The sequence below is a fragment of the Rhopilema esculentum genome, chromosome 16 (assembly GCF_057945365.1).
Source record: "Rhopilema esculentum isolate cy_ngs chromosome 16, ASM5794536v1, whole genome shotgun sequence".
Lineage (NCBI taxonomy): Eukaryota > Metazoa > Cnidaria > Scyphozoa > Rhizostomeae > Rhizostomatidae > Rhopilema > Rhopilema esculentum.
Genome location: NC_142830.1, coordinates 3,386,925 through 3,871,880, shown reverse-complemented (window position 1 = coordinate 3,871,880; position 484,956 = coordinate 3,386,925). Strand labels below are relative to the sequence as shown.

Here is a 484,956-nt window from a genome sequence, read left to right as displayed (position 1 = left end):
GAATTTTTTTTACTAAAAACCACGCCTACCAGGTGTAAAAATGTTGGAAACAAAGTAAAATCAATGTTAAAATAACTGGAAGGGAATCTGTGTGCGTGAAAAGCCCAAAAACATGACTGCAATTTTTGAAGAAAAAATCAAGGCTATATTCCTTGGATAATGATGAAATTTTGAGAAAATTCTTTTTGCTAAAAATCAGGCTTATCAGGTGTAAAAAGATCGGAAACAGAGTAAAATCTTTGATAGAATGTCTGAAACCAAGGTAACGTACTTAAAAATACCCAGCAGTATATACTTTTTTTGAGGAAAAACTTCAAGACTATAGCGTTGGAAAATGATCAAATTTTTGAGGGAAATTTTTTTGCCAAAAACCAGATCTACCAGGTGTAAAAATGTTGGAAACAGAGTAAAATCAATGTTTAAATAACTGGAAGGGAATCTGTGTGCGTGGAAAACCCAAAAATATCACTGCAATTTTTGAAGAAAAAGCCAAGCCTATAGCCTTAGAAAATGATCAAATTTTGAGGGGAATTTTTTTTACTAAAAACCAAGTCTATCAGGTGTAAAAATGTTGGAAACAAAGTAAAATCAATGTTTAAATAACTGGAAGGGAATCTGTGTGCGTGGAAAACCCAAAAATATCAATGCAATTTTTGAAGAAAAAGCCAAGCCTATAGCCTTAGAAAATGATCAAATTTTGAGGGGAATTTTTTTTACTAGAAACCAAGTCTACCAGGTGTAAAAATGTTGAAAACAAAGTAAAATCAATGTTTAAATACCTGGAAGGGAATCTGTGTGCGTGAAAAGCCCAAAAACATGACTGCAATTTTTGAAAAAAATGCAAGCCTATAGCCTTGGAAAATGATCAAATTTTGAGGGGAATTTTTTTACTAAAAACCATGTCTACCAGGTGTAAAAATGTTGGAAACAAAGTAAAATCAATGTTTAAATAACTGGAAGGGAATCTGTGTGCGTGGAAAACCCAAAAATATCACTGCAATTTTTGAAGAAAAAGCCAAGCCTATAGCCTTGGAAAATGATCAAATTTTGAGGGGAATTTTTTTACTAAAAACCATGTCTACCAGGTGTAAAAATGTTGGAAACAAAGTAAAATCAATGTTTAAATAACTGGAAGGGAATCTGTGTGCGTGGAAAACCCAAAAATATCACAGCAATTTTTGAAGAAAAAGCCAAGTCTATAGCCTTAGAAAATGATCAAATTTTGAGGGGAATTTTTTTTACTAAAAACCAAGTCTATCAGGTGTAAAAATGTTGGAAACAAAGTAAAATCAATGTTTAAATAACTGGAAGGGAATCTGTGTGCGTGGGAAACCCAAAAATATCACTGCAATTTTTGAAAAAAATGCAAGCCTATAGCCTTGGAAAATGATCAAATTTTGAGGGGAATTTTTTTACTAAAAACAATGTCTACCAGGTGTAAAAATGTTGGAAACAAAGTAAAATCAATGTTTAAATAACTGGAAGGGAATCTGTGTGCGTGGAAAACCCAAAAATATCACTGCAATTTTTGAAGAAAAAGCCAAGTCTATAGCCTTAGAAAATGATCAAATTTTGAGGGGAATTTTTTTTACTAAAAACCAAGTCTATCAGGTGTAAAAATGTTGGAAACAAAGTAAAATCAATGTTTAAATAACTGGAAGGGAATCTGTGTGCGTGGAAAACCCAAAAATATCACTGCAATTTTTGAAGAAAAATCCAAGCCTATAGCCTTAGAAAATTATCAAATTTTGAGGGGAATTTTTTTTACTAAAAACCAAGTCTATCAGGTGTAAAAATGTTGGAAACAAAGTAAAATCAATGTTTAAATAACTGGAAGGGAATCTGTGTGCGTGAAAAGCCCAAAAACATGACTGCAATTTTTGAAAAAAATGCAAGCCTATAGCCTTGGAAAATGATCAAATTTTGAGGGGAATTTTTTTACTAAAAACCATGTCTACCAGGTGTAAAAATGTTGGAAACAAAGTAAAATCAATGTTTAAATAACTGGAAGGGAATCTGTGTGCGTGGAAAACCCAAAAATATCACTGCAATTTTTGAAGAAAAAGCCAAGTCTATAGCCTTAGAAAATGATCAAATTTTGAGGGGAATTTTTTTTACTAAAAACCAAGTCTATCAGGTGTAAAAATGTTGGAAACAAAGTAAAATCAATGTTTAAATAACTGGAAGGGAATCTGTGTGCGTGGAAAACCCAAAAATATCACTGCAATTTTTGAAGAAAAAGCCAAGTCTATAGCCTTAGAAAATGATCAAATTTTGAGGGGGATTTTTTTTACTAAAAACCAAGTCTACCAGGTGTAAAAATGTTGGAAACAAAGTAAAATCAATGTTTAAATAACTGGAAGGGAATCTGTGTGCGTGGAAAACCCAAAAATATCACTGCAATATCACTAAAAACCAAGTCTACCAGGTGTAAAAATGTTGGAAACAAAGTAAAATCAATGTTTAAATAACTGGAAGGGAATCTGTGTGCGTGAAAAGCCCAAAAACATGACTGCAATTTTTGAAAAAAATGCAAGCCTATAGCCTTGGAAAATGATCAAATTTTGAGGGGAATTTTTTTACTAAAAACCATGTCTACCAGGTGTAAAAATGTTGGAAACAAAGTAAAATCAATGTTTAAATAACTGGAAGGGAATCTGTGTGCGTGGAAAACCCAAAAATATCACTGCAATTTTTGAAGAAAAAGCCAAGCCTATAGCCTTGGAAAATGATCAAATTTTGAGGGGAATTTTTTTACTAAAAACCATGTCTACCAGGTGTAAAAATGTTGGAAACAAAGTAAAATCAATGTTTAAATAACTGGAAGGGAATCTGTGTGCGTGGAAAACCCAAAAATATCACTGCAATTTTTGAAGAAAAAGCCAAGTCTATAGCCTTAGAAAATGATCAAATTTTGAGGGGAATTTTTTTTACTAAAAACCAAGTCTATCAGGTGTAAAAATGTTGGAAACAAAGTAAAATCAATGTTTAAATAACTGGAAGGGAATCTGTGTGAGTGGGAAACCCAAAAATATCACTGCAATTTTTGAAAAAAATGTAAGCCTATAGCCTTGGAAAATGATCAAATTTTGAGGGGAATTTTTTTACTAAAAACAAAGTCTACCAGGTGTAAAAATGTTGGAAACAAAGTAAAATCAATGTTTAAATAACTGGAAGGGAATCTGTGTGCGTGAAAAGCCCAAAAACATGACTGCAATTTTTGAAAAAAATGCAAGCCTATAGCCTTGGAAAATGATCAAATTTTGAGGGGAATTTTTTTACTAAAAACCATGTCTACTAGGTGTAAAAATGTTGGAAACAAAGTAAAATCAATGTTTAAATAACTGGAAGGGAATCTGTGTGCGTGGAAAACCCAAAAATATCACTGCAATTTTTGAAGAAAAAGCCAAGTCTATAGCCTTAGAAAATGATCAAATTTTGAGGGGAATTTTTTTTACTAAAAACCAAGTCTATCAGGTGTAAAAATGTTGGAAACAAAGTAAAATCAATGTTTAAATAACTGGAAGGGAATCTGTGTGCGTGGAAAACCCAAAAATATCACTGCAATTTTTGAAGAAAAATCCAAGCCTATAGCCTTAGAAAATGATCAAATTTTGAGGGGAATTTTTTTTACTAAAAACCAAGTCTATCAGGTGTAAAAATGTTGGAAACAAAGTAAAATCAATGTTTAAATAACTGGAAGGGAATCTGTGTGCGTGAAAAGCCCAAAAACATGACTGCAATTTTTGAAGAAAAAATCAAGGCTATATTCCTTGGATAATGATGAAATTTTGAGAAAATTCTTTTTGCTAAAAATCAGGCTTATCAGGTGTAAAAAGATCGGAAACAGAGTAAAATCTTTGATAGAATGTCTGAAACCAAGGTAACGTACTTAAAAATACCCAGCAGTATATACTTTTTTTGAGGAAAAACTTCAAGACTATAGCCTTGGAAAATGATCAAATTTTTGAGGGAAATTTTTTTGCCAAAAACCAGATCTACCAGGTGTAAAAATGTTGGAAACAGAGTAAAATCAATGTTTAAATAACTGGAAGGGAATCTGTGTGCGTGGAAAACCCAAAAATATCACTGCAATTTTTGAAGAAAAAGCCAAGCCTATAGCCTTAGAAAATGATCAAATTTTGAGGGGAATTTTTTTTACTAAAAACCAAGTCTATCAGGTGTAAAAATGTTGGAAACAAAGTAAAATCAATGTTTAAATAACTGGAAGGGAATCTGTGTGCGTGGAAAACCCAAAAATATCACTGCAATTTTTGAAGAAAAAGCCAAGTCTATAGCCTTAGAAAATGATCAAATTTTGAGGGTAATTTTTTTTACTAAAAACCAAGTCTGTCAGGTGTAAAAATGTTGGAAACAAAGTAAAAGCAATGTTTAAATAACTGGAAGGGAATCTGTGTGCGTGGAAAACCCAAAAATATCACTGCAATTTTTGAAGAAAAAGCCAAGCCTATAGCCTTAGAAAATGATCAAATTTTGAGGGGAATTTTTTTTACTAAAAACCACGTCTACCAAGTGTAAAAATGTTGGAAACAAAGTAAAATCAATGTTTAAATAACTGGAAGGGAATCTGTGTGCGTGAAAAGCCCAAAAACATGACTGCAATTTTTGAAAAAAATGCAAGCCTATAGCCTTGGAAAATGATCAAATTTTGAGGGGAATTTTTTTACTAAAAACCATGTCTACTAGGTGTAAAAATGTTGGAAACAAAGTAAAATCAATGTTTAAATAACTGGAAGGGAATCTGTGTGCGTGGAAAACCCAAAAATATCACTGCAATTTTTGAAGAAAAAGCCAAGTCTATAGCCTTAGAAAATGATCAAATTTTGAGGGGAATTTTTTTTACTAAAAACCAAGTCTATCAGGTGTAAAAATGTTGGAAACAAAGTAAAATCAATGTTTAAATAACTGGAAGGGAATCTGTGTGCGTGGAAAACCCAAAAATATCACTGCAATTTTTGAAGAAAAATCCAAGCCTATAGCCTTAGAAAATGATCAAATTTTGAGGGGAATTTTTTTTACTAAAAACCAAGTCTATCAGGTGTAAAAATGTTGGAAACAAAGTAAAATCAATGTTTAAATAACTGGAAGGGAATCTGTGTGCGTGAAAAGCCCAAAAACATGACTGCAATTTTTGAAGAAAAAATCAAGGCTATATTCCTTGGATAATGATGAAATTTTGAGAAAATTCTTTTTGCTAAAAATCAGGCTTATCAGGTGTAAAAAGATCGGAAACAGAGTAAAATCTTTGATAGAATGTCTGAAACCAAGGTAACGTACTTAAAAATACCCAGCAGTATATACTTTTTTTGAGGAAAAACTTCAAGACTATAGCGTTGGAAAATGATCAAATTTTTGAGGGAAATTTTTTTGCCAAAAACCAGATCTACCAGGTGTAAAAATGTTGGAAACAGAGTAAAATCAATGTTTAAATAACTGGAAGGGAATCTGTGTGCGTGGAAAACCCAAAAATATCACTGCAATTTTTGAAGAAAAAGCCAAGCCTATAGCCTTAGAAAATGATCAAATTTTGAGGGGAATTTTTTTTACTAAAAACCAAGTCTATCAGGTGTAAAAATGTTGGAAACAAAGTAAAATCAATGTTTAAATAACTGGAAGGGAATCTGTGTGCGTGGAAAACCCAAAAATATCAATGCAATTTTTGAAGAAAAAGCCAAGCCTATAGCCTTAGAAAATGATCAAATTTTGAGGGGAATTTTTTTTACTAGAAACCAAGTCTACCAGGTGTAAAAATGTTGAAAACAAAGTAAAATCAATGTTTAAATACCTGGAAGGGAATCTGTGTGCGTGAAAAGCCCAAAAACATGACTGCAATTTTTGAAAAAAATGCAAGCCTATAGCCTTGGAAAATGATCAAATTTTGAGGGGAATTTTTTTACTAAAAACCATGTCTACCAGGTGTAAAAATGTTGGAAACAAAGTAAAATCAATGTTTAAATAACTGGAAGGGAATCTGTGTGCGTGGAAAACCCAAAAATATCACTGCAATTTTTGAAGAAAAAGCCAAGCCTATAGCCTTGGAAAATGATCAAATTTTGAGGGGAATTTTTTTACTAAAAACCATGTCTACCAGGTGTAAAAATGTTGGAAACAAAGTAAAATCAATGTTTAAATAACTGGAAGGGAATCTGTGTGCGTGGAAAACCCAAAAATATCACAGCAATTTTTGAAGAAAAAGCCAAGTCTATAGCCTTAGAAAATGATCAAATTTTGAGGGGAATTTTTTTTACTAAAAACCAAGTCTATCAGGTGTAAAAATGTTGGAAACAAAGTAAAATCAATGTTTAAATAACTGGAAGGGAATCTGTGTGCGTGGGAAACCCAAAAATATCACTGCAATTTTTGAAAAAAATGCAAGCCTATAGCCTTGGAAAATGATCAAATTTTGAGGGGAATTTTTTTACTAAAAACAATGTCTACCAGGTGTAAAAATGTTGGAAACAAAGTAAAATCAATGTTTAAATAACTGGAAGGGAATCTGTGTGCGTGGAAAACCCAAAAATATCACTGCAATTTTTGAAGAAAAAGCCAAGTCTATAGCCTTAGAAAATGATCAAATTTTGAGGGGAATTTTTTTTACTAAAAACCAAGTCTATCAGGTGTAAAAATGTTGGAAACAAAGTAAAATCAATGTTTAAATAACTGGAAGGGAATCTGTGTGCGTGGAAAACCCAAAAATATCACTGCAATTTTTGAAGAAAAATCCAAGCCTATAGCCTTAGAAAATTATCAAATTTTGAGGGGAATTTTTTTTACTAAAAACCAAGTCTATCAGGTGTAAAAATGTTGGAAACAAAGTAAAATCAATGTTTAAATAACTGGAAGGGAATCTGTGTGCGTGAAAAGCCCAAAAACATGACTGCAATTTTTGAAAAAAATGCAAGCCTATAGCCTTGGAAAATGATCAAATTTTGAGGGGAATTTTTTTACTAAAAACCATGTCTACCAGGTGTAAAAATGTTGGAAACAAAGTAAAATCAATGTTTAAATAACTGGAAGGGAATCTGTGTGCGTGGAAAACCCAAAAATATCACTGCAATTTTTGAAGAAAAAGCCAAGTCTATAGCCTTAGAAAATGATCAAATTTTGAGGGGAATTTTTTTTACTAAAAACCAAGTCTATCAGGTGTAAAAATGTTGGAAACAAAGTAAAATCAATGTTTAAATAACTGGAAGGGAATCTGTGTGCGTGGAAAACCCAAAAATATCACTGCAATTTTTGAAGAAAAAGCCAAGTCTATAGCCTTAGAAAATGATCAAATTTTGAGGGGGATTTTTTTTACTAAAAACCAAGTCTACCAGGTGTAAAAATGTTGGAAACAAAGTAAAATCAATGTTTAAATAACTGGAAGGGAATCTGTGTGCGTGGAAAACCCAAAAATATCACTGCAATATCACTAAAAACCAAGTCTACCAGGTGTAAAAATGTTGGAAACAAAGTAAAATCAATGTTTAAATAACTGGAAGGGAATCTGTGTGCGTGAAAAGCCCAAAAACATGACTGCAATTTTTGAAAAAAATGCAAGCCTATAGCCTTGGAAAATGATCAAATTTTGAGGGGAATTTTTTTACTAAAAACCATGTCTACCAGGTGTAAAAATGTTGGAAACAAAGTAAAATCAATGTTTAAATAACTGGAAGGGAATCTGTGTGCGTGGAAAACCCAAAAATATCACTGCAATTTTTGAAGAAAAAGCCAAGCCTATAGCCTTGGAAAATGATCAAATTTTGAGGGGAATTTTTTTACTAAAAACCATGTCTACCAGGTGTAAAAATGTTGGAAACAAAGTAAAATCAATGTTTAAATAACTGGAAGGGAATCTGTGTGCGTGGAAAACCCAAAAATATCACTGCAATTTTTGAAGAAAAAGCCAAGTCTATAGCCTTAGAAAATGATCAAATTTTGAGGGGAATTTTTTTTACTAAAAACCAAGTCTATCAGGTGTAAAAATGTTGGAAACAAAGTAAAATCAATGTTTAAATAACTGGAAGGGAATCTGTGTGAGTGGGAAACCCAAAAATATCACTGCAATTTTTGAAAAAAATGTAAGCCTATAGCCTTGGAAAATGATCAAATTTTGAGGGGAATTTTTTTACTAAAAACAAAGTCTACCAGGTGTAAAAATGTTGGAAACAAAGTAAAATCAATGTTTAAATAACTGGAAGGGAATCTGTGTGCGTGAAAAGCCCAAAAACATGACTGCAATTTTTGAAAAAAATGCAAGCCTATAGCCTTGGAAAATGATCAAATTTTGAGGGGAATTTTTTTACTAAAAACCATGTCTACTAGGTGTAAAAATGTTGGAAACAAAGTAAAATCAATGTTTAAATAACTGGAAGGGAATCTGTGTGCGTGGAAAACCCAAAAATATCACTGCAATTTTTGAAGAAAAAGCCAAGTCTATAGCCTTAGAAAATGATCAAATTTTGAGGGGAATTTTTTTTACTAAAAACCAAGTCTATCAGGTGTAAAAATGTTGGAAACAAAGTAAAATCAATGTTTAAATAACTGGAAGGGAATCTGTGTGCGTGGAAAACCCAAAAATATCACTGCAATTTTTGAAGAAAAATCCAAGCCTATAGCCTTAGAAAATGATCAAATTTTGAGGGGAATTTTTTTTACTAAAAACCAAGTCTATCAGGTGTAAAAATGTTGGAAACAAAGTAAAATCAATGTTTAAATAACTGGAAGGGAATCTGTGTGCGTGAAAAGCCCAAAAACATGACTGCAATTTTTGAAGAAAAAATCAAGGCTATATTCCTTGGATAATGATGAAATTTTGAGAAAATTCTTTTTGCTAAAAATCAGGCTTATCAGGTGTAAAAAGATCGGAAACAGAGTAAAATCTTTGATAGAATGTCTGAAACCAAGGTAACGTACTTAAAAATACCCAGCAGTATATACTTTTTTTGAGGAAAAACTTCAAGACTATAGCCTTGGAAAATGATCAAATTTTTGAGGGAAATTTTTTTGCCAAAAACCAGATCTACCAGGTGTAAAAATGTTGGAAACAGAGTAAAATCAATGTTTAAATAACTGGAAGGGAATCTGTGTGCGTGGAAAACCCAAAAATATCACTGCAATTTTTGAAGAAAAAGCCAAGCCTATAGCCTTAGAAAATGATCAAATTTTGAGGGGAATTTTTTTTACTAAAAACCAAGTCTATCAGGTGTAAAAATGTTGGAAACAAAGTAAAATCAATGTTTAAATAACTGGAAGGGAATCTGTGTGCGTGGAAAACCCAAAAATATCACTGCAATTTTTGAAGAAAAAGCCAAGTCTATAGCCTTAGAAAATGATCAAATTTTGAGGGTAATTTTTTTTACTAAAAACCAAGTCTGTCAGGTGTAAAAATGTTGGAAACAAAGTAAAAGCAATGTTTAAATAACTGGAAGGGAATCTGTGTGCGTGGAAAACCCAAAAATATCACTGCAATTTTTGAAGAAAAAGCCAAGCCTATAGCCTTAGAAAATGATCAAATTTTGAGGGGAATTTTTTTTACTAAAAACCACGTCTACCAAGTGTAAAAATGTTGGAAACAAAGTAAAATCAATGTTTAAATAACTGGAAGGGAATCTGTGTGCGTGAAAAGCCCAAAAACATGACTGCAATTTTTGAAAAAAATGCAAGCCTATAGCCTTGGAAAATGATCAAATTTTGAGGGGAATTTTTTTACTAAAAACCATGTCTACTAGGTGTAAAAATGTTGGAAACAAAGTAAAATCAATGTTTAAATAACTGGAAGGGAATCTGTGTGCGTGGAAAACCCAAAAATATCACTGCAATTTTTGAAGAAAAAGCCAAGTCTATAGCCTTAGAAAATGATCAAATTTTGAGGGGAATTTTTTTTACTAAAAACCAAGTCTATCAGGTGTAAAAATGTTGGAAACAAAGTAAAATCAATGTTTAAATAACTGGAAGGGAATCTGTGTGCGTGGAAAACCCAAAAATATCACTGCAATTTTTGAAGAAAAATCCAAGCCTATAGCCTTAGAAAATGATCAAATTTTGAGGGGAATTTTTTTTACTAAAAACCAAGTCTATCAGGTGTAAAAATGTTGGAAACAAAGTAAAATCAATGTTTAAATAACTGGAAGGGAATCTGTGTGCGTGAAAAGCCCAAAAACATGACTGCAATTTTTGAAGAAAAAATCAAGGCTATATTCCTTGGATAATGATGAAATTTTGAGAAAATTCTTTTTGCTAAAAATCAGGCTTATCAGGTGTAAAAAGATCGGAAACAGAGTAAAATCTTTGATAGAATGTCTGAAACCAAGGTAACGTACTTAAAAATACCCAGCAGTATATACTTTTTTTGAGGAAAAACTTCAAGACTATAGCCTTGGAAAATGATCAAATTTTTGAGGGAAATTTTTTTGCCAAAAACCAGATCTACCAGGTGTAAAAATGTTGGAAACAGAGTAAAATCAATGTTTAAATAACTGGAAGGGAATCTGTGTGCGTGGAAAACCCAAAAATATCACTGCAATTTTTGAAGAAAAAGCCAAGCCTATAGCCTTAGAAAATGATCAAATTTTGAGGGGAATTTTTTTTACTAAAAACCAAGTCTATCAGGTGTAAAAATGTTGGAAACAAAGTAAAATCAATGTTTAAATAACTGGAAGGGAATCTGTGTGCGTGGAAAACCCAAAAATATCACTGCAATTTTTGAAGAAAAAGCCAAGTCTATAGCCTTAGAAAATGATCAAATTTTGAGGGTAATTTTTTTTACTAAAAACCAAGTCTGTCAGGTGTAAAAATGTTGGAAACAAAGTAAAAGCAATGTTTAAATAACTGGAAGGGAATCTGTGTGCGTGGAAAACCCAAAAATATCAATGCAATTTTTGAAGAAAAAGCCAAGCCTATAGCCTTAGAAAATGATCAAATCTTGAGGGGAATTTTTTTTACTAAAAACCAAGTCTACCAGGTGTAAAAATGTTGGAAACAAAGTAAAATCAATGTTTAAATAACTGGAAGGGAATCTGTGTGCGTGAAAAGCCCAAAAACATGACTGCAATTTTTGAAAAAAATGCAAGCCTATAGCCTTGGAAAATGATCAAATTTTGAGGGGAATTTTTTTACTAAAAACCATGTCTACCAGGTGTAAAAATGTTGGAAACAAAGTAAAATCAATGTTTAAATAACTGGAAGGGAATCTGTGTGCGTGGAAAACCCAAAAATATCACTACAATTTTTGAAGAAAAAGCCAAGCCTATAGCCTTAGAAAATGATCAAATTTTGAGGGGAATTTTTTTTACTAAAAACTAAGTCTACCAGGTGTAAAAATGTTGGAAACAAAGTAAAATCAATGTTTAAATAACTGGAAGGGAATCTGTGTGCGTGAAAAGCCCAAAAACATGACTGCAATTTTTGAAAAAAATGCAAGCCTATAGCCTTGGAAAATGATCAAATTTTGAGGGGAATTTTTTTTACTAAGAACCACGCCTACCAGGTGTAAAAATGTTGGAAACAAAGTAAAATCAATGTTAAAATAACTGGAAGGGAATCTGTGTGCGTGAAAAGCCCAAAAACATGACTGCAATTTTTGAAGAAAAAATCAAGGCTATATTCCTTGGATAATGATGAAATTTTGAGAAAATTCTTTTTGCTAAAAATCAGGCTTATCAGGTGTAAAAAGATCGGAAACAGAGTAAAATCTTTGATAGAATGTCTGAAACCAAGGTAACGTACTTAAAAATACCCAGCAGTATATACTTTTTTTGAGGAAAAACTTCAAGACTATAGCCTTGGAAAATGATCAAATTTTTGAGGGAAATTTTTTTGCCAAAAACCAGATCTACCAGGTGTAAAAATGTTGGAAACAGAGTAAAATCAATGTTTAAATAACTGGAAGGGAATCTGTGTGCGTGGAAAACCCAAAAATATCACTGCAATTTTTGAAGAAAAAGCCAAGCCTATAGCCTTAGAAAATGATCAAATTTTGAGGGGAATTTTTTTTACTAAAAACCAAGTCTATCAGGTGTAAAAATGTTGGAAACAAAGTAAAATCAATGTTTAAATAACTGGAAGGGAATCTGTGTGCGTGGAAAACCCAAAAATATCACTGCAATTTTTGAAGAAAAAGCCAAGTCTATAGCCTTAGAAAATGATCAAATTTTGAGGGTAATTTTTTTTACTAAAAACCAAGTCTGTCAGGTGTAAAAATGTTGGAAACAAAGTAAAAGCAATGTTTAAATAACTGGAAGGGAATCTGTGTGCGTGGAAAACCCAAAAATATCACTGCAATTTTTGAAGAAAAAGCCAAGCCTATAGCCTTAGAAAATGATCAAATTTTGAGGGGAATTTTTTTTACTAAAAACCACGTCTACCAAGTGTAAAAATGTTGGAAACAAAGTAAAATCAATGTTTAAATAACTGGAAGGGAATCTGTGTGCGTGAAAAGCCCAAAAACATGACTGCAATTTTTGAAAAAAATACAAGCCTATAGCCTTGGAAAATGATCAAATTTTGAGGGGCATTTTTTTGCCAAAAACCAGATCTACCAGGTGTAAAAATGTTGGAAACAAAGTAAAATCAATGTTTAAATAACTGGAAGGGAATCTGTGTGCGTGGAAAACCCAAAAATATCACTACAATTTTTGAAGAAAAAGCCAAGCCTATAGCCTTAGAAAATGATCAAATTTTGAGGGGAATTTTTTTTACTAAAAACTAAGTCTACCAGGTGTAAAAATGTTGGAAACAAAGTAAAATCAATGTTTAAATAACTGGAAGGGAATCTGTGTGCGTGAAAAGCCCAAAAACATGACTGCAATTTTTGAAAAAAATGCAAGCCTATAGCCTTGGAAAATGATCAAATTTTGAGGGGAATTTTTTTTACTAAAAACCACGCCTACCAGGTGTAAAAATGTTGGAAACAAAGTAAAATCAATGTTAAAATAACTGGAAGGGAATCTGTGTGCGTGAAAAGCCCAAAAACATGACTGCAATTTTTGAAGAAAAAATCAAGGCTATATTCCTTGGATAATGATGAAATTTTGAGAAAATTCTTTTTGCTAAAAATCAGGCTTATCAGGTGTAAAAAGATCGGAAACAGAGTAAAATCTTTGATAGAATGTCTGAAACCAAGGTAACGTACTTAAAAATACCCAGCAGTATATACTTTTTTTGAGGAAAAACTTCAAGACTATAGCGTTGGAAAATGATCAAATTTTTGAGGGAAATTTTTTTGCCAAAAACCAGATCTACCAGGTGTAAAAATGTTGGAAACAGAGTAAAATCAATGTTTAAATAACTGGAAGGGAATCTGTGTGCGTGGAAAACCCAAAAATATCACTGCAATTTTTGAAGAAAAAGCCAAGCCTATAGCCTTAGAAAATGATCAAATTTTGAGGGGAATTTTTTTTACTAAAAACCAAGTCTATCAGGTGTAAAAATGTTGGAAACAAAGTAAAATCAATGTTTAAATAACTGGAAGGGAATCTGTGTGCGTGGAAAACCCAAAAATATCAATGCAATTTTTGAAGAAAAAGCCAAGCCTATAGCCTTAGAAAATGATCAAATTTTGAGGGGAATTTTTTTTACTAGAAACCAAGTCTACCAGGTGTAAAAATGTTGAAAACAAAGTAAAATCAATGTTTAAATACCTGGAAGGGAATCTGTGTGCGTGAAAAGCCCAAAAACATGACTGCAATTTTTGAAAAAAATGCAAGCCTATAGCCTTGGAAAATGATCAAATTTTGAGGGGAATTTTTTTACTAAAAACCATGTCTACCAGGTGTAAAAATGTTGGAAACAAAGTAAAATCAATGTTTAAATAACTGGAAGGGAATCTGTGTGCGTGGAAAACCCAAAAATATCACTGCAATTTTTGAAGAAAAAGCCAAGCCTATAGCCTTGGAAAATGATCAAATTTTGAGGGGAATTTTTTTACTAAAAACCATGTCTACCAGGTGTAAAAATGTTGGAAACAAAGTAAAATCAATGTTTAAATAACTGGAAGGGAATCTGTGTGCGTGGAAAACCCAAAAATATCACTGCAATTTTTGAAGAAAAAGCCAAGTCTATAGCCTTAGAAAATGATCAAATTTTGAGGGGAATTTTTTTTACTAAAAACCAAGTCTATCAGGTGTAAAAATGTTGGAAACAAAGTAAAATCAATGTTTAAATAACTGGAAGGGAATCTGTGTGCGTGGGAAACCCAAAAATATCACTGCAATTTTTGAAAAAAATGCAAGCCTATAGCCTTGGAAAATGATCAAATTTTGAGGGGAATTTTTTTACTAAAAACAATGTCTACCAGGTGTAAAAATGTTGGAAACAAAGTAAAATCAATGTTTAAATAACTGGAAGGGAATCTGTGTGCGTGGAAAACCCAAAAATATCACTGCAATTTTTGAAGAAAAAGCCAAGTCTATAGCCTTAGAAAATGATCAAATTTTGAGGGGAATTTTTTTTACTAAAAACCAAGTCTATCAGGTGTAAAAATGTTGGAAACAAAGTAAAATCAATGTTTAAATAACTGGAAGGGAATCTGTGTGCGTGGAAAACCCAAAAATATCACTGCAATTTTTGAAGAAAAATCCAAGCCTATAGCCTTAGAAAATGATCAAATTTTGAGGGGAATTTTTTTTACTAAAAACCAAGTCTATCAGGTGTAAAAATGTTGGAAACAAAGTAAAATCAATGTTTAAATAACTGGAAGGGAATCTGTGTGCGTGAAAAGCCCAAAAACATGACTGCAATTTTTGAAAAAAATGCAAGCCTATAGCCTTGGAAAATGATCAAATTTTGAGGGGAATTTTTTTACTAAAAACCATGTCTACCAGGTGTAAAAATGTTGGAAACAAAGTAAAATCAATGTTTAAATAACTGGAAGGGAATCTGTGTGCGTGGAAAACCCAAAAATATCACTGCAATTTTTGAAGAAAAAGCCAAGTCTATAGCCTTAGAAAATGATCAAATTTTGAGGGGAATTTTTTTTACTAAAAACCAAGTCTATCAGGTGTAAAAATGTTGGAAACAAAGTAAAATCAATGTTTAAATAACTGGAAGGGAATCTGTGTGCGTGGAAAACCCAAAAATATCACTGCAATTTTTGAAGAAAAAGCCAAGTCTATAGCCTTAGAAAATGATCAAATTTTGAGGGGGATTTTTTTTACTAAAAACCAAGTCTACCAGGTGTAAAAATGTTGGAAACAAAGTAAAATCAATGTTTAAATAACTGGAAGGGAATCTGTGTGCGTGGAAAACCCAAAAATATCACTGCAATATCACTAAAAACCAAGTCTACCAGGTGTAAAAATGTTGGAAACAAAGTAAAATCAATGTTTAAATAACTGGAAGGGAATCTGTGTGCGTGAAAAGCCCAAAAACATGACTGCAATTTTTGAAAAAAATGCAAGCCTATAGCCTTGGAAAATGATCAAATTTTGAGGGGAATTTTTTTACTAAAAACCATGTCTACCAGGTGTAAAAATGTTGGAAACAAAGTAAAATCAATGTTTAAATAACTGGAAGGGAATCTGTGTGCGTGGAAAACCCAAAAATATCACTGCAATTTTTGAAGAAAAAGCCAAGTCTATAGCCTTAGAAAATGATCAAATTTTGAGGGGAATTTTTTTTACTAAAAACCAAGTCTATCAGGTGTAAAAATGTTGGAAACAAAGTAAAATCAATGTTTAAATAACTGGAAGGGAATCTGTGTGCGTGGAAAACCCAAAAATATCACTGCAATTTTTGAAGAAAAAGCCAAGTCTATAGCCTTAGAAAATGATCAAATTTTGAGGGGGATTTTTTTTACTAAAAACCAAGTCTACCAGGTGTAAAAATGTTGGAAACAAAGTAAAATCAATGTTTAAATAACTGGAAGGGAATCTGTGTGCGTGGAAAACCCAAAAATATCACTGCAATATCACTAAAAACCAAGTCTACCAGGTGTAAAAATGTTGGAAACAAAGTAAAATCAATGTTTAAATAACTGGAAGGGAATCTGTGTGCGTGAAAAGCCCAAAAACATGACTGCAATTTTTGAAAAAAATGCAAGCCTATAGCCTTGGAAAATGATCAAATTTTGAGGGGAATTTTTTTACTAAAAACCATGTCTACCAGGTGTAAAAATGTTGGAAACAAAGTAAAATCAATGTTTAAATAACTGGAAGGGAATCTGTGTGCGTGGAAAACCCAAAAATATCACTGCAATTTTTGAAGAAAAAGCCAAGCCTATAGCCTTGGAAAATGATCAAATTTTGAGGGGAATTTTTTTACTAAAAACCATGTCTACCAGGTGTAAAAATGTTGGAAACAAAGTAAAATCAATGTTTAAATAACTGGAAGGGAATCTGTGTGCGTGGAAAACCCAAAAATATCACTGCAATTTTTGAAGAAAAAGCCAAGTCTATAGCCTTAGAAAATGATCAAATTTTGAGGGGAATTTTTTTTACTAAAAACCAAGTCTATCAGGTGTAAAAATGTTGGAAACAAAGTAAAATCAATGTTTAAATAACTGGAAGGGAATCTGTGTGAGTGGGAAACCCAAAAATATCACTGCAATTTTTGAAAAAAATGTAAGCCTATAGCCTTGGAAAATGATCAAATTTTGAGGGGAATTTTTTTACTAAAAACAAAGTCTACCAGGTGTAAAAATGTTGGAAACAAAGTAAAATCAATGTTTAAATAACTGGAAGGGAATCTGTGTGCGTGAAAAGCCCAAAAACATGACTGCAATTTTTGAAAAAAATGCAAGCCTATAGCCTTGGAAAATGATCAAATTTTGAGGGGAATTTTTTTACTAAAAACCATGTCTACTAGGTGTAAAAATGTTGGAAACAAAGTAAAATCAATGTTTAAATAACTGGAAGGGAATCTGTGTGCGTGGAAAACCCAAAAATATCACTGCAATTTTTGAAGAAAAAGCCAAGTCTATAGCCTTAGAAAATGATCAAATTTTGAGGGGAATTTTTTTCACTAAAAACCAAGTCTATCAGGTGTAAAAATGTTGGAAACAAAGTAAAATCAATGTTTAAATAACTGGAAGGGAATCTGTGTGCGTGGAAAACCCAAAAATATCACTGCAATTTTTGAAGAAAAATCCAAGCCTATAGCCTTAGAAAATGATCAAATTTTGAGGGGAATTTTTTTTACTAAAAACCAAGTCTATCAGGTGTAAAAATGTTGGAAACAAAGTAAAATCAATGTTTGAATAACTGGAAGGGAATCTGTGTGCGTGGAAAACCCAAAAATATCACTGCAATTTTTGAAGAAAAAACCAAGCCTATAGCCTTAGAAAATGATCAAATTTTGAGGGGATTTTTTTTTACTAAAAACCAAGTCTATCAGGTGTAAAAATGTTGGAAACAAAGTAAAAGCAATGTTTAAATAACTGGAAGGGAATCTGTGTGCGTGGAAAACCCAAAAATATCAATGCAATTTTTGAAGAAAAAACCAAGCCTATAGCCTTAGAAAATGATCAAATTTTGAGGGGAATTTTTTTTACTAAAAACCAAGTCTACCAGGTGTAAAAATGTTGGAAACAAAGTAAAATCAATGTTTAAATAACTGGAAGGGAATCTGTGTGCGTGGAAAACCCAAAAATATCACTGCAATTTTTGAAGAAAAATCCAAGCCTATAGCCTTAGAAAATGATCAAATTTTGAGGGGAATTTTTTTTACTAAAAACCAAGTCTATCAGGTGTAAAAATGTTGGAAACAAAGTAAAATCAATGTTTAAATAACTGGAAGGGAATCTGTGTGCGTGGAAAACCCAAAAATATCACTGCAATTTTTGAAGAAAAAACCAAGCCTATAGCCTTAGAAAATGATCAAATTTTGAGGGGAATTTTTTTTACTAAAAACCAAGTCTATCAGGTGTAAAAATGTTGGAAACAAAGTAAAATCAATGTTTAAATAACTGGAAGGGAATCTGTGTGCGTGGAAAACCCAAAAATATCACTGCAATTTTTGAAGAAAAAACCAAGCCTATAGCCTTAGAAAATGATCAAATTTTGAGGGGATTTTTTTTTACTAAAAACCAAGTCTATCAGGTGTAAAAATGTTGGAAACAAAGTAAAAGCAATGTTTAAATAACTGGAAGGGAATCTGTGTGCGTGGAAAACCCAAAAATATCAATGCAATTTTTGAAGAAAAAGCCAAGCCTATAGCCTTAGAAAATGATCAAATTTTGAGGGGAATTTTTTTTACTAAAAACCACGTCTATCAGGTGTAAAAATGTTGGAAACAAAGTAAAATCAATGTTTAAATAACTGGAAGGGAATCTGTGTGCGTGAAAAGCCCAAAAACATGACTGCAATTTTTGAAGAAAAAATCAAGGCTATATTCCTTGGATAATGATGAAATTTTGAGAAAATTCTTTTTGCTAAAAATCAGGCTTATCAGGTGTAAAAAGATCGGAAACAGAGTAAAATCTTTGATAGAATGTCTGAAACCAAGGTAACGTACTTAAAAATACCCAGCAGTATATACTTTTTTTGAGGAAAAACTTCAAGACTATAGCCTTGGAAAATGATCAAATTTTTGAGGGAAATTTTTTTGCCAAAAACCAGATCTACCAGGTGTAAAAATGTTGGAAACAGAGTAGAATCAATCTTAAAACACCTAGTACCAAGTTTGTGTACGCAAAAAGCCCAAACAGAAAATTTTCTGAGAAAAAGCCTATAACCTTGGAAAACGACTAAATTTTAAGGCAAATAATTTTTCTTAAAAAGCAGGTCCAATACAACTAATAACGTCCTTAGAGAATAAATTTGCAATTGAAACTTAATCTGTGTAGGCAAAAAGCCTTTATAGAGAAGTAAAATGTCGGTTTTTAAAAAATGTCGGTTTGTGGGAACGTTTTGCCAATGAGACATTATTGTATCTTCAGTAAGCGGCTGAGAAGGTTTTCAAAAATACTAATAATATCCTCAACCAAAGACTGTACATGATATAAGTGGCAGCATTTCAAATTCTTTACGTCTTTCCATTCTAATAATATTAAAATTCAGCTGTCTACTCTAACAAAACGTCCCAACACATAGTTCTATAAAATAACGTTGGATTCTGTACAATAACTGGATATCGTAGGCCATGGTTCACTATGTAGTCTTAGTCGATACTTTACAAGTGTACATAAAACTACAGAGTCTCGCATGCTGTCAATGATTTTTAAAACGTACGAATACCCTTCAAATGGAAATAGAATATAGGCAGCTATGTGACAGCCCAAAATGGGAAGACAGTCGTCCTACAGACAGCAGGGCATGCATCGCCCTGAAAAAGACGTGTTTGAGGAGACAAGAAAGCCAGACCTACGTACAGTTTCAAAGCACACAAGCGCTGTGTCGTCTTAGATAATTTTAGGTTATCGATTATCGTCTAAAGGTGGTTAAAAAAACTTTTAAAATACAATGTTTTGGTTTCTCCAAAGTTAACCTTTGTCTGCAAGGGCCTTACAAAAGGAGGACTTAGCAATTCGCCACATCCTGTATCATGGAAAGATAAGACAAACGCAAAACTTGAAAACACATTTCTCGAATGGAAAGAACTGGGAATAATGTTGGACGCCAACAAAAACCACGATTAATGACATCATCCTTAGATTCTATACAACATTCCCTCACTTATATAGTACATATTTGGTATAAATTTGGCTGAACAACTAAATGCTACCACCAAAAATTATCACAGCCAAAATCTGGTATAACTTGTGAAGATTTTAGGCAACCAAATATTAATGCATTTCAATGCAGTTTTGCTTCAATCAACCATATCAGGTGAAAAAATATCAATAAAATTTTAAGGAAATACTAGAGAACAGAAGACATCTGCCTATATCTAAACTAAATGCATTTATTGCAATTTAATTGACAAAACATACGAAATCTAACACCAAATTAATCATTATTTTTACAGCATTAATGGTCAAATGGCAGGAGGTTATGGGGCGAAAAATGCAGCTTGACTTTGTCTTTATAAACCGTTCATGAGGTTTAACCACTTTAAGTACGTCTTTGATCGTTGCTTTGGTTAATGCTTTGTTATGTAAACTGCTGCTCTTATAGATCTGGCCAATGACAGCTTGTTTTGAACACCGTAGCATCACCTCGTATTGAAGGGAAGGGAGGGGGCTTCCACTACAGGGCGGCAATGGAGATTATCTACCGCAGCCACAGCTGCCGCTACATACATTAGCTACTGGCTGCAGCGGCCAGTGGTGTTGACTCAGAGGTATTTAGCTCCATTGCACTTGTGTTGGCAGAAGTCTGGCATCCAAGGTTTACATCAAAGTTCTCGTAGAGATGATCTTGATAAAAGTTCATGTCGATGTATTCCTGTCAGGACAGATCGATAGGCGTTAGATAGACAGGAATAAACTTTTAAACAAGAAAGAAACAACTTGGATTAACAGTACACGTTTTAAAATCGAGATGCTAATCACGTTTTATGTATAAACAGTACTGTATCATCATTAAAAAGCAGTTACAATCAAAGTGGCAATAAACTCGCTAAAAGTTGTGACTTAAAAAAAGTAAAACCTTAATTTTGAGTGAAAAGACTTACAATTATAGCGAAAAACAAGTTTGTGGTAGAATTCAAGTTTAAGAATGTCGACTTCAACTTTAGCTGAGATTAGGAATCACTAAGATGTTGTTATGCGAATTGTTTTTAAATGAATTACAGAAAACCTTCAGGTGAACTTTGAAGAAGAAAGCCTTATTTAGTACCACAATGTCAAGATCAACGGTTTGAAGAAACAAAATAACTGCATGAATGAAATGTTAAGGAGAAGTGGCTTCAAATCGTGGTGTTAATTTGATAATATCAGGGGAAACTGGTTTTTGATCTAGATAGATATCTTGTTCACAGCTGCGCAAGTCATTTAGTTCTTATTTGGAGACACCAAATAACGAAGTGTCACAATTCAAAGGAGATAAAGATGGAACCAGTTTAGAACCGCTTTGTTGAGCAGACTAATCATTTTTCTAGCTAACCAACCTTGTTATCATCAACAAGTTCTTTTAATCTGTCAGCAAGCTCCTCAAACGTGGGCCTTCTCTGAGCTGCTATGTGCCAACAATCCATTGAAACAGCGTACCTGTTAAAAAGATGTTTCTCATAAAGTATCATTTCAATGAAAAACCAATTTCCATACAATCGGAGACAGGGCTTGTTCATATACAGACATATAAAAAATATGCATATTAATCTTTGCAGGCTTTTTATTTGCAAATCAAATTTATTATTAAAATAAATAAATCTTACACTTCATCAGAGCAGTGTTTGGGTTTATCCATTCTGTACCCATCTTGAAGAAAACTAACAACTTCGTATGAATTCATTCCAGGGTAAGGGGAAGCACCAAGGGTGACAATTTCCCATAGCACCACACCAAATGACCATCTGAAGGAAAGAATACTCCAAATGTGAGTTGAAAGAGGACTAAATACGGAGACCAATAGATGAGCATGACGGCCGTAGTGGTATTTAAAGTGACTTTACACGACAGTAGCTTTTGATGACTACAATGCCTGCCAAAAGTACTTGGAACACCCACCAATTTACGCTGCATTTGATATCTTTCATTCCTTTCATGAAAAAAAATTGCTACTTCCGCCCCCTTCCCCCTCGAACAATGTTGATGATTTAAAGAAATATCATAAAAGAAGCGCAAAAGAAGGTGCTTCCTAAAATCCTAACCCGTTTGATAGTAAACCAACATTGTTCCGTGGGGGACAGGGGGATGATTGGTTTTGACCTTGGCAATTGATGTCAGTGTTCCAAGACTTTTGGCAGGCATTGTAGAATGAAAATTTACGCTGATGATATCCATTCTTGTTGCGTTGTAGTGGAGGTAGCAATGATGACAGACGATGATCGTAAGGGATGCTGTTAATCACACTGATGATTATGACTATGATAATCATGGCGATGACAACACTGACAGCATAAAGACAAAAAGCGAAGTAATATTGATGACTACTAATACAAAACCAAAATGCACAAAACACTTACACATCGCTTTTTGATGTCGATATTCCATCAAGTAAAGATTCGATTGCCATCCATTTGATTGGAAACCTTCCACCCTAAGGGACGAATATACTAGCAGTTTTAAGATTTGCTAACGAAATCATTAAAAAAGCATGATAAATAAATCATTGAGCTTATAGGTTCGCAGAATAACATACGAATAAAATATCACTTTAGCTTAATTAACCCACCTGGCTTTTCTTCATATATTGGTCTTCGATGTAAATATCCCTAGCAAACCCGAAATCACTGATTTTGCACACGAGGTTCTCATCAACAAGAATATTACGGGATGCAAGATCGCGATGAATCACCTAGGAGCAAAAACCAGAAGTCTATGTAATCAAATATCATTTGATGAATGAAACTGTAAAACACGCGACGAAAGTTAAGTTATGCATAAGTAAAATATCCTGTGTGGAAAAGTCAAGAAACTTTTGATATTGTGCTATGAAAATTGGAGTATTTAATTTCATTTTTCAAAATGTTTCAAACTTCCCTGCCATAATTTCTTGCCAGGGATAAAGAAATATCTTCTTGTTTTATCAATTTTATTTGTAAATTTTCACAGAGAAAATAATGTTTTTATCGTTCAGTTCCAAAAGATAGCGACAAAGGGTGTGGTTTTCTTTACCTGTCTCCTTTAAGAATGCCTAATAAATCCTCATATAGCGATTAGGGGTGGAAAGTAAGAAAGATCAAGTTTTGATGTAAAAATCTCGCTGAGAATCTCATTTTATATATAGGTGGTAAAAAGTTAAGAAACTCCTGAACTAGTTATTGCAACTGACAACAACAGTTCCCCTGCTGGACGAAACAATATGAGGGTAACGTCTCCTGGCACCAGGAAAATAAGAGGGTGTCATTTACTAATCCGATGGAGGGAAAATCTCTCAAATAAACAAGAACAGAATAATTTTAATCAATACTACTAAATCTAGTTTCAAATCCAGAATTAAATTTAAGTGCTTATAAGCTCATTAAATCTATTTATAGACGAACCTTGAAGGCCGAGAGATGGGTCATTCCCTTGGTGATTTGCCAGGCAAATTTGAGCAGCATTTTTGAGGACAGTTTCTCCCCACTTGGATGATAGTTGGTTTTGTAATATTGCTCCGAAATGCCTCTGCTGTTTCTGAGAAACCCTTGTAAATCACCATGTGCACAGTATTCGACGATTATCATCAGAGGTTCGGATCGAGAACAGCAACCAAGGAGTCCCACCACATTGGGGTGCTCCGGAAGAAGTTTCAGCATGTCAAGCTCAGCACAGAGATCCTTCCTAGCATTTTCATTGTCAACGTCTAAAAAAGAACCCATGTAACAACTTATAGGTCACGTAGTTTCTAAACTTGGCCATGCCAGCATATATGAGGATCAACAAAGTTACAAGTGAGACCTTCATAATAAAATCTTAAACAGCAACAAATTTCCCAGGTCAAGATTCTCATTAGAGTTTAGTAATTAATAACAGGCAGTAAATAAGGTCCAGCCCAGCAATACTTTAATGAGTAAAGAACATTCAAAATGGTCTTTACAAAGTAAGCTTTAGTTTCTTTCGTGTTACTCACAAAAGAACTGAAAAACACGTTCGGCAAATCGTTCTCACCTTTAGCTACTTTCACAGCGACTTTGACACTTCCGCTTGAACCTCGGATTCCCTGCGCATCCCCTCTCATCACCATGCCGAATGCACCACTTCCGAGAACAGTGCTCAGTCTAAGGCGATCACGCGGAAACTCCCAATGGTCAGTTCTCGGTAACAATGGAATAAATTCGGAGACTTCTGGAGGCCTAGCCGATGGTCGCCGACTATCAGGGGGCTAAAAAAAGAGCGCCGATTGAGTCGCTGCGATTAATTTTTAAAAAACATGTTTCGACCTGATTCACGCCGAACCCTGGGTTAGTTATAGGCCATTTATAGGGCGGAAATAGCCATTTTGGTGATAATGAACCCTTATCACTAAATAAAAAGGAAGACGATGCTTTATATTCGCACTAATATGATGCGTTGTGATCCAGCGACAAAAAGAAAGGGAACGCCAAAATCGCCGCATAAAGCGTGTAGATGCCGCATAAAACACAAGGGGAGCAACAACAAAGTTGTCTCCACCTCTTGAGATTCAACGTAGAATCTGATCGTGAAATCAGCGCTGCGGGTAAAGTGGGAATAGAATACGTCACATGTGCAAAATATACTGCGCTTTACCGATAGGCCAGAATTGTTGGGGGTTGGGGTTATCGATGCGCCTTCTCTAAAGTACCACAAGTAACTGATCTTTCTACACTAGTTAAAACAAATTGACATACCAAGAGAGTCCCATTCTCCATACTGACTGGCCTGCTCCCTGGGATTGATGCGGTTTGGCTATTAGTTGTTTTTTGCACCTTTCGGAACAGGAAGAAAACAATGACAAAAATAATCACAAGAAACAGGAACACGCCAGCAAACACCCCAATCATCGCTGTCAGCCCAAAGCTGCCTAGGATTCCGTCCTTCTGTTTTGACACTGACGAATCTACAAAAGAATTAACAATTAGTTGTTTAGGACAAGTAGTTTTTTGTGGCGAAGGGGTTAAAAAGGCGCCTTTTTTTAATGTTGTTGTAAATTTATCTAAATTCGATATAAAAACAATAGCTAACAATATATACATAAATATACAATGTTAACTAACCAAAATCGAACATAGCTACCAATAAGTACATCAAAGCAATTATAGATACTAAGTTAAAGATTAACTTGCATTTACTTGCAGAAGCTGACAGGCAATACATTTGAAATTTGGTCAGTCCCATTGCTTTATTAGATTCTTAAAACTTTTCAAATTTTCTGCGGATTTCAGATCGTTGGGTAGGCCATTCCAAATCTGTGGCCCAATTGACCTAAGACGTTTGAATCCAGATGTTGTCTGATTAGGTCTAAAATGGGCTAAGTTATTTGGATTTCTTAATGAAAAATTTGACGAACGTAATTTAAAAATACTCTGCATAAAAGATGGGTTCAACTGCTTTACTTTTTGAATATTTCAATGCACAGAATTCTTTGACTGGCAACGAGCATCGTGCATTTTTCTGATTTAATAGAGAAATCTTAGGGCGCGTTCTTGTATCTGTTCAATTTTCTGTAATAACTTAGAAGATGAAAAATACCAGACCAAGGAACAATGACTGAAATTGGAATATACAAAGCTCTGAACAAGAATTTTTTCTCCTGGAAACCAATAAATGTCTTTAATCTTTTAAGAACATACAATTGTGTTGCAGCTTTTTTGCAAAGATTCTCCTAAAAGCTTTGCAGTTGACTAGGCCCAAACAACGACAATATAAACAAACTTAACTGCAACATACGTGCCTCCTGAAACCAATATTCAATTACAAAGCATGTGCTTATCAACTACCATGTAGATATAACTGTACTTTTAAATAAAATTGTAACTTACATATACCAATTCTGGTTAAAACAGATATTTATTAGACACCGTTTTCCAAAACTAAGGAGCGCTATATGGCACGTGAATACGAAATACTTGGCGGGCAGACCAGTTATTTAGGCGAAACCCTCCCGTTGGAAGAAGAATTAAGGATGAACCAATGCGATAATGGAAATCTGAAATACCTCTACCGCTTGGCCTCGCTGTTCCAGGGTTGGCATCCTTTGACGCCGTACCAGTTGTAAGGTAAGTGTGCTGCTTACTAAATGCACTTCGCCCCACTGCATTCTTTGCGTACAAACGAAAACTATAAAGTGTATGTGGCTTCAAGTCCATAATTTGATATCTGTCGATATTCGCAGGTCGAATCTCACGTGACAGCCATTCTTTCTGCGTTTCGTTCTTGTATTCAATGACGTACGCCAATATCTTGCTTCCACCGTCCTTTGGGACAGACCATTGCACTATCACTTTGTCAGCCAAGGGAATTATTTTGAGTATTTGTGGCACCCCTGGTTTTTCTGAAAAAAAAGAAGTCGATGCCATTGAAATTCAAATGTTATGTTGGTTAAATATCACTCGGGAGGATGTGTAGTGTAGCTCTTCAGGGGCTTGAAGGTTTTCTCATTGATTCACGTGATCAAATCAATTTTCTTATTATTGCTTATGGGTTATTTTTGCCGGAGAGCCCTTGTCCTGTTCAAAGTTATGCCCTTGTCGCTGCAGCCATATTCCGAAGCGAAATATTAGTATACCGGGTCGAAATGTTAGTATGCCGGGGTGAAATATTAGTATTCGTTTTATTTAATTTATTTTGAATTACATTGGATTCTCGTCGCCGTTTTGCTTTCTTCCTGAATTTTATATTACGTACCGTCGGATAAAAATCCAAAATGAAGGTTCTTAATCATCGAAAGGTCTAATTGGCTTTATTTCAACCAATCAGTGGCGAGCAAATTAGAAAAGCAAAAGCTATTCTTCTCTAGATGATCTCTTGTCACTATGACGAGTAGAAATATTCACCACTTTTCGAAAGTGTACTTTGGCACGACAGAAAGCTTTTCATTGTGTCCATAATAACATTTAAACCTCTTTTGGTTAATAATTAACAGCATGTTCCTGCTTACCTTGCTAGAGGCAAAGCAGTTCTGTTATGTGGGCAGATTGAGAAAAAAGATGGCGGACAGATGGTTACGGGGAGGGACCAGACTGTGGTGACTGGCAAAATTGTGGTGAAAACCTTACCGAGCTAAAGACCTAGGGCAAATGAAGTAGACCGAGAGGGCATTTTGAAACCATAACAAAGCCACGCATCGCTTTACTCTTTAGAAGGTTAATGAACTTATAATGACAGAAAAATTGAAAAAGAAACGAGAAGTGGTGGCTATATCCAAATTTCTTTAAGCTACCTTTGAACACCAGTAGTCAACTGACTCCACGATGAATAATTGTTTCACAAACACGATATCTATCCTAGAAGACTTATTGACGCATTTAAGAGATGCGAGACATAAAGCAGTAGGCTCCATAGCTAGACGTCGGCTCCATAGCTATAAGACTGAAAGAAAAGCATTGAAAAAACGCTTACCAAAACCTTGAATTTTCACTGTTTCGACGTCCGATCCTTGGCTATTGGCAACCATGCAGGTGAAATTACTCTTCCAGTCATTCACATCCACTGAATTTATGACAAGATAATTTGATGCAGCTTCTTCAATCAAATCCTTCTCCGTCTTTGACACCGAATACTTTGTTCCATGCGACTGCCCACTGACTAATTCGATCTTCTTACTACCTGTTTCAATATGCCAGTATACTCTTGGTATCGGTGAGCCAACGGCCTTGCATTGGATTCTTCCGTTTGCATCTACATTGATGTTTGTGAATGGAGGCAGTGCTGTTATTTTTGGGGGATCTAAAGCAATGAAAATAGATGGGTTAAATCATATGGGCAACACCTAAGAACTATTACGACATGACTGTTAGCCGTCAAAAGATACCAAAGATATCAGCAGTTACTAATTTAACAGTTTAATCAAATGCCTACAAAATATGCTGAGGCTGTTGGAACTTGTATGGAAAACAACTGAATAACAAGATACACTGTAAGTATGTTTGTAGGGCATGGCAAATATCTTTCAAGATTTGAAAGCAATGAGATTGTTTCAACTGCCCCCGCGAAAAGGTGGTATAGTATTTGCATGATTTGCAATTAAAGGGGAAGAAGAAAAGCAAATTGCTACTATATATCCATCATTTTGCAGGAATTTTCTGTGCACTTGATTTGGGCTATTATCTATAAGAAACTTTTTTGACGTCGAAATTAACTTACAGTGAACTTTGATAAATGCTTTTTTCTGCACACGACCAGCTCTGTTGTTGGCAATGCAATTATAGTAACCAGTGTCTGACACTTCGAGCCACCTTAGCTTCAGTATCGATGTGTTGTTCTTTGTGGTTACCTTTCTGGAAATATCATTTCCTCCATCGTGCTCCCAAGTGACATTCGCGTATGGGTGCCCTTCCACGCTGCACTTAATGACCGCCTTGTCATTTACACTTTTGTACTGTATTGCAGGCGTTATAGAGGTGATATTTGGCTTTGCTGTGGATCAATGTATACATTTCAACACTCAAATTAGCTATAGACTTTTGCCGTGGCTGGCAGCCAGAAAATTGACAGGTTCGTTTGCCACCCTAGATTTAACAATGCCTCAAGAAAAGAACCATCACATAGCACAACAAGTCAAAATGAAAGACAGAACTTTGGTATAAGTACAACGAAGAATATTATCTTAAAGATCACTGAAAGAGAAGACGGTGCGAAATCGATATTACAACATTTATCAGTCATATATTTATGAAACCCACCCATCCCTTTCTTGGAGAACATACTTAAAGGTCTTTAGTAGGTTTAAAATTAGAACATAGGAAATGGAAGGAAGAAAGATTCAACATACCAAAAACAACCACTGTAACCTTTGAAGCCATCATGGCATGAATTCTTCTAGATGGTGGCTCGTACAATAAATTACATTCATAAACGCCTGAATCGCTCAACTTGGCCTTATCAATTTGGAGGTATGTGTCTTTGACGAGTCGCGAACGCTCAACGATTGTCTCATCTATGTTGTATCCTTTTACAGTTAGGTATGTGTACAGCTCCGCATTGTATTTCTTCGCAGTCGATTTCCAAACTATACCAAAGAAGCTGCCAGGAGTTTTGTTTTGGCACGGCACAGTGAATGTCTCTCCAACATTGGTGTATATAGTTTTTTCTAGAATAATTATCAAAATTAAGAAAATGAAGATCAAGGCATATACCAAATCAGTTGAATAAGAAAGTATATAAATTCATAAATACAAATACAGCTAAAAAAATACAATACAAATAAAAATTTTAAAATTAAATGTCAGCTCTTTAAGCAGTTTCAATAAGAGCAATCATCGAATATTTTTAAATGTAAATATACGACCAATTCAAATAACTAAACTGAACTATACGTTTTCTGTCTATTGTCTGAAACATTCAATTCCATAAAAAATTCTCTAACAAAAACCTACTTACTAAGCTAACATATAAACTTGACTACCCCTTTGTAGCCTGGTGCTGGCCCAACTCTAAATAGAATCCTGGGATAATTTGGTTGAACAAATTACATTTTGAAATGATACATGTAGCATTAGAAATTTGGCACGGTTTTTAGTTTAGTCCCTTACATAGAAAAAGCACAGGGATGCAGTAATTTAAAAAAAAATAAAAATGAAAAAGGGAGGAGATTGTTTGGATGTCTTGCGATAGCTTTGTTAAGAAGAAGACAACCGATGCAATCTTGCTTGCTTGTAGTCAATCTAGTAGCCTCAAAACTATAAAGGAATGCATTCTTTCATAGAGAGGGTTACCAAAAAATTGTGGCTGGTGTGATTGAATTTGGATCAATTATTCGGATAAAAGACTGTATTTCGTCTCCAACTTGTAACCAACTAGGACGCAAACAGTTTCTAAGGATGCAATCCCACCCGGGTTTCGTTAGGGACCTTGCTTATACGACGTTTGACTTCAAGTCGTGCCACAGTCGTGCTACTCGATTAGATAGGTCAAGCCATTGGATTTTCGCCGTACCACAAATCTCTCATGTGCTTTATCAAATCAAATGTCGTTACTCTCATGTACTTAATACATGTGATAGGTTCCGCACAGACTCGACGTTTTATCCAGGCCAAATGATTAGGACGAAGCCTATTTCACCCTTTTGTCACACCTATATCTCAATTTTGATGGCTATGCCACATTGAAGTCTTCTTCCTACCTATAGAATTTCCTAGCTTTTGGCTAAATGGCTGATCTCAACATCCTGATCCCAAGCCTTATTCTGGCAGGCAACACTGGCAGGGTCGTCGAAGGGGAGAAGGAGGAGGAGGGGGGTGAGGGTGAGGGGGATGACACCTCCCTTGAAAAAAATTTCATTGTTATAACTATAACACCCCCTCCCCCCGCCTCTTGAGCGTAATAGCTAGCGATGGACCTGAACTCTGGTAATAACACGGTTTTATTTCTCAAGAATAGGAATTTTCAACCAGCACAATGACAACTGACGGCCAGAGGTATGCCGGTCACTCTTAAAATATCCATCCTTCCATTTGTGGTCTACCACTTTTTTTGAAGATTACTTACTTGCTTCGTATTTTACTGAAGCAAAAGATAATAAACCTTTCAAATCCTTCAGCAATTCTTTAATCAATGATGCTTTGAAAGACAGATTCTGATACGCCGCTACTACCCAAGCCGCCTATTTCAGGTTACTCACGTGGGAGCACTTGAGATTGGTTTCAATAGACCATTGTTTAAATGGGTAACTTGATCCTTGAACTGAAGTTGTAACTTCAATCAGCAGTGGGCATATCTTTCTATTTATGGATAATTATTGCACGCAAAAACGGCTCCATGTTCTATTAATAATTTTACAATTGACGTGAAGTTGACAGACAATTTGCATTGAACATGTGATAGAAAATTAGATTCGTCGGCCATGTTCTAGATTGGCCTATCCAAAAGAAGATTAAATCAAGCTTTGCATTATGGGATTGTAAGACATCGGAAGATGATGCAGCTATGACTAGAGTGTGGGCTTTTGATGTAACTGTTTTCTTTCGGATCGGATATTCATTCACCAATGTAAAGCTTTTGAAGCCGACAAGACTCCGTTCACAAAGTCTGCATTGTCATGCATTGCCAATAATAGAAAGAATATGCCTGACCATAGAGGATCGAAGATGATGTAAATTAAAGCCAAAAAAGCTGCTAGAGCCTTTTTTAATTGCTGAGGTAATCCACTGCCTCGAGCACTAACATAAGTTCCATTTGCTATCTCAGATCGGTACAAGTCACGTGCAGATACATAAAAGTTGCTTGACTTAAAAGGACAATATGGCCGAAAGGGTATTTTCAAATCGAGAAACGTCAAGGAGAAGCTTGAGGCTAAAAAGGAATCTTTGCAATGACATAGCTGTGGAGTATACTTGAAAGAAACTTGCATTTGCGGTGTAAATTGCTATGCCTAGACTCTCGAAAACTATTGACAAAGTAAGGTTCTCCTTCTTTTAAACCCATGATCCTAATGTGAAAAAGCAAAAAAAGTCGGGGATAAACCTGAATTTGGGGTAAAGCATTCGCAAGAAGAGCTCGGAATGACATAATAAACATACAGAAGAAACATTTCTATGGTTATTCTAATTTCACTTTTAAAAGGCGTTAATGACCAGGTGGTTTAAATGTTTGACTTCGTGCATGAAGGGGACGATGCATGGGGGAATTCTTCGGTATGGGCTGATGTGTTATGATTAGGTGCATCGACTTTTACCTCGGACGTAGAGCAATACATTGATATGTCGATCCACCAAAATACATTGAACATTACTTCAGAATAGGAGGGGGGCTTTCTCTTCGATTAGTTTTTAATTATTTATTTGGACTTTTCTTTATAGATCCTGCTTCACGTTATTTCTTAAGTTCAATGATTAAATTAATGTTCATTGTGATACTCTTGTCGTATTTGTTATATGTTTAGGTTTGTTATATGTATGAATGTTTCGAAATTTAAAACAAACATTAACTTAACTTAACTTAACTTACTGAACTGAACTGAACTGAACTGGACTGAACCGAACTGCAAGGTACTGAGCCGAACTGAACCGAACGGGCACAAGGCAAGTTTTCTTTCTAACTGGCACTTCCCTACCGTACAAACCACAACCGTGCAAGCCCACCGAGAGGCTTTCTTGACCCTGGAGCGAAAAGAGGACAGAGCAAGTGTAACGTCATTAAAATGTCATTGTTGTTGTTGCTATTATTTTTAGGACTTAGTAACTTCATTCGAGAATTTAACTGTTTCTTCATGTACCGATGTAATCTTACTAAAATTGGCATTATAAAATGGCTGAGGGTTAAGACAGTTAGCGCTATAGACAGATTAACTAAGAAACCAAAATTGTCTGCACGAAAGGAATTTGCGCACAAGAGAACCGCATAAACACATGAATCAAAAAGGGTTCCTAACTTTGAAAAGAAACTTCACTTCCACTGGAGTCCTTCTTTACATTCTTAGAATTGCTTTTGAACGATAGAATTAACATTTAATGCGATTACAGCCCTCCAAGCGAAGTTTCCAACGAAAAGGGGCCAGACAAGGGTTTTCTAAAGACCAGTCATGCAGATGGCGCAAGGAGAGCAATTATCGATGAACTTTCTTAAAACCACATTGGTGAAATAATTTTTCCTAATGAACTAAAGCTATATAAAATCCATTATGACCACCATTTCAAAACATTAGCTGTACACATTTGTTTCATCAGAATATGTGATTTATCCGAGGCTTTCTCACAGGTTTGAAACTTTACTAATTGCTTTTAAACAATGACACTCTTTTTCATAAGAACAATTTTATAAGAACACGAGCCTCAAAATCTGACAAAAGTTAAGTTAACAAATTAAGAAAAAGCTGAGGCTGAGCTACTGTAAAATGCAATTTTGAACAACGTTTTTTCTCAAAAACGAGGATTTTTAGCGATGTGTGGGTGCTTTTTCATTCAAACTTAGGGGCTAATGAAGGTCGTCTCACTCACTTTGTTGGCAAATGAGGCCTAAACACCTCCCTAGAGCGAAAAGCTAGCAATCTCACTGCTTATACCCTATTGATTTAAGAACGAATTAAGAACAATCCAGCCTCAGATTTTCGAAAAAATTAAGAACAGTCAGCCTGAACCTAAATTCACTGGTTCTTATAAAAAGAGAGTAATTGAAAAAAGATCTTATGGCCATAAGTAATTGTTCGACTTGATGTGAGTACTGGTCGGAATTTTAAATATATGGTTAAAGAGTTTTTTACATGCGATTATGTCAAGTATTTTTATATGTGATCATGTCAATATTATGAGAATTATTAAAAAAGTATTCTCAAAAAAAACATTAGGCTAAAAAGGCTAAAAACTGTTTGCATGCAAAAAAATTGGAAATTACAGAGAACTTTGTAGTATTACATTGTACTTTATTGTTCTAAATAGATTTTACAACCATAATTTTAATCCAGATACAATGTTTCATATTATTCATGCTTGTGTTTGGATTGTAGAGTTTATGATGAATTTTTACCCTTATTCACTAATCACGGTCAAGCCTCTTATTAGCGTTTTAAACTTTGTATAATCGTAGAGTCGATATCACGAACACTAGCATATCAGTACAACTTGCAGGTAAAATTTGTTCCCCAAACCCAGATCTAATATTCAGTAACAATTTGAAGTTTTTTTCGAAAAAGGCTGTAAGTTGAAATGGCTGATAGGGTTCAGAGGAGCTATTCACTCTTGCAAATAACGTACAAGATCTCTGCGAAAACAAAAGGATTTCTAGGGATTTTCTGATAAAACAATAGGATTTCCACCAAAGTTATACAAGATTCCCAGAGAGTGATTTGTCCCCCTGTAAAGAACAAGCCACAAGTCGTGTTTTTCTCGTTAACGTCATCAAAATCTGCCCATGATCCTTGCAGCTATGTAGTCATCGTTGGCATTTCATTCAGGAGATGAATCCCTTGCATAGCTTGGATGTTTCTTGTCATTTTTCCAGAAGTGAATCGGAGTCGGTAATTGAAAAACAATAGAATACTGCCAAGAGAGCAGTGACTAACTGAATCGTCATCAAAGCAGCATTCCATGTTACGTGAAACAAACGAAACATAGGAAATGAGTATGATGAATATTTTCATGTTGAGTTTCTCAGCAGGCTATGTTTCCATTTTGAGTCATTGTCACTTCAACTTGTGTTTGAGAACTTTTCTTTTATACGAAAATGCTGGAAATCCTTGTGTTGACATTTGACTAAAGCCAAAGGGCAATTCACTTATGCAAATAGCGTACGAGATTTTCCCAAAAACAAAAGGATTTCTAAGGATTTTCTGATAAAACAATAGGATTTTCAGAAAAGGCGCACGAGATTTTTTTGGACTCATTCGGTACCAGAAAATCTCCAAATGATTCCTCTTTGATATAATATATTGATTCCTCTTCAATATATTGACCTAGCACCATTTAGAACAATAAAATACTGTAGGTACCAGCCAACACAGTTCAAGAAAGTTAATGCAATGCTCACTTTTCTAATTGACTATGAATGCTACTGCTTTAGGACTATTGACTGTGAAACTCATATCCAGGCATTTTCTACACGTGAATAATTTGATGCGTAAAACAGAATTTGCCACCTTTTTATCCTTCAAAATTTGCTGTTTAGTGCCCTCTCTTCGAGGGTAAGTCCGAAAGTTCAGTATGAATGCTAAGAAGGTACTTTCAAGTACGCTATCAGTAGAGACAAGTGAAGTAAAGAGCGGAGCCATTGGTTTGGTTTGAAAGAATCTCCCAAAAGGTTTTATCAAGTAAAGTCTTTCCCTACTGCAAGTCCTTTTAAAACTCACACATCAAAATCTGATTCTTATGCTTGGGAAGTCTTCGTTGTCGACAAAAACACATTTCAGCCTGTTGGTCGGAAGTGCAGGGAATTTGGCAGCGGATGACGTGACCATAACCAAAAGAAACAAAGGAAAAAACCTCCGCTATTTTTGACGAGTTCAACTTCTCATAGATTGTATTTAAAGTAAAAAGGCACTGGTACTGTGTTCTCAAGTTTCAAACTAACACTCCATCAAAACTTATTCAGTCTGTTAATGCTAATAATTTTAAGGTGATCGGTTCAGCATAAACAACAAAACATAGCTACTTACCAAGAAATGAATTCACAGCCACGGCCGACGCCGCCACAAACAACGCCAGTATTTGAAGTTCAAGCGCCATAACCACGGCTTTCTACAAACGGAACGTGTAGATGTAAGAACAAACCATTGTATTTTAAGGTTATCAATTCAGCGAAACATTAGCGATACCAACGGGGAGATTGGCTGTAAATTACAACCGCAGTTAACATTTAGGGGTTATTGGTTATAATTACTGTTTGAGGAAGAAATAAAAGTTTGGGCCGGGCATGATTTAATGAGACATCAAAACTATTTCAGCTGTCAAACTGCGCAGTTGTTAAAAAGATAACTTCTATCAATGAGTTACACTCAATGTAAATGGAACTCAAAGGATCGCATTAAACTGGCTAAAAATAATAATAAAATTCTTCGAGTTTCAAAATACTTCGTCTATAACATACCTAGATGACCGTTCACTTGCACCAGAAAATCAAGCCAGAAATTAATTTAACACACTACACAACTCGCCTTCCACTCAGGTTGACTCAATATACACCCGCATGGTCATTCGCACTGTAGGGGGGTGTGCGATCTAACAATTGTGCATAGTGATGGAACTGCATGTGACGAAATTCTGATAATTAGAATCAGCCAGTTTCGGTGTTACCTCTATTGTAAAAGCTGTCTAGGAGCCGAGAGAAAAATGCCTTCCTGGCGGAAGTCAAATTGTAAAAGGAAGGCAACGGCGCTCTAGCTTGATTTATAAGCAAAACAAATCATTGTTTTCAAAGTATGCAAAGTTTGTGTTTATACTGTCTGCAAAGACACAATTTGCGTTGAAGCAAATCATGGTAAATTGATATAAAATGAATTTTAAACGGAGTGTGAGAACTAAATAAGTATAATCCAATTAGAACTCAATATAACTTAGTATTAATTATTACGATTACGTTTGCTGATTCGCGCTCCAAGACGTACCAAATCACTCGGCAATCTACCCTCCAGAAATTTGCATTGCAGGTTGTTTAAAATGCCTTTCTTCGGATACTTGAACAACCAAGCTAATGATGCTAGCCTTATGCATTTAAAGCAACACATAACAATTTGAAAATGACTTTGATAACTTAAAGGTACTTTAGCTTTTAGCTAAGAATCTCTAAACTGAGCCTTAGCCTAGTTTCAAACGGGGACGTGCTATCTTGATTCAAGATTGGACCCATAATTCAGCACATTTCCGAAAAATATGACCAATAACTCTGCAAACATCATAAAAACTATACCCATATTCCGCAAGGTGAACAAAATCTCAATATTCTAACTGGATATTCTTTTTGTTAATACTAAATTTCCCTTCTATAATTTTGCAACATTTTCCCAAAATGGTACTTATAATTCTGCATGTTTCTTTAAATGGTATCCATAATTCTGCAAATATTTCAAGAATCAGAAAACGATACCGATAATTCTGCACTTTTCAGAAAAAAGTACCTCTAAATTATGGCACGTCCCCGTGCCTCAAAACCTTAAGGTTCTCCCCGAGAAGGGTCTAGTGTAATTCCAGGCAAATAATGAACTGAAATAACGTATGACGTAAAAGAGATTATCAATCTATGAAGAAAAAATTAATATCTAATTTGAAATTTTGCCGGTTTTAGATTGCCGAATGTACAAAATAGAGCAAATATGCATAAAATTCAACATCCTTTTGTATCGATAACGAACTTTCTCAGATACTAGAAACACCATTTTCCTTACCTTTGCTGAAATACCCATTTTCACAAACGCAAGTTACTCCTCTACGCAGAAAATACCAGAAAAACTAAAAAACGGAGGACAGCCTCGTGACTTGTACAATGAGTTAATTAAAAGAAAACAGTGGATTGGCCATCAAACCAAGACTGTCAAACCACCACAAGTCTATACCACAGAGAATTGAACAATTAGACCAGGGCAAAAGAAATCGGCATGGTTCTCTCGCTGCAAAAACCGTCTTCAAAAAATACATATCAAACAATTTTGTTGATTGATAGGAGCGATTCAATAGGCAGTTGATCATTTGAAAACATACCAGGCCATTAAAAAAGAATGGTAAATTTGTAAAACAAGAAATAAGAAAGAGCATCGCTGTGAAGGAGCATCGACATTTCCAACCAAATTAAGTGGTAAGCCAACGACGGGGAAACTTTCAAGGAGGTAAAATTCGGGGCCTCTAGCATTGCTTAACACGTTTTGTGAGAAACATAACTAAGGGTGTTTCAGGCCGAAACACAAAAACTGCGAATTCTACTAAACATTGAATATTTAGAAACTAACCTATGTCAAAATATAACATATACTCAAATTCAAATTAACCAAGAAACACGGACCACATATTCAGATTAGCCAAAGGCGTATAATTCTAGCTTTGAGTTCTGAGCGAAATTTGAATTTATCTAATAGCTATAGAATACAAACTAAAAATACCTCCATTACCGCCATGGGTAAATATGAGATACTGTATTTTAAGTTTAGGTTTTACAAGAAAACATTGGTTTTACAAGAAAACAATAACAAAAATAATTTTATGTTGGTGCGTCTTATCAAATTAGCATTTGTATAAACTTTGGTCTGTGGGCTACGCTGTGGCAAAAATTTGGCGTTGTTGATTTAAATATTCGAAGTTGAGAGTCACAATTCCTGAGATCAAAAGTTGGCTCGAGCCCTAGGCCTTGGCACGCAACGGACACCAGCGCTGGTATTCCGCGCGTGTCAGACGACGGCTTCGCGTCAGTCATAACAGAAAGTACCCAATACTTTCATGAATGCGCATATTTCAAATGATACTAATCCATGCAGCAATGACGGTCTCCAAATATTGCCTCACAATGCAGAGACCGCTATGGAACTTAATTTGTACAAAGATCAGAAGCTTTGGAGAATATCCATCATAGCAATCAATTAAATCAGCTGTGTATTGGTCTGACTTCCTTTCATATTTCCTGAGTCAACACCAGCTTGAGAATACATGACGTTATCAATCGACTCCTCGGGGAAGCGCGAAGTTACTGCTTTGGTGAGAAACAACGGGCTTATGTTTTTACCATACTTGTGCTAAAATCCAAAATGCCTTTTTGTTTGAAACCCCGAATGGAAGAAAAACAATTAACTATTCTAAAACAAAATTAATTTATTCCAGTCCGTCCCTTCACTGAATTGATTCCGACAATTGTAAAAAGTTTGCTCTGGTCTCGGCCTGGTCTGGTGCTAAATTTGGCTCATCAGCGTCTCCAGTTTTATATTGGTACCAGCAGCCAAAGCGAAGCGTTTAAGCCGGAAAACAGAATTTGTCCCTTCTAAATGGAAATACGAACAAAAAAGCTCTAACACTGAGGACCAGCACACCATTTCAAAGGCCACACGGCAATCCCTAAGCCTAACGCAGGGTTGGAACTGAGTGACAAAGCAAAGCAGAATTAAAATGGGTCAGCTGTTTTGGGGTGCTTGAAAAGAACTCAAAAAGAGCTTTTCAGATAGATGGTATTTGTAAATAAAATAGAGGGCTGACCACAATCTATCGTTGAAATATAATAAACGGTGTTTGTTTTTCCGGTTACATTGTATGAAGGGGCTGGCTTGCCCGCAGGCCTTGAGTTTGACAACCTTGCCCTGATGCACAGAACAAAATCAATGGGCAATGGCCTGGCCACAAGCCTATTAAAACAACCCTGGTTACAAGTAAGGAAAAATGTTAAGTACTGTTATGACATTTAGCACCAAAGAATGTCTTCTTTTATTTGCAGTAAGGTCTGTCTTTATACGGGAAATGGATAACAAATGGAGCTGCCAAAGACGTATTCATGTTCATCTAACCATTCCCTATTTTTCTGTTCATGTAATAGTGCAGGTGAAAAAATAGCATAATCGAATTTTTGATTTTATTTGGCTTATCATTGGCACGAAGCAGCCTCAGATTCAAAACGTGAAACTGAACATCTGAAACGAGGCAATTTATCTACCGTTTTAGATGCCTGGAATCACTGACGATATTCAAAACACACTATTCTCTCTATAAACTTTGTATTTCAAAGAAATGCAATGTGCAAACAAAGTTCCGTTTTGATGAGTCTAAAAGCGTAGCGATATAAAGTGGTCATCAACAGAACGGACACCAACGTTTACAAACTTTATCAAGGTTAAAGATTTATAAATAGATAATTAAGCCTAGGCCAAACCAGAGCAACATTTTGACAACAAATCCTATCCTTGTTCGACGTCCTGCTGGGCATTGTTGCATGTTTGGGGAGACCAAACCAGCGAAACATTTTATCCAACATTTGTCGATTTATCAACAAAAATAACCATAGGGCCTAGCTTCATTCACTCAAGCTTCTACTGGAAACTGAACATGGCGCTGCGGAGCATTGAGAAAAGTGGGGGGGGGGGTCTTAAAAAGTTTGGGGGGGGAGGGCTAAAACCGTATAACAATGGACTTTATTGGTAGTTTATTTCTTAATATTTGGCATTTTTGCAAAAAGCCCCCAGCCCACCCCTGCTTCTCGGTGCCTCTAAGCATGGCGACTCAGTTACAAACAAAATGACAAAAAGCAGCAATGCGTTTGAAATATAAATGATATTAGAAAGTGAAAACACACTGAAGCAAGACGAGAAAATGGATAAAGCGGAGACACGAAAGGGCTTTTTTGAACATCATCACAGAATGGGGCCTTCTTCTCTGTGTAACTAGAAACGTGTGAAAATTGAGGTGGCGTTGGATGAAAATGATAATTATAAAAGATTACAGGCACAAATTTGGTGAGTAGCGACACTCAAGAAATTTGATAGGCCTAAGCATTGTGAGAGAAGATATCCTGTAAAACCGCGGTGGCTTGGCGCGCTAATAGGACCGGGCTGCTGGAAATATCCTTCACTCACTAACGATTTGCTACGGGACCTAAAAACTAACAGTTGCCTAATCGATGGATTATTGTCGTGTAGAGGATTGACGTAGCCTACAGTGACTAGTGTGGGAAGGATTCCCTTCAAGTATTAGATCTACACAGGAGACAAAGAGAAAATTCGACCTACGTGAGCCAATTTAGACATCAAAACGGGGAGGTTACTAAAATGGGAAATTGTGAAATAACTCGGGAAATCGGTACGACCACAAGAACATTTAATACCTGGAGTACACAGCGAACAGTACCTACTCTAGGGATAAATTTGAAGACCGCGCCCTTGGCAACGTACCCATGCTGTCAGCAAGAAACGCTAGTTGAGCTTCTTTAAACATTATAGCTTTGGTACTGCTTTCTGTGACTTTATAACAGTAGATCTATTTACACAAGAAGGCCAAACATAGTCCAGTTGATGGGTCTCAGAAGACTGCTGTCTTCGCCGGACAAAAATTCAGAATCTGGATGAAAATTTGGAAATCCAGCTGCTTTAACCTCGTAACTCAAAGCGTCTTCATAATCTGGTTTAGGAAAACAAGAGGAGTTCAAATTTGTAGTACCCGGGCTATGTCCAGCAGACCGTACTCTTGACAAGGTTTCTAGATGAAGCGGGGAGACAGCAAATGTTCCCAAATGTGAGTTTAGATGAAGACTTTACACAAAATTGATAGCAGGTTTGCTAAAGGCTAGAGACCTTGTCATAACCCATCCTATGTGGGCGGCGGCAGCCTAAGCGAGAAACAACAATTAATAAACCGAGCAAATGAAATCTATGGTTTCGAAAAATTTAGGAATTTCATTAATAAATCATGCAATTGGTAGAAACTTTGTTAGCGTTTATTAGGTTTTACTAATGTTAAAGTGTTGCAAACAATATCCCTTACTAAGCCGCGGCACTTTAGAATTCTTAGCGCCAACTTCAAGTGCATTTGCGATTTTCATTAGCAAATTTCTAGTCTTTGATAACGTGTTCTCATGTATAGCTCTATAATGTTTGGCCTACAATCATTTAGATTGAAGGTGCACCTAAATAGCAAAAAGGGCAGGAAATTCTAACAGATTTCTCATTTTACCAATTGTGAATTTACATCGTTACCAACCCTCATTGAGTTGAACAGGGTAAGTGGTTAACAGGAGCCAGCCTAATGCATTAAGATGCAAAAATAAAGTTTAGCGTTTGTTTCCAATAGTAACGGTAGGTCTGGCGAAGTCACTTTGATCCAGGGACTAGACTACGAACAAAAGGTCCAAATACAGCACTTGGATCATAGGCCCCAGGAGCCCTAGGTTTATTGTATATGAATCTGTACTTTGCCAATAGGATCTTTAGGTTCATACACAAATTAATACTACAGAGGGGAGAGAATCAATTGCAAGATCTCGCTGGAAGATCTATAGTCTGTCTTGTGACTCTCAACAGCTGCTGTCATCATGATCATCATGATCATGATCATGGAAAACAATGATTATAACACCAATGCTACAATGCTTGCCAAAAGTCTTGGAACACTGACGTCAATTTCCAAGGTCAAGATCAATCATCCCCATCTCTCCTGCAGAAAAGTGTTGGTTTACTTTCAAACAGGTTAGGATTTTAGGAAGCACTTTCTTTTGCGCTTCTATTATGATATTTCTCTAATTATCAACATTATTTTAGAGGGAAGGGGGCGGAAGTAGTAATTCTTTCTTCATGAAAGGAATGAAAGATATCAAATGCAGCGTAAATTGCCGGGTGTTCCAAGTACTTTTGGCAGGCATTGTATAACATCGCAGAGCCCAGGAACAATCATGGTTCCAGTGCAGTGAGCCGGAGAAAGGTTATCCACCGGTGGGGTATTTTTGAAAAATGCCAATGCATAACTTAACAAGGGTAGGTATGTAAGTTGAGAGGAATTTACCATTGTACTTGAATTTTTATTTTTTCCTGACAAAGCGTATATCTAAACCATAGATGATTTAACTTGAATTTCGTTTCTTAGAAACTTTTTTTCAAAAATATAAAATTTGAGCAACGGGAGAACGGCCAAATTTCATAATGTTGAAGGTGGAAGCAATTTCTGAGCTTAGTGATATCGTTGTCTTCATGAAGGTATTTCAGGTGGAAGAAGACAGTGATGATGTAAGGAAATATAGATGCCTTTAAAGCAGCTCTTGTTGCTAACAACACCATGAAGCGATGAGTGTATTACTTTTTCAAAACAGCGTGCGGACTTTTTAGAACAATAGAATTTCTGAAGATTTTTTTAAGATTTTTCTCGAAAACATAGGGGCGTAAGGGATATTCGTGGCGTGCTATGCCCCTCGCAACTAACTTTCTTATCATCCAAATGCGGATTGGCAATCATATTTATGTTTTACCATGTTTGAATGGTAAAATTATTATATTGAGCAAACAAAAGAAAATTTTGCAGAAAGAAAAACACCACACTAGCATAGAACATATAGACGATAGCGAAGGGAACAAAAACTTTGGGCCTGTGGTTTGTATGATGTAGAAGCCGAAACTTCTTGATTTCCTCACTCGTAAGCCAATTTCAAATATTAAATTCGACGTTGTCACTAATTAAAACAAGAATGTAAACTTTCTTTGTTTCCACACAATTGACATATCTGAACATTTAATTGTCTGAAAAAGAAATATGTCAAAAGATTAAAATTTCGACCAACGATGACTCGCATTGAAAGAATGTTGGCAGGAAAGGAAGAGAGATGTGGCACAAATGCGAGGGCCGGTCCTGAATCCAACACTTACAGTTCGAGCATGCTTGATAGGTGAATTAGTAGGTTATCTTTGACGAAACGTTCAATAGGATGGGTTAAAACGCCATTTGAAACATTAAAATAAAGTGTTTCAAAATGGCTGCACGGCTTCACGATTTGCTTCAAACCACAACTTGCGTGTCCCATTACTCTTTGAAAAGTAGTTACTCTTATTAATTTTCATTTATTAACCTGCCAGCGATTTTCTAAGTCCTTCCCTGGGACTGGCAAGCCCCTAAAAAGCACGGTGGTTCATGAAGCAACTAAGGATAGTACCATATCAAATTAATTTGACGAAGGGGCTGGTGGCTAGACTAGTGGAGTTGACATTGCAGTTTGAAGGAGGCCGTTGGAATTAAGGAGGACGACATTTTCAATGGTTTTAAAGAGAATAACTTTCAAGCTTGCAAATGATCGATAAATTAACACCATTATAAAACTTGTGAGCAATGTCAAGAATTGATCGAATAGGGAAAATCCTTTTTTTGGCCAGATAACAGTCTCTAGAGCTAAACTCAAGCCTGTTTTATTAATTATCTCAAGGTTTCCTGTATTCAAAATTTCGTTGAAGCAGAAAATCCAGAGAATAGCAATTTCCTGTCGAGAAACTCCCTTAATCCATGCTTCGATAAACTTGACCGATGTTGGTCAGTAGAAGAATTGGAAATCACTAAGGTGTTTTATGAACCTTTTATTCCCAGAACTGATAAAGCTTGACAGAATACGATAAACATTTTATCTTGCAGGGTAGGGGTGTTGACTTCTTGGTTTGTATTTTGAAGCTAACGATAAAAGGGATGGATTTAAAATACAGTTTGGGGTCAAAGCGGGTGAGAATCTCATTTGCAAAAATCAAGGACGGAATCTCAAATTACTAAACCGCTTCAATCGCCATCCAAAAAGGGATGGCACTGGTGTTCCTTTCACACTATGTATCTACTTTGAAAGTGAATTTGCTTCTTAAAAGGAGCGACTTGAAATATGATATTTCTGGATTGCTACAGAGAAAAAATCCTTCCAAGAACTGCACCTTGCTATTGGTCCGTTAAACCTTACGGGTTGGTTTTCATTTGCTTTGTTCGACAAGACGTAGAACTTCTTTCATTATGAAGTTCAAAGTAAAATTTGTAGCGATATAAGAATGTAAGGCTAAAGAAATGTTCTGATCTCCGACAAAGACACATTTACACATGGTTTGGGTAGCAGCACGAATTATAGGTATAACACAAGATTCGCGTATCCCGTTTGCATTAGAGCAAACCTCGGTTGAATCTCATTGAAGGGCAAGTCAAAATAAAATGGAAATTTGTAAACAACGGGATTGTGAGTACGAGCGTGGACTTTCTGAATGAAATCCGCTAGAATCAGTTGGCTGGAAACATGAGACGTTCGATCCTCAAACCCGCCATTCATTGTTCCTAAATATTTCTATCAAAGGACGGGGTCTCTAAATCCCAAATTTCTACAAATCTGACTCGTGATTACTCGTCCTGGACCATAATCGTAATACTTACAAAAAACCTGAAAATTCGCCATTCAAAACAGTGTTTATTGACAATGATCAAGTTTAGATGATCCAAAACCACGATTCGAAATTGAATGCAGCGCCATTGAAGTCCGTATACAAAATATTTATAACAAACAGAACAGCTAACGTTATTATAACGAAATAAACAGCTGTCAAAATCGCTACAACTGCTAGAGAATATTATACACTTGCCTACATTATCTCCTCTTTGAAAAAGCTAGTAATCATCCTGGATCTGGTCTTAAACACCGTAAAGATAAAGGAATGCAAGTAATGGTAACAACAATGTACCTGGTTGCAGCGATTTTCCCTTGAAAGTGCGGTGATCCGGTTTGCACTCCAAAACTAACAGTTTGAAGCTCGAGCGAAACCAAACACGTTTTTGACGATAATCTTTGCTAGCATCACCGCTTTAGTGGAACCGTAATTGAAACGAATTGTTAACCTGATTTGATCAAACACTGAGCAAACTCTGACCAAATGCCAAATGATACGAAACTTTCGTGTTGTCTTTAAAGCCACTAAGCTAAATTTAAACTTCCTGAGGTGATCAAAATCACCACCTATCAAAGAAGATTACCAATGGGGATGCGAAGTGCTCCTTCGTCGCCTGGATGGATGGATTGCTTTTGGGTGAAGGAGGGGATGTTGTAGGAAAATAATTGCAAAATTAAGGCAAAATTTAGAAGAAAAAACCACTGTCAATTTTGTTATTTGATTACCTCTTGTCAGATGCCGTTGGCTAGTCGCGAGTCACAAGTCAAATTTATCCAAATTTACAATAAATAATGGAAAGTAAGCCAAGCCTAGTTTTGGACGGAGAGGTGCCATTTTTTCAAAATTTGGACTAATAATTCCGCCCTTTTTTCAAAATGATACTTTGCACTTTTCAGAAAAAAGTACCCCTATCAAATAGCACACACCGTTCCTCAAAACCTACCAAGGGACCCCCTCCCCCCGAGGTCTGCCTATACGACAACAAATAATAAAATCTCGGGTTGAAATGAGAGAAGCGAAGTTGATCAACCATACCTAGCTACAATTTCAATTTCAGGGCTCTAATAAATTATTGTTACTTTGTTTCCAAGCAACAATCAACATAAAAATCTTTTGCCTTGAATCACTAATGCTAGGCTCTGTTCAAGAATTTCACTAATAGACGAAAGGGTGGACAAGAGTCACGTTTTTTGCTATTTTCGTGGTGGTTCCCACTTGGATAAAACATTCTCGCGAACTTCTTCAATAAACATGATTCATTTATCGTCTAACCAGTTGCGTAGGGATTCTTAAACGCACTTTGGAAAGAACAAGGATATTTAGGTTCAGGCTTTCTATTCTTTATCTTTCAAATATTCTGAAGCTGGATATAAATTATTAGGGCGTAAGGTAAAGAAAATTAGATACAATATTTTACTGCAGGCACAAACTGGACGGGTATAGAGTAGTTAGTGTTTCTTTGAAAATATATTCAAATTATAAACCATGTACTTTAATGTTATAATGCAATGTAATGTAATAATGTAATGCCATGTCATGTATTATTTATCCTTCATACTAAACTCTCACATTCGTACACTTCATAGTACCTAGGTCTAAGCTAATGCTAATTTTTTCTATATGTTTGTACTTTCTATTTAGATTTTTATTTGCAGGCTCGTATTCTTATAAAATTTTTCTAAAAAAAGAGTGTAAAAGCAAGTACTTTGATGACAGAGTTAGTATCACAAACACGAATAAAAATAAGTTGCTTAGTGAGCGCTTTTGCTCTTCTTTAAGCAAAACAAATAACATGTTTACCTTCAGTAAGAGAAGATCCCCTAACAGCTTTTTCATGAAGTAACCAGTTTAATGGACCCAATACTAAGCATATAAGAATGGAGCGATGGAAAGGCACACCTGGTACACAAACTGTTTAGGGTAGCCCCTTCAAATTCAAGGTAACTCTACAAAAATGTTCTTTCGCAGACCATAACTGCTTTCATACCCTATCAAAATTACCTATCAAAAGTTCCCAATCCTAGACTTTGGCATACTGTCAAAGGCGAGGGGCAATTCACTCTTGCAAATAGCATACAAGATTTTCCCTGAAACAAAAGGATTTTTGGGAATTTCTAGATAAAACAATAGGATTTCCACCAAAGGTGTACGAGACTTTTTGGAGTGATTTGCCCCTTGGTCAAAGGCATATCTCTCAAACAAAGTCTTGAAATATCTACACTAATAATAACTTTAACTGGAGTACTGGCAACAAAAAACAGTTGTTAACACATTTTCCCGCCCTCCTAAAGTGTCTACATGCCCTTCCCACGCAGATCCAAATAAGGCCACCGGTGTTATCCACATTGCGCGAAAAGATCCACTGAAAAATTTCCCTAGGATTCTTCTCATACAGATAAAAAATGGCAAGCCTGGGGGATTACAAAAGTCATTATTTTTAGGTTCCCAACATAGGATGAAGCTTTCTGTCTTCAACCATCTATCAACATCCGCATATCCAGTTATCGGCGTAATACCATTGAAACCGCTATTTTTTCCATCACAGACTGAGTGGTATTTGAATGGAATGCTTTGAGGTATTGTCAATGAAAGAAGACAGATTTGGGATGTGACTTCCCTTTAACTACCATTTTATTTCAAGTACAACCGATAACTTCTCTAAACTAATTTTAGATGCAGGCAAAACCAAAATAGGGTCATTTTGCAAGACTCAACCCTCATTTCCTTTCTATTTCTCTAAGAGTCTCACCAACAGTCTGAAACATTGACAATATAAACAGTTTGCTGGATCTTTTATTAGGTGCTTTATATCTCAAAACACCTTGAAAACATTTGAGTTTGCGATAGCTTTTAATTGTGGTTCTATCCTATGTCAGATTTCCGATCATGTTATCCAGTTGTTAATTATGGTTTATTATCCTGGCTTCAATATGCTACAGGCTTCCTATGCAAAGATAGCCGCCTTGCGACCATAAATATGCCACCTTCTTCGACTTTGCTTTTTGCTTGTAAGCGAGAAATTCAAGGCGCTTATTATTTGCGAGTGAGGCTAGACACCTCTCCTAAAAAGGAGGCCATATGGTTTGTTCAAAATGGCTGCTCAATAGGTGTGGTGAGCTCTTCCGTACCTAATTATCGCATTTGCATTGCAATTCAAATTTAAAGTAAGAAAAAAACCCGAGATTCTTATCCACCGTAAAATAACGAAATTCAACGACAAAAGTCGATAAAAAAGACGTTAAGTATCTACCCAGTATGCATTCACCTTCTTCAGTATATCGATAACTTTCCTAACGAAAAGTAGACGATTGATGAATTTTGAAAATCCTGGATTAAGAAGGTATTTTGAAATCTGAATTTATGGAACCCTTAAGAAATATGGTAATTAAAAAAGTTTACATCTTGTAAAAGATTTCTGATAAAAAAATGTTCTTTAGCCTCAGCTTGAACTTAGTTTTTTCTAAATTTTTGACTGACTTCTTAGCTCATTTTGTCAATAAAATTAGTATATAAAAAAGGAGTGTAAAACATTAGGAGTTTACATGCTATTGAATCAAAGTAAATTACAGTTTATAGGTAAATCACTCTATAGCTCGAAAGCTGTAGAATACGGAGGAGTTTTCCCGAGTCATTCCACCACGAGGCACGAATTCGGTAAAGACAAAAAAGATCCGGTATTTCGTGACAAGGTCAGGTCAACCAAACATCATTAACACGGGATAATGAGCATTAGATTAGGGCTTGGGTGTCAAAACTGTACATTTGTTTATCACCATGCCGATGCAAACTCTCTGACAATTATGAAAAAAAATAATCCAATTTATTATTGAGTGCTAATGTGGCAGCGGATGTCGTTTTCCTGCACAAATTTTTTCTTGCCTGGCGCAGATTTAGTAATAATAAATAAAATGGGATAAAAATAGAAATGGATTATCCAAAAGTTTTGCCAAATAACAAAAGGAAAACCGCGAAATGTGATTTAAAAGCTCTTATAAAAAATGCAAGCAAGACGGTAGTTTGAAGCAGCCTTCAAAATTCAAAAGAAGTTTAAAAACTGAAACACAATGACTCATCTTGGTTTATCCAACACAACCAAAGACGATTCTCGTGGCTAATTAAGGATATCTACTGACTTGAAATTGAATATCTGTATAGAAATGCAGAAGTCCAAACAAACAGAGGATGTTCGTGCAGAGGATAGCTCTAGGCAAGAAACGTATATCAGTCGTAAGTAAATGAGCCGAAAATAAATGGTCGAAGTGCGAAAATATCATCGAGTTCGTCTGAGGTTTGATCTCGAAATCTCCTTTCATCGCAATGCTGTGGGAAGAAACTTAAATATAAACATTTATTTTTAGAAAATTTAACACCTTTAGTAAACTACAGCAGGGTGGGACAGTCTAATAACACTACACATCCAAATATAACCATGATAAAAATGCTGCTACACTGACATAAAGCAAGGGTCAAGGATGTTTACGGAGGAGTACTGTTGCAACGCGAGTGAGTGAGTTTGACAGGTAGGGATAGGCAAGGATTAGAGGAGACTTCAAATAACTTTACTGAGTAATGATCTTTATTTGAAAATTAAAAATTGTTAGATTGTTAGAATTGCTTGCAAAATATGACTGAATTGAAACGGAATTGACGAACTCCCTGAAATACCCTCATAAACAAGTGGCTACAGTGGAGTCGCCAGCCCCAAGAAACTGGTTTAGAAAACCTTTTCTCGACCACGCCCTTTAGATTATCGGGCTATTTTGCAAAAACGAGAATGGAAATCGTTGTGATCACCAACACCCCCTCCCCCAAAGTTTTTTCGAAGGATTTCCACAAACTAGAAAATCGACTTCTGAAAAAACTTGGCTGGACATGCCCACCCCAGTCTACCCCGCGGTGATGCCACTGAATGGTTAACAGATGATTGACACTCCCCCTCCCCTTCCACGAGACCCGAGGCCCTGCTCCGAAGCTAGCTTATCAAGTTACCAATATTATGTTAGATGTAAATGTTTGCGTCTGAGTGTAGGAAATTCAAACTGAACTGTTGATACCACAATGCAACTTATAGTAGGAAGGCTGTCTTGAACTCTCTACTCTAAACACATTAACTGTCATTAGAATAGCAAATATATCAGTTTAAACATAACAGCCCTCGCCCTTAGTGTGTAAATACAATTTGGTAAAAGCCTTCAGATAACAAAAGCCATGCAAATAGTCATCCAGGTTTAAAAAATTCCTTGCAGAGGGATCAAGGGTGTTATCCGCTTTAGAGAAAGAGAAAAAATATCTGGTTCTAAAAATATTAAGCATCGACATGCACTGCACTGCACCTTTAGTGGTCTTTAGAGCGACAACTTAGCCATGTAAACTGTTGCCCGTGTAATCATTGCAAAAAACGTTATACAAACACTGTGGCTCGATTCCGAACAACGTAAGAACATGGCAAGCCTCAGAAGAAACATTAGAAGAGTAAACTAATATTTTTTAGAAAAATTTCTATCGTGTTCACAAAACCAGATAATCACTTGCGCTACAAAAAAAATCGAGCCTTAGCAAAACTCTTTGGTACTTTTAAAAATATTGTCATTTGATGTTCGTTCATTCTTTAGTACAGTTTTATGACAACATTCGTCATTGTTTTAATTGAAAGTTGTTCCTATTCTGCTTTTGGCGAGTTTCTCGAAGAGTGTACTTCCGATTCAGAGTGCTCAGAAACAATTTTCCCTTTCCTGGCTTTTAGGTAATTTTAGGCCTTTGAGAAAAATTCAGTTTTGAAAATATGGAAAATCTCACTTTATATAAGTATAAATTTCATTCGCTTTCAATGCAACTAAATTAATAAATACAAAATGAGATCTTGAAATGATCTTAGCTTGAGACATTAATCTCTCAATTACGATTTCTAGCAAATGGAGAAGTCCATGAGGCTGATTGGGTCGAGTTTCGTGCATTTGAAGTGGTCAACAAAACTCTTTTCATATGGAAAAAGGTGACACTCGGCAAAAAACATCCGGGGATAAAGGTAGTACGACTTATCTCGTCATTTAGACGTTAATTCATGCCAATGCTTAATGCATTGCTCCCTACAGTGACTCGTGGTTGCAGGCAAAACACAGAAATAAGTATCCTTCGAAAACCTATCTCTGTGTTTGAATTCATTGATAAAGCAAATTTCCTTTCGTACCATATATTTGCATTTATAACCTACCGTTAGAGCGATTTAATTCAAGCAATGGACCTCTGACATAGTTGGTAAACCGAACGAGAAAAAATCGTCAAATGAATGAAGCAACCCTCTGTCTTAGAGTCAGAATGCATGCGCAATGATGACTTCGTTCAACGCGCATGCTCTTTGATTGCAAGACAGAGGGTTGCCTCAACCCCCTTTGCTCGTCTCCTTTACAACAACACACTGAAAGTATGCACAATATATACAGTGTTTATCATTGCTCTTTACCAGTATTTCGATTCAATACAGATTTTATCAAACCCTATAACACAAATTCTCCTTAGCACTTCCTTCCTGCTTAAAATGTTACGACAGCTATTGTCTCTGTCTATACTTTCCTAATTCCATACCTTTTGATCTCTTCACACTTTATTACTTTGAAGTTTAGAAATCATATATTGTCTTTCTTCAGCAAGCCGAAAAAGGAAGACAATTTGTTATTAAATACTTAGTACTGCGTTGGTCTTTATTTGCCATTTTTTGCGAATAATGTGAATAATAAAAAAAGGTTTTTTTGTAAGAAACTAAACTTTACAACTCTTTGTGAAACTCTGAAAATGTTTTGAAACCATTTCATTTGTGCATCATCACACCAGGTTTACAGCCTCACACCATCACACAGTGACACGAATTTCGTAACATCCAAAAAAATATAATATAATGAATCAAAAATAATTTCCCTTTGGAAATTAAAAAATAGCTTCCAGTTTCCTAATTTTGAAATTAGAGGCTCTCCATTCTGTGGGTATGCTACGGGAGTTTGCTATTCTTTAATATCTGCATTTGTCCTTATCAAAATGTATTCAGTGTCGCAATTAAGTGTCTTGTCACTTTATATATTTCTGCCATATGTTGTTAATAACTGGCCTAAACGAGTGAGTTAGATGGACATTTCCTCCAACCGTAATTTTTTGAGTAATTATCAGTTTACCCCCCCCCTCTCCCACTCTTTTCGTAGCTTTCTAACGCACCACCCCGGGCATTAATTTTTCTCTCTAAACGAAAAAATTGTTACGATACTTTTACAAACAGACCCAGAACAAATTAAGAAACCTGCTTGGCTTCTTATGAAAAATGCGTGATTCCAATTTTCTGAAAGCTACGTATCAAAGTTTATACTGCAAGAAACCCCTTCTGTCATTGTTGAAAATTTGCCATTAATGAAAGACAATAGCACTGTCCCTTAAGGCTTCTAACACACCAATATCGAAATGCAGCACCAAAAATTCCAGGTTATAAGGTTTCACTGATACTGTGTCGACAGTGATTAACATTTCGAGAGGTTCTCGACTTATAACAAGTTGTTTCGTAGCAGCGCCGTATTTCAGAACTCCATTTTGTGTAAAATTATATACGTTTCTAAGACTGTTAGCATTCTTCCGAAGTTGTCACGTAGCTTAAAACACTCGCTGTAACTGGCTGTGACATTTAAAACTGATTCAAGTTTTTTGGTCACTGGTTTGTAACTGGGCATTCTTCTTAAAGGCATGGCCCCTGATACGTTTGCGATGAATGAAACCCAATCAGCTTTAGATCTCTATGCACGTTTAACTAAAATACGTTTATGAAAGTGACAGGACAACTAACAAAGAACCAAGCCTTCAAAAATAAGACTCGGAGCAAAGCATAAGATTATTTAAATGTGACACTCACCAGTTGACGTATCGAGTTTTCCCTGGTACTTCACTGTTATTGCTTGAACTTCCAAGTACGTACTGAAACAGAGAGATGTATTTTGAAATTTTTAAGGATAAGCTCAAGTCATTGTTTTATGAGCAGAACAGAACCAATCTTAAGTGTCGTTTGCTTGCAGTATTCAGTCTAGCGCAACAAGAGGAGAAATTTCCATGCTATTTCCTGGTCTAACATAGCCAAAACATGGAATCGATGACTTCAAAACAATAGTGTTGCCAAAAACAAAGAAAAATCAGCCTCATCAAAACGCTTACACATAGGGCACTGATGATTTGTTCCAAGTCTAAACTCGACTCGAAACTTGAAAAACTAACTAAGATTTTTCTGGAGAACGGCTATCCAGAAGATGTTATTTCAGTTTACATTAAAGAGAAGATAGGAAATTTCTCGGCTGACGTAAAATTTGGTCCTCAAAAGTGCCCGGTCTATCTAAAACTACCCTGGATCGGTAACAGCTCCCTACGTTTTGAAAGCCAAATAAAACAGGCCATAACAAATTGTTTCTTCGCGGTCAACCCACGTGTTGTTTATAGTACGAAAAAGGCCCTTCCGTCCATTCAAAAGGACTGCGTTCCTGCCACAAAAAAAGTTTTGTTGTTTATGAATTTACGTGCCAGTGTGATTCTGTCTACGTAGGACGCACCACCCAAAGATCGGAGGATAGGATAAAACAACATGTTCCATCTAATATTAGAAACAAAACCCATCCCCAAAGAGAACAGCCACCTCGGTCTTGAAAATCTAAAATTACAACTAAAACCTGCGATTCTGCTATCGGGCAGCATTTGCTAGAAAACCCAGATTGTGCAAAAAACTATAATGGCGACATGTTTCGGATTATTGGTAAAGCCCGATCGTCGTTCCACCTAGCAGTTTTAGAATCTATCTACATAAGCACGAAAAAACCGCTACTGTGTAGACAAAAGAAGTTCGTTTTCACCTTAGGACTCCACTGGTAACATTCTAATAGGCAAGCGACACTGATTGGTCAACCTTTACAGTCATGTGCTCGTGTTTCTGATTGGCCTATTTCGATCCAAGTGTACAGTTTTGAACAATAAACTTTGGACGAAATCAGACGGAATTACTCTGGATACATTGAGCAACAAGACAAAGTTTCATTTAATTCGAGGGTGAATGAAAATTTTCGTATTACTATGCATAAGGATTTTACGAAAAGGCAAACAGTTGACATTCGCTCTCTCATCTGCCCGCTATCGCAAATAATCACAATCTTAATTTATCAAATAATCATAAACTCTCCATTTCCCCTTGTTCAGACCAAATGGTCTTTATAAAACGACATTCGCGATCTCGGAGGCCCGTTATTTCAAATATTCTCAACAAATTCCAGTTCCCTTGGAGGACAAAAGTCCGTTATCTCGAACTTTACAAGTTTCTTGTTGGACTTTTTATACTAGATGCGAAAATATGTTTTCGTGTTCAAATAATAACTCCACCTTGTGAATTAAACTGAAAATAACTTGTTAGCTATTTACACTATCTCTTTGGAGAAGGAAGGTATGGTGAAACTGCAAGGAAAGGTTATGGAAATTTCCCAGGTGCCGAGGATTTCTTGAATATTGTTAACAAATTAACACCAAAAGCAACTTTTCTAACAGAAGACGTAATTTTTTGCTGAGCTTTTGGTTAATAAGATGTTAGAGGATATTCAAGAAGACGACGATACTTTATACAATGCTCTTATTAGAGGCCAACAGCAAATGATTATAGAAATGCCAGGAAGGTGGTTTACCAGATCTGCATGTTTTTACATTCGAAAATATTCTGCGATAGCATTATCTTAAGCTCAAGGATATTGTGGAAATGACCCTTGGAATATATGCTTTTTAACATTCAGTTCATTATGAGAAAAAACGGGAGTAATATCTTTGAAGCAACTTTAAAACTTAGAGTTGTAATAAATTTTCTATCTCGAGCATTCGAGTGGGTGGACGTCACGCTTATGTTGTCCCATCGTTTGTAGTAGAAATCTGAATGATGAAGAGGTTCTGCAACCAATGGTCTCTCGACAACGTAGACTTTCCCAAAGTCTATTTTTGTTGAATCCTCCAATGCCTAAGGGATTTAGTCTTTTGGAAGGCCTATCAATGTTTTATTTTTACTTTTTGAAAAACTGTCGTGGCTTTAAGAATGACTACAACCTCCTCCTCAACTAAGAACGGGCTTTTTCTTTGAAAGCGTAAAATGAGAAGCAGCTTGTTTTGTAGAGTGACTGAACCAATTCAAGAGTCGTAGCAACTATGGGGACTGGAGGGGGGGGGGGGGGGGGGGGAGATTACAGACCAAAAAGCTTGGAAAACAAATTAGAAGAAATATTCTTAACTTTCGACGTTTACGAAATTAAAATTAAGTCTAAACAATTTTTGGGTTAAAGAAAAGTTTTCATGGAACATTCAAAGGAAGCAGATATGGAGGGAAAGTTCACTTACCACACAATTGGAAGGCTCTGTTTCTGAATTCTACATCTAAAGAGACTGAAATGGAAAAACAAAAAGAGATAAAATTCAATTCTCAAATGTGTATTTGTTAAGAGATGAGCAAGATAAAGTGTTTAAATGTCTCATCTCACACTTCTCACGGACAAGAGCATGCGCAGTAAGGTTTGTGTCAAAAGTTCAAGCTCCACGACACTTTCAAGGGGGTTTTCTTAGATTTGCTTGTTCGTCACGCTGGAAAGAAAATCGTTTTGAATGGTTTACAATAATAATCTCTGAAAGTTTGTGGGGCGTTACAGTAGAAAATGATCAAGAAATCCTATATCTGAGCTTTAAATCCCTGTGGTAGTTGGCGAATACCAATATCACCACACAAGTATTTAGCAAGAGGCCATTATGCCTAGTCATATCACCACGTTGTTCATTTTTATTTTCGTATAACGCAATTCGAAGTTGGTCTTGCATTAAACAGATGTAGCAAGCTTGATTGTTTGCTTCATTCCAACAAATATAATACTTTTATTGAGGCAGCTAACAAACTTTGGTCTGGTAATGTGGTTTGCAACACTTTGCAAGGATTGTATAAGGAAAGTGCTTCAGGCAACCACATGGTAATTCTGAAACATGTTGTTCATGTTTAAGCGAGGCATGTTGATGAATTGAATTTTTTGCCAGAGAAAAAATGTGCCCTTCTTTCTTACGGTCTGGTATACCTAACGAACAACTGCAAAGAATCCAATGGAAAAGCGAAGTTAATACAATCTAGTAATCAAGCTAAGATAGTTAAAAACGATACCGCATCATACATACATATCGTTTGATTTGATTTAGTAAGTTTGCCGCGAAGCATTGACAGTACAAGTGGCTGCTTTAATAACTCCTCTGGCCATCTTATTCATATTTCCATCACTTGAGTGGGACGGATAGACCTCATGTATTGAGTTTCGTAAAACATGATGAACTGTTTGACTTGCGCTTATCACTGATAGTACGCATGAAAAAAGTCTAAGTTTTCATTGAAACACTATCTGCTTCGTTATCAAGCTATACTCTTGGTCGGATAGTCACATTTATGACCAAACTACAACTCTTGCTCTTGTTTTACTTGATTTTTTTAAATCAAAAGTCCATGATGATCAATGATTGTTAATTCAAGACTTATAACTGATGAGTAATGCTCTAAGATTAATGATTCACGATAGTTATCATGATAATTGATGATAACGTTGATTGAAGTTAGTGCTAATGATGATTATTGATCATGACGAAAGATAGTGATTGACGGTAATGATTGCCGATAGTGATTGATAGTGATTGATAGTGACTAACAGTGATTGATAGTGACTGACAGTGATTGATAGTGACGGATAGTGGTTGATGATTATGGTTGATGATAGAGTTGATAATAAATGACATGATGACCGATGATGGTGTTTGGCAGTGCTGACTGACGTTTAAGATTGATAACTGGTGATGGTGATTGATCATAGGTGATCGATGATGAAATTGATGACCATACCCGACCTCAAATCAACGTTTCTACTTGTCTCAGGTTCCCACGATTGTTCATTCCTTGCCTGATTGGCCTGCTTTTGGAAATGAAAGATGGATAAAACCCATTTTACTCACAGTTAAGTAGATCAAACATCATATTTGCTAACGAATGAAAGGCCAGCCCAAAAGAAACGATGCTCAGAATAGGAGATTTAGGGAACAAAATATGGCATATCGGAAATAGGAAAAATTTAAATATTGTTGTGCTTAAGGCTAATACCACGACAAACAATATTTCAAATGACGAAATGAATGTTTTTATATTGTTTTAACCTTGTGTGAACGTTGCCAACCGATCTTCCTCGATTGATAGACAGGTTTATCAAGAGCCAAGGAAGTCAGTGTAGACCAAACAGCTAGAACGCGATTGCCATGTATTATTACTCCTGTTTATGTCTGGTTTCCTCCGTATTTCTTTCGAACGAGGAGTGGTGGTTAAAGCGCTAGGCCATGCCAGGGTATGGGCACTTCAAATAAAACTAGTAAAAATCATAGTTTAGCGCTATATTTGAATACTAAATCTTATCGGAAAGGAAGAGAGACATACTGTTAACAGCTACTATTCGGGTACTAGTTCGTTCGCTATACCGTCTTGGTGTCCATTTGTTCTTTTCTTGATACCTTATTCATCGTGTCTTAATTTTTTTGTTGATTACAGACATATGTTTATATTTTTATCAACAAAATATTTATTTTTCTTTATACTGCACACATAAAATCTTTTTTCAATTCTACTATACCTGTTTAGATCAAATCTGCACTAAGCAGAATAGCTACATGCAGAGGTCTGGAATCAACAACGTCAAAAGATGGCTAGTTCACCACGTGATACTTTTAGAGCAATGCAGTCAATGTTCTGAAATACAGTTTTAATAATCCCAGAGATCGTGGACAGTTAAATCTACGCAGCTATTAGGCGTTTATTTTGGCCTTATTTGCCTGTATTTGGGCAATAAAACTTTTATTTAAAACGCAGTCTGTTGACCTTGTTTGAGCTTGAAGCCTTATCAAGAATGCTCATATGCACGCAGTTGGGACGATTTTGTACCGAAACGGAAATTAGGCAACATCACGAGTTCCCTAGAAGATTACATGTGTAAGCATGGATTAATTGAAATTGACAAATTATACACATGAATCACAATTGTCGAATTACTGGGACTTAATTTTAGTATTTTAGAATCAGTGGTCAAAAGTCATAAATTTTTCTGCGCAGATAAAAGCGAGGGCACTTCATAAAAACAAAAGGATTTCGAGGGATTTTGAGACAAAACAATAGGATTTCTACCAAAAGTGTACAAGATTTTGTGGAGTGATTTGCCCTCAGCTAGAAGCGATTTGTGATTTGCCCTTCAGTTTGCTCCATCATCACAAAATAAAAAAGGTCTTTGAAAATACTAATTAATGGCTCACGACGCAGTAAAATGCTATGTAAAAAAATACATAGATGTGTGGCCCAGTGGATTTTTTCGACTTTTCTTCATTTATTTTTTCTTTAAATATTTGCGATTTTCTGGGCATTTAACAATCTCATAAGGTGGATGATACCCAATTTTTATCCTTAATCACTTCCTATGCAAAAACCTGTTTTGAAACAGTTTGGTACCTCTTACAGACCTCATCTATTACATGAAAGCAGATTATTGATGTAACTTTCATTTTTTTTCATTTTTTTTCGAAAAATCATAGCTAAGATGGTAGATATTGCCATAGCAACAAACATCAAATATAAACTTGTAGATAAGATTATGATTATGTATCAAGGTATTTTAAAACCAAACATGTCCAAAAGTGACAGGACATGGAAGAGCTATAAAATGAATTGACAGAATTTTTGCCATGGCAACTGTTGCCATGGAAACTCTAAAAAACCTTTATTGTATAATTGCTCATTGTAAATTTGAAATTTCAAAAAATCATCAATTTATTTTGATCCTCTTAACAAGATGAGCCTTCACTGCAAATTTCAATGAAATATGTCCAACAGTTCTTTAGATATCTTTTCTATAAGATAAAATAGTCTGTTTTTCAAATCGGCCAATCAAAGTTTTTGAAGCATATAAGCATAGACTACTTGCATTGAACGTTATTTCTCAAAGCTGTTAGACCAATTTACATGGCAATACTGCTTATAATAGATAAAAGAAACAAATTTCCAAGAAATAGAAACCAATAGGATTACCTTTTCAGCTCTTTGGATCAAATAACATTGCTTAACTACACAAAAAGTAAAATTTCAAACTGCCAGTATTAAACGGCCAAAAATGGTTTCTTCGCACAATGTACTTCTATGTCGTTTTCATTTACAAATACTACCTCCAGTTCCTTGCTCTCATCACTACAGTTGTTCTTTCTTCTAGAAGTAGGAGTAGCTTCAGGTTTCTTTGATGTCCCAAAAGCTCCTGACAAATAGTGTTTTCCAACAACATTTTTTGTCTTCCTTTCATGGCGGAGCTGTCTTCTTCTTTTTCTATATTTGCTTTGGCATTTTTTTTGTGCATTATAAATTCTAGATGAATTTTCCAATCTGTATCCTGTCATTGTATTAATGCCAAGGTCCTCAACTCCTAGTCTCTCTAACACAGACCCCATACTTGCTGCACCTCTATTCCAAATGAGCACTGTGATTGCGGTAGCTGTTTGAAGCTTATGATATCCAACAAAAACACGTTTTGGACATTTCGCCCAAAGGGTGTTGTTGATGGATTCATTCTGGTTCTGAGTGTACCCTTTCAGACATCTCTGCAGAAGATTCTTGTCACTAAGTCTTTCAAACAACATTTTAAGTTCTTCTCTAAACACTGGAGGCAGGCATTTCTCAGCTGAGTAAGTATTTGTCTTACAGGCAAGATCTTGTTTATACCGGCACCAAGAATTTTCTCCATCAGGACAAAGACTATGTTGATCTGAAAGACTTTCATTCTCACCAGCAATGCAGTGAAAATATATAGCCCAAACTGCATTATACATGGCTGTCAAATTGTTTGAATTATTTCGTATGGCATAGCCAAAGTAATTCTGGAATGAGTCAATTACAGAGTCTGTTAATCTTTTTCTTCCACCAATGGTTCCACCATCAGCAAGCGTCTTTCCTTTTGCTCTAAGTTTGAGGCGTCGAAGATTTGTTCCCATCCGCTTCTGGATATGGCCAACACAATCCTCTTTACAAACCAAATACGATGAACCATATTCTTTTGATAGTGCTTCTGACACAACTCCATAGGATGATGAGTCACCATCACCTACATAGGTTGTGTACTTCAGGTTATGTTTTTCAATAGACCTCATGAACATCAAAGTGGCAGCTTCTTTTTCCATTGCTTCTGATGACTGGTGGTGGTTGACAGAGCATGAGTCACTATGGCTTCCAAACCATGTCTTATATCTTTGTGAATTTTTGTCCCACAAGCTACGTGACCTACATTCAAAACACACCTTACTGCGCACTTCAAAATCCAGCACCTCGCCAGTTTCTATTGATATAACAAAAACAACACCAAGAAGGGATGAGTATCCACGCTTTTGCCATGTTCCATCAATTGAGATTGCCACAGAAAATATATCTGTAGTGGCATTCATGTCTTTGCAGGATGGATCCTCTTGGATTAGTTTTTTTTTCAATCTTTCTGCAGACTTTTTCAATGCAATTTCACATTCTTCGTTAGCTGATAGCTCAATTTTTTTCATTATGGCTTGATATGACTTAGTGGCAACTGGTTGGGGTAAATTCAAAGCAGTACATAATTTATTCAAACTCTGCTGGCCATTTCCTGTCAAGATACCACCTTGTGTAAGCCGTACATTCACTTCGCAATTCCCTTTCTTATTTTCAATTTTCTTGCTTGTATGAAACTTAGTCTCATTCTTGCAAAATTCACATCTCAATAGGAGACACTCATGTAAACCATTCCTTTTGCTGTTATCTTGATAAATCTCTAATTTACCCTCAGAACTTCTACACTTTGCACAAATAACAGTGTTGTTGATAAATTGCCGAAGACAATCAGTGTCAATTATCTTGTAACCATAAGCAAGTACTTCCCCAGTTGGTGTTTCTTGTCCCAAATCAAGTGCTCTTTTTCTTGTCATAATCTGGCTATCTATCTTTTCCAAAACTGGACAGTTTGATGATATCTTTTCAGAGGATCTGTTTGGTTTACCAGGAGATATGGCAGTTGATAGGCCTTGTCCCAACGAACTCGATTGCTGGTTGTCTTCCGGCCTACTTTCAGTTCTAGGCAGCTCCTGTTTTTGAATGCCATAAAACATCCTCTTTCTTTTCTTTCGATGTGTTGCTGCTTGCTTTGGCATCGTTAATTTGGTTATTTTGTTACGCGAATGATTCGGTTTCTTCTCTGTGAACAGTTGAATTTACAGTTGAAACAAAAGCTAAACCGAAGATTGCCTCAAACACGCCAAGTTCCTGGCCGTGTCCTAGCCAACAAAGTACTTCACATAGATTGTCACGAAAATATGGCCACTGGATATCAAATTTGGGGGTCTTTGGGGCAATTTGATGTGTTTCTTTTGCATGGAAACCGTTGCTAAGGAAAAAATAAATTTGGTGCTCCCAAAAAGGGCTAGTTTTACTAACGTTTTTAATAGCTATATCATTTTCTAATTACACCATCTTAAAGATCGATGTTGAAAGGCCACTTTGACAGCAAAAACATAATTTCCTTAAAAAATAAATTTTGACAAAAATTTTTGGGTATCATCCACCTTAAGCCTTCGCCAAAACACTGGGCAACATTGTCGGGCAACATTCACAAATTCCTAGCGTTGTCCAGTTTGGCCACCATGTTGGCCGACAAATTCATCGGGAAATTTTTTGCTCGAGTGTTTGAACATGCTTAAGCATTTTTCGGCAACATTTGCTACTCAGTTCTATGTTGTCCATTTTGGGCACATTTTCGGGCAACAATTCACCTTAATTTCTCATCTGAGAAAAATCAACATGCGCAGTGTTGTATTGCAAAACAATATGCTCAAATCGATTCAATGGCCTGCCAAAATTTAAGATTCGAAGTTGATTTTACAGAATGGGAAGAAAACCATGGAGAGGAAGAATAGTTCAAAAAGAATATAAAGGTCTCGTCTGAAACAGGTCCAAGTGCAAGTTCTTGAAAACATAAAATCAGCCAAATGCTACTGCTTCTACGAGTGCTATAACAAAGCGTGCTAAACTCAACATGATGGTGTTGTGATGTGTCAAAATTAGCTTCCAGTGGCTGCAGCTTGCTTTCTTTCAGCCATACCTATCCAAACTTTGAAAACCATTAATCAATTCAAATTTGGCGCGCTGTTTTGACAACATCAGCAAAAGATGCTGCACGACAATGTTGCCCAGTCTGGCCACCATGTTTCGACGACAAAAAAATCAACAAAACTTCCAGCAAATTGTCGGGTAACAATGTTACTCAGTTTGGCCTAGGCTTTAGCTTACAAACCGAGGGGCAAATTATTCTGCGAAAAGTTTGTACACTTTTGGTGGAAATCCTTTTGTTTTATTGTATTGATGTTTTATTTATTAGAAATTCCTTATAAATCCTTTTTAGATGGAAATCTCGTACGAGTTTTACTAGAGTGAATTTCCCCTTGTACAAATTATTGGTTCAAGAGACAAATCTTCAAGACAGAGAGATGTGTACATCAGATGTGTACGTCATCGTGTTATTGTTATTAAATAAAAGTACAAAGATAGTCTGAAGTAAATTTCAGCAGTGCATCTGTCAAGACCGTAACAGCGTGTATTTCAGACAGTCTAGTGAAGATTGTTAATAGTCTTGAATCCATTGTCTTTAATTATTATATGCAAAAATTCATTTCATTCAAAGATAATGTTGTTTCGGTAGTAACCGGAGAGAGAGCCGAGTCATGATTTTTTAGCTGTATCAACAAGCTTACGAGAACTGTTCAAGGTGAGAAATCAAAAGGAAACGAAGCCATCTTCGTGATGAAGGAAGCAGCCCGCCAACGTACATGGCCTAGGTGTTTGAAAAGATTGGAGAGTCACTAAGGTTGCTTGATATCTAATTACCGGGAAAATTCGATATCATTTTGTCAAAAGAGCTTATCTAGTTTAAGAACCTGAACCAAGGGCCTTGCCTTAGGTACTTCGGCAAAGAATGAACCATGTCTGCTGCGATGACCGCTTTTTCATGCAAGTCCTTCTCTGAGAATCACTTATACTTAGCAAGCCATGAAAATAATACGATAAAAGAATCTTGGCAAGCGACTTGCGTTGAATATATCTACAGATGTCTTTAGATGGTAAAAATGTTTGAAGTAAAACAAATAAGCAACCAAAAGGCGGTCTCAATTTTAAGAATCCCATAGATTCTATCATCATCGCCTTTCAGTAAAAAAAGTAGCTAAACTCTGACGCCAGAAAGGATATAAATTATATACCTTTGCAAGCTCCAATTCTGATCCTGTTCAGTTGCTGTCTTCAGAAGAAATTACCCGACTGTTCAATGGAACACATGTGCTGGCATTCCGTAGTAGGGCCACTACAACTAGACAATGGTTGTGCCAAGGAATGCGTTTTCCTACTGAAGACCTCTCGTGTTACCATTTGGTGACAGATAGTTGGAGGGATAATCAAGTTGATAGAGGACCGCAAACAGTTAGCCAATGGAGAAAATAACAATACAAAGGCGAGGAATTTTTTGGTAATCCGAAAACAATCAAAAAATCGGAAACATCTACAGGAAGGGAACTGCGTGGCACTGTCGCAGCGTTTTATCCTCGTTCCCGTAGATAGCTCTGTTGCAATAAAATTGCTCACGAGAAACTTGACTAGCCCGAAGCCATTTTAATCGTACCTATACTAGAGAGACGAAAACCTACTAGGAATGATCCTTCCGGTCAAAGTGACATTTAGCTCAAAAACGATAAACTATTTTACTTTTGTAAAAGGACAAAAGGCTGGGTCCTGAATCATCTTATCTTCTAATCAAGACCTCCATTTGATTTAGAGTTAAGAAATTTGCTCGGTTGCGCTACTTCAAAAACTTTTGACTTAAAATGTTTATAAACACATAACTATAATAGCAGAAATTAATTTCTAGAAAATGTCCAATACCCATAATTTTTGCAATTTTTGTGGCTAAGAAATGAAAAACGTCTCATTAAATTCCTGTAAAATGGGAAAACTAATGTCTATAGGTAAAAAACATTGCAAGCAAACTCAAAGAAAGGATTGTCCTTAGACTTCAAAAATAATTCGTGGAAACACATATCCTGTTTTCAAATGAATTCTACATTTTACCTTGTATGTTACAAATTTTTCTTATTAATTACTATTATCAAAATTGCTGAAAGCTAAACCTCCTTACAAATCAAAGCATGTTGTAAGAAGATAAGATAACAAATAAATCGAAAAAAATGAGATTATGATTAGAATGTATTGGTAGGCCAGATCCCCATCTAAACGATTATCAAATGATCACTTTGCAAAAAAAGCTACATCAATTACCTTAATTCTTGCCCAACTCCATTGTTTCGAAACTTATAACCCTCTCAGATATAAACTTTAAGTAAAATTGTTTACAAAAAGCGCTGTTTCAGCTCATTCGTACTCTATTTTCTGAAAATGATCAATGCTAACCTTTGTACAAAACAAAAATTGCCGTATCTGAATAAAATTAAAATGAATTGATTTTCAAAACAAAATCATACTTTATGAGATCTTTTGTTTTCTTCAAAAAAAATTATCAACAGGACATGCTTATTTTTGGCCAGCTAATTGAAATATTGGGGGAGATTGGATTTACTGGAGATTTCTTAATCTTAAAAGTGATATAAAATTAATCATGGACATGTGTACTATCTTCTCAAAAGATGCATTCCACAAAGCTTTTGTATCAATAAAACAAAACTTAACAAACACTTGCAAAACATCACATAGTGAAAGAAGATTTGATTAGTGAATCTTTACACAATATTTTTTACTGAGACCTCTAATTCATAAAATCAGGAAATCTCATTCAATGTTGACCTGATACAATAACGAAATAAAGATCAATTAATTTTGTAATAAAGAAGGAATGAGGACAAAAGCTTTTGAGAAAAATAATCGAACTAAAACTGTTTTTGCTGTGGTTTTATCTTGTTTTTTTGGTCTAAAACAAGACAAAAATTCAAATACCTTGGCATTTAACGTGATACATGGATTAATTTTGCTTGATATGATTTTCTGCAATAAGAAACAGGGCTTTCCTCTGCCACCTTGTTGGTAAATCTGTATCAGTAATATTACGAATCAAAATAGGCATAAATCCTGTGTGGAATGTTAAGTAACAAATATACCTATCGCTAAGGTACCTAAAGCTTAGTAAACATGTTTGTTTTTTAATACTCGAATACTTTACATACATACGTAGCCTTATTTCTTTAGTAATCATTTGATTCTTCAAATTGCAAACATTTTTTGCTATTTCTAGGCAGTAAACTCAAAACTCGTTCTTTTATTGCTCTGACGTAAGTCTAAACAATATTGGTTGAGAACAATTGAGAAGTTGATTGCTAATCAGATTTGCCAACAACCTAAGTTGTAATTGCGAAAGTAGCATTACATTTTGGTAACGAGTTGAATAGTAAACCAAATCGTTGTACTGATATTTAGGAAAAGAAGCAAAGTAGAAAATTGTTATGGACACCCTATGAATTTTTCTTGCACGGATCGATGGAAGTAGTAGAGTAAAAGACAGTTTGTTTAGCATCAAGTAGTTTTTATATTCACTGTATGTTTGTTTCAAATCACGGGTTAAACTTTTTATCCATCGTTAGTTCTTTACCATTGAAATTTAAGAATCGGAGACCTTCGTGTACGTTTAATGTATGCATCCATCACAATAAAAAAAATTACAACATTACCAGATACAAACATCACGCATTACGTCTTGTTGCGAAAACCTTCCATTTGTGCGATGTGTGAAATGCAAAGAAAATCATTGCTCCTGAATCACGAAAAAATTATCTTCCAATGAAAGGTAGATTTCCTTCCAAGAAGGATACGGCTAGCATATGTCCGAAAGAAAGTTAAGCCCTGTCGCTCTATGGCGGCGCCACGCCCTATTAATTGTCTAGAGCCACTGGTACAAATCTGAACGAGCACAGATCCATCTTGGATCCAGGGGTGTAGAGCTAGGGGGGCTCAGAGGGGCTGAGCCCCCTTGTTAATGCCTAAAATTGGCAATTTCTTACTTTTGCTATTGTGTTTAGGAAAATTTTGTGCAAGAGCCCCCCTTGTTACTTTGATAGCACTACACCACTGCTTGGATCCAACTTTTTAGCGTATAGTTGAACAAAAATAGATACAGGTTCCAATCAGTTCGCTTTAACACTGTGCTGGTCGATTCTTTCAGCTTTTTTGAGCGCTTGAAGCGCAGTAATTCTATAAAAATGATGGGAAGGCATTTAGTCATCATTTGCGAAAACCTTTCATGGTAAACTCGACTTTACAAGAAACGAATAATTTTTGCCGAGGCTTGATGTTTTTATGTTTTAAATGATAAGAGGTCTTCGTGTTCATGATGTTCTGCTTGTTTCAACCTCAATTTTTCTGCATTTGCGCGCTTTATGTAAATTGATTCCAAGGCGACTAGATGCTTAATAGTTTTGCAAAACATTTTATTAACAAGGATAATAAGCTGATAAAATATCCCCTGCTTTGTTAAAATGAGATAATATTTTCAAAAACCAATTTATTTACCCTTTGTATGTTCTAACGCTGTTCTTATTGCTTGGCAATCGTTCTTTTAGAAAAAAGAGTGCATTTGAAGTTTATTTCTATCTTTCCATAGTTAAACACGATATTTTGAACGATTTAAAGTTTCTGCTTGTTACGTTTATGAATATTATTTGCTTTTTGGATTATAAAATGGGTAATACGTTTCAATACCGTAACAATTCAAAGTGTGCCAGTTTGGATCCGTCACCACTGTTTACACTGGACCTCAACTGGAACAGATCCAAATGGGTACACTTTGTAGAGTGTCCAAAACTGTTAAGGATAGCAGATACCTACTGGATAGGATCCAGCTGGTCCAGTTCAATGTAAACGGTAAGCTTATCTGTGCTCGTTTGGATATGGATCCGTTTGAATCCGTACCAGTGTACTGTAAAAGAATTCTAAAATCCCTCATGTGTAACATTCGCAATTAAAATCATATTGAACTCGAATTGAAAAAATGCGAGCTACTTTGATATCGGAGATTTCTTTTAGGAAGCATAGCTAATTTCGTGAAGGAAGCTGCAGTCAATCTGTGTAACAGATAAAAGAAAACATGCTTTTATTGCCGTCTTCGAAGAGCGCTGGAGGAAAAATCAGATCGTGGTCTAAGACAGTGATATATTGGTGTTAAAAACAGGTTCCCTTTTCAAGAGAAGTAGTGGAAATCTCCTTAAGACCGGCCTGGAAGTGACTGACTGCAAGGGCTACTTAATATCCGAATGATCAGCGACAACTAAAGGAAGGATTTTGTTGAAGGAAAGTAGCAAAAACCAATATTTTGATTTAGAGACGCTCAGAAGAGTCTCGTAAGTTTAGTAATTGTGTAAACAAAATCGTTCATAACATCTGTTATAATTAAACACCGATTGATGGAATCTTAAAATCGGCTTTATCCTTACAAAAGTGGTAATCGGATACAAGAGAGTGTCATTTGAAATTTTCTGGAGTGAACGCTTCAATAAACTTCGGCAAAAAGGAGCACCTAAAAAGAGTAGAAGGCTACATGCCTCCTGTGGCTCCTTCGCCTATGGTTACAGTTCTAGAATACTAAGTTAAATATAATCACATGTAGTTATTTTGGCGAGTGTCTTTGTCAGTAAGCAAACAACGTGAAGTCAAGTATGACAAAAAGAAGTACAGGGCTATCAAAAAAGATGGTCGTGCTAGAGGGTTCATGACTTTGCAAACTAATATAGCTTTGAAGAACGATTTCGTGACGATAGTCGACAAGCAAAGCTTTTAAAGTGTAACACTTTATAAAATTTCAGTAAACATTAGTTGTTCTGTTATTTAATAAGAGATAATTCATCTATTTAATTTTCAACCCCAATTAGTACATCGAGTTAATTCTTTTAACTTGTTTACAGTTCTGCTTTACTTTGTAATTAGGCTCAGTGGAAAAAGCTTAGAAAATTGATATAGCGATGTCCTTGAACTTTTTTCATTTGTAAGCCACCAGGGTAAAGGCCCTGAGACTCTGAATAACTCCATACCAAATCAGCCATTGGGGTAGTGAGTGCTATTCAACCAAACAACGATATTCTTTGGAAGTTCCCAAAATTTTTCAGACAGTAAAAAGAACCTTCTTTGAACTGAACTGATTGCTAATTTTTCACAGAAATTAGTGACTCAATCGTTGTGGATTGGGTATAGCGAATCGCCTATGAACATCCTTTTTGGATGAACGGCGTGCTTTGGAGGATGGGAAAAGGGGAAAGAAAACTGAAAGTAATTTCCAATATGGATTGATTGAATAATTAACCGGATTAGACAAAGCTAGATTTAAGAGTATGACTGTTTCAAATTTTTAAGCAAAAGATCGATAAAACGACAATTTCCTATAAAAAACCGAATTGATTTAAGGTGAAAAAGTATAACGTTACTTTGGTTGCCTTTAAGTTCATCCGGAATTCACCTTTGTGCATAGTTTGTTACTTACAGACTCATTGCCTTTTCAGAATATCAAGCAAATTCATGCAAAACATGCAGCTAAATCAAATAATAAAAAATCTTTTCATAAAGCAATTACATTACGAAGAAATTTAGCCTCTGTACTAAAATCAGAGCCACAGATATGGTGGAGAATTTGGTGTGTCGAGCTCTAAAAGATTTCTTAACAGAATGATTGAAACCTAAACTTTTTTGCAAAAAGAAATATTTACTATTTTCCATAGCCATAAACATTTATAGAACTCTTAGTTTTCTTGAAATTTAAAGCACGTAAGAACGGTAATCTGTAGCCATCTATGCTTTGTGTAAGGAGTAAGAACCGAGGATAGGTTGTCCGCAGGATAGGCTGTCCGCAGGATAGGCTGTCCGCAGAATAGGCTGTCCGCTGGATTCTGTGAATCTTGCAATGAGTATAAACACGAAGATAAAATTCAGGAACAAAGCAAAACGGCGACGAGAATCCAATGCTTTATTTTGTTTATGATAATATTTGTATCACTGTACCGTTACAATGAACTACTGAATATATAACTAACGTTGATTACAGGAAGGATTTGGGCTGTTGGAATTATGGGATTGTTCCATATTCAAAATATTATGAATATTTGCCTAAACGAAAGAATTAAGATTGATATTAATCTCATACAATGTTCTATTGGTTTTGATTAATTTATATTTTTCTAAGCAAATGACATAATCTGCTTAGTCGCATTATTAAAAATGTTATTGAATTTAGAACTTTACTAATTTTTTCACTTATAACTAAATTGTGTTTTCAAACAAGAAAACTTGCTACAACTCGGTCTATAAACACTTTTAATAAATCCATTCATCCATGTTTGATTGAATTATGTACATCGCCGCACAAACCAATATGCTCAAAAAAGGATGGTGTTTTCTACAGCAATCTCTGTCGTTTGCGAAAATTTCAGTCTCTAAGGGGTGGTCCATTAAGTAAGTTGTAACACAGAGAGAGATTGCAGACCAACTAATAATCCTGCCTAATCATTCCTTTTAAACGCCTCCAGATTTGAGCGAAATCTGTTACGTTGTGTGCCTCTACAAGACAAATCATCATCACAAACGTTTTCTAAAGTTCGGGACAGGTTCTTCCTTTCATAACGAGTTCTGAATAAGGTGAAGGAGGAAATCAATCGCGGGAAATCTGATGCAGATGGGCTGTGCAGTGGTATAGTCGTAAATTCTTAAGAAGTTTAACGTCTCTTAAGCTTATGAATCGAGATTTCAAATTCAGCACAAAATTTCAAAAAAGAAGATATTTTTATTCTAGTTTAAATATTTCCTTTCTTGTAATAAGTATCCTTTATGCTTTAATCGGTTCACCTCCTTCAAAGAATGAAACGAGAAGTGCAGGTTCTTAAATCAGCTTATAGAGAACCAGAAAACCCATCTAACTGAGCTTGATAAAATCGGTCTGATCTTGGATTTTCTGATCATTTGAAAATCAATATGATAAGTGAACCTTTGATGACAGATACAGTTACAGTTGAAGGAAAGCTTACTACACAAAAGGTCCTCGTGTGACAAGGAATCTTTAAAAAGTGGGTCTGATATAAGAAACAGGCGTTCAATCTATCTTTGGAGGAGGAGCACCATCCCTGGCTCCCTCCCGATTATTGTGACGTTCCTGTGTAGGGGCTCAAGCTTTATGAATCCTTGTTGAAGACCAAGGCTTATGCATTTTTGGACATGGCTCATGATGGTGTGGGATGTGACGCCCATTTACCTGACAGCTGGCTGACGAAAAAAATAGCTGGTCGGTACTGTTTTTTCTAAAGTGCGACAATATTGTTGACGACTACAAGCTATAGATAAATACACAATATGGTACCTTGTCTTGTCACTATGGTTAATTAAACTGGGATTTGGTTGGCTTCAAGCATAGACTCACTAGCTCGTCAAAAGTTCTGGTCGTTTAAAACCAAGCCGTGCAGCGAGAGGTAAACCACTCTAAAAAATCTCGTACATCTTTGGTGAAAATCCTATTGTTTTGTCTGAAAATCCCTGGAAATCCTTTTGTTTTAGAGAAAATGTCCTACGCTATTTGCAGTAGTGAATTGCCTTGCCCCTCGCCGTGCTGTTCGCTGAGTCTATTTCAAACCCATCCTATTAACAATTCTCTATTAAGAAATCTCTTAATTCCAGTCAAACAGTTTAGTACATTCATCATAGCTGCTATCAATGTTCGATAAGTATTTTGATAGTTCTATAAAGAAATTAAGTTATAAGAAAGATTCATTGATGTCTGCATGTCTCAAAGGCAGAAGCTCCAAAAACACATCAAAACTTGTTAATATATATCTTCCAATTAGCCACCCAGCCTTTGGGGGTTTATTAATTCCAGACCTTAATTGAGACTTAGAGGAGGTTAGGGAAATTATCTGATAGTCACCATACCAACAGTTCAAGTGTTTTATCATTTTCGAGTTCACTTTGAAAACATTTTGCAAGTAAATTCTGTGAAATTGTTTCGTTCATTGATGTTTTTGTTTTTCATTGCTATGATGATTTATCATTGATCAAATCATGCATTGTAAAAGTTAGCAAAATGGGAGCTTATTTGAGAGTGGGGATCGTCCAACCCTTTTACCGTTAATCCGATAATTTCCCCAATCCCCTCCTATAAGCCCCAATGTTAAAACAAGTGATTCTGTCATCGGAAAACATCTTTGAAACAACATTGGTTTTACCAAAATCTATAATAACAACATGTTTCAAATAATTGGCAGAGCCCGGTCGTCTATTCATCTATCAGTTTTGGAATTGATCTACAATGCCTGCCAAAAATCTTGGAACACTGACGTTAATTTCCAAGGTCATAATCAATCATCCCTCTCTCCTCTGCAGAACAATGTTGGTTTACTATCAAATGAGTTAGGATTTGAGGAAGCATTTTCTTTTGCGCTTCTTTGATATTTCTCTAAATTATCAACATTGTTTTAGGGGGAAGAGGGCGGAAGAAATAATTTTTTCAGGAAAGGGATGAAAGATATCAAATGCAACGCAAATTGCTGGACGTTCCAAATACTTTTGGCAGGCATTGTACATACAAACGAAAAGTTGCTATTGTGTAAGATAGATTGTGTTCTTTTTTTTCTTGGACTCCGGTGGTGAATTTCCTCTAGGCACGTGGTACTGATTGGACAACCAGGCCGGTCATGTGATAGCGTTTTTTTGATTGGCCTATTCGATATATTTTCCATCTTTTCCTTTCGGAACCTTATTCTGACGTTTTGTACTCTGAGGATTTTCAGACAAAGAATCTTTCAGTATGCTGTACAATGTTGGCCTTTCAAAGCCATTTTTAAACCTTGTACGTACTGCCAAAAAATGTTCACAAAAATATCTTTATGTGCTTTAAACTTTACTTTGGTTTGATATTTTAGAAAATGTTTTTAATAAAGTTGCTAATGTGAAATTTGTGAAAAAGGAGATTTTTGTATGGCAACTTGGAATTGTTTATTTGTTTTCTCCACCGACCCTGATTATAACTTTTAATACCCTAAGGGTTTAGTCTAAACTTCTAATGAAAAATCCTGGTATACTATAGAAGGTATGAAAAGGTCCATAAAACACACGGGTTACCCGTTAGACTCCTGCTCTGTACACAATACAGCAGCCATCAGGGCAAGCAATATCGACACCAAGCAGGGGCGAGGGCGGTTTGGCCAGGAGGTGAAAGGTTGCCCGGTTATCCGCCAGCACCCATAGTGGCAAAATTTTCGCTAACGGGTTTTTACTTGTATATTTTGGTTTCCTGTATTTGATGCAAACTACAGGTTTAGGCAGCAGCGGTTTTAGGGACTGTGGGGCCCGGGCCAGGAACATCTGCGGGGCCCTTGTTCTTGACAATTTCTATTTTTTTCTTAGGTGTGGGGCCCCTTTTGTCTACCATTTTACATTTTACATTACATAACAGTTTTATTTATTTAGGCAAAGTAGCCCCGTCAGTCCACGAGAACTGCTTTTCAGGGGGCCGTCACGAAAACATTAATAAGTAAGTGACAAAATATCAAAAAGTAAGTGTGGGTCCTGGGGCCATGGCCCCCCGGACGCCCCTTGAAACCGCCACTGGGTTTAGGGTGGGACTGTAGCACGGACTCCGCCAATATAATATCTACAGCAAAATTTTACACCTATCAGGAATATTCAAGTGTTCTTTTCAACAGCAAGTCTTTCTTTCGCATTCCTTGGCGTTTGCTGAATGATTCATTACAGATTCCCCTTAAATTCAAGACGACGACGAGGTTCAATTCAATTACAATGCTTCATCTTATTTGTACACTTATTTCTCCTGACGCTAAACCTGAGCCTTACTGTCAGGTAAGCGACTGATATTTCCATCGACATTTTTCGTGCTCCGGGCTAAGAAAATAACATCAATACCAGTCTCGTGAAACAATTCCTGCCTCCTTGATATTTTCGGCGCACTGTGTGAATGAGCACAGAGGTAAATTGTAATGCACATGAATGTAAAAATCAGAGGGCGCTATAGACATTCAAGCAACAAAAGTCTGCCATTATGGAGTCTCATCCCCCATTATTGTTGTCATGGACACAAAGATTGGCCTGCTCATTTCAATATACGAAAAGTTGCATACTCTAAAAGTTAAATGTTGCTTGTTGCCTCCTGCCGTTCCTCGAGTAAAAAATTAAATTTATTGCTCTACGTGACTGTGGTTTGTGACTGAAGCTCGCTTGCATGAAAATATCACTACTCAAAGCATGTTAGAAGGTATCATTGTCGGAAAAAATATTACCCTGTGTAATGTTTTATGATTATAATTATTATCACATATGTAAGACCCAGGCCCCCCGGAATCGAAGTTAGAGTTGATACACGAGGCAGACAACAAAATGGTGTACTATCTGCGTTCACTCTTCAATATCCGACAATGGCGACGAGGATAAACTAGAAAAAAAAAAAAAAAAAATGGCAGGAGCTGGTTTAATACAACCTGTGCCTTCGTTTGATGCAGTGTCAGACCCTGCCAACGCGTGTAACGCATGGAAACGTTGGGTTTCAAGATTCGAGCAGTACTTGGTCGCTGCTGATATCAAAGATGATAAAAGAAAAAGAGCCCTGTTGATTTATTTGGCTGGAGAACCAGTTGCAGATATCCTGAATACAATCCCAGATAATGGAGATGATTACAAAACAGCGTTAGAAAAGCTCACGGGACATTTTGAGCCACAGAAGAACTTGCTTCATGAAACATATTTATTTCGCCAGGCCAGACAAGAGCCAAATGAGACTTTAGGTCAATTCCATGTTCGATTACAGAACTTAGCATCACGTTGTGACTTTGGGGATAGAAAAGAGTTCGAAATATTGTTACAAATTGTCACAAATGGATCATCAAGTCGTTTACGAAAGAAAGCTTTACGAGATCCAAAATACACATTGAAAGAAATGTTATTAGATGGCCAAAGAGATGAAACAAGTACACAGCAAGCAAGTAGCATTGAAGGTAACACTGAAATAAAGCAAGAAGTGCATCGTGTAATACAAAGTCAGCACAAGAAAGGACATGTACAAACAAAGAAATGTCATCAGTGTGGAGGATCTTACCCTCATAAAAACCAGACCTGTCCAGCTGCTGGTAAGATATGTCATAAATGTGGGAAAAAGAACCACTTTGCAAAGTATTGTATGAGCAAAACTCAACAAGTGCCAAGGAAAACACAGCCTTTCAAAAGACATGTTAGGCCAATTACAACAAAATCAGTGAATAAAGCACAAAGTGATTCTGATTCAGATTTTGATTACCTTTATGCTGTGAAACAGAAAAAAAAACCTGGTAACGCTGTTACTGCCAAAATCAGTGATTACAAATGTGATTTACTTGTGGACACAGGAGCCTCAGTAAATATTCTTGATGAAGAAACATTTAGTCAGATACCATCAGATCCTAAACTAGAGAAAACAACAGTTAAAGTGTACCCATACAACAGCAACAGCCCTGTGAAATTGTTAGGAAAATTCCAAGCCACTGTGGAGACCAAAAAGCGCATTACTGTAGCCACATTTTATGTCACAGAAGGGAACTCTGGTTCACTATTAGGTTCAGAGACATCCCAAGAACTTGGTCTTGTTACATTTCATATCAATCCAATGGTTTCAAAAGTGAAAGATAAAAATGTGAAACCACAAATTGCTTCCACCTGCTCATGGATTCCTATCAGATCTACCCATGATAAATCAGTTGATGCTGCTTTACTTGCAAATAAAGAAATTTTTAGAGGAATAGGAAAGTTAGATGGAGTTCAAATTAAATTAAACATTGATGAAAATGTAACTCCAGTTGTTCAAAATACCAGACGCATACCATTCCACATCAGAAAGCAAGTAGAAGAAGAATTGTTAAGTCTGGAAGCACAAGGAATAATAGAGAGAGTGCCAGAGGGGCAAGCAACCCCTTGGATATCCCAGATAGTTGCAGTACCAAAGAAGGACAATAAGTCAATTCGGATTTGTGTTGATATGCGTTCAGCAAACACAGCCATAAAAAGAGTTAGGCATGTCATGCCCACAGTTGACGAAATTATGGTACAATTAAATGGAGCCAAATTCTTTTCAAAGATTGACCTTAGTCAAGCTTACCATCAATTAGAATTGCACAAAGATAGCAGATATATCACTACATTCAGCACGCACATTGGTTTATTCCAATACAAAAGATTGAATTATGGCACGAATGCAGCTGCTGAGTTATTTCAACATACATTACAAGAAGCTTTAAAGGGTATAGATAATGTCAGAAACTTAGCAGATGATATTATCATTTTTGGCAAAACCAGAGCAGAGCATGATAAAGCATTGAATGAATGTCTTACAAGATTAAAGGCAAGAAAGCTCACAATAAACAGAGACAAATGTAAATTTTTACAACCAGAACTTTCATTCTTTGGTATGGTATTTTCAGAAGATGGTGTCAAACCAGATCAAAAGAAGATTGCAGATTTAGTAGATGCTCCTATACCAAACAATGCATCAGAAGTGAGAAGTTTATTAGGAATGGCAAATTTCAGTGCAAAGTTCATACCAAATTTTGCAGATATAACAGAACCACTGAGAAGATTAACTCACAAAAACATTGTATTCAAATGGGAGAAGGAACACTCACAAGCATTTAAGAAACTCAAAGATGTTCTGACAGACAGTCCAGTTATGACATATTTTGATATTGACAAAGAAACATACCTGATTGTAGATGCCAGTCCCATTGGTATTTCTGCAATTCTTGCACAATCAAACAAAGATGAGCCTCAAAAAGTGATTGCATATGCCAGTAGAGCACTTACCCCTGTGGAGCGTCGATACTCACAAACTGAGAAAGAAGCACTTAGTATTGTGTGGGGTACTGAGCATTTTCATATGTATCTTTATGGAAAAAGTTTCAACCTGATAACAGATCACAAGCCTTTGGAGGTGATTTATGGGAACCCTAAATCAAAACCATCATTACGCATTGAAAGATGGGTGCTCCGCTTACAGCAATATTGTTTCAAAGTTATTTACAAGCCTGGAAAAGATAATCCGGCTGACTTCATGTCAAGACATCCTACAACAGTCAGTGTCAAAGAAAACATGGCAGATGAGTATGTGAGATATATAACAATAAATGCGATACCAAAAGCCATGACCATAGAAGAAGTACAAAGAGAGACAGAAAGGGATGGGACACTCCAAGCAGTCATAAAAGCAATTAAAACAGGAGATTGGAGTAACCAGTTTTTAGTACCTTACAAGTTAGCCAAAGATTCATTGACAATAAATCATGCAAATGGAATTATTTTGCGGGGAAACCAAATTGTCATGCCTAAATCACTATGGAAAAGATCAGTAAAACTAGCTCACGAGGGTCACCAGGGCCTTGCTAAGACTAAAGCCCTGATCAGAGAAAAAGTTTGGTTTCCATTTATTGAAAAATTGGTAACAGAAGAGATTAATAGCTGTTTACCTTGTCAAGCAGTGGGAACACAAAAAGCACCAGAACCATTGCGAATGAGACCTATGCCATCTGGACCTTGGAAAAAACTGCATATTGACTTTTATGGACCACTTCCAAGTAGTGAGTATGTACTTGTTATTGTAGATGCTTATTCTAGATTCCCCATAACAGAAATTGTAAAATCTACTGCTGCTTCAACCATTATTCCAAAATTAGATCAAGTTTTTGCAATGCATGGACTTCCTGAAGAAATAGTAACAGACAATGGTCCACCATTTAATGGTGATGATTTTAAAAGATACTTGATGACTCTAGGAATAAAGTTTGACCCTTCTACACCATTATGGCCCCAAGGGAACTCAGAGGTAGAGAGATTTAACCAACCTCTAGGAAAAGCAATTAGAGCTGCATGTATAGAAAATAGAAATTGGAGACAAGAACTTCAAAGATTTTTATTGAGTTATAGATCCACCCCACATGCAACCACAAAGATTGCACCTTCAGAACTGTTATACAATAGGGTCATTAGAGGGAAACTACCTTGTTTAATCAAGACAAGTAAATCTAAAAGACACAGAGAAGCTCAGGAAAATGATGCAGTAGGGAAAGAGAAGATGAAAAGCTATGCAGACAAAAGAAGACACACAAAGATTTCTGATATCAAAGTTGGTGATACAGTTTTGTTAAAACAAGATAAAAAGAACAAGTTTTCTGCAAACTTTGAAAGCACTACTTACAAAGTTATATATCGTAAAGGTTCCAGAGTAACAGCAGAAAGACAAGATGGAAGGAAAGTCACTAGAAATATTAGCTTTTTCAAAATGTTTAGTAAGAAAGATGATGATGATGATGATTTGTCTGATGATGACAATCACAAAAGAACAGAAACAGTCGAAGAGAATAACAGAGAAAACAGATATCCTCTTAGACAAAGGCGAATGCCTGAAAGATATGGAACAGTTGTAGCAACAGACTAGGAGGAGAATTTATTTTATTTCTTTATTTTTATTTTTAAATACTATGCAAAGAGAACAGGACTCAAAGAACAAACACGTTATGTTATGTTTATGTTGTCAAAAAAAAGGGGGAATGATGTAATGTTTTATGATTATAATTATTATCACATATGTAAGACCCAGGCCCCCCGGAATCGAAGTTAGAGTTGATACACGAGGCAGACAACAAAATGGTGTACTATCTGCGTTCACTCTTCAATATCCGACACCCTGGATCGTTGAAAAACATCCAATATCATAGTCACGAGAAGGTTCTGAAATTCTTGTTATAAATATAACTTGAAAAGCAGCGTTTTCACTACAAAATCCAAACAATAACAATATAATTGGTAGTCGGTTTCTTTTTCATTTCTGTATAAAAATTCGTATAAAGGGAGAAGCTAGTAAAATAATAAATCATGCATAGAAATAACTTGGTATTTACCGCTGCTTATCAATGATCAGTTTAAAAACAACTGTTTTTTCATGTTTTTGGTCACTGGTATTTATGTGCCAAGGATTTTATGAGATCCCATGAGATACGAAAAATCATATTTAGGTAACTTGGTACCGTTATTGAGTTTAAAAACCATAATTAAAGCAATATCGATTTCTTTATGAGATACCAGTAAAACAGTTGTGTTCATCAGTAGCCTATTCGAATAATATCTGATATATCTTTGTCTTCACTGCAGTTGTTTCCAATGCCTATTCTCCCTATTGATATTTTATTCAAACAAAATAATAAAATGTTGAGATGTATACCCACTAGTATTAGTGAATTAAAAGCAACATTTCGCGAACACTGGCGCTCTCCCTTACGCACTGTTTCTTTTGAAAAGAGATAAATGCAACTGTTACCAAGTACTTTGTGTTCTACTTTGTTTCCAAGAAGCAAAGATAGCAGAGATAGGAGCGAAGCACATTTAGCACAATCTGTCGCTGGTATACTAACAAAAAAGGTAGTTTAGTAAAAAAGAAGCTTCACTTACCACCTCCCTTTTGGCAGAAGCAGCACCAGGTCTCTACCGGTTGTTCGTTGCACAGGTAAAAGCAGAGATGTTCAGGACATACCAAACCCTGTAATTCCCTCTCAAATCTGCTTTTTGTGTGTCCGTCTGAAAATGGATTTGAAGATTTTAATCAAAGAGAAATATGCATTGAGATTAATTAGCTGTGTCTAATTGATTAGACCAATCGAATCAAAAACTCAAAACACAGGATGCAAACAAACATAAAGAGATGGTCCTTCCGACCTCAATCGTTCGCGAAAAACAATAATGTTACGAAGTCAAATTCCTCGCCTTCTCAACTATAATCGAAAGGTCACAAAGTTGAGCTGCCACCATATTGAAACTTATCTAGGGCATATATTGGATAAATCATTTGCGGTTTTCTGGTTAGCAGAATGTTTTTCAGTTTGGAAGGCTGCCCGTTTAAGTACCAGCTAGGCCTATATTTACCAGAAATTTAAATATTTTCAGAGCCCAGAAAAAGGAACAAAATAAATGATATCTAATTTAATTTCTAATTTAGAAGCCAATTAGAAGATACATTTCCTTAGGTCTTTTAGGCAGCTGACTAGTACGTGAATCTTATGTTATGTTAAAACGAGCCTTAGAAAGAATTTTGAGCAAGGCTTTCTCTTAGCAGTTTTGAACAATTATGCAGCATAAGAAGTTCAATGTAGATAGAAGGCCAACTGCTATGAAAAGAAAATTCTAAATTATCCAGAAATTATTTTTTCAAACTGCAAGGTTTTTGAGGAATCGATATTTGCAATTTTCCAAAAATTCTATTTTCATAGCTATTAAGTTCCAATTTAAATGTACTTTTGGTTTCTACCTCATAATGAGTCTTCTTTGATGTCTTGTGAAGTAATTTTTGATATTCGTGTTTTTTAAGAAACTGTTTCTAATTAACAGTAGCAGCCTCTCTCTTAAACTTTAGTGACTCGGCTCTACTGGGATATATTGGAAGTAATTCAAATATAAGAACAGTTTCAGATACTCTCATTTCAGTTATTTCTTTTTCATGCCCTTAACAATTTAGCAAACAAAGATGTGACGTCAAAAGCTTTTTCACAAGAATTATTGATAACATTTCTTAGAACATTATTACAGATTTTGTATCTTTTATACTTTCAAAACACTGATTTCAGTCGGCTTCAGTAGCCAATAAATTTCTTATAGGGTATCATATAGGTTAGGATGTTCTGAATGACAACTTTGCCAAAGAAGACAAACATCCTTTGATTATATGTGCCTATGTAGAGGTTTACAGACATCACTTGCTGAGGTAGTGCTTCTGGGGTGAAATTTACCGAGCTCATGCATGAGATATGATAAATAGAGGTTGAGCCCGTGAGTACACCAGAAATGGAAGGGCTGTAAAAAGTTTGTTTTCATCCAATTGCAGTTCTCTAATAAATTTATTGCGACGCTTTCAATCTAATGAGCAATACTAAATCTGAACATTTGTACATTGCTCATAACTTGGCTTCTTATAGATTAATGAAATAAAAACCATTCGTAGAGAAATTTTGCCTGAAACTTATGGAAATGAGGTTTAAGGAACAACCCGATGAACTCGCGGTGATGAGCAAATCATGTAACCAAGGTGACAGAGTCATATATGGCGAATGAGTTGACCAGTTGTGGACTAGCCGCAAAAATAGTTTATGAAGATAATCAAAGTTCTAGATTTCAAAGAGTTTTTAATTAAGAAGCTGTGTTAAAATTTTCTACTGTATAAGCACGTTAACCTAACCAAGTAAAGCCTGTGAGACACGGAGGGCTACACCCTACATTCATTTAGCACGCAGCTGAAGACAACTAGTGTGGTGGAATTACGATTTTACCCGGACAAAAATAATAAAAAGTTGTAATTTGGCACATAGGTTCCATACATACGATACCATACGATCCATACGAATAACCAGAAAAAAGCCCCATCAATTGGACATTGGGAATTTCTTATTTGGGCAAATCCCATATTGCGCACTGATCAGCAGGGGTTCAAATTTTGATGTCGCTAAAACCACTAAAATTTTGAAAGACAGTTTCATGCTGAACAACGTTTATTCAACATACACGCCCTTACAATGTGGAAATAAGTACTTTCTGGTCAAAAATAGCAGATAGGGGGCAACTGGGCAATAGAATGTATACAGTGGTGGAGCCAGGGGAGGGCTAGGGCGCTACAGTCCCTCCATCGGAAGCATCTAGCCCCCCTGCCGGAAGAAAATTTTAGGTTATTGTCGGAGCAAATTCGACAAAATAACGTACGAAAACTGCATAATATAGTCAATTTAACCCCCCTGTTGGAAGCCCCAGCCCCTCTGTCGGAAGATTTCTAGCGCCACCTCTGAATGTATATAAGTTTATTTATGAACAACTTTTACATTAACAAGATCAAAACATGAGATGATGAAATCCTATCCAACAAGGAGCAGGTTAAGAATCCCGCTAAACATTTTGAAATTTCTGCAATCCGTGTATTATTTTGAGAAAATCTGCGTCCGGCAAATGTGTAGAATTCCCTCGTTCAGTTGAGAAATTGCCAGATTTCCGCAATCTACGACAAATTTCCCTAAAATTCTGCTCTTCCGCAAACACTGATGGCATCTTCATTTGGAGAAAAAAGGCAAGGATCTACCCTGTGCCTTGCAGACAAATATTCTTACTGGTAATAACTTCGTGTACGAAGGTCTTTTAATGCAAAACACGGGAAAAGGTGAACCACGTTGAAGTATATATTTTTGTCTCAGGATTTTTCAATTTCCAAGTCCGGGTTTTCCGTTTTTCATAACTATTTTCCGGGTTATGGGTCCTAAGTACTCTCAAACACCCTGTTTTTCATGTGGGCACTTCTCAATTGAAAAGTTTGCAATTTTTGGGGTTATATGGGATGGAAGATATCTCTTTTTCTGGTAAAGAAGGGCATAAAGGGAATATTACTGGCCCAGCATCAAGCTGTAGTTTTGTGCAGAAACTTTGAATTTGCACTGAATTTGGCAATGTTTTTCATGTCTTAGTAACAAAAATTACTAAGATGGAGTATGTCAATGAAAAATTAAAAAATTTTCAGAATTGAAATCTTCATCTTTAAATTAGTTTATAATAAAAAATCATGTTGTTTGGACCGTTCGGTTGCCAGTTACTTTGTTTTGAATATTTAGATATTTATTTAGATTTGAACGGAATTTGCTGCTGCAGCGAAAAAATGTCACTAGAGTCAGCCCGGGCTGAGTGGGCCTGGGTTGAGTCAGCCCGGGCTGAGTGGGCCCGGTTTAAGTTAGCCCGGGCTGAGTGGGCTCGGTTTAAGTCAGCCCGGGCTGAGTGGGTATTATCATACTTTATCTTATTCACACACTTAATAATTTTGCATCGATAGAATTTGCGATATCAAATGAAAATATTCAGCAAGAGAATCAGCCATTTATTCCGCGCGCTTTTCAATATTCACTCGTCCCACTTTGTTTCTGCCCAATCACCACTAAATTTGCATATTCTAAGGGTACGTATGTTAAATAAAAGTTATTCAGCATGAAATTATCTTTCAAAAAATGTATAAACTATGTGGTTTTAGCAACATTAGCATTTTGAACCACTACTGATCAGTGCGCCATTATGGTATTTGCCCAAATAAGAAATTCCCAATATCCAATTGATGAGGCTTTTTTTCTGGTCATTTCCAACTAAGTATAGAACACCTGTGCCAAATTACAGCTTTATATTATTTTTATCCGGGTTAGACCGTTTTTATATCTAATTCCACTACACTAAACATGGGGACTGGAGAGAAAATCGAGTTCATGTTCAGTTGTTCATTATGTAACGGACCAGCTACCAGAATACCTGCGGTCATTTTGAGCCTCATATTAAGCATTTTCGTGTTTCGAATAATAGTAGTTTTTATATAAAACTAAGAACAAAAGCAACATGGTTGATTAATAAGACATTACTTGGGGCAGGTTCAGCCAAAAGGTCAAGCATTTCATGTTTTTTATGGGGTTATATGGTTTGAAAATCAATCTGTTTTGGGTTCAAACTACTTTCCTATAATTTTCTCTCGTACTTTTATTTTTGTATCCACTTCTGACTTTGAAAGCAATCATCAAAATATTCCGGCAAATTCATCATATAGTTTAGCAATTAGAATTCCATCTCGAGTATAATTTGCTTATTAGAATTTTTAGACCATAACTGTAAGTACTTTTTGAAGGTCTATAAAAGTCTGGTAGCAGCTAATTACTAGAACTTTTTAATCAGATTTTGGCATTCTTTAACATATTTCTCATGTCGAAGGACCAGAAACTGGGGGCAGGTTAATATAGGCCGCTGTGACTAGAGTTGAAATATATTTCTGAAACTAAATTTTGGAGTCTCTGGCACCCAGGGTAATGAAAAGCAGGGACGAAAACAAGTTGCTAATTTTGGGGGGGCGTGGAAGTATGAAAATTCCAACTTCAAGTGATAAATTTTTCATTCGACCAGTAGATCTGTTGTACCTACCAAATTGATATTTGTAAATAGCCCGAGCACCATAGTTCTATTTTCTTTATAATTACCAAATCTTTACTCAATAATTAGCCTAAAGCATAAAAGCCTAAATCTCTAAATTTTGATTAACATGAAACAAACATTAAACATACTGTAAGAAGTAAAGCAACATTTAAGCCAAACCAGTATTAGATATACTTAATGATTAGTAGTATTCTTTCAGATCAATTGATCAATTTTATCTAAAATACATTTTTTCACGATATAGAAGCACCAAGAATTTGGGCCTTTTATTTTCGTTCTTGATCGAAGAAAACTACCTTTAAACTTTTCAGAGGGCCAAATGCCTTTTCATTCTTTACAATTGAAATAATGATTTGAGAACAAACTTGTGCATATGCCTGATTCGAAAGATGAAATACTCTTCTTTGATCAAATACTTCTACTGCAGTTTTTGCAATGTGTTCTTGCTCCACAGCAGTTTTGTCATAGGAATTTATGATAAGGACTCAAGGACATTAACAAATAACAGGGGGAGTTTAGCATAAACTCGTTTTTTATAAGAAGCGTTGAGAATTTTTTAGTACTGAAAGATTCTTAATCTTTTATTGAATTAACTACTCGTAGTTTCTAAAAAAATTCCAACTCTAATATTTTCTGATCAATGCGGGTATTATTATTCCAAGCTGTAAGTTTCAAGTTTCTTATCCGTAAGTTCACCTTGCCTGTTCGTAATTTGATTCAACTCCCGTCAGAAAGAAAGAAAAAGAAAACGGGGCAAGTGTGCAATTTGGATCCAGTGGAGACGGGATTCACAATAGAAAACGATTGGATGGGTCAGCTTCAGCCTGTGAATTTTAATGTTTAGAATTTTTATATTTAAAATAAAAAAACTTCTTAAAATATAAAATTCACAAGTTTGGTCTTAAGAAAAAAATTCCAAGTCAACCGTTACGTTTTCCAACTGTAACTGGATTTTCCAAACTTTGGGGGGGCGTTACGCCCCCCACGCCCCCCTATTATTTACGTGCCTGATGAAAAGTGCAAGTGTGCAGACAAAGAAACGAAATTTAAAGATCAAGCCTGATAGTTTTATCAAACCAATACAGACGGATACTGTTAAATCATAGGTTGCAATTCCTCTCTTAAAAATGAAAATGCCAGAAACTTATTTAAAAAATGCATTCGACCAAACTATCAATCTTTGCAAAGAAATTCCTTAAAATTTCACTTTCTGCCAAAGAAATACAGCTTTTTGTTTGGGGGGAGGCCTTAATTATCTTCATATATCATGTAACAAGCGTTGTAAACGCTAACCAGTATTGCTTGAATCAGGGTCGTCGTGGCTCCCGGAAAAAGGCCGGTAGTAAATGACCATAAAGGGGCTCGCTCTTTTGTATGACATTTCATTTGTATGTCATATTATTCACTAACACAAGTCACCAAAAATGGTACGTACCTGGAAATCATGCACCTATGAAATATTAAAAAGATACCAGTTTTTATCATTTTTAAAGGTTCATCTGCTATTTTTGATAGGACTGTGTCTCCTTTTCCCTAACAATGGTCTCTTTAAGACAGGAACAAAGCCATTGCTGTATTGCACACTTGATAGAAACACAAATGGGACAGAGAACTTCCGTGCACTGCGAACGAAGCTCGCAGAAAATTTTTGTGACCACGCCCTTTGAATTAGGTTTAGTTTCTTGCAATGATTTAATTACAATCTTTTACCACGTTTTACGATCTTTCAGGCACACTTTGTGACGTTTCGTTAAAATTCAGTGCTTGAAATGGAATTCCTTACTTTAAGAGGCCCCCTAGACCTCGAGTCCTTGGGACAGCTTGCCCCTCTCTGTCCCCCTTTCAGTGGCCCTGTTCATATTTCACACATCCCTATCACAGGGTCCTGTTTGTATCTGTTGACCTCCTAGTCTCTAATTCTAAACTATGAACTTTAGTCTGCATGTAAGTGAGGGATTATTTTGCCAAGGATTTTTTTCACATGAAATATTTTCCTGGATTTTACAAACTTACTTGAAAGGGGCCCACCGGGAAATCCCCCAGTGTCCCGCCAAGCCACAACACCCCTGGCTTGAATACTGAATTAAAAAATGAAACAAAAATAAAGTACGTCTTGTGATGTTGAGCTGGATTGGTAGCTCAAAGATTTATTAGGATCATGCAAGATAAAACCTTAAAGAAGAAGAAGCTTATAAGGAAGGAAAATAGTGTTTTAACCATCAATTTCTTTTGGTCTGTTGTTGGTGTTTTTAGTTGCTCTAGTGCTGAAAATGCAGTAAAGATTGTTCTAAATAGTCGTTTGATTCATGATTTGAAAATCAAATTATTAAAAACACTTCAATAATTTGATTTTCTAATACAGTGAACATTATAAAAGGATTTCCTTCTGTTCATAACATTGATTGCTCGAAAACAAACTTCTGATTTTTCTTACCCTACCGAAATCCTAGGAAAAATCTGATTTTATCTAATTAATTCAAACTATAATTGCTAATAAGACAGCATTATATTAAGGTATCGATACAAACTAAATGAAATTTTCTTAACCTAAAGAGCTTTGAGAAGAATCCAATAATATAGTATGACTTTGTCTAGTAATCTTTGAACGGCCAACAAGATTGGCCCGTTTTAAGTCATGCACCAACCGCGAAATAAAATAACGGGTCAGACAGCAAGAAAACAACTGTTGCTTAAAAAAAAGCTTCCATTTGGGAAGGGTATTTGGAGTTTGAATTTTGTGTTTAAGGTTTTAGTAATAACTTGTTACCAAAACCAAATCTTAATGGTGTCTAATAAACTCTCTTTTAAAAAACGTGACGATGTATCATTAATGTAAAAAGTAACCTAAAATGGATGCGATTTCAGATAGCCTACAATCTTTTATAATTTTCATCGTTTTCTTGTGCTACAATGCAAGCATCAATTTATGGACTTTTTATCACTGCATAAATCGTAAATTGCAGATTTTTGGGGCCAGATAAGATGTGGCTAAGGGTGTGGCTAAGTTTTGGCTGGACCTCTTTTGGACGGAACAAAAACGTTTTACAATATTTTCAGGGACATTTTCAGTGTATTTTTGCCTAACTACAGCTACCACTGACTATGTTTACAACTTACCAGAACATATCAAACCTGACCAAAAGAAGATAGAGTAGCAAACCTGATAACAGGGAAGCTTTTCATCACTTCCACCCTATGGAGTCACTATAGTATTTCTTTGGGAATGGGGGAAACGAAGTGCACCAGAACTTGATTTGCGGTCACTGGCAGTCCAGAATAATGACATTCAGAGAGCGATATTAGTAAAGAGGGCAACCCAAAGGCTCTCCTGAAATAGCTTTGCAGACAGAGACCAAGAAGTAGCACAGGTTATGGCCCGGATTCTGGTGTGCAAGCCACACTCGGCAGATTGCGAGAGATTGGTCTCTGTATAGAGTAACCGCAAGACATACGCCAAAAGCTGGATTCTACGCGAAACAATACGTAACTATTTATATGCCAACATGAATATGCCTGCCTTGACCATGTTCGACCCAAGACCTGCTTTTCACTATTTTCTGCAGGACCGAAATTGTAGAGTAAGGGATACAACAAAGGCAGATCGACAAAAGAGTGGTTTCGCAAAGTATTTGAAAGTGAAAGTGAGACACAACACGAAGAAATAAACGAGAAAAAGCCTTTGCAACGTAGTTTTTAAACATTTTTACCGACAAAAGAGATTTTATATCCTATAGAAACGTTTACTCTGTTCGCAGATATGAAAGCATGCTATAAAGTTTCAGATAAAGTTTTGTTAGTTTATCCTGGAGTATGCTTAATGCTTGTTTTTTTAGAGAGTCTTCACAGCTTACTTTTAGAATATGAATCAGCGCTATAACGTGGATACATAAAGATATAATTTGTTTGGTTATTATATAGCGTAGAAAATGGCCAATGAAACCTAACAGCAAGCACTGATGCATCTACGTGAAATATCAAAGGGATGCGCAAACCGGTGCTGAGTTGGCTGAGTTTCGCCATGTCGTATAACTGGCATTCGGATTTTCCAATTCAACGACATTAGGAAGTGCGTTAGTGACCAACTGTATCCCATTTTTATTGTTAAAGTTGGTTTAAGTTGAGTTCCACTCGCAACTTGATTCATTATCTCATTTGATTCTCGATGATAGTTTGTATTCATTTGTCTTCATTCTGAAAACATCCAAATCAGTAGTATTTCAAACAAAAAAGTGAAATAAATTAATCACTGCATATTTTTCAATTCATCACTGCACATTTTTGATTCAGTACTGCACATGTTCGATTCAGCACTGCACAAATTGGTCATCACTGCACCTAAAATTAATCCTTGCTACAATGGGATTACCTGGATAAAGATGTCTACTAATAGCAAATGAAGAGTTATTACAACAAACAGAAAACTAGCGAAGTTTTTGAAGAACAGCAAATACACTCACATTTTTGAAGCAATACTGGCTTAATCTCATATTTATAACCTCTTGCTTTTTGGAATTGATCATTGTTCATATTGTCCACATCCTGCGAAAGGAGGAAAATTTTTCGAATCAAAAACAAAAATTTTTAGAAGTTAGAGAGAGTTGGATTGTAGCTTAAGTAAATCAAAACAGGTATCAATAGTTTTTTCTTATCTGCAGAAAATATGTCATTTTTTGTCAGAAACATTTTCATCACTCTTCGTTGCTATGAGAGGACAAGCTTGAAGTAAGATCACAAGCGGCTTGACTGGACTCAGATAGAAAGACAGCCGAGCGTATTGAGAATCTTCTTTTGTTCAAGTGATTTTTTCTCAAGGATGAAACTAAGATTCACGAAGGTAAAGGGATCATTTATTGTGAGCTCTTCATTTTGCCTTTAGACGCGTGGGCATTTTCAGGAGGAGGCAAACAACACAAAATAGGTTAGAATAAGGACATCGGAAGGAAGCAGTTAATATTCGGTTGAAAAATCTTGACATAAACAACCTATTTCGAAAATCCATCAGCCTTTATAGTTTGTGACAATGATAAATTAAACTATTCACGTTTGCATTACTCGCTGCCTACCTTGCTGGGTGAAAATAAAGAGATGCTGTAGACAGACATAACCCATTAATTTTAAACGTTGCAAAATTTCGTACAGCAAAGAAGTATGCTATAAAATTGAACCTGTTTGAAAATTGGTAACACCGAAAGGTTAGAATAAAGCATGCAGTGCGACAAAAACAGCGGAGCCTGAAACGAAAATCTGAAAGGCGCGGTCTAGCAACATGAGATATTTGCTTTCAGTATAATGCTATTTTCATTGTATCAAAATAGCATCATCTTATTGATCGTTTAACAAGAAACCCATTATAAAAACTCAAAACTCTGGTTCAATATACTCGTCGATCCCACCAGTGGCGTATCCAGGGCTAAAGCCCTGGTCTGAGGCGCAGCCCCTAGAAATGTTTTGGACCACGCCCTTCAAACACTCGCAAATGCGGGGAAACGCCTTTTTTGATATATTTTCCTCCCATATTTAATTCATGTTAGCTACGAAGAATAGCAAAGCAATTTACAATTGTTTTTGACACAAACATACAGTATACTACCCACCCCCCAATGAGTTTTACATCCTTTTTGGACAAATCTCGAGGACCATATTTTAGAAAAGTGGGGGAGGGTCCGGACCCCCCATTCCCCCCTTGGGTACGCCACTGGATCCCATCATAATGAACTAGTCATCATGATATCAGCCAACCTTGCTGAAAACGATTGCATTGAAAAACATTTTTATTGCAACAGTTGAAGCTTGTCTACACTTCCTTGTCTACACTGTCTACACATTTACGACTTCCACATCTTATAGACAAGAAAATACCATGAATTTCACACGAGTTTGCCTTAATATTTTAGATTTGGTCTAGAAAAAAGGATTTGTGGAAACGCTTAAATGTTGACTGTTGTAAACTTTAAGTAATATCACGCTGCAAATTGAAAGTTAAAGAATTGTTACAATCTGTATTGTGTAAAGAACTTGTCACCTAGATGGACCAGCTGGAACCCATATTTCCTTAGTTCTTTGTCTTTTATTTTGTACTTTCTCAACGATCTTTTCGTAAGCGTCAGCTTATTTAACAGAGAAACGTTCAGTCATACCTTTGTCATGACAACTGAGAGGAAAATAAACCTTTATAAGAACATTAAAAGTCCCTGCTAAGCTATAACCAGCTCGAATATAAGCTATCTTTACCAAATCCAAAAACAAAAATTTGGATGAAAAACTGAAAATCAATCAATGAAAAGGACCAAAGCACATGAAAATACATTTAGGGACATGCCAACCAAAACAGATATTTTCCGTCTGTCTGACTTTTTGCGAACGACTATAGTCTGCCCTTTCTTGAATTGGTTTTTTGATAGGCAAGACTGTCACAAAAGGGAGAAATTTAAGCTATTATTTAAGAGAGGAAATCCTGGGTAAATCTTCATCTTTGGTTTTTTAAAGCTTGAACAGCAAATAATCATTATCTCATCGAATGTTTCTTAAATCACTTTAGAGGAATAAGAAATAAACAATGATTTTTTTGAAAGTTTACCAAAACAATTATGAAAGCTTAACTTTTCTTCTTGCAAATAATTTTCAAGAAATACCAAACTGGATGCACTTTAAAACCTAACCTTTTGAAAGATCAATTAAGATGATGAAGAAAAGCATTGATCTATTTCAATTAATTACTTATGATTAACAGGTATTACACATCTTACATATTCAAACTTTGATCCTGCTAGCACAAAGGTAAAAATATCCAAATTTTCTAAATTGTCCTGTATAACCTTTCTTGCCAAATATATTCTAAAGAGTATATAAATAAATCTATAGTTGCTCACATATAAAAAACTATATAGACATATAATAAACAGAAATGACTTTACACACATTCAATAAGGCTGACTGGACTGGAAGCAATGATGCTTGTTCAACTTTGGACAATGAAGAAAAGTTGGTTTAGGTGCACTTGGTTTCTGACTGAAAGAGACGATATAAAAACGAAAAAAATTAGCCAATGACTAGTCCTGAGGCAACCCTTTGAGACATGCCTCGCCTGAAAACAAACAAGATGGCTCTTTGGGATTATCCTATAATCCTAAGGATCTGCTTTCCTTAATACGAAATTGGTATCTGTCACTTTTCGTTGCTGTGAAATATCGAGAAATTTCAGCTGGTGATTCTACCTAGGTAATTCAAGGCACGTTTCTAGCTTCCAATTGGCGAAAACGAGTTAAAGAGTCAAATCATCATTCACCATTGGAGGCATAAAGAGCTTAGTTATTCGTGCAGATTTTCTGTTGAATGGAACTGCAGCCTAGTGGAGGGTACATGACGAAAACCAAAATATAATACAACTTAATACATCTTAATCATCTTAATAATTTACATTAATTTATTCAGATGTCACTCGTAAAATAGAAGGCCCTCCAAACTCAGGCAAGAAATTGTACAGGTAGAAATATAATGGATGCGAAGGAAATTTCTAATTTAAAAAATGACTCTGATTTGTGTTCTGTTCTCACGAAGCTAGTGAAAAAATAATTCATGTTTTTAATGTAATTCAAGAACATGAAAAAACCTGATAACAAATTTCAACTGCTAGGGTTTTCTGAAGATTCCTTAACAAAGAATACTATAGCAATCCCGTCCAAAAGTCTTGCTAGTCTCTCATATCCCAATAGTTGGCCATATTCTCAATAGCACCCTTCTCTCTCCCTATCAGAACAGTATAATTTCATATGGCTCCATTTTTGATCATATATTGCTTTCAGATATTTTTGCAATTGAATTCTACATCAAGCATTGCTATTAGGGAAAGAAGATAATGGTCTTTTATATAAAAAACGGACATTTTTCAAACACCAAGCAAGCAACAGGGATTTCCAGTTACTTTCAACCGGGGTTGCATTTAAGTCTCAGTCAATATATTTTGCATCATACAGCACAGAATTATTTGAAAAGATACTATTTTTACTTTAAATTGATACCCACAAGACCTTTATTATAATAATAGAAGCGGGCCTCTGTAAACAAGCATGTCTGGATCTCTTTCTTTATTCCACCCATGCATCTCCATTATGGGAGGCAACGGATATCATTTAAGGAAAATGTCATACACACTGAGCAGTTGAGCAAATGAAAGGCTTAGTCAAAAAACCATTCGTCTGACTCAATACCCGTATTTCTTGCAAGCATTTGCCTACCGCATAGACAAATTTTAACAAAGGGGAATGAGCCAACTTGTAACAGATTAAGGGCATTGACGGGTTACATGTTCCTGTAAGGTTTTCGCCCAAACAATTACGCAAATTTCAGGAGATTTAGTGCTGAAAGTTTCTTGAGTTTTGTGGGGCAGAAAACTGTGAGATTATTCAGAATCAAATCAATGTTATTTTTCTGAATAACAACAGTCTGAGGGTAGCAGGTATATGTTTTGTTTGCAAGTCGCAGAATATGATTTTCAATCTCCTTTAAGACACAATATCTGAAAAAATTGAAAAATCTGAAATTTTGAATTTTTTTGAAGCCTTGTTTAGTATTGAGAATTACTTGGCTATAGTACAGCTCAAGTAGGTTTTTTTCCTACGGAGGTTTTCTCATTGACTTAATATCAAACGTATGTAGCCTAAGCGGATGTGTATATACATGACCGTTATTATACATGTTGTGAATAAAGTTAAACTGTTCATTTATATGAGACTCATGAATAAAAATAGGCTAAGGGTATTGGACCTGTATGGCTACTTGACAAGAGCAAAACTGAGTGAACAAGAAATGTTTAAAAAGAGACAGATAATATACCAAAACGTGTGTTAAGCAAACCATTTAAAAGAATCAAAAAGAAGATTTAAGGAGTAAAAATAAAGATTTGAATGAATGACGTATCTGGATCAAGATTTTTAAAAACGGTGAATTTTAGGTTACGAGTAAAGCTCAAATTTGCAAGGAGCAAATAAAATGGAGAACAGAATGACTCTTCAACGAGACATCCTTAGCAAGAATCATTTGTGTATTCATTTTTCATCATAAATATTCGTTTTTAAAATCGGTTCAGTTGGTTTAAGGTCTTGTCCTTAAAACGATTCTATGTCTCTGGTTTATATCGTATCAAATTGAAACAAAACGCTTGTCGATTTTTGAATAAATATATTATAAGTTAGCTATAAATTAAAAATATCAACCTTTTCAAATTGATCTTGGTAAAGGATTTTCATTTCGTGTCTAACTGCATTTAAATTAATCTTTAATAAAAATGCTCGGTTGGCAAAAGCAATATGCAATAAAACTTCTAATTCATAGAGTTTCCCATAACTTTTTCATTTTAAAATGCAGATAAGAGACGCAAAAGAAAGGCCTAAAGGAGAATTCCAATAACTTCAACGCAGGATCAATCATTAATCGATTTGAAAAGTCGAAACCAAACACAAGAACCATTCATACTCGCATGCTGTTTTAAACATAAAAGATAAGAAACGTGCAAATGATAGGTATCCTGAAGAAAGGAGAGAAAAGGAAGATTTGTTTCATATCGACAACATTTGTAATAAAAGAGTACAACGCGAGATTATGCCTTTAATGGGAACTTCATTTTTGTTCTGAGCAAATAAGTTTTTGATACTTTTTAGAATAGGATTTATTACATATTATCTATTCTGGCAAAAGCTTTAAACTGGACGAACATATTTCAAAATTGATCTACAACGAATTTTTCAGGACTCAACCATTATGAAGGGTGAAACGAACTTCTTCTGTCTACACAATTGATAAATAAATTTTTAAACGCACAAAGACCAGTATGGAATGAAAGAAATGTCCATGGCACATATATCGAGAACAAAGGGGCATCTGGTGCAGAAGTTGATGCACAAACGATGCTTCTTGGTTCAGGTGCACACCAGAAATACTTCTATTTTGTAAGAATGGCCAATGTGATTAGTGCAACTGAATGTGATAAATAAGGGTCCGAAAGAACACAATGAAAAATATATACCCAGTTGTGGATCGAAATAGACCAATCAGAAAAACGCAAGCACAAGACCTGATTTTCTGATTTTTCTGATTGGCCTATTTCGATCCACAACTGGGTATTTATTTTGCATCGTGTTCTTTCGGACCCTTATTCTGACATTTTATGCTCTGAAGAGTGTCAAACAAAAAAGCTTTTAGCCAATATGTTGTAACATTTTTGCTTTTTTCAAAGCCATTGTCAAGTCCTGTACAGCCAAAAAATATCTGTGATATAAATAACAGGACTAAGCAAAGCTTGTTTTCAGCCTGGCTTACAAATAAATGAGGAAAAATATTCCAATGTAAATGCATTTACAATAATATAGTTATAAATATGAAAATACAAGAAAACTATATTGAAGAAAAGATTGGTCCTTAAATTTGTCGATGAAGTGTGATTTACACAAAATTGATAAAATTAAAATTGATAAAATCGATAATAATGATAAAATTTAGGTAAAATGATATATTCCTTAATTCTTTAGGAAGAGAATTGCAATCTTTGGTTCCATAGAATTTGAATGTCTTGAAATAAATAGCACCTCTTGACAGTGCCCTCGGAACGAAATTTATATTGAGGGAGTGGGGGGTGGGTGGTGACTGCTTATTGTTTTTCTTCTCATTCAGTACACACTTAAAAAGGAAACATACTACAATTTGACAATTATTGGGGGGCTCCTGTCCCCAAACCCCCGGTCCCGACGGGCCTGTTTGATTTGTAAAGGGAACCCACTGGTCGGGGAACGTGTATGGAGTTTATGTACGTCTGATGCTCTAGTTGCTAAATCAGATGAATATCATTGATGAACGTAAACATCAGCAAGTATGTGTTCAGTTCAATTCTTTGGTTGATTGGTAAGCAGTTTAGTTGTATTAAGAGAGACTTGTTATTATTGGTTCTTCTGTAAACAGAAAATATGACACGAGCACGTCGTTTTTGAAGTTTCAAAAGGGTATCCAAATGCTTAGTACTGAGATTATGGAAAAGAGGTGAACAGTAGTCTGGTGACTTAACACGAGTGAATTAGCAAGGTTAACCAAGCTTTCGCGATGGAGGTACACTTTCACTCTCCGGATGATTGAGATTCCATATTTCAGCTTTTTGCATTAATCTCTCATATGAACAGAATAATCCAGGTATTCATCCAACGTAAATCTCCGGGAATTTATATGACGCTACATAGTCTATCTTTACACCATCAAGCTTGAGCAGTGCACGGTCTTTTGGACACGATGCTCGACTGCGTTTACTAAATAACGAGGCTTCTGTTTTCCCTGGATGTGGCACTAGTCGATCCTTGGATGAGTAACTACAAATTTCATCAAGATTACTTTAAATATCTGATGAAACTAACAAATGGGACACTAAATTTGATAATTTTTTTGTACCATCTGCAAACATAATAACTTCAGCTGGAAAGTTAGCAGGTAAATCGTTTACGGAAATAAGGAACAACAGCGGTCCTAGAATTGATCCTTGGGGGACACCAGTAGCTAAAGTAGTTCTCTTGGATAAAACTCCATTGAAGGTAATAATTTGGTTTCTTTGAGACAAATATGAATTGAGCCATCAATAAATGTTATCACCAGGGTTGAACCGTTTGACTTTGGTTAGTAAGTAGGTGTGGTAAACAGTGTCAAACGCCTTACGCAGATCCAAGAAGATAGCTCCAGGTAAAAAAGATTCATTCATGTCATTTTGTATTATATCAATGAGGTTTTTTAGTGCCGTAGTAATGGAATGCTTGAGACGAAAGCCAGATTGAAGTAAGTGCAGTAAGCTTTCATTAATTAGAAATGCGTAAGTGTAGTTTAAAGCAATTCTCTAAATTATTTTACTCAAAAAGTGCAGGACGGAGATAGATCGATAGTTGTCAACATTTTCGATGTTACCAGCTCTAAATATAGGCACAACTTTTGCGCTTTTCCAGAGCGAACCCTCTTGTTTTGCAAGAAGACTCAATAACATTTGCAAGGGTCAAAACAAAACGTTGTGATTTTCCAAGGATTTTGACCAGTGTCATTGAGATGTTATCTAAACCTGTTCCTTTGATGGTACGTAGCTTTGAGATAACGTTCACAAAGGAGAAACAGCCAGGAGATCTAGTATCTGCTGTGTTACCTTGCCAACACTGGTGGCTTCAGAAGTTGGCAATATAGCTGTAAGATTGTGTGCAACGGTACTGAAGAAATCATTGAAGCAATTTGCTATTTCAAGGTTAGAGGAATGTTTTTCCTTCTTCGAGCATATAAAACGAGCATATAAAGGGTATCTTGGACTTCTTAGATGGAAGGAGCTTCTTTGATGTTTTCCATATCTCTTTAGGGTTGTTACAATTTTCATTGGTTGAGGTGAAGTATTCACGCTTTGATTCCCTTATAGCTTCAGTTGCTCGAATCCGTGTATTTTTATAGAATTTTCGAGTGAATTCATCTGATTTGTTACGATGATAAAGTTGCAAAGCATAATGTTTTTGTCGAATTAGCTGCAGTTTTACTTTCTTTATATTGCCATTTCAATACAATACTCTGTATCATTGAAATTCCACAAGTTGTTATGAAGTTACTGAAGTTATGAAGTTATGAAGTTATGAAGCTAAAGATTTACAGATTATCTTTACCCACTCACTGTTTATACCGTCTGTAGCAAAATTTAGAAAGATTAGACAAAAAATACTTTGTACAACCCGTTCTAATAAATAAAGGAAATTTAAATCTGTTGGACTTTTCATATAGTGAAATACCATGGGTACGAGGGCCTCATTTCCCGCTCTAATTCGCAATTTCTCTCACCCGCTCCTACTTCCAGTGACTCTCTAAAGCTCTGGTACCCAGGGTATTAGGGACATATCAAACATAATCGATTCTCTATAAGGTTAGATGAAGACAATTTACTTAGCAGCAATAGATTTAGAATTATGCAAGGAATTCCACTCACGATAAAATTCGCACTGGATAATGAAATACAACGAGAGAAGATATCTCTGGAAAAATGAAGTTTAAAGAAAATTATTCAAAACTTTTTGATAAAGAACTTGTTCAATTCATAAAATAAAAATCTCCTAAAATGATTCAAAGTTATTCATTAAGAACTTATTCAGTTCATAAGATAGAAAACTTTTAGAATGACCTAAAATTTTTGCAAAAAGAGCTTAGTTTATTCATAAAATAAAATTCTTTGAAAATGATTCAAAAATTGCTTAATAAATGGCCTAATTAATTCATAAAAAAATCTTTCACATTCATCATAGTGATTCAAAATATTTTAGACAGAAGGGCTAGTTAATTCATAAAATAATAAGCCCTTAAATGATTCAAAATTATGCTTGAAATTAAATTGCAATTAAAGCTTAAAAAATCATCAAAGTGTCTTAACTCGAAGAGTTGATTGATTTAATGTTCACTATAGTCCGTCACTTAAGAGGGTGTGGGATGTGACACCCCCTTGCAAAAAATTCAATTGCAAAAATTAGGACTTTTTTGCCAGCTAGTGGTACTTAAGCGGTAAATTTCTAAATTCTTCGGCTAATAATGGGTGGCTCGCCTACTTTGGCGGCAAATGGGACTTTGAAACCCCCCTTGGGCAAAAGAGCTAGCGACAGGCCTGGTCATAAACAGCTTTAATGATGTCGGAATTTTGAGGCAAAAAGACAGGCAAGGAAATGGAAAGATTTTGCTGCTGGATTTCAAAATAAACTATCAGATAAAGATAACACTGACTTAAAAAAGAAATTCACTTTGTGATAAAGTCATTTCTTCTTATACTTTCAGATATAACTTTAGTTTTTATAAACGCTGTTAGCTATAACTTTTATCTTCAGAAGAACAAATGGCAGAAGCAACTTTTGTTCTATTTACTATAAATTTTCCTTCGACATTTGATCCTTATAGCAATCAAATAGCAAAAATTGGTTGTATTAGTAAACATAGAAAAGAAACAAAAAACAAACTTCTGGGTATGTTATTTAAAAAACCATTAATGATAAAAAATTATATGAAAAATCAGGCAAAAACTGGAGAAGGTAAGGCGAATGCTTTTTCTTCAGTTTAGGCAAAAACATCTTTCAGGCAACAATTAAAAATCTTCAGTGGATCATTTCTTAACAAAGCCATTTACTGTAAAATTCATTTATTCAACGCGTAGGTTTAGTTTGAAAATTTTGGCAATAGAAAATGTCAGTTCTTCTGACAAGCAACTTAAAATTTACTTTTATCAAAATTCAATTGATCATTCTAAACTCCAAATTCTTATTTTGAGAAACTCTTGAGTGTTTCATTTTCAATGTTCTCTATTTTCATTCTACTTACCAAAAGTTCTGATTATCAACGTTTGTGTAAAGTAAGTTTTTACTGAGATTGTGAAACAAATTTTTTTGTCTTTGAATACTACAAATACTTTCTTAAAGTTGGTTATATTATCTTATATTCCAAATATTCAAATCTTTACCGCTCCTTTAAAATATATATATATATATATATATATATATCATTGGACATGGCTGTAAGTAGAGATGGAAATGGAAGACATGAAGATGAGCTGTTCACGAAGAAAAACAGGTGTTACTGTAAATCAAGTTCGATAGGTCAGGTGTCAACGACTGCTCCTCAGAAAAACAAAAGATCAATTTACCTTTCTTTGGATACCTTCTTCTTTTGATGTGACAGATATATATGTGAAGAGTTTGCTCCTTCTTCCGAAACCAGCAAAGGTAAATTCCTATTGAAAAATTATAAAAATGTTATCAAATATGGGAAAAAAACGGTTTATGACCAAAATATCTAGTTTTACTTGAGACATTAGCTAGTCTCCCAAAGAGTTAAAGCTGAGGGAGACCAAAGAGGGAGACCAAAAAGTTAAAGCTGAGGGAGACCAAAGAGGGAGACCAAAGAGTTAAAGCTGAAACCTATGAAGCTGTATTTCCATGTCCCATTTGCTAAAACTGCACACTTATTTTTACCCTATCTTTAATCCTTTACAGTTTGATAATCAAAATATAATCAAAGATATGTCACCAGTTCCTTCTAAATAGGTAATTCAGGTAACATGACACCACAAGCAGGTTTTGGTGTGTAGAAAAAGAGCTACTTCGATTTTTACGCCTAAAGGAATCATCGGGCAACTAACAGGCCTTATGAAGACATTGATAACGATGGGCTTTCTAACAACACTGCTTAGTATCGAATCTCAAAAGGAAATTGATATTATCTATCGCTTCAAAGCATCTATTCTATCGTGCCAAATAATCGTTTTCAATAAGCGTGCCTTCTTATGACTAATAAATGTTTACCTTGTTGAATGAGCGGAAATAGACATTCTCATTTGAGAATATCGGTCTTTTCCAATAAGGAATTAATTAGGTAAGCTTCAAAGATTAGCAGCCCTCTTTTGCTCTGATCGTATTTTTAGATCTTGTTTTTTTCCTAAAACTTCTTTTCGATTTTCTGTACAATTTTTTGCCTTACAATCGTTTCAAAGCTTTCTGCAATGCCAGTGGGCAAAGTGTAGTATCTTTTTGACATCGAAAAAGAGACAAACTTTAAGAAAGGGCGTGCATTTGTATTAACAGTAGTTGATTTGTTATATTTCATAATTTTCGAGAAAAAGTTGCTATACCAAATTATAGCACAATAACAAGAGACCCTGAATTAATGATAGTCTTTTAGTCGATAATGAAATATCGTATTTTTAAAGGGGATGTTTTGTATCAGTCTCCTACAATTGCTTCGACAAATGAAAGCTACTACACTCTTTTGTTTTATATGAATCAATAGATTGAAGTTTAGGCTGGTTTTTCTTAATTTCTTAACCAGGGTGTAAGCAGTGCAATCGCTAGCTATTTTGCTCAAGAGCAGTTTTCAGGCCCTATTAACCAACAAATTGAGGTGTTTGCCTAGAACTTTGACAATTTGCCAAAAAAGCATCACTAGATGGTAAAAAACTTTCCTTTGAGGTAACATTTTACAGTCTCAGCTTCGGCTTGTTTTCAATTTGTTAAAAACTTTTGACCAATTTTGAGGCTCGTGTTGTAATAAAACTGTCAGGTGTATTTATCTTCAAAAGCAATTTTGGAAAGGGCTTTCCTCTAACCGAATTGCAATGTTGTAGTAGGAAAGGCTGGTCAAAGACAGATGCGTAGTAACTTCTTGAGAAATCGTTAATGTCTAAAATGATCATTGTAAACCATCTGTGACTAAATCAGAATTTTCCCTCGTTGGGACGAGAGGCAAAAGACCACTAGGGAACATATTTGTAATTGTGATCACGATTAACTGTACGATTTTGTACGAATTTCGCTTGTTTCTTCATGCCCTGGTGTTATCATTTTATGGGCGTTTTTTAATTTCGACAGCTTTTTGTTATCAAATTAGCTATAAACAATTTTGAATGCATAAGAATCTAATAGAATTCTCTTGCACATTTTTTAGACGTATCGACACAAAAATCTCAACAGCATTTAACAGTGGTCGACTATTCAAATGTTTTGAACAAAGTTTGCTGACATAGGCAAACCAAAAAGAGCTCGGCATGAAAAGAATACACACCATAGACGCATACCTTGCCTAATCAGCTGGATGTAAGGAAACTTTCTACGAGACAATGCTAACTTTAGCATGCTATCTGTGAAGCTATAGGAAGGTTTCAAAGTTATGCTAAACCTAGCAACTTTATGAACATTTTAACATGACAATCATCCTGTTTTTTGTCTTATGTGTTTGTTTGATAAACAAAAGCAAATTAATAGTGCCAGACCTTACGAGAATCAACACTGCGGCTCATATAGCAGCATTGTCTTCATGCATTAGCAATGTTTTTGGTACAAAAGCCTCAAATTTGATTAATGACGTAAACCAGTAAATCCAAAAATAGTAGTGGCCATGCATTGGCAATACGGTGAATCGGCGAGGCTGAACGCTTCTGTTTGCACGCAACATTAATTGGCATGAATTTTTGTATGCTTTGGATTTGTGTATAATCTGTTTACGTAAACCGCTTTGCGTGTATCTGTTTCGCCGACTTAACCTGCGACGCCCCCCTCAGCCAGTACAAATAGGCCGTGCCACGATTGACCAGGCAACAAACTTACCGTATTGAGAAGCGGAGAGCTGCAACGATGCAAATGTGATCTGGATTTGTTCTAAAACCAAATCTGAGTGAACTTAGTCCACTCCATGGGTGTCCAAGTGTGAAGTGCGCCAAATCACGCCAGAATAGCGGAAAAACGTACTTTTGCTTTACACATGCTCGCAAAATAAAGGAAACAAGAAATAAGGTGATTCATTTATTCGATTTTTGTATTGTCAGCACTGAAACCATGAAATTCATGCGGCTGTTTTCGAGAGTGGTTAGTTTGCCTTTTTCCCCTTACGAAAATAATGAATGTTGACATTCTATGCAAACATTCGCTTCTACAAATGGCACATGTTATCTTAACTCTTTATTTTTGCTGCGTTAGAATACCTTGGGCTCAGTCAGATGATATTTAGTTGATCGAATGCTAAGTAATGTTACCAGATCAGCACATAGACTGCGTAGTTAGGAAAAGCTGATGCAAAGCTTACAACAAAATTCGGAAATAGCTTGCAGTGCGCAATTGTTAAACTCTGATCATCTTTTACAACAAAGATTTATAATAAACTCAAAGCTAGGCGTTCTAGATTTCCTCGCATCTCCCTTTTTTGATAAATAGCAAGCAAAGGGGTAGGTACCGGGGGTTATAGGATTTATGGCACCTCCATTTCTTCACGAATTCGTCAGTAAATCTTCAGTTGGTTCACAAAATCATTAGTTGGTTGGTAGAATCGGATATCGGTAATTGAAATAGCGCCTAAATGTTTCTTTATCTACGTCTTCGTCATTAAATTCTACTCTTGATGACCCTCCAGGTCAAAGTTTTGGGCTGATCACAAGTTTGATTTCTAAAGGGAAGTATTTTGTAAAAATGAAACCAGTTGCTGCCTGTGTCTATATTCCTTGTATAGCAGCAATAAGGCTTTGCATTCAGCAATAAGGAAGTAGCATTATGCTCATAGGAATTTGAAACGTTAATTAAAAGACGCCTCGACAGTACTCTTATAAAAGGATTTCAAAGAGATTATTACATGATTGTTAGACACGCAACGGTCGTTAGGACCTCCTATCCGATTATGGTCACCTGTATTTACTTCTATGGTGCAGATTTTAAGAAGAGTTAAGCGAAAAGCCTGTTCCCACCCATCTTCATAAGAATAATATATGTTAACACCACTGTCAATAAAAAGTTAAGTGTGAAATTAAAATAGCAGTCTACCACGTGTGATCATTAGAAGTATAGAATATATATAAATATATGTTTGGAAATGTGGAATATAGTTATATGACATATAAAAGTTAATGTGTCCCCATTTGGAAAGTTACATTGGAAACGGAGACATACCCTCAATGTGTCCTGTAGTTACAGGTTCACTTGCATACTTGATATGAATTATGTTTCGTTGGATAAAAGTATCAAAAAATTACGTTGAATGATAAAAAAGCTTACAATTCTGGAAAGATTACAACCAATTTGCAAGAAATTAAACTGATTTGTAATAGGTTTGCGCAGTCATAAGTGCTCGATCGTTCTTTTTCGTAAGTTTACATTCAAAAATTTCAAAATGGATTGCCCCCCCCCCCCCCCACTTTTTTTGCAAAGCAATAAAGCTTTTTGGCAAAATCTTTAGTTACGTTATGCATTCATTCTTGTCTTGGCCTCCTTATTTTCAATGTCCGTCAGGGCCACTGTAAAGGGCGAATCAGAATGATTGTTTTCTTCTTACATCGTTTTCTCCGAGCAGCGATCAGAAACTGTACCATTAAAATAAGATGTTATGGGGAAAGGGAAACAAAAACAAAGGGATGGGGATATCAGCTGATCAAAATCTGAAAAGTGCGAATCAGCACGATTGTTTTGACCTACATCGCCCTCAACACCGAGCAGCTACCAGGACCAGCACCTTCAAAATTAAATATTATTGCGAGGGGGTAACAAAAACAAAGAATTGGGTTTTCTGCTGATCCAAATGTACCTCTTTGGCGGCTCATGGCCACATAGAGGTACAAATGCATGACTTAAAAATAATTCTGCGCTCTTTGTTTTCGATGGATTCTGTGTATAACTAACGTGCAGATGTTAAGCCGTCTGGGATTACAGGTAGCGTTTGAGCTTTCGAGAAGGAGTGGTATTGATACAACATTGACGTGATACTAGGCCCATCATGTTTATTGATTAAACTTGGCAGCCAGCTCTAGTTGACTCTATAATTTAACCATTATCAACTTATTTGCGCGTTTCTGTGGCGGCTTCTAAGAAGACTGGCCGGCTTATACTTGCGATGATGTGATGACTCTAGAGGTTTTAGACTTTCATGTTTTGATGACAAAAATTTATATAATAGTTTAGCATGAAGATATTTTGCCATTCTGGAATGTGCATGAAATCCAAACAAGAACTTAAGAATTAAGAACTCTCTGCTGAAAAGCGAAAAAAATTGGAAAGATGACCTTTGCTGTGAAATTTGCTGTGAAATTAGTTTTTTGTTAGGTCAGCTTTTGCTCGCCTTTTACTCTTTGTCAGATTTGCTGTTTATAAATTGTTTTCGCTTGGTCTTCACATGCAATACACTGGTGCTACAGTGGCTTTAGACACTTGGCCTGGTAGAAAATCTGTTGACGTAAAAACCCCATAATATTACGAAGCTCAATATTATTCCCAATACTTTTGAAAATAACATGGAAGAGCGGAAACCGATTATCAAGTATGATATCTGACTATAGTAATACCACAAAACACAAAAAAATGCCATACCACAAAAAATAGGAAAAAAGCAGTATTATCATGTACGGTTACCATGGTAGATACACTTGAATCGATTTTATGGACGTGAATACATCACCCCAAGAAGAAAAATCTACTGCATTCATAGTAGCATTTTCTCGGGAGCAGGGAATCGCCTTAAAATTTGTCTAGATTTTTCCAGAATTTCATTCAAATCATATCAGTCCATTCAGTTGACTGAAGTTAAGAGAATCATTGTAAGAATAACGAGATAAATTGTAAGAAATTTCAAAAAAATATTAATATCTACATATTAAAGATGCTGAAAGGGTTTAATTTAAGCCCAAAAGCAGATGCACAGATTAAACAAAACAGGATAAAGAACAAATCCTTGAGGTAAACTTGATAATGAAAAGCTACAATGTTGCTACAATAACAGAACAATAATTTTTCAACAAGTATTTTGTTCAGTAATACCTGAGGTATTAGAATAGGCGTGTAAAGAGGGAATTACTCTTCAGGGAATTACGTGTAAAGAGGGAATATACTACAAAACCTTAGTAAAATGCAACAGAGCATCGCTACGCAACAAGCATAAAGCCTTGTCTTCGCAAAATTAGAATTGGTTTCTACATTGAAGGAATATCTGACTTCCTAAGTTTCCTATAAGCAATTATTGCTACTACCATATGCTTAAAATTTAATTGGATTTGAATTGACAGTATAAAACTTGAAATATAAATTGAACAAAGTTCCTTTCCGCTATCAATTGGAAACAAATTTATGAAGACAGTCAGTGATTTACGTAGCATGTCGTTTGATTGAATGTAATTACCGGAGTTTTTCCCAAAATTTCTTGGTCTACCAAGGTATTGGAGATTGATCTTGTTCTTCTATTCTTGCCCCTAATCATTGCTTATTGCTTAGTAGAAGCATGAACAGTTTTGTCAGGTATTAGACACCAACATAGCATTGTACCCATACATCCAGAGACTTTTCTACCGTTTCTAAGCGCGAGAAATAACTTTAATGAATATATCTTTTTGTATAAAGGGTGTGTCTTTACAAATGTGCTAAATATTTATTATTTTAGTAGACTAAAATTCAATACAATTGTTACCAAACCGCAAACAAAGTTAGACACTTACGAATAGCATTGCGGTGTCAGGCCCATAGTGTAGCTTGTACTGAAAGCCATTTTTACTACCATTTTTATTAGAGCATATTTTTAAGCGCATCTGCAAAGAAAAAAGAATCGTTATAAGAAGACTTGTTGAAATAAAGTGAGAAGAATTTAGCGTTGTGTTTAAACTTTTTTTCTAACAAAGCGTTGAGACCAGATCAGAGATGATTTTGCCCAAATTCCATTTCTAAGAAACATTTTTTATTTTTTCAAAGGATACAAATATAATTTTGCGTAAGAATAGGGCAAACGGTTCTTAACTTTAGTAAGAGCAGCTTATTTGTTTAGAAAACATCTGTTTTTTTAACTCCGTCGACTTCTCATTAGTACGTAATTTTTTGTAAGAAATCGTGAAACGGCCAGTTGCAAATGCATTTATCGAATTTAAAGTCCCAGCGATATTGGTCTGGTACCGTTGCACCATTGGTAAAGGATAGCACGTTGCAGTGGCGGAAATTATGGGGGTTTGGGGGGCTCGGGCTTTCGTCGGATAATTGAAAACCGTTTAACGTGTCGAAATTACTCCAAGAAATCGTTCTGAAAAGGAATTTTAAACTAATCTATGGGGCGTAATTGCCAAATTTTCTTCTCGCTTCGCTCGCAGGTGATCCACGTTTCCTTTTTTACCCCAGGGGCCTTTATAACCTCTCGGTACCCTTTTCGCAAAATTTGAACATAGCATAGCTGATAAAATATTAGCCATTACCAAATAATCAATCAAACAATATATGATCAAAACTGCTTGTGAATTGTGTATTTAATTTCAATTCCGTAAAGATCAGCCAAAATTTCTATCGGATTCTTCTGAACAAAAATTATTTTCAAACGTATTTCTCACTGACGAAAACAAGATAAAATGCATAAAATGAACGTACGACTTGTCAAAAGTGTTATCGGTCTACCTCTTGTATCGTCAATTGTCTTAGATGAGATATCAATCTTGATATCAAAAATCATAAATGGATTGTTCTTCTTGCTACTTAATTATGGCGTGGTCAGCAAAGATTTCTAAAGAGTCCCGTCAAAAAATCAACTATTTTTATCAAAATATGCAGTTTCTTTGAAATTATACATGGTCCGTGATGTTATCTTGTCGGAAAATCGTAGGCCTGGGCCCCCCTCAAATGAAAGCCTGAATTTCCGCCACTGGCACGTTGGGCAGGGATCTTTTGAATAAAATAAAAATTGCCGAATTACAAAGGTTTTCTAGCGAAATTGCCTTTGTCCACAGTCACTGATGGTATTATTTTCAGCAATGAGCCAAAGTGTAGTATGCTAATCGGTCCCCCATGCAAAAGTGTCCCTTCTGAGGCAGTGTGCGTTTCAGTGACTGAATGAGAAAGATATGCGTTTCAGTAACCTTCATGAAACGGTAATAACGTTAGAGTGACCAGGTGGTAATGGCGGAAGTGTACAGCAAAGCTTCGAGAAAAGTTCAAGATGCTTATATAGTTCAAGATGACTGTTGAATTTTGAGGACAACCAAGAAATATGTTATTTATAATGCAAAGATTGCTCAGATTTCTGGCGGTAGATGATAACGGTATGCCAAAATAGACAACTTCAATTTATACATGAAAAGATATATCCAGATGCGGATTTATTTATTATACAACTTTGGGGCAAGAAAGATAAACGGAAGATTTTATCAATGAAGATAAAAATGTCAAATTGCAAGTTTTATAAACTTTTACTATTGTTGTTATGCGATGATGGCATCTGAAATCTTGTCGTGCTTTGCAGCTTGCTGTTACATGTTGTGCAGAATACAGTTGCCATCGAATTAGACACTGACAGGTTCATTAATTAACTTGGATAAGAGGAGTAGGATAAGACAATTAAACAATTGTTTCTGGTTGACAACATTCGTTGCATCCCATCACTCACATTCGCATCTCATTTTCACATTATAGCCTTGAAACTTTCGGAAAATAATCTGGTTAAGACTAACAAGATACAATTTAAGGCATCTTTGTGAAAAATGATAGAGATAAGTAGGATATAAACAGCAAAGATGGCAAACAGGAAATGGTGTCTAATTCAGTTTACAACTGATTATCTTTAAATAATTTTATTCTTAAGAACTTCATCGGTGACCTTTAACTGTTTTGAAACTTCCGATAAAATTTTTCATCATCATCTTTGGTTTAAAGTTGTTTAACTTTGATAAGCTGTGATAAACAGAAAGAATTTGCACATCAATAATCATAAAGTTGGAAATATTTCTTAGGGAAAATCGCAGAGTAAAAAGAAATGCAATAAAATCTAACAGATCACAAACTTATTAATTGAAGGCATAGTGTTACACTACTAATAATTTACTTCTAGAATTTTCAGTTTTTGACCAGTTAACTTGAAGGACCACCACTAAAAACCACAAAATCTGCTAAATAAAAGAGTGCTAAAAAATGACTGGCAGGTGGCAAAAGATATGACAAGCGAAATAACTGGTTGTTGCTAATGGATGATTGTTTTTGTCTGGTTCATAAACTTGAGAGCAACAACCAACCTACAGTGATTTCAAAAGAAAAGATTATGTGCATGTGTGGCCATACATTTGGCAAATTCTAGCATATTTGGCTGACTTTTTGCATCTAGAAGTATTTATAGCACCCACAGCCCAGAAAACAAAAAAGTTTTCTTGACTCTGCCACACACCATAATTAAAACAGAGCTCTTTGTCAAATAGATGTACTTTTTAACATACAAATAATATAAACTTGATTCCTGAAAAACTTAATTCCACCAATAGGGTTTGAAAATTAATAAAATTTTACTTTCACTATGACATCCTCTATTTACATTGCAAGTTAAGGTAAAAAGGTTCAACATTCAGGGTTATAACAGGAGAAAAAAGCCAGAAAGGAGCTGGAGTGAAAGTTACCAATAATTTTATTGCAGATAAGCCCCTCTTGAGGCTTTTAGAATGCTTCACTTTACATTTAAATAACAATATTTTCAAAATATATATTTCGCACTTTGGATTACTTGGATACCAGCAATCCAAGCCAAATTTTGATAGCTGCTACATCAGTTCATAATTTATATACTTTTTAAAAAAATTTTTGTGTAGACTTCAGTTCCGTTGGAACAAAATTCATATTGGGGGTGGGGTGGGGGCTTCCCATTGTTTTCTTTCTCATTCAGTACATTGTTTTAAAGGATACATACCAAAGTTTGACAATTATTGGGGGGGGGGGGCTCCAGAGCCTGGACTTTATTGGGATTTTATTAAAGCAGCAACTCATGGTTTGCTTTTGTAATTATGCTACCACAGAAAAATTTTGTTCAATTTCAGATATCATAATGTACGGTTATTCCTTAAAATTGCAGAGTACTTCTCAGATATTCAAGAATTCAATCACAGGTAAACTAGTGGACAATAATCTAGTATTTCCCTGATAAAAAAATTACAAATTTTCTACTGCAAATTAGTTCAGTTCTTATAATATAAAATATCCTAAACAGATATGACTTAAATATGCATAATAACAATGATACTATAAAAAATCTAGCTATTATAATGAAATACAAATAAGAGAGAATCTGGTCTTTTTCTGGTCATCATTTTTGTTATTTTTGTTCTGTAGTAGAAGCATATACTGATACTGATCAACTGCTTGAAAAATGAAATAATTCTGTATAGAAATGAATCTGGATAGAAATAATTGTATACAAAGAAAGCTTTGAATTTATTTACCAGTGAAATGTTGCAAGGTAGGTTAATTTTTCGTACATTTCTTTACAAATTAGACTACACTCTTTTTTTATAAGAACCAGTAAATCTAAGTTCAGGCTGACTGTTCTTAATTCTTTCGAAAATCTGAGGCTGGATTGTTCTTAATTTGTTCTTGAATAAGCAGTGCTATTGCTAGCTTATTTGCTCTGAGGAGATGTTCAGGCCTCATTTGCCAACAAAGTGAGTGAAACAGCCTTAATTTGCTGACAAATTTGAATATTCACTGAAAAAGCACTCACATATCGCTAAAAATCCTCGATTTTGAGAAAAAATGTTGTTCAAAATTGCATTTTTGCAGAAGCTCAGCCTCAGCTTGTTCTTAATTTGTTATTAACTTTTGACTAGTTTTGAGGCTTATGTTCTTATAAATTGTTCTTATAAAAAATAGAGTGTATGTAATTGGCCTGTCCACCAAAGGTCGAATAATCAGTATTCGGTTACCTGTTTCACTATTCGGTTAGCTGAAGTCCAAAGCGAATATTCGGTTACAAGCAAATAGTTCGAATAGTTTGATTATTCGGTTACAAACGAATAGTGCGAATAACCTCACTGTTGGAGGTCCACAATGGTTGTTTGAATAGCCGTGAGTCATCGAATAGCTGTGACTGATCAAATAACCATGACTGATCGAATAACCATGACTGATCAAATAGCAATTGCCAACCGAATAGTACTGATAGCAAGGATTGTTGTAAAGGAGAAAGGCAACTTCCTATCTTCAATCTTAGAGAGAGTTTCATGGATACGGGCCTTCTTCAAAAATCACAAACCCAAGAAATAGTTACAAAGCCAGTAAAGCAAGATTGGAAGCGGGCAGGGGGAGTGCAGCGTGGGTTGCTGGTAGGGGTCATGGGGCTTTTCCTTGGGAAATTGTTGTGCTACAGTGCCTCCGACGAAGGGGAGGCTGGGGGGCTATGGCCCTCCCCTTTTCATAAAATCTTTTGTTTTGAGTGTTAAATTTTCTTTTGCCCTCCCTCCCCCTCCACTTCCCAACCTGTGTCGAAGCCCGTGCTAAAAAGCTTTTCACTTTTAAAAATGTTGGACAACGACCCTTTTTGAAAACGTACGACTTTGGTTTCTCGTTAATTTGATACTGACTTTCTGGCCATTAGAGGCAACTAATGCTAGGGAAGGCTCGTGAAAACATTTATTTTTGACAAAAAATCGTTTTAAAAATTGCTTTGCAGCACACCCTTTGAAGTTACGTAAAACACAGGAAATATCAATAGGAAAACAAAAAAATTAATGGTTCTGACTTATCGAATAGTAATGACTGATTAGCTATATTCACAGGTTGGTTAAATTACAAGTAAATTTTCAGATTGCAGCTTTTACCACTACCCTGCTACACCCATTTTACCACACCCATATCCGCCGAATAACCAAATATTCGTTAAATTTTGAACCGAATAACCGAATAGGAATATCCGAAGGTTGTGACAGCCCTAGTATGTAATGAAGCTTTTCTAGAAGAACCATTTATATTTTTGTCTTCTTTAATACTTTTTTATTTGGCCTAATTCAATAAAACATGTCCACCCATAGGCACGCGCTGAGTGTTGCTCCTCTGATAGGTATCTGAAGTCATTTAGCCTATGACATAGCATGTTTTGCAGTTATTTATTCAAAAGAGATTTCTACGTGAAACTGAAAAGAGCACAATGCGAATGGACAGCAAAACAAATCATGTTACCTCTCCAAAGACAATTAATTTGAATCTATCCTCCAATTTAAGCAATGGAAGGGAATAAAAACTCTCTTTGCCGAACATCATGTCCTTAATCGTGGTACCTTCGTTGTTATTGATCGTAATTCACTGTGAATTATTCACACTCACAGGTTTTCCTCAATGCTGGCGCCATCTTTGTTTTTCGCGCCAAAACAAAATTGAAAACGAGATTCCTGCTTTGAATGCAGGTCAGCATTTTTATAAACACGCCAAAGGTTCGTATATATGGAAGCACAGGTTTTGCACTGTCTGCAAGCATTGCTGCAATTATAGCTACGATTGTAAAAAAAAATTTTCCGGAAAAAAAAATCAACGTCATTTTTCGGGGAAAAGGGCTGGATATCTGTTACCATCATTGGGATTTTTTCTAAAGGATGTTTTGGTTATAAGCTGTTTAAAACGGTTTTCCGTAATAGCAGTTTCCACTAGAAGCCTTTCAATCAGTTTTCGACAGCTGGTCTTCAATAATATCGTTAAAAATAACATTTTCTAACCGTGTCCAATTTGATCAAAAATACACCAAAGACATAAACAAGGAAGTTTCTTTTACACTGCACATTTTTTCAACGTTAAATGCAGAATATCAAAAGCGAAAGTTTGACGATCAGACAGATAAAGAAAAGCGTTTTCCCACTTTTGCATTTTATAAATGACAGAACTTCTTTCCAGTGATGTTTTTTACAGTATATTGGCGAAGTGTGAATTTAATTTATTTAAAAATTGGCGATCGTTTGATTTTGTCTTCCAGATAGTTTTTTAAGAAAGTTGAAACATCATATTAAAGACTAAGAATTTTTATATCATTCTAACTCATAGTGGGGGAGAGTTGTTGACGTCTTATGTTAGGAAGCTGATGAATGATGAAAAGTTTAAGATCAATAGGTAAAGTTTCTCTTAAGTGTGAAACTGTTGATGTTATTCAAACTGCTCTGCCACAGGACTAGGGAGGATGGAGGTTGGGAGCCTTATGCTTTCTCGATAAGTTTCTAGTTTTGCTTAATACATTACAAAAAAACTTGTTTTGGACCCCTTTACATGTTTAAATCCACATATATCTGTTCAGCCCCCGCCCATAGTCCGTAATATTCTCCACGGCCCCTTGCCTGAAACAGATTATGATGTCTTCAAATATGAATGTAGTTATAAACGTCTTTCATTGTCAATATTATTAATGCTGCTATGTTATAACTATTATCAAAACTTTGCGCTATATTTACATTAATAAGCAACACTTTCAATAAAATGATGTGTTCATGGTAAAATATTTTGACTTTTACGAAACTTGTCTTTGTTTACTAACATTTTATTTTTGGTTGACTTTGAATGCGTGGGTATATCCATAAATATTCAATTCATAAAAAATCAACAACGTAATAACCTTTTTATGTAAGAATTCGACCTGCATACAAGAAAGTTATTTAAATTGTCATTACATACAATTAAAAAATTCCTTATTTATCAAAGCTATTAAACAAAGCAGAAAATTATTAAAAATTTTCAATATAAGCACTGAGTAAACAATCATGAGTCACGTAACAAAAGGAATGATTTGATTTGAATTCAACTAACTCAAGTAGCATTAAACAGTCAACCATCAACATTTTCACTTCTACTGTAAGGAATGATAGTGGCAGATCTTGGTGTTAGGATGTAAACAATACCGAAGCATCAGTAAAAGGTTGGTAGTAGCAGGTTCAATTCAATGTCTGAGATAGTCGATAAAATTACAATTTAATCGTGTAAGATATAATGGATGTCAAATTCATCAACATAATGTACCCTAAAAAAGACCCACAAACACAATTTTACACAAAGAAAAAAAGTGAGTTTATCTGAAACTCGTGACAAATAGTAATTGTTTCTTAGACATATTAGCTTGCCTTCATATAATGTCAACGATGTCATTGAAAATACTTCCGAGCCTAGCTTAGTTTGAGAGCCCCCTTTGCGACGTTGAAGATTTCTGAGTGTATAATAACAAGGGCCAGAATTGTTTCGAAGGGGCTTGAAATTCAGCAACTTTGTATTAGATGCAGCTTGCACTGCTTCAGTACAAGAAAGGCATTCCTAATACTGCTTTAATAAGCGTTAATATATAGACAATGGTTGAATAGGAACAGAGGAGAGTACATATGCCTCTAATTCTAGGCATAACAGGAGCACTATTTCCTGCTCTGCCATAATTATAACGTAGATAGATGTGATTCCCTCAACAGTGTAAATACTTTATTGCTGCTTCATGGTCTGATGAATCTTTCAAATGAAGATGTGCTAAATATCATCCTCTATGGCCATGGAGAAATACCACGTGAATCAAATTCGAAAATTCTCGCTGCAACGCAAAGATATGCCCAGGCCTCTAAACGTTTTGAACAAATTGGTGATACAAACAGCATGTTTCCGCTCCCCTCTCTCTTGAAATAGTTTATTTTTATTCTTTTTCGTTCGTTTTGCATCTTCTAATTGTTGTTAATTTACGTTTATATGTTGATTGTAAATTGTCACAGGGGTGCTTGGTATTCCCATGCTCCTTATGGTATCGTCTGGTAAAGTTGTGTATGTTTGTAAAGATTTTGAGGATATATATAAAAAATGTAGGCATACCATATGCTGCTTGAAAAGCTGCAACAATTTTAGGGTCTAAATTTTTAGGTCTACTTAAACATTATGCGGTCTATATTTTTGAGCCTAAATTTTATGTGACCGTTAACAGTACTGTAGACTTTTCTAAAGAATGTTTTGGTTAAATCTGTAAGGCATTCGAGGGCGAATCTAAACTGCGAAGGAGATAATAGATAGCGAAGGAAAAATTTGCAAACTGTAATGTAAACGGAACTGACTATAATACAGCACTATATAGCCTCTTTCCAAACAAATTCAGAAAATAAGTTTCTTCATTAAAATCAGGCTTTAAAGAAAATATATTCCGGTTATTAGCACCCTAAGATGCCACCTGTGTCAACAAAGATATCTTCAATTTAAATCTTTTCGGGGAGCATAGCTCTAGATCCCCTTGTCATGTCATCGCATCTACACTCATTTTTTTATAAGAAACTTGCTATAAGAAACGAGTACTAGACAGTCAGAAAAAATTAAGAAACTTCAGTACTCGAAGCAAAAATTAAGAAACTATTAAATCGTGATAAAACTGAGAACAACGAAATTTTGTAAAATCCAAGAACAAGATTGCCCTGTTGACCTAGAACTTAAGACACAAGGGATAAACATATACTTCCCACATCTAAATACAGCATCAGAACGGAATCGAATTTCTTGACGTGATAAAAAGAACACGAACATTTCATAACATCATTCATGACATCATAATTAAGAAACTCTTAAGAAACAATGAGTATTGAAGTTTCCAGAACGTTAAGAACCTGGAGTACTCAGCATCGACCTTTGTTTCTTATAAAAAAATGAGTGTATTTGATCTTTCTTTCTTTGTCATTTATATATTCCCCAACAATGCTAGAACTATTCTGTATACTATTAAACATGGTTTCTTAACTGTAATTGTCAACTTTACCTATAAGATAAGACCAATGTAAAAATTGAGAAGTGTGAACCATAACTTTACTGATCGAACAACTGAGAAGGCTGTTTATAGCGTAGCAAATTCGAACGTTTTGGTCCAGATTCGATCTTGCTTGTTTAAAATGTATAAGTTACTAGAAAACACACACGAAGCAGTAAAGAGCTATTCAAAAGCACTTTATACAGATTTCTACTTGGAAAATCTTTGTAGCAAAACACTTTTGCTACACCCCATATTACATCTATTACTCGGCAAGTTAACTTCTTGCGGCCAAGGTGGGTGTGTATAACTAGTTCGATGTTATTTTCGAAACAGCTTCTCAACAGTCATTTAATTACAAACGAAAAAAAAATTTAAAAGCAACACGCTTTTTATAAGAACAACCCTTGTAAGGCTGACATTCTCCCAAAAAATGAGAACAATATACGAAAAAAAGGCCGGCTGGAATACAAGAAAACACAAGAAAATAATATGATAGCAAAAATTGAAAAATGAAAGGATAGCAACGGAAAAACGGAAAGCAATAAGTAAAATAGCATTAATTATTTTATGCACAGGATATTCCATTGAAAAAATAAGAAACAAATTAAAAAACACGTTAGGCTGAATTTATACGAAAGAATAAAAAACACCAGCTGAAACTGGAACCAAATTTTTTTGAAAGCGTGTAGGTAAGAACAGGGGCCCTAATGATAAGTAAGTTTGGTATGACAAATGCTGAAAGTTTAAAAAGGATTTGGTGCTGACGGGAGCTTTGTATAAATAACATCGGAGAGGTACAAGATTGCAGTGACAGATGCGTCGACATTCCAGGAAGTGTCTCTTACGTATTTACCGGGCTGATGAGTGAAAAATAGAATATCGTGTTTTCTTGCCTGATTAAACTCTGGAACAAACAGTAACACAGTTTTTATTGTAATATTTATTTGACCTTTTTGCAGCGTTGGATAAATTGAAAATACTTCAAGAATACAACATGACGAGCTCTCGACGAAGCAACAAGTAAAATAGAGCGTTTATTGCAGTCAATTTGGTGTTCTTTGGTGCACAACTGGTATATGTTAGTTAAAAGTAAGTGATTCAAGTTCAAAGTTTGTTTCATAGCTTTGTTAACTCAGTCCTGTGGCCATTGCCCCAGGTTTCCTGTGAAAGTGGGGGGGGTCCTGTAGCCATTGTCCCCACCTTTTTGCAAAGCAAGTAGGTTTAATGCTGCAGTAAAAGGGGAAAGAAGCCTTGGCCCACTACTTTTTTCTAGCCTTACCCCCCCCCCTCCCCACTTTCAAATTCGTGGCATGGGCCCTGAAACGGATATGATTTTGCAAACATCCAATATTTTCAATACTACGCATAAGGCAAAATTTGCAGAGAAAGCTACTAGGTTGAAAAATTTCTGAGATTAACACAGGCCCGTAGCCAGGCCTTTGGCGTAGGGATGGCAAATACAGGCAAAGTTTAAAGTGAAGTTTTGTGTAGGGAGAGGAGGGGGTGCAGAGAGTTAGTGGAAACAAAGAAGCAAAAAAGTTGCAAAATGTATTGGGAATTTAAAAAAATTTCATCCTCTTAATTTCTATTCAGTTAGAAAAAATTTAAATGTTAGCATTCGAGAGAAGATTTGCACACTGCTTGGAGAAAAAACACCAAGCTCCTCGAATGTATTCTCCAGAACAGAAATATTGACGCTGCATATTTGTATAGAGGTATCAGGGTCTCGAAATAAAATCCCCAAGTAAACAATATTTCTTCTGCCAAATTTATCTTGACTTAAATTGTCATGACAATCCAATGAAAACGACGAAAATGCGCATAAAAAATTTGAGACAATTTCTCCGGGTGGCAAACAACTGGTGTTCTCTTGCTCCAGGGGTGGCATTGCCACCCCATGCCACCCCCAGGCTTCGGGCCTGGATTAACATTCATATAAGAAAGAGTGTGTTTACCAGCTCACAGGAGAAATGAATCAGACAAGAGCTTAATTTCAGGCTGAAAGCAAAATGGGAAAAAAGTTTACCCTGGATAATTAAGCCTTAGTGAAAGGGTGGGTCGAACTGTTGAAGATCTTTGTGCTTTTGGTTGACCTATTTATTCATCTCTTTGAGAACTTATTTGAGCTTATTTAAATTCAAAGAGACCTTGCCAAATTCATGCAAAAGCTGCACGCCTGCTACCCTGGGTGCCAGAGCCTCGGAGAGTCAAAGGATGAAGAACGGGGGAAAGGAAATGTGAAGGAGAATGAAAAAGGAAAGGGGAGAGCCTCGTCTCTCCCTTTTACTTTTCCATTCTCCTTCGCGATTCCTTCCTCCGTTCTTCATCCTTTGACTCTCTGAGGCTCTGGCACCCAGGGTACACGCCTGCAAGAGACTATAAGCAGCAACGTGGCGAAAATTTCTTTAGAGCCAAACACACTGTTTAGGTATCCAAGGATCCCGTGCCTTGTAGTGAAGAGAAGCAAATTTTACACCAAATTAATTTTTTACTCGGAAAAAAACATAAACAAATGCATTCCATCATTTGAAATAAAAAAGCTCCCTCAGAAGACGTTGCCAGATCCCTCATGAAATCAGGTCTTGGGGCTACATTCCCTCATCGCAAGAAGCGACGTTGCGCCGTTGGTGCATCGGCACAAGTTGCTTTACCTAACCCATACAAAAAACCTAACTTTTAATATAGCTTTATAGACTCAAGTACAAGCAGCTTAAAGTTCTGGGCAGGGGATGGACAAGAAAAGCTCACTTTTCCCCACCATGGAGCCGATGCACCAGTCCTACATACATACCTAAGCTATGAGAGGGGAAGAGAAAACATGATCGTAATCTTTCCTAGACGAAAAATAACAAAAACTTTGAAATGAATCCCGTGATGTAAACAGGCCTTAGCCTAATACAATAGAATGAATAAGGGTTTGAAGAAACACACTACGCTTTATATCAAGGTGAGGGAGGGACGGGAGAAGAGAACAGCGCGGAAACAGCACACGAAGTAAGCAAGATAATCCCGACCAAAAGCAATTGAATACACCCATCTGAGTCAAGGGACCCACACTTTCTTGCAGAAACACAAACTACAGAACTCCTTCTTCTTTATTTTTCCAAGTGACATCAAAGAAGCACATAAGGACGGTACACAGCCAAAAAGTTTGCTTGAAATATTATGGAGTGAAGCATTTTCTCTATAAACCCGTTTTCCATTAAGTGTCTTTTTTCAACCACAAATTGCCCACAAATTGTCTTTGTGACTCACTGACATCACAATGTAACTTTTTAGCCCCTTAACAGAACCTGCAATAGGATGGACCTGGAAAAGGTTTTTAAATAATAATTCATCTATATAGACTGCCTGCTCATTTGAAGTATCAACATCAAATGTTAATTAAGTAGGGTGCAAAATCCTTTTTTGAGTAACTAACTCCCCTTAACCAGAATGCACATTATCCTTATTATTTTGTCCTTAGGATAGCAGATGTTACTCAATCTAAATTTCATTTGTTTATCCTTGTCGGTTCTTCAATAACTTTTGTTGTAATCTCTATTGGTCTATGTTCATGCTTTAGAAAATATCCAAAGACATGATTCTTCTTTTAACGGCATTTGACATGCATAAGTACAGCGAATCCAAAAATAACTTAGGCCAAATTGATCAGAGCACGGGCGCAAAAAGGAATTGGAAACTGCTCACGTGAAACCACTGCGCGCTGCTCAAGGATTTCACCGATTTTCAGAAAGGTGGAAATTGTTCCCGTCTTTTTCTCTGTGCGCAATTTGACTGGTCATCCGCTCGTGGTCGAGTGGCTGTAAGCCACCTTTACCTGTGTCAAATGCCTTTGAGTAACGTTGCAGAAAAAACGCCTTTTAAATTTCAACTTGCCCCTATTTAACTTTTTTAAACCTTTATAGCGACTGTTGCCAAAAAACATATTATGTCGACGACATCCATCCAGGCTTCCAAAAAAAAGTTTTTTAGCGTAGGTTTCTACTGTACGCCATCTTGTTCATCTCAGCAGACGATGTCCTATCGTTCTGATTCATGTTATTGTTATTCTACTTGCCAGTTATGCTTCTACACTTGCCTTGTTCATAGACCAAGCCTTGTTGAACCCAAACCCACTTGAAATTGTAAAAATCGCAATTTCATGCAATATTATTGCGAGACTGTCTGTGACCAGCCTGCAAATTCAAAAATCTCTCCAGATGCCATTCAGGGTTGCCATTTGGTCGTTTTGACGGCCAAATTGCTCCATTCTAGCCGTTTTTCAATGTTGTTGGCCGTCCAAAATTGATTTGGCCGAAAAAGTAAAAGTTGGCCGAATTTTGGCCGCATGTTGAAAGCCACAAAAATACGAAGAAAACGACAATTTTTGCACAGAAAATACTCAACATAGAAACAAGAAACAAAAAAAAGGTAACAGAAAATTGAAATGGAAAGCAAATTGGAGCTTTTGTAACAAACAAAGCCAATTTTGATTACACTATTACCCTAAAGACTTTTTGTATATTTTGTTTGGCTGGCCGAATTTGGCCGTCACGTGTAAAATATTTGGCCGCCAACCATTCCAAGCATCTGGCAACCCTGATGCCATTTTGAAGTTGAAAAATTTTCTTCTTTTGCCAAGTTTTTTGCTAGCATAATTTGGCATACCGTAAATTTTCGAATTGTCATGTCAAATCGCATACCGCTCGAAAGTCCCCCCTCGAATAAGCCACCCTCGAATAACCCCCATCAAAAAATTTTAAAAATAAATAAGCTCCCAGGGGGCTAATTCGAGGAGTTGCGCAATATTGAAAACGCCTGGCCTAGGTATTGCCTAGCCTAAGCCGCAGACCCAATCCTCCATAGAGGTATTGCCATGCGTATCGTATTTTTTGGCGCCAGAATCTATATTTTCAGATAAGGTCCTTTTGATCGTCTGCTAGATATTCTTGGTTTTTGGTAGCTCAATTATCCTTTATTTATAGAAACAAGAAATGACAAAGGAAAGTACCCTATCAGCTATATGCTTGGCGGCCCACCTGATTTCGGCTGCTAATGCTTGCAACAACAAGGGCCAAACTAAAAGTCTTTTGCTTTATTGTCTATAGGAGCAAGCAGCAATACAAATAATTTTCAAAAGAGTTACTGCAATCAATATTCATGTCTTGTAAGATATGGCGCGCATTGATGGGCTTCAATTTCTGCTCTTTTGATCAGCAGAATTGCGGTTTGTATTTAGTATTTACAAGCAACTAAAAAAATGATGATCGCCGCAATATTGACAAGAATTTAAGGAAGTACAGGATTAATTAGTTATAATTGACGAATGATACGTAAACAAAGATGCAATTGTCAGCCTGAATTGACAGTCACATAATAAATACGGAAAGAAAAGCTAATTAGAAATGGAGGGTATTTAGGTGGGAGTTATTGTGCATAAAAAATTTAAATTAAGCAAAGACGTAACACGACACCAAGGTTGAATGACTTGCTTCACGTACGTCGTAAGCTCAAGGTCAGTTGATTCTGAACCGAGACCAGCTGGTATTTTCTACTGACTGATTCCTTTGAATCTCCTTCCAGAAACGTTCAGGTATGTTTCTCAGTTAAACTAGAAGACTTTGTAAATATTTAATTTATATGTCTGAAACGTACAGAAAGAATGCAGCTCTAGGCATATTCAGAAATTTAGAAAAATATTTGGAAATTCATGTTTCGTTGCAGAGAATTTTCTGACAAAATAGCTCTTATCAATGTTTTTAATTGTTTGTTATCATAAATTCACTTCCCTACTGTCAAGTTTAGGATAGAATTGTTAAGATATAGATGTCGCTAAAGGGTTTTCTTCAACGTAGCTGCTCAGAAATTTACTGGAAAAATCATAAAAGAAACGTGAAGCACCATGCCCAAAACCCTCCTTATCATCATTGTTTCTGAAGGAGGTTTGCAAAATTTAAGGAAATTGTTCTTGCAAAGAAGAACGTGAACTCTTTTGACTGTGATGAGAAATAATTTGTTTTAAGGTCAAGCACAGCCCTCGTATTTTATTGTAAACTCAAGACTGTTACCTGGTAAACGTTTCAAACGTTCCGTATCAAACCTCAAAGATCAAGTTGATAAAAGGGATTTATGTGTGATAACCTTTCGAATGATGGCCGGTGGTTGGTTTTAAATTCATGGAGCTCTTTCTGTGTTACCTGTTCATAAGGTCGTCAATGTACTTTTATATCAATAGCGAACTTGTATAACATAGAGATCATAATGTGTTCTTCCATTTTTACCAAAATGATTATGTTAATACAGCTGTTTAATTAATATGATGTTAGTTACAAGGAATGGTATGGAAATGCTCCAAATTCTCGTCACTGCAAAATACCGATCGTTTAGGCCACAACAGTAGAAATTTTGTTCAGTTCTATTTTTGAAGAGAAAGCTTTCCCCTTATCTTTAAGAAAAGGCTCTGACTTTGCAAATTTTTTTTTACAATATGTTAAAACAAAAGGAGCTCCCACCCGAAACCGTTCGTAATCAATAATAATAGTAAATAGTTTTGCGATCATTTTGGTTGTTTTTTTTTATTTTGAGATTTTTATTTTATGATTTTAATTATTTTCTTCCCATTTAAACCGTTTTCTCGTCACTCTACAAAATTGTAATTATTCATTCGCTTTCTAATTTTTTTAGCTTGTGATCTGTGTGATTAAACGATGACAAGTGATTATTTGATTTTATTCCATTTTATCAATTGTCCAAATATTTCCAATTATTTTGATTTTTCCCTGATATCGTTTTGTAGTTTTACAAATGTGCAATAATCCAAGCCAGACCTTCAACCCCCCTCTCTTATCTATGTTGGTGTGCTACTAAGGATTACGTTTAAAAACGTCAAATCGTTGTATTCTTTCGAGTTGCAATAGATTTACAACAATGTAATTCTTAACGATAATACAGTTAGCAAATAAATTTAGTACCAGAATGAAAATGTAATAGTTTGATTGTGAAAAAACATAATTCTTAAGATTACTGCCACGTCCAGATTATATATAAAATACAATTTATAGCCAAAGCAATTGTTCATTTAGGGTTATCTGTGAAGTCTAGCTTAGCTTTTTATTTCAAATGATTTGAAAAACAATTTGGAATCTTAGAATTTTGTGTGTCTTTACATACTAAAAGTCTGTCCTTTAAAATTTTTTCAACTAAAGTTTAAAGTGCAATACTGCAAGCTTTGCTCAATATATGAAATGTTATGGGGAGAAAATTATGTAACGGGATGAGAAGCAAGAATATTAGCTAGCCAACAGAGATAACAAGTAAATACTAACTTCTAAAAGTCATGTTTCAAAGTAACAAATGGAACCTCAGGTGATTTTACACAGTGGCGGTTTTAGGGACTGCGAGGTCCGGGGCCCCTTTAGGCTACACTAAGCGCAAGGCCTGGGGCCTTGGCCTCCCTGACCCTCTTAAAACCCGCCACTGGATATATTAGTCAGTTCAACTTGACATTGTGTCTTAATGAAAAATGCAATTTCTATAAGTTACTAAAAGTGAATATTTGCCATTGATAAGAGCCAATGAAGCTTAGGATTAATTCCCGTAAATTTCCCGAGAGCTGACATAATTCAGAAGGATTGAGTAAAAATAAATTTAGATTACCTCGAATCAATCATGGTTTAATTAAAAGTCTGACGGATCTTGTATCCACGGGTATCTTTTTGTGGACGACTTTTGACATTAAATGCTGTACTTTATTTTTGCGGCTTTTAGCTCGGTGATACGATTTCCAATATGAATTAGCAGGTAAGACTTATAATAAAACAAGCGAATGGAAATAAAATGTTAAAACTACATCAAAAGTAATAAGATATCTTAAATATTTTATATCTTTACCTGTAGAAGAGTAATGCTTGAAATGTCGCAATATCTTCATACTTTTCATGCAGAAATCGTTCTTTTACGTTGAATCACATAGGCGCCGACTACGTGGGGGCTCGGGGACTCGAGCCCCCCCCTGAGAATTGCTATGGGGGAGCTCAACCCCCCCTGGGGATTTCGTTTGAAATCCGCCACTGGGCTGAAAATTCAGCGCAGAACAGCTGAAGGAAAGTATATGTATATTCTAATTCTCGAAAATGTGAAATTTATCTAATTAATTTAATGTTTAAGAATAATTTGAATTAAATAAATCCCTTGTAAAAAATTTAGTCTAAACGTTATTAAAGCGACAGGGAATTTCTCTACCTTTTTACTTTTTTTAATTTTTTTTAATTTAAATTTTGAGCCCCCCCCCCCCTTGGAAAAATAAAAGTCGGCGCCTATGCTGAATCATGTCAGTTCTCAACCAATGATTCTTCATTAAAATCGATGCTTTGGCGTTAGAAGTCTTTGGCTTCAAAAAGTACAGATTAACGGTCCTTTTTCTCTTATAAATCCCGAGAAAAGCGGGAATATGATGCACATCCTTTTTCTCCAAAGAAAAAGTGAAAGATTGATGAACCCTATTCTTGAATATTTTAGCAACAAACCTTGAGGTTATACTTGTTCCATTTTCATCGCCTAATCGCTAGTTCTTAGGCCTTATCTCTAGTGCTTGGCCAGGGGCGGACACTTGGTCAAATATTGGGGGGGGGCAAGCCTATTTTTTTAATAAGATGACGTCAAATTTCCCATTGTTTTAAAACAAAAGACCATTGTCCTCTAAAGTATTGGGGGCGGTGGCCCCCCCTCGTCCCCCCAAGTGTCCGCAACTGTGCTTGGCTATATCTATTTGGTTTCTCGTCTACACGAAAACGATGTTTTTTCAAAATATTGTATTTTTAAAAAAATTCAAAACATTTCATCTTTGTCCTGTAAACAGAAGGCAAAACGTGAAGAAATATTAGCCTTTTCACTTGGATTCTATTTGTGCAGAGGAGGCCTTTGTATTCGTGTTTTCTCAGAGACGCCCCTAGCAGGGTGGTGGTGGGGGGGGTGGATCATTTATGTCTTCGTCTGTAAATCCTTACTACCAATGACCCTCCACCCCTCCCCCAGTTAAAAAGATCAAGCTATGCCACTTTGTATCCTGCTTCTAAAAGGATCATCGTTTCGGTGCCAAAGCCTCTCTGAAAAAGTAGGACGGTGAAAGCGTCGATAAGTGGAACGCTTATCACTGATCGACCCACACTTTTCTTGAAGTTCTGGTATCCATGGTACGTTTGTCGTGGAACGCTCTGTCTAGGTTTGGAATCCCAGCTGACAAAAAGTGACAGCTACGTCAACATTCTTCGAAATTTTTAAAAGTGTTTCTTAGTGGCCAGTGTGTCGTTTATTAGGTTTGCAAAGAATTCGATTACTTTTTAACAGTAATACCGCAAATTTGGGGGGGGGGCACAGAGCCAACTAAAATATGGTCTACGTGTACGATCTCATTTATTTCATAATGAGCTCTAAGCACCTGCTCTAAAAATCTGTTCCATTAAGTCATGATTTTTACAACGAATGAAGGACAACAGTTCATGATTATCGGGTATAATTTTTTCAAATATTTCGTTTGAACGTAGTTCTTTATTTTGAGGGTAAGGGTTAACATTACCCTGGAGGTGTATATGAATTTCCATTCATAAGTTATTTCCCGAAATCTCAAAATAATCTATTTAACCTTCCAGATCTGTTGCTAAAGAATAAATTAATCCAATAAATTCTCGTTACGATTTGCCTATATTTACTATAAAATCAAGGTATTCACTGTTTTAAAAACAGAGAAAATTTCATTAGAAATATTTGTGGGTTTGGACCAGGTACAGAGCCAGTCTGAATCATGGCAAATTTTCCTTGTTGTTAGAAAAATGCCTTTTTCCAGTCAGAGTGTAAAGAAGTTATTGTATTTTGACCAATACGCAACCAGATTCGGAGCAAGTCTAGTATCCTGCAAACTTTATGGATGCCTTTGAAAAGCGAAAGCATTTTCAAAAGCCTACTGCTAATTTTGCAAAACGTAATACCTTTGTTTCTCGGTCGGTTCTAATCTTTTATCGGATATATTTGTGTGAGCGTATTTGCAAGACGGTTCGTTTTTGTTTCACTGGGATGGATAAAAATCGTCCTATCAGAGGAAATAGCCAGAGATGTTTGCAAGCTTTTTATCTCAAGCAGCATGCAAAGTGTATTGTTAGAAAAACGATGTATTTTATTTCAGACTTGCTAAACAAACAAGAAAAAAGATCATTGTTTGACAAACTGTAGTATAAGCGAGGGGCACACAAGGTAACCAAAGAAATGCCAGAAATATCTCCTTATAAAAAATCATTATAACAAACTGATTTGCACAATTTTTGTGCAATGGCTGACACAGCCGTTGTCACACAAGCCTAATAGATAATTTAGTTTCCATAACTCAATTCCCCAGCCAAGTTACATGCTAGCCTTTTCAGCCTTCCCGAAACTGTATGTCTTCTTATAAACGCCTAGCCTCTTACTAACGCGTAGCCTCTTACTAACGCATAGCCTCTTTTCGACGCATCTCCTGTTGTCAGCGCCACCCTTCTTATTAAAGCACTAAAGCTTCTGGCTCACAACTAGCAACTTTTGTATAAAATCTTTCTAAATAGATAAGCATTTCGTTAGTTGGAATGGCCTTATAGTCTTTTTGAAAAACCGATGCCAAAAACTGTGTTGCTACATTATACAAAATCAAGATACAGAACAGATACTACAATAATACAAATACTACAATTACTAAAAGTTTTCATTACGCGTTCATCTGCCATATTGCAAGGATATGGAACAAGACAGACAATAAAAAAAAGAGTTGCACACATTTTCGCAGCAAACAATGAGCTCATCAATAGCTCGAGTCAGCAGACAAGGAGTTCAAATCCGCTTTAGTTAGTGAAAGTTCAGTTCAAGTCAGTTAGTGAAAGTTAAGCGAGACCCAATATCAGTGGTGGCACTAGGCGATGGATGGGCTTGAACTTCCAAAAGAGGTGCTAACTGGTAACTTGGTAACTGGAATGAGGACCTAAAAAATTTAGAATTAGATGATCCACAAGAGAAAACATATTAATAGATAGTTTATGTATTATCCGGTCTCTTTCTGAGGTATTTTCAGTTTTCTAGCGCTTCAATATTTGGAGAGGGGGGGGGGTGTCAAAAGCAAAATCCGGGTAAATTAAAAATAGTCTCATATTCTATTAGTTGGTAAGGTCCTGGAAGCATGGTATTGTACAGTATTGCTATAAACCTGCTAACATGGACCTTTTAGCTAAGGTACTCCTGTTGGAGCAAATGTTACATTAGCTATTCAAAGTGGCCTACCACTTGTTCTCAAATACTGCAACTAGTAGGCCAACTGGCTTTGTTTGTTTCATCATATCAACTCTGAGTGGGACGTCGCATTTCTTCGATGATATTGTGAAATTTCCAAGCATAATTACCAACACTGAACGTTTTGGTTTGCACCCTTAGTCAGTATCAGTAGTGAAAAATTTGGTAGGACACAGGAAAAGATGTTTGGAAATGTTCTAAATATGATACAAAGACTGTAAATTTGCCAATAATCCAATGGATTTTACCGCTTCCGCTAACATGGTAGAAGAATAAGCACTTACTAATGACAATTTCATGGTAATAGGACTGCTCTACGGACTCCAACAAATGTACTCAGTGAAGGGGTAAATTAAAAAAAACAAGGGATGTAGCGAGATGTTACAAAACGAGGTTTGTGTATGTTGTCTGTTCATTTTACATTTATTCCATATATTTTAGGCGTTCTCGCTAAGACGTTGATTATTTAAAAATCTCTAGCATTTGTGCACCTTTCCCCAATAAATCAGCCGAAAATTAATTTCTTTAAAAAAGGTCTCGACAAAGTGAACAAATTTGAAGCATCGTGAACAGTTTACTTAACGTCACTTTGACCGTAAACAGGTTACTTTAACCGTAAACAGTTTACTTTAACCGTAAACAGTTTACTTTAACCGTAAACAGTTTATTTTAACCGTAAACAGTTTACTTTAACCGTAAACAGTTTACTTTAACCGTAAACAGTTTACTTTAACCGTAAACAGTTTACTTTAACCGTAAACAGTTTACTTTAACCGTAAACAGTTTACTTTAACCGTAAACAGTTTACTTTAACCGTAAACAGTTTACTTTAACCGTAAACAGTTTACTTTAACCGTAAACAGTTTACTTTAACCGTAAACAGTTTACTTTAACCGTAAACAGTTTACTTTAACCGTAAACAGTTTACTTTAACCGTAAACAGTTTACTTTAACCGTAAACAGTTTACTTTAACCGTAAACAGTTTACTTTAACCGTAAACAGTTTACTTTAACCGTAAACAGTTTACTTTAACCGTAAACAGTTTACTTGAATCGTAAGCAGGTTACTCTGACCGTAAACAGTTTACTTTAACCGTAAACAGTTTACTTTAACCTTAAACAGTTTACTTTAACCGTAAACAGTTTACTTTAACCGTAAACAGTATACTTTAACCGTAAACAGTTTACTTTGACCGTAAACAGTTTACTGTGACGGTACACAGTTTACTTTAACTGTAAACAGTTTACTTTGACCTCTTAGAAGACACCAAGAGCCTAGATGACTGGAATTTTGGTAATTCAATGGGAGAAACTGCAAAGAAATTTGAGCGATTTTACAAAGTTCTGATTATGAGCACATAAAAATCTAGCTTTGACAAAACCTAAACGTCTCTCAGTTTACCTTCCGACAGCTACCCCATCTGCAAATCAGCTACCCCATCTGCTAAATGCTACTCATGAGTAGTATTTTAAGGTACCAGTTCACTTTTACAATAAACGCCTTCCCCTTTTACTTGCCTTCCTTTTTTAATAGAAACCTCAACAAATTCCTTCTAATATTAAATGTGCATAGAGTTTACTAGACAAAATATGGAATGCATTGAACATCTCGTGCACCTTTGTGTCTCATACATCCGTACATGCGATCTCGGCTATTGGTGCTGTGTTCAAACGCCTGAACATAGGACGAGGAGCATTTTATTATTTTTATTATTATTATTATTATTATAAAATTATTTACAGTAGGCGAAGCAAATTTTTTTAGCTAATATAACAGCTAATTGAAGCATACTATTTATACTACATTTACATATCTTAAATTAATTACAATGAATGGATAAAATGATATAGGAAATGAACAAAATTAAAAGGATGACTCATTAGATAAAAATATACAATTATTCGATGACTATTTCAAGAATCCAATCCGCGCAACGTAAGGTTTGCATAGTCTGCAGTTGCATTTTGTATCTTTCCAAGTTTTAATCTTTTTCTTAAAAATTGCGAGGCTAGAAGATGTTCTAATGTCATTTGTAAGCTCTTGCCAGAGCTTGGATCACATAAAGGTTGTACTTTCTATACCATAACAATTTGATTTTGGTTTTGATAGCGATATTCGGGATATGTTTCTAAGATTATAGCATGTATTTCTTTCAGTAAAGATTTCTTTCATGAAACTTGGGTTGAGATTATGTAAAGTTTTATATATTTCTGTAAGAGGCAATTGCAGATTTTTATCATGGATAGATGTCGAGTTGTCTTTTTCAAGAAGAGTTTGAAAGCTTGATTCATAGTCATCATAGGCAAGACGCAAAGACTTTTTATGAATTCTGTTTATTCTGTTGTTCATCTGTCGATCACAAAACATCCAAATTAAAGGGCAGTAGCTAAATTGTGATTAAATGAAGACGTGCATGGTCTGTTTTACTTTTTTATCATCCATGTAGTTGGAGATTCGGGCTAAAGCATGTAGCTTTTGGCTGGCCTTTTTGCACGTCTTGTTCTAGTATTTTAGTAGCCTGCTTAATGTCTTGGTGGATGACATATAGCGTTGTATCATCAGCATAATTGCATATTTGGCTATTTGATATAAACATAAACATGTCACTTAAGTATATATTGAGCAAGAGAGGTCCCAAAACTGATCCTTGTGGCACACCTACACTCGTGGTTTTCCATCCACTGAAAGAGCCGTTTATTTTGACTCTTTGATTCCTCTGGCTAAGGTACGATAATGTGGAATTCAAGGCGCTTCTTCTAAAACCATAAGCATTGAGTTTAGCAATCATTAGGTCATGATTCAGACAGATCCATCAATAATGCACAGGCTGTTTGTTTAGTATCTAGAGCTTTTTTGCAATTTTCTATGAGTCTGAGTAATGTATGTTGGGTGCTATAATTCCTTCTGAAACCACATAGCAGTGGTGATAGAAAACCATGAGCGAAGGGAGAAATTTGTGATTCAATGATTCGCTCATATTTTTTTGATGCTGACGGTAAGGTAGCAGTTGGTCTATAATTTTTCTTACTGAATTTATCATCTTTTTTATGCAACGATGATATGTCTCCTAATTTGAGTTCTTTTGGAAATGTCATATTAGATAGGTCCTCATTAAATGTTCTTTGTATAATTTCAAAGAAAATGCTGAATATTCTTTAAATATCCTAGCAGGTATACTTTCTATTGGTGAGGCCTTTCTGGCATTAAGTTTGTTTATCTGATCCCAAATTTCCCCACTGCTAACTTCCCTAAATTCAAAGGGCTGTGGGTCAGGGTACATTTCTCAATAGCTTAATCAATTGGGTCAATTATACCATCTGTAACTGATATGTGAGCTACAATCCTTGCCAAAAATAACTGGAACGCCTTCCCATTGCAGCATACAAATAAACAAAGCAAGTCTAAAACTACCTTACCAAAATATCGCTGCCGCTTCAAAAATTTCGACCCCCTCCCCCCGTACAATGTTGATTTATTTTCTCAATACTTTCATACAGTTTTCAGTGAAAATTTTTTTACCTTCAGGATCAAAACAGCCCTATTGAACAACATTGTAATGGGGGGTAGTGGGGGATTTTTCAAGAAAAGCTTCAGCTTTGCGCAAGTGTTCCAACAATTTTGGCAAGGATTGTATATCTTTTTAAATTCCTAGATCCTGTGTTATGTTTATAAAGTAGTTGTTAAATAATTCTGCAATCTTGCGGTCATCACTAATTAATTCTCCATTTTCTTCCAATGTAATGGAGGATGTTGTTTTTATCTTCTCTGTAAAGACCGGTTTGATCGCTCTCCAGAATTTGCGATTATCTGTAAGATTACTTAAGTCTAGGTTCCTAAAATAATTGCTTTTAGCATTACGTAATAACTTTAGACATTTGTTCCTTTGCCGTTTATGTGCTTCATGATTTTCCTCATTTTTGTTATTAGTATATCTATTTTTCAATTTGCTACGATGCATTATTGCCTTACGTAATTCTTTCGTCATAAATGGCCCGTCGTTTGCACGAACATACTTTCTCTTAATGGGGGCATGTTTATGAAGAAGACTTTTGACTGAGATATCAACACTTCCGTAGTCTCTAAAGTTTAGTATTCGATGATTCAAAATTTCAGATCTGAAGCTCGGAATATCGAATTTTTTGTAGTCTCTATATGTAAGTATTTTGGGAGCTCTCTTGGTGAAATAACCTTCGAGTATGCTCAGTATCATTACGTGGAAGTCAGACAACCCTGTTTCAACATTAGTCGTGTTTTAAAAGTGACTTTTACAGTTTGTCAGTATCAAATCGTGGGTTGTCTGACTTGTGACAGGTTGGATTCTTGATCAAGTTAACTAATTTATAAGTGTCCATGTAAGCCTTAATTGCGCTGTCACCCACTTCGCAACAGACCAATTCGACTTACGGCCTCATTTTGAAAAAAATTTCAAATTATTTTGTACAAAGTTTTTGACCCCAGATTCGAATTGCGAGCAATGATTTTAGTATACTTCGAAGTTTTTATTATGGTATTGCTCACGATATTGATTTTATGACGACAAAAAAATAAAAATTTTATAAGGGATTTGACCGTGATTGGCGACTAGGGGGTAAAGTTTTCCCCCGAATGTTTTTTTGCGGTCAAATCCCTTACAAGTTTTCAAACTTCATTTCTCCGTAAAATCTAAAATACAAGCACAAACAATATGAAAAATTGTATCCGGCCTAAAATTATGGTGATAGAATCAAATCTGAGCTTTAGAAAGTCGTATAATTAGGTTAGGAGAAATTTTCAAAACGAGGCCGTAAGTCGAATTGGTGTATTGAAATCGTCCATAACGATAAGATCTTCAAATTTGTTGCTGAAGAAATATGTACTGCGATCCATCACTCCTGACTCAGAGCCTTCTGTACTGGATTCATTTGCTCAGCAATTTGTTTAAGCGCTTGTAAAGATACCAATGAAAGCGTGAAAACCAAGAATATTAGTAGAGCGATGACTCAAAGGTATACGGCGAACGATGTAAATACGCGAATAAGCTACGCTTCACGATCAAAGAACCAAACTAAACTTTGCATGTTAAGAAGATTCTCAACATCTTTTTGCACTTTGGAAGACCATGGTCAATAACAACGTACTATAGCTAATGAAGACTCTATACTATAAGTATGTCGAGTATACTATAACTATAAGTATAATTTATAATAGAATAACGAGTATGTCGCACAAAATCTATGGCCTCCTTATTTTGAAAAACAGAAGATATCGTGTACAAATTATAAATTAATAGCTATTAGCTCATTATCAGCACATCTATCTACCCTCCTCGACAAGTCTGGCAATTAAGATATAGTAAAGTACATAATCATTTGAAAAAACAGAATACGACCACGCGTCGTTTACGGGCCTTATCATAAAGGCGCCTTGAAAATAAGGATAATTAAAGAAAACATTGTAATTCTGAAAAACCTATATTGGATCGTCTTATTCGTAAAGAAGGACAGTGGATGTTTAACGCTATTTTTAGTGCCTGTCTGGAACTCAATCGGTGGCGAATTTTTTATTTGATTGAACGGAGGCCTCTGTAGGATATTGACTGTAAAAAAACCAATGCTACTAGCGCCGTGCTTTTCTTAGTGAAAACCCATTCTTCGTTGTTATGTCTATGAAGATACAGCGCAAAAGAAAATCGTTGGTAAAAGAAAACTTCTATTTGTGACGTAGAACTCTCGTTAGAAGTTTATCGCATGCGGTTCTGTTTGATCACAATAACAATAAGGTCAAAGTTTGTGTACATCTGACCCGTGTTATCCTGCAAGAAACACTGGTAATGATTGACTTGATACTTAAATCGATTTGATATCAACTCCTGACTACTTGATGTGGTCTGATTATGATGTTCTTTGTGCTTAAATTATAAGCCCGGCTGAGAGTAATCCGATATCTGTCTCATAGGTTATCATTTAATGCCCTTTGAAAATGAAATCGAATCCTCTAAGGGTACCCTTTGGCGGTAAAGGAACAGCTTTGCCCCATCACTAAAGCAGCTTCGCCCCATCACTAAAGAGCAACTTTAAGACAATCAAATTTCTAATTTGTAGGTGGCAGTCCTTCACTGAAACAAATTAATCCGTATGGGAAATTGGATAAAAACTATAGACTAAATGAATCCAAAACACAAATTAGCAACAGGCTTTTTCATCTTAATTTCTTGATGTTAGTACAATTAGATAGAAAAATTACCAGAACTGATAGAGAATCTCGGCTTCAAAGGAACCTGTTTTTTGTAATTTCTCGAATGGAGCTGCACGTAGTTGCGCCTATGCATAGCAAACCATAGCATGCCATATTCATCACACCTTGTATAATATTATCAGGGGCGTACCTACCGGGGGGAGTGTGGGGGAGGGGCGTGGTACACCCCCACTTTTGGAAAGTTGGTCGGTAAATTTTACGGATGGTCGGTAAATGGTATGAAATGTCGGTAGATGCGTATCTTGATAGCACGTGGAAGGAACTCATTTGCTCGTAATTGACAAGATCATATTGATAAAACGGTTAAAATTCACAGTATGTGACTTTAAAATTATACATTGATTAGCAAGAGTTGAAATCGGTCGGTAAAATCACCCTTTTACACCCCCCCCCCCTACTCAAAATCGTCAAGGTACTGAATACTATAGTATACATTCTGCACTCAATATGCTATAAATGATACACTATGCTATCTACCAATAAACGTATAACGAACAGTATTGTGCCTATGCATACCATACCACACCATACCATACCACACCATACCACACCATACCACACCATACCACACCACACCATACCACACCATACCGTACCAAACCGTACCAAACCGTACCATACCATACCATACCATACCATACCATACCATACCATACCATACCATACCATACCATACCATACCATACCATACCATACCATACCATACCATACCATACCATACCATACCATACCATACCATACCATACCATACCATACCATACCATACCATACCATAACATAACATAACATACATACCATACCATACCATAACATAACATAACATAACATACCATATCATACCAAACCATACCATACCATATGCCATAAATGATATGCTATGCTAGCTACAGATGAACGTATAACGAGCAGTATTGTGTCAAACCTTGAGAAATTCTCTTACTTTGAAAGCTTGCAAAATTAAACGAGGGATGTAGTATTGCACTTACCATTTCATCTTTGCTCCTCCTCTCTCGCTTACCCCGTCACCTGGTCAAAGAGTTCATGAATTTAGCTCCAGTATTATCCTTGTGGGTGGTCTTGTACTCCTGGCCCCAAATACCACGATAATTAATTTGCTTCTTCATCAATATTTGTTGTTAAATTGGCACAGTTACATCTGTTCAAATGGTTACGTTCCTTAAAAGATCAAAATGGCAATACTTGAATAAACCTCATCGACATCAAGAACATGTTGTAATGCCAACTCTAGGCCCGCTTTGCTGCTCTTCTTTAAAATGGCCCTACACTGTAATATTTCTTCACGTTGGTTGAGGATTTTGCGCCAAGGGTCATTTAGCCATAAACCTCGACAGCATCGAGTTTACTAATAACTGCAACCTGCAATTTGCTTATATTCACATTCGCAAGTATGAATAACAGAGTTATTATATCTACAGTAACGAGTATTCTTAGTTTCAGCTCTTGGGTAACTTAAATAGTCACTACCCTAGTTGTTTGACACCAGTTAGTAGAGTACATGGACATTGCAAAAAATGGCCTAACCTTTTCACAGGAAGAAATGCATCTTTCACGTTGGCTCAGTTTCCTCGTCCCAGGGGAAGGCAAGATAACGTCTTGGTCCCTATGAGACCGATAAACTGCAATACCTCATTTCAATGGCCAGAGGGTGTGAAAAACGATATTTTTTATAGCATTAAAAACCAATTAAAACTCAAATATAATTATTGTTTAGGTGAGGACAAAAAACATAACTTTAGCGAGTTGCCTCCACACCCAACATTACAAATATTCCTATACTTTACAAAATACACCATAAATACACAATAAAGTACAATACAGCACAATACAGCCCAGTACAGTACCATGCAGTACCATGCTGAACAAAATACAAACTACTTATACGTCATCATAGCAGTTCAGGAGGCGGAGGGTTGTAGAAACAACCAGCTGGACGAGGGTTGTAAAAAAACCAGCCGGAGGAGGGTTATAGAGACAAAAAGAAATCAAGGAAGGTGTCCAAAAAATGGAAAGTTGAGAAAATTGAAGAAATCCTTTTGGTTTACAAATTACAATCAGACAAAAAAACAAATATTATTCAAAAGCTGAATGTGTTCGCAGATCTGCGTTGCACTGTAAAATTTAGGAGTTAATTTTTTTTAAGTCATGTATTTAAATTATGACACGCTTTTGTAATTAATCAATAAAGCATGTAACTTTACATCTGTCTCAAAAGTATCTCTAACTGAAAACAAGCTACACATTTTCAAAAAAGGTTTGGAAAAACAGGTGCCAGGAAAGAGGATCAAGACTAGTTGAGTACCCCGATTTCCTGACCACGTCCATTTTAGACCAATTAAAGACAAGGGAAGTTTTATAGCACGATTTTCTTGGCCGGAGGGAGGTTGACGGCATTTCTGGACACTGTCAGGTCAAGGTGATAAAGATAGTCATGAACATAACTTTTTGTAGTATATTTCTGGCCCTGAAAGCTCTAAATCATCTGGGAGGTTTTTGTATGTTATTCAGAAATTCTTACTTTCGATAAAACAATCTAAGAACCTTCTAGATAAATTGCGTCCTAAATTAAAAGAACCTTGCCACACGAGCAATATTTCTTGTAAAAAAGTACGCGGTGACGTTTTCATTTGCTGTTGTTCATGATTTTTAATGATACTATAAAATTCAAATCTTTGCGTAGCGGATACTATGAAGCTACCTACAAAGCACCAAAAGAGTACCGGCATTCTTCGTACACAGCGACAGGATACCTTTGTTTGTTCAAATATTACATCCAAATTGTTCTATTCATACAATTTATTGATATATTGTATAAACTTTATATCAAATTGTCTTTTATATATATATATATGAAATATATAATGTATTCAATTATATATTAAAACGTTCGAAATTCATAATCAAATTTGCAATGTCCACTTAATAAACAAGAGAATCACCAGCAAAATATAAATTTGTTGTATTTACGCTTTTATGTATCGGTGAGCTAAATTTCCATACACTAAGTTGTGAAACATACACTAAACCGAGGCCAGACATATTCTAAACCGAGGTCTTTTATTGAAACTGTGCATAAGCAACTGTGGAGAGTCGACAAAAACCTTCAATGTCACTGAAAAGCTTGTAGCTATAATTATGCTTTCGGACGGAAAATAGGAAACTGACCTTCTTTGACCATTAGATGTCGTAGAAAGAAAAGTAGATTTCGTGGGTACAACGCCACTTTCTTTTTCTTATCATTACAAAACAAAAATCCTTCAGTGGCTGATAACACGCTATATTGAATAAGCTTTTTCACTTCCTTCAGCTGCAAAAGTAATCAGAATTTTACAACAATACCAAAGCGGTCCTATTAAGTATCTTACAGCAGCAAGTAAACAGTTTTTCAAGAAGCGGTAGCCTGTTGGTCAAAAGAAGGTACAGACACTTGATGTAAATCTTTTCGTTATGAAACTTTCATCCCTGTGATCGAAGAGTGACAGCAAGCTGCATTTCGCCATCATAGTTTTATGCAATGGTACAGTAAATTATTTCTTATACTTTATCCTTGAATTTGATTTCTGTTAGCTCTAAACAAACACCAAGCATATTAAGTTTTAGATGATTTCCAACATCAAATGTGTCGTTCTTGATCTTCAGATGACTTTGTTTTCGTTTTTTTAATTCACGGATAGAACCAAACATGTTTCCCCATTGATGTGAGTAGATGGTCCTTAAAAGCCACTATTAGAAAGCTCCCAGAATTATCTGAAAAACTCACAAACAATTCCCTATTACTTGATAAATAATAGACCAGATCTCGCATTGCCTATTGACTGTAACTGAAGCAACTGGGTGAGGAGATGAGGGGACATATGTTACTTACCCTCGGAGGTTCCCATACCACAATGTGCTTTTCGATTGCATTTTTAATGCAGATGGGAGCAATTATGCTCGAACAATGAATATCAAACGGTTCTTCTTAAACCGACAAGTAAAGATGGGATAAGTGCTCAGAGAGGTGCTCAAGTAGTCGAGATTTTAATTTTACAAATGTTATCTGCGTGAAGAAACAGTATCGGCAGACAGGTTGCTGCTAGAAGAGAGTTTGCCTAGCAGGGGCGTTACCTGACCTTTCTGACTTACAGGGTTACGCAAAATCGAATTACCTGGCGAAGACAAATAAAAGTAGATTCTTTTCTTTTTACTGCAAAGCAATTTAATTGACCAACATAATATTTCGCCTGGCAACTACAGATTATAATGTGTGAGAAGGAAGAACCGCAGGATAGGCTGTCCGCCGGATTCTGTGAATCTTGCAATGGGTGACGTTACGAAAGATATTAAGGAACAAAGCAATACGACGACGAGAATCCAATGTCACAAAATAAAATTTTCAAAATTAATTAGATTTAAAGAATATGCTTTAAATTTAATTCATTTTGAAAATTTTATTTCGTGACATTGGATTCTCGTCGTCGTATTGCTTTGTTCCTGTATATCTTTCTCAACTACAGATTAACCTGATTTTATAGACAAGCTTCTGGAAAACCAAAGGGCTTGAAACGATCCCTCCTGTTCTGTTCTAAGAATTAGAAAAAAAGTTAGTTTTGACCAGTGATGTGCCTAGACAATTTTGCTTGGGGGGGGGGGGGCGTTAAGAAAAAAATGGCCAACTTTACTTTTTTGACCGACTTTTTCTCCATATTTTAACAATGAAAGAGAGTATCATATATACATTCAATGATAACAAAGTAAGAGCAAATGATGGCATGAAAGTATAAGGAAATTAAGTTTGCGGAAACTAATTTTCCCGGAGTTCGCGTTTTTAGGTGAATCCATGAGCATTATTTTGCAAAAATCTAATGTTAGGTTTATCTGCAAAAATGAACTACAGTTCAAGGGGTTTCAGAGGCTCTGGAGCAAAATGGTAAGATGAGGCCCCCGCGAGCGGAACGAGCAGAAATTTTTTTCGACCACACCTTTCAGATTAGCTTAAAATGCTTCTCAAAAAATTTCTCGCAGTCATTTTTTGCAGTCGTTTTTGCAGGCAGTTATTATTTGCAATGCACTCTTTTTTTACGAACCAGTAAATTTAAGTTATGGCTTACCTTTTTTTCGAAATTCTGAGGCTGGATTGTTCTTAATTTGTTTTAAATTAATAGGTTGTAAGCAGTGCAATAGCTAGCCTTTTCGCTCTGTGAGGTGTTCAGGCCTCATTTGCCAACATAATGAGTGAGACAACCTTTATTTGCCGACAAGTTTGAATAATCACAGAAAAAACACCCACACATGGCTAAATATCCTCATTTTTTAGATAAAACGTTGTTCAAAATTGCATTTTACAGTAGCTTAGCCTCAGCTCGTTCTTAATTTGTTCTTAACTTTCGACCAACTTCGAGACTCGTGTTCTTAAAAAAAATTGCTCTTATAAAAAAGAGTGAATTACAAAAAAGAAAGTTGACTACGACCAACCACGACTAACAAAATAAATGAATTACAGGTTGAAATTTGGTCAAACTTTCTAATCAATGCTAAGGTTACCGCTGCATAACCAACTATCTTAAAGTTTGCAGACATTGGGGGTGGGGCAGGGGCGTGACGCCCCCCAAAACACCCGCCATCGACACATCCCTGGTTTTGAAATAGAGATGCTCTCAAGTTACAGAACATTGTCCATAAAGTAGGTCAGGTCTGAATTCGCTAACATCAAACGCCAACTGTAACATGACGACAAGAGTATTTGTAAACTGTTGATCACTCTCAGCTTAAAAATTCATTTTAAACCTCTTATAATTATTTTGATTCAAATTACTCTTATTTATTCAAAAACCTTCCAATTACAAATAAAACAATCATTCAAATCTTCATTCTTCCCTGGATAGTTAAACAGAGATACAAATTTTATCCCTCTATTTTCTAACTGTTTTTCTAAAGATTATTGTTTAATTATTTCGTACATAAGAGAGGTTCTTGAATGATGTAAGTTTTCATTGACTTCCCAGTTCACAAACTTACGTGACGAAGATTTACACCAAAATGAGCAAACACTCTTCCAACCTTTTTTAGTAATGTTTATTTTCCACTCTAGATAATATTTTTAAAGCCAAATTGATACAGTACCCTAAAATTAAGGTCCCTTTTGTGGTACCTGTTTTTTAGATCGACGGTTATACAATAGTACATCAAGGGAGTGGTTTAACTATTTTAACAAGCGCAGGGAAAAAATTATTTCTCTAGAGGCAAGTCACTTCAGTGAAACTCTTGTTGTTTTATCAGAAAATCATTTTAAGTACCTATATTTTCTTTATAATCTCGTACGCTATTTGCAAAAATGAATGTCCCGCGTGGTTTCACACAACTTTCCATTTAGCAAGCCTAAATGTGCCTCACAGAAAAAAAGGGAGAAACATTGGTAAAATATCTTTTGTTTTAAAATCGCTTTTTGGGTATCAGAAAAAGCATATATCAATCAGACCACCTATTTAGGCAAGGTGCTTTTTCAGCTCTCACTTCATAGAAACAGGGTTACTGGCTTTAGGCCCTGGCGAAACGACTAAACATTTCACTAAGCATTTCACTCAACTTTTGTTTCGTGGAAAGTTTATTCGTTTTGCCACCCTTTTTAGTATTGTTTAGTCGTGTTGTTGAGCAAAGTTTGATTCTGGTCAACATGTTTAGCGTTGTTTAGTGTTGTTTAGCCAATGTCCAGTCTTTTTGTCACCAGTTAAACATTTGTTGTGCCAGCGCAGGCGCCGTAGTTGTGGGAATCCAAAGGTTTTCCATGGATTTTCTCTGTTTTCTACGTGACCCAAAATATCTAGAATGCCTTCGTGACACATCTGCTTCATCTCCTTGTACACTACTGTGTTTTCTTCAACAGTCAACTTTGTTATCAATGTGCTAAAAAGTATTTTCTTTTCCCTTCGTTCCATCAAATTCTTATTTTTATCCACTTCTTATACTTGAAGTTTTTTATGCTAACATACAACATAAGAAACATAAAAAAATTCCTATGCAAGATCCCCTACAACCCCAGTTCAATAATGTTGAGTAAGTTTAGTGAAACGTTTAGTCGCTTTGCCAGTGCTTTACAGCAAGTTTCATTATTTCAAGAAGCATGCTTGTGTTATGTTACGGACCGTACTTTAAATGGAACTAGAGTTTATCCCAAAGCTTTGCAGCAGGTTTCGACCAAGAAGCTTTACTTAGAGGATGCGATTCAACTGTGTATTTTGCAGTGGCGGAAATTGAGGCTTTAATTCGGGGAGGGGGGGGGCAGTTACGATTTTCCGACAAGATATCATCTTGGGTCATGTCTAATTTTAAGGAAACTGCACCTTTTGATTAAAATAGGTGATTTTTGGCGGGACCCTTCAGAAATCTTTGCAAACCAAGCCGAAATTAGGTATCAAGAAGAAAAATCCATTATGATTTTTGATATCAAGATTGACATCTCATCTAAGTCAATTGATGATACACGAGGCCAACCGATTACACTATTTACAAGTCGTTCATGATAATAAGATGATTGTAATTGTAATGTTCATTTTCTGCATTTTATCATGTTTTCTTCAGTTGGAAATACGTTTGAAAATAACTTTTATTTAGAAGAATCCGATGGAAACTTCGGCTAATCTTTACGGAACTGAAGTTAAATATACAATTCACAAGCATTTTTTATTTCGGTCATATATTGTTTGTTTTATTGCTAAGTACTAAGTGCTATTTTATCAGCTATGCTATGTTCAAATTTTGCAAAAAGGGCACAAAGAGGTTATAGAGCCCCCTGTGGTAAAAAGGGAAAATACGGATCACCTGCGAGCGAAGCGAGCAGAAAATTTGGCGAACATGCACCCTAGATTAGCTTAAAATACATTTCAGAACGATTTCTTGCAGTAATTCCGACACGTTAAACGGTTGTCAATTATCTGACGAAAGCCTGAATTTTCCGACGAGAGGCTCGAGCCCCCCCCCCCTACCCCCATGATTTCTGCCACTGGCATTTTGAGAAATGCCTAGCTTCTTACGATTATCTACAATGCCTGCCAAAAGTCTTGGGACATTGATGTCAATTTCTAAGGTCATAATCAATCATCCCCCTCTCCCCTACAAAACAATATTAGTTTACTATGAAATGGGTTAGGATTTTAGGAAGCACTTTCTTTTGCGTTTCTTTTATGATATTTCTTTAAATTATCAACATTGTTTTAGAGGGCAGGGGGCGGAAGTAGTAATTTTTTTTCATGAAAGGAATGAAAGATATCAAATACAACGTAAATAGCCGGGTGTTCCAAGTACTTTCGGCAGGCATTGTAGATATATACTGTGCTTACCAACCTATGAATTTATAAAGAAAACTGAAAATACTTCAACTTCTAGATATCATCAGCATCATAGATCGTTAGGGCAGTCGCTCCCACTTTTGCCTTCAATGCTCATCTTTCTCCGTCCTTTGCTTTTCAATAGTTCTTTAACTCTACTCAGGCCCGTTGGAATGGGGGTCAGACTGTAGTATATTTCCTTTATAACAGTGTACTAAATGAGAGGGAATACAATGGGCAGCCCCCCCTCCCCCAATATGAATTTCGTTCCGACGGCACTGCTACTGAATATCAATCAGAGGCGTGGTCGTTAGGTTTCGTTTGGTTTGGCTTTGCAGTATCTGGTATCTCTTTTGTACATAAAAGATGTTGGCAATAGAGAGACCAGGACAAAAAGTTAGAAGTTGCTGCCTTTCGCACACGATAACGCTCGTTAAAAGAAATCAGTCAAAAAGGGTTAAAAGGAGCGGCTTCTTGAACTTCGTGGTAGGGTGGGGAGTCCATAAATCAGAATATCTTCAAAAATTTCACATGCTGAAAGCAGACAACTGTGCTTACCGACCAATCCCCCCCTCCCCCCGGGTAACAGCCCCTGCTTCCAGTTTTTCCAACTCGTGATCAGACGAATGTTGAATCCTTACAAGATAAAACATTGACACTCCATGGGAAAAATATTTAATCATTTGACCGGAAACTTGACTGTTGTGAGCTCTTTCCAGTATGTTTTGTGTATCCTCCTGCACATTACTTGTATGGCAATGCGCATTACTTAAGTAGCTCATACGGTTTCAATTGAAGATAAACTGACAATAGCGTCGGGTTGGTATGTATACACTTGGGTAGACCAGCAGTTTCAGGGCATTCAAAATCAATTTTAATTCTTCAAAATGTTCTTAAATCGTGAAAGTGATTGATTGGCCAAGTAATCCCGGAGCGGCGACGCATAACAACAGTCTTATGAACGGTAGATCTAGTGAGACCACTGGATTAATGGATTGGTTATGAAACGGCTCTGTTTAAAGCAGACGCAGGGGTGGGTTAAACAGGTTTTCTTAATAACCTTCGCCGTATGCGATATATACTATTTACATGCTGCTGGATGCACTGACTTTCTTGTGTATGGTTCAACTTTAAACTTGTCAAACTTCAGGAGGCTGGAAATCCATTGCGCTTATTTCCTCTCTTGATCATTTCAGTTTGCAACTCAAATTCGACGATTTCCCAAGTTAGATTTGGAGAACCAACGATTGAAAAGGTATGTGCTTCGAAACTTAATGAGTTATGCATTTTTTTATATAACATAGCGTATTAAGATATTAAGCATTGTGAAGGATAAGTATTACAAAGGTGTTATAGCAACTCAACTTATGTTTGATACGCAACTCAACAGCTATAAGAAACTTGCGGTGAGATTTAAAAGCTGTGACAAAAGACAACTCGTATTGATCATGGAACGTCTGATAATATAAAATTTTGTCGCTTGATAATATCAGTCGACTTTAAGCTCAGTTCTGAAATACTACGTTTTCCAAGTTTCGGGTTTGGAAATTTTCGCTTTACCTTGTTTTATTTTGATGCTATCATACACAAGAAATTTTTATGATTTTACAGACCTCCGATCTTCTTACCATCGGAATCCTCGATAGCTAGAGTAGTTGAAGTTCAAATCTCAGTGCTACAGGGGGGAGAGGGTGCCTGGGGATGAGCACGTCCCTCCCAGCTCTTGGCAGAAAGGTTTTTTAATTCCTATTATGCAGTTAGAAAATGTTTGAGGCGAGGTAATACTTTAATGAATTTCGTGATGTTATTCCATGGTTCCAAACTGCATCTACATCTACGTAACCAAGAATAAGTCACGAGTGTCTTAATTTGTTTACTGCTGGCTAAAAGTTTTCTGGCAATTTACTTTGCCCAGCCATAACCCATCACCGCTACACATTGACCACTGACGCCGCCATTGTGAAAAACATTGGTCTTGCTGGGGACAAATTCAGAGACAAATTTTCTTAGAAATCTCTTCATTTGATGCTCTAAAATGTTAAAAAATGTGCCTTTGAACGGTGTTAGGGAATGAAGAGGATTTGTGATTAGTGGTTAAGAATGATATGTCAATGATGATTGATGATTGCAAATGGATCATTGCGATGATTACAACGACAACAGAGATAATGATGATGAAAATAAGCATAAAGACATTTTCTTTTTCAATTTCAACTTTTTGCAATAGAAACCAAAAAAGGCACAATCTATCGAATATCTTACATAAGTCAGCAAAGAGTGCGAACGTGCCAGCATGCTGTCCCATTCTAAAAGATATCATCTATACATTTATGTCGCCGCTTTCTAAACTGCAGGGTCCACCTTATATTAAATCAGTAAATTGAAAGTTCAGCTAGCGGTTTCACGTACAAAATCTGCCGAGACATCTCCAATGAATAGTGAATGGTTCATGTCAATCTTAACTGACATTTCTTTCTCTTAAACATGATTCGCTTTACTGTATTGTGTTGTTGATTCTAGTGCTAAAAATTTCTTTAAGATTTCTTTAATACCAATTACTGAAAAGCTACTTTTTAGAAACACAAAATGGTAACATAAGACTAACATGAGGTAGAACACATAAAAAGTCGCAAAGAGTTTATCTTTCTTTTTATTTATGTCAGTTTAAGAGGATGTAGCTGCCCAATCGTGAAAACAAATAATTTTCATCCTATCTTTAAAAGAAGGATTTTTAAGCAGTTACCAAAGGTTGTGGGAAATTAGTACAATGGTTTCCTAATTTCTAAGTTATCTTAAGGCTCAACCTTTTATAGACGGTTTTTCTGTAAAAAAGAAAGCGTGTATTAACCGAGGAAGACTCCTGGCGGTGAAATAATACCATCTCGTTGCAGAATAAACGCAGACACTTTAGATTGATAACTTTGAATAAAACTGTTGTGGGTTTCTTTGTTCTTGGCTTGCTTGTGATTGGTTGATAACTGTTGAAAAAGACCATGAGTTACATTCTACCTACGTTATCTATTGTTGCAGGTCGTAAAACAAGGCGTTAGATGAGCAGATATGGAACAGGAAACCAACATATACCATGGCCTTCTCATTACAGTTTCTGTTCTCATCATATTTTCAAACTCGTATTCACTCTCACTCTTCATGAGGTACAAAAACCTGCTGTCAAAGGTAAACTTCATGCTACTTAGCTTGGCATTATCGGAATTTATGACAGGCGCAGTAAACATACCCTCGATGGTGCACGCAGAAAGGGTGAATGCTAAACACATGATGGAGAGTATTACATTTCTACTGACAGCTGATATAATAACAATTATGTGCGCTGCAACAACGATGATGACTTTATGCGGCATCATCATCGATCGATACTTAATGATCTGCTTTCCTTTTAAGTATATGAGCATCGTCACGAAACGTAAAATCATAATGTTTATCATTGCCAGTTGGACGCTGCCGCTGATTGTCAGCTTCGTACGCCTTGTATGGCTTGCGCCACTTTTGAGCGTCAAACCAACGCATATAAAAAACTTTACGCTATACAACGAGAAAAGAAAGACTGCTTTGCGGTACGACAGGATCTTCTATATTGTCGGCAGTTCCACATATCTCCTCGTTGTGATAACATTGGTGATACTCTTCGTCCTGATGTTTCATTCCATACGACGATTGGGGAGAGATGAACGCGAATTCACAACGGAGAGGCGGGACAAGGAGATGCTGAAACGCGAGACTAAAGCGGTCATTCTTTTTGCTGTGATGTTCTTTGCTTTCATCTTATGTTGGACACCGCTAGTCATATTTCGCCTGTTAGCGTCGGTTTTCCCGAAAATTTTCATACAAATACCGATGCGAGTAGTTCACGCGTTGATCATCATCAAATATCTTACATCAATCTTAAATCCTTGCTTGTACATTCTTTACAAATATGAATTCTACCAAGAATTCACAAAAGACCGGAAAGTTATAAAGAAACTGTGCTGTTGTCAGAAGAGACAAGGGCACCAGAGAGACTTGCTAACTGAAGTATCCTTTGTAAGCCATCAACACCAAAATGGGCAGAGCAACTCGCATTGGCTGGACAGTAAACATGAACAAGGGCTTTTATCCGCAGCTGAAGTTTAGAAGACCACACTCAGACATTTAGAGCTCATGCAATGTTGCTGCAACTGCAACTTTGCTGCAACACACATGCAACACATTGCAATGTTGCAGCAACGAATTCGAACTATAAAAACTGGAGAGTAGGACAAGAACATTTTGTATAGCAGTTATAGAAGCATATATTAAGTTAAATCATCGATTACGGGCAAAGTGTGCAGAGCACCAGATAGATATGGGTCTTCTAGTAAAGACGATATGAAAAAATTAAGTTGACAACGACAAAAGCTGTACAGTTTATATTCGTTACTTTTTTAAAAAGTATATCATTATTTTAACCACTGTATAATAGAAATGTACTATGTTCAGGACACACAATTGCAATTTTCAACTTTGTTAAGAGCTTTAAAAAAAATTTTCTGTTTCCGCGAATTGCTTAATTTACAGTCAATGCTTATGTAGATTCGAAAATGTGGTTTTCTTACAAATAACATGAAAATAGCCAGCCACCGTGAAAATAGCCAGTCGGGAAGAAAGCTACCGTGAAAATATTTTATTGAATAAGTTTAAACTCAATATCAACCAGTGTAAATTCCCTTTATCTGTAAATTAATTCACATAAAGAAAATAAATGGATTCCCCCCCCCCCCCTCGTATATCAACCATTGTGAGGCAGCTATTCTTTACATTTACATATGCTTCGGTTTGCCAGCTAGTCTCCTTCATCGAGAAGCATTCAAGCTCACAACTAATTAGATCTTGTCACTAATTGTGGCTTACTTCCCGACCATCATACCATTTGAAAAGGGCAGGCTTTGAAAAAACCTGTTACAAAATCACTACCAGATAACTTCATCAGGTCCACAAATAGTAATGCAGGTTAAAAATCACAACTTGATGTATATGGGTATACCCTGTCCTTTAAAAATGATTCAATGCCTCGAAAGAATGCCTTGGAAGGATGCCTTGGAAGAATGCCCTGTAAAAATGCCTCGAAAGAATGCATTGGAAGGATGCCCTGTCAGAATGCCTAGTAAGAATGCCTTATAAGGATGCCTTGTAAGAATGACTTTACTTCACCCCGTAGCTCTTAAGCATTGTTATAAACTGCTCTTCTTGTGTAAGAAAGACGCGATATGCACTTTTTTAATTTTGGTTAAATCCATTATAGTAGCATGGTTTAATTCTATTTTTTTGCATTTGTAACTTTGTTTAGGCGCACATTACTTTTATCAAACGTACAATTGATACACGAGCTTGGAAACCCGTTTACGCAACTACCACTATGTACGTTTACGCAAAATAAAACGGGCAGACAGGCTTTTTAAGTTGATTGGAAAATATATGAACCGATAAACCATGTACAAAATATATGACCGTGTAATCCATGGATAGATTTGATGATTTACTATATAAATATGTATACGACGAAAGAGAAGCTGTGCTACCTAGCTACATCAAACACATCCCTTTAAGAGAAATTACTGTGTCTATTTCTTGCGTTTGTCTGATTAAGAGAGCTTGTCTGGCAAACAAGGTGGAAAATGAGATTAGTGAGTGAAAATAGGCTGAAAATACACTTGCAATGAATCTGATATCTAAACATAGGTTAAGCGTAGTCAATAGAAGGGTCAGATTAGTAAGAATTTCATAGATACAGTTAGGCACTTTATCAAAACATGGTCAACAAAAAATATCTTAACAAACAAAATATTCGAAGTCTAGACAGTTTAAGTAGTATTTGCGCTCAGGAAATGACAATGGAAGAGGCAGCCTAAAATTTTCTAACAGTGTACTGATCTTCGGCAGCGGACCTTTCTGGTTCAGTTCGTCTTGTGACCCATACAACAACCTCAACGTCCCCACTTTTTTCTGGAACCTTTATACAACTTGAATAACTCATTGCTGTTCATCATAAAACCCAAAAGTAAACTCTAGAAAAAGTCTATCTTGTCTTTAGCCTTAAGCATAGTAGCAGGTCTTTTCCAGGCCAAAGTTCTTTTGGATTTAATCTTTACAGGATCTGTGCACTCTGTACTAGCCATGACCAACATCAGTGTTCGCAAATCGATTGAGTTATGCTGACGTCACCAAGAACAGCTACATATCAGTTCCTTTCAGTGCACTTAGTAAAATTCCCAGCGTTTCTTGACTTTATAAAATCAAATATCACTTGCAGATTTATTCACGGCTCATTTTCTGGTATCAATGTTATTCTTGCAGTTTACGAGTTTTACGTCAAGTATAATGCATTTAAGACCTCGAGAAAATTCATCACAAACACGATTACCGTAAAATCCACGATTAAGCAGCGGGTATCCTCATTAACAATGCTCGTTGATCGCAAAACACTTTAAGCATCCAATATTAAACCGGGCAGCTGACGTAACGTCAAATTAGTGGTCTTAACTGGGAAACAGACCGGCATTCAGAAGGATGTCTGTGAAGAGAAACAAAGGTTATCTATTCTAGAACGTGGCATATTATAAAGAGGAAGAGCATGAGAAAATACAAGCAAAAAGAGTATAGGACCTAGCATAGAGAGGTTCTCGGTAGTCGAAGGCCGGGAAAGGGTTTAGTGGAATGGGAAAGTCTATCTGTTGATAAAAAAACGCGAAATATCTTCCTAAATTATCACAATGGACAGATAATAAGGTGACATAAGCCATATGCAAATCAATATAAGCGAATCAAAAAGCGTATGAGTGGTATGAGGCTCACTGATTGGCCGATTGTTTGGTTGAAAGATGGTTTAGGACACTTTAAGACAAGGTATCTGTCGGTTGCCTTTCACCTCACGTTAAACAGTATTATGAAAAGTGCAGTATTGGTAGTGGTTGCATAGGAGAAAACAAATGAAATTCAAAGATGCTTTCGGAAAACTTTCGCTATGGATTTATTCACAGGAAATGATTTGGATAAGATAACACATTAATATTTCGGAATTTCCTTAATAATTAAGTTAACCCCTGATAAATTATCTTTGAAGGATTGATTTGGCCTTCAACATAACAAAATAATAAGCTTAGAAGTAAATGAGTTCAGCAGTTTCCCTCGTGACAACGATATCTAGTTAAGACATTTACCAATGATTAGAGAGGTAATTCAGTGTCTATGATAATAGAGCATTATTTTTAAGTAAATCTCTACAATCACAGTTAGACCACGATTTGATTTTTAACTAAATATAATCTTGTAACAAATGCCAATTCTTGTAGCTCTAAATAAATTTCACGAGTTAACGAAAAACCATAGTTAATAGGGGTGGCATCAGCCTTTTTATTTCTTTTTGAAGACGTTAAATAAAATTTACAATGTAAAAGTAGAAATTTCCTTTATTTCTAGAATTTAGAACTGCAGCACAATTTTTAAGCCAATTTGGCATACAATAACATTTTTGGTTGCATACATCAACTAGAGTAGTTATGTGTAGAAACGGTATTGCAATAAGGTGGACCTTCAACACAACAAAATGGCATAAAAAAGCGAAATATTGTGTAAAAATGTTTCGACATTCAACCGTTGACACACCAGTAAGTATCAAAAGAAGGATAGTGGCTAGAAATTAACAAAGCTGTATATTGTAGTGTTAATTGACAAAAACCCGAGAGCTATCTACCTTTGACTGCCTACTTTCGTCGTCATCGTACGAAATTTAATCGTTCGCAAGTTGTAAACCTTAGAGCTATTTGTTTCACCAATCATTTTCCATGTAACCCACACATGCTAAAGAGTTTAAGTGAGAAGTCCTGGGACTTTCGGGACAAAGATAGACCCGAAAAACGATAACAAAATGAGAAACGACCTTTCTTCCCAATTATAGTTGTTTGGGCACGGATCCTATGAATGCATATTTGTGGAAATTCCAAACAGCCATTGATTCATTTTTCGCACCATCTCAATTACTTGGGTTTTACAACAATTTAAGCAATCATTAGCAGCATTTACATTTCATGGACGAATCGACAGAACCTAAATAGTTTACAGAAACTTGAAGTTCCCGAGTGAAGAGAATAAAACCAGCGAGACAACCATTTGGAGCTGGAAACAAAACATGTACTTTGTCCACGGTAAGGTCCGAGACTGATAACTAACACCCAATAGCTCACAATTCTATCGAAACTCAAAGAAATCTTCGAAATGAGAACGGCGATACGTTTTGAGAATGAAAAACCTTAGATTGCTGAAAAGATAGATTTTAATTTACGCATGGCAAGTTTACTTTATCACTCAATAAGGAAAAACTTGTTGATCAAAAATACTTGATTTATTCAATATTTAAGGGTGTAATCATACCTTGAATCAACGAGACGTGTTGATGAGATCTTGCAGCGATGTAGGTCTCCACTGGCCTTGAAAACTCGTGAATATCACATTTCGATCCAAATAAACCATTGATTTTCCAAATGAATATATTGCTTTACCTTCGAAGCGTTTGTTGGGCATGGGCATAAAGAGGATGTTGTTCTCTTCAGCCTGAAAAAACAAGAAAGAGATCATAATGAGCAAACATCAATCTTGACCATTATATTCAAAAGGAGGTAAATTCTTTAAATGATTTAAATTGTCATTGAAAGATTACACTATAACAGTGTCATTCAGATTATTTAAAACAGGAGCATTTAGGGATAGCAAATTTAGCCTATATCAAAATCGAGATTTTCTTTATTTTCCTGAACTATCATTATTGCTCAAAGTTTGCAGTACTGATCTTAAAAATATATTAACTTCTTAGCAAACTAATTTCCTTTCAGCTATATGTATCTTTTTAGCTAAACATTCCTCTTTAGAACGGAACATGTTTTAGAAGATCTCCGCAGCCATTAATGGCAAGCTAAGGGAAAAACAGGCATGACAAGTAGAGAAATAAACAATAAAATATATAACACATGGAAATAAAGAGGGGGGGGGGGGGGTGAACATAGAAATGTTACGGTTTACCAAGCTTTCATGGTTTACTGCTTGCAAAGCAAGAAACAGTTCAAACTTTTCTCAAAATGGGCATCTCCATTTCGAAAGCTTAACGATTTAGGCAAAGTTAAAAATCCAAGACATGAAAGTTAAGGACTGTCTTATTTCATCAAGTATGAACTAAGGGAGAGGGTGAACGGCTACTGATAAGCTGTCAGAAAAATAGCGAGACGTTACTTGTTTTACTGAGTAGTAGCATCAGCATGCAAGAAAAATTGGCAGATCTCGCAGATAGAAAAGTGAAAGGAGAAATGTGGTTGGGCCTACAAAGACTGATTAGTATTGTAACATCAGATCAAATGCAATGAGAATATGGATGGCAGCGACAAACTGATTCTATCAATTGAAAGCACACTTTGTTATGCGGATCAGTCACCCAAGTGCTTGCTCGGCTAAAGATCGATACTTTCATTTCTCATTTCAAATCATATTCTCAGTAGATGATGTCATCTGTGGCTTTCAGGTTAATAAGAAATACTAATTTCTTCGTCAGAGAACCATTTATCATAAGAGAATTTCAATTATCTATAGTTTAGCGTTTCCAGTTTTGTGGAACAAGAATTGATTGTATGCAGTCTGTATCTTCATTATAAAAGCTGTTCAGCTAAAATTAATATGAAAATATAGGGAAAATTAGACCAGCAGAATAAAAAAGTTTTCTGTTTCTTGAAGAATGTAATTTCTGTCATTAAGTGTTCATGGGTTTATTTAGGTTTATATCATTACTTAAATTTTGTCAAAGGCACTGAAAACATCGATGGTTTTTTCAAACTACCGGTGATTCACCCCGTAGAAACTGAACTAATGAAAATAGTCGACAAAAGCCCATTTCAGCAGAGTAATTAAAAAAGAGATCTAGTGGTTCAGATGACGCAACAGCTTCAAGCAATGTGACTAGAATTGTTAGTTATATATGGAACAAACAAACAGGACAGCACCTCACATGCTACTTATAAGGGTCGGTATTAAAACTGGCTGAAAGTGAAGGAAGATTGATTGATCAATTCCAAACAAAAATCGTGCTTATCTATCAGGCTGGGGGTATCTCATTTTAGAACAAACATGACAAAGCGTACTACGAAAAGAGACGAGAACATCTCTTAAGCAAAGAATCCGAGATTATAGAAATATTTTTGTTTCTTTTGTAAGTTGTATACAGTTTTACGTTTGAAAAATTTAATGTGTTGTCTGAGCAAGGAAAAATCTCTGTTTCTGTAAGGAAATCTAGACTAAGAAATCAATACGTCACTTGAAAGCTGAGATGAAATTTGAAAATGGCTAATAAGTCCCGCATTCCAGATCTTTGGTCAAAATCTATTTGTGTCTTTTCACAGGTTTTTGATAAACCATATTGTGCACAATCAGATCTAGACACTTCACATATGCAATCACTCAAGGTATTATATTTCGGATATCAAGGTTGGGTAGCAGCTCTCTGACAATTTGATTAAAAGCTTCGTATTGAGTGCCAGTATTGCTTTCTAGATTAACCTTGCTTCTCATTTAGCAACTAGACAGCGATATCCATAACTTCAATATCATATGAAAATCAAGGGCTAAGCTTTTCTATTCTTGGTAAAATGAGATCCTTTCTTTGACCTCAAGTACTTCATGTAGCCTATCAAGGACCTAAATTTGCGTGCAAAATATACAACTAGACATAAAATTTCATGTAGCCTATCTTAAAGGATATATTTTCAGATACCAGCGTACTTTGGTATGAGACCTCAAGTGCAGAAAATATATAATACATAATATAATGGTGTATAAAATATAAACGGGCCTAAAAAGAATTCTAGCACCCATATGCTTCTATCTAAGCTGCGAGACCTCTTCAACTAATCATTGAAGTATAACATTCTACCGGAATTGAAAAGTGAAAGATTGCCTTCTTCTGCAAAACATATCGACACTTGTTCTCTACCGGTGAACCTAAATGAGTTTCCCAAACTACAGGCCCGCTCTCAGAATTTGAAGCTACAGACTACGGTCACGAAAATTTGTCTCTAAACTTACAAAAAAGTTTGATCGCTAAAAAACCACTAAAGGATATAAAAATTAATTTGAAAAAAAAATATAGCTCACCGCTTTTTCGATGAGATCCTTGAAATTTGAAGGAAATCCACTTGGCGTTGAAACCTTGAGAATAGAATTTTAGGTTCAATGGAAAAGTACGAGTTGTGCACCTTCGTTATTTCTTCATAAAGGATTCAGAAAGACTTTGGGTACAGTGAGAACCAAGTAATAATCGGTTGATTTCAACATTGGGTTAACACTGTTTAAACACTGGGTGCTATCTATCGCACTCTGTGAAATTTTTGCTTGTTACCCGAGAAAAAAAACTCTTAGATATATAAAAATCTTACGTTGCTGGATATATAGGTAATAAGGTACACATCTTAACACAAATGGAAAGTGTCATAATATGTAAGAAAAATGTGATTGTATATTGACATTATTTTACGTACAGTCACTTGAGCTTGCAAAAAGTTAATATTAAATTACAACCACATATGCTTTTAACCTTATAATTATCACAACACGTCAACATTCAAAACTAACAGTTTACTACTAATAACACCGGAATCGCAATTCATCACTTCTGAATTAGCAACAATTTCACGCTTAAAGTGGGTAATTTTTGCATAGGCCCAAAAATCTAAAGTAACAAGAAAAAAATACAAAGAAACAAAGATTGTTAGAAAAATTCTATTCCTAGGGCAGTACTTCTGAAGAAATACCAAAATAAGCGAATTTATGAGGTCAAGAGAATATGAGGTCAAAAAGCACGATGACAAAAAACAGAATCTTGAGATATGTAAATAAAATTATTACTAGAAAGATTGAAAATGTCAAGAAAATCCTCGAGTCAATATTATTTTTATCTAACAAAGTTTAGCAACAAATAGGCACAAAGAATTCAAAAATGCATAGAAAGATTCCAGTCTTCGTCAAAGCAATGAATGAAACTTTTATTTCGGCAGAAACTCCAGAAAGGGGAAAATCGCACTTCAAATACTTGATTTACAAACACTGCAATTGATGTTAAGCCATGATCACTCAGTTTACCTTGAGGCTTAGGAAAAGATCTTATTAAATATAAAGGCATTTATTCTTCAAACGACTGAATTAAAACAGTGGGCTTTCATTGTGAAAACATTAATGATGTTACTGCGTCTTTTAAGCGAAAAAAGCACAATAAGAAAACTCGACCATAAAATTAGACTAATGAAACATTTCAGCTAACGTTCCCATTGTCAGAATTCTCGCCATATTGCAAGCGAAACTTTTTAATAGAAAATTTCAAGGAATTTTCTTTTCATTAAACTGTCATTAATCATAATAAAGATTGTATTACAAATGTAAAATAATCAAATACTTTACATTTATGATACAATCGTCATTAAAGTTCCAAGAAGAATTAGTACAAAACCAAGATTAACCTTACAGAGCAAAAACTAAATACTTCTGGTAATACTTCCGAGGAAAAATATTTGCAAAAGCGCTCACCTGTTCTTGGGGGCTGGTTTCTGTATACTTTCTGAAAAACAAACAAAATACTCGATAAATTTGTTGCAATGGCCTGTTAAAGAATTACAGCTTTTTAATGATACTGAAAGTTCAGGTTACTTGCTTGGATGAAATTTGAAACACCATAAACAAAGATCGTGACCAAAGGATGATGTTCCAATCCTTGAAAAATACTTTCGAAAAATATTTTTTAAATATAATTGTAAAAGAGTAGAAGAGTAGAGTAACAATAACTTGTGTATCACATTAAGCTTGAAACTCAGAGTTGCAAATGCAAATTTCTGTTCTAAATATAAAAGAGTGAATTCCGTAAACATGTAAAACGATGTTAACAGGACTATATTACATGACAATATGGAGTTTACTTTGACAAAATCTTATATTTTTGGGGAGGGGTGTGAGAAGGCTGCAAAATCTGTTCGCCCACTAACAATGGATGATTGTTGAGTTATCATTTGGGGGAGAAAGAGCCACCCAAGGGTCTCCCCCCTCCGACAACCCTGGTATGCTATAAGTAGTTTTGAGCCAAAAACGACTTAAAAAGCTGACTGAACATCTACAATCAGCATAGTATTAAAAAAGAAAAAAAAATTCCAGGCTTTTCTTAGAAATGCTATTGTAGGTTGCTTTTTGAAGTAAACCTGCAGCGATTGACACGAGCGCGCAACAACTGTCTACGCAAAATAGTAGGTAGCAACCAGGAAGTTTGAGAAGCAACTCTCATACATAGAAAAAACAAACGCCATGTCAACATCACAAATCAAAACTGTTGTTATTTCAGAAAAAGCTGCTACCAAGCTGAATATGAAGATCTGACATAAATTTGGGGAATAAAATTATGGAAAGAAAGGCTGCTGATTCCACCAGCACTTTAACACTGAAAGTGAGAACAATCGCGCTCCATATCAACATAAAGTCACAAGAAACGTGCGGGTTGGATTAAGAAACCCTTTTTTTCTGATAACATTCACCTGTTGACATACTTTGCTAACTTCAACGAAATCTAATCCGAACGCTATGAGCTTTGATATTTTATTGTGGTTATGATTCTGGTTCTGGAAGCAAGGACCATCATAAATGTGTTTGTAAACTTGATCGGATGAATGTACTTCAAAACATCCAAACACCGCAATCTAGCCGATATGAGACAGTGGCCTGAAGCTAGTTTTCTAGCCCTTGTAGTTACTTGGTTATAAAGCAAGAAAGCTGTCCTTTTAATCTCACGGCAACTAATCCTCATTACACAACAAACCAAGAGAATTAAACCTAACTGTTCACATTTTTGTGGCGCGAATCAACTGTACAACTGTAGCTGAGCTGGAATCACACGAGATCGAGGATGGCGGTCGTGTTAAACTTTCACTAAGGACATTATCAAATCTAATGTGATCATTCATTCATAAAAAAGACAGTTCAATCATTCAGAAATTAAACTTAATAAAAACCGGTCCACTCGTTCCCATTTTCTACAAGCATTGAAGGCTCATGAAAATATCACTAGTTATGAATAACATAGTAAAGTTTAAGTCAAGCATTGCAATAGGAGATACATTTTCAAAGAAATCTCCCACTTCGCTATTTTGCGTTTTAACCTTTAAACGAAATTGAAGTAAAAGTTAACAGAAGTCTGCCTGTTCAGAGAATCAAATACAAGCGCATACAGTGCCCTTCAATCAAAATACACGTATTTTTTATAAGAAACTAAGGTCCGGTGCTGGTAGGCAGTTTCTTAAATTTTCTGGCCATTTTGCTATCAAATGTTTTGTACATGTTTCTTAAATTTCATAGGTAATGAATTTTTCAAACGTGCAGCGAGGTAAAGTAAATAGTTCACTCACATTGAGATAAACTAACATAGTGATCAAGGAATTTTGTTTTCTTAGCATGACTAACTCTGTTAAGATCTGTAAACAGTTACGTTCCTTGAACTTCATAAATGTCACGTTGAAGTCAAAACAGATTTTTAAATGGAAACTTCTTGAGTGTGCAATTTTCTGAGAATGAATACAAACTGCATGTCAAGTGTAGTGTTGCAATATACAGTAATGTTCAATGTCAAGACCGTTTCGAGTGTCAACTCGGAAAATGAAAACTGCAAATTATAAAAGTTTCTTAGCTTTTTTAAATTTGAGTAGGGTTGTTTCTTAACTTTCGAAAAATTAAGCCTACCGTTTCTTATAACAAGTTTCTTATAAAAAATGGGTGTAGTTCGTTACCACCGAGTATTCAAAACACGAAATCTCTTTGTGCTATCTTGTATAGGCATCAAAGTCACTGTAGCTAGGCAGAAAGCATGCTATAGGTTCTCGGATAAATGTAACTAAGAACTTGATTAATAGCCTGATCGCCTTTTTCATCAGAAAATTTTCAGGTAACATTTGCTGCAGAGAAAAAAAGGCGGCTCCAGTTCTGTAGTTTCTACTTTAAATAGGCTGCTTAATAATTTCATTCCAAATGAAATATGACGTGACTAAAATTACAAGCATCCAACCTACATTGATCCCTTTCAATACAATGTCATCCATGGTGGATACACTTCGGGCTAGCTGGCATTAAAGATACATCATTGGATGCGAAAGTTATCCCATTAGAGCTTAAGGGTTTCTATAGTCAGACAGACCAGCTTTGTTAAATCTGGCAGGAATCACACGCTCGAATAAAGAAGGCCCACAAGGACTCAGAGGCTCATATGGACTCAGGATGTTAGAAAACAAATGGAACGCATTTATGTTGGTTTCAGAAATAATTTTGAGGTATGAAAAAGTAGCTGAGATGATTAAAATACCTCAACCGTATTGGTGATGACCACTTTTCGACCCTGAACAAGTTTGGATATCAATTAACAAGACCTTGATTCCTGGTTATAGACGATTTCTACTATATTGGGAAATCTGCATGAGATCTTGGATCGGTAAAATCGGAAACATTCAACGCAAAAACTTTAATTTTATTCGAAAGCAAAAAGAGGCAATCAGTCGAGACTACCAATCTTAAACATCTTCCTTTTAAAAATTAAAAAAAAACTTAGAGTTAAAAATGATCAGATCAACATAACTAAGTTTAATAATAACAAACGAAAAAACCGCTATTGTGTAGACAAAAGGAGTTCGTTTTCTCTCTTTGAATCCAAAAAGAGTTTAAAACACCCAAAAGGCTGCATTAACTCTACACTAATTCAAGTGCAAAGAGGACTATCATAAAATTCTAAGAGGAAGTGGAATGGAATCACTTTGACAGGAGAACAATGCAAAAACGGACCCTAATTGTCTTATTGTTCCTTGACTCACCAAAAATTTGAAATGTTTGGTTAAAAACAGTGTTATGTATGAACCACAGTGAAATTTGTACTTTACCTTCGCTCTGTACTCGTTAAATATGCAATGTTCTCTTTAGCACCTGGTTGGAGTGTACCAGAAACAGCTTGGTTCATTAGTGTAAGCGCCCTGTTGAAAATTTCTGCATGAAAAAAGAAGATGTAGAAAATTCATCATTTTGCCATCAAAAAGACATATTGTACAGAATAAAGGCTATATGTTACTTCTGAAATCAATATGCTAAAAAACTCAAAAACAAAGTTGGAGCCTGAAAATGCTATAGTCGGCTCTGAGCCAGGCCTATCTACACTAAATAGCATGAATGCAATATTCACATTATTAATCAATCTAACATAGTTTTTTAATCATAAAGGAATGTTCTTGCAAAATATAAAAAAATATGCTAAAATTTCCAGTTTGTAAAAAAAACAGCGGCAAAAATAAGATAATCTGTAACAAATATCGGATGTTGACGTGTTAAAAGTCTGTGATTATAAGTGATAATAGTCTTTCAACCTTTTAAAACCCTTGTATGTTCAAAGCTAAAACTAGAACACCCGCCAAGATAAAACAAACGACAAATACAAAGAGAAATGACAAATACAAACTTAACAATTAACAACTTGTCTTCTGGGCTAATTCATACTAATAAATCGTTACACTTTGAAATGACAACTTGAATTAGGGCTTTGAGCTCTAAAACCAAATTCCATATGAGTATGCGTCAAACGACAGCATATTTAAAGAAAAGACAGTCATCAAAGTCGGATTAACAAAGAACGTTTTTGTTGTTTGGCTAATGAAGAAAATTACTTAGGCGAAAGTTTTGGGACAACAAGACAGACGTTATGTATAAATCAATATTAACAGAGTATAAGTAAAGACTGCTTTTACGTAAAATCGATGTATCATTATTTATGCGAATAAAGGAGAGGCCACGATAGCAGGCTGCTCGACGGACTCCGGAGGAAATCTTGCGGCGAAAAATCGATAAAATATTAGCCATCACTGATTTGTGTGTTTGTTGTTGTTTATTCTCGTCGCGTTGCGGTGTTCCTTATACATTATCATTATTCAACATAGATATATATGAAACAACAGATGAATACTTTGAACATGCCTTTGGGTTTTCTCACAAGTGCTAACTGTGAACTGAAAGCAGGCTCTAAGATTTATAGTTGGTGAACCCTTCTCAGAGTTGACCTCTCTTAATTCAACAATAATCTATACTGTCGTTCAAGCCTGCAAATGTCATATTGTGATTAGCACATGTCATAAGACACTGCCTTAGTTATTAAACACAGGTTTTTGAATATTGGATTTACTTTGAAAACTTCAACAAAGAAATGAGCCAAACGATTATGTCTAGAAACATGTTTTTAGATAGACTGGACTATCTAAGTATTATTTTGTCTAAACATAGATGGCAAACAAAACATCACCAACAGCAAGCATCTTACGCATCATGTTTTCAATGTTTTTTTCTTTTCTAGTGCTAACTTATCTTTCAAATTTGAACAAATTACCATATTGATAATAAACATTTAAGAAAATTTTATTAAAACTATACAGATATGATTTTTTTCGAAATAAATTTGGCTTTTCATCTCTCACCACACAATAGCCACGAAATTTTCGAAAAAACAGTATCATTTTCATCTAAATCACGAACACAATTATTTAAAATCATCATTATCCCAAATATATTTCTTTCTAAGGATTCTGATACGTATAAATGAAACGAAGCTTGTCCTCTTTTCAGTTTTATTCAAACTAAGTATGCTTTGACACTGGAAACATGCACACAAACAAACCTGGCTCCCTGCAGTGATATTCGAGCAACAAATACCCCACCTCAAATCCAATGGTTTAGTGAGTGTATTAAAATAGCTGAGCAGTTAACTTTTCCTTGGGTAGATGGGTGCAAAGAGCCAAAAAAATCTGCTCAAGACTTGAAGTACCCTTTTTAAAAAAACCAACCACAAACTTAAATACCTTTAATGGTCGAATGAGACAGAAGATCTTCTGAAAACATTGACTTCCATCCAAGATACCTGAAGGACAAAAATGTGCTTTTTAGCATTGAACTGCTACTTCTACGAATTTAATAAACTACTGTAATACTGAAGGCTCTGTTGAAACATATATAATTGAGTATATGCTCTCAGTGTATAGAAAAGGAGCGCTCTGTAGCCAGGACAATCGCCATTTGATCGCATTAAGCGTGGATCTTGGTGTAACAGCTTGTTCGATAGACTTAAAGCTTGTAGGCCTCTGCCTATACGGCATTTGGCACTTTTTCACAGACCGGTAAAGACCGGTTAAGTAAAGATCACTTTATCCTTTTTCAAATCGATTATGTCTCGTCAAATCTACTTCTCATTGATAGCCTGCACTTTCTCATACTTGTTTATAGAACGCACATCTTGCGAACTTTAGACGTATGTATCTACCGATTTTCCTTAAGGAGCAGTTGACTAACAATTAGATGAATACATTTTTTTCCTTGCCAGTGTCACGGACGTAAAAGCAAGAAGTGATCAAAGAACAACGTCAATCTTTCGAATTTTTAACTGCCTTTCATCTTAGCTTCCGTACATTAGAAAGTGACATCACAGCTCTAAAGCCTTGACCATTTGAGAAGCAACAGCAAATCTGTTCGTCGCGTGTCGGTGTAGACCGCCAAGGTTGATAATACCAAACTCTTACCATTTGGTTATTTCTTCATAGTTTGGTTCATTACAAAGCCATTGCCTCAAGACATTAAGCCACTTCGGGAAGAATTGCTTCTCTAAGATACTGACAATATGCTGAACGGACAGTAAATCCTTCCAACTCATAACCCAATGAAAAGGCTCTAGAAAAAAGAAGTAGGTTTAGGCCCGGGAATCGTCAGAAAGAAAGGTCATGCTGGCACATACTATGCAACCAAAACAGCTTGTTCTATACTTCATACTACTGCTAAAGTATAATTTTAAGTTTACTGCAAATTGATTGTATGAATTTCTTATGGCATTAAACTTGCGATTCACTCTCGATAAGCTATGCTTTTACTGGATCGTGTAGGATACATTATTACCATAAACTACATGTAAACTTGTATTCTGCAAACAAATTTATTCATTGATTGGTTATTTTGAAGTTTGCGTAGTCAACTGGCTTACCTTTCAATTACACCTATATTAAAAATCATAATATGAAAATAATGTAAAACAACGCCAAGAGAATATGGATCAGAATAACATTCGTCTTTACAGAAAAGTAAAACAAATTTTCAAGGAATCTAAAGATATAACTAAAAATTCTTTTATCGTTTTTACCAAGTAACCAGTACCTCCGTAACACTAGAATCCACATTAGTCCTTAAGTTTCTGAATCCAGATCGAAATTGTAAATCAATTTCCATGCAAAAATTAACGTTTAAACATTAGCAACAAATGTAATTGGAACTAAAAGGAAGATAAGGTCCTAGTTGAAACAGAGTGGAAAACCAAGTTTTCCGTAGCTGATTAGTCTACGAATGATTTGCTGAAAACTTAATGTTAATCAATCTAGTTATAACCATGTAACTAATTCTTGTAACTCGACCGATAAATTAGAAGAAAGTCACTTAAACATTTAAAAGGCTGTTATAACAAACCTGAAAATGTCAAAATGAGAATAGCAGACGCCAACTCACTTACTCATTAAACACCCTGGCGTGGATCTAATCTAATACAACGCTTAACAAGGCACAATATTAAGAATAGAATCGCAGTTTACTTAGAACACACAATAAATTCCATCGTTATATGCAACCTCTTATAGGAAACAGATACTGAACTGAAAACGAAGCTTTATTCAGTCTAAATATGTGGATAGCAGGGCGATAGGGTTTATATTTCATTGCAGAAAAAGGTTATTTCACACGGTTGTAATGCATAGTGAGACAGTCATCAGCAGAAGCCTTCCAACAGTGAATATCTTCACCACAACTTTGATCCAGAAAATCACTTTTAGTAACTACGGATAACGGACACCACAGTAGCCTTAGTCCCTTGTGTGTCACTATACAGCTTTTCCTTTACACAATATATATTTGAATGGATTCGTATGTCTGTTACAAATATCACATCAGAGTCATTTTCTTGACAGTATGATCGAGATGTAGATCGTTCTCCACAGGTAAGTAGGGTTGCAAAACATTGTGAAAATGTTCCTTGACTATTCCAAAAAAACATCAACAATTTATTTATGCTTCTCATTTCGTTCGATGGCTGTGATTCACCAGTTTCTTTTTAAACATTAACCGCAATACAATATTTTATAAATTAGTCTTCTACGCAAATGTAAATTAGTCTACGCAAATTAGTCTTCTAGCATGATATTGATCCTATGCGTTTCTATAGCTATCAGCTGTCTGATGCCGTAATCAAAATTGTGAACATTACAAGCGAGCCATCTATTACTTATTTAAGTCCTATGTTAAAGTCATAGTTAAAGTCAATAATGGTTGTAGATAGGGGAATTACCTAGGTGTTGCTGGTGTGGATTTACGGTGAAGCTCTCCATACAGCTGAGTAATTTTGGGTATATGCTGCGAAGGAGGAATGCTTCCATTGTACCTTTTGAAAACACCTAGAATACAAAAAATACCATTGTAAATATCTATATGATTGATTTTGAATAAAAAATACACAAATCACTGTAAATATTTATATGATTGATTTTGAATAAAAAATACACAAAATACCACTGTAAATATCTATATGATTGATTTTGAATAAAAAATACACAAAATACCACTGTAAATATCTATAATGATTGATTTTGAATAAAAAATACACAAAATACCACTGTAAATATCTATATGATTGATTTTGAATAAAAAATACACAAAATACCACTGTAAATATTTATATGATTGATTTTGAATAAAAAATACACAAAATACCACTGTAAATATCTATATGATTGATTTTGAATAAAAAATACACAAAATACCACTGTAAATATCTATAATGATTGATTTTGAATAAAAAATACACAAAATACCACTGTAAATATCTATATGATTGATTTTGAATAAAAAATACACAAATCACTGTAAATATTTATATGATTGATTTTGAATAAAAAATACACAAAATACCACTGTAAATATCTATATGATTGATTTTGAATAAAAAATACACAAAATACCACTGTAAATATCTATAATGATTGATTTTGAATAAAAAATACACAAAATACCACTGTAAATATCTATATGATTGATTTTGAATAAAAAATACACAAAATACCACTGTAAATATCTATATGATTGATTTTGAATAAAAAATACACAAAATACCACTGTAAATATCTATAATGATTGATTTTGAATAAAAAAATCCGATCGCACCGTAGGCGGATGATTGTATCGTGAAACTAAAACATTGTGTACACAGAAAACGATTGCTTGAAAATTTTATTGTTTGCTCAGCTTACCTTTGCCCATGGCTGGAGTATTAGTTTTGCGGAAGGATCAGATGGGTGCCAGTTGGTCAAAGCAGACGAAAGTTTTTGTCGAATTGGCGGGAAAACTGGTTCCAATCTTGAGCCTGAGTAGAAAGCGCACGAATCTATGTTTAAAGCGTAATTTTATTTTCAGTAAATGTACAGATCAATCCGATAGCAACAACAAAAACATCAATTTCAAAGGTATTCAAACAGTCACCTAAAAAAGGTTACTATCTGAAAAACTAAAATGCAGAGTGTAAAAATAATATCGGCATTGACGATTTCATTTGTATTGCTAAATAAATAAAGTAAGCAAGCACTACAATTTTAGAGTTTTTAGCGACTTTATGGAGAACGTTTTAATAATTCTATTAACTATTTGCAACAATCTTAACAAAGGAAAATACATTCAAACTCACTAGGAGAGCACTTCTAAGCAGTTCGATAAGACCTTAACATAACGGTATAAGCTTGAATCAACGCAAAAACAGAAGCTCGATCCGACATTTTATTTACCTCGAAATCTCTCAAATACCTCGAAATGAGATCGAGGCTCGATATATGATACAAGTAACGGCAGTATGTATTAACAAAGTACAACATTTTACATACCCATCAGTGGCAACCATGGATGGATCCAAGTGTGTATTGGCATCGTATCAATTAAGGGATTCCAAATATCAACTTCAATCTTAAAAAGTAAGGTGTATTAGAGTAAAGAAGAGGTATGCCAGGTATCGTAGTGATCACATAGACAGAAACAAACAAAGGGTAGTAAAAAACGTACTACTACCAAATTAATTTCATCTAAAGACTTTTATTGCCTTTTGAAACAAGATCAACAAGTCAAAATAATTGTCATTTTTTTAAAATCCTTCTTTTCAACCTTGTGTCGTTTTGAATACGCTTTGAAAATTTAATTCACGTTACCTAAGAAAACAACTAAGCATTCTTTGGAATATGAATAACATTCACTCGTCCATATCCTTATCGTTTCTTTATTTAAGAAATTGTGTTCTGGACTATTTTGAAAAAACAAACCTGGAGCCGTGGAAGAACGAGTTGATCCAAGATGTTGCTTGTCACCCAATCTGGCAAGACTGGTGCCCAAACCTCTAACAACATGATCAGTGGATCAGAGTCTCTGGGATTCCATTGGCTGATAAGATCAAAACAACAGGCGAGAATCAGTACATAGCACTGAATCAAAACCATGAGGCAGACAAGCCTCACAGATTCTGTGTTCTGAGTGACTTGGCAACATCATCATCATAATTAGACACAAAGTAGAATTTAAGCCATCGTCAAAACAAATGATTTTCCAAGTCAATTCGAAGCAAACGAATTCTATCAGGATGAATAATGCACTTCTAGACTTGCATCCGTGGCATAAAAAGATGTGCCAGTATGTTAGAATTACAAAATTTGGGCAAATGAACATTTTGAAATGCAGCTGATAAAAACTTCAACAGTAAGTAGCTGAAATACTAGGTAATTGACTAAAAAGGTAATGGTACAAAAATGGAACTGATTACATCAGAAGCAAGACTGGTTACACTTTGCAGTAGTTGCGAAAGATAGCTCAAGAACATGAGCATCTAGGTTTCTACCTAAGTTACAATCGTGAACAGCAAAAGACAAGCTTGTATATTAAGCATTCTAATATGCTATAAACAAAAGATGAAACGATACCTTATTGCTGTCCGTATGTACGGCATGCAAACATCCCAAATTATTTTTTCGAATGGGTTCATGCTGTCGAAGAATATATAGAGATAAAATAACAGATAACGGCAATTGCAACTAAAAAAACATTCAAATGATGGAAGTTGGAAATGCGAATGTAGTGATGGTCAAAGGTTTTTCTCCGCTGCTCGAATTAATTCTGAGTAATCCATCTTGGGCCAATAAATCCTGGAACACCTGGCGTAAGACGGCGAGAAATGGCTTAGGGGAAAATCATGTGACATGGAATTTCAATTCTCATAGTTTTAAGAAATGCCATCATCTAATCTTAACACACGAAATAACAAGAACGCCAAAGTCGCGCCTCCATACCTTTTCTGTCCTTGCTGGTCTCTACTATAGCCTACAGGCTGTTTTTCTTCAAGGACCTCCTTCCACAGTCGCACAACATCGAGGCCAAAATGCTGCTCTGATAATGGACGCCATGTCTCGAAATGCTTTTGAAAAAGTGGGAACCCGAGTGGTACAATCAGATTGTCTAAAGAATACATCTGAAAATTAAGAAAAAAGAAAAGAATCAGGTTCCTGTTCACCAATGCATTCAAGCTTCTTCCTGCGGCTCAGTTTAATGAAAATATCTGCCTCTTCGTACTGCCTTTGGACAATGCCATATACCCTAAAGAAATTGGTCCCATTTTTTTGAAAGCTCAAGGTATTTAAGACACTAGAGGCCGAAAACATATCAGTAAACAGTTTAAAAAAAATAAACTATGTAATAAAGTGGGTATGCAAACAAAGAAGCGGTAGAAACAAATGACTTTATAATTGAAAACAAAGTTAAATTATAAGAATTGAAACATATCAAGTGCATCATGGGACAGATCTAAGATCGCTGTTTTTTATCTGATTAAAGAGATGGAAAATTCATCAGCGTTCGTTCAAATCGATAACTAACTGCCATTAGCTAAGTGAATAACTAAGTGCATTTTATTGACTTTTTATAGCTCTCGTTTATAAAAAATATAGATCTATTTCTTCATGCTGGCCCCTTGCAACATTTGATACATTCTTACAAAAGAACATATTATCAGGGTTGCACTATTTCAATTCACTTAGTTTTCAATTTCAAAATTACAAATTTACCTTGTATTCTTCATAATATTTATCCTGAAGCATTTGAAAAAGCTCGACAAGTCCCTTTAATGATAATGGCTCGTCGACATTATGCTGCAAACCCATTTTGCATCTGAAGGAAGAAAAACAGATAAAGTGCTTTACCAACTTGCAAATCTAGACAAATAGCTTTATCTCTACCAACTTGCAAATCTACTGTTGCTATATTGTTCTCTCGTCGCAGCATCACTAGATATGTAATTCAAAAGGGTATCCAAAGCAGAGACTACAGTATAACTTTCAGTTAGTAACAAAGTTGTACGAAGAAAGATTGAAATTGTTACATGACATTGTAGGACACGCATCTGATAAATTCATTGAACAGAGACCAAAGTGTCTACTGAATACTGTCGATATGTTTTACTTCACATTTCAACGGCAACGTGCTTCTAATTGTAACATCGTAAAATTTATAATAATTGGATACAATAAAATATGTAATTGAAGAAATCATTTCTACAAAATTTTGGTAATATTCACAAATTACCTGTCGAGAATTGTAGTAACACTGTTTAGACGATTAATCTCTGACTCCTCTTCTTTGATGATTTTTTCCAACCGTTCTGACTCATGCTCTAAGTTGACAACTAAATCTCTTTCGTGATGAAGTCTAGAGCAAAAACAAGAATTAAAAGCAAACTGTTACAGGAACTTTATATATCAATTTTCCTATGAAGCTGAGATTAAATGCCTCTACAGAAAAATTTACACCCGTGTTTACAGGCTATAATTTACATCCCCATTCCATTTTTCATTCACGAGTAGTATTCAACTTGCCGAATTTGCTATCTTATTTCAAACATCGTGTATATTTTTTTGAGAAATAAAGACTTGTATTTCGACAACATAACACTAAAGGCAGGAAAGGCTCTTTAGAGAATTATTTCTCACGTTCACAAAAGTAATTTTTTCTCCATTTAGAGAACTCTTTGTTATGAAATACGTAGCTGCAATACGCAAACAATTCGTTTTGGTCAACTTGATTTTGCAGTGATGTAAACATTCAAACACTAACAGCTAATTACTAATGGCTCAATAAGCTGCAACTTTGAGTTTCACGCTTAATTCAATCATCGGACAACTGTTAAACTACTGTCTCTCACTATGGGAAATTATTCTATTTTTCGGCAGCTATAAAGATCCCCAATTCCCGATACCTCTAAGAAAATAACAACTAATTATAATAACCCAAGCTAAAGAATTTCCTGACTATCGCACTTAACGTTAAACTTGCAGTTGGAACATAGAACCATCCTGTTTTATACATAGCACTATATGACAGATCGCTAAAGAAAGCCACCTCAGATGAAAAAAGAATTCAAGATATAGTAAGAAATTTTGTAGTGAAGGATACAAAGGAACAATGTCTTGAAGAGTGGTAGCATAGGAAAATTACATGTTTCAACTTACTGGCGATCAATTTGTACAATGTCAGATTCTGATAAATCCAGCAGTAATTTGAGGTTGTATTCAAGCTCAGGAATTGTAAAAGCTTTCTGCTGCTCGGGCTCAGTTGAAAGGACTAAAATGAAATAGCACAATATTTTCTACAATTTATATTGAAAAATCTTCACTTTCTTCCTATTGGTGTAATTTTTCTTATAATCAATTCTAATTATAGAAAGAGGAAATGAGAATATAAAAAATGAAAAAAGGAAGACTCGTGTGAGCGCAGAGTGCGAGGGTTCGCATTTAGACAAATAAAAAGAGATTAAATGAATTCGATATTTTGCACAAACGCTAGGGATGTACCGGATATCCGGTAGGCCGGATAATCCGACGCCGGATCGCTGATTTTTTGAAAATCCGGTTCCGGCCGGATTTGTTTCCGAAATCAGGCCAGTTGCCGGATTTTCCAGAACTTTAATCATAACTAAGAAAATTTGGAAAACCAAGTCAGACTCCCTTCATACAGTGATTAAAAATGGATTTTCCAGAACTAAACAATATCGACGATAAAACAAGCGCCTTGAAAACAGATTTGAAATGAAAGTGCTCGTCATCACGAAACAGGAAGACTGGATGATATAATTCACAAATTTGGTCCAGGGTTGCCAGATCGGCTTTTTAGGCCAAATTTTTTAATTTTTGGTTTTTAGATTTAGATTGCCTGGAAAAATTGTTTTTTGCTTACTACTTAAATTTGACCTTGTTGGCCTTTTCAGCAGACGTCCAAAATTAATAAGTAATTACTACATTTATAGAATAATTAGTAATTAACTACAAAGTGTTAACCAAATTTCAAATTTTATCACCTAACCTAAATATTATCTTGATATTAGCAAAGGGTTTTGGAAAAAAGTAAGATTCTTATCAAAGCTAAGAAATTATCTAACAGGCACAAGCGTAGAAATATAACCAGTGCCTGCTCGATGGATTCTTGAGAGAGTTTTTGATTTGGCCTTTTTATGAGCATTTTGGCTTAAATTGTTCACAAGTCTAGCCTTCGTTTGTAAATTCAATCTGGCAACCCTGAATAGGTCTCTTTGATCTTCTCGCTATACATTTTTTCGCAAAGTGGCTCAAAACTTTTTATTACTGAAAATTCTATAAATGGTCAGATTATCCGGTAGAATCCGGCCGGATATTCCACGAAGAAATCCGGTAAATCCGGTTCCGGCCGGATTCTGAAAATCCTGATCCGGTACACCCCTAACAAACGCTAGACCCAATCCCCAGCAAAAAATGCGTCACTCTCTTGTTATTGACATGCAATGCTATGAATTTTAACTCACTTTGATAATGCAATGCTATGAATTTCATGGAGAAATCTTTGAAAAAAATTAAATTGCTACAGGATTAAGCCATTTCGAAGCACAGTTTGAAAAGCAAAAATTAAAAGTAACTGTGCAATGTTTCTCAGCTAGATTGCATATTATTGTCGAGAATCATCAACATAACTAACGGCTCAATAAAACAAAATCACATTTTTTTGTTTTATAAAAACAAAAACAGTTAATGCAGCCCAGAAGGTCGGTGATCCTAAAGAAACTACCAATTACCGGAAACAATGTTCAATCTACTGGAAATTGTTTTCTACAATTATACCAACCTTCTTTTTACCAAATAGCCTTAAAGGCAAAACAAACATGATACTAAACAATAATGAACGATAAATTTGTAATATATAAATGAGTAACAGCATTGTAAACCTGGGTGTGAACCAACTTCCTCTGGTTTGGCATGCTGCTGACCAATAGACGAATAGCCCGACAGAATTTTGGTTTCTGGTCCAGTCATATCTACAACCTTAAAAAACAAGGATATATTGGTTGGATTAACAGAGATCAAGCATAGAAAGGATGCAGTCAAAACGTATACAAAAACAGATGAAGAGACTCATTGATGTCAAACTTTCATCAACATATCTGAAAAATCGTACAATATTGCCTTCTGCTCAGTTCTAAAATTGACAGCTTATCAGAGTTTAACGTCACATCATCAATCTATGTTTAACATCGATTTATGATATAAATCGACCAAAAGGACAATGGCTGATTTCTTTGTGAAAAAGCAGTCCGAAGATATGACAATAAAGAAAAATAGCACGGAAAGACTACATACAGTAAAAGTAAAACAGATAATAAAGTAAAACCTTTTCTTTGAAACAGTTGTAAATAATACATGCATGACTGTTGAAACTGCTTAATACATGCTTGCATAAACCCAGCTGCCTTGCGACATGATTGGTTTTGAGAATAGGCTTCCATAAATCAAGCTTTCTGTGCGTTGATTTGTTTAGAGAAAACTACCTTGTAGTATGTAGTGCGTACTGCTACTTCTACAGACAGACTTATCGGTCTGAAAGTCAGTGAATTGCAGGATTTAAACTATTGAGTCGTTAATTTGGATCTTAGCTTCAACTATTTTGCCTTTTCTATCAATTGGTCATTTGGAATGTGATAAATCGATCGTCTTCTGAATTTCTCGAGATGATGGAATACTTTTAAGCAAGCAAACTCGATTATATCTAAAGAAACAGAAACCTAAAGATAATACCTTCACATCTTTGTAGCCGGTAAGACCAGCAAATTTTTTCTTTAAAGGGCCGGATGCCTAAAAGGAAAGACGGATTTTGAAGTTTTAACATTGCTCACAGACATCAAACATATAATACTCTTGGAAACTTCTAACGCACAGAAACTCACGAAGAGCATGCCTTAGTTTTTTTCTTATCAGCAAAAACAAAAGACAAAAGTAGAATTCCATAAAATCAAATAAAAACAAATACCTTGACTTCATCAGCAGTTTTGTAGACATATTTTGGTTTATTTGAATCCTAGAGAAAAAGTAACAAGGATTAAAGTAGTACAATGAACAACTACAGAAATATAGCAACCATTTTGACAGATTTGATAAAGACTGAAAGTCTAGAAGTCTTTGACAAAAAAGACAAAATACTAATAAAAGCTGCTAAAAGGTCACATAAAGCTTCCCTATTGTTTTTTATTATGACTAAAACTTTGAAAGGTGGGAAAAATCACAATGCTAGCCATATTTTTAAATTTTTATACTTTTCTTTTCAATTCTAACTCTTTTACAATATCATTTAAAATTCTACAAAGAAAGCTAAAAACATTCTAAAAGCACCAACAGTAACTGCTTCCCGGAATTAACAGCTGCAAATATAAAAAAAGTTGAACACATCAAATTTAAAACTTTGTTTACTTATCATGATCTCTAATTTTTGGTTTGCAAATGTTGACTTGAATCAAAATGAAAAGTAGAAATGAGACTGGTAGCTATAGAAACATGATTTACAGATTGGTAACGAACAACAGGTACTTAACTAAACTCAGTGTTTTATTTTCTTATACTTTCCGGTTTTGAATTCCTTCCATTGTGACTATTTTAGATTAAAAGCAAAAAACTTTACAAATACCTGGCCTGACTTTTTCCATTGGCCAAGTTGTTTTATTTCTTGCTTGATAGTCTTCTCAACCTCTTCTTCTGAATCAGGACTTGGCTTAAAGACACCAGATTAACTTTAATTTACTTATGATACAATAATCGAGATTCTATTGATGTTTTTCAAAAAATGAGGACAATTATGTTTATAGATATGCAGCATACAAAATCAGCAAACAACATTAAGTTCAACAGGTCACCACAAATAGTTGGTACACATACCAGATCAGTGGCACCAGGTCTTTCTGACCCATATGCACCAATTGCACCTCTTCCTGATCTTTTGAAAGCTTGTACAGGTTCTATAATACCCTAAAAGGTAAAATGTAATTTAACAGAATCTTATTAATACTGTTTAATGACATTTAGTGTCCTTGACTCGGCAACAATTCTCAGAATTGTATCATAACAAATCCATAAAAATTACTTAAACACATCAAGCTTCAATAAAACAAAGCAAAAGCTTAATCAAAATAAAGTGCATTATCAATACAAGCACATACCTCTCCTTTCTTCCCAAGACCTTTGCCATGAACATATCCCATCTAAAAAGGAAAGTTGAGATTTTATATCATTCAACTTTACAGAAACTGGAAACTAGGATAAATCTTAAATAAGAAATTTGTGAATTATGAATAATCTAATTGATAGTATCATGTTATAAACACAAAGAAAACTTTTTTGTATTCACATACAAGTCAATGCACAAGGCTTTGCTTTTAACACTCAAAAAAATATATCATCAAAAGGTAGCTATGAAGAAGTGTAACCAACTAGCTATTTGCAAAATTTACATAATCTTCAAACCTTTTCCATCAGTTTTTGTCCAAATCCTTTTGTATGTTTGGTCCATGCTCCAAATTTACTATAATAAAAACAATACTTTCCTGATTTATATTTCTGGGTTATTGACTGAATTTGTAAATTATTTAAATGACTAACTGAACTATCATAAAATGGCAAAACTAATGAGACAAAGGGTAGCTGATTGACCCTATATTCAGAGTGCAATAAACATTATCAATTGATATAAACTTACAAAAAAATACTTTCTATACCTTGACACTTGCTTTGTACTTTGCGGTTTCCTTTTTTCTGAAAAAATAACAGATTCTTCATATGCAGAACATCAACGAGAATTCTGTTACAAAACAAACTTAAATTAACACAAAGTACCTTCTAAGATGTCTAAAGTTTTACTAAAGAGCATTATTTGGAATGAGAGAATATCTTAAAAAATAAAGTATCACCTACCACTTGGAGAATGACATCAGATTCAAATTATATTTCTGTTCAAATTACATAAGCCATACAGAAATGAGCTTCCCAAATGTTCAAAAGTCAGGGGGTGATTGAGAAATATCAAATATGTTCACATTAAATCAAAAGCTGTTTTTCCATGGTCAAAAAGAGCATATCGATTTATAAATAACTAAAAACATTCAGAAATTTGTTAAGAAAAAGGTTGTGCTAAAAATCTAAGAACATTTACAAAACTGATAAAAAATTAATAAATTGGAATTTCATAAAATAGATTTACGTTTCGCTGGCTCTTGTTTTCTTTGCTCTTTCTTTGCTGCCTTTGATGTCGAAAAATTATCAGGTAGGTTTGAGTCATCATCTTCATCAGAGATCAAGTCTACATGAAAGGAGGAAAATCAGTCTTCACACCAAAGAAAAGAACAAAGATTGCATAACAGCCATTCCCATCCATCCCACACCCTCATGCATAGCCCATGTCCACATCTTACACGAAATAACATTAAGAACCCTTCTGAAATAAGATTACAAAAAGTCTTGTAGGAATTTTGTGGATAACAGATGAAGCAATTTGAGTCTCTGGTGAAAGTTTATTACTGTAGCAGATTGTTATGACTCTGAGAATGAAAATGGCACCGATAACATCATGTGGAAAAAGGCCTGACCTCTATATGAAATGTAAGACATGCAAATAAAAATCTGTCCTGATGTAGATACAAGGTTGGTGTTGCAACAAAACTTTAAGGTGGGTGAAAAATGTTAGCAAAGTCTTGTTAAACACTTTAGAAGAAAAAAGACCATACATAATAATCAGGTAAACTTTGTTTCTTGCACAGACAAGTTCACTTTGAAAAACTGAGACTGTACACCTAAAGTCATACATTCTTAGCAATTTTTAGAGTTAATAATGGTAAATTTTATTATCTACGAATTTTGTCTGGCCAATATGCAAAACACACAAATGTGTGTGTGGGCAATATATTACAGGTGTGAAACAAAGTTTCCAGTCTGGGATCTGATAATCTGAGTATAGTTGGCTTTCCAGTGCCAAATAATGACCTCAGATTGGAATCTTTGAAAGATGCATGGGGGATCTGTTTCATGTTCATGAAAGTTGCACATTTGCAAATAGCACAGGTAAAAATTTTGTGCAGCTGAGACTAATTACCATAAAAATACAGTGTGTAACTTTTGGATATAAATTTTAAAAAAACATTAGTAACATCATTAGTGGTGATAAAAACAATATAGAGCATGTCGTTTATCAAATTAACGAAAAAGTGAACATATTAGATCACCTTTGTCTCCATCAATACTGCTATTGTCACTTTCATCGTCTTGCTTCTGTGTAAAACCACCGCTTACAAAATCCATTGGGGTTGTGTAGTCACCCTTCTTAGTGCGTTTACTAGCACCAGCCCTGTCCTCCTCATTTGCCCACATTCCATATATCGCTTGTTCTTTTGTAAATTTTCGTCTAAACCCTGGGTAAAATGCATCTTTGAGATCATTATCTGTTACCTCAAAACTTTCTAGCTCTTCTTCGGAAGACATACTGCGGTTTGGTGATAGTTGACTTTAAATTTTCGTATCTCCTTGCATTGCACTTGCCTGTGTTTAGCTAGGCCATAATCAGCCTCATACCCAAATCATCATTACGAGGCTTTCGTATACAATCCGACATTCTGACGATCACATTTCAACATTACATTTCATTCGTAGGTTGAAAGAGAAAAGGAATGTATTTGATTGTGAAAATGTCTTTTAATGAGCATCAAAATGCTAACACTTTCTCGCAAAGCTATTCCCACTGTAAAACCATACGCTAGGTTGAATTTACTTGATCAAAAGGCAGATTGGTTTGTTTAGCAGAAAACAATTCACAAGAGGGGGTTAAATGTGCAAGGATCACACTATGTACCCCTCGGCAATGAAAGCATTGAACTAGTGTTCTGCCATTTCACGTCGGGTCGGAAAATTTTGATGTTCAAATCACAATCTCCTTCTATGTTGCAGCGACTCTAGCTGAAAACAATAAGCTCGCAGTACCATCTCTCTACATTTCTGCTACACTATATGAAGCTATTACCAGTCTTAAAGATTGGTATGATCTTATGGTAGTAGCGAAACTGTTCAGCATTTAAAAATTTTCAATCTATTTTTCGATTAGGTTTATTCAATTAGTTTCATTCAAAAGTGATATCTTATCATCTTAGTACATAGTAGAATATCATATCATATTTTCACAATAAAAAGATTGTCTACCTAAGAGGCAAGTGACTTTTCAAGTATTTGCTCATTACTTTTGCCTCACAACTTAAACTTTATTCTGGTTACTTTTCAAAGGAATCTTAGGATTGTAAAGCTGAAAAATCGCTTTATACACTCGTGAAAACGTCAATCTGGCTAGAGCTTAGATGTCTATAGACTGTAACTCAGCTTACTCAGCTTATTACTGACAATCAGTGGCGGCGCCAAGGGGTGGTATGGGAGGGGTAGTTACCCCCTCCCCACTTTTCTGAAAATATGGTCTACATAATTCTTCTAAAAATGGACTAAAAAATGCTGAGTAGGGGAAGATCAAATTTCCTAAGAAAAGCTAACTTGGTGCAAATCACTAAAACAAGGAAAAAGGGGCGTGGTCCCACTGGCCGCGCCCATTACCCTCCTAGTCTGTAATAGCTGGCGCCGCCACTGCTGACAAATAAAAATTGCAATTCTTAGCTGAAACAACACAGACACACGCTGTAGACTTTGCTTGCTAGACTTTAAAACCCATAAATTCGGAGTCATTTCCTTATACCATGCGAACATAATTTCAAGTCTAAAAAATCACAACAAAATGTAGCGAAGAAGTAACTCAAGTAAAATGAGAATGTGAAGAGAACTTTGCAATATACTGAAACTGCCAAATAAAAATAATAGATAATTTCAAATGAAATATTATTTTTTGTTTACAGTGTATTTTCTCGACGTGGTGTTGACATCGAAAAAACACTTTTATGGAAAAAAAGACAATATATTATTATAAAAAGTTTTGATTGCCAGAGAAACGTAGCCAAACACTCGAGAATGAATTGGTTTTGAAATGACTTCCACCGAAAGAAGGATTACATAGTGCATTGCTTTATTTCAACAAGCTAAAGCTAGGATTGTTAAAAGATATCTGAACTAACGGTTTGAAGAATAAGCAAACGGAGCAAAGGGGAAACAGTAAAATCAAATTAGATTTAGATTTAGTCGGCTTTTAGTGAATTTTCCACTGAATTCAACCACCAACATTAAATGTTTTGCTAGTTAAAGCTTTTTAGCGATTTTCGAATTAAGAAACGGAAAATAATCCGAGGGTGGTGCATGTGAATATGTAGACTTGTTTCAAGGAAAGAAAGCAGTAGCTTTGTATATTATACAACAACAGCAAAATTCAAATAAACTAAATTAAAGATATAATACATGATATGTAGATATGTTTAATGTTAGCAAACAGTTCCAGCTAACACAGTTAGCTAATGCCATTCACGACAGATAGCAATATATTATTTGATGATAATTTAACTTTTAACAAACCTTAATTAATTTTGACAGAAAAAAATTCATTATATTCAAAATTAATTAAACTTTTGCTGTAAATGCTGTAAATGCTGAAAATTTATCAAACTATTAATCAAAAAACTGAAACCTAGTTTTGAGTTTCCAAGGGAGCAAGTATTTTTTATTCAAAGAGATACTTCGCTTTGAAACGAGATTTGTTTCAATGTGTGAAGGTTATGATAAGCTTTAAAATAGGTGTGATGATACACAAAACTCTAAAACAGGTGTGATGATGGCTCAAAAATCGGTTGTAAATTGACAACGTTGATTAGAAATTTAAAGCTGTATATGGAAGTTTAGATAATTCTTCAGAGCTTTAACTAGTAAGTTTCTTACTAGCCGTTTTATTATAAAAATTGCGTTTTTGCGTGTTTGCTTTTTCCGCTTGCGTGTTTTGAGTTATTTACTGTATTTTGATCGTGTTGCCCGTAAATTGCGATTTTGCAAAGAACAAAATTGCGCGCCAGTTTCCAAGGCAAAATTAGTAGTCGACATCAACACTATCAAACGAGACACTGAAGGTCAGTTTTTGCCATTTATTGCAGCTACGACCCTGAAAAATCAAATAAACAAGGAAAATCACTTTTCGATTCTCGTGTTCTTTTCAAATTTCTTAGGAAATCAGTACTGTTTCTTTTTTTTCTGCCTCTTTTTGCAAGTTGCCTTACTGGAAATGTGCCGTTTGTAATTTTGAAGTATTCAAATGTGATGTATAAATCAAATATGTCTAAAAATTGAAATAATACTATTACGTGTCGACTGCAATTGTAATCTAATTCAATGCGAATATAATGAGAGGTATAAAATTTGCAACCTTTTAATAGATTCAGTAATGCAACCATGATTGTCTAAGTAAATAGGAGTGCTTCTTATCATCCTAATCTTTTACTGTCCTGCCCTGATAAGATCGATATTGCATTCTAGATAAAGCTTTTAAGCAATAAACTACAATAACCTGCTATTCATAATTTTGAAGTTAAATACTCAACGCAACTTTAGAAATTTGACTTGTAAACAAACAATAACAAACGATGGTACATGGTTCTTCCCAAGTCGGTCCATCAGATGTCTATTCATCCAATTCGATTTCCATTACTTTCTCCACCAATGGCATTGTACCCATTCCTATCCCAAAACCTGCAACCCCAAAACCAATTATCCAAATCAGAACTGTCGAATAGCAGTAAAAGCTAATTGGCTGGATAGCAATCTTTCCGTTCCACTTTTGGGCGTCTTTGATACAAGATCGATGAGTCCCTTTAAGAATAATTTGATTCATGTCTCTCTGGCGTCCAACTTTCTGTGATTGGCAAATGGTGGACAACTCACAGCTCCTCAACAGTAAGGACACTTGGGTACGCCAGTTACTCTTATACACAAGACTACGAATCAACACCATACATACCATTGTAAAGTATCGCCTCTTTGGATTGCCTGCTTGATTTTTTCTTTTTCTGTTGAAGAAGACCAGATATAGATTGAAGTTGGAAAGAAATATAGATCTAAAATTTCAAATCATTCTGAGGGTGTGTTGATTTGCCACCAGCAATCTTAAGCAGGTTACTTGACCTCGCAACAAACTATACTACACTAAGCACTGCGCACCGCTATAGGGATCTGACCAGATGGGATTTCTCATCCATCAATACGTTTACGGTCAAAGAGTAAAAACCACTGCTCTACAGGATGTTAGAAAATATTAGAGAACATTAGATAAGTAAAATTACTCTATTTGCAGCCATGTTTTGAAAAACCGTTGGAACCTTTTCTCCAATCATTGTCAATGGGCTATTTCACGAGTCTATCTTCAAGATCCACTTGTCCATTTTTTGTAGCTTTCAGTCTTGCCAGTCTTTCTAGGTTTCTAATCTTGGAAATTGTACAATCAACGTTTAAATAAAGCAAAATTTCAGAATCTGACGAAGCAGGGCCTTTTTAAACAAACTAAATAGGGGGAGGGCAAGTGCCCCGCTACCCTGGGTGCCAGAGCCTCAGACTTCATCCTTTGACTCTTTGAGGCTCTGGCACCCAGGGTAGTGCCCCACTAGCCCCGGGAACTTTCCATTTCTTGAACAATAGGCTATAGTCCTCCTCTTTGCACAAACAAAGGCTTAACCCCGCAGGTAAATCCCCTTTGAAAAGGCTATGTGACGATATTATGCAAAATGCCATGAGCAAGGACAGATCTATCATTATATATTTCAGTCAAATATATTTCCAAAACGGTCAAGGACCCGGTGCGAAAACGTTGATAAAAAAGAGAAAGCTTCTGTCTCATCCCCGCTTCCATTATGAAAGTAAAGACAAAGGGGGCTGTGGAAGGAGATGGATTCATAGATATAGTGTGGGGACATGCAAAAGTTTTTGTCATCTTCTTTTTATAGAAAGTAGTTCTTTAAATTTTTAAAGAAAATTGAATCGTGTTAGAAAAGACTTGAAAACGAACTAAAAAGGACATATTACAGGGCCGCCGGAGCCAGGGGGGCACGGGGGCATAGACCCCCCTGTTTGCGAAAAGTATAAACAAGTGCCCCTTTTCGAAAAATATATTGGGTGTATTTTTTCACTGCCAGATATTCTGCTTTTAGAAACTAAGTAAAATAACATAACTCTGGACGTTGTTGGAGGACCATTCACTGAAAATTCCTTAAATTTTTACTTGGTCTTGATGCAAGAAGCGCAAGCTCTTGTGATGAACAATATCAACTGCGAAGGAGACTGCCAGTTTCACGAGAAAATTTCCTTAGTATGTCTTCAGCAACAAAATCACTAGTGAAAGGTCCGATCAAGTCTCCGGTGGGCACAGTCAGTTGGTCCAATGTATATCGTGTGTGTTCTTGAAAGTTAAAACTGGACCCCTATCTCTGATTCTGGGTTTAGTAAAATGTACCCTATTATGTGCCTTTGCGAAAATTGTGTAACTTATTTCACTGAGAATATTCAAGCTTGAGCAGGAATTTTTGTTAAAATCAAATTTAGTGAACTCTACTTTTCACTGAGCATGTTAAAGTCATTCTTTTTCTTAAACTTATGTCTAGGCAAGTTAAAAATCAGAGTTCACTAAATTTGATTTTAACAACAATCCCTTATGGTTCTTGACATATGTATTAACAAAATCAGACATCTGTTAAACTATAGCTGCGACATATTGCTTGCTTCACAACATTTTGTTCAAGACTTAAACAAAGACTTAAATTTCTTATCTAGGATTAGAACAATATACAAGACTAGACGTACTGCAAAATTTGTTGTACTTCAATATGCCATTGATTTACCTAAAAAATCATCTGCAACATCATATCAGTAAATTCCTGCCCTTTTTGTGCTTCCTCTGACTGATTAAGAATGGAACCCTATTTTCAAGATTCTATGTCTCTGAATTCTAGCTTTTTTCAAATTTTCGGAACTCACATGTTATACGTTTGACCAACTGACTGAGCCGCCCAGATAAATTTTAAGGAGAGTTAAAAACTTGTTTCATTCATAAGACTGATGAGATAAACCTAATCAGTTACAAATTGAATTTGCTATGGCAGTGAAGAATGTGTCCGCACCTTCAGCCGATTGTGTGAAGATGACTAATTCATAAAATTTGTAGCTTTTGAAAAATATTCCATGGAGGCGAAAAAATTTGTGTTTAAATGGGGAAGGGAGGGTACGAATACCAAGGGGGACTAAATTTTAAATATATAAGTAAAAAAATTAAAATCATTATTCGAATGGGGCTGAAACTTTGTTTAGAAAGAGATAGGGACTGGAACTCGCTTTGAAGTACATAGAGACTAAGAATTCAAAAATTCCATTCAGTTCATATTTTGGGTTGGATTCCTTGGTATGCTGCAATAAATCTGAACATTTGTTGAGTATAATGCGCCTGCCACAAGTATGAAAGAAGGATGTGTGCCTGCTTCTTACCCAGGACCAAGTCCACTTACAATGCAAATCATAAGAAAAATAAGTACAACGTATTGTAATAGAAGTATAAATCATACATGGAAGAGAGATTTAAAATCTCAAAAAACTTTGAAGGCCATGAGATGGGAAGCTTACAATTAATCATGATTAAGAGTGCGTGGTCTCTAAATGGAGTACATAGCCATGTCTGCTTTCAGCAAAGATAAATTTCACTATATCCAACGTATGTAATTGTAATTGTTATAAATGACTAAATTACCGTGAGGTCTGTACCATTTTTGGCACTAACTAAGGTTTCAGGAAAAAAATATTCGTGTCCTTTTTATTCGTTCTTGCCCCCCCCCCCCCCTGTTCAAACCTGCGTCCGGCGGCCCTGTTTAGAATAGATGTATGTAAGGGATAAATTATACTTCACTTTTCAAGTTTAGCACCTACCTAGGTTTTTTACAGAATTAATTTTTGCAAGAGCTGATTTTTGTGGAATTTTTTCGCAATTTTCGTGGGCATTAACATTTGTAGACGGGCTAAAAGCTAAATCCCTATATTTCACGAAATTTGTTAAAAAACTCCCGATTTTAAATATTCATAGTTTGGAACGTCAGTAATTACGAGGAATAATTTGAGTACATATTCTGGTTCTTGTATTCTCAATGCGCCATTTTCAAAAGATTAGAGGTGTGGCTTCCGTTTCCGTCCAGGGTGGGTTGGTTGGCCTAACCCCATCTTCAATGTTGGTTTCTGGACATGAAAAAGCGTTAAGAGTTGTTTGCTATAAAGGAGAAGTTCTGTTGTAAATTCATGTGCTGCTGACTTTGCTTCGTAAGGTACCTTCTTTTTCTTGTTACAACTTGTTTTTTTGGTGAACAGATTTCTGCTTCGAGTCGTATTTGATCAGTGATTTGTTTAGGCCTGCTATAGTTTGAATGATCTTGGCCATAAATTTGACGACCTTAGCTTTAACATTTCATGATTTTCCTGACACAAATTCTATATTTGTTTTCAGAATTTCCAGAACTAAAAATTAAAGGGCTAGGAGATTGCTTTACTATCATTCTATCTTTATATTTACAAATGAAAACAATCTAAGTATTTGGCTGTTGGAAAATTCTTCTTCCTCACCTTTCAAATCAAACATACATACAAACATACATTTTTTAAAGGGAAGAACCTTCATTCGATTTAATACCCAAAAGTAGCTGTGTAGAAATGTTGACCAAACTAGTAATAATGATACATATTTCATAGTGATATATAGTGGATAATATGTAAATTTTAGGAACTTGACTAGAAGTGTTGTCATTAGCAAACAAATTTATATTCATTATCATCATAAATCGTACCCTTTTTTCTTAAAAGTTTGTCTAAGAAAAGACCACAAAATGGCAAGTCGTGGGAAGTCAGTTAAAAAGGTAATGGAAGAATATGTAGACAGGAATGAAACAGAATTAGACCTACAAGACAGAGGAATTGAAAATCTTCTGGATGTCCCATTCCTTAGTAAGTCTGCATCATTTTGAATCATTTATACAACAAATTGATAACTAACATTGTCACATTTAAAGTTTCCCAGAGGATCAGATTGCCAGAACAAAGACAAGATCAAGACAAATAACATCAATATATTCTTGAACATGCAAAATACCCATACATTGAATTGCAATTTTTTACTGGAAATTTCAAATATTGTAGTTTGTGTATCTAAAAAGACATAACATGTAAATGAGAAACTCTTTTTAGGTCGGATGAGAAATGTCACAAGTCTAATTTTGAGCCACAATAGGCTTGTATGTAAGTATTTTAAATATTGTTTTTTAATTTTTCCCCTTTGTGTCTCTTCCACAAGTTGTTGTAACAATGAGAGAATCTGTTATAATGTGTTTGAGAAATCTTCATATTTTGAATACTATTGTATAATGTGTTTATGAACATAGTATATTTTTTCACATTTTAAACTTTGTTCTAAACATGCTTCTGCGTTGGGCTAGTAAGATAACATTCACCCAGAAAGCTGACTACATACAGTGCATGCTTAGCTGCTAGATAATCCAGTCTAGTGTTAGTTCTATTCTATACCCTTTAAAATAATATTATATCTATTCTATCTTTAGAAGGCTATAACAGAATGAATAGCTAACTAAATTTTGATGAAAGTCTCAAAGTTTGAGAAGGTTTACCTTGAGTACTTGTTGAAAGATTATCCAGTTATGATTTCCAGTTTTGTGAAGTGGCACAGCACACCAAAACAACATAACATATACATCAGGATTCTTACCACAAATTAATTTTAGTGTTACTGAATAAAGGTAATCAAAACCTGTTAACACAAACCTTGGATATCTAATAAAATGAGTTAAGATTAGTAAACCAGCATTTTGTCTTGCCTTCCTTTATCAATTTGTTACTATAATGAGTTATTTTGAAAAAAACACTGCCACAGTAATTTCACCAAATGAAAACAGCTTGAGAAATTGATTATTTGTAATGTAAAACATGATCTAATAACATATCAATTATCAAATAATGCTTTTTAGTTAGTTTACAAAACTAACTGAGTTGTTTGCATTATTTATGATTTCTTGTTATAGTAAATGCGAAGATTGCAATGTCTGGAAAAATTCCCTTTAATTGTCCGCCTGAAAATGTTAAGTTATGTCTGCTAATAACCTGGAAGAAATTATGTTTAATAAGCTCCATTAAATATTGACATCATGTTATTCTTTGCAGGGAAAATTGATCAGATAAATTTGCACTTAAACCTCAATTCTTCTTCACCCAGCATCCATTATTTTTGTTTCAAACTCATTTTGCAGCTCTACCACCATCATTAGCGGATCTTACAAATCTTGAGAATCTGAATTTGTTCAATAACGAGCTGGAGGTAATTTTATGCTTTCATGTCTAACATTTCAGCACCCTTGAATACATTTGCTAGCATTTTTTATACACTTTGTTATAAAGAAGGGCTATGAGCGGAAAGGAAAGAGATCTCACTTAATGTTCAAAAGTTTTTCACATCTTATAATTTGTATTTGAATGCTGTAAGGACCTGCTTGCAATTCATCTTAGCAAGCTCCTTTTTATTTTTTGTAATTTTGAATGGAAAAAAACATGAAAATATATTCCTAGTTTCTTTTTTATTCAGAATATACCCACAACCATTTGTAATCTTCCAAAGCTGAAGTTCTTGAACCTCGCGTAAGTATAAATTTTTATTGGGATCACAACCCAGATTCTATATCAATGGAGAGATGGAGGATATTCTATAAACTTTGAACCCTTGAAAGCCATCCAAGTCATAAGGAATGTCTATTTGGGCTATGTTTACACTAGCTGTTACTCATCTTGTTCTATTTGGTCTCCATTAGCTTTCCAAAAACTATTGCAGTTATTGGTAATCTGTTTTCAAATCAAACCACTTGGGTGTCCGCATAGTCCATTGAAAGACTGCATTGCAACAATCTGTCAAAATGATCTGTAGTATTTTCACTTTTGCTGTTTTCAAGGGAAGTGATCTGATATATAGTGTTCTGATATGCTATTTTTAAAGTTTATTATTAAGGGTAATGTGATTGCAGGGCAAATGCAGAATACATTTTGGCCAGTTTTTGAATGAAGATAGAAATGTGTGGGATGGTCTGATTGCACTCCCTTTGTTTCTGAATCAATGAATATCCTCAGCTTATAACCAAAAGTAATATAATTCAAGATAAATAAAGGGTTGGCAAGTTAGACCCAAGTTGCTATCTGTTTTGTGCTGTCTTTTTCGAGCAGTACACCCCTTTGCAAAAGCAGTCATCGACTAACACAAATGAGTTTGCCAGGATGTTTGCAAATACCTTTATGTAAAACACAAAGACATGTAAGTGCTTGCACATTGAAATTTATTTCTAAACCAGCATGAATTTAATGTCTTAAGGCATTTGTAGCAACAAATATCTTGTATCCTACAGACTGAACCATTTGAAGACATTGCCAAAAGGTTTTGGTGCTTGCCCAATGTTGGAAGTTCTTGATCTCACATACAACAACCTCACTGAGTCATCACTGTCAGCAAATTTCTTTTATCTTGGTATGTTTTTGCTTTATACTAATCTGTTTGATTTGCTTTTAAGGTACTATTTTTTTAACATTTATTGCGTGTCTCTATGCATATCAGTTTAACTAGAAGCTTAAAAACATGATTTTAAAAATAGGTGTCTTGATTATTGCAAAATCAAATAGAAAATGTAGGAGATAATAGATATCAAACTGTGGCACCTTTTTATAGCGCAAATATGAAAAATGTTATCAGATTATTAGGTTAGTAGCTACCCTAGCCAAAAAGTGTTATGGTTTCAATAAAAGATTGTTTCTTTATTTTCTGCAGAGCCATTAAGGGCATTGTACCTTGGTGACAATGAATTTGAGGTTTTCCCAGGGGATGTGAAACATTTAAAAAACCTACAAGTGGTAAGCATTGAAAGTATATTTCTATTTTTAGCTTTTTTCTCAAATTATCATATTGGAATTTTCTTGTCGATCAAGTTTTTTTAAGGCATTCAAAAGATTTTAGACACTGCTTCTAATTACTGCTTCTAATTACTGCTTCTAATTACTGCTTCCAATTACTGCTTCCAATTACTGCTTCCAATTACTGCTTCTAATTACTGCTTCTAATTACTGCTTCAAATTACTGCTTCCAATTAATGCTTCCAATTACTTCTTCTTATTACTGCTTCCAATTACTGCTTCCAATTACTGCTTCCAATTACTGCTTCCAATTACTGCTTCTAATTACTGCTTCCAATTACTGCTTCCAATTACTGCTTCCAATAACTTCTTCTTATTACTGCTTCTAATTACTGCTTCTAATTACTGCTTCAAATTACTGCTTCCAATTAATGCTTCCAATTACTTCTTCTTTTTACTGCTTTCAATTACTGCTTCCAATTACTGCTTCTAATTACTGCTTCTAATTACTGCTTCAAATTACTGCTTCCAATTACTGCTTCCAATTACTGCTTCTTATTACTGCTTCTAATTACTGCTTCTAAATACTGCTTCTAATTACTGCTTCCAATTAATGCTTCCAATAACTTCTTCTAATTACTGCTTCTAATTACTGCTTCAAATTACTGCTTCCAATTAATGCTTCCAATTAGTGCTTCTAATTACTGCTTCTAATTACTGCTTCTAATTACTGCTTCCAATTACTGCTTCCAATTACTGCTTCCAATAACTTCTTCTAATTACTGCTTCTAATTACTGCTTCAAATTACTGCTTCCAATTAATGCTTCCAATTAGTGCTTCTAATTACTGCTTCTAATTACTGCTTCTAATTACTGCTTCTAATTACTGCTTCCAATTACTGCTTCCAATTACTGCTTCCAATTACTGCTTCCAATTACTGCTTCCAATTACTGCTTCCAATTACTGCTTCCAATTACTGCTTCTAATTACTGCTTCCAATAACTTCTTATTACTGCTTCCAATTACTGCTTCTAATTACTGCTTCCAATTACTGCTTCCAATTACTGCTTCCAATAACTTCTTCTAATTACTGCTTCCAATTACTGCTTCCAATTACTGCTTCCAATTACTGCTTCCAATTACTGCTTCCAATTACTGCTTCCAATTACTGCTTCCAATTACTGCTTCCAATAACTTCTTCTTATTACTGCTTCTAATTACTGCTTCTAATTACTGCTTCAAATTACTGCTTCCAATTAATGCTTCCAATTACTTCTTCTTTTTACTGCTTCCAATTACTGCTTCCAATTACTGCTTCCAATTACTGCTTCCAATTACTGCTTCCAATTACTGCTTCTAATTACTGCTTCCAATAACTTCTTATTACTGCTTCCAATTACTGCTTCTAATTACTGCTTCCAATTACTGCTTCCAATTACTGCTTCCAATAACTTCTTCTAATTACTGCTTCCAATTACTGCTTCCAATTACTGCTTCTAATTACTGCTTCTAATTACTGCTTCCAATAACTTCTTCTAATTACTGCTTTCAATTACTGCTTCCAATTACTGCTTCCAATTACTGCTTCCAATTACTGCTTCCAATAACTTCTTCTAATTACTGCTTCTAATTACTGCTTCTAATTACTGCTTCAAATTACTGCTTCCAATTACTGCTTCTAATTACTGCTTCAAATTACTGCTTCCAATTAATGCTTCCAATTACTTCTTCTTATTACTGCTTCCAATTACTGCTTCCAATTACTGCTTCCAATTACTGCTTCCAATTACTGCTTCCAATTACTGCTTCCAATAACTTCTTCTTATTACTGCTTCTAATTACTGCTTCTAATTACTGCTTCTAATTACTGCTTCCAATTACTGCTTCCAGTTACTGCTTCCAGTTACTGCTTCCAATTACTGCTTCCAACTACTGCTTCCAATTACTGCTTCTAATTACTGCTTCTAATTACTGCTTCCAATTACTTCTTCCAATTACTGCTTCTAATTACTGCTTCTAATTACTGCTTCCAATTACTGCTTCAAATTACTGCTTCTAATTACTGCTTCAAATTACTGCTTCTAATTACTGCTTCTAATTACTGCTTCCAATTACTGCTTCCAATTACTGCTTCAAATTACTGCTTCTAATTACTGCTTCTAATTACTGCTTCCAATTACTGCTTCTAATTACTGCTTCTAATTACTGCTTCAAATTACTGCTTCTAATTACTGCTTCCAATTACTGCTTCTAATTACTGCTTTCAATTACTTCTTCTAATTACTGCTTCTAATTACTGCTTCTAATTACTGCTTCTAATTACTGCTTCCAACTACTGCTTCTAATTACTGCTTCTAATTACTGCTTACAATTACTGCTTCTAGTTTATTTTGTTGCTGCTGCCAGAGTTCCATTCCATGTTAATTTTCAATTATCAATCAGTTTGTCACCTTAATTGTTTTTGTTATCACTAAGATCAGAGAATCTTTTAGTGCCTTTAATTATCTGCTCTCTGATATACAAGCTACAACAACTATTAAAACTCCTCTTTTCTATATAGCTTGTCCTTCGAGATAATGATCTCATTGAGCTACCCCCTGAGGTTGGAGAGCTATCGAGACTGAAAGAACTCCACATACAAAATAACAGACTACAGGTTTTACCTCCAGAAATTGGTATGTAGACAAGCTTAGAGTTGAAATCGGTTATATCACCAACTAATGTTTCTTTCAAACTTTAGCGATGAAGTGAGGCTTCCTTTGTAGTTAATATAGATAATTTCATCTAAAATCGTCGTTCTGAACCCTATTTTTTAACAGAAGCAAATACAGCAGAAATCGATAAAATCGAACGTGAAACATAAATATTTTGAAGATGTTGTCAAAGAACGACACTGCACGGCGATTTATACGATGATTTTCTTGTATTTTTTCCATGAAAGTATCGGTGGATGGCGGTAAGCAGGGGGAATTTTTATTCCTTAATTATAAGAAATTGTGAATCTGGTGACGCTAGTGGTGGAACAAAAATAGGTTGGTGATATGACAGACGTTTTGGTACACTTGAGTGGAGGGGAAATGGCTTATTGCCAGGGCTACGCGAATATTAGGACTTGCATCATTGTCTTACCAAAAGAATCGCCATCAGATATTGAGAAAAATAAGAATGGAGTTTTCATTTAACTTTTAACTAACTGCGCAATTTCCTTGCTAGATTTTGTAGATCTGCGATATGAAGATCTCTAACACATCCTAAATATCCTATGATGTATAAATACTTTTCAACATATATAAATGTATTTTTGTCATGATAAATGTGACTGAACTCTGTTTACTTTTTCTTCCTACAAGTTTCCCTTGATCTCGTCAGCAATAAGAGGGTTCTGAAAGGCGAGAATAATCCATGGATTTCAGAGATCGCGGACCAGTTTGCACTCGGTGTTTACCATGTCATGACGTATCTTAAAACAGATGACTACATGATGTGAGTGTCACCTGATTTTCTATTTTACCATCAGGTTTGCTAAAACTCCACTGTTATCAAATGTGAGATTCGTATGTATTCGTACGAATGTATGAGAATACTTATCGCTTTCAAAAACCTCTCTTATAGTCGCTACAAACGCTTCGTAGCTGAAAACAAACAACCACCACCCAAGAAAGAAAGAGAAAAGAGCCTAAAAAAGAAAAAGGATGACAAGAAGAAATGAATAAATCCTGGATGACTGTATATAGTATCTATATAATTTCATCGTCGCAGTGCAAACATAACTAATTATGATATGTTTATCTGTTGTAAAAGGTTAACATATATTCACGGTATTGCAAGCAATAGACTGAGGGATGATATAGAAAAGCGAATCTACTAGAATGAGAGGACAAACGGTGACATTTAAATGCAAAGAGTTTAGTCATGAATATGATTTGTGTTTTTGTTTATTTAAATCCGTATCTTACGCCTTGGTTATCTTGGTATATGCTCGTGTATTTTTATGATATTGATGACAAATTTGACAAAATTTTCAAGATTGATCCCTAAGTGCTGCAACATTTTACCATCTTTGTAACTTTTTTATCTCAAAATGCTCACAAAAGTAACAAGCTAAACCCTTTTATTATTAACTTGCGTTCTGTTTTTCAAGCCCATCAATCTTTGACCTGCCTTGTAAAGTCAGCAGGGTGTTGGCACTCCTTGTAAACAATGCCCAAAAGTCATTTGCTCCTCCACTGTAGTCCTCTGTATTTGATTCTTCCGTGTAATCATTCCATTTAACAGGACAATAGTCGATTCATATTTACAATAGGCCTACCCGCATCCAAAGTTTTATTATTAATTAATGAAAATAGCCACAAGCAAAAATTTTCTACCGTAATTTGTATTTTTCATAGTTTTGCTGTAAATGAAAAGTGTATATTAAAAGAACTCAAGACGAAGTAATTTTCTTGGAGTATTTCCTGTGCAATATTAATTTCATAACCGATGCTTGCCACAAAGAGAGCATGATTGAAATTGTTTGGATGTCCGCATTAGCTGTGGTAATATCTGCATGGGCAGTCTGTATATATCCTAAGTGCGTCAAAAAAGAGGAAAGGATGAGTGACAGAACTTACATATTTTCGCAGGGGCAATGTTGTATTTCGCTGCTGCCACAAGAGAAGGACTTGAAACATTTGCAATAGAATTAATTTAGATTATATACCAGAGATAGTAAAGAAAATGAATGTAAACATTGAAGTAGTTTCTATAATTTGCCTAGCTCAATTTTTTTTCTCACAAAATTGTGCTTTCTTGTTTGATTAACTGTTATGAATTATTTGCCTTAGCGTTATTAAGAAACTGGTGTACAATACTTCCGATCGCATGGACGCCTAGGGCAGGAAATTAAGTGTCAATGTAAAGAAACTAGCCTTTTTTGGGTGGGTGTAAATTAACTACGTTTGAAAAAACATGTTGAACATTGACTAGGTTAATAGAGGACTAGGTTAGTGGAAATGCTGGATAGAAATGCGAACAATGATTGATTAGAAGATCACCATAAGATCATTTTCAAGAACCTTAGTAATGATCAGGCAAGAGTATCGAAAGGGAGGATGGCTGAATTGGAAACCAAGGGTTTGGACTTGTCTCAGGGCAAGGGATTCAGTTTTCTCAGAAGTTTGAGAAGTTCAGTCTCTTTTAATCGAGAAATTCGTGCTTGTTTGTTTGTTAATACTGTGATATTGGTTCCACAGTGACCCTGCTCAGGTAAATGCATAAACTGCAAAATATAGGATCAAGAAGCTATTTTGTTTAAGATTAAACTAATCATCTACATTCTTAATATATATCAGAACTCCCTGAATTTGTAAAATTGGAATGTAGAATATTCCTTTTTGTTGTTTTGAATTCTTGTATGTATTTCCATGGTAGGAGTTTCATAAAAATTCTAGGGGAACCCAACAGAAAAACTAAAAATGGCGAAACTATAAGAGTTCCCAACAGATAAACTAAAAATTGCGAAACTGCCATGCGACAATATGTTGTTCAATGCAGTAGTAAAGTGCGAACTTTTTCCATTTTTATTGCAAATATACATGTATTGAAAAGACATCAAACATCATCATCAAACAGGCCAAGCCAGGAGTGTGATAAAAGACGGTTTTCGTTTTCACTTTGGGCAAAAAAGTTTAAAATCTGCCCCAGACTTAATCTTCTATAACGAAACCGTTTATTTGATCAAAGTCCAGACATTGATTTTGACACTTAATTATCGGGGCTTGAAGCAAAATCGAATTGTCGTCAACAACATTGCGTACTTTGAGTAATACCGACACTAGAACAGATCCTTGTGATACATCGTTTTCTTATTTCCAACCAATCGCACGATATAAGTTCAAATTTTAGTCTTTGTTTCCTGTATAATTTGCAATCAAAACAAATTTCTTTACTTCTAGACCACAAGGCGACGATATCGACGACAGAACACGCAAATGTTTGCAAAAGCTTTACAGAGCGAAATCTCTTGACATTGCAATGATTAGCAAACATATGTTACACCATTCAACCAAATGTCTTAATAGATTCATTAAAATCATGCCCGCAACATCCTTCGATTGCAGCGAAAACTCGAATAGATTCAAGTTGTTAAATATAGTTTGTCAATAATGCCCTCTAAACAACCCACCATATTACGCCCTTCCAAACACAAACAATGCCCCTCCGGCCTCCGGTCTGTTTATTGCCCTGCAGGTGTTCCTGTCTCTGATCAATCACTACCAATTTTTTTGCTCTAACGATTCCAAGCGTGGGATGTCAAAGAAGAAGCAACATCTATGGTCTTATCGCAATGTGAAATATCCTATTGTGTTTAGTAAAATGTGTAACTAGTGTATCTTAAATAAACTGAAGTTTAAGTGCTCGTGAAGTTAGTAATATCCCTATAGCAACTGCAGTTAATCCTATATAACTAGGAGTTAAAGTAAAATTGTACTAGGATAACGTTTAATCATGATTAAATGAATTTAATCAGAGTTAATTTCACGAGAGGCTTTTACTTTAACTGTTACGCCTAAGTTTATCATTGCTTGCTATGCATTTTGGTTTCTTGTGTGCCACGCTTTCTCGTGGCTTTCTCTTGTATTTGCTTTACTAGTTCGTCGGAATTCTGGGGTAGTCTTTGGCCTCCGGGGGGGTTTGTATCTAGGGTATGAGATTTGTTCCTGGGGATTTGTTGCTATGGTAAAGTGTATGGCTTGTGGCGTTTTCATTCCCCTCGTTATTGTAGGGGTATTTAAGGTTTTTGGCATGGCGTGGGTCTCACTTTTCTCGATTGAAGACTCCCGGTTGTTTATTTTCCTAGCCCTCCCTCCCTCTTTTTTTAATGTCATCGTTAAAACCTCTCATACCTTTAGGCATATTTAATACTGTTAGCATTTTTATTATGTATGCTATAAGGTAGGACTGGTGCATCGGCTCTTAGTGGCGAAAAAGGCTTTTCTTGTCAATTCCCTCCTTTATCAATCAAATTTGGGGGTTATTGTGTAACATCCCTAAGTAACCACTTCCTGTTTAGGCTGGTCGTAGATTTAGCGATTTGCGCCGATGCACCAACGGCCCAACTCGTTCTCGATGATGTGGAACGAAGCCTCATCACTGATTTTCTGATGTCTATGGCATGATTTCTGAGGGAGCTTTTTGCCTTTCATTTCGTTTTGGCATTTTTCCCGAGTTAGAAAACTGATTAACGTAAAAAACGAAAATCCATAACCGACATTCCCCCTTTTAATATACAGAAAACTTAACTGATGATGGATCGCATGAAGCGCGACACTCAGAGTTGAAATTCAAACCGTCCTTCTCTACACACCAAATCTTATACGGCTCTGCCTATACGGGGTCGAGCATTCTATAACAGGCCTATGCGCAGTGGCATAGCTTTACTTTCAAAATTTACCGACGCAGACATAGATGAAGGAAAATTTTGGGGCTATTTCACCTACCAATTTTGTTGAAAAAGGAAGGATTTTGTGGACCAACGGAAAATTTACTGACCAACTCATGAAGAATTGCAGGGTGCAGCACCTTCCTGCACTCCCGCCGCTCGCTGCGCCCCTACCAATAAAGTTATTCTTATAACATCAATTATATGTTGATTGGTTTGAGTTCAATGTCTTTGATAGAGAGAGTAGAGTTCAAAACCACTTACCTTCAAGGCTTCTAAAGGCCACGTCACCCAATAAGCCTGGCATCCTCATCTTTGAATTGACTTCGTTTGTCCTTGTTCCATTGTTTGTGAAATGCACGTTTTTTTACCAAGTGACATGAAACTATGCAGCTCTGCAAACCCCACGGCATTGCTTCGAGCGTATTGGGATTTTGTGTCTTAGCCGAAAAAATGATGGATAAAGAATGGGGAAAGAAAAAAGAAAACTAAAATGGCACTTGCAACAATTAATGGTCTGTTCATAGGCTTTTGTCTTGATTAAGTTGAAGCTAATTCAGTTAGATAATATAATGCCAAATGTGGGCTTATTTGATGCCACAGTTTTTCACAATAGATTCCGTACTCTTCTCGTTAGTTTTTCTTCTTTTGCAGATTTTCCTTGAGAATTCGTTGCATGCATTTGAATCTGCCAGGTATAGCTTAAATCAATTATAGAATTTTCTTCCTTTTTGTTTTCGTTTAGTTTTGGTTTCGCATTTTCTTTCCCATATTCCTAAGTAAACTATTTTTGCTTTACTTTCAGACCGTCTAGTGTGAGTTTGAAATCGGTTAAATATTTCTTTTGCTCTAGAACCATTTTCATATTTGGGCGAGAAAGAGAACAAATAAAAACAACTTTTTTAAAAACACCTTTTATTCTTTGGATGAATAGCACTAAATGTTTCTAAGCGAAAGACAAAGATTTGCACTAGTTATAAAAAATGAGACAATATCTTTTGAAGAAGTACCCTTCCCAGTAGCTACCGAAAGGATACAGGTTTTCATATAAGATGTATAAAGACAATAGAACTAAAACTTCAAATATTACATTTCATTCTTAAAAGTGCTAAGCACGCCATGTGTGAATTTAAAAAGTAACGAAGAAAACAAAACGTGATCAATCCGAATAACAAAAGAGTTTATGCTAGCAACTCCTTCTTCTACCAGAGAAACCTTAAAGTTTGTGTTCGTCTACTTGAGTACAGTTCTCTTTTTGCTCGTTTTTCATGTTAGTGTCACCAAAACACATGGATGATGACGTGTGAATCTTGAATTCATTTTTCTCCCCGTCCTGCTTCAATTCAGATTGTCTCTGTTCCATGTTTTTGAACCATGTCTTAACATCTGCAAGCTCGTTACTGATGTTTTCAAGCTTCTGATGAATCAAATCTGCGTTCATTTCAGGGTTTTTACCATTCTTGGTCTTTTTACAATCCACTAAAGATAAAAAGTGAGATAATCACTATTGTTTACAGCAATCAAGAAAATGTGTTGCAAACAGCTTACTGATTCGAGCTTACTGATTTCAGGTTTTTCGAGCAACCAGACAACCAGACAACCAGACAAGCAGACATTCTGACATGTCATGTTACAAAATAAGGACATATATTGCAAACTATTGGAATGCTAGGGTGTCATATTAAGGCTCCACCTCCTCCCCTCCCTCCCGGTCGTGCAGCAATAACGTTTTAAAGTGATGACGTCACAAATATATATTTTTTAGAAATTTTGAATTTGGATCCAATTACCTGAAAGAGCATTATGAAATGCCTCTAAACATGCAAAATCATTAAAATGTGTTTCGAATTTGTTGAGCTATGGCCACATGTGCATTGTCTCTTTCCTCAACAAGCCCCTATAATTTCGCCACCTGTAACTTTTTGAACGGGACAAAAATAACAGTGATTCGTTTGCAAACTTAAAATCTTGTATGGGGCATATCTCACCCGATTTTAGACATATTTAATTGATCTTTCATAACTGGAAATATTTCATGGTGTTCCTTTATGCTATGTTGATGAAATTCAAAAATTTTAAAAATAGCATTACTGTGACGTCACACTTAAGAACTCTATATGCGTGGAATACTAGCGCTTGCCATAAGAAATTGAGAAGACCGTCAATGTTCTAGAGGTTTGCAACGAAAATCATAGTTAAATTCCATTATATGCTATGTAGTGTTATCTATTAAAATATTAATGATTCCGAAAGCTTTGTCGCTTCTTATTCCATATTTTTATGCATGCTTCCTATTCCTTATCAGTCACTGTAAAAGTATTGGAAAAGAAGCTTCAATTTCTAGGTTCATGCTAAACAATTTTTCCCTTTGTCTTGCAATGTTGGCTTCTTGAAGAGTTAGTAATAATGTTATGAGAGTCATGTGATGATATGAGAGTGAGTATCGACATTGATTATGTAGGGCCAATGAACGAAATACATTTTCTCAACGTTCAATTAATTCTTGGAAATCAACTTATTCTTAAAGAGAAAGAGAGTTTGAGAGACAAAGTAACAGAGAGCCAAATACCCTTTTTCAATCTCTGTTTCCTCTTTGCTCTAAGATGGTCTATCAGGCCAATTAACAGCCATAAGAAAACGAGGCCTGCAATGAGGCAATATACTACCAACAGGCCCTGTCCCATCGCACTACCTGGTGCAATTCTTTCCCTCAAAGTCCGGTACCTGTTATTCTGAAAAATAAATTTAGCATCAAAGCCCTATATCAAGTTCTTTGAAGGTTACAGAAATTGATGCTGGTATGAAATAGCCTCAAATAAAGATAGGAATCAAACTATACTAAACAAATCAGCTTGTTGACTCTGCTTCAGCTCATCATTGGCAAACACGCCAAGAGGGGGACAGGAATACCACATGCCTTAAGCTGAGGGGGTCCAAAGAGTTATCACAAAGTCCCTTACAACAGCAACAGTAATAAACATCACAGTTTCCCGATGACGCCATCGCGGACTCCATCTTGTTTTCTCCCCAGGCCTCATTAAAACTAACTAAACGAATAACCAAAGAAAAATTGTGCACTCATGAACACATGACAGTCTAGATAACATGAAATTGTCTTTTTAATATGTTGTCTGCCTCTTTATGCTGGATGCAGACGCACAAAAAATAGCCAACTCGATTATAAAAGCAAGGCCGTCGGAAACGGGGGGCTGCGATGCTGGAGCCCCCCAATAATTGTCAAACTGTAATTAATGTTCTTTATTAAATGTACTGAATACATTAGGCAGCAAGCACCCCCATTCTTCATCCCCCGCGATATGAGCTCCGTTTCGATCACCATGAAAAGTGATTGTAAATTGTTATCAAATGTTATGAAACTAATTGACTGAAGATGAGATTGAAATTGAAATTTATTGCTATGTATAGAAGTAGCGACAGACATTGCCTGGACGCACCTTGAGACGTGGCTCGATATGTGGCATCTGCGACAAAGAATTGTTAACAAAACTGAAAAATTCCTGCAAGCATTTGTTCATTTTTGCGTTGGGTATCTTCTTTGACCACATTCTGATATCAGTTTTTTCTTTGTGAAACCTCTGATCTATGAGTATGCCTTTTTCAAAAAGCTCATCCTGTCTGCTTGAAATATAGTGGGTATCTATCAGAGCTCCGTACACTTTCATGGTTCGTGCCAATTCCAGTGCTTCTTCCACAGTATTTGTAACTAAATGTATGAGAATTGTTGTTTGCCTCAGATAAGATATTGAATTTTCAAAAAATGTAGCCAGATAGTCAGATATACCATTTCTCTCCACTACACTTCCTACCGCCTTCTTGTCAAAAATACATTTGGAGGTTGTGTCTCAAGTCACCTATCAAAACTTTTTTGAAAGGCTAGATTTTATTTCTAGAATTTGTCTTGTTATAGAAAAGGTAATAGTTTCTGTTTTTAAAATCAGCCCTCCTTATATCAAACAGTATTTAATGAGATCAACAACGTTCAAGCTCAAGAGATGTAGTTGTTTTTTTCTTCCATTTTAAAGTTTGGAAAGCATCAATTTTCTTCCCGAAATGGTCAAAATTTGGAAGAGGTCGAGGGGTACGATTCCCCTAAAAATTTGCCAAAATAGGTTCGTTCTATTTTAGAAATGATCTCGTTTTTGCCATCGAAATGAGGGCGCTTTGTCTATGTATTTTCAGGAGGCAAATAAAGGATATATACCAATTTTGAAGGTCAGTGTGACTTGGACACCCTGCCTCCTTCAGTACAATTGCCCAACGAACTCCAAACTAGACCTTGCATATGAGTTTTGAAAATACGCATATATAACTTCAACTAAAAGGGGCACACTTACCCACTGGAATTCCTGCATTTTCGTTTATGGCCTCTATACAGTATGTATTGTTTAGGTATGCTATCTAAAATGGTAAATAAACACGATAATGAGGTCGAACCATTAAAAACCTAAGAGAGTTTTCAATAGCAAATTCATCTCTACTTGAATCAATTTTTAGGGAGTTGGCAGTAGCGGCAAATACCGGGGCGGAAAGAGGGCTTAACGAAAGGTAATATGTGCAAATCCAAAACTTCGATCTGCGCATGTATTTTTGACTAGGCGTCATTCAAATTAAATCCTTCAATCTAGCAATCTGCATTGGTTTCAAGTTTTGGCTGATTTCAAAGTTCTAGAGTCTGTATCCTCAATCTGTGCTTTCTTGAAAGAACTTTATTAGCAAATAAAACTCCCCCATGCTCATTTGGTAGTGTTGAGCATACACTGCCTTTTTCACCAGACAACATACTTACTTGCAAGTGTTCCTGTGTTCTTAAGAGCTTAATGCCGTTTTGCAGAAAGCTAGCTCATGCATATTTCAAGAAAAGAATTAAAACCCACTATTACAGCAGCAACTGTGAATTATGTAAGCAATATGTTGAAAATCTAGGATTTCTTTAGTATTATATCATGTTCTTGCAAGCTTCATTTTATCTTATCATTAACATGTGATTTGGCTGTGGTTGGTGTAATTAGCAGTAGCTAAAAAATAAGCCAATCTTTGTTAAAGAAATTATAAATATTATTATCATTATTTTTATTATTTTATAGGTCTACCAATAGCAGTAAAAGTCGTCAAGGGCTACATTTCGAGATTCAGCCTGTGAATCCATTCAACCCCTTGGCAGGATTGACAATCCAAAAAAAATGATCAATATTAGAGAATTAGACTTATTGAAATGTTCTGGATTTGTTGAAAGCAACACAAATAAAGAGAACCTCGTATTATCTTGCAATGTTTAAGAAAATCCATTAAAAAAAAAATTTAATAGTAATGCTGGAAAAAATTGTCGTACTTTTTTCCCAGCTATCGAAATTGTTTCCGTAGTGACAGAACTCGTCATGATGGCACCAAATGCCGCCAAAATAATGCAACTTGTTATTAACCACACCAGACCTACAGCCTTGCCAGCCAGAGTTTTTGGTGTTTTGTCACCATACCTGTAAAATTGCAAAAGAAACATCTAAGCAAATGAACATCTATCGTTGAATCCAAAATCGGTCGGGACCTATTAAAAGCATAACCTGGGCTCTTTATGTTTAATTAAACCAGCAGACTAGGCACGTGCTTAGAGCACCATGGTCAAAAAGGAATAATATTCTATAATTATTGTCATGGTTAAAAATGCAACGATTCGATTATTTCAAATAAAAAAGCCTTCTTAAGCCACCTAAAGGTATCTACATTTAGGGCTATTACGAAATTCCTTGCATTTTTAGAAAAATTCGAAAATTTTGACATTACGTAAGAATTTATCTGATCCCTGAGCGTGATAGCTAAATTGATGGAGAATACAAACATTTCTCAGTTTTAGCACACAGTCCTCTTTTTATAGCAGATTTAAAGATGAGTATGGAACTATTTGTGATGGACGTACAAATGATTATTTTTCAAATTTCTTTGGAAAATCTAAACCCTTTAGGCTCTTTCATGGACACAGGGACACAAAAGGAAAACATTTTGGAATTACCCGTTAATTTTTTAGACCTTATGAAACTATCGTTTGTCCGTCCGTTACGGACAATGAATTTCGTAAAACCCTCATTTGTACCTTATTAATCTCTTTCAATCTTTAATGTTAAATACCATGCTTTATATCTATGAACACTTTACCCAACTGTTGTTCCAGTGACTGCAGCCCACCAAAATCCATCCCAGAGTCCTGGTACAAAATGGTATGCAAAGTCTGTGTCTTTTTTATCCTGCTTTCTTTCCTGTTAATGTAATAATTGTTGAGAAGAGAGTGCTTTGCAAAAAGAGAATCAGTGAAGCTGGAAATGAGAAAATCAGTGAAGCTGGAAACATCGACTTCATATACTGATTTATAGTTACTTGTTTCAAATCTTTGATGAAAGAATCTATATTTATATACTTATAGATCTACAAGGAGATATTTACTTTTTCTAGTAAAATCTTCTTAATGACTTACCAAGAACCATACAATACCGCCAAAGGCTAACGTACTGCAAGTCAGTATAATCAACAACGTAGCACTTTCCAAAAAACCAAATACGATGATTCTGTACATTTTCGTCAGCATCAACGCATTTACAACCAGTGTATATCCAGGACTCTGAAGTATTGTATACATATCATGATTATGATACAAGGCATGATCAATGCTTGTTGTGGGTAAGACAGGCAAGTAAGCAATTATTGTATCATTATATTCCCCAAAATGAGAAGTGTTTGAGTTTAAAGACTCCAAAAGATCCGAGAAAGTCTTTTTCTCATCCACATAATTGATTTGGAATCCGTCTGGCTCGCATTCTTTTGACTTAAATCCAGCCATTAATCTTTTGAATGTACCTTGCACCTGTTCCGACTCCATAAACAAGTATGGTTTGTTCTGCCAAAATGTAATATTGAGAGAATAGGATGCGGCAGTACCAAATAAACATAATGTAAGAAGTATGATACAGCAAATTTGGAAACACTGCTTCATTTTGCAAGTAGCAATTCAACCAGGTCCAGAGTTTCTTTCAGCAGGAAGCAAATATTTCGTAGACGGAAACCTTGAAGTGTGTGCAATCTTAAGAAATGGATGCTTTACATTTCAAATGTAACAGCTGCTCGTGTAACTCATTCCACGGTTGAAATATTGGTAAAACAATTTAGTCAATGGTAGCAAAAGAACACAATAATAAAAAGGCGAAGAATCTAATTAATCAACTATATGATAACATTGCCAGAGAACAAAGTATCCTTTATAACATTAAGCTGCCGATCTTCATTTGAAATGCTGCGATAATTCCAGAAAGCTGAATTGAAACTAAAATGCTTTGAATTTGATTGCGGGTGGCTCTATAGGTATCATCGCGAAAAGTTTGCAATTCAGGATCTCAGTAGTAAATAAACACTCGACCGCTTCAAAATATTGGCTCATCAACTGTCTGCTAAATTGATACCTTGGGGTCTATACCATTCATTCGAAAAGCAAACGCATCCTAAAGGCACGTTTTCAAACTTCTATTGCCTAGATTTGGTTTTAATGTGAAGTTAACATGGATAAATCCAAATGAGTTGAAAGAGATGAGTCTTAAATGTAGACAAATCTTATTCAATAACCTGATTTTGATGGAGTGAATATTTAATAACCTGACTTTGATGGAGGTTCATGGTAGAGATTGTCGCGCGGCGGATATTTCGCGTATAAAAGTTATACACAAATTTCGCGTAACATATAAAGTGAAACCTCTTAACTGTTAGGCTGCCCCGGACAAATGTCGTAAGGAAAATCGTAGGATGCTCTATAAGATTTGTACGGTACGGCTTGTATACCGTGTGTTGTATGCTTGTATCAAAGCGTATTGTTAAACCTGCCTATTCCGATGCTTTTGAATATTCAGCACTGATCAATACCCTAGTGGTGGCTCTTCTATAACAGATAGCTACTGTAGTGCTTGTTAGAATTTTCAACAACACCTATAGGTCAAATTGTGTCGCCTATGCCGCTATTAAATCGCAGGACGCTGCCCATTCAAGGGGTACAAATCATGTAACATTTCTCGATGAAAATTCTCAGTTTTGATTAGGATGAGAAAAACGTTTTTCTTGAGCCCCTTGCCTTATGTTGCTATTACCTATTTTTCTCTCTTTAGCTGGATATCTAGTATTTTCATGTGCAAAGCTAACTTTCAACCAATTTGATGATATAGCAATTTCATGTTTTATGATCAGCTTGTGCGATTTGTATTCGCAACAGTTGCTGGAATATTTTTTATTCTTGATCAGGTATGAATCCTTAATTTATAAAATTTTAATTTAAAAATTTAAAAATTTTCCCAGTACACTTTCGTGTGTACAACAATGCATGGTCACTTGTACCAGTATCAATTCTTGCAATTATGTGCATGAAAATTTTATTGCAGAATAAGGGGGGGGGGGGGGGTACCAGGTATCTTGGTGTGATTGCGTGATCAGCGCAGTTTTGATGCGAGAATTGGCGAAGAAAAATTTTAAAATGCGTGTATGCGCGAAAGACATGCATGCCTGAGATTTGAATTAGCATTGCTCATAGCGTGGTTGCGTGAAAGTGATTGCTGCAAGCTAAAGTCTTGAATTTTTGTTGCAGATAAATGTCTCCTGCATTCAGAGATTCCAGTGCTGATGCCTCAACCAACAAAGAAGCTACATGCAGAATACTGTCATGGTCAAAAATCTCCAAGTCCAAGTAGTGAAATTTTTGTTAAAAATGTCAAGAACTGCTATTAGATAGCTATTTGATATTCCTCAACGGGCCGGCAATATAGTACATACATTGCCCTTAAACCAGTACTTTCTGTATGAATGAGTGAATGGGCGAATGCAGTGGCGTAGCGTGGGAGGGGCAAGGGGGCGGCCACCCCCCCCATTCTCAGTAAGTTGGTGTCTGAGAAAAGTGAAAATCTGCAATGAAATTAGTACCTCAAGAGGTGGGGAGGGGGGGGGGGTGTGATATTTTAGACAAAATTAAGACATTTTGAACATTGCAAGCAAACGACTGTAAGGAATATTCTGAAATGCATGGGGCGCGGTCGCAAAAATTTTCTACTCTCGTCTGTTCCCCTACCCTGGGTACCAGACTCACTATATAAAATAATAGAGTCTGGTACCCAGGGTACTGTTCCCCTCGCTTCCCCTAGGGTTTATATAGAAAATTCCTTCACGTTCTTTAGACATTCCCGATAAAATGAAAACTAGATGCTTCAATCCTTAAAAGAATTGGATTCTGAAATTCTCGTCGGGAATTTGCAAATTTTGCGTCAAGGTGAACCGACTTAGGTTGAACACTTTTAATACTGTTTATTATTTTTAGATATCTGCTAACAACTTTGGAAAATCAGTTTTTACACGTAGAGCTTCCTCGCCTTATACAATTCAGAATATTAACAATAAAGGAATTGTGAAGGAAATAGACAGCTGGGGAATAAGAAAAAGCGAGAAAAAGCCAGAAAAAGCTACATATGACAGTTCTTGTGTTTGATTTGCCAAACATTGCCGCGTAAAAAAGCCATAGCTTTCCCAAACACGTTAACAAAATGGGGCGTTTTCCGAAATCAATTTCCATAAAATGGAAAAAAGAAAGTGACCCTGATGTAATCTATAAAGATGACGATGCTGATTCCTTAAGAAGATGATATTCTGGGAGCTGTGTGTTGACCAACATTTGATTGGTCAAAGATCAAAGTGATAAATACAGTAAACGCCAATGATGCAGCTTGGAGAGATAATCAAGGAGTGGTCATGTCATTCGATTCCACAATAATTATATTAAGTAATGATAATCAAAACAATGTGTTTTAATTATAACGATGCCCCCCCCCCTTCTAACTAGCTTATTGTCCAATACATTATTTCTGCGATTTTATCCATGGCGCGATCGTTGAATGGTGATCGTGATATGCAATTATTTTGCGATTGAGTGCGTCATACATCATGGATACCTTTCACGGCTCTGTCTATGTGGTATCGAGCACTTTTTAACAGCCCGGTTAGCAGCGGCGTAGTTTCACCTTCCAGATAAGGGGGTTGGAAAGTCATAAATAGCCAAACTTACTTACGCAGACATAGATAAAGAACAATTTTGGAGCCATTTCACCAACAAAATGACCATAATCACTTACCGACCAGACCAACTCATGAAGAATTCAAGGGTATAGTAGCTTCCTACAAGCCGCCCCCGGAAACCACGCCACTGCCAGTAAAGTAATTCATACATTGTTACTTATAACTGTATAATCATATATTGTTTAGTTTGAATTCAAAATCATTGAATTAAATCACTTACCTTCTAAAGGCCGCGTCACCCAATAAGCCAGGCATCCTCATCTTTGAATTGACTTCGTTTGTCCTTGTTCCATTGTTTGTGAAATGCACGTTTTGTACCAAGTGACATGAAACTATGCAGCACTGCAAACCCCACTGGCATTGCTTCGAGCGTCGTGGGAATCTTTGCTTAAGCGCAAAAAAATGATGGATAACGAAATACTTTGCTTACAATATCGTACTCTCTATGCGAATTCGTTGCATGCATTTGAATATGCTTGGTATTACTGTAATTAATTATAAAATTTTATTCTTCGTCGTTTACTTCTGGTTTCCCTTTTTCAAACTTTACTCCTAATAGGGGGTACCAGATATCCATGCTGAATCATGCAATCATGCCTGAAAAAATAATCGCAATTCCAGCCCTAACGGTACTAGGAATTCAACAATTACGCCCCCATATTCTCTCTGAATTTTAACAAGACAGCCTGAGCCCCCCCCCCCCCCCATCCACCACACCACTGCTCAAGCGTTTACTGTCTCATCAACTTGGCCTTTTTTGCAACCAAATCTTGATCAACAGCTCCCCGAACATCATCTTCTTGATCTTCAGCAATAAACATAAGTTGATAAACATAAACATAAGATTACTTCAGGGTTACTTTCTTTTTCCAGTAAAAGAGGCTGCTGTGCGTGCTAACATGTTCCTTACCCCTCCATTGACGTTTTTTGTCTGACGGTGCCCTGCCTCACTGCCGCAACATTTGCTGTCGCCGTTTCTCTCATTTCATTTTTATTTTTATTTCATTTCATATCTATTAAGCAATAAATTGCATATTTGTATGGACATAAAGATGCTATATTTAAAAAAAATCATCAAGATACATTTAGGTTGTTGATAATTACATCAAAGGTAATGAAAAAGTGCTCACGGCCATATGAAAAAAATCTAAAGAGCTTTCGAGTCGGTGACGTATTTGTATCAAATAAAACAGAACATTAAAGTTACAAGTTAACAGCATAATAAATATGGTAAAATGCCACATATTAAACTGTTTTTCCTTTACTTTCAGACTGATCGTGCTAAATATTTCTTTTGCTCTAACACCATTTTCCTAGTTGGGCGAGAAAAAGAAAATATAGCAACAACTTTTTTAAAAACACCTTTTGTGCTTTAGACGAATGGCACTAAATGTTTCTAAGCGAAAGAAAAAGATTTGCAATATCTTTGCCATCTGAAAAAGACAATAATTGAAATGAACAAAACATTTATCTTTTAAAGCAGTTCCCTTTCCAGTGGCTGCCAAAAGGATACAGGCTTTCAAATAAAAAGTATAAAGACAATTAAAATTTCAAATATTACATTTCATTTTTTAAAGTGCTAAGCACGCCATGTGTGACTCTAAAAAGTAGCGAAGGAAACAAAACGTGATAAATCCGAATAACAGAAGAGTTTATGCTAGCCTTCTTCTACCAGAGAAACCTTAAAGTTTGTGTTCGTCTACTTGAGTACAGTTCTCTTCTTGCTTGTTCTTCATATTACTGTCACCAAAGCACATGGATGATGACGTGTGAATCTTGAATTCATTTTTCTCTTCGTCCTGCTTCAATTCAGATTGTCTCTGTTCCATGTTTTTGAACCATGTCTTAACATCTGCAAGCTCGTTACTGATGTTTTCAAGCTTCTGATAAATCAAATCTGCGTTCATTTCAGGGTTTTTACCATTCTTGGTCTTTTCACAATCCACTAAAGATAAAAAGCGAGATAAAAATTTACTAATTTGAGCTTACTGATTTGAAATAAGGGCTAGGCCAGTGGGACCACGCCCTTTTGCCTCTTTTTAATGTTTTGTACCAGGTGAATTTTCCTTAGGCATAAATATGACCTACCCCTACCTAGAATTATTAAATCGATTTTTAAAAGAAATATGTGGACCACGCTCTGACAAAAGTGGGAGGGGGTAATTATCCCCTTCCCATAACCCCCTTAGCGCCGCCACATCGCTATCTTCATTTCCCGTACAAGCTCTTTGTTCCTGATAGTTTTGTTATAAAATGACGAGTATATATTTAAAATTGCCCTTGAGTTCAACGAAATCGCAAAATTCGCGTATTGATTTTATTCTTCTTATTATTAGGAATCAGTTTTGGCCATTGACATTGTTGCTTTACAAATTGCGTCATTAATTGTAGGTTTTTGAGTAGAACAGTGGTGGAACAAGTCACTAGGCTCTGAGGGTGGAGGGATGCAAAGCAAAAATTTTACACCACTCATCTTTCACTGCCATACAAGGCCCTTACACCGACAGTGAAGGCCAATCTTACTAGCATTTGGTTACGTAAAGGTAGCCTGTGTCACAGACCATCAGGTGATGCAGTTTCAAAATCATAGAATTACATCACAAAAAATACATTGCCAAATTATGACCCCTTAAATTTTTATAGAATTTAGACACAGTACAAAATCGATCCTGCCGAGCGCTTGTTGGCATGTCAATAACCATACCCACCTCCCCCGGTGGTGCTACAATGCCTATGTATCATGGAGATTAATCTGACTGCTTTGTCGCTACCTATTCCTCTTTTTATGTAGAACCACTGTCAAAGGCCTTGAATAAAAACTTCAATTTCTAGTTTCATTTCTCCCTCTCCCTTGCAATGTTGGCTTTCTGAAGAGTTAGTTATATTGATATGAGAGCTACATAAATGAAAATTGCATGGAAGTTTTTGCTATCAACATTAATTATGTATTAAAGGAAGAAGGAATGTTTAGATTCGGGGAAAATGTTAGTCAATGGACGAAACACATTTACTCAACCTTCAATTAATTCTTGGAAATCAACATATTCTTAAAGAGAAAGAGAGTTTGAGAGAAAGGGTAACAAACAGCCAAATACCCTTCTTCAATCTCTGTTTCCTCTTTGCTTTAAGATGGTCTATCAGGCCAATTAACAGCCATAAGAAAACGAGGCCTGCAATGAGGCAATATACTACCAACAGGCCATGTCCCGCCGCACCAATTCTTTCTTTTAAAGTCCAGTGTCTGTTATTCTGAAAAAGAAATTTAGTATCAAAGCCCTATATCAAGTTCTTTGAAGGATATGAAAATTGATGCTGGTATGAAATAGCCTCAAATAAAGATAGGAATCAAACTGTACTAAACAAATCAGCTTGTTGACTCTGCTTCAGCTCATGATTGGCAGGCACACCAAGAGTGCCACAGGCCCCGAGCTGAGAGGGACCTAAAAAGTTATAAAAGAATTCCTAACCATGACCACAATAATAATAATAATCACAGTTTCGCGATGACGTCATCATGGTTTCCTATCTTTTGTTGTCCCAAGAAAGCTTTGATAGATAACGAATAACCAGCAAAAAATTTGTTCATTCCTAAGCAAGAATTGAGCATTAAACATGAAAGTCTAATAACATGAAATTGTCTTTTTTAATATATTGCCTGCCTCTTCGTGCTGGATGCAGACGCACGAACAAATATTACCAACTCGATTATAAAAGCAAGGCCGTCAGAAGCAGGGGGCTGCGGTGCTGGAGCCCCCAATAATTGTCAAATTGTATTTTAATTTCTTTATTAAATGTACTGAGTACAATAGGCAGCAAGAATCCCCATTCTCCATCCCCCGCGGTATGAGCTCCGTTTCGATCACCATGAAAAGTGATTGTAAATTGTTATCAAATGTTATGAAACTAATTGACTGAAGATGAGATTGAAATTTATTGCTATATGGAAATGGCCATAAACAGAACTTGCACGCACCTTGAGACGTGGCTCTATATGTGGCATCTGCGACAAAGAATTGTTAAGAAAATTGAAAAATGCCTGAAAGCATTTGTTCATTTTTGCGCTGGGTATCTTCTTTGACCACATTCTGATATCAAGTTTTTCTTTGTGAAACCTCTGATCTATGAGTATGCCTTTTTCAAAAAGCTCATCCTGTCTGCTTGAAATATAGTGGGTATCTATCAAAGCTCCATACAATTTAATTGTTCGTGCCAATTCCAATGCCTCTTCCACAGTCTTTGTAACTAAATGTATGAGAATTGTTGTTTGCCTCAGATAAGATATTGAATTTTTGAAAAATGTAGCCAGATAGTCCGATATACCACTTCTCTTTACTATCCTTCCTACTCTCGTCTTCTCACAAATTCATTCTAGGCTTATTATATAGTCTCCCTATTGTATTCTCTATTCCCTGATGTAGATTTTATTACTTTACAAGAGAGAACAAAAACATTTAAGGTCAAGATATTTTCCACCTTTCAGCTTGTCTAAACCTAGAAAATATATTACCACCCATTTCTATCTAGCGCCATTTTCTATTTGAGAACAAGAAATTTATTAAAAAAACAACGTTCTTGCAATAGAGAATTCCCTTAATAGGCTTTAAAGAATAGATTGTCCTGGGTCATAGAATTTGAAAGCATTAATTTTCTTCCCAAAATTGTTAAATCGAGGTATGTACGTTACGCCCGCTACTTCCATTTAAAAAATGAGCCCGTTTTTGCCATCTAGGGGTGCTTTGTCGCAGTGGCGGAAATTCAGGCTTTCATTTGGGGGGGGGGGCCCAGGCCTACGATTTTCCGACAAGATAACATCACGGACCATGTATAATTTCAAAGAAACTGCATATTTTGATAAAAATAGTTGATTTTTTGACGGGACTATTTAGAAATCTTTGCTGACCACGCCATAATTAAGTAGCAAGAAGAACAATCCATTTATGATTTTTGATATCAAGATTGATATCTCATCTAAGACAATTGATGATACAAGAAGTAGACCGATAACATTTTTGACAAGTCGCACGTTCATTTTATGCATTTTATCTTGTTTTCGTCAGTGAGAAATACGTTTGAAAATAATTTTTGTTCAGAAGAATCCGATAGAAATTTTGGCTGATCTTTACGGAATTGAAATTAAATACACAATTCACAAGCAGTTTTGATTTTGGTCATATATTGTTTGATTGATTATTTGGTAATGGCTAATATTTTATCAGCTATGCTATGTTCAAATTTTGCAAAAAGGGTACCGAGAGGTTATAAAGGCCCCTGGGGTAAAAAAGGAAACCGGGATCACCTGCGAGCGAAGCGAGCAGAAAATTTGGGAATTACGCCCCTTAGATTAGCTTAAAATTCCTTTTCAGAACGATTTCTTGGAGTAATTTCGACAAGTTAGGTTGTCAATTAACCGACGAAAGCCCGAATTTTCCGACGACGTCGCTGGGGGGCCCGAGCCCCCCAAACCCCCATAATTTCCGCCACTGCTTTGTCGAAGAATTCTCAAACCAGTCGGCAAAGAAAGGATAATTCACCAACTTTTCGGCAAATGACTTTTGCGCACCCCCACCTCTTTCAGCACACTAGTACGATGGCTTGCAAAATAAACCCTGCATATTCATGAGCTACACTTACCCACTGGAATTCCTGCATTTTCTTTGATAGCTTCTGAACAGTATGTATTGTTTAGGTATGCAATCTGAAATGGTAAATGGTAAGATAAATACCCCCATTAAGAAACATTAGCATGTTTTCAATAGCAAATTTATCTCCACTCAAAGCAATTTTCTGGAACCAAATTATGTTGGCATATGGCATTAGTGGCAGTGATAGGGGCAAGGAGGGGACATGGTGAGAAGTAGTTTGTGCCAATATAAAGCGGCGATCTGCAAAAATAAGATATTTTAGAACAAGATGCTTTTCATCTTTAATCTGGCAATTGCATTGATTTCCAGTCAGGGGCGTAGCGTTGCGGGGGTGTGGAGGGTGTACAACCCCTAACTTTCAGAGAACTCGTCGGTAGGATTGAATTCATTGCCCGCAACTCGCGCGCGATAGCGCGCGAGTGAAGGGCTTATAGTCTGCCCCGCGTATAAGTAGCATATGCTTCAGTTCATGTTGTCAGCACTTTGTCAGCAGATTTTGTCATTTTTTTGCTGCCATGACAACTGTCAATCAATTTCATTGTCAATCAATCGGCTTTGTCGAGGAGGTCGTTAACCGCCACCTCTTTGTGCGGAAAGGAATTGTCTTCGGAGCGTTGCTCTGCCAAGACTCTGTTAAAGGCCTTCGGTTTTTTGGCACGAAAACGGTGCTGCATCACAGCTCGGTTCTCCGCAATGGATGGAAGTTTTGATTCGAAGTTTTGGGAATCAAAACCAGTCGAATGCCACACCTTTCTCCCAAAAACTCGAGACCGTAGGAGCAAAAGTTATGATTGTCGTGATTATCGCCTGTACATCGCTGTACGAATCCTTTATCGCAATCGATTTTAGCTGTATCTGTTCTATCACGTGTCCATTTTCAAACGTCATTGTTTACTTCACGAAAACGAAAATGTCAAACCCTCGAAAAACTTCATGATTTTCAAAAGGGCGTTGGACTTAAATCAAAGGCAAACTGAACACCAAAAATTCTTGATAAAAAGAATAGTTTAGCATCAACTAGAGCAGCTGTTTTTATAAAATTGTGAAAACCCGAAATGGTGTCTTCTTCGAATATCCTGACCTAAATTTTCAAAACAATCATTATCAAGGAACTAATTGTTTGCGGGCAGTACCAGCAAGAGCTATTTCTAGTAACTAAATATTAATGTAACAAAAGAATATCTGTCGGTAAAACATGGTTTTGCATCTCTTACACCCCCAAGCGAGAATGGTCACGCGACGCCACTGTTTCCAGCCTTGGCTTATAAAGATAGTTTGAGGGTCTACATCCTGCATCTCCATGTTATTGAAAGAACTCTGTTAGCAAACTAAAGGATTTCAACACTATGAGCAAAAAACGGAGAAAGGGGGACGGAGGTGATATCTGCAATAGGTGAAAAATGGCAGCCTACGGTCTACCAACGAGCATCGTTAGTAACAATCGCCAGGGCCTTGGCCTTGGCAGGATTGATGATCCAAAAATTGACCTTTATAGATGCTTTAGGTTTTTCAAAGCAAGACAAATATAGAAAACACCTTATTGTCTTGCGATGAATAAAACACACCATTTATAAAAAGGTTAAATGGCAATACTAGAAAAAATTATCGTACTTTTCTCCCAGCTATCGAAATTGTTTCCGTAGTGACAGAACTCGTCATGATGGCACCAAATGCCGCCAGAATAATGCAACTTGTTATTAACCACACCAGACCTACAGCTTTACCAGCTGGAGTTTTTGGTGTTTTGTCACCATACCTGTAAAGTTTCAGAAAAAATATCTCAACAATTGGAAAACTATCTTTGTAGGTAAAACCAGGCAGACCTAGTGAAAGCATGACCTGGGCTATTTGCATTTAATAGAACTGAGAATAGGGCTATTGCATGTACAGGACATGGATGCTGAAAGACGGAATAAATTGGCCCAAATAACTATTTCTTGGAAAAGAAGAGAATCTCTCAGGGGGAAAGGAATCATAAAGCATAAATTAAGTATGTTTATGTTATCCTCTATACCACTCCTACTAAATCGCGATGCCGTTCACAATTTTAAATATTATCATACTAACTGTCCTTATAAAAAATGCAAAAACACGATGATTTCAAATTCAAATGCTTTCATAAGTTGCCTAAAGTTGTCCCTTTTTGCATCTTGCTATTCTTTGGATGCCTCATTTAAAGTCTATGAATATCTTACCCAACTGTTGTTCCAGTGACTGCAGCCCACCAAAATCCATCCCAGAGTCCTGGTACAAAATGGTATGCAAAGTCTGTATCGTTTGAGCCCTGATTTCGTTCCTGTTAATGTAATAATTGTTGAGAAGAGGGTGGTTTGCAAAAACATAATGAGAGAATCAGTGAACCTGGAAACATCGGCTTCGTATACTGCTTTCTACTATTTTGTTTCAAATCTTTGATGAAAGAACCTACATTTATATACTTATAGATCTACAAGGAGATATTTATTTACTTTTTCTAGTAACATCTTCTTAATGACTTACCAAGAACCATACAATACCGCCAAAGGCTAACGTACTGCAAGTCAGTATAATCAACAACGTAGCACTTTCCAAAAAACCAAATACGATGATTCTGTACATTTTTGTCAGCATCAACGAATTTACAACCAGTGTATATCCAGGACTCTGAAGTATTGTATACATATCATGATTATGATACAAGGCATGATCAATGCTTGTTGTGGGTAAGACAGGCAAGTAAGCAATTATTGTATCATTATATTCCCTAAAATGAGAAGTGTTTGAGTTTAAAGACTCCAAAAGATCCGAGAAAGTCTTTTTCTCATCCACATAATTGATTTGGAATCCGTCTGGCTCGCATTCTTTTGACTTAAATCCAGCCATTAATCTTTTGAATGTACCTTGCACCTGTCCCGATTCCATAAACAAGTATGGTTTGTTCTGCCAAAATGTAATATTGAGAGAATAGGATGCGGCAGTACCAAATAAACATAATGTTAGAAGAATGATACAGCAAATTTGGAAACACTGCTTCATTTTGCAAGTAGTAATTCAACCAGGTCCAGAGTTTCTTTCAGCAGGAAGCAAATATTTTGTAGACGGAAACCTTGAAGTGTGTGCAATCTTAAGAAATGGATGCTTTACATTTCAAATGTAACAGCTGCTCGTGTAACTCATCCCACGGTTGAAATATTGGCAAAACCAATTGTAGCCAAGGAACACAAGAATTAGAAGGTGAAGAATCTAATCAACCTTTTGATGACATAGCCAGAAAACGAAATTTCCTTCCTTTTACCAAACTACCGAAGTGCTGCGATAATTCCAGAAAGCTGAATTGAAACTGAGATGCCGTTGAATATGATTGCAGGTGGCTATACAGGTATCATCGTAAAAATTTTGCAATTCAGGATCTCAGTAGTAAATAAACATTCGGCTGCTTCAAAATATTGGCTCATTGAATTTTCTTGTAAAAAGATGAAAAATTGTTTCTGGTGTCATCATTCAAAGTGAATCTGTCTGCAAAATTGATACCTTGGGGTTTATACCAATTATTCAAAAAGTAAACACATCCAAAAAGCACGTTTTCAAACTTCTATTGCTTAGATCTGTTTTGAATGTTAGTGCCGAAAAAAGGCAGATAAAATCAAATGAGTTCAAAGAGATGTAGACAAATATTATTTGATAACCTGATGTTGGTGGATATAGGCTCAAGAGGGAGATTGTTGCGCGGTGGATATTTCGCGCGAAAAAGAGAGTTCCTTATTACAGTATTAGCGCGTGACATATAAAACGAAACTTTTAAGTTTTAGGCTTTCCCGAACAAACCTTGCAAAAATTACCGTAGGATGTTCTGTAAGATTTGCACAGTTTGTGTTCCGCGTGATAATTTCTCCGTGCAAAGTATGCTAGTATCAAAGGGGATGATCTTTATTATATTCACTGCATCCGATACTTTTGAACACTCAGCACTGATAATTAAAGGGGCTGTGTCACAAGGGACATCCCGCGTGGCAACACGCCAGTTGAGCGAAAGTTGTTTGGGTGAAACAAGCGGTGTTCAATAGGAAAATCAATATGGAAGAAGTCAGTGTTTTGTATCCGTGCTCATCGTGCGAAGTTTTTGCATTTTTGTGTGTTTTATGAAAAACGAATAATAAAGGATCTTTCTTCAATCTTATTACCATGTTTCTTTGGATAGAGGATGGCGATGCAAAAAACAAAGGCTACTTTTACAGCCTTGATACAGCAACTCGAAGGGAGCAGTTTACAGAAATGGGCCGAAACGACACCAAAAAACCTACCTTACCGGTGCGAATTATGATGGATGCAGGACAATTGAAGGGTGCAGGACAATTTTGGAGTGATCATTTTGTTGTAAAGTGTCTAATACCATCTAAATTCACCAAGAGAAACGAAATATCTTCGCCATTGATTGAATGAAGCTTCTTTTCCTTGGCCTAGACCAATTGCTTTACACATTTCGTGTAGATAGTCAGTACAAATGTGGAAATATAGTAATTGTCCTTCCCATTTTCGGTAAACACACTCTTAAAATACAATTTATCGAACATATTAAAGCACCGGAGCAACATCTGCCATTATTCCAATGTGGAAAAACGCACAATGTCGGCCAGGTCGAAAACGTGGAACACGCAGAACACGCAGAACACGCAGAACACGCAGAACACGCAGAACACGCGGAACACGCGGAACACGCGGAAAAGTTAAATTTTGCTTTAAGCCACTAGAATGTAATTATATAAACAAAGCAACAGAGCTCTTCCAAGAATTGAAATGTAAGAACCTATTTTTAAAGGAATGAGAATTCCGCGTTTTCTGCTTTTTCGATTTAGACGAGGGTGAAAATCGAAAACGCGGAAAACGCGGAAACCTTTAATAATGGAAACATTTCATTTTCAATTCAACTTAAACTACAATTACAAATCTCACTATTACAAGGTAATTTGCAATTGGCTAGCCTGGTTTTACAAGAAAAAACTATAACAATCGTAAGGTAAAAGGAAAAACTGAGAAAAATAAAACAACCAAAATAATAATAATAATAATAATAACAATAATAATAATTTTTTTTTAAACATCTCATTGTCATTGAATACATTTTAAATTTACAATTATACGACTCGCTTTTACAGGCATCATGTAATTGGCTTATCTGCATTACAATATTTAAAAGTCAATTAGTTCGGGGCTTAGCCATGGCTTGTTTCGACGACAGAAGATATAGTAGGTGCAGCGGATAGAAATGTTCATGAGTTTCATCAAGATGGATTTAGTTTGATTTGAGTCAAAATTAAGTTGGTGTAGCATGTCAGCGAGAGAGGTAGATGAGGTTCCCAGAATGCCAAGGGCACTCATAGAAAGGTTAACAAAGGTAACACGTTTATAGGCAGGGCTCAGTTCCTTGATAAGGTCGCTATATTTCCTAGCTTTTCGTGTACTGTTTTCGTCGATGTTGCTTTCGAACCCAACAGTAAGCTCTAGCATGTAAAGGATTCGATCTTCAGTCACGAAGACAAGATCTGGTCGATAGGAGTCGCCTGTGATTAAAGAAGGTGATAGAAATGAAGGCAGGTCGGCGTAAAGTGAGCTGTTTCTAGGTGTTGAAAGGATTTTAGCCAAATATAGAAGTACAGAATCATGTCTCCAGGTATACCTACCATGTTCAAGATAATTCTTGCAGCTAGAGACTATGTGCTGTAATGATTCTGATTGGAGACAGAAAGAGCAGGCAGATGACTGAGTAATTGACCATTTGCAGAGGTTTTTCCTAGTGGCAAGAGTGTTGTTTAGGTATTTGATGGTAAAGTTGTAAATGTTTTTTGGTAACTTTTGCTGGACACTAGACCAAAGTTGATTAGTTTCCTTAGAAGCAAATTTTAAGATGCACGAGATAATAAATCCTTGAGATGTAAGAACGTTTTCAATGCGGTTTTCGTGTTCACTTTGGATGGATTTGAGAACTTGTTTGGTGTTACGATAAACGTCATATTGTATGTTTGTACCAGTGCTAGAGTCTTTCCATAAAGAGCGAATCTCTTGGTTTGGGGACAGTCTTAAAGAGTTGCGGATAACTGTTTGGCATTGTAAGAACTTGGTAGATGGAAGAATGAGATTGATGCCAAACTTCGATTTTGGAATGACGAGGCTACTTAGTGAAGCACTTATTGGCAGCTCGAGCCATTGTCTAACAAAGCTTGAAACAACATTGTCTAGATTCTCTGTCACCCATGTCTTGCTTAAATCAGCGATTGTCAGGTTCCAGGAAATTTTGGATAGCACATATCGGTGGTATAACAGAATTTTGTTCTTTGGATGACACGACAATTTGTCGATACTGGACATTAACGAGTTGACAGTTTCCAATAGTTCTGACATATGATCACTATTATCCATAGGAAAGTTGAAGTATCTACCAAGATATTTAGAAGATTTGTCTTTTTCAACAGTGGGAACCATGTTTTTATTGACAATAAGTTTGGGTAGAAACTGAACAGATGAAGTAGATGATTTTCTAATTCCAAATGTTGAGCACTTGTCAACCCGAATATGCATGTTTGCCCAAGAGCACCATCTAGAGAAGTGGTTTAAGAGAATTTGATTTTCGTTTTCTTGACCAGTAACCACTGCCGCATCGTCAGCGAACTGAAACCAATGGACAGGGTTTAAGGAGTTTGTATAGAAGCCGAACTGGTTGAATTTATTATCTGAGATGTAATGAATGAAAGTATTAAAGCAAAGGTTGAAGGTTAATGGGCTAAGGCAATCACCCTGAAGGACACCGCGGCCTACCGGTATAAAAGGGGTACGAAATGTATCGGTTATGATAGATGTTTTAAAATTAGCGTAAAGGCTGCAGATAATGTTTTGAATGTGCTCAGGGATGTGGTGATAGCGAAGAACTGCTGGGATCAGATTGTGATGGACTTCACCGAAAGCATTCAATAATGGAAACATTTCATTTTCAATTCAACTTAAACTACAATTACAAATCTCACTATTACAAGGTAATTTGCAATTGGCTAGCCTGGTTTTACAAGAAAAAACTATAACAATCGTAAGGTAAAAGGAAAAACTGAGAAAAATAAAACAACCAAAATTAAAACGGATGTAATTCCGGATTTGTCCATGGTTTATTTTTGCAACAAAATATGTAGTACGTAGTACGAATGGCAATGTTGGAAAGTTTAGAGATGAGATACCGTTTTTGTTGTTGATCGATGGAGAGAGAGTCACACATTTTGAAGAAAGAGATGCAGGAATTGCCAAAGATGCCAAGAGAGCTCATAGAAAGATTCACAAAAGAGACACATTTGAACTTTCGCTGTAAGTCAGATAGGAGAGGAGCATACTTGCTGTGTTTTCTTGTTGCATTTGTGTCAAGATTGGATTCAAAACCAACAGTAAGCTCTAAGATGTATAGGTAATTGTTGTTAGCATTGATCTTTGGAAAAGGATGGCAGCAGAGTCGAGCTTGTTTGGAGAACGCGTTTGACGTATCCCCAAAAACTCTTTGAAATGAAGTTATCGTGATTTGAGATGTTTTTAACTACGGTAGAAGCAGATGAGTTAAGTCGTTGTCGTAAGAGCCGTGAAACGTATTTAATTTCAATGACAGGTGCGCCGTTTCTTTTCAATAACTGTAGTTCTTTTTTCAATTTTTTGGTAGCATGGTCTTGATATTTTGCAGCAAGTTCTTCATTTACTTCTTCGACAAATCCGCAAGTATCTCTGAAATAATTATAAATTGCTTGATTCATTGACTGTATGGATTGATCAATTGAGGACAGGTCCATGGGGTTGATTGTAAAAAAGTATTTGAAGTATTCGTTAGCGACAGTCCATTCTTCGTTTGACCTTGGAAGACAAACGCCAGGTTTCAGTTCAAAATATTCATTCAAAGAGATATCGGCCAATACAATCTCATTGTCTAGGGTTTCCTCTGATACCTGTTCGAAAGTGTCGTCACTTTGGAAACCGCTAATGACTCGACATCTCCTTTGATGCATTTTCAATCCTTTCATCCCCTTGCATTCTTTACCACAGGAGCATTTGACAATTCTTTCGTTGATGACAGACGCGCTTTCATTTTCTATTTCAATAAATGGAATGTTAATTGATCCCGACGGGCCACTGTCATTGTTGTCCAACCGTCGCTTGCACCTCCAAGTATGGCGGCCTAAGGCCTGAAATTCTTTACCGCAGAACGAACAAATTGCGAAAAACAGCAATATCCAAAGCACGAACGAACGAAACATATTCAAAAAAAGACTTTGTTGACACAATAAAAAATAAGTAGTATTTGAATCCGTTGATGTAAGTATCCAGGCAGTTAAATAGCTATAAAACGAGAGCCGTGCACGATGGCATCTGTGCGCCAAAGCTCAACGACCATAATAATAATAATAATAATAATAATAATAATAATATATAATATATAATAATAAATTATTTGTTTAAAGTTGGCGTACTAAATGAACGTCTAATAGCTATAAAGAAGCTAATTAAGGCCAACTATCTATAAAGAATTTGTATTAAATAAACATATGATACAATATTAAAAATGTTTATGCAACGACTGATATGGTAAAGCGATAAAGTGTTTTTGCAACGTTACAATATCAAAAATGTTTATGGTATAATGTTCTAAATAAAACCTAACCCAGCAATAAATATTTTACACAATCTACAGTTGCATTCTATAGGGTGTGCTCTTAATTCTTTTTCAAATGTTGCCAATGATTGGGACTCTCTTATACTGTGAGGTAGTGTTTGCCACAGTTTTTGACCTAAATATCTCACAGTTTCTATACCATAAGAAGTTGTCCTGGCTTTTGGAATGCAAAGATTATTTTTAGTTCGCAAATCATAATGTACATTTCTTGTTTCAAAAATCTCACTCATGAAACTAGGGTTCAGGTTATGTTTGGTTTTGTATATTTCCATCACCAAGTACTGTAGATTGCGTTGGTGAATTGATACTGCATTATCCAAAGTCAGCAATGCTTCGTAGTCAGCATGACTGTCTTTATAGACAATTCTGAGTGCTCTTTCGTGGATTTTATTTACTTTAGTAGCATTCAGACATCTGTCATGGAGAATCCAAATTAGGGGGCAGTAGCTAAACTGAGCTTTTATGAAGCTGTTCATTAAGAGACGCAGTTTATCAGAACCCATAAAGGGCGACACTCTAGCAAGAGCATGCCATTTTTGGCTGGCTCTTTTGCACAAATTTGAGACGTGACTTTTGAAATTAAGATTTTTATCTATTATCACCCCTAGCAGTTTTTCTTCAGAGCTTTCTTCAACAATGGCCTCGCCGATTGTGATCTTTATGTCATCTTGGTTTGTTCCAAAAGTAAAAAGATAACATTTCCCTGCATTCAATTTCATAAAGTTTTCTGGAAACCATTTTGATAGAATAAGAGCATCAGTTTCTAGCCGTTCTAAAACTTTATCCAATTGACAGTCAGCTGCGAAAATCGCAGTATCATCAACAAAGTTACATACTGCAGTATCAGTTACCATTAAGAATAAATCATTAATATATAAATTAAATAGAAGAGGCCCAAGGACTGATCCTTGTGGTACACCTGCAAAGGTTTCTCGCCAAGTGCTGAATGAACCATTTAATTTTACCCTTTGTCTTCTACCGGACAGGTAATTATAAATCAATGATTGAGCATCTTTACAAAAACCATAGGCATTTATTTTCGCAATTAATAGCTCATGGTTTATGCAATCAAACGCTTTTGAGAGATCCATTAGCAAGGCACCAACCACCCCTTTTTTATCTAGAGAATTCTTACAAATATCCATTAATCTCAACAGCGCATGCTGTGTGTTGAAACCTTTCCGAAAACCACATAAGTAGGGAACTAAGAACGATTCCGCGAAGTCAACCATCTGAGCATATAGAAGCCGTTCAAAGACCTTTGATAATGCGGATAGAACTGTGATAGGTCGATAGGTCGATTGTGTCAATAATCAATTATATTTGCTAATTTGATGACAAGAGAGGTATATAATGATTTATTAAGCCTTTAATAAAGTTTATCACAGATTTTGTGGCTGCAAGAGCAACTAACGCCATTCAAAGCTGTGTTATGAATACAACGTATTCATAAGGATTAAGAAGCTGCCACAATCTACTACTGCGAAAAAAGCAGAAGTCTCGTTTCTTTAAAAACAAGTTCTTATTTTCCATTTTTGAAAGAACACTGTTGCTTTGTTTATGTATTTGCATTCTAGAAGCTTAAAGCAAAATTTCACTTTTCCGCGTGTTCCGCGTGTTCCGAATGTTCCGCGTGTTCCGAATGTTCTGCGTGTTCCGAATGTTCCGCGTCTTCCGAGTTTTACACATTTTCGACGTGGCCCACAATGTCCCGTGTATTTGGTTTATTTACAAAACCTTGTCACAGCCCCTTTAATAGCTACTGTAAGTCCTGTTAGAATTGCCAGCAACACCCGTGGGTCAAATTTTGTCCCCGTACGCGGCTGAATCTGAATTGAGCTTTGACGTGCAAGAGAATGAAAGCGAGTTGTCAAAAAAAGCAGATATTACTTATCGCAGAGATAGCAAATTAGCATTTTAATAGATATTTAATTGGGTGAAAGCAAAGCGTTTTAACTTTCCAAGTCCTTTTCAAAATTGTAAACATCCTTGTTATGCAACCAAACTGCATTTGATAATTAGACCAATTTTCAATAATTTTTAGAAGTTATGTAAAAAAAGTATTTTGTGCATTAAGCTACTGATAAATGACATTTTTTGAGACTTATTCTTTTGTCTTATGTTGTTATTTCTATTTTTCTCTCTTTAGCGGAGTATCTAGTATTTTCATGTGCAAAGCTAAAGCTAACTTTCATCCAATTCCTTGCCTTTCTTTAGATATTCTTTACAACATTTGTTATTGATGATATTTCATTTTCATGTTTATGATCGATTTGTACGAATTGCATTCGCAAAGTTGCTGGAATTTACTCGATCTTTGATCAATTATAAATTCATAAAAGTTAAAATGTCCCCAGTGCACTCTTGCGTGTGCCTGAAAATGTTATTGAAGTATAATTATATCCTCTAAAATTTTTAGCCTCTGCAGTTCTGTTTCTGGGTTTTTCTTCGCTATTTCATGGAGTCTAAATCAACTTACAGAGCATTCAACTAAAAGGAAAATGCAATGATTGCTTCATAATGCAACATTTTGTCAGAAATTGAGTGCAAAGTAAGTCCAGCAGAGTCCTAGTCCTTGGGTTTCTCCCCAGCGTTACTCACATCCCGTCTCTTCTGAATCCCAGATAAAATCTTCCACCTAAAGTGTAACGTTTTAACATTAGTAAACTTCAGTAATTATTATTATTATGTTCAGCTAGATCTTTGATTATGTTGCGTGTTAATGTCACATGTTTGTTTGTCGCGCTGTTGTGTTAGTAACTCCCTTTCCGGGAAATGTGCGTCACTGTCATCGTGTTGTGTGATGTTTCACAGTGTTCCTTTGTTGTGTTTCAATATAATGTAATCCTACTTAGAATAATTTAGTCTTACTGTTTTAACGATAAACATAACATTAACATCAAAGAACGAGTATCTCTTGTGTGCTATCTACTTGGGGCTAGGCCCGTTGGCCTAGCCCATCGCTCAGCCAACGACCTGATACTTCACCGTCATAAGAAGAACCCATATCGTTACAAAAGTAAGTAAGCTCTCCTAAGAGCTCTTGATACATGAAGTTCAGAGACTAAAACTTTAGAATCAAACCAGGGTTTGCACTCAGATTTTTTTGTTCTAAGTGTATCGCCAAGAACCGCAGGTTTCAAGTAAACCGTATTCAAATCGATATTTAGAATGTACGTTCTTCTTCCTATTGCTATTTTTTGCTTTTCATTCTGCTTCCCATGACCATCTTCACCCTATATTCTTCTGCTATGCCACTAACGTTATCCCTTAGTCTCTGCAATGCACAATTACGAGGGACAATTACGAGACTGCAACATATTTTCTTTCATCTTTTGTCGAAAAATGCATCATCGTGTTGTTTAGGCCCTATGCCTTACCTATTCACCGCATTTCTAGTGTATTCAAACGAAGGAACACCTGACATATTATGATTACCAGTAACACCTGACACAACTGGTGGAAAATTTTATGGACAATTATATTTGGCTTTCTGCATGTCATAGCTTTGATTTCGGAAATTAATTACATTATCAAGCGACCGTTCTTAGAATATTAACTTTACCAAAAAGTCTGAAGTAGACTTTGCAATTAAAGATCAAAACTGTTAACTAGACTAGATTAACAGACCGGCTTTCATCAAATGCACGAATTAATATTAACTCACGTCTATTTGATATCCGCAACATTTTCGTTTATTCGATAAGCGAATTTATCATAATTCGACATTTACCAGAACTAGTTGCTATACTGCCTAAATCAAACGTTTAATATTGACGAACAACACTGGCAAAGTCCATTGTTTTTTGCAAGTTTGATGGCTAAAAGGAAAAAAATGGAAAATTGTTTTCTTGCATATCAAACTGAAAAATATTTGCTTCAATAGTTATCGTTTCAAGGGCGGGTTTACTACAACATTCTCAGTCTGCATGAAATATAAATTTAGTTTTACCATGAAATTTGTTCTTGCTTAATTGTTTGAAAGCGTTAATTCTGTAATCTTTATCTTAGGAGACAACTCTTGGAATTAATTTTTTCACAATGAAATAGATAGCAATCGCCAACACAACATGACAATTTCAAAATAACTACTGACTTTAAAATTAGAACTAGGCCTGCTAAAACAATATAAATTTGAAACTTTTTGGCAATTCACCTATCAACTAAACAGCAATGAAAAATATTTGATTGCAAAATAACGTAACAAAACCTGACAGATACCTTACCACAAAGCATTATATCTTATTATATCTTCCGTCACAAATAAGTCAACGGGAGTGATACAGTCAAAGACGTCCGAAACAGGAACGTCGAACCAGAGTCAGGTGCCCCCAAATGTTGGGAAATTAGCCCTTCTTAGATGCTCACGCTAAAAAAATATTTGAATTTTGCTCTTTTTCTGCAACATAGCTCATCTTCCCAAAATATTGGCCCTCCAACTTTAAAATCCTTCTCCCGTTTTTGACTACAGTTATTGTAGGGTTTATAAATTTATCCTTTAGAGCCTTATAGCCTGCTCCTTACCGAGCTCTCTACGAGCCTGGCTGTGACAATGCGACAACTGGAATGAACCATGAAAAAGTTAACGAGGTACCTGTTTTCCATCCCTTTATCAGTTGCCTGTGCATGACAAGCCATTTCAATGCCAGTTACCTTGTAACACCATAAAAAGAACGTTTATATTTGATTGGATTCTTGTTATCGCATTTATGTGTCAAAAATAATAAAACGAAATAATTTATGCATTATATAGTATTCATGTTGATAGAGTCTTATTTTACAATAGGGAAACATCTGTATTTAGAGAAAACTTGCCCTTGGATAAGAACTGTGTATAATCCTTCTTTAACAATTACAGTTACTATTGGTAAATTTTCACAAAATGTAATGAAACTTTAATTGAATAGAAAAATAGTAAATATTAGGTCTTAAAAGCTCCTTATGAACAGACCAAATAAAGTAGCAAATTGTAATTTATCAAAATGGCTTCAGTATATGTATATGACAACCATAATTACATTTATGTATGACAGCTTAAAGAAGGTAATGATATGAATTCATTCAACACGCTTTGCTTTCCCAGACAAAATCAACTGCGAAGCTAAAACTCCATTAAGTCTTGTATAGTTACTTAAAAGTGGAAGGTAGGAATGTTTTGGTCGAAAGATAAAAGCAGAGAAATTACTGGAAGTCAACTTGAAGCAATGGCGGAACTTCCGGGGTGTGGGGAAGGGGTAAGTGCCCCCAGATTTTGCTAGATTGTCAGTTAAGACACGCTTTTGTCGGTAAATCAAGTAATTTGTCGGCGAATTTGCTTGTTTTTCTGTGGCATTGACCCCTCCCTCACCTGAAAAATGAATTTCTGCCACTGACTTGAAGAGTTGACTTTGAACGCAATGTAACTTTGTGGATGTAACTTACAATGATAGCCTGTTGGGGCATTGTGACAGTCGTAGCATCGGTAACCAGGGCATTCACAAGTATCAATACACAGCTGGTGCTTGTTGCATTTATTTTTGCCATGCTTTTTACAGTTTGAGCCGATCTTAAAAGACAAAAAAGATGGCAATAAACCTTTCCCCTTACTACGTCATACACTAGTGAGTTTGCAATGAATTCTGGTACTTTTAGTTAACCTGCAAACATTTTTATATTTTCTACGGCGATCGTATAAAGTTCTTTCATTATTCCCCCCTCTTTGCTCAAATTATCAAGCCAATCATATAAAATACGGCAGAATGTACCAAACAGTTTCATCACAGTCTCGCGGATTTAAAAATACCAAGATGCATTTCGTGCTAGCTGATATAGCAGGTAATGAGGAACATGGTCTATTGTTAGGCTAAGACAATTCTAAGTAAACTTGAAGATATCATTGACATAATCGCTGTCTTGTAAACATGGCCTATGCTCATGAAGACCGTATTTACAAACCATGGCTTCTTTATCTACAAAGAGAAAGCATGAGGGGTACCAGCAGAATTTGAAGGATGTTGGTTGAAAAATGATTGGAAGTCAGTAATGTGATAAAAGCTATCATGGTCTTAAAAAGAGAGACATCCTCAACAAACATGAACTTTTTAGTTCTTTAGCTATTCATACAGCAGCAAAAACAACAGAAATATGATAATAAACATTTATAATAAATACTCACCAAATGGTTTGAGTAATTCGTAGTGTAGTAGTCCCAATGGATGGCCTCATCAAACGCTACAAAGTCCATTACATCTGAACTGGATTTGTCATAAAGGTAGCAGAGATCTGCACGATTGTGTTTGACTCTCGTATTTATAGCTTTGCAAGCCGGGTTACGAAGACAATATTCCCGGCACTGTCTTGTATCAACGTGCCTATATTTCGCGATGGGGTTACTGTTTACGCTGTAACCAACTTTTTTAATGACAAAATTTGCTTCTATCTTGCAATTTAATCGCAAAATGTGGCCATAGGAAAACAATACATCTTGCAATGCAAGAGCATATGGCAAAAAGAACCTACAAGAACAGAGTTTAAATTAAACGAGCAATGAATTTAATTATATTTGCTTGGAGGCTTTAAATGCCTTTAATTCAAGGCTTCGTTTACATTATATCTTAATTGCTAATACCAGGCTTTTGGAACCAAAGATGCGTAATTTTTGTAATTTTACGGATAAAGAAAGTTCTAAAATATTCATAGGCTTGTTAAATTTCTGAGTGAAATGAATAGCGCTATTTAAAAGATAAAAAATTTAAAAGAGTAAGTTATTGATCTAAATAATTTTACTATGGATGGTTAACAGAAAGGGAGCTCAATCCCTGCTACCTCAAAACATCTACTTCTCCTTCTGTGGTAGTTCTTAGGAGAGAATCTGATAATGATGAAAGTAGTTTGCTTGGATTGAAGCACATCAAGCACTAAAGACTGCAGGTAAAGCATCAGCCCTATACTTGATGCAAGTTATGATCACCTTCCTGAGCTTCGTAACATTTATATTAACATTGCAATGACAACATTATCAAAGATGAATTATTTTAAAACTCAATGAAAAACTTATTTTATATAGCAGCCTGGAGTTTGTTTGAAAGGTCTAGCTTGAGTTTTCGATTTATAGAAATAATATCAAAATCCTTACCATGTTTCGAGCCTCCCCATCTTTTCATTTGTCTCCTTCCTTCCTACTTGCAGATATTCGCTTTACATTGAAAAATCGTTGGATCATCGAAAACCAAATACGTAACCGCAGGTAATATTCTTAATAGAAAAATTTTAAGGAAATTGAAAAACTAACAAGGAAAGTAGTCATAAATAATTTATAAAAGTTATTCTCCTCCAGCCTCCAAAAGTGCATCCTAGCTCCTTCCTTGTGATTATGAGATAGCAGATGTCTGAATTCTGCTTCATATTGAATACTGTTTAACTAATATTTTAGGGTTTTGTCACCACTATAATGTGCTTAATATTAATGAGACTGTGTTACATAATAGTACGCAAAAGTAAGTATTTGTGCAGGAGGTATTGCATGGTTGGGAAATTCTTTACTGTAGGGGGTAATACACATTTTGTGGGGAAACATAAACCTGCCGTTGAGCTGGGGTGAGGCACCCTGTCAATTTCCAAAAACCATTTTTTCATCACATCCATTAATAAAGCCTCGAAAGTTTCATGATCTATCTACAAATCCCTCCTTTTACCAACACCAACTTTTATAAGCTAATTTAAAAACTAGAGTTTTTTAAAAATGAATAAGTGCAAAGTTGGAATGTCAGTGGTGCGGTTCAATAAGCTTTTCTATCCTTATCAAGCCCCTATCCTTTTCTTTGATATCTATAGAATAGACCTATCGTTATCTTCAACACAAATGTATTTGCAGGTACTTGCAGTTACCTCATGATAAAGTGAAATTGAGAGGGAATGAGAGAAAGAAAGTTTAAGCTTTTAATGCCGTTACCAACAAAAATTTCTTTTTATCTAAGAAGAGCTCTGTTTTGTGATTGGATCGTCTGTATAGGTATTTTGAGGGAAAGAGAAAATTTTAATTGGACTTTATGTTATGCAGTTAGACAGACCGACATTGTACAAGGAAGCAATGCGTCAGATAATCTTGAAGTATTATACACTGAAGTGGTCAAAAATTAAACAGGGAAATGATAAAACAATCTAGGAAGCTCATTGATTTTGAAAAGGCCTACAATGAGGTATCTAGAGATGCTAAAAAACAGCGGGGAAAAATGTTATGGTCTGAAGAAACTGCATCAATACATGCATCAATAATGAATGCTCGCATTACCACGCGAAGATAGGTGCAGTAGAACCTTGCATTGCTCGAATATAAAATGATAAATTTTCAGTTTCCACATTACCTAGGACATTCTTATTCATTCACAAAAGCATTTTCACAAGTGTCCATTATAAATTCGAAGCAACGTGATGTCAATGCAAAGCCAAAAATGGATACATTTTAGAAGGCGTTCAAAATAGAGCCAGGGGTCAATTCAGAGTGAGTTCCTTGGTAACCCAGGCAAACCAGATTTAGAAATGATTCCCAGACGCTGCGGAGGACAACGTATCACTAGCCCTGATTGGGAAGGAAGTCAATCCTAGAATTCGAAAACAAAAGATTAATTCCTCGAAAGTGAGAAAAAAAGGTTATTAAGCAGGTTATTAAGTGTTTAAGATAAAATCAGAAAATATCGTTAATTTTTCAAAACTAATTGGAGCAACGAGCATTCATTACCTTTGTCTTGAAACATCAGTCTTTGATCGCCGGGGAAAGGGGTGGTGCTACGATTGGTTGAAGGGGGAGAGGGCTATGACACCTTCCAAGAGTTAATGATCGGCAGATTCGGCAATTTGCTCGGCAAACTTGGTTGTGGCAAAAATAAAAAAGTCAATGATAGTCAACGGATTGTTTTCATTTTCACTTTGATTTGATCGTCTTCGCTCCTCGGCACGAAAATATTTCCACTGTTAATTGGCAAACTGAAATCAGTGAGACCAAAGCTCCACATTTCAATATTTCAGGGCTGGGTAAGCGAATGACGAGATGATTACCAGATTATCGATTAGAACTGTCAAATAACGTCCCGCCTATGGATATTAATTCTAAGTGTAAGGTTGCATTTGCTGTAATTGCTCTGGTGAGTGCATTTCCTAGCAAATTGAAAGCATCAAAGTTCGAAAATTTCCCTATCTTCTGCGACAGCCATCGTGCCTATGGTAGTAGCTATCGTGTGCCTGTTTATTACTCGTGTCAGAAAAATCTTCAAGCTAGCAAGATTTAAACCTACCTTAGTAAAAATGGTTTTATTTAGTTTAATGATTGAATAAAGGACGGTTTGTTATATCAAAGAAATTTTTTAATACAAAAGCCCATCCAAATAGCCTATCCCAACAGCTTATCCCAATAGCTTATCCCAATAGCTTATCCCAACAGCTTATCCCGATAGCCTATCCCATTAGCCTATCCTATCGTTGAGATAATCATGTTGTCAAATAAAAGGGTATATGCCAATGCTTGACTTTTTGCCTTTATGTTGCTTCTGACTGCTATAATTAAAGGACAAGTGACACGCTTTTGGCGCCGATTAATTTCTTCTTTTAACTCAAAGTAAAATGCTGTATGAGAGTGTTGTTAAAATATTTTTCCTTTCTGATTTCATTTTCCTACTCAAAAACCCTTTTCAAATTATGGCGGGAAATGAATCACGTGACATCGTGACGTAGATTGTGATAATTTGTTATTGCTGCTACTGGTATACAGTGCAATATTAACGTTTACAACACGCTTCTGAACGAATTCAGTTCGTCTGGACCTGTCGCGTCGTGTTTCGTAAACTCTCTATTAATGACAGGAAAATTCCGAGTTATCACAATGTACGTCATAGGGTCACGTGATAAAAAGCAAAATCACGCCCCCTGCGCCCCCTGATTAGAATTTTTTGTTCTAAACCAGGAAAAACTTACTTCTAAATGATGATCTATAAGTTAATGAAAAGAAAAGATAGGGTGAAAAGTGTGTCACTTGTCCTTTAAGATATTATTCAGGAATGGGGAATAAACGAAGGGTTTTAAAAAAGAGACTAACTTTGACCTTCAAAATAAATAAAAAATATCAAATTTTTATTCACACTTACAGGAGGAAATTTTTTCAAGAATCACAAAGTCAAATTTAGTGAACGGGGGAGACGGTCCCTTCTATTTTCGAAATCAGAGTATGCCTTCATTTGATTTAATTGAAAAATCTCCTATTCGGCCACCTGACCGTTGACACCCCCGTAAGAAAGTTTTCTAGCAGCGCTCCTGTGCAGAGGCTACCTATCCTTAGACGGAATGATAACACCATACCATATATTGATGAATTTGCTGGTGTCTACGGAGGCAAAACAATAAATTTGTGTTCAATTTAAAAGTAATCCGACTCTATTTTGACACTAAATGCAAACAAAACGCAAACATCTAAGAAAAAACAAAAGGGTGATGATGTTACAGAAGTAGTTTTCTTTAATTTGATTGGACAATTTAGTTTCAGTCTCGTTTTCATGTATTGCTAAATGAAAGAGTTCTTAGCATTTAATTATCTTTTGTTTGTGAATAAATGTTCAAGTCAGTTATTTTTTAAGAAAAGTTAGTTGTTGCTGAGATGACAAAAACGTGACAAGAACCTCTTAATTATGTGTAAAAACTGTTTGAGGGGAAACTCTCCAAATGAGAGGGGAAGAAAGATGGGGTTGCAAGTTTTGATCATTGAAAAGAAATTTAGAAAGCAGGTGTTGTTCATGTAAGAAAGAATTCTTAAATATAGATTTATTGAGTGGATAGCACCTCCATTTTTACCCTTTCAGAAGAAATTTTGAGGCCATTCCTTTGAGCAAACTTGACAGACAAATTTAAAAGCTAAAAAGCAAGACTAGACAGTATAAACCCAAGTATAAAATATATTCACCCAACCTATCGATTAGCAAAGGAAGTGTTTGGAGGAAGACAGTTTCTCAGTCTCTTTTTTGAGATTGGAAAGGTGAATGTGTGAAAATATATTGAACGCTTGTTCAGTGTATTTTTGGGAAAGTTTTTTAGTCGGGCTTCAATGCGCATTTTGGCCTGAGTTGGTCACCCCGCTAGCCTTAATTATATATTCGATTTGGCAGCCCTGAAATACATCCTCTGACGTTTTCAAGTTTCGTTTATTGATCACCTGGTCAAAGGAAACAAAAACGCATAAATAGCATGTAGGATTCTTGCGAAATTTATTAATTTTACATGCAAAATCAGATCTACATTTTCCATCTTGTCGTATTTCCTTGTTGATCAACATAGAGAAGTCATGTGACATAGGAGTAAAGCTAGAAACTTGAAAGTGTAAGAACGAAATGGAGAATTACGTAAAATGAAATCAAGCTGAAGTCCTCCAGTCTACATCATCCGACTGTTTGTGACTTGTTTTTGCAGCATTTAACAAGGCCAGCAAAAGTAAATTATTACTTGGCGGCTGACCTGAATTTATAAATTTTATGATTAAGAATCAACGCATATCTTTAAGAATATAATATGTCATTCAATTTTATCCGACGATCTTATGTCATCTTCAAATGCCAGGTGTATAGGGGAGGGAGGTGACAGATGATGCCCCTAGTAATTCTCTATATGATATTACCAAAAAACTGCTACTGTTACCTGTCGGCAAAACTAGTCAATTAGACTTACGCCACAAAGTGTACCGATATAAGAAGATGTGCAAATACATTCGAATGAACCATTCTTATTTTTACAGGTTCCACCGTTAAGGCAAGGGTCGTTGTCGCATTCATTGACATCTTTAAAAGAAAAGATAACAGAGTTTTATAATAGGGCTAGTAAAAATTTTAGATCTGTACATCTGCCGGATAGTCCAAAAAAATTTATGGCTATTAAGCTAAAACTTTTTCGCTTTGGGGAGGTGAGGGGGGTGGAATTCTTGCTATTAGGAACAAGATTTTTCAAAGGCGTTCTTTGACAACAGGAATTTTCAATCATTTCGTCTTATCAGAACCGTACTAGTAAATAGTCCTTAGTTTGTTTCTCGCACATCTTAATCGCAACCTAGGCCCAGAGGCGTATGCCCTCTGTTCCCAAAACAGAGGTAAAATGCCGTTTTACAGCTCACTGAGATGCTCCTTTTCCTTACATGACTCCACCCCCCCCCCCCCCCCACCTCCAAAAATGATTCTATTAATTTTCATTATGCAGAAAATATCAAGTGTCCTCCTACAAATGCATGCGAAATGTTCTCTACTTAAGGTGAACAATTCTTTAAAAATTGAATCGAACAAATTTTGAAGAATATAAGTAAATAGTATGAAAACGGCTTTTCAAACCTTGTTCACATTTAGCCCCAGTGTATCCTGGATCACAACTGCATCGAAAATCAGTGCCGCCAATATGAACACATCTGCCATTTTGGCAGGGGTTTGGAACACAAGGTGAATTGCCTGGAAAAGGTTAAGAACTGGCGATAAAAGATTCATCAGAGGAAGCTAATGAAGCCACGTACTAGTAGCGGCTTTCAAGCATTGATGGTGAAACAACACCGTCGCAACGAAATTCATATTAGGGGAGGGCTGCCCATTGTATTGCTTTCTATTCAGTATACTGTTATAAAGGAAATATTGGGCGGCAGCCTCCAAGCCCGACCCCCAGCCCCCGCTTCCGACGGCCCTGTGAAAACGTAATAAAGACAGCAGAGTACTGCTAATCATATATGTATTCCACCATTACCTTTGAATATCTGGCAAGCATAACAAAAGTTGTAGAGTTTTGTTTGTGCAACGATACGGGTTCTCCTTATGGCGGTGATTTTGCAAGCGAACTAATTGGGCTAGGCCAACGGGCCTAAGCCCCAAATAGACAGCACACAAGAGATACTCCTTCCTTGATGTTATCTCTATTATCAAATCAGTAAGACTAATTATTCTAACTTGGATAACATGATATTGGTAAATAAACAAAAGAACACTGTGGAACATGACATAACACCATGACAGTGACGCACATTTCCTGGAAAGAAAAAACACAACGCAAAACACAACAACACAACACAACACAACAGTGCGACAAACGAACATGTGACCTGAACACGCAACAGAATCAAAGAATCTAGCTTAAGGGTCATATGAAGCGAAAAACGATTTTCACATAGTTTGTAGAGCTTTTTTCGCTCGTCAAGATGCCATTTTTCGTTTCTTTCTACGACTTGAACATATCTAGATATGGCGCCTGAAAGCGCGAAAAAGGGACCTTCGAAAGTGATGCCATTCGAACGCGGTCAGATCGATGCTGTGACGTAATAGATTTGACACGTTCCTTTCATAGCTATTGGTACGTTTGTAAGTGGTGTTAATAAAAAAATTTTGTAAAACAAGATAAAAACACGAAACTTTGTCAAAATGCAAAGTGTGGTTTTAGCGAATTGATGTCGCTAAAACCACATTATATGAACATATTCTGAAGACAGTTTCATGCTGAACATCTTTTATTCAACATACACGCCCTTACAATGTGGAAATAAGTACTTTCTGGTCAAAAATAGCAGATAGGGGGCAACTGGGCAATATAATGTATACAGCGGTGGAGCCAGGGGAGGGCTAGGGCGCTACAGTCCCTCCATTGGAAGCATCTAGCCCCCCCTATCGGAAGAAAATTTTAGGTTATTGTCGGAGCAAATTTGACAAAATAACGTACGAAAACTGCATTTTATAGTCAATTTAGCCCTCCTGTTGGAAGCTCCAACCCCTCTGTCGGAAGATTTCTGGCGCCACATCTGAATGTATATAAGTTTATTTATGAACAACTTATATATATATTAACAAGATCAAAACATGCGATGATGAAATCCTATCCAACAAGGAGCAGGTTAAGAATCCCGCTAAACATTTTGAAATTTCTGCAATCCGTGTATTATTTTGAGAAAATCTGCGTCCGGCAAGGGTGTAGAATTCCCTCGTTCCGTTGAGAAACAGCCAGGTTTCCTCAATCTACGAAAAATTTTCCTAAAATTCTGTTCTTCCGCAAACTCTGATGACATCTTCGTTTGGAGAAAAAAGGCAAGGATCTACCCTGTGCCTTGCAGACAAATATTCTTGCTGGTAATAACTGTGGGTACGAAGGTCTTTTAATGCAAAACACGGGAAAAGGTGAACCACGTTGAAGTATATATATTTGTCTCAGGATTTTCAAATTTCCAAGTCCGGGTTTTCCGTTTTTCATAACTATTTTCTGGATTTTGGGTCCTAGGTACTCTCAAAACAGCCTCTTTTTCATGTGCGCACTTCTCAATTGAAAAGTTTGCAATTTTTGGGATTATACGTAATTTCGAAGTTATCTCTTTTTCTGGGAAAGAAGGGCACAAAGGGAATATTACCGGCCCAGCATCAAACTGTAGTTTTGTGCAGCCACTTTGAATTTGCACTGAATTTGGCAGTGTTTTTTACGTCTTAGTAACAAAAATTACTAAGATGGAGGATCTTTAAATTAGTTTATAATGAAAAAATCATGTTGTTTGGACCGTTCAGTCGCGAGTTACTTTGTTTTGAATATTTAGATATTTCTTTAGATTTGACCGGAATTTGCTGCTGCAGTGAAAAAATTTCACTAGAGTCAGTCCGGGCTGATTGGGCCCGGGTTGAGTCAGCCCAGGCTGAGTGGGCCCGGGTTGAGTCAGCCCGGGCTGAGCGGGCCCAGGTTGAGTCAGCCTGGGCTGAGTGGACCCGGTTTAAGTCAGCCCGGGCTGAGTGGGTATTATCATACTTTATCTTATTCACATACTTAATGATTTTACATCGATATAATTTGCGATATAAAATGAAAATATTTAGCAAGAGGATCAGCTATTTTTCCGCGCTCTTTTCAATATTCACTCGTCCCACTTTGTTTCTGCCTAATCACCACTAAATTTGCATATTCTAAGGGTACGTATGTTAACTAAAAGTTATTCAGCATGAAATTATCTTTCAAAAGATGTACATACTATGTGGTTTTAGCAACAATAAAATTTTGAATCGAAATTTTGAAAAGAAATTTTTGATCAGTGCGCCATTATGGTTTTTGCCCAAATAAGGAATTCCCAAGGTCCAATTGATGGGGCTTTTTTCTGGTCATTTCCAACTTTGTATAGAACATCTGTGCCAAGTTACAGCTCTATATTATTTTTATCCGGGTTAGACCGTTTTTATATCTAATTCCACTACACTATTTGATACGCTGAAAAAGATAGGATGCATTTCGCATCGGGCAAATGCCCCCTTGTGCTATTTCAGACAGGTGTACTCGATTTCAGGCCTTTGAAGGAGTCTTTCTATAAATCAGTTTCAAAACGCGATAAAAGCATGAAACTTTGGGAAAGTAAATAGTTTGATACCCTGGAAATAATAGGATGTAGTCCCAAACTCAAAAATTATCTCTTATGCTATTTATAGACAAGGTACTCGATTCAAAGACTTTAAAAGGGGCCTTTCCGTTTATCAGTTGCAAAACACAATTACGGCATGAAACTTTGCGCAAGTACATGGCATGATCATTGAAAAATAAAGTATGCTGCTCCCAACAGGCAATTCAGCCAATGCTCCCTCACTCTTACTTAGTACATTCGAAGACTGATCCAAATCAGTATTACGATAAGACTCCTCGGACGACATATCTGCAGTTGCTTGATTTACATTTACGGCTTCCAGACTTCAAGGCCTAGAACATGTCAAACCTATTACGTCACTTCCTATCTTCTCGTCCCAGATCCCGGTATCACATTTAGTCTCCAAAATTTGTTGTCTTTCAGGTATCTCTCGAAAATTTTACCAAGATTTTTTTTAATCAGCGCCATCAAATTGTGTAAATTAGCCAATAAAAAATTTGGTTTCATATGACCTTTAACATAATGATAATAATTACTAAAGAATAAACATCCTAAAAGGTTACACCATCCCCTGCCTTTCAAAAAATATACACGATACAATACAACCTTGAAAAGTCACTGAGTTCCACTACGTCGTAAATAAAAGTGTTCGAAGTGTCATTAAGGCCCGGAGGCATAAACTGGTAAGCGAAGGTAGTGCCTAGAACATCACTTTATTTGTCTAATCTCGTGATGACATCTCAAGAATGTTCTATTAAACTCGAAGGCTCGCTTTTTTCAGCTGTAACCCCAAAACGTTACAACAGTGTAGACCGATGATAATTTTCTTGAGGTTCGATGATCTTTTTTTGTTTAATTGAGGCTCGGGTTTTTTGCATCGGTCTTATTCAAACATTGGTTTTTCCACATCTGCTCGGAATAATGTCTTTTAAGGCAGTTTTTCATCACTTTTCTAGTACCCGTCTGCTTACCTGGTAAAATCTGTTCTGTTTGATCAATAATTTAGCAAATTTACCTTTTTACAATTGTATATTGAAACTGTTTATAAAACTGTATATTCAAACTCACAATGATATCCGGATGGGGCCTTGTCACAGTCGTAACACTCGAAACCAGGACAATAGCAAGTGTCAATACATATTTGCTGATCAGTGCATTTTCTGTACTTCTCGCAGTTTGGTCCGACCTGTATTTAAATGCAAAACAACAGTAAAAAGCTAATTCAGCATTAAATGCAAATAAATGTTTTAAACAAAATTTAAAAAAACACGCTTGACCCAGAACAAAGTTACAATGAAGATTGTATTGTCGTATTGCAACATCAGAAAGTGTAGCTTTGATATAAAGAAATGACTCAAGATACCACAAGTCAAAAATTCAAAAGATAGTAACTACGTCACAACATTCTAGATAAATAGCTTTGGAATCAAGAGATACCGTAAATCCTCGTATTTCCCCAACCAAGCCCCCCCCCCTCGAATAAGCCCCACCCTAGAACTACAAATGTTCAACCACCCTAGAACTACACTCAAGAAATTTCCGCCCAGTTATTGTTCCTAATACCTTTTCAAAGATATATGAAAAGTCTCAAAAAATCAATTGTCTCAACATTTAGATTACACGCTTCCGGTCTTCATTGCTGCATATCGACAACCAAACATGCTTTGATTCAATTACCTCGCTGATGCAGTCCAAATGGATCGTAAGAAAGCTTTCGATTGTATCCCACATGATTTGCTTATCTCTAAACTACATACGTATGGATTTAGTGAAGATACTCTAGTTCTAATTTATTCTTATCTCAAAAGACGAAAACAGTGTGTTCGGATAAACATTCATATAGCTCTTTTCAAAGGTTATGTCTGGTGTACCCCAGGGCTCTGTGCTAGGACCAATCCTGTTCAACTATCCCCCGGGGAGCTTATTAATTTTTTCAGTCCTAGAGGGGAGCTTAAAAGAGAGGGGAACCTTTTAGAGAGGGGGGTTTATTGAAAATTTAAAGCAAAAAATGTTTTAGAAATGCCCCTTGCCATTTTTTTATGAAAATGCCACACAAATGTTCTCAAAAAACTTTGTCAGCAGCTTCGAAAGTTTAATTAATCAATTATAAGGTCTTCATCTTCACCAACATCATCAGGATAAATTGATAACCCTTGGACATCTTCGAAACAAATTTTGAGTGACTACTAAGTAGCACAAGTAAGTTTTTACATAGGCCGTATTTAATGCAGACGATCTTATCGTCATATCCGTCGAGAGAGACCCACTAAATGTGCATGTTTTCTTTGTTTGACACCAAAGTCTTAAGAGGGGAGGGGGGGGGGCTTAATAGAACTTTTTTCGGTATTTCTGTTCATAAAACAAGCAACGCTCTATAATCATGCAGACGACAATACACTAGGTTACTTTTCTAATAACATGCGCGATCTTGTAAATACTTTGCAAAAGAAACGGGAATTGCCTTATCATGGTTTGAACAAAATAAAATGATTGCAAACCTTGAAAAATTTCAAGCTACATTGCGTAGAAAAACAAGACAAAAATACTAGTGGAGAACAAATAATCATTAATGGTAAAAAAATTAAATCTGAGGAGACAGTGAAGCTTTTAGGCGTAACGTCGGATTACAAACATGATTTCGATTCACGTATTTTGAATCTTTGCAAAAGAGCTGCAACACAATTAAATGTTCTTGAAAGATTAAAGACGTTTATTGGTTTCCAAGAGTAAAAGTTCTTGTTCAGAGCTTTGTATATTCCAATTTCAGTTATTGTCCCTTGGCCTGGTATTTTTTATCTTCTAAATCATTACAGAAAATTGAACAGATACAAGAACGCGTCCTAAGATTTCTCTATAAAATCAGACAAATAGGGGCTTCAGGGGGCTCACGGAAGAGCTGTGAAAATTTTGACAACAACTTGCCCTCTCTGACTACAGTGTTTTCAAGTGATATTTCGAAAAGTTGTTATAATCAAAATTTCGTGAGATTATTACTTTGGCAAGAGGGGACACTTTATTCTGAAAAGTAAGCAACATTAAACCGGTTTAATTTCAAAATATTTCATCATGTCTTGAAACGTTCAAGTGTTACTTGTGCAGCTGTGGCGTCACAGAATAAAGTGAGGTGGCATGTAGAGCCACTGCAAGTGCAAGCAAACCAATGACATTCGAAGAAAGTTTTTGCTGGATAATTGTGAAGTCGCTGCTCCAGTTTTGATTAGGATATACAGAATCGCAATGGCGAATGATTATGCTTCGGGATGGGGTGGATGCCTTTTTTAACCTATAACGTATATTGATGCCTCAAGAAGGCGACATGCACTCTCTTTTTATAAGAACAATTTCATAAGGACATGAGCCTCCAAATTGGTCAAAAGGTAAGAACAAATTAAGAGCAAGCTGAGGCTAGGCTACTGTAAAATGCAATTTTTCTGTGAATTCTCAAACATGTCAGCAAATGGAGGTTGTCTCACTCACTTTGTTTGCAAATGAGGCCTGAACACTTCCCTACAGCGAAAAAGAGCCAGTGAATTTAAGTTTAGGCTGACTGTTCTAAATTTTTGTTACAAATCGGAGGCTGGATTGTTCTTAAATCTTTTTTTAAATTAATAGGATGTAAGCACTGCAATCGCTAGCTTTTTCGCTCTAGAGAGGTGTTCAGGCCTTAATTGCCAACAAATTGAGTGAGTGAGACAACCTTCATTTGCCGACATACATCGAAAATATCCACCGAAAAAGCACCCACACATGGCTAAAAATCCTCGTTTTTAAATTGAACGTTTTGAATAATAAGCCTCAGTTTGATCTTAATTTTGTTCTTACAATGATATATAAGCGACGAAGTCGCTAGATGTCTAACTCTATTGTTCTCAAGTGAGGCAAAATCACTCATGCGGTAAAGGGGCAAAAAGACGATTCTGCATAAGGGCTCAGTATGGGAAATTCCGAAGCCGGCAAACGAAACCCGAAATTTTAGAAAATCTATTTAATTTAGGAAGGTAACATATATTTTGTCAGCTTACCGTATGCATTTAGAAGGTTTTAAGCCATAATTTTTGTTTGTACACGGGTTTTGAGATTTTTAAAAAATTTTTTTACCGTCGTATTGATAAGGGCACTCTGGTTTAGAGAATATTTATATTTCTAGGAAGATTATTTTTGGGCTTATTTACAAAAATGTCGCGCTTATACAAAAATCTTGTGTTAATTTTTTATCGTAACGTTAAGGAACCGTGGTAAAAGAGGTCATCTTCAATCTTTGTTCAGCTACGCCCCCTTCCTACAACATCCTGATGTCCGTAAATAAAAGTCTGATTTGCTGATGAATGTTAGAGGGAAGGTCTTGTCATAGGAAAAACTTGAAATGGATATTTATAATAAAATTTTTCACTCATTACATCTGATATTGTTACTAGAAGTCATATGCAGGGGGTTGCCGAAGTAGGGGAGTGTTCATTTAACAAGTTGTCATAATGATATAAGACTGAGAGTACTTGCTTACATCTACCCTTCAACTTATAAAATACAAAATAAACCCAATTTTGAAATTATATTTGGTCTTTTGCAAATAAACTCGAAAACAGTCTACCTGAAAAGGTAAACATTGCCTAGGCCAGAGTGGACCGTGCGAGCGCCGCAGCAATAAATATTTTAAAAATCTTGAAACCCTATTTAACAACACAATTTATGGCTTAAAACTTTTTAAATTAATACGGCAAGCTAGCAAAGTATAACTAACCTTTCAAAATTATGCTAATTTTCGATAATCTTGGTTTTTCTTCGTCAGACTTGCAATGTCCCGTACTGAGCCCTTATGCGGAATCGTCTTTTTGCCCTTTTACCGCTTGAGTGATTTTGCCTCACCAGCTCAATGGGCAATTATGCCCAGTTAGACGTCTAGCGCCTTCGGCGCTTCTATATCATTGTGTTCTTAACGTTTGACCAATTTTGAGGCTCGTGTTCTTATAAAATTGCTCTTAAAAAAAGAGTGTGTCTGTTTTTTGTTAAAAGTCTGCCCCCCTCAGGTATGGTTCTTACTCGACAGGGCCGTAATTCTGTCATGTCAATTGGGGGGGTCAGCAGAGCGAATGAATATAAAGTGTGCAGTGGGTCATAGCATCACAAAGCAATTGATGGTATGTGTTATGAAAACAATTAAGAGGAGCAGCGACTTAATAAACAAACAAAAAAGATTCTAGAATTTGTAAGACTTTTCAGCTCTATTGAAGGTATTTACAGATATTTCTTAGCACGTTGACTTTTTTATAATCGAGTTGCTGACAATTTTCAGAGACAGCTTGAAGATATTGAACCTGGGGGCTGATAATCACGCTTAGTGACGTAGGAGGACCACCATGGTTGGGGCCGACGCGAAAGAAAATTTTTTAAATCATGCCTTCTAAATAGCTAAAAAAGCATCTCCCAGACAAGTTTAACAAAATACTATACAGTTCAGAAGATAGACAAATCGTCGTTTCTCAGAAGAGCACTGATTATTGTTTCTGGGAGAAATTGGGGAGGGGAAGAGTCATGCTTAAACTCTAGTGACATACATTGGGAAAAGAAAGAAAAGGTGTTTTTTATTCAAGAGCAAGCGATTTTTTCCTGAACCTATATCGGATTAAAAAAAAAGGATGTATCTAAGAACATATTCGGGCTCAAAACAAAAATTTTCTAAACAAAATAGAGGCTAAGCAAAAATTATTGCATTCTGATAATAAAGAGTGTAGTCATTGCTTCTCTCTATATTAAATGCAAAAGTACTTTTTTATTGACGTGGTACTTTTACGCAATTACTTCTGGCCCTTTTTGCCTCTTGGTCTTATTCCTAGCTACAGTTAAAAGCAAAACTCAGAATTTCTTTTTTGTGTGTCTATGCTATAATCATGTCACTTAATGTGCAGTTGAAATTAAGGAGCTATTATGGACGTCTTGGTATCGCAATTCGACTAATAGAGGTTCAGAAATTAGGAACTTTAGGACCTAGGTTTTGAGTTAGAATTTTTATAAAAAGGCGTGTACTGAAAATATGTGTAATGTGGGATTGTCGAGATTTATGGTGACTTTCAAGATTCTTCTCTTACAAGCTTTTATTAGATTTATTCAAGGGGTGACCGGTGGATAAGGCATTTGGGGCTAATCCCCCCCCCCCATTGGCATCGTCACCAATTCGACACCACTCTGCAAACATAAATAACAGTAGTAAACTTGCGCTTGACACTATGACAAAGTGGCTGAGGTTTGTTGCTATAACACAGGAAAATTTAGTTTGGTTCTAACCTAGTTACCAGGGATTCCTTTCTTTAAAAGAAAATGATGATGATTTCTCAAAAAGAATCGTTTTGGTCTAGATTTTTTTTGGGGGGGGGGGTCCAGTCTCCCCTCGTCCCCGCTGGGATTTACGGCCCTGTTACTCGAGTTTGCCCATCCTAGCCGACATTTACAGCTACGTGGTTGTTTCCAAGCCATATACTTTCTAAATGAACAGAGTACTGAATTTTATACTTGATAAACGAGCAGAATACATTACTTAATACTAGCAGAAAAATAAGCATTACACTTTCTAAACAAGCAATGTAACCAATCTTTTACTTAGTGAATGGGCAGAGTACCAAATTTTATCCTAACTAAACTAGCAGCGAACTAAACCTTGGATAATCCACACGATAAGAGTAATAAATGTTATACATTCAAAGAAGCAGTTAACCAAATTTTATACTTTCTTAACGAGCAGAGTATCAATCATTTTACTTACTAAGTAAGCAGAGTACAAAACTTTTTTTCTTACTCAATCATCAGTATGTCAACATTTATACTTACCAAACGAGAAGAGTAATTTGTTGTTTGATACTCCCAGCCAGGGCTGTTTCTCAAAGTGACGTTTTCGAATACATTTGTCTCCGATTTTCTTAAGAGCTGGCATATTTTTGCAGGGCTGTTTTTAAAGTTGATGGCCTTGCATTGAGGGTTATGTAAGCATTTGCTCTTGCATCTAGGAGCTTTTAAATCATTATAAACTGCGATGGGAATTTCTATTGATCGGAATCCAGGCTTTTTTACTGTAAACTTGGCCTCTCCTTTACATTCGAGTCTCAAAATATGACAGCCTGTACAAGTAATTGATAGCAGCACAAGAAGGATCCATATGAAATTCCTAAAATAAAACGATAAGAGGTTGGATTATTCTGAAGTAGATTATTTTTCATGTTCTGTGCTTAATCTTTTATTATAGATAAATCAAGCTTCATAAGATGAATGCTTTTTCGAATTGATATTATTCTTTTATTTGATTGATTATATAATCAAAATGAAAAAGTTACTAATTCAAAGAGGCATAAAAGATTGGGCCGATTTTCTGCCAAGTTTCACATGATGTTTGACCCCAACTAGTTAAGGTTCATCACGATTTAATAGTTTCTTAATTTCTTTTGCTTCGAGTACTGAAGTTTCTTAATTTTTTCTGACTGTCCAGTAATTGTTTCTTATAGCCAGTTTCTTATGAAAAAATGAGTGTATATACTCACACAAAGACCGCGGAGCATATTACGGATTGAAGGGGCTAAAACGTTTTTTGGGGAGAGGGTTAACATGCTATAAATCAAGAGCAGTGTGACTTTTTGTATGGTTTTAAGTACATTTTGGAAATAATTGAGGGAGTGTCCCAGCTACAGGGCTACAGCCCCATAGGGTGTGTCCAGTTGCATTCTCTGATAAAGCTATTTAGGTGCACACTTTGTTATAAAAACAGCCCTTATATAAAACATCAGGCTGAGATTTGCGCAAAAATACGAACAACACGAGAAGCAAGGCAGGCTGAACTTCAATCAAACTCAAAAGAAAAATACCAACAAAAATTGAAAAATGAAGGAATAGCAACAGAAAAGCAGAAAGCGATAAGCAAAATAGCATTTATATCTTTTTCAAGCATATGTTTTATCCGGGCACTACTTTGCACAGAAAAATCCGTTAGGACAATTAGAAACAAAATAAAAAGCACATTAGGCTAAATTTGTGCGAAAAAATAAGAAATGCCAGGTTGAAACTGGGGCAAATGTTCTTATAAAAATACGTGTGTTTGCTTGAGGCAGATATTCGCCTCAAAATTTTTCATAACTTCTTTCAAGTCACCCTCTGTCAAGTACACTTTTTTATATAAACACTTTAAATATGCAAACAATCTTTTGGTGGTATAAAACTTGTAAATGGCTTTGAAAAAAGCAAACATTTAGTAAACTAAAGCTTTTCGTCTGACACTCTTCAGAGTTTAAAACGTCAGAACATAGATCGAAAACTCTACGCTAGGAAATATATGTACCCAGTTGATCGAAATAGGCCAATCAGAAAACACGAGCACATGACTGTATAGGTAGCTTCAGTTTACTAAATGTTTGCTTTTTTCAAAGCCATAAACACTTTACAAAAATTTGACAAAAAAGCAAGAACAAAGTTAGAACATGACCAGCCTCAGATGTAGTATGTTTAAAGAAAATAATAAAGTGCTTAATGGGAACGCTTGCTCTCATTCTTACAAAAAAGAGCTGATTTTATTAGCTATTCAATTGTCCTTCTGGAAATGTAATGCAGACTTGTTATTTATTTGTCTAAGGAACAATGTATGATGAGTAAATGTAAAATAATCGATATTGAAGTAAAAATAACAAGAGCATTCGGTTCTTAAGTTATTCAAAAAATGGTCTATATCTCATAAGAAGGAGTGTCTGGTACATGTTCTGTAAAAATAGATCGTGCTTTCAGTATTACTGTGTCCAGTTTCCAACAAAATCTTTATTTTTACACTCATTTAATATCTGTGAAATGCAAGACGATGAAACTTCCATTGTCCAGCAGTAGCGACTTATTCTGATTTTTCTTTCAAACCTTATTTAACAAAGCAAAAGGAAACTCACGAAAGGAAGAGGCTGTAATCCGACACAGATTCAGCCAGTCCAAGACTAACGGGAAAATTGTCGTCAAAGTTGACAGCAGAAAATATTAAGACGTCACATAGCAATAATATTTGGAGCGAGCCTTTCGAGTGCTTGGGGCCGAGGGGCAAATCACTCCAAAAAGTCTTGTACACCTTTGGTGGAAATCTTATTGTTTTATCTGGAAATCCCCCAAAATCCTTCTGTTTTCGAGAAAATCTCGTACGCTATTTGAAAGAGTGAATTGCCCCTCGCTTGGGGCCCAACCCTGATCTTGGCATTTACTGAATGTTAATGTCTTGCAATCCAAATTTAGGATAGTAGCTAAGGATTTAGAGATGTTTTCTGATAGTAAAATCATCCTTACCCCCTCAGTTTCAAATTATGTCTTGATAATATCCTTAAGATGACATTAAGGCTTGGCTTACAGCTTTTAAAGGTATACTCTGTGCTTTATTACAGAAAAACTTATCTCAGAATATAATTGCACAAAAGACAACACTCTATAAGCTTTGTTGTGTAGAGCAGAATAGTTTAAGTGGCTACAAAGAGTTTCGCTCTTAATTCAATTAAGATTCAACCTCAGATCATTCTTTACTTTCAAAACAAATCAAGTTTTTTTTCGTACCAGTGGCTCTCCTGAACTGATGTTATTAAGTCCAACAAGCTACATATTTATGCACAAAATGGGCAAGACCTTACTTTGATGATTGCCTCCGATGCATTTCTCCTCCTTCTTCAACGTCCCTCAACAACTAGTGAATCAAAGTGAAGCAAAGGAGCTGACATAACAGGTGTTTTGTTACATCCCCATTTAAATACGTCAAATTCTGTTTCACCTGTCCGTTGTTACCTGCAGTTTTTCTTAATTAAATTTAGTAAACTTACCAATAAATGTCAGTCAACAACGACAAGGAAGCGTGCGATTCATCAATTGTAATAACATTTTTAAGGAATAAAACCTCCTTTTCTGACGTTTGAGTTGTAGAATACACTCATCCTTTAAAGAAACCAAGAAACAAATAGTTGAATTATCAACTTATATTGACTAATCCGCTGTAATTTTCAAAACTTAAGTTTTCTTTTCTTAATTTTAATGTCATTAACTGTACCATCTGGGGTCCTTCCTTTATGTAGCCTTTTTCCTGCGGGAGAAAGATTTTATTTCATATTTTAGCATTCTATTTCATTGCAGAAGACAGCGAACTTTTAAACTGATTTTTTGAGAATTTTATTGCTCGCGTCTTAAGTGTTTTGGTAACCATTCATAAAATTAGTAGAAAAACACGAATTGTTGGAATTCTACTTTTTCAAATTTCAACTTTTTCTTCTTACTTCCTTTTGGGTACCGAATTGTTTTAAGCTTTTTTTGTTTATCCAGAGTTCCTTTCTTATAGCATGTTTTTTATGAAATTAATGAATGCACATATTCTTAATAAGGAATAAAGAAAGATGCTTTACACGTAAGAAGTTGCAAAATGGTTTGTTTCTACTTCATGTTATGCTCTCATCTTTGCTAATGCATTTAATTGCTCTAAATTCATCAGAATTTATTATCGAAATTTCTTGGGATTTTGCTTTATAGAATGGTCGAAAATTCTCATAAGAAAAATTTACAATATCTTGCGATAGAAATTGACAAAACATTTAACGGTTTGAATCCACCTTTTATGGATGAAATATTTTCCATAAATGAATGCACATATTACTTAAGAAGCGACCAATTCAAAACAGCGAAGCCACATTGCAAAATATATGGATTTAATACCGTATCATACAGATGTAGTCAAATATGGAATTCAGTTCCAAACGAGATAAAGTACTCCCCTACTTTAAAAATATTAAAGAAATTTAAGTTGCCCGCATTATCATGCTCCCCCTCTCTAATAATTTACGAAAGTTTTGTTTGAAGATTTTACCAATACAGCTTGATCTGACAGTATTTCGTAAGGCAGGTATAGAAACAGCTATATTCCTATCCACGCTTACAAGCAACAAAGAACAATATAATATTAACACATAACAGCATTTTCTTTAGGTTGAGGGCGACCAGTTCTATGTCTTCTTCATTTTTTGTCATAGATGGCTTCTCATGAAACAAAATGCGTGTATTTTCGGATTCTTTAATCTTTTATCTTCGACCAGTAAAAATAGACCGACATATGGAAAGAGATTACAAGCATGAATAAGAAAATATTACGTGAATAAAATTCATTTAAGTCAGAGGTTTATCCTAAAGCAAAAATTTTTTTTTTCAAAATTTAGAGTAATTCAATACAACAAAATCTGATATTGTTAGCATTTAAGACAATACTAGCAACATTTCTAAAAAACTAGCTCTCTGTCTATTTGAGATATTTTGCGATCTGCTGTTTACTAAAAAACCTGCAGATTAGAAAATTGAAACAATGAAGTTACTCGAAAAAAGGGAAACTTTTTGTTCCGAATGAGAAAGGAATCCAGCAAAAAGGTCCCATGGATTCTTTTACCTGATTTCACAAATTATCAAAGAATCATCATTTTATTCGGCATTTTTGAGCCAAGTAACTGAAGGAAATTTCCTTTGGCCTACTTCTACAACCTTGGCCTACTGCGGGTCACAGAAATGTTTTATGCCTCTCTGATTTCTGTATATTTATTTGATAATTACAATTGTGTCGCATTCCAAGTTTTTTTTCCAGGATGTAAGTACCATTTACAAAAATCTTACGGGAAGAAATAGGACATAAATCACCTTCACCTGCTTGCTTCGTCGTACACACAAAATTGTTAGCGTAGGGTCGGTAGCAAATGAGTATTATATCAAAAAGCTTTTTGTGAGATTCTTCGGACTATATCAAAAGATCCCTAATGCAAGTATCAAAAATAATATAAATCTTTTTTGTATTAAGAGTCCAGTGAATATCTTAGTTTTGAACAAAAATTGACATTTTGCTACCAATTAAAAAGCATGACAATAGTGTAGTGGAATTAGATATAAAAACGGTCTAACCGGATAAAAATAATATAAAGCTGTAATTTGGCACAGATGTTCTATACTTAGTTGGAAATGACTAGAAAAAAACCCCCATCAATTGGACCTTGGGAATTCCTTATTTGGGCAAATACAATAATGGCGCACTGATCAGTAGTGGTTCAAAATTTTAATGTTGCTAAAACCACATAGTATGTACATCTTTTGAAAGATAATTTCATGCTGAATAACTTTTATTCAACATACACGCCCTTACAATGTGGAAATAAGTACTTTCTGGTCAACAATACCAAACTTATCAAAGGTATCATTGCCATTATCAATATCAACATTAATCTATTTGTTTAACTCCACACAACTGATGAGGATAGGTTTTTCAAGAACTTTATAGTCGTCAAACACGAGTAAACAACAGAACTTACGCAAAAAGCAATCTAATTTTCGGAAAGCAGATGAGAAATTGTTACTACCTTTTAATGTACGCTTGAAAGAGAGTTTAAAAATCACTCATGACTCGAGGTCGTTTATGTAGATTGTTCCTTTTTTCCAACCGGGAAGGAAATTGAAGTTCAGTTGGGTATTTTTTAAGTCTTGTAAAACTCCGGACCTTGACAAAATCAAGCGCTCGATAATCAAATTAACACGCTGGGTACTATCTAAGCCCACGCCCTATCCTTATGAAGTTTCATTTTCAACATTATGGAAGTTGTTTGAGAATAGCAATGGCTATCCCAATGTCTATCAAAGAGCTGGCGTCCTCTTGTCAGCCACCGGCCTATCTCATATTTTTCTGCTTCGAGAAGGAACTACCATAGAAAGGGAAAGACAGACAAAAGTTTTGCAGCAGTTTGATTGGAAAGCTCTTCCTACCTAATTTGTAATGTTCTTGAACGTTGCAACAAAGTGCAAGATCGTCAAAAGAGAGGGATTTCTCTTGAAGAGACAGTGGCGGAAATTCATTTTTCAAGTGGGGGGGGGGGCAATGCCCACAAAAGCAAGCCAATTTGCCGACAAAAGACATAATTTTTCCGACAAAACCGACAATTGACCAAAACCTGGGGGGCAGTCGCCCCCTATACCGCCGCAATTTCCTTCACGGCCAAACAGTATAATTGGCAAATAGACTAAGGAAACGTTCGACAACAACTTAAATATAACATTCAGTGGTTAAGGTTTTAAAATTTTTTGAATTTCAGACGCGTGTTTTTTGGGGTAAGATTTTTGAAGATGTTGCTTCAGGGTTGAGGCACTCTTTAAGGCGCAAAGCAGCCTTTTATAGCTAATTTATTGAGCAAAAGAAACAGTTTACTAGAGAAAATGGCAATGAAGTTCCAATTTCGATGTACTTACAACGTGCAAATGAACTGTCCATCTCCTGGCTTCAACGAAAGGTGTGTGGTGCCCCATGCACATGGCAATCACAATACATCCTTTGGCAGTATTTTCAAGATCTCGAGGGGACAAAATAAGCATTGGATGAATCATCAAGAGAGACACACGGCTCAAAACAATTTTTTTTTGAAGGGGATGTTTCGTTTTGAGTTCGCAAGTAAAGCACGCTCCCTAGTGACTAACTAAACAAAGTAGCTTTCAAAGATTCAAACTTGGACGTTGTCAAGGGTTTTGCTAAGCTGTTTTTGAAATCTTGCCTGATGCAGGTTGAAATCTTGCCCGATGCAACTGAAGGCTTAAGAACCCTTCATAGGAGAAAAGTCAACCTAAATCCGACCACTACATTCTTTTTTTATAAAAACAATTTTATAATAACACGAGCCTCGAAATTGATCAAAAGTTAAGAACAAATTAAGACCAAGCTGAGGCTGAGCTACTGTAAAATGCAATTTTGAACAATGTTTTATCCCAAAAACGAGGATTTTTAGCCATATGTTCGTGCTTCTTCGGTGAATATTCAGACATGGCGGTAAATCAAGGTTGTCTCACACACTTTGTTGGCAAATGAGGCCTGAACACCTCCCTAGAGCGAAAAAGTTAGCAATGACACTGCTTACACCCTATTAATTCAAGAACAAATTATGAACAATCCAGCCTCAGATTTTCGAAACAATTAAAAACAATCAGCCTGAAGTTAAATTTACTAGTTCTTATTAAAAAAAGTGTAGAAGGACGCTTTATTTCATTGTACCTCAGCTTACATGGTGCCTCAGCGAAACCTCGACATGGGGTTGTTTTTGAACAGCTATTTCAACCCTGATTGAAATTTTGCCAGGGAATGACATACGTATGTTTGTACGTTATTGGACTGAAATGATTGATTCCCTGTGATCAAAAATAGACCAAGTAGACCCTTGGACTGAATCAATTCACTTCAAATTTCCAGACGGAAAACCACATGAAAACGAAAGGACAAATTTCAATATCCAGAAAATCTCAACACAGCGAGAGAAAAAAACCCGGGAAGACATTTATCATTCAAAGGATTCCAAAGCTTTGCTTTTCAAAATGGAGTTATTCCTAAAAACTGTAATTTCATCGATAAGAAACAAGAAAACATTTTCCTTGTGGGTTTTGAAATTGTAGTCTTCTTAAAAGCAGACATAATTGTAATCTCATGATTTGCCACATCAAATTAGCAATGAAACTTGCCACATCAAAAATTTCGATGAAAATTGATCAGGTGAATTGCATAATAATTATCACGAGCACATTCGTAACAAGCAGAATGACAAAATCTTTATTGAGAAATAGCTGGTCTTGATCAAATCGCACTCAATTTTATCTTCGCTTGTTGATCTGTTCAGTAGAAAATGGGAGGTGCCAAAATACGTTTGATGCAAAGAACTGTTTACATCAAGAAACAGCTTTTGTAGTTTCACCGATGATGACACAGTCTGAACCTTCAATTCAGAAACCAGTAACCCTTCATCACATTCAATTTTACACGAAGATATCTTAGATTCCGAATGTAGAAACTTTATTTTATACAGTCGTGAGTTGTTACTCGATCTTTTGGAGTCGATTTCTCCTTATCTCTGTGACAACGCCAAGTCTGTTGCCGCATTAAAAATTTAACAAAACTTTTGTCAGGAAAGCTCCCTACTTTTCACAGTGCCAATCTGCTGTAGCATAACAAGAATGAAATATGTTTCAAGCGAATCAGATTTATGCTCAATTTTCACAAGCCTGCGAGGACGCGCGGAAGGCAATCGAGTCAATAGGAGAAAAAGGCGTTGAAATAGACGTAACAGTAAATCTGTACTAACTTAGAATATGTAATAAACCTTGACCGTGTTGTTAACAAACACATTTTCCCTTTAGTTGTCGCTAACAGTTATAGCAACTTTTGGCAACGAAAGGAGGGGGGGGGGGGGTATGAAATATTAAAACTGAGTTTCATTTGCGAGTTCGAGCTATGGTAAAGGAGTTATCACAAGTTCTTATCAAATGTCTTGTAACATACGGAGCAAAGCTTACTTACTAGATTTCATCTTCAATATCTGTTTGAATCATGTTTGAATCATGATTTAATCAAGCAAAACACCAAACAAAATTAATAATATAATATATTATACTGTAATTACATCTTAAAGTTTGATCCCTAACGCCCAAAGTTAATGTTTAAGTAATTGTTTTAGCGCTTAGTGCATTTTCAGGACATGGCAAGCAATAGAGCCACGAAAATCGAGTTTCTACAGTTGCGACTGTGCCACAGAAGTTCTGAATGATCAAGTAAGCATAAGTAAACCTATGTGGTTGGTCTATCAGATTAAATCAGAAAAATGATTATGTCTTTTCATAAATAGAAATCTGACTTCAAACTTTGTTTTCAATGTGGGGTGGAAATTCTTTCTTTGAAGAGTTTCTTGTTTCAATGGATCAAAAAACTGGATTCTTATCAATCGAAACTTGCAGTCAAATGATTTCTGTTCTTTTAGCATCTTAAATAGACACTGCCAAGCGATAAATACCTCTTAAACAAAAAATAAATAACTGCAAGGATGAAAAGAGGCAATCAGGAAGTATCGCGAATGAAGAAGGCATCGAGGAAAAAACACAACAAAACGCAACTTTTAAGTAAGTAACACCACGACAAAATATTATACTGATTGAGATAAAATTAGGCTATTGATTAATCGGCATAACAAAATTGCAATACAAACAAACCATATTGATCGGTGATCGATATTAATCTGCAGAAAACGAGCAGATTTAGAAATTCTAAATTTCCGTTAAAGGAAGTTTATTTAGTCAATGATACAAGTCAATGATATGATTCAAAGGATGTTTACTTAGTCAATGATTTTAATACAAGAATAGCTGTATGAGGTATGATTCTTAGTCTCAACATTCAGCTGTTTTGCTTACCATTTCAGATAACAAGTCAGATGCACCAGTAGACATGGAGCTGAAATAAAGAACAAAACTTTCGTCTCAAGAACGCCGGCAAGAGTAAATGAAAATTCAAAAACTGCATCCCTATTCAGATAAATAGCAAAAACTGCATCCCTGTTTAGATGAATATCTTTATAGCCTGCTGAATCTCTTAAACACAACGGAAGTTGGATAAAACGATGAACAATTTGTGTTCACTTTCTGTTTGGCAAGCTTCTCTTTATTAAAATCACCCACGTAAGTCGTTGAAAATATATAAAACAAATCATCTGCAAACATGGCATTTAATGTGAGTCTAATAACAAAATTGGGCTTGAGGGACTAATTTTTTGCAGAATTGAAGAGTAACAGAACAGTGTCGGTTTAGGCGGGCAAGGAGAGGGCGGAAGGTTAAAGGAAGGTGGGATAAAGGGTTTCAGCTAGTGGTGATATCGATTTACTGTTCACGTGGAAGTGTCCTGACAAAATTAGCCAAGCTTTAAGGCAGGGAAAGTCGAAGACAAAATGAGATGATGACTGTTCCAAAAGAAAAAAACTTACACTTTAGATTGAAGTCGCTTAAGATCAACAACTGCTCTTTGCAAGAATTCGTCATTCATGTGGGATCCTGTGGTACGAAAATGTTTCATTCATCGGGGTTATTATGTAGTTTTAACAAAAGTTTATGACAATATAGAAACCAAAGAGAACTTTCATACTAAAATATCACATTGATATTAGTAAGCAGCAACCTGGATTTGGTAGAGACTTAATTAATACATAAACAGATAAAAGAAAAGAGAGCTACAATTTAATCATCTACAACTAGCATGCGCCCTAGTCCACAAATGCTGGCACATTTATTAACTGTGCAATATTGATAAATATCCCTTCCAGGCAGAAAGCTGGGTCTAGTTTATGAAAATAATTTATGCAATGAAACCATTGAAATCTTGCGTGAAAAATCCTAGAAGAAATAAGCACTGAAATCAAACAGGGCGTAGATAGGATGGTGCATGATGAGTTTAAAGCTAACTGCATAATGTTAGAGAGTTGCATAAATTACCACCAGATGCTGGTGGAAACTGCGGACAGGAAATTTATCAAAATTGCAAATTCCATAAATGTGGCAGCATTTGTGGACTGTGTGGAACAGGCTATTAACAACAAGATAATTGTGCTACCGCAAAACTCGTATAAGTCGAAACTTAAATTGAATGATTAGATTTGTTCGAGTTAGCACCTTACCAGAACAGATGAGAACATCGAGTAAGATAACAACTGCTGATGTCTTCATTTGGTCTGTTAACTGATCTTCATTGACATAACAAAGTAGCTCTTCAAACAAAGCCCTGTAGCAAATTGGGTATCATCATTAGAAGCCTTTAACGGTTTGTTGAATGAAGCAAGCAAATAAAGAGGGCGGGGGGGGGGGGGGGGGTGGGGGCTTAATCTGATTTCTAGCTACTGAAATTTCTTTCCATTATCAATATAATGCAGGTGTTGGCCTATGGAATGTCACTAAAAGGGATGGGAGTAGTGTCCCCAAAATCTTTTAAAAGAAACGCCATCGGCAAATCGATCTCAACTTTGACCAAAACAGTTGACTTGACTCAACTACTCAATTTGAAAAACTTGACGGCTAGAATTTCAATGAATCATAATGCGTTAAAATTAAGAAATTTTGTTTATACCTTTGCAGCTGTTTTGATCTGGTGACAGCATTGACAATAAAGGACGCAACTAGTGGCAATTCATTAACATTACTGAACCGTACCAGATCTTCATTCTAACAAACGAAAACACGCGTTAACAGACGAAAATCAACTTACTAAACAGAACAAACAATGTGCGGGTGATTTGCTGCACAGGTTTCTATTAACTGTTTGTGGCATCCGCATCTTTATTTAATGAAAATACAAAAATAAATAGAATTTGAGCTTCTATATTGAAACGTTATGGTGGGCGGGCAGCCTACAGACATAATTATTAAAAATGCACCGAATCAAATTCGATGGACCCTTACATTTTCAAGATGATGAATGACGTCATTAACAATCAAGAGCCAGATCTCTTTTATAATTGTAGGGCTTGAAGTTGGCACAACTGACTGGCTACAGAAACAGTTTTTTAGTATTTCTGTGAAATCTCGTTTAATGGATGCCAACACCTGAAATTTGAGAAATATACGATCGTTATTGAGTAGTTGAAAGTAAAAACTATGAAACATTGTACACTTACAAATGCACTTCGAGTTCCATTTTCTCTAAACTGTAATGGTTGACTTTTATCAAATAACATGAAATAAGCATTAGCAGAAACAGAGAAACTCCCTGTTTTATTCTAATATGATAGTCAATTTTAATATTATTAGCTTATAAGTTATTAGTTTCTATTATTAACTACTATTCATATTAATGCAGTTTCTGAGTAGACTTGTGATATGTATAAAGTTCATACACTTTCATGTTTCATGTCCCTTGATTCTAAAGCACTCAACGATAGATCTCATTTTCACGGTTTTACAGACGTGATGCTTTTCTGAAGCTAGTGATACTTGAATGGGTTTTTTTACTGTTTTTGCGTGCTTTCCTGATAGAATCATTCAAATAGCATACTTTTCAAAAAAATCGTCCTGGATTGTGAAAAGTAAACGGCATCTTATAAGGGAGATGCGATTAAACCCTAGTCTGGTTAATGGGGACACAGAGCTGCTCATATTGTGCGAAAAGAATCTCAATTATTGTAAGACAAAGGCTCACTTGAGTAGCACATTCTCCACTTGAATGAATCTTGGCTTTCGAGATGCTTTCAAAGCAGGCTTTCACAATTCTACGAACGAGCTCTGGCTCATCTGAACCTGAAACAGAATGTACACGCGTAAAGTAATTAAAACTTTACAGAATCAAACAGCAGCGCCGAGAACTTTTCTAGAGCATGCGGCCAAAAAAAAAAATACGGCCTCTGATGACGTCATTTAAACTGTGGTTTTTATTGCTGTGGTTATTGTAAGGAAATTTATTTTAATTCTTTAGGGCCGTTTTCAGTTTGGGGTCTTGGAAATTCTGTCTCCCCTGCCCTCTAACTCTTTTTGTCTGGATCAGAATAAACTGGCAGAAATTGAGTATGATCACAATTCTGGCGTTTGTTTTTAAACATTGTCATGAACGGTCCACAATTTAAGCTTCTGGAAAATTGAATAAGCAGAGCGACTAGGATGAGATTGGGTGGTTTAAAATCATTAGAAAATCTATATATACACTTGTAAAGAAGTGAACAATTCGACTATAACCTCTGATGATATTAGAGGGTAGGGCAATGAAATTCAATTTACAGTGAATGTCTCAATAAACAGCAAATACGCTAAATAACAGCATCAACCTTGATCCCGGTTGAGTGATCTTGTTTCTGTTATATCGCACGCAGTCCGCATCATGTCCGGAACAATGTAGATGGATGAACCTACCAAAAAGGAATTGACATATAAACATTGAGGTGCAAAACCCCCGGGACTTAGCATATCAACCTACAGTCCAGGAATCACGATGTTCGGATTTTGCACAATCCCCCAACTACTCGAGACAGGTCAGTTTTTATTCTACTGCCATCAAAATGCATATGCCCTAATTCGAATAGGTGAGGAGAGGGGAATGGTGTTGGATGTTGTGGTATATATTAATGTTATCCATTCATTTTGCGTTAAAGCACTTGTCTTAACAGCTTTGTCCAGGACTGTAGAGGCTCTGTGACGAATAGAGCTAAGTGGAAAATTACATTGCAATGTAGCTTCATCATCTTATAAAGTCTTATAGTACCTAGCTTTGAGCAATACCTACAATTTCGTTATCGACTTTAAAAATAACAAAACGATACTCGGATTTCGGCAGAAGTATTTACTCGACTTTGTTTTATAGCAAAATAAAATAATTTCTTTTCAAACTGGGAATAATTTGGTTTGTACGTGTCCGAGCTGGTCAGTTAGATGGGTTTGTTTATATGAATAAAAGCAAAGAGCTAAACATTCTCTGACCGTGACAGGAAAGGTGTTCAATGAATTCCGTTAGATGGCTGTTCGATATAGAAGATCCCATTCCAAGACTGATGATTTCTGAACACATTTCCAGTTGATTCTGTCAATAAATAACACAAGATAAACGCATGGCGGAAAGAATCCACAGTTTTATTTGTTGCCGGTCCTAAATACGAGAATGCTGCAATGAAAGGCAACGCATTATGTTATCAATCTTTTGGTGGCACAAAATTTGAAAATGGATTTGAAAAAGGCAAACATTTGAGTAAACTAAAGCTTTTCGTCTGACACACGTTCGTTTTCACCTCAGGACTCCATTGGTAACATTCTCTATAGGCAAGCGGCACTGATTGGGCAGCCTCAATAGTCATGTGCTCGCGTTTCTGATTGGATCAACAACTTGGTATATATATATTGCAATATGTTATTTTATGCAGTGAGAACAATATTTAAACCGTAATTTGTGAATAGGCCAGTCTATCCTTATATATCAGAACAATACATATCAGAGACCATTTTGTCAGAAAATGTCCTTGAATTTGCTCCAAGGTTAGTACCTTTTGGGACTCTCGAGAAAGTTGCTTCAATTTATGACATATCTTTGAAATAATTTATTCATAGGATGCTTAGCAGAATCGGTCAATAGTCATTGGAGGGAGCAACAGCAATAACATTACGTAAATGATACAGGAGCACTTTGTAAACAAATGATAAACAATTTACTTAAGTACAAATTAGTCAATCGATTTGTTGTAAAATTTTCGAATTGTATTCAAACTTTGACAAATGTCCCAAAATGATGGTGTCAACATAGACTGGTACCATAAATAGCAAAAATACTATTTTCTGTAAAATCCAGAGCCATTATGGCTGGCTCGGGAGCTAAATTGATGATGGTGCTGGTTTCGACTGATTTTGACATTTGTGAATTTCTCTTTATAATTATAAGGAATACATTAACCTAAGTGCTTCTAACAGAGAGGCTGTAAGCCGCCAACTAGTAAAAATAACAGCAGACGCCTGAAATTCGTACCTGAAGAATCTTTAGGATAAAAACGCCAAAATTTTGATCAGTAGAATCTGAGTGGTGCCGTTTTTTGCCTTTTCCCTTACCGATCAATTTTGAAGCTGCCTCTTCTAAACTCGTCCCTCTGAAAAAAGACGTACACTGAACTATCAGACTATAATCATATACCTATTAATTTATCTATGCAACTCAAAACTTCCTTCCTTACCAAAAGCCAGAAATCTATTAGAAAATGGAGAAAATTGTTACTATGACAGTTCGGATATGCTGTTTCTCACAAATTCTTTTTCAATGTTACTGCAAGAATGGCAAAGCTTTAGAAAAAGAGTTTATTGTTGTAATTACTTCTTCTAATGTCAGACAAATGCTAAACAAGAATAACATTGTATCAGATATTACATTCCAAAAACAGAAAATGTAATAATCACAAAAAAACGCGCATTAACAAACAAAAAACAAACTTAGGGCGTAAAAAACTTATATAAACCAACTTGACAAAACCTGCTTATAAAGCACGATAAGATTAAGCAGAAAAGTACATTTTTGCATATAGATGTCTGTAATGGAAATTTTAATTAGTTTTTATTCTGGTTTAGGTCATGTAAAAATTGGCTAACAGAGATTTTTAAGTTTTTCTCTTCTAGACAGCATATCATTAAAAACGTGAAAATCAATTTTCTTTTTATAGGCCCGATTACAACATTATCTTTATGTTCAAGCTGCTTAAGTTGTTTCTTTATAACCATGAACAGATTAAAATCTCTTACCAGCTGCGCAAATATTTGTTGTTCTTAGCTGTTCACTTGACAAGGCAAAAATCTCTAATTGACGAGCTAAATGGCATTGCCATTGTAAAGTTTTTCAAATATTTTCTCTAGAATGTGCTTTTGATTAAGGGCACTTGGTTTGATGGTCAAAAACTGGCTTCAGTTATTTATTTCAAGGTCACATTTTCTTTTTTAATGATTTTTTATAACACCGACCAGTTATTGAAATGAATGCGACAAGGATTAAGCCTTGTGGAGCAACAAAGTCTTTAATATGTTAAGGCTGTTTACTTTAACATAAAATAATCTGAAACGCACAAGAAATTATTTTTCCGGAGACGATATGATCATTGGGGACAGGAAATCACAGAAAAGCATTTTTTCACAGGAAATCTAAAATCGTGAACAAACATCTAGCCGGATTTGTATGCTTCGAAAGAAGAAACCATATTTTTTATATAAAGAAATGTTTATACGAAAAAACACTCGTTTCACTTAAAAAAGTTAAAACCATATTCAGCACAGTGGTGTAGGACCGATTTCTACTTTTTGCTACTGAATTAACACTTTTCGGCAAAACACGGATGTAATAAGATCAAAACAACGAAGTGAATGAAAAATGAAGTTAGGAATTTGACAAAAATTAATTGCGACATATTTACCCATATTTATCAAGTTCGGGCAGCAAAACTTTATCCATCCATTTACAAACCTCTGTCATCTCATCAACGACGTTAACGCCTTGTTCAAACAGATTTTCTCTCTGCAAAAACATCAAAATGAAGCCTAAAAAGTGTTCTAAAAGATAAACTAGCAATCTGAAAGTCAGCAAAAACAATGTTTAGGTAAGTTGGTGATCTTTAAGTTAGTAATTGAGAAAGTCAAGCTAAGCTAGTGCTCATTTTAGCGTAATTGGACAGGTACGATTACAATAAATAATGACAAAGCTTAGAAATAGAAGAAAGAAGATACAATAGAAGATGGCTCACAAATTCAAAAGACAAGAATACAAAGGAACGGAAATGAAATAAAATTCTTTTTATGGGATCAAAACTTGCTGCCTACAAATACCTTTCCTTCCAAGTGTATACAGAGTCTTAAACACAAACTGAGAGATTGCGCCAAAAATTCTCCCTTCTCTTGGTTGTGGTTGCCTTCCCAGGCCTTCTCTTGATTAACTTCCAACATCGCCTCAAGGCATGTCTATGAGGGTGGGAGAAAGATGAGGAGTGAGCATTTTAAAAAGTGTGACATAATCAACTGATTCAGAATAGAGAACAAGGCGGAAGGCAAAAGACATAAAAAGAAGAGATCGTTTTAAAAAAAATTGAACTAAGGCGTGTATGGATAAACCTGAAATTAAGTAGGTCGTAATACTTAACTGGCGATAATACCAAACCTCATGGTACCAAAAAACAGTTACCTTCATGCTTTTATACAAGTATTGGCTTATGAAACTGCATGAATATAAAACAAGTACAAAGAATAATAAATAACTGATTACTTGAATGCAAAAGTTTAAAATTTAAAAATAGATATTTTATGAATCTCTACATAGTCTCTTTCCATAGATTGAAATAAATAATTAAGTATGATCGTGGATCGGATACCAACCATTGAAGTTTTCAGAACACCACAGAGCTTTTCGCATTTGCCTTTCTCTTTGAGAATGGCATCACGAGTTGACGCATGTTCCTGAATAAAAGAGTAGACCGATAACTAAATAATAAATTTGTTTATGCAAGGTTGTAAACATTTCACGCACCTACGTCAACCATATTAAAGTCTTGAAACTAAACAGGATAATATCAGAAAAATATTTTTGGTAAAGTCTCTGCAATACAGCAAAATTGCAATATAATGTATTGGTGAATGCTTTTTTAAAGGCTGGCCAAATAAATAAACTATATACTTAACAAATCTTACTAGGCCCGAGACAACTTACTAGAATCCACGACAAGATCTCAACAGCCAGACGGCTTGACTGTCCTTCTAATGAACGGCTTGACAGCGATCCTTTGCCTCTTTTGCGGGATGCCTAAAAAGTATTGAGGAAAGCATTATTCACACTACCTTATTCAGCAATCTCGGAATCTATTCATAAGTTACAAAAGATGGAGCAGTGCTATAAAAACAAATGAGAGGCACTGCCACGGATTCACATAGTATTCACTACAAATAATTTCACAAATCTTGGATTCGAATTCTGTCTTTTTACGTTATAAGAAGTGGCGGACACTTTGTCAAATATTAGGAGAGGAGGGCAAGCCTATTGTTTTGATAGGATGACGTCACATTTTCAATTTTTCCAGTTCTAGAAAAAACACCATTGCCTTTTACAATCTTGGGGGCGACTGCCCTCTTGCACCCAGGTGTCCCTCGTTGGTTATAAGCTCAAGAAGGTTCTCAACTAAGTGTCTGGAAAATCATTTTCATGCTCGACAGGTGCTTGTGTGTTTGTTATCGTGCTTTGATTAAGTGAAAAAAACGGAAGTTTAATAGTTAAGATAAAAAACTCTAGCATAATAATGCTACTTGTAATAATGCTACCTTTTCTGTGTTTCCAGGTCGATTGAGGCATTTGTGAAAAAGACCACATAGATGATCAAGGACATCGGGAACAAACCCTGTGGTACAAAGGTGTTGTACGATGGGCCCAAACTCTTCTGGTGCAGCGTTTGAGGGCAGTTCATTAAAGGCATCGAGACATATCTCACTATAAAAAGGATATACAAGAAGTTAGACCAGAAAAATCTACCAAGAGAAAATGTAAGTGACACGATAAGGGCAAGTATCGAACACGCGACCAGCAACACTGTACGTCGTGCCTAACAAATGTGCTACCTGGCTTCATTTTTCCTTATTAGTTTTTCTCAAATCCTCTTCTGTACCCAGTAAGAAATATCCTTTGTCAATGAATACTTTCGTTCTTAGTGGCAGAACTAAATCAAGTATCAACGATGCATTTTACAGTTACGGAATTTGAACAGCAGACTTTAAGAATTATAGCATCATTCTGGAAAAGGTAGAGGTATATCGTCACTCGATGTAATAATGAAAGACTGAGTAAAAATTGACCTTTTACCTGACGACAGTGGTACATTCTTTAGGCAGACTTGAAGCCAAAACTATTATTGCTGCTTCTGCCTCTCGATCCTGAAAATTGACAAAAACAAAATCTGAATTAACAAGAAATGAGACCTTTTTTACATTCACGCACTATTTCATATGACAGTTGGAAATGTTAAGTCTATAGCCATTGTTACCATCCTTACCCCTATTCGACATCTGGGGGCAAAATATGGGATGACTCACCTGTAGAAAATAGAAATTCCCTTCAAAATATTTGATTAAAAAATTTAAAACTTCTCATACAAAACTCTTTAAATTGCTAAGAATATCTTGTAAAAATGAGTTTATATCTGACTTTCTTTAGCTTTGCTTGATCCTAAAAGACTGAAGGCGATTTCTGTAGTATAGGAAAATTCAAGTCAAAACTTTTAGTTCTGGCAATCAGGGGGTGCTTGCTTCTCGGTTGTGTCTGTCTATTTTATTGATTTCTTGACATTGTTAAGCTATAACCATTTTCGATTATTTGTTTTCTAAGTTACGCGTCTAATGAGCAGTATATGTGTACAGTGGAATTTACAGGGAAAATGCTGCCTAGAGGGCTGGGTCCAGAAAAAAAGGCGTTCGCACAGTAGGAAGATACATGAAAAGAGAATAATTTTAGTTATCACAATCAGACCACGCCTTGCTTTCAATCTCTGCTTGAGGAAGAGTTTGTAGGTTTTTGGCTACGTTCCTGGGGATGAGAAAATTGACTCTGCAGGAAAGTACCACAATTGTAAATAGTTGCTTTACACATCTCAATGAGACGAACCTGGAACCCTTGCATCAGATCAGGAACTGCTCTGCTAAGAATTCCAGTTAGTTTTTCCTTCAAACTTTCATGATTTCCCTACAAACAAACGTATTTATTGTAAAAGCAAAGATGATCCAGTTACACCTTGAAAGGGAAAATTGATCCAATCACAAGAAATATCATTATTCTGCTAATTATGCTTGAAACGATCAACGTCACATGATGACGATACAATAACAAAATCTTCATAGAACTCAGCATAGGGATCGTATCGCAGTAAATCTTCAGCAATCCACAGTTTACCCTTAGCAAATCAAAGCCTTCATTTATATGTAGCAACAATTCGCATTTAAAGATAGTAAACTGTACGTTAATATATACTGACCTTGTCCAATTTCTGTTTGATGCTCAGCCAAGATATAGTAAGCACTTCAATCATACATGCGGTCAATTTCGGATTGCGCAAATCAATTTCGTCTTCTTCGGCGTCAGGCCCTCCATCTTCAATTGACAATTCTTCACTCGTTGCAATCGAAATTTCTCCCTTTTCAAAGTTTCTAGCCCTGTTCTCATCGTTCGGTTGGAAAACTGGATTTTTGATACACTCCAACAAGCATTCGCAAAGTAGAACGATGAAATTGGCTGTAAAAGCAAGACAGTTATTGACAATTTTACGCCTTCGAAACCATTGCATTAGCAGTGGCAACTAGGTAGTCTTTGGACTACCCTGAGTGTACTGACCGGTAATAATGGGACACAAAATTTCCTATGAAAATATCGTTTCTTTTGGTTTCTTTATCTAAGGGAAATTTTTGTATATTACAATAAATGGAAAGACCAAACCTAATGTTGTTTTTAAAACTGGTTTCGCAAACCTTTGCTTCGTAACATCAACACTTTTACGAATTGAAATTTTACGATAAGTTACTGTTGTCGAAACCATTTGTATGACATCAACAGGCATGAAATAGCACGGGGATTTTTCCTGGTACGGTAGACACTCGCAGTTTTTTAACCAAAATAAATATTACCAATTTTAGTCTCTACTTTGATGATCAAATAGATAGTTTTAAAAGATAGATATCAATCAACGTAAAGTGAGGAATCAGTACGTTTCTGTTACTGATATGAAATTTAAAAAATTGCGCAAAAAAGTACCTAAGACTCGGATATTGGTCGACTGATGAGCAAACCTAAAGAACGTCCTGGCCGCTGCTCTACTGGCCTGCATTAGTTCCAAACAGTTTGCAAGCTAAAACGAAACGCAATCATTACTGTTATGATGAAACTGATGAAAGCTAAGATACATTTTTGGTTGCACCGCCGCTGACGCTGATTAAAATCATTCAAAACAAACGAGCCAAAATAAAATACATCGATCACATCTTGTTTTTCGTTGCTTCTAGTGAAGTTTTGGCTCATTGGGTAGAGGAAAGATAAACTTTCATGAGCTCTAGTTTCTATATAGCCATGCTTACTAAAAGCAGCGCGAAATTGCACGATAAAAAATATTCAAGATTCTGGCGATTGGGGCAAATTCTAAAGATGATGCCAGCAAACAGTAGATGATTCATTCCTGCTTCTTCCAAGAAGATTTGGATACAAAATTCAACATATTAACTACAGTTTGTAGTACCAGTAAAATAATATTCAATATCAGATCTAGGTTTCTTACCTTGATAGTCTGATTAGCTTTGGAAGGGAAATATGAATTCGCAAGGAGTTTGACAATCAGTTTAATACAGCTGACGGATGTTTCGACTTCGAGTCTAGCAAACAGATGCTCTAATGGCACAATTGACCAGAACTGTTGGCAGGATTAAACGAATTAAAAAATACAGATGTAAACATAAAATCATTAGATATTTTCAATTATACTCCATATGTCATTACACCAAATTCTTACATTTGCCTGTTGACAATCAAGATGTCATAAATTCTACTATTTCATAACAGAAACAACCACATTGTGTTCTTCAAGAGCTGTAAAACATTAACAGTTTTTGACAAATTAGAACTATAATAGTTCATCTTTATTTGAACCCGAGAATGACAGATAGAAGATCAGATAGATGGATAAATACTAAAACCTGTGTCTTGTTATCTTCTAAAAACGTAGGAAATGTGTCTTAAATTCTGGCTTTTTAGGTAGGAGCATGCCTAATACTGAAAAATGCATTACGTTTTTGCCAATTGATTGAGTCTAAACTTGGACGTTCTTGAAATCACTTTCGTTACCCAAGTAACAGCCTATACTTTATCGTTGATTACACATATATCAACATCTTTTACATTTTTTATGTTGAGATGTTGTTAAAAGGGAGTTTCTAAAATATATTAGCCTAAAAACAATGCGCATCTGTAAAAAATTAGATCAATTATTGTAAACTTACAGAATCATAAACGACAGACTATCATTACCAGAACTATAAGTGGCTAAAAACATAATATTTTTATCAAGGTCTGTTCATAATAACACAAACAATAAAATTTATACGCCATAAAAGTCTTATAGTAGCGATGAATGTAAGTAAAATGTACCAGTAAAAATTGATTAAATAAATAACGACGTTTCGACGTTTTTGTTTTTTCTTTTATACTTGATAACGGGCTATGCTCAAAACGTCGTTATTCATTAACCAATTTTTCCCTGGTACAATTTACTTACATTTATCATTATCATAGCATTGTATTGTACCACACGCAATCTAGTATATTTATAAAAGACTTATATGTTACAATGTGTCTATATATTTGACTCCTTAGTAAGGAAGAAACTAAAAGGTGGACAAAAGTGTTTTACCTTAATACTGCGAACACCCTTGACAAGTATAAGGAAATCAAGGAATGCTCGCCTCACTCTCTCGGAGTTGTCATGTATCAAGTCACGTAAACATGGTAGCAAGTTTTTCATCAACGTGTGGCTCAATTTGTTATTCAATAATACTTTCAAACCCTGAAAAAAGATAAACATGATCAAAGGCACAGTTATACAACAAATTTCTCAAAATATTAATTATTTGAAATGAAAGTCGAATCTCTGACTATTCGCAAACAACAGACTCGTTAGCTTTCATGCTAACTAGAAGTAATGTACAACAGCTGGACTTCATTGCTATTGCATAAGCATGGAAACAAATCCATTAATGATCAAAAAGAGATCTGTACCACGATACTACGCTATCTTGATAATAACTTTCTACTGTTATTTTGCTGTAATAAGAAATGTTGATGCAGTCAATGGATTTTTTAAATGAATTAATTGTATATTGCTTACTAAAATGTGGTTACAATCAAGTCTTTAATGGTTAAAATGTAACACAAACCAGAATAAAATTTCGCATTATAGTCGTAAATATTTAATTTACCTTGAATACTGCTACTCTTACTTCTCCGGAGGATGCATCGAATGCCAGATCTTCAATCTAAGATATAAGGAAAATATGAAGACGTTCGTATCATGGACAGCAGCAACAGGCATACCTTAGTATTTTTCATCAAACGATCCTCGGAGTCGGAGAACATACTCGGACAATGGATTGCCAGTAACGTGGGAGTAAGAATAGCACGTTTCGTAACATCAAGAAAACGTTAAAAAATTGACTTGGACATTTTTGCGCTGCTTATCAAAGTTCACTTACCAGTCTTTTACAGAATGCCTTGATTGTAGCAACCGGAAGAAATTCCCAGAACCTATAGCAGATCTTGCAAACCCCAAGAACAGCTATTGCTCGCACTGCAGGAAAACTGTCCTGTAACAATTCCTGGAAGCAAGAAAAGAGGTCACCATATAGGGAAAGAGGTCACCATATAGGGAAAGAGGGCACCATATAGGGAAAGAGGGCACCATATAGGGAAAGAGGGCACCATATAGGGAAAGAGGGCACCATATAGGGAAAGAGGACACCATATAGGGAAAGAGGGCACCATATAAGGAAAAAAGGCACCATATAGGGAAAAAAGGCACCATATAGGTGGGAACTTACGCACTTAACATCAAAATAATTACAAACTAGAAACTGCGGAAAAGCTATATATTATAATCATAAGAAATTAATATTATGAACAAGTACATTTAGCTACGAAATATTAACTTGACGTAAGTTTACATAAATTCACAATGAATATTATGAGAAGTATTTTAAGGAGTATTTGTAATAGAATAATACAACACTAGATCATTATTAAATGAAATAAAGCTGTAGCCAAGTAAGTTAAGGGTATTTAAACGTAAAAATAAGGATGAATGTAGAGAAATATGTCATCATGTCTTCCATTATAATTTTGATATTATTTTTTAAAAACCTGACCGGCTGTGTAGCAGCAACACATATGAATGTAAATTTTACTTTTTACGTACAGCAATAGCATCGAATTGCATTTGCTTGAGGCCATCATTTTCAACCACTCCACCAGATGGATCTTGTAACGGGAAAGCATCAATCAGAAGTGAAGCTGCGTTCGCACGTACTAGTGGGTTGGCAGCCTACGAGACGAAGGAAGGAGGATGGTGAATTATCTGTTGCAGATGTAAGAGCTGCAAAGAAGGGTGATTTGAAATGGTAGCTTTGTGTGTTGCTTTAAGTAATCACCAGGATATTTCAAACATAAAACACCAAGCTAATTAAAATTACTTTTTACCGGTCTTTCATGAAGTGCTCAATGCCGTTTAGGCAAAGCTGTACACGCTATTTAGCGTATACAAAAGAACCGGAGTGGTAACTCGGGGTAGCAACTAAGAACCGTCCTGTTCTTTACATCAAAAAGCGTAACATACCAAGCTATAATCAAGTATAATTTGGCATAGGAAGTCAAGTCAAGTTGACCAAAGTTGGTTTTGCGGTATCATTGCGTTCTATAGCCAAAGGATCAACTGGTTTATTAGCCCAACCACTACCGATTAATTATTGGATATAAACATGTTAGATTAAGGAAAGGACAAGAAATTCATACATTTGCTAGATGTAGCATTAACATAGTGCTACTTGATAAACAAAATACTTGTAACGATAAAAAAAGCCTTAAATAATTGTGTTATCCATGATATTAGCAAAACTATAACAAGAGTACACGAAGGTCATGCAAGGGGCATGGAGGAATTTTTATACAAATACAGAATTATATAAACGCTGTAAGATAACATTACTGATTTTACATACAATTCACTTTTCACATACATGCCAAAAAGCATATGAACTCCAACGTCGGTCAAAGTCACTTGAGATATATCAAGGTAGATATATATTTATTTTTGCCAATACCAGCATATTTTCTGCTCTTTTTCCCAATAACGACGTTGGTAGCTAATGGAAATATTATACAAATTACCTGAAAAACCAAGCTTAGGGCCTCATACATCGCTGCAGACCAAAGTACTGTTAACAGGGGGAGAGGGGATTGTTGAAGCCATCCTTTAAACTGAAGTAAGTGTTCAGAGATTTTTGCATTGATTGCTAGTAATATTAATTACGTTTGCATAACTCAATCCCCCCTCCCCGAGGGGCAAATCACTCCAAGATAATCTCGTACACCTTTCGTGAAAATCTTATTGTTTTAACTGAAAATCCCCAGAAATCCTTTTGTTTTAGGGAAAATCTCGTACGCTATTTGCAAGAGTGAATTGCCCCTCGCCCCTCCCCCCACTGTCTTCTGTTATCTGTTGAATTTCACTTCTTGAAACAAGATATCATTGGAAGGTTTGATTCGGCACTTCCCATCGCTTCCAAAAAAAACTTTAAACACGAAATGAAAAACAAGCAGAAAAGACTGTGATACTAATAGAGATTGACTTTTACACATACCTTCAAAGCTCTCCAAAGAATAGGTTGGTACAATTTATACAGCATCGCTTCCACTTCCAACAGGCACTTTTGTTGGTGAAAATAATTCAACATCTGTAGCAAATATAAAAAGCAATATAAAAGCTTATGCAAGATCTTCAAATTATCATAGCACAAACATCATATACTATCAATATCGACTTATATCTACCAACTTTTGTAATTTGCAAGAAATCTTTCAATCTCTGCTGTGTTTTATGTAAATCTGAATCGAAAATCCATTCTTTTGTTATTCGAGACTTAATACTCTCAGAAAAAAATACAAGTGTCCCAACTTCCCTTTTGTTGTTAATTACTATTTGTATTTTGCTCTCTTCTAAAATTAAAGACATCAGAGGCTTAATTGATCTATTGCAAAAATTTAACTCTTGTTTGGGAAAATCCTAGTTTTAAATATAGCTTTTATTGTATTTTATGTGTTTTTCATGACATCCTTCTGAATTGCAGGAAAATCAACCAAATCATTGGTTACCATTCGGAGCATCAAACTGAAAGAGAATTGTTTGTCCACTTGAAAATTTAACAGGTTTAAGAAGAAATATTATGAATGCAAAAGCTGTCTTCTCAAATTGGAGACTTATGAAGACATACACTTGCTAGTCTTCCGAAAATAGCCTTCTTGGCATGAACTGCACAGTGCATCAGATCTTGAATACAGCCTTCTTCTATTTTCTGAAAGGAATATCAACATAAAATCAGCATTTACACAAGTCTGTTGAGGTAAAAGCCAAATCTATGAAGGCTTTTCGACAAAATACTGATGCTGAAATCTGTCTTTACAAGAATGGAACATTCTGACCTTTTATGCTATAAAGAGTGTCATATGAAAATTTCTAATAGAATTTCTTAAAACATAAGCTGTTTTAAAATTTTTATGGTACAGTAAATACATGTAAAAAACTTACTTTTTCTTAGGGTCAGGCAGTTCAAGAAGCAAATGCATTTAAAAGTAGCAGGGTTACATTGTCTAAAAATCTACTATCATGATGCGTTTTGTTGGTAATTTCTTGCGATAGGGATGCAACCTGACATTGACAACATATGTTTATGAAGTATGCTGACTTGTCAAACCACAAAAAAATGCATTTCATGTTATCGCATATCAAAACTGTCAAAAAATTTAAACTAGGCAAAGCACTGTCTTGATACTAAAAAAACTCTATTAAAATGTAAAATATAACATCTAGTACAACAACATGAAATTACAACAGTTCTTTGATGATTGCATTAAGCCAGAAACAGGGTGATGAAACTTAGAACCAACATGTTTTTTAAATCAAAGCATCATTACAAGATAATTGCCCATCAATACATCAATACTCTGATAGATTGCCATACACTTTTGTGCACACACCTTCTTGCATTCCCCTGATGATTCTTTCCACGACTTGAAGTAAATTTCACTCAATGCATCTAGAAATACCCTAGGGTATAAAAAGTACCATTTAATAAACAGGAGCTAATGATTTTTAAATAGGTAAAAACTTGTAGAATAGCTTAGTGAATAAATAACTAGTCTTCCAATTTATCACAGCATCAATCTAGTTGATCACCAATTGGATCAACGAGAGCAAAGTCTAAAGGAAAATTTTATAAAAATTCACCCTTATAAGGAAAAAGAAAATTAACAGCTAGATTAATGATTCATGATTTTGCTGATAAACAACATCCTATTTCTTATCATTTCAGCTGCAGAGATCACTTTCAACAATAGCCACTTTCAACACCCTGATAACAGACACATTCTTTTTATCAAGAATTTCAAGCATGTAAAGTTTTTTGACATGAAATTTTAGAAAATGTTTCAGTCACAACGAATCTGCATACATTTGACAGTATGGTATCTGATTTTTGATGTTGCTGTGGAACCCTTCAGCAACAGTTGGGTGCAATGTAAACATGTACACCAGAATCTTCCTTCCCTAAAAAAACAACAAAAACTACAGTCATAAACATTTCTAGCAACAGCCAGAGGCAAACAGTTTTGAAATCAGTATTTTGGAATTGGAAATAAAGAAGGAGAATGAGGAATGGTGGTTGGAAAGTTCAAGAGAAACTGACACTCCAAGCCACCTGAAAAAAATCTTGCTGCTGTGTTAAGAAATAGAGTTTTGAGTTCTAACAAGTTTTGAAAATGGACAAATCAATGAATTAACAATAAAGACAGGAAATATAGCTGAGGACTGCTTGAAATTTCTTGACATTTCCAAAGCATTTATTTTTAATGACTTAAAATACTGAATCCTTTGAGGACTGGGCAAACGCTTGGGAATATTAAAACACCAAGATATAATCTTGACTGTTAACTAGCTGTCATAGTATCATAATTGATGGCTCTTTAGATGACTTGCAATTCGCTAGTGATTCTTACTGAAAAAGTTGTGTTGAGTCCCTTGAGGTTTTATTGAATGATACCTCACACTGCTATCTCACATTTTCCTTACAAAAGTGATTTAGGCATACAGTGAAACATGAAATTTTCTTCTTCGACCCACATATCTTGGAAACACCACCTTGCAAGCCTGGTCAAGATTCGGATTCAAATTCTGAGCCCAAAACTACTCCAGAAAAACATTATCCAACAATTTCTCCTCTCGAGGGCAATGCTCCCCTTTCAGGTGAATGAATGGCATTTATCTTGCCCTCGCAGCTATATCACCTGAATTGCCATATTATCTATTGTTTCAGTCTGTTTACAATCATTCTAAAGAAAACTTTAATACAGGGTTAATGGAAAACAGATACAATTTAAATTGCAATTAAATACTTCATGGTCTCCAAATAGATATATAAAGAGAGTATGATCTATCACAGTTGATCTATCACAAAATGGACTAATGATGCTTTAGGGATCTTAATAAAATGAATGAAAGTAAAATGGAAATACCAGTTCAGTTTCAAGATAAAGTGCTTGCATCAAACACCTCTGCATAAGAGCCTTTAAGCCAGATGAGCTTTCATCTTCAAGGTCAAACAACTGAAGAGATTCTCTTATATCCCAGACTCTTTCAAGATCAACTTTCTACAATGGATAAAATACAATTGAAAAATGCTGACATGAGCTTTCTTAACTGTTAGCTTTCATAATGCAAATAAAGGATAATTGGAAATTTGAAGTCACCGTTCTTCCTCCCATCATACCATTGCTTTCTTATCTACATTCAAAGAATCTCTCGTGTGTTTTTATCACAAACTTTGCTTCTATAAGCATTTGAAACCATAATCAACACAGCTCCAACTTTGATTTCTTATCTAATCCTATTTGTTTTACAGGTTCTTGACTGATAACAGAATTTCTAGTCTGAGCAAGTTAACTTGCATAAACATTACTTATTATAATCATTATAATCAATTTCAATAACAAATTGTTTGGAATTAGTTACACTTCATCACTAAAATATTGCACATTTTTCTTCTGCTGGAATGAATAAAATTAAATGCAAAATTTATTCCAATTTTGAAATGTAGATAAGAAGATGGAGTTTTCAAGCTGTAATTTCCTTTGAAATTCTGTCTCATCTTTTTAAAAAAACTTTCAAATAGGCTGGGCCCTTATGTCAGTTCTAGTTGATCATAGAAAAAAATTCTTGTAACAAAGTCAAGATTGAATTAAAATTATTAAGAGATCAACAAAAAATGTTTATTGAACTTACTGTTGGTGTATGTAAATGTGTTCTTGCTAGAAGATAAATGATTGTGTTGCCGAGAAGTTCTTCTTTCCCTGTTAACCCAGCATTAAACCTTAGAGATATAAAGTATGAAATCAAAACCTACACAGGACTGTTAATGACCCCTTTTAAATAGAATTTAGCAAAAAAAACTCAACACTAAATCTGGCTCAAATAAAGTTTGAATTCTGATTTTTTAAATTGAGCTCATCTACGTTCATACTTCTATCAACTTTTTGCTTGCACATTGACTCTGAGATTAAAGTATTTAATTTGGATTTGCCTACCAATTTTATCATAATATATAGCTCACATAAAAGAAATTTTGGGCATCCTTATGTAAGAAACTCATCTTTTATGTAATGGTCCAAATCTATATACATTAAATAGCAAGTAACTTTCTTTCAAATTATTTCTGACAATGTTTACCTGTATAGCAGAAAATCAAATATCATACCTACCAATACTCACACAACTTTGATATATCATTTTGAAGCTTGGCTGCATTTTCAGGCAAGGATAACAAAATACCTATTATAAAGAGAAATACATAAAAACATATGTCTTAACCTTTCAGTCTTTAACTTATCATGGCTTTTTGTGTTATTGATGTTGTGTTAGATGAGAGTATCAAGATTGTCTAAGAGGAAAACTCTCTATTTGCTGAATATACTTTGTTTTGCCAAGTTAAGAATAAAGAAATAAAAAAATGCAGTGTAGCATGGCAAGATAATTTCCTGCTCTCTAAACTTTTTAGATTTGCTTACAAAAGAAACCTAAAAATGTTTTGTACATCTATAACTGTTCTTGTTTTAATAATTATTTGAATATTTAACCCTTAAAAACAATGACAGGCTTTTTTATAAAAATTTCAGCATAGCAAAATCCTTGATATGCCCCTTATCTTCACCCTAAGTTCAAGCACCTTGAGTACTGGAACACATTTTGTCATGGCAATTTCTAATATCAATATTTTATTAATGAACAATTGTTTCTGTCAAATCCCCTAAATAAAAATTGAATAAGTAAGCAAAGCTTTTTTATATCATTTGTTGCATAATACAGAAATCTTTTTTCAACAAACATTGGCTAGTGGGCATTAATGGCTTTATTTGCAAAAGAACACTACTTGTACTTGTAAGTACAATAGTTCTAAGTAAGGAAATAGGGAAGATAAAAAGTGTATTGATCTTGTCATGTATCAGAGAAAGACAATTTAGACATTTTATATGATGTTGTGAGAATAAAATCTAGATGCGTTATCTAAAAAAACCTTCTCTCTGTATCTGACAGTTTAATTTGGTGAATCAAAAAGCTCTTGAAACAGTAAATGTGAAGAAATTGGATGTCAGGATTTGAAAACAAATTAACATAAAAACAAGTTGAATTCCAGAATTTGAAACCAAATTTAGCAACTAGAGCCAAGGCTTCTTCAAAACATGTCTATAGAAATTCTGAAAAATTTTTTGTGTGCAAATTATTAACAGTTTTATGCCCACCTAAAGCTTTTCCTGGTAATTTACAATAGCTAACCCCATATGACACCTTTCTCAAGGGAACTGATCTAACCCCAATTATTTTTAACTTGCCCCAGAGCTGGCTTTGCCACTGTTACTAACTGCATCAAGAAAATGCTTGCGTTAAGTGACTGTCGGTAGTCTTTATGGGAAAAAAATAGATTTGGCTTTATTCAAGAGAACAAAACTCCCTTGTCGTTACAAAAAATAGTAATGAACTAGTACTTTTAATGCAGTTACAGCCAACATGGTGGAACAAACCTTAAATAGCTTTGAAGATGTGTTGTTATCAGGAATTTGGACAATTGGTTAGTGAAAAGAATAAGGCAAGGGGGTTAATTTGTGGTGAAATGCAAAATGCCCGATCAAATTTGACCCTAAAAGTCTTTAATAAGGCCCTGAAGTGGTTGTCCAGATTATTACCTCAAAAATAATCATGCAAGCTGCATATATCATTTTACATTTACATTTTTATTTATTTAGGCATGATAGCCCTATCAGTCAATGCGAACTGCTTTTCAGGGGGCCATGATGTCCTAGGTGGAAAAATTTCTGTTCATCTGGACAAACCAGATAACTAACAACAAAATACATAAAGATAGCATGGCAAAATAGAGGAAGACAAATATATACCATGTAATACAGTTGCCACTTGAAACATATCACTTGTGATAACTGGGTTTTTGGATGACAGTTGGTGGAGTGCTATTGAGGTCAAATTCTGCAATGTTTCCAGTGTTTCCACTAACTCCTTTGACAAAAAATGAAATTATGATTGATATGTACAGTTTGTTTTATAAAAGAAGACGAAACTATACCTACAGAAATTTAGATTTACCTTGAATTTAAATCACAATGTTATGGTTGAGATATTAATAACATCAAAAGATGTTCTAATGTTCTGTTTCAAGGGGTTAAAAGCTACATCATCAAAAGTACAGCATCACAAACATTGCCATTGCATATAAAATGATCTACTAGAATAGAGCAAGTACCAAAAGTCACTTTTGATGATAGAGTATGTTCATATTCAAAGAAATTCAAAAAGTTAATACCAATCCAGACCTCTGGTTGGCTTTCTTCTTCTTCAATATTAGATTCTTGCAATGCTGAAGCACAAAATCTTGACAAGTGTTTCCACATTAAAGTGATTTGATCTTTTGAGAAAGTTTCTAGGGCCTCACCAATGTGGAATACATCATCACTGTTGTTGTTCTGAAAAGATTTCAACACAAGAAGAAAACATTTATTGGTGATTTTTATCAATACAAACTAGAAAAGTGTATAAATTCAAAGGTATTATCTTCAATTTATCAAGTTGACAATTTATATATGCATATATTTGTACTCATATACATCTATGTATATTGTCCTAGTATGGCAGATGCACATGCAAGGTTAGTGTAGTACTGTATGCCAAGTTTGAGATATGAATAGTCAAAGGCTGAAATAACTATTCACACAGAAAATCTCGTTGAGAACTGCCATCTGCAGACTGGTATATTGTTTGGTTCAATTATTTCATTTTGAATGTTGGAAGAAACTGTCTAACTGTCCTTTTATGTTTACTGCATCCAGGCATGACACTTGTCAACTGACTATCAAATATCAAAACTCTGGAATTTTTACAGTCTGTGAAACGCAAATGAAGTCATAAAATCTTATTATCATCATCAATTATTTTTATTATTTTATTTAAAGTAGGCTACATAGCATAGGATTTATAAAATACTAACTCAAGCAAGCAATTAAATACAATGTTACAAAATACACACACAAAACCAGTTGTCAATTTTTTAACAAAGTTTAAAAAAATTACAGCAATATGTGTAAAATAAGAAAATCGAGTCGGGACCGGGGTAAGTTTTGCTTGCAAGGTATTCAGTCACATTCTTCGTTTGTCCAAAACTTTATTTTTATTTTACAATTGATGTGAAAAACTTGCTTGCATCTTTTATTTTCATAATTTTATCTTCAGAACAAAATTTGCAAATCTTTATTAACAAATAGTAGTAGTAAAAACTTACATTTCGTCTCATTATCGCATTGAAATCACGGGGTGTCTCTTCATCCAAAGTACTAAGAAATTGCTTTCTACTAGTACTAGCCATGGCAGTATTTGTTTATCGGCAACAACTCCACTACGCAAGAGAAAAGTTGATTTAAAAATGCAGCAACATTAATCGATTAAGGTAGAGTTTGTTTCCTTTTTCGCATCTATAAAACAAGTAGCTGACGTAAAAGTTGTTTTTAAATCAAAATAGCCGTTCCTTGAATTCTGTCTTTCCCGCCACTTTCGTCGCGAGCATGCGTCATAGAAGTGAGTCTCGCAATCAAACACTTTCAAAACGAGGACTTGATTAATGGCCGAAAAGACGCCAAAAGAAGATTGATTTTTGGATAATATACATCTATTGACAATTTACTGCAGATATGGTTTGTTTAACTAAAATATCTTATAGTCAAAAATTAAATAGATTCATCCCATGATTAAGAAGGTTGGATAAAAAATTTTAAAGGTCGAATTTTCCAAGAAATCTTTTAGACCAAGTTACTTCCTCCTTAAAACAATTTCATTACCATGAAGCAAAACTCAGATTCAAAGATTTATCAAACGGTTAGTCTGTAGTTTTATCAAAATCAAAGTGGTTTTTTAAACGAGAAGACTCGAATTCTATCCTGGGCAGGCCGGAAAGAAAAAAGAACAGCTGTCGGCCGAATTAAAACAAAGTGTTTACCTTGTAACATATTCTTTGGGGATGGTATAAAGCAAAGTAAGTTTTGCTGTTGTTATTTAGAGCGCATTGTCTAATAGGCACTGACACTTTGAAGGTAATATGGGCAGATACACTTTTATTGGACATGTAGAATAAAATTCTTGCAATCGATTTGAGGTTTCAATACGTTTTGAATCCTAATTTCATTTTGAATTCGATTCTCATTATGTGGAAATAAAAGCTTCTTTCTTGCCTATCATTTTGACTATTTTGAACAACAGGCATCAAAAGATGCAACAATTAATGCTGCCAGAGGTCTTGTAAAGTTTATCAATCAAGCTCCCTCACCTTACCATGGTAAGTGACCACAAATTTTTAAAAGTCTTTAAAAAAAGCTACCCTAGATGCAGAAATTCCTTATCAAATATAATGATACATGATGGGGCCCGCTGGGATTTATTCATACAAATTTTCAGTCTTCCACAAGATGCAAGCCTTACTAGAAACTTAACTGAACAGGCGTGGATCTAGCCAAAATTTTGACCGGCTTTGGGTTGCTTTACCCCATTACAGTTCTGTGTGTTATTGGTCCATAAATATTGCTAAAAGTTGCTAATGAGGGTAGCAACTTTTAAATGCTATTAATTTGCCCACACTTTATCTAAATGTCAAAATTTTACTCCCTTTAGCATGGCCTCTGATCCTTTTCTTGCAACTTTGATAATTTCATGAATTTTTCCGAGAAAAAAGTCTAGTCCCTCAATACGAAACCTCAGATTCTTATTTGCATCCGTATTTCTTAAGTATCATTTTGTTTTAAAGCCTCCACACTTTTGAGCTATGGTTATTGATATGGAATATGCTTTTTAGTCACCGGTTTTTTTGCATAAGGGAAACACATGGGCACCGGTTTTCACAGGTTTTCAGAAAACAATAACTGGCAGTTTCAATATTGTTGCATAGATAGCATACTCCACACTGTCACTTCGAGTGGCAACTGATTTCCTTGATTTTGAATTTCTCTGACACTTTTGGATAAAAGATGAATTAGGAAGCTGGAACTCTTCTCAAAATCTTGTGGGGCTTCAATTCATTATGTATACACAATGTATACATACAGTCAGGGAGAAATGCAGCAATTGTTGCAATTGAAATTTTAGATCAAAAATTCAAGATTTACAGAGAAACATAGCTCTTAAAATTTGACCAGTTTTTTTAAACCTGTGCAACCAGTCTAGATCGGCACCTGCTGAATGTTTATCCTTTAGTGTAAAATTTTAGTTCAGTCTAAAAAGTTAGTAGCACTTTTAGTAGAGCAAATCCTTAGAAATTTTCCTTAAAAATTAAAAAAAAATTCTTATTCACAGTAGTCAAGTGCACCTTATTGCTTTAAATATGGACTTTAGAAATTCTAAATAAGAATACACTTGGCTTAATTGGGTATAATTAGGAAAGGTGTGATTAAATGGAGCATATTTTATGTTAGGAGAGAAAAGGATTTATGTTTCTGGCATATCTTTATTTTAGTTGTTGATTTATGTCGAAAAACTCTGACAGAAGCTGGCTTTGTTGAGCTTAGTGAAAAACTGGATTGGAAGCAAAATCAACTGAAAGTAAATGGGAAGGTAGTACACATCAACAGATATTTTCATATTCCTTAAACCTTTTGATTGGCTTTGTTGCTTTGTATACACCAGTAACAAGAGGGTGCATTTGAATTTATAGAGAACACCTAATATAAACCTAATATGAAGCTCTTGGTTTGTCTCAGAATTGATTTGTACTCAGACAGAGAGCTAGCTGTGTGAATATTTTATATTAGCCTGCTCACAGACTTAACAAATAGAGAGAATTGTATGGTCTGCACAATGATGCATATTTTCTTGCATCCCATTCGCATTTCTTTAGGGAATCATCTTTTTCACAGTCTTTTATTATTGGCACAATGCCTTGAATTTTGATTATTTGTACAACAAAAGCACTCAAAAGGATACCAACAGAACAATGGTAATATATCTCACATGATCAAACTGTTTCAATGACTAGCATGCAAAGACATTCCCAAAGGCATACGTTAAAAGAGGCACCATTATGATTTGTTCCTTAAAATCGTGGAGAGATATCTTATTGGCTATAGAGACAGAGTTTTGAATAAGGCAAATAGTTTTGTGAAATGAGTGGATACAAGAAAATCTGTGCCGTTACACAGACCTTACAATTTTCTCTGTTTGTAAAGTCTGCATGCAGGTTAATTTTATATGTGAATACCTAACAGCAGCAATCCACATGCTTTAATACTAGCAAATACATTGTAGTTATTTTGTGTCTAGACTGTCTGACTTGTTAAGTCTAGTAAAGTTAGCTTTCAGGTAAAAATCTGTTTAGATTATGAAAGAGGTTTTTCTTACTTTCTGTGTTCAAAAATCTTTCTTATGTTCTATGCATGAATATATTCAATTAAAAATTTTTTCAGTATTTTTTGACAAGAAATCAATCAACCATCATTGCTTTTGCTGTTGGTGGTAAATACCAGCCAGGAGGGGGCTTTAGCATTGTTGGGGCTCACACAGACAGCCCTTGTTTAAAGGTAGGTTTACTTAGAAATTCAAACTTACACTAAGCATTCAAACAAAGTATTTGGGATACTTACTGTAAATTGTTTAGGATTTGCTATATCTTAGATTTACATTTAAATGGCTGTCATGAATTATATCTTATATCATAGAGTTAATATCTTAGAATTAACTATGGTCAAATTTCATTCAGCTTTGAATTTTTCTTTGAGGTGAAACCAAGATCAACAAAGAAAAGCAATGGCTTTCTGTCTGTAGGTGTTGAGTGTTATGGTGGGGGGATTTGGAATACTTGGTTCGATAGAGATCTGACTGTGGCAGGAAGAGCTATAATCAAGGTAAGTTAACCAGCACACGGTACCACTTGATACTTCAAGTTTTGAAAGTTAATAATACTCTGCCACTTTCAGATTTATAAGATTTTATAAGTCTAACTGTTTTTTTGCTAGACAGGTGACAAGCTAGTGCACCAGTTGGTTAACATTGAGCAACCCATTCTCAGGGTCCCACATTTAGCTATTCATCTTCAAAGAGATATCAATGACAAGTTTGGTCCAAACAAGGAGTCACATATGTGAGTATCATTATGTCAATATCAATAATGTCAATAATGTCAATATCGTTATGCATTGTGCTTTGCTTGCTAGTGGGACAGTGTAACATTTAGAAGGATTGGTTTTTGGCACGGGAGCTTAATATATCGAATAAATAGGCCAGTGAAGTTCCCAGTACAAACTATCAAATGTTTAGCCCAAATGTCATATATATAAAAAAGATCAAACTGTGCCAAAGCAAGGACAGTTATTTCTTGTTTTCTCTAATTTTTTCCACTTGTTTTTTCAGCCTGCCTGTCCTTGCAACAGCAGCAATGACACAGCTAAATCAGCCTAAAGCTACTGATGAGCAAGCATCAGGCAAGAACAATGGACAAAAATGCCAAGTAAATTTGCCTTTTTTTGTAACAGCATAAATGTACACCTTGCTAATAAATATCAGCATTGTCAAAATTGGTTAAAGAATTATTTTTGTATATCATCAACAGTTATTTAGTTACTTTATAACAACCCATTGCTGAACAAGTTTAAGGCTGTAAATATGATCATATAAAACAATATTGTTGTAATATTTTGTCAATATTTTTCAGGCAGAAAAACACCATTCAGTTCTTATTGATGCCATTTGCAACAAACTTGGCTGCAAAAAAGAAGACCTCTTAGATATGGAACTTTGTCTTGCTGATACGCAGCCATCTGTATGTTTTTGAATATTTTGAGTGGTAAATGGGAATAGATTTATAAAAGCGTTGATTGCAACAAAACCTTTGTACAGTTTTTATAGAATATCTTTTTTTCCAAATTACTGAGAAGATTTGGTCTGATATTTCACATAAAATTTATTCCTTTTTGTAGGAAAACCACTATAGCTTTTTAGAATTTTTCTAGGCACAACAATTTTTAATCTTATCGCAGGCCAACACTAATACCTAAAAATTTTTATTTCACCAAAGGTAATTGGAGGACTAATGAACGAATTTGTTTTCTCACCAAGATTGGATAATCTTTTCAACGTTTACACAGGCCTTCAGGTTTGTCATTTTTATGAAAATCTCAAATTTGCCAAGTGGAAAGCGCGGAAAACACAGAATACATGGACAAGGTGGAAAAGTGAAATTGTGCTTTAAGCTTCTAGAATGCAAACACATAAACAAAGCAACAGAGCTCTTTCAAGAATTGAAATATAAGACCTTTTTTAAGGAATTAGAATTCCGCGTTATTGATTCTAAACCAGGGTGAAAATCAAAAACGCGAAAAACACGGAAATCAGTTGCAGCTGATTTCACAAGGGGTTTTCCTACACAATCTTGTCTGTGCTTGATAAGAAAACAAATCAGGGACACTTTATATTTACCTTTCTGGTCTATCCGGTGAAAAAGGTGGAAGATTTGTGCCAACGTGAGAGATGTTTAAAACAAACTAAGTTGTCTTCATAACACAGCTTTGAGTGGCGTTAGTTGCTCTTGCAGCCACAAAATCTGTGTTCAACTTTATCAAAGACTTAATAAAACATTATATACCTCTCTTGTCATTAAATTAGCAAATGTGATTCATTGTTAAAGGTTTCAGTGTTTTCCGCATTTTCAATTTTCACCCTCACTCAGAATCGAAAACGCAGAAAACACGGAATTCTCATTCCTTAAAAAAAGGCCGTATATTTAATTCTTGAAAGAGCTCTGTTGCTTTGTTCATGTATTTGCATTCTAGAAGCTTAAAGCAGAATTTCATTTTTCCGTGTGTTCTGTGTTTTCCTTTTTTTACGACTCAGCCCATTTACTTATCATATGTTGAAGTTGTTTAAGATGTCGCTAATTAGCAGAACTTAATGAAATATAATCCTTTAAGGCTCACACATTCTTAGAGTCAGTTAACATTGATTTCCAACTGCACAGCTAGGAGGAACAGTTAACAGTTTATGTAATTAGTAACATACAATGTGATTCCATTTTGAAGCAGATATGTTTAATGTAATGGCCACAGGGTTGCTATGTATTCCCATGCTACCTGTGGTATTGTCTTGTAGTCGTCTGTTTTCTAAAATTTTATGAGAAGATATAAAAAGTTTATGAATATTGAATTTCTTGCATTGAAATGGGTTTTTGTTGATAAACCATAAAAAACAATTACTAGGGCTTGTTGGAATCACTGAAGAATGACACACTTGCATCAGAGAGTAACATTCGCATGGTAGTTTTTTATGACAATGAAGAGGTAAGAGAATTTATTTCTGTTGCTCAATTCTCAATTTGCTAAATTTATCAGTTTTAAAGCTTTCTAAGGATATGCCTATTTCCATATAAATTTGCTTAGCCTTTTTCAATAAATGATATTTTGCTATATCCTTAAATGTCATTTGCTTGTAACAGTATGTTCCATTTTTTTGAGGTTGGGTCAGGAAGTGCTCAAGGAGCTGGCTCAGCATTGACAGAGCTTGTCATGAGAAGGATTGTTGATGGTAAGTAAAATATCCCGATAAAACATCCTGAGCAACTGTAGCTGCACAAAATTTATACAAAATGTTTTTGCAGTTATAACTCCTGTACTTTAATAGACATTTCAGGGTAGATGTTTGTTTATCCAAACTAAGTATACAACTTTCTCGAACTTCTGATCCAAACTTTCTGTTCTAAAAATATAAACATCTTCAAAGCAAAATGTGTTTTTTCTACAACATAAATAAACTATTGCCATTACATGAAGGGGCTGTAAGGTATGTTGTAGAACCAGTAGCATAGCCTCGCCAGGGTTGTAAGATTGAGGGGCAAAGGCAAGTTGAGCAAAGGAAAATTGGGGGTCCCAGGCCTGGTCATTGGAGGAGAGCCATATAGCTCTTGCTCCTCTCCAGTCCAGGCTCCCCTTGAATGCTAGAGGGGAGCTGCACGCTGCTCTCTTAAATTTCTCTCAAAAGCAAATTGCTCTCCTTGAAATAAATTGTCCTGTTTTTAGTCAAATAGCTCACATAGAACTTAATAAGAGAGCTGTTTACTGATCATCTGTTAAAAGTATTATGGTCAGGCCTGGGGTCCACACCCTTATGAACCCCAGAAAACACTAGACCATTTTTTGTCATTAAAGGGGGGTGTTTGCCCCCTCCTGCCTCTTCCTAACTACACCACTGTCTAGAACCTCAGCATAGCAAGATAATATTCCAATGTTGAAGCAAATCCTGGTTAGCAGAAGTCATTTGTAATGCTGGAAAGGAAAATTGATTATTACAATCAACACTCGTATTCTTTTAATCAGACCTTATGACTATGATCAGACCAAGGAATCCTTTCATTTCATTGTAGCTATTGGTGGTGATAGTCAGTATGAAAGAACCATTGCAAATTCATACCTGATCAGCGCAGACCAAGCACATGCAGTCCATCCAAATTACTCGTAAGTGCCCTTCTTTTTTCTACCTCTAATACTTCTTCTTAAAGGAAAGAGCTTAACATTTTACCCAATTTTTATTTTTAAATTGTCTAATGATTCAAATATATTCCCAATTTATAAAAATATCTATTTTCATGGCTATCCCATTTTGGGCCTGGTTTTTATGATTTTAACCAATTTTGTTTTCCCTTAGAAACTGGAGTTGTCTGATTCTGAATGCATATTTAAAATGTTAAGGTTATCAAGTTATTAGATCATCAAATTTTTATTTCCTTTTAGTGAGAAACACGAGGAAAACCATAAACCTGCTTTTCATGGAGTAAGTGCTCATCTTTCATCCTTTGCAACTGGACCTGGACTTGTTTCATGATATTACCCCACATAACCTTGGTTACTGTAATTCATCATTTTCTTTGTTGATATTGGTACAGTTATTGATACAAAAATGCTATTTGAAAAGATATAAATGATAGTATAAAATACATTAGTTTGTAGTACCTTGCCTTAACAGTAGGAGGATAGTTTCATATTCCCTCTTGTATTTTAAAGGGACCTGTCATTAAGTTCAACTCAAATCAGAAATATGCAACAACAGCAGTTACAGCTAGCCTTTTGAGAGTGGTTGCAGAGAAAGCCGACATTCCATTACAGGTACTGATTTCTACTCATGCACTATAGCCACCATGTCAGTCTATGGACACTACTAATCTAACTACAAAACTCCCAAATGGCATTGGTCTTCCTCATTAAAGCAGAACCCTCAAACATTTATTTTAATGCAAAGCAACTTTTTCAATCTTTGAAAGCCATGCCCTCTAGTTGTTAATAGATGATTATTTTTAACCCTGTCTATTTTACCTATTTCCTTTACCATTCCAAGAGAGTTTTATTTTGTTTACCAAGTGCTGCATTATATGTTACCTAGAGAAACAGAGCCAACTATATGTAATTTGTGCTCAGTTCTGATATCATAATTTTTCATTTTAACAATCCTATGTACTGGTCATGGGCACCTTACAGCCTGTGGCAACATCTGACTATTTGGATGTTCCTGTCTCGTCCACACGAGTGTTAGGTCAATCAGAACATGAACTTTTGTAGGAGTATTTTTCCACTTAACCTACACCAAAATTCATATATTTATAAAGCTATCTCGTAATATCTATGTCTTTCTTATAACAAATAGCAGCTAAAATTAAGTATAATTTATGGTTATTTTCCAGGAAGAAAAATAAATGAGCAAGAATAAAATTATCATTATCCAGCCCTCCAACACAGTTTAAGTTTGTCATATCTACTAGTGTCAACCAGTCGGTTATATTATGTTTATTCCCTTTTAGATAGAGAGCTATAAATATTTTAGTGTTTAAAAATTGAGTGATTCTAAACTGCTGCTCTGTGTTTTACCCCTAATATCATTTGTGAGGCAGCTTGGTTTGGACAATCATGTTTGTCTAGTCTAGGGGATAAAATTATCTATTTAGAAATTATTTATTTCATTGCAGGATGTTGTTGTGCGTAATGACAGCCCCTGTGGTAGCACTATTGGGCCTATTATTTCAGCCAAAGTTGGACTAAGAACTGTTGGTAGGTCTTATTGTTTCATACTTCAATCTTTTAGGCTTGAACGCTAAGATATAGTGGCTAAGTTCAAACCAGAAAATCTCATTTGATTTGTACTGATAGATGTATAACTTCATACAATATCACTTCATGAAGGCCAATATGGTTGAACCATTATGGTTTGATATCATCCCAATGGCAGTAGCTGGGCCTTTTATTGAAGAGTATCTGATTAAACTTGATCTCTATTGTGCAAAAAGTATGTTTTGCATATTTTTTCTAGAGTGAAATTTTTCTTTCCGACAGATATTGGAGGTCCAATGCTGAGTATGCATTCAATACGAGAAATGTGTTGCACCAGTAGTGTTGCTCAGTCAATTTCATTGTACAAGGTAACAAGCTGTCTGCTTTTTTGTCGATTTATGTTTTTCTTTAGTGGTTTAGAGCAAAGTTCAGTCTGTAGAGATGAAGCTGATAAAATATACATTCGAAAGTCCATGCTTAAGGGCATTTCAAATTTTACTATTTGAACATGTTTATCATTCCATTTCACAGTTATTTTGAAACTGTTTAAAAGTGAGAATTACTTAACAGCAGACACAAAGAATGGTTAAAACCCTCTTTGTACCAAGTTTTGCAAATTAAGGGGTTACAACTCCTTTTGGTAATGCTTTCTCCATTGTTATACTTCACTGCCCATTAAAACTCCATTCATTCCTAAAATTCATTTTTATTCCGTAGGCATTTTTTGAAGAATTTTCTGCAGTAGACGCCTCTCTTGAAATGGAATAATCTGGTATTCATTCCCCAAGATTGACTGCATTAAAACATTGTTAGATTATGTCAATAACAAAATTGGAGTAGGTGTCCATTTTTCAGATTTACCAAGAAAGATTAGATTTTTTCAAGTTTAATTGATATTTTCTATGCACTATTTTCTATGTTTTCATAGTCATATAGAAAGAAGATACATTTTAGGAGCTGTTTTATTCGGTAAAAAGCCATCTAAATAGGGAACATAGCATGATGCAGGTTGAAACACATTTTTGTCAAAATTTGTACCAGTAACAAATTTCTAGCTGACATTTCCAATGATTGTTCTCTAAGCAACACTAACAGAGAACAGAGTTGTTCTTATCAACTGAAACCAAATATTTTCTGATATAAAGACTTGCATCATTGCATAAGAGCTTGATAAAGTCTTGTACGAGCTTAATAACATGAATTGGCAGCACAAAACATGTAATCTTTAAGAAAAGCCCCATACCTTTAAAATTTTCTTGCATTTGGTTGATGCATTTGCAATGTAGTTAAGTTCTCTGAGACTAAATTTTCGAAAGAGAAAGACAATATTACATTTACCTATATTTCAAAGCCAACCATTATCAAATGCTAGATATCTGCTCTAAGGGTTTATCTTCTTACTTTATTTTTGAACTCTCTGTGTTATAGGCAGTGTGTTGCACCTTCTTTGGCTATTCTTTGTTGAATTTCGAGGGTCCTTAAGATTAGTCAAGCATGACAAATCAGTTAAACTGACCAATAGCAAGTAAGAGACATTCTTTGTCATGAAATGAATACTCACTGAAATAGTTTCCTTTGTTTTGGTAAACCATTGAAAGGTGAGATACACTGCCTTTTAAAATGTTTTCTCAAAAAACATCATATCCAAATTCATTGACAGCTGACACTTTATTTCTAAATTTTCATCTATGAAAGTTTCATCTTCAAATAAGACAATTAAGACTTGAAGAGCTCATTTTTTTTTGCAAAAACCATGAATTCAATAGAGATTCTATTAAGGGACACCTTGCAATAAACAAAATAACCCTCCCAATAACCTGTGCCAACCAACAACAGACACCTTATAATGAAGAGAAGCTCCTAAAAACCGACACATTAAAAATGGTCACCACCCGATACACTTCCCAACAATGGAAAAATCAAATAATGGAATCCATCTGCCATTTGTTTTATCATTTAAAGAAAAGCCTTTGAAAAAAATGGCAAAGTCATCATGTGTAGAATAAAATTTTGATAAGACAATATCAAGCAAAAAAATTTATATTAAAGCTAAAATTTCATTATGAAGCAAGACTAAAATTACACCAGTAAACATAATTGTTAATGAGTATCATATGTGATAAACCTTTTTGAACGAAAACAGAATAGGGAGCCCATTTTTGGCTTAATGTCTGTACTGAAGCTACAGTAGCTAAACCTGCCTGGGGTACAAATCTTGCAGTGCCGGACAATGAGTTTGTTAGTATGATACTTCAACAGTTCACATTCACACAAAGGATGATTTTCCTTTTTTAGATTACACACTGTTGCTAAGATATTATTTGCTATGGGTGGTTGTAAGTTCTATTATTTCAACAAGCCTTGGTATGATTTGTTTGATTTTAAAAATAATTTTAGAATATTAAAGTTAAGTTGCAAAGGTACCAACTTAGATGACAAGTCAAGGGTGTTGCGACTACCTATGTAGGTGAGCTGTCCTCGGTTTGTTTACAAAAAATTATATCTTTCATTACCAAAGAGGAGTTATTGCATGTTAGAAATTTAATATAAAAAGATTTTAATACACACTAAGAGTAAATTAAGAAGAGAGAAACATTACAATTAAAAACTTTTACAATCCACACTTGTTCAAATTTTGTTCTAGAAAAGCCAACTTTCAGCTGATGATACAGAAATATTTGTCTTTAGAAAGGGTTGATAGGTTGCTCTGGTGGAACAATTATGACTGGAATCCTACTATGGTGTACAACATATTCGCTGACACTGCCAAGAATTGTCCTGCGCACTTGGCTAAGACCTCTGGACCCAATGACAATAAAGTCTGCATTAACATGCTTTGATACCTTGATAATGTCAGCTCCAATGCTGTCCTGGCATGATTCAAGATGAGTTTCATACTTCACCTGCAACAAACACAAAAAAATCATTCTATAGAATTTTGAAAGTGATGCACGGCATAACTGAAATAGCCAAAATGATGCATACCATTTTGCAGCTACCAATCAACTGTATGCCCAATAAAACATTATATAAAAATTGTTTTATAGATAAATGAAAATCGCATGCCACATTCAACAATAAGTTGGCATCCTGAGAAAAGTGAGTTTTTTTCATTTCAAGGTAACTGATTCAAAAATAACTGATAGCTGAATGAACTATGATAGCTGAATGAAACATAGCAAACTGAATTACTTTTATTTGCCTTTCAAATTTAGATGAAACATTTCACAATCAAAAAGGCCATTACCACTTGTTTTAGGGTCTATATTACTAGGGTCAGGATTCCGTGCACCATACTATAGATTTACTATTGTACAAAATTCCGGTTTTTTCAAGATATTTAAAATGCCCCCAACCTGAAACTTTCATAAAAAGTTTAAACTCACCCCAGCTTTTTCACATTTTTCTTCAAACTTCTTCATCAACTTTTTTGCATTATCTAGATGGTGTTGCAATGATTCATGGTACTCGTCTGTGGCTTTGACAGCAGCATCTGAGATCAGAAATGGTGTTTATGTTTGCATTTAATGCTCAAAAATAGTTTGAAATATACCAAAATGGACAGGGCCAGACAAGGTATTATCATAAGCAATTTTCCACTCTTTCAACATCGTTCAAAAAGTTCATTCATACATACTGAAATATTGCTACACTTTGAACTGACAGTTTACTGTGTAAACAAATTTAGCTGTTGAAAAACCTATCTAGCAATAAAACTATAATTTGGCCAGTAAAACTGGAAGAGAACAATTATTTGCAAGATGAAAGTAAAGTGAAAGGTGTTTTCCAAATTGATACAGTAACATTCCAGAATTTTACTGTTTACATATATATAAAGATTACTAGAAAAAAAAGGTACGGCATGGAAACAAATAATTTATATGTATAAATTGATGATAATTCCCAAAAAAACAGGTCAAAAAGTGCAGGCTCTACCCGATACCAAATCAAAGGAGTAATGCAGTAGAAAAAGTGGGTTTAGTTTAGTTTGCTTTATAAGGGGTAAAAAATTGGCTGTTTGTACAAAGAAAACAAACCAAGCCTGGAATCAGATTAACATTTCACTTTGAAAAACCTAGAACATGTTTCAACCAGCCCCAAGAGGTGGATTAACTTATTCAAGGCTCAACCAGAGTAGTTTGTATTTACAGAACCAAAGTTTTTACCTGGGTTTATTAAATTCAAATTAATTACTTTAGTTTAAACAGTGCTTTATTTACTGGTGATGGTTCAATAAAAATCCATGCTTCAGGTGTTTCAGGAAATGTATATAATGAAATCCAGGAAATAAAATCCATGCTGAGGCTATCAAAATCAAACTTTCAAATTCAAAGCTGAAGAAAGAAATGAATGAAAAATGAATTACAAAATTCACATGATTTTGTAAATATTAAAGCTTTGAGCAATCTGAATTAAGAATTTATGAATTAAAACATTTATTTTAACAACTTACGATATAACGACATTGCAGGTAATGGGGGTGGCACAAAAAAGTAAGCTAGAACCACTTTGTCATCAGGTCTGCTCCCAATACTTAGATACCCTGAAAAATACACAACAAAAAAGGTCAGACTTACGATATAATGACATGGCTGGCAATGGAGGTGGCACAAAGAAGTGTGCAAAAAACATCTTGTCCCCATCTTTCATATCGACATCAACATACCCTACAAAATATGCAGCTAAGTAGCTCAATAAACAAGTACAAAATATGCAGCTAAGTAGATCAATAAACAAAAATTTTCTACCAATCTATAGGAAGGTGTGGAATCATTGCAGGTGATATGCTATACTTAATATGCAATAGCAATTTTTGTTTGCTCATCTTTGTTTCTGTCAATATGCCCCCTTGATTCCAGTCTGGTTAAAAAGGAGATATATATTTCAAGAGTCTCAAACCCGCTTACTATCGAAATGAATTGTTTTTACATTCTTAGATTTTAGTCTTCGCCTTACACTTTTTCAAAGGACACTTCTATGCAAATTTTCCATTTTCTTGAGCAGTTGGTATGTACAGCTTTCAGGTGCCAATTAAATGATGAGCCAGATATGGAAAGAAAGGTGCTGACTTTGTCTTTGAAATATTATATATAAGCTTTTGTTTGCAATACCCAGAACTTTTTCCCAAAAAGTGGTTTCTCAAAATTTCCTCTCGCAGAAAGTCAATATAAGCTCCATTGTGTTAATGATTAACACAAAGCAAAAAAAACACTTGCAGAAACTCAATGGAATATCACTATAATACGCTCGCTAGTTATTAGCATTTGCAATATTAACAAAAAAACAGGTCTTAGGTGCCAAAGTAACTGAAAGGTGTGCGTGTCAGAGCTAAAGAAAGGTGCAGCATAACCTGCAGAAAAATTTTTTAAGCAACATTCGGCTGGATGGCACAAATTTGGCCAAATAACCCCTTATTCTACTGAAATTAGCGACACAGAATATGGATTTTGCAAATAACAAAGCAATGAATGATAAATTGTTGTTGTACTTTCATTTCAAACTTGCCATTTCGTCGTTATTTAGTGGCACGATAAGAGGAAGACAAAATTACCATCTTGCCATGAATGTGTAAAATCATTTAAAGCGTAGCACTCTGAACGAAGGAACCAATTTTTCACAAACTACCAACACAAACAGTATCTTTTGAGCATTTGATAGCCATTTAACTGGAAATCATGAGCTACAAATCTCTAGACCTTGCAAACGATAAACTCAAACCCACATGGCTGACTAGGCCATATTCGTCATGAACTTTGCGCTATGACCTCTCGGCCAAAACATCCACGATAAAAAGAAAGTGCAACTCACAATGGAAGGCTCTTTCGCTGTGTTCACTATTGTCTATAGGGAGCACCACAGTTCTGACTTTTTTGCTGTCGGATTCGGCCATCTTCAATGTTTAGGGAACTCTCAACTTTTTATGCACTCTCTACTGTTTGAACACCGAAAAGAGAACCTGACCCGACCCTTGCTGCTTCATTTACTTCCAGCTCTAACCTGATTGGTGGAAAGAAACAAACTAATTCAATAGCTTTTGTATGACTTGATAAAATTAACGCCATAGGCCCAAATATGCAATGAATTTAACGCCTTTGATACAAGGCCCAAGGCCGGGGTTCGTTGAGCCAAAGGTTCAAAGTCTCTAGATCAATCACGTAGTTGTAGGTGTCAGCTAAGGGGGGGGGGGCAAACTCAAGCAAGAGCCATACCTGAGGGGGACAGGCTTTAAAACAAGAAAACAGATATATAACAAACAGATATATTGGACAAAATCAAGGTCATGGAATTATAAATTTGCCAAATTGTCAAAATATCATTTGGAAAAACTGTAGCCAGAGGGGGCAAGCTGTTGTCAAAATTTGCATTTGGGGCCCCCGTGCCCCAACCCCCCCCCCCCTGCAGCTACGTGGCTGCTCCAGATATCTGGGGTGGGATTTAGGCGGGAGTCTCCCGATTTTGGAGTTCATCTCCTGTTCTCCCGATTTCAAATTCAATTTCGAAAAGCATGTTGTGCAAATAAAGAAAATATACCAGAGTCAATTTGAAATTTGTCACCGTAACTACCGTATCCATATCTTGCTGGCGTTTAAACTATAGCTGGTGAATTATATTTTGTTTGGAAGACGAACGAGCGAAAAATCAGCAAAGCAAAATATACATTTAGTTTAGCAAATCAGAAAATTTTTTACATTTTGGCCACTCGGCCACTCACAAGCAGCTTTTCATAGGTTTATTTGTTTCGTTGGGATGCGACCTCCTTTAGTTGTAAGGATTTGGATAGAAAGAAAAAAATCCCCACTTTTGCTATCGACAAAAATATACTTTCTCAGAAAATCAAATGATTTGAAAAAGTTTTTCCGGTAAATTATGCCACAAAAGAAAAAGGAATGCAAAAAAATTTCCCATTAAATGCTGTATTCAAAATAGCAAGGTAAAATAAAGAAATTCATTTTGAATTTTGATGTAAGAGATAACTTCACTTTTACAAATGTGTAAAATTCTTTTACAAATTTAATCAGGTATCATATTTGTGGATGGGCCAAATTCGAATACTGCACAGGAAATTATCAAAAATCTGCAACAACCCTCTTGAGAGAAAAACAAAGAGGTTTGTCGCAAACTCTGAAAGAAGTAGAATTTGGTCACTTCACAAAATAAAGGTGAAATTAGCCCCCTCAGCCTCCTTCTCAGTATCCAATATTGTTGGGCCCATATGCCATTGAGTAAAAATCCTTTGTTTTGCAATTTCGTTGGAGGGGGTGCGTCATGATCGCAACTAGAGACAATTTATAGGCAGGCATTGATTGATGTGCTTTAGAACTCTTCATGGGATTTAGTGGTAATTTTTATTTTGCCTCCACAGAGAAAGCTCTGAGCACTAATTACCATTTGATAAAGCTTGTTTTACAAATACAAGTCGATAGACAATGGCTTTCAGATCAAATGAGGTTGGAGTTGTTAAGACAACTTTCCCTCAGCCTACGTTTGTAATCGTTAAGAAATTTTATTTTTAATCGAATGGGCACCAAATTCAAACACATCTCCATGCATTCATATTTTTTTCAATTGCAAACAACAGGAAGGCTTCAGACATAAAAGCTCAACCATAACTTTTATTAGGCCCATTCTTTAAGTCAACTGTAAGATTTATATGAAAGGAAAAAGCATTTAACATTAAGTTAATTTTTTGCGTAATATATTAAGGCACGTAACGTAAAATCAACTCCACTATTTACAAATTAGTCAAATATATTACACAATAAATACTTTTTTGAAGCAGAGGAATGCTACAGTGTTACTAAAATATTAATTGGGAAAACGCAATCATAAAAAGTATTTTTTACATTAATTTCTGTCACAGATGAAGACCTGGCGTTAGTATTGCGAAATTGGTGACAGTTAAAACATCTGCTTCTAATAAATCGCGGCATTAAACGCCGGGAGATATTAGAAAAATTCTCTCAAGTTAACCTAAAAATTAAAGGTTAAATATAGAAGAACTTTCTCCTGAAATATTTTCATCGAATAACAATTTAATCACGAATCTATGCATTCCAGCTATTATTATTAATTTTTAAATAATTTCATTTTTGTTATGATCCAATTTCAATCAAAACGAATGACCAGCCATATTTAGAAAGAAAGCGTTACAAACGAACAATTTCAAGTAGATATGTTACTCACCAAGACGGAGGGGTTTTATGCCACGTTCCAGAGCGAAAACGTTTATTAACTCACAAAAATCGAAAGACGCTTTTCGAAGGAAATCATTTTCCTTTGAACAATACAGTACCATTGATGAAACTTTATATGCTTGCAGCAGCCATGTTGGGTGCATATTTGGAATGAAAAATTATGAATGAAAATTTCTAATGTTCCCGTACCGGAAAAGTTGTTTTGTTCGCAAATGAGCCAAATACAGAAAATCCCAAAAAATTAAATATCAAAGCATTGATAGAAAAAAGACACATCCCTTCTAATAAACCACCCTGATTTTAATCATGATTTTACACAAGAGAATGTAGTAAACAGAATGAGCTCAACTGCATTCTATATCGTTTTTGTGTAATCTCTGCCAAAAATCTGAGTGTTAGCTGTCGGAAATTCGCTCTTATTTATCTCTACTGTATACAGGCTTTATGGGTAACTTTTATTATTTTTATAGAATTTTTATATCTGGGGCATAGGGGACTCTTTAGGGAAAGTTGCTTACAATAATCTCGTTTTACTTGATAATAATAAAGCTGAAATACATCGTACGAATCTTTCTGCTACTACAAGTCACTGATATGCAGGGTGACCGGCGTATAATGCAATCTTCGTGGTAAACATTTGCTCGACGTGAAATTGCATCAGATTTGCCAACGTTTAAACCAAAACGTTGCCAATGAGGAATTTTTTGGTACTGGTTTGGAATCCATGCTACAAAATTCCTGACAAGTATGCCGTAAGTTTGACAATAGTGGGTCTAAATACATGCCTTCTTGAATGACACACAACTCTGCCAAGAACGACAGCCATTTTTGCTTGACTGGTTTTGTCTGAGATTTTGTTTCTACTCCAAGTGACTTTTGGAGTAGATTTCCACATTTCAATCGCACATTTCAATGCACAACCGATCATTTGGAATTCAAGGCATCGAAGTTGTAATGGAACTATGAAGTATCTATAATCATAAAATCTTAGCCTGTTCCGTTATGTGAAGAGCTCTGGGCCAATAAATAGCCAGTTTTTCTTTCCGATGTCCTTTGGCTAACACTTCTTTCTAACAACGCCACAATCTGTTCCATGTTGTTGGTCATTTGTTGATCTAACCTCGTGATTTGTGTCTTCAGCCTATCAATGTCCCTTCTTAGATGAATATTACATTCACAGCAGTCTGTATTAAATCTGTGCTGCGACTCGTTTTCATGTACTGACACTTTTCGATTATGATGATCATCATTATCACTGTTATCGATCTCTTCCTCGTACCCCTTGCCTCCGTATTTGTCAACATCAACTTTGACAACAGGGTAACAAGGGTCATATTGTCTTTTTTGTATTAATTCTGGACTCTGAAAAACAACATCTGCCAGTCGTGCTGCACCAGGAATATCGAACATGGAACTCTCCAAGTCAGCTTGTTCCAGCTATCAACAAAATAAACAAACTTTTAAATAGAAGTGAAACATTAAAGTCAAGGAGGTGACATTTTCTTCATAACCTGAACGGAAATAGTAACATCTCTGTCAATGAATTTTGAAAATATTCAATTGGAAAATTGATTAGAAATGGTAAGAAAAGGCATGGTGATTTTAAGACGAGCCGTTTTCTTATTTTGGATATTTATAAAATTAGTTATTACAATCCAGAAAAGCTGTAACACAATAATCTGACATACTGCAAAATATACAGCAATATCTAAAAGCAACAATGCACGGCCAGCCTTCACCAAACAAAAAATAAAATTTTTATTGAAGACAACGAGACCAATATTTACACTGCTGGCAATATTCCTAATTCACCTTGCAACGAAAAGTAAATAAATTTTCATCTTTGATATCCTTCTTTCAAAAATTAACCAATTTGGTTTGACCAAGTGCAATAACTTATCAACATTTGTTAGGAAGAGTAAACTAGATTCTTAAGTAAATACTAAAATTTACCATAATTTGAAACTGACAAAACATCAAAGATGACTTCATCAAAAAGTTTTATATAGACTCTATGTTAAGGGCTTCTGAATTTTGATATTATAGTGTTCCAAGAAGGCTTGGAACTTGGTATCATTTATTGAAGGTCGCAATCTTAGCTCCTCGTGTTCGAAACCATAGGCCCAAGAGAACTGGGCACTAGTGACCGCAAAACCGAGAATGGAGTCCCTACACCTCAGACTTCAGATGTCATTTCAAATTTAACTTTTTTTTAGAAAAAAAGGCACGTATAAGACGCTTGTTTAGAACACAGTTTTAACTTGCTTTGCAACTTTTGGTACATATTCATAAACATTAGGGTTGAATATTCCTAAAATGCGCCGCTGTGTTCCAAAATAAGGGATAAACTGCGAGCAATTCTATGGCAATTTTAAGAAAATTTATCGATAACAAAGCCTAGGTCTATAAAACAATAATTATTGACAAAATATTGACATTCATTGACAATTTAGTGACAAATTATGGATAAAATAGTGCCCGAAAAACACACACGAAAAATTAGTTTCGAAATAATATTTCATGACAGTAATTTTACTGTGGCCATTGTCCTAACAGCAGGATAAGGCGCAGTTCGACGAAGAAGCAAACTGCAGTGTGAAGGAGCAATAGAACAACAACGACAAAAATGAAACTTTCTAAATCAATTTAGCTATCTTTATCACAGATTGAGCAAATGGAAAATGTACCTGTGGGTCTCTAAGATCAAACGTTGTCTTTAGATCCTCCCCGAAGCTCTTCCTGAAATCTGGATATGCTCTCAAAATATACAAGCAATCATCTCGCCCTATAGCGTGAAGATCACAATACGTAAGTGCACGCACGCTTGCTCTTGATTTTCCCATCGGTCTGTTAGCAACCATGCTAAAATTCTCTCCAAATACGTCTCCTTTGCCTATGAAAAAAAATTCTTCACTTGACTACACCTAAATTGTTATGGGAAGGCATTCTCATGCGACTAGCGAACATAATTCAATAGTTCGGAAGAAAAGTCCAAGCAAAGGTCAAAAGAAATGTTGAAACTGAGTTGATGCAAAATATCTGTTCTTGCAAATCCGTCTTTTCCAAAATCAAAATGTATCAAACCTGCTCCTTAAACTTGACAGAATTCATGGATTTGGAAATGCTGCTATTGTGAGGAAAACGATAGATGAAATAATATGGGATGAAGAAAATGGAGAGTTTGATATTTAATTTTTTACAAGCTTTAAAAACAAACAAAAAACAAATGTTGCAGTAAAAAAGTGAAAACATCTTACCAAGAATAGCAGTGATTGTATCATTCTGAATAACTTCTACTGTGCCCCTCCCAATCCAATACAAATTCTTTATTTCATCTCCATAATGGATGATATAGTCTCCAGGAGGGCAATGTGTTGTTTTAAGCTTCAGTGACAACGTTCTGAGGCATCCTGGACTTGCCGACCTGAACAATGGGTTTGTTGATAGCAAATGACGGTTCAAATGCAAGCAAATATCAGCCTGCAGTCCCTCTGGAAACCGTTTGAGAACCTGAATGAAGAGGAAAGAATTGCAAAGTTTTCGTAAATATTATTCAATGGCACTATCTTGTTGATTGCAAAATAAGTGTGCCAAGATAAAGTATATGGAAACCAACTAAATTCTGGAGACTATAGAAAAGAGCCTTTATAAATAATCTAGATATCCTATCCCCCACCCCTTGCTATATGAACCTTTGATAATCCCCCTAATAGACAGAGTCCTACCTCATTCATGTCAATCCCATTCGTATACGAATAATCGTACTGCGCATAGTCTTCTAGCCGCTGGCGTAGTTGTGGAGGAATCTGATAAAACCTCATGAATTCTCGGACTCTTCTCATTGTGGCATGGTACTGAGCCATTCCTGAGTAGAGGCCTTGTATTATGGCGGTGACATTTCCAAATATAACAGCGTACATCAGTGCTGTAAGGTAATAAGAGAAGGTGAATAATAACAATAATTGAAAGTAGACATAAACGATTGTCATGAATACGAGACAGAGGGAACTTACCACATTCATAAGAAGACCATATATATTAGTTGCCTAAAGACTAGACTTTGAAAGCTGGCTCATCATCTTCTACTGTAAAAAATCACTATATTTATGACAATATTCATTACCAGTGCTGCATTTCTATACTCTAATAAAAGACATGTCTTAAAAGTAACATATTTGTAGTGATGTTCGAAATTATTTTGTTTTCATTTACCTTCCTCGCGGTCTTCAGCCGTGTGGTTTACAATTTCAGGACTTTTTGCAAAAGGGCTTTTTAAATACTGTAGCCCACCGAACAAAGAAATTGGTTCCGTGAGCATTAAAATTGCCAGGAGATTTAGCTATTTGGCAATAATCTTTATTTTTTATACAAAATTGGTAAACTTACCACCAACAAGCATGATAACAATTGTAAACAGCTTCTCTCCATTGGTGTTAGGCGATATGTTGCCGAAACCGACACTCGTCAAACTACTAAGAGTGAAATAAAGGGCTGTGATGTATTTTGTCTTCAGGTCTGGTCCACTTAACGGGTCAGAAGTATTATAAGGCATGTTGGTATCCCTGGCTAGAATGGCCAGCCAACCGTTCATCTTAAATTCTGGCTTTTCCATATCCCCGATGGCATACCAGATACAGGCCAACCAGTGAGCCACCAACGCAAAACCAAACATTAGGAGTAACAGAAGGGCCATTCCGTATTCAGAGTAGCGATCAACCTTCCTGGCTACTCGGACCAAGCGCAGGAGTCTGGCAGTTTTAAGTAGGCCTATAAGTGTTGTTGTCTGCAAAAAAGAAGCAAGGTATAAAGGCTTACGTTCTTGCCTTTGTATGGATACTTTCTTGCCATTGTATGCAATTATTCACTTATTTTCAAAATGCAGTCTAAAAGAATATCTGGTCCTTCTCAACTATGAACAAACTTACATGGGAAAAGGGCAGACAGCCTGAAAAGTGAATAGGCTACTAGAATCAACATTTTTTGCCATTTGCCATGCATCTTGTCTTTTCTAATTGAATCGGTTAAAAATGGTATCGAGATTGGCTTAAGGTCACATTGAAGGAGCTAGGCCTATCTACAGCTCACATCACGAGCCATGTGTCTCTGCTCAAAAACAGCCCTCAGTCGGAGAAGGATAATTCTTTGAGAAACTCAATGCGTGAAAACAAACAAATGAGGATATGATAAGTATCCGATTAAGTTTACACAAAAGTATCATGGGAAAGTATCATAATCAACACAAGTTTTAAATATATTTCAACTTATCTACAAAAGATTATCCAATAAGGGGATCCAATGTGGCCTTTGCCGCCTCTATCCATCCAAATTTCTCAAGCTTCATTAGTTACATCTTTTTAAATCTTTTTCATCGAAGAATTACATAAATTATTTTGAGAATTTTGCAGTTTTGTAAAAACTTCTATATTTTCTACAGTGCGTAATCTAAGCTTTTTCAAGGAAAAAGGTTAAAAATCTTTAATAACAATGATTTTAAAAAGAAAACACATGGCCAACTTCAAACACAGGTCAAAATCAGTTGCCCTCAAAGGAAACTTAGAGCTTAAAGGCAAGATATTTCTTAACACCCTTACTGGTTTGCATGAACTACCGAGCTCCCTCTCGTACTTCTACATAGCGACGGAGTCGATGATGAAATAGAATTAAGATGTTAGGCTTGATACCTAACACTTTCATAACTTGAAATTGGTTCTTGGTCGTACTTTATTAACAAGTAGCTGCTTTTGAATACTTGGCAACTAGACCTTGCATGAAATTAGATCACAAGACAAAGAGAACAAGGCTGAAACAAAGGAACAAACCTGGTCTGTATTCATTATCATTATCAACAGCTCAAATGGAATAGCTGCAAGCAAATCGATAAGGAACCAGCCTTTGACGTAATGCACAGCAATCCGACAAGGATCACTTACAACCTCTTCATTTACATCAACAAACGTTGTACGAAAGTTTATGAAGATATCAACGATGAACATGACGTCTACGATGTAATCAACAATGACTAGTGGGTCGTTGTAGTTAAAGGCGGCGGCTTCCGCCGTGTCTGAAGTGCTGACGGTCTTTTTAGTCTTCCTAGTCAAGACGAAAGCCGCCATGTACGGCGTGACGATCGCTGTATACATAACCATCACCAAGATCAACCAATCCCAAACTGCTTTGAAGGGAGAGTAATGAAGGACAGTCCATGGGTGAATTTTGGGTGATTCCACTTTGTACTCAGGCAAGACATCTGTGCCGAGAGACATGACCTAGGAAATAAGAAATGAAATTACCGTACTTATTCCATTAAAGCCGCCCTTGATTACAAGCCGCCCTTGTTTACAAGCCGCCATCGATTGTAAGCCGCAGCAAATTTGGTTCACAAAAATGTAAGCTACGCGAGATTATAGGCCCTACCTACAAAACTATGAAAAGATACTTAATTTGAGATGACGGACAACCAACTGATAAAAACCTTATTGTATACATAAACCGAAGAGTAGACATTAGGAGTTCAACCAACACTGATATTGTTTAGCATTGGATCGTCAGTATCTTTCAGAACCATTTCTTCCCCGCTTCTACATTTTCACCGTCAGCTTCAAGGTAGCAGGAAAGTTTCGCAAGATTTGGATCGATTAAATACGGTATATATCTATATGGTAAACCATGTTGGCATGCAAGGTGCAACAGATTAGGGATATTAACACGCACGATCAATTATAGAAGTGCTTGGCTTCATAATCAATAACAATAACATATTCCATCCGTAATCAATAACATATTCCAACGGGCCAGTGTCTCGCCATTAACGCGTACGCTGCTTAAGGTACAGAGAAATATCAATGGCTTTGTTTTCAGAAGCACACGCGGTTTGGCAAAAAGGCTGGAGAAACAAACAAGAAAATCATTAAACCTTTTCCTTCTGAAATCTCTTCGTCCTAATGTCTCAGTTGTTAAATATGCTGAGCTCGACAACAAACAGGCTTTGAGCTTATCTCTAGGAATTCAAATGCCATAAAGGAGACTCGAATATTTCATTTACTAATGTTGAATTTAGCGGTTTCTTTGTCTGGAAGCTCTCTAAGTTTAGGTCACCATGACAAGTTTAGACAAGTGCGATAAGTTTCGTTTTTGTCTGTCACAAGAAAACAAGATATCTAACATCTTGAACAAAGAGTTATCGCCCAGTAGCAAAACCCAACAGAAGAATGCGTTCCAAATGAGATATCTCAATAGAACCGACAACCACAAAGTACCTAACCAATGCAACTGTTATCTATAAAAGCCTCGATATACGTAAGATCAACTCAGACAAAAACATACACCATTACTACGATGAAAATGACTGTGGAGGATGTCTTGCATAAAAAGACTTCAATGACATATATTAGGTTAATGATAACAGGGCGTATAACTTAACAGGCCTAAAATTGGATTCATGCAAGAAAATCTTACACTGAAGCTTGTAAAAACCCTCACCAGTTGCTGAAACTCGTTGCGATGGGTTATCTAAGCCATCTTTGCTTCCAAATTGCTTCTTTAGCTACTTATTCAAAGCCAGCCATGAAGATCTCTGCTCAAATAATTTAGCTGCTTAATCTCAAAAATGTTATTGCTTTCCTTTACTTTAAGATTACGTTTAACAACCATTCACTTGGACACACCGGTATTTAACGCGTCAATTATTTATGATGACTGTACACGTGAATACAGCCGATATGAATCAACGTAAGATAAAAAAAAGGTAGGTCGCACTCTACTTTATAAGAGACCCTGGCGGTATGAGTGATGCAGTGTTAAGGACCTGTTGAATAGCATCTTCTTGCATCAAATTGTTGGAATCTGTTAACAGGCCTAACAGTATTTTGACCGGTAAACAATTCAAATGGTTCCGTGACCGTTGGTCAAAGCAATGGGCTCTGAGGGTCTTAAAGCTAAAAATATACCTAGGCTGTAAAGATTGACGCGTTACTTCAATGGCAACGTTCAGTGTAAAAGTACGACGTAACTAGCTGCATATCATACAAACGTAGCAAGAATCCTACAAATATAGGGGGAGTATTGACAAAAACAGCCCTAGGTGTATCATAAACATAAATTATTAACAGGATAATAGCAATTACTAGATTCAATATAATTTCAGGGAATGCAAACCTGCATCTAACTCATCTGCATCATCGAGTAACAAAGAATGCACTTGGGAGGGAACGTTTAATAATATACCGTTTGAATCAGCAGTGATTTAGACAGGTGATCTTCAAGGATTTAGTTTGTATAGAAAAGTAGATACAAGGCATGAATCTTGAAAATATGGCGTATAAAGATAACACATATACCTTATGAGCAGGAAGTTCGCTTCTTGCTTAAAAAAATCTAGAAGCAGCTCTTTGAATATGAAACTCCAAACCATATACTTGTTACGTCGCAGGGACAAACCAACAGAAAACCAATAGACCAAAGCAAGAACAAGGAGCCAACCATAGGGAATTTCTATGGCACAAACCCGCAAGTCATAACTAGTAGCATTTTAAGTCGAGCTCAAAGGTAACGTGGAAACTTTGTTTACAGCGTGAGACAGCACAATTATCCGATAGCTCGAATAAATTGATAAGCAAGGATTGTCTGACTACGTCAAGGTCATTTGGATCGCCTTTATTTGCCTAGAAAGTCGGGAGATTCATAAATGCTTAAAAAACACCATTAATTAATCCGTTAAGATCAACAAAATTATAGCTCTTGTGCCGAAATCCACAGTAACAAGAAAAGTGCACTGCAACAGAGTCTATTTGCGATTAGAATGAAGGTCAGGATCAAAGAAATAGTTTCCGACCCTGGAGTCCTAAGCTATTTCCATGGCACCTATTCGAATAGTAATTTCATTTTATAGATAGGCAAAGCTAAAACACAATGCCTGAATAATCGTATTGAAGCTTGTCACGAAATGATTGCTACAAGGTTCAAATTGTAATCAAACAGGGTCTGATGGGAACTGAAACTTAAACGTGTGCAATTATGACCAAATAGCACGATTAAAGCTAAATTTCGGCTGTTGCTCTCCTGGTTTTATAACGATAAACAATTATTTTTGGCCTTGCATTTAAACACGTTTTACGCCTACAAAGCTGTTGCAAATGCATGGATCAGGTTATTGGATTTAAGCCCTTAGATAACCCCTTTACCATGTTTATGATTAGGACTTCTTTGCTTCAATCTCAAAATTTGAAGAAAAATGACATTTAGGGACAACTTAATGATTGTTGTGAAAAACAAATATTTTGGGGTAACCTTTAGTGACATTTATAGTTTTAGGGTTAAGTGACGTTTTAGGTACCAATTGGGAGATATACTTGACCTATAAGGATGAATGACTTTTTGAAGGTAATTTATACTCTATTCTGAAAATTTGGAGATGACATATTTGCTGGTGATAAGTAAGAAGGCTAGGACAAGACCTCTTAAAGCAGTGCAAATAGGCAATGCCTCTAGCATTCAAATGAAGACTTTCCATGTTACATTGAACTTAAAACCTGCTCATTTTGTAAAACCTTCGAAAAAAACAAAGACAAGCCTCTTTTCAAAGAAAATCGCTTTACGTCTCTGCAACACCACTAGACAGCAAGTTCAGATAAAATACAAAGGGAACTGCATTATTTGAAATTCATTTGGAGACGAACTAAACTTGCTAAGGCCCGGTGCAAATAAAATCTTTTAATACGGTTCTTGTCTGATGTACAACAATCTTCAAAAGTAATTTGTACCAAAGAGAGGCCAAAACAAAATAAAGCAACATAATGAAGATTTTAAATGCTGAAAGAGTCCGACAGTACGAAGCACAGGTGGGTATATTCACAGAACTATTTGCTCAAAAACAGGAACCGGTGATTCCGATTTGAAATGTCCATTCATATTATGCAAGCTGCACCATATTCATTAAATTTTTCCATCAAGCCGCTTAGTACCGCAGCAACTTTGAAAAAAAACGACAAGGCAAAAGCTGCAAGGAAAAAAATCCGAACAATGTTCGGAATAACGAAAAAGAAACTTTCACTGTCATAAATAATTTCTAAAGAATACCCAAACATAACGTTTCTGCTTAACCTTAGGCTCAGAAATAGTAATCTTTTAAGGTTTCTTGTAAGAATATATCAGACAAAAGACAAAGAATAGAAAATCCTAAACAGGGACATGCAAAAGCATAGAAGGACGTGAAGAATTTACTGAATTCATAAAGAAGAAGGTGCTAATACCTTGAATAAGGCAAAGATATAGCAACTGAAAATGTAGTTCAATGTTCCCAGCCGCTGCCCCAATTCAACGTCCTAAGTGCAGAAAAGTCAAGATGCCAAAGAACAATGAGGGAATAAGAGGAGAGAATAATTTCACTTAGATAATTTTATCAGTTCTCTGAAGCTCTCTGCCATTTAAAGTCTTTCACCACAGAAAATTCCTCCTGATTTGAGAAGCAGATTTGTAGAACAGCAGAGACTCGCGCGTTGGTTATTGGTTTTTTTTGACGATATCCTTATACCCATGGCAAATCAACTCGTTGCTTTAAACCAAATGGCGATAAATAGGGGGGCAAGTCGTGGAAGGAAGGAGCACCAAGTGATGCTAAAAGGCAATTGTACATTTTTGGCGCATTTTTCACAGAGAAATTGGAACAGGCTCCGTGTGCACTAACCTAATCCTAAAAGTTTGATTTTCTTCGTGCGTCATCAGCATTGCCACTGTGATGTGTACCGACGAAGGCACATGTATTAGCCGTTTCGAATGTTATTAAATTTGGAGGCATCGTGCTGACACTAAAAGATTCGACAAGAGGATTGCGTGACCTCTGCCAATAGAAATTGTTATCTAAAAAGAACGTAATCTGATTCTTTTAACATGGAACAGAGATGATCCGATCACACAAAACAGAGAAGCAATACACAAATTGTAATCGAAGATAAACCAAATTTAGCTCTCTTTCATTCTGCTTTAGCAAAACACCAGTTTTGCATAACGGCGTAATGCTTTGCGGGTTCTGAATTTAATACCTCAGATCAGAGCTATTAATGTCAGACTCGCGGGAATACCTCATCTGATCTTTCGTCATGTGAGCTTCATATGTTCGTCGAATGTGAAGATTATTAAATCCAAACTTGGCTACAGAATCAACATTTTTATAAAGGTTGACAGTCTCTCACTGAAATGCTTAATATTTCAATGTTTCATTCTTCAACTCCTTACGAAGAAGTGCATATAGAAAAGCTTTAAAGAAATGTATCTTGTTCATTAAACATTTGCTTTATACGCTTACCCAAGCTGTGTTTGACAAAAAGAATGGAAGATAATAACAGGCTTCAAAGGCATATAATTACTGTATGAGAGAGCCAAGTGGTGTGTACAAATACGATATGGTAAAATAAGGTATTGTCACGATATTGAGCAGATAGATGATAAAAGTCTCAAAAATTTCAATTTTACTTTTTCAATGATAGTAGAAGACTGTGATAAATATAGACTGAACCAATAGACACTTTTTTATCTAACAAAAAATTCAATCTGCAGACGACGTTGCAGGTTAAAATATTTGCTGTAACCCAATTTAATAATTAAGACTCATTCTGTAAACACCTTCGGAAAGATTGAAAAAAATAACTGAAAACATACCTTCAGCACAGCCTCCGATGTCTTGCGAAATACCGAAGTTTTTTTCGGTGCCTGATTTCTTTTAGGTTTGCAAAGCTTGTAACAATTTGACGGCATTATTGCACAAACACGGGACTGAAGAAAGTTTGTCGAAATCAGCTTTTCGCTGGCATCGTTTGGTAGACTAGAGAGCTAAATCAGCTAGGCGGATAGCCAAGTAAGCCGAGCAGCTTGAAGCGATAATAAATCACAATTGTGCAATCATATGTACATGTGTTGGATAATATGCGTTTGAACAGAGGGTAGACGATTTCCATACAAGAAGACATCCAGTTCAGCTTGCTGAACAATATCGCATTGCAGAAACGTCCACAAAGCAACCACCAATAGAAGGCCAAGGTAAAAAACAAAAGAATCCATATGCACTGTTTACAACACATGCACCTGCTACTTGAAGTATGAATTTTCACTATACATAATAATCATAATGCTTAGCAAGAAAAAGACAAGATTGAAGCTTAGATACAAGCTAAGGCACGGAAATAAAATTACTGTAGAAAAAGAGATCAGTTAATCAGAAGACATTGTTGTAACAAGGCAGCCACTGTGAACAGTGAAGAGCAAATTTTCATTCAGTGCCCGGATATACGTTTTAAAACACCTCTTTAAAACAGGGAGGTTCTCAATGAAAACTCAATAACTTGTGAAAGTAAAAAGGCCTGAAGCAAAGTCTTAATTGGTTTTAATGGATAAAACAGTTTCTTGTAGACTTTTTTCTCAATAGGAAGCTGAAACGATAACCAGTACCAATGAAAACACAACTGGCATTTAGTAAAAGCCAGCAGCTGCTAGGCAAGCCTCTGTACTAGGTCTAATTTTATTGAATCTTTTCTATGTTACCAAAGGATCAATGTTATCCACTCAGGAAAAGCTCTGGCCACGAAGCATGTTAAATATGGAAAGCAAGAACAGTTGTATGATTGTGTGAATGATTCCCAAAAGAAACACACCAGGATGCTTGAAACTAACAATTAATGAACACTGTTTGCATACAAACTTGTAATGTGACAATGTCAAAAATGACAAGAGGTCAGCACGAGGACCGCATTTGACACAGAATGGGATAGCTTCGAAGCGAAGCACTTGAGAACTCCTGACAACCGCACCAAACTGGTAGCATTTTTCAAAGGAGAATCTTTACAAATATTTGCTTTGATTCTGATTCTAGCACCCTCTTTGTTCTACTTTATATTCACGATATAAACGGTTAAAGAAATATTTGTGACCGCAGAAGAAAGTTTTGATTCTTGTTATAGAGGTGAATGTATTAGTCATCGAAAATGCACACAATTTTTGATAAACCAAAGATTAAAATTTGGGATTAATCAAATCTGGCATTATTGTAACTAGTGTCAACAAAAATTTAGGTACAACCAATGTGGGTGCTTCTTGGTAATTTATATCACCGAGAGTTTACAAATACTTTTTAAGTACTTAAAGCTGCATACCTTTTGTGGATATGTATTACGATTGTGTGAAATTCGTTGCAATTCGTAGTTTTGAAGATCATTTACTCTTGTAAGGTGTATTATGATTCAATGCGACAAATTGCTTGAAGAAATGAAACTGAATTGAATTCCTTGAATGCCCAAATTACCACGTAAATACGTAACATCTAAACAATTGTTAAATTTAATTCTGAGCAATAATTGAGTTGCAGCAGGTATCTAGGTTTGATACTATCAAGGCCATACCTTAGCTAATATCTTTTTGCATCTTTTTGCTAATGGTGGAGCGCGAGTTGCTTTGAACAGTAGACTTACAGTAGACTTTAAACAGTACAATTTAATTGAGGTGTATACTGGCTCGAATAATGAAATTACATTGAAGGTTGCAGCTATTCAAATGATTACTGCAAGACTAGTGCCAGTGTCACAATCTTCTATGAGTAGATCTCAAGTTAAAGAAAAGTTTTCCAGTAAATTATGTAGGTTATGTTGCAACCTGTTACCTTCCATCTGTCTGGAGTAAACGGGTCGCTCCTCCTGGCTATTATTAGTGAACTGACGATAAATAATGCGATGAATAATTTGAAGGGCATCGTGAAGCAAACACTAATATAATCAAAACACGGTTTACATGTGGAGGATTTTCAAGAATGGTCTCAATAACGATTCATTTCCACAAAAGAGAGAAAATTCTGAGGCTGGCTGTTGAAGTACGCACAGAATTGGGAGAGATGCAGCTGGGCTGTTTTAACTAGTACAAATACATGGATCAGAACAATTTGCTCGACAAACTTGATTGAATCAACTGGATTCGGATTTAAAAAATTTCGTTGCTTGAGAATTAGCAAGATTCAATTTAACAACGCAACTTTGCAGCTGTTGCATGGTGATATTCTTTTGCTCCTCCGTAGTGATGCATAGATGAAATCAAAATGACTCTGACATAAACTACCGATTATTAATGACAGAAAAAGCCGCGAAAGATCTTGTTTTCTTGGGACCTGTTTTGTTTGAAGCAGATATGAGTCTTTTTGAGTAAACCAGCTATGGCTGACAGACAGAAAATTCCCGACAAAGGCTTTAATTTACCGCCAAAGCAACGGCCATAACAGACTGACTTCCGAATTGAAAAGGTGATCAAAAACCAACAGTGAGACAGCAACCGTCGCAATATGTATCACCATTACAGTAGCAGAAATCACGAGATATCAGAAACTATAGGAAATTTACGAATGGATTAATGGGCACAATGCCATTATCTTATGGATGCAATCTAGTCCAATCGACAAGCAAGAATTAAAACCACTTTGGTAATATAAGCTCGTATGCTTAAATGCTAACTGAGGTAAAACGGGATTGCAAATTGAAATCGATGAGATGTTTTTTCATATGCAAGTGATAATTATTCAACTAGATATAGAAACAAATACGAGCGATAAACAAATAAGTTTTTTCAATGTATGCAGGGTTCAATGTTGCAAAACTGGGATACAGAATAGAACACTGATACCGTACATGATTCCCCTTTTTCTCTTACAGTCGTTCAAACTCCACCAGCCCACAACCATGGATAATTCTGTAACTGAAGCATAATTTAAAGCACAATGACAAAAATCTGTTAGGTGCCACAGAAGCAATTTAAATAAAAGGGGGAAAAATTTGCTGCTTTTACTACGCACTGCTGAGTCAAGCTAAACAAAAATATTTATCATTGGGCTCAGATATGCTCAATGGGAGTAGATTATAACCAATTTCTGGACAAAATGTTCAACCAGGTATTCAGAATAAGACAATTACTGAGGACTGACAGACGTGTTTTGTAGAAATGTAAAAATTGCGAGAAGTTATAACCATGGCGACTAGCAAGTTTTTTTTCAAGATTGTAAACAAGATCATACAGTTTATGTTCACGAAACTAACTTCGGTAGGCAGCTGAAAAATGTCGACTTGCATAAATAAGACAAAAAAAATTGTTTTATTTTTTAAGTGCGAAAGGCTTGCTTAAAAACACAACAAACAGACAACCAGTATTTACATTGAATAAACAGCGTAGTGTAATTTTGAAATGTATTCCGAGTGCATTTGCGATACGTGCAATGAAATTTTACTGTGCATTTAAAGAATGAAAGTTCTTAATAATCATTTGCATGCATCAAAAATTTGCCTATTTGAGGCACCACAAACAGGCTTGCTGTACTAAAATGTGTATATTCAAATATATTTCACATTACGAACAAAATGTATTCAATATTTCTTTAAAGCCAACGAAGTAACATGCTGAATTTATCTTGCCCGAACAAAAACAAAAATTAGCTCTCTTCCCACAAAAACAACATTAGTCCGATTCATTTGGCGTACGGAGCAGAAGTTGCCCGTAGAAGAAACAGACTGCGGCAGATAATAAATCTACTTTGCTCCATGATCAAAAGCATCATATGTTTCTAAGCAACATATTATTCCCGAATAATAAACTATTAAGCAAAGACTGTAGAAGATCGATGAGATCATTTGCATAAACTAGGATTTAGTGACACGTCAGAGGTCTCTATAGAGACTAATCAAGAAACACATTTTGGGATTATATGTATCTTTGAAATTAAGCGAGCAAAATCTCAAGCAGATGTTTAGATGACAACATGCCAGATTCGTTCATGATCACGAACATAACACAAGCTTGTAATAAGAATGATTATATAGTGCCGTCTCCCACATCTAAACTTCAGGATGAAATGAGCTGCCAAGCGTTTCATTTCCCTTTTTATCGCTCAATTAGGTTTGTGACTTCTGCGTTTGTATAGACGCATTTTGTAAAGTTGACTATAATTCGCAATTCGCGCAGAACTCTCTGGCTAGTTGCTCCCTGAACCAAAAAATGTCGCTGAAATGGCAAGAATGGGTCATTCATTGTCCATCAAATCCTAAAAGTAGTATCAAATAAGGCACCATCTTTGTTTTATTTTGATGGTCTAATACACTTTTCTCAATGTTAAGATGTTCTTAAAACCTGCACAATTAAACACTCAATTTCAATCTATCAACATCATTCAAGACATCCCCACTAACACAGGCGCTCAAAGAGTTTAAAAGGATCTTCACAATACATAAACAATCAAACTGAGTGGCTACTGTGTTAAAGTGAAGCAATAACGAAACATATGATTCACTATTCTATCACCTGCACGAATTCAACAATCAAAGAGACAGTCACGTTATCCAATTATTCAAATTGAACTTACCTTTTTTGTAACAACATCATTCTGTTTCATGACTTCAATATATAGGGTTCTATTCTTTAGCATGTTAGTAAAACAAACGGCAACAAACTTTTAGCGGTCCTAGCTATTAATCATCGGTAACAAGTGCGACTTAGCCGTGACGAGATCATCGACATACAGTGATGGTTATGAACCGCTTGAAGCGACAGTGAACTCGAAAGGTCTGGAAGTTCTCATAAATAAAAACTCCAGGTTCTGCTAGTCAATCACTGAAGGCTCCCTTCTTAATGAAAACAGAACTAGTAATAGCTCGCGGCAACGATACTAAATAAGTTGGCGAGTTCAACTCGATTTGATTCTAATCTGCTCTATATGCATTTGTTTTCATGAATTATCAGGAGATTAAAGACAAAAGACTTTGTAATTGTGTAAAGAAAGCTATCAGTCCATTGTTGCGGTCATCACTGCCTGACATTAGCAAACAACAGAAGTATCTTTGGTCGCAGGTGTTACAGAAAGTAAAAATGTCATACAAGAATGATTTTTATGGAAAAGCGAGCCGCTGAGGTGACCACCATCGAAGGGGAAAGTGACAACCAAGATTAAATAGCAAAACGAGAAGAATATTGTTTAAGAAAGGTCACGGCCAAATAATAATCTACAATTGACTAAGATGAGAAAAAATTGATTTATTATCCAAAGAAATCAATGATAGTTTTCCAGCGAAAATTGGTATCTAAATCCACAGCCCATCAATTCTAGTGCTCTCAGAGTCAAAACACGAAGGAATGAGCCATTCAATTCGCTCAAATGACAGAACAGGAACCAAGTAACCTTCTCTTTGCTTGAAATGTTTCCCAATGTCAATCGTTCGGGTACAAGCAAGTCCAGAAAAAAATTATCTGACAACGAGAGGCAAATAACTCTAAGAGCACCACCAATAAATAATGCTGAGAAGCGCAGTTTTAGGTGGAGCCGAATAGCGGAAACTTTTCTAAAATCAAGAAAAACTAAAATCGCGCCGTACAAGGTACACAATGCTGGTCAAATATGACTTCAACATTCCGTACAGCTATGCCGTGTTTGCTACGATTACAAGTTTCAGAAAAATAAAAAATTTAGAGAAAGATGGTAGCAAGAAATTTAGACAAGATGTTTCTTGTAAAGACAGCAAGGAAACTACTTTCCAACACTCTGTTTTTGGCGAAAGTTGTTAAAAAAACGTTCGACAAAACCAGTCAACAGTCAACTCTGTTCGCAATGTTGAGATGTCGTCAATATTTTTTCTCCAATTATTCCCAAAAAATCTCAAAAAATGCGTGAATTTTAAGAGGGTTCAGAAACGTTAATAACCTATCTGAAAAGTTATGATGCAGTTACGTTATTAGGCATGTCGACGACCCAATCGAAAGTAAGGAAATATGTGAAGTTCTAAAACGAGACACTTTGAAAAATTGTTTGAGACATTGAGATTGTGTTGTAACTGAGACAAAGATGTCTCGAATCAAATTATTTTCCATTGCTAAGCCATCGGGACACTGCATTGATAGCCACCTGAATTGAAAGTCGGCGTAAAGCATCTCACGCCATGTCAATGAAATTGCAAGCAAGTCAATTTGGAAAACAACTATATTGCGTTGCTTTTATTAGCAGCCAACGGATCTTGTTCGTTTTGTATGGATAGGTGACGTGCCTATTACAAAGTTGATTATGTTCCTTCATTGGCTTCAAAATGTCAGTTTTCGAAAGTCGGCTTAAAGCATCTCACGCCATGTCAATGAAATTGCAAGCCAGGCTTCACAGCCAGTCAACTATTAAGATCACAAGCACTCTTGTTGTGAAAGTTCGAGAGTGGGAAATAATTTAAGGACTTGGTTGATAAAAACAAATAGTTGTATAATTTAAGTTTTTAACGTAAAGTGAATGTTACCGGATAGAACTGGCAAAAGTGCTAAGAATTACTTCATGATCTATCTGAAGTTTCAACAGGAAGCCACTTTTTGAAAACAAATACGTCATCAACATAAAAGACAACGCAAAGAGAGATCCTCATAGCGATTTTAAAGGTTTCCGAAATACTTCTAATGAGACCGTTCAAAGTTTAAAAAGCAAAAAGCTGCTTACTCTGTTTATCTCAGGCTCCTGCTGTAAATACTTTCGAAAATAAATCCAATTTCCCAGTTAAAGAAGTTAAAGAAATTTCTTTTTTTTTAAATATAACCTGTGATTTACAGAAAATATAAATTGGAATTCGGCATTGGGCTATAACTTTGTCAGTGAAATATCTGTATGCTCTGAACTGTCTGTCTTCTAATAAAAGAATGTAGATTAAGTATATAGTTTATGGACAAAATAATATATATTAACACAGTTTAATGTTCTGTTAATATCTTACCTCGTGCATGGAAGAGCACCTCAGTGAATCATCGCATTCACCTTGGTCAATACTTCCACTAATATCACTAAACATTACCACTCTGAATGAATGTACCAAGAAGAAAAAGAAATTCAAGGAAAGAGATCTTCCGGCTCTTACAACTTAAGACATGCAGACTAAGTGGGCTTGCCACTGGCAACATTGCATATATCGAGATAATCTCTATTTCCTTCTCTTATGAAAACCAAACAGCCTCAACTGTTAGGCTATTTAGAAACTGTGCATGAATATAAGAAGTGTTTGCTCTAAATGATCCAGCTGGCTTCACAGCAAGGATCAATAAAGGCAGGACTAAAACGGCCTTTCTGGTTGCTGGTCATAATAAGCAAGTGCATGCTATACATCCCTGCTGTGCGTCACAGTTACACAATGAGCCGCAAGATACGTTTGTTTCTCATACACAAATCTTGATACAAAATATCCTGCCTATCTGCAGGTGGTAACCATTACTGTATCAACGAAAACTGACATTTTGAAACCAATGGAGGAACATAATCAACTTTGTAATAGGCACGTCACGTTTCCATACAAAACGAACAAGATCCATTGGCTGCTAATTAAAGCAACAAAATATAGTTGTATTCCAAATTGACTTGTGAACACATTGTAATGAAAATAAGGACCATTTAGAAACAAAAACAAAACGCAACATCAATAGTCTCTTTTGACGAGCTATTACCGCAGAAACCTGAAGACAGAATCTCCCATAGAAAAATTCATTGATTCGATGTCAAAAGGTTTGTAGACTTTAGCGATCACTAAAATCTGACATTGCAAATCTATGGGAGTCTCTGTATAAAAGTATTTTTGTCTCCCTCATTATTATGACAGCGGCTGACAGAAATACTCATATAAGTCTCACAAACACACAGACAACAGAATAACAACATACCTGTGCAACTTTTTGTCCAGGGTTGATACTGGTTTGTCTGAGGGGTGGCACTGCAGGATATGCAATATCGAAAATGCTTCCTTGATTTTGCCCATTCGCAGGAGGCTTTGTTTTCAAAAATGCATCCGAGGGGCCAATTCGACCACACATATCTCCATCTGAGCTAGATATCTTTCGGCCGTCTAGCAATATGCCCAAATTATTATCTGCATTCAAACTGCTCCTTCTGTCATCAGAGTTGTGTGCGAAACCGCCAGGGATATGAGATGCTGACCTTGAAATCTTTCGACGAAGATTGGATTGGTTGGCTGTGCCTCCTTTGCTGGTAGTCTGACTCGGCAACTCTTCTTCAGGTGGGGTCGGGCAAGTGAATTGAACTTTCGGAGAATATCTAAAATGTCCATTGGCAGGCATCAATTCCTTCCCAATCTTTTTCTCAAGCAGTGCGATTTCTTCTGGTTTCCCATCCATCCTTACTTTCTTTTTCTTTTTCTTCTTACTTTTCGATTTCTTTTTTTGTTTTTCTTGTTCTTGAAAGAAAAAAAAAATTTAATAGCATAATTGAAGGTTACATAAAATAGTGACTTTCGCCGTTACTTCTAGATCACTTTCGAATAATGCTGTCACTTCAAACTGCTTTGTGTCATGAGGTCGAGCAGCTTTTAGAGCGGTAACTACTCTATCTTCCTTCAGCGCCCACCTCATTACAAAGACTACTTTTTAGAACTGTAACCTCTCTAAAACACATTATGGTGCAAAACTACGATCATGGTGATTAAAAAGTGCGAATAATTAGCAGAAATATATAAAAACATAAAAGACAGGGTTGGAGCCATAAGCATGAGGAACTCCAGAGGGCTTGTCTTTCAGCTTGTCAAAGCAAAGTTTGCATATCTTTGACATTCACTTATGTTACGTTCATATAGCATACAAGCTTGCAATTAGCTACAGATTTTATTTGGCTATGTACTATAATTTGTAATTTCTTGTCCAGTGATAAATTCATCCGATTATGACGATAAAGGTATGAAATTTGAGGCATGTTTCAATGGTATATATTTCTACATCTATTGGTTTTCCAATCTCTTGAAAACAACAGGTCATTAAATCAAAGAAAGTACAAACGTAACCAGTTTATGAACGTAATAGGCTTGAGCTTAACTTGCCGTAATTTTATATTTATGTGCTTAGGGACGATATTTCGTGACCAAAGATTCTTGGAGCTGAGAAAACCAGCACTGATTTCCTGAAATACTAAGCATTCGACTTTCAAATTTCGAGAACGAATATCTCTTGAGCCTATGTCTTGCATCTGCAGCTGCAAAATACATATTTTAGTGTCATGTTTTGTACTTACTGGGTTTATGAAGTATCTTTAATGTACTGACATAATGCATATAGTACACGGCACATGACTTACAAACGCTTACATTTGTCTCTGAAAAATTCTACGTAAGATGCACCACACGCCATTTATCTTCTGCAGACCAAACGAAAGTTCAATGCTCTTTGGTCAGATCTGTTAAGCGTGGCTTATCTTCAAAGCTTTCACGAAAATGGGAAACACATTAAAATATCTCTAAAGACAAACGACTCATAAATTTTTAATAATTGCATAAAGATCATCTAGATTGATCTGAAATTGTTTAAAATTTGATTAATAAATGGTGCAAAGATCACCTGGGATTACTAGCAATGCAATACAAACATAGGTTGTCTTTTATACTGCCCTACCTTAGAATCAGGATTCGACAACATACGGCGGGTTTAAGAAAACTTGCACAAGACAATGCTGTAAAAACTTTGACATGCTTTGCGCAACGGGCATGCTTTTGCGGTACCTATTTTTACGTGGAGAGCAATGGATTGTATTTGGTAATTTCATGCGATGCGAAATTAAGCCAGTTTTGATAATTATGTCGCAAAGCATGCCGGTTGCGTAAAAGCCTTTACACACATAATACGTAGTCCAGACGAAGAACTAATGTCGCAAATCTAATACAAGTTTCACGAAAAATATTTTTCAAAATTTGGAAAGTTGAAAATCTCCACCAAAGGGCTTAATTTTCAAACAAGAAAAGTAATTGTACCCGCAATGTTTTTAGGAATTTGCAAAATTTAAATTAAATCGAGGCCACAGGTACTAAATTTATGAAGCCGTCTTCAAAATAACAAATATTTCAAGATTCCATCCAGTTACTGAAAAACGACTTCAGTCAATTGACGCTGTGTATGCCTCATCTAATGGAACCTGCAATCGTGTTATATGAAGGTAGGCATCAGCGTGTTCGTGAAAACATGTGCATTTCCTTCTGTCAATAAATTAAAGCTGTATGAAGATAGCTACGTAACTAAAAGTTGTCTCTTAGGAACAAGGGCTTGTGGGCTTGACGGACTCTAGGATAATTTTGACATAAGAAAGACATTGTATAGGTATTCAATTGAGATCAAAGCCGTTTTTACTGTCTTAGTTTGACGATAGTCACTTGTCAGTCAATGCCCAAGGTGCTGTAACAGCTGAGGTTTATTACTTTAATCAAAACATTTATGCCGTTCTTAAAATATTTTCGAATCAAAAAACTATAATACATTCGCGCTTTCATTATTTGATTTGATGACTTGAAATTTCAAGCCACTTGGATTTCTTAAAGTTTCATTCTTTTCTGCCCAACAAAACTAACCAATCTGTCTAAGGAATATAGAAAAACCCTTTCTGCTATGACATGAACGGGTCTTTTCGAGCTGAAACCAACATAAACAACTAAAGAGCTGCCTGAAGTGCCAATGAAAATACTTCAGTGATGCATTCAGGAGATACATGAAATTTAAAGCTTTTTGCTAAACCATGAAACAATACCTAAATGTACAAACAGTCCTTCTGTCTATCATGCTGAAATACAAAAACCAATACCTTCTGCAAATTAACACATTATAATTTTAATATATATTTTTGTTACTTATACCACAGAAGCCTTTATCTTTGAGAAAACAATTCTTTTGTGCACACATATAGCTTACAATTAAAACTATCCAAAATGTTGAAAGCAGGCTATTTTCCGTTAGCTGTAAAAAATGTATTTTGCAATTGCATTACTTTTTTTAGGCTAAAAATTCTGCAGGTTTCTTTCAAAATTTTCTGAGATCCTCCAAAATTTGAATGCTCCGCACTCCTACCAACTTCCACTAAGACTATTGACTGCTGCTAAATCTAACTTCAAAGCCTTTGGAACATTCTTCTCTTGGACAATACTTTTCAATCACAGTCTTGAAATTTGATTATCTTCCATTGGCAAATGATTCAACACTTAAAAAACCATCCTTATAAAAACAAAGGAAAATTGGATGAGGTTTGGGTGGGAGAATCAATTTTTCTGCATTCATTAAACTTTCTAGGGGGTCGTTCACAATATGACAGCCACTTTTCTTAGGTAGAATAACGGACACTGAGAAGCAATGCTCCTTTAGCGAATCTATCTTATCTCGTAGTGTGATCACACACATTGTGATTCTTACACCTGGTACAAAAGATTGCTGGTCAGCCTCTATCGAAGTGGCGTTTATCAGGTCTTCTAAGGTTTTGTTTTCTTCTGAGTTCTTATAACCACTATTATTGTCGTGTTTTTTCCGTCTGGTTTGCTGCTCTTTGTAAACGTACAAGTGATAGAATAAAAAAGATCATTGTTAATATATAGCTAAAGTGACAGCCTTTTTTGCTGATCACTTCATGCTGCATGGCCAATTTCCAGATACTCTTATGCTGTGATTTCACTTGCCAATTATTACAGAGGTATCTGCCCGTTTATTTTTAACAACACACCTTATAAACTTACTAGAAACTAGAAACTAGAACTAACAAAACTAGAAAAAACTAGAAATAACAAGTTGAAGAAGGCTTTATTGGATTAGTTTCTTTCTTACAACCCAACGCGTGTAAAAAAGGCTCGGACTAGGTAAGCTTAGAAACAAAATTTATAGTTCTGGAATATAAACCTGTATCAGCAGTATGACAAATACTTCTCTTTTTTAGTTGAGATCCATGCAAAGACTTTATAAAAGCTGTAACTCAGTGTATTCCAAGTATCGCAGACAAAATCCTTTTCAAATAAACCAATACTTTAGTGTGAAAGAAGAACAGAATGCTTTACTATCCGAAATTTACAGAGATCAAACAATGAACTCTTGTATAAGACGAAGTTTTATTCTTACTAATCCTGAAACACTCAGATTTACGCGCTGATTGAACAAAATCCAAACGGTAGGATCTCAAAGAATAAAGCATTAATGTGTGCCTTATGTCGACAAATACCCTTTATTATTGTCAATTTTTTATCAGACTTACCGGTCAATTTTCGTTGGATGTCTTCTTCGGTAACTTCCTCGTGATTCACCACAAACATCAACACTTCGCCAACCTCATTCCGGACCGGTGATATGAGAACCGAACATAGGAACTTCGTGCCTTAAAAATAAATCAACAGTTAATCAGTGAACTAAAGAACCTGACTTTCAAGATTTTAAAAAACGAAGAAAGCGCTGAATATTCATATTGAAAGTAAGACATTTCCCACTCACGTCTACTTCATAAGATTACAATCTTAATTTGATAGTAAATGTTAAGCAAACATGGTAAAATCTTGCTCAGACGGTTATCAGCTGATATATTTAAGCAAAGAGGACAACAGATTTCTACCAGACTAAATTTCAACGATAAGAGATGCTCAGGTGCCGTTTGTTGATATACAAATGCTGATTATAATAACAATTTCTGTGTAGCCACCATGATCATATCACTCGCAATGTTTTTCGTTATTCTGCTAGACAATAATTTCACTAGAAAGTAGTTTCACAGCTAAAAGCTATCAGCGCCATATTGTTGATACAAGCGAATGACAAAGGTTGTCGTCTTTAAATGTAAAAAGCTGGCGGACTGAAGGATCTTCATTTGTTGAAAGCAGGGACCGAACACCCAGAACGCCTAGCCTGTGCCCCAGTCAACAAATGCTGCATACCACAATGCCACAAATGAACGCCTCAAAAAGAACCGATAAGACCTGGAAAAAATTACCTCGGTTAAGGTTCTTTAGACCTTACTGACCTGAAGACCATAGAGAAATCATTTGAAAATTTAGTTTAGCAGGTTCATATCATTATGAATTTTTTTCCTTACGATGGCATTCATTAGACATCTCGATTGTTTTCCTGGCGTCCTTTTTTGGGATCATCGCACGATAAAAGACATACGAGAAAGTCAGTTACTGAAAATATTACGAGAAATCAAGCACCTTGTGAAGAAAACAAAGCGATCTACCCTCCTGCATCAGGTTTTTGCAAAAGACAAATTTAGTTTTTCTGATACTCCTTTATATTTGTGACATTCATGGGCCGACTTGACAATGCAATACTTGTCACTCACGAAAAGAACAAATACATGTATCCTATCCTACTAACGTTTCCTAACACCGTGCACCAGATCGGGGAAGGTAGAAACCCTAAACAAGTCTAGCAAAGACAGGAAGGGTTGGTCCAAACGTTTTAGAAGCGATACAGAAGAAAATCTTGCGAGTTAAACAATGCAAGAAATATCTCATTTGAAAGGAAGGGGGAATCGTGTAAGGAAATATAGGAGAAACATCACTTTCTCTCTAGATGAAGAGAAGGATGCAATGTCACAAATTAAAAAAAGCCATCTAGATTTTTCGCAGATTCTTGAATTTGCTTGGATATTTCCAGAGATTGATTTATTGCCTGGACGTTCTCTTTTCATTTGTGTTTACCAAGAAAAGGCAAAAACCCTATGTTAGACCCCGTTTACACGGTCCCGTGCAAGGTAGGAACCGTGACAGTTTTGTCCTTCCGCCCTTCCGTTTACACTAGTACTGTGGAACCGAGACGATTTTGCTCTGCTATCCGGAACAGTTTGGGCCCTGCTTTGAAAGGGAGCGAATTTTGTACCGTCACGTTCCGTTTTTGAGCGGGACAGTGTAAACACCTATCCGAGACGTTTTTTCACGGATTCACAAAGAGGTCTTTTGAGCTGGACAGTTGTTTCAGGTAATCGAGGCTTTGATTTTGGGGCAACTACGTTGTCAAATTCCTTATCGCCTTGTTAAATTCAGTGGTAACGATCGCTGGGCTGAATATCTGTTTAGCAGCCATTTACGATGGTTAGCACCGTCTTCGCCAACGCCATTTACAATCTATTCTTGATGGTAGTACATCAAAACTCCTAACGATAAAGAAAATTCCGAAGAAAAGACGACGACAAAAAAGGCTTGTATTGCTTCCCAGTCCAAGCCTTGATTCGACTTGACAGTTTTACAGTATAAGATAACACTGAGAATTAAAGCCACCTTGTCGTCCGTCCAAGTGAAACTTTTATCGCCCTTCTTCTCAATTCTCCCTCTCAATAAAATTTCGATTGTTGTTTTTGGCGGCAAAATAAAAGCCTCGGTTGACGAAATACAGCCTTCTTTAAACAATGTTCTACCATTAAATTTAGGTCGTACCAGTAAGTGTAAACGAAGGTTTTTGATAGAAAGAGAAACACTAATGCAGAGATAACTGATCCTTGCGGTGCAGCATTAATATTCCCAAGTAGTACCAATTGTCTCGCTTTGCTTTCTATTAATAGAACTGCCTGTTGTCTGTCATAAAGATTTTGGATTGTCTGTGAGATATAGCTGTTGCACTACATTTATCAAACTAAGTATTTAGATAGCCCAAGATGCTAGCCTAGACAAATTAAAAGATAAGCCAAATAAGATTAAGAAACTGTAAAAAAAATATGTTATCTAAAGGAAAGCTTGCAATAAAAGCAATATTGAATGTTCAACTCTGGAATTAAGAAATTCAGGTATAGGAAAATAAAATTGCTGGAGACAATGATGAAACCTTGGCCCAATGGTTTATTTACCAAAGACGATCTGCATTTTGTAAAAGGGGTGTGGCACTTGAAGCAGGTGCTATTCACAGTAACTAAGAGCAATTAGTTCTGTATGGTGGTCTTCATACATTTATGAATCATTTTCATAATATTTAGGCAATTAAAGCAGCTGAATATGTAGCTTGCTTAGGTAACAGTATACACAAGACAATAGTAACACAAAAAAGATTCAATCAAAGTGTATTATTTGTACTTTCTTACGATCATAATTGACTTTTGCATATAATAATGGTCACTGTTAGTTTGCAATAGACAGGACGGTCCTAAGTCGCAACTCCGAGTTTCACGATCTATAGAAAAGTAAACACCTTTCGTCCATCGAGAGAACACTTGTGTAAACTTTTGCAGATTAAAAAGAGGGCTCTTACAAGACTTGGATAGCTTAAGCTGTTTAATTGAATTTCAGTGTCAATTTTGTTTGCCAGGCTTGTTTTCTGCACTAATGCATGATTGTATGAGTTTTTAAAGCACTTCCCGCATGTCCAAAGAAACTTGTTTTCAAAGATAACGAAGGCAAAAATTTGCCCGAATGCAACACTTGCCAAAATCAATGCACTGATGTCATCAGTAACAATCTAACCAAAGCGAAACCAGAAGACTATTTCACACAATACTGAAAAAATGTTACTGGCTGTTACTTTCCAACAGCAATGAACACAAACTTCATTTTCATATGCTTTTAAATAATCCTTCTGTCTGGCCAGTGACAATCGATACTTATATTTAGTAGCATTATATCTAAAATAAACGTTTTCTGCCAAGAATCGTTTTTTCCACAAACATTTTAAAACACCCATCATTAGCACGATATTTTCATGAATCCGTACCAAAATAGCCATATTTTACCTGTCTATAGGCATAGCACGCTGTAAAAAGCTCAGAACTTTTAAAACTTACATGAATATCCAATTTTGTTTAATCTGCAGATATGTTAATGAAAAATAATACATACAGGAAAGCATACAAACATTAAGTTTCACCAGTGCGAAAGAAAACAACATCAAATCTGCGTTACTGTTTTGAAAGGGTAAAAACCCGCTTTTGAAATTTGGTAAACAACCAGTACAAAAAATACAATGTGCGTTACGAAATTTGTCGGACAAAATTTTATAATAGCAGTCAATAGCTAGTAAAACGAAAAAGCTTAATTATTTTCAAATTATTTCTTCATCTAAGAACGTAGCTTAGCGACGGGAATGATCCTGGTTTTCAAATAAAATCATAAAAAGAGCATCAGCATGACCAGATACATATTTATACTGGTACTGCTATATAAAGCGAAATATAAATCTGCCTCTATGTATAAAAGATTGTAAATTCTGTTGATGTTATGTAAAAAAGATTAAAAAACATTTGGCCCTACAATTAAAAAGCAGCCCTTGTTTTGCCAGTGGATGATGTGATGAAATATTTCTGTGGACTCATCTTTGTCACTGCTATGTGAGTTTTTAAGTTCTTTTTGACATCCAGGAGTAGGGAAGTACAAATGTGAGGCAGAGAGTGACATGCTTTGAAATTATGCTGGAAGCGATATTGAAGACTCAACAAACGAGGAAAGCGATGACGTAATCGATGCCTTAGATAACATAGAAAATGACATGCTTCAGAATGTTACTAAACATAATGTTAAAGATTTGTTGTTTGACGAAAATGATGGTGCTCAACTGAGCCAAGTATAACTACTTGTGCATATTCGTTTGTTTACTAAGGAGGGGATGCTTTGTTGACATCAATGGCCTGTTGCCTGTTTTGTCTGATTTTTGCTCGAAAACTTTTCTGTATTGACATTTCGTCTCATAAAAAGGTAGAAGCTAAGATTTCTCTAGTCATAAATGCAAAGTTAGTGTATGAATGTACGGTTAGACCTAATGCAATCTATTGCCTGCTGATAAGGAGCGAAAGTCTTGCTTTATCAATACGAAGTATCTGTTAATAACGACAAACAGATCGAGAAACTCGGGTATATGGAAGATAATGCAGCTGCTACGAAGGCAAAATTATTCATAGAATACTGAACTATAATCAATTAACAATTGAATGAAAGATTCATCGCGGAGATTACAAATAGAGAACGAGGAAAATATACCTCAAGATAGATGCTCTTGTCCAAAGCAAGTCAAAGTCAAAGTAATTTCAGCAAATAAATTCGCTAGCAATATTTGTTTCGGAGAAAGTGTACACACAGATGTAAGCGGGTACTTAATGGTACCAGTCATTCAATTCAACAAATTCACCTTGCCCTGTAGGGTATCTATTAAATCCCGGTGCAAATTGTAAATCATCAACAACGCTATAGGATGACCAACTGGCAACAAACATGGTTTAGTAGTATAGAATGCTGCATATTAATGATGTAAATGCGCTTGCCAAACAACCTCAGTCGCAACAGCAAACCGCTATCTTCATCAGAACCTGGTCACTTATATCTGCGGTCTTTAACATCAAGGACTCCGACGGCAACCACTTTAATGGAGATACCAGCAAACGAGGAATGGTAACTTTATGAAACTACAAAGCCTGTTTGCCACTTTGTCAATAAACATTCCATAATTGGAATATACACACGTGCGTGGCTGTTACTGAGTGATAATCTGAATGAACGATTCTCTCTATTCTTGCAGTAAGACTCGGTACACAATTATCTCAAGTAGGTATATGTAAACAACAAATACTTAAAGCTAAAGGGCAGAAATAATGCTGCAAACCTTTCCTATGAGGTGTGGCAACCAATCAAATAGCTGTGGTCTTATAAACCATAAAAGCAGAACCAAGAAATAATCATATAGGCCGCGCAGCGGTTGACTAAACAATTTTTTTCAAAAGAATAATTTTAAATGAATGCTGTGACTCAAAACTGGTAAAATTTAAGGATTAATTCAGAACATTATCCAGGCCCGAACTGCATTGATAATTCAACTTTTTGAGTTATCCGAGCAGGAAAGCGTGACTTTCACGAGAAAAATTCGATGAACACTCGTCAAACTTGTCTTGCGCAAGAATGCGTGACTTCTTACAATATTTTTGTGATGAAAAAGGACAGTAGCAAAGATTTTAAATCTCTTCTTAAGAATGATCGAAAATAACTTTAGATTTAGAATCACAAATCTTTAGTAACAATTCAGCAAGAGGTATTATCGATAAAAGGTGTGGCTGCTGCATTGATGCACTGCGTTGTGCTATTAACGACTTTTTTCGTCTAGAAGCCCTGGTGGCTATAGCTAAATTAGACAGCAAACCACGGTATGACCAAAGAGTTAGAATACAAAGCCGATGAAGAGATTAACGAATTTCACTTGATCGCACTGTGGGGCTAAAACTATGAGCTGCTTTGGTTTCTAAGCGACACATGCGCTTTTCTGGTAGGCAATGTCTACCATCAGCGGTTAAGACCGCTCGGAGATCGTGTGGATCTTTTCAAGAATAAAAGAAGATTATGACTTCAATAAATTTTAATCTCTTGTTTTATGAATTGATCACATATCTTGAAACAGCATCATGAAATACTTCTATATATGCGAAATCAGCTAAATTTGCTAGAAAATGCCTGAAATTGAATAATTTGTTCTGGTGACACATTATAGAACTCTTTTGATCGAATGCCAGCAAACAGCTGATAATGAGCCTATTGCTAAGGTTAGAGTCGAGCCATTCAACTAGACAACTAACACAGGATATACACAAGTCGAGCAGCTGCCCTAGCACACATGTGTAAGACATTCTAGAGTTCTTATATTATTAAAAACAAAAACAAATTGAACCTAAAATGATTCAGCAAGTGCAAACAATGTGTGCCAGAAGGAGGAGACGCTGGAGGGGCCGTTCAAGGGATTCTATGAATCTCACGATGAAAAATATGATAATAAACGATAGGTAGGAACACTTTAAAGCAACAAGGAAATGTTCTATAAAGACTGATTCAATTTAAAAAAACAAAATTCAAAATATGATGAAGTCTTATTGAACATTTGCTGCGGCATACGGGGCTTCATCAGCTCAACGACGGTGATATCTAGAGCTCGACATCGTAGCAAAAAAATACAACCAACATTTGGAAAGATCATCGCTGTCAATTCCATCATGATATCTAGAGTAAGCTCTGTACACGTCATCACGCTATATTTAGCATAATCATCGTCATATCCTCGTTTCATTCGTGCACTACATTTAACATGCTTATCATCATGTCCTCGTTTTCACATGTGCTCTACATTTAGCGTGTTCATCGTCATATCCTCATTTTCATTCGTGCACTACATTTAGCATGTTTATCATCATATCCTCGTTTACACATGTGCTCTACAGTTAGTGTGTTCATCGTCGTGTCTGACTGGCATTGTTTTATAGTGCTACACCACAAGTGCAAGAAGGCGACGGGTTTTACAGCTGTCTTGTAAAGGCCTAGGCCAAATGTGATGATTTAACTACTGGAGAAGCTTAGTGGAGCACACATGCTTCTCTAATTACATCACATTGCATTAAATTACAAATGTGAAAAATGAGCATTTTATCATGCCAGTTGCTGCTTTACTGCGTTTTCAGTTACCGTATTTCCACCGAAGAACGCCACGGCGTTTATTACAAAACCTGAATTTTAGATGCGGCATTTAATAGGGAAAATAAGATAACTGAGTCTTTTGCTCCAATTCGCAATATGAAACAAGACTATTGGTGAAAAATAAAGAAGAAGAGAACTTGATTTTCAACCAAAAAAAAACTCAAGATTTTAGGAACTCGTGGAAGACCTTGAAATCGCTTGTTGTTAAGAATATTATAAGTTTAGAGTTAAAAATATTTTACCATTTTGAAGGAAAATACAGCTTTATATAAAAACTAGCTGACAGACAACATGAAGACTCCAAATCTGGCATAGATATTACGATAAACAAAACAAAGAATAAACACGGTGATAAAGGGAAACATAGAAATCGGTTTTGACAGTTAGGACAGCCGTCATTCACAGTCAAGTGCGCTTGAAATTATTTGTCAACCTTGTGAAAGTAAACAAGAATGTAAAGAAGAAGAATAAAAAGAAAAGGCAATAGGATATTTGCTTAGTTGGACTAGCTTAAGTAATGAATGAACGGGAACAAAAAAATCTCACTACTATAAATCCTAATTTGAGCAGACTTGGCGAACTCTGATTTGAGTTCTTCGGGCCTCCTGGTAGCATGGAGGTCGCTTGTTTTTCTTCTGAGCAAGTTGGAATAGCCAATAGAAATTTTTTTAAGTCAGAACGTAATGAGCTGTGATGCACAGTGAGCCTCGATGTGGAGAGGAGGCAATGAAGAACTGAATTTCAACGAGAGTTTGAAAACTAACTTCCTATTAACAACGAGCGTCAGTTTTGCGTTTTATGAGGAATCGAAAGTCCAGATATGCGTTTCTCCAGTAGGAAATTCGCGCAAAACGATGGCCTACCTTGATAAAACAGAAGAAGGCACAATATGGTGATTTTTTTCAAAGCATACATTGTTTTATTGCAGTTTCAACAAACACACAGCAGTTGCAGAAATACCTGAAGTGATCCTATCAAATCCACTGTTTCTAAAGTGGATCTCCTAGCTGGTAACAGAAAACACAGCGTAGACTAAAAAACAACCTAATCAAAATAAATGAAAAGCAAACAAGGGGAACATCTATGTGAAAAATATTATTTTCACAATGGTAAAAATAGGTAGTTTCTTAAACGAAATGGACCTTTGTTTGGGAGTTTAAATGACAGATCTTTGATGGGCTGAGAGACACGAATTCTCATACCATATTGACCAATCAGAACTGAACACTGATAGAGGGGAGTTCTAAGTTTCACCTCCGAGTTCCCCAATAAATGCGATCATAAGGCAAGAGGGTAAATAGATTAAAAAAGGGTAGAATAGGAATTCATGGGAAAAGTCAGCCATGCTTTGCAGATATCTGTAATGCAATTACAATCCAAGGATAGGTTTAAATGCAAAGAAACCACGCTATAGGTTTGGTTTAAGCAGTGTACAATAAAATATTCATGAATTTACCTAACAGTCGCAATTTCTAAACGTGTAACTATAAACAATATTGAAAATCTTTCAAGATTTTCATCGGTTAACCCTCTCACATCCTCACAGTTGTGTTAATTAATGGTCAACATGATTAGAAAGCGTCTTCACAAATTGAAACGAATGGCTGTAATTTAATAGCTACGTAATTAGTAGGATGACTGACTCGAATAGGTGCAAAGCACGAAATAGCACTAGCTTGGAGAGGAATAATCGTTGTATGAACAAACAAATTTATGATAAAGTATAAAGAATAGAATATTTAATAATGAAGAATAATTTACGATCCTCTTTGTTTATCTTTTCCTTTTTATAGTTTCTTCAACTTTATTAAATGCCTAATGCATTGATTTTGTTATTATGTAATCGCACTGTATTTCTCACTAGATTGTTTATTGCTCGGATTTTGTCAAATATGTCAATTTATCATTGATTTTAACGATGGATTTAAGTTAAAGAACCACGATGTCTTTTTTGTCGTTGTATTGGTATTAAGTTTCATCATCAAACTGCGTTTCCTAAAGTGAGAATATTTAATAACAGTAATAGAACTTATTGTTACTAGAATTATGTCTTGTTAGCAAAAGGTATTGGTTTCGTGAAATGAGATACGATTACCCTTATCTATGAACTGAATGGAAAAGAAATCATTTAATTAGAATGATCCAAGAAAAGTATAAAATTATTGGAGGGGCATCATTCTTGAGAATAATAGGAACGAAAGTGACTGTTGATTGGATTTCAAGGAATCTTAAAACCTTTGGGGGGAGGCAGGGCTGTAGAAGAGGGGGCTCGGGGGGCTCAGGGGGGCTAAGGGGCTGCACCCCCTTCTTTTATCTCTGGGTGATTCTAAAATATCATGGCTAATTTTTGTCTAGCCTGCGTCTGTGACGCAGGCTAATTTTTGTCAGGATCAAATCTTTGATTGAACCGATAGTACTTTTTGACATTTGCCTCATATGTGACCTCAAAAGACCTCTTGATAACGGCTGGCAAAATTTTACTATTTTAAATTTTTCAGTTTGAAGATTTTTCTATTTAAGTAACAGGTAGACATTGAAAGATGACTTAAACTAGAAAAAGTAGAAAGATAATGAAAATGATATTGAGGAGACATGCAAACGAAAACAATTGAAACGTTCATTTTATATAGAAAACAGAGAAAGCGCTATGGCCCCCTCTACATTTTTTAGGCTATACACAACTGGGGGGGGGGGGGGGAGGGCATGAGTCCCCAAAGAACAATAGTGGTCATAAAGGTGTATTTTACTTTCGGTAGTATGAACAGCTCTTATGCCTCCATATCCATGATAGGGAGCATCCCTCAAAATCTGAAATCACAATAGAATAGGTGCTAGTTTACAATACAACAATTACAACAACTCGTCTTTATCGATTTAAACGCTAGAAGACTAACAACACGCTGTCTCAGTGCATGTGCTTTACAAAAGAGGAGATTTTGAAGCGCGCCGAAGATGAATTAGATCCTCGTCAATAGCAAAGGTTTGACAAAAAGTTCCCGTACACGCAAGTCTGGAACAGCAATAGACGAAGAATTGAAACTAGCAGCAAGTTTTGCGTCAAAGCTCAGGCAACGTCAAAACAGTATATAGATTACATTATTCATTACCCTTAGATCACACCATAACACATACTTAAATCATGAATTATAACCGTGATCAAATCTGAGCATGACGTAAACTTCGATAAAAATGCACAAAACAGAGACTTTGGGAAATGTAATAACATGGAAGCTGCTGGCGTTTGAATATGTTGTGGCTAGACGTTGACTTTGGTGCAATCAAACCAAAATGCTGATATTTTGTACAAATAAAGATTTTTTGTGCTCATTCTACGAAACAAAAAATCTCTAAATATTAGCTATTCATTTCAAATAGTAGCTCGTTAAAGCATCACCAAAGTCCTATATTTGATTTATGAAAATGGTCTTTTGACATCACAGAAAACATCTTTAATGAAAATTGCTAAGGCTCTCCGTGCATCTATAATTTTTGTAGCCCAGTCGAGAGATTTACAGCCTAGAAGCAATCTAATGACATTAAATTGTAAGCCTAAATTCTGCGGAAAAACTGTCTTCATTATAACATGATGAGCCAATGCGGATACCATCTTCCAATGAGAGCATCACTGACAGCTATAGCTGTATAGAAATCGAAAAAACGCTTGGCTTCGTCGTTGCATTTTTTCTCAAACCTTACCAAGCCTCACTAGCACAGTAAAAAAAGCTCAAACCTTAGTCCATGCTAGATGAGAGTACCGAGATACATGTTGTGCGAAATGGTGAGTCGGAAACAAGCTGCAGGTGCTGGAAGTTAGTTTTTTCGTAGGATTATGACTTCAACGAAAGGACGCTTAATTCAGCGGGCTACTAGAAAAGTAGAAGAATAACCATGATTTCAAAGGAACCACTTCCCGTAAGTCCAAATAACGCTAACAGCAACTGCTATGGTGCTAATTTTTCGGTTGTACCAACATGATTTCAACGGTTTGTACGCATGAAGATAAATAATGTAGTTCCAAGAGTTGTATGTCGTTGACCAAAACATAAAATGAATACGACATACGACAACAGTTTTCCAGTAGCATTTCTTCAGATGTGAAGAGGCATACATGAAACATTGCATTCCTTGCATGAGGTCCTTTTACGAGCTATTTATTTCACATTTCATACGCAAACTTGCCTTTTTTTGCATCTAGAATAAAGTTTCGATACTGAAAGCCAAGAAAACGGTATATATGAATGATCCTTGCGCTACCATACTTTGCCGGCATACAGCCTTGTGGTAACTTCACAAGACAATCTTCACAAAATTTGCTTGTAATATTCATCACAACAAAATGGTTCGAATCTTTGCGGGAAACAGCCGGTGCATAGATTAATATATCAATTAGCAAAAAACTGTAATTAAAATCCATAAAATGTTTCATCGCTAATATTCCTTAACTCCAGACTGTTATTAGAAAGACAAAATATCATTTCTTAGATGGCATTATTAAGATGAGAATAAAACATGACAAAGATAAGTAGCATGAACTTGCAACACGGGATCGAGAGAGCACGATATTCTGTCTAATTCTCCTTTTCAGGGAATATCACTCCATCACATGAATATATCATAATTCTCAGTTTGGCACAAAGCAAGACAAAACAGAGCAGAAACTATTTTGCCGTTTGGGTTAAGACTATTTGTCAGATAAAATATAATTTTGCGATGTTGAAAAAACCAAACACACAAGTGCAGAAGCTAATTTAAAAGCTGATCAACCACCGTAAGCCTTGACAAAAAATTTTTCGATAAAATGCATCCAACTGAAGAAAAAAAGTTAAAACATGTTTACTGGTAGGCCAACGGCTGTCCTTTCACAAACTCAAGTGCGAATCAAAACGGATGGAAGAAATAAGCGGTAAAGACACCAATGTAAACCCAGTGCGCGATTATGCAGTACAGATTACAAATCAAGACTTGAGATAACGAAGAAAATTGGCTGACACATGGCCTGGAAGTATCGTGATTGTATCAAATATGATGTCTAAGGTTATTGGACAAAAGACTAACGATACACTAACCTTAGCTTGCTCGCAATGAAAGCGCCTGCATAAAGCTGCTCGTCAACTTGGTTTTCGCTAGAAACTGTTGTACTGGTTATTATGACCTGTTTGTTGATAATTTCATTCCAAGGCTTGTCACAGGGAACGAACAAGACGTTCGCCAATCAAAAGCAGGATTAAGACCGTGCAGAAGATGGCATGCAAATTTCGAGTTGGAAACAAGTGATTTGAATCCTTTATGAAAATTATAACCGGGGTGCCTTTGTACACAGAAAATTTCGCCTATTATTGGGCTTTGTTGGCTTGAGCGTGGCTGCTGAGGGCGTCTCAATCAATATTCATAGACGGCGACGGCGTTAGTCGACACAGCGCGGTCATGGATATGCCAAGGATTACAACACTGCCAATAAAACAAGCAATTCTTTATCAAAATTATTTTAGTATTTGCAAACGACGACAACCGGGACGAGAAATACTAGACATACAATACAATACACTGACTTAAAGAACTCAAAGAATAGACCTTAGATGCTACCATTTCAAAGAAAGTTTATAAATTTTGCAGAGATTTTCTTAACATTCAAATCCCCTTAATGTACTTCACAATAGATGTTAAAAAAGGGTCCTAACGACTTTTGTGATGTTTTGCAAACAATGTATTGATAGACGTTAGGAACTGAAAAAATGCACTCTCTGTCAAAGGAGGTCAATGAATCGCTCGTAAAACCTACGAAAACACTGACTTCCAATATCCAAATTAACAAGAAATGAATTTCTGCTCCTTTTCATTTCCGCTCTACTCTCCTCCACAGAGGCTATTGGAGAAGGAGATGATGAGTTAGAAATGATGAAGCTGCGGGGAACAGGAGGGGGAGGGCGGAGGAGAAGAGGAAAGGTCTGCCGCTATTCTCTTCCTCCTTCTCCCTCGCAGCTCCTCCACCCATTATTTTCTTTCGCTGCTCCTAGTACCTAGGATACTATACTTTTCAAGAACCTTGGTTACGAGAAATAGAGTCAGTAGTAGTGTAGCGATAGAGTATTTACTTATTTTATAGTGCTGTTAATTTAAACTGTTTCTCTCAGCTTTACATTGCTACAATGCGTCATGCTTACTCAGCCTCTCTCGTTTCTCAATCTAGAACTTTCCATCTCCATTACATCATCATTACATTATACTCACATATTCTTCGTCAGCAGATTTATTTTTAGAGTTAAGGTATAAATAATCGTAGAGTAAGTTAGTAAGGGTATCTTGAATTGAAGCAAACAGAACTCGATTTTCCCTACGCGTCTTCTCAACACATCAACGGGTGAGATCGTTTTAATTTACTTTTTGTTAATAGTTCTCAATTGACGGTAAAGGTACGAACTATTTAAGTAGCTCCAAGATAAAGGCTTCCTCAATATTGATTTTCCTAATTCAAAATGCCTCCTAATACACAGACTCTACAGGCACCGCGGAGCGTTGAGAAAAGAGGGGAGTCTAAAACAAGTGGGGGGGGGGGCTAAAACCGTATAAAAAGAGGCTTTACTGGTAGTTTATTACTTGATATTTAGCATTTTTTTCAAAAAGTCCCCATGCCCCCCCCCCCTCCCTCTGCTCCGCGCTGCCTGCTCTAGCATGTTCTAAATGAGGAAAGAAAAGGAACCCCAAACTAAAAAAATTCTTAACCGTCTTTATTAACAATAGCAAAGCATTAAGAGGAAGTAACTGTATCTTCTGCAAAGACCAGAAGCGCTTATGAAAGAGACAGAAGTCGACAACTTTTAAACATATCCTATATTAGATTAGGGTCTTAATTAATACTTCATAGCAAACGTTTCTATTTCATGCCTCCTTTCATCCTTTGAATGACAATTATGCGCACAAAATGGAGTCGATCACTTGAGTTTAATTGTACTGTGATGATAAACAGTGAAAGAAGTTGATAACCATAACCCTTAAAAATGCCTGTTTACCAGTGTGAAGCGTTTGTTAAGGTGAGAGCAGAATAAAATCTTTAATAATTCACTTCTTAGTTGACAATGCTATCCATGCAATTCAATTCTTTCCTCGCTCGCTAGTTTTACAACGTTAGCCTGCTTTGCTGCAATAATTCATATTTAATCCGATGTGTTGCCATGGGGCTTCTTGTTTTAATTTCATATTCATGGAGTAAGAAGACTGAACTTGGTTATGCTAGCAGAGACCATATAGGCCATGACTCGGGATCTTTTTGTAATCGTCATCAAAAAATTAGCAGAATATTTTTCTGCTCGCTTACACCTGCAGAAATGACACTGAATTCGCTTCGACCTCTTGATTAAATCAAAGAAATAAAATTTCGCTAACTCGTAACAGAATCATAACACATTCAAAGGAACAAAGGTGCCGACAAATACAGAAACATATCACCAAGCAAATAAAGCCTCCATCAATCAAGAAAATGTGCTTAAAGATTTATTGGCATAAAGAAAATCGCTCAGACTGCTGTCCTTATGGTCAATAAAGGTGCTGGCAGAATCCTATTTGATTTGCAATACGTATTGCTAGAAACAAAATAGCAGCAAACATAATTAATTTTGTCGATGCATTGAAGAATATGGATTTGAAGGCATGACCTCAGTACGAATTCTGCATACCAACTGGTTTCTCTGGAAGTTAGTCTAGCTTTACTTGTCCCAATTCCTCTTTGAGAAAATACACAGAACACGAAAAACCAGTGAAGTTGCCAGAAACATTTCATTCCTCTTAATTTATACTTGATGGAAGAATGTCTATTGGGAAGAGACGTTTTCAGCTCTAATTTTCAAAAAGAGTTTATCATTGTCAGTAACCATTTTCAGGGTGGAATTTTTCTCTTCGCAACACAAAGCTAGATAAGTTAGCGTACAATGATGTGGAATGGACAGGGCCGAGTTCAGCAAAGGTTCTGATGTAGATCTCTGGAATTGACAGTGCCGAGTTCAGCAATAGTTTTGCTAAAAATCTCTGGAATGGACAGTGCCGAGTTCAGCTAGGGTCCTGGCAGTGATCTCTACAATATTGATTACAAGCCCAGCCTAGATTAAAAGCCCTATAATGCTTCAACCACGTGCACCAATTGTCAATTCAATTTTGCTTGTACTCTTTTGCTGTTGAAACCTCCATTGCATTTTACCAGAATTTTAGAATTTTTTTTATTTGCCTTTTAAGAAAAGTATATTGTTCTTAAATAGACTATGGACATAATTGTTCTACTTTCTACTAAAATCCTTCGGCAATGGGAATATTTGGGCAAAAATTTGCCACTTACGTGTAAAGCAGTGAATAAGAAATAAGCAGTTTGTCAGAAGAGCAAAAGTGCTTCTAGCTTTTGTTGCTTTACACATAACACCCTTTCGACAGAGCCAAAGAAGATCGATATCAGCTCAGCCTATCGCAATCATAGAGTAAACAGTTTTATTTCTCTCGGGAAAAACAAGAATTCTAAACTGATTTGAAAGTTTAATGCAAAAATAAACAAATATAACAATTAAAACTTTCATGCTTAATAAACTACTAATGAAAAAGAGGTGAAACAGCAGTTAAAAATCCATACCTTAAGTGCAAACTGTTCAAATGTTTCGGCTGCTGGCAGTAGTAAACTGTTTGAATACCTCGTTTATTCTATCTCGTAATGCAATGGTAAGATTAAGAATGACATCATACAAATTTCCTTTCCACAGGTATATTTTAGAGCATTAGAGAAGCAAGCTGCTTACACCCGACGCACACATCACAGAACAATGAGCTAAGCACTATATATGCCCGTTATGCTCAGTATTACTCCCACCTCTTTGAAGATCAAGAGATTTAGTGCGCAGTACATAGCTGAAACCCATGCAAAATAGGCCCTAAGAGGCTTTGTAACGCGAGTTGCTTGCTGTTCCGGGCTTCTGATCCACCCTTCAGGTCCGATTCAAGCTCGATAAAAGCTGGTTAGTCACTGTTCTTTAAACCGCAATGTCAGAGAATTGGGAGCTCTTGTTTTTGATAATATTATTCAGTGTTCTTCCTACAAGCATAAAATGTGCAGAGCAAGACACCAATCAAAATATTTTGAAATATCTGCAGCTACAGTTATTTATGTGTTTGTGTAACAATCCTAAGCTTGAGTTGAGGCAGATACGCTGAAATTCTCAGAAGTTTCTTGGAAGCAAATCTGTAAGCCATTTGCAATGCATTTGCTTATGTCACCATATTAAAAAAAAGACCTACCCATAGTTTTACGAAATATTATCGCATTGAACAGTTGTAGCAGAAGAAGAAACCTCGATTGCAAAAGACTAAATTTGCATCGATTCTTCAATTGTTTAAAAACTAGTTTTGAAACACTTAATGAGGTCCCAAGCATAACACAATTTTTTCTGCTGCAAACAGAATTTGAAATTTTCTTTAATTTCTTGTTCAAAGTATTCTTGTCCAGCTACTGATCTTAAGTCAAAATTTAAAATGGAAATACCCTTCTACACAAGGACTGTGATTGGCAATGCAACTCAAATAATCAGAGTTAGAACTACCACTCTTCGATCCTATCCAGGATCTCGAAGGAATTATTGTCCTTACCCCCTTGGTCCTGATGTTGAGATCACATTGACTTAATGATTGAGACCATCATCATCATCATCATCATCATCATCATCATCATCATCATCATCATCATCATCATCATCATCATCATCATCATCATCATTATCATCATCATCATCATCATCATTATCATCATCATCATCATCATCATCATCATCATCATCATCATCATCATCATCGTGTCATGTGCACTCCGAAGCAACTATCCACCATACTTCCTCGTTCGTTTCTGTTATCTCTGTCATTCTCCTTGATTGTCGTATACCAAAGTTTGCGCCCTTGAACAGAGATGGTCCACAAATGTTTTTTGAGACAGTCATTGGCTCTTCTTCTATGTGTTAGTTCCTATGATAACACCTTTTGGACAACTTTATTTTTATTTTGCCCGCAATGATAGATTAATCTCAATTATCCTCTCGTAACAGTGTCACTTAAAGATGGCATATTTCCGTAAGTGTAGTGTTTCGAATGTCTCATTTCCATGAGACGCTTTTAATTTTCTCAAAAGTTTTGTGTATGATTTAATTTTCTTGATACCTCTTTTGTTAAGGTCCAACATTCTGGGCCATATCTCAATATGCTTTCAATAGCAGCCCTAAAGAACATGCTTTACCTTTAGGCAGGGCTATGGCTGTGAAAATCTGATTTCTCACCTAGCCGAGATGATCTCGATGGTTTTATATACTTTCGAGTATGGATATTCAGAATCCAAAATGGGACCAAAAACATTTTGCCTCAGTATCACGTGATTGATGACGCCATCGATAACGGCAAAAACAGTCATAAATCCTCCATATATTTAAAATAAATTGTAAAAATTAGCAATTCTAGATTTTATGTGGATGCGTATTTTAAGAGCTTTCAATTGATGTATCATATAATCGAGTTTGCTGACGTTTGCCTATTTTGTGACGTCATTAGTGGATTTTCCCAAGTTCTGCCACAACATTTGTGCTGATAACTAAGTGAGTTGGAATTCATTGCAAATGCGCTAAAATTATGTTGATCTAGATATGTTTGATACTTCTCGACATTATTTGACTATGCTTGACACTAGCAAGTCATAATAATCATCATAATGTACCTGTATAGTGCAACAGCAATGACGAACAAGCAGTTTATTTACAGAGCGACTCTACACCTGGTCGCTACAAGCTTTTTTACAAGTATTGAAACAGGATTATCTAGCAAATATTATTTGAAAGCTAATTCCATTCCAGTGTTGAGCTAAAAGTCTTCTCTTTGCTTCTTGGTATAATTACGTGGTAGTTGGTAGTAAACATTTCGTTGCAGCCTTAGCTTCCCTAATTCCTGCCGGCAATTCATCGAGGATCGAGGCTCTGCAACATCTTTCCAGGAACTATCTGGAAGCACAAGACGACGCAATAAGCTTCACAGAATTGGCTGTTACGTTTTTGGTATTCTCTTTAAGCCATATCTCAATGTACTTGGGCTTTGCTGATCATGTATGTACTTAAATTAAAGCTTCATCAGATGCCAGTTTCTACGTTCCTTCACTGGCAACTAGTTAATTGTACCACTTCTTTCTCTCTGGCGTATCGGCCTAGTAGAATACCTGTATTTTTTAGCCTTTTGCGATCATTTTAGGAATCTCAACGGAAGAGGTCGAAGAGGAACGTCAGTATAGTCCAAATTGGACATAGCGAGAAGTTCAGCAGCTTGTATCTATAATTATTATAATCTATAATAATTATTATGGTAGATGATCGCTCAATATTGCAGCAAGCAATTTACTAAATGTTCTTGTTCAAGACCTATTCCCCCAGTCTGTAGAACTAAATTATAGTCTTGAAGACTGTGACAGCCCCACTTATCAGTAGCGTAGTGGGGGGGGGAATATTCTCAAATGTAACCTTACGTTTAAAAAGTTTTGGGACAAATTCGACTTTACTTTTTTAAAGACAAAGATTTTAAAAAATTCTATCCAACTTTGTTGCATAAAATGTCTTTGAAACTTCGAAGTTTTTCCAAATACTTTTTGAATGTAAGTGTATTTTATGCTAATCTCAAGGGCATCGTCGCAAAAATTTTCGGAGAGCCTCGTTGTTAAGTAGTTCCCCTCGTTTTGGAGTTTGTATATAAGCCTTTTACGTTCTGGAGACATTCCTAACAAAATAGAAACTAAAATGGTAAATCAGTCCAATCCTTAAAAAAACTAGATTCTGAAATGCTTGTCGTTGACTTTGCTCCAATGAAAACGGACTTTGTTTAAAACTTTTGAATACTGTTAATTTTTTTAAATATTTGATTACAACTTTGGAAAATCACTTTTTACACGTAGAGATTCCTCGCCTTACACAATTAAGGATATAAAGTTAATGGAATTGTGAAGGAAATAGGCAGTTGTAGAATATAGTCAGCCACCTATGACGTTGAATAAAGGAAAATTGCCACGTAAAAATGCTCTTGCTTTTTCAATCACACTTACAAAATGGGGATTTTCCCAAATTCTTAGGGGTGTGATCAGCAAAAATATTTTCCTCTTTGGCCTATCAATCTTCCAGCCTTGGCTACTCCACTGCTTCTTATCGTCTTTACCTTCAAGTTAAAAACCAAATTTTAAAAATGGGCGTTTCCATCATTTACCAGTGACCTGAAGGATGTGGCACCAAAATTAGTGTCTAACCCCCCCCCCCCAATCATTGTTGCTTAAATCCGCCCATGGATAAGATGGATGTACCTGGGCGGAAACCATTTTGGTTGTTTCTTAGGACTGGCTCAATGAGAGGATAAATTTTTCACAACAACATTTTTTGTAGATTTTAGAGGCAATGGATGACAAACTGATGCCTCTGTATTGCTTAAAATAACCAAAGTCATTTATTCAGTAGGACATTTTCTACTTAATAACCCGTCTTGCTTTATCTTGCTTTCTTTCTCAGAATTTGATAAAAACCCCTCTCATCTTTGAACAAAAGGTACAATTCTCCGTCACAAACATCTTGCCTAGTTGCAATAAACTTTTGAGTCAGTGCTTGTCCGATCGCATTTTATTCTTGCAACAGTGACAAAGCCAATGAGTAGAAGCAAATTCTTCGATCCCACCTGTTCTTTAGAAACGTTTTGTAATAATAGTCAAACTATAGTATTTTGAAGCCTTTTCATTTCCTCAAAACATATCCTATAATAAAATCCCTCTTATAAGATTATGTTTATAAAGATTATGCAGGGAGTGGTACTTGGGTTAGAGGTATGATTACAGGGTCTACAACTTATTGGAAAACAATCTGCTCTTTTGAAAATACATGGCAAAAGTAAGGATCTAATTTCCCATGCTACTGCTCTGCTTTAAAGAAAAATATGAAATAGCGACAGATGATCACCGGACGAAATTACTCCGAACAGCCAACGTTTATACAACATTAAATACATATATTCGCTTTATTTTTCATTTCTTCGGTTCTTTGTGAGTTCGTGTAAAGATCTGGCAGATACCAGACAAACAAATGAAAAAACATCTGCTTCTATTGAAGAACGATCTTAATGACAGTTACAGACTTACGTCTTGCTCCACCCAAACACAATGCTTCTAATGGCAACGCGATTGACTAATTCAATTCAATTTTATTCGTATCATATTGTGTCCAAAAATGGGGCTCATAATGAACAGAAGATAAGAATTATCTTCCAAAGTTGATAAACGCGAGGGCCAAACTATATAAATGAATCTAATATCGTGTTTTTGAAGCATATAATATAGAATGATTGATTATCAACAAACTTTGAGTCAAAATGGTTCCACAGTGTTCAATACTGAAAATTTAATCCATTGTCATACAATAGTTTAATTAATTACACACCAACCAATATAAAATCCGAAAGATTAATAAACGGAGAGGGACTCAACGTGAGCTACGGTTGGGTGGGTTAACTTTTAAAAATTTATAAAAGATAAGATTATAAATAAAGAGAAAAAAATCTACAAGCTAGTAGTCCTCTGTATATATGAATTTATAGACAGCAACACTCTACTTATTCCTTCCAAAAATGCACTCAAAAGGTTATGACCAAATTGATATTTCAGGCCATCTCTGTCTCAATCACGCAGCTTTAAAGCCATCAGGTAACAAATACAAATACGGTTGGCCAAAGAAAGAACATGTGGATTTTGATGTGGTCAACCGAAGGAAGGATAACAAGATACCTGATAAGGCGATTTCATTAGAAAACATTTCGACGGCCTTCTGTGGCTTGTTTTTGGATTCGTGTGTCTCTCAAAGCCAATATTTTGTTGGAATCTTTCAAACCATTTTGTGTCTGAATATTTTTTGGTAAGATAGGTATTTTGGGATCGCCTTTAAGTTGCATACAATTGCACGCTGAAGACAGTTGTAAGGGTATTCTATATTACCTTAATTATAATGAACGATTTGGGACATCTTTTTAGGAATAGCAGGCTTTGTTTAGTTTAAAAGATTATTCATAAATTTTCCAAATATGCTGGGAACATCGCCTTCATGAGTTTGTAAGAAACATGAGAAGTAGCAACAAAAGTATCAGCCTTGCAAAGTCCCCGAAATCTCAAAACGAATTGAAAGTTTGAGAAAGAAATGCACATACAATTTATTGGATTAATAAAAACACCGGATCGGTGGCATTGAAAATGAGAATTAAAAGTTCATCTTAAGCTCTCAAAGACCCATCTCAAAGTTCATGAGAATTATCCAATTTCGAGTAATGCAAACCGGGCTTATGGCGAAAAATAGTCAACCAATGCGGCACAGTTCCAAATCAAATAAACAGAGGTATATTTTGCAGACTTGAACCCCAATATATGTTCAACGTTCAACTTATTAAAAAATGTTTCTCGATGGCCTAGCTGGTGGAGTTCCAAATGTTTGACAAGAAATCGATATAACAAAAAGCAGCTTTAAGTCGACTTGTAGCGACTGGTTTTTTTGGCAACGTCAATGGGGCATTTTATTTTGCTAGGGTCAATAAAATCGCTGCCATGACTTTTTCTTTCACTCCAACTAAGAAAATAACCTGGCCAAGTCATGTTACGAAGAATGTTGTTGAAAATGTTCAAATAACAGTAAATTGTTTTTGGTAATTCTGTCTTTTTGAAAAATTTGGCGTTAATGAATAATGTACCTTGACGTCTTTTGAAAGATCTAATTTCAAAAGACTAGAAAAGCACTTAACAGTGAAAAAAGATCCAAGAGCACATTAACTTACTAGTCGGCCTTCGCATATAATACCCTTTGTTAACACACGAGTGTTACCTCACTGATAAAACCCTTATCAACCACACCTAAAACACATGTGCCACAAGAACTCATTTTAACGGAACTACATTCTACTTCATTACACAACAACTTCTTCTAAAAATAGTTGTACCATATGACACAAGTAATGTGATTTATGTGCGAATTAATGGCAAAATAAGAGATCAGCCCTAATACACTCCACATGCAACTGAGTACAATAAAATGGCTGATGTCCATGGAAGATTTCGGTTTTATGGCATTGTACTCTAAACGTTAGTCCCTTATGATCTGCGAAAGGTTTACAGCTTAATCTCATCCAATCTGATCTGATTTGAAGACTTAAATTTTGTTGGACAAAAACTGCATGTCCTGCATTGCGTCACCATCTGTTCTTAAATAACTGATGCTCAAACAATAGCTTTTCTGCTTGACTTTTAAAAACATGTTGAAACTTCCTTGGTTAAAATCAGGAAATACCTGAATCACATAAAGGATGTCTAACTCAGAGGTCCTAATCAATGGCACAATGCAGGCATAACAGGCCCTAAGAGAAAACTGAGATGTGGCCCTATCAACAGACATAAACAGAGTCCCATCCATTGCTGTAGAGCATGGCAAACATATAGCAAGATTGAAAACTGACAATTTTTCTTGCTAACTGATAAAAACTGATAAGTTTTCTAGTAGAGGCAAAAGTTGTAGAAATCTAAAATCAATGAGGTGACCTTGAACAAATTCTTAAAACATGGATATAAAAATAATTTTGGGGCCCCTTTTGGTAGGGGCCCTTAGTTATCAAATTAGAGTGCCCTGAACTGTGTTACACCACTGGCCCTAATATGCAATCTCAATGTCAAAGGTCAGTGAACTAAAAAAAGTATTAAGATGCCCATTCAGGTTGTCTCCATAATGTAAATAAATACAGGTATAGACAACCTCTATTATGTTTGACTGTTTGATTGGGTGGGGAAGAAGACAAGTTTATCTTTTATTGCTTCAATGTCAATAGCAAACCCACAATAAACAAGCCTTTTCACACGAACTATTATAAAATAAAACTTACCATCTTTCTTGTAATATGTAACAGGAAAAACTTCTTTCTCTTCACCATTTTGTAGGGCTTTTCGAACATTTGAAATTGAGTTTGGGTCTGTTTCTGGCCCACAAAGAAATTCCAAGGCACAGCTTTTTTGTACCAGATCTGCTTTAGCATACCCAGTAAGTTCACATATGCTTTTTGTGCAGTATATAACAGGAAAGCCTTCAACTTGTGCATTTCCAATAACAAAACATGTTCCAGCTACAAAAAATATTTTGTATACAAAAAATATCATATATATTATTGTTTATTTAGTATGGTATTTATTGTTTATATTATTGTTAAAACCATAATAATACTTTTACCTTCATCATTTGCAGCAGGAAAAGACATAACAACATTGAGTTCTCACTGAAAAGTGTGCTAACAATACTATCATTTACAACTTTTGTAATCTAAATTAAAGAGAGAAAAATACACCAACAAAGAAATGTGTGATCGCTGAAATGTAAGTGATCGTTCAATGTGACATCAATACAGCTATAAAAACATCATAATCTCTTGATTACATTTGGATATCAAGCATCAACAGGAAGAGAAAATTCTATATACCATTGTAGCTACTTCTGGGTGGCTGTCTAGTAAGGTCTTTATAGTCTAGTAAGGTCTGTCTAGTTGTCTGGTTTAGATTTAGATACTTTTTCCCAATAAACAAGACAGCTGAAATTTAGTGTGTCATATTTAGATTGCCATGATATGAGATTGCATTCTATAGTCCAGGTAAGTACACATTTCATTAATGTATTCAGATTTGACCACAATTTAACTCACAAAACATGGAACTTGTTCTTATTGAAGAATTCAAGCGTATTACATAGTCTAGTTTTTTGCTGCTTGAGCTTATAATGATAAAACAATGTTTGATTTCAGGTTCCCTTGCAAATGATAATGAGAAATTGAGAACTTTGCAATTAAAAAAGGTTTAGCTTTTGTTAATATACAATGCAGCAGGTTTCCAATGTTGAAAAGAAACCTTTTCCCACATTTCTCAATGTATTCACAATATAGAAGCAAAAGATGAGAACCTGCTGGTGGCAATATACTGCCAATTATTACATACGTTTTATCCAGCACACATTTGAAGCAGCTATTCATAAACAGTTATGAGAAAAACAAAATCAAAACTTTTAAATGGGATGTTAGTTCACAAGTGATGTCTGCTAATCTGAAACAGTTTGCATCTCAATGTGATCTAGAACAACAATTGTTGATTTAATAGTGAATTAAAAAGAAAACACCAAAAGATTTTGAGTTCTTTCTAATGAATTCTATTTTAGGAAAAATAATAATAAGTCAAAGAAAATTCTAGCAACCTTATCCTCAATCTAACGATATGGTGAAATGCTTTCCACAACTGTTTGAATCAGGAACTGCGGTATGAAAAGCTGGGCATGGGCAATGACAAAGTTATTTGACCCTGCCGAAAGCCGAATATAGTTTTTGGCAAGATAACTCAACCTTTTCAAGTTAGCGATAAATAAACATGGCATTCGTTGAATTCATAACTGAGCAGAAATGCTAGCGAATCTAAGTTAACAAGCCCAGCTGTAAAAACAGAACCATAAGAATGAAGATTCATAAAAGTCTTGACAAGGCAAATGTAACACCGAAGGCCGCAAGATAGACGAACGATCGCTCTTTTCAGCTATCAGCAAACAAACTTTACCGTACTTTAAATTCTATTGTTTTATGATTCTTGTGATTTTTTTAAAACGATATTTTACAATTTGTCTTCAGGGTATCGTAGCGGTACAGGAAAATAGAGGGGGAGTTTCCTGTCAGTCAAGAAGATCACCTATTACACATGCAGCGGCCTTTTATTACTGCCTTCATGCCGGCTTGCCAACTGACCATTGGAAACGGTGATAAACTAGCAAGCATACTCACGGTAGTGCTCGATAACCTTTACGATACTGCCATCAAGCGAAAATTCGCTGTTAAGTCGTCCTCGTTTAACAGGCATATCTGTGCTTGGATTCTCTCAACAAAAAATGAAATCAAAACATACAAGAACCTCGTAATCAGCTTTCGCTATCCAATTCAATTTTGAATTACGCTCAGTTCTCAAGTGGTCAAAGTGTAACCCACAATGGGCGCCAGCGGTTATGGAAAGTATCAAATTTTATCAGGGGCGGATTGACATTTCGTCCCGCCTCTGGCACCGCTTGAATGCTGGCTCATGTTTCAATGTTCCTATGGATATTGCTCATAGAGTGTATTAACCTTGTTTTGACCCTAGATATGAAGAAATATCTCATTATTTGAACACAGCTTGGTTTCAAATACAAATGATTTTTTCTGTTCCCAATAACGTCACTGACACATGTTCTTTTACCTGTTATATTCTTACAGTACTTACAGTGTCTTTCCACTATTTCTCTTGCAAAACAATGTTTTCAAATTTATCATTAAATGTAATTTTTGTGAAGCTTTTCTAAACCTTTATTTTTAGTTTACAGGCATCTCATTGCGATATAAAGTTTATATACAGCGTAAAAAGTAACTACCATGGGCCCAGTTATTGTCCATAGGGAGCTTTTAATCATTGGGCGTGCTGTCCTTACCCTATGAAACGCAGATCTCGGTCAACAATTGGTAAAAAAGAGCAAAAATCCATCTGGTTTTCCAATTCTTTTTAAAGCAACTCCAGTTAACAATCACACACACGCCCTATGCACCTAATTTACCTTCCCTATTTACAGATGCATATTTTCTTACCAAATAACAGTCTTAAAGATGTAGATTTACAATCGTATTGCAGAATAAATATACTCTTTTTTTCTACGTGGCTTCATTTAAAGAAGTAAATTTACTAACAGAACCCTTAGACTATTTCTTTTTGAAATGTTAACCTCACATTTGAATTGCTCATAGATACACAGACCTTTCTACAATTAACACGGCACTTGTTCAAAATCCAAGAGCTGGTGCACCTACGAATCAGTTCTCCTCAAGCACTTTGGTGTAAAGCATTTACTTTGCCGTGCAAAAAGTCTTGAAAGCGCAATGCGTAACCAGAAATTTTCTTAAAGAATATGACTGCTCATGAAGTCGGAAAGAGGGCAAATAATCAGAGAGGGAGTGAACCATATGTACCCCTCTTTGAGGTCTTGGGACACATTCCTAGAGAATGCACCAAACACAACTATATCAAACTATCGATGATTTGGATGGAAATAAAATTATTTTGTATCTTGCCAAATCATTTTATGAATTCACTACATTTTTGGCGGGTACATTTGTAGCCACGCACTACTATCACATACGAATAAGTTCACTTCAAGCACTCTGGTGTAAAGCATTCACTTTACCGTGCAAAAAGTCTTGAAAATTCAATGCGTACACTTACATACGTGCACTTACATACGAAACTGAAATTTCATGCAAAAATTATCAACTATTTATTTACCTGCCTTGAGCATTTTTCCACCCACATTGTTGTTAAAAGACAATGTAAACCTGATTAACAGGTAAATTTTCTGACTCTATGTATTCCTCCTTTGATAAAATATTTGTTGATTATTGAGAGCAATACAGGCGAGATAGCATAGCTTTGATTTGCACTGATTGCAGTGAAATGAGATCGATGCACTGTGGCACTTTGTGAAGGCAATAAGTAAAGTTTTTTTACCTGGTAAGACACATTCAGAGTGTTTACAACAACATCTCCACTCTCTACATCTGATCATTGCGTCTGATGATCCTCATATGCGACTGCTTCACTCTAGATTAAGAATAATCAAACTTACTCCTCTTTGGGTATGTTATTTAAACGAATTTGGAATCAGTCAGTTAAAAAGGTAGTGCTTGTATTGAAGCATTCAATTTCAATCGATTTCGTTAGCTTCGGAGAAAGTTATCGTTTCAAGAAAGATATATAGAAGCCTACACTCCTCAAATAAGTGTCGACCACTGCAAGAATTGCCAACACTCGATTGCCAAGTGCATCTTGCATGTATAAAAAGTGAGTATAGCTAAACTTATTTTATTCAGCAGGTGACTTACCCTTTGTAATCCGTGCTACGAGAAACATATCCACAAAACAGAGGGCTGCCGTGCCATTATCTCGAACTACATGATCAATAATTTAAGCGATGATAAATTGTGTCACCTTTGTCTTTGCAGCAGCTGCTAAAATCAAATTAATGTATTCGAAAGAGATAGAGAGAAGCGCCTATCAGGAAGAAACCAGGCATCCTTATCTATAACAAATATGATCTAAACTTCTAATTTCACACGATTCTTATCAAAACTGCCTTGTTTGCAATGTCTTTAATTATAGCCTTCGTAAGAAAGACGAAAATGCTCAAAATTTTATTTTGCTATTGCAGGCTCGTTGACCACTTACCTGAGACTCGATATAAAATCTTCATTTAACACGGGAAATAAATCTATATTTGCTTCATCATAAACTATAAATTTCACCTTGAGTATTTCGAATCAACATTGCTTGATACAAATATGAAATTCACTCAGCAGCATGGACCGCAGAAGTAGGGGGCTATAGCCCCCCGAATAACTTTCAAATGTTCTTAAAACCATACAAAAATCGGCCTGTTCTTGGTTTATGGCATGTTTAGCCCCATCCCTCCCAAAAAAGGTTCAAAGCCCCCTCAATCTGTTATATGCCCCGCGGTGTTTGCTCAGCAATGTTTCTTTGAAGTATGATATCTAAAAATTTGCTTTTAGGATTTTTCACTTTTGAACACATAACTTGATAAAACACTGAAATACTCCTAAAAGTTCATCTATTGCAAGACTGAGATACATTAAGTGAGAACCTTCTTTGGTGTTGCAGTTTCATTCAAATTTCGGCTTCTATTCAAGAGAAATGCCTTTGATGTGGCATCAAATGTAATTTGTCCCAGGGAGCTTGCAAGGTTTATAGCTCAGAATATCTTGTTATACATATCAACCTTTTCATCAACTGTTGCCCTTTGTCAAATGGATAAACGGGCATCGTAAAATTGACCTAAAAATCTTCAAGGGTATTGTATACTGTAAACTTTTACAAACAAATTCTTGCTAATTTTGGCCTTGATCAGATTTTTTTTAAAATAGATGCATAAAGTGGTTTTAAAACTGGAGACATTGGATTGACAAAAAGTAATCCTGAGTTTGATCTCCCTCGCTTAATGTCCTATATATAAAAGCGGTATAGGAAAACGATGGGGATAAAATATTTCCATGGTACTTGTACAAATATAGGGAAGGTACATTTGCTGTCATTTACTTGGGCTAAGCCAACCCAAAACAGTGATGTTGTGACGTGGGGTTTGGGAGGCTCATGTTATTTATTAGAATTAACAGAGATCTCTGTTCCCATGTCAACAGGCGTTTATTTTGTTGAGTGAAATCCTCACTGAGCAAATATTCATGTGAAACAACTCCTTGTTATAGTTAAAGAATTTATGCTGACTATTAAGGTACAAAACGCAGGTTTTGTTCAAGGGCAAGTCGGTACCCTATAGGGTTTTTCCGTCCGGGGCCCCCCGTTATTGGCATTAGTAAAATAGTATAGAAAAATCATCAAATGCTAATCAACAGATTTTTCCATTCATTTGGACTGACTAATGGTACATGCTTGGGAGCCCTTGCACTCGTTTACCAAATCCAGAATACCAGCTTCAAAGAAATTAATATAGAAAAATTGTTTGGTGGGGGACCTCAATTGTTGAGGGTCCTTGGTTTTTGAACTAAAAGTAATTTTAGTCCGTTAGGCCACTGCACAATTTTTGAAAATTTGGGTTTTCGTTTTGAAAATCTTCATGACCACACCTATCGAACTAACTGTATGTGATATTATTGAATTACACTAGCTCTTACTTAAGCTGTACAAGAGTTTTCACGAGAAAAAGTGGTCTAGGTTTAAACATGCTTTCGAGAATAAAAATCTCAAGATGAAAAGCCAAAAAAACTAGATAGCTTCTACATGCTGAATTCAATAAAATTTTAGAGAGATTTACGTAACTTAACTTAAAAGATTAGAGCGATCATTGTTACTGTATGTTCTTGTTTTTAATATTGTAATACTCTTATATAAACTTTTTGTGTCTATTGGTAATGGTAGTTGCTGCAATATTACTTTTTCAACACCAGATCTTTTTTATTTAGTTTCATCTCTGCACAAAGTTTTAGTTTCTCACTGCAAAATTACGATTTATCATTGCACAAATCGGTTATCAATGCACGTTAAAATAAAACCTGCGTTGTGTCATTCAGAGAGTGGTACTTAAACAACTACAGTTCAGTACATCTTTCTTACTTTGTGGCGAGGAAACCTCTCTTAGGCCGTCGAAGAAGTTACGAGATTCACACTTATGTGTCTACACGTCCACGGCTTTACTTTATGGATTCAAACGTTTTCGTGTCCACAAGTAGCGTGTCATTCATACGTGTTCTCTTTCGCATTAGTTTAACAGTTGCTCTATGAAAATTTTCATCATGCGCCATCAAGCGTGGAAACCAGTATAACAAGGTTTTACTGTAAATACTCGAATTCGAGCGTTCAAACATAGGATTCGTAGCAACTTGAAAAACTCCACTTTGGAGAAATCCAGAAGTTGTGGATTCAATGACATTATCGTCAAATATTTGTGGACAGAAATTAACTTGTAACGTTGCATAAAAAAAGGGGGGGATGAAGTTATTCTTATAAGGGCTTAACACAGAATAACCGTTTATGAAAGCATACTCATAGAGCCAGACAACAGAGCTAAGCAGTTGTATCTATGCACCTAGCATTGGCATTTTATGCCATTAGGACAAAACACGGGCAAAAAAGCATGGTTTTTGCGAGCAACTCGTAGGCCTTAAATATTTCATATTGTAACCTTATGAAAAATCGAGAAAAAAGACAGAACATATTTTCTTTTAGTGGAATTTTATGTTGATATAGTCCTGTTTCAAAAGTCGAACCGTATAGGGTAGTATGCTCTTCTATTTCCCTAGTTCTTCTATGTCACAAATATTGACCAACCTGTTTTGTTTACGAGGAATCTCTTTTGAGTCTTCACTCCTCAGCTGGTCAAAACGTTTTATGACTTTATTCAACAATAAACTATACATCTATCAATAAACTTTTTTGGGAAAATGAACTAAAGGTGCATCCCACGTTAATACTAAATATGATATTTGACACAAAAAATGCTTTTAAATCTTCAATGTTTTTATCTTATATGAACAGCCTTCTAATGTGCCACTGTCCAGAATAAGAAGATGGACAAGCAGACAGGCTCCTTGAAACAATCTCAGTGGCAACGCCTTGGGAAGCGTCAGAAAACAGCGTTCACGTAAAATTCCATGCAACGTTAGACAAGAAGAACACATCTCTGTGGGTAGTGCTACAAAACACTCCTTGAAGTAAACCTGACTTGAAATGTTTTAAAATGCTCAAATAAATCTAATCCTGACTATGTAGTTGCATATTAACCTATGACATAGCCTCACTCTGAAAAGTGGCTGGTGACGTCATCTAGCGATTTGCAATGTACAACGAACCTCGATGTGAAGTGGAGGCGATGAAGAATTCTATGAAGAACCGAGTTTGTCACCGACTGGTGTTCTAATGTATTTAAGTAGAGGATTAGTTCGTTTGATAACAATTTGATAAGTTTCTGCAATAAACATTATATTAAGGATTATTTATACAGCCGAAAACAGAAACAACGAATAATTATTTCATATCATGATTTGACAGGTATTTTAAGATTTTACTAAATAGGAAGAAAATAATTCTTGAAATACAAAAAGCGATTTTTTTCGTTCAACTTTTACAAAATTTCGTTTTTGTAAAAATGACATGAGTGAAACACACCAGATCGTTTAAAGAAGTCAAAAGCTGATCTCTTTGATTGTTTTAGGCTGTGGGTGTGACTTGAAGTGAAATATTAATAATTAAATTCTCAACATTGATAACCGCAAACAGTCATATCTCCTTAGTTAAACACTTGCCTTGCAGACTGTAGACTTAGCCCGCTGATCAACTTAATCTTCAGACTTTTTGCAATATTTGCTATGTAATTATAACAGATAATGCGTTTACTCTTTAAGAAAGTCTTGTTAAGTACAATTTGAATCAAAAGACAGCTGGACAAGAAAAAGAAACATCGTATGATAGCTAGTTTTTCGTAATTACAGGGTCATTTTTAAAAGAAAACACTTTGATTGAAATATCCAAATCCAATATAAAGTTGGTATTCGCCACATTGAATGAAAATATTGCAAATTAAGACGAGCGAGGCGCAATTGGTTTTTTACACAGATTTTACAAACATTTTTCAAATGATTTTTTCAGAATGGTATTCAACAATATATTTTTCTCTTACTTCTTTTTCCTTAAAATTATTTGCCTGTTTTTCCATATATTTTCAAAAATAATTTTCTAGCTTACTTTATGCAAATGCTAAGTTGTTACGCAAGATTATAGTCCAAGATCCGTTCTTCTACGATATTTAAAGAAAAAATGTTTGGTTTTACAGATTCGGTTTAAGTAGTAAGCTACATTGGTCGGACGATTCGGTCTTAAATTTTGTTTCTCTTCTTCCTAAGCAATGCATTTTAAAGAGGGTTAATAACCGAAGTATAATGCTAACAAATAGACCAAAGTTTAAACATTCACGACTGTTAAATATCTTGATGTGTTTGCACATACCCAAGTTGATAATCTCTCATCTGACATTGCTGCTCCTTATTTCAGCGGTAAATTACTGAATATGTGCCTTGACATGGGATTATAAAACTCCTGGATTAAGAATATATATGCTTTGCTCCTTCAATGCTTCGCTCTATATAGGCTTCGCAAATATGATCATCCTTAAAGGCCTCTTTATCCTTCATAGGAGTGTCTTCTCCTATGAATCACTACGTCGAAGGAGATATCCGGACTATGTCTAAATACTGTAAATGATACGAGCGTGTCTATGAATAAAATAACCGATTGAAAGGGAAAAATATCACTTGGATAGCTCGTAATCTATTGTGAAGCGGTTTTGTAGTAAAAGAGTCAAATCAGAAGAGTTTTATTTCAAGTAGAAGAGTTTTATTTCAGTAGATAAACACTTGGGACAGAGTTTGAACAGACTTGCAACTCACGGGGAAATTCAGAGGGCTGATAAAATCACTTTAAGTTTTTTTCTACCAGTTACCTTTGATTGTATGGTGATGACGCTTGGTTTTATAATGCCAGCATTCAGAATTTTCAAATTTTCGAGGGAAAAAGAAAGGAGAAAACTGAAGAGAGACAGCAAGTACGAAGAGCGGTGCTAAGAGAGAGGGGATAGGGTTAAGCCAGGGGTACGGTTGCACAATGTAACGCCACTCTGAGTTTTAAAAACTTCAGAGAACACCCGAGTGATGTTTGCTTCTTAGCAGAAGAAAATGGTTTTGAAAACAAAAGACAAACCTCCATACCGTGTTTTCAAAAATGTCTTGGCTAACCCATGGCTTTTCCGAGGTTTATAAACCTGACCTTTACCAGGAATTGTTTTTAATTAGGATGTTTCAGATTGAATATAATGAGCTCTGTTTATTTTTCATTTAAGATAAAACCATCAATAGTTACATAAGATTCTTTACACATTATCACTATTCATTAAAAAAGTTTCTGGCACTTTAATAGAAATAATACCTTTATTAAAATGTGTTCCAAAGGAGAAGCAGTTGCCTCCACCGCCAATAACAAGAATTTCATCGCCGCAAAGAACCGAGGCATGATTGTGAAGCATTAGCGTAGAGTTTGTGCTGTTTTTCTCCTAAAAACAAGAAAATTTTTATGAAAATGGTACCTAAAAACAAAACATATAAATCCTTAAGTTTAAAGTCTCCCCTTCCAAACAATAAAGTATGTGACGATTAAATATATGACAAAGGCTAATGGCGCTGTGGCTCTTTACCTCTATAGCGTCCTTCTTCGATCATTCTCACGCCCCTTTTAGCGGCACTGATACCAATTTTAGCGATTCCCAACTGAAGGTCATGAAAAGCGTTTTAGGAAATTGCCTCAGGTTACTGACCTACTTCGAAAAAAGGAAGAAAGTTACCCTGGTAATATATTTGGCTGCTGCTAAATAAGCCCCTACCTTCGAATAAGCACTCCCCTTCGAATAAGCCCCCATCCCAAAACATTTTGGTAAGACAGGTACTACATTTTAAATGTTACCAGGTACGTAGCAAATATTACAAGCATTGGTAGCGGAGGAGATGATGGGGCTAAAACTAAGGGAAAATGGACCACATCCATTCTGGATGTTTACTGAGGCCATACGAGTCACTGTCCGTCGCCGTTTTCTTGGGGACATTCAAATTGATGTCTGTCTGTACGGATGGCCCATTGTACATTACCACTCTTTTACAATGCTGGAAATTACAAAATGTCTAATTAAGGCGGTAATTCATTATTGAGCGAGCATACTAAAAGAGCATAATGAAAGAGCTACCTGGAAGAATCTGAGATAACATGAAACCAGAATTAATAATCTACGCTTTGTACAAACATGTCGCTGTAATTTCATTTGTTGTGACTGTTGAATATTAGATCACCCTGAATCTTAGCGTAGTGTCGTTTTTCAACCGCATATGGAAGTGCAAAGTATATGGGACTAAAGCTGGACATTCCAATTAACAGAAACGTGTAATATTTGAACATCAACTTCAATTTGTTAACGTTTGGAAACTTTAAAACTAACAGGATATGTTTTATTTGTCTAACACTATGTTTGATTCAATAACGTCACGTGACACTGTCACATTATGATGTTACAATATTGAAAATGCTACAACTATTAAATAAAGTCATGTAAACTTATACTATGGGTATATTTCAGCTTATAAGATGTAGTCAAGAAGCAAAAAGTGAATAACTCAATGGATGCCTTACTTGCAAAATGTAATTAAGGTCTGTTGAAAATTTTATGATAAAATATTTCATGCTGCAATAAACAAGCCGTTTTTGCAGCAGCCACGTATTTTGGAAATTTCTATCGATAATTTTGCAATGTGTGTAGTCGAAATTTAATTAAAATTCTATTGTGTGATTAGGAAAAATAAGACTTTGTCAAAAAAGAAGACTGAATGCTTCGGGATCCCTTTGGAAACAGTTGACTTCAAAACAGCAAGTACAAAAGCTGATCCCAAAAACCAATGGCAGTGTTTGCCATCTAATGCAAAGAACGACTTATTGAATTAAGAATAGCCATAAACTTGAGGCAGAAAAATGTCCTGGTTGCTCTGATCCAGAAAAACGTTTGCTTTCGTGGTGAATTTTGGGTATTTGGGAGGGGGGGCACATGCTCTCCGTTTTTTAGAAAATTTACGCAATTTGAGACAGAAATTTAGTTTGAATGCAATTTGAGTCAGAAATTTAAACACGGTAATCCATTAAAAATTTAATCCTCTATACTCATTAAAGTGTTTGATGTTAATTGCTGGTGTGTATGATTCTAAACAGTTGATTACGCTTGCCAGTTATCAGGTTATCAAGATTAAATTGTAGAAGCCCCGAAAATGAAGTTAGGCCTGCACAGGTTACTCCTCGTTGGAAGTTGTGCCTAGTCAACGTACTCTCGAGCTGCTGTGTGTTTCTACAATTCAAATTCTTTTTTGTCTTGGATATACTGCAAAGCATGGCAACCTACGAGATATGTGTTCCCAGCTTTTACACAACACCTGTAACGTGTCCTTGCAGGACCTATTTTAGTGTGGTTTTTCCCACATTTTGTGGTCTTGGAAATCCAAAATGTGGTCTTGAAAAATTCAAAATTGTGGAATGGGTTTTTTCGTTGTGAAATGGGTTTATATTTTAGTTATAAATATGTTTTTCTGTTGATACAATTTTGAAACTTTATAAAATAACAGAACAGTACAAAACATCCATGAATCGTAGCGCAAGTTCCTTGGTCCAGATTAATCTGGTCTAACAAGAGTGAAAAATGTTACAACCAATCAGCTTTTTGCTCTCAAACGGTGTAAAAGCCAATCAGAGCTTGTAAAAGACCCCTGAATCTACCGACAATTACAACAATGGCGGCCAAACAGCCACCAAGCTGCGTGAAAGTGCACTACAAACTTTGAACTGCTGCAAGCGAAAAATTCTCAAGGCAAAATAAGTCTATGATTTTTTCAATATGTAAGGGTCGTTCTAGATTTTTATCGTGCGCATTTTAGAATTACGCTCCTAAACTGGAGATATGACTGCATACAGGTAGCCTAAATTCGCCAAACTTTTACTCTGTTCAATAATTGCACAGGGGTAATTGTCTTTAATTTTTCATATCGATTCTCTAGATCATCTTCTCACGCTAACGCAAAAATAAAACCCCAGTAAAGTTGAAGTGAAGCTGTAGAGCTTCTAGCAATGTTAACCTTTAACTACTGTTACTAGCGGAGTCCATAAAAAATAGGCCACAATAGAAACATATTTGTAATCGTGTTATGTTGAATATTTTGTTCTACACGAATAAAGAAAAACGCTTTCTAAGGCAACGGTCGATATTTTGAAATTCCATGCTTCATATACAGCCTTCTTTTCTTAAAGTGTGTTCTTGGAAAATTTCCATAAAAAAGGCCCTGGGTCCTTGGGGTGAAAACATTGCTTCATTGTCATTGTTATCTTGTATGATAACTGTGTTGTATGAAATACCTTTTTAAACAATTTTTTGTGGGTATATCTGGGTTACCCCATCTGATAAGCGTTTATGAGTATAAAAATACTCATCAAACAAATTGATGGATCCAGCTGATCGTAGAACGAAAGGCTAGCGGATAGTGATAAACAAGCAACAGGTTAGGAAGCTTTTCCTGGGCCCATGCTACCGGGGGGGGTGTTGGGTGTAGGTGGAAGAAGCCTTGGCCAGCCATTTTTGTTAGCCTTAACCCCTACTTTCAAATCCTTGGCGCTGGTCCTGCTTTCACAAATTCTTGGCGCTGGTCGTGAATTGTAAAATTTTGCGTTTATCGTTTACCTGAACCACAACATTACAATCAAAAGGCACAGTTTCATCCTCAAAATACCAAGAGACAGTGACATCATCCCCAGACCCCTTTTCAATATATCCCCAACTCTATTTCCTTGGCCGCTGCCTTGAGAATGGAGTTATTATCAAGTACCATGCAAATTTATGCTAATCATATCTCCTGCCCATCATTTATGATTTCTATGCTATTCAAAAAACCATCAATAATTAAAGATGATGCTATCAATAATAAATGTGCTTCCGTTTTAAATGAAAGTAATTAATGAATACGGTTTTAAAATTTTCAATAAAGGAAAAAACTAGTAGAAAAAAAAACAGAACATACAAACAAAACAAAATCCTTTCTTACGTCAGCAGTGTTGAGAAAAACAACATTTTACATAGATTTTTATTTGCTATTGCCAAAGCGAATTCTAGGTTGAATAGATCTGACTGAGAGATAATGATTGCGTTGATATGCCTTACAAGGATCTTAGAATTTTTCACCAAAATTTCGTATTATTTCGCGGCCAAACATTATTTGAAAACACAAGACCATATTAGTATGTCAGTGATAATTAGCAAGGCAATGCTTAAAGTCTAAGTTTTGAAAATCATGTTGACTATTTAATGATAAGCTTTCGAAATAACATATAATCTGTAACTGTGTCGCCTATTCAGAAACAGTGGGAAATTTAAATATTTGCATCGTAAAAAGAAAACTAAAGGAATATATCAGTGACAACATCGCAGTTTAATGAAAATAGCTGCTTTCTTCGAACAACAACTCAGCTTTCCTACGAACTGAGTAGTGCTCCTCTCTCGCGGCAGACAAACTGCAGATGTTTGGGCCGTTATCAATCGAATGCACTTATCATTTCTGCTGCGATTCGATCAAATTACACATTATACTGACGTTCCCTCTGAATTAAAATAAACAACGTTGGCGACTTTTTATAAACTGGTAAAAAAAGACAGCCAAGATAAAAAACATTACGAAAATATTAGAGATATGAAACAAGATGATATATATCTGGCGTCTCTATCAGCCTATCATCTCGTCTAACCAGTGGATCTTTTAAGAAACTCCGCTAAAACTTTGAAACAATAAGCAGTCACGGAAACTTTAGAAACATAATAAGTCAGTAAAACTTTAGTTGGAGTACTCAAAAAACGACAAACTGAAACTTAGAAAATAAATAGAATAAATAAGAACGACTTTAAATATTGCAGAAAAGACAGTACCTAAATTTCAGACAAAGTTTAAACTTTAGAAAGCCTGTTTTTTTGGCGGGATATGCACGCCATAGATAGGGGTATGCACAGTATGTAAGGCTTCAAGGTCTTGCACATCAGTCTTTCCTCCCTGTAGTGTAGTCGTAAATTCTTAGGAAGAATAACACAAAAGTAAAAAAGCAAAACAGCGTTTAACTGGCGCTTTTCAGAAAAATTTCACATTTTGAGCTTTTGAAGACATTTCTGCATTGAACATTTTACTGTTTGCGTTAAATTCAATGTATCTCGTCCTAGTGATACATGTACCGTTGTGCAGGTCATCTTTTAGTCCCTTTTTAAATCTTTTTCAGCCTCTTTATTGAAATCGGTATCTTCTCTGTCCACTTTCTGTGTCTATTTGGCTTCACGGCTTCCCCATTCGCCACTCATATTTTTCTGAGTTTTCTGTTATTTGCTAAGCTTGATTGCATGGGAGTGAGCATTGATGCAGCGAAAAGTTATATATATAAGCCAGACAAATAACAAGCGTTTAGATCTTTGCATGTTTGCAGGATAATGACGCAAGCAAAAATGTCAAAGATTTCGTCGTAGAATTCTCCCGCGAATACAATTACCTCGCTTTGGTGTAGAGCAAGAAAATCAAACAAAGTTAGGGATTTACATTGAGACGAGAGAAGTAGCTCTCATAATTTGACACATACATAAAACGACAACGACACAACAAGCAGTAATGGGTTTAAAAACAATTTTCAGCAAAAGGACACCCGCTATTGGGGAATCATGGGCCAAATACTGGGGAAATTTTAGGGCATGGTGGGGAAATTCCCACTAGTTTTTGTGTGAAAAGATCCCCTGTGTCTAACAAGCAGAAAACCTATAGCTATTGGTTTGTTCAAACAGAGGCGTACCCTGGGTACCAGATTCGTAACAGAGGCAGTGGAAAAGGTTTGGCTAGGTTAAGTAAATATTATCGTGAAGACGGAACAAGTTCGTTTCTCTCTCAGATTCTTCAACTAGGAACCAAACTTGCTTTTCATGCCTTTCTTCCTCTCGCATTATTTTTCATCTGCACTTGAATGAAAATTTCCGCTAGCTTTTAGTTATAACCCGACGTTTTACATACCATTACCATTTACACTAAGGTGTGTGGGACGAAATTACTTAACCTAAGTGTGAACTAGGTACATAAGAGATTAAAAAAGGTTTCTTGGCTGCGGAGCTTCTTTCTAGGCCATCAAACTTCGATTGGCAAGAAATTTCCTGAATATCAGAACCTGTTCTTAGAAGCTAATCATGAAAATCTTTGATTGAGCTATCAAATTGGAAAAGAAAGTAATCACAGCATATGAGGTCTAATTAGCGTCTATGCGTCCATGCAGCGATATTCAAAAGCAAGTCAGCAAAGGTGCGGAGCTGTTTAGAGGGCATTATATATTGAAAAGTCAGTCAAAGAAAATAAAATATTTATTCATATTGAAGCAACGCAATTTTTGCAAGAAAACCATACGTTTTGTACACCGCTTTCTACAATGTACGAAAAAACGGCGCTAATTACAGGGTAGCGCTTCTTAGATGGAGGCCCTAATCAGACACCGCGCAGCCACTGGTAAAGCAGGAGCTAAGGACCCCTTCCCCTTCCCCCCACTTTTTGCATAAGAAAATTTTTGGAAAGATCTTTGAAAGGTTTACTTTAACTGATTTTGAGGAGTAGCAGTTCTTTGTAACTAGAAATGACGATAATCATTCATGATCATGATCTAGATTAACGATAAGTTGAATCTTCTAACTTGGTCTTACTTGGTGTTTAATTATCCTTAGGCTAACTTTATCTATTTCCATGTTAATTGGAATCTTCTCACGAATCAGACTTTCTATGGATATAGATGGAGAGAAGCAAACCTTTTGTAAGAAAGGCGTTTTTCAGCGTGCAAAGGGCGTAAGCCCCCAAGCCTCCGTCGTAGCCCCCTAACTTTAAGACCGGTGGGCGGTGCCTGGTGCTTATCAGAGTCAGGGGTGCGGTGCTAAAAAGTTAGGAAGGGGGCTTGTGCTGTAGGAAACTTCTAGAAGCCACACCCAAGCCCACACCCATGGTCATACCCAATATACATGCATTTATGTTAAAGATTCTCTGTTGTGTAAATATGAGATCATTCAAACTATTCACCAACTATAAAAGGCTCATAGAAATTGCTCTATCACGGAAAATCAGTAGCACAAAGGGTTAATTCATATTCCCAGGTAAGAAATTCACCTAACCTAACATAAACTGTTAAGAGGGGCTGAGCCCTCCTCCCCCCGCCCAAAAATATCTTTCTAAATTTTAACAAGGGGGCTGAGCCATCGAGCCCCCCTCTACAGCACCACTGACTAGAGTTAGATGCAAGTAGACACAATACTTAAAAACGCAGAAAAAGCATTTGACACAAACCTGCCACTGATATTCTTTCCAGTATCGCTTTTGAAGATTTATAACCAAAAATTGAGGTATAATTTCGAATGCAACACCGCCAACTAGCCATAATTCGTCGCCAACCACGTGTGAAGTGTGAGAGTATCTAGCACAAAATTAACCAGAACACGTTGAAGTTCGAACAACAAAAGCCTATTTTAACAAATATAATGCCGTCACAGCGATGTAACACAATTTTGTTCACAAGCATGTTTCCTCTACTTATCTAAAGTGAAAAACAGTGCATATTTGATAGCCTTAAATATAATGAGCGAATTTTTTTCCATGGCTTTATCTATTGAAAATGAAATACAAATCTATGATAAAAAATTGCATAATTTCTAACCATCTTAACAACAACATCAACTTTTCTGCCATCATGAAAAGTGATTTTGAATTTAAAATGGCTGAATGCATTACGTGTGCATAGTTTCACAAGAGAAATAAGTCCAACAATACATTTGACTCAAGGGTCAACATACTTTCTACAACAGGTATATGCTAAGAGCAACTTAGAAAAATGTGTTCAACCTTCAATTTTCCAACAAGAACACCCTTACTCTGACCAAAAAGCAACATTTCTAAATAAACTGACGAAAAACCTTTCAAAGGTAATCACCAGGTAATCAAATAAAATTTTCCTTGAAAGAACATATAAAGTTGTTCATTTCGTTTATTAAGCTAGATCTTCTGAACTGGTCCGGCTTAGCGAGTGTCTGAGTCATCCAGGGTATAACACTAATAACTGGATTCAAGTGTATTGGTATTATCGAATCGTTTAGGCAGAAGAAATACGTTGTTTTGGAACGTTTTTCATAATATCCTAACGGATTGGTACATACCTTGGTGGTAGGGAGTTTTCAAACTGAACTGTTTCAAGAAACATCTCGTCCACTCCCTGAAAATGTGTACACGTAGGTAAAGCTCCCTAATTTTAGCTCAAACAGTCATAAAAATAAATTTCAAAAGTCGATAAAGAGATGAAAGCATTCGTGTTATGCATGCAAACTGAAATCCCCACGTTCATCACATCAACTTAAAATAAACGGGTTAGATATAGTATATTTCATGGTGATGTCGGATGCTTCCATACCAAAATTACTAACTATGGATTCCTTTGGAATATCATTGATGAGAGAGGTAAAGGTCAATAGTTAAAGACCACCCTTTCAAACAAAAGAGAGCAAAAAGGGGAACTGTATTGTCTTGTTGTAATTACTAACATCGTATTAGCTAATTAGCATGATGTACTGTTAAAATGTTTCAGCAGTGTTTTTAACCATTCCTGTAAACATACCATTAGGGCCGTAGTGATGACGTCACAAAAAAACTTTTTTTAGGATTTTTAAATGTTGACCATACATCAAAGGAGCATTATGAAATAACTCTAAATGTGCAACATCAGTTGATCGTGTTAAAAATTGGCTGAGATATGGTCACATAAGCATTGGCCTTTTCCCCATCAAACCTCTGTAATCTGTGGTCTTGGTTCTTGATTTTATGAACCAGGCCAGAATAAGAGTAACCCGTTGGCAAACTGGAAATCTTTTATTAGCCATATCTCGCCCAATATTAGACATATCTACCTGGTCTTACAAATTGAGAGATATTTGATGCCGTTCTTTCAGATCATGTGGTCAAAATTAAGAAATTCTATAAACATATTTTTGCTGACGTCACACTTTGGTAATCAATTTCTGTCAATACAAATTAGCATCATACCATAGGCAGAATTAATGATCTTAAGAGTATATAAAGTGGCTATATGCCTTTGCATCCATAACCTTAGGCACTGACAGAAGTAGCAGGATAAGCAAGGCTACATACTTGCAAATGAATAATTTCAAGCTGATTCATTGGCTGCGAATCCTTGTCAAGGCCACCACTCACAATGAGTTTTCCAGATCCCCATTTGCATATTGAATGTGAATGCCGGGCTTTCACAACACCATTATCACTTTGCAAGTAAACCTAGAAAAACCAAGATGATATATAGACAGATACGGATATAAATCTGGATTGTTTCTAAGGGTTAAACATTTGAAGAGATATGTATAAGACGTGGATTGCACTGCTTTTGAAAAAAAGTAAGGCATTTGGACAGCTTGACAATACAGGACAATACCTGAGAAGAAAAAGGCATCGTATTGAAATCCTGAACTTTTCCCCTTTAATCGGGCTGTGCTTTCGAAAAAGAGAATTCAAACGTAAACAGCATTCCCTATGCAGACGCCCCTGGCCCATGAGTTTGATGCCCATTTTTACTTTCACAATTTTTCATTGCAATACTTCGAATAAACAAAAGGATTCTACAGAAAGGAATTTGATCCTAATAACAACAGAAAAGTGACAAGGTAAATCTAGCCCAACTATATATATTTGAGGTTTACAGCAGGCAATCGAAAACCTATGCAGACATGAACATTTTCTTTAGCAAAAGACAGTATCAAAGAAATTTCTTTTACATATTTATATAAAATATATCGATCAACAAATTGACAACAGGCAATAAAGTGTGACGTCACAAAAAATAATTTTGGAATTTTTTAATTTCAACCACGTAGCATAAAAGAAAGATTTGAAGTTTGCTAACGAATCAGTGTTACTTTGGCTCTGTTCACAAAGTTTTGAACAAAAATTAAATTACAGAGATTTGATGGGGGAAAGAGCCAATGCAAATGTGACCATATCTCAGCCAATTCGAAAGACATTTTACTGATTTTACAAATTTACAGGTATTTCACGATGCTCTTTCAGGTTATGGGATCCAGCTTCAAAAACTCTAGAAATAGATTTTTGTGACGTCATCATTTTAGAACTCTATTAACTCTCTTTAAATACAGATTTTATCATTGAAAAGTTTCCGCTTTAATAAATAATCACAACTTAGATGGAAAAAGTGTTGTGTAGGAAAATGTAAATCTAAAAGCCATTTTGATTAGGCAAGTATGAAATAGAAATCCAGAAGTACCTTTCTCCATTTATGTTTCTCGGTGTGAAAAAGCCAGCAATCAGACAATGTATCCTTCATTTCATTCCGTCCTCCAAGTATCAACACATACTCTTCACCTTTATACAAATTATAAAACTGAGTTAAAAAATTTTTCACCGTTACGACTGAGTTTTTAAAACACCTAGAACTTCATAAAAATAGTTTGCATCAAAACATCTTTATGAGAATATATTTATTTATTAATTTACAGTATTTCAATTCTATAGCAAAAGATTCTGATATAAAAAAAGCACGATAAAAAGTTGTCTTCGATAGATCTATTGGGTGTTTATCTGTTTTAGCAAAGAAGACATTTGGCGACCTAAAGTTGTCTTAAGTTAATGTCTTTCACTTTTTGCTTCGTTCTTATGAGACCAAAATCCTGCTCGTCCAGATTTTTGAATTCCCTTCAATCATCAAAGAAATTAATAATTGCAAATAATTTTTGGTGGTACAAAATTCCAAAATGGTGTCAGATGTTTCGATATTTTATACTCTGAAGAGTTTTAGGTTTCAGATAAGCTTATATATGTTTCAAAATGTTCCTTTTTAGAGCTGTTGCTAGATTGATAATTAGCCAACCCGATGCTTAAATATAAACAAATATACATCAAGCTATGCAACAACTGCCTTTGCAATGCAACTTTCACTTTTGCGCACTGTAAAAATGTTATATCATTTCTGTAGTGTTTGTATAGTAGCTTATAAGTAATAGGTAGACTTGTCTTGTGAATTTTTATATGCAGTACATATAAAAATGTTATAGAAGCGCAAAATAGGGGATCAAAAATTATAGTTCAGAAAATATCCAAATGTTTACACCTGCTAGGCAAACAGCCGCAGCGCAATGTCGCCATCTACAGCAAGGCTGTTCCACCACGTCAGTTGCTTCATATCTCTTTGGATCATCTTTTGCGTCATTTGAAACCTTGGTGACTGCATCGTTGCTTACCGCAGCTTTTCTCAATGCCCCTTTCCATATGAAATCTGAGTATGAAGCAGCAACTACTTCTGCAGCATTACCACAATCAACTTCAATATCCAATCGAAATATCCCATAATCAGTGCACGGCTTTAAAGGAGATTCTCTTCCTCCAAACAGGAATATCGATCCGTCACTCAGTAGCGTTGTAGTGTGGAATACTCTGTTGCCTGGTAAAAGAAAATCAAAGACTTTAAACGTCAATACTGATGATCAATGAATGAAAATGTCACGACAATGATCATTTAGCAATAGACAGAGATATAATTATTTATATGAAAGATTGGTACTGTTATGCTCATGATAGCAATAAAAATGACTGTCAAGTATTGCAAACTCCCTTGAAAAACAAGCTATTTTAATTTCGTCCTAAATTCCTTTTTAAATCTTTTTGTTACTAGACACCACTTCAAACTATTAATTATTTACACCAAAAAAGCCCCGTATGCCGGGATGAAATAGTATTTAACTTTATTTTTACAGTATATTGTGAAATATTGACAGACTTGATGCAAGTATTTTTTTTAAATTAAAGAATAAAAGCTCCCTAAACTTGTAAGTGAAATAGGCTAATTTTAAATACAATACTATAAATCGAAATAAAAACAATTCTAATCAGTTTTAACATTTCACATAAACTTAATGCATCTGTGGGATGATAATATATAAGACCATTTGGGAAAAGCAGACAGCCGTAGGTTGTACCGGGATGTACCTGCAAGGCTGCAAAAATCAAATCGGCTCGCTTTCAAACGAGGGCCCTCTGATTATGATGACAAAGCATTCTAGATACTAAAATGTATTTACTGAAGTACAGAATTTAAAAATGGCTTTGAAAAAAGCAAACATTTGAAGACATACTAGAGATTTTTGTCTGACACCCAACAGAGTAAAAATCTATAGAACATTTATCGAAAATTCAAAGCTAGAAAAGATATATACCTAGTTTTTGATCGAAATAGGCCAATCAGAAATGTGACTACTCAAATGAAAAGGTTGCCTAGTCACTATTGCCCAGTTAGTGTCAGACGATAAACTTTACTGCGTCTTGAAATATTTGCTTTTCCAAATCAATTTTTAAACTGTTTTTCGAGTAGACGACAAGAAAGTATTATTCGTTTCCTGGGAAATCATTCATTCAAAAGACGTTAGATTTTAAGCTAAAGGATTAACTACTTGGATTATAAATGGTCCATGCAGGCAGAGAAGCAAATACCTGTTTCTAGGCACAAAAATATCACAAACAACTGAGAGTATGATCACAACCTTATTCATTTTGTGAAGATAGTGAAAGCTGTCTTTAATAATTAAAAGAAACACTGTCATAAAATGTCACTAGCAAAAATATTTCAATAGGTTGAGTCTTGCCGATAACATTCATAACCAACTTTTGAGAAAGGTTTGCCAAATTACAAATTAATAGCTAGATTAAATTGCTAGATATCAATTATTTGATTATTTAATGACCAGCTTATGAAAAGTTTTGTTTACCAGTCTGCCATATAGTGCTCGATGCCGTATAAGTTACTGTCTCATTTCATATATATTTCCAGCAATTAATTATAACATTAAATACATATTTAGACGCTAATAATTAAAAAGAAAGTAATTGTCAAAATAGAATAAGACTGTTTAAAGTTACATCATAGGTAGCTAAAAAAATGTTGACGGACATGAAAATAGCTCTAAAGATCGCAATAAGTGTGAAACTGGATAATGTAAATTAAAGCCGTCTTTTTCTACACAACAAAGGTAACCTAGTTATGTTATATTGGTAGAACCTAGAGAACCTACAGTTCTAAAAAAATGGAGGCAGCCCCCGTCTCAGAGATGTTATTGGAATAATGGCCGCATGGCATTAAGGTAAACCCTAATAGCAAAGCAGGAGGCAACCATATCTTTAGATGACAAAGCTTCAGTCTTAACAGCAATATACAAAACCCTTATTGGGTATCTTGAGTACCCCGTGGAGATTGATACCTAAAACATAATCATCATGCCATTTTCATCACCCCAGACATGCTTTACTCGCTGCTAACGAATGCTTTATTCACAGGCAAACATTAGGCTAAAAATCAAGCCACCTGACATATCCATGAATTCTTAAGATCGTATCTTGTTGAACCTTTAACCAGCCACAATTATTATGATCTCTAACTAATTTTCCTTGCCTTACAAATTATATACCTCATTACAGGACAGTTAAGGAAACAAAACGCTGGCCTCGACCCTAATCTACATAAGCAAAGACATGATTACTTTAAGAAGTAAATTACTGTCTATTAATAGGATGCGCGCATGAGCCTTGGTGATTTTGATGACTCGCTCTTGTGAATGGGAAGCTCCTTAGCATTGATAGTACAAATCTCTTTTATCACCAGCATTGAAAAGAAAAACAAGGACAGGGGGATGAGTGGATACCAGAGTGAGTACAAAAGTCAATATCTCGATGTATTTGTGTTATTTTTGCATAAAATCAATAAAGCTAGTAAATAAGTACTTCGTGTAAAATAATATCTATAAGTGGAGTTGATATATAAAAAAATTAGAGAAGATCAGGCCTAAACAAAGTGTGAAAAAAACTCACTTGGAAGAACCGGAAAACTGTAAAAACCATTTGCAGTTTTATCTGTTGAAATATTGCAAACCTGAATTAGAGCTTTAGAGAGAAAGTTCTTCTGGAGTAATAATTACCCACAATGCAAATATTGATAGAGCATTGATATGTAACAGAATGTAAAGCATTGATAGAGCAAGCTGAAAACAGAAAATTTCACTAAAATTAGAAGCTTGAATCTCCATTGGTGGGGGCAGAGATTTTTCATCCCGACCTTTATATCGCTGCTATCAAAACATTTATTTTCCAACTTTGGAAGGGGATGTGTGTAAGTATTGGATAAAACATGTGACATTTTTAGGCGTATGTCTGAACAGCTGTGCCGAGGCTTGTAAAAACAAAACAAATGTGAGGAAATGGGGCTTTTACTTTTATAATAAAAAATTTGATTACGCGGCGAGTTAACAGGAAATTCAAGGAAGCAGCTAAACGCAATTGTAAAAAATTGCTGTCAATAACTTTGTAAAAAAAGTGAGAGATCGTAAAGCCAGAAGTGAGCAGATGTGAAATACAACTATCTACATTTGGTGAGAAATAGCGCCTTTAAAGTTATACTAACTTTTATATGGAGGGCTTAAAGACTCATTGCTAACAATGAGCCATTGCGCTACGTAAGCATCCCATAATGCAGTTTTAGACTGTCTAAAATCAATTACTGCCATTGTTTGGACCGTCGCCACGCTCGCAAAGGCCCATTGTTAGCAATGACTCTTGCAATAAGGTTGTGGGTGGTGAGAACTGTAAAGTTTGCAGCGATTACCTTGATTTAGCTTTAAAACAACACCATCTCCAAGCCTTTGATGCTTGCCACTTGAGCAGCCAAAACCCCCGTTTAGAAAAAGAATGTCGTTTTCAAGTCTGATGAGCTCATGGCCAAACCTAACGAAAGAAAAATTATTAATTATTAAACTTAATGTCAAAGTGCTGACGATCGTTACCAAAGATTTGATTGATTGCTACAGACTGTATTTAACTTAATAGTGTGGAATCATGCTTTAGATATTCAAGAAGCAAGATAAGAAATAGCAAGCACGCAAATTCCAGCAATCTTTTTCTATTAGGTAAATTTATGTAGAACGTGAATAAGAATTAAAAATTCGTCGACAGAGTTCATAAAGACCACCCTTAAAAGTTCCATTCCTGATCTTGTCATAGCATTTAGGACAAGGGTATATCCAGCAACAATTATTGCAAAACGAAAATTATCTTTGTGAGGTATGATTTAAATGTTCAGTCAGGTCTTTTTAATTTTCTCTATCAAGAATTATTACCAAAAGTTTGATAGCCCATTGATATGAAGGTCAAATTCAATGCACATGCTAAGGAGCCACTACTAAAGGGGCCCAAGGCAACTTCATTACGCGTTTACCGTGTGTTCAATCTCTTGTTACCTTTTAAAGCACTCCATGCTTTCATTAGTTGATTTCCACGATATAATTGATTCTGCTTTTAGACAATTGGTTCTATTTTTCTCTACAGCTGAAAAACCAGGGCAGCACATCAAGTAAAAGAAAACGAGCAATGGGTCATTCAAAAAATGCAAAAACTAAAAGATTTGTTTAAAAAACGGATTAATTCGTTGACTTCTCATTTTTTGTCTTATCGTTTAAGGGGTATAAATTTCCGTTTGCCAATGAACCAACTGTAATTTTCTACAAAAACTTAAGCTTATACTTACGGAACGTCAATATCATTAACATTATACGGTAACATCATTATACCTGTTTCATTCTAAGATGAGAATCCTTTTGGCATTAGTATTATATAACAACTTTCTCTGACCTAAATAATAATCGCCATTAAGACTATGGCGATTATTATCAAATATTTGGAATGTTTCAAAAAGTTCAAGAAGATTGGAGGTGTTACACCCCCACAACACGCCTCCCGGCATTTACATGCCTGCTTCCTGGCAATTTCACATTCAGTTTGAAGTATAAGGGGGACTCCAGGTTTATTGATAATACAGCAGGAGTAAAAAGAAACTAAGATTATATTCGGACGCACCTGCAAACATACGTTCTTCCAACTGGCAACACGATCCTGTGAATGCCGCGACGAGGACATAGTGAGCGCATTTCAAGTGCCATTCCTTTGAAAAAACAATGATACAGTCGAAATATAATGAGCGACGTTATACACCCCATTTTACATTTCACATGTGTAAAAAGAGCTGAAATAGCAGGAATTGCATGCATAAAATCATTGAGAATGGTCATCAAAAAGCAAGCATGTCAGTAAACTGTTTATTTTCCGTTTTACTAGAGTTCTCAGGAAGTGACCCGGAAGATTACAATTTCTCTCTCTGAGTGTATTTCAGCGTTTACTTATATTAATAATAACTTATTTTAGGTGAGCTATGGTGCTTATTTAGAATAGGAAAGACAAACAAGATATTTGCATAAATTAAAGAAAATTTCTGATATATGAAGAAACCTACTTAACAAGACATTTACACATTATACATTTACAACCTATCTAAAACAACTTGCGTCGTTTGAATGTATGCATGTATGTATGTATAATTGTGCCATCAAATAAATTACAATTTAAAATTAAGAAAAAGACCTAATTACAGATATATAAAATTTACAGATAGAAGTTAAAAACATAGACTAAAAACACCCCAGGTTAAAAATGGCAGGGATAGCATTAAAAAAGGTCAATACGATCTTGTTTCCATAATGGTCCCTCCAGAGGTGTTATCAGTTACGAATCAGTTACGTTCTTTCGAATCGGTGTATCCCCTAAAGTCATGAGTAAAGCAATTCAGCTAATAGCTACCCAATGTAAAAATCAGCACCTCAAATTCATCAAACGACTCAATATCTTCCACGTGATTCCTTTCTTCTTGTGAAACGATATTGTGATAAAATTCATTCATGTCCATGGCGTTACAGCGCTGCCATCCCTTGATAAACAAGATAATTTTATGTTCTTTGTCTAATGAATTAAACTAATTATAAAACAAAAAATAATTTCATATAAGAAAATAAAACAAAAAACTAACATTTAGATCAACAAAAAAGATAGTTAAAAGTACTAAAGAAGGTCCGAAGAGTAAATTCAGAAGCGAAAAATATAACTTTACTTTAAAAAGTTTTGTATTATCAGTCAATGTTAATGAAATAATCCTGCATGTGAAAAAATTGCTGAATCTTTCAAAGGTTTTTTGATAATCTAAAACCAACAAACATTTTAATAATAAATTTTATGAAGTCGTTACATAACCACTATATCATAATAATTCTAATTCTGTCGTTAAGTTACAAAACAAGTTGGGTTTTGTTTTTTTGTTGTTAGAGAGGGTACGGAAGCTAGAAGCTTTTCCTGTGCTCTTAAGTAAAATTGGTAATTTTCCATGATTTCTTCAACTCTCTTTCTGAAACAGCGTGCTTTTCTATTTCTATCTAAATCACTTATACACATACCAACGTCTTGAAGCGCTGAATTTGCGAATCCAGAGTTGGGTATTCACGTATACATCTTAGAGGCGACTGAAGCGTTTCAAAATGTTTGAGCCTAGAGAAAATAAAGAATGTTAACTTGGGCACTTGTGATTAATGTACGAACTGGGCACAGGTTTATCAGTACAAAGACATTCGAAGATAGGACGGAAGGGCAGAAACAAAGCATACTACAGTATTCATCGTCCAAAAATCCTCAGAGTATGAAAGTCGGATAATGACCAAAGGTGAGCAGAACATTTATATCAAGAGACGGATCGGATGTAACGCGAAAGGAAGAATGGCTTATTTACTTTTACATTCGTTCGTTTGTTCAATTTGACTTTTTTAGAGATCGTGCCATGGTATACAGTGAAAAAAAGAAAAATTTCATCTTCTTGTGTCAACAAGGGGTTCAGACCTCTTAATTTCAATATCAATGCATCTCTTACCCTGGGTGCCAAATCCTCCATTATTTAGTCTCAGAAATATAGTTTGAAACTAGTCACAGAAATATTTATTGGAGCGAGGTTTAGAAAATTTCCTTTCCCTCCTCGGCATCCATTCATTCTTTGCATCAGCGGTTGTAGGGACTGCGGGGCCCGGGCCCCCTGGACCCCCCTTAAAACCGCCACTGGTTCTTTGCTACCGTAGAAGTCTACAATATTTTATCCCCGGTATCTTGAGGTTCTGGCACCAAGGGTATCCATCTCTGCTTGAATTTGTTGGACGGTCATTATTATGAAAAATGTTCAGTTCCGTTAGAAATAATGTTAAACTGGACTAAAAGATATCTTAAAACAGTTGGCATGAATTAACTATTCTTGTAAAGTTTCTTGTCCCTGCTTACAAGATGTAAAGAAACATGAGCCCCATGTATGACCTAAAGATCCTCGACGAAAAATGTAACTTGACCCGCCTTGAATACTTAATACTCGGCAATCCAACAAGTTTCCTATTCTGTGTGTGACATTGTAAAAATAAATTTTGCTGTCAAATAAATATTGAAAACGTGAAGTATTTTTATAAAGAAAAATATATCTGGTGAAGGAGCTCATTCAAGATGCTATAAAGAAAATTGGTTTTGGTATAGTTAAGGCTGACACCTCCTTGCGTGTTAACAAGAACAAGGTATTAACGAATAAACATTACAATTTCTGCACGTAAAGCCTTTAAAATGCCCATCTGAATGAATTAAAAAGAAAGCAATTTTACACTTACATAACAGCACCAAAAGCATCATCAGGTTGTATCTAGATAAAGAATAACATTTCTGATAACAACTTTTGCCAATGAAGCATTTTGTTTTACGGTATGCCATAAAGCGCTCGATGCCGTGTAGGCAGAGCGGTACGAGCTGCGGTGCATAGAACAGGATGGTAGCAGCTCCGAGTTTCACGCTCAATACGATCATGAGACAACTGAAATATATGCTATTTTGATAAAAAAGATTCACTTTTTAAAATACCAGCAGCTAAGTTTGAAAGACCTTGTTAATGAAATATTTAAATAAATAAACATTAAAGTTTAACTGTTTAACTGATTAACTGTTGGAGCAGTTTCGAACAGCCTTAGAAAATGTTTGGGCTAAAAAAAAGCCAATGGGAAACGTTGTTATAGTAATAGGATACAAAAGCTCAAATAAACAGGGTGACAATATTTTGCCAATAATTTTCTACTTTGGGAAATGCAGCTTAACGACCACACAAATAACAAGTGCGGCGACAAAAAAAATCGTGACAGTAGTATTCCAACCTCTATTGACATGAATTTGTTTGATAAAATTCAGAATATTGACATTCAAGTTAAGACGTGTAGTTTAGACAAAAAAGATTAACCCATGAAATAACAGTTAATTGACCTTCCAGTTGAGACAGTCTGTGTAGTTTAGACAAATTGACATCCTAGTTTGAGACAGACGTGAAGTTCAAGAATTTTGTCTTAACTACACGGACTGTGTCAACTGGAATGTCAATTTACTGTAATTTCATGGGTTGATCTTTTTTTGTCTTAACTACACGGACTGTGTCAACTGGAATGTCAATTTACTGTAATTTCATGGGTTGATCTTTTTTTGTCTAAACTACACGTCTTAACTGGAATGTCAATATTTTGAATTTTATCAAATGAATTCACGTCAATAGAAACTGGAATATTACTCCACGATGTCCTTTTTTTGTCGCCTTACTTGTTATTTGACAAAATTCTACTTTGCAGACAATGGCCTACAAATGTAGAAAGAGAAAGTAATTCTGGTTCCACCGATGTCTGTCTACGGAATTTCTACAGTAGATTTAAGCTGACAAAATAACAAATGACAAAATTATAAAGCAGAGAGACAGCAGAGTACTTAGATGGGCCTGAACCCAAATGAAAACAAACTGCAGCACATTAATTAGTTTGTGTTTGTACCGTTGTTAGTTCAATGATTTGGGATTTCTGACATATGGTGAAGCAGGATAGTATCAATGCTCTTTCAATGCAATGTCAAAAATGAGCAGAATTCAACTGCAAGTGGCAAACGAATATTCGACAAGGTATGGAATACCATTGTTGCACGATGGTATCAATGATGTTATAATTCCAGCACCTAGGAATCCAGAAAATTGACAGATCTTTATCAATGTTCCTAGCTGCTTGAAAATATTTTATGGAAACAAAGAAAGCAAGGCAAGGTACCACCATTCTAAATGGTAATTTTAAAGGTCTCAGTCATGGGAATCCTTAGCAGTCTTCAGATAAAAATGCATTAATAGAACAGGGGTAGGTGTTCCAAAAGCACCAACCTGCTCATATAAGATAAACACTGAATTTTGAAATGTTCTGGCTGCCCATTCAATCAAACGTGAACAACTATGAAAAGAAAATAACAGAATTAGAAATTCAAAGAATGAGTTAATAAATTGATAACTATTCATCGATGGTATAGTACTTCTTATCAAACTACATCTGATTCCAACAGTTTCCACCATTTTGTGCCCTGAGATGTCTACAATAAGCTTTAATCAAACACGACAAAGATAAAAGTGTAGCAAATATTTCAATTTTAAACTAGCTACAAAAGCACACAAAACCAGAAATAACGGATATTCTGTGTTTCGATACAGCAAACAATAAAAATATTGCAGCTTAGATTGCTTCTACAACTTCCATCACTAGAACAAAACGCCAAGTAACAATGATAGTAATCTTTCAAATCAAAATTCAAAATTGTCACTGAACAAAAGTTACTGGTTTTCAGAGGTTGATGTCTTATAAAGGTAAAAAAATTTAAGAATATTTGGTCTTGTTATCTGCCAACAAATAATTTCATGTCTCGTGCTATAATTCAGCAAAAACATTATACCCCTTTTTCTCAACGTAAGTCAAAACGACTTCAGAAAATAGCAGTGTGAAGTCTTCTGGACTGAAGTTAGCTTTTCTAATTACTTCTTGCAACCGATCTAGGTTCGTTAAATCACAGCCAACGATTGAGTAATCTTCAGAGATGAATTCTACAATAATAAAATTTAAAGAATAGATGAATTCTACAATAATAAATTTAAAAAATAGATGTTTCTACAATAACCAAATATAAGAAACATTAAAACAGCAAAAAGCATGATCTAAATATCATATTTGAAGGTTATTTAAGAAAAAGACTCTATTAAAACTCGAGACTCGAGAAAAAGATTCACTAAATATGTAGACATCACTGACTCGCTAACACATTTATTAGAAACGTTTGCAAGTTCGTTCAAGAAGCTCATGATCCTAACATGGATATAGCAAGGAATTAAACTTTCAGATAAGCAAGGCTGTGCTAATGTTTTGTATGCTTGCTGTAAATCTGCAAATCTATTCCCTTTGTTTTAATCAATTTTATTTTTTGTCTTCAATGAGAACTTATGAACGTCATTTTAACATAAAGCTAACTTAGACATGTTGAATAATGGATAGATTGCATTAAAACAACATAGGAAAATTCGTGTATGTATCGGTCAGCTCAATTATATCCGACAATAAAAAAAACCATTATTTAGAAGAAATTTAGCAAAATAGGAATTGAGAGACCCGAAAAAAACCCATAAACAAACTTGTTTCCTTTACAATCAGCGTTGTATCTTTTTTTAGCTTTGCAAATTATGTTGGACCTAAAAGGCTTGTAAAGATTTAAAGAAATATAATTTTCAGCTTTTCCTAACACTAAAACACAGAAAAAGTTATTCGGCCTCAAAGTCAATTTTTTTTTCAATTTTCAGACGTCACTGTGACGTCACTGCCACGCCCAAATCACACCCATCGATGCCCCTTGAAAATCACAGAGAATCGATAGATTCTTCAGTGGCTTAGGCCATCTATCAATCAATATTAACCAACTAATAAGCATGTTAATGGCATCACGCTCACTGACTAACTATTTTTGATTGAAAGATAGGTTGAATCAATTTGGCGTCTCTCCATTGCCTTTAACCAGAAAATACGATCAAGGAAATACAACGTACCGTTTTGGTTAGCTGTTATTCCATCTACTAGAGATGACAATGCTTTTCTTGATTTGATGAGTTTTATCTTGCGCTGGACAACTTCAGGAAAATCTAGCTGTTAGGTTGAATTAAGATAATAGCATCTGTAAAGAAATCACAGACCATTTGCTGAAAAATCCATAATATTTTCTGCCTATGTGTGAGGGAAGCCTTAGAGACGAAAGACTAGGCAAGCAGTTTCAACAAAACAGCTAGCAAAAAGAGACGTTGACTATTCGCTCTAAAATGTTGCTAGAAGTACAAAGTTACCATCATTTAGTAGACAAAAAACAACTAAGATGATTAAAAACATACAGTATAAACAACAGCCATCAAAAACAGTATGCACAAAATAGCTTAACTTATACTCTTTACTCTTTAAATAGTCTACTCTTTAAATCTCTAGAGTAGTATACTCTTTAAATTTAATTTATTTTGAAAATTTTATTTCGTGACATTGGATTCTCGTCGTCGTATTGCTTTGTTCCTGTATATCTTTCATTTTAAAATCTCATTGCAAGATTCACAGAATCCGGCGGACAGCCTATCCTGCGGTTCTTCCTTCTCACACATTAACTTATATAGCCAGTTCTATTGGTTAAGAGTCAAATGAATTATGTAATACGCTGGAAGATTGCTGGTAAAATTTTAAACAAACGTGACTAAATACCATTTCGTGATGGAATACATTATCAGCTGAACGCCAAACCTTAATGGTTTCAAAATGGGTTGACGTCACAAGGGTTAGCATTAAAAGGTCCGATCTTAAAGAGTTTGTCTTAAATGGCGGATAAGGTTTTAGAGTATTCCCAAGCTAATAGAGTTTTTGCAGTCAATAATGTAGTTAAAGAGACAACATTCCTAAACCAGTGACCTACGAGTTCTTTATCGAAAGCATGTCAAAGATTAAAAAACGTTTTATATCGACTCTCACCTCTAAATATCTGGTGTTACTGAGACAAGCTTTATCTTTGAGACGGAAATAGCATGAATCAAAGCCAGCTCCAAGTGAAATGATCTTTTTGTCATAAAAGCAGTAAAAAGGTATAGTTATTTGTACTTAAAAAGTTGAAACAAAGACAGTTGTGTATAGTTACATGGTTTCTGGCAACCATAAAGTCAATAATTTAGGCACAGCGGAGCAGGGAGGGCTGGGGGCTTTAGCCCCCCACTTTCTGCAAAAAATGCCAAATATTAAGTATCAAACTACCAGAAAAGCCTCTTTTTATACGGTTTTAGCCCCCGCCCACTTTTTTTAGACCCCCCACTTTTCTCAGCGCTCCGCGGTGCCTATAATTATGTGAATAGATTCTGGTATTGAAATAATAACTGCTTGATACATTAAAAAACTTGAATAATAACTTCTTGCAGTAATTCCTTACACATATAGGAGTATAAAAAACTCTGTTCTATATAATTCCAAAAGTGATCTAAAAAACCGCATAAGCTTCAACAGCATGGATCAAACCCCATTTCCCATCTACACGAAAAATGTCTTGATCCTTTATAATGTCAATCAAAAAGGTGAAACTGCAAACCTGCTTTTTCTTTTCTTTATAATGGTGAAGAAATAAATTTATTGCAAAGTCCATAGCCCTTGCTCTGACATAGTAGCCTCTATAAAATATAACAAATCATCTCATTTTTGCTGAATGTCTTGCAATCCTTAAGAATTCTCGAGTGAGAAGAATAAATTGGAGTATATCTACTTCAAAAGCCTGATAAATACATACATTATCTACTCCAGATGTAAATCATGATATGCAATCTCAGTTTCTTATTTATCCAATCAACTGTTTGATGCAATCCATAAAATATAAATTCTATCATTCAAGAGGGATTAAGTAGGTACATAAGAAAGCTACATGACATTTTAAAATGAGTAGAAGTAAATAGAATAATGCTTCCTGTAAGAAAAAACTGAAATCTACCTATTAATCAGGGGAGACCTCCTTGCTTTCTTCTGAACAAAATGCTCTAAAAAGTCATCTTTGAAGTAGCCAACATGTGCCATAGAGCACTTGCTCACAATGCTGCTATCATTGGTACCTTGAACCTATGGGCAGATTTGCACAATATTCATTACACATATTTATCATATTTAAAAGTAATATACATTATACATTATACATATACATTATAAAAGTAAATAAATCAAGTATCATTTCAAAAAACCTGTTTGATCAGGGAGAACAGTGCTATTAAAAATTGGCAGGTTCCACATAAAATAGGATATTAATAGATCCCCAATATGTAAAAAGATAACAATTGAGAATTTTGAAAACTGTAGCATTTTGATGGACCATTGTGCGCCATTTTGGGTATCAAGCTGGCAAAATATCGAGCCAAAACATAAGTGCCGCTTGCCTATTGAGAATGTACCAATGGAGTCCTAAGGTGAAAATGAACTTCTTTTTTCTACGCAATAGTGGTTTTTCTGTGCTTATGTAGATAGATTCCAAAACTGCTAGATGGAATGACAATCATGCAAAATTGTGCAAAAAACAGATTGTGCAAAAAACTTTAATGGCGACATGTATCGGATTATTGATAAAGCCCATTTTTTCTCAAGTGGTAATCTTTAGGGAATCATTATATTGCCATCTGTTTGGAAGATTGTTTATGCTTGATCAAGTTTATTCAACAAATGTCAAAAATTTACTTTGCTCTGTGGAAATATTGTTTTTACAATTTGAAAGGCTCAATAAATCACTCTCCAAGACTATTTTTGATGTGCTCTAGGCACGCGCGCTCGATTGAGTGCCTTTCTGGGCAAGGAATGTGTTTTCTTTTTTAATGCAGGTCATTCATTCTAATAATTCAAATACTAATAAAACTTTGAACTGTAAATTGATGCAGAACACTCATGACCTTAAGCACCTGAACAGTGTCTTATACACTATAGTGTCTGATAGGCAAGTTTTCAAGCTTTCAAAGTTTTCAATAGCCTTAAGTTTTTAAAGAATACATAAATGTTTTGTTCTAGTATTTCTTGACAGTATTATCATTGTAAATAATGTTGTGGAATCAATGAAGTTTTAATCTGAATTGTATACATTTTAGAACAAGGACCAAAGTACAGTGCTTTGATAGGGAAACGCCTATACTCATGTCATATGTGATCAAAACAAACAAAACCTGTAACCGATCTTTCTGACTTTGCAAATTTTGAAGTTTTTCATGATGCACTTTTTATCATTTGTTCAATGTCCAAAAATTCTTAAATGGATTTTATGCTATCATCACATTGATATTCTTATAGGGCCCCAAAAGTATTTTTGGCCTAGAACCTGCAGTGCCTCAACCCAGCCCAGACTGCAAAGCTAGAGTATTCCCCTGCAATAACTTTTCCTCATGTCCTGTCCGCACATTTTTGTAAATATAGGTTAATCTGCACAGTTGCAGCACTAACCTTCATGTAAATACCGCACACAGCCTTACCATGAGGCTTAAAAATGCTATTTAAAGATAAAATCCTGTAGCTTTTAATCTGCTATTTTGCAATGATTAATTCCTGGCAAGCATAAGTGGCAGAAAAAAATTCCCCACCCACAGAAATTACTTTGCATTCTTGGAGCATGGTGTCATTTCTAAGTTCCATAATGTTGTTTTGATCAACTGAATTTCACTGTTATAACCTACTCCTTTCCCAGGCACAAAAATTTTTACATCTGAGTTCTTAGTTTGTCTCTTTAATCTTAGCTCGTGGCCTGTTGTCCTCCATAGCATCAAAGAAAGTACTTCTCAATTTGGGGACTTAATTGTGACTATTTGGCAGAAGAAGAAAAAACTCCTAGGTGAAAAAAGTATATCAAACTTTTAGTTTTCAGATTTTCAAGAGACAGTAACAAACATTTTTTTTATTCTTCTAGTTTAAATATTACGTCTTTCGTGACACTTTTGTTCATTTATGTATGAAAAGCATCTGATTTCCGGGCACCTAGAAACTCAATCTGAATTTGCTAAGGAAATAATTCAATATATGTTTAGTCTTATTGGTCTCACAGAAACGAAAAATCAAGGAAAATAAATATCGACGTTGTGGAATTATCAAAGTCACCTTTGTCTCAAAGTGACTCTGTTGGATTAATTTATTATTTGCTGGTTTGCGGTGCTACAAAGAAACCCGTTCCCTTTAGAGATAAAGGTTGTATCGGTCGTGCTTCCAAACGAAGGGAGTAATTGCTTGAAATATCTACATGTATAGATGACTGGCAATTACTTTGTCAGGTTTGATTTTGTTTGTGGAAAAGAGATTTCTTTAGCAGTATATAATATAATGCATTTCAATTTCAGGGTCAGGCATTCGTATCTATTTGAGGCTCTGGTTAATGACAATTACGCCTTTGGTAGCGAAATAAAAAAATTTCCTTACGTTAATCTCATTTCCTTTATATTTCGACCCCATGTTCAGCTTCTTTCAGCAACTGCTTCTCGAAACAAGGCTTATTCCGATTATCAGTTCTACTACCATCTTTAGGCCCGTCACGGCAGCGTTGTTGTTGTTGAATTGATTTCCCCCGCCAAATCGCAACGAGGCTCGATAGAGAATACATGTTTTTAGCATACTTTATTATCAAAAGATTGCTTTCATAAGTACAAAAAATAAATGAATCAAAGCTTAATCTTATTTCACCCCTAGCGAGCTTTAGTGCGCAGCCAAAGAGTCATACAGCCAAAAATAGATCTTTCCAGTTTCTGTTGAAAATTGTGACAACCTAAAATTAAATGTATAGTCCAAACATCTTGCCTTTCATGCCATAGCTGGAGCGCATTTATTTTTGAAGCGGAGATATCCAAAGTTGGCCTGCAGGAGGGGGTGCCAAATCTCAGCACTGTCTGTCTATCTCAGGGTGAACAAGCCACGAACAAATGTCCATGAAATTTCTGTTGTTTCTATTTTTCCCACTGCAGCTTCAATTTGATGTTTAATTAAGATCATACCAGTCTTGTGACATAGTAACTTGACTGACTATTTCCCCTTGTTTCTCCCCTATCCCTGTTGCTTCAGCTTCCTTTACTACAGGACTGTTCCACATTTTAACAGTAAAAACAATTTATTGTCCACCCTTCTATGGGAGTACAGAAAGTGTAGATGGATTAGTGTAGTCGTTTTTAATGGTTTTGTGCTATTGTTGTATTGTACGTATACAAACGGCAAATAGGTGTCTGAAAATTTACGCTTTTGCTAAACATAAAAATTAATGAACCTGAAATCGTTTATTATAGATTTTCATTTGTTTGCACACTTCGATTCAGGGGGAACACCAAACTAAGACAAACGAGTAGCAGCTAATATAATCAAGCTGATTGAAATAATATGAATGCATCGATACAATTTCGAAACACAAAACTAATATGCGCCCAAAATCCAAAGTGAACATATAAAACATTAAAAACTAGCCTAGTACCACATGAATCTGCGTCATCGAAAGCCACTGTTTGCTAAACAAAGATTAAAAAACCTTTATCTATCAAAATTTCTTTAAATTTAATTTATAGAATCTTTTTCAATTTTTTGCCTGGTTTAATCCTTTAATAAGTTTTCAAAATAAAGATAAAGGAAAATTATCAATCAATAGTTTCTTTCATATTCATTTTGTTCATCATCTTACAAGCATTCGGTGGCAGCCAAAATGTTAAAATAATAATAATTGGAATGCAAATACTTTGTTGGAAATATTTGCTAAGCTTGACGGGCTAGAAAAACAGAGACATCGGGTCGAGCAATTACCTCAAAGTGAATCTCTCGGATCAAAGAGCATTCTTGTCGATAGAGTTGTCAAGTGATGACGTCACAAAAATCTATTTTTAGAATTTTTGAAATTTTTTCTCATAACCTGAAAAGCATTAAGAAATACCTCTAAATCTGCAAAATCAGTTAAAGGTATCAAGAATTGGCCGAGACAGTTGGGCACAAGCTCTGGCCCCATCACACCTCTGTCATTTGGTCTCAGTTCATAACTTTATGAACTGGGCCTTTATAACAGTAATCCGTTAGCAAACTTCAAATCTTCTATTGGCCATAGCTCACCCGATTTTTGACACATTTAACTGTTTTTGCATACATGGGACTATTATATGGCGTTCTTTTGTTATTTGGTAAAAATTAGAAAATTCTAAAAATAGTTTTTTTTGACGTCACACTTGATAACTCTATTTAAAACTCAGCCGTGGTTAATTACGTATTATTTAGAAAGACAACAATGTGTCTCATCTAAGATATTTAAAGTGGTAATCGAAACCATAGACATGTCAAAAATGATTACTACAAATAATTTAAATTTGTATTTCTACTTAATTCTACACTTCAACAAATTTTGTAGGAAACTTGCGAAAACCAAAAATGAGTTACTAAGTTGAAAATCTCTAGCTAAAAAAACGCCCGCATCAAAAGTAAAAAATTGTCCCCATAAACTCCCCCAGAAACGTATTCCACCAGTTTCTATCCCCTTTTTCTGTTACCTACTGACTATGCTCTACTTGTCATGAGGTACATTGTTCTCATACATTAAGATCTTGTCATACATTTCATACACTTGTCATACAGGAATCCTATGGATAACGATATATTAATTGCATTTCAGATAAACAATAATTGTGAATGAGATTAGATTTCCACTTTTAAGATCATTTCTTGCACTGTTAGAGAGAGAAAAAAACAATCTTTAAATGCAGTCAACGATTACAATAAACAAAAGATTTTCACCTTTCTGATGAATGCATTGCATCCTGGGAATATATATCAATTTTAATGTAATTTCTATTCGGTTCATTTAGACTGGTCGTAGTATTCTGAAAACGCAACCATATTTGCAAATATTTAGCAAGCTCCGAGTAAGAAACCGAACGTTTTTAAGAGGTTAATATAAAAATTTCAATAACGGTATCAAAAGGGCCTTGACACTACCTACAAATATCCCAAAGAAAAGGAATCGTCAACAAAAAACTTGACGTTGATTTTTATCAAAGTGAAGTTTGTCATATGTAGTCTACGTCTGGACCCATGAGCTTCAAATGATCTTCTGGCCATGCTGTTTCTAAGGCCTATTTATATGGAGAAATTCATCCCACCTTCCAGTCTGTAAGCTGAGTGGTGAGACCCCATTCTTCTATAGAATCCTTTGTGTTTTCGTCTTGCGTTTATATGGAAAACACGCCAGCCCGGTTAGGTAAGATCCCACTGCACTGGAGGTGGGATGCAGCTGGAAGATGGGACGAAATTTTCATATAAACACGATCAAATTTCGTCCAACTTGTCAGCACACAGGCTGGATGGTCGGACGATTTTCTCCATATACAGCTGGAAGGTGGGATAGAATCTGCATACACACATTCGATGATTTCATCCCCCTGCCAGATTATGGCCTGAGAGGTGGGACAATTTCGCTTATATTAACAGGCCCCTAAACGATTTAAGTTGAAAGATTAGACACACAGTGTTAACAAATAAATAATCTACTCGTATAGGCTGAGTTGCTGATCCCAGTTGTAACTAATGACCTCAGTTAGCGATATAACGTTATATTCTTTGAGTCTCTCTGTGATGTCAATCTCTATCCCATCATCACTGCTTTGCGACGAATGTGAGTCGTAATGGGTCTGCTGCGATGTGTCTGAAATTGAAACTGATTCAATGTCGCTCATAGTTGTTTGTTCTACAGCATCATGGCCGATCACTTCGTAATCATCGAGAAAAAAGTCAGTCATATCATGCGTAGGCCCATGCCAGCTAGAGTGTCGCACTTTTCTGCGTCTCCTTTTATCAACGGATTCCTTCACAGTTATTGTTTTTGCTGCCGACTGCCGCCGAGATCCAGCGAGTCGAATTTTTCCCCCTGGCAGCACAAATGCTGTGCTCGAAACATGACGCTGCAGAAACGGAGTCAAGCTCCCTGAAAACAAAATCATTCCAGTTATGTGTTGCTACTTTGTAACTTTACATCAAACTGAACATTTTTTGCCAAAGTTAAGAAAGATCAATATACACAGTTCAAGAATAATTGTAAACCATTTAATTGAATTAAGGGAACTGAAATGATGAGGTCAAATTTTGCAACCAACATAGTGATTAGTACTGGCATATGCTGCTGCCTTATTTAAAGGGGTATATTTTTAGCTCTTCAATATTTTCTCTGAGACAAAAATTGTTTAAAAGTAAACAATAGCGTGTCTCTCAGCCTGAATCGCCATTCAAATAATCAAAGAAACACAGTCTGTACGTTCCAAGATTCTTAGGTTCTTTTTACGGTGACCTATTTTGCTAGTAACAAAAGCATATTTTCAGTGACAAAGATTTCCCACTTAGGTACTTTCTTTCAATTAAATTTTCAGAGTTAGGCCACATTCTAGCTTATTCCAAAATAGGATGTATTTTACCTTTATTATAACCCGCCCCCCCCCCCCTCCCACCCTCTTATCCGGTCTTTAGTTATAGTGACCAAATTCTTCTTGGAAAGGTGGGATTTTAAAGCATGAAAAGCGTTGATGATGAGAGTTAAAAGCCTGGATCTGAACACAAAATACCCGTAGATTGACTTTTGCTGAAGCCGACAATGCTGACGATGTTGTTAAACGAACAGTAAGAAAAATACCTCCATAATCGACTGTGTCTGGCACTGACATGGCAAAAGAGTGGTATCCTTCCCCAATAAAACGAGACCAGCCTCTCCCTCGCCCACTTTCTTGATTCTGTGGCATCTTACTAGCCTTTGGACGTTGCTGTAAACTATCGAGACTTAAGCTCCTTCGCAATGGCTGACATTTAGCTTGAATCGAGAGCTTTCTTCGTTGCTTTCTTTCTTTGGCATCGTTTGAGTGAATGATTACGTCACGAATATTGCTTAGCAAGTTAGCGTGCAACAAATGGTACTCCATGTCTGGTATTGACACGGTGCTTTGTAGGAAGAAATGCAAGGCAGGTTCCGAAAGGAATGCATTTATTTCAATAACCCTGAAATGAAACAACTGACTTATAACCGATCAAAGATGTCTCTATCATGTCGAGCTAGTGTCATGTTTTTCAGTAAACTTTTGGCAGTAAACTTTTGGAAGAAAATTTTCTGTACAAATAATTTTGGAAATTCATGATTGTGGCTTTGAAAAACCTCAATTATGCGATGAAAGTATGTCGTTGAAGGATTCCCATAAATATAAAACAAAACTTCAGATTTTATCAGTAACTTTTGCTATGTTTATAATCAGGCCCGTGGATAGGTCTCTAAGATTTTAGGGGGGAAACTGAGAAAAAACAGTCTTTAAAACCTGTGTCGACCAATTTTTAAGATGATTAGCTTGAAATGGATTTTAGAATATTTCTTGCAGTCATTAAGAATATTTCTTTAAACATTATACTTTCTTAGGCATACTTTTGCAACCTTTGATTGCTTCTATTCTTAAAATGGAATTTATTGTGTTATAAATATAGGAGATCGGTTCTTTCTGTGTAGCATTTTTTTCCTACAAAACTGCCCAACTTTTTGCGCAGTGTATAAAACAGTTAAATCATTATCAGTGGTTAAAAATTTCCTCTGAGAAAAATTTTCAACTGTGAATTTCTTGTGCCAATGGTCACACCACAGAGTAGGAATTAGGCAGAAGGGGAGCTCCTGCCTATCAGGTGAAGCCTGAAAAAACATGCGCATGCGTTAACTTATACGAGACTTAGCATGTATCTGTCGGGTAAATTTTAAAAAAGAGTGAAAGTAGACAACTTTATTTGAGACGAAAGCCCCATGATAGTGAACAAATTCAATTATGTATCATAATTCGTTTATATCTAATTAATGAATGACAATTTTTTATGGCTAAGTTCGTCTAATGAAATCGAGGTTAAAGGGGACTTAAGGAATTCTATTGTTGACTCAGGCTTCAAAAACAATAAAGGAACCGACAAGAGTTACCCTTCTGCCTATTTTCTATTCTGTGGTCACACGGTGATAGAGAAGAGGACACCCTGCTCATATCAACAATGGCGGTAGCCAGGCCTCTCCGGGAAAGGCCTGGCTGTAACGATTGTGGACTTCTGGGGCAGCAAAATTTCAATGGTGACAGTAAGTAGGGAGAAGGATGCATTTTGGGTCATGTAAAATCAAGCTCGGGTTATAGCAGTTATCAGTAATTAATTATATTTGTAGGTGTCCGTAATTGTTTTTATTTAGCTGCTACCTGTTATATGCTTTTTATGTTAATGACCACAGGGTAGTCATTGTCTTTTGCTCTCTGTGGTCCCGTCCCTGTAGTGTTGTACACTTTGTAAAGTAACTAGGAATTATAGTTAAATGTAGACGTAAGCATTTATTGTAAAAAAAATTTATGTGATACAAAAAAACTCTTGCATACGAATCTCGAGAAAATTTCACTAATGGTCGTTGGAAGAGAATGAGAAAGGTTGAAAGGAAGTCTTGCTTTCCCTCGCAATATCATATCAGAAATCTACTGTTTAAAGTTGCAGCTAATATTCATTCCGTTGAGCCATTATATCAAGAATCCCAAAACTAACTTTCCACGATAAAACCTAACAATTTTGCTTCTTTTTAAATGGCAATTCTGACATTAAGGTTCTATCTTCAACAAAAATATTTCTAATGTTTCAATACGTTCTTGGTTATATTAACATAGAACGACAATATCAAGCACTGAATACATAATCTTTCTGGTGCAGTATTAGGCAATGAGTGTTGTCTGAAGTGGTGTTCGTTTTAATAAACTTAAAAAATATTAATTAAGGAACAGCTTATCAGATTGAGAAGGAAAATAAGGTATCCGATTAGCTGAAACATAACAATTAATTTATTCCCTAACACCACAATAATTACTCAAAGGCTTTTGGCAGTGGCTCAAAAATTCAACTTATGAAAACCAAAATATTCTAACCAATTTATCTGACTAGCGCCTTTAGATTATTTAATATCTTTCAAAAAACTTTTTCATGCTTACTTGTTCATAAAGTTTTGTAAACCCTGTCGCCTTTCTTCAAGAAACGAACCTTTAAATCGTCCAATGTACCTTTTACCAGGAAGGCTAGGAGCAGTTCTGATTAAAAAAAATAATGGTATATGTTACAAAACGGAATATAAACTTGAATACACTGACACAAAGTATCGACTGACACAATTTTCTAAGAAAGTAGGCTACAAGAAGAACTATGGCACATCACCGTGCGAAATTCTTTTACGCCTTCAGAAAAAATTATTTTCTTTTCGCTTCGAGAAAAATCCTAAAAAAATCCCTAAAATCTTATTGTTTTAAAAAACGCGTACGCTGTTTGGAAAGAGTGGTACACCCCTCCATAACAGCCAGTTTTCGCAGTAGTTTAGTGTCTGCTTTTGAAATAATTACGGTAACTTTAAAGGACGCTGAATTCCTAAGAATGCCTTCAAGGAATGATTGTGAAAGCCACAAGTACCTTCTCCTCAAGGTCATTGAGTTTTTCGAAAAATGGACTAGCAGGCGGGGATCCAGCCTGAATTCTGACCTATGCAATGCAAAGGTTGTCAGAAAGATAAGCTACGCCATTTTGTGTTGGAAAGGTACAAACTTTTCTCAATAAAATTTGTATCTCTGATATTGAATAGGGGATACAAGAAAGGAATTCTAAGGAAACGACTCGCAAAGGGAAGACTAAATTTATCTGCAATTCAAAGGAAAAAGGTATTGAGAAAACCTACTCCGGTAGAATTCGAACCAGGGCCCCCCACTTCTCAAACACAGTGGTCATATCACAAGACCACAGAACAGACGTTCTTTTCTTAGCAGATTAGCAGAAGGTGAAGCAGCGATTGTCAATTGCTATTTCATTGGCTGTAACAAACAATTGCATAGGTCCACTGTAAACAATTGCATAGGTCAACTCTGATTCCTATTAGTTGGCTGAACTGCTGCAGAGGCAAGCCAGGCTTCTAATTTGCTAAATCAATCCTCACCTATGCTCCCGCCAATAATTGCAGAAGTGAAGTAGACTCTGATTGGCTTACAAGACGTTTGCAGAGGTCAAGCAAGCGGTGATTGGCTCTCGAGGGACAAACAAGGTCCTGGATTCAGAAAATACGGACCAGATGAATATTTAGAATCGCCACTCGACTATTCTGTGCAGGCCAAAAGGTAGTCAGCAAAGTATATGCCCTGCTGTCTTCTGCATGTTATTGGTATCAACGGGGGTAGATCTAGGGCGGACTTGATGATAATCGACCAAGTATTTATCCTGCAGAACAATACCTCAAATCTTGCATTTCATAAACAAGCTATTGTTAAGTTCCCCCTAATTGTATGTTTGTTATCACTTCCATATTTAAAAAACTCACTTTTGTTGTTTTAATTGTTTAAGAACCATAATTTACTTTCATAAAAGATGTCAAAAAGCTCCCCTAAACTTTATTATGATTGCCTATTAGATGAGTAGCCAATGAAATTGCACCTGTGACTGGATATCAGTTCTGAGTAATGCTTTGTATTTTGAGTGTATTTTAAAAAAATTAAGGATTTCTCCATTAGGCAACTTACACCATCATGACATCATTCAGTCCCAGTCTCTGCTTCAACCATACAAATTCTGAGTACCTTCTTCTCACACGAGATTCTTTGAGTGCAAACTCTGGATGATTTGTCTGAAAGAAAATTTTATTACTTTCCAGATAAGATGAAATTACCTTCTATTCATAACCTGGTATGATTAAGATATTCATGCAGTGAATAATACTTTCAACTGGTCTGTTGTACAGTGTTAAATGTCATTGTCCACCATTTACTTTAGATAATAGCCCCCCACCATTTACATTAAATGTTGCTTTTAACTTATACCAATATTTGCCATGATCAATGGGTGTGCCAAAGCAGCAGCAATGATTGTATGACATGGTCTGTAAATTTTGAAGAAGCTGGCAAAATCTCTACTGAGCCAAAAGTATTCAATGTAGCAAAGGAACTTGTTTCTTATACTTTGGCTTTGAAAGCAGTTTCCAGAGCCAAGCAACAATATATTCTTCATGATTTTGAAAAACTAAAAAACCAACCTTTACATGAATTTCATAGTCTGTGTAAACTGCTTTTCCTCTTTTGATGTGTGTTCTTGGGTTGATTATGTCAATATCTAAGTACTAGAATAAAATCATTTTAGAATAAACAACAAATTTGATATCAATCTCAATCTTAACACATCAAAAATTTTGATTAAATAAGTTTTAAAGATGTAAAAATATTACTTTCAATAGTTGATCACAATTTTCTTTAAAATGTTAAAATCTTTCAATTCTTTAAATTTCATCTTCAAGCCAGGTCCAGCTGTTTGTGGTGGATATCCTCCTAAGTTGTTCAAAGACAGTAATTAATCAGCAGGGACTCCAACAATCCTAAAAGTGTCTACAAAGATATGTTTTCATCCATCACCATTCACTCTTCTCTTGTGAATAGGCTATTCATAAATATCTTCAAAGTATCTTTTATTAATTTAACATATTATAAAATTTGCCTCCTTAAAGGCAGTCTGTCCCTAATTGTGCTCAACTTTATTTTCGCAAGAGTAAAATTCACGCATTGTTGAGCTTGATTGATAATTAAACGATTTATACCAACCAGAGATAACTTTGATTCCAGAGTTTCTGAATCAAATGGCTATGTTCCTGTTGGAGTGGAGCTGTGGCAAGAAAAATTTGGTTTGTTTGGTTTTTTCGACAGAGATTTCAACAGCTAAAGGAAAAGCTTCCACTTTCATCATTCAATTCCAGTAATTAAATCTTCTTGCCATTTCCAATAGCTTTTTGCTCACATTTTAAGTTAATGTCCACTATTGCGGCTAGCCCAGCCTTTTTCATTTTAGCCAATCATTGAGGAGACAGACTGCCTTTAAAACAAACAAAAAGAGCAATTCACTGCCCCCTGTTCTGCCAAAATTCTCATTCTCTGACTTAAAGTCTGACTTATGACATTCATTACTTCAGAATACAGGTATGTTCCTTTATCATTCTCATACGTCATATCACATCCAAATGCTCCATATTGTTTATTTGGGGAAAAAATCATTCTTTACATTAAAAGACACAGAATGCATTATAACAGTTATGTGCCTTTATGAAAGCATTGGAATCTGCTATTATTATCTCATTTTTATATTTGCACTGTATTGGGTTTCTATTTCATTTGTATTGTATGTAATGTAGTGTTTTATCAATGTAACTGATAAATTGTATTTTAAAAAAGCTCTAAGTAATGTGTTGTGAAATTTTTCCTTTTTTCAAAGCCTTTTTTAAATTGAATTTTGTAGAATTTTTTTATTTTTTAAATCTCACTAGACAGCCTAAACAAAGGATGCTTCAGGATAAAAATTTTAGAGCAACCACACAAGAACATAATAAGATCCTTTTTCAAAAAAACTCAGTAAAACTGTATAAGTTTAGAACAGGTTTATTATTTTCAGATCAGCAAATACTAAAAATGCTATCCACCTTAAACTATTCAGTTATTCTTAATTAACAAGATCATTCTTAAAATCAGGCCTCTCCCGGGACGTGGGCTGAAAATAAATTTGCGAGGGCTTTTTCCAGTTTTTCAAACCAACGTTCTCATTCACTCTGCACAGTTTAGCTTCCCAATGTTTTCATCTGAAGAAAAATGGGTGTGAAAAATAGTCCAACATAGGCTGCGCACTGGCTACCCTTTTCGCAAGATAAAAATTGAGCTAAAAAATTATTCGTACAATATTTTAATTAAAACTCAAAGAAACTCCATTTTTTAATAGATTAGAACAGATTCTATCTTTATACAGCCTCAATTTTCGACTGTGTTGTTCATCGACTTCATTTAGGCCTCCTCTTTTCCACCCACCTTGTTGTTAACTCTGTCGAAGCCTTCCAAGCTGTCATAATCCCTTCGATATTCTGGATGATACATGATTGCTGATGTTTTAACAGCCCCTTTTTGTATAACTTACATTGTAACCGTACAGTTTTCTGCGTTTAATAGGTTTTTTTTAGCATTCTTTCATCTATGAGAGGCCATGTTTGTTATGCATCCGAGAACAAATTTTCAATTCGTACCCAGAATGCATTGTGCTAAAACGGCAGGACCCCTAAGAAGCCCTGTTATTTGTTGAACTTCATGTCATTCACGAGTTTCACGCGAAATCGCCAAAATGGCACATGGTGACTTGTTTTTGTTGTTTTTGAGACATAGTTGACTAAGCACCTTGTTCGTGGGGCAATTCCCTTCGGAAAAAGCCTATTGGAAATCCGAAAAAAATCATCAAGAAATTCGTACCCTTTTTTGGTAGTGAATGGTCTCTCACTTTGCATTTTTTAAGGAATACTTGTGTGAGTTACATTAAGAAGCAATGTTCGTTTAAAAAAGTGTTTTTAAGAAATAAAAGATTGAAGATTAAACAAGTAATTTTACACCAGCTGATGAATCGCATAATAACTAAATTTTCATTTTTGCAGTTAGCTTTTTAGATTAAAAAAACATTTGAATTATCTATACTTAAGATCTACGTGTTTTAGATACATGTCATAATAAAGCAGATCAATTTTGCAGGCACGCAGGAGCCGGAGGGGCTAGGGGCTACAGCCCCTAACATTTTTGCTCAAGTATGATATTGATAATCTGGATGTGGCATCGTGGATAACGGTCGAAAACTACCACAAAAGTTTGCCGATTTGTCTTGAGGCCCCCGACCCCGAAATGCGTTCTGGCGTCCCTGTTTTGATAGAATTCACTTGTCTTTATTGGCAACACTTTATCTGCAGAAAACTGTCGTGCCAGCGAGAGACGGTAAGAGCAACTGAGAGTCTTAGCGGACCTTGTCCTTCATAGGGTGATACCAAATTACTAATTAACGAGTAGAAATTTAAAAGCCACTCTCCACGAAAGATATGTATCATTTATTTACTAATTCTTGCACAAACAATTTTAATGAGCAGTCTTTTGGTGATACAGAATTTAATAATGGCTTTGAAAAAAGCAAATATTCTAGAACATTTTTCAATTTTTAATGAGTGTGATATGCTTAAGCCTTGGTGTGTTGTGCCCAGGCCTCGCTGATCCACGTTAAAATCTTTTCTTCCGTCACTTTTTGCAGGCATACATGGCTAACTGAAACAATGTTTTAACTGCGGGTGTGGAGAATGAAAAGCAGCAAAAAGTGACTATGAATTATTAATTCTATTGCTAATTATATTATAAAATTATATTGATAAATTATATCCAAAATTGCAATGACTAGAGGACCATAATTTCCATGTGAAAAATGTTAGGGCATGGTTTAGCACATGGAATTTAATGAAAAATTTTAAGGACCTGGCTATGCATTTGATTCAGGGCAATCAACTGATGTCCTTAAATATGCGCCTGAAAAGGAAATAAAAGTTCAATTTATGTCGAAAAATATTGAAGTTATTTGCGTACATTCTTTTAAACTATATAAATTAGAAGTATACGCTATCCTCTTATGTTGCCACGTAGGTGCAATAGCTGTAGCAGGGGGTCGAGGACAAGAACTACAGAATCCCGGGGTTCAGTGACTCCTTATTGTTGATCGAGTAGAAGAGTTGCAATAGAAGCAATGAAAAGTAATTGCGCGGTAGAACTATTACAGAATCCAGAAAAGTTGTCAACCGTCATCCAGCCAAGAAAATGTTTCTAAAAATTTACTTTATTTTAATTGGTTTAAAATGGACGTGAGTCATAAAACCGGGCACACAGCTAGCCTTGATCTACTCCCCTTGTAGCACTGTTTTTTCAAAACTTTGCTAGAAATTTGTAGATTGTTTTCAATTTTAGGTATTTTTTAAACCGATGTAAAGTAAAATCACAGAATAGCGTGGTAAAATGCTTATATAGATTAATAAAAATTGTATAATTCAGGCCTTAATGACTACATTTTACAGTGTGAAGTATTTCTGCGAACATATTCAAATTGAAAAACAGGAGGTTTTTGAATTTAATTTTCTTTCTTGTTTTTCATGGCTGTATTATAAAAAGCAAATATTTAATAGCCTATACAAATTTGTAAACTTCCTCAAGTCTCCAAATTTTTGGCAACCTTCCTCCGGCCAGTGTCCGAACTATTTTTGCCTAATGAGAAAACATTTTAAATGCAAGCATTACTAAGATTTGAGGCGTGTGGCTCTATGAAAAGAGCAAGATAAATTGTTCAAAAATTGTTCAAAAAGCAAAGTGAAAAGTAGAAAAGGGCTGCTTTCAATATTCATAAAGGAGTTCAGGCCAAAAGCTCTTCACCCCTGCATCTAAGTTCGTTCCACGAAACATCAGAGAAAAAAGGCAAAAACAAAAACAACAATGACATATTTGCAATGAAATGATGAAAATAACAGCGGTTAAATGCAATGGATAAAAGCTATAAATAATTCTGGCCAGATCGAGATTGAACGAAATAAAAATCATTATATATCCAAAAGAGGTCATGTGATGCTTCCGGTTCTCTGATAGTTAAGGTCAATTTTGATCCTTCTATCCGGCTAGGCGGACCAGCCACCACGGAACGAATCCTGCGTTCCGAACCAAGAAGGATGAGTAGTTGAAATATAAAACACGAGAAAAATTTGACCACAAAACAAAGAAACCCCTAAGCTTTGGCCACAGTAACAAATCGCGTTCAAAATGAATTTGAAAGATCTGATTTTCGTCAATGATTCGATAATGAACCGTGGATAAAATTTACTAGGGGATCGGTATGGAAGCATCCATTGATGTCTTTTGAACAGCAAACGAATTCATTGCTACAGTCCATGTTACAAAAGAAAATATTAAAATTATTTTACAATTTAAAAATAATCTGAAAGCAGTTACCCAAGTGGTTAAATGTGACAATATGGATTAAAGTTTGACAACAATGAGTTAGTATGATCGTTAAAGATGGACAGGGGTACATCAATGTTGTTTATAACCATCTTTTATATATGACGGACGTAGGGCTCCGTGGTGTTTTCAGTTAACTCTGAGTGCTAGCAATAATCATAGAAGGCTGTCTACTTGATGTTTTCAAGGAATGACTTGTGTAGGGTGAACTTAATCTTTAATCCTTAACAACTAAATATTAACATTGGTCTTATGATTCTAACCCATCTCATAAAATATTTAATGTTACAAAATATTAAAATATAACAAAAATCACGTAATTCTAAATTTCGGAAAATAAATGCAAATTTTACACTAGTCTATATACAGTGCATCAATGATTGCAAAGATGACGAACTAATAATCGTTCATTCTAAACGAGAACCTAAAAGGTATTTTAGAGAAAGAATTTTATGTTTTATTGTACAGCATGTAAGAAGCAGCTTGAAATTTATAGACACCGCCCCGCCATAGCAGATTGCTTAAGTTATTCATATCAAGATATTCTTCAATATCATTTGACTAGCTACAGCAATTTTTTTGGAAAAATTCTACCATGAAGGACGTTGATGATATTGTTATCAGAAGAAACTGTGCATTCTTTATAAATTGGTCTTCTGAAAAAATTTTGCAGTCCTACATAATTATATACTTATTAACCAGGGGTACAGCTGCGAAGTGTCTTGATTGTGCGGGTCTCAACGAATTTGGTGTTTTTCAGGTTCGTTACTGGGGTGATGCAGTACTCATTTTCGAAAGGGATCTAAGAACAAAATTTTCTCGACAGATACAGCATATATTTTCTGATAATTTGCCCTACGAAGTCATACAGCAATTTTAACGAATTATCAATGAGGTGCTGTCAGCTAAGCATGGTCAACAACTTTTAGGCCAGCTAAAAGAAATTTTACATGATAGCGATCAGCCAACGCTATAAGCAAGCTTAAAGCACTTTTTGTCCGTTGTAATGTTTTGCTGTCTCTAATATCTGACATTATAGAGCGAGGTTGATACCAAAGGCATCCAAAACGAGATATCATTCCCTAAGGTACTTATTTCCATCCCGAGAATTAGTTCTTAATTTTTTACACTTTATCAGCCGTATCACAAATAACAGGTAAATACCGAATCACAAAAAATTCAAACTAAAAGGTCCTTGATCCCCAGAAAAACACTTTGCCCCAACTATGAAGTGAATTGTAGAGTTTCCTTAATGAACTTAGTTATAATCTATCAAATTATGTCAGAATTACCAGTCTACAAATTCGAATCTAATTAAAATTCAAATCTTAAAAGTATGTGGAGATTAGATGTATGAAAATATGCCAAGAATCAAGTTTGGCACGATAAAATACAAATCTATATTCCTCTAAAAGATCGTACAGCATTTAAATTTGCTCAAACCCTAACAATACTGTGGTATGGTTTGCTAAAAAAATTTCCGAAACCCTTAATCTCTTTTCCCACCCAAAATGGCATAGTCTTCAAGAGAAGTTGTAATAGCATCCGGTATGACATCATAGGTGTTCAATAATGCTGGCGTAGGAGACATTGGTCTTTGTTTGGTAAAGGATTGCAATTGATGATCTGTATATAAATTCCCATTCAGGCCTAAAACGTTGAAATGATTTTGGGCAGATGATAGGTCTTTGATGAACGATGAACTGTATTTGTAATACTGTGCATCTTCTGCTTGGTCCATGATACATGGTCTTTCTGAATCTAGTACTTCTGAGTTTACGGGATGTTTCACCGCAAGCTCCTGTATTGATTCATCGTTTTGTAGAGCAACTGTACTTGATTTCTCAGTCGGGGTATCTGTTGTTTTGGGTCTGTTATTAACATTAGTTTCTTCCATGCCTAATAAAGCCGATACTAAAGAAACCAAAGATGGTACTTGCTTGAAGTCATCAAAAGGGCTTTGACTATCAGGATATCCTTCCTCTTTCCCTTCTGCTATTTCACCTGGTTTCTCAGAATCGCTAGCATCAGGGAAATCTAATGGTGCCGAAATAATATCCATTATTTTTGGAACTGTTAGAAAATCCTCATCATCAGCAATATTGCGATCTGAATAAGCAAGGTTTTCTTGCGGCCAAAGTTGTTGTTCCGAGATTCGCACAGAGCTCTCATTTACCAGCTGCGAGGCTTTCTTAACAACCTCCCTTACCGGACTGCGCCTCAATGTCAGTTCATTAGAGGATGCCGATCCCCGTCTTGAGCTCCCCTCCTCTCGAATAACGCTTACGCGAAAACGTCCACTTATCAATGGGGCATCTGCGCTTTTTATCGCCTTTTCCCGCTTACTAATGATCCTTTTGAACAAACTTCTCGCAGCTGACCTTATTTCAGGTACCTTTTCGAAACTGGCTTCGATCTCACTCGAGTCCACGTTACCATTAACGATTTTTGACGGCGAATTCCACGTGCTGTAGCAATCCATTTCGGAATTAGGTACGTAGCTCTCGTCAGCATCATCAGACCTGTACTTGCTAATACTGCTAGAGGTAGAGAAACCCTCACCTTTTGCTGAACCCTTTCCGACCTCAGGGTCTTCCTGATGCGATTCTAGCTTTTTCATGAATATACCCCCAGCTGCTTTTGCTCTAGTATGATGACTATGATGTGTGTTCTGCATATTTGGCATTGACTGGAATGCCCCTTTTATCATTGGCTTTTTTCTTTCATTTAAACTTGACCTTGATGATCTCCTCTTCAACTTTGCGTCAGACAAACTTCTACTTAACTTTTTCTTAATAGAGGATATCGATTTTCGCTCGTTTTCTTCATTTTCTGAATCTATCACATCGTACTCTGATTCGTGAAATTCTTCATCAGTATCTTCAAGCAGCTGGATTCTATCAGAAATTTTTGTTCTAGTTCGTAAAATATCGAGTGCTTGTTCGATAGAAAATGTCTGAGAGTAATGAAGATTCATCGACACCCCCTCAATTGTTTCTAGACAACAATGATCACTCTCATCGTCAGCATCATACTCTACTGAAAACAGAAAATCAGAATCACTTTCTGAAGACCTAGCTGTCCTTTGGAGAGACATGTGACTCCCGGTAAACGTCACGTGTCCTGAGTCAACCTGGGAAAGTTTACGAGCATTGGGTTGGTCTGTTTTGATCTCCTCGTTTGTGGTAACTTTATCAAGATTCGCTGGCATTGACACAAAATCTTTCCATTCTGCTCGTGATTTAGCGACTGATGTATACACTGAAAACAGAAATAATTTATCAATACTTAAAAAACGACAATTACAAAGTTTCCCTGTAGTTTTCACTAAAATGAAATTACAGTTAAATACATTGATGATTGGACATGTAAGCCCGAGTCTAGGATGCAGATCTAAGCTGGTTTGTTAGCAGATGGAAAAGCACAGCAAACAATGTTCATTCACGAGTCTTCACAGCGCATACATATCGTGGTGAATCAGAGCTTACCGCCTTCTTTACTACGAAAACCGAGCTAATGCAAAAACTTTATATGAAGTCTGCATTGAGTATAAAATGCTGGATATAAAAAAACTAAACTTACTTAAATCGTTGATAGAACTTGTTGTGCTGTAGCAGAATCCACTGTCATGCTCCAAATGGGTCTCGATTTCATGTGGAATTTCAGCCATACTCCGAGAGAGGCCAGAATGCTTTCCCTTCCCTGGTGATTGATATGAATTGAGAATTTCACCATCACTGACCATGCCATCAAGGTAGCGCTCAATTTCTTTAATCGGCAAACTGCTTTGTAGGAATAAGTGAACAGCAACGTCGGATAAATACTGGTTATCTTCAACCACCCTATAAATAACAGAAAATCGCATTAGGTCACTATCTAGAGTAAACAATACGATTGTAGTGGCAAACAACGCAACATTTGCCCACATGACAGGGAATATGTCTTAATGGATTTGAATATAAAGCAGCAATGTTGAATTACTTCATGAAGAGATGTCACAACCTCGTAAAAATCGACGTTGAATGATGTCAGCTGACCTGGCAGGTCAACGTGGACTTGGTGCAAAAACTCTGTTCAAAGTTCATGTGACAGTTTTGTCCAAACGATTTCCTTCGGCTCCATAACAAGCTTTCAATAACCAAATTTGTAGTTCCACAAATAATGAAATTAAATTCAAGATCCACTTTAAAATGTAGAAAATGAAATTGATTATTCAATTAGTTAGGCACGCAAAGATATATAAATTGTCAAACGTAGTTATTTGCAGATTTTATGATCGTGAAATATAATGTAAACATCGATGAAATTATGACACTGACGATGTAGATAGAACTGATTATGTAACCTATAGAGACCCTGAGTAATGACCTACAAAAATTCTCAAAATATGTGTTACCTCAAAATAAATTTCTGCAAACCCTGCTGCCTCCGTTTTAGAAATTGCCGCTGAAACCTTCCAAAAAGGCGTTTGGGTGGCAGCTCTGGCGGACAACTAGAGAGAAAAGAGAAAACGGATTTCAATCAAATATTTATCGATTTGATGAACAAGATAGATGTCAGCCTTTCCCATATACCGTGGATGGGAGTATTGACTCAAGGAGGGCCTAAAATGTCATGATATAAAGAACTAGACACTCGCAACGCAGTTCTAAAACTGATAAGGGGCATTGAAGTTTTTCAACATCGGCTTTATCTTTATCAATTGCATAATCCTCAAAAGCTGGAAGCAGAAATTATAAAAGAATTCATAAAATGCTTATACCGCACTGTAAGTAGGCTAAAATAATACACGAATGCCTAATGCAGAAAAATATACCAACTATGCATTGAAATGAAGTCTGCTACCTAAAGGGATGGTGCAAAGATGATTCTGAGCAGCTTTTCCTTTTCAACTGCAAATTATGTCTTATCAAAACAATAGGGTTTGCAGACAGATTACCTACAAGACTCAGAAAAGACTTAACAGGGCTATAAGACTGCCAAAGAGGATTAAAGAAACGAAATGAATGATACAGCAAAGTTTTTAATCTGGTCAATGCTCGTTGGTTGCAAAAGCTACAGAGCAAAGACAAATCGAGAAAAGCAGAAAGATAAACAGACTAAAAATACCCTTTCGACAGGATTTGAATTTAAATCGGTAATCTTGATTTGCTTGAGAACAAAAGCAATTCCAGGTTTGCAAAGAATATCCAGAAAAAGGAATGAGATTTCTATTCAGATGCCGTTAAACCTGAAAATGGTATCTGCTGTTTTCAGTCCTGCACTACTTACGCAATGAAAAAAATGCTTACTTAGAATGGAACTGAGAGAAAGAAAAAATCTGGACAGTGAAAAATGATTTTTCGATCAATCTATGCCATATCTTATTACATGTCATAACATCATATACCCTATCCTATCTTATCGTATTATACTGTAATACCATACCACACAACAAATCATATCATATTACGGTATATCATATTATATCATACAATACTATACACTATACACTATACACTATCCACTATCCACTATCCACTATACACTACTGTACTGTACTGTACACTACTGTACTGTACTGTACACTACTGTACTGTACTGTACACTACTGTACTGTACTGTACACTACTGTACTGTACTGTACACTACTGTACTGTACTGTACACTACTGTACTGTACTGTACACTACTGTACTGTACTGTACACTACTGTACTGTACTGTACACTACTGTACTGTACTCTACACTACTGTACTGTACTGTACACTACTGTACACTACTGTACTGTACTGTACTGTACTGTACTGTACTGTACTGTACTGTACTGCACTGCACTGCACTGCACTGCACTGCACTGCACTGCACTGCACTGCACTGCACTAAACTATGGTACATCGATGGTTTGCAGACCAAACGCAAAATTACTCGTTTCAATACGTTTATTTGTTCACCTGTACAGCTGACTGGGTCAACAGCTTTAAAAAGGACATTATTTTTATATCAAATTGAACAATCGAATATCTAGTATTTCACTCAATTATAGATTGGTTAAAAGAGAAGCAACAAGAAAGACAGGGAAACAACCAATAAAATGTATGGAGAAGCAACCTGGCAATGAATTAATCATTTTTAAAAGTTACTGGCTGTGTATAACGGAAGTTGTTCTGCTTTTGATTTTTTTGCTCATTCTTCAAAGTTATAATAAGAACCCTTTTCTAAAATGTGTTCGAAATTAAAAGTCCTTCATAAATTCAGCAAATGAGGATCGCATTTTTCAGCTATCATACTATCGAGGAAGGACATGTTTTGGGCTCTAAGACAGAACAGAAATCTTTATATAATGGCATGAAAGGAACAAGTCTTGAACCGACAGGAAAAGGATAGACTGGCCCAATGGCCTTAGGCTAATTTACCAGGAAAAATAATGGCCAGTCAACACACAGGGAAGACGATTGCATTGAATTACATAATGTTCCATCTATTTATCCCCATCACTGATCGATTTCACAAATATAAGGCTATAACTATTCGAATGTCTGGAATTTAAAGGATTTTAGACATTCACACCCAGATATGAAGAGTAGACAACACGGCAGAGGAGGTTATCAAAGACATAGACACAAGGTTAAACATCATATCAAAGACTAGGCAACCAAGATATATATAAAAACAACCCAGCTTGAGCTTGCAGTTTGCACAACATAGAAAGAATTCAAATAGCAAAATGCACTTACGTCACCCATTTGTAATGAGTCATCAGCCTCGTCCTCAGCCATTGGAACTCAGAGTACCTACGCCGTACAGTGGACTCTGTACATGCAAAAGCTATGTTGTTCGTCTAGAAGATAAAAAGTTGTGATAATAAGTTTTTTAAATGTTTTATTCAAAACATAAATGCATTACGGATTTTTGCAAAGCTTGCTTTGGTTTGTATGGGCACCTAAGGTTTGCAAGGTATAATTTTCAAAGACAGACCAAAGTTCCTTTTTGAATGAAAAACCCTCTTATATAAAATGGTGCCCATCCCCAAGAAATGACCGCAACCTACCAAGGCGTCGAAATATCTGAAGGCATCCGATTAATTTTGAAAATAGCATAACTCTTTAGATTTCTGCGGTTTTGCAAACTTGCTTGGGCGTATTGGTGTATTATAAACAAAACAGTGTGGTTATTTGTTTACAGAAGATAAAAATAATAATTACTTGTTTGCTATAGTGGCGACGTCTGTCGCCTAGAAACGGGTGGGAGTAGCTAGGTATCAAATGAAACATTAGAAGCAGTTTCAAGTGTATTTAGTCACTGAGCTTTTTCCTTAGCTATCTTAAATAACTTCCCTGTCGATTCCAATTTCAAAGCGCACACTGTGTTCAAACTCTATTCATGGGCCCACCATTTCACTATCGCTTCTCCTGATTATCGCACAGAGGTAAAAATGCACTCTACACAAAAGAGAGTGATTAGGCCTGTCTCAGTCGTAACCTATCTTTCTATTTTGCAATATAAGAGGGGAACTGCAGGTAGGAAGGCCTGATTGGGATATTGCAGTTCACTTCCTGTAAACAAGATGCTAAAACCAAAAATAAATTAATTGCAAGTTTGCAAGTCAATAATTGCCGAATAACTGAACATTGAAATAATAACAGTTATATTCTATTTGGATATAACTACCGGGGTATTTGCATGCCGGAAAGTCCTTTCCTTAAAAATAGCCAAGGTATGGCCCATGAATCACCTTAACGGTTTTCAAAAACTTCCAAAAATGCTACTCTCATTCAGTGACATTTAACGACACATAATCAGGACAAAATTTCTCAACGCTTTAATAAAAGTTAGATCAATTACTCGTAACTTATGCTAAGCAATATCATTGTCACCAATATATACTAAATCCACCTTCTTTACGATATCCGTTTTCTACCGTCTACCGAAGTACATATCAATACTGAGAGCTTGGGAAGAAAACAAAGAACACAAGTTGGAAAGTTGGAGCGAACTAAACCAAATCAAAGGCGTAGAAGCGATATCAATATTGCAATTGTTTGCAGCAAAAAAGCAGATAAAATAAGAATAACTTCACAATTTAATGAAGGGTGTAAATTTGAAAAAATTCTGTTATAATGACATTCTGAGTATATTGATTTCTGTTTGCGGACGAACAGCCACATTAATCGATTTTCCCAAGCTTTGCGGCAAATCTCAAAAACGTAGCTACGAAATAAAAACCGTTCAGGGCTAAAGGTTCAGGGCATGAAACAATCGATTTATGAGTCTTTCATTGCGTTTCTTCGCTATAAACATTGGATTGGTGTTACTTCGTACCCTCACTTTCCTTCATAGCTTAGGGGCTCTAAAATACTAGGATTATCGAAAGATGCTTATTTCAAAATTAGAGGAATCAATTACTTTGAAAATATGACATATACTGGGCTTTTGGCGAAAACGTATCAATGGAATGCTGAAGGTAATCAAATCCTCAATAAAATAACTACGTCCCGGAAACCCGGGATCATGACTGACTGGAAACCGGAGGCCAAATCTCGCAAGGCCGACATCGAGCCTTCCAGCCTATGTCTGAGTGAGCACTACAGTGTCATCATCTACTCATACAGTTTCAAAATCATCTACTCCTACAGTTTCTAAATCATTAACGAGATATCGTAGTTTCTTAATCATAATCTCTAACGATTATGAAAATCTCGTATAATTTTGATAATGCAAAACTTTTGCTTGCACCAAAGTCAATCGTGCGCTATAATCGTGCGTTTTTTCTTTCCAATCCATTCCTTTATCACCTTACTGGCACAAGCTGTTCTTTAACTTTTATCAGAAATAGGTCTCACTCTTAAAAAGCAGGTCCGGCCAGGTCAGACAAAGTATGGGACTAGCATCAATGTCAACTCTAGAACATTTCAACTCCATTACGAGACTATATAATGACACCTCTTTTCTTTGATAAGAGATTTTATCTAAAGGATCTCGATATTTCGAATGATAAACTGTCTCTCAAATTCACTCTTAACATGGGAGTGAGAGACCAGAATAAAGCTCCATTAAGAAACACCATTGGCTATGTGTGTTATAGTTTCATTTTTGATTAATTCAATAGCTTCACTGATGGTTTCTTGGACATTTTGTTATTTAAAAACGCTATGGCGACGAAACAACAATCAGATGGCCTAGACCCTTGTAACTATGATTAGAGTTAGACATATGGTTCTCTAAAAGTCCCTAGGGGCGATACAGAAAGGAAATCTAATAGAAAGCTAAGATAATTAGTTACCTTAACAACAATCTCATAGTCGGTGTACAGTGCTTTCTCTCTGCTTATGTGAGTCCTTGGATTCCTGACCTCAATTTGAACAAACGTCTGTAGAAATAAAATAAAAAAGTTAAGCTCAAATTCAAAACAAGATCAGACCGTTGCTATAGGTGCTTTTACTTGACGTATCTTAGTTTTGATTCATTTTGCTGAATGTAATTTCAAACACTGACTCGAAAGACAGGTTCCCAAGCAGACGGAGACATTCGAGCGTCGATTGTTATCGACAAAAACATATCAGTATCAGATTTTATTTGCTACGATTTGCTTTTCAAAATCACTGCTTCATAGCCTAGTGAGGTTGAGAATGCTCCCTACGTATTCTAGACTTCCTTTAGAAAAAAAATCGCCATATGGAGGTCTGCAACTTGTGTTACACCATACCCTACTAACAAGAAATTTCTTGCTCACCCAAGTCTGAAAAATAATGATCGCCCATAAACAGCGCATGTTTTCCTAACTTCGCCTAATCTCGTAGCGATAAGAGCGTGATTTTTAGCGATGGGACTAAAAATGGTTCACGAAACTTTCTTCTATGCAACGTAAAAAGACATTGCTTGCTGTTGCGGTCATAGGATATACAAAACATTTTTGCTAGGTCAATTTTTGCTTCATCTTCGTATTCTGTTTTGGCAACTTTTTCAAATCAATTACAAACACAACGCCCTATTAAGCGCTTTTTCACAGCGCTTATACAATGGTGCCGCGGAGGGGCTCGAGGGGACGTATTGGAGGGGGAGGCTTACTCGAAGGTGGGGGCCTATATAGCAGCAGCCAAAAATATTGGACGGGGGCTTATTCGAGGAGGGGGGGTTCGTCGAAGGTGGGGGCTTTTTCGAGGACTTGCGGCAACCCTTGATTATCCAATCGATTTTCCATGAATGAAACTTCCATTTCACTCGACCCTTTTCAAGCAGGTGAGTCTCAAGCTGAAACTAAGATCGTTCTGATACCCGCACGTAAAAATAAGTACAACACAAACATGGCATTTTCGTAGATTGCGTGATGTATTTACTAAAAGAGATCTCTTCGGCGCCGGAAAACGTTATTTGTTGTTATTATTTGCTCGTTATAAAGGGAGTGTTATTATTTGTTTGACACTCAAACTATTGGTTACCACTATCTCGCGATTACATTCGACATTGGAGATTCTAATGAATTGGTTCAGTCATTTTAAATGTCGGTGCTTTTTCCCCGTTGTTTACGTCTGTAAGATATTGTGGGTAACAAACGCTATTAGAAACGTTTGTTTAACAAATATAGTTTAAGGAAGAAATACGTTTACCAATTTGTTCGTGACAATACCAATTCCATCTTGAACCCTCAAAACCCTCTCATATTCTCGGCATATCACGGCAGAATTTGACAGAGAAATGAAGCTAAATATGTTGTTGAAACCTTCAGAACTTGTAAAAAGGGCATAGGCTACATTCAGAGAATGAACCGGCACAAAAACCTTTTCACCAGATTTGCCGCACGCATACACCTCCTTTACACGAACAAGAATAAACCGATAGCATAACATGATATCAATCGTTAAACAAAACAGTTTTCACTTTTTGAAATTGTCAGAAGTTAAGAAAAACATTTCTCAAATGTGAAATTATAATATGTTATCAAACTGAGAAAGCCACAAGTTTCATGCCAGAAGATCGAGCTAGCGCTTGGTCTATTTAAAATAAACCCCTATGTGGTTGATCTAAAAAAGTTAGCAGAATACTAAATAACTGCATTGTTGCATGCTAAATCAACAAACAGCATCTTGTCTCTGAGTAAAGGTTTCTTGAAAAAAGTAATTTCCGATTTATCTACGCTTCTAATTAAACATTATGAGCGACGATTAATATGAAATGAATCTTTTCACAAGAGATGGCCTACAAAAACCTCAAATAGATTTTCTCATCTATAACCCTTTCATTTTGAAAAATCTCAAAATAAAAAACCCTAGTGGGCGGGGTTCGGAGTAAATGTCCACTAAAGCGTAGTAAATGAACTCACCTATAAACCTTCACTATAGCAGTGTGGATACTTGACAAACTTAACTAAATTGCCAACAGCAAAGTTTCTTATTGCACAAGACTTTCCACGAGGTTAATAAAAACGCTGAACAGAACCTTATAGTTTTTGAAAGCTTCTTAACATGTAGATGTTTCCTCGCATTTACGATGCCAGAAAAAAATTGATTATTAATACGTTTCTCATCTTAAATACGTTAGAAAAACTGATATACCTCAGGTTTCATACTGTCTGCAAAAACTGCTAATAGCTTTGACTCACATCGCCTCTCATCTACCTCTCATCTACAATCTTGGGCCACTGATAAAAATGCTAGTTGCAGGGCTGTTGTGGCGATACAGAAGGTCCTGGGTTCTAATTATCAAGTTAAAAAAACGCAGCAAACTCCATTATCTGTTCAGGCATAGGCATAATATGGTTTAGCCAATAGCGCTCACGTCAAAAGGAGATAAAAAGCACAAATGGTTTTATCAACAAGAGACCAAATATTTAATTTTACTGGCTAACTTGCCAGTATCTTAGTCAATAAAAGCATCATTAAGTCCCTAAATAACTACAGGGTTCTCTCGCCTACCTGCTTCAGCCTATTCTCAGAATAATTTGTTTATTGCCACCTAAAGGCAGTTCTAATAAGTTGTATTGTAAAATTAAACCTCTCAGAAATTACTTATCAATATTTAAATCTGCATATCGCAAGTTGCTTACGGAAATAAAGTATGTGCGCTCAAAGTACTCTAAGAAAGAAGTCTAAAGTAATATTTTGAAGCTTGGTGTGTTGTAAAGCAAAATTGTAGCATATTACTACATTCAATGAAAAGCTGGTTAACATGCTAAACAGAAAACGGCAAATCAAAGGAGATTCATCTTTTAGTGAGTGCTTAAGGTTTCCGTTTTGTGAAAAGTCCACAGGCAAGGTGCGGCCGGTAATTTGGTTTTGAGGCGGTAAATCTTACCGAACTTCCTACAAGCCACCAAAGCGATAGAACGTTCAGTTGTATTAACTGGACAGTATATTTCCGGTTTGAAACGAGAAATCGAGAACGTCCGGATGGCGGTTACATCATCCGGCTATGGCCATTTCTTTTCCTTCGTGGTTAAGGCATAATTTACTTAAAAAATTATACTTTTGACGTTCAGATGGCAGTAACAAAAGAGCCCAAAACCTAAAGATATTTTACTGTCCCAATCTGTGAACATTGTTGTTAGTGACATATTGACGTAAATCATGATGATGATGATGACCATATTTGAAAATGAAGGTATCATAATATTGATCAGAATGATTATGATTATGATGATACCTTTTATTATGAAGATGATTATCATAATGAGAGGTGGCACGTGGACCGCCAATGGCACTGAGTCATTCAGTTTTATAAGCCCTTCCACGTTCATCACATGATATTACAATATCACAGTTATGTTATCACTCAAAAGTAAATCCTTGACTCAGCATTACAAAAACAATGACAACAGTAATTTCATCGCCATTCAGTTAATCACTGCTTCGAATATTCAAGCAAAGTTGCCCGGTATTTGTTTATTTTTGTGCTATTCAAGTTGGAGCTCATTCGACAAATTCTCTGTTTATGGGGTGCTTACTTTAGGGCTCCAAAAAAGGGTCGGCCCTTATTAGAAATACGATAGAAAAATGGTTTACAATCCGTTGCTGCGACTATTCGGAAACAAAGTGTCAGGTCGAATATGAAAGTGTCATGACAGCAACCTCTTGATAACTCGATTCTGTGGCTTCAATACCGGTACAATAGTCAGGCCACAAATTGATCCTTCCCACACGAATAGGCCTTAATTTAGACTACCTTGTGTTAAACATTAGCCTAGCCATGCGTCAAGTATTACCTAAAAATCTATTGCAACCAAACATAGTGTAGCAAATACACGAAGCTCCTTGCAAAAATAAACAACCTGGAATCACTGTTACGGTCTCGTGTGTAAACATTGCTGCTATATCAACTCTAATTGGCAATAAAGTTTTTCCAGATGCAATTTGGAACTGTTATTATAGCGATTGGTGTGTTCAGCTAGGCAGTGTGTGTAAAAACAAAATTCTTAATGGGCATGCATAAACTTGTTGCTTTTCTAGGAGGTGAAAAAGGGGTGTGACTGTGGAAACTGGCTTTTATGTCTGCGGAGGTAGACTCGGGGGATCGTTCAACATTGGACCGTAGCACAGGGTATCGTGCAGGTTGCCTCCAACAATTTCTGACAAAAGAAATTATTCACAAGATTCCTAGAAACATTCCTATATCCTTGATTAGCGTGCTCTCGTTAAAAGTGAACCTAAATTTCCATACGCTTTGCTGTGAATCCTTTCTTATCGTTATGTGTCACGATTTTACATTCAATTTGATATCCCTAAATATTCATTCAATCATGTCCAATAAAAATATGCTCCAGTCGAATGTACTTTCAGCATTAATTTTTTGAGCCGACAAGGGTGGGCCTCCTGTCGGCTGTAGAAATGTTCAGTAGGGGTCAAACGACGACGGGACAGATGAGAAGTCATCATCACTCTCCCCAATATGCAACTTGTAAACTGCAAGCTGTACCCACTTCAATGGCTGGGTACAACACCTAAAGCAAACGCCAACAAGTCTTGAGGACTGTAGAACTGTAACCTTTGCCCAATAGGTCTCAGACGGCAATTTAACGACAAAGGTTTGCACTGTAGCAACCTGTTACATTTTAAACATTTAGTTGCACTTCCAGTATCTTGATTTCACACTTCCAGTGTGAATACTGATAAACCCAGAGGGCCTTGTTTTGTACTCGCCCTCAAACGAAAAAGTTTTTCTTTTGCCAAAGATGTCTGATTCCTTCTATTGATTGATAAGCAAAGAAAGCTTAGTAGCTATAAACGGGATTCAAATTTAACCCGTGTACCTTTTTGGACCAAAGAAAGAACTCATAAACAATAGAAAAGAAATAATTTTTGGACCAAACAAAAAGAGGGGCCGGCGAAACGTATTTGAAAGTGGAGGGGCCAAAATATCAAAATTTTAAATACTGATGCCATACTGATGTGATAACCTTCTTTACTTCCTTTCTCTGTTTATTCTTTCTTGAAGCTGCAAGCAATATGAGAGTTCGTTGCATAATAAATACGAACTTGTACTTCCACTTTCAGTGAGAGTAACATAAAACCGTGCTAAGCTTTTGTCCTAGAATCGATATCGTTACGTCATAGATTGTAACAACCAACACCTTGAAAATAAATGCTGCTAAATTACGTACGTATTTTCTCGCCTTGAACCGAGCGTATATTGATTTAGAGTGTATATTGCTGGGTGTTAAATCACAGTCTGAACATGCACGAGCGTGCTTCTGGTTATAGAAAGTGTGTCCAGTTAATTCCGTCTAATTAGAACTTGTGTAGTTCGATCTTTTATGTAATTCAACCAAAATTATCAGGTCCCTTGAAAAACCCCAATCAAACCATTATAAAAAGGCAACTCTATGACTATACAACGCTACTGCGATGTGAAAGCATTTGCCAACATTCCAGATAGGAAATCAAGTTTTAAGATCCTGGTTTCAGACCGTTTCAGTCAAAAGAGCGAAATTTATTGTGTGTCCAGACAATGAGTAATAAACAGCCGTTAGTGACATAAAAGATATTTTTCAGTAGCTCTCAAAATCACTGGTTGCTCCATTCTATCTTTAGACAGGCCAGAAGATTACCTGTAGGGTGGCAAACTCAAATTAATCTTTTTGATCTCACATTCTTCTTTTTTATAAGAATACTGTTTATGGGAATATGCAGGCTCAGAATCATCAAATTTAAGGATATTGAAAATATATTGCTTCGCCTCAGGACACATAATCGTGTCTCATTTTGCAGCAGTTGCTTGCTTTGCTGTGTTCAGAACAGAGATACATTAAGTACATATCTTGGTGATGATTTGAAACCATATCAGATTTGAAAAACGTAAGAATACTTTAGGAACATATTCAGGCTCTTTGCAACTCCTTAATTATAGCAAAAAAACTCCTTAAGAATATTGAGGCTGGACAAAATTTACAGTATTCTTTTAAAAAATGAGTGCAGCTGAGGCCTATTGAGTGGAAAGCTTTGGACTTGGCAGGAAACTTTTGTATCAAAACAGAACCGTCCCTGATCTCAATTACAAAACCACTTAAATCTCTGTCCTGGAAAATCTTATAGAAACCCAATGACCATATTATTTTAATCACTATCATACATCTAAAACACGATTGTTATATCTTAGTTTCTTTTTTTTAATTGCTTCAATAGAGATAACTTACCTAACGCCTACATTTTATTGTCTATTGAATTGTTTTGACTTGGATTCTCTTGGCTTTTAAACAAAAAGCAAAATATTAAACATTTCCAAGAAACACCGTACGTCAGTTAGAATTTCGACAGAAACTTTCTTTATAGAAGGGGCTACAAAAAATAACTCAATTTAAAAATTTTTAAACTAGCAAAAAGGAATTACACTCATTTTTTCTCATCAGAAACAAAGATCGATGTTGAGTACTCCAGTTTCCTAATGTTCTGGAAATTTCGATACTCATTGTTTCTTTTAAGTTTCTTGCTTATGATGTCATGAATGATGTTATGAAATGTTCGTGACCCTTTTCTTCACGTCAAGAGATTCGCTTCCGTTCTGATGCTGTATTTAGATGTGGGAAACTAACGATTTTTATCCCTTGTGTTTTAAGTTCTAGGCCAAAATTTCGTTGTTCTCAGTTTTATCACGATTTAATAGTTTCTTAATTCTTTTGCTTCGGGTACTGAAGCTTCTTAATTTTTTTCTGACTGTCCAGTACTCGTTTCTCATAGCCAGTTTCTTATATAAAATAAGTGTATTTGAGACAATAGCAAATGTTATAAAAATCAGGGGTGGTTTGTTTACAAAAAGACAAGGGAAAAAGATCACAGAAAAACATCTAAAAACAAGAAATAAAGCTAGTAAATTTTGGTATTAAGAACTTTTAAAGCCAGTAGCTTTAATGTAGGATCTGTTTTCCAGCATCAAACTCCCAACAAAAATCTTGCCTCGTTGGTATCAATCAATAAGTAATAAATGAGCCACTCATCTCGAAAGTTGTAGTTCATCATAAAATTTGTTATTTTTATCCGGAAATGGCACAGTTTAAGCAAAAATTTAATGGCAGGGCCACAAGCCCTGCTGTGTGCGACCCGTTGATGAAAATACAAAACACCATGAGTTGTCTGCTGCTTAGCAAGCTCGCCATAGAGGATCTAGATTTTGGTAGTAATTTAATCGATGGTGTGAACAACGGCAGCAGTATAGTAAATAAAAACAAATAAATGTCACGATAAGGTCCCTTAGAATCGGCGCGATAAGGTCCCTTATCGACAGTACCAATTGTAACTCAAGGAATTTGATAGTAACAAGTCGACTTGCTGCAAGGAACGCGGAACATATTACAGATTGCGGGGGCTAAAAGGTTTTGGGGAAGCTAAGCCCACTTTGTCCCCTTAGCCCCCTCTTTCGCGTTCCCTGCTTGCAATATTTGTTCGACAATTGGCATAAGCATTTAGAACCGAACCAATACATGGATGTAAGATGCAATGATATATGCGTATAAAACTTAAACTTTACTGAATTCTACCAAATCACACCGCACGATTTTACCATCTTTTGAGTTCCAAATTTACTCGCTAGCCTGAGGGCTTTGACAGCCATGTAGGACAAACTTGTATTTGCGTGTTTATTTGCCTTCTTTTCAACGCCTTTATGTAACACGAGACAAGCGCAAGAATCCTTCCTTCCTGATCACTCACAAAGAATTAAATTTAAATTCACAATATGAACACTGATTTTAAAACTTTGTGGAAAGTTTTGCCTCCGACAAAACTACCACTACCAAACTACCCTATGACCTTTTCAGACACATGAATGTCGTAATGTTATTGAATTTCGAATGAGACTCTCCAAGTAGTCCGGGTTGCTTTGTGTCGAAATAACTCCTGGTTTAGTCATTCCAAGCATTTTCCAATGTGGTTATATTCCATTATCATGAACATACGCAATTGCTCCTGTAATTCAAAGTTAGGCTGAAAGGATTTTACCTTGGTAACTAACTATCTTATATCCGCGGTATCAACATTTCCTATCAAAAATTGGCCTAATTTATTTACGCACAACAACCAACGACCTTTAAATAGGTAAAAAATAATATTTTAAGAATTTCACTGTCTCCTCGCTAGACCAAAGATCTTACAGATGCACAAACTTTGTGATAAAAACAAATAAGTCAAAAGAAAATAGCAACCAGAAGCAAATAACTGAAAAATCTCAAAACCCATCTCGAACAAGATTTAGGCCTAGCAATACAGTATCGCGGAGTTCATAAGGCACGTGAGATTTCTTCTAACTACACAGAAATTAATAGATGTAAAAAGAACTATACCTGTTCTGTGCTTGCTTCAACCATAACTTTTCGAAATTGTAAGTTTATCCTCAAAGACCATTTGTGCTCGACTTCTCACCTCGCAAATGTCACTACTGATCCCGAGCGAGTTGTAAAATCACCCGAACTGGGAGAGTTCACAGTTTGATGACAGGGCGACACTACGCTAAACAGAGAGGGTCAATCACCGTTCTTTCGAGTACAAGTTATGTGTATAGAAAGTGGCGGAGAAAGATTAAAGTCTTTTGTACAACTGAGCAAAGATTTCAAAACAATCTGAATCCACGTTACGGTCGAAGGGCATTGTGCCACAAATAGTTCTTTCTCAGTTGCTATCGAAAGGACACCACAATGTGAGTAGTGACGTCAGGCTCTATACGTTGGTAATCAAAATTTTTGCATGCTTATGCTCCTACTAACAACAGGATCAAAATAAATGGAGGGACCGTCATATACTCGACCCCCGATTAAAAATATCGACAACAAAACATTGAATATCTTTATATCTCAGGTAAGAGGGTGAGACCCTGGAGGTACATTAAACACAAAAAATTTCGTCGTGACAGAATTTCATGTATTCATGTATTCATGCAAATTACGTCATTATTGCTTTTAGGTACCTCTCACAAATGTTTTAATCATTGCGATTTCAATTTCTAAAGGATGTTTTCCAGATGTGGAGCTACTATTTGGATAAGCAGGAGCTAATCCATTATCGTTCATATTCTTTTACTACTATTGTTATTATTATCAACTTATGTAATAGGCAAGCCATTTACAAAGTACTTTATCTTGTGAATGCTTCCATTAGCTATTCTTTGCTAAGTGTCTTCTCTCTTTCTCTTCCCCTTTCTATTTTGCTTTAATTGTCAATTTGTTTGATCTAATTATTACTATTCTTATCTCTGTACCAGGTTAGCCAGTTGTAAACTATCTTGTAATAAAGCGAGGTTCACAATTGTATTTATCTAAAAAATGTTATTAATTAAAAGTTTCCATTTTTGTTTTATTATTATCCCCATTTACGTCGTCCTGGCAATCATCATCACCCACATCAATGTCGGTTCTTCAACTGTTTTCATCCTTTTCTCACCATCATACGACTGAAAAAGTTCTAACTGTAAAAATGACTTTGAAAAAAGTAAACATTTGTGTATGCTAAAGCTTTTCGTCTGACACTCTTCAGAGTATAAAACGTCAGAACATTGATCGAAAACTCTACGATCGAAGATCGAAAATACATATGCCCAATTGCATGTATATAATATGCATAAATATTGCATATGTAATAGGCAAGCGGCACTGATTGAGCAACCTCAACAATAATGTGATCGCGTTTCTAATTGGTCTATTTCGATACACAACTGGGTATATATATTTCTTAGCATACAATTTGCTAAATTTTTGTTTTTTTTCAAAGCCATTTTTAAGTTGTGTACCACCAACAGATAATTCTAACTGTCTGTTGTCGCCGATTTCAAAAGATTTCACCTTTTTGTAGTTCAAATGTACTTTTTCTTTCGTTCCTTCAGGGTATTTGAGTTTTTCAATACAATTTTTGAACTCTAAAGATATCAAAATTCCAGACTTCATTTTCATATTAGTCTTATACTTTCCGATTCTTATGCTTAACTTTCTACTAATACTTTTAATTATGCTCTGTCAAACTTTTATACCAAATTGATAGAGAGAAGAGACTCTTTTGAGTGCTAGAAGCATCTCAAAACATCTTGCTCTTTGTATCTAGCATCTTTATTTTTTAGCCAAAATAACTTGAAAGCCCCTCAATCTTTGATATGCTTCACGGTCCTTGCGTACAACGTGATAGATTCAGAGAAAAGGAAACTTGGATTTGTTTAAATCATACTTGGTTGAGCAGCACATCCCGCCTAAACAACTTCGAAAACTTTTTTTAATTCAGATGAATAACAGTAAAGATGCTGTGCGAATTGACAGTTTTTGCCAACGAAGTCAAATTCCCTGAAGTTACGTTTTTGTTCATGTTGAGGTTGCCAAATACTCGTCTTTTCTTAAAGGTCAGAAACATCATTAAAAGCAAGAGAACTTGTGGTGTTACCCTGGAAATGTTTTAAGCAGATTTAAAGCCAGACGTTGTGGTTGATCAGGTGTGCTCTTACTTTTTGTTCTTCTTTTCACAACATTAAGCAAAAATCAACTTCAGGGGGGTAAATGGTATTCCACGTGAAAACAAGATCTTTGTCCAAAAGGCCTGTCAATCAAGACTTACCAACAACATCAAGCAAAATGCCTTCTTTCAATTGCTTGACCAATTCAACGGGAGATACTGTCGTCATCAGCGAGGGGCAAATCACTATAAGAAAATCTCGTACACCTTTTGTGAAAATCCTATTGTTTTATCTGAAAATCCCCGGAAATCCTTTTGTTCTAGGCAAAATCTCGTACGCTATTTGCAAGAGTGAATCGCCCCTCGGTCATCAGGGCCTCCGACGGAGGAGGGCATCCACCTCCACATTATGGAAAACAATAGAGCTTTTAATCAAAATCATTTGTTGTGGAAGCTAAATTTCTCCAAACTTCATTGTACGACTTTTTTACTCCCCTCGTCGCCAATCACGGTCAAATCCCTTATAAAATTATAAAATCTTTATGTCATCATAAAATCAATTTCATGAGCAAGACCATATTGAAAACTTTCATGTACACTAAAATATTTGCTCTCAATCCGAATCTGAGGTCAAAAATTTTGTACGAAAGAATTTGAATAATTTTCACTATGAGGCCGTAAGTTGTATTAAGAAATAGCCTCGAAGTGGTTCCGGTGCTTTTGACGTATGACGTATAGCAAGTAAGTGGGCGTTGAGCTAAGCTTTGGAATGACATTTGAATGCTATGGAATGGTTAAGCCTTTCCTTGTATTAGAATAACCACAAAATTTCAGTCATACATGAAATTCTTCGAGTTATTATTGTCTACATGCCATTGTAGCGAATGTACTTGCTAGGTTTTAGTAATGGGTACCAGGTATCTATGCTAAATCACGCAATCACCCTTAAAATAATTGCAAATCACGCTTTCACGGTACTGAAAATTCAATTTCACGATCACACTCCCTAGAATTTATCTGATTTTATCTAATAACTATCTAATAGTAGTAAGTTTTATTTAATAACTTGCAACATTCATTTTCACGCAATCACGCTATAAGTAACGCTGAAGCACAGGTCACGGGCCAATGTCTATTCACGCATTAACGCATAATAAAACTTTGTTTCACGAATTCACGCATCGAAAATACGCCGATCACGCAATCACGCCAAAATACCTGGTACCCTCAGTGGATTCATTCCTTTTTTCCGTTTTTTGCCTGTATCAATTTGGTACTGCCTCACAACACAAAATGCGGTTGTCACCCTTATAAAATTGAGACAGTCGGCTTTAAACAGAAATATGATGAAGGTTCCAAACTATCATGTCTATAATCGGCAAAATTTCCTTCCCTTGTTGATATTTATATAGAAAGATCGGTCGATTCTTGTACAGAATTGTTCCTATGTGAGAACGGCCATCATCCATTATATGCCCCTGTTTCATGTCCTTCTTTCATTTTTTAACATACCTTTGGCACTTATTCATAGCTTTATAATTTATCTTCTTTTGACACGTAAACAGGAGTCTCGTGTGACCTGGAAAGTTGGTCTCTGAAAATCGCTTTTAAGTACAATATTCGAGTTTTCTTAATATTCTTTTGGTGAACAAATTTACCGTAGATAGAATATAACCAGGTTATAATTTAAGGAAATTTCATTGCTGCATATTTTCTTTCCAGGCCCGGCGATTGGACTTGGACTGCAAGTGGAACGAGAAGAAAGTTTTTGTGACCATGTCCAGATTAGCTTTAAATATATTTCAGAGGGGCCCTCAAATTATAAGGTTAAATCAAAATCAATCGATTATTTTATTTGCTATGTTAACAAGATGGATTTTAAGCAGCCTATTTGCAAAATGTAAGCTTTGCAACATATTGTTATGCATGAAATGACAAGGCCTACGCTAAATATTTGAAAATGGAGGGGCCAAGACTAGCAAAAGTAGGGGGACAAGGCTTTTTGACATGTAAAGGGGTTCTAACAGATGTTACGTGGATTTTTTACAGGGAATGGACAAAAAAACCCCCAATCCTCTTTATGAGCCGGTGGTTCGTGATTAAAAGATGCCAAATTATCCAAGAAACTTTGATGATGGCAGAGAAAAGAACGCAAACATTGTAGGAGGGCTGGTGAAGAGCAGGGTCTTTCTTAACGTGCAATTCTACACAAAATGTTTAGTTCTAAAAGTTTTGTGTGCAGTTCTAAAGAAAATCTGTGCATTTACAAAATTTTACTTCAATGAACAAAAAATTCAGGACACTTTTGTAGAAAAAAACAAACAAAAGTTAAAATGATGAAACACAAAAAAAATAATAAAGATGGCGCTCAAATTAAACAAACACCTAATGGGATATAAAAGTTACAAATATAGAAAGACATTCAACGAGCAACGAAATCTCTTTTGAGTCACACATACACAAAGCAATATATATATAAAATGGTATTATTCTTAATTGCTCAATTATGATGAATTTTGCATCTCGCGTGAAATCACGAGAATCTTTATTGAAATCTTTGCATGCTGGTATAGCGTTAGATTTTTTGGAGTCCTGACGGTGGTTATTCATTCTGTCTGAGATTTAGTGGGCTTTCGGACTTACCCACGTATTGTAATTTGCATCTTATGCACTCCATCAGGTAGACAACGTGTTGGCTTTTACAATCAACATTGTGAAATATTTTGAAGGACTGTTTTGTCTGATTGCTACGAAAATGTGACGTTTGTAAGATTTTTTTACAGCATAAGTTTCCAGATTTAGTGTTGCAGGGTTTGCAAATTCCCAAATGTTGACTATTATTTGTTTTAATCAATTGGTTGTTTTCGATCCTGTTGCTTCCTAAAATGTCTGTGAGGTTTTTATTTCTCCTGTAAGCAATCACAGGTGGGTCTTTAAAAGTTTCCTTCGTATTGGGGTTAAACTTGAGAATATTCCAATGGTTATTTAAAATTGTGCCCTTGGGTGGTAAGGTTCGGTTGTGATGAATGATGCACGGTGTTGCTTGTTACGTTGACTCGGTTGTAGAGTTTTTTCGCGTGGGATGTTATTTGCTCTAGTTATCTGTTGTTTTACTTTTTCAGTATTGTATCCTCTGGTTACGAATTTTTCACATAGGTTGTCACAATTGCGTTTAAAGTCATCATCTTTCGAGCAAATCCTTCTAATTCTAAGTTATTTTTAAGGTGTTCAGGATGTTAGGTAGATTTATGGAGGATATATTACCAATGAGCATGACAATTTAACATGGAAATTAACAATGTCGAAACCTCTACTTTCAAGTAAGGGGTCTTGAGCAGTAGCGTTGTGAGGGGGCAAGGGGGCAGCCGCCCCCAAGCGCTCAAAAAATTGGTGTCTGAGAAAAGTGTAAATCTGCAATAAATTTAGTATCTCAAGGGGGAGTTGATACTTCAGACAAAATTGAAACGTTGAAAAGACTCCAAGCAAACCACTGTAAGAAATGTTTTGAAATTTTAAGCTAATATTAAGGGCGTAGTCGCAAACATTTTCTGCTCATATCGCTCGCAGAGGACCCTTGTCTATACCTCTACTGAATGGTTAACAATTTTCCCACATCTTAGGATTAATATAAAATAGTCTTTCGCGTTCTATAAAAATTCCCGAAAAAACATCCGGGATTTCGCAGATTTTGCTCTAAAGATAACGGACTTAGTCTGAAACTCGTGCATAGTGCTTATTATCTTAAGATATTTGCTCACAATTTTGGAAAGTCATATTTTACACATAGCGCTTCCTCGCCTTACACAATTCAGAATATAAATATTAGAGGAAGTGTGAAGGAAATAGGCAGTTGTAGAATGGGAGTCAGCCACAAAACGCTACATATGACGGTTATTGTGTTTGATTATCAAACTATTGCCACGTAAAGAAGCCATAGCTTTTCCAAACGCATTTACAAAATAGGACATTTTCCCAGTTCACAAGGGTGTGGTCAGCAAAAATGTTTTCGGGGGTTAAGCCTCGGACCCTCTGCTGTCGGCCTCCCCTCCAATCTTCCAACCCTCGCGACGCCACTGGTCTGGAGCACAAGCTACCTGTACTTGCGCATCATGTATATTTTTTGTACTTATAAGAACCAATAATTATTCCTCCAACACAGTGCTCCCGAGAAAAATGTGCAATTCTTAATTTTCCTTTAAAAACCATGGTGAAGGGCAAACAGCACGCTCGTTATGAGGCTTCATATACTGATACCTTTAATTACCTTACGACAAAATGTGAATGCCACGCACTTAGCCTGTAGCCCCGGTCACACGATCCAACATATCACCCAACATTTTCTCGCGCAGATCGAAAAGGGACTGGGTAGAAGTTCACGCTGAAGGCTGCATAGCCTGCGCGCAGTCTTTTGTTGCTGTTGCTGAACGAGTAATGGACATTTCCCGTGTGTCCAGCGTGTGTTCCCAAAAATATCCAGCAAAAAAAAGGCTGCGCGCAGGCTGAAGGCTGCACAGTTTCGCGACATTTCGATAAAAAAACGAAAGGCAATTGCCACCGTCTCCGTTTATTTTCTCTTCAGATATTTCACGGTCATCATCAAAGGCGTGGCCTAAATTCTCTCCCCTGCGCTTTGTTGTAGCTCCCCAGTGCTACAATCTCTTCATTGGTACTTTATGGCGCTTCTTGCACATAGAATTTCATTCAAATGCCTCACGAGGCAAACGATCATTCCAGCATTGCACAAAGTTTTGACACTAGAAAAATGCGCTAAACACATGAGACCATCACGACTGGCAAAAAATAACAACCCAAGCAAAGGCCGAGATAGCTACATCTTTTTTGGGGGGCAGACCTGTTAAATAAGTGTAAAAACAGCAATATTTGACAAAATAAATACATTTTACTTATTACACTTGAATTTTTTGGGTGTCAAGGCCCCCCGGCATCTCGGTCTTTGAACGCACGTGAATTAGCTGAAGGATATTCGTTCCAGGTAAGATCAACTTTGATTAAATTTGACCATAAACCTCAACGGGCTACCACCCATTCCAGACCAAATGCTCAGTAAGAAATCGTACCAAACAGGAAAGGTATAAATAAAAGTGGCTAACTTCACTTACCAGAGGATGAAAGATCATGAAGATAATGAAAACCAGTCGCACACTTTTATCAAGTAGTTCGAATGAACAAGACTAAAGATGAGTATAGTATAATATATTGAGAGGATATATTTCCAATTGCAGATTATGGAAACTATTTTTACCAGATATAAAGTTGTTGTGAACAATTCTGATAACTTTGCCAATCCTTTTTATGTCGAAATAATAATTTACCTAGGTTTAATCATGACTTAGAAATATAATTTTTTCCTTCGTTCTGTATTCTGTAATTACTAAATTGTAGATTGTAGTCGCGTGCGTTTATTAGCTTTAGTATTAAGCCATCTTTTCCCTGCCAACTTTAAAGACAATGATAATAATTATAATAATAATAATAGTCATACATTTTTTACCCTTTATTTGAAAGAGACCGAAAACTAAAAGTTGCATTACTAGCCAACTTGCTCACTCTGGCTGCACCAACATTTATTTTCGTTTAAGCCTTAAATTATTGTTTTGATTAGAATAAAATGACAATAGCAAAAAGTGATCTCAAAAGTTAGAATATAAAATAAGAATTTAGAAAGCGAAAGGTTAGAATATAAAGAGATCTCGTGGAGCTTTGAACAGAATTGTTCAGTTTTTGGGCAGAAGATTTTAAACACAAACATTGATTTCCCTTGCATTTTAAACACCCTCTTAGACATTTTAAACCAACTCCCTCGTCCAACTTGAAAGAATTTTAGCATGCTTTAAATTTTATTTTTTTAGCGTTTTCTTCAAAGTATTTTCAAAGCATCCACCTATTTTCAACTCTGTTATTTAAAAGATATTGAAAAATCCGGGGCCGTGAGGTATGGGGGTGTGACACCCCCTTGTAAATTCCATTGCAAAACGAGGAATTTTTGTCATGTAGATGTGCTTCGTCGGCAAATTTTGTGACTTGTTGGCAAAAAAAGAATGGCTCACCCACTTTCACGGCACATTAATCCTGGGCCCCCTTAAGCACAATAGCAAGTGGCGGCCCCAGCCATTCAATCGGCAATTTCGTCTGGGGAGGGCGATGAAGGGTTTTGTATCATTGTAGCGTAAGAATCTATGAAGACGCGTCAAAATAAACGCGTTTTTAAATTTGGTACAGGGACTTATTTCAATTGGGTATTTCCTTTCAAGTTCGGTTGATTACCGCATTTACTGGAGTGAGCGCCGCGGCGCTCTATTAATTACCGGTACTTTTGATACGGCGCTTATTCGGGGGCGGCGCTCTTACGTGGGTGGCACTTTTTAAAAATCCTGTCATTTTTTAATAAAACAACCAAGTTTTTAACAATCATTTAATAGTATAACATATAAGTTTGAAAATACCTTTAAAGGTTCATAGAATTTCAATGTCACTGTCGTCTTCACTGTCGGAGACCAACTGAATGCCAACCATCGTTGGAGATGACTCTGCCAAGGCAAAAAGACGCTTGTTGGTCATGTTCCGGTGGAATTGTCACGCTTGATGAAAAATTTTCTCGAAGCCAACACAGAAAATAACCTGGTCGCACAAGTTTCAGGAAAAATAAATTGGCCTTGTTTTTCCAGCAAAGTTCTCTGCTTTCACGACAGATGTACACATTGCCAAGATTCTCAAGAGAGAGTTCAATAAGAAAACTTTAAAATATTCTCACTTTGAACTAAGTGTGCTTTGATACATGAAAATAAATTCCCGAGGTTGATTTAAGATTTGCAATTTTTTTCCTCTTTGACCCTGACGATTCTTACAGTTTTCGATTAAGCGCCGCATATACAATTCTGCTCATTCGGAGGCAGCGCTCTTTAACTCTATCTGTCTCAAATGCGGCGCCCATTCGGGGGCGCCGCTCGTACGGGGGCGGCGCTCACTCGAGTAAATACGGTAATGGAATTGTATCTTCTTCCTTTTTTCCCTTTTCTCAACTTAGATTATTTCTATCTCCCTGAAGTTGTGTTCATTCTCTTTTTAAAGATTCTCAACCTACATGATTAAATGAAGAATACAGAAACTAAAGAACATTTAAAAGCATGATGTACCAGATACAACATCTGAAATTATTCTTTGAAAAAATAAAATGTGAAACCGGTTTTTCAAGGATTCCTCAAAACAGTGATGCCGGAGCACGGGGGAGCAGGAAGGAACGGCTGTTCTCCTGGCCCTGGCAAATGTAAGCAATTTTCATTATTTTGCTAGTGTTTTGCTCTTTTTCTTAGGATTCCGCCTCTCCTGCTCTACAGCTTTTCCGGCATCTCTGCCTTAAAAGAATGGTTCTATCAGTAGATAACTACGCACATTTTTCAATACGATGCCCTCCACACTCATTTTAAAAACTTATGAAGTTTTGATACAAAAATCAACTTTTGAAACTTTTTGAAGATTTCAATGTTTTATTTATATTTTCAAACTGTAAATTCCCTGCATTTTTAACTCTATAGGTACTCGCAACAAGTATGCAGTGGCTGGGTATATGGGTATAACAAGGGTATCGTGTTCAGAAACTCACTAAAAATATTTATGTATCCAAATGTGGTGAGAAATTATTTATCCAAATTAAGAGACTCACGTAGAAGGAATTTCGAAAATCTTTTTATAAAAAGACAACTGTGACAGTGAGAGAGCACTTTAATGTTAAATTTTTGCATTAAGTATTGTTTCCAGATTGAATGAAAATGGTTTCTGAGACCAGTCTTTCATGAAGCAGTCTCGATCTCGTCTTACCCTATTCTAAATGAGTTTGCTATTATAAGCTATTAACACGAACTAGTTAACATTAGATTTCTTCTTAGTTTTTCGTATAGTAAGCTTTAGTTGGCGCATCAAACATCTTTCAATTTTCATTAAGCATGATAATAGTCTCGCTTCTCGCAGCAGCCTCGTTCATGGCAGTGCTGCTTCGGGAGGTTGTCAGCCAGCACTTGCTACGCGTCTAGGACACCAGAAAGCATGGAAATCGTCTCTAAAAGATGCAAAATAAAATTTATTACATTTGGATAAGTTGCGTTTTAAAAATCATGATCAAGAATATTGCTAGCATAATGAAACCTTTGATCGCTAGATGTGCATTCATATAATAAATCTACCTTAAAAAGATACTGATGCAAAATCCCTTTTGTGTGGGTCTAGGAACAAGGCTCTCAGCTCCTCTAAGAAGTCAAATCGAGTCAAACAGTCGTGAATGGCTGCAGAATAAAAGCGGACAAAATGGAGAGGAGAAAAAAAGGCCATCTTCCGCTCTTCCATGCTATCTTCTCCCTCCGCTGTTGGGCACGACTATTTGGTACCAAGGGTATTATTATAATTACCATCCAAAGCTGTTAATTCTTCAAAGAGTTTGCTTGAATCTTCATCCAAGTTAATGCCGAAGTCCTTGCTTGCGCTGCAGAATATAGATAATCAATTCTTTAGTTTTATTTCTTGCAATTTCTTTATTTCTTTGATTTATATAAAATTGACTTGGCAACTGGACACAACGATCACACCATCACAGCTTTTCAGGGTCTATCTTATCTATGTATGTTCAGAATATTGGGTCAAGACAATCGAGTAATGGGGCAAGATTTTTGACAATGAAATCCTTCTTATCAAGGTTATAAACAGACATAACTGTGTTTAGAGAACAAATCTGTCGTCAGAGATTTGGAATTTTTAGAATCCGCGCCCGCTGAATAGAAACTGCGATGAGCCAGGACGCAAGTTTCTTGTTTCAGCAACCACAATGACTCAAGCCACCTAATATGAACGTTAAATGTTTTCTGGGGTCGCTAGAATTTCTTCCAGCTATTCTAGAGACTCAAGGGAACCTAATGTATGTTAGGCATTGTGAATTTGACAAGAGACAAGATGCAGCGGTAGCTGCTGGTGTTGCATTTATCAATTAATACCGAGGCACGACTCTAAAAGCACAGAAATGTCTATTTATCGCATTTGCATTATAATGTGTCTCAAAGGGAAAACATAAAAATATGAGAAGCACAAATATGAAGAAAAGTCGAACTAAACTATCCACTAATAATTGACGTTAATAAACTCAAAGGTAGCTGCCTGAACCCCAACGCCCTGTACTCTTGAAACCCAGTTATTAAAACACAAACTAAATTGCATCCTTTTCTTAAAAAAATTCAAAATTTCGTAAATAATATTTTAGATAAAAAAAGTTTAAATGATGTTATCATCCGTTTGTTTAAAGGATTTATAAATGAATATCATTAGAGTCACAACAAATAGCTAATTCCTATTCTGTGCTACAAGCAAAGACCGTGGAGCATATAACAGATTGAGGGGACTAAAACATGATAAGAACCAAGAGCAAGGAAATTTTTTGTTTGGTTTTAAGTAAATTTTGGAAATTATTGAGGGGCTTAGGCCCTCTCAGCCCCCCGTTTCCGTGGTCCCTGTCTATAAGTGCAATATTAATCATGCGTTACATACCTTTCTTTGAGATGTTCCTCTAATTTGACAATTTCTGTCGCAAAAACAAACACAATAAAATTAATCTTTAGGTAAAGGCGATATTCATAGCCTAGATAGCTAAAAAAGGACGCTTTCGTTCTTAATTCTAATTAAAACTACGCCTTGAATTGTACTGAAATAAGGTTTGATTATTTGCAGGTTTATTGATTTTCATTACTGCCGAAAAAAGGAGAAGAAGTATTTATTATCGTTAACAGGAATATGATAACTCTCTCTGTAGCTCTGTAGTTTCATTCCTTTACGGTCAAAATTGAGTCTCCTGTCCAATACAGATTTCTAACGGTAAAATATCTCTTACAAAAGTATCCAGTGAGAACTTGAGTGTTTGTTTCACTAACTAACCTTCTTCATTGTACAATGACAGCTCCTCTTCTTCTAACTGCTGTTGCAAATTTTCAAATTCTTCGAAAACTTGCTCACTGAGCTCTGCAAAAATATAGCAATAATATTAGTATAGAGGCATACAAGCTTTTACGGTGTGTCTATGATAATTGCATAAGCTGCAAAATTAAGCTACAAAATTAACAATAGGAATCAAAGCATCTGTTGAACTTAAGCGCGGGAATCTTTCTATTTCTATTATTCAAGCAATATTTACTTTAGCTTCAGCTCATAACGATTATCAACCAATTTTTAAAGAACTTTAGATAAAAAATAGAACATTAAACTCTCGTAAAAAATATACAATATCTTGCGATAGACATAAATGATTTTACAGTGCGAATCCACCAATGCTTTCCATATATGAATCCCCGTGTAACATAAGAAGCTTCCAAGTTAACATACCTGAGCCAAGTTGCAAAATATATGAATTCAGATACCTTGTCGAATAGATGTAATCAAATATAGAACTCAATCGCCAACGAAGTAAATTACTACTCAGTTTTGCAAATATTCATGAAAAAAGCTGTATTAATAAGCATAAAAAAAGCATAAAAAATATTGTAACAACTTTGAATAAAGAAGTAAAAAAGCTGGTTTTCCATGGACAGCGTTGGAAAATACGACATAGCATTTTTCATGTGCCTTCTCAATAGCAATACACACTCCGGCTTACCATTTTCTTTTAGGCCCATCAAATGGTCAATGACGTCATCACTTTCATGTGGCACTTCAGATACCATGTTAGCGCTTAAGAATGGTTCATCAAGTTTGACTGCAAGGTGAAAGATTAAAGACACATTCCTAACAATGAGCCTTTGCGCGTGTAGTGAATCGTCCAAGCGACGATACAAACAATGGCAGTAAGCTTCTACGGCTAGCAACGCAATGGCTCATTGTTAGCAATGAGTCTTTTTCTTGAATCTTCAACCCGTGAATAGTAAATTAAATCAACAAATATAAAAGAAAACAAAACACTTATCACTGAAGAATGAAGTCAAATGAATTATATTTTGCGGTTGTTGAAACTCTATTAAGTATTTGTCAATTACCTATCTTCAGGCTGTTTGGACCACCACATGAAGTGCTAAAGATTTGGAGCATTTAAGTCCCCGTTCACACTATTCCGTTTTTGAACAAAAACGCATCTGTTTAGCTCCGTTTTTGGCTTTGCGTTTACATTAGTCTACCCCAAAAACGGAGCTAAATGAAAACGATGATAAAAACGGAGCTAAATGAAAATGGAGCTAAACAAAAACGCAACTCTGTAGTGTGAACACCAAAAACGGAACAATTTGAAAACGCTAACAACGCCAATATCAGAAGCCTCGTTTTCAGAAAGAGAAAAACGAATGCGTTTTTGAGAACTAGTGTGAACACCAATTAATAGATATCCGTTTCTGTCTGAAAACGGAGTAGTGTGAACAGAGATAAGAACAGCTCCGTTTTTGCTGCCAAAAACGAATCTAATCGAAAACGGAGTAATGTGAACGTAGCCTAAGATTTGGAGTTCCACTTTTTCAAGTTTTCAACATTGTTACTCAAGCGGCTGTTGATTTCTGTCGATCAAAAAGAGGAGAGCCTATTTCCCATCCCGTAAAGGATTCTTGTTCATAAAGAAGTCATATTAAGCATCGAACGTTTTCATGTATTGGCAATAAATCACAAAACTTTAAAAGTTTCTGTTGATCGTTGAGAAACTTGATGGTGCTTCAAGAAAAAGTTGTGCCGTTAACTATGCGTAAATCTCCAAGAAGGAATCATTATATAAGAAATTAAATATAATATCTTTCAAAAAGATCTTTGTTTTGCAAAAGTAAACTTTGCAATTGTGACATATTTGTGTTTTGCACTTCACCTCCTGAGTCCAGAGATAAATTGACTTGAGTGTTCATCATTGATAATATGATATCGTCGTCTTGGTCACCGACGTTTGCTAAAGATGAAAGCTATGAATTATAATTTATGTGTAGCCAGCTGATTAAATACGAAAGTTCAAGGGATAATAAGAAAGATTAAAGAGACAGAGAATGGCTTAGGAATAGGAGTAATAAAATTTGCGGAATGCAAATGTTTTGCATTGCAAACAGGACCTTGCCTAAATTCCTGATAAGCATTTCTAGGTTCAAAGCACAAGAGTTTGGTAGCTGCAACCTCTTGGGCGATTAAGCCCTATCGGAATAGGGATTACGTTTTGAAAGCTTCTCCAAACAATGCATTAAAGATGAAATATTAAAGTTAAGGTATTAAAGTGTCTGATCTTTGGAATATAAACCTATACTACCTTACTTAAGCCAGGTGCTTTAGAAGATGTATTTATCATAATATTTAAATTTTTAGAACCTTAGCATTTAGTAAAGCAAAGCACTTTGAGCCAAAAAGCAAACACTTTCTTCTGCGTTTAATGGTGTGAGAAGGTACCTTCCAAATTAGATGAAGAGAAATGTGAATTCTGTCTTTGTATATGCGCAACATCAGTTTCCTGACTTGCGAATGATACACCATGGTCAACAAAATCAATTATCTCCTGTCTCTTTTTGCTTTCTTCATAACTCTGTATCACATGCACGTCTGCAGTTGATCTTTCGTCTAGTGATTGCTGATGGCTCGTTGTTTCTAATGACTTCATGTATTGCTCAAACTGAAGAAGCGTTCTAAGAAGATGGACAGAGATTCAGGTGTAAGTAAAACAGGGCCTATAATATCAGATTTTTAAAGTTCTACAACTTTCTGTAAAAATTAGGTGTGGTACCTTGCTGGGATTGGCACAATGGGCGTGGCATATATAGAAACTGCCACCACAGTGCTAATAGCATGTCCTAATTGGTAAAAATCCTAAATCAGAAAGTATAAGTAGCAAAAGCTGATTCTTTACAATACATGGATCGGGTTAATAAGAAAATTAGCAACATATATTGACGTCAACAGAAAAGTTGTCGAAAGAAAAACTCTTTTACATGGTTTGTTCGCATCTCCATCGAAATTATTTTCCTTTTCTTTCACCTTCAAAAACTCCCGTGAATCAATCTTGATTCCCTGTCTTTAGTGTTTTTGGGTTATTGAAGCCATATCTTTGCAGCTGTTTACGGAACTCGAAACTTGCGAGATCAAGCATATTTATTGCAATGTTGGAAATTCCCCAACCGTGCGAGTTCTTTCGCGATAAAAAACTAATTTGGTAAAAGCATCAAGCGATTTTCATGCGAATTCAAACGTAACATTTTACAACTTAACTGAAATACGATATTCGATATGACTTTGACCTGATTATGAGATTCTTGTGGTACTGTCTATAAACAACATAACAAGTTTGAATAACAGAACAAAAAACGCGGGTTAAAGGTCCTCTTATATTTTCAATAGCAATATTCATATATTTGTTAAGTGTTTCTGGAGCTATGCTGATTTCCCCACCTATTTCTATCTTGTTGTAGGTGGGAATCAGCCTCTCTACATCGTCAGAATAAGAGTTTCCTGCAAGAATGCAAGCCAATACCTCGCCGGGTAGAATTCCTCTGAGAACAAATCTTAGATCTCTGTAATCTTAGTCGCCTTTTTCTCAAACATCAATGCATGATTTAATGAAATTTTGCTAAGTTTTTGTCCGGGGCAAAAGCTATGTGAAGCTTTCTTAAGACCCCTTTACACTGTGCCGGATAAATTTTATCCGCATCAAAATTAGTTCAGGTAGGCGTCGCGTTTACACAAGACCTACGCTATCCGCACGAATCTGAGAGCGGCTATCCGAACAAAATTAGTTCACCTAGGAAAGTGGATTAAATTAGTTCGGATAGCTATGTGGTACAGTGTAAACGGTTTTATCCGGATAAATTTTATCCACATTGTATCTTGCTCGAAAGCGATTAGCTATTTCTTCCTATTTTGTGTTCACTGTCTCCCAATCAAGACCTTTCGCCATCTTGGTTGCCTTGTTGTCGATAAACACTCGTGTTAAAAGTGCAGTATCTTCGTCAGTCCACGTAAAATTGGAATCCTTGTCAGCTTTCTCTACTTTCTTCGCTATTTCAGCGTCATTTTGTTTCAAGAACAAACTATTAAAACAAACTAGGCCTAATTTGTATTGACAATATCTTCGGATTTGGTCTAAAAGAGAAGCAGATGATTCTGAAAATAGAATGAAATCTTTTTACGTTGGCGGGAATTTTGTTATTATTTTGTTGCCCAGAGAAGACTTCATTTTGGGCGTTCTGTGCACGATTTAAGTCATGTGACTGCAGTTATCCGGCACAGTGTAAACGGGAGGGCAAAGTGGACAAAATTTGTGCGGCACAGTGTAAACGCAAATCAATCCGAACAAGTTTTATGCGGATAAATTTTATCCGGCACAGTGTAAACGGGGTCTAAGTCTCTTTTTGCTTATGGGAAGTTTTTAATTGCATTCACCCATCAAATTCTTTGTCATCAAATCTTTGCTTCAAAAAGTTTTGATACTAACGAGATCCTCGTTACGGATGGCAAATAATCTCTCCTCTCACTGATGTACAAAATGCTGATCTAATGAAATTTTATCAGAGTTAATTTCACTAGAGATGTAGTAGAATTTGATTTCACAAGAGGTTCTTATTTTAGCTTATTGGTATTATTCTCATTTGGGTGTTAATTGTCATGCTTCAGTTTGGTATTTAAGTCCTTATGTGCTTCTTTGATGCCATTGGGAATAATAGAGAAGAAAGAGTTCTGTAGTTTGGGTTGCTGCAAAAAAATGTGGGTCCCTTGACTCAGATGGGTGTATTTAATTACTTTGGATGGCATTATCTTGCTTACTTCGTATGCTGTTTCCACGCTGTTCTCCCCTCCCGTCTCTCCCTCCCCTTTTGATATCAAGCGTAGTGTGTTTCTTCAAATCCTTATTCATTCTATTATATTAGGTTAAGCCTGTTTACCTCACGGTATTCATTTCAAAGTTCTTGTTATTTTTCGTCTAGAAAAGACTACGCTCTTAATTCAGTCATGTTTTCTCTTCCCCTGTTATATCTTAGGTATGTAAGGTAGGACTGGTGCATCGGCTCTATGGTGGGGAAAAATGAAATTTTCTTGTCCATTCGCTGCCCAGAACTTTAAGCTGCTTGTACTTAAGTCTATAAAGATATATCAGAATGGGTTAGGTTTTTTGTATGGGTTAGGTAAAGCAACTTGTGCCGATGCACCAACGGCCCAACGTTGCGTCCTGTGATGAGGGAATGTAGCCCCAAGACCTGATTTGAAGAAATTAATTCTGGTTTTCTCTTCTTCTTCTTATTTCGCATAGTTTGAAAGCATGATCTTCTAGCTGCCACTGAGAAGCTTATTATCATTCATCTGCTGTAGCCTTGAGAGGAATCTTTTCAATGCTTCTCCAATTTAAAAGCTGAACTTCTTTGCAACTTTTTCTGAGATCTACTGACAGATATAATATAAACCCCAAAGTACATTACGGGCAGGAAATCATAATCTCGCAGATTTCCCAAAAAAACGTGGCCTTTAGGCTGAGTGTATTTTTTCAGGTAAGTAATAAAAGCCAACTGACTTGAGATGATGTCTTTAAGTTGAAGCTGTATACCAAATCCATCTTTCTTCAAAACAGCATGACACTCTCATAAAGCGCAATTGATTTTCCTCCGCTTGCACCGAAGCTTCGAGTTCTGAAATTTCTTAATTCTTTTTTATTGTCCATTGCTCATTTGTTAAAGAAATTTTCTTATAAAGATGTGCAATACATAAGGCTGGGATTGAGTCCTAATTCTTAGGCTTTTCGATCAGTATTTGATGCTGCACTTTTAAGAAAATGCACTATTTATCAATCCACATTTTCTACAATTACAGTTCCACAAATTTAATTTAAAACTCTACAAAGTGAATCAGATCCAAGCTTATTTTAGGCCCTGAAGTTAAAGACCTTAAGCTGTGCTCAAAGTCTTTCGGGTGCTAAAATTTCAATGACACTTCTTTGCTTTATTTACAATGCTTGCCAAAAATATTGGAAAACTGAAGTTGGTTTGCAAGTTCAAATTCAGCCATCCCTTTCTTCCCTAAAAAACCTTATTGGTATACTATAAAACGGGTTAAGGGATTAGGAAGTACCATTTCTATGGAATGTACCTTATTTTGCGTTTCTTTTATGATATGTGCCTAAACAATTGTTCTAAGGTTTCTTTAACAATGTGCATCACCTTACATCGTTTATTATCTTCCTAGGAAGTTTACTTGTTATCGTGTCAATGACTTTGACTTTTGAGTGATAAGAACAAGCCTTGCAGTGGTTATTTAATGAACATTATTTTTGCATAAACGCTGCAAACACGACTTCTACCGGAATTTCACTGATACGTCATTTATGCAGATGGCTGAAGCCATTAGAAAATGATGAAGCAGCACTCTCCTTTTAACATCTACTTTGGAAATAGGCCAAAGCTTTTGAATGACAACCAAAGATCTTTGAAAAATTGCTTAAAGAATAGAATGGACTACATTGTAAATATAAGGCTTGTGAGTGTATCTGTCTGAAGAATTTCCCTGCAGCACTATCATTCATTTAATTTGATTGTGCGTTCATTTATCCATAAATATGCTCCTTACAATGTTTAGTCTAGATTTTATAATGTTATGAATATATATGTATTTGCTAGGAAGAAAAAAATTAAAATACAATGGTCAAAAGATCAGATTGTTGAAAAAAGAAAGGTCTTACAGGAGGCAATCACAAAGGTTTGTCTTTTAAGATCACGGATAAGATTTCGAATTACTTTTGGAAAATACCTGGCCATTGAAAAATTCCTAAATACCATCTTCTTACAATATAACATGGTTAATAGGACTCAAGACAGTATGATTTTTCTTAGATAGTGACGTGTCTACCTCAATGCAGTTTCAATCAAAAACAAATAAGCTAAACCAAATCAGCTAAGCATATCCTTTTTAAAGAAATCGATGAATCTTTTGTTAGATTCGTGATCATAAATCTTTGCTATTCATCAAAGGTCTTTCTGCAAAGTTTGATGAAAAGAGCTCGTTAAAGACTCAGTACATTTATTTTTGTCTGTCACGCCAATGTTGCGATTTCCTATACTTATCAAAAATGTGAATGAGAATCGTATTTTTGTGAAGGAAAGTGTCTTCGTGCAGCATACTTAACAGGTCGGATTGGGATAACAGAATCTTTTGGTTTAGATTAGCTTTTTTTGCTTTGTAAACGTGAGTCCATCACTAGTCAAATAATCCACGATGAACAAATTACTTGCAGGTTGTAGAGCAAGGATAGATGTAACTGGACAAGAAATGCTAAGAAGTTGATAGCTGTATAGCCCAAGAGGCTTGCGAAAGTTTTTTCCACTATCTTTTTAATCAGTGAGCTTCCAGGCCGGGGAGGGGGGATATTCAAGTATAAAATTTAACACAAAGAAAACTATTTCACCTGCCAATAGAGGATTTCAATGACCAACTATAAAGATCTTATTGACCAGCAGAAGATGGGTGGGGGAGAGGGGGAATTGTCACATCCTCTACACCCCCGCTAGCTGGGCTCCTGTTTTTAATGTATGCGTGTAAAGCCGTAAAGACTAGTTCTTGCTAAAGATAGTGCAAAATTGTATTCTCCATTATTTACAAGCAGAATTGGCAAAGATTTGACATGGAGGTCGAAGAGATAAACGTTAAGCATTGGACTGGGAAAAGATAGATTGGTTAAGCCAATAGCAAGAAAATGTTATTGCTTCTAGTTTGGTCTATTTGGGCAACATTCTATTTGGGCATTTAATCTATTTTGCTTTTTAACAGTGTTCGATTTCACAAAACACTTTGAATTCAAGTAAGGCCTAGTGGTGTTTGTTAATCTGGAAAAGCTTTTTTTGACGAAAAAAATAAAATTTCAATCCATTCTCCGATGATGATGCTAAAGCGCGTTTTGTAATGATATATATAAATGATATTCTGCTGATATTGTATTCATTTCATATTAACGGTATTTATTGAAACACAATCCTTCTGCTTTGCTGCAACTGAATAAATTATAAACCATATTTACCAATCTAATTAATTTCAAGCAAACTACACTGAAAATCTTTAGTTATGATTCACCTATAATTATTATTACTATTAGCTTAGTATAATGGTGAAAACTTAGAAAAGCTATCTAGCAAGGCGCTTTACTTTCCAGGTTTTTTGGCAAAAATAATGCCTCGTGAAAGTGGAATTCACTCACCTTTGGTAACATTTTTTCAACGACAAGAATTTTGAATCAGTATTTGAACCAGTAACTTCTTTGCAAATGCTTTGCCAGTTCTTTGACTTTGATGCCTGACAAAGAAACATTAAAAACACTTTTACTCAAATAAAATAAAGTATTGAAAAATATTTATAAATAATCAAATCAAACATTTATATTAAAGGTGGACACAAAACCTTGAATAGATGAATGAATTAATTAATAGATAAGTAAATTAAATGACTATCTAATCAGTTAATTTACAAAATACGTACCCAAATACATTTTTCTAACAAGACCTTAGCTAAACACGTTTAGCATTGAAACTACTACAATACACGATGCCAGAGAAGCATCAAATGACACGAAAATATCCCTCACCTTTTTAAATCCTCCTGCCTTTTTGACTAGACTGTAGAAACGATACATGTCTAGTTGCTTTCTTTCATATCTAATGCATCTTTCTTTTGCATCCAAACGAATCATATCTGCATGCTGACTAAATTGCAATTTGAACAATCTTTTCAACTACAAAAAATTTTCGTCTTTTTCATAATTAATCTTGTGACAATTATATATAAAAAAGAGCCCACTATTCGCAAATTGCTTTATTTCCTAATTTATGATCAAGGTTAGAGGCAGTGATGTAGCCAGAAGTAATGCGCATGTACACTAATACCTGTGTGTGTTTGCCCCCGTCTCTTCCAGTTCATGGATTGTCTATATAATTAAGATCAACGTATATACAGTAAGAGAATGCCTAACATTCATCGGAAAGCAGTTATTTTCGATCAGTAATCTTGTGATTTTGCACTGAATGTAAATAAACACAGAAAAACAAAATCTGCAGTAAGGAACCTTTAATCTTTGAGTTCTGACGTTGAAAAAATGTTCAACTTTTTAGAAAAGATACCTTCACTTCATCTTCAGACTTCAAAAGTGGCTGTCCACAAAGCAAGGACTCTATTTTGCTATTCAACTGTTCTGCTTGTGACTCTATCTTGTCATCATGGGACGTACTTTCGATTGGAGATTCCTGAACCAACCAAGGCCTATCTCTCTCATAGGTTTGATCTTTCACAACTTCTTGTTCACATCTTTCTTGTTGCCCTTTGACCTGGCGTTGCTCACCAGCATTTAATATTGATTCCTCATTTTTGCACTTTGATTTATCACCTTTGCATTTTGATCTTGCACTTTTGATCTCTTTGAGCTTTGAAGAAACAACATCTGTTGTCTTTGCCTGGGTTCCTTCTGACATGGATTTACATACCCGAACTGTGTTCTGGTCGCACTGGTTTGCAACGAATGGATTTTCTTCAAAACTAGATAACTGTTTGGGAGGGACAGTATAATTGGCCTTCAGTGCATCGTCCACTTGACATTTCCTTTTCACACTTTCCTTAACAAAGCTCTCGTTAATGTTTGTTGCAAATTTCTGGTAACTTATTCCATTTGAAAACGTTTTGTCATTGTTAGATGGCACTTTGCACTGAATTTGTCCCAGATTATCACTACCGGTCAGTTTAACTTTATCAACTGGTAAAATTGCTGGTACGACAACACCGTTTATATTTAGCAAGCAAATTCCAGTTTGTGAGAAATTATCTGCAACAGCTGTGCCTCTTTCAATTGGAGTGATAAAGGCAGTGTTAGTTGTAGTAACCGCATCAGCTTGCAATTTAGTACATTGCTTCATAGCTTTGTCAGAGAGTTCTGTATGAATAACACCATTTTGATTAGGTTTTTTCATATTCACATTCTCCTTACTTTGCACCCTACATGTTTGTCTTTTTCTTCCCCTGCCTGCTGGTGATGAGGTGCTACCATATCCTTTTCGCAAATCTGACGCCAGCCCTTCAGCTTTAGGCCTTCTTCCTCTTTTGCGTTTTTGTTTTACATTTGTAGCTGCACCATATGCAGGGACAGATGACATATCAAGCTCACGTTTTGTTCCACTGGCTTTGGGGTTTGAAAAATGTATCTCTTTTGCATCCGTTTCGCTATTTCTTAAAGGTTCTGTGATATAAGAACAAAAAGTTATGCATGGAGTACCTAAAGACTGGAGAATAAATGTCAAGAAAATATTCCAACGAACGAAACCGAGTACATGAACTGATACTGGCTAGAAGAAAGAGAAAAATAAAGCAAAGAGCACTGGTCACTGAAAGTATCTGATGCAAATGCACTTAAATATTCGATTGTTACCTTTTGATTGGACATCAGTTGAATGAAAAACACAGTGGCTGAGTCTCTCTGCTGGTGACAGGGATGTGAGTTTATCAGCTTGCAGTACTGCCTTTTGAAAAGACTTTCTTGAACGGGCTGTGGTCATGGCTTTGTGAGTAGCGATTAATACTGGAGAGGGTGCATTGCCGGAGCCGTACACTTCGACGTGCTTTGCAAGAACCCAAGAGTGAGTCCTTGGATCGCCAAAATACTCAACGTGGTAGTATTTGACATCGCCTTCAATGTCGAACCATGCATAGTTATCAGGCGTTATGTCGCTGCAAATAATAGCTGGCCACCTATAAGTAAAGGTTACATGCACGCTTGCAATAAGAAAAAACACATGCATCATTGAATTTAGTACAGCATCTAGTTACGGTACATGGTTTCAATGTAAGATCATGTTATACTTAGATTATATCATGGATGGCATGAAAACTATGCAATTCAGCCTACATTGTTATACAATATATGGCTACTTTATTAGGCTAGATTATTCGGTCATCTAGAATGTATTCAATCCGAAATAAGATGACAAATGTCATGTCATGTCATGTCACAGTAACATCGTGCAATCTCAAGTCATACCTCTTGTTACGTCCGTGTTAGATTATTCTACATTGTTTTATGTTAGTTTTTTCTTTGGGTGAATTAGCTTCTTTTGAAATTATCTATACAATGCAAAAGAGTTCCTCTAAATTTGCTAAAGTTTGATGCAGTCTTGAAAATTGCACTGAAACACTAAATCTTATAATCAATGAATAAATTAGTTTGAAGTTCGCTTGGGCATACCGGGGGTAGCCAGAAAGCTTAACCCACACAAGGCATCCTTCTTTCAGAAGACTAAAAACGAATATTTCGCCTTTAGCAGCTTTAATTTCTTCCTGCTCGACATCGCACTTTGCGAATTTTTTGTCAGGGTTCATATGGCAGAACCAATTCACGTCCTCTATTGATTTTGCCTGAGTTTTTGAGACTTTTCTCCATTTCATGCATTTTGGATCTTCACATTGAACCCAAGTAACATCTGATGTAGGCTCCATCAGTTATAACATTGTCTGTTAAATGCAAAGCAGTGAGGCAGTTTTCCCTGCATATAAAAGGTACAAATTTACTTCAGCGCTAGGAATTAAAATTTAAGGTCAAACTCAAATGTGGTTTTATTGCTATACCTATTTTGAATGCTACTTCAAAGATATGTACCATTGCTTTTGAAACAAACTATACCTTTCAAAACTTTGGATGTGAAGATCCAGGTCCTTTAGCCAAGAGTTATTTTAATATTTGCATTTTATGACAGCTCCTTATACAAAGTTTGATATAGAAAATAACTTGAAGTTTCTTATCGATATTGTTATATCACGTGTACACAAGAGTTTCGCGCCAATTGAATTTTGCTCGTCCCAGGCCTCACCAATGTGGCACATCGGTTTCAAAACTGACGACTCAGACGACTTAACACTGTTGGGAAAGGGCAGCCTCTATATTAATTGAAAATCTGGCAAAATCTGTAAAACGACTTAAGACAACATTTGAAATATTTTTTACAAGACGACACTTTATAAGAACACCGAAGCTCCATTTTCCGTAATACATACAGTGTAAGGAGATATTCAGCCTCAAATGCACAATGGGTAGAAAAAATGCGTTTTGGAAAATTTTCTATCATGATAACAAAACAGAGCAGAGCTTATCATCTAATTAATCGTGTTATTAAAAATGTCTAGTTAATAAATGGCTGCTAAGATTAAACGACCTAGGCATAAAGCCAGATAGGCACAAGTCACAACATGTCATCAGATACGTTCAATGACGTCGCCATTTTTTATCTATTTAGAAAATTTTTGGACAAGCAACTTTCTCAAGCACATTTTCTGTAACGGTGGTTTTTTTGCAAGTGCGAAAATCGAAATCGATCTGATCAGCCCAACTCCAACCCCCTCCCCCTCCCAAAGGTTTTTCAACAGATTTCGAGCAATTAGAAAAACGACTTCTGGGAAAACAGTGGTGGACATGACTGGATAAGTTCATTTGAAAGTCGTACACACAAAAGTTTTTAATTTCGCAAAGAATATTCTTTACAGAAAGTGGCATGATATTTGTTAAAAACAAGGTTGGTCAATTTACAATGTAATTTGTCATTGCAAATCGGTCATTGACTCATTTTTCAGATAGGTCATATGTGCAAAGTAAGCAAGCCTTATGAAAAGAACAATTTCAGTGGCTAAATTTTCAATAAAACTCATGCCATAACAAAAATATATAGATATTAGGCTTTTCTAGATAAAATTCTATTTGTCCCCTATGTATCCGTTGCAAGCCTTATCTAAAAAAGGAAGATTGAAATATCTGGTGAGGAAATCAGTAAGTTAGGTGCCTATAAGCTGGGTAACTGCCTTAAACGCAACACTGTACGTTACTGTCGCTACGATAAGTGGCGGGCTAGCCCATTTGCCCATCGGCCCGTGGCCTTCAAAATCTGGCAAAAAGGGCCCCATCTTTGCAGAAAAAGGTGGCCTATTACGAATAATAGATATCATGGATTACATCAAAACTGAGGTTGAAAATAGCTTCATAGCATGTGGTTGAAGAAAGGATAGGGTCGAAGTTAAAGAAATATGACTTTTGTTGGTTATGGGAGGTTAATAGAGGTTTGGAATTTTTAATATGATGGCTACTTTATTGGGCTTGATTTTCTGGAATTTTTTATTTTCCATAGACACAGGCTCAGTTAATCTGCACGCAAGGATTAATTTAAGGTGCAGTGATGACCAATTTGTGAAGTGATGAATCGAAAATGTGCAGTGATGAATCGAAAAATGTGCAGTGATGAATTACTTCACTTTTGAAATACTCCAAATACTACTGATTTGGATGTTTTTAGAAAAAAGATAAATGAATACAAACTATAATCAAGAGTCAAATGAGATAATAGAATCAACCTACGTGTGAAACTCAACTAAAGCCAGCTTTAACAATAAAAATAATATACAGTTAATCACAAACGCACTTCATAATGCAAAAAGTGTTTTTTAAAAAAATAGAAATAATACTGGAAAAAAAAGATAAAGAGAATAGTGCGATAAAAATTGTTATTGCTAAGATTCCAAGGAATGAGCCGAGGTCTCTGTGGGGTCTTATAAAGTAATTATGTAAATTTTTAAGACTGGAATTGATCAAATGTAATAAAAGCATGCCTTGAAAAAAAACAAAATGTTTAAAATGATTGCAAGAAAATAACTGCTAGAAATATTCTGAAATATATTTTAAGATAATCTAAGGGGTGTGGTCACAAAATTTTCTGCTCGCTCCGCTCGCAGGTAAGTTCCTCTGTCAGATAATCCTAGGGCCTCCGACAACTTTGGATTTCTTGCATTGCATGGCCAAAAAGACCCAATGCCGCTACCACCATTAAATGGTGGCCTGCTTCTCTTCTTTTGTATAAAATACAATACGCCAAAATAATTGGAGTGAATACCATTTCTATCTTTGTTTTATATTTAAATAAATTTTTTTTTTGGTTTGGGTATCCATAACGCTAGCCAGGTATAGTTTTGAAAGATTAGTAGCAGTTGCGGATTGGTATTATTTAAACAAACATCATATAACATAAAAAGTAAGTAATATACAGTAAGGCTGTGCTTTGGACAGTTCTTAGAACATTGAAATATGTAACATGATGAGAGATCAAGTGTCTGAAAACAGCATTTTATGAAAAGCAACAGGTAGAAACAGTTGATTTGCCTTTTAAGGATCAATCAATAACTTACAAACACAGTAATTGCATTCCACTCCATTTCCACCATTCACAAATAAATACTATATTGACTCCATAGGGTGGAAATTAAGAAGAAATTACCTGTTATCAGGTTTGCTACTCTGTTTTTTTTTGGCCAGGTTTGATCTGTTCTGGTAAGATATATACATAATAAGTGGTAGCTGTAGTTAGGCCAAATTACACTGAAAATGTCCCTAAAAACAATGTAAACATTGTTGGTCCGTCCAAAAGAGGTCCAATCAAAACCTAGCCACGCCCTTCACCACACCCTATTGGCCCCGAAAATCTGTGTTTTTCGCTGTTTTGTGCAGTGATGAAAATTCCTTAAATTAATGCCTGTCTGCACGGCACGCTTGCCAGTTATCAAAAAAGTAAGCAGTGATTCAGTAACAAACTCGGCTTTAACTTTTTCTTTTACTCAAGCAATAGCATTAAGATGATGCGATGCGAATAATATTTCAACGGGGGTTGTACCCTGGGTACCAGACTCACTCTATATACCAGGATACGGGGATTGCTGCATCATCTTAGAGATCCGTCTACTGAATAATCTAGTTTTTTGCTTGGGCTGGACTGTATAATATGAAACATAAACTGGTAAAGGTATTGCCTCATGGAATGAAAAATTGACATAAATAAGATGTCAAGAAAATAACAAGAATTAACCAAAATGCACATTATTGATGAATAAACTTCGAGTCACAAGAGGTTCTGAGTAAGGAAGGCAAAGTTGATGCAAAAAGGGGACATAAATGATCACTGGTTCCTTGGAAAGCGAAAGAGGGAATGTAACTTTTGATAGCATTTAATTGAAGTTGTTTTCGAAATGATAAGCCTAAACGTTTTGTGAAAAATATAGTTTATAAGCACGTATTAAGTCTAAAATACAGATAGCAAACTAATTTTGCTGATGACAACCAAAGTTTAAAGGGAACCTTCTTTCTATGGTTTAGCTATAATATCACGATTAAGAAGTCAAATTTTCCTTTATAGAAAGCGAATTTGATGAAAGCATCTTCAACTGGTCCAATCTGTTGCTACAGAATATCTTATAATAATAATTTTTCTAAACATCTCATTTTCATTGAATACATTTTAAATTTACAATTATACGACTCGCTTTTACAGGCATCATATAATTGGCTTATCTGCATTACAATATTTAAAAGTCAATTAGTTCGGGGCTTAGCCATGGTTTGTTTCGACGACAGAAGATATAGTAGGTGCAGCGGATAGAAATGTTCATGAGTTTCATCAAGATGGATTTAGTTTGATTTGGGTCAAAATTGAGTTGATGTGGCCAGGGGCGTAGTATGCGGGGGCGTGTGGGAGGTGTACAACCTCCCAACTTTCAGAGAACTTGTCGGTAGAATTAAATTTGTAGCAAAATATTAATGTAACAAAAGAATTTCTGTCGGTAAAATATGGTTTTGCACCTCTTACACCCCCCAGCGAGAATGGTCACGCGACGCCACTGGATGTAGCATGTCGAAGAGAGAGGTAGATGAGGTTCCCAGAATGCCAAGGACACTCATAGAAAGGTTAACAAAGGTAACACGTTTAAAGGCAGGGCTCAGTTCCTTGATAAGATCGCTATATTTCCTAGCTTTTCGAGTACTGTTTTCGTCGATGTTGCTTTCGAACCCAACAGTAAGCTCTAGCATGTAAAGGATTCGATCTTCAGTTACGAAGACAAGATCTGGTGGATAGGAGTCGCCTGTGATTAAAGAAGGTGATAGAAATGAAGGCAGGTCGGCGTAAAGTGAGCTGTTTCTAGGTGTTGAAAGAGTTTTGGCAAATAGAGAAGTAGAGAATCATGTCTCCAGGTATACCTACCATGTTCAAGGTAATTCTTGCAGCTAGAGACTATATGCTGCAATGATTCTGATTAGAGACAGCAAGAGCAGGCAGATGACTGATAATAATAATGGAAACATTTCATTTTCAATTCAACTTAAACTACAACTACAAATCTCACTATTACAAGGTAATTTGCAATTGGCTAGCCTGGTTTTACAAGAAAAAACTATAACAATCACAAGGTAAAAGGAAAAACTGAGAAAAATAAAATAAAAAAAAACTAAAGTTAAAAAGGATGTAATTCCGGATTTGTCCATGGCTTATTTTTGCAACAAAATATGTAGTACGTAGTACGGATGGCAATGTTGGAAAGTTTAGAAATGAGATACTGTTTTTGTTGCTGATCGATGGAGAGAGAGTCAAACATTTTGAAGAATGAATTGCAGGAATTGCCGAAGATGCCAAGAGAGCTCATAGAAAGATTAACAAAGGAGACACATTTGAACTGCCGCTGTAAACCAGATAAGAGAGGAGCATACTTGCTGTGTTTTCTTGTAGCATTTGTCTCAAGATTGGATTCGAAGCCAACAGTTAGCTCTAAAATGTAGAGGTAATTGTTGTTAGTCCTCAAGAGAAGATCAGGGCGAAGGTTTTCTCCAGTTATGATTGATGGTGAAAGATAGCCAGGTATATCAGCGTAGATGGTAGATTCATTGACAGCTTTTAGTGACGTAGCTAGAAAGTTTAGGATAGAGTTATGTCGCCAGGTGTATCGGCCTTGTTCCAGATATGTTTTGCAGCCAGCAACAACATGAAGGAGGGTTTCTGGCAGAAAACAGAAAGAACAGTCAGAGGTCTGGCTCAAGTTCCATTTTTCAGGTTTTTCTGTGTGGCAAGGGTATTGTTCAGGTACCTTATGGTGAAATTGAAAATATTCTGAGGCATGCTACTTTGCACCTTGGACCAAAGTTTGTTTATTTGTGGAAGATTCAGGTTAAAGAGATGTGATAATAAAGATTCTTGGGAGGTTAGGATGTTTTGCAGACGATCTTTATGCTCATGGTGGACAGCCTTTATTGCTTCTTTGGTGTTCCTATATATATCATATTGTATATTTGTGCCACTGCTGGTATTTTTCCATAAAGAGCGAATGTTATCGTTTGGTGAAGATTTCAATGCGTTTCGTAAAACTGTTTGACACTGTAGGAATTTGGTGGATGGTAAAGTTAGGCTGAGTCCAAACTGGTTTTTAGAAAGAATAATGCTACTCAAGGTAGCACTTATTGGGAGGTCCAGCCACTGGCGGATGTATTTGGATACAAGGTTGTCAAGATTCTCGACAACCCACGTCTTTGAAAGATCTGCTACAGTAAGGTTCCAGGAAATTTTAGAAAGAACGAAGTTGTGATAAAGACGTAGCTTATTTTTTGCATGAAGAGGCTGGTAATCGATTTGTTTAAGCATGTTTGACAGTGATGATAAAAGGTCAGATTTATGTTCTTGGTTTGTCATTTCAAAGTCAAAATGACGACCGAGGTACTTGAAAGAGTTTCCATTCGAGACAGATGGGATAGGTTTGTTGTTTATGAAAAGCTTAGGTTGATACTGAAGAGAACGTGTGGAAAATTTCTTTATTCCAAAAGTGATGCATTTATCGACACGTATTATAATAATAATAATAATGATAATAATAGTAATAATAATAATAATAATAATAATAATCATCATCATCATCATAATCATAATCATAATGAAATGTTAATATAATAATAAATGAAATATAATAATATCATAATGAAATATAATAATAATGAAATGTTTCTATAACAGTGAACCATCGAAGAGAGGATATCGAAAAAGAATGTTTGCTAAATGGCAAGAGATTGGTGTTTTTAAGGTATCTGAACAAAGACTTGCTGACCAAATGAGAGCTATCAAGAATAACAACTTTTTATCCGATGTTGAATTAGAAGAGATAGAGCGTGAAATAATGATGGAAGAGAATAATGGCACGGTGCAGGAAAGTAATGAAATGAATGAAAGTGGTGAAGAAATGCATAGTAATAACCTTAGAGGTGAAGGACGCAATACAGATCGAACATTTTGCGATTGGTGAGACCGTCAGTAACGAGGAAAAGGAAATCCTGAAATTGATTAAGGAAAAGATGGAAAACCCTAATTCACTGGAGTCAGTAAATCTACGAGCAATGGATAGGAAGAAAGTGAAAGAGAAGCTCGAGGTCGTGAATGAAGTGATTGACAAAGTAATAAGTAGGGATATAACAGATACAAATCGCATCATATTAGCCGCTTCAAATGTTGTGGCAGATTTAGTCGGCATGAAAAAGGGCAAGAAGAAGAATGAAACTCCTATGTAGAAAATGAGGTTATTGAGACAGATTGCTGAAATGCGGAAAGATGTATCACGTGTAGAGAAATGGAAAGAGGGGAAACTGAAATCAGAAGGTTTGAAAGATAATCTTGAGAGAAAATACCATGTTTGGAATAAAGGAGTTACAACAGTTATAGAGGAGCTTAAGCAGAGAATAAAGGCAAAAAATGCCAAGATTAAGAAATATGAAGAACGAAACAACCAATACATACAAAATAGACTGTTCCAAACCAACCAAAGGCTGCTATTTGAAAAGATAGAAGGAGTTGAAAGGGAAAATGACATAAAACCTGACGCGGATCAGAGTAAGGCATTCCGGAGTGACATTTGGTCGAAAGATGTAGTGCATAACAGCGATGCGAGTTGGATAAAGGAGGTCGAAAAACAGGTAGAGAATGTAGCAAAGCAAAGTGATGTAAAAGTTACGTTGCATAGTCTGCAGCTACAACTTCGAAGGGTTCCAAAATTGAACCACCAGTTAATAGCAGCACAGCTTAATGAGTGTATAAGCACAGGCGAAATGCCGACATGGATGACCAGAGGAAGGACATGCCTAATTCTCAAAGACGTGAAGAAAGGAAGTGATGTTACCAATTTTAGACCCATAACATGTCTACCATTTATGTGGAAGATATTGACGGGCATTGTTAACCCTATCCAGACTAGGGGGGGGGCACAAAGTGCCCCCCTAGTTGGTTTTTCTTTCATAACTTCAGGAGTTTGAAAGCAATACCCCTCAGACCTACTGACTTTTAGTTTTAACCTATCTGACACATGTTCATATAAAAAGATAATTTTTTTATCATTAATCAGGGGGTTGTGTAGGGGCATTTTCAAACCTAGTCAAGTAAAAAATAGTTCAATCTGCCACGGATTCGCAACAAAAGTAGATATATTAATGAAAATTAGTATCTAGGCATTAATTTGTGGTCTATTCATGATTCTGACCAGAAAATTCAAATTCAACATCCTTTTCTATGATTTTTCTGCTGCGCATGCGCACACATTTGTTGACAGATTTATAGGTATTACATTAATAAAACTGCAAGTTTAGAATAATTTGTCTGCTAAGGCATTAAAAATGAACTCAAACATGACATTTGGTTGTATCGATCATTTAGTTATATAGAAAAAACTATAGCCAAATACAAAATATGTTGAGTTCTTTTGTTTGGAACGTTAATAATTTTGAGAAGTAACATTAAAATTGTGTCAATCTTCTTGTTTCTATTAGAAAATGCATCAAATTAGCTTATTCTAATATCTTAGTCCGATGCTTTGGAATTAATGAATATTTTAAGATTTTCTAAAACTTTCTAAATTTTTGCTTCACCCGGCCACCATTATGATGACGTCATCGTGAAACCACGTGACTTGAAAATTGAACAATAATACTAAAATGTGGAGAAAGGACAAGAGTACCATCCAAACAAAGTTCATTGTCCTAGCTAGAGGAACAAAGAAATTACGGAGGGGGGGCACTTTGTGCCCCCCCCCCCTAGTCTCCCGAAAGTTTCAAAAAGCCTAGTCTGGATAGGGTTAATGAATCATTATATCACCATCTTGAAAATGAAAAGTTATTGCCAGAAGAACAAAAGGGATGCAGGAAACAAAGCAGAGGAACCAAAGACCAACTAATGATTGATAAAATGGTCATGAAGAATTGCAGAAGAAAATTAACAAACTTGTGTGTTGCTTGGACTGACTATAGAAAGGCTTATGATATGGTTCCCCACTCCTGGATACTTGCATGCTTGACCATGTTTAATGTAGCAGATAACATTCACAACTTGATAAGAAAGTCGATGAGATCTTGGACTGTCGAATTGACATCGGGAGGAGAAATGCTCGATGAGGTCAAGATAAAGAGAGGAATCTTCGAAGGAGATAGTCTCTCGCCTCTTCTTTTTGTATTGGCTATGATTCCATTATCCATGGTCCTGAAAAAAAATGAAGGCTGGATATACGTTAGGCCGAAACAGGGGAAAACTAAATCATCTCCTGTTTTTGGATGATTTAAAACTATATGGAAAGAGTTTGAATGAATTGGACTCACTAGTTAAAACAACCCGGATATACAGTAATGACATTGGTATGGAGTTTGGAATCTCCAAATGTGCAATGTTAGAAATGAAACGCGGTAGAGTAGTGGACAGTAATGGAATAGACTTACCTTCGGGAGAGACAATTAAGACATTAGAGAGCAATGATGGGTACAAATATTTAGGTGTAATCCAATGCGATATAACAAAGAATACGGAAATGAAAGAAATATTGTCAAAGGAATATTTCAGACGTATCAGGAAGATTTTAAATTCGAGTCTTAATGCAGGGAATCAGATCCAAGCGATAAATTCCAAGGCAGTTTCTATAATTAGATATGGAGCTGGAATAGTAGACTAGCGAAAAGCAGAATTACAATACATGGATAGAAAAACCCGTAAATTGCTAACAATATATAGAAGCATGCACCCTCAAGGAGATGTAGACAGGACCTATTTGAAACGCAAGAAAGGCGGACGAGAACTAATAAGTGTTGAAGAATGTGTGATGCTTGAGAAGACGTGCCTGGGATTCTATATTAATGAAAGCGAAGAGATGTTACTACAAGAGGTGGTTAATGAAGATATTATGTCTGAAAATGAGAATCCCAAAACTATTAAAGAGAAACTACGCAGAACACGAGAGGGAGAACTATTACAACAAGTCACTACACTCGGCATTCTTAAGGGAAACAGAAGAAGTAAGGGACGACGATAACAGTTGGCTATGGGTTAAGAAAGGGTATTTGAAGAAGGAAACAGAAGGGCGGATCATGGCGGCGCAAGATCAAGCAATTAGGACGAATTGGATACGACATAATATTGACAAAGAATACATTTCGCCGTCGTGTAGGTTATGTAATGAAAGAGATGAGACTATCAGCCATATTGTATCAGAATGTAAAGAGTTGGCTCAGAACGATTATAAAAAAGCAAGGCATGACAAAGTTGCTGCTATCCTTCACTGGCAGATGTGCCAAAAATATGGATTTCCCACCACTGCAAAGAGCTACGAACATTTCGTAGATAAAGAAATGGCGGTCTTAGAAAACGAAGAGGTCAAACTATTATGGGACTTTTCCATTCAAACAGATATAAGAATTGACCATAACAAGCCTGATCTAGTCCTACTGGATAAGAAAGGAAGAACATGCTATATTATTGATGTGGCATGTCCTTTTGACACAAGAGTTGAAAAGAAGGAGAAGGAAAAGTTTGAGCACTATACAGATCTGAAGTATGAACTTTTGAAGGTTTGGAACAGAGAAATAACAAAAGTATACATAATGCCAATTGTCATTGGTGCGTTAGGAATAGTCACGAAGAATGTTGCAAAGTATCTTGAAAAGATCGACTTTAAACCTGGTTTAGATCCTCTGCAAAAAGCTTGTTTGTTGGGCACTGCTAGAATAATGAGGAAAGTTTTGGATTACAGCAAATAGGACGAAATAGAGAGCTGGAAAAGAAAGACTGGTTTGCATGGAAGACTAAAGATCTATTATCTTAAGCCATGGGAGGTGGCCTGATCATAGACAAAACACTGGTATACCATCAAGACCATGAGAAGAGTTGAATAATAATAATATTAACAATAAAAAAGCTAAATCTCCACTTCGGAGCAGTTACCCTGCAACTGGGTACAACAAGCATGGTGCTTCGTATAAGCAAAACTTTCTTTTAAACAAACTTAATCCCTTGGTATCATAAATATTTCTAGGGTTTTGTTGACTTTTTTAGAACTTTGACTTTATTTGTCGCTAAACAAGTCTTTCCATTTTGGGTTTTTGATAGAAGTTTGTGCAATCCAATCCATCGACAATACTGTGAGCTACAACGTCTGCAAAGCGAATCAGTGTACCTTCATTTTTAGTTTGCTGTCAGGTCTGCCATCTTTAATTTAAGTTTTAATTGGGATGAGGCTTCCTCACACCTTAGATATTATTTATACTCACTATCCTTTATGCATCTGAGGCTAGTTTTCTTACTGGTTTTAACTTTGATTTCTACAAAAAAGTCTCTTGCGCACAATTACTGATAAGAATTCACAAAAATTCATTCCTATTCATCAAATAAGAATTTTTATTATTTAATGTTAAATTTCAATTGGAGTACACAGCGCCCATTTGAAATCAACAGCTCAACATTGCTATTAATGCTACATACGTTATGTTGATCGATTATGATGAAACGTGACCATGCCCTAATTTCAGACCACACCCACCTGGCCCCTCCAGCTATTTGTGGCAGGTTAAAAATTTTGAGCCAGTCCGCCACTGGCTACGTTTCAAAATCCTTGGCAGTGCCAATGGAGATAGTATTGGTTTGGAGGTACACATTCCCCGCCTTTGTCATTCATCTGAACATGGATTCAAATTTATTACCCTGAAATATTCCAAAATGTAGCATTTCTGCAAAGCAAATATAGCATTGCCAAAAAGGGGTTTATAGAGGGCTAGGCAGTCTCATCAGCATTGCTCCAGCTATGATTTCCGGACAAAATTGTTATGAAAAATGCAATTTTTTTAACTTTCTAATTTATGTTGCCCCTCCAAATTCTAATCCCCCTTCCCCCTGAATCAATGTTGGATTTGCAGTTCTATCATTTCTCTTTGAAAATCATGCATTCAACATTGAATTTTGGGAGAGGAAAAAGTTTTTTTTAAAAGAAAGAGATATCTTAACTTTCCTTGAAAAGTCTCAACTATTTAGCCGGGTCAGGGCTGTTAGCAACCATGTTGTTGAAGAGTTCGACTCTGTAGGTGAATAAATTCTCCCGATCATGTGCTTATATGGAAGTTTGAAAAACTAGTGACGCCCCTTTTAGCAAGTGACAATGGTAAGCAACCATCTTTATGATACTGTATTTTTGCAGCACGGGGCATTTTCGTGCATAGAATGAATCAGACAGAAATGCACTGTACATTTATTAAAAATGTCCAAAAATGGTTATCCTGATAATATTGATAAATCAATTTCAATTATTTACGAGTAAACGAATCGATTTGCATCAATTCTTTTTTCACATAAGTGGTCACTAGCACAGTGCAATATTGCAATGAAATATGTTGCCTTACTGACTGGTGAATAGCAAAGTAATCTATTTTCGAATTGGATGATGATATATTTTTGGAATCAGATTCTCAAAATCATGTTCAACATTCTCCAAGTAACACCCTTTTTCCAAAGATTTTAAATGATTTCAAGAAATCATGAAATTGCCCTCCAGAATAGCTAGAGTTGACAACTCCCCCCTCCCTACCCCCCCCCTAGGGAGATCCCCATTCTAGGGAGAGCTATCTACCAGAGTCTTAGAAACTTCAGCTTGCAGCTAGAAACTCTATCAAGCTTCTCTCTCAAGAGTCAAATTTAGGCTAGCCCACTAAGCCATCCTGTTCGAACACGTTGGATAGCAGAATCATCGATTATCGTAGACTGGTAAATATTATTACAGAGAACTATCGTATTCCAGTCTATTTTATGTGGCAAGGAATTGAACTGTCACTGCTGTTCAAATAGAATATCATTTTTCAGGTCTCGGCAAATTGCACCTGCCTCCTCCACACAGGGAGTGGCTCAGGGGCACGGTACAGCTCAAATTCTACGTTTTGTCTTATGTTTCAGAATTTTTTGAGAGTTCCCCACCCATACACTTCATTGAAAGTTCTCTACCATCTTATGCCTTCTCCATAGACACTTGTCCTGCCCTACAAATCTTGGTTTCTTTGGCACAAATTCAACCTCGCGCTGTTCGTTCTTGGGAACCGTAATCTCTGGCCCATCCCTTCTGACTAATATGTCACTGCGCATGTTTTATGCCCAAGAGCTGTTTACAGCGAGTCGAGGCGGGAGTAATGTTGATTCGAATTAGAAAAGCGCTTGCAATATGGACTACCGAACAGTTGCTTCGTTACTACGACTTTTCATAAGATTTATGTTCATAGGAGTTGCCGTATCTTTTAACTTAGACACTAATTATACTGTTATTAAACAAGGACCTCCTGGCAGTTTGTTTGGCTTCGCAGTAGCAGAGCATCAAGTAACAAATGCTGTCACAAACAAAGTTGAACAATGGTATGATCTTGTTAATTTTCTTATATGAGATCACATTTTCCTACATTCTGGAAGTTGCAAAATCAATCTTTAGCTGTTTGTGAAAGCATGACAATTAGATGCTCATATATTATGGAATTTTAGTTATTTGACAACACCCATCCGGTTCACCACTTAGGACCATGTTTTAGGCCAACTTGACGCTACGAAAAACAATGATTGAAGCGTTGACCTGTAGGTGACAAATTCCTCCCCAGAGTTTGAATAACGAGTTCTACTTCTCAGTTTTAAATTCCTAATACATCAGGCTCTTTTTATCTATTGAAAATGTGGTTATATGATACAATCAGTGACAGGTTTGAGGTATTGTAAAATTTGTGGACCATATGCATTTTAAATTTTTTTTTGCATATGATTCATTATATAAGTATATTCATTATTCATCCACGCAAAGAGCACAGCTGTTTGACTTTTATTATTAGTAGTTTATCCGCCGACCTTCAGCCTGAACAGACTGTTCCAACCAGATTACCATTAGGAAGTTTGTGCTAGGTGTAAAGGACAAAGCAGAATGCACTCTGAAATGACATTTTTAAAAATAAGTGCCTATATAAGGAAAGATAAGTAAAATAAAAATAAGGAAATATTTTTCTGACATGTCATATCCACTATTGTGTTTTTATTGATTTCATTCCAATACGCTATTAGTAGCTAATTTTATTTCCCAAATCAACACAATTCTTTCATTAAATGTCCCTTTAACCACTATCTTTTTCACAACCAAGTTTGTTACTATATCGTAGTTGTTATTTTGTTTACATCTGTTGTCCATATCTTAAAGACCAACTTTACAAGTTTTGAGAAATGTTGTCATAAATAAGGTGCTACAGTCAGGATTTCATATGAATCTCTTTGATTTCCTATAAAAGGCTGGCGTCAAAGGCACTTCTATGAAAATGGCACTTTAGCCCCCCTTGCCCCTCCTATCAAAAGGCAACAGGGGCAGATGACCCCCCCACATCCCCCTTTCCGAGGTCTCTATCCTCTGATCTCAATCATTTTTTAAAGAGCTTGATATTTTCCAGCTGTCATGAACTTTGTTTAAACCCCTTTTGTTACGTTGGACTTGCATCTATTGAAAAAGCTCTTTCTAGTCCCTTTCTATTATAGGGCCCTAGAATCCCCATGTTTTGAAGAAGAAGTTTGAAAGAAGCCCCTCTTATTAAAGTTGAGACAGTTAAGGCACTCTGACATCAAAGCAGTGGGCATTCCTGAGTGAACAGCCAATCTTTTTTCAAGCATCCTTAGTCCAGTTACTGTGCAGCATAGAAATCAATTTTATGGTTGTAGAACTTAACAAACAAAAGAAGAACATTTGATTGGCAAATGATTGACTAGGAATTTACAAATTCATGAACATCGCGAAGATGTTTCCTGAATACAAGGCACTGTCTTTCCAAATTTTGAAATAAGCTCTAGAATCTTAATTAATCAAGCCTCTAGGGGCTTTTTGTTAGTGTATGTTTTCTTGGCCTACAATTAAGAATCATTGTGACCAGCACATTGTTTCTTGGCAAATTACACAAAGACCAGCTTCATGTTAATATTTGTTTGGTATGTGTGCCTGATATCTAGATCTAATAAATAAATATAAGTATAACATATTCATTGCAATCTTAATTCACCTTCCCCATTGTGAACTCAATACTTTACTCTTTTCAAGGATCCTAGCATCAGCACCAAAAGCAAATTCAACTTTGATACCAACATCCATACAGACTGGCACTGTTTTCAAATGTAGTGCTACAAACAGCACATCCATATGTAAAGAAGAGCTTCCATTTGATCGTAGAAGTATGTTTTATATTATCTTCTATGGTCATTACAAGTACTAAATTTTAGTTGTACCTTCTGGATGGAGATTTCCATGTAGGCTTCACATTGAAATGCTTTAATGATATCAAAGTTATAATGTCATAGGTGTATCATGTTTTTTTATTTTCTGACAATACAATCCTTTTTGAAGTATCAAATGAGCCTTCATGGTCACAATTCTTCATTGCAATCATAGATTGTTTAGGATTGTCTTTGTCTCCATGATACAACATTAAACTGATTATGCAATTGATTGTTCATAACCGCAAAAATTAAGTGTTTGTTAGGTTATTCTGCTCCAGGCTTATGGAATGCGAACCTGAAGTTTCCCTGTTATTTAGGAATATTTTTATAGACCTTAATTAGTATTTAAAGGAATATATTCTTCAAAGGAGCAGAGGAATTTTTTTAATAATGTAAGGCCTTCACAGTAGTGCAATAAATTCAGGCTATTTTAATTTATTTCTACAGTCAGCTCCTCTTCTGAAAATAAAAATAATCAGTGGTTTGGGGTATCATTGAAAAGTGGTGGAAAAGATAAATCTGTTTTGGTAAGTATTGTTTTCTTTTATCTTATGTCAAAATAGCTTATTACACTATATAATGTTAATCTGCCAGGCAACAGTCGTTAATTTACATTGCTAGAAACAAGCTTTCAGTATGGAAGGTATGGTTGTTACTATGTTTCTGAACCTTTAAATTTTTTTGTTAAATCAAGCTTGACAAATTAATCCAGGTCCCCCTTGTTTGCTGATTATAGTGCCTCTACATTTAATTGCCTTTTTTATGTTACAATTCAATTGCGCTTTTTTTCTTCATATTGTTGTGGAGGATTGTCCTTTTTGTTGAATTGTTCTGAAAAAAAGGGACTGAGGACCATGAATCTTTGAATGCGAAATGGTCAAAACAACCTTCACATGTTTACTTTTCTCCAAACAGGCATGTGCTCATAGGTATTTGTCATATGGACCTGGTGATAATTTTCATTTGTTGTCTGGAAAGTGCCGGTCCATTGAAGGAAATTTAGAATCATCAGAGTACAGCTTCTCACCATGTGAAGACCCCATCAACAGAGGTACATTGCTGAACATTTTTTGTTTACATGCATTAGCAACTTTTTTAAAGTAATTAATTACAAATTTGGCAACGTTTTATCAGATTTCTGTTTGTTTTTGTAATAACAGTAGGCAAGTGGCTGGGTGACTGAATAGAACCATTGTGTCTCTGATTAGCTCAGCACAGCACAAATTGGCTAAATGACTTTCTGAAGTTCTGGATCCTGTTCTTGAAAAATATTCAAAAATGTTGCATCTAAGTTTGGGAGACAGTGTTGCTATCAGATAAGCAAAATTTGAAGGTCTCAAAATTTAAAATGGTGTTATTTTTCCATTCAGAATGTTGAGTTGTGTTACCTCCAAGGAGGCATTAGCCACTGCAATACCTTCATTTTGAAATCTCACCAATCATGTTCATTTAAAGTTTGATAAACCTTGCAGAAAGCAAATACATATACTGCTAGACTGGACTTGATGCACCTATGCACCTATGCACCATTCCTGGCTGTTTTAGGTGGGTGATCACCCGCATGTGCCACAGCACCCTCCTAGATCACTCAAAACATTTCGAAATGGGCAATTAATCACCCCCCTCTCCACCAATTTCAATGTTGACTGCCTGCCTTAGATTTTTATTGACATTTTAGGCTAAACATATTTGTCACATCTTAAGTTTTTTTAGATAAAGTTACATGTCTTTCTTTTCCTGGGCTGTAAAACACATGGTTTAGTTTTATGGATTAGTGAATCAAATTCAAGTGAGGATGAATTTATAATTACGAAGCACAGTAGACAGAACTTGGTATTCATTTTTTTCTGTTGCAGAAAGTACTTAAAAAATATTTTCCTTCTTTGTTTTTAAGACCATTTTCTTTCTTACTTGTGTATAAATACTTCGAAAAAATTTAATTGGCAAATTTTACTTCCTGTTAAAATCGCCTGCCTGTTGGTGGGAGGATGTGAAACGACTTTGAATCTAGGTATTCCAACAGTTTTACCAATGACTGTAGTATTTTTTTGTTTATCTAATATGAGACAGAAGGTTTAAGATGCCCTTCTTTACAATGTTTCCAAGTAGAAGCTGTCTATAATTCTCTATGGATATTATACTTTTTTATTTGTTTCAAACCATAGCTCAAGTCCCAGCTTATACGAATTATGGTCAATGTCTCACTGGTATTGGTGCAGATATCATATCGGTATGTATGGTGTGGATTTATATACAAAAGCTGTGTATTTTCAAAACAAATTTCTTTAATGAGACCAGCTATTAATTTGCATACTGTGATTATAATTTTATATGAATGTTAAAGATTGGTATGTCATACATATTTCTAAGATGGATGTCATGCATAGATGTGTGTAAGTCATGCATATAAAAGTGAAATTTGTCAAACATTCAATTTTACTTGATCCCTAATTGTTCATTTTTCAGTGAATTATTCTGTCTTGGTGTGAGGATGTTATTGGTTCTAGACTGGTAGTTTAATATTAGTATTGAAAAAGCACACCATATATAGATAAACAGTGAAAAGCTTATCTGTGATGGCTTGTAAAATGTCTTTAGATTTAAGAATTTTTGGCCCTCTAATTTTGGGTCTTTTTTCATCTTGTTTTAAAAATTCATCTCTAGCTAGTTATTGTACAAGATGTATAATTACTTGTCAATTCCAGATCTATTGCTTGTTGCTTGAAAGTTGAGGGGCTCAAGGCAGCTATCCTAAATAGGGCTTCAAAGAGTATCATTTTATGCAATGGTCATGTATGATGTTGACAAGTTTTATCTTTAAGGACCAATCACCGATGAGGTTTTTGTTTGGTGCAGTTGGTGTTGAGAATTTTGAAGGTATGAATCTTATTGTATTCCACACCTGGATGTAAAATTTTATGCTTACTTTTGGCTATTATCCCACGTTTATACTATAAAGAGTGCTACAGTTCAGCAATTCCCTGCCATCTTCAAATCCATAAAATATAAACAATGGATATTTGAATGAGGTAAAGTACATCCAGTTTATGTTTTGAGGAACATTTGCAATCAATGGACCATTTTGAGTAGCAATCAAGTATTCTTTTTTGCTGATCTCAATAGTTAGATAATGTGATGGTCTTCTAATTATTTACGTTTTTTATGATTTGGATCTTATCTTACAACTTTAAACATTTGCCGTTAAAATCATATTTGAAGCTAATTTTGGATTTGATAATCCGAATCAAACCTTTATGGAAAAAAATCCTTTAAAGAAGGAGAAGTAGTTGTAGTGAGTTAGAGTAAAATTGAGTTAATTTAGGCTGTTTATTAAAGCTGTTGGGCTGGGCTTGTACCATATCTCTCATGGGCACAGCCTTGTTATACTTGCACGCTGTCATAAAAGTCCAAGTATTGGAGTGGAAGAAGGATGTAAACTTATAATATACGTAAATGGAATTCAAGCCTTGATTTGTAGCTTGTGACACTAAAAATCAAAATTTTAGTTCGTAAATTTTTAGGATACTTTGCAACGCTACGCTGCTGAAGTTTTATATTTCTTTGCTACAACTACTAATATAGCCTAGCTCAAGTTTTTATTATAAAAAACGTTTTAATGCTACAAATAGTTTTTTGTAGAAGTAGTTTAATAATATGTTGCAACTGCTCAGATAGGTGTAATGTTCTTGATATTTAACTCTGTTGCTTTATCTTCATAACAGTTCTTTTCAATGAATGTTCTCTGAACGAATACCAATGCACTCCGTCGCCGTTTGACCTATGTGTACCATTCAAATATCTCCCATTTAAATTCGATCTATAACATCTTTTATACCACCATGCACCTTTGAACTTCACCGCACAATTTCCTCTACTATATGAATCATGATCTTTGTCTCTGGTTGTAAATTTACGACGATTTGTATCGGAAAATGAATCGCCGGCATTTCCTGAATAAGAACCCACATGTGCTTCATATTGCTTATCTTCCCCATCGATAAAGAAAGTGTTGTATTCTGCAAAAGCTGTGACGCCATCCACATCTTCAAGATCGAATCGAATCTTCATAGCCTTTTGCTTTGTTAGTCGGTGGATTTTATCATTTCCAAGCCAAAATTCATTTTCCAAATCTCCAAAACCTTCCTTATATTCTTCCCAGTTTCGATAGAAATCAACAGACCCATCAGTACGTCTCTGGATCACGGTCCAGCCGCCTCCTTCATTTTCCATGTCACAATATACGAAGAATGGCTTTTCACGGCCTGGATTTACCGCGTAAATTCCACTTTTTGATTGGCCGCTTTTCCTCCATGATGAACAGTCTCTTGATGAATGTCCACTGTCAAGAAAAATAGATTGGGTTGCGACGCCATTAACGTTTGTTGCCTCGCATATGTAGTACCCAACATCATCATAAACTAAATTTGTAAATTTTAGGGCAATGCTTTTCTGATGAGAAGCAAGTTCAGCTTTGGCTCTGATGGGACCGTTACCTCTTCTCCAACTGAGCTTTGGTATAGGATTGCCAGTGGCGCTGCATTTGATTTCTAAAGGATGCCCAACCGTTCCAATGGCCGTTTTTGAGCTTATGAAGACCCTTGGCTTTGTTAGTAGGGAAAGTTCAGTTTCAACTGTAACAGTACCAAGAGCATTCTCTGCAACACACTTTATAATACCGCTGTCATTCACCTGTACTGTTGAAATAGTGAGGGCACCTGGAGCCGGAACACTGTACCTTGAGTCTGGTACTTGTGATCCAAACCTCCAAAAAACTTTTGGTGCAGGATGTCCTTCAGCTTCACAAAATAATGTAAAATTTGAGCCTTCTGTTTTGTAGATGATTTTTGGGAACTTTGATTTGATTTGTGGCTTTGAAATCGACCTTTGTGGCAACCCAGGTTCACCCTTTGGCCCCCTGTCACCCTTCTGACCTGGAGGACCCATCACACCAACTGGCCCAATTTTTCCACTTCGCCCTGCCTCTCCCTTGACACCACGTGGGCCTGGCTTTCCCCTTGTTCCTCTTTCACCCTTCTTGCAAACTAGTGTCACGTTGCCGCAATATTGACCATCCTTATGTCCAAATTTGAGATATTGCAAAAGGAGAACCAGGCTCGGTTCAATATGACGTCGTGATCTTCGTTTTAGTGCTTCTAATTCCCTGAATTTTCTGATATAAAGTTGTGAAAAGTAACTCATGTCGCTTTGATAGCGCTCGCCATTTTTGCTTTGGCATTCTTTGAATCTTCTTTCAGTTATCTCGTGTTTTCTTTCTAGTTCATCTATCCTTTTTGTAAGCCCGCTTTCCGTTTTGTGTGCCTTTAAGTGCAGAAATATTGCTTCAGCAGCTAGCAATCCTGTCACAACCACTAAAAGGCAAATGGAGCTGCTTTTATACAGCTCTGCTTTCTTGTCAACAGCCATGTTTATTTCTTGAATCGCTTGAGATTACCTCCAGCTTTATTCATGTTAAAGGGGTTAAAAATTCATTTCTTCTCGAATGGCTAAGCATATTGTTTTATTATGACAAGTCCAGGCATGTTTTGCGTTTTTGTTCAAAGCAACCAGGACCATTTTCCTTCCGAATGCAAAGTAGCCACCCATTGAAAATATTTTTCAAATAGAAAGACGTCAGACAAATAAGACAATATTCACTATTTTCAAAATGTTAAGGCTTCCGTTGTGGACATTCAATTTTTTATTGTGGGGAAGGGTGGAATTTCGGGGCTGAAGGCCCCAGGATAATTTTTCCTGACCACGCAAACTCTACTTTTTGAATAGAGCAGACAATGTTTGTCTAGATAGCACCATTAATGCATTTTATTGGATTATTTTGCTAGTGTTCTTATAAACAATTCTTCGTTAGTTACTCCAAAATTGCTGATAAAATTATGAATTCCACTCCCGGCAGAACGTTATTCAAGCAACCATTTGTCTTAGCAATGAACAATTGTTTTTGGATAGTTAAAAAGTCTTTAATAGCGTATGACATAACAGAAAGCGACACTTTGGCCATATTCAACTTGATTGTTTTCGTTTTTCTCTGGTTACTCTTTTTTCAATGCGCATTTTTAAATGTATGCATTATGCAAGGCAACAACTAATAAATTCAGAATTTGATCCACCAGACAGTTATCAGTAATTTGTCTTTTATTCCTGTGCTTAGAGACATTCTCATATCCATATGCCTTAATTATTTCTTTTGCAAACCCATCACTACTTTTTACTTTGCCAGGAAGAGCATTCGAACACCTTGCCGCTGATGACAGCAATTTCTTTCAGAGCAGTAAAATAAAAGACATGGAACTGAGCTATTTTGGTAAGATTTTAGAGACCCGTTCAATTGTTTTTAACAATTAGATTTGTTATTTTCGTATATACATCTTTATATATAGAGCCAAATGTTAATTTCACAACATAAAATAATGTTGTAAAAAAACATGAAACTGAGCTATTTTGGTAAGATTTTAGAGACCCGTTCAATTGTTTTTAACAATTAGATTTGTTATTTTCGTATATACATCTTTATATATAGAGCTCAATGTTTATTTCACAACATAAAATAATGTTGTAGAAAAATAACGGCAAAAGAAAGTTTGTTTATTTTTTTACCATAAAAATTCATATGACTGTTATATATATATATATATTGTTTATTCAAATAATTGAAAGGTGAAAAAGGGAATATGTTTCAGAAAAAGTCATATTATTAAACAAATTTTAACTTTTTTTAGTGATAAATTATTTTATGTTTGATTTAATGAAGTCATTTTATGTTATGTTAAAATGTTTTCAAAAAAATATCTTCATGAAACTTTTTAAATAATAAATTCAAATTTTTTTAAGGCTATTCAATGGCTCATGGCAACTATTTATTGAAAACGCGGAAAGGTAATATGAGTTATTTCAGTGCTAATTTATTTTGGTATAAAGTTAAATGTGCAACTTTTGTTATTTGCATGTTGATGGTCGACCTGAATTTTTGTTTTCTTATTTTCTTAGAAATCTTATTCTCTTATGAATCTGTATTAAGAATGATTCTTAAAATTTGAGTGTTTTATGAGTAATTCAGTGTTTTATAAATTTCAATGGAAGGATAAATTTCATCGAATTATCTGAAGCTCGAATCATTAATTAAAGTTGGTCTAAATTTGCTATATTTGTAAATTGAGAATAAATTTCTTTTTTGCTAGTTTGCCTAAATGTAATATTTATGAAAAGATATAATTGTTTTGCATTTCAAACCATTTTAGCATTGTTTAAGTTCAAAGTTTTGTAAGCCTAAAAAAAGTATTCAAGATTTTCAAAATAAACGAGCTTCCTGGCGTTCCCTCTGTGTAAAAATGTGTTCATAATTAAAGTTTATGGCTCAACTCATTATACATTTAAAGGCAATGTGTCACGACGTTGATTGATTATAAGAACAAAGGGATTTTTTATTGTTTCCAGTCCCCCTTTAATTTATCGCATTGTAAAAAATATGGCTGAGCGCTGGAATTGTGTTTAGGCTATTGTTCCAGCTATTGTTCTCGTTAACCAATCTACAACGAGACAGATTGCCTTTAAGCGGTATTTAGGACTAGCGTGGTAAACAAACATACCAAATTTCGCCTTTTTCCATTTTCATTCTTTCAATTAATTTCAATTTCAATTAATTCACCTATCGTAACTATCGCTGATATTGGATTTTAGACATAGCAATGGGAGGACCAAGAAGTGACAGCACTGGAAAGGTGAATTGAAGTTTTTAAATCATGGTCCATCATAATCATTATCGTCATAATCAATAGCAAAGTGAAAAATATGATAATAATTATAATAGAAATAATAATCATAATGATATAAATCGTTATCATTGTTATGATAACAACCATTCGCATCATTGTTCTGTTTTCATTTTCACCATGATTGACAACATGTCCAAGATCGCTTGATAACCTTGCACGTAAACAATTATGTTTGAAACGGTTGTTTCACGTTTGTTTTTATGAGAATAAAAGGAAATTCGCCTTTGTCATGCTAATGCAAACTAGACTAGAGAAGTGAGGTATGATTGATGGACCCTCGTATATTGTAGGTCATGATTCTCAAACGCAGCGGCACCAATGTTTCTCGAATCATAACTTTACCATTAGCTGATGACAAGGTAAGTTATTTCGTTAATCCTGTTTCGTTAATTGCTGCAGTCGGAGGAAATCTTGCTCTTTGTTGACACTTTGCTTTTGGGAACACCAAGTATCTTTGTCTTCGAGGTTTTTAATGTCTCTGCAAATCCTGCATTAACAGTTGACAGTGCCAATAATAAAACTTTGATAAATATATTGAAACCGATATATAAACTTCGTGCAATGAAAATTACGGTTTTATGGATCTGCCATATAATATTCGAAGTTGTATAGGCAGACCTGTGCATGTTTTGGTGTACTAAGGATAGGGGTATACAGCCACAGCTTAAAATTTGTTGAATGTAACCTCATTATTATACATAGTCACTGATATGCGAGCAAAATTTTTCTGCAATAATTTCAGTCAAAAGCAGGAAAGTCATAAATCCTAAAAGCTAATGACACTACAAAACATCGAAAGATGACCCAGAGCTATAATATTATTATCTAGGTCTACTTTAAAGTAGGCTGGCAAGGCACACTGTGAATTCAATTTATTCCATAACGAGCACGGCGGTTTATTTTACCTTTAAAGTTCAAACTTAAACTTGAAATAAAAACCTTGACATAAATATGAGCATGTGTAATGTAATGGGACCCAGCACCGATTCCACAAAATACAAACTTTGCTTCGTTTGCAAGCCTAATTTGAAGGGGCTATCTATAACAAATGTTGCAACATCAAATTATGATTGCATTTTCTGATAAACAATGGCTGCGTTCTTAAATGTCAGCTACAAGTAAGCTTACTTATCTAGTCTCGTCTTTGACTCGTAGGTTCAGTTTACATCCGCTTTCGGATTCGCAGTATGCACACACAAGCCGGGCGCAAAAAGCAGTAACAGGTGGGTACCGGTTGCTTAAATTAATATTGAGGCGTGACCATTGCTTTGAAGCCCACTGTTCATGTCTTTGGCAGCGGCTAAGCCCATGGTTGTTACAGCTAGGGGCCGCCGACAGAATTTTTGCTGGTTATGTCATTGCGTTTGTTATTGAAATTGCATAAAAATTGAAGACAATTTTGCCTAGTGGGGTAGTGGGCGCTGGGGTTCTAATTTATGTAAGTATAGGAGCTGTGAAACATTTGATTCACCAAGGCCCAACAAAGCTCTGTTACCTCAGCGGTAGATTTGCTATTTGAAGCAGTCCTTTCTTTCAAACATATGGAGTTTCTAATCCACTCAGGCATTCGAAGCGGAGAAGGATAAACCTCTGCTTCGTGGTTGAAAACAAACATTGTACCAAGTGAGACAAGTTTAAGCAGCAGTGACCAAATTTTGCATGCAGTAGATAGTACACTATTTTAACATTATTTCTATATTGCTCGTTTAGATGATTCTTTACCTTTTGTTTAAGCTTATTTTGTGATTTAATATCAGCTGTCTTAAGTGAAGATTTATTTTACAAAATATGCAAGTTATGAGCCAGACTGTCTAGAAAATAGTGCCTTATGAAACTAAGGTTTAATTTTTACTTGCATTATAACCAGCTTAATATCTATTGTGATTCACTTTCAATTCTGCTTTCCATAGCTACGACCAATTATTGGTTGGAGCACCATTTCATCAAAACGAAGCTGCTGAGTCGGGTCAGGTTTATGTGTACAGCAGAGCTTCTGAGGTGATTCTTCTTTTCTCTTATAGTTTTGCATATCCAAGGAAACTTTCTTTCTTGCTTTTCCGTTTGCAGGGAACTGCCTATACGAACCTTATCCAATACTTTCCCTTTAAATGAGCGTTGACATTTGACGTCATCTTTTGTTGAAGAGGAAGGATACCTTCAATTTGACAGAATTTTTTGTTGGTATTGATGGAGTTGGTATTGTGAGAAATTAACTTCTAGTTCTTTGGATTGCTATAGCTTTAAGATAAAAGATCTCAAGAAATAGGGGATGCTTGAAATAGTTGAAAAAGGAATGGCGTCAATTATGAAAGAGTTTATGTATTCCGTGAGTCAAATTAAATTCAAAACTTTTTTTCACAACAATTGCAAATGAGGTCTTTCTTTTCCATAAATTTTCCTGCTTTAGAAAAAATGGTCTTACAGTTTAAATCTTGAACGCATGCAAAGTACGCTTTGTGGAAAACCATCACAATCTATATGAACATGCTTCCACAAAGTCCTGAAAGCTTCCCGTTTATCTTTAAAACGAACGTCTAAGTGTATTTCGGCTTCATTTGCTTCCCGCCGTCATGTCTTCTCCAATGTAAGTAGAAGTTGGTTGATTCCAGGCTGTAACGAAAGTCGCGTTACTGTTTGAACTGTGCTACGTTCCATATTACCAATGCAGTCCACTCTTGGGCAGAGTCCAGAAAAGTTGTTAACCTACCTTCCTCACAAAAAAATAGAAAGTGGGCGTGCCTTGGGTGTGTCATAGGAGCTTCTATTGTTTTTCGTGGACCTTCCTCCGGTCAGTGGCCGTGCGACCGTAATGTTTTCCTGACTCTGCTCTTACTGTATGTCTTTTTCTTCGCAGTCATCGATGAAACTCGTCACCAAGCTATCTGTGGCTGTACCTCGTGCCAATTTCGGTGCTTCTATCGCATCTCCTGGTGACCTCAACCTAGATGGATACAACGGTAGGCTGTCATTTTCGTATTACTTGCAGATTACTTGTGATACGAGTAGAAGTAAACTGGATACTTGAGTTGAGCCCATGAAGAAAATTTCGCGGGGTTGCGAAGGGGTTGCGAAGGGGTTGCGAAGGGGTTGCGAAAGGGTTGCGAGCCGCTTATTATCTTTTTGAAATGCCCCAAGCTTAATGTCTTAAAATATCTTCGTTTTTCGAATCCGTTTTTAAACGCTCAGTTACAATCGAATGAGTGGCTTTATTCTTTAAAGACAATCGGCAGATATAAAAGTAGCTTAAACCATCAGTTAATCAATTTTAGCCAATAAATGAACGTATGAGTGGAATCACACTCACTGATTGGTGATTGAAAGATGGAACCTGTTGATTCACTTGTTTCATGATATTTTGAATGCATATTTTGACCTCTCGCTACGCAAGTAGCTTTTAGCGCAGCATATCTCCGATACTGTATGCTAAAAGTCTGTATTAAGCATCAGTCATGACGTAATTCAAAGGCAAAGCGTGACGAAATCTATGCGAGTCACAACGACTTAAACACGTTCCTCAAAAGCGTTTATCCCCTGATTATGAAAGCTCGTTCAAGCATTCCTTAAAATCTCGAGAATGTTAGGCTCCTTCCTATTAACATTTAAGTAAAATCTAGGAGAATGCCATATTTTAGCAATTAGCTTTAATGATTTCGGGGCATTGAACAATTGTAATTTCTTGGCCACGTTTCACAATGCCTTCAGCTTCGAGTTGATTTACTGTCTCTTCAACTATTATGAAGTTTTTTATAATTTTTATGGATTTACCTAATTGATATAAAAATAAAGTAATATTTGATTTGCTCAATTTTCAGATATTGTTGTGGGTGCTCCATATGAGAATGATTTTAGAGGAGCTGTCTATGTTTACATGGGCACTGCGAAAGGTTTCTCGGCCAAGTATACACAGGTAAGTGTTTTGTTTTCATAATCACGACAAGTGGAATCGCTTAAAACCACCCTCTGTATTCAGACACCCTACTTGTAAGGACACGAGTAATCTGTAAAGACATAGTAAGGACATGAACAATACACGAGCTAAAGTCGTACATCAAAAAGGCAAGATGATGATATGTGTAACCAGTACCGTAGGAGAGAAAGAATCAGGGGCGGACGCTTGGTCAAACATTGGGGAGGGGGTAAGCCTATTGTTTTAATAAGATGACTTCACATTTCCCTTTTTCTAGAATAAAAGACCATTGTCCTCTAAAGTATTGGGGGGGGCCTCGCCCCCCAGGTATCCGCCTCAGGATATAATCATTTCTGGAAAAGTATAGAACATAAGGAAACAGAGGATTTCATAATTTTCTGGCACGCTCTCCCCGAGAAGTACATTCCCATTGGTTGAAAGTATCTATAGGTTAGAGGGCTTCCAATGTTTAGGTGCTTATCTTACTTTCATTCTCCTATGTTTTGTAACTGTTTCTAACTAGAGTTATGGCTCCACCTTTAATCCACTGTACATCAGTCTCCTAGTTCTACCGCCTTATCTGTTACTTCCGCCCATTTATAGAAAATTGCTGCCTCAGTGCTTGATAGTAAATTAAGAGCCTTTGGCCGCTCTTTGGCTGGCGGAATGGATTTGGATTCTAATGGATACAATGGTACGTTCCCTTAAAGTACTACTCTTTAGTTCTATTTTCACAAGCAATATTTTCTTATAGACAATTAGGTACTGTAGAAAACACAGAATGCTCAAGTTGACGTTGCGTACAACCTAGCTGCTTTATTTTGTTTTGGTAGTTCAATATGGATTTGTTTAGCTTGCTTGGATTGGTAACTATAATGAAAATCTAAATGATGAATACACAAAGATTACAGCAAGATTACACAAAGATTATTCTGTTCGCATGAAGTTCTGATGGTTTAGCCAAAACTTTTCCCCAGATCCTTTAATTTTTTATATCTCTCTTGACATGAGGCGATGATTTTCTAGATTTGTTACAATTTAGACTTTCGCCATCAGTCATGTTCTGTTGCTCAACTCCATTTTTCTGCTTTTAGATATAGTTGTCGGTGCATTTGTTTCGAACCAAGTTGCAATGATAAGGTAAATGCCCATCCGAATTTTTTTGTGTGGTCATACTTAATTTCACGTTACTTTTGATCCGCATCTGGATATGTATTTCCACTTGCCTTTGATTTGTGCTTCCTTTTTTTCTTTTTTTCCCTCTTTTCTTCGACCTTTCAAAACAGGTCTATGTAAAATCGGCGCCATGAATTTCAACAATGATACTAATTCAAGTAGCTAGATTCTGCGCTAAAATTTATAATTTTTCACTATTTTATTTAGGTCAAGACCAGTCATCAAAATAGTCTCAAAAATCACAACAAGACCAGCGAAAATCGACCCGGAGGACTACAAAACGAAGGATCAAACGTAGGCTATTCGCATTTTTCATAATTTGATTACTGACCAATTCATGCTTCAGTTAGTATTTGTGTATGAAAATAACTTTCACCATTCTTTGGCATCCACTGTGTCGATTGACAATATTTATTGGTAGCATTCATAAAGTACACCCTCTATTCCTGAATTATGAATTGGAAAAAGGAGAAAGCAAAATGTGGTTTCAGGTTTTTTTAGCTGAAGATGGAAGAATACTGTTTATGTGTGTATCCAATTGGCAGATAAATTTTCTATCCGTCTCTCTTTGTGAATGAATTTTTCTCATAATTGGCCTACGATTCCCCGCGAACCTCCGCCCTCTCTACCTGATCTTACGCTTCACTGGGACCTATGCCTCTCCCCTCCTGAGCGGCACGTTCTTCCTGACTGCCTCCACGCCATGAGTCACATCAGTCAGACTGCCATGTTGAGCCTACAGACCGTATGATAAAGCAAGACGAGGTACCTTTGGCTGCCAAAGGCATTGTATAAAATCAATTTGGATTGGTGGTGACACATCACTATTGTCTTAACTTTCAAACACGATTTTTATATATTAAAGAAAAGATAAACTGTTTTGCATCTTTTTCTTACAAGCTTTGGTATACGAATATGTTTTTCATTTTTTTTGGCTACCCATGGAATAAACATTTTACCAGTTAGAAGGGCCAATTAGGAGGACAAGATATAAACTAGATCATCTGATGATATCTGACTGTTTCTTTGAAACGGTAAATATTTATATTTACTGTGTTTTATGCACAAGCGCCTGAACTATTCTAACACAGACTTACTTATGATATTTTCTAGGTTTCAAATTATCGTCGAATTCTATTACGAAGAGCGATCGAAGCGGTTAACATCGGACATAGGTATGAACTTAAGACTCCCAGTTTCTCAGGAAATCTTTTGCATAAATGAATTTACAAAAACTGCATTTAGACAGAACGTGTTCTTTCAGTAGAAATCATGCCCCGTTGTTTTCATAACAAAACATATCAGAAGAGGGGATGTAGCATATCAAAAGAGGGGAAGAGGTTACTGAGAATATTTCATCAACGTGTATGAATCTGTACAATGAAACTTTCTGTACTGCATAATCGTTTTCCACTATAGTGTCGCTATAAATAGTCTCAGTAAGACTGTATAACAGCGATGATGATTTCACAATCACTGACAAGCCAACGCCTTGACTTCAACTTATACCGACATGCCTAAAAATTATCTCCAGTCCAGCCTCATTGGTTAATGCTTATTGTTTTATCATTTTGCAGAAGCGAAATTAAAGCTTGTCATGGATCCCGGTCGTACACCAAGAATCAGGTTTTCCAAGGAGGATACAAACATTGCGGAAGAGGTCATTTTGGTTCGCAATGTTGTTTCAAGGAAGAGATTGCCAGCCTATCTGTCACGTGATAAGGTAAACAACTCAATCGAGGTCACATCCAGTGCGAACACCAAAGTCGCATTTTTTTCTTATGCCTTTACATGTTACTTGTGAGCCTAAAAGGTACACATTTGTGACAGAGCCCTTTACTCGGAGGTCCACTTGCCTAATTAGAACACATTGGCCAGATTTGGAAGTACTCAAGCTACTGTAGATAAATATCCCATTTATATGCATAATACCTTTACGATCCCGATCACGTCTTCGCAAGGCTGGACAAGAAAATAGTATTTCGATGCAATCATAAAGTTTGAACTATATTCAAGGTCTCAGTGGTTTGTTTGATAAAATATACTGATACAGCCGATGAAAAATATTTAATTTTGATTTTTGTTCTAATGTCTTATTTACTAATAAGCCTGATCTTGTCAGTTTATCAAATTCCAGAAAATTGCATAAACCTCCCCCAGTATGACAAAACTTCCTAATAACAGTTGCTAATAGTTTAAGTATGGTGATTTTGTCTAATAAAACATTGAAAGTAGTGCCCTTCTGCAGTCAATAGGCCAGCACTTTTCTTAATTCTACTGTTTTTGTCCTTTAATCGATGATATTTTAATCAAAACCTTCTTTTAGGATGGCAAATTCCAGTCATTTCCTGATGTCCGCGTATCACTCTCCTTCGAACTGACAGAGAAAAACGTACCTCCCGTTAAAGATGTCGTGACGTCACTTGACAACAGGCCAATTTTGGAATCCCATGATCTTCACGATTTGCATATGGAGAATGTTCATTTGTTTGAGAAAGGATTCGTAAGTTTTCCACTAAATTGTTAACTGTCTGTTGCAACTCACTTATACTTAGTAATTATTTGATTAATTCTAATGAGTTTATTCGGGTTAAAGAATACCAACATCCAAACATGTGTCTTTTTCCTACTTGAAAAACACTCTTGCTGCACAATGTTTTCTTAGTTGTTCGTGTTTTTTTTAGATTCAGTTCAAACGAGACTGTGACCCATGCGTGCCAGACCTCATGATAATTGCAAGCAAGAATTTGTAAGTACATTATCCTATCGCAACATTTTCATCGCATTGGTGACAACCACAGCCATTAAAACGAACATGACCTCTCTTCGTAAACGACCACTCAAGAATGTTTCATCATCACTACATTGCTGCAGCCTCTAAGATAATTCTTTTCAGTCCCGGATGTTTACAGATACAACTGTTTTGGAGAAACGAAATTTTCAATAATTTTAGTCCCCTTAAATATAGGTAAACGCCTTTTTCTTTGCTGTTATGCAGATTTAGCTTCCCTTATTTTAATAGCCCTGGAATATCTTCTTCAACCATCCTTCGTTGCATATATTCCCTTAGATGTGATTCTGTTACACAAAACAAAAATGCTGTCCATCTTGTTTGTGAATGATGTTAGCTGATTAAAACATAGTTGGATAAAAATGGTGGCATAAAAACTCTGAAAATAGAAGGCTTCCTGTTTAAACCCAACCGAGAACTTCATTAAGCATAAACGCTTGGCTGGGAGGATTCTGCAGACCGCGACCAACTTTTTTCATAGGAATTTCGCCTACAGGATATTCTCATTCTTCACAGACACTGAAAATAGCCCCTTTATTTGATTAGAGACCCGTTCCTACCCGTTGTAATTAAAATATATCTTTTACATGGTTTCTTGTGTTAGTTAACCACTTCCTTAATAATTTCCCGTCTTCTTTTCGCATTCGTGAACTTTTCACTTTAGGGCTCTTAGTGTCATACGAGAAGATCATGACTGAAAGAAATGTTGTAACCAACCTATCAAAATTGGTATCAGATTACTTAAAAACTTAATAAGAAGGCGCCAAAGGACAACGATTAACCCACATTCTACCAATTAGAAATCTATATAGATTAGTAAGCATATCCTCTGGGTTCTCTCACTACCCAGGAAATTCCTTTTGCGTGTAGAAAATCGTTCTCAATTTGCTTCAGGGCAATGCCAGATATAAATCCCAGTGCTTTTTGTTTTGTATTAATTAGAGTAATATTCGCAGGTTTGAAGGCAATTTCTTGATATATCCCGGAGCTAATTGTATTAATTCCTATGGTATTTAAAACCGGGTGGTGTAAAATTAAATTCGGAGAAAGTCATCAAAATTTCTCGGTTCTCAGAAATTAGAGGGATTAATGTGATTCATTGTAAGAAATAAAATTCTAAGTCATCAAGAAGCCGCGAAATGTGTTGAAGGGGATATTTTTGTTATGATTTCACAGGACCATCCGCTTAGGAAAGGTCAACGTTAAACTGAACGCAGCCATCGAAAACAAAGGGAAAGATACTGCATTCCAAACAGATGTGATGGTAACCCTTCCAAAAGGGATCAGTGTTAGTTCAATCATGCTTCCAAATGGGGTGAGCTAAAGTCCCTTTCTAGTGTTTAACATTTTCACTACTGTTTCTAAAGCATTTCAAACGCTTCCTTTGGTTGAGAGTCTTTTCCAAAGGACAGCCCAAATACACTCATTTTTTATAAGAAACTGGATATAAGAGACAATTACTGGACGGACAGTCAGAAAAAATTAAGAAACTCCAGTACTCGAAGCAAAAGAATTAAGAAACTATTAAATCGTGATAAAACTGAGAACAGCGAAATTTTGTAAAATCCAAGAACATTATTGCCCTGTTGGCCTAGAATTTAAGACACAAGGGATGAAAATATACTTCCCACATCTAAATAGAGCATCAGAACGGAAGCGAATCTCTTGTCGTGAAAAAAGGTCACGAGCATTTCTTAACATCATTCATGACATCATAATTAAGAAACTCTAAAGAAAAAATGAGTATTGAAATTTCCAGAACATTAAGAAACTGGAGTACTTAACATCGACCTTTGATTTTTATAAAAAAAATGAGTGTATTGCAAAACGATATGGTACCATTTCTTATATCTTACTCTAGTTTTTTAGTTTGTATCTTCAGTAATCGAGGCAAAAAAAAGGGAGGAAACATTTGAATTTTCTCTTAAAAATTTTGTGGAATTCCATTAATATGATTGTCTGCTTGGCGTAAATGTTAAGACAAAAAGAATAAAATATACTTCCCTCATCTAAGTAAAGTATTAGAACGCAAGCAAATCTCTTGACAAAAATGTAAGGGGCATTTGAAAACAACAGAAAAATTGACAACTGTCTTTGTCTGCAGCAGTTAGAACCGTTCCCAACAGTTGGAAAGTTTTCCTAGCATGAAAGATTTTCTATAGGACCCCGAATATTAAAATTAATAACATAATTAAGAAACTCTCAAACAGCAACGACTGTTGAAAATTCCTAAAGCGTTATGGATATAGAATACTCAACGCCGACCTCTGTTTCTTATGAAAAATGAGTGTATTGAGATAAAATTGTTTTTGCACGAAAAATTCCTGTGCTATTTGCATAATTCTTAAAAATTTATGGTTTTTGAAACAGGTAGTTTATCAGCAATAGATTAATGAATACACTGACATTATGATACAATTTGCTGGGAAAGTAGTTGTTTTTGTAAATCTAGAGCCTAGAATTTATAACCAGAATCACTGTTTTGAAATAGAATCCGTTTAGTCTTCGATCCTCGAAACGATTCTCATTAGTTCCTGGCGTACCTTGCTGTCATCTTAGAACGCACGAGAAACTTCCAAAATTTATCGGTGTTACTTTCAATAAGATACTCAAATATTGATACCAAGCAGTAATTTGACCTTTCCTTCTTGTAATATTTCGCTCACTAGGAAGAACTGTCGTCTTCCAGCGACATGTTTATGCCGAAATCGTAAGATATATTCATCCACCTTTATAACGCAGGACCTCAAGCTATGTGAAGATGCCGTAGCTCTGCCCAGTGGAAAGCAAAGGACCAAGTGCAAAAATGTCCTCAATGAGATCAAATCAAAAGCTAAGGTATTCTTCTGCTACCATTTCTCAAGTAATTGACTGCCATGTGTCAATTCAGGTTTCTCATTTATCAGCAACACTAGCCGAAGTGCAATGAAAAACTAGCATTCGCAAGATTGAAGTAAAACAAAGAAAATTATGCTGCCAGTCAGAGATGTAGAATAGATTTGCGTTTACTGCTGAAAGTTACCTTCGTTAATGAAAATAAAAATTTATCCTGCACAATCTTTGTAGGTTTTGAATTTATTTATAAATATTTTTATTTGAATCAGCCGTCAGATATTACTTGCTTGTTTTTTATCTAAATTGGTTAAAGCCAAGTCTCTAATTCTGTTATTGTTGTTATTTGATAGGAAAAGATCGAAATCGTTCTGGATACCAAGAGGCTGTCCGGTGACTTAGATGACAAGATAATGTCAATCAATGTATCAAGGTAATGAAAGTTACTGTTTACCGGTCTGTCATAAAGTGCTCGATGCCGTATAGGCAGAGCTGTTAGTGTATAGAACAGGACGGCACAAAGTTGCAACTCCGAGCTAGCGCATGTGTTTCCTATGTCGATGTATGAATGTCATGTATCAAGGGATGTGTGTTTCCTATATCGATGTATAAATGTCATGTATCAAGGGATGTGTGTTTCCTATATCGATGTATAAATGTCATGTATCAAGGGATGTGTGTTTCCTATATCGATGTATAAATGTCATGTATCAGGGGTTGTGTATTACCTTATGTATCATTTAAGAAGCAAAAGCTACTTTGAAGGAACGGATTGTTTGCTTTTCTGTTTTTACAAATCTCACATGCTTTGAAGTATATTAGAAAGTGATATTTGGGGCTTTGCCATTCGATGAGAAGGTTCTCATTGAGGTAGGATCAATGTGAGAAATCATAGCACAGTGCAAGGAAAATGCGGAAAAGATGGCCTAAGAAGTTAATAATGAAACTAACAGGGCTTGGCTAAAAGTGATGGGGAGATGAAAATTATATAATTAGCTGGAAACATAAAGACAAGTGAGGAAACCTTTTGAAAATCTTTGGAGAGGAATATTTGATTAGAATCAGGCACCGTTGAGAAAAGTGGGGGGTCAAAAAAAGTGTGGGGGGGGCTGAAACCGTATAAAAAGAGGCTTTTCTGGTAGTTTGATACTTAATATTTGGCATTTTTTTGCAAAAAGTGGGTTAAAGCCCCCCCAGCCCCCCTGCTCCGCGGTGCCTGAGAATGGTCTTTCGTAGTGGTTATATATTTTTTCAATGTGTCTTTCCCATTTGATCGCTGGTTATTTTCATGGTAGTCTTCTTATCAAACGTATATTTCTAATTAGCGCCAATGCTGAAGACGGAACGTATCTTGACAATGTCATGGATATTCAATTGAAAGTTGTTGCTAAAGCTGATTTAAATCTGCAAGGGTAAGTGCCAATTGAAGACAACAAACATATCATGTAACTTAAATTCCTTTTGTTTGTAATTGTTTAATACTTTAAGGTCTATAGTATATACGAAAAAAGTTTATTGCACAATGCATATGATTTGCATATACAAAAATGCGAAATAACAGCTTCTCTTTTCAACCAAACAGGTATGACCAAATGTGAATCCTTTTACACTGATTGATAAAAGTATTTGTTAAAAGTCCTGCAATAAAGATTAAAAAGTTTAGAGCTATTTATACTAGATGCATTTTTTAAATTGTTGATTTACCCCTAAGTTAGATTTGTACCGTCACTGCTTTGTGTATGTAGGCATCGTTCTTTAATTGCTTGCTATGCTTTTCGTATAACTCTTATCAAATATACACCAATCTATAGAAAAGCAATCACGAGACGTGAGTTTTATGGAGGAAGTATTGTTGGAGAGAGTGCTATAAAGGAAGACAGGGGAGCTGGTCACGAAGTGAAACATCAATATTTTGTATGTTATACTTTTATTTTTTTGCTAAGTCCTTTAGTTAATTAATGCATCGGGTTTTATTATTCTTGATAACAATTTCATATGCCTTTTTGGAATTTTTAATTTGTCAGGAGGATGGGAGCATATTTATAATTTCAGGGATAATTTTAGTAAAAAGAAATGTTTTTGTCGCCGAACAAGCTCGATAATTAAAAGGAATTTGAAAAGAACTACGAGCAGGAAATTTAAAAGGAATTCCTGGCAATATTAGTCTTAAGGTTCTTATGTGCTGGAAAAGCGTGAAATGGCAGGATCATGCGTGCTGGAAACTTGAAATAGAAGTCATTTTGTTTGTCTAGAAATAACGGCTGTGAAATAAACCTATATTGTCCAGTCTCTAAAATTCTACCACAGATCAGCAGCAGATTCGTCACTTGACTCATCCCCTGTCTCTTCAGGTAGATCAAGCAGCTCGCATAGTTTGTGTGCCTCGTTATTACTCCAGTTAACCCATATTTCCTTGGAGAGCCTCCTCAACTGCCTCGGCAGATTTGGAAACTGTAGCATGCGTATTTGTAGGCCGTAATTACCAGTAGCAAGACAAAGAAGGGCATACACTGCCCATCGCTGCACTTCAGTATCACTAACAGCCTCGGTGTCAATTATGTCGTACAGTATATCCAAAATGTTCATGTGCAGGAACTGTTCCTTTACGTCATCGTTAAGCCATGTTATTTCAATAACAGTTTTTATCAATGCTATCTTCAACCGTGGCGGCTCGTCCGGCTCCCGAAGAATCCAAAGAAACTCAGATATGTATTTGCAAGTGAACTTTGCAGTGGCCGACCCCCCTGTCCACGAGGCAGCGCCAATCTTCCTTAGATATCCTATTTTCTCCTCCATGGAAGCAATAGGCCGCCGTAACATGATGTACGCCTCGAGTACATCTTTTTTGTATAAATCTGTTTCATTTCGATATTCGCTCTCGAGGACCTGGTTATCAGCGCTCCCATGACGTTGCCGAAGCTTTTGTATGTCAATTATTCCTTGGGTCAAACGCCTCTTTAGGTGTTCCATTGTTTTAACAAGCTCTTTTAAAACCTTTCTGTACAATATCCTATTGAGTTGTCGAAAGATAACGGTTCCCCGGTAATGTGCGAATAATTCGAAACTACGCCATTGCGAACAAAAAACGATTTTACTCCATGAGCCTCTGTTTCGCTACTGCCTCATTTTAGGGACACTAAAGCAGAGGCCGTATCGTATAGGGCGACCGTATCCAATTAGCCAAGCATTTATACAATCATCGTTAGAGGCTTTTTGGTGTATAGAACAGGAGGGTTCTAAGCTGTTACTCTGAGTTTCCTGCTTAATACGATCATCAGGCCATTATCATTAGATGTAATTAAAAAAATAACATTAAGAACACTATTGTTGTCAATGTCAATTCTTGTATCGCTTTTTAGACATGTGAACACACCCCTCCCTCTGGCATCGTCTAGTTTCGTGTAGCAATACACTTGGTTTCGTAAGAATTGTCTCGTAAGAAATTTAAGATCTTAGAAATTATAAGGCAAAAAAATTCGGCTGAAAGAATGAAGGGTCAACTAGATTTTAATGACTTTTTCCATTTCTTTGTTTCCATTTTGCAAAAAATTTCCAGCATTTACTACATACTACTGTCTCAATTTTGGAAATAGCCGATTTTTGCCAGGTGAAGTCACTGTGCTTATTCTATCGCTTGCCTTGTCAGGTTATAAACAACGGCCCAGACAAAATCCCAAGTGCCGTTATCACCATTCATTGGCCATATGAAACAGTATCCGGAAAACATCTATTTTATCTAATGGACGTCCAGGTTTGAACTTTTTTGTGAAAATATTTTGTTTTCTTGCTGATAACGTCAAGCCATGGTATTTTTTAGACCCCTTTACACTGTGCCGGATAAATTTCATCCGCATCAAAATTAGTTCAGGTAGGCGTCGCGTTTACACTAGACTCACGCCATCAGCACGAATTTGAGAGCGGCTGCTATCCGAACAAAATTAATTCACCTAGGAAAGTGGATTAAATTAGTTCAGATAGCTATGTGGTACAGTGTAAACGGTTTTATCCGGATAAATTTTATCCACATTGTATCTTGCTCGAAAGCGATTGGCTATTTCATTCAATTTAGTTTTCACTGTCTCCCAATCAAGACCTTACGCCATCTTGGCTGCCTTGTAGTCGATAAACACTCGTGTTAAAAGTGCAGTATCTTCGTCAGTCCACGTAAAATTGGAATCCTTGTCAGCTTTCTCTACTTTCGTTGCTAGTTCAGGGTCATTTTGTTTCAAGAACAAACTATTAAAACAAACTAGGCCTAATTTGTATTGACAATATCTTTGGATTTGGTCTAAAAGAGAAGCAGATGATTCTGAAAAGAGAATGAAATCTTTTTACGTTGGCGGGAATTTTGTTATTATTTTGTTGCCCAGTGAAGACATCATTTTGGGCGTTCTGTGCATGATTTAAGTCATGTGACTGCAGTTATCCGGGACAGTGTAAACGGGAGGGCAAAGTGGACAAAATTTGTGCGGCACAGTGTAAACGCAAATCAACCCGAACAAGTTTTATGCGGATAAAATTTATCCGGCACAGTGTAAACGGGGTGTTTTTTTTTCGTGTCATAGAACAGTATAAGGGCACGGGCAGATAATCCTGCTAGTGGGGTTTAGCAGATCTAAGGAAAATATTATTTGTTAAGCTTTTATTTTGTAGTACAGTGTGATGCTTTGTACGTTTTTAAATACGAAAGGTAGAAGATGCCCTTATTAGATATGATAATGCACAATAATTACAGGACAATGAAAAGCAACAGCATGCTAAGTTCTTCAGCTTCTTGAATAAAAGATAAGGGACATTTAAGCCATGTTTATCTGGTAAAGCATAGAAAAAACAACTATTTGTCTAAAGTTTTTTTAGATTTATTTTAAGAACATGTGTAGCGTTACGCTTTCGATATTTGGTTTTTAATCAGTAAATAAAGAGAAAATTTAATCTAGTTTAATGTAATTTCCATTTGGTGGCTATCAAACGAGAATGAAATCGTTCTGTTAATTAATCTTGGCATTACTTGTTAAAAACGTATTGCACATTATACATGAAGTTTCACTGCAGCAACTGTCACATTCGTTCCTACAACATTTTCTATCAACCATACAACTCAGTTATTGCATTTTGTTTCACTTTAGTCATCTGAAGCAAAATGCACCTTTGCACGTGGTCAACAAAACCAATTACGCCTGAAGGTGAGTTCAATCGTGAGATAACGATGTGAATATACTTGAATGATTGCGCAAGTGAAACTCGGAGCAGATGGTTCAATTGAATTTATTTTCTCATAACTTGTGTTTGAAAACACCTGTTTGTAAGAAAAGACATTAATTACTTTTTGCACAAATTTTATTATGTCAAGGTTTCAAGTACCAACATATGTCTTTGTAGACATCAAAATTTCAGTTGATGTATGCAGTTGTGTGTCTTTAGCCTGTGAATTACCTATGTTTAGTTTTTGTTGTGGCAGAATCTTGCTGTGTTTGTGTTGGTTGCCAAATTAAAGTATCAAGGTTTTTCTATGTATCACGTCTAGACAGCGAAATAATGATGCTGTGAGTGTAATTTAGTATCTCTCATATGCACAATACAGAAATTATACCACGTACGATGTTCAAAACTAATATAGCAAGTTTCTGTTAGTTATAGCTTTATAAGGAATCATTAGATACTTGCTTTTGCCGTCTTCTCAAAGCTGTTAATGGGAATATCTGTCGCATACCATTAGACCACTGCTGATATTTCTGATAAGTCTGGGTGTTTTGTTTCGTGCGCAGCTAGAGAGGTGGAAAATATGTCATACAAGTGGCAAAAGCACATTCTAAGTTGAGAGCTAAATTATTAATAAAGACTTGACATTTATCGAAAAGACGCCAAACTGGATTACACTATGGGAGATGTAGTCTAGGAGCAATTTTCGCTTTAATTTGCATGTGTATTTTTGAAGCATATTCATTTTAAAGCATAATCTGCATCTTCAAGAACATGTGTTGCAATGAGACAATGTCTTAAAGCCTCCTAAAAATTCTATTTATTGGCCTAGAAACGTTTTCCAACAGTGTGAAAGTCTATTACAGTCTGGTGTTTTGCATTGAAGTTTCTTCCTTTGTATAGGAGTTGAAGATCGTTTTTAAGCCATTTTTCTTGTATTTAAAAGATATGTCTGCATTGTGTTTGCAAGTTTGCCAGTTTTCTGTCACCGTATTGTTTTTCAACGTCTGCATAACGCGAATGGCAAAATATATTTTTGGTTGATATTATTCCTGTTGTTTTTTCTTCAGTCCTCTACCAGTTCGACGATTGACCTTAATGCCACTGCAACAGCAGCCTTAACATTAGAGAGACGACGAAGAGATGCCTCGGAAGTGAATGAAACAACAGAGACACCTTCTACGAAGTCCACTGATCAACCTCCCGCTGGTCAAAGCACAGATGTAAGCGATTCTTCTAAGGGAGTACAGATGGAAGGCAAAGTCTTGGTAAGTTTTTTGTGGTACTAACAGTACCGTAAGAAAGGTAGAATAGTTAGGGGGCACTGTTGTTTGAGAACGATAGGTACAAAATGAATTATTGATTGGAAACATAGCATTACTGCCATTTTGGCGAGCACAAACCCCCAAGGAAAAAATAGCATCTACAGCGCTAGATATTCAAAATTTGTAACTGCAGTTCCATTTTCAGGCTGGGTTTCCTCATTACAATCTTTCATATGATATTTATTAATGAAAATGCCTTAACGAGCTTTTCCTTTAAATGTGGAAATTAGATGAAAAACCTCAACATTCATAAGAGCACTGTAACTTGTGATAGAAAACAGTCTTCCTAGATTTCAGCATCTTCCGAATGATTATCAAATCCACAAAACACGTTATTATAGAACAGTTTTATTAGTTTTAAAGTTTAAACTTTATTTTAGTACCTTTTCTTTTAGTACGTCTTTTTTGTAACTGAAAAACTTTGCTTTGAGGAAGATCGTTTTAGGATTTCCAATGAAATAGAAAGCGTTTCAGGATTATTTTTATTTGTTTCTTTGTCCTAATTTTATTGTTAGCTTTATTCACATATTTATAGGTACCGTGTTGTAATATACCATTTATGGGCACCCTGTTAACACATTTATAGGTACCGTGTTGTAAAAGGAAGAAGCATAACTATTTTTCATCTCCGAGACTCCTCGAAAGTATTAAAGTCAGATGTTAATCTGAAGGGTGCAAAAAATTTTCAGAGTGAGAAACTTTCGGACAAAGAATTGTCCGAAATTTATTTGTACGAAATTTAGAGTTGTCCGAAAGTTTTTCATGCCAAAATTTATTGCATAAACTGTGCATACCCAATGTAAATGAACTGAAGCAAATCATGTGGTTTCTGAATCTATATTCCCATTACCAGACAAAATGAAACGAAAGTTAGCAGGTCAGGTTTTAAAAATATCGATCTACCAAAAGACTAATATCATCATCGTTCGAATGGTCAACGACAGTCAACGTCTCTAAAAGTTCGGTACCGAAAATTTCATAACAATATCATATTTTCAGTACTCAGAGTTTCTCCCAAGTTTTTCAAGAGCTCAATAACAATCTCAAAAATATACTAATTCATTTATTCGAAATGTCAAAAATATGTCCGAAGATATTTTCACCGAGTTTTATTGTCCGAAATTTTATCCGCTGAAAATTTTTGTACTTTATGTAAGGAGAAATTTGTATCCAGTTGCGGATCGAAAGTAATGTGGAAAGAGGAATGGCGCGTTTGGTTAGTACAAACGCTTCATTGTGTCGTGCTTGCGTTTTCGTACTATTTTGAAATTTTTGTTGTACAAAAGGCAAAATTAGCTCTATATTGGATCAACAAATTTTTCAGCTACACTTTTGAATCGCGTGATGAGAAAAATCGAAGTATAAAGAAACTTAGTTGATTGCACTCAGCTGTTGTTGTTTTTCGCAGTAGCAAAGTGTTGGATTTGTATTTTTGTGGGACGTGTTATCAAGAATTATCCTAGCGGTTTACGAACTAAACTCGTGTCTAGTAATTACTAGGTGCAAAGAACGGAGTCAGTTCGTGGCGGGAACTGGCGATAGGGCGTAGAGCTGCAAACAGCGAACTTTATAAGTCTGAACAAGTGGTATGAATCTATTACCTAATAAGGTAGACTTGCCACAGGCATGTTGATAGAAAGAGGAGTTGGAGTGATTCTTTGATAAGATTTTCATCGATGTCGTATTGATTTTCGTTATTGCAAATGCCCACTAGCTACCATTATGATTATCACTCGGTGAGTAATGTCACCGTGATATGATTATCACAAATTTGTAACCATTGCAATGCCATTGTGATCTTGAAAAATGATAATAAAGAGGACATTTAGTCTGATTTCAGAGATATTCACAACGTCAAACCTCTCCATTAGAAGGAGGTTGGACCACTGGCTATGTTCACCAGATAAAGATATACTAATCGTAGAGCGTTAGATATATTTTCTGTGGTTCAATATATAATAGAGATCGTGTCCATAAACAATGATAAAACAAATGTAGTCATAATAATAATGACAACATTGGTCATCACGTATCCCTGTTCGACCTTATATCAAACCTTCTATTTTTCTATTGTTGACGCCCGGTTTTTTGTGCGCAGGGATACATTTTGAGCTAGAGTGCGAGTAAAAATGTTTTTTTCCTGATTATGTGTGGTCTCCTTTAGGACTGCCGCAAAAAGACAGCCAAATGCACGTCTTTCACATGCAAGGTCGATGATTTCCGAAGCCGCAAAGGAGTCCAGATATTAATCAGTGCCAGGATTTGGAATTCAACATTACTCATGGTACGTTCGCTTGCATGCTTCCTCTTAACGATTTCTACCGCGCGGTGTTTTCATTATGTCAGCTCATTTATTTCAATAACCGTCTTCAAATTTTAGATTTTCAAGGCAAGGTACTTGTGTGGACAGTGGCGGATCCAGACTGGGTTCCAAGGGTTCTGGAGCCATGTCAAATTTTTATTAAGACAGATAACAACAGATTTTCCTTTAATTTCGATCAAATCGCAACGAGCCCTAACGCCAAATGGGCTCTTGTTCCACAGCCTTTGGTGCTCTCTAAATATGGTATTGAGAAAGAAAGGACCCCTGTCGTAGCCATGGTAATCTTTTGTAACATAGTGTATTCCTTGAAAGGAAGGAACCCTGTCGTAGCCATGACAGCTCTTTGTACCATATTGTATTTTTTAAGAAAGGAACCCTGTAGTAACCATGGCGAACCCTGTAGTAACCTGTAGCAATCGATTGTCCTCGATTGTTTTTGCAACAAACAAAGGAACCCTTTTGGAACCCAATTCACGAAGTCATTGGAACTCATTTCAACCGCTATAGAGTAAGAACTTTATCATGATAAAAATGGACTAAGACTTTAGGGAATGGGATAAGATTATTTCATGTCCCATTTTTTGCACTTTTGATAATTAGGCCTGTTTGCTATATATGCTGAGAGGTTTTGTCTATCGTTATCCATTCTTGACACATTTGCTGAATATTTGAACATTTTGCCTTGTTTGTTATTTGATAATATGTATAGCATGCATTTTCTCAAACCTTGCAACAGTCAGTAAGCTTATCTCCTGCTGTATGCAGCTTAAGAAATTTTCTAAACTCCTCTGTTTGGCGAGAACTCGAAATCATTCTTTTAGAATTCACGATGACCACTTCTGGCTTTGGTTACAGACTGAATTTTCTTACATGCCCTGGAATCAGGCTGAAATTACATTCAATCTTGTTGAAATTAAATCTTGCAATCGTGAATCTTATCAAAAAGGGAAAATGGGCGTCGCCCAACTTTGGGCAAAAGTCAATGGCGCTGCCGGAAAATATGGGACCACGCCCATATCTGAACCCTGTGAACGTATTTATTGGCGATGCAAGAAATATTTTAAGTCAAGTTTAAGGAACAGACCCAAAATATTTGCGGGTCGGGCTGAATGATCATCGTATCATATTTTAGAATTTTTTATGATTTCTCTTGAGGAGATAAATGTCAACTCGACTTCTTCTTAGCCTTCTAAGCTTTATTTTTCTTCTTAGTATTTTCTTATTCTTACACTATATTATTATAGCTAATATTTTATATTATTTTGGCTTATATACTGCCAATTTGATCGTTATTCAAGTATTCATGAGGATACTGTTTTCAGCTGGTTGCGTTGAATGCACGGAGAACAGTTCTAACATAGCATGTCTTTTTATTAATTTGTTTAGACATTTGTATATAGCACAGCTGCAGTCTCCTTTTTGTAGGATATTAGGAAACATCAAAGCTTCTATTTCTAATAAAATGATTCTTTCAGGACTACAAAACTCAGACACTAAGCGTTGTATCTCATGCAAGCGTCGCAGTTGGTTCCAATGCTTCTTACATCAGCGATCCAAATATGTTGAACAACAAAGCCTCGGTAGGGTGCTTTTGTTTTTGTCCGCCTATAGCATCTTCCATGAAACTGTTTAATGTACTTCTGTATTTGATTGAAAGTCGTGGCTTCCCGTTCCCAATTTATACTAGCTTGAAGAATGACCAGTGTCGAGTAGAATGTTCAGTTTTTGGCTACCTTGCTAATGAATTGTTGTTCAGCGCTGATCAGTCATGTTTGATTCGACCAAAAACGTCAATCAATTTTCTTTTGTTAAGAGGTATCGTTGAGCGATATTCAATGCCCGCTCAAGCAGAAAGTGAGACGTTACACGCTTGTTTTTTTTAGCTTGCTGTTGTGATGAAGTTTAGGTCCACGTAATGTTGTAAAGCTATGTTTTTATAGCCCCTCCTTAGTGATTAGCACACTCCATAATGACCCAGATAGCAGCTATCTTACGCTTGCTAAAATGATGATTGACAATAAAAAAGTTTTCTCTGTGTTTCTTTCTAAGACTCTCTAATTCTTCACGGGCACTCATTTTTGACCCATTAATGATCGTGCCTGGACCCCACATGGCTAGATGAATTTACCCTTCGAATTTTGAAAAATAACACCGAAGAAATAAGACATTTGGGTACTTTTTTTTGAAGATATGGCTTCTATATTCACCATAATCAAACGTCGTTTTTACTGAAAAATCAGGCTGTTTTTACTTGCTGAAATATTTGCTGGGGACCTCATTCGGGCAATGCTACAACTTGAAGTTCTTAAAATCAGCGACACTGTACTTTTTTAAAGTAATGGTGCCTCGTATCAAGGAAAAACATCGTTTAGTTCTTTAAGTTTTTGCTTTATGTGTAGAATATATACCAGGCCCCATGATTTAGTTCTTTAACGTCTCGGGCATTTCTGTCCTTTGCCTTCTTTAATGATCCCATACGATTTCAAGCCAATTTTCTATAGCCTCAAGCTCAAGGTCGATAGTTTTTTTTAAAAAATACATTTGTCGCCAAGCTTCACCATATACTATACAGTTTCCTTGATATGCCAGAGTTTGCGCATAAATTATTTATAATACAACCTTTAATGGCCTGATCATTTTTATAAGAGTTGCCTTTGTATTTCAAACACAGAACTAAAGATCGCAGCTCTTTTTTCCACCACAGAGTGGATTGTACGTTTTATGATAGGCCATTAGGTGATCCAATTAAGCAGTATTTTGCATTAAGAAGTGACCAGTTAATCAAGTTGGTGTTATTTCTTTCACTAGGTATTCACAGTGTTGTATTCTGAGGCACCCAAACCTGTGAAAGAGAGAGTGGCAGTTTGGAAAATAGTTCTCGCTGTTCTTGCAGGAATCATCTTGCTCGCTTTACTTGTGTTTGGCTTGTATAAGGTAAGAATGATTTCGTCCCAAGTCTTTCAATTTTCGTCCCAAGTCCTTCAATTTTCGTCCCAAGTCCTTCAATTTTCGTCCCAAGCCGTTCGATTTCGTCCCAAGTCGCTCGATTTCGTCACAAGCCGTTCGACTTCCTCGCAAGCCGCTCGATTTCGTCGCAAGTCTTTCGATTTCGTCACAAGCCGTTCGATTTCTTGTTAAGTCTTTTGATTCCCTTCCAAGATCGTAATATTCCTCCGCGAATGTTTCAATTTCTTCCCAAACGTTCCATACACCCTGAAACAATTTTTCCCAATTTATCGCAGACGATCGCAGATCACTCAATCCAGCAGGTTTTCTTTTGGTTGCAAATACATGATTCGTATCAGAGATAAAATATTTTCTTCCGAGAATTGTTTTTCGGTCGATGCACCCCGAATTTCGAAACTGGAAAGGGCTCAAAAAATGTTTGTTCCAAAATTATATTGTACATCGCTTTTAGTATTCCGGGATGGAAGAAAGCGAATTTTTCGTTTTGAACCGTCGGTATGGTCCATTTGATGTGCATTCTTCATTATTATTCAAATCGAACCTTCTTAACTGGAAGACCCTTTTCATTTAAGTTTTGTTCAGTATTCTTCATTTTTGCTGTGAATTTCGTAAACTTATATGGCAACTTTCTTTGTTAAAGCTTGGATTCTTCAAAAGAGGTGATAAATCAAAAAGCAGGAAAAGTAAAAAGCACGAAGCATATGAAGATGATGATTTACTGGACAAAAAGGCAGCAATGGATGATCAAGAATAACTGTGGATGAAATCACCATGCATTCTCTCTTTTAATCCCAACCAAAAATTGAAACTGCCAGAAACATGCTACAGTTTTTCACACTTCATTGGAAATTGTTTAGCCGTTCGAAGACGTAGGTTCAGTATACAGCTGTTTTTGTTTGCTTCATCCATTTGCTGCAGTACATCTTTTAAAGCTTACTATATTTTTCAAGTAAACAAATATTTGACTAATGCATAACGAAGTATTCCGATTTCGCTGAACTTAAAAATTTAACTGTTTAATTTTCTATTATCCTTTGTTTTTATCTTAAAAATACATTAAGAATAAACATTGAGGTTTGAAGTGATATGTAGTAAGGTTGGATACACATCAAAAGAGGCAGGGTAGTTTATAGGTAGAAATGTATAGAAATGTAGCATGCAAACACGGTACTGTGTAAATGCGTTAATTTTAATTAAAGATTCAACGTGAACCTTGTTATGATTGTCAAGTACGTACATTTAGAACGAAAATGGTTAAAAGCTATTGTCAAGATCAAAGAGATACTTTAGCTAGTGTTTTTTTTGGAAATCTGTTATACCTGTTGTTAAGATGTTTTAGGTAGTCGAAGTATACCTGTCAAAACAACGTTGTGACGTGTTTTAACCAGACATTTATGAGATTATTTTCGAATGACGAAATCCCAAATGCAGGTGTACCAAAATGATAGTTAGCCTCGATTCGGAATTCGGCATAACCTCAATCTGATGCTGGAAAATTGATGGAGGCCCTCTCTACTACTAAATATCCGGCTTAAAAGCATTAGGAGAAATCCATGCTTGGGTTTTCTTGTTAGACTGGATTTATCGGAGAAGCATAAAAAGGCGTTATAGAAGCGCTTACTTTCGATAAATTTGTGTACTGTTTTATAATCGTGGAGTGGTGACAGTGACTACTTAGAACCTGTAAACTTTTAATTATTTTTCTTCCAGTTTCATACTTTAATTACATAGCCTTGACTTTTGTGATCATAATTACCTCAAAATTAGATCATTAATTTTCTATTTATTGTTATTTATAGCATATTAGAGATTGTATTAGATTAGTATCGATTTCTTACTTCGGAATAGTTCCAACAAAGTGAATTAGTAGTCCATGTGCTCTTCCTGTTGACTGCAAGACCATTTCCCCTCTAAAACGCGGAAGACTGGGAAAAAAGTTGTACATCAGCTGTCTGTTCATGGGGATTCCTACGTCATACCGTAAAACACACCTGTTGCCCGGAGCCGACTTCGCCAAAATTAAAAGTATTTTCTAATCATGTATGTATGATTGACATTAGTTGATGTAAATCTTCACGTTTTTCTTTAGGAAACGCAGATTTTTATCCTAAATAGATATGTCTACGTTCATCGTTTCGGGAAAAATTAGGCGTTCTTCGTTAAGGTTTTGCGCAGCTCCTCAAAGTCAATTAAACTGTTAATCTTTCCATAATAGTTAATACTGAAAGTAATTAATACGGAACACCGCTTATCATAGTGTTAGTCCTTTTATGATTGTTTTTATGAGTAATCTCTAGGAAATACAACGATTGCCCCCTCTTTGCAAGCCATCTTGTATCTTGACTCTATCTTTTTTATCAAATTCTTGGATGTGTTACGTCTAATAATCTGTATATTAAACGCATAATTGATGTTTTCTTCTTTTAAATAAATTTGTGTTTAGCATCGTTATCACGTATTACAAACATAATTTGTTCTTCCTCAGTTGTAACTTTTTTCTGTGCCGGCTTCATGAGAAAATGCTTTTCATCATCTGGGAGATGTTTTTGTTTAATGTTTTATCAACATGACATAATTTTTATCTATTAAACTGTCTACATGTTATTGTGTTTTAATCAAATAAGACACACCATGTTTTATAGCTAAACGAAACACTATAAACGAAAAGGGATTTTGTTTCAAGATAATCAATGCTGAAAGCAAATGCTACAATCTACAATTTCAAAATTCGATGCCCAACAACAAATTAATTTTTATACTGTTGCCTGTTGGGCTGGTATCCGCTAATAGTTTCACATTTTGCGTTCAAAGGCGCAGACAGTTTTCCTGCTACAGTTGTTGTTGCGGATGCTGGAACAACTTTTGAAGCAGTGTTGGTCTTGAGGTCGTTCCTTCGTAAATTCTGAGTTTTTCCTCCATCTCAGTCAGGCATTGCATCAACATTTGTATTAAACGCCGATCAACCATCGTAATATCTTCGTCCCCTTGGCAATATCCACTCTCCTCAGTTGCTAGCTTCTTGTTAGCTGTTTCTGGCTTTGCACTTACCCCCATCTCAGCCGTCTCGATTCTCTTCGCTATTTTATTTACCGTCCTTCCATTTGAACTAGAGTCGTCCTTATGCAGAATCAAGAAGTATATTCACAATTCTGTGTGTTTTGCAATTTGCCAATTCGGTGTAACAAATTGTATGGTAGAGCAGGAGTGCATGTAAAATCAACGCTTTAAAGTAAAAGCTATAAGATATAATTTCAAATGGAGTCGAGAACCAATGGGATGTTGCTTGACAAATTATTGGGGTACTCCCCCTCAAAGGCCCCCGGTTTCCACGCCACTGGGCTATGAAGTCCCACTCTCAGAATTTTGAAACTATTTATGGTAAAATATCCTTCCAATTTCACAATTTTAAAGGCAATCTATCGAATAAAAAGAAATTAACAAATGACCTCCTCTATCAATGCCCCTGTTGTGAACAACAGTAGTGTTAGCCTGCAACCCTTTATGAAGCCCTCACCTGATTTAAGTGGTCCACGTCTTTTGTCCTTGAATCAGTACCCAAGGTCCTGGTATCTTTCTTAATGACGACCTAAACAGTGCAATTATATCAATTAAGAACTGAAATGTACAATTTAGATGTTATAATGCAGACAAGTTATGGTAATACAAGAAGTTTATCAAAGAATACGTGTTCACCTGTGGGCTTGTTTCGATATTTTCTTTAATGAGCCCATCTGAATCACCGAATATTCCTTTATCTTGGCATGTATTTTTTGACACTGTGAATTTCTCTGCAGTCTGTCCTTGTCCTGCATTCATGGTTTCATTCGTATCTCCATTTCTTTTCTGTACAACGGAATTCACAGCAACTGCCACTGTCTCTTGGTCGTTCGTTGATCTGATCTTGCACATTGCATTTCCTTCATTGTCAGTGTTTGTATACGTATCTTTATTCTCTTGCCTGGCGCTTATTGAAGTTGACACGCCCAAGCAAGAATGGCATATCTTATCATGTTTGCCATTACTATTTTGATACCTACCATAGGCCCATTGCAGTGCATACGTCACTGCGGACCCGCATGCCGCTGCTAGCAATATTGAAAGTTTTCCCAACTGCATGCTTGAACTTTTGATGTCAGATGTAAAGAAACCAAAAATGCTTAGCAATTTCACACTCACTTTGCAATTTGAACACTAAACTAACTATTGCAAACAAATTTTCAGCTTTATATAATGCTGGTATAATTGTGACGTCATATTGATAGGGTGAAGTCAAATTATCAACCTATCACTATTTCATCCCATGTCCTTGCGAAGTTTAGCAACTCCCTTAATTTTGCTCCTTGCACCCTCCTTCTTTCTGGTGCTACGCTTCCTTGCCCTTACTTTGGCCCTTGATGGCAGGCGCTCCTCCATTCAACCTCATTACGTTAAATTCAACACGATATAAATGGGAGGAGGCAGTTGAAGACAGGTCATTTAAGCTAGGGACGGCTCAAATCATTCTCATAATTGATTGCAAAAATCATTCTCATAAGTGACATATTGCGAAAAAGGCTATGTAGATTGCTTTTTACTTGTGACAGATTGGAAAACCCACAAAGTTCACCAAAGTAGACCTGGTATGCTGGTATTTAGGCTGCAATAAGGAATAAATAAGTACCAACCAGCAACTGTTTTTCTTTGATATACATAAAGGCAGACAAGTGAACAATTTTAGGGTGAAATTTAAAAGACCAACAAGAAATAAAGTCTCAGGTATAAGAAATATTTTTGACACAGATACTTTGCCTGGATGAGAAGAAAACAAAGATGCCAGCCAGATTTCCAAAAGTAAGAATAGAATCGTTATTCCTAATTCCGGAAACATACACGACAAACAAACTTCACCAGTATCAGCTCAAAAAAGGCCAACAATTTGATACAACCAAGGATCCCGTCATACAAATGTTGGGGGGTTGTGCTTATTATGAAATTCCTCCAACCAAACATTATTATTCAATTCATCTCTTTGCTATTCAATACGACTCCTAGGCTCTGGTACTGAAGGTTGTATTCGGATAAAAGTTCATAGTTACCAAAATTAAAGATTACCCTACATTTTAGGGCAATGCCAGGGACGCCGGAGCACATTTTGGAGTGGCGGAGGGAAGGGGGCTCTAGACAAATAGGCAAACTTCTGTGGTAGTTTTCACCAGAAAAAAGCGAGGGATCTATAGCCCCCAGCTCCCCTGGCTCCGGCGTGCCTGCAGCCCCCTCCTCCCACTAAGTATAACGCTTTAAAGTACAGCCATTTTATTTGAGATAAAAGAAGTCACTGACCCCTTGCCGTTGAAAACTCAGTACATGCGCTAGACAACTACTGTTTCATTCTCGCCAGGGGTTTCCCTGATTCACATGAATCAATCGGACAACTAATATTTCCTATCTCAACTGTGACGTCACATTGTGAGGCGTGTTGGATCAGGACCATGCTTTTTGAAAGCGATATCGCAGTTATTCTTCTTGTTTTACAAGAGTAACTTTAGTAAAAATCTTGGAAAATTTAATTATAGGAACAGGTGACCAGGAAATAAGAAAGAAACTGTTTTTAGAGCCAAATTACGTCAAAAACATGACCTAAAAGTGGCTTTTACAAGTTGTCTTGGTAACCTAACCAGAACAATGTCCATGTATGGTATCAGCCAATCAGTTTATTGTATTCTATTGACGTCAATGACCTCGTATGCAAATCATAGAAGATGCCGTTCTTGTGTTGCGGGAAACTATCTTTTTCTGGATAAACGGGCTCTGAGGTGGAGAACTTTTAATCTAATGTTCATATTACAAAGTTTATTTACGGATGTTTGAACTTATCCCGCAAATGATGAAATATGGACAATTCCGAAGAATTGAATTCAATTAACATGGAGAGGTATGAACCAAATCTTTTGTAGAATTACATACTTAGCTTAGGCCTGTAAGGAAAGGCTTGAAAGGCACATATTTATGAAATAATTTTGCTTCACCATTGTATGCAAAACACATTAAGTTCGTGAGATTATTTAGATTCTTAAACGTTTAGCCTTGGGCTCTGGCTTAATGTTGTCGCGGGAATTTTTGTGGAGAGGACCCTTGCCAGTTAACTAGTTCGCGCCCCGCAAAAAGAACGGAAATGGTAAACTTCTGTGATCAACAACAAAGACGAAAACAAACAACTAAATCGAAAATGGCAAATGTTTAGTCATGTTTCTGAACCAAGATGTAGAAATGAATACACTACTTATTTTCCGTTTTTATCAAGTGTTATTTCATGAAATTGATTAAACATTAAAGCGTGAACAAATAATTAAGGTAACGAAGAGTTCATAAAGAATCACAGGTTTACTCTAATTTTTTTATTTTTATATTTGATAATCACAGCAAACGATAATCCGGCGCAGCAGATTTTTTTCTATATTTTGCTATAATTTGACGCAAAATTTTCTCGCTGAATGCTTACAATTTAATGACTTATTAACGTTAGCCTAGAAAGTTGTTTGTTTAACATTTTCACCGTTAGACGCTATGTTTTAAACCTACCTTAGAAAAACAATGTCGATTGTTATCTAAACGCAGCATATTAAAAGTAGCAGCTTGTCATTTTATCGATTTGCTCTTGAGATTTGGAAAAAAAGTCAGTATATCTGATGCAAGTTTAAAGGTGGGTATGGGAAGGGGAATGGCGGTGCTTGGGACATAAAGAAAATTTGTAGACCACGCCCCTTTTACTGTTAGGAACGCTCTTTTACCAACAGCAATGGCTCCAGCTACCGATTGGAGTGCTGATCTTTGGTATTATTGTGACAGTTTTAGAATTATAGATAGAATCACATTGTTTATGAAGATAAAAGATAATTGTTAATTGACTGCAATTTTACTATTTTGGCATCTTTTCAAGAGATTTATAATTTTAATGTGCTCACAACTAATCACATGATACTCAAAAATCAGGCCTAAAGATTCAGTTACAGCAAATTTTTATTTGAAGAAAACAATTGAATGCGGATAAAGAATATAAACATAATCTTTAAGAGAAAACATCAACATCAGAATGATGAGTTGAAATATTATAAATCATTGAATTGTTGCCCCTCCTCCCACCCTTTCAATGAACCCCCCCTCAAAGCAGGAAAAGTTAAATGAGCACTGCTGTCAAATTAGCTGTCTTCCCCTTAATTGCGAATAGGGTCTTTGTTTATGAAGAGGATGGTGAGAAGTTTGATTATGATGAAAGCAAAGAGATTTCTTTTGACCTTGTGTAGAGAACTGATGTTCCACTTTTTAACAGAGCTATGAGTACACAAACCCCTTTCAATAACCTAGTTTTCTTTTTGTTTTTTGCCATTTTAAGAAGTATATAAGACCTTATGATTTGTCTTTAAATTTATTACTACCAAACATCCAAAGGTAGTTTTGAGACACTGAGAAGCTATGCATATCATGCAGGTCCTTCCTCTCCATGTATACACCTCTGTCTGGTATTAGAGGGTCAAATTGGGTCATGGCAGGGACGGGACTGAAATTTCAAATTGTCCACTTTGTTTCTCTGGCCATTTGGATCTAGGTTTATTAGTATTTTATGGTGTTCAAATTAAATAGTTGTTTATTAGGTAACAATCTGGGCAAATTTTTTATCGCATTTGTTATGCTGAGACCTTTCTTGAAAAGTTGGAGTGAATAAAAGCATTTTACTTATAAGTGGTAGCATCTGTCCTTTTGTTGAATCTCTAATGGTGTAAAAATATGTGGCATATGTTAAGCCTTGCACACACTTGAGATATCAGCTGAGCTGAGCTGAGCTTGTGACTGTTAGTGTAACCTGTTTCCTCAAGTGTGCAGTGTCCTTTTCTCAATTTTCCTCTTGCATGCCATCAACGCAGGATATTCAACACTGTTATGCATGAGTGAATATTTCCATGTTGAATAATTTTGTGCATGAGTGAACATTTCCTCACAGTGTGCGCACACTCTGTGCTCTCAGTCCAGCAATCAATGCAAATTCACATGCATTCGGACAAGTTAATTTATGTGTAAAAGGTTGCATCTGTCCTTTTGTTGAGTCTCTGATGGTGTGAACATTTTTGGCAGATGTTAACACTTTGGCTCAAGAAAACGAAACCTTCTAACAGGATGTTTTACCAGCTTTTTTGTTGTGGATAACAATGAACTTGGTATAAGCTCTTTAGAAGGAGCTCCAGACTTTATTGAAATTTTTGCTGACAATGTTGTTGAGCAACAGGTTTCATCTGTTTGGTAAATTTGTAATATAAGTAATTTACTTTCTATAAAGAAGCCAAGAAAATGACATTGAAAATCAAGAGAACAAAGAAGATGATTCTCCCAAAGCAAACAAGGCAGCCTTGAATTATTTAGAGTCTATTGGTATGTAAAACTCAATATTACTTTTACACTGGCACAATTTAGGGCAATGCTTGAATGGTATACCAATACTGCTTTGTTAATTTATGAAGGAAAAACAAGCATAAATTAAAATAATTTTAAAAACTGCTTCTTCCTGAGAGTTATTGAATACAAGAGTTTGAAAGGTAAGACACCTTCATACATGGCGAGACACTTGCATACACTCCGTCGTAGCAGCCTTGCTAGAAAGAGCAATTTTTGTTTCAAATTTAGAGTTGAGCTCAGGCCTTTCCTGGAGAAGCAGGCTATAGCTGGCGTCCACGCAAAGCCGCGCAAAATAAAATTGCGAGGGCTTTTTCTGCCGGCACAGTTTTTCAAACCAACATTCTCATTTAATCCTTGCAGCTTAGCTTCCAAATGTTTGTACTACTTACCACTAAATATCAGGGTGTTAGGGAATGAAGAGAAAGAGGTCTTACATGTCTATGTGTTTATCAAGTGGCGTTATAAATAGAAGATTTCCGTTTCCTTATATACCACATGTTAACAATTGTCTGCTAAAACTTGCAATGGAATAGGATAAGTGTTCGCACAAAAGAAATAGCATAAAAGTGTGATTAATACTACAAACAATTAAAGTGAGAAACACTACACCATGCTGTCAAAAAAGAAACAATTTCTTTTCAAGTCACAACATTCATATAAACTAGACATTCCTAAAAAGCCACATTTGACCAGCAAAACCTAACAAAACTTGTATTCTAAAAATGGTAAGTTCATCTTTTGTCTCGTTTTAAGGAGTGGTAATACAAAATTTGAATGTACTAATACACACAAAATGCCTTCTTAAGGTTAATAATGTTTAAAAAATTGGCAAGGTAATGTATTTTATTGCTTTTGTAAATACTCAATATAAAAAAATTAACAACAGTTCTGCAAGGGCTGAATAGCCCACGCAGCCAAACTGGCAAGGGCTTTTTATAGCCCGCATTGTTTTTTCCTGGAGAGGCCTGGTTGAGCTCTTCTGAGAGACCCAATGGAACCTTACTAGCCTTTGTGATTTAATTTGTTGCACATATTTACTGTTCTGAAATCTACAATAAACTAGAATGATTACATGCAACACATAACAACAACTGGGATTACAATTCCTAGGGCAGGGATACCCTGCCAGTACTAACTGTCAGATGTGTTGTAGCAGGTGGCATATACATCACCTATGTTACCACAGTAATAGTTTTTGATAGCACTGCAAATGGAAGGAAAAGTCAATGTTATCATTGATTATAAGGATATTTGTTCTTGTTATGGATAAATAATTATCATTTTTGAAACAACCTTTTTTTATGTTATAATATTTTTATAAATGTACAATCAACCAACTTATAAGCAATTAAGCTTTTGAAAAGGAATTGACATATCAACTGCAAGTTTCACTTTTTTGGAAAAATAATATGCTTGTTTTGTAACAGAATGGTCACTCAGGACCTTCCCAACTTGTAGACCTTTTTTAAATTTTTTTGAAATAACTGATTTCATGGAAAGGAATTTGCACAAAGAGGAGATTCCTGTATAAAATGTCTTTTCTGTGAATGTCTACTATGAAGAATACATGATGTTTTAGTTGCTAATTATCTTTTTGTACATAGCCATTTAATGTCAATTTTTTTTCATAAATGTCAGAATGTGTCATTATGTTTGAGAATTCATTATATGCTCTTTATAGATTTTAAAACCCTTGGCAAAACAGTGTTTACTGATTTTCTTGGAACTGTTTCTGATAATGGGAAAGTAAGTCATGTTTCTAAAATTTCCAGAGACAAGGCAGAAAGATATTATACTTACAATTTTTGTCTGCCTCTCTACATTATATCAAATTTATATATAGTTGCAAATCCAAATATATTTAGACAATAAATTGTGCTTCAAGCATCTTAATTTAGCCCAGATATGGTGCGGCTATATAAGTAACATTGTATCAATTGATTTATAACATAAAAGTAATTTTATCTGGTTATGTTGTTTATCATTTAGTCTTGTTTTGTTGTTACCATAGTAAGTTGGCTTTAATTAGCCTTTTCTAGCTATTTTGTTTATGCCAACTTAAAATTAAAGCATAAGAAAATGGTCAACAAAATTTTGCAACCTCCAAAAATCTTTTAGATCATAGGTTAGCACCATAGATTTCTTGTGAGCAATAATATTATTGCCAAAAATGTTAGGTATGCAAATACAATTTATCAAGTCATGCCTAATTATGAATATTTTTTTTTAAAACAATGTGATACTTTAAAAGCAACTTCATTGAAAAGTATTAGATAGTCCTCCCCTTTATTTATATACTAAGTCTATTTTTATAGCCTTAGTAATATTAAATATTGTAAATTAGGTTTGGTTGGTAAATTTCTTTTGTTATTAATATTATAACATATTCATTAGCGCATATTCATATAAACAGGTCAGGTTGAAAAACATATATGTATGAACCTTTAACCTATATAAATATTATAAAATGAAAAAATATGAGAAAAAAAAATATAAGTTTCCAGAAAACCCATGTGTCAAATTATGTTTTTGGTGCCAAGTGCAAGCATTGAATTGCCAAATTATACATTAGTAATTACCATAACAATCAAATTTCAATTTGAATGATTGAATCCCTAGGAAATTGGCGAGGTGACTGTCACAGTTGAGGAAACTACCAGGGGTGGAGAAATATGCTACTTAGTTCATGCACATAGCCATGGGGTTATTGACAGTGTGCAATGTGGTACCTCTGTTACTGGTAAGTATATCCATCATCTGATGTAACAAAAAGCAATATATAGAAACCGTGCCCCAACCCTTGTAACAAAGACACTTCCTTTAATGTAAAAGCCTAACATGTTTAGATAGCACTCTAAATCTAGAGGTGTCTTGTTCTTTTTCTCCTTTTCATTGTTTTGCCTCTGTCAAAAAGCTCATGTATCATTTGGAACTGGAGTTTGAGGCAGATTCTGCCGGTGTCATATGCGTTTCGGTAACCTTATGCATTTCGGTCCGGGTACACAAACGCATGACCATTTTGGTTATGCAAAAACGTACTCAAGCATTTAAACAATAGGGTACTAAAACGAATGGTGGAAATTAGCATGCAAAACGGTCCGGGTACACAAACGTATGACCATTTTGGTTATGCAAAAACGTACTCAAGCACTTAAACATTCTGGTACCAAAACAAATGGTGGAATTTCCTTCTCAGTGTCCTTAAAAACTACCTTCGGGTGCTAGGTAGGAACAAATACAATTGGCATTGCACTACGATGAAATCACAGGATTTGAAACACATTGCGTTTCACAATGTTACACTTTTGCATAGGGTACCAAAACGCATATTACACCGGCAATGTAGGAATAATAATTTGCAAAAGGATCGTGAATATATACCGAAGTCACAACCAAATGCAGACCAAACATGCTTTCATTCTAGATTGCACTGCTTATTTTTTCAAGGCAAAAATATGTAGCGAATAAATCTAGTTAGGTTAGGCTCCTTGAGAGAGTCTCCCAGAACCAGAATCAACTTGGCGGTACCAGGCTCAGAAAATTTCATGAAATTCGGTACCTTCATTGCAAAGCTTAGTTCAAAGAGAGTTGATAATATTAGGGGTATGGTGTGGTTGCAATACCAGGTGTCTTGTTTTCCAGGAAGCCACTATGATAGGTGTTGGCAATGAAACCAGGGTGTGGTGATTCGCATAAAGCCTCGTTTCCCGTCATTATGTTCAAATGAAAACATGACAACTTGAAAACAGCTTCTAACACATAATAAGCCAGTTACTGTTCTGTGTTTTATAGAGGGGTGAAGAAAAGGGATTTCAAGATCAGGTGTAATATATTCTGAGACATATGCCATTGGGCCATGATGACTTCCTTGTCACTTTGCAAACGAATACAATCACAATGATACATTCCACAGCATTCTATTTCGAAGCCTTTTTATTTTAAATGCTCAAAAGAACATGCCATCTGCAACCATATCTTTTCTGGATGCAGATTGTCAAGGATGTTGGATAAACTAGAGCAACCAACGTGACAAAATGTATTTTTGAATGCCATGCGATTTTTTATTAACACAAATTCATGGATATCTAGAAAGTTGCTCGTTTGGTTGACGTATTCTCGTAAACTGTGGTTGGAACTTTATATTAAACTTTGTATATTGGTTTCAGATTGACGTCATCAACAACCCTCCGTGAACTACCGCTTTCAATTTTAATTGTTTCCCTTCAAATATTTAAGCTTGGGTCAACCTAAGATGTGTCGCAACTGTTTTAACACATTAGAATAAAACTTATGATCGTGCTCTATTCATGTTTATCAGTATATGTCATGCTTTTGTTATTCAGGACATAGGTGTGTTATTCAATGTATTTTTGCGATAACCAACCCCCTCCCCCCGCGGCCACCGTGCCTGCCTCCTTAAAGCTACTGCTACACAGGGAAGTAACTAAAGGGGCTGGAAAAAATTTTCTTAAGTTGTGTTACATGCATCAACCATCTCTGCAACTTGCAATGTTTGAGGCTAGGCAACTGGAAGACGAACAAAGAATGTTTGCCTGCACTTGCATCGAACGCAAGATTGTAACGCAAGTTGCGAAAGACAATGTTACAAAGTGCAATGACCATGAAAAAACCTGCCAATTTGCAAAAGTGTAACTATGTTTTTACATCAGACAATCCGTTGCAAAAACTACGTTGCAAAACACAAAATTGGTATGTTAAACGGTGCAATCAACCGCCAACTTGTGTTGCTACGTCGCTCTTACACAAGTTGCCCGCAAATTTCTCCGTGTAACAGTACTTTAGCAGTATAGCAGTTGAGTGTTTACTGATGTTTGAACATTTTTATTTTAAGCATACGTTGGAAGAGGTCTGGTCACGCTCGAAGAAACCAAACATGAATATATGAAGGTAAATAGCAAGTATCAGTGATAAACTTCAATTAGCACGGCAAGCTACTAGATAAACACAATTAAAATCTGACTGCTTGACCAAAGCTTTTTCCAATAGAATCAAATTTGATGTTTTTTATTGATTACGAAAATTTCTTGGCTATGGGCCACAGATTTGACTGTTTTGTTTTCTTCAAGGTGCCGAAAAAGCCACGAGACAGAAAAACGATACTTTTAAAGCAAGGCGGCCAATTTTTGTTAAAAAGAATTACAACCGAAGGCGAAGTAAGATATTACTTTTTTGCCCTTTTAACTAGCCTTTTGAATAAATGTTTACATTCTATTTAAAAACATGAACGTAAAACATTTAAAACATTTCCCAAAACTTGAACGTAAAATCGTAGCCAAAAATATTTCCTTATCTGCACTTAGTTTCCTTTGTCTTTTTATCATAAAATATGGCTTCTTATTTTTCCGAAGTAATTATTACAAGTGATTTTGAAAAACAAGTAGAAACGTATAAAATATGCGAACATTATTTTATAGTTATTTTTAAACTTAATAATTTTAGAAATGCTCATTTGTTTCATGCTTGTTTTGTAAAGGACCACCAAGAAGACGAAAAGACTTTCAGTGCAACAAACATGAAGGGCTTTATATCAGAGGGTTAGATCTTTTTCGGTTGCTTCTCTCTCCTTAACGTTATCCTCTAGATATTTTAGACGCTTGAAAGGGGGCAAGGTTTTTTTTTGACCAAAAGTTGCCGCTCCGATGATAAATTGAATAATACTTCTAGATATTTTTTTAAAGCTTCATATGAAAGTACTTACTTGAACCTTTCTTTTTTAACATTTTTGCCCGTTTTCTTTTCTCATTGTACCAATATTTTGATATTCCGGCTCAATGTTTTGAAATAGCTGAGGGTTAAGAGAAAATGTTCGTTTAAGTGACAGTTTCATCCTTTTCTCGTAAGAATATTCTTGATCTAGCTCTCCTGGACTTATTCATTATCTGGTAAAACTGATGGCAATTTCTTTACTGAAGGTTCAAATGTAATTTTGCAAAGAGTAATTGCAATCAAGCAGTTAGTTCCACAAGAAGACGCGGAATTCATCGCACTCGATTCAGAAATGAAGACCTGTATTTGCACATATGTGAGTTCAGTTGCACTTTCCATAAGCAATCTAGCAATGTCAGTTGTGACGGAATTACCAAGTCCCGCGCATTTTGCGTGAGTTTCGCGCATTTGAGAAGGAAGGAACAACGTATAAAACAATATAAATAATTAGTTTAAGAAAAGACCTCACGCATTTAGGGACATAAACCTGACGGGTATGTTGTGGCATATTGTGTAAGAAAATAGTGTTTAGAGCTGATCATAGGAATTATCTTCGAATCAAGACTGTTTTTAACTGATAGAGCTTTTAGAAGAAAGCCCAAAACTTCCAAATTTGTTGAAAGCAATCGAAAGCTGCTAAAGTGGCTTGAGCCGCCTGTCAATAAACTTTTGACCAATCAATAAACATGAGAGTGGTGCTACGCTTATTGATTGGTCAATTTTGATTGACAGATGTCACTGTAGTAAATTATCTTTCGATTGACTTTAATGGTCTAGCTGAGATGTAAACGCAGGGTTTAAAACTGAGATGTAAACGCAGGGTTTGAAAATGAGATGAAAACGCAGGGTTTAAAACTCAAAGAACAAGACACAAACAGCATCGGTTATTATCCATTGGAAAGCGCGGAATGACTGTTGCCTACCATAAATGGCCATAATGACTAAACAAGTTTTTTTAATGAAAACATGCCTATCTTCAAAAATGATTCTTTCGAAGAAAAAGTATGTTGAGAAGATTTAAAAGTGATCTCAAAATCATACTGGTGTTAAGACTCATAAACGGTATCAATTGCTTGGGAATTGTCTGAAAATACTCTCTCATTCAAAAGCCAAGGTTAATAACCAATAGAATGTATTGATGAATGTATTAATAACCAATAGATGAAAAATTACAATAAACCGTAAACGAATAATGCAACTGATTTACTATCGTTGTCTTCCACTTTAGATTTTTCCTTATTAATATATGGTAATTTTTGCGAGATCGAAAGAATGGCTCCAATTATCTTTGTTTAAGCAATGGTATTTTGAGGGATTTTACTGAGAAAATACTGATACCTCACAAACTCTTGACCAAATTTTGCAGTAATTCTGATTGTTTTGTCTTTTGCTGAATGTTTTATTCAGTTAATTCAATAACTTCTTGAACAAATGTTACAGCTTCTGATACACATTTTTTTGGAATTTCGATCTCATATCTATATACTCCCCTTTGCAAGTTTATAACACAAATTTTTTCACACCATAAAGGCACGACTGGAAGACAAAACACAGACTATTGAAGATCAAACTGTGGACATGTTTGGCGTTGAAAGATCAGTTCTTTCTAGTGCTAGCGAATCTGTTTGCCGCTCGTACTTTTTAAGAGATGGGTAAATTATTGTCATTTCCTTTCTTTGTTACCTTTCGTCGTGCATTTGATTGTTCTATTATTATAAAAATTATTTAAGGTTGGCCTTCCTTGATTCAATAACCCAAGTATGTAGTATGCTAAATCGCTTATGATGTTGATGAGACAGACATTGTTTCATTTGATTGAGTACCTTGAGGAGCGTTACGAGAATTCAATACACCATTTATTGAGTTGCCTAATCATTGAGTGTTGCAGATTAGGTATTGCTTCATACAATTAGCCATTACCCAGCGACAGCAGGGTCACAAATAACATGGGCACTCAGGAAAACAACGATTTAGTAGTTTTTGTATTTGATCAAAATAAAATGAAGTATATTGTGCAAAGCTATTATTTGTATTGGGAGAAAATATTGATAATTTCTTTTTTAGACATTTGAGTTTTCGGAGTACACAGGGATACCCAGCGACCATGCGACTTTTGCGTCTGCCTCGTCCTGAAGAAGAGGAAGGTAAGTCTCCATAGTGTTTGATTATCTAGCCCCTTGTCTTCTTTTTTCATTCTCTGCTCAGAATATACTACCAGCAACTACAAAAGAAAAGAATTCCACTTCGTTAGTAAAGAATAGCCACTTTTATTCAGTAAATTCAGTTCTAGAAGATTTCCTATCTCTTATCATGGGATGTGGACTAGGCTGTCATGTCCGCCATTGCCAATCGCCACCCCCGACAGGCCTAATCTGGACAGGGGATGGCTTCTGGAAACTCGTTTCCCCACTTATGCTGATAAAAATCTCACACCGTTGAGCACCAAACCCTATAGAAGATGGTGCAAAATAATAAAAAAAGCTCTTTAGACAGAAAGAAGTTCAAACACCATAAGCCAAGAAAAACACCAGCATAAAGATGGCAGGAGGTTGGCTATGAAGAAAAAACACCTTGAGAGGGCGCTAGGTGTTTCCATTAATTTAGCACAAACCAAAGCTTAAACAGCTTTAAATACTCAAGATTTGAAAAAAAGAATACTCTACCATTGAAGCACATTGGCAAATTTACGAGACCCCACGGTCCGAGAGAACAAATTTACTCATTTCGGACAATATGTCACCCAAGAAAAACAGAACCAACAGACAAGAACCCGTTCTTAGAAATGATAAGCTAAAGCGAATTGATTCACCCAGTGAAACTTAAGTGGACAAACTCCAACGTGGAAGTAGCTCTGATAAAATTTCCTTGATCAGCATTTCCATTCTAAGAGGGACTATATTTATATTACACGAACAATGTGTTTACATTCTTTTATCGTTACTTAATTTTGTGAAATCTAAATGAGGTATTTCAGTTACTTATTGAATAATGTTGAAACACAAGACGCACTGTTTTGGTTTTCTACTTGGCAGTAATAGCTTGTCAATTTTGATCTTTGAATCAGATGGCTGCGCTCTCAAGTTGTTATGGTGTTGTTTTGGATTTTATGCAATCAAGTATTAAAAGACTGCTTGATACATGAAAATTGTTTAGAGAATAGTATCATGAGGAATATTCCATGTTCAAATTTTACTCCTCCAGATTATATTCTATTATAAAAATTGTCTCCATGTGGGTCTCATGTTTTATCGCCATCTAATACAATTAGATTGATATTTTGAAATTTCAAGATTGGTGGTGTCGTCAAACATTTCATCCTCAGACAGGTATCTGATTTTGTGATGTCCCTATTTCATAGTAAATGATTTTTTATACAGTCCGTAATTCTGCTTAAGGCCCATCCCCACACTCACATCAGCAAAGAAGGAAGTTTGTTTTCCCTTGTAGAGATCAAAGGCCTGCACGCTGGCTTTTTGCCAAGTTCTTGTCCAGCCTTGGTAGTTTTGTTTCTATTTCTTAGCATCATATTTGATCTTTGCATCATTGCAGAACAAAAAACAACGATCCAACGGAAAACTCACCGATGGGAAGAAGATATGCAGTTTTGGTCTCGTTTTTTAGACCGAAAGGTATTTACACTATTCTGCTTTTAAAGAAATGCTAAAGAATCGCTTGGAATTCGTTTCTTTACTTATTATACGTTGTTTGATGTCAAAACAAGGATTTTATCTTGTTAAAAACTTCTCATACCTGCTTTCTAAGTCTATAATTTGGAAAGATTTGCCTGTTTTTAGATTCTGTTTAGAACCATGGCCTAAACAACATGGCATTGTGTATTTTGTTCTAGTTCCGTTGTCATGTGTTTTGTCAAATTGAATAAAGGAAGTTTTACATAATAATTCCCTGTATTACAAGATTTACTTTCATATGAGTCATGGTCGATTTTTTCTGATCATTATTAAATTTCTGAAAATTATTAGTTTTAATAAAAAATAATATTAAAACCACATATCCATTGATTTGTGGTTTTTAAAAAAAATTAAATTGATAGGTAAAAACGATCTCTTCTAGTACAGATGCTAACTGATATCAATAATATCAACTAGTTGGCTTTATGTGGCCTTTTTTACCTTTCAGGAGGAACTCAAAAGTGATCATCTTACATTCATACAAAAACATCCAGAATTGAAGGCTTTGATGTCCGACTTTTTGCAGTTCCTCCTGTTAAGAAAACCTGAAGACATTTGTTCGTTCGCAGCTAACTATTTCGAGGCATTCTCCACCGTAGCCCCAGCGACCATGAACTCAAACGTAAGATAGAAGAGCCTAGAGAAGCAAAGCTATATTGACTTGTGTATATAAACAGTGTATTTAATTGTTCAGTGTGTGCTCCTCATTTAAGCTGGTTGTCGCACCATAATTCGCATTAAAGACATATGAATTTGATGGTTTCTCTTTTCGTCTAATCTTGTTTTTTATCTGCAGTTTTTTGCCTCTGTCCACTTTGCCAAAATATGCAGGCCACCAGATTGATTTGAAAAGCATCCAGATCTTTCATAAAAAACTGCTTTTAAATTGAGATCAATAGACTGTTCGGAAGTGTGGCCGTAAATCATTTAGAAAATTGAAGAAAATAGTTAATTCTCTTGAAATATTTATTGTCTTTTTGGACCCTAAGGGGGAAGGGGATTTTGAAAAACGGATAATGTTGATAATTTTTTACAATAGAGGCGTTCACTTTTTGGTGTTTACCGTTGTTCACA

At 35.7% G+C, this 484,956-nt stretch overlaps 21 protein-coding genes and 1 long non-coding RNA gene across 51 annotated transcripts; 6 read left to right on the top strand and 16 right to left on the bottom strand.

The window, feature by feature from the left end:
- Positions 1-18,914: 18,914 nt before the first annotated feature.
- LOC135682428 (fibroblast growth factor receptor 1-like) lies at positions 18,915-77,765 on the bottom strand. Of its 5 annotated transcripts, none has more exons than XM_089113189.1 (16): positions 77,506-77,765; positions 54,294-54,338; positions 51,799-51,860; positions 34,728-34,809; positions 28,416-28,733; positions 27,788-28,060; positions 27,044-27,370; positions 25,641-25,976; positions 24,334-24,542; positions 23,633-23,846; positions 23,026-23,327; positions 22,215-22,337; positions 22,006-22,079; positions 21,256-21,393; positions 20,989-21,088; positions 18,915-20,324 (listed from the first exon to the last, which is right to left on the bottom strand). In XM_089113189.1, exons 4-16 carry the CDS (start codon positions 34,795-34,797, stop codon positions 20,181-20,183), a joined length of 2,628 nt encoding a protein of 875 aa, XP_088969315.1. In that variant the 5' UTR covers positions 34,798-34,809; positions 51,799-51,860; positions 54,294-54,338; positions 77,506-77,765; the 3' UTR covers positions 18,915-20,180. The 5 variants fall into 5 exon arrangements, with proteins under 5 accessions (XP_088969315.1, XP_088969314.1, XP_088969316.1 ...); XM_089113188.1 differs by lacking the exon at positions 77,506-77,765 and adding an exon at positions 62,265-62,684; XM_089113190.1 differs by lacking the exons at positions 51,799-51,860; positions 54,294-54,338; positions 77,506-77,765 and adding an exon at positions 44,208-48,187.
- Positions 77,766-83,057: 5,292 nt separating this feature from the next.
- LOC135682811 (uncharacterized) lies at positions 83,058-108,773 on the bottom strand. Of its 2 annotated transcripts, none has more exons than XM_089113196.1 (5): positions 108,489-108,773; positions 103,022-103,111; positions 96,710-96,796; positions 86,499-86,580; positions 83,058-86,232 (listed from the first exon to the last, which is right to left on the bottom strand). In XM_089113196.1, coding segments are annotated over exons 1-5 (342 nt in total). In that variant the 5' UTR covers positions 108,570-108,773; the 3' UTR covers positions 83,058-86,230. The 2 variants fall into 2 exon arrangements, with proteins under 2 accessions (XP_088969322.1, XP_088969321.1); XM_089113195.1 differs by lacking the exon at positions 83,058-86,232 and adding an exon at positions 86,264-86,376.
- Positions 93,830-143,485, top strand: LOC135682810 (beta-2 adrenergic receptor-like). Of its 8 annotated transcripts, none has more exons than XM_065197856.2 (4): positions 93,830-93,846; positions 113,004-113,133; positions 139,083-139,141; positions 140,917-143,485. In XM_065197856.2, the coding sequence occupies exon 4, from the start codon at positions 140,947-140,949 to the stop codon at positions 142,015-142,017; it is 1,071 nt and encodes a 356-aa protein (XP_065053928.2). In that variant the 5' UTR covers positions 93,830-93,846; positions 113,004-113,133; positions 139,083-139,141; positions 140,917-140,946; the 3' UTR covers positions 142,018-143,485. The 8 variants fall into 8 exon arrangements, with proteins under 8 accessions (XP_065053928.2, XP_065053926.2, XP_065053924.2 ...); XM_065197854.2 differs by lacking the exon at positions 93,830-93,846 and adding an exon at positions 94,167-94,297; XM_065197852.2 differs by lacking the exon at positions 93,830-93,846 and adding an exon at positions 98,888-99,350.
- Positions 131,601-169,949, bottom strand: LOC135682808 (tuftelin-interacting protein 11). 2 transcript variants are annotated; one of them, XM_089113193.1, is made up of 26 exons: positions 169,616-169,949; positions 168,598-168,696; positions 168,116-168,152; positions 167,865-167,922; positions 167,561-167,602; positions 167,280-167,369; positions 167,032-167,115; positions 166,381-166,428; positions 166,149-166,205; positions 165,302-165,398; positions 163,560-163,671; positions 162,637-162,759; positions 162,120-162,222; positions 161,349-161,527; positions 160,983-161,045; positions 160,332-160,449; positions 159,903-159,981; positions 159,279-159,391; positions 158,321-158,426; positions 156,519-156,666; positions 155,805-155,863; positions 153,849-153,951; positions 150,475-150,505; positions 149,050-149,103; positions 146,290-146,469; positions 131,601-139,916 (listed from the first exon to the last, which is right to left on the bottom strand). In XM_089113193.1, the coding sequence occupies exons 1-25, from the start codon at positions 169,869-169,871 to the stop codon at positions 146,296-146,298; spliced, it is 2,433 nt and encodes an 810-aa protein (XP_088969319.1). In that variant the 5' UTR covers positions 169,872-169,949; the 3' UTR covers positions 131,601-139,916; positions 146,290-146,295. The 2 variants fall into 2 exon arrangements, with proteins under 2 accessions (XP_088969319.1, XP_088969318.1); XM_089113192.1 differs by lacking the exon at positions 131,601-139,916 and adding an exon at positions 143,625-144,433.
- Positions 169,950-171,340: 1,391 nt separating this feature from the next.
- Positions 171,341-195,129, bottom strand: LOC135682202 (uncharacterized). Its single transcript, XM_089113064.1, has 8 exons — positions 194,178-195,129; positions 193,862-193,962; positions 193,044-193,188; positions 192,049-192,112; positions 191,149-191,417; positions 190,263-190,425; positions 187,958-189,172; positions 171,341-173,362 (listed from the first exon to the last, which is right to left on the bottom strand). Exons 1-7 carry the CDS (start codon positions 194,691-194,693, stop codon positions 188,910-188,912), a joined length of 1,521 nt encoding a protein of 506 aa, XP_088969190.1. The 5' UTR covers positions 194,694-195,129; the 3' UTR covers positions 171,341-173,362; positions 187,958-188,909.
- Positions 176,488-184,700, top strand: LOC135682208 (ras suppressor protein 1). Of its 2 annotated transcripts, none has more exons than XM_065196988.2 (10): positions 176,488-176,647; positions 177,180-177,320; positions 177,561-177,611; positions 178,634-178,701; positions 178,966-179,018; positions 179,774-179,892; positions 180,190-180,272; positions 182,834-182,948; positions 183,624-183,756; positions 183,886-184,700. In XM_065196988.2, exons 2-10 carry the CDS (start codon positions 177,203-177,205, stop codon positions 183,980-183,982), a joined length of 837 nt encoding a protein of 278 aa, XP_065053060.1. In that variant the 5' UTR covers positions 176,488-176,647; positions 177,180-177,202; the 3' UTR covers positions 183,983-184,700. The 2 variants fall into 2 exon arrangements, with proteins under 2 accessions (XP_065053060.1, XP_065053061.1); XM_065196989.2 differs by having other exon boundaries at positions 176,501-176,642.
- Positions 195,130-198,811: 3,682 nt separating the features above from the next.
- On the bottom strand, positions 198,812-207,527 carry LOC135682203 (uncharacterized). The gene is made up of 7 exons (XM_089113065.1): positions 205,939-207,527; positions 205,635-205,735; positions 205,051-205,195; positions 203,429-203,492; positions 201,771-202,039; positions 200,893-201,046; positions 198,812-199,742 (listed from the first exon to the last, which is right to left on the bottom strand). The coding sequence occupies exons 1-7, from the start codon at positions 206,452-206,454 to the stop codon at positions 199,480-199,482; spliced, it is 1,512 nt and encodes a 503-aa protein (XP_088969191.1). The 5' UTR covers positions 206,455-207,527; the 3' UTR covers positions 198,812-199,479.
- Positions 207,528-215,119: 7,592 nt separating this feature from the next.
- LOC148958221 (uncharacterized) lies at positions 215,120-223,779 on the bottom strand. Of its 5 annotated transcripts, XM_089113070.1 has the most exons (5): positions 219,225-219,342; positions 218,265-218,604; positions 217,532-217,655; positions 216,705-216,763; positions 215,120-215,931 (listed from the first exon to the last, which is right to left on the bottom strand). In XM_089113070.1, the coding sequence occupies exons 1-4, from the start codon at positions 219,242-219,244 to the stop codon at positions 216,750-216,752; spliced, it is 498 nt and encodes a 165-aa protein (XP_088969196.1). In that variant the 5' UTR covers positions 219,245-219,342; the 3' UTR covers positions 215,120-215,931; positions 216,705-216,749. The 5 variants fall into 5 exon arrangements, with proteins under 5 accessions (XP_088969196.1, XP_088969197.1, XP_088969195.1 ...); XM_089113071.1 differs by lacking the exon at positions 217,532-217,655; XM_089113068.1 differs by lacking the exons at positions 215,120-215,931; positions 216,705-216,763 and adding an exon at positions 220,453-223,779 and having other exon boundaries at positions 216,912-217,655; positions 219,225-219,343.
- Positions 223,780-223,878: 99 nt separating this feature from the next.
- LOC148958220 (uncharacterized) lies at positions 223,879-232,540 on the bottom strand. Of its 2 annotated transcripts, none has more exons than XR_016144678.1 (3): positions 224,843-228,531; positions 224,443-224,556; positions 223,879-223,902 (listed from the first exon to the last, which is right to left on the bottom strand). It is a non-coding gene; the product is annotated as an uncharacterized LOC148958220 (long non-coding RNA). The 2 variants fall into 2 exon arrangements; XR_016144679.1 differs by lacking the exons at positions 223,879-223,902; positions 224,843-228,531 and adding exons at positions 228,540-228,657; positions 232,210-232,540 and having other exon boundaries at positions 224,537-224,556.
- Positions 232,541-234,495: 1,955 nt separating this feature from the next.
- On the bottom strand, positions 234,496-277,075 carry LOC135682197 (condensin-2 complex subunit G2). 2 transcript variants are annotated; one of them, XM_065196972.2, is made up of 35 exons: positions 276,465-277,075; positions 266,440-266,553; positions 265,478-265,627; positions 265,046-265,163; positions 263,357-263,426; positions 262,881-262,968; positions 262,115-262,249; positions 261,055-261,149; positions 260,582-260,651; positions 259,819-259,899; positions 259,189-259,281; positions 257,748-257,873; positions 257,029-257,151; positions 256,756-256,812; positions 256,191-256,343; positions 255,063-255,194; positions 254,546-254,639; positions 253,773-254,029; positions 253,406-253,483; positions 252,608-252,678; positions 252,073-252,238; positions 251,468-251,560; positions 251,137-251,217; positions 250,594-250,725; positions 250,185-250,285; positions 248,762-248,879; positions 247,729-247,828; positions 247,080-247,160; positions 246,461-246,558; positions 245,725-245,868; positions 245,393-245,487; positions 244,947-245,050; positions 244,260-244,326; positions 240,720-243,732; positions 234,496-234,624 (listed from the first exon to the last, which is right to left on the bottom strand). In XM_065196972.2, the coding sequence occupies exons 2-34, from the start codon at positions 266,521-266,523 to the stop codon at positions 243,669-243,671; spliced, it is 3,519 nt and encodes a 1,172-aa protein (XP_065053044.2). In that variant the 5' UTR covers positions 266,524-266,553; positions 276,465-277,075; the 3' UTR covers positions 234,496-234,624; positions 240,720-243,668. The 2 variants fall into 2 exon arrangements, with proteins under 2 accessions (XP_065053044.2, XP_065053043.2); XM_065196971.2 differs by lacking the exon at positions 276,465-277,075 and having other exon boundaries at positions 266,440-266,702.
- Positions 266,752-276,111, top strand: LOC135682204 (aspartyl aminopeptidase). The gene is made up of 17 exons (XM_065196986.2): positions 266,752-266,848; positions 267,411-267,486; positions 268,657-268,754; positions 269,603-269,716; positions 269,915-270,040; positions 270,152-270,276; positions 270,546-270,642; positions 270,847-270,954; positions 271,210-271,287; positions 272,387-272,467; positions 272,642-272,711; positions 273,547-273,637; positions 273,914-273,953; positions 274,184-274,285; positions 275,140-275,221; positions 275,504-275,589; positions 275,939-276,111. The coding sequence occupies exons 1-17, from the start codon at positions 266,846-266,848 to the stop codon at positions 275,987-275,989; spliced, it is 1,428 nt and encodes a 475-aa protein (XP_065053058.2). The 5' UTR covers positions 266,752-266,845; the 3' UTR covers positions 275,990-276,111.
- Positions 277,076-277,212: 137 nt separating the features above from the next.
- LOC135682209 (uncharacterized) lies at positions 277,213-281,189 on the bottom strand. Of its 2 annotated transcripts, none has more exons than XM_065196991.2 (4): positions 281,030-281,189; positions 279,675-279,764; positions 278,608-278,714; positions 277,213-278,124 (listed from the first exon to the last, which is right to left on the bottom strand). In XM_065196991.2, exons 1-4 carry the CDS (start codon positions 281,109-281,111, stop codon positions 277,906-277,908), a joined length of 498 nt encoding a protein of 165 aa, XP_065053063.1. In that variant the 5' UTR covers positions 281,112-281,189; the 3' UTR covers positions 277,213-277,905. The 2 variants fall into 2 exon arrangements, with proteins under 2 accessions (XP_065053063.1, XP_065053064.1); XM_065196992.2 differs by lacking the exon at positions 279,675-279,764 and adding an exon at positions 279,799-279,888 and having other exon boundaries at positions 281,030-281,187.
- A 2,801-nt stretch (positions 281,190-283,990) lies between these two features.
- LOC135682199 (voltage-gated inwardly rectifying potassium channel KCNH6) lies at positions 283,991-334,626 on the bottom strand. Of its 6 annotated transcripts, XM_065196975.2 has the most exons (11): positions 334,572-334,626; positions 334,198-334,290; positions 330,531-330,767; positions 307,439-307,558; positions 303,100-303,629; positions 289,236-289,682; positions 287,803-288,199; positions 287,142-287,341; positions 286,674-286,926; positions 286,104-286,309; positions 283,991-284,853 (listed from the first exon to the last, which is right to left on the bottom strand). In XM_065196975.2, exons 2-11 carry the CDS (start codon positions 334,253-334,255, stop codon positions 284,404-284,406), a joined length of 2,898 nt encoding a protein of 965 aa, XP_065053047.2. In that variant the 5' UTR covers positions 334,256-334,290; positions 334,572-334,626; the 3' UTR covers positions 283,991-284,403. The 6 variants fall into 6 exon arrangements, with proteins under 6 accessions (XP_065053047.2, XP_065053046.2, XP_065053045.2 ...); XM_065196974.2 differs by lacking the exon at positions 334,572-334,626 and having other exon boundaries at positions 334,198-334,525; XM_065196973.2 differs by lacking the exons at positions 334,198-334,290; positions 334,572-334,626 and adding an exon at positions 332,454-333,302.
- Positions 334,627-334,768: 142 nt separating this feature from the next.
- Positions 334,769-367,157, bottom strand: LOC135682201 (tRNA wybutosine-synthesizing protein 4). The gene is made up of 20 exons (XM_065196983.2): positions 366,119-367,157; positions 363,675-363,799; positions 363,282-363,360; positions 362,678-362,761; positions 361,723-361,819; positions 360,585-360,732; positions 360,025-360,091; positions 358,460-358,491; positions 357,224-357,314; positions 356,596-356,703; positions 355,800-355,884; positions 355,184-355,271; positions 354,553-354,671; positions 353,763-353,804; positions 351,016-351,345; positions 350,173-350,270; positions 349,029-349,172; positions 348,044-348,099; positions 347,181-347,307; positions 334,769-340,318 (listed from the first exon to the last, which is right to left on the bottom strand). Exons 1-20 carry the CDS (start codon positions 366,149-366,151, stop codon positions 340,139-340,141), a joined length of 2,133 nt encoding a protein of 710 aa, XP_065053055.2. The 5' UTR covers positions 366,152-367,157; the 3' UTR covers positions 334,769-340,138.
- Positions 367,158-368,005: 848 nt separating this feature from the next.
- Positions 368,006-376,767, bottom strand: LOC135682207 (uncharacterized). The gene is made up of 6 exons (XM_065196987.2): positions 376,561-376,767; positions 374,754-374,837; positions 374,245-374,348; positions 372,682-372,777; positions 370,338-370,696; positions 368,006-369,638 (listed from the first exon to the last, which is right to left on the bottom strand). The coding sequence occupies exons 1-6, from the start codon at positions 376,624-376,626 to the stop codon at positions 369,202-369,204; spliced, it is 1,146 nt and encodes a 381-aa protein (XP_065053059.2). The 5' UTR covers positions 376,627-376,767; the 3' UTR covers positions 368,006-369,201.
- A 2,268-nt stretch (positions 376,768-379,035) lies between these two features.
- LOC135682200 (uncharacterized) lies at positions 379,036-397,577 on the bottom strand. 2 transcript variants are annotated; one of them, XM_065196982.2, is made up of 7 exons: positions 397,291-397,577; positions 391,079-396,916; positions 388,810-388,896; positions 386,264-386,367; positions 383,945-384,040; positions 383,131-383,390; positions 379,036-382,809 (listed from the first exon to the last, which is right to left on the bottom strand). In XM_065196982.2, exons 2-7 carry the CDS (start codon positions 391,088-391,090, stop codon positions 381,038-381,040), a joined length of 2,331 nt encoding a protein of 776 aa, XP_065053054.2. In that variant the 5' UTR covers positions 391,091-396,916; positions 397,291-397,577; the 3' UTR covers positions 379,036-381,037. The 2 variants fall into 2 exon arrangements, with proteins under 2 accessions (XP_065053054.2, XP_065053053.2); XM_065196981.2 differs by lacking the exon at positions 391,079-396,916.
- Positions 397,578-406,977: 9,400 nt separating this feature from the next.
- On the bottom strand, positions 406,978-420,448 carry LOC135682610 (uncharacterized). 2 transcript variants are annotated; one of them, XM_089113063.1, is made up of 10 exons: positions 419,754-420,448; positions 418,459-419,564; positions 417,927-418,073; positions 417,543-417,637; positions 411,767-411,999; positions 411,204-411,281; positions 410,022-410,120; positions 409,307-409,390; positions 407,797-408,956; positions 406,978-407,450 (listed from the first exon to the last, which is right to left on the bottom strand). In XM_089113063.1, the coding sequence occupies exons 1-9, from the start codon at positions 420,124-420,126 to the stop codon at positions 408,904-408,906; spliced, it is 2,268 nt and encodes a 755-aa protein (XP_088969189.1). In that variant the 5' UTR covers positions 420,127-420,448; the 3' UTR covers positions 406,978-407,450; positions 407,797-408,903. The 2 variants fall into 2 exon arrangements, with proteins under 2 accessions (XP_088969189.1, XP_088969188.1); XM_089113062.1 differs by lacking the exons at positions 406,978-407,450; positions 407,797-408,956 and having other exon boundaries at positions 409,294-410,120.
- Positions 420,449-429,754: 9,306 nt separating this feature from the next.
- Positions 429,755-432,693, top strand: LOC148958219 (uncharacterized). Its single transcript, XM_089113175.1, has one exon. The coding sequence runs from the start codon at positions 430,329-430,331 to the stop codon at positions 431,226-431,228; it is 900 nt and encodes a 299-aa protein (XP_088969301.1). The 5' UTR covers positions 429,755-430,328; the 3' UTR covers positions 431,229-432,693.
- A 902-nt stretch (positions 432,694-433,595) lies between these two features.
- Positions 433,596-467,326, top strand: LOC135682236 (integrin alpha-6). The gene is made up of 33 exons (XM_089113151.1): positions 433,596-433,857; positions 435,560-435,690; positions 436,183-436,262; positions 436,651-436,786; positions 437,901-437,965; positions 438,558-438,612; positions 441,971-442,054; positions 442,582-442,626; positions 443,428-443,468; positions 443,813-443,881; positions 444,678-444,745; positions 445,433-445,520; positions 446,377-446,479; positions 447,335-447,429; positions 448,033-448,123; positions 448,524-448,569; positions 448,813-448,899; positions 449,719-449,780; positions 450,183-450,328; positions 450,932-451,108; positions 451,290-451,354; positions 452,573-452,711; positions 454,139-454,234; positions 454,582-454,661; positions 455,554-455,640; positions 456,040-456,142; positions 457,875-457,979; positions 459,355-459,411; positions 460,498-460,695; positions 462,917-463,036; positions 464,551-464,655; positions 465,884-466,009; positions 466,683-467,326. Exons 1-33 carry the CDS (start codon positions 433,670-433,672, stop codon positions 466,794-466,796), a joined length of 3,252 nt encoding a protein of 1,083 aa, XP_088969277.1. The 5' UTR covers positions 433,596-433,669; the 3' UTR covers positions 466,797-467,326.
- Positions 437,963-441,966, bottom strand: LOC135682238 (uncharacterized). Its single transcript, XM_065197033.2, has one exon. The coding sequence runs from the start codon at positions 441,157-441,159 to the stop codon at positions 439,429-439,431; it is 1,731 nt and encodes a 576-aa protein (XP_065053105.2). The 5' UTR covers positions 441,160-441,966; the 3' UTR covers positions 437,963-439,428.
- A 1,321-nt stretch (positions 467,327-468,647) lies between the features above and the next one.
- On the bottom strand, positions 468,648-471,492 carry LOC135682245 (uncharacterized). The gene is made up of 3 exons (XM_065197043.2): positions 469,736-471,492; positions 469,557-469,628; positions 468,648-469,159 (listed from the first exon to the last, which is right to left on the bottom strand). The coding sequence occupies exons 1-3, from the start codon at positions 470,156-470,158 to the stop codon at positions 468,872-468,874; spliced, it is 783 nt and encodes a 260-aa protein (XP_065053115.2). The 5' UTR covers positions 470,159-471,492; the 3' UTR covers positions 468,648-468,871.
- Positions 471,493-471,780: 288 nt separating this feature from the next.
- On the top strand, positions 471,781-484,646 carry LOC135682241 (ciliogenesis-associated TTC17-interacting protein). Of its 2 annotated transcripts, none has more exons than XM_065197038.2 (12): positions 471,781-471,953; positions 474,354-474,442; positions 476,148-476,212; positions 477,086-477,206; positions 479,319-479,374; positions 479,554-479,640; positions 479,961-480,021; positions 480,400-480,509; positions 481,724-481,845; positions 482,258-482,337; positions 483,743-483,822; positions 484,331-484,646. In XM_065197038.2, exons 1-12 carry the CDS (start codon positions 471,913-471,915, stop codon positions 484,511-484,513), a joined length of 1,095 nt encoding a protein of 364 aa, XP_065053110.2. In that variant the 5' UTR covers positions 471,781-471,912; the 3' UTR covers positions 484,514-484,646. The 2 variants fall into 2 exon arrangements, with proteins under 2 accessions (XP_065053110.2, XP_065053109.2); XM_065197037.2 differs by having other exon boundaries at positions 471,782-471,953; positions 474,351-474,442.
- The last annotated feature ends 310 nt before the right edge of the window (positions 484,647-484,956 follow it).

Coding starts and splice junctions, on each gene's coding strand:
- LOC135682428 (XM_089113187.1), bottom strand. Junction 22,338..23,025: donor CCCATCTCTCGGCCTTCAAG/GTTCGTCTATAA, acceptor TTTTGCTCCTAG/GTGATTCATCGCGATCTTGC. Junction 21,394..22,005: donor TCGACATCAAAAAGCGATGT/GTAAGTGTTTTG, acceptor TCTTTCCTTCAG/ATGGTCATTTGGTGTGGTGC.
- LOC135682811 (XM_089113195.1), bottom strand. CDS start 108,569: ATGATGTTCGGCAAAGAGAGTTTTTATTCCCTTCCATTGCTTAAATTG. Junction 103,112..108,488: donor AATTAATTGTCTTTGGAGAG/GTAACATGATTT, acceptor TTTTCTTTGCAG/ATGCGCTTAAAAATATGCTC. Junction 86,377..86,498: donor GCCAGTATTGCTTCAAAAAT/GTGAGTGTATTT, acceptor GATTAATTTTAG/GTGCAGTGATGACCAATTTG.
- LOC135682810 (XM_065197856.2), top strand. CDS start 140,947: ATGGAACAGGAAACCAACATATACCATGGCCTTCTCATTACAGTTTCT.
- LOC135682808 (XM_089113193.1), bottom strand. CDS start 169,871: ATGTCTTCCGAAGAAGAGCTAGAAAGTTTTGAGGTAACAGATAATGAT. Junction 159,392..159,902: donor TCCATGGTTGCCACTGATGG/GTATGTAAAATG, acceptor CTTTCTACTCAG/GCTCAAGATTGGAACCAGTT. Junction 150,506..153,848: donor TTAACGAGTACAGAGCGAAG/GTAAAGTACAAA, acceptor TTTGTTTTTCAG/AAAGTATACAGAAACCAGCC.
- LOC135682208 (XM_065196988.2), top strand. CDS start 177,203: ATGGCAAGTCGTGGGAAGTCAGTTAAAAAGGTAATGGAAGAATATGTA. Junction 180,273..182,833: donor ATTTAAAAAACCTACAAGTG/GTAAGCATTGAA, acceptor TTTTCTATATAG/CTTGTCCTTCGAGATAATGA. Junction 183,757..183,885: donor AAAACAGATGACTACATGAT/GTGAGTGTCACC, acceptor CCTCTCTTATAG/TCGCTACAAACGCTTCGTAG.
- LOC135682202 (XM_089113064.1), bottom strand. CDS start 194,693: ATGAAGCAGTGTTTCCAAATTTGCTGTATCATACTTCTTACATTATGT. Junction 193,189..193,861: donor GTCACTGGAACAACAGTTGG/GTAAAGTGTTCA, acceptor GCAATTTTACAG/GTATGGTGACAAAACACCAA. Junction 191,418..192,048: donor AAATGCAGGAATTCCAGTGG/GTAAGTGTGCCC, acceptor TCATACATTTAG/TTACAAATACTGTGGAAGAA.
- LOC135682203 (XM_089113065.1), bottom strand. CDS start 206,454: ATGAAGCAGTGTTTCCAAATTTGCTGTATCATTCTTCTAACATTATGT. Junction 205,736..205,938: donor GCGGTATTGTATGGTTCTTG/GTAAGTCATTAA, acceptor TTACATTAACAG/GAACGAAATCAGGGCTCAAA. Junction 199,743..200,892: donor GAAACAGAGATTGAAGAAGG/GTATTTGGCTGT, acceptor TTTTATCTTTAG/TGGATTGTGAAAAGACCAAG.
- LOC148958221 (XM_089113067.1), bottom strand. CDS start 219,244: ATGGGGAGGCTCGAAACATG. Junction 218,605..219,224: donor ATGGGGAGGCTCGAAACATG/GTAAGGATTTTG, acceptor CTGTTCTTGTAG/GTTCTTTTTGCCATATGCTC. Junction 217,656..218,264: donor CGAATTACTCAAACCATTTG/GTGAGTATTTAT, acceptor TTGTCTTTTAAG/ATCGGCTCAAACTGTAAAAA.
- LOC135682197 (XM_065196972.2), bottom strand. CDS start 266,523: ATGGCTAGTACTAGTAGAAAGCAATTTCTTAGTACTTTGGATGAAGAG. Junction 265,164..265,477: donor AAGAAGAAAGCCAACCAGAG/GTCTGGATTGGT, acceptor TTTTTGTCAAAG/GAGTTAGTGGAAACACTGGA. Junction 250,726..251,136: donor GTGTTCTGAAAACTTCAATG/GTTGGTATCCGA, acceptor CCACCCTCATAG/ACATGCCTTGAGGCGATGTT.
- LOC135682204 (XM_065196986.2), top strand. Junction 267,487..268,656: donor AGCTCCCTCACCTTACCATG/GTAAGTGACCAC, acceptor TCTTTATTTTAG/TTGTTGATTTATGTCGAAAA. Junction 275,590..275,938: donor AGTCAATTTCATTGTACAAG/GTAACAAGCTGT, acceptor TTTATTCCGTAG/GCATTTTTTGAAGAATTTTC.
- LOC135682209 (XM_065196991.2), bottom strand. CDS start 281,111: ATGGCCGAATCCGACAGCAAAAAAGTCAGAACTGTGGTGCTCCCTATA. Junction 279,765..281,029: donor CAGCGAAAGAGCCTTCCATT/GTGAGTTGCACT, acceptor TGTATTTTTCAG/GGTATCTAAGTATTGGGAGC. Junction 278,715..279,674: donor ACCTGCAATGTCGTTATATC/GTAAGTTGTTAA, acceptor TTCTGATCTCAG/ATGCTGCTGTCAAAGCCACA.
- LOC135682199 (XM_065196973.2), bottom strand. CDS start 332,529: ATGCCTGTTAAACGAGGACGACTTAACAGCGAATTTTCGCTTGATGGC. Junction 307,559..330,530: donor TACATATTACAAGAAAGATG/GTAAGTTTTATT, acceptor TTTATTTTTAAG/GCACGAAGTTCCTATGTTCG. Junction 303,630..307,438: donor CATCCAACGAAAATTGACCG/GTAAGTCTGATA, acceptor TTTTCTTTCAAG/AACAAGAAAAACAAAAAAAG.
- LOC135682201 (XM_065196983.2), bottom strand. CDS start 366,151: ATGGGGTCGAAATATAAAGGAAATGAGATTAAC. Junction 362,762..363,281: donor ATAAAGAAAAGAAAAAGCAG/GTTTGCAGTTTC, acceptor TATGACAAAAAG/ATCATTTCACTTGGAGCTGG. Junction 349,173..350,172: donor AGAAACATAAATGGAGAAAG/GTACTTCTGGAT, acceptor TGGTTTTTCTAG/GTTTACTTGCAAAGTGATAA.
- LOC135682207 (XM_065196987.2), bottom strand. CDS start 376,626: ATGTATCATCCAGAATATCGAAGGGATTATGACAGCTTGGAAGGCTTC. Junction 374,838..376,560: donor TCGACAGAGTTAACAACAAG/GTGGGTGGAAAA, acceptor ATTTTATTCTAG/TACTTAGATATTGACATAAT. Junction 369,639..370,337: donor AGACACAGTCGATTATGGAG/GTATTTTTCTTA, acceptor TTTTGTTTTCAG/GGAGCTTGACTCCGTTTCTG.
- LOC135682200 (XM_065196981.2), bottom strand. CDS start 397,314: ATGGTTGAAGCAAGCACAGAACAG. Junction 388,897..397,290: donor TTGAAGCAAGCACAGAACAG/GTATAGTTCTTT, acceptor TTATTTCTACAG/ACGTTTGTTCAAATTGAGGT. Junction 382,810..383,130: donor AAGTTCTATCAACGATTTAA/GTAAGTTTAGTT, acceptor TTCTGTTTTCAG/TGTATACATCAGTCGCTAAA.
- LOC135682610 (XM_089113062.1), bottom strand. CDS start 420,126: ATGATGCATGTGTTTTTTCTTATTGCAAGCGTGCATGTAACCTTTACT. Junction 419,565..419,753: donor AACTGATGTCCAATCAAAAG/GTAACAATCGAA, acceptor CTTATATCACAG/AACCTTTAAGAAATAGCGAA. Junction 418,074..418,458: donor AGTCTGAAGATGAAGTGAAG/GTATCTTTTCTA, acceptor AATTTTTTGTAG/TTGAAAAGATTGTTCAAATT.
- LOC148958219 (XM_089113175.1), top strand. CDS start 430,329: ATGAAAGCGAAGAGATGTTACTACAAGAGGTGGTTAATGAAGATATTA.
- LOC135682236 (XM_089113151.1), top strand. CDS start 433,670: ATGGACTACCGAACAGTTGCTTCGTTACTACGACTTTTCATAAGATTT. Junction 448,900..449,718: donor TACAAAACGAAGGATCAAAC/GTAGGCTATTCG, acceptor GATATTTTCTAG/GTTTCAAATTATCGTCGAAT. Junction 464,656..465,883: donor TGTTGAACAACAAAGCCTCG/GTAGGGTGCTTT, acceptor TTCTTTCACTAG/GTATTCACAGTGTTGTATTC.
- LOC135682238 (XM_065197033.2), bottom strand. CDS start 441,159: ATGGCTGTTGACAAGAAAGCAGAGCTGTATAAAAGCAGCTCCATTTGC.
- LOC135682245 (XM_065197043.2), bottom strand. CDS start 470,158: ATGCAGTTGGGAAAACTTTCAATATTGCTAGCAGCGGCATGCGGGTCC. Junction 469,629..469,735: donor ATATCGAAACAAGCCCACAG/GTGAACACGTAT, acceptor TGCACTGTTTAG/GTCGTCATTAAGAAAGATAC. Junction 469,160..469,556: donor ACGTGGACCACTTAAATCAG/GTGAGGGCTTCA, acceptor ATTCTGCATAAG/GACGACTCTAGTTCAAATGG.
- LOC135682241 (XM_065197037.2), top strand. CDS start 471,913: ATGGACAATTCCGAAGAATTGAATTCAATTAACATGGAGAG. Junction 476,213..477,085: donor CTGTTTCTGATAATGGGAAA/GTAAGTCATGTT, acceptor TTGAATCCCTAG/GAAATTGGCGAGGTGACTGT. Junction 480,510..481,723: donor AGACCTGTATTTGCACATAT/GTGAGTTCAGTT, acceptor CACACCATAAAG/GCACGACTGGAAGACAAAAC.